General features: G+C 40.8%; 3 protein-coding genes and 2 long non-coding RNA genes across 9 annotated transcripts; 2 read left to right on the top strand and 3 right to left on the bottom strand.

The window, feature by feature from the left end:
• The first annotated feature begins 39682 nt into the window (after positions 1–39682).
• On the top strand, positions 39683–52893 carry LOC121398229 (extensin-like). Of its 2 annotated transcripts, none has more exons than XM_041577138.1 (2): positions 39683–39816; positions 51503–52893. In XM_041577138.1, exon 2 carries the CDS (start codon positions 51838–51840, stop codon positions 52864–52866), a length of 1029 nt encoding a protein of 342 aa, XP_041433072.1. In that variant the 5' UTR covers positions 39683–39816; positions 51503–51837; the 3' UTR covers positions 52867–52893. The 2 variants fall into 2 exon arrangements, with proteins under 2 accessions (XP_041433072.1, XP_041433073.1); XM_041577139.1 differs by lacking the exon at positions 39683–39816 and adding an exon at positions 49223–50188.
• On the bottom strand, positions 41517–67794 carry LOC121398230 (targeting protein for Xklp2-A-like). 4 transcript variants are annotated; one of them, XM_041577143.1, is made up of 6 exons: positions 67206–67791; positions 66219–66340; positions 65150–65307; positions 64941–65069; positions 64807–64908; positions 41517–41768 (listed from the first exon to the last, which is right to left on the bottom strand). In XM_041577143.1, the coding sequence occupies exons 1-5, from the start codon at positions 67304–67306 to the stop codon at positions 64843–64845; spliced, it is 576 nt and encodes a 191-aa protein (XP_041433077.1). In that variant the 5' UTR covers positions 67307–67791; the 3' UTR covers positions 41517–41768; positions 64807–64842. The 4 variants fall into 4 exon arrangements, with proteins under 4 accessions (XP_041433077.1, XP_041433075.1, XP_041433076.1 ...); XM_041577141.1 differs by having other exon boundaries at positions 64807–65069; positions 67206–67794; XM_041577142.1 differs by lacking the exon at positions 41517–41768 and having other exon boundaries at positions 64292–64908; positions 67206–67790.
• LOC121398232 lies at positions 61715–63505 on the bottom strand. Its single transcript, XR_005964194.1, has 2 exons — positions 62464–63505; positions 61715–62294 (listed from the first exon to the last, which is right to left on the bottom strand). It is a non-coding gene; the product is annotated as an uncharacterized LOC121398232 (long non-coding RNA).
• A 22343-nt stretch (positions 67795–90137) lies between the features above and the next one.
• LOC121398231 lies at positions 90138–91371 on the bottom strand. The gene is made up of 2 exons (XR_005964193.1): positions 90889–91371; positions 90138–90719 (listed from the first exon to the last, which is right to left on the bottom strand). It is a non-coding gene; the product is annotated as an uncharacterized LOC121398231 (long non-coding RNA).
• A 127700-nt stretch (positions 91372–219071) lies between these two features.
• sdk2.L (sidekick cell adhesion molecule 2 L homeolog) lies at positions 219072–557214 on the top strand (the record flags this gene model as incomplete). The annotated part of the gene is given in 5 exon segments (NM_001097930.1): positions 219072–219519; positions 437666–437825; positions 533865–533971; positions 549701–549848; positions 557095–557214. Coding segments are annotated over 5 exon segments (611 nt in total), but the record flags the coding sequence as incomplete, so codon positions are not given.
• Positions 557215–576716: the final 19502 nt, after the last annotated feature.

Genomic DNA, 576716 nt, shown 5'->3' with positions numbered 1-576716 from the left:
GAATAGTGATCATAACATGGTATCCTTTGAGATTCTGTTGCAGAAGCAATTTTTAAAAGGAGTAACTAAAACACTAAATGTTAGAAGTGCAAACTATTACAGTATAAGGGCATCTCTGCAACATATTAAAGAGATACTGACACCAGTAATTACTCTTTTTTACATCTATTGTCATGTCTCCAGCATAAGCCTTCAAATATGCCTTCATATTTCACAATCTATTTTCTCGGAGCTCCCTCCGCTGGACACTTGCTGTATGTGCACAACGTCACTTCCTGTATATTCATTCTACACCTCCATAAGGCTTATGGCAGAATTTGGACTAATCAGGCTACCGTACGCCCACCATGTGACCTAGAGCAATGCCTTGTGGGAGCCAGGACTCCATTTTACAGACCATGCTGCTGGAAGAAGCACACGGTTCTGCATCTCCCTTATGATAGAATCGCTGGTAAGCAAATAGTTACACCAAAACACCTCCATAGCTGCCAGCACCCCCAGAGACATTGCCGCATAGACATTTGTGCCAGTATATATATTTTATGCTGCAGTTAAATGTTCATTTTCATGGTTTTATATAGTTCATTGTAAGCATACTTATTATATTTTCTGCTGTTTGTATTACAGTTTAACCTCTATTCCACTTGCTTATCCAGTAAAATCTACAGACTCCAAGCTTAGTCTCTTTATTGGATTGTGGGAAGGTTTAGCTGCATGTCAAACTACACACTGCAATGTAATTATCCTACCGCACACCTGTAGTTCACCAATCCTGCAAGCTGGTAGTGCGTTCCTTCCGTTGACCCGGCCGGGTACCTTAGCAACCAATGTGTAAAAGAAACGGATCCGCACACACACCGATTAGTGCAATCGGGGATTATCCCCTTTTATTCAGCCACCAAACATCAACGTTTCGGGGGGGAACACCCACCCTTCATCAGGATCATGTAAACTACACACTGCCCCAGGGTAATACATAGCGAGGACAGAACATCTATCATAATATTGCCTTTGAAAGTTACTTATAACTTTGCCATAAAGTATTTGCACAATGCTTTTACATTACTTGTCTGATGCCCCATGTTCCTGTATGAGGGGGATGCCATATTTGTGCAGCAGGAGTCCGTTAGCATTAGAAACTTTAACTGACAGACTTAGATGGGACAGTCAGGTTGGATAGCAGGCCTGCTCGCAAACCCTGGCCTTCAATTCTGGATGCCTGGTGCTCGGTGATGGAGGGATCGGCACCCTCCCAATTAATCTCAGAGAAAAGTACACTGGCACTCGCGGCCAATCAGGTTGGCAAAACAGTCAGGTTTAGAAACTTCAACTAACAATTGCTTACAAAAACAAACCTCTCAGCAAAAAATGGTCAACTTGATCTATAGGTAACTTTTAAAGTATTAATATTTTAAAAAGTATTTCTTTAGTGTCAGTATCACTTTAAGTGGGAAATGCTTTTCACAGGGTTAAACACATTACAAAAGTGGGAAGTCTTTAAAATGCTGCTTAATAAATATACAAGTCAGTATATTCCCCTTGTAAGCACGGAACTTTGTTGCAAAGCAAAACATTTCTGGTTCAATAGAAGTGTTGGTGTGTAAGAAAAGATGTGCTTTTAAGGCTTTCAAGTTAGCTGGGAGAGCCGAATCATTTATAAGGTATAAGGAGGCCAGTAAATCATGCAAAATCAAGCTAAAATCAATATGGAAAAGTATATTGCAGCAAGCAGTAAAAAGAATCCAAAATTATTTTTGAAATATGTAAATAGTAAAAAAAAATGGAGCAGGAAGGGATGGGGCCCTTAATATCAGAGGGGGATCAACTGGTTGATGAGAACAAAAAAAAAGCTTGGATTCTGAAGTCATATTTTTCATCTGTGTACACAAATGAAAAACCAGTTAATGAAGGTTTCCTTCTTAATATTCCCAATTTTAGTAATACAACTAATTATGCATGGTTCACACAATTCAAAAGAGAATAGAACATGTTAAGATAAACAAAATCTGGGGCTGGATGGTATTCATACCAGGTTACTTAGTGAGCTTAGCTCTGTGATTGCCAAACCTCTTTACTTAATTATTCAGGATTCATTGAGGTCTGGCATGGTGCCAAGAGACTGGGAATAGCTAATATGGTGCGCTATTAATAAAGAGATCCCATTCTCAGTCTCAAAACTATAGGCCAGTTAGTCTGACATCAGTGGTAGGAAAGCGTTTCGAAAAGGTTCATAAAGGATAAGATACTGCACTTCTCAGCAAATCACAATACTTCGAGTTTCTGCCAGCATGATTTTATGAAAAATAGATCTTGCCAGACTAACTTCATTTATTTTTATGGGAAGGTGAGCAGGGACCTCGATTCTGGGATGGCAGTGGATGTGATTTACATAGCCTTTGCTAAAGCATTCGATACAATGCAACACAGAAGGTTATTGGTTAAATTAAGGCATTTTGGCCTGGAACATAGTATTTGTACCTTCATAGAGAACTCGCTAAAAGATAGACTACAAAGAGTGGTCGTAAATAGAACATTTTCTAATTGGACCAGTGTTGTTAGTGGAGTACCACAGGGCTCTGTACTACGTCCCTTGCTTTTCAATTTGTTTATTAATGACCTGGAGGTGGGCATTGAAAGTACTGTTTCTATTTTGCAGATGATACTAAATTGTGCAGAACTATAGGTTCCATGCAGGATGCTGCTACTTTGCAGAGTGATTTGACTAAGTTGGAAAACTGGGTAGCAAACTGGAAAATGAGGTTATGAGGGTAGACTGTCAATGTTGGGGTTGTTTCTCTGGAAAAAAGGCACTTGCGAGGGGACATGACTACATCAATCTATACATTGGGGAGACAAAACAACTGCTCACCAAGCGAATGGCTCAGCATAGGAGGGCAAACTCTACAGGGCAAGACTCTGCTGTCTGTTTACACCTAAAAGACAAGGGACACTCCTTCGACGCTAGCAAGGTCCAAATCTTGGATAAAGAAGACCACTGGTTTGAACGAGGCGTGAAAGAGGCGATTCATGTCAAGGTGGAGAAACCATTTCTGAACAGAGGGAGGGACCTTCGACACCACGTGTCTGCTACATACAATGCGGTTCTCACATCTGTACCCTGGCGGATTCACTTCACACATTCATTCATGCAACTCTCACAAGTAACACCTGTTTCTAGAAGTTGCATGACACATTGGGTAATCCTATCACAGTAACTACACAGAATAAACACCTCTGTATATTGCAGATGTCACCTCTTTCAAGAGTTACAATGTTTCATTGAGATTGGATTAGTGGAAGAGTTTATATGCCGAGGACTTGCAGGCTAGTGATGGGCAAATTCGCACGATTCGCCACAGGCAAATAAATTTGCAAAGCGGCCACAAAAATTCGCTGGCGAAAAAACAGACGCCGGACTCTATTATCATAGTACATGATTGCAGGCAGCATCCATGAAATTTCTTTTATTACAACACTGATAATTTGCACAGTGAGAGAACAAGCTCAAGGTTTCACAGAAAGTTTGCCAACAGCTGGTCTTCCCACTTCAGAGACCAGTCAGCTCAAAAGGTGAATATAATTAAACTGATATATTTCCATGTATGCTTACTTATAATGAGTTCTCAGTTGTGCATATCAGGTGACAGGGACCTTGAATATCAAAACTTCAAATTGCACGTTTTAATATTGATTGCACAGAGTTCCAGAGACCTCCTGGATAATTAGCAAAGAGTATGGGCAGTGTGTGGATCTGAAGGGCCAAGTTAAGTAAAAAATAGCTCCTACACTTTCTTCCAATAATGGTGAATGCTTACTTCGTGCAGATTTATTGCTGTCATTATCTCAAAGATAATGCACAGTATATGGAAGATAATGAGACAGAAATATTTACGTGCACCAAAGCAATCAGTGTGTATAAGAAAAATGCTATCAGACTGGTCATGTTACTATCTTTTATTACTCTCTCATAAATTATTGAGCATATTCATCAAAGCTGTACAACTGGAAGGATACCAAACCATGACAAGTGAATGCAAACAAGGCTATTTGAGAACTCCCATAAAAACACACATACATGTATATATAATCCATATAAACAAAAAGAAAATGCCGGCTACAATCTCTTCTAGACTAATTATTTTATATACGTAGAGCAAAACCACTTTTAAACTTTGCGGGTAAAATCCCTAATAATTGCTCAAATTATGTATCGATATAAGCCACTGGGCAATCCTTACCAAGCAGAAATATCTGACCTGGGTGTCCAAACCCCAGGCCCGTCACTCCAATTACTTTAGGTAGTAGAAAACAGCCAAAGAGCTTTTCACTCACCGAGTTAGCCGAATGGTCCGGGTGCCGTGCCCCGAACCCGTAGCTTAGGCAATATCAATCTTCAAAATAAATCTGCACGCACTCCTGCAACCATGGCCATGGAGGTTAAAAATGTAACTTTATTCCATATTAGTTAATGTAACTTTATTCCATATTAGTTAAAAGGTTAAAAATGTAACTTTATTCCATATTAGTTAATGTAACTTTATTCCATATTAGTTAAAAGGTATGCGTCCTAACGCGTTTCGTATCGACAGATACGTAATCATAGGCACTTGAGTGCCTATGATTACGTATCTGTCGATACGAAACGCGTTAGGACGCATACCTTTTAACTAATATGGAATAAAGTTACATTTTTAACCTCCATGGCCATGGTTGCAGGAGTGCGTGCAGATTTATTTTGAAGATTTACATGTATATATATATTGTTACATACAGGGCCAGATTTCAGTGCCTGTCTCCCGCCGCCCGCATCTCTCTAGTGAGCTCAAGCGCACCGGAGCACTGGGGAGCTGTGCGTCCCCAGTGCTCCCTATTGGTTGAAAACACTGATGTACCTGTATGTGAAAAATAGACAAACACGATTTAGAACCTCTCTTGAAAGTTTAGAATATCTTTACTTAATGGACATTGTTATGTTTACTTTTAACAAGAGCCCCACCTCTAGACACATCTATACATAATACAGTATTCTCTTAAATAAAAGAGATAGGGCTTACCAGGACAACATAACATTTTTTGTAGGCCCAAGCTCCACTTTGACATATGCAGAAATGTTAACTAAGCCAAAGTGATAATAATCCACTCAGGGCATATTTAAGATCTTATTTCATATTGAAATTTAGAGTGAAGTGGAATTAGGTTCCAAAAAAATTCAGGCAGAGGTCATTATTATCCTAATGTCTCAAGCTTTCTGTACTACCGGAGGAAAGACTTTTCTAAAAGTGTTGTGGGAGTTCTCTCCTAGCTACAGACAATGACTTTTCCTTCCCTGTGCCCAGGTCTTTACTCATATTGCATATACTATTCTCCCAAATTCTCATTGTGAAGAGCATACGGCAGCTTTCTTTTTTAATTGTAGCTTTTAAAATTTAGGCAGTGCTTAACAAAAGGAAATGTGATATGTAAATGTAAGTGTCCATGTGATGTAACTACAAGTGGTCCCAAGAGTGTAGCGTTGTTAATATAATGCTGTTTCACATAAGCGCCTTTTACAGGCATTGTTAAAGTGGGGTACTCGAAGGGACTAGAGCACCAGAGACATGGCACTACATTGGATAAAGGTTTCAGAATTGACAGCGCTGTAGTGCCACAGATTGTGTATACAAGATAAGCATCAACAGAGCATAGAGCACATGTAGTAGAATACAAAGAGATTAAGGAGTATATTTATATATAAGTGTGAAGTTAATAGTGAAGTTCCGCCACTAAAGTGAAATTCTGCCACTCTCCATTCATTTCTATGGGATTTTTATAGGCGTATTTATCAAAGGGTGAACTTTCACCCATTGATAAATACGCCTTTCAAAATCCCATAGAAATGAATTGAGAGCTGCGGAATTTCACTCTAGTGGCGGAACTTCACTCTTTGATAAATTTACCCCTAAGACATTAAAAGCTAGCAGGTTTATAAATATGCTATATGACAATTTTTTATTTTAGGTGTTCAGGAACCTACTAGGAATACTTCTCTTTTGGAACTGGTAATAACTAATAATTCCAAACTCATCTCTAGCATTTATGTGGGTAAGCATATCGCAAAGGGACATGTTTGAGATTATGTTGCAGAGACAACTGTATAAGGGAGTAACTAAAACACTACATTTTAGACATGTAAATTCTGCCAGCATAAGGGCATCTCTATTTTGGATCTGGTAGTAACTAATAATACTAAATTCATATATAGCATTAGTGTGGACGAGCATTTAGGAAACAGTAAGTATATTATAGTCTCCTTTGAGATCATGTTGCAGAGATAACTCTACAAGGGAGTAAATAAAACTTTACATTTTCAACATGCAAACTTTGGTAGTATAAGGGAATCTCTACAATATATTAAATGGGAAAGGCTTTTCACAGGGTTAAACACAGAAACAAATGGAATGTCTTTAAAATGCTGCTTAATAAATATATATCCCCTTATAAGCAAGGAATGTTGTCACAAAGCAAAACCTTTATGGTTTGATAGAAGTCGGGGTTGGTAATAAAAAAAAACATGCTTTTAAGGCATTCAAGTTAGCTGGAACAGCTAAAACTTTTATAAGGTACAAGGAGGCCATTAAAGTATATAAAAAAGCTATCAGACAAGATAAACTAGTGATGTAAAAGGGTATTGCAGTGAGGAGTAAAATAAATCCAAATTTACTTTTTAAATATGTAAATAACAAAAAAATGAAGCAAGAAGAGAGATGCCAGTTGATTGACGATAGCAGGGATAAAGTAATCAAATTTGGAACTGTTACTTTTATCTGTCTACACAACCAGACAACAACTGATGAAGTTTTCCTTTTAAATAAAGTCTAATAATATAACTATTGGTGACTCAGGAGTAAATTTTAAAGAGAAAATTTTAAGTTAAGGGTCCCGGACTGGATGGTATTCATCCCATGGTACTAAATGAGCTTAGCTCTGTTATTGCCATACCTCTTTACTTGATTTTTCAGGTCTCTTTGATGACTGGCAACAGTGAGTTTGTGCTAGCACTATTTTATGCATAATAGATCTTGCTGGGCTAATTTAATTTTTTTCTATAAGTAGTTAAGCAGGAACCTACACTCTGGGATGGCACTGGAAGCTATACTGTCTTGTATAAAAAAGACTCAAGGGACTGTCAAAGGCTCTTGTGAGAGTCCACACCCCTTTAGAATAGAGGATCAGAACTTTTATTATACATGTTAGTGTATAAATAGGTCTGTAAAATCTATTTGTATATATGTGCACTGGGGTTTATTTGGAGTGTATGTATGTATGTATGTATGTATGTATGTATAACTTTATTTGTAAAGCGCTGTTAAGGAGCCGCAGCGCTGTACAGTGCATAAAAGTACAATAAATATAAAAGTATACATGGGGAAGAACAATCAAATAATAAATATATACAGAATCATAGGACAAAGAGCTTAAGTGCTATGTGGTAAGAGACATAGTGGGAAGGAGGTGCCTGCCCCATAGAGCTTACAGTCTAAGTGGATGGGAGGCTAACATACAGGTACAAATTGGAGATGAAAAAGTGCACAAGGTAAGGCAGTCTGTGATCTGGGTTTGAACGTCAGAGGTTAGTGAGGGAGTGTCTAAATATATCTGAATGTCATCGGCATAGAGGGGATTTTTAAGTCCAAATGAAGATATAAGGTCTCCTAAAGAAACAGTGTACAAGGAGAACAACAGAGGACCAAGTACAGAACCCTGAGGCACCCCCATATTAAGATGAACAGGAGAAGAGGATTTGTTTGCAAAAGTAACAGAGAAGGAGCTGTCAGAAAGGTAGGAAGAGAACCAGGATGCAGCTTGATCACGGATACAAATTGAATGGAGAACTTGCAGTAGAACAGAATGGTTAACCGTATAAAAAGCAGAAGATAAGTCCAGGAGAATGAGAATAGAGTAATGCCCTTTGGCCTTAGCAGTCTGGAGATCATTTGCAACTCTACATAAGGCAGTCTCAGTGGAGTGTGCAGGTCGAAAACCAGACTGCATAGGGTCTAGAGGGGGTGGGCCCTGGTGCGTACAGCCCACATTTCAGTGGTGCGCGGGCTGTCGGGGGGCCCTGAGGGAATGCGGTTGAATATTTAAAACAAGTGTCGTGGGTTGGATTTGTTTTTATTTATGTATATTGTGAGTGTATGGTAGTACTGTTGTTTAGCATGGGATAGGGCAGTACCAAGGCAGGCCATGAGAAATTTATAGTGGAGGAAGTCAGCTTTTGTATGGGATTTCCTCCACATGCGCCACTCGCGTACAGAACCGCAGAAATCGTGTCTGGCCATTCATCCAGGGACGGGGATTGCGGCCTCGACTGCGTTGTGGCTGCAGAGGGGCTTGAGTATTGATAGCAGCAGACAGAACTGAGTTGTAGGTATTTACCAGTGTATCAGGATCAGAGGAAGTAGTGATGGAGGAGAAGCTAGAACTGAGAGAGTCAGATAGAGCAGTTATATCAACAGCACGGGTGTGCAAACCAGAATTTTTGAGTGGTAAAACTTGATGGACTTGGTCTTTTCTTAACCAACTATGTAACTATCCAGTAAAAGTTTGTACATACAGTATAATCACTAGATCCATAGCTATACAGGATTTGTGTGTTATTCGTCAATCTAAAGTTTTTTGTAATTAATACCAAATGCAGAAATAATCTACACCATATGGAACTACTCTTTGTGTGCTTCCTCCAATGTGGTGTACATTATTATACTGTATGTGCTAAATGCCCTACAGGAGGCATATATATTGGAAAAACAGGGCAAAAACTACATACAAGGATGAAGACCAAAAACTTGGATACACCAGTGGGGCAACACTTTTGCAATCAAAATCAAAGGCATCAGGACATAACGGTTTTAATTCTAAAAGGGAACTTTAAAAACTTTGTTTTTTTTTGCCACTGGCTAACACAATACCACAGTTTTTGCTTTGTGATGATTAATTGCACCATGCATTTATAAGTGGAGATTGGTTGTGAATCTTTATTCTTCTGTTCCAGTTTACTTGTTTGGCACTTATTTCTAATCGGTCTGTGAGTAGGCATACTCACAGGGGCAGATGTATCAAGGGTCGAATATCGAGGGTTAATTAACCCTCGATATTCGACTGCCGAATTAAAATCCTTCAACTTCGAATATCGAAGACGAAGGATTTTGCGCAATTTGTTTGATCGAACGATTAAATCCTTTGAATCGAACGATTCGAAGGATTTTAATCCATGGATCAAAAGATTATTCTTCGATCAGAAAATTGTTAGCAAAGCCTATGGGGACCTTCCCCATAGGCTAACATTGGCCTCGGTAGGTTTTAGGTGGCGAACTAGGGGGTCGAAGAAATATTTAAAGAGACAGTACTTTGATTATCGAATGGTGGAATATTGAAACGATTTTTCGTTCGAATCGTTCGATTCGAAGTCGAAGGTCCTAGTCGAAGGTCGAAGTAGCCAATTCGATGGTCGAATTAGCCAAAAAAAACATTCGAAATTCGAACCATTTTTCCTCTATTTTTCCTTCACTCGAACTTAGTGAATTCCTTCACTCGAACTTAGTGAATGGGCCCCACAGTGTCGCAAGTGGAGGAAATTTGTATTCACATGCATTGTGCACTACACTTAGTGGCAGATTTACTAAACTCGAGTGAAGAAAAAATTTAATTTCAAAGTATTTTTTGGGTACTTCGACCATCGAATTGGTCAAATTCAATCGAACAAATGATTTGAACGATTCAAAGTAAAAATCGTTGACTATTCGACCATCTGATAATTGAAGTACTGTCTCTTTAAAAAATACTTCGACTTCATACTTCGCCACTTTAAACCTACCGAGGTGCAATGTTAGTCTATGGGTACCTTCCCCGGCACTTTTCTAAGTTTTTTTTGATAGAATAAAAAGCCTTCGATCAATCAATTAAAATCGTTCGAATCGTTTTGCGGTAAATCCTTCAAATTCGATATTCGAATTAGAAGGATTTTTACTTCAAGGGTCGAAACCCTCGAAATTCGACCCTTGATAAATCTGCCCCTTGGAGTTCATTTACACATTGCATGGTTTTATATCACTAAAACATGCTGATAGAATTTGGTGGTTTTAACATAGCAGACTGTTTCTTTTTACATTTACAGTATGCTCTTCCTTGACATCATTAAAAAAAATGTTGGCATCTACTGGAACATAACACACGAATACCATCTGTATGAAACAAAGTTTATCCATTATTATTATATTACCCCCACTCTTTCTTGCTTCATCCTATATAAAAATATATTACAGAAGTAATATTACAGATTTACCAGGGCAGTAGTGGTTGAGAAAGCCATATCACCTACAGAGCTGGAAAGGTGGGATTGGCCACCAAAGAAAATAAAGATCCAGTTAACTCAGTCATGGATTACCGACTGACAATTTGCCGATATAGGAACCAAAAATCATTGTCTCCAAAACTGATATCTGGTGCTAGGGAAATTGTTGCACTGATACACTAACTAAAGTTTACATTGGCCTCGTAAAGATATTGAGGTTGAATGAATAATGTCCCTGCCTACGGACCCCAATGGCCCATGAATGCAGTCTATTGCTGAAAGCATCATGTGATCCATTTTCTGAGCAAAGGTCTGACTTTGTCAAGCACTAAAGTGGCCAAATTAGGGAAATATCTATTAGTTTAATAACATGGCAAACAAGCAAATAGCTCAGTGCATGAGCAGCTTTAGACAGAATTGTGGCAGGTAGTGATGAGCAAATTCTTTCACTAGGCATGGATTTGTAGCATGGATCTTTCACGAAAATCCCACCTACAGGTCTGCCCTCCCCACCACACGAGATATTGGTAGTCAGGGCCCCCATAAAAAATCATTTGTGGCCAGGGCCCCCCCATTAAAAAATATTGGTGGCTAGGACCCCACAATTGGTGGCCAAAATTTTTAGCCAGGCCTCCCCTCAGAAAGATGGGGGGGGGCCTGGCTACATTGCCTTAGTTAACTAAATGTTGTTATAATCAATAAGATAAGAGTGCTCCATTTTTAGTTTAAGATTTATTTACGTTTAATTATGTTACTTTGTATGATATTTTTATGTTTATGTTCAATTGATAAGAAGTAACAAATCATGAATGGAAAGGAAGCATTTGATAAATTAATCCTAGATAAGCTATTGTTGCAAATGATCTTTTTGTATAGATTTAATATAACAAGGCTATTTTAAGTAGGCAATATTTCAGTTTGTTCAAATATAATAAATATATCAATATAATTGTATAATTTTTTTATGGTTTTTCTTCACTATGTCAAAAGGGTTAAACGCATGTTTGGGTTAAAGAGCCTGTTAAATAAATAATTAACAATGTAATTTCCGGACTTGCGATTTAAATTGCCCATTGACTTAAATGCACTTGGACAAAAAAGTCACCACAAAAAAAACCACTTTAATGCATTTTGAGTGAGATAAAATTGCGCGTGTAAAAAAATGGACATTTTGACGCCTACTGACTCAAATGCATTTAGTATACTTTTCACTGTATCACAATTTTTTTTGCAGTTTCGCACTTTTTTTGGCGAAACTGGACAGATTCACTTCTCACTAGTGGCAGGAGTTGCAGGTAAAATATGTAGAACTGTAGTATGGATGTGGAACAGATCCAAAGCGGCAGTCAAACTGCAAAAAATCCGTTTATTGGGGAGTGTACAACATGTTTCGGGACAAGCCCTTTATCAAGTGTATAGGAACAAACAAAACATCCAACATTTAAATCCTATGTGACCAATCACACCTTCTGTGGGTTGTTACTTCATTTAACCCTTGTGTTAACCCTAGTCATGTGACATCTGAATACAACCAATGCTGCTTAACGCAATAAAATTTTTTCATTCATAAAAACTGTGATAAGTTAAAAACTATTCTAACATAGTTAACATTTAGGGGCAGATTCACTAAGCTCGAGTGAAGGATTCGAATGAAAAATACTTCGAATTTCGAAGTATTTTTTTGGTACTTCGACCATCGAATTGGTTAAAATCGTTCGACTATTCGACCATTCAATAGTCGAAGTACTTCCCCTTTAAAAAAAACTTCGACCCCCTACTTCGGCAGGTAAAACCTACCGAAGTCAATGTTAGCCTATGGGGAAGGTCCCCATAGGTTTGCTAACCTTTTTTTGATCGAAGGATTTTTCTTCGATCGTTGGATTAAAATCCTTCGAATCATTCGATTCGAAGGATTTAATCGTTCGATCGAACGAAAAATCCTTCGATCGATCGAACGAAGGATTAGCGCTAAATCCTTCGACTTCGATATTCGAAGTCGAAGGATTTCAATTCGAGGGTCGAATTTCGAAGTATTTTTAACTTCGAAATTCGACCCTTAGTGAATCTGCCCCTTAGTGTAAACAGAAAAAACGGTGAATAAATATTTCTTATATTTAAATATATTTAAATATAACAGCCATTCAGCCCAATTGATAAAATGATATTTACTTGATTCTCCTTTTTTGGATAATTCAAAAATGTCCAAATCCGTATATAAGTGCATTTAGTGCCAAAAGTGTGAATAATACAATAAAACGTGGTGTCAATAAAAAATTTATAAACAGCTTAAAATACAGGGAATTGCTCCATTCGGCCTAACCTGTAAAGATAAAGAGAAAATGCTGAACCAGCCTATCTAACCCACTTGTTTCATAACAATGTTGCAAATTTAAATGATTACCATCTACAATTGTTTGGCAACGATAGTTGCTAACTCACTCTATGCTATTAGTTACGTTAGGAACTCTTGCTTAGTTTTTAAATGTATTATAGTAAGACTCCTGTCTTGATGGACTCACCCATCTATGATTCGACCGACGATCCTCGGCAATGCCGTTAGCTCACTAATTATAATACCTGAGAACAACAAGATACATTATACCATTAAAGAAAGCATATCAAATTATATTGTTCATTTAACCCTTTAGGGGAGATGCATTCTAGCCGGCTAATCCATCTTGCCTCCCTTTGTAACAGTAGATTGTTATGATCTCCTCCTCTAACTGGATTGGGTACCACCTCCAACACCTTCCATTTCAACTGGCATGCATTGTGCTTATGCTCAAAAAAGTGTCTTGATACAGGAGTATCGGAATAGGTACCAGCCTTAAAATTTCTTATATTACCCTTATGTTCCTTAATCCTCATGTGCACGGGTCTTATGGTTTTACCAACATACACCAGCCCACATGGGCATTTCAAAACATAGATAACATACGCGGTTTTACATGTAGCAAATGTATTAAGCTTAATTTCTTGCCCAGATATTGGGTGATGAATGTTGGGACCTTTTATGATGGAACTACAGCAATTACACCCTAGACACGGAAAGGTGCCCACCTTCTTCCTGACCATTGGGTTATACTTACTGTCCATTTTTCCAATGGAGCACAGTGTGTCACTAATGGATTTCCCTTTCTTATAAGCAAGCGTGGGGGTTTTTTGAAAACCAAACCAGAGATGGTGTCAGTCTGTAATATGGGCCAATATTGTTTTACAATTTTTTCCACCATTTTACTTCTCTTATCATATTTACTCACAAAAGTTATTCTTTCGCTATCCACTTCCCTTTTTCTTAGTTGTAATAGGTCTCCCCGTTCTATCTTCTGTACCTCATTCTCTACTGCTCGTAGTTGCCCTTTCGGGTATCCCCTCTGTACAAACCTCTCTGTTAGCTCCTTGCATGCCATTTTATAACCAATGTTACTTGATGCTATTTTCTTAGCCCTCATATATTGTCCCTTAGGAATAGCATTAAGGGTCTGGGGGTTATGGAAACTTTTCCTGTGTAGGAGATTATTCCTATCCATTTCTTTGCGGTACAAATTGGTACTCAGGCTATTATTTTCCAACTTAATCTGTACATCCAGGAAATTAATTGTTATATCGGAAACCTCCATAGTGAATTTTACTGTCTTGTGTGCTGTATTGGCCTGTTCCACCATATCAATAAATATTTCACGTGGTCCATCCCATATGATTAGTATGTCATCCACATATCTGTAATAGTGGATGATATACTGTAAATATGGTTCTTTCAGGAACAATTTCTTTTCCAAATCAAATACAAACAAGTTTGCTAGGGACGGTGCCACCGCAGAGCCCATCGACGTCCCTTGCCTTTGCCAATAGAAGGAATCTTCAAATTTGAAATAGTTCCTTTTAAGCACAACTTCGAGACAGTCAAGTATAAAGTATATTTTAGCATTGCTCATATTGGTTTCCAAAAGGGCTTCTTCTATGCATTTAATTCCCTCATCTTGAGGTATTGCCGTGAATAAACTTTGTATGTCGATACTGCATAGAAGAACCCCTGGGCTCAATTTAGGGACCCCCCTAATTTGATCAAAAGATCGTTGGTGTCCTTAAGGCAAGTGGGAAGATTACGTACTAACTCCTGTAGGTGGTGGTCAATAAATTTGGAAAGGGGTTCTAATAATGAACCAATACCAGACACTATGGGCCTACCTGGAGGGTTTTCTAGTGTCTTGTGAATTTTAGGAAGCACATACAAGGTAGGAATCCTAGGGAAATCTGTGGTTAAAAACTCCTTAATTGTTTTATCAATCACTCCCATATCAAATGCTTCCATTATCATCAGATCGATCGCCTTCTTTAACTTTATCGTTGGATCCTGCTCAATTGGGGAATAGTGGCCTGGTACTTCCAATTGTCTGTGGACTTCCAATCTGTATTGAGTAGCGTCCATCACCACCACCGCCCCTCCCTTATCAGCTTTCTTAATGATAATTTCCTTGTTATTACTGAGGGCGGTAAGGGCTTTTTTCTCTGTTAATGTAAGATTATTGGTCACATTTTTGTTCCTATCCCAAACACTTTTTACTTCCCTAGTTACCACATTAATAAGGTTTCTAGGGCCGGGCTGGTTACATCCGGAACATATGTACTTTTCTTTTTTAATTGGGACCTATTTACATTAGTTTGCACATCAGAAAAATTCATTTTAAGTTTGGCCAAACGAATGAACTTGTAAAAATCCACCTCCCAATCGAAAAATTCCACATTATAACTGGGCACAAAGCCTAAACCTTTGTTTAATACACTTAGTTCTGGTTCAGTCAAGGTATAAGAAGATAAGTTCACAACTAGCTGATTTACCTTCTGCTGTTGTTGTTGCTGTTCCGATATCGTTGCGGGTACGCCTCCCTTGCAATAGGGTAACGTGGATTTTTTCTCTCCGTTGCAACTGGCCCCTCTTTGGGGCGAGCCCCTAAAAAATGCTGCTTATCTTTGCCCGATCCTTGTTCCTCTTCTTCTGTGCTGGTGTATGCCGACGAATCCGCTGTATAAGGCTCACGATGGTTTCTATAATGCTGTCGAGGCTGCCTCCAATTCCCTCCATAGCGTTCCTTCTGGGCGCTGAATTTCCCTAGCGCTTCGGCTGGTCGTGGTTGGGGATCACGGTTCATTGGCGGGCTGTCTGGCCTTCTTAATAGACGCTGCTTACTCCGCTCGTCTTTCCAACTATACACCTGCCCACTTTCATAATCGTTCCGGTCGCGCTGGAACTTCCTCCTCTTTCGCTCCGTTATCTCAGCCTGCAACTTTGCGAGCGCTTCAGTATGCTCACGTGTTACCGGCTTCCATATTGGTGGCTCCCAGCTTGCTTGCCATTTCCACCTTCATGCTCTCCAATGCGATCGTTAACTCTTTCGTTTCCATATCCAAGCACTCAATGGTAAGTACCATATAGTCCATTGAGCACTTGTTACTGATTTCTTGCCATCTTGTGTTCATAAGGGGAATGGCTGTACATAAATTCGGCTTATTAACCACTCTCAGTCCCCTTGGGATTATGTTAGAGCGGACGTACTCAGTCAATGTGGACCGATGCAATTTCAAATTCAATAGCCGTTTTTCCAAAAGCAAAAGTTCCTCTGCTGGTTCCTTTTTGTCAGAACACCCCAGGTTAAGGACAATACTTTCATCTTGCCCCAGTATTCGTTCAATTTCAATATTGCTATATGCAAATGAGGATGTTGTTCCTTTATTCTCATTCCCCAGTTGTGACATCTTGGTCACTGTGAAGCTGCACTCTCGTAACACAGTCAATGTATGCACAATATAGAATGAAAGGAGCTCACCACATCATTAGATCAGACCTGTCCACGGGTATCCTGTGTCCGATAACCCAAATCAATATGTAGAACTGTAGTATGGATGTGGAACAGATCCAAAGCGGCAGTCAAACTGCAAAAAATCCGTTTATTGGGGAGTGTACAACATGTTTCGGGACAAGCCCTTTATCAAGTGTATAGGAACAAACAAAAACATCCAACATTTAAATCCTATGTGACCAATCACACCTTCTGTGGGTTGTTACTTCATTTAACCCTTGTGTTAACCCTAGTCATGTGACATCTGAATACAACCAATGCTGCTTAACGCAATAAAATTTTTTCATTCATAAAAACTGTGATAAGTTAAAAACTATTCTAACATAGTTAACATTTAGTGTAAACAGAAAAAACGGTGAATAAATATTTCTTATATTTAAATATATTTAAATATAACAGCCATTCAGCCCAATTGATAAAATGATATTTACTTGATTCTCCTTTTTTGGATAATTCAAAAATGTCCAAATCCGTATATAAGTGCATTAGTGCCAAAAGTGTGAATAATACAATAAAACGTGGTGTCAATAAAAAATTTATAAACAGCTTAAAATACAGGGAATTGCTCCATTCGGCCTAACCTGTAAAGATAAAGAGAAAATGCTGAACCAGCCTATCTAACCCACTTGTTTCATAACAATGTTGCAAATTTAAATGATTACCATCTACAATTGTTTGGCAACAATAGTTGCTAACTCACTCTATGCTATTAGTTACGTTAGGAACTCTTGCTTATTTTTTAAATGTATTATAGTAAGACTCCTGTCTTGATGGACTCACCCATCTATGATTCGACCGACGATCCTCGGCAATGCCGTTAGCTCACTAATTATAATACCTGAGAACAACAAGATACATTATACCATTAAAGAAAGCATATCAAATTATATTGTTCATTTAACCCTTTAGGGGAGATGCATTCTAGCCGGCTAATCCATCTTGCCTCCCTTTGTAACAGTAGATTGTTATGATCTCCTCCTCTAACTGGATTGGGTACCACCTCCAACACCTTCCATTTCAACTGGCATGCATTGTGCTTATGCTCAAAAAAGTGTCTTGATACAGGAGTATCGGAATAGGTACCAGCCTTAAAATTTCTTATATTACCCTTATGTTCCTTAATCCTCATGTGCACGGGTCTTATGGTTTTACCAACATACACCAGCCCACATGGGCATTTCAAAACATAGATAACATACGCGGTTTTACATGTAGCAAATGTATTAAGCTTAATTTCTTGCCCAGATATTGGGTGATGAATGTTGGGACCTTTTATGATGGAACTACAGCAATTACACCCTAGACACGGAAAGGTGCCCACCTTCTTCCTGACCATTGGGTTATACTTACTGTCCATTTTTCCAATGGAGCACAGTGTGTCACTAATGGATTTCCCTTTCTTATAAGCAAAGCGTGGGGGTTTTTTGAAAACCAAACCAGAGATGGTGTCAGTCTGTAATATGGGCCAATATTGTTTTACAATTTTTTCCACCATTTTACTTCTCTTATCATATTTACTCACAAAAGTTATTCTTTTCGCTATCCACTTCCCTTTTTCTTAGTTGTAATAGGTCTCCCCGTTCTATCTTCTGTACCTCATTCTCTACTGCTCGTAGTTGCCCTTTCGGGTATCCCCTCTGTACAAACCTCTCTGTTAGCTCCTTGCATGCCATTTTATAACCAATGTTACTTGATGCTATTTTCTTAGCCCTCATATATTGTCCCTTAGGAATAGCATTAAGGGTCTGGGGGTTATGGAAACTTTTCCTGTGTAGGAGATTATTCCTATCCATTTCTTTGCGGTACAAATTGGTACTCAGGCTATTATTTTCCAACTTAATCTGTACATCCAGGAAATTAATTGTTATATCGGAAACCTCCATAGTGAATTTTACTGTCTTGTGTGCTGTATTGGCCTGTTCCACCATATCAATAAATATTTCACGTGGTCCATCCCATATGATTAGTATGTCATCCACATATCTGTAATAGTGGATGATATACTGTAAATATGGTTCTTTCAGGAACAATTTCTTTTCCAAATCAAATACAAACAAGTTTGCTAGGGACGGTGCCACCGCAGAGCCCATCGACGTCCCTTGCCTTTGCCAATAGAAGGAATCTTCAAATTTGAAATAGTTCCTTTTAAGCACAACTTCGAGACAGTCAAGTATAAAGTATATTTTAGCATTGCTCATATTGGTTTCCAAAAGGGCTTCTTCTATGCATTTAATTCCCTCATCTTGAGGTATTGCCGTGAATAAACTTTGTATATCGATACTGCATAGAAGAACCCCTGGGCTCAATTTAGGGACCCCCCCTAATTTGATCAAAAGATCACTAAATGTTAACTATGTTAGAATAGTTTTTAACTTATCACAGTTTTTATGAATGAAAAAATTTTATTGCGTTAAGCAGCATTGGTTGTATTCAGATGTCACATGACTAGGGTTAACACAAGGGTTAAATGAAGTAACAACCCACAGAAGGTGTGATTGGTCACATAGGATTTAAATGTTGGATGTTTTGTTTGTTCCTATACACTTGATAAAGGGCTTGTCCCGAAACATGTTGTACACTCCCCAATAAACTGATTTTTTGCAGTTTGACTGCCGCTTTGGATCTGTTCCACATCCATACTACAGTTCTACATATTGATTTGGGTTATCGGACACAGGATACCCGTGGACAGGTCTGATCTAATGATGTGGTGAGCTCCTTTCATTCTATATTGTGCATACATTGACTGTGTTACGAGAGTGCAGCTTCACAGTGACCAAGATGTCACAACTGGGGAATGAGAATAAAGGAACAACATCCTCATTTGCATATAGCAATATTGAAATTGAACGAATACTGGGGCAAGATGAAAGTATTGTCCTTAACCTGGGGTGTTCTGACAAAAAGGAACCAGCAGAGGAACTTTTGCTTTTGGAAAAACGGCTATTGAATTTGAAATTGCATCGGTCCACATTGACTGAGTACGTCCGCTCTAACATAATCCCAAGGGGACTGAGAGTGGTTAATAAGCCGAATTTATGTACAGCCATTCCCCTTATGAACACAAGATGGCAAGAAATCAGTAACAAGTGCTCAATGGACTATATGGTACTTACCATTGAGTGCTTGGATATGGAAACGAAAGAGTTAACGATCGCATTGGAGAGCATGAAGGTGGAAATGGCAAGCAAGCTGGGAGCCACCAATATGGAAGCGGTAACACGTGAGCATACTGAAGCGCTCGCAAAGTTGCAGGCTGAGATAACGGAGCGAAAGAGGAGGAAGTTCCAGCGCGACCGGAACGATTATGAAAGTGGGCAGGTGTATAGTTGGAAAGACGAGCGGAGTAAGCAGCGTCTATTAAGAAGGCCAGACAGCCCGCCAATGAACCGTGATCCCCAACCACGACCAGCCGAAGCGCTAGGGAAATTCAGCGCCCAGAAGGAACGCTATGGAGGGAATTGGAGGCAGCCTCGACAGCATTATAGAAACCATCGTGAGCCTTATACAGCGGATTCGTCGGCATACACCAGCACAGAAGAAGAGGAACAAGGATCGGGCAAAGATAAGCAGCATTTTTTAGGGGCTCGCCCCAAAGAGGGGCCAGTTGCAACGGAGAGAAAAAATCCACGTTACCCTATTGCAAGGGAGGCGTACCCGCAACGATATCGGAACAGCAACAACAACAGCAGAAGGTAAATCAGCTAGTTGTGAACTTATCTTCTTATACCTTGACTGAACCAGAACTAAGTGTATTAAACAAAGGTTTAGGCTTTGTGCCCAGTTATAATGTGGAATTTTTCGATTGGGAGGTGGATTTTTACAAGTTCATTCGTTTGGCCAAACTTAAAATGAATTTTTCTGATGTGCAAACTAATGTAAATAGGTCCCAATTAAAAAAGAAAAGTACATATGTTCCGGATGTAACCAGCCCGGCCCTAGAAACCTTTATTAATGTGGTAACTAGGGAAGTAAAAAGTGTTTGGGATAGGAACAAAAATGTGACCAATAATCTTACATTAACAGAGAAAAAAGCCCTTACCGCCCTCAGTAATAACAAGGAAATTATCATTAAGAAAGCTGATAAGGGAGGGGCGGTGGTGGTGATGGACGCTACTCAATACAGATTGGAAGTCCACAGACAATTGGAAGTACCAGGCCACTATTCCCCAATTGAGCAGGATCCAACGATAAAGTTAAAGAAGGCGATCGATCTGATGATAATGGAAGCATTTGATATGGGAGTGATTGATAAAACAACTAAGGAGTTTTTAACCACAGATTTCCCTAGGATTCCTACCTTGTATGTGCTTCCTAAAATTCACAAGACACTAGAAACCCTCCAGGTAGGCCCATAGTGTCTGGTATTGGTTCATTATTAGAACCCCTTTCCAAATTTATTGACCACCACCTACAGGAGTTAGTACGTAATCTTCCCACTTGCCTTAAGGACACCAACGATCTTTTGATCAAATTAGGGGGGGTCCCTAAATTGAGCCCAGGGGTTCTTCTATGCAGTATCGACATACAAAGTTTATTCACGGCAATACCTCAAGATGAGGGAATTAAATGCATAGAAGAAGCCCTTTTGGAAACCAATATGAGCAATGCTAAAATATACTTTATACTTGACTGTCTCGAAGTTGTGCTTAAAAGGAACTATTTCAAATTTGAAGATTCCTTCTATTGGCAAAGGCAAGGGACGTCGATGGGCTCTGCGGTGGCACCGTCCCTAGCAAACTTGTTTGTATTTGATTTGGAAAAGAAATTGTTCCTGAAAGAACCATATTTACAGTATATCATCCACTATTACAGATATGTGGATGACATACTAATCATATGGGATGGACCACGTGAAATATTTATTGATATGGTGGAACAGGCCAATACAGCACACAAGACAGTAAAATTCACTATGGAGGTTTCCGATATAACAATTAATTTCCTGGATGTACAGATTAAGTTGGAAAATAATAGCCTGAGTACCAATTTGTACCGCAAAGAAATGGATAGGAATAATCTCCTACACAGGAAAAGTTTCCATAACCCCAGACCCTTAATGCTATTCCTAAGGGACAATATATGAGGGCTAAGAAAATAGCATCAAGTAACATTGGTTATAAAATGGCATGCAAGGAGCTAACAGAGAGGTTTGTACAGAGGGGATACCCGAAAGGGCAACTACGAGCAGTAGAGAATGAGGTACAGAAGATAGAACGGGGAGACCTATTACAACTAAGAAAAAGGGAAGTGGATAGCGAAAGAATAACTTTTGTGAGTAAATATGATAAGAGAAGTAAAATGGTGGAAAAAATTGTAAAACAATATTGGCCCATATTACAGACTGACACCATCTCTGGTTTGGTTTTCAAAAAACCCCCACGCTTTGCTTATAAGAAAGGGAAATCCATTAGTGACACACTGTGCTCCATTGGAAAAATGGACAGTAAGTATAACCCAATGGTCAGGAAGAAGGTGGGCACCTTTCCGTGTCTAGGGTGTAATTGCTGTAGTTCCATCATAAAAGGTCCCAACATTCATCACCCAATATCTGGGCAAGAAATTAAGCTTAATACATTTGCTACATGTAAAACCGCGTATGTTATCTATGTTTTGAAATGCCCATGTGGGCTGGTGTATGTTGGTAAAACCATAAGACCCGTGCACATGAGGATTAAGGAACATAAGGGTAATATAAGAAATTTTAAGGCTGGTACCTATTCCGATACTCCTGTATCAAGACACTTTTTTGAGCATAAGCACAATGCATGCCAGTTGAAATGGAAGGTGTTGGAGGTGGTACCCAATCCAGTTGGAGGAGGAGATCATAACAATCTACTGTTACAAAGGGAGGCAAGATGGATTAGCCGGCTAGAATGCATCTCCCCTAAAGGGTTAAATGAACAATATAATTTGATATGCTTTCTTTAATGGTATAATGTATCTTGTTGTTCTCAGGTATTATAATTAGTGAGCTAACGGCATTGCCGAGGATCGTCGGTCGAATCATAGATGGGTGCATGGGCGGATTTTAATGAAGGCTAGGGGAGGCTAAGCCTCCCCAAACCAGCACAGTAAATGTCATTTCAACTTTGGGATTTTAAAGACCGATTCTAGCAATACCTTGTAATAGAAAGCAGTAACTTTGTTTCACTTGCAGCTCCCGTATACGGAACGCATTTTAGGACATCATGCGCATAATTACCTTTGACGCATGCGTTGTCCTCTGCCTTCTCCATAGCGCATCGTTGCCGGTTGTAGTCACGCCTGCTCCAAATGCGCCATCACTCCTCCGCTCTGCAGCCTCCCTCCTCAGACGTCATTCATCACAGCTCCGCCCTCAGACTTCCTCCTTCGGCTGTCAGGTATCGGGTCTCCGGCATCAGGCGTCTTCCATCAGGCGTCTTCCATCAGGCATCAGGCGTCTTCCATTAGGCATCAGGCATCAGGCATCAGGCAACCGTATTCTGTCCTGGGCTGCTTTATTCACTTTTTTTTTTTTTTTACACATTTTTTTAACTTCCGGTTTTCTATTTGGCGCATTTTTTCCCCAGCCAATAGGAGTCTTAGGTTTTGACCAATCAAGTTAAAGCTGCCACTTGTAGGCGTCGCCATTTCTTCCCACAGACACAGGCACGGCCGGCTTCATTAATTTATCCCCGCATTTGTGCTGGTAATTAGATAATTAATTAACTGAAATGTGGCATATACTTTAATTAATTCGTGTTTATGTTGTTTTTTTTATATAATTTAGCTTGCTGCTTGCCGGTGATTGCCATCGCAAAGGCAGCAGTTTGCCTTGGGGATGTGCGGAGAGAGCCTGACAGCATTGGGCAGGGGCCTGCCATTCACAAACATGCTGGCCATCTGGTTCACCTTCCGAAGGCAGGCTCTAAAGAAACGCTGCTGCCTTTACTGATCCATACATTAATTGCGCGTCTCCCCAGCAGCCCACAGCAGCAGGCAGAAGGAATATTCTCGGTGCCAGGAGGGTTAAAATAATGCAGGGGCAGGGGGTTCTGGGTTACCCTTTTATGCTGACGGTCTGCTATGTTACAGTGGGGACAGGCATAAGAACACCGCTGCGGTCTTCTGAAGAGCTGGAGGAGATCGAGACGCTGTCAGGGAAGAGCAATCAAGCACAACAGGATGGATGGTCGCCCTTTCGCCGTTTCTGTAGAAGACAGGAAGTGGAGTTTCTGTAAGTTATATCTTAATAAAGGATTTGCTATTTTAAATTTTAATTGGTCTTGATGTTTTTTTTCGTTGTATTGTAACGATTTTTTTTGTAAAAATTTCTGATGTTACTGGTCCTTTAAGTACATCCTCGAGAGAAATCTCCAATATGCGCTTTTCTAAGTTACCTCCCACTCCTCTGTTATCGTGCTGTGTGTAGGCCATCAGGGGGGAAAAGGGGGGGTCAGTCGCCCCAGGCCCAACAGGTTTTAGGCTTCCCCTCTCTCTGTCACTCTGTCCCTCTCTCTTCCCCTCACTCTGTCTCTCTTTGTCAGTCTGTCCCTCTCTCTTTCCCTCTCTTCCTCTATCTCTGTCACTCTTTCCCTCTCTCTTCCCCTCTCTCTGTCACTCCGTCACTCTCTCTTCCCCTCACTCTGTCTCTCTTTGTCAGTCTGTCCCTCTCTCTGTCACTCTCAGTACCTCTCTTCCTCTATCTCTGTCACTCTTTCTCTCTCTTCCCCTCTCTCTGTCACTCTTTCCCTCTCTTCCTCTATCTCTGTCACTCTTTCCCTCTCTCTTCCCCTCTCTCTGTCACTCTGTCCCTCTCTCTTCCCCTCACTCTGTCTCTCTTTGTCAGTCTGTCCCTCTCTCTTTCCCTCTCTCTCACTCTCAGTCCCTCTCTTCCTCTATCTCTGTCACTCTTTCTCTCTCTTCCCCTCTCTCTGTCACTCTGTCCCTCTCTCTTTCCCTCTCTTCCTCTATCTCTGTCACTCTTTCCCTCTCTCTTTCCCCCTCTCTGTCACTCTGTCCCTCTCTCTTCCCCTCACTCTGTCTCTCTTTGTCAGTCTGTCCCTCTCTCTTCCCCTCTCTCTGTCACTCTCAGTCCCTCTCTTCCTCTATCTCTGTCACTCTTTCTCTCTCTTCCCCTCTCTCTGTCACTCTGTCCCTCTCTCTTTCCCTCTCTTCCTCTATCTCTGTCACTCTTTCCCTCTCTCTTCCCCTCTCTCTGTCACTCTGTCCCTCTCTCTTCCCCTCACTCTGTCTCTCTCTGTCACTCTGTCCCTCTCTCTTCCCCTCTCTCTGTCACTCTGTCTCTCTCTATCACTCTGTCTCTCTCTATCACTCTGTCTCTCTCTATCACTCTCTCTCTCTGTCATTCTCTCTTCCCTCTCTTTGTCACTCTGTCTCTCTCTGTCACTCTCAGTCCCTCTCTCTGTCTCTCTCTTTCACTCTGTCCCTCTCTCTTCCCTCTCTCTGTCACTCTGTCTCTCTCTCTCTCTGTCACTCTGTCTCTCTCACTCTGTCTCTCTCTCTCTGTCTCTCTCTCTGTCACTCTCTTCCCCTCTCTCTTGTCACTCTGTTCCCCTCCTTCTGTCCCTCTCTCTTCCCTCTCTCTGTCACCCTGTCCCTCTCTCTGTCACTCTGTCTCTCTCTTCCGTCACTCTGTCTCTGTCACTCTGTCTCTCTCTGACCCTCTCTCTGTCACTCTGTCCCTCTCTCTGTCACTCTGTCCCTCTCTCTGTCACTGTCCCTCTCTCTGTCCCTCTCTCTCTCTCTCTGTCTCTCTCAGTCCCTCTGTCTCTCTCTCAGTCCCTCTGTCTCTCTCTCTTTGTCCCTCTCTCTTCCCCTCTCTCTGTCCCTCTCTCTGTCACTCTCTTCCCCTCTCTCTCTGTCCCTCTCTTTTCCCCTCTCTCTGTCACTCTGTCACTCTGTCCCTCTCTCGGTCACTCTGTCTGTCCCTCTCTCGGTCCCTCTCTCTGTCACTCTCTCTTCCCGACTCTCTCGGTCACTCTGTCCCTCTCTCTGTCACTCTCTCTTCCCGTCCCTCTCTGTCACTCTGTCTCTCTCTCTGTCACTCTCTTCCCCTCTCTGTCACTCTGTCTCTCTCTCTCTTCCCCTCTCTCTGTCACTCTGTCTCTCTCTCTGTCACTCTGTCCCTCTCTTTTCCCTCTCTCTGTCACTCTGTCTCTCTCTCTGTCACTCTGTCTCTATCACTCTGTCTCTCTCTCTGTCACGCTATCCCTCACTCTGTCCCTCTCTCTGTCACTCTCTCTTCCCGTCTCTCTCTGTCACTCTGTCTCTCTCTCTGTCACTCTGTCCTCTCTTTTCCTCACTCTGTCCTCTCTCTGTTTCTCTCTCTCTGTCACTCTGTCTCTCTCTCTTCCCCACTCTGTCTCTCTGTCACTCTGTTTCTCTCTCTCTGTCACTCTGGCTCTCTCTGTCTCTCTCTGTCACTCTGTGTCTCTCTCTCTGTCTCTCTCTTCCCTCTCTCTGTCACTCTGTCTCTCTCCTCTCTCTGTCACTCTTCCCCTCTCTGACCCTCTCACTGTCACTCTGTCTCTCTTCCCTCTCTCTGTCACTCTCTGTCTCTCTCGGTCACTCTATCCCTCTCTCTTCCTCACTCTGTCTCTCTGTCACACTCTGTCACTCTGTCCCTCTCTCTGTCACTCTGTCCCTCTTTCTGTCACTGTTCCTCTCTGTCACTCTGTGTGTCCCTCTCTCTTCCCCTCTCTCTGTCTCTCTCTTCCCTCTCTCTGTCACTCTGTCTCTGTCACTCTGTCCCTCTTTCTGTCTCTCTGTCACTCTATCCCTCTCTCTTCCCTCACTCTGTCTCTCTCGGTCACTCTGTCCCTCTCTCTGTCACTCTCTTCCCCTCTCTCTGTCACTCTGTTCCCCTCACTCTGTCTTTCTCTCTTACCCTCTCTGTCACTCTGTCTCTGTCCCTCTCTCTTCCCCTCTCTCTGTCACTCTGTCTGTCTCTCTGTCCCCCTCTCTCTCTCTCTCTGTCCCTCTCTCGGTCCCTCAGTCTGTCACTCTCTGTCCCTCTGTCTGTCACTCTCTCTCTGACACTCTGTTCCCCTCTCTCTGTCACTCTGTCCCTCTCTTACCCTCTCTGTCACTCTGTCTCACTCTGTCACTCTGTCCCTCTCTCTTCCCCTCTGTCCCTCTCTCTGTCACTCTGTCTCTCTCTTCCCTCTCTCTGTCACTCTGTCCCCCTCTCTCGGTCCCTCTGTCCCCCTCTCTCGGTCCCTCTGTCCCCCTCTCTCGGTCCCTCTGTCCCCCTCTCTCGGTCCCTCTGTCTCTCTCTGTCACTCTCTTTCTCTCTGTCACTCTGTTCCCCTCTCTCTGTCACTCTGTCCCTCTCTCTTCCCCACTCTGTCTCTCTGTTTCTCTCTCTCTGTCACTCTGTCTCTCTCTGTCACTCTGTCCCTCTCTCTGTCACTCTCTTCCCCTCTCTCTGTCACTCTGTCCCCCTCTCTGTCACTCTCTTTCTCTCTGTCACTCTGTTCCCCTCTCTCTGTCACTCTGTCCCTCTCTCTGTCACTCGGTCCCTCTCTCTGTCACTCGGTCCCTCTCTCTGTCACTCTGTCCCCCTCTCTGTCACTCTGTCCCTCTCTCTGTCACTCTGTCCCTCTCTTTTCCCTCTCTTCCCCTCTTTCTGTCACTCCTTCCCTCACTCTGTCACTCTGTCCCGCTCTATCACTCTGTCCCCCTCGCTCTTGGTCCTTCTGTCACTCTCTGTCCCTCTCTCTTCCCCTCTCTCTGTCACTCTGTCACTCTCAGTCCCTCTCTCTGTCTCTCTCTCTTCCCCTCCCTCTGTCCCTCTCTCTGTTTCTCTCTGCCCCTCTCTCTGAATTACACTTAAAGGGGTGGTTCATCTTTAAATTAACTTTTAGTATGTTATAGAATAGACAGTTCTTATCAACTTTTGAATTGGTCTTCATTATTTATTTTTGTTATAGTTTTTTAGTTATTTGCCTTTTTCTTTGGCTTCTTCTTAGATTTCAAATGGGGGTCACTGACCCCATCTAAAAACAAATGTTCTGTAAAGCTATAACTTTATTGTTATTGCTACTTTTTATTACTCATCTTTCTATTCAGGCCTCTCCTATTCATATTCCAGTCTCTTAATCAAATCAATGCATGGTTACTAGGGGAATTTGGACCATAGGAACCAGACGGCTGAAATTACAAACCGGAGAGCTGCTGAATAAAAAGCTAAATAACTCAAAAACCACAAATAATAAAAAATGAAAACCAATTGCAAATAGTCTCAGAATGTCCCTCTCTACATCATACTAAAAATTTAATTGAAGGTGAACAACCCCTTTAAGTGAGAAAGGCAGCTCTTTATGCGCATACATTTTTTCAGTTTTACCCCAATATATGAGTGGATGTGTACAACAAGTCAGACCATTGCGTCTTTACATGTGGGCTGCTTTGATTTTTTTTGCCCGGGCTGCTTTTTACCCCCAGTCTGGCCCTGGCAGGAAGTATTTCATGCTGCATCAATTACTCGCCAAGTATTTTACCTGTAACTTCTCCGTATTTATATTTGTTTGTATTCAACTATATACCTAACTTTCTTTGCACTATATTTATTAAAATTTAATTTTCCCATTTTGCTATGTGATTATTTGCTTCAGTTAACTGCAGAATATTTTACACACATTGCACACTGCTTTATTTAAAACAAAAAATCTTATTTAGATTTTCTGTCACTCTAGGTGACATATAATTTGGTTAAATAATGCACAATATTTTTAAAATCTCTAGAAGACCTTTCATTTTACCTTATTTCTTGATATTTATTTTTCAATAATTGAGGGGTTGTGACCATATAAAGGCACAAGGCTGCAGGCTGAGTTATACAGGGAACTCTGAGTATCACTCATGTATTATAAGGGATAATGTACCCCCTACTGTAAATGATAAGGATATTAGAAGTCACTGAGGGGTTGTTCTGTGACCATATAAAGGCACAAGGCTGCAGGCTGAGTTATACAGGGAACTCTGAGTATCACTCATGTATTATAAGGGATAATGTACCCCCTACTGTAAATGATAAGGATATTAGAATTCACTGAGGGGTTATGTGACCATATAAAGACACAAGGCTGCAGGCTGAGTTATACAGGGAACTCTGAGTATCACTCATGTATTATAAGGGATAATGTACCCCCTACTGTAAATGATAAGGATATAAGAAGTCACTGAGGGGTTGTTCTGTCACCATATAAAAGCACAAGGCTGCAGGCTGAGTTATACAGGGAACTCTGAGTATCACTCATGTATTATAAGGGAATTAGAAGTCATTGAGGGGTTATGTGACCATATAAAGGCACAAGGCTGCAGGCTCAGTTATACAAGGAATTGCGAGTATCATAAGGAAAAATGTTGCCTGAACTTTAAGTTACAAGAAAATTCCTATATTACCTAACTTAAAATATGCTGCTAAATAGTGTAACATCTAGGTGCACATTTACTTAGGGTCGAATATCGAGGGTTAATTAACCCTCGATATTCTACTGTCTAAGTAAAAGCCTTCGAATATCGAAAGATTTACCGAATTTCCTACGATCGAACGATTTTCCTTCGATCAGAAAATTGTTAGGAAGCCTATGGGGACCTTCCCCATAGGCTAACATTGCACCTCGGTAGGTTTTAGGTGGCGAAGTAGGGGGTCAAAGTTTTTTTTTTTTTTAAAGAGACAGTACTTCAACTGTCGAATGGTCAAATAGTAGAACGATTTTTAGTTCGAAACATTCAATTCAAAGTCAATGGTCGACGACTTGCTGACAGACTGGTGGTCTATCTACCAAGAACGTACTATTAATGTTCTCATTCAGATGAGTGTCTCTCTTAATTGGCGTCTTCGACCGCAGAGGAAACAGCAGTGACTGCACCCTTGTCAATGAGTCTGGTGGCTGTCGTGTATGTCCTGCAATTTAATATTTGCAGGCCTAATCTCCAACAGCAGCTTTGCACTCATGGACATCCATGATCCTGTGCCGATGCAATTGTAACTCCTGCTCCAGGATTGGTCTAAGTTGACTTTATTTTAAAATATTTCTTTTTTTACATTATGTACATTTAAACATACTTGTACACACTGTGTCCCATCTCTTACAAGTGTATACCCATGTATACAAAAAATGTTGTACTAAAATAGTTTGTACTTTTTTTGGGCTTTTACCACACGTGAATCAGGTGTTGTCTTTATGAAGCGGGGTAGATGTAACCCATTAAATTAGTATGCACAAGGTACATTTTGGGGCATCTACACATCACATACTAGTAGCTCAGTGCGATATTTCTTTCATCATTGCATACACAAATAGAATAATGAATTTATCCTTATACAGAAATGCATACTATTGTGTTAAACAAATTTTTATTAATTTAATGCATGGAGGATTTAAGACAATGTTAGATGTGCACAGCTTTCTCTTGTCTGCCTTAGTGTCAGTCTAGATGTTAGGTGTTTTAGTTTTTCATTCACCTCTGTAGGACCGCAATGGAGGTCACCAAACTGCTAGCCTAAACCAAAGCAAATGTGGTGGCATCAGGAGCCCTGTGTCTAAGACACTGGACAGGAGAAACCTTATCCAAACTAAAGCTGGCCACAGACGCAAAGATCCGATCGTATGAATCAATGTACAATCGGATCTTTCCCATCTCCCGACCTGCCACTAACCATTCAGATCAGACCATTCAGATTCAGGGACAGAGTGACCGAGAGAGGGACAGAGAGAGGGGGACAGAGTGACAGAGTGGGACAGAGAGACAGACAGAGTGACAGAGAGAGACAGAGAGAGGGACAGAGTGACAGAGACAGAGTGACAGAGAGGGTAAGAGAGAAAGACAGAGTGAGGGGAACAGAGTGACAGAGAGAGGGGAAGAGGGACCGAGAGAGGGACCGAGAGAGGGACAGAGGGACCGAAAGAGGGACCGAGAGAGGGACAGAGGGACCGAGAGAGGGACAGAGGGACCGAGAGAGGGACAGAGGGACCGAGAGAGGGACCGAGAGAGGGACAGAGGGACCGAGAGAGACAGAGTGAGGGACAGAGTGACAGAGAGGGGAAGAGAGAGTGACAGAGAGAGGGGAAGAGAGTGACAGAGGGACCGAGAGACGGACAGACAGAGGGGAAGAGAGAGAGACAGAGTGGGGAAGACAGAGTGACAGAGAGAGACAGAGAGAGGGGAAGAGAGAGTGACAGATTGGGACAGAGTGACCGAGAGAGACGGGAAGAGAGAATGACAGAGAGAGGGACAGACAGAGTGACCGAGAGAGGGACAGAGTGACAGAGAGGGACAGAGAGAGGGGAAGAGAGGGACCGAGAGAGGGGAAGAGAGGGACCGAGAGAGGGGAAGAGAGGGACTGAGAGAGGGGAAGAGAGGGACCGAGAGAGAGGGACAGAGGGACCGAGAGAGAGGGACAGAGGGACCGGGACAGAGGGACCGAGAGAGAGGGACAGAGGGACCGAGAGAGGGACAGACAGAGGGACAGAGTGAGGGGAAGAGAGAGGGACATAGTGAGGGGAAGAGAGAGGGACAGAGTGAGGGGAAGAGAGAGGGACAGAGTGACAGAGAGTGACAGAGAGAGGGATAGAGTGACAGAGTGACAGAGAGAGGGAAGAGAGAGACAGAGTGACAGAGAGAAGGAAGAGAGAGACAGAGAGAGGGGAAGAGAGAGGGACAGAGTGACAGAGAGGGACAGTGACAGAAAGAGGGACAGAGAGAGAGAGACAGAGTGACAGAAAGAGGGACAGAGTGACAGAGAGAGGGACAGAGTGACAGAGAGAGGGAAAAGAGAGGGACAGAGTGACAGAGAGAGGGACAGGGTGACAGAGAGAGGGACAGAGTGACAGAGAGAGGGAAGAGAGGGACAGAGTGACAGAGAAAGGGGAAGAGAGAGTGAGGGACAGAGTGACAGAGAGAGGGGAAGAGAGAGACAGACTGACAAAGAGAGGGATAGAGTGACAGAGAGACAGAGAGAGGAAAGAGAGAGGGACAGAGTGACAGAGAGAGGGACAGGGTGACAGAGAGAGGGGAAGAGAGGGACAGAGAGAGGGGAAGAGAGGGACCGAGAGAGGGGAAGAGAGGGACCGAGAGAGGGGAAGAGAGGGACCGAGAGAGAGGGACAGAGGGACCGAGAGAGAGGGACAGAGGGACCGAGAGAGAGGGACAGAGGGACCGAGAGAGAGGGACCGAGAGAGAGGGACAGAGGGACCGAGAGAGGGACAGACAGAGGGACAGAGTGAGGGGAAGAGAGAGGGACATAGTGAGGGGAAGAGAGAGGGACAGAGTGAGGGGAAGAGAGAGGGACAGAGTGACAGAGAGTGACAGAGAGAGGGATAGAGTGACAGAATGACAGAGAGAGGGAAGAGAGAGACAGAGTGACAGAGAGAAGGAAGAGAGAGACAGAGAGAGGGGAAGAGAGAGGGACAGAGTGACAGAGAGGGACAGTGACAGAAAGAGGGACAGAGAGAGAGAGAGAGAGAGAGACAGAGTGACAGAGAGAGGGACAGAGTGACAGAGAGAGGGAAAAGAGAGGGACAGAGTGACAGAGAGAGGGACAGGGTGACAGAGAGAGGGACAGAGTGACAGAGAGAGGGAAGAGAGGGACAGAGTGACAGAGAAAGGGGAAGAGAGAGTGAGGGACAGACTGACAAAGAGAGGGATAGAGTGACAGAGAGACAGAGAGAGGGAAGAGAGAGGGACAGAGTGACAGAGAGAGGAACAGGGTGACAGAGAGAGGGACAGAGTGACAGAGAGAGGGACAGAGTGACAGAGAGAGGGACAGAGTGACAGAGAAAGGGGAAGAGAGAGTGAGGGACAGAGTGACAGAGAGAGGGGAAGAGAGAGAGACAGAGTGACAGAGAGTGACAGAGAGAGGGATAGAGTGACAGAGTGACAGAGAGAGGGAAGAGAGAGACAGAGTGACAGAGAGAAGGAAGAGAGAGACAGAGAGAGGGGAAGAGAGAGGGACAGAGTGACAGAGAGAGGGGAAGAGAGAGGGAAAGAGTGACAGAGATAGAGGAAGAGAGGGAAAGAGAGAGGGGAAGAGAGAGAAAGAGTGACAGAGATAGAGGAAGAGAGGGACTGAGAGTGACAGAGAGAGGGGAAGAGAGAGGGACAGAGTGACAGAGAGGGACAGTGACAGAAAGAGGGACAGAGGGACAGAGAGAGAGAGAGAGAGAGACAGAGTGACAGAGAGAGGGACAGAGTGACAGAGAGAGGGAAAAGAGAGGGACAGAGTGACAGAGAGAGGGACAGGGTGACAGAGAGAGGGGAAGAGAGAGACAGACTGACAAAGAGAGGGATAGAGTGACAGAGAGACAGAGAGAGGAAAGAGAGAGGGACAGAGTGACAGAGAGAGGGACAGGGTGACAGAGAGAGGGGAAGAGAGGGACAGAGAGAGGGGAAGAGAGGGACCGAGAGAGGGGAAGAGAGGGACCGAGAGAGGGGAAGAGAGGGACCGAGAGAGAGGGACAGAGGGACCGAGAGAGAGGGACAGAGGGACCGAGAGAGAGGGACAGAGGGACCGAGAGAGAGGGACAGAGGGACCGAGAGAGAGGGACAGAGGGACCGAGAGAGAGGGACCGAGAGAGAGGGACAGAGGGACCGAGAGAGGGACAGACAGAGGGACAGAGTGAGGGGAAGAGAGAGGGACATAGTGAGGGGAAGAGAGAGGGACAGAGTGAGGGGAAGAGAGAGGGACAGAGTGACAGAGAGAGGGATAGAGTGACAGAATGACAGAGAGAGGGAAGAGAGAGACAAAGTGACAGAGAGAAGGAAGAGAGAGACAGAGAGAGGGGAAGAGAGAGGGACAGAGTGACAGAGAGGGACAGTGACAGAAAGAGGGACAGAGAGAGAGAGAGAGAGAGAGTGACAGAGAGAGGGACAGAGTGACAGAGAGAGGGAAAAGAGAGGGACAGAGTGACAGAGAGAGGGACAGGGTGACAGAGAGAGGGACAGAGTGACAGAGAGAGGGAAGAGAGGGACAGAGTGACAGAGAAAGGGGAAGAGAGAGTGAGGGACAGACTGACAAAGAGAGGGATAGAGTGACAGAGAGACAGAGAGAGGGAAGAGAGAGGGACAGAGTGACAGAGAGAGGAACAGGGTGACAGAGAGAGGGACAGAGTGACAGAGAGAGGGACAGAGTGACAGAGAGAGGGACAGAGTGACAGAGAAAGGGGAAGAGAGAGTGAGGGACAGAGTGACAGAGAGAGGGGAAGAGAGAGAGACAGAGTGACAGAGAGTGACAGAGAGAGGGATAGAGTGACAGAGTGACAGAGAGAGGGAAGAGAGAGACAGAGTGACAGAGAGAAGGAAGAGAGAGACAGAGAGAGGGGAAGAGAGAGGGACAGAGTGACAGAGAGAGGGGAAGAGAGAGGGAAAGAGTGACAGAGATAGAGGAAGAGAGGGAAAGAGAGAGGGGAAGAGAGAGAAAGAGTGACAGAGATAGAGGAAGAGAGGGACTGAGAGTGACAGAGAGAGGGGAAGAGAGAGGGACAGAGTGACAGAGAGGGACAGTGACAGAAAGAGGGACAGAGGGACAGAGAGAGAGAGAGAGAGAGACAGAGTGACAGAGAGAGGGACAGAGTGACAGAGAGAGGGACAGGGTGACAGAGAGAGGGACAGAGTGACAGAGAGAGGGAAGAGAGGGACAGAGTGACAGAGAAAGGGGAAGAGAGAGTGAGGGACAGAGTGACAGAGAGAGGGGAAGAGAGAGAGACAGACTGACAAAGAGAGGGATAGAGTGACAGAGAGACAGAGAGAGGGAAGAGAGAGGGACAGAGTGACAGAGAGAGGAACAGGGTGACAGAGAGAGGGACAGAGTGACAGAGAGAGGGACAGAGTGACAGAGAGAGGGACAGAGTGACAGAGAAAGGGGAAGAGAGAGTGAGGGACAGAGTGACAGAGAGAGGGGAAGAGAGAGAGACAGAGTGACAGAGAGTGACAGAGAAAGGGATAGAGTGACAGAGTGACAGAGAGAGGGAAGAGAGAGACAGAGTGACAGAGAGAAGGAAGAGAGAGACAGAGAGAGGGGAAGAGAGAGGGACAGAGTGACAGAGAGAGGGGAAGAGAGAGGGAAAGAGTGACAGAGATAGAGGAAGAGAGGGAAAGAGAGAGGGGAAGAGAGAGAAAGAGTGACAGAGATAGAGGAAGAGAGGGACTGAGAGTGACAGAGAGAGGGGACGAGAGAGGGACAGACTGACAAAGAGAGACAGAGTGAGGGGAAGAGAGAGGGACAGAGTGACAGAGATAGAGGAAGAGAGAGTGACAGAGAGAGGGACAGAGTGACAGAGAGAGGGGAAGAGAGAGAAAGAGTGACAGAGATAGAGGAAGAGAGTGACTGAGAGTGACAGAGAGAGGGGAAGAGAGAGGGACAGACTGACAAAGAGAGACAGAGTGAGGGGAAGAGAGAGGGACAGAGTGACAGAGAGAGGGGAAGAGAGAGGGAAAGAGTGACAGAGATAGAGGAAGAGAGGGAAAGAGAGAGGGACAGAGTGACAGAGAGAGGGGAAGAGAGAGAAAGAGTGACAGAGATAGAGGAAGAGAGGGACTGAGAGTGACAGAGAGAGGGGAAGAGAGAGGGACAGACTGACAAAGAGAGACAGAGTGAGGGGAAGAGAGAGTGACGGAGTGACAGAGAGAGGGGAAGAGAGAGGGAAAGAGTGACAGAGATAGAGGAAGAGAGGGAAAGAGAGAGGGACAGACTGACAAAGAGAGACGGGAAGAGAGAGTGACAGAGAGAGGGACCGAGAGAGGGACAGAGTGAGGGATAGCGTGACAGAGAGAGAGACAGAGTGATAGAGACAGAGTGACAGAGAGAGAGACAGAGTGACAGAGAGAGGGAAAAGAGAGGGACAGAGTGACAGAGAGAGAGACAGAGTGACAGAGAGAGGGGAAGAGAGAGAGACAGAGTGACAGAGAGGGGAAGAGAGTGACAGAGAGAGAGACAGAGTGACAGAGAGGGACAGAGTGACAGAGAGGGACGGGAAGAGAGAGTGACAGAGAGAGGGACAGAGTGACCGAGAGAGTCGGGAAGAGAGAGTGACAGAGAGAGGGACAGACAGAGTGACCGAGAGAGGGACAGAGTGACAGAGTGACAGAGAGACAGAGAGACAGAGAGAGGGGAAAAGAGAGGGACAGAGAGAGAGGGGAAGAGAGTGACAGAGAGACAGAGAGAGGGACAGAGAGAGGGGAAGAGAGAGGGACAAAGAGAGAGAGACAGAGGGACTGAGAGAGAGACAGAGGGACAGAGAGAGAGAGAGACAGAGAGAGAGAGGGACAGAGAGAGGGACAGTGACAGAGAGAGGGACAGAGTGACAGAGAGAGGGACAGAGTGACAGAGAGAGGGACAGAGTGACAGAGAGAGGGACAGAGAGAGACAGAGTGACAGAGACAGAGTGACGGAAGAGAGAGACAGAGTGACAGAGAGAGGGACAGGGTGACAGAGAGAGGGGAAGAGAGAGGGACAGAGTGACAGAAGGAGGGGAACAGAGTGACAAGAGAGAGGGGAAGAGAGTGACAGAGAGAGAGCGAGACAGAGTGACAGAGAGAGAGAGAGACAGAGAGACAGAGTGAGAGAGAGAGAGACAGAGTGACAGAGAGAGAGAGACAGAGTGACAGAGAGAGGGAAGAGAGAGGGACAGAGTGAAAGAGAGAGACAGAGAGAGGGACTGAGAGTGACAGAGAGAGACAGAGTGAGGGGAAGAGAGAGGGACAGAGTGACAGAGAGAGGGGAAGAGAGAGAAAGAGTGACAGAGATAGAGGAAGAGAGGGACTGAGAGTGACAGAGAGAGGGGAAGAGAGAGGGACAGACTGACAAAGAGAGACAGAGTGAGGGGAAGAGAGAGGGACAGAGTGACAGAGAGAGGGGAAGAGAGAGGGAAAGAGTGACAGAGATAGAGGAAGAGAGGGAAAGAGAGAGGGACAGAGTGACAGAGAGAGGGGAAGAGAGAGAAAGAGTGACAGAGATAGAGGAAGAGAGGGACTGAGAGTGACAGAGAGAGGGACAGACTGACAAAGAGAGAGAGTGAGGGGAAGAGAGAGTGACGGAGTGACAGAGAGAGGGGAAGAGAGAGGGAAAGAGTGACAGAGATAGAGGAAGAGAGGGAAAGAGAGAGGGACAGACTGACAAAGAGAGACAGAGTGAGGGGAAGAGAGAGGGACAGAGTGACAGAGAGAGGGGAAGCCTAAAACCTGTTGGGCCTGGGGCGACTGACCCCCCCTTTTCCCCCCTGATGGCCTACACACAGCACGATAACAGAGGAGTGGGAGGTAACTTAGAAAAGCGCATATTGGAGATTTCTCTCGAGGATGTACTTAAAGGACCAGTAACATCAAAAATTTTTACAAAAAAGTTTGTAACAATACAACGAAAAAAAAACATCAAGACCAATTGAAATTTAAAATAGCAAATCCTTTATTAAGATATAACTTACAGAAACTCCACTTCCTGTCTTCTACAGAAACGGCGAAAGGGCGACCATCCATCCTGTTGTGCTTGATTGCTCTTCCCTGACAGCGTCTTGATCTCCTCCAGCTCTTCAGAAGACCGCAGCGGTGTTCTTATGCCTGTCCCCACTGTAACATAGCAGACCGTCAGCATAAAAGGGTAACCCAGAACCCCCTGCCCCTGCATTATTTTAACCCTCCTGGCACCGAGAATATTCCTTCTGCCTGCTGCTGTGGGCTGCTGAGGAGACGCGCAATTAATGTATGGATCAGTAAAGGCAGCAGCGTTTCTTTAGAGCCTGCCTTCGGAAGGTGAACCAGATGGCCAGCATGTTTGTGAATGGCAGGCCCCTGCCCAATGCTGTCAGGCTCTCTCCGCACATCCCCAAGGCAAACTGCTGCCTTTGCGATGGCAATCACCTAGCAGCCTAGTTCCCTGTGCCGAGACTCTGCAGCTCCCGCCTCTCGTTTCCGGATTCCTCCAGAGTGGTTACATCAGTAACAAAACCGGAGTGATTCCGGCACCAAAAGGAGAGCCTTGCACACAATAAGGAAGCCCGAGCGGAGCAAAAGGCTGAGGATTGTATAACCTCCGCTCTGGAGGAATGGGGAAACGAGCGGCGGGAGTCTTGGCGCTGCTAGGTGATTGGAGCCATTGTGAAGGCAGCAGTTCACCTTGGGGATGTGCGGAGAGAGCCGGACAGCATTGGGCAGGGGCCTGCCATTCACAAACATGCCGGCCAGCTGGTTCACCTTCCGAAGGCAGGCTCTGAAGAAACGCTGCTCTCTTTACTGATCCATACATTGATTGTGCGTCTCCCCAGCAGCCCACAGCAGCAGGCAGAAGGAATATTCTCGGTGCCAGGAGGGTTAAAATAATGCAGGGGCAGGGGGTTCTGGGTTACCCTTTTATGCTGACGGTCTGCTATGTTACAGTGGGGACAGGCATAAGAACACCGCTGCGGTCTTCTGAAGAGCTGGAGGAGATCGAGACGCTGTCAGGGAAGAGCAATCAAGCACAACAGGATGGATGGTCGCCCTTTCGCCGTTTCTGTAGAAGACAGGAAGTGGAGTTTTTGTAAGTTATATCTTAATAAAGGATTTGCTATTTTAAATTTTAATTGGTCTTGATGTTTTTTTTCGTTGTATTGTAACGATTTTTTTTGTAAAAATTTCTGATGTTACTGGTCCTTTAAATGGTTTCCGTACTCTTATAACACTGGTTTTATTGATAGCAGCAAACTTCCACTCCTAGACGTAGAGACCTAATTCGAAAAGAAGAGACAGAAATATGAGCACACAGCACAAACAGTTGATGAACATAATGTAATAACTTTAATTTCAAAACCAAGTTCGAACAATTCAGCACACATTAAAACCACACTAGCAGGTCTGAGCCCTGAACCGCCAGCACGTACGCTGTACGTGCTTGGCAGTTGAAGGGTTAAAATAGGCCCTGGCATTTCCGGTATGCAGAGACCAATTCAGCCCACACAGAAGCACAAAGAGCCCCCACCAGGCCACCAAATACTGACTTTCCATGGCATCTTCTAGCAGCCCCTCTGGCATTTGCAAGAACCCACAGATTGCCAGTCAGGGCCTGGATACTACAATATGTTAAATGGATTGTTCACCTTTGATTTAAATTTTAGTACAGGTATGGGACCTGTTATCCAGAATGCTCGGGACCTGGGGTTTTCCGGATAATGAATCTTTCCGTAATTTGGGTCTTCGTGCCTTATGTCTACTAGAAATTAATTTAAACATTAAATAAACCCAATAGGCTGGTTTTGCTTCCAATAAGGATTAATTATATCTTAGTTGGGATCAAGTACAAGCTACTGTTTTATTATTACAGAGAAGAAAAAAAATCATTTTTAAAAAATTGGATTATTTGGATAAAATGGAGTCTATGGGAGACAGCCATTCCGTAATTAGTTGCTTTCTGGATATCGGGTTTCCGGATAAGGGATCCTATACCTGTATAATGTAGGGTGTTATGTTCTGGGACAATTTGCCATTTGTTTGGATTTTTCAATCATGTTTTTTTTTTTTTTTTTGGTTCTCTCGTTTGCTATTGCAACCATCTGGTTGCTAGGGTACAAATACCCATAGCAACAATGCATTGTTTTTTTAGATGTGGTCAGTATAAAGTTAGAATAGAGCAAAAAAATAGAAGCTAAAGGACAAGTAAATCAAACATGGGTAAAAACTTGTTTATAAAACAAACGAGCAAGCTGCAAAGCTATGGTAAATACCTGTAATGACAATAATGGCAATAAAATAAAATAGATAAAATATAAAATAAAAAAAATTCTATTAAAAAAATTAAAACCGTATAAAATAAATAAATAAATAAAATGAAGGCAATAAAACCAGAAAAATATTATATATTATAAAATATTAAACTAAAACACAAAGCCATCGAAGGTTATTAAAGTACAGAGAAACATGCTCTCTCTTGTGCAGTGTAAATTATTTGCAAGCAGCAAGCTAAATTATATAAAAAAAACAACATAAACACGAATTAATTAAAGTATATGCCACATTTCAGTTAATTAATTATCTAATTACCAGCACAAATGCGGGGATAAATGAATGAAGCCGGCCGTGCCTGTGTCTGTGGGAAGAAATGGCGACGCCTACAAGTGGCAGCTTTAACTTGATTGGTCAAAACCTAAGACTCCTATTGGCTGGGGAAAAAATGCGCCAAATAGAAAACCGGAAGTTAAAAAAATGTGTAAAAAAAAAAAAAAAAGTGAATAAAGCAGCCCAGGACAGAATACGGTCGCCTGATGCCTGATGCCTGATGGAAGACGCCTGATGCCGGAGACCCGATACCTGACAGCCGAAGGAGGAAGTCTGAGGGCGGAGCTGTGATGAATGACGTCTGAGGAGGGAGGCTGCAGAGCGGAGGAGTGACGGCGCATTTGGAGCAGGCGTGACTACAACCGGCAACGATGCGCTATGGAGAAGGCAGAGGACAACGCATGCGTCAAAGGTAATTATGCGCATGATGTCCGAAAATGCGTTCCGTACCCGTAGTCTCACACAGGCTGAGAGATCAGCTGACTGAGGAACGGGAGGGGAGTGGGCGGGACCTGCACAGATCAGAGCTGATCTCCCTGGAAGAAGTGGCAGTGCTGTATGCTAAATGGAAGCTCAGGTTTAGCTATGTGCAGCATCTCCAGGACTACAGTGAGTTAAAAAGATGCCAAGTAGTTATAGATATTTATTTATTCCACAAACCAGGTTGCCAGTTGCTCATATATATTTATTTATTTTATCACTGAAAGATTGCATATACATTCAGAGACTTAGGCAATGAGAAGGGAACAATTATTTGTGTATTGTGTATAACTATTTGTAGCTCCCTTTATCCCATGGTTAGAATTAATTTAATCTGAGTTAGTTTGCTGCACTTTTACCCCTTCCGGCCCTGACTGACATGCCAAGATGTGCTTCTCACATGGAATCCTGGTGACAAAACTAGAGTACAGAGAGGAGGACAGTGGGTGAAATTGAGCAAGGAAACACTTTTGTGTGTGTGTTTTTATTTAGAGAGACTAGTCTCTGTATCTGTCTGTCTGTCTGTATCTGTTCCATTTAATCACATGACCTTACATTTTGGGGAAATATATTTTCTGAGGTGAAGGCTTCCACTAGATTCACAAAATGTATTTCTGACATACTAAGTTATTATACTTGATGTTTACTCTGCATTTATTTTGCTGTGTTTGTCAGGGATGTTATACACTATACATGACACTATTTATCTCGGCTCTTACTGGATTGTATAATGTATAAAAGTTGGTATACAAAACACACACACACATATATATATATATATATATATATATATATATATATATATATATACTGTTCAAGAGGGTATTCAAAAAAATTTATTGCAGCATCACTGTGCTTTTGTGGAAGCACAGTGATGTTGCAATAAATATTTGGTGAATTTAAAAAGATCGGTGTGCTGGTCCCTCTTCAACAATTATATACATTTACTTGGCCAAGCACCCGTAAAGTGGAAGTCAGAGACAGAGTGCGGGTACCTTCCGTATTAATATATAATACACAAAAGCCATTAATATCTTGTAAATGATATCCTTATAAATGGTGAGTTCTGATATCATCAGTTATAAATGGTGAGTTCTGATGTCATTTCTGTCACATGACTCTGAAACTGAAACGGAGAGAGAGTAAGAGAATTCATGCAGGGATACTATTGACCATAGCTTTGGTTTAAAGGATGCCTATAATCTAAAAAATGTTTCACCAACTATAGATACATTCCAGATGGGGCACACAATAATAATTGTTTTAAAGGAGAACTAACACTTAACTAAAGAAGTTGGGCAGAAATTTTGTACATTATATTTTGGGCTTCTGTACCAGCCGAAGGCAACCACAGCCCTTTAATGGGGAAGATCTGTGTCTTCAAAGATGCCCCAGTTCCCCGTCATCTTTGTTTATTCACTGCACATGCTTTGGGCTTAGGGAAAGACACACAATATACTATAATTATATGTAATATATATATATATATATATTTATATTACAATATAAGGCTGATTAGTACGTAATTCGGATTATTGGTACATAGCAGCACAGAAACCAGCACAATTAGCATCATAATTTATTCACCAGCTTCGTAATATCAGTTAACAGTCTTACCTATTTTCTGATTTGTGAAAACTCCTACGTTTAGCTTCTAAACAGCTGCTCAAAGCTCACTGAGCATGTGCGTGTAAAAGACTTTTAACAAAATCAAAGATAGGGAGTTCCTGTGACAAGTTTGAAATCACTGCTATAGAGATGCTGAACTTTTAGGCTGGTTCAATAAGTTCAGCATATAAAATATGGCATTTTTAGCCATATTGTGTTTTAGGGTTCAGTTCTCTTTTAAGAAATCTATCAAGCACTGTGGCTTGTTCACTGGGAGGGACCTCCTGGTATGGAAGGCCTCATTGGGGCACACACATTTTCTTAATAAGGTGACTATAGCACTCTATAGGGGACTTTGCTTTAAAAAATGCTATTGTTTCCCCCAACTGCTCTGAAGGCCTGCACCTCCGGTAGGTGAAATTTTTTTTGCTGATCTTTGATTAGCCTTCCCAAACTCAAAAGTCACCCTCCGCCTATGTATATTACCCTAAATACATCCATATATCTTCTCTGATCCTATTATACCTTTGTGGAGAATATATTACAGCTGTCTCCATCCAAGTTGAGGGGAACATTAGTTCAGCACTGCTCCTGACTACATGATTATTACTGTAAAATAACCACCAAGTTGTACAGTGCTGGAGCCTAATGGATTGGTTCCCAGTAGATATGTGTCATTGCCTATTTACATATGTCATACAAGTTTCTTTTCAGGAGTAGGAATGTGCTGGTGAAGCCTAAAATTGCAGAACAGCAAGAGCTTGAGAAGATACAAGAACTTCAAAAGAATCTCAAGAAAAATGAGCATTCCATGAAAGCTGCCATAACTAGAGCAGGTGTGTACCTGTTGGTGGGAGCGACTATATTTTCCTGACTGTGTACAAAATAAGATATACCCTCATACTGTACTCAGAACATTACTTTTGTATTTGTACATATGGTAGGCAGGAGCCATATTTTTTCTCATTTGACCAATGCTGTCTAACTGGTGTAATCCCCCTGTATTGTTCACATCTGTAACACCTCTTTTGTTCACAGTCCGGTACTGTTCACACCTGTAAAGCCCTGCACTGTTCACATCTCATTCAAACTGCTGGAGGGCCTCCAGTACTGTGAAGCACTGTATTAACTGTTCATTTTAAAGTGGTCCTGATAGGTTTCTGTCTCCTGCAGTATTCTGCCTTCCCCATGCTCCCTGTGTCGGCCATACTCTTCATGCTCTATGATCCTTGTGTGTGCCATACTCTGCCTGCCCTATGTTCCCTGTGTGTGCCATACTCTGCCTGCCCCATTCTCCCTGTGTGTGCCATACTCTGCCTGCCCTATGCTACTTGTGGGACATGAGCCTGGTAGCATTTGTTCTGGGGGTTTGTTAGCATTTGGAAGTTATTAAGGGCCCCTAAGGTATTTAATCATGTACTGTGTTATCCACAGGGGAGGAGGCATATGGATTTAAGGGTATGTCTTATACATGGAATTGCCTCTTTGCCATTCTAATGTGAATTCTGGGGGTATTATACATGGAATTGCCTCTGTGCCATTCTACTATGAATTCTGGGGCTATTATACATGGAATTGCCACTGTGCCATTCTAATATTAATTCTGGGGTATAATACATGGAATTGCCTCAGTGCCATTCTACTATGAATTCTGGGCTATTATACATGGAATTGCCACTGTGCCATTTTACTATGAATTCTGAGGGTATTATACATGGAATTGCCTCTTTTTCATTCCAATATGAATTCTGGGGGGTATTATACATGGAATTGCCTCTGTGCCATTCTAATATTAATTCTGGGGGGTATTATACATAGGATTGCCTCTGTGCCATTCTAATATGAATTCTGGGGGTATTATACATGGAATTGCCTCTATGCCATTCTAATATGAATTCTGGGGTATTATACATGGAATTGCCTCTGTGCCATTCTAATATTAATTCTGGGGGGTATTATACATAGAATTGCCTCTGTGCCATTCTAATATGAATTCTGGGGGGTATTATACATGGAATTGCCTCTGTGCCATTCTAATATGAATTCTGGGGGTATTATACAGTACATGGAATTGCCTCTTTGCCATTCTAATGTGAATTCTGGGGGTATAATACATGGAATTGCCTCAGTGCCATTCTACTATGAATTCTGGGCTATTATACATGGAATTGCCACTGTGCCATTTTAATATGAATTCTGGGGGGTATTATACATATAATTGTCTCTGTGCCATTTTAACATGAATTCTGGGGGTTTTATACATAAAATTGCCTATGTGCCATGATTCTTCTATGAATTCTGGGGGTATTATACATGGAGTTGCCTCCGTGCCATTCTAATGTGAATTCTGGGGGTATTATACATGGAATTGTCTCTTTAACAAACAAGGGAAAGTTGTGCTCACCACTATTTTTTAAAACCATTAGGCGGGGGTGCAATGAGGCTGTGACCACAAAATACATATAGAAAAATACAAGAGTCCTCTGCACTCAACCCATTATCAATATATTTAAGACAGAGACATTTTGTACATACTGCTACTGAAAAATGCCTTACCCTTTAAACAAAACAGGGATTGTTTGTCCTTATATTGCAATATATATAAGCTGGCCAACTACGTCAAAGTCATCCCATATCCGGCCAGTCCTGTGCTCAATTTTATCTGATTCATTAAGAATTCTATTGCTTCATTATACATTTTACAAAGGGATTAAGTTTTACCTGCAACTTACTAGCTGCTTTCAAAGTAAAACTCCCAAACTTGGCTGCCCTTTTATTAGACACCAGTGGGATCACCTGACTATAGCTGGGAAGGGTGGGAGCTACAACATGGAGCTGGTCACTGCTCCGGTATAACTATAACAAACAAGGGAAAGTTGTGCTCACCACTATTTTTTAAAACCATTAGGCGGGGGGGCAATGAGGCTGTGACCACAAAATACATATAGACAAATACAAGAGTCCTCTGCACTCAACCCATTATCAATATATTTAAGACAAGAGACATTTTGTGCATACAGCTACTGTAAAATGCCTTACCCTTTAGACAAAACAGCTCCCACCCTTCCCAGCTATAGTCAGGTGATTCCACTGGTGTCTAATAAAAGGGCAGCCAAGTATGGGAGTTTTACTTTGAAAGCAGCTAGTAAGTAAAAACTTCACTTTGTAAAATGAAGCAATAGAATTCTTAATGAATCAGATAAAATTGAGCGTAGGACTGGCCAGATATGGGATGACTTTGACGTAGTTGGCCAGCTTACATATATTGCAATATATGGACAAACAATCCTTGTTTTGTTTAAAGGGTAAGGCATTTTTCAGTAGCAGAATGCACAAAATGTCTCTTGTCTTAAATATATTGATAATGGGTTGAGTGCAGAGGACTCTTGTATTTGTGGAATTGTCTCTTTGCCATTCTACCATGAATTCTGGGGGTATTATACATGGAATTGCCTCTGTGCCATTCTAAAATGAATTATGGGGGTTATTATACATGGAATTGCCTCTGTGCCATTCTACTATGAATTCTGGGGTATTATACATGGAATTGCCTCTGTGCCATTCAACTATGAATTCTGAGGTATTATACATGGAATTGCCTCTGTGCCATTCTAATATGAATTCTGGGGGGTATTATACTTAGAATTGTCTCTGTGCCATTCTACCATGAATTCTGGTGGTATTATACATGAAATTGCCTTTGTGCCATTCTTCTATGAATTCTGGGGGTATTATACATGGAATTGCCTCTTTGCCATTCTACTATGAATTCTGGGGGGTATTATACATGGAATTGCCTCTTTGCCATTCTACCATGAATTCTGGGGTATTATACATGGAATTGCCTCTTTGCCATTCTACCATGAATTCTGGGGTATTATACATGGAATTGCCTCTTTGCCATTCTACCATGAATTCTGGGGTATTATACATGGAATTGCCTTTGTGCCATTCTACCATGAATTCTGGGGTATTATACATGGAATTGCCTTGTTGCCATTCCACCATGACGATGATCATCAGGCCCTAATCTGGGATATTCAGCAGATGCCAAGATCCATTGAGGGTCCCATATTGGCATACACAGCAGAGAAAGAAATCAATGTGCAGTGGACAAGCACCCAGCTTGACTGGATTGCTGTTTATTACAAAGGGTCTGGAGATCCTGCATGTGTGACTCTATTTATTCCTTACTCTTTTAGCCCACTCTGCCTGCCCCTTTCCTACAGGATCTTCCGCTTCTCAAGGCCTACAGTTTTTATACATCCAGACTTTCCCATCTTTGGTCTAAGCCAGAAGATCCTCATTCTACTCCCAGAGCCTTTCACTACTAAACATTATTGTCCAGATAAACCAAGTCCTTCTGTCTGGTTTGACAGTATATGACACAACTCTGTTACATGGAGGAATTAGTGCTACTTAGTAAATCAGGCCCTGTTTTTTAACCTGCAACATTAAAAGGGATTCCTTTCCCTGGTCAGTCCCCTGTACTTAGCCTTGAGTGTATTTCAGTTGTGGATTATGTGGGTGGGATGGTAACTATTGTACTGTAAAATGACTTGTGCCTACTATCCACATATTTGTGTGTATTTGTAGTGCTAACATGTTATTTCTATTTATTGTCTGACGTTAAATGAGTATCAGGTTCCCTCCATTGATTAGCAGCAATGATTTCACATATTGCTTTTTTAGATATGGACTCTGTACTACTGGTTGCTCTTTGGATGCTTCTCTCCTGTGTCTCACTTGCAGCTTGTATTTTGGGCAAGACATATCCCTAATGAATGATAGACCCTATGAAAACCAGGAGAAAAGATTAAAGGGGAACTATTGCAAGTGGGAGAAAAGGGGGCCTGCATTTAGTAGTCTGATATGCAGATTTTCTCTTTATCCAGGTTCCATGGTCCCATTTTCTTATTGGTTGCTAAAAAGTAGCTAAAGGGCTGTATGGACATATACATTAGAAGGGGGAACATTAGGGATCCCTCCATCTCTATTCCTACTGCAGCTTCCCAGATAAGTACTGCAGTATTTTTGCACTTGGCTTTCATTGAAGTACAGTAACAACTACAAATTGTATTGCATTAAAGATGTAGTGAGAAGCATGTTAGATGGGAACAGGGGCCTCTAGAGGAACAGAAATCGTCGCCTTCATTTTGGCTGAAAAGAGCTTTGGTGACTTGTCAATCAACTAAGCAATCCGAGAAAGGGAGGCACCCAAGCTACAAAGAAGAGTGAGGGGTTTGGCAGAGAACTTAAAGGACCAGTAACATCAAAAAACTTTTCAAAAATTCGTTAGTACATAACGAAAAAATAACACCAACACAAATTAAAATTTAAAATAGCAAAGCCTTTATTAAGAAATAACCTTACAGAAACTCCACTTCCTGTCCTCTTCAGAAAAGGCGACCATCCTTCCTGCAGCGCTCGATTTGTCCTCCCTGGCTAGCTCCAATATTCTACTGACAGCGTGTGAAGTGAGGTGAAGAGAGTTGAAGCTGCGGATCAAGACCCTGCGGGACCGACACATGAAGACCTTTCTGCTGTGACACGACGGGGAACATGTAGAGGAGACGCGTATAGAGCCAGTCAAAGTGTTTTTGTAGCGGCGGTGAACCTGTAGCCCCGTGTGACTGGGGAGGAGTCGGTACGAGATGTATCTCTTTATGCCCTTGAACTTGGTCTGCTTCGTGGGCTTGTCTATGTTACAGCGGAACGGGTAGGGATTCTCCTGCCACTCAGGCCCGTCCGGCCCCTGCACCAGACACAGCTTGTCCCCGTCATGCACGAACCCCACCGTCTCCCCCAGTACGAAAGCCTCCCTGCCGCTCTTCACGAAGGCCGAGAAGCGGTTGAGGTTGCGGCTGACCGTGGCTGAGCCTTTGCCCGGGGCTTGTGAGGAGGCGATGGAGGTGGAGTAAGGGCTGGGCGGCAGGTCGGAGCGGGTGGATAAGCGGAATCTGCTGCTGCCGGAGCCTTCGTAGTCATGGTAACCGCCCGAGTAACTGCCACACGTCGGACCAGCTGGTTCCTCGGCCGCAGTGGAGCTACTGTCGTCCCATTCGTCGTCCCATACTGGGATCAACTGTGTGCAACCGGGAGGGCATGGGGACAGAGATCCGGAATCAGGACTGCGTCTCTCAACCGGAACCTGAGTTTTTCCTGAAGTCGCTCTGCCAGGTTCTCTTCTCAGTCAGCCGGGTGACACCTCAGCGATCCGCTGCCTGTGGAGGGTGAACCGCTTGCTCCCAGGAAACTGTCTGCATCTTTGGCTGCCTGCACCAGTTGGTTTTCTTGCACTCGTACAGCAGAAAGGTCTTCATGTGTCGGTGCCACAGGGTCTTGATCCGCAGCTTCAACTCTCTTCACCTCACTTCACACGCTGTCAGTAGAATATTGGAGCTAGCCAGGGAGGACAAATCGAGCGCTGCAGGAAGGATGGTCGCCTTTTCGCCGTTTCTGAAGAGGACAGGAAGTGGAGTTTCTGTAAGTTATTTCTCAATAAAGCCTTTGCTATTTTAAATTTTAATTTGTGTTGGTGTTATTTTTTCGTTATGTACTAACGAATTTTTGAAAAAAAAAATTTGATGTTACTGGTCCTTTAAAAAAGACTCTTGCCTGAGAACTGGAAATCCAGCTCTGTTTAATCAGTGCCTGTGATAAAAATGACCAATCACAATTTTTTTTGTTACATTTCAAAACACCAATGCTAAACGCAGTTACAATAGGAACCAGATGAAGGCTCCCTAAGTGCTACATGATCCAGAAGGAGGTTAAAACCAAATGTCCAGAGCCATTTTTATTTCCAGTCGAGAGAGAATTAAATTCCTTCTTGGTTCCAATGGGGTTATGTAATAAAAGGCATTACGTTTGCCCAGGGCAGTAACCCATAGCAACCAATCAGCAGGTAGAGTTTACTGCTCCTGGGAAAACTTAGTACCTGTACTGAGCTAATGTCAGTAACCTTACATTTTCTCACTTGCTAAAAAGTCATCCCACCCTTTCTCAAAGCTATCTGATAAATCTGCCATTACAACTGATTCTGGGAGAGAATTCCACAACTTCACAGCTCTCACAGTAACAAACCCTTCCCAAATGTTAAGATGGAATCTCCTTTCATCTAATCTCAGTGGGTCCCTTGTGTCTGCTGGAAGGATATACTGGTGAATAAAGCATCAGAGAGTTTATTGTATGGTCCCCCTAGTATATTTATACATAGTTATTATGTAACTATGAACAACCCCAATTTGGCCACACCGGATACCATCCATTCTCATCATTCATCAGCTTAGTTCTAGTTCTACTGCAATAATATCCCTTTAGGAGCTCTAAAACTGTCACTAGGTGGCACAGTGTGGCCCGTGTCCCATTGTTCCTGTTACAAGACTCTGCATGATATATTTTATTGCTGCTATATTAATATTTGCTTTGTTACTATAAGCTGTTATAGATGGCCTGGGCAAGGAGTTCTTACTCCCAGCAACTCCCTAATCCTAAACTCTGCCTAATCTTGAGCCTAACCTTTCAGTTCCCCTCTGGGAAAAAAGGTCCTACTCTGGGGAAAAAAGGACCCAGCCTAGCTGGCCAACTCAATCCCTGGGGTTTAGAAAAACCTCACCTACATATGCATACCTCCAAAATGTCCCATTTTTAGAGGGATAGTCCCTCTTTTGACAGCTCAACCTGCAGTCCCTCATTTGTACTGGAAAGACCCGTTTTTCTCTGCACTGAACAGCCAGAAAAATAAACAAAGATTCTACCTTAATCGGCTTTTGGCAGAGAGCCCAGAACAACCACAGCAGAAGATAAGATACTTTTGTAACAATTTCTAGATAAGCAAATAAGCAATTGTAATATAAGATAACAGGTCCCTTGGGAAAAGTTAGACTCACAGCTTAAAGGGCAATTCACCTTCATTAGCAAAACTATAATAACTGTAAAAATTGAAAACTTTCGTAACCTGGCAAATTTTGTAAAATGAACATGGTAATTAGGGGCGTGGCCACAAAAACAGGCGTGGTCAAACACAATTTTGCCATGTTACATGCGCCAACTTTTTTGTCCCTCTTTTTATTTCCAAAATGTTGGGAGGTATGCATATGTCTAAGTATCGGCTATGAGCAAACCTAGAAAATAGCTGCTTCTATACCAGTATGTAGCTCATCTAGCTGGGGTATATCTTGCTTGTGAGCTTAACCCTGTCCCCTGACATCATGAATCAGAAATGAATATAGTGTATATGAGGAGCACTGCTGCCCTGCAGAACTGGGGTTGAAGGCTCAATTCCATCCAGAAAATGATCTGCAACCCCCTGTTCTAGACTTCTAACCTCAACCTGGGTAAACCAATCAGTTTATACCTATACCACTTTTATATTTCCCATTCTCTGTATTTAGTTCATGCATTTCAAAAGGTTTTCTGCCATTGATGCTTTTAACTGTGCTTCTGATTGGGGCTCCTAGTGGGCGGGACTGTTACTGTTGGCAACCCCAGCTTTTCACTGTGAGCAGTGAGAGTTGGGAGATTGGGAGAGACAGATCAGCTAGTGATTTAGTTTTCAGGAGATTTTTCAGTGACCCAGGCAGCCATTTATTGGAGTAATTTAAGGGTATATCATGTGGGGCAATCTTATTAATATTCCATTAACACAGCTATCTAAATTAATAGGTTTCCATCCACTGCTTGTTTTAACTGTCCCTCTGAGTTCTTAACCAATAATCTGCTTGGGGCTCCTAGTGGGCGGGACTGTTACTATTAGCAACCTCAGCATTTCACTTCCTGAGGATCAGACATCAGTGACAGTTTGGAGATTTGGAGAGACAGAGCAGCTAGTGATTTAGAGAGAGAGAGTTTGCAGGAGATTTTTCAGTGACCCAGGCAGCTATTTATTGGAGTAAGTTGGGGGTATATCATGGGGGGGCTTTTCTATGGGATATTAGGGGACAATTTTATTAATGTTATCAGGGGATACTTACAAAGTGTAGGTACCAAGCACAGACATACAGACTACATCTGCCCATGGATAGAGATATGAGTTGGCATGTATATCACACAATACAGAGGTTGGCAGCCTCATGATTCAGCTTGATGGGAGCTAGGGTTGCCACCTGGCCAGTAAAAATGATGATCGATCTCAATGTTATTAATAGGGAAAAAAGATAAATATGTAGGAAGGCTCGTAATTTTTTCCAGAAAAGGTGGCAACCCTAATGGGAGCCAGAGATAGTATGAATGCCGGGGAAAAGTAGACAGTTTTACATTTGGGTGTGTGTGCGGGGGGATAAAAGTTCCAAAAGTATGTTGTAGATTCTCTTTATTCCATTAATTGAACACACTTATCTAAATGTATTAAGTTTCAATACACTGTTCTGATATATTTGGGGCTCCTAGTGGGCGGGACTGTTACTGTTGGCAACCCCAGCATTTCACTCCCTGAGGAGCAGACAGCAGTGACAGTTGGGACAGTTGACTGTTGGAGAGACAGAGAGTAGCTACAAGTTTAGAGAAAGATTTTGTAAGAGATTTTTCAGTGACCCAGACAGGAATTTATTGGAGTAAGTTGGGGGTATATCATGGGGGACTTTTTATGGGATATTAAAGGGGACAATGTTATTAATATTGTCATCGGGGGACTTTATTTACAATGTGCAGGTACCAAGTGCAGACATACAGATTATCAGCAACATCTGTCCATCAATAGAGATATGCATCTTGTATCAGTTTTTGGTAACTTTGTATCTAAACCTGTATCAATCTGTTGGTGCTTTATAAAAGGGGTGGTTCACCGTTAAAGTAACTTTTATTATGTCATAGAATGGTGAATTCTAAGCAACTTTTCAATTGGTTTTCAATATTTATTTTTTATAGTTTTAGAATTATTTGGCTTTTTCTTCCTCCTCTTTGCAGCTTTCAAATGGGGGTCGCTGACTCCCTTCTAAAAAACCAATGCTCTGTAAGGTTACTAATTTATTGTTATTGTTACTTTTTATTACTGATCCTTCTATTCAGGCCCTCTCCTATTCATATTCCAGTCTCTTATTCAAATAAAGGCAGGTTGCTAGGGTAATTTGGACCCTAGTTACCAGATTGCTTAAGATGCAAATTGAGCTGCTGAATAAAATGCTAAATAAATCAAAAACCTTCAATAATAAAAAATGACTAAAAGTTACAGTAGAAGTAATTCCACCTTCTTCCTTTCTCTTTCTAGGAGAGCCAACCTTGCTTGTATATATTCCATCTGTACAGGCTGTGCTGGTAAGTAGGAATAGTGGGAGAGAAGGGGGCGAGGAGAGTGGGGGAGTGGTTTGTGGAGAGTAGATAGTGTAGAGAGTAGGTGAGTGGGGAGTAGGGAGTGGAGTGTAGAGAGTGGGGAGTTGAGATGGCCCTCCATAAGGTGGACAGGGTAGAGGACATGGATGTAGACGTAGTGGATGAGGTGGAGGACATGGAGGTGGATGTAGTGGATGAGGTGGAGGACATGGAGGTGGATGTAGTGGATGAGGTAGAGGACATGGATGTGACGTAGTGGATGAGGTGGAGGACATGGAGGTGGATGTAGTGGATGAGATAGAAGACACGGAGGTAGAGGAGATAGTGGACATTGATTTTGTAACATGGTTTCATGGATTAAAATTGTTAGCATGTATTGTTGCCCTTCTTCTAAACCCCCCTTACCCATGCATCCTCCCTCACTGCCACCCCACAGCTTACCCTTGCTCTTACCCCTCCTCTCACCCACCTACCCCTAACTTTCACCACTCTCCTCTCACCCCTTATACTTGCTCTCAGCCCTCCTCTTACCCCCCACCTCTTATCCTTGCTCCCACCTTTTTACACCAACTCACCCCTTACCTTTGCTTTCACCATCCTCCCCTGACCTCCCCACTCCTTACCCTCGCTCTCACACCTTCTCTCAAACCTGTACCTCTTTCGCTTGCTCTCTCACCCCCCCTTAGCCTGGCTCTCATCTCCCTCCTCTCACGTCCCCCACCACTTACTCTCACCCACTCCTCTCACCCCTCCACCCCTTTCCCTCGCTTTCAACCGCCCGATTCTTACCCCCCCTTTGCTTTCACCCCCTCCCCATACTCTCTCTTTCACCCCCACCCCTTACCCTCGCTTTCACCCCCTCTCACCCCCTCCAAATACCCTCTCTTTCACCCCTCCTCTAACCCACTACCCCTTACCCTCGCTTTCACTCCCCTACTTTTACCCCCTTTCCCTCGCTTTCACCCCTCCTCTCACCCTCCACCCCTTGCCCTGGCTTTCACCCCTCCACCCCTTACCCTCACTTTCTCCCCCCCTCCTCTCACCCCCACCCCTTACTCTTACTTTAACCCGTCTCCTCTCACCCCCTCACCTTACCCTTGCTTACACCCCCTACTCTCACCCCCAACCCTTACCCTCACTTTAACCCACCCTCCTCTCACCCCCTCCTCCCCTTACCCTCACTTTCACCACCTCCTCTCACCCCCACCCCTTACTCTTACTTTAACCCGTCTCCTCTCACCCTCTCACCTTACCCTTGCTTTCACCCCCTACTCTCACCCCCAACCCTTACCCTCACTTTAACACACCCTCCTCTCACCCCCCACCCCTTACCCTTGCTTTAACCCGATCCTCTCACCCCCCACCCCTTACCCTCACTTTCACCCCCCTCCTCTTACCCCCACCCCTTACCCTCGCTTGAACTCCCTCTTCTCACCCCCCACCCTCGCTTGAACTCCCTCTTCTCACCCCCCACCCCTTACCCTTGCTTTCACCCACCCTCTTCTTACCCCCACCCCTTGCCCTCACTCTCACCCCCCCTTACCCTTGCACCCACCCCTACCCGCTTATCATGCACCCACATTAGTACTCACATAAGCACTCACACATGCACATACATGCACCCTCCCTCTCAAACATACATATAAAGCCATGATCCAGGGAGCAATACCGATTGCCATTTGGAGTCAGGAAGGAATTTTTCCCTTTAGTGCAGATTGCCGAAGCACTCTATGGTTTTTGCCTTCTTCTGGATCATCAGCTGTTAAGGATGCCCGAACCCAATTGACTTTTAATTTGAATAAATCCTGTTCCCACGAACTGGTTTCCCCATAAATATGTCTCTGTGTTTTTCTTGAATCTCTATGGCAAATATTGAGGGAGGGAAGGTGCTCCTGTGCCTCATTCTGATCAAGGTAACGGACCAATAGTGTGATTTAATACTGCGGAGGGGCTGCTGAAATGTGCAGGTGCAGGGCAGGGTGGGATATAACTCAGCAGTGGTATTGATAGAGTCTTAAAGATCTGTATGGTTTTATATCTATGCAGGTTTTTTTAGAATAGGTACTGCTCTGGGAATTCATTGGTTAATATGAACATCATGGGGCTGAAATACACGGGGTCAATATTTGTGCAGGGGGTTTGTTAGAATGGGTAATGATATGCAATTTCATTGGTTAATAATTAAGTGATGGGGCTGATAGACACAGGGTCAATATCTTTTCAGGGTTTCTATGCAATATAATAGAAGGGGTGATGTTCACCTCTTTCTTCTTTCTGTGCCACCCCCAGAGCTCTGGGCATCAAGCATGATTGTACCACGAAAGTCACAGGACAAGCTCATGTTATCTATTAAGGTGAAAGGCCCATCCTAAAGCTTGACATGGGTAAGAAAGCCCAGGATGGAAAAAACAAACAAAATTAATCCTAGCACCCACACAGTGCCCTCGAAATATACCACAGGCAAAACACCGTGCCCCTATACCCATCACTGACAAAACAAATCATATATAGCGAAGTTACCCTTAAAGCTTCACCTACACTAAATATCTGATTTAGTGGATCTGATAGGGGATATTTTCCAGGCAGCGTCTCTCCAACTGTTGTTTGACTACCACTCCCAGCATCCCCAGGCACACAGCTACAGGGCTGCACACTGGATATCTCTGCTATACCTGCAATAGAGATATAATAAAGATCCGTTATCCAATAAAACCCCAGGTCCCGAGCATTCTGGATAACAGGTCCCATACCTGTATTTCCATTAGGTAACCACAAAGGATAAAGAGAGGGATTACAAAAGAAAACATTCAGTTTCAGCGGAGCCCAATATTAATACTATAAGCCCCTCCCCTATTTATTGTTCAGAAGGGGCCCAAATACCCTGGGAAATGAAAAGATCAAGGGTTTGTATGATCCAGATTTGGTAAAAAACACCAGCATTATAATGGAGTAGAGGCGCCCTCTAGTTTGTGGTAAAAATGCCTACATCTCAGAGCTCACAACAGACAAGCAGATTATTATAGATACTAACAATGTCTAAGGATACAGTGTCCCTGCAAAAGGGTGGGTCACCTTTAAGTATGTTATAGAATACCTAATTCTAAGCCAACTTTTCAATTGGTTGTCATTATTTATTTTTGCATAGCTTTTGAAATATTCACTCACTGTCGTTCATAGCATTATTTGGGCCCTGGTGGGGTGCCAGGCTGGCTGCAGTAGGAACATCCTGGGTGCCATCTGTGAGACCTCATGGCTTTTCATGATCTCTGAAGGTGCCACTGGCTGGATTTCCTTGGCTTGGAGGGGGCTTGGGGCACAGGAGAATCCCCATCCCCACAGACATCCCCATTCATCATAGTAACATAGTAAGTAAGGTTGAAAAAAGACACATGCCCATCGAGTTCAACTTTTTTTTTATTTTTTTATTAACTACCTATCTGCCAGTTGATCCAGAGGAAGGCAAAAAAAAACCCATCTGAAGCCTCTCCAATTTGCCTTAGAGGGGGAAAAATTCCTTCCTGACTCCAAAATGGCAATTAGACTAGTCCCTGGATCAACTTGGACTATGAGCTATTTTCCATAACTGTGTATTCCCTTACTTGCTAAAAAGCCATCCAACCCCTTCTTAAAAGCTATCTAATGTATCAGCCTGTACAACTGATTCAGGGAGAGAATTCCATATCTTCACAGCTCTCAGCGGAAGGGTTTGCATGGGAGGAGCCTTGAGTTTGGGATTCCCCTGGTGACAAAGCTGCAAATAAAACACAAATATAATGATTAGCAACTCTAATAGGTTATATTTGCCAGAATTCTAATCTCCGGGCTCTGATTGGCTGCAAGTTGATCTAGCTCTATTGCTCTAATTGAAAGTAGATATGAATAGAGAATGGGCCAGGCACAAGTAATACCTACCTTTCTCTCCTGGAACAGCTATATGCGTTCTATCCAAGGCAAGGGGTTGGTAAATGTCTTCCCCCATTTGTTGTTCCAGGTGCCCCAGGAGGTGGATAGGGTGTGGGCCCTAGAGGTGAGGGGTAAGCAGAGCTTGGAGGACCAGCAAGGGATGAAAGTCTCTGCATGGCTACCATCTCCAGACTGTCCATCATGGAGCCAAACGTATCCTCCCATTGTACACTGAGTCTGGTGGTCTCACCATGCGAGGGTCCATAGGCAGTGCAAAGTGTCGGGGCCTTGGAGGATGGCTGCTCAAATTTAAATGGGAAAGAGAAAGTTTCCGGAGGGATAATCCTACCATCTGGGAGGCCAGGTCTCATCTGGGGCATGTACCCCATGGGGTATTGTCCTTGGGGGTACAGACACTCACCCTCCTGTGATGGGGTGCTCATTCTGGCAAAGTGGGGTGGGATATGGGGACCCTGGGAATGTCTGAAATTGGCTGGGTTACTGTTCGATGCTTCAGGAACACAGCACCGGGGATGGTAAGTGGGGCATCTTTACCTCAGCTCTCCAACCATATAACATCAACGTCTGTATAGTAAAGAGGAGGTTCCCGGTTCTGCTCTATCTGAGTTCTGTAGCTTTGGGTTTGCTGTACAGGATCTCCAAGTTGCAGTTCTGGAAATCGAAGTGCTCCATAACCAAGACCAGGCTACGAACTCCTCAGAGGCACATGCATCCCTGGGGCCGACCCTACCCTACATAGACCCCCGTCCCTCGTCCCCCCCCAGCCTAGCTGCTACCCCAGGGCAAATGCCCCTAACTTTTTACTTACCCCTTAGTGCAGATTCACAGCATCGGAGTTCATGGCAGCCATCTTCTTCTCTTCGGTATTCATCGGGAAGCAAGTTCCGTATCGGCGCATGCGCAGTTGGAGCAGTCTTCGGGTTTTTGTCAGCTGTGCATGTGCCGAAAGTCACGGAAATTGCCGAAGTGCCAGAAGAAGACCCAATGAAGACCGAAGAAGAAGAAAACTTAGGGGCATTTGCCCAGGGTAGCAGCTAGGTTGGGGGGGGGGATGTAGATGAGCCTATGTAGGGTAGGGGAGTAGGGTTTTTTAATAAGGGGTTTACTTCCCCTTTAAGTGCTAAAAGCAGTGCATACTGTAAAAGGCTCACATTAGCCTATCTAGCAAGCTGAGCAGTTTCCCTTTCAGTCATTAACATAATAGGTTGGACTAATCAGTTGCTTGAGGCTACACAGTTGCTAGAGGGGGGGGGCACAGCCCCTCTCCCCCCTCCCCGTGTGCACTGAGAGAACTGACCGTAAGTGAGCCTGCCCAGATATGCAGGCAGGGTTAGAACGCTGTTATTTAAGCTTTTTATTTTCCAGTAAATGGACTGTCCCTAAGCCTTTACCGTGAGTAAGGATGGTAGCCCTTAAAGAGTTGGCAATTAGCCTGCGAGACATTGCTTACCATAGCCCTTGGATGTAGATATTGCCGGGGCATGCCCCCATAGTGCAGCTGGTGAGGGTATGATGATGCCATAGCAGAAGGATCATAATGCCTCTCCAGCGCAGATTCTAATTAATGCACCGCCTGAGGCGGTTCCTTCAATGCCGCCCCCCCTCGCTGGCAGGACCACTATTGAGACAAGCGCAATTGCGCTCTTTCACAATAGTAATGCCGAATTTCTGGTTTAAAAACTGGAAATTCGGCTCTTAAAGGTACAAGGAGCGGCTTTTTGCCGCCCCTGGATACCTCTCCTGCGTTGCCGCCTGTGCCTCTCACTCTCCTCTGGTTTCGGTATGGAAGGACTGTCCCTGCTGCTTTCGCTTGATTGCCTTTTCCTCCCACTATCCTCTCTGCTTTTCCACCAGCCCCCCACCTTTGAGCAGCCCTCTCCTCTTTTATGTGAATACTGGTTTCTCTGTCAGATTCCCCCTCATCCTCAGGAAGGTACATAATGAGTCATGTGTATAGGGAACCCCAATGTGTACTGTGTCTAAGGGAAACAATATGGCAGTTCCCAGAGAAGGAATGTTCTGTGCGTTCTTTTGAAAATTGGTCTCCTAAGATAATATTCGGAAGAAATATTTCCCTTAAGGAAAAAAAACTGGTTACAATATATTTGATGTGAGCTGGAATTCTGGTCTAATCCTCTTGTCTTACCACCTCTTCCATCTTCCTTCTGTTCTAAGGGGCCGTGGGTTTGTGGCTTTTTAGGGCTATTTAGCCTCTTTTAATTGATAGGGCAAGTTAAGTTACAAGGCCACAGCTCCGGTTACCCTGTCCTGCCTTTACTTTGTGGTGTCCCAGGCCTTAAAAACAAAAATAGGCAGTTAGATTTTGGGACAACTCCACCCTCTATATTTTCAATTTTCTATGAACTCTATCTATGGATTGTGAACGGATGACTTTTTAACCCATATGGAATTTTTGGTCAATTTTTAATTACTCCTTTTTAACTAGTTAATTAATTAACCAAGTCTCATTTTTTAGCCTATTTATTGCACTGCACTTTACTGGTGGAACTTAATTGCAATATTAATTTGCTAATTCTATTTGAATAATTGCCCCTTACTAATTAATTAATGAATGAATTTATTGATTAAGGGGTGGTATTGGAATCTATTGGTGGGTTAATATACCCTTTTGATTTAGCAGTAATCAATTATTTTTTATCATCAGTCTTTGTGGCTGATTGATTTCACACTATTTATTTGCACTAGCACTTTACTTAAGTTATTAGACAGCACCTCTTTATTAATTATTATTATCAATATTAATTACCTGAGTTTTGCAATTTAAGGTTTTAGTTAACTTGGTATAGATACAGTATTAACTATTTGGTGGGGTTTCTTTCTCTTAGAAAACTGGATTCTATCCCTTGTTAGGATCCAGACTTACCTTGAGGGTTTTTTTATTGGACAGTGTTTAGCTTTATCTTTAGAGATTGGACTCATTTCTATCTTTTCCTTGTACTTCATCAAACACCACTAGAGGTTACTAGGTCATTTCCTTAGAAACCAGCTCACTACCAAATTATCATTTTTTTTCCACTACAGAGACGGTCCTTTCAGAGGATAGGAACTGTCTTGCATTACACCATAATGCCTCTCCAGCGCAGTGAGCACCAACCATTTGGATTTTTGGTGCTACCAACGTTAATGTGGATATGATCTTAAACGTTCTTGTGGTAACATGGGTGTGGTTTACTGTGGGTGTGGTTTAAAAGGGGAGTGGCCAACACTGACATATTATCAGCCCTCCACCACATACGCCAGTAACATTTTTGACCTCGGTACCACAGAAGGTGGGGGGGGGCACCTTGCAGGGTGAAGTAAAGCAAGGCACTTGTTGGGGGAAGGGGTTATAGGAGAACATTTGGAGTTTGCACACACAAAGCACCGTGAAGTGTCAAAAAAAGCATCTAATTCAATCCAGGTGAAAACAGAACTGAGCAGACTGCTGCCTAATGTAGAGGAATTGCCAGTGGATGGATATCAGTTTTGCCTGCCATCTAGAATTCTGAGTACATTTTGGAATATTCTGCAACTGTATTATTGAACCCTGGTGCAGTCCGATGTACAGAGATCTGCTATATTCTGTAATCTCCTGCTGGTTCCTCCAATCTCTGCGTCCAGTGTAACCCCCGGCACATCTCCATGTATAGTGATTTAATAGATTCTAAATTTGAACTCCTGGTTCCCCAACTGTAGGGTCTACTTTAACCGTGCAAAGCTTAATGAACAGAGCTAAACTTGTTGTATCCTGTGACCCACTGCTGCCGTACCCAAATGTTCAATGAGTGTGACCCTGATAGTTTCTGTTCTGCAGCTGCAAGAAAGTCTCCAGCTGAGCACGGGTTCTCTGCTTGTGGGGTCTGCAATTGTGTCACTTCTAAATTGGTACCCCCAGCTAGCAAGAAATATACTGCAAGAAAATAAATTTGCTCAGAGACTTCTGGGATATACTTAGATAAGAACCCAATTTGTGCAAAGGTGCAGAATTAGATTGAGCTTTATAAATCGTTAGCAGTTGTAGTAACTGTGTAGTCTGTGCTGTTATTGTAAGGCCGACTAATTCACAGGCACTTTAGGGGTGATCAGTATGGGGGTTCCCATTGGGATAGTCGGGCCTCTCTCTCACCCTCCCGGCACAGTTTCCTTCCTGGGAGAGACAGACTGATACATCCCTGATTCCCTCGTATCACTTGTCTGGTCCCAATTCTACTAAATGGACATTCGCACACAATTCTGATGGGGGGTGCACTTTTTTCCTATACGCTGCAATATTGATTCTCATAACATATACTGATATGAACGTTTTTAGTAACTAGACCAGTGGCTGTGTTGGCCTTTGTGCTCTCTACATTACCAATAAAGATTTACACTTTCCTCTTTATGCTGTGGGGCATTTCCTGAGGGCAAATAAATAATTTATATCCATACCTGCTGTATTAGACAAACAACTTCCCTATGAAGCCTATTAATACGCAGAGGTGGAGTTGCACTGGGAAATCCGAGTATCACTGATAGGGATAATGTAACACCCTACTGTAAATTATAAAGATATTCGAGGGGTTCTGTGACAATATAAAGGCACAAGGCTGCAGTTCAGTTGCTTAATGTGATATTTGTACCCTGAACCCATCATTCGGCCCATAGGATAAATACTACGGATAGGGTTGCCACCTTTTCTGGAAAAAAAAATACCGCCCTTCCTATTTTTTCTCGTTTTTTCCTATAAATAACATTGGCATCAAGCATCATTTTTACCGGCCAGGTGGCAACCCTAACTACGGAGCATTTCATGGCAAACACAATGGAGCCATTTTGATGATTTGGCTATTTTTTTTCTAGTAAACAGGTCTTGTTCCACTCTCCTTATCCACCCCTCACCAATATAGTGCAACTGATTGCCTGTCACTGTTGTTTAACTGGAGCAGAGATAAGACCACAAGTAGTTTGTGTGGGGACTAACTAACCAGTACAAGTGCCCAGGAAAAGGGGCAATGGATTGAACTCAGGGCTTGGGCAGGCTAAAAGAGGTTGCATCAGAAATGACAAGCAGCTGGAATGTGTGTGGGACCCCTGATTGGAGTCCATCATCTGGGAATGTACAGTTGCCCATCACCCCGAGATTTATTTACAGATTAGTTCCCCGTGGGATTAAAGACTGCACACAAGTGAAGCACAATGGAGGCTAGGATAATATTGGCGTCTTACTGGGAGCTCTTATACTTTGATTTGAAACCACTTGAGATATTTCAGCTGTCCATAGAGAAGATATGCATTCCCTACTTGAATAATCCTCGGTAGCCTCAGCTCCTCAAGCAGTTGCGGGGGACTCGTCATTATAATATATAGTGTATTCATACAGGAGCAGACTCCCATTTGTCTGCAAGGGCTCTGCATAACTAGTAGCAGCTCCCATCAGGATCTGTGTAACCAGTCTCTTATTAACAGGGAAATACTGAAATTGTACATACATCTCCAAGGGTGACGGACGACTGTTCTGTCCCAGACGATTGCCCCAATCAGGGGTCCCACACACCTTCCAGCTGCTTTGGACTTAGGATGCAGCCTCTGCAGCTTTTTGCCCATGCCCTGTTCTATCCATTGCCTCTATTTTGCTGGACACTGTGCTGGTTATTTAGTCATTCCATAAACTACTGTTGCTCTGACCTCAGCAGTGACAGGTGATTGTGCCATATAATAACAATTTACATGGAAACGTAGCAGAATTGCCAAAACAGCCTCAGTGTAATGACATGAAATCCTCAGTACACAATTGTACAAATAAACAGTTCAGGGTCAGTATTACATAGCAACCAAGGATTGGGAGTGGTTGAAAAAAACCTTTGCCCGAGTGACACCTGACTGCTAGCCAATTTGGAGAAAAATCTGCATCCAAATTCTCTTCAATGTGCCGTTTTGGAGTCAGGTCTAGAAATCCAAACTCTTTGGCTCTTACTGGATGAAACACTGCCCATCACTATAAGATGACAGTGGAGAAGATGGTTGACCTCTTGCTGCAGCGGAACATACAAGCCCCCTTGGACGTTGCATGACTAACATGGCAACATGTGCAATAGCCTGATGGAAGGTACCAGACAGAATCAAGAAAATAGTTCACTTAAATTTTATTACAAGGTATATTTATCTTCTTTACCGTTTTTACAAGGCATAATAGGCCATTAATTAGGGATGCAGCGAATCCAGGATTCGGTTCAGGATTTGACCAGGATTTTCAGCAGGACTCGGCCGAATCCTTGTGCCTGGCCGAACCCAAATCCTAATTTGCATATATAAATTAAGGACGGGTAGGGAAATCGTCACAAAAGATGATCTGTTTTCCTCTTTTCCTTCCCTGATTCTAATTTGCATATGCAAATTAGGATTTGGTTCGGTATTTTGTCAAATCTTTCACCAGGCATTGGGCAGAATCCCAAATAGTGGATTTGGTGCATCCCTACCATTAATATTTAGTATTTACATAACACCCCCCAGGGCAAAAACATGCCTCTGTATTCATGCTACTATTTACCGGACATATGTTTGTTCATTAGGATGTGTATAGTCCAGGGCTTGAAAAGGGCATCAACTACCAGAAAATTTCGATTTGGCTGTAACACAGGAACATCAGCTGCATCAGCACTTAAACCTGCCTGAGAAGCTTGGGGATGTTGGGATGGTTAAGTAGGACTTGACTCCACATTGTATGTCTCCAGCTCAAATCGCTCCTTCTGGCTTGGCAACCTCACCTTCTTCTTAAAGGGGCTGATGTGATAGAATGGTGGCAGAGGCTGAGCCTTGAATTTATAGACCTCAAGGAAAAGATCCAGAGTTGAGCTTTGCAAGTATGATACCCACACTGCACTGCAATATAGATGCCTGTATCTACCCTGTGCCCATCACCCACACCACTCAGCTGTGCATATGTTCCTATTTCTGCCCTGTGGTGAGAATATCCCACCCTTATTTTGCCATACTCACTTCCACTTTGCGAAGTTCATCCAATCGCTTCTCTTTCTGCAGCTGCCGCTCCTTGTCCCGCTCAAAGAAGGAAAAGGGACAAACATCCACTCATGGGCGGATTTTAATGAAGGCTAGGGGAGGCTAAGCCTCCCCAAACCAGCACAGTAAATGTCATTTCAACTTTGGGATTTGAAAGACCGATTCTAGCAATACCTTGCAATAGAAAGCAGTAACTTTGTTTCACTTGCAGCTCCCGTAGTCTCACACAGGCTGAGAGATCAGCTGACTGAGGAACGGGAGGGGAGTGGGCGGGACCTGCACAGATCAGAGCTGATCTCCCTGGAAGAAGTGGCAGTGCTGTATGCTAAATGGAAGCTCAGGTTTAGCTATGTGCAGCATCTCCAGGACTACAGTGAGTTAAAAAGATGCCAAGTAGTTATAGATATTTATTTATTCCACAAACCAGGTTGCCAGTTGCTCATATATATTTATTTATTTTATCACTGAAAGATTGCATATACATTCAGAGACTTAGGCAATGAGAAGGGAACAATTATTTGTGTATTGTGTATAACTATTTGTAGCTCCCTTTATCCCATGGTTAGAATTAATTTAATCTGAGTTAGTTTGCTGCACTTTTACCCCTTCCGGCCCTGACTGACATGCCAAGATGTGCTTCTCACATGGAATCCTGGTGACAAAACTAGAGTACAGGGAGGAGGACAGTGGGTGAAATTGAGCAAGGAAACACTTTTGTGTGTGTGTTTTTATTTAGAGAGACTAGTCTCTGTATCTGTCTGTCTGTCTGTATCTGTTCCATTTAATCACATGACCTTACATTTTGGGGAAATATATTTTCTGAGGTGAAGGCTTCCACTAGATTCACAAAATGTATTTCTGACATACTAAGTTATTATACTTGATGTTTACTCTGCATTTATTTTGCTGTGTTTGTCAGGGATGTTATACACTATACATGACACTATTTTATCTCGGCTCTTACTGGATTGTATAATGTATAAAAGTTGGTATACAAAACACACACACATATATATATATATATATATATATATATATATATATATATATATATACTGTTCAAGAGGGTATTCAAAAAAATTTATTGCAGGATCACTGTGCTTTTGTAGAAGCACAGTGATGTTGCAATAAATATTTGGTGAATTTAAAAAGATCGGTGTGCTGGTCCCTCTTCAACAATTATATACATTTACTTGGCCAAGCACCCGTAAAGTGGAAGTCAGAGACAGAGTGCGGGTACCTTCCGTATTAATATATAATACACAAAAGCCATTAATATCTTGTAAATGATATCCTTATAAATGGTGAGTTCTGATATCATCAGTTATAAATGGTGAGTTCTGATGTCATTTCTGTCACATGACTCTGAAACTGAAACGGAGAGAGAGTAAGAGAATTCATGCAGGGATACTATTGACCATAGCTTTGGTTTAAAGGATGCCTATAATCTAAAAAATGTTTCACCAACTATAGATACATTCCAGATGGGGCACACAATAATAATTGTTTTAAAGGAGAACTAACACTTAACTAAAGAAGTTGGGCAGAAATTTTGTACATTATATTTTGGGCTTCTGTACCAGCCGAAGGCAACCACAGCCCTTTAATGGGGAAGATCTGTGTCTTCAAAGATGCCCCAGTTCCCCGTCATCTTTGTTTATTCACTGCACATGCTTTGGGCTTAGGGAAAGACACACAATATACTATAATTATATGTAATATATATATATATATTTATATTACAATATAAGGCTGATTAGTACGTAATTCGGATTATTGGTACATAGCAGCACAGAAACCAGCACAATTAGCATCATAATTTATTCACCAGCTTCGTAATATCAGTTAACAGTCTTACCTATTTTCTGATTTGTGAAAACTCCTACGTTTAGCTTCTAAACAGCTGCTCAAAGCTCACTGAGCATGTGCGTGTAAAAGACTTTTAACAAAATCAAAGATAGGGAGTTCCTGTGACAAGTTTGAAATCACTGCTATAGAGATGCTGAACTTTTAGGCTGGTTCAATAAGTTCAGCATATAAAATATGGCATTTTTAGCCATATTTTGTTTTAGGGTTCAGTTCTCTTTTAAGAAATCTATCAAGCACTGTGGCTTGTTCACTGGGAGGGACCTCCTGGTATGGAAGGCCTCATTGGGGCACACACATTTTCTTAATAAGGTGACTATAGCACTCTATAGGGGACTTTGCTTTAAAAAATGCTATTGTTTCCCCCAACTGCTCTGAAGGCCTGCACCTCCGGTAGGTGAAATTTTTTTTGCTGATCTTTGATTAGCCTTCCCAAACTCAAAAGTCACCCTCCGCCTATGATCCACTTGTCTCTTTTCTAAAAGTTTGGGTTTAAATAGGACCCTGTAATGTGGCGTACGAGTGGCTTTGATAACAGGCACCTCCTCTTCCTCGAGCTCCCTCTGGTGGCCATGCAGGCAATAAGGTGCGGGAGTTCTTTTGGAGAAAGATATAACCTTTTCAGCACTGGATTCCAAAGCCTCCTCACGCTTTCGTTTTTTTCCCTGTGACAGGTTGAAGGGTTTTGGGATTGTGTATCCTCGTTTAGGAATCTGAACCTGTGGGTACAGCCCAAGTAAATTACATTTGTGCTCCCACACAACAAATCCAATGATAACCCCCACACTGCTAAACTCACCGATAGCGGTTGGTGTCTCCTTAGTGATGCAACAAATTTCACCATGTTACAGTCATTTCTCTCAGGTTGATTGGAACCATGCTCAAGTTGATCATTGGTTTTACAGAGAAAATCCACTGGTTTTGTGACTGGAGGGTCACCATTATTCAAAGACTGACCTGAGACACAGAAGGGGGGGGGGTGAAGCCATGCAATAGACACAGAGCCAATTAGTTATACCCTCATATTGTACTGTCTAAAACACTGTGGTACAGAGGCCCTAAGTTTTACCAGTGTTTAATCCATATCCACTTTAAATCACACCCATGTTACCACAAGAATTTTTAAGACCATATCCAAGTTCAGGGTGGTAGCACATCAAAGAACAAAAAAACAAACGATTGGTGCTCACTGCAGGGATATCACTCATCACGAATATGTGAAACATTAAAAGTCATTTTAAGACATACCCTTAAATCCATATGCCTCCTCCCCTGTGGATAACACAGTACATGATTAAATACCTTAGGGGCCCTTAATAACTTCCAAATGCTAACAAACCCCCAGAACAAATGCTACCAGGCTCATGTCCCACAAGTAGCATAGGGCAGGCAGAGTATGGCACACACAGGGAGCATGGGGCAGGCAGAGTATGGCACACACAGGGAACAGGGCAGGCAGAGTATGGCACACACAAGGATCATAGAGCATGAAGAGTATGGCCGACACAGGGAGCATGGGGAAGGCAGAATACTGCAGGAGACAGAAACCTATCAGGACCACTTTAAAATGAACAGTTAATACAGTGCTTCACAGTACTGGAGGCCCTCCAGCAGTTTGAATGAGATGTGAACAGTGCAGGGCTTTACAGGTGTGAACAGTACCGGACTGTGAACAAAAGAGGTGTTACAGATGTGAACAATACAGGGGGATTACACCAGTTAGACAGCATTGGTCAAATGAGAAAAAATATGGCTCCTGCCTACCATATGTACAAATACAAAAGGAATGTTCTGAGTACAGTATGAGGGTATATCTTATTTTGTACACAGTCAGGAAAATAAAGTCGCTCCCACCAACAGGTACACACCTGCTCTAGTTATGGCAGCTTTCATGGAATGCTCATTTTTCTTGAGATTCTTTTGAAGTTCTTGTATCTTCTCAAGCTCTTGCTGTTCTGCAATTTTAGGCTTCACCAGCACATTCCTACTCCTGAAAAGAAACTTGTATGACATATGTAAATAGGCAATGACACATATCTACTGGGAACCAATCCATTAGGCTCCAGCACTGTACAACTTGGTGGTTATTTTACAGTAATAATCATGTAGTCAGGAGCAGTGCTGAACTAATGTTCCCCTCAACTTGGATGGAGACAGCTGTAATATATTCTCCACAAAGGTATAATAGGATCAGAGAAGATATATGGATGTATTTAGGGCAGTGATCCCCAACCAGTAGCTCGTGAGCAACATGTTGCTCTTCAACCCCTTGGATGTTGCTCCCAGTGGCCTCAAAGCTGGTGCTTATTTTGGAATTCCTGGCTTGGAGGCAAGTTTTGGTTGTATAAAAACCATGTGCGCTGCCAAACAGAGCTTCAATGTAGGTTGACAATCCATATAGGGGCTACTAAATGTCCAATCAGAGCCCTTATTTGGCACCCCAAGAACATTTTTCATTCTTGTGTTGCTCCCCAACTCCTTTTACTTCTGAATGTTGCTCACGGGTTCAAAAGGTTGGGGATCCCTGATTTAGGGTAATATAGATAGACAAGGCTGTGACTCACATGAGCCTTTCAAAAGGGCGATTCTTTATTTGCATCCAAGTTAACAGCCCAGCAGCCTTTTCCCATAAAAGGGCAATATGGATCTTGATATCAGTGGTTTGTAGCTTTGCTGAGCATGAAACCCCCACCGCACCATACATGCATGAGACAGATATTCTTTCCTGAGCAGGTTGAGTTACTGGGCCCCAGCAGAGAATGGTAACAAATCTACAAAAAAAATTTCTACAGACTTCAGCAGGAAGGAAAGTGGTCAGTCACTGGGGCTGATGAAGTTTCAGTAGCCATACATACCCCTTTAGTTTGCACAGCGGGGAGTCAGCCTGTGGTGGCTCATTCTCAAGATCTGACTCTCTCATTTTTATGAGAAGCTTTTCCCGATGCTTCCTGGACATGAGCCTGGTTGATCTGTTGGAGGGAGAAATGAGGATAGGTGAGAAAAGCAAGATAACATGGCATAGCAGAAATCGGATTTCACTGTATTGAAAGGAAACAACCCCTTAAACATTACAGGTTTCAAAACATAAAACAAAATATATGTAAAAACGCTGCTTTATCTAAAGGAAAAAAAAATAGGGTACAGATGGATAAATAATGGCATAGCAGAACCTATATGAAGAGGGAGTGTGTTAAAAAACATGGGACAGAAAGAGGAAAGAAAAAATCAAAAGCAGAGAAAACGCTAAAGGAAAATTAGTCCTTTAAAAGAGAAGTAAACAACAGAAGGAGCAGCAAAATGAGAAGTGCTTGTGTGCCAGTACCCACTGCTTCTCATTGTATAATCTTTTTAGTGCAGGAACACTTTAAGTGTTTGAAATGTAGGCCTTTAAGTAACACCAAAAAATTTAAGTGTTTTAAAGTAATGAAAATATCGTGTACTGTTGCCCTGCACTGGTAAAACTGATCTGTTTGCTTCAGAAACACTACTATAGTTTATATAAACTAACTGCTGGGGTGGAGATTGAAAAAAGGCTATATGGCACAGGTTAAATAGTGGATAACAGATAATCACGCATTATGTTCTACAGGCAGGGGTAGGCAACCCAGGCCTCCCGGAGGCCTACATGCGGGCTCTCCTTATCCTTGCGGCTTTGCTTGACCATGAGTCATCTATACAGCCGCTCACACCTGCTGGCTGGCTTCTTGGAGTGTGCCGACCGAGCGGTAAGCTAGGGCGGTCAGCTACCGCGGTAGCACATCTCAGGAAGCCGCCAGCAGGTGCGAGGGCTGTACAGACGTCCCTGGAAGGTGACAGGCAAGACGAGCCGGCAGCAATATGAAATTCATCAATGGGTCCTTACCTACGGTCACACACTCAAGACAAGAACAGCAAGACAACAGAGGGGAAAAATCATCATGTGAGCTTCAGAAACAGAACAGATTAAACAGATGAGAACAGTAATAGCATTTAAGTAGGGCTATTCAGTGTTTAATTATTTTCAAAGTAGGGGCCTATCACAATAAACACTTGCATTCTTCTGTTTGTTGTATTCTGTTGTTGTAACTTCAACATTAAAAAAAAGTTACAACTTTTATCCTTATATAACCCCAGTCAGCACCATATCATTAAATGTCCCAATCAGCACCCCTATCTTTATATAAAGCCATCGCACCCCATATCATTATATATATCCTAGTCAAAAACCCCATATCTTTACAGAACCAGGCTGCATCCCATATCCTTAGATAACCCATTCAACCCACTATCCTTTCTATAACCCAGGCTGCATCCATATATCCTACACGGACCCAGTCAGCACCCACTATCCCCGCTACCACATATCCTTCATAGTCAGCATCCCGGGAACGAGGAAACAAACCCAACCCACGCAGCATAAACACAAACACTCCATACCTTCGTTACCAGGTTTTAATAGGAGAACGCCTCAAACAGACCAATCGCCCCACTTGACGTTCACCGAACAGCTCCGATTGATGCAATTGGACGAATTTGTGAGGGCACTTCACACAGGTTGCTAGAAATGTAAACAACTAGATAGCCGGATAAAACATCTCTCGTGGTTCATTAGAAGATTGTGGTCGTTAGCTATATTGTATATAGAGCTATATTACATTAAAATTACTTGTGGAGGATGGGAAAATGTAGTAAGGAAGTTTCCGCAACCCTAAAAGATTGTTTTTGTTTTTTTTCCTTTTGATCCTGATCATGATAAAAGTTGGGATCTTGGATTTTGTTAGAAGTGTCAGTGGCCCAGCACATGCTCCCTGTGCTTTGGGCAACTGTAGGGAAGACAGTGTTGGACTGGGATGCCAGAGGACCACCAGAAAGCCTTAGACCTTGGGCTCACCGAAAAACCTAAGACAGTGGACCGTTCCAAACTATTATTCCTCCTCTCCTCACTCAACCTCTTTATTTTCCTACTTTTTTATATATACTTACAATATTGTCCCATTATTAAGCATTTTCCCCCAAAAAGAAATAGGGAATGACCATGAAATAGCCAAATGTTTAGAAACAAGAGGGCCCACTAACACCTGGACCCCCCGGGAGTTTTCCTGGTATCCCGGTGGGCCAGTTCGACACTGGCTGAGGCAGTTGTACATAAAAAAAAGTGTTCAGTGGGTATCATTTGTGAATCTGCCACTATGCCATTCTACTATTAATTCTGGGGGGTATTATACATGGAATTGACTCTGTGCCATTTTACTATGAATTCTGAGGGTATTATACATGGAATTGCCTCTTTTTCATTCCAATATGAATTTTGGGGGGTATTAAGGAAAGAGAGAAAGGTCTGGCACACAGAGCAGTTTAAACCGGGGTGCAACCCCTGGTGTGTTTATTGCATCAACAACGTTTCGGAGGGCGTTCCCCCTTCGTCAGGTGATACAGACAATACGTGCATAGCCCTTAAATGGGTAAGTGAACCCACCCCCTCATTAGACAAAAGGAATTAGAGTCCCATGTGTCTCCAATATAGTAGAAAAAAAGTTTCCAAAAAATGTTTCAATAGTCCATTCCAGGTGGAAGTCCATTTGTTCAATTGTAACAAAAAAGTAGCAGAACAGTCAGCAAGTAATTAAATAAGAAACAGTATACAAACTGAAAAAGGTATCAAAAACTATATATTGTAACAAAAACTTGTTGAACTGTCCCTATTAGTTGAAAAAAGGTGTATTACCTTACCCTGGATGCATATTCAAATTTTTTTTCAATTTAATATCTGAAAAATAAAAAGGGGTGGTTAGTTAAACCAGCAGTAAAGATAAAAAAAAATTTTTATTACAAAAAACATGTTAAATTGAATTCTTCATTCAAGCCTCTAGGGGACTGTGTCTGCAGAGTCCATATCCAGAAGCTTTCACGCTGTAATAATTTTTGCTTAAGGTCCTGTCCCTGTTTGACATTCACTTTTTCCAAAATCTGCCAACGGATCTGTGGCACCCTATGTTTATATTCGTAAAAATGTTTGGCTAAAGTGGTTTCCTGCTTTTTCTTTTTATCTGTTTTCTCCTCCATGCCTGGCTGAAAATTTCTTATAACAGATTTGTGTTCATTTAAACGAATTTTGATGGTACGTTGTGTCTGACCCACATACGCCATGCCACATGGGCATTTAATACAGTATATAACCCCTTAGAGTTACACGTGTGGAAACCTTTAATGTTATAAGATGTTCCTTTAAGTGGGTGCATCACCTTATCCCCTTTGATTATGCCATTACAATGGCCACAGTTATGACAAGGGTGGGTACCTGTAGAGATTTTTGTAGTTGTTATGTTTTTCTGTTTTTTAATCAGATCTTCAATGTTCTTTCCCTTTTATATGAAAAGATCGGAGGTAACGGGAAGATGCTGGACGTCTTAGGGTCTTTCTCCAAAATGCCCCAATATTTTAATATTGTTTTTTTGATAAACCCCGCATTGGTGTCATAAGTGGACACGAACGGTATTCTTTGAACCGTGTCCTTTTTTCTTTGCTCTAATAAACTTTCTCTTAAATATAGGAGGTTGGAAATATGCCAAGAGAAAGTTTATTAGAGCAAAGAAAAAAGGACACGGTTCAAAGAATACCGTTCGTGTCCACTTATGACACCAATGCGGGGTTTATCAAAAAAACAATATTAAAATATTGGGGCATTTTGGAGAAAGACCCTAAGACGTCCAGCATCTTCCCGTTACCTCCGATCTTTTCATATAAAAGGGGAAAGAACATTGAAGATCTGATTAAAAAACAGAAAAACATAACAACTACAAAAATCTCTACAGGTACCCACCCTTGTCATAACTGTGGCCATTGTAATGGCATAATCAAAGGGGATAAGGTGATGCACCCACTTAAAGGAACATCTTATAACATTAAAGGTTTCCACACGTGTAACTCTAAGGGGGTTATATACTGTATTAAATGCCCATGTGGCATGGCGTATGTGGGTCAGACACAACGTACCATCAAAATTCGTTTAAATGAACACAAATCTGTTATAAGAAATTTTCAGCCAGGCATGGAGGAGAAAACAGATAAAAAGAAAAAGCAGGAAACCACTTTAGCCAAACATTTTTACGAATATAAACATAGGGTGCCACAGATCCGTTGGCAGATTTTGGAAAAAGTGAATGTCAAACAGGGACAGGACCTTAAGCAAAAATTATTACAGCGTGAAAGCTTCTGGATATGGACTCTGCAGACACAGTCCCCTAGAGGCTTGAATGAAGAATTCAATTTAACATGTTTTTTGTAATAAAAATTTTTTTTTATCTTTACTGCTGGTTTAACTAACCACCCCTTTTTATTTTTCAGATATTAAATTGAAAAAAAATTCGAATATGCATCCAGGGTAAGGTAATACACCTTTTTTCAACTAATAGGGACAGTTCAACAAGTTTTTGTTACAATATATAGTTTTTGATACCTTTTTCAGTTTGTATACTGTTTCTTATTTAATTACTTGCTGACTGTTCTGCTACTTTTTTGTTACAATTGAACAAATGGACTTCCACCTGGAATGGACTATTGAAACATTTTTTGGAAACTTTTTTTCTACTATATTGGACACACATGGGACTCTAATTCCTTTTGTCTAATGAGGGGGTGGGTTCACTTACCCATTTAAGGGCTATGCACGTATTGTCTGTATCACCTGACGAAGGGGGAACGCCCTCCGAAACGTTGTTGATGCAATAAACACACCAGGGGTTGCACCCCGGTTTAAACTGCTCTGTGTGCCAGACCTTTCTCTCTTTCCTTGATCCATTGGGAGTGCCGTCTCCCTCAGGTCCTGGGCACCAGCATTACCTCACGAAGGGCCTGAGTGTGCGCGTGGTTTTCTCAGTACTTTTGGGGGGTATTATACATGGAATTGCCTCTGTGCCATTCTAATATTAATTCTGGGGGGTATTATACATAGGATTGCCTCTGTGCCTTTCTAATATGAATTCTGGGGGTATTATACATGGAATTGCCTCTGTGCCATTCTACTATGAATTCTGGGGTATTATACATGGAATTGCCTCTGTGCCATTCAACTATGAATTCTGGGGGGTATTATACATGGAATTGCCTCTGTGCCATTCTAATATGAATTCTGGGGGGTATTATACTTAGAATTGTCTCTGTGCCATTCTACCATGAATTCTGGTGGTATTATACATGAAATTGCCTTTGTGCCATTCTTCTATGAATTCTGGGGGTATTATACATGGAATTGCCTCTTTGCCATTCTACTATGAATTCTGGGGGGTATTATACATGGAATTGCCTCTTTGCCATTCTACCATGAATTCTGGGGTATTATACATGGAATTGCCTCTTTGCCATTCTACCATGAATTCTGGGGTATTATACATGGAATTGCCTTTGTGCCATTCTACCATGAATTCTGGGGTATTATACATGGAATTGCCTTGTTGCCATTCTACCATGACGATGATCATCAGGCCCTAATCTGGGATATTCAGCAGATGCCAAGATCCATTGAGGGTCCCATATTGGCATACACAGCAGAGAAAGAAATCAATGTGCAGTGGACAAGCACCCAGCTTGACTGGATTGCTGTTTATTACAAAGGGTCTGGAGATCCTGCATGTGTGACTCTATTTATTCCTTACTCTTTTAGCCCACTCCGCCTGCCCCTTTCCTACAGGATCTTCCGCTTCTCAAGGCCTACAGTTTTTATACATCCAGACTTTCCCATCTTTGGTCTAAGCCAGAAGATCCTCATTCTACTCCCAGAGCCTTTCACTACTAAACATTATTGTCCAGATAAACCAAGTCCTTCTGTCTGGTTTGACAGTATATGACACAACTCTGTTACATGGAGGAATTAGTGCTACTTAGTAAATCAGGCCCTGTTTTTTAACCTGCAACATTAAAAGGGATTCCTTTCCCTGGTCAGTCCCCTGTACTTAGCCTTGAGTGTATTTCAGTTGTGGATTATGTGGGTGGGATGGTAACTATTGTACTGTAAAATGACTTGTGCCTACTATCCACATATTTGTGTGTATTTGTAGTGCTAACATGTTATTTCTATTTATTGTCTGACGTTAAATGAGTATCAGGTTCCCTCCATTGATTAGCAGCAATGATTTCACATATTGCTTTTTTAGATATGGACTCTGTACTACTGGTTGCTCTTTGGATGCTTCTCTCCTGTGTCTCACTTGCAGCTTGTATTTTGGGCAAGACATATCCCTAATGAATGATAGACCCTATGAAAACCAGGAGAAAAGATTAAAGGGGAACTATTGCAAGTGGGAGAAAAGGGGGCCTGCATTTAGTAGTCTGATATGCAGATTTTCTCTTTATCCAGGGTCCATGGTCCCATTTTCTTATTGGTTGCTAAAAAGTAGCTAAAGGGCTGTATGGACATATACATTAGATGTTCCCCCACATTAGGGATCCCTCCATCTCTATTCCTACTGCAGCTTCCCAGATAAGTACTGCAGTATTTTTGCACTTGGCTTTCATTGAAGTACAGTAACAACTACAAATTGTATTGCATTAAAGATGTAGTGAGAAGCATGTTAGATGGGAACAGGGGCCTATAGAGGAACAGAAATCGTCGCCTTCATTTTGGCTGAAAGAGCTTTGGTGACTTGTCAATCAACTAAGCAATCCGAGAAAGGGAGGCACCCAAGCTACAAAGAAGAGTGAGGGGTTTGGCAGAGAACTTAAAGGACCAGTAACATCAAAAAAATTTTTTCAAAAATTCGTTAGTACATAACGAAAAAATAACACCAACACAAATTAAAATTTAAAATAGCAAAGCCTTTATTAAGAAATAACCTTACAGAAACTCCACTTCCTGTCCTCTTCAGAAAAGGCGACCATCCTTCCTGCAGCGCTCGATTTGTCCTCCCTGGCTAGCTCCAATATTCTACTGACAGCGTGTGAAGTGAGGTGAAGAGAGTTGAAGCTGCGGATCAAGACCCTGCGGGACCGACACATGAAGACCTTTCTGCTGTGACACGACGGGGAACTTGTAGAGGAGACGCGTATAGAGCCAGTCGAAGTGTTTTTGTAGCGGCGGTGAACCTGTAGCCCCGTGTGACTGGGGAGGAGTCGGTACGAGATGTATCTCTTTATGCCCTTGAACTTGGTCTGCTTCGTGGGCTTGTCTATGTTACAGCGGAACGGGTAGGGATTCTCCTGCCACTCAGGCCCGTCCGGCCCCTGCACCAGACACAGCTTGTCCCCGTCATGCACGAACCCCGCCGCCTCCCCCAGTACGAAAGCCTCCCTGCCGCTCTTCACGAAGGCCGAGAAGCGGTTGAGGTTGCGGCTGACCGTGGCTAAGCCTTTGCCCGGGGCTTGTGAGGAGGCGATGGAGGCGGAGGTGGAGTAAGGGCTGGGCGGCAGGTCGGAGCGGGTGGATAAGCGGAATCTGCTGCTGCCGGAGCCTTCGTAGTCATGGTAACCGCCCGAGTAACTGCCACACGTCGGACCAGCTGGTTCCTCGGCCGCAGTGGAGCTACTGTCGTCCCATTCGTCGTCCCATACTGGGATCAACTGTGTGCAACCGGGAGGGCATGGGGACAGAGATCCGGAATCAGGACTGCGTCTCTCAACCGGAACCTGAGTTTTTCCTGAAGTCGCTCTGCCAGGTTCTCTTCTCAGTCAGCCGGGTGACACCTCAGCGATCCGCTGCCTGTGGAGGGTGAACCGCTTGCTCCCAGGAAACTGTCTGCATCTTTGGCTGCCTGCACCAGTTGGTTTTCTTGCACTCGTACAGCAGAAAGGTCTTCATGTGTCGGTGCCACAGGGTCTTGATCCGCAGCTTCAACTCTCTTCACCTCACTTCACACGCTGTCAGTAGAATATTGGAGCTAGCCAGGGAGGACAAATCGAGCGCTGCAGGAAGGATGGTCGCCTTTTCGCCGTTTCTGAAGAGGACAGGAAGTGGAGTTTCTGTAAGTTATTTCTCAATAAAGGCTTTGCTATTTTAAATTTTAATTTGTGTTGGTGTTATTTTTTCGTTATGTACTAACGAATTTTTGAAAAAAAAATTTGATGTTACTGGTCCTTTAAAAAAGACTCTTGCCTGAGAACTGGAAATCCAGCTCTGTTTAATCAGTGCCTGTGATAAAAATGACCAATCACAATTTTTTTTGTTACATTTCAAAACACCAATGCTAAACGCAGTTACAATAGGAACCAGATGAAGGCTCCCTAAGTGCTACATGATCCAGAAGGAGGTTAAAACCAAATGTCCAGAGCCATTTTTATTTCCAGTCGAGAGAGAATTAAATTCCTTCTTGGTTCCAATGGGGTTATGTAATAAAAGGCATTACGTTTGCCCAGGGCAGTAACCCATAGCAACCAATCAGCAGGTAGAGTTTACTGCTCCTGGGAAAACTTAGTGAATTTTTACATATGGGGGCAATCGGACCAGTCCCTGGATCAACCTGTACTGAGCTAATGTCAGTAACCTTACATTTTCTCACTTGCTAAAAAGTCATCCCACCCTTTCTCAAAGCTATCTGATAAATCTGCCATTACAACTGATTCTGGGAGAGAATTCCACAACTTCACAGCTCTCACAGTAACAAACCCTTCCCAAATGTTAAGATGGAATCTCCTTTCATCTAATCTCAGTGGGTCCCTTGTGTCTGCTGGAAGGATATACTGGTGAATAAAGCATCAGAGAGTTTATTGTATGGTCCCCCTAGTATATTTATACATAGTTATCATGTAACTATGAACAACCCCAATTTGGCCACACCGGATACCATCCATTCTCTTCATCAGCTTAGTTCTAGTTCTACTGCAATAATATCCCTTTAGGAGCTCTAAAACTGTCACTAGGTGGCACAGTGTGGCCCCTGTCCCATTGTTCCTGTTACAAGACTCTGCATGATATATTTTATTGCTGCTATATTAATATTTGCTTTGTTACTATAAACTGTTATAGATGGCCTGGGCAAGGAGTTCTTACTCCCAGCAACTCCCTAATCCTAAACTCTGCCTAATCTTGAGCCTAACCTTTCAGTTCCCCTCTGGGAAAAAAGGTCCTACTCTGGGGAAAAAAGGACCCAGCCTAGCTGGCCAACTGAATCCCTGGGGTTTAGAAAAACCTCACCTACATATGCATACCTCCAAAATGTCCCATTTTTAGAGGGATAGTCCCTCTTTTGACAGCTCAACCTGCAGTCCCTCATTTGTACTGGAAAGACCCGTTTTTCTCTGCACTGAACAGCCAGAAAAATAAACAAAGATTCTACCTTAATCGGCTTTTGGCAGAGAGCCCAGAACAACCACAGCAGAAGATAAGATACTTTTGTAACAATTTCTAGATAAGCAAATAAGCAATTGTAATATAAGATAACAGGTCCCTTGGGAAAAGTTAGACTCACAGCTTAAAGGGCAATTCACCTTCATTAGCAAAACTATAATAACTGTAAAAATTGAAAACTTTCGTAACCTGGCAAATTTTGTAAAATGAACATGGTAATTAGGGGCGTGGCCACAAAAACAGGCGTGGTCAAACACAATTTTGCCATGTTACATGCGCCAACTTTTTTGTCCCTCTTTTTATTTCCAAAATGTTGGGAGGTATGCATATGTCTAAGTATCGGCTATGAGCAAACCTAGAAAATAGCTGCTTCTATACCAGTATGTAGCTCATCTAGCTGGGGTATATCTTGCTTGTGAGCTTAACCCTGTCCCCTGACATCATGAATCAGAAATGAATATAGTGTATATGAGGAGCACTGCTGCCCTGCAGAACTGGGGTTGAAGGCTCAATTCCATCCAGAAAATGATCTGCAACCCCCTGTTCTAGACTTCTAACCTCAACCTGGGTAAACCAATCAGTTTATACCTATACCACTTTTATATTTCCCATTCTCTGTATTTAGTTCATGCATTTCAAAAGGTTTTCTGCCATTGATGCTTTTAACTGTGCTTCTGATTGGGGCTCCTAGTGGGCGGGACTGTTACTGTTGGCAACCCCAGCTTTTCACTGTGAGCAGTGAGAGTTGGGAGATTGGGAGAGACAGATCAGCTAGTGATTTAGTTTTCAGGAGATTTTTCAGTGACCCAGGCAGCCATTTATTGGAGTAAGTTAAGGGTATATCATGTGGGGCAATCTTATTAATATTCCATTAACACAGCTATCTAAATTAATAGGTTTCCATCCACTGCTTGTTTTAACTGTCCCTCTGAGTTCTTAACCAATAATCTGCTTGGGGCTCCTAGTGGGCGGGACTGTTACTATTAGCAACCTCAGCATTTCACTTCCTGAGGATCAGACATCAGTGACAGTTTGGAGATTTGGAGAGACAGAGCAGCTAGTGATTTAGAGAGAGAGAGTTTGCAGGAGATTTTTCAGTGACCAGGCAGCTATTTATTGGAGTAAGTTGGGGGTATATCATGGGGGAGCTTTTCTATGAGATATTAAAGGGGACAATGTTATTAATGTTATCAGGGGACTTTATTTACAAAGTGTAGGTACCAAGCACAGACATACAGACTAACAGCAACATCTGCCCATGGATAGAGATATGAGTTGGCATGAATAACACACAATACAGAGGTTGGCAGCTACATGCTTCAGCTTGTGGGAGCCAGAGATAGAATGAATGCCGGGGAGAAGTAGACAGTTTCATATTTGTGTGTGTGTGGGGGGGGGGGATAAAAGTTCCAAAAGTATGTTGCAGATTCTCTTTATTCCATTAATTGAACACACTTATCTAAATGTATTAAGTTTCAATACACTGCTTCTTTTAACTGCGTTCTGATATATTTGGGGCTCCTAGTGAGTGGGACTGTTACTGTTGGCAACCCCAGCATTTCACTCCCTGAGTAACAGACAGCAGTGACAGTTGGGACAGTTGACTGTTGGAGAGACAGAGAGTAGCTACAAGTTTAGAGAGAGAGAATTTTCAGCTGACCCAGGCAGGAATTTATTGGAGTAAGTTAGGGGTATATCATGGGGGGCTTTTCTATTGGATATTAAAGGGGACAAAGTTATTAACATTCCATTAATTGAACAAAGCTATCTAAATTTATTAGGTTTCCATCCACTGCTTTTTTAACTGTCCCTCTGAGTTCTTAACCAATAATATGCTTGGGGCTCCTAGTGGGCGGGACTGTTACTATTAGTAACCCCAGCATTTCACTCCCTGAGGATCAGACAGCAGTGACAGTTGGGAGATTTGGAGAGACAGAGGAGCTAGTGATTTAGAGAGAGAGTTTGCAGGAGATTTTTCAGTGACCCAGGCAACTATTTATTGGAGTAAGTTGGGGGTATATCATGGGGGGGCTTTTCTATGGGATATTAGGGGACAATTTTATTAATGTTATCAGGGGATACTTACAAAGTGTAGGTACCAAGCACAGACATACAGACTACATCTGCCCATGGATAGAGATATGAGTTGGCATGTATATCACACAATACAGAGGTTGGCAGCCTCATGTTTCAGCTTGATGGGAGCTAGGGTTGCCACCTGGCCAGTAAAAATGATGATCGATCTCAATGTTATTAATAGGGAAAAAAGATAAATATGTAGGAAGGCTCGTAATTTTTTCCAGAAAAGGTGGCAACCCTAATGGGAGCCAGAGATAGTATGAATGCCGGGGAAAAGTAGACAGTTTTACATTTGGGTGTGTGTGCGGGGGGATAAAAGTTCCAAAAGTATGTTGTAGATTCTCTTTATTCCATTAATTGAACACACTTATCTAAATGTATTAAGTTTCAATACACTGTTCTGATATATTTGGGGCTCCTAGTGGGCGGGACTGTTACTGTTGGCAACCCCAGCATTTCACTCCCTGAGGAGCAGACAGCAGTGACAGTTGGGACAGTTGACTGTTGGAGAGACAGAGAGTAGCTACAAGTTTAGAGAAAGATTTTGTAAGAGATTTTTCAGTGACCCAGACAGGAATTTATTGGAGTAAGTTGGGGGTATATCATGGGGGACTTTTTATGGGATATTAAAGGGGACAATGTTATTAATATTGTCATCAGGGGACTTTATTTACAATGTGCAGGTACCAAGTGCAGACATACAGATTATCAGCAACATCTGTCCATCAATAGAGATATGCATCTTGTATCAGTTTTTGGTAACTTTGTATCTAAACCTGTATCAATCTGTTGGTGCTTTATAAAAGGGGTGGTTCACCGTTAAAGTAACTTTTATTATGTCATAGAATGGTGAATTCTAAGCAACTTTTCAATTGGTTTTCAATATTTATTTTTTATAGTTTTAGAATTATTTGGCTTTTTCTTCCCCCTCTTTGCAGCTTTCAAATGGGGGTCGCTGACTCCCTTCTAAAAAACCAATGCTCTGTAAGGTTACTAATTTATTGTTATTGTTACTTTTTATTACTGATCCTTCTATTCAGGCCCTCTCCTATTCATATTCCAGTCTCTTATTCAAATAAAGGCAGGTTGCTAGGGTAATTTGGACCCTAGTTACCAGATTGCTTAAGATGCAAATTGAGCTGCTGAATAAAATGCTAAATAAATCAAAAACCTTCAATAATAAAAAATGACTAAAAGTTACAGTAGAAGTAATTCCACCTTCTTCCTTTCTCTTTCTAGGAGAGCCAACCTTGCTTGTATATATTCCATCTGTACAGGCTGTGCTGGTAAGTAGGAATAGTGGGAGAGAAGGGGGCGAGGAGAGTGGGGGAGTGGTTTGTGGAGAGTAGATAGTGTAGAGAGTAGGTGAGTGGGGAGTAGGGAGTGGAGTGTAGAGAGTGGGGAGTTGAGATGGCCCTCCATAAGGTGGACAGGGTAGAGGACATGGATGTAGACGTAGTGGATGAGGTGGAGGACATGGAGGTGGATGTAGTGGATGAGGTGGAGGACATGGAGGTGGATGTAGTGGATGAGGTAGAGGACATGGATGTGACGTAGTGGATGAGGTGGAGGACATGGAGGTGGATGTAGTGGATGAGATAGAAGACACGGAGGTAGAGGAGATAGTGGACATTGATTTTGTAACATGGTTTCATGGATTAAAATTGTTAGCATGTATTGTTGCCCTTCTTCTAAACCCCCCTTACCCATGCATCCTCCCTCACTGCCACCCCACAGCTTACCCTTGCTCTTACCCCTCCTCTCACCCACCTACCCCTAACTTTCACCACTCTCCTCTCACCCCTTATACTTGCTCTCAGCCCTCCTCTTACCCCCCACCTCTTATCCTTGCTCCCACCTTTTTACACCAACTCACCCCTTACCTTTGCTTTCACCATCCTCCCCTGACCTCCCCACTCCTTACCCTCGCTCTCACACCTTCTCTCAAACCTGTACCTCTTTCGCTTGCTCTCTCACCCCCCCTTAGCCTGGCTCTCATCTCCCTCCTCTCACGTCCCCCACCACTTACCCTCACTCTCACCCACTCCTCTCACGCCTCCACCCCTTTCCCTCGCTTTCAACCGCCCGATTCTTACCCCCCTTTGCTTTCACCCCCTCCCCATACTCTCTCTTTCACCCCCACCCCTTACCCTCGCTTTCACCCCCTCTCACCCCCTCCAAATACCCTCTCTTTCACCCCTCCTCTAACCCACTACCCCTTACCCTCGCTTTCACTCCCCTACTTTTACCCCCTTTCCCTCGCTTTCACCCCTCCTCTCACCCTCCACCCCTTGCCCTGGCTTTCACCCCTCCACCTCTTACCCTCACTTTCTCCCCCCCTCCTCTCACCCCCACCCCTTACTCTTACTTTAACCCGTCTCCTCTCACCCCCTCACCTTACCCTTGCTTACACCCCCTACTCTCACCCCCAACCCTTACCCTCACTTTAACCCACCCTCCTCTCACCCCCTCCTCCCCTTACCCTCACTTTCACCACCTCCTCTCACCCCCACCCCTTACTCTTACTTTAACCCGTCTCCTCTCACCCTCTCACCTTACCCTTGCTTTCACCCCCTACTCTCACCCCCAACCCTTACCCTCACTTTAACACACCCTCCTCTCACCCCCCACCCCTTACCCTTGCTTTAACCCGATCCTCTCACCCCCCCACCCCTTACCCTCACTTTCACCCCCCTCCTCTTACCCCCACCCCTTACCCTCGCTTGAACTCCCTCTTCTCACCCCCCACCCTCGCTTGAACTCCCTCTTCTCACCCCCCACCCCTTACCCTTGCTTTCACCCACCCTCTTCTTACCCCCACCCCTTGCCCTCACTCTCACCCCCCCTTACCCTTGCACCCACCCCTACCCGCTTATCATGCACCCACATTAGTACTCACATAAGCACTCACACATGCACATACATGCACCCTCCCTCTCAAACATACATATAAAGCCATGATCCAGGGAGCAATACCGATTGCCATTTGGAGTCAGGAAGGAATTTTTCCCTTTAGTGCAGATTGCCGAAGCACTCTATGGTTTTTGCCTTCTTCTGGATCATCAGCTGTTAAGGATGCCCGAACCCAATTGACTTTTAATTTGAATAAATCCTGTTCCCACGAACTGGTTTCCCCATAAATATGTCTCTGTGTTTTTCTTGAATCTCTATGGCAAATATTGAGGGAGGGAAGGTGCTCCTGTGCCTCATTCTGATCAAGGTAACGGACCAATAGTGTGATTTAATACTGCGGAGGGGCTGCTGAAATGTGCAGGTGCAGGGCAGGGTGGGATATAACTCAGCAGTGGTATTGATAGAGTCTTAAAGATCTGTATGGTTTTATATCTATGCAGGTTTTTTTAGAATAGGTACTGCTCTGGGAATTCATTGGTTAATATGAACATCATGGGGCTGAAATACACGGGGTCAATATTTGTGCAGGGGGTTTGTTAGAATGGGTAATGATATGCAATTTCATTGGTTAATAATTAAGTGATGGGGCTGATAGACACAGGGTCAATATCTTTTCAGGGTTTCTATGCAATATAATAGAAGGGGTGATGTTCACCTCTTTCTTCTTTCTGTGCCACCCCCAGAGCTCTGGGCATCAAGCATGATTGTACCACGAAAGTCACAGGACAAGCTCATGTTATCTATTAAGGTGAAAGGCCCATCCTAAAGCTTGACATGGGTAAGAAAGCCCAGGATGGAAAAAACAAACAAAATTAATCCTAGCACCCACACAGTGCCCTCGAAATATACCACAGGCAAAACACCGTGCCCCTATACCCATCACTGACAAAACAAATCATATATAGCGAAGTTACCCTTAAAGCTTCACCTACACTAAATATCTGATTTAGTGGATCTGATAGGGGATATTTTCCAGGCAGCGTCTCTCCAACTGTTGTTTGACTACCACTCCCAGCATCCCCAGGCACACAGCTACAGGGCTGCACACTGGATATCTCTGCTATACCTGCAATAGAGATATAATAAAGATCCGTTATCCAATAAAACCCCAGGTCCCGAGCATTCTGGATAACAGGTCCCATACCTGTATTTCCATTAGGTAACCACAAAGGATAAAGAGAGGGATTACAAAAGAAAACATTCAGTTTCAGCGGAGCCCAATATTAATACTATAAGCCCCTCCCCTATTTATTGTTCAGAAGGGGCCCAAATACCCTGGGAAATGAAAAGATCAAGGGTTTGTATGATCCATATTTGGTAAAAAACACCAGCATTATAATGGAGTAGAGGCGCCCTCTAGTTTGTGGTAAAAATGCCTACATCTCAGAGCTCACAACAGACAAGCAGATTATTATAGATACTAACAATGTCTAAGGATACAGTGTCCCTGCAAAAGGGTGGGTCACCTTTAAGTATGTTATAGAATACCTAATTCTAAGCCAACTTTTCAATTGGTTGTCATTATTTATTTTTGCATAGCTTTTGAAATATTCACTCACTGTCGTTCATAGCATTATTTGGGCCCTGGTGGGGTGCCAGGCTGGCTGCAGTAGGAACATCCTGGGTGCCATCTGTGAGACCTCATGGCTTTTCATGATCTCTGAAGGTGCCACTGGCTGGATTTCCTTGGCTTGGAGGGGGCTTGGGGCACAGGAGAATCCCCATCCCCACAGACATCCCCATTCATCATAGTAACATAGTAAGTAAGGTTGAAAAAAGACACATGCCCATCGAGTTCAACTTTTTTTTTATTTTTTTATTAACTACCTATCTGCCAGTTGATCCAGAGGAAGGCAAAAAAAACCCATCTGAAGCCTCTCCAATTTGCCTTAGAGGGGGAAAAATTCCTTCCTGACTCCAAAATGGCAATTAGACTAGTCCCTGGATCAACTTGGACTATGAGCTATTTTCCATAACTGTGTATTCCCTTACTTGCTAAAAAGCCATCCAACCCCTTCTTAAAAGCTATCTAATGTATCAGCCTGTACAACTGATTCAGGGAGAGAATTCCATATCTTCACAGCTCTCAGCGGAAGGGTTTGCATGGGAGGAGCCTTGAGTTTGGGATTCCCCTGGTGACAAAGCTGCAAATAAAACACAAATATAATGATTAGCAACTCTAATAGGTTATATTTGCCAGAATTCTAATCTCCGGGCTCTGATTGGCTGCAAGTTGATCTAGCTCTATTGCTCTAATTGAAAGTAGATATGAATAGAGAATGGGCCAGGCACAAGTAATACCTACCTTTCTCTCCTGGAACAGCTATATGCGTTCTATCCAAGGCAAGGGGTTGGTAAATGTCTTCCCCCATTTGTTGTTCCAGGTGCCCCAGGAGGTGGATAGGGTGTGGGCCCTAGAGGTGAGGGGTAAGCAGAGCTTGGAGGACCAGCAAGGGATGAAAGTCTCTGCATGGCTACCATCTCCAGACTGTCCATCATGGAGCCAAACGTATCCTCCCATTGTACACTGAGTCTGGTGGTCTCACCATGCGAGGGTCCATAGGCACTGCAAAGTGTCGGGGCCTTGGAGGATGGCTGCTCAAATTTAAATGGGAAAGAGAAAGTTTCCGGAGGGATAATCCTACCATCTGGGAGGCCAGGTCTCATCTGGGGCATGTACCCCATGGGGTATTGTCCTTGGGGGTACAGACACTCACCCTCCTGTGATGGGGTGCTCATTCTGGCAAAGTGGGGTGGGATATGGGGACCCTGGGAATGTCTGAAATTGGCTGGGTTACTGTTCGATGCTTCAGGAACACAGCACCGGGGATGGTAAGTGGGGCATCTTTACCTCAGCTCTCCAACCATATAACATCAACGTCTGTATAGTAAAGAGGAGGTTCCCGGTTCTGCTCTATCTGAGTTCTGTAGCTTTGGGTTTGCTGTACAGGATCTCCAAGTTGCAGTTCTGGAAATTGAAGTGCTCCATAACCAAGACCAGGCTACGAACTACTCAGAGGCACATGCATCCCTGGGGCCGACCCTACCCTACATAGACCCCCGTCCCTCGTCCCCCCCAGCCTAGCTGCTACCCCAGGGCAAATGCCCCTAACTTTTTACTTACCCCTTAGTGCAGATTCACAGCATCGGAGTTCATGGCAGCCATCTTCTTCTCTTCGGTATTCATCGGGAAGCAAGTTCCGTATCGGCGCATGCGCAGTTGGAGCAGTCTTCGGGTTTTTGTCAGCTGTGCATGTGCCGAAAGTCACGGAAATTGCCGAAGTGCCAGAAGAAGACCCAATGAAGACCGAAGAAGAAGAAAACTTAGGGGCATTTGCCCAGGGTAGCAGCTAGGTTGGGGGGGGGGGATGTAGATGAGCCTATGTAGGGTAGGGGAGTAGGGTTTTTTAATAAGGGGTTTACTTCCCCTTTAAGTGCTAAAAGCAGTGCATACTGTAAAAGGCTCACATTAGCCTATCTAGCAAGCTGAGCAGTTTCCCTTTCAGTCATTAACATAATAGGTTGGACTAATCAGTTGCTTGAGGCTACACAGTTGCTAGAGGGGGGGGCACAGCCCCTCTCCCCCCTCCCCGTGTGCACTGAGAGAACTGACCGTAAGTGAGCCTGCCCAGATATGCAGGCAGGGTTAGAACGCTGTTATTTAAGCTTTTTATTTTCCAGTAAATGGACTGTCCCTAAGCCTTTACCGTGAGTAAGGATGGTAGCCCTTAAAGAGTTGGCAATTAGCCTGCGAGACATTGCTTACCATAGCCCTTGGATGTAGATATTGCCGGGGCATGCCCCCATAGTGCAGCTGGTGAGGGTATGATGATGCCATAGCAGAAGGATCATAATGCCTCTCCAGCGCAGATTCTAATTAATGCACCGCCTGAGGCGGTTCCTTCAATGCCGCCCCCCCTCGCTGGCAGGACCACTATTGAGACAAGCGCAATTGCGCTCTTTCACAATAGTAATGCCGAATTTCTGGTTTAAAAACTGGAAATTCGGCTCTTAAAGGTACAAGGAGCGGCTTTTTGCCGCCCCTGGATACCTCTCCTGCGTTGCCGCCTGTGCCTCTCACTCTCCTCTGGTTTCGGTATGGAAGGACTGTCCCTGCTGCTTTCGCTTGATTGCCTTTTCCTCCCACTATCCTCTCTGCTTTTCCACCAGCCCCCCACCTTTGAGCAGCCCTCTCCTCTTTTATGTGAATACTGGTTTCTCTGTCAGATTCCCCCTCATCCTTAGGAAGGTACATAATGAGTCATGTGTATAGGGAACCCCAATGTGTACTGTGTCTAAGGGAAACAATATGGCAGTTCCCAGAGAAGGAATGTTCTGTGCGTTCTTTTGAAAATTGGTCTCCTAAGATAATATTCGGAAGAAATATTTCCCTTAAGGAAAAAAAACTGGTTACAATATATTTGATGTGAGCTGGAATTCTGGTCTAATCCTCTTGTCTTACCACCTCTTCCATCTTCCTTCTGTTCTAAGGGGCCGTGGGTTTGTGGCTTTTTAGGGCTATTTAGCCTCTTTTAATTGATAGGGCAAGTTAAGTTACAAGGCCACAGCTCCGGTTACCCTGTCCTGCCTTTACTTTGTGGTGTCCCAGGCCTTAAAAACAAAAATAGGCAGTTAGATTTTGGGACAACTCCACCCTCTATATTTTCAATTTTCTATGAACTCTATCTATGGATTGTGAACGGATGACTTTTTAACCCATATGGAATTTTTGGTCAATTTTTAATTACTCCTTTTTAACTAGTTAATTAATTAACCAAGTCTCATTTTTTAGCCTATTTATTGCACTGCACTTTACTGGTGGAACTTAATTGCAATATTAATTTGCTAATTCTATTTGAATAATTGCCCCTTACTAATTAATTAATGAATGAATTTATTGATTAAGGGGTGGTATTGGAATCTATTGGTGGGTTAATATACCCTTTTGATTTAGCAGTAATCAATTATTTTTTATCATCAGTCTTTGTGGCTGATTGATTTCACACTATTTATTTGCACTAGCACTTTACTTAAGTTATTAGACAGCACCTCTTTATTAATTATTATTATCAATATTAATTACCTGAGTTTTGCAATTTAAGGTTTTAGTTAACTTGGTATAGATACAGTATTAACTATTTGGTGGGGTTTCTTTCTCTTAGAAAACTGGATTCTATCCCTTGTTAGGATCCAGACTTACCTTGAGGGTTTTTTTATTGGACAGTGTTTAGCTTTATCTTTAGAGATTGGACTCATTTCTATCTTTTCCTTGTACTTCATCAAACACCACTAGAGGTTACTAGGTCATTTCCTTAGAAACCAGCTCACTACCAAATTATCATTTTTTTTCCACTACAGAGACGGTCCTTTCAGAGGATAGGAACTGTCTTGCATTACACCATAATGCCTCTCCAGCGCAGTGAGCACCAACCATTTGGATTTTTGGTGCTACCAACGTTAATGTGGATATGATCTTAAACGTTCTTGTGGTAACATGGGTGTGGTTTACTGTGGGTGTGGTTTAAAAGGGGAGTGGCCAACACTGACATATTATCAGCCCTCCACCACATACGCCAGTAACATTTTTGACCTCGGTACCACAGAAGGTGGGGGGGGGCACCTTGCAGGGTGAAGTAAAGCAAGGCACTTGTTGGGGGAAGGGGTTATAGGAGAACATTTGGAGTTTGCACACACAAAGCACCGTGAAGTGTCAAAAAAAGCATCTAATTCAATCCAGGTGAAAACAGAACTGAGCAGACTGCTGCCTAATGTAGAGGAATTGCCAGTGGATGGATATCAGTTTTGCCTGCCATCTAGAATTCTGAGTACATTTTGGAATATTCTGCAACTGTATTATTGAACCCTGGTGCAGTCCGATGTACAGAGATCTGCTATATTCTGTAATCTCCTGCTGGTTCCTCCAATCTCTGCGTCCAGTGTAACCCCCGGCACATCTCCATGTATAGTGATTTAATAGATTCTAAATTTGAACTCCTGGTTCCCCAACTGTAGGGTCTACTTTAACCGTGCAAAGCTTAATGAACAGAGCTAAACTTGTTGTATCCTGTGACCCACTGCTGCCGTACCCAAATGTTCAATGAGTGTGACCCTGATAGTTTCTGTTCTGCAGCTGCAAGAAAGTCTCCAGCTGAGCACGGGTTCTCTGCTTGTGGGGTCTGCAATTGTGTCACTTCTAAATTGGTACCCCCAGCTAGCAAGAAATATACTGCAAGAAAATAAATTTGCTCAGAGACTTCTGGGATATACTTAGATAAGAACCCAATTTGTGCAAAGGTGCAGAATTAGATTGAGCTTTATAAATCGTTAGCAGTTGTAGTAACTGTGTAGTCTGTGCTGTTATTGTAAGGCCGACTAATTCACAGGCACTTTAGGGGTGATCAGTATGGGGGTTCCCATTGGGATAGTCGGGCCTCTCTCTCACCCTCCCGGCACAGTTTCCTTCCTGGGAGAGACAGACTGATACATCCCTGATTCCCTCGTATCACTTGTCTGGTCCCAATTCTACTAAATGGACATTCGCACACAATTCTGATGGGGGGTGCACTTTTTTCCTATACGCTGCAATATTGATTCTCATAACATATACTGATATGAACGTTTTTAGTAACTAGACCAGTGGCTGTGTTGGCCTTTGTGCTCTCTACATTACCAATAAAGATTTACACTTTCCTCTTTATGCTGTGGGGCATTTCCTGAGGGCAAATAAATAATTTATATCCATACCTGCTGTATTAGACAAACAACTTCCCTATGAAGCCTATTAATACGCAGAGGTGGAGTTGCACTGGGAAATCCGAGTATCACTGATAGGGATAATGTAACACCCTACTGTAAATTATAAAGATATTCGAGGGGTTCTGTGACAATATAAAGGCACAAGGCTGCAGTTCAGTTGCTTAATGTGATATTTGTACCCTGAACCCATCATTCGGCCCATAGGATAAATACTACGGATAGGGTTGCCACCTTTTCTGGAAAAAAAAATACCGCCCTTCCTATTTTTTCTCGTTTTTTCCTATAAATAACATTGGCATCAAGCATCATTTTTACCGGCCAGGTGGCAACCCTAACTACGGAGCATTTCATGGCAAACACAATGGAGCCATTTTGATGATTTGGCTATTTTTTTTCTAGTAAACAGGTCTTGTTTCACTCTCCTTATCCACCCCTCACCAATATAGTGCAACTGATTGCCTGTCACTGTTGTTTAACTGGAGCAGAGATAAGACCACAAGTAGTTTGTGTGGGGACTAACTAACCAGTACAAGTGCCCAGGAAAAGGGGCAATGGATTGAACTCAGGGCTTGGGCAGGCTAAAAGAGGTTGCATCAGAAATGACAAGCAGCTGGAATGTGTGTGGGACCCCTGATTGGAGTCCATCATCTGGGAATGTACAGTTGCCCATCACCCCGAGATTTATTTACAGATTAGTTCCCCGTGGGATTAAAGACTGCACACAAGTGAAGCACAATGGAGGCTAGGATAATATTGGCGTCTTACTGGGAGCTCTTATACTTTGATTTGAAACCACTTGAGATATTTCAGCTGTCCATAGAGAAGATATGCATTCCCTACTTGAATAATCCTCGGTAGCCTCAGCTCCTCAAGCAGTTGCGGGGGACTCGTCATTATAATATATAGTGTATTCATACAGGAGCAGACTCCCATTTGTCTGCAAGGGCTCTGCATAACTAGTAGCAGCTCCCATCAGGATCTGTGTAACCAGTCTCTTATTAACAGGGAAATACTGAAATTGTACATACATCTCCAAGGGTGACGGACGACTGTTCTGTCCCAGACGATTGCCCCAATCAGGGGTCCCACACACCTTCCAGCTGCTTTGGACTTAGGATGCAGCCTCTGCAGCTTTTTGCCCATGCCCTGTTCTATCCATTGCCTCTATTTTGCTGGACACTGTGCTGGTTATTTAGTCATTCCATAAACTACTGTTGCTCTGACCTCAGCAGTGACAGGTGATTGTGCCATATAATAACAATTTACATGGAAACGTAGCAGAATTGCCAAAACAGCCTCAGTGTAATGACATGAAATCCTCAGTACACAATTGTACAAATAAACAGTTCAGGGTCAGTATTACATAGCAACCAAGGATTGGGAGTGGTTGAAAAAAACCTTTGCCCGAGTGACACCTGACTGCTAGCCAATTTGGAGAAAAATCTGCATCCAAATTCTCTTCAATGTGCCGTTTTGGAGTCAGGTCTAGAAATCCAAACTCTTTGGCTCTTACTGGATGAAACACTGCCCATCACTATAAGATGACAGTGGAGAAGATGGTTGACCTCTTGCTGCAGCGGAACATACAAGCCCCCTTGGACGTTGCATGACTAACATGGCAACATGTGCAATAGCCTGATGGAAGGTACCAGACAGAATCAAGAAAATAGTTCACTTAAATTTTATTACAAGGTATATTTATCTTCTTTACCGTTTTTACAAGGCATAATAGGCCATTAATTAGGGATGCAGCGAATCCAGGATTCGGTTCAGGATTTGACCAGGATTTTCAGCAGGACTCGGCCGAATCCTTGTGCCTGGCCGAACCCAAATCCTAATTTGCATATATAAATTAAGGACGGGTAGGGAAATCGTCACAAAAGATGATCTGTTTTCCTCTTTTTCCTTCCCTGATTCTAATTTGCATATGCAAATTAGGATTTGGTTCGGTATTTTGTCAAATCTTTCACCAGGCATTGGGCAGAATCCCAAATAGTGGATTTGGTGCATCCCTACCAATAATATTTAGTATTTACATAACACCCCCCCAGGGCAAAAACATGCCTCTGTATTCATGCTACTATTTACCGGACATATGTTTGTTCATTAGGATGTGTATAGTCCAGGGCTTGAAAAGGGCATCAACTACCAGAAAATTTCGATTTGGCTGTAACACAGGAACATCAGCTGCATCAGCACTTAAACCTGCCTGAGAAGCTTGGGGATGTTGGGATGGTTAAGTAGGACTTGACTCCACATTGTATGTCTCCAGCTCAAATCGCTCCTTCTGGCTTGGCAACCTCACCTTCTTCTTAAAGGGGCTGATGTGATAGAATGGTGGCAGAGGCTGAGCCTTGAATTTATAGACCTCAAGGAAAAGATCCAGAGTTGAGCTTTGCAAGTATGATACCCACACTGCACTGCAATATAGATGCCTGTATCTACCCTGTGCCCATCACCCACACCACTCAGCTGTGCATATGTTCCTATTTCTGCCCTGTGGTGAGAATATCCCACCCTTATTTTGCCATACTCACTTCCACTTTGCGAAGTTCATCCAATCGCTTCTCTTTCTGCAGCTGCCGCTCCTTGTCCCGCTCAAAGAAGGAAAAGGGACAAACATCCACTTCATGGGCGGATTTTAATGAAGGCTAGGGGAGGCTAAGCCTCCCCAAACCAGCACAGTAAATGTCATTTCAACTTTGGGATTTGAAAGACCGATTCTAGCAATACCTTGCAATAGAAAGCAGTAACTTTGTTTCACTTGCAGCTCCCGTAGTCTCACACAGGCTGAGAGATCAGCTGACTGAGGAACGGGAGGGGAGTGGGCGGGACCTGCACAGATCAGAGCTGATCTCCCTGGAAGAAGTGGCAGTGCTGTATGCTAAATGGAAGCTCAGGTTTAGCTATGTGCAGCATCTCCAGGACTACAGTGAGTTAAAAAGATGCCAAGTAGTTATAGATATTTATTTATTCCACAAACCAGGTTGCCAGTTGCTCATATATATTTATTTATTTTATCACTGAAAAATTGCATATACATTCAGAGACTTAGGCAATGAGAAGGGAACAATTATTTGTGTATTGTGTATAACTATTTGTAGCTCCCTTTATCCCATGGTTAGAATTAATTTAATCTGAGTTAGTTTGCTGCACTTTTACCCCTTCCGGCCCTGACTGACATGCCAAGATGTGCTTCTCACATGGAATCCTGGTGACAAAACTAGAGTACAGGGAGGAGGACAGTGGGTGAAATTGAGCAAGGAAACACTTTTGTGTGTGTGTTTTTATTTAGAGAGACTAGTCTCTGTATCTGTCTGTCTGTCTGTATCTGTTCCATTTAATCACATGACCTTACATTTTGGGGAAATATATTTTCTGAGGTGAAGGCTTCCACTAGATTCACAAAATGTATTTCTGACATACTAAGTTATTATACTTGATGTTTACTCTGCATTTATTTTGCTGTGTTTGTCAGGGATGTTATACACTATACATGACAATATTTTATCTCGGCTCTTACTGGATTGTATAATGTATAAAAGTTGGTATACAAAACACACACACACACACACATATATATATATATATATATATATATATATATATATATATATATATATATATATATATATATATATATATATATATATATATACACTGTTGAAGAGGGTATTCAAAAAAATTTATTGCAGCATCACTGTGCTTTTGTGGAAGCACAGTGATGTTGCAATAAATATTTGGTGAATTTAAAAAGATCGGTGTGCTGGTCCCTCTTCAACAATTATATACATTTACTTGGCCAAGCACCCGTAAAGTGGAAGTCAGAGACAGAGTGCGGGTACCTTCCGTATTAATATATAATACACAAAAGCCATTAATATCTTGTAAATGATATCCTTATAAATGGTGAGTTCTGATATCATCAGTTATAAATGGTGAGTTCTGATGTCATTTCTGTCACATGACTCTGAAACTGAAACGGAGAGAGAGTAAGAGAATTCATGCAGGGATACTATTGACCATAGCTTTGGTTTAAAGGATGCCTATAATCTAAAAAATGTTTCACCAACTATAGATACATTCCAGATGGGGCACACAATAATAATTGTTTTAAAGGAGAACTAACACTTAACTAAAGAAGTTGGGCAGAAATTTTGTACATTATATTTTGGGCTTCTGTACCAGCCGAAGGCAACCACAGCCCTTTAATGGGGAAGATCTGTGTCTTCAAAGATGCCCCAGTTCCCCGTCATCTTTGTTTATTCACTGCACATGCTTTGGGCTTAGGGAAAGACACACAATATACTATAATTATATGTAATATATATATATATATTTATATTACAATATAAGGCTGATTAGTACGTAATTCGGATTATTGGTACATAGCAGCACAGAAACCAGCACAATTAGCATCATAATTTATTCACCAGCTTCGTAATATCAGTTAACAGTCTTACCTATTTTCTGATTTGTGAAAACTCCTACGTTTAGCTTCTAAACAGCTGCTCAAAGCTCACTGAGCATGTGCGTGTAAAAGACTTTTAACAAAATCAAAGATAGGGAGTTCCTGTGACAAGTTTGAAATCACTGCTATAGAGATGCTGAACTTTTAGGCTGGTTCAATAAGTTCAGCATATAAAATATGGCATTTTTAGCCATATTTTGTTTTAGGGTTCAGTTCTCTTTTAAGAAATCTATCAAGCACTGTGGCTTGTTCACTGGGAGGGACCTCCTGGTATGGAAGGCCTCATTGGGGCACACACATTTTCTTAATAAGGTGACTATAGCACTCTATAGGGGACTTTGCTTTAAAAAATGCTATTGTTTCCCCCAACTGCTCTGAAGGCCTGCACCTCCGGTAGGTGAAATTTTTTTTGCTGATCTTTGATTAGCCTTCCCAAACTCAAAAGTCACCCTCCGCCTATGGATGGGTGAGTCCATCAAGACAGGAGTCTTACTATAATACATTTATAAACTAAGCAAGAGTTCCTAACGTAACTAATAGCATAGAGTGAGTTAGCAACTATTGTTGCCAAACAATTGTAGATGGTAATCATTTAAATTTGCAACATTGTTATGAAACAAGTGGGTTAGATAGGCTGGTTCAGCATTTTCTCTTTATCTTTACAGGTTAGGCCGAATGGAGCAATTCCCTGTATTTTAAGCTGTTTATAAATTTTTTATTGACACCACGTTTTATTGTATTATTCACACTTTTGGCACTAATGCACTTATATACGGATTTGGACATTTTTGAATTATCCAAAAAAGGAGAATCAAGTAAATATCATTTTATCAATTGGGCTGAATGGCTGTTATATTTAAATATATTTAAATATAAGAAATATTTATTCACCGTTTTTTCTGTTTACACTAAATGTTAACTATGTTAGAATAGTTTTTAACTTATCACAGTTTTTATGAATGAAAAAATTTTATTGCGTTAAGCAGCATTGGTTGTATTCAGATGTCACATGACTAGGGTTAACACAAGGGTTAAATGAAGTAACAACCCACAGAAGGTGTGATTGGTCACATAGGATTTAAATGTTGGATGTTTTGTTTGTTCCTATACACTTGATAAAGGGCTTGTCCCGAAACATGTTGTACACTCCCCAATAAACGGATTTTTTGCAGTTTGACTGCCGCTTTGGATCTGTTCCACATCCATACTACAGTTCTACATATTGATTTGGGTTATCGGACACAGGATACCCGTGGACAGGTCTGATCTAATGATGTGGTGAGCTCCTTTCATTCTATATTGTGCTTACAGGTAAAATAGTAGGTAAAATAAAAGAGGAGGGCAGAAAGACCAAGTAAAGAATGGTGAGAGATAGAACGATGGTGAGTGGTTGTATGGCCATAAGGTTCCCTGGTACCATCAACCCAAGTCTAACACAGTATAATGTATGACTGTAAATATGCTTTGCAGCACATGTATTGCAATTTCTCTTGCAGTAACAATATTTAATTCAGTTACTGAAAGTTACATTACAGAACAGGGGTGTCCAGTATACACCTTTCATTATTCAGTTGAACAACAAGGCCAAGTATCCTGGGAAATGTAGGTCAACAACCACCAATGGAATGCAGTATGAACTTGGCTTTTAAAAAATGTCAGAGTTGACGTAGTGTTAAAGAGGCTGCTTTGGAACTGGTGTGTAGCTCCTGATCTGCAGTGATTTATTACTCAGTATAATGAGTATTTTAGATGCAGGTGCATATGGTTCTCAAGTATAAGCTCGGTATCCTTATTTGCTAACACTATATGCTTTACTGAATCACACATTGTATTTCTTGCTGAATCAAATCTACCACTGAATAATAAACTATTCTGTGTGCTGCTTTCTACACCAATTACAACCAATACTTTAACCTTGTCAGAGAAAAATTGCACACAGTAACCCCTCTGAATCCCAAATTGCTGTAAACCATACATTTCTGGATGAATTCTTCTTGTATTACTTTTTGTAATACATTAATTGCCCTCAAGAAATTACAACATATACCTCCTGTTTATCTATTCTTATGTAGATTTATTTTACAAGAACCCTAATATGGTTACTGTCTCTTTAAATAGCAATTACTGTAACTCTTGGCAATCCAGGGCCCTGAATCCCTTTTGTGTATGAAAAGTACTGGGAACTGGGATTTACAGCGCAGCGCCTCCACCTAGGGAACACCATGCCTCAGGGGATTTCTAGGAAAAATAAAACACACCGGGGCTCATTTATCAACACTGGGCAAATTTGCCCATGGGCAGTTACCCATAGCAACCAATCAGTGACTAGCTTTTTGAAGCAAGCTGCAAGTAGACCAATGAATGCAGCAATTTGATTGGTTGCCATGGGTTACTGCCCATGGGCAAATTTGCCCAGTGTTGATAAATGACCCCCACAGTTTGCAATAAAACATAAACTTTATGTAAAACTGTATTTAGCAACTGTAAATACAAATCGCAAAATATCACTTTACTCTGGGGAACCTGTGTGGACAATCAACCCCTGGCACAGTCTCTCAATGCCACAGTCCCACACTCCACACCGGGTGGATAAATGTAGAATAAATCCGGTCAGTTCAATGTCCCTTCCCCAGGTAATACTACCTGCCCCAAGGTACCTTTCCCTTGAAAGTAGTAGCCACTCCCATGTGGTAGGTTCAGGAGCAAGACCTTGTCACTATCGCCGCCCGGAGCAGTTCCAGGAGCTCCGGGCGGCGTGTCCTCCCCTGCCGGCGTCGCTCCCAAAATGGCGGCGCCCATGGCCGCCACGTGGGTAGTGGCGCTGGCGCGATTACATCAGCACGTCGACGTCGCCGCAAGGACGCCGATGACGTCACTATGGCGCCAAATTCAAACATAAAAACCCTTCCAAGATGCCAGAATGGCGCCCAAGTATAGGATTCATTACTGTGTGTTTTCTGGGTTTCCTGTCTGCTATTTTGAGACTAAATCTTGTTCCCGTTTGTTGCCTGACCTCTTGCCTGGACTTTGGACTTTGCTTATTATTCTGCCTGCCCTTGAACTCTTGCCTGGACTCTGATAAATCTTCTGGTTAACCCCTTTTGGACACCGCGACTTTGATTCCCTTGTGGGCTTCCTCCTTGATCCTGACAACCTCCCTGGTGGGAGCATCCCGGCTCCCTGACATTATACTTGGGCCATGGATCCTACTGAGGAAGCTACGCCTGATGTCGGACGAGCGCTCCGCGGACTGGCATCCCGCATGGAGGAATATGAAGCCCAGCAGTACCGCATAGGGCAGGCACTGGATACCCTTCTCTCTCGAGTGCCTCCAGCGCCTCCTGCTTCCCAAGCTGCTGTAAATCCTCCCATGGCGGTCGTCTCGTCTACCACAGGTTTCTCGTCTGGTGAGCCTCGTATTCCGCCTCCTCCTCGCTTCAGTGGGGACCCACAGGCCAGCAGAGGTTTCGCTACACAGTGCCAGATCCAGTTCGAGTTTCAACCCTCGCACTTCCCCAATGAACGTTCCAAGGTGGGCTATGTGATGTCTCGTTTGGTGGGCAAACCGCTTGAGTGGGCAACATCTCTTTGGGAGAAGAATTCTCCACTGACTTTTGATGCCAAGGCTTTTCTTCAAGCATTTCGTACTGTGTTTGATGCCCCGGGTCGGATCACTAATGCCCCTTCTCGTCTTCTGCAACTCCGGCAGGGAAACCGCAGTGTCAGTGACTATGCTATTGACTTTAGAACTTTGATGGCTGAGACTTCCTGGAATGACGATGCCTATAAGGCCGTATTCTATCAAGGTCTGTCTATTCGCATTAAAGATGATCTTGTCTCCAGGGAGTTCCCTGACCTGCTGGAAGATCTGATTGCACTATCCATTAAGGTGGACACTCGTCTCAGAGAGCATCAAGTTGAGAAGGAGCGTTGTAAAAGATTTCAACCCTTGTTGGCACCTCGCTTTCAAAGACCTCTATTACCTCCTACCCCCCAGCAGCCTTCTGTTATTCCTCCGGAGGAACCTATGCAAGTCGGAAGAGCTCATCTCTCTGAACAGGAGAAACTCCGGAGACGTACGGCTGGACTTTGTCTCTACTGTGGGGGTCAATCTCACTTTGCCAACTCCTGTCCTGTGAAGCCTCAGAGTTCCCCTCTTCAAGGTAACCTTGGAAAGACTCATGTAGGGGGTGTTACTCCCAAGTCACAAGAGAACTCTCACAGGTTTCTTCTGCCTTTACAGATCCGTCTGTCCACTAAGACCATTGTTGGCTCAGCTTTTATTGACTCTGGAGCTGCCGGAAATTTCATGGACGCTCTCTTTGCCAAGCATATGAATGTTCCCCTGTTTCCATTGACTCCTCCACTTTGAGTAACCTTCATTGATGACCGACCCCTTGAATCCGAGTTTATCTCTATGACGACTGGGGAATTGCCTGTGCAGGTTGGGACTTTACACAAAGAAAAGTTATCGTTCCTGATTATTTCCTGTCCTTCTGTTCCAGTCGTCTTGGGGCTTCCTTGGTTACGCCTGCATAACCCTATCATTGATTGGTCCTCGGGGCAGGTTTCCCGTTGGAGTCCATACTGCCAACAGCACTGCCTTCCTGCTGAACCCATCCAGAGGGTGAATATTTCTACATCTGATTTGAAGACACTTCCCTCCTTTTACAAGGAATTCTCTGATGTCTTCTGTAAAAAGTCTGCAGAATTTCTCCCTCCTCATCGTCTCCACGATTGTCCAGTTGATCTCCTGCCTGGAACCATGCCTCCTAGAGGTCGCACTTATCCTCTCTCCCCAGCAGAGACCACTGCCATGAAGGAATATATCCAAGAAAATCTCCAGCGGGGGTTTATTCGCCCTTCCACTTCTCCTGCAGGGGCTGGATTCTTCTTCGTGGAGAAGAAGGATGGAGGCCTACTTCCTTGTATTGACTACCGGGGTCTTAAAAAAATCACCGTTAAGAACCGGTATCCCTTGCCTCTGATCGCAGAACTTTTTGACCAACTGAAGGGGGCTAAAATCTTCTCTAAGTTGAATCTCCGTGGGGCGTACAACCTTATCCGCATCCGGGAAGGTGACGAATGGAAGACAGCATTCAACACTCGTGATGGGCACTATGAGTACCTCGTAATGCCCTTTGGTCTCTGCAATGCCCCCGCTGTCTTTCAAGAATTCGTGAACGACATTTTCCGGGATCTCTTGGGAAAGTTTGTGGTCGTGTACCTAGATGACATCCTGATTTTCTCCAAGGACCTTGCAAGCCATCGCTCCCAGGTGAAGGAAGTACTCTCTCGTTTGAGGAAGAACTCTCTCTTTGCCAAACTGGAGAAATGTGTGTTTGAAGTGTCCAAGATTCCTTTTCTGTGCTATATCATCTCCCCAGAGGGGTTCGAGATGGATCCTGTGAAAGTGTCTGCAATCCAAGAGTGACCCCTACCGCTGAGCACTAAGGCAATCCAGAGATTAATTGGTTTTGCCAATTACTACCGGCAATTCATTAAGGGGTTCTGTTCTTGCTCCTATCCTGGCCCTCATCCGAAAAGGGAGTAAACTCAGCTTGTGGCCCCCGTCTGCGATTGAAGCCTTTCAATCCCTGAAGGATGCCTTCACTTCCGCTTCGGTTCTCCGCCATCCTGTTCCGGAGTTACCTTTCTTCATTGAGGTGGATGCTTCTGAAGTTGGAGCTGGAGCTATCTTGTCCCAAAGACATCCCTCTGATGGAAAGTTGCACCCATGTGCATATTTCTCTAAGAAGTTCTCTCCTGCCGAACATAATTATGATGTAGGAAATCGAGAACTCCTGGCTGTCAAGCTTGCCTTAGCAGAGTGGCGTCACCTCCTTGAAGGTTCCTTGATCCCAGTCACGATCTACACAGATCATAAGAATCTTGAGTTCATTCAATCTCTCAAGAGGCTGAATCCCAGACAAGCAAGGTGGGCTCTCTTCTTCTCTCGATTTAACTTTGTCTTGACTTATCGCCCTGGCTCCAAGAATCGGAAAGCCGATGCTCTGTCTCGAAGTTTCACTCCGGTGGATCGTTCTCCTGAAAGACAAGAGCCAATTATTCCTCCTGTCAAGATCATCGCTTCTTTGTACCCTCAATTTGCTGATCAAATTCTGGCTGGTCAATCTTCTGCCCCTCCTGATACCCCCATCGGAATGGCATTTGTACCTCCTGAACTTCGTCTGCCTATCCTGCAACAGACTCATGGCTCCAAATAAGCTGGACATCCTGCTCCTTCTAAAACTCTTGAACTTTTACGGCGTCTAGTCTGGTGGCTGACAATCCGTAAAGATGTCAAAGACTTTGTTACTGCCTGTACCGTTTGTGCCACTTCCAAGTCCAGCCATTCTCGCCCTAGCGGGTTACTACAGCCGTTGCCTGTTCCCTCTTGTCCTTGGACGCACTTGGCAATGGACTTCATAGTTGAACTTCCTCCCTCCAGTGGGAACACCGTGATCTGGGTTGTCATTGACCGCTTTAGCAAGATGGCCCACTTCATCCCTCTACGGAAGCTTCCATCTGCAGTGGAGTTGTCACAGTTGTTTATTCAGTTCATTTTTCGCCTGCATGGCTTCCCGGCCGAGATCGTTTCTGACAGAGGTTCCCAATTCACGGCTAAGTTCTGGCGTTCCCTGTGCAAAGATCTGGGTATTAATCTCCAGTTCTCCTCAGCTTATCATCCCCAGACAAATGGAGCGGCTGAACGAGTGAACCAAGCCTTGGAACAGTTCCTGAGGAACCACGTTTCCCTTTGTCAAGATGATTGGTCTGATCTCCTCCCGTGGGCGGAATTTGCTCATAACAATGCCTGCCACACTTCCACTGGAAGGTCCCCATTTATGTCGGTGTATGGTCAACATCCTCAAGCCTTCCCACAGGACTTTGTGTTGTCTGATGTTCCGGCCGCTGATGACCATGCAGCCCACATGTCTGCTATTTGGGCTGCAACCAAGTCGAACTTGGAGAAGAGCGCTCTGGTTCATAAGACGTTTGCAGATCGTAGACGTAGACCCTCTCCTCCCTACAAGGTCGGTGATATAGTCTGGTTGTCTTCCAGGAACATTCGGTTGAAGGTGCCATCTCCTAAGTTGGGTCCAAAGTTCGTAGGTCCATTCTCCATCTCTGAGGTGATCAATCCTGTGGCTGTCAGACTTCAGCTTCCCCCTGAGATGCGAATTCCCAACGTGTTTCATGTCTCCTTGGTGAAACCTGCTACCTCCAACCGCTTTTCTGTTGTCCAGCCTCCCCCTCCTACTATCACTGTGGATGGTCAACAAGAATATGAGGTGGAAAAGATCCTTGACTCCAGAATCTCCAGGGGCTCTCTTCAGTACCTCATCAAGTGGAAGGGCTTTGGCCCTGAAGAATGCTCCTGGGAAGGACGCTCTGATGTCCATGCTCCTCGTCTTGTGAGGGATTTCCACTCCAAATTTCCCCAGAAGCCAAGTCCTGGTGGTCCCCTGTGAGGGGGGGGTACTGTCACGATCGCCGCCCAGAGCAGTTCCAGGAGCTCCGGGCGGCGTGTCCTCCCCTGCCGGCGTCGCTCCCAAAATGACGGCGCCCATGGCCGCCACGTGGGTAGCGGCGCTGGCGCGATGACGTCAGCACGTCATCGTCGGCGCAAGGACGCCGATGACGTCACTATGGCGCCAAATTCAAACATAAAAACCCTTCCAAGACGCCAGAATGGCGCCCAAGTATAGGATTCATTACTGTGTGTTTTCTGGGTTTCCTGTCTGCTATTTTGAGACTAAATCTTGTTCCCGTTTGTTGCCTGACCTCTTGCCTGGACTTTGGACTTTGCTTATTATTCTGCCTGCCCTTGAACTCTTGCCTGGACTCTGATAAATCTTCTGGTTAACCCCTTTTGGACACCGCGACCTTGATTCCCTTGTGGGCTTCCTCCTTGATCCTGACAACCTCCCTGGTGGGAGCATCCAGGCTCCCTGACAGACCTGTCCTCACCCTGGGAAAACACACAGTGGCCAAAGTATCCACAGGCAGGAGCTAAAAACTGACTCTCCCTGATGCTCAAATACTATATCAAAGCAGAGCAAACACAGCCCTTTCTTCTCCCTGGCAAATCCTTTCAATCAGCACTGTCACACTCCACAGATCTGGATCTCTCTGGTTGTTGCAACAGGGATCCCTTTATAAGCTCTGTCAGAAACCCTGTACATTTGGTTTCAAAGTCAGGCATTCCCCCTCTTCCAAGGATGCACTGGGGTGCCCAGCCAATTGGATGGCTCTTCAGTCAGTGACTGGGCTGGATGATGTCACAGACAGAAAAACAGGGGAAAGATTTGTCTCATCCCCTACATTACCTAAAAATGCTGTCATTTATGCTATATAGTGTCAGGTATGCTATTAATATTTGTACTAACATGTCATGAATTGTAACACAAATGAATTAAGACAAGTCAATTTTAATTTTTGTTCTCTTTAGTTCTGCAGCACTTAATATATTTGTGTCTGTAAGTAACCCGCCCACTTTGGAATGTAACTGTGCTCTGTATTTATATTTTTCTTTTATTACCATTCTGCTGTACAGAGCAGCGTACATAGTAGTTATACATAAATCAAAATATCCAAATATACATTTAGTTCTATTTATTTCCCAGGCATCAATGTCTTCACAGCAGGTATTAGACTGTATAAAGGTTTTAGGAAGTAGAAGCAAACATAAAGTTTTGTACGCAGGTGCCATATATATCATTTGTATAGCACTTTAAGGGGCAAATTCACTAAGATGCGAAGTTGCGCCAGGCGCAACTTCGCCGCACTTCGCCAGGCGTAGTTTCGCCAGCGCTTCGCAAATTCACTAAAATCCGAAGTTGCGCACAGGGGTAGCGTAAGGTTGCGGCGTTGCGCTAGCGTTGTTTCGCTATATAAAGCGAAGTTGCGCTAGCGAAGGCTAATTTGCATACGGCGCGAAATTCAAATTTCAATGGAGGAACACGTATCTGCACTACAAATGCCTAGAAAACCTTCAAATCTGCAAATAAAAATGTTATTTTGCCCTACACATGTGCCCACTGTCTAGGTAAGTTGCCATGAGTCAGGAAATGTAGGGGGGAGGAAGGGGAGCCCCAAAAAATTTTTGATCTTTTTCAGCCTATCAGCCATCATGTAGAAAACACGCCAGCGTTTTTTGGGACTTAGAAAAAATTTTGACTTTTTTTAAACAATCCCTATCTACTCTATTGCGCTTCGCCAGGTCTGAGGTGGCGAAGGAAGTCTAGTGTAAAAGGTAGCGTTCACTACACTGCGCAAGTTAGTGAATTTGCGTAGTTTCGTCGCTAGCGAAGATTCGCCTGGCGTAAGGTTGGGAAGTAACACTAGCGAAACTACGCCAGCGTTCGTTAGTGAATTTGCGCAGTAGCGAAAATGCCAAATGCTAGCGAATTAACGCTAGCGTTCGGCGCTTCGCGCCTTAGTGAATTTGCCCCTAAATGTGCACAACTTAGCCAGGAAAACAATACTACAACAATGGCTACACACTGATCCCCCTCCATTGGTATTAGTAAAACAAAAATTACATCACATGTTCCATATGGACTGGTTGGAAACTGTAACCAGGAAAGAACACGATACACCGAAATTCTTCAACACCTGGTCTACCTATTTATCACACCTCCCACAACGGATCAAATGCCTCACGATCTACACTTTTAGACATACGCCATGGTATGATATGAAAACTCTCAAAGGCCACCCTTTGCTCATGGAATCATCCCAATACTTGGCAGCATTGCAACAAGAATCATTACAATCCGATACCGCACCTCCCAGAAATCATCAAACTAACAGAGTGCTGACCTCTTATCTGACTTACCCCTCATAGGATCTACATCCCCCCATGCTTTTCATCATGACTGAGCTGAATGTTTAAATTGTTATTGAAATGTTTATGTTTGATATCATAATCACTACAATCTCTGCTCCATGAAAACATGTAAGAATATGTCTTGTGATTTTGCTTTATCACCTCAAATAAAAACAAGTTTAAAAAAAAAAATGTGCACAACTTTCACTAAAACAGTTTACAGGGAACCTATCACTCACTGCCCGGTATATGCAAGGCAGTGGCTCTGGGATTCAGAAACTTTAGTATAGTCTCTGTGTAACTTTTTGAAGCATTGGGGAAGACTGGTCCAGGGCCAGACCAGTCTTTTCTGGGGCCCTCTAAGGTTTTTAGTTGCATACCTGTATGCATACAGTATCTTTATTGATATGGCACTATTGGTATACACAATACTGTACATTTATTCAATACCTTAATTGTATAAAGGGATAAACAAAAGTACGATAAATAAAATAAATATAACTGAAAAGGTTAAAGGACAGATCATAATCAAAATGTGAGAATAGAGCTCACAATAGAAAAAAATACAACCTACAGTATTTTCTATTCTTTCCTATGGTATTTTTAAAAAAACATGTTTATTAATGGGTGAAAGTTAGAGTTCACCATTTGATAAATACACTAAAAATACATAGTAATCTGCCTAACTGCCAGTTGATCCAAAGGAAGACAAAAAACCCCATCTGAAGCCTCTCCAATTTGCCTCAGAGGGGGGAAAAATTTCTTCCTGACTCCAAAATGGCAATCGGACTAGTCCCTGGATCAACTTGTACTATGAGCTATCTTCCATAGCCAGTACAACTGGTTCAGGGAGAGAATTCCACATCTTCACAGCTCTCACTGTAACAAAGCCCTTCCGAATATTTAGGCGGAACCGATTCATCGGAATGGGTGACCTTGTGTCAGCTGGTACTGGTAAATAAAGCATTAGAGAGATTATATGATCCCCTTATATATTTATACATAATTATCATATCACCCTTTAAGCGCCCTTTCTCCAGCATGAACATCCACAATTTGGCCAGTCTTTCCTTATAGTTAAGATTTCCCATACATTGTATCAGCTTGTTGCCCTTCTCTGTACCCTCTGTAATACAATAATGTCCTGTTTGAGTGATGGAGATCAAAACTGTACAAGATATTCTAGATGGGGCCTTACCAGTGCTCTATACAGTGGTAGAATGACCCCCTCCTCCCGTGAATCTATGCCCCTTTTAATACAGCTCAAGACCTTTTTTGCCCATGATGGTGCTGACTGGCATTGCTTGCTACAGCCAAGTTTATGATCTACAAGGTTTTCAGGGTCCTTTTCCATTATTTAATGGAGCAACACTTTCAACCTGCATTTTTTACTATTGATATATTTAAAAAATGTTTTGGGGTTAGTCTTAGACTCTGTTATTATAGTGTTTATATTCATTAAATGCAGCTTCTGTCCCAACAGACTTGTCATTTTTAAATTCCTTTCTCTTTTTTCCTATTGACTTCTTTACTTCTATATTAAGCCAAATTCTATATTAAGGGTGATTCTTAGAGCTTCTACATTTACTCCTTGAAGGAATAAATTGAGGAGATGACAGTAATGATTTAATATCATTTTAAATGACAACCATTTCTTTTCTGTGTTTTTAGTTGAAAGCCTAATGCCCCAATCAATGCTTTGAAGGGCAGCCCTCGAGGCACTAAAATTAGCTTTTCTGAAATTTATATTTTTTTTGTCTGAGTGTATGTTTGTTATTTCACAAGACATTAAGGGGCAGATTTATCAAGGTCGAATTTCGAAGTGAAAAATACTTTGAATTCGAATAGCAAAGTATTTTTCACCGAATTTGGCCATCGAACGATCGTAAAATCGTTCAATCGAACGATTAAATCGTTGTAGAAGGTCCCCATAGGCTAACAAAGCACTTCACTAGGTTTAATTTGGCGAAGTATTGAAGTTTTTTTTAAAGAGACAGTACTTCGATTATCGAATGGTCGAATATTTAAACTATTTTTACTTCGAATCAAATTCGAAGTAAATTCAAAGTCGTAGTAACCTATTTAATGATTGAAGTATCCAAAACATTACTTAGAATTTCGAATTTTTTTACTTCGAAAATTACCTCGAATTCACTTTCGACCCTTGATAAATCTGCCCCTAAATGATATAACATAATGGTCACTATTACCCAGGGGTTCAATGATTTGCACATTTGCTATAAGTTCTGGGTCATTTGAGATCACTAGATCCAGAATAGCATTTTTTTCTGGTTGGCTCCTCAACAACCTTGTGCCATAAAATTGTCATGCAACAAGTTTATTCCCTGGCAGTACTGTTGCTCCAGTCAATATCTGGGTAATTAAAGGGATACTGTCATGGGAAAAAAACATTTTTTCAAAATGCATCAGTTAATAGAGCTGCTCCAGCAGAATTCTGCACTGAAATCCATTTGTCAAAGCAAACAGATTTTTTTATATTCAATTTTGAAATCTGACATGAGGCTAGACATTTAGTCAATTTCCCAGCTGCCCCCGGTCATGTGACTTGTGCTCTGATAAACTTCAATCACTCTTTACTGCTGTACTGCAAGTTGGAGTGATACCACCCCCTCTCCCTTTCCCCCCCCCAGCAGCCAAACAAAAGAACAATGGGAAGGTAACCAGATAACAGCTCCCTAACACAAGATAACAGCTGCCTGGTAGATCTAAGAACAACACTCAATAGTAAAAACCCATGTCCCACTGAGACTCCTTCAGTTACATTGAGAAGGAAAAACAGCAGCCTGCCGGAAATCATTTCTCTCCTAAACTGCAGGCAAAAGTCACATGACCAGGGGCAGCTGGGAAATTGACAAAATGTCTAGCCCCATGTCAGATTTCAAAATTGAATATAAAAAAATCTGTTTGCTCTTTTGAGAAATGGATTTCAGTGCAGAATTCTGCTGGATTAGCACTATTAACTATTAAAAAACTGAAAAAAACCCATGTTTTCCGATGACAGGATCCCTTTAAAATGCCCCATTATCATTACTTTACCCAAACTAGCAGCCTTTTCTATTTGCATCAGGAGCTTAGCCTCCTCCTCCTCACTTACATTAAGGGGTCTATAGCATACCCCTACAATTAATTAGCTGGACTCTTTACTATTGGTAAATAACTCCACCCGAAAACCTCCTCCCTACACCAATCTCTCAGCCACGCATTAATCTCCCTAAACTCCTGCTGTCTTCCTAGTGTTGCTCGTGGCACAGGTAATATCTCTGAAAAAATTACCTTGGAAGTCCTCGCCTTCATCTTTATACCTAGTTTTTTAAAATGGTTCTTGAGGACTTCACCACCTCCTCTAACTTGGCCATTGGTACCTATGTGTACTAAGACTGCCGGGTCTTCCCCAGCCCCTCCCAATAATCTGTTCATTCATTCCACCACATGCTGAACCCTAGCAACTATAAGAATAGAATAGAAAATGTGTGAGTTTTTCTGTGGTTAGCTTTAATTTCACATTTTGCTAAATTTACCCCAAGTGAAAAAAGTTAAGAGGCGCAGGAGGTCCCTGTCCATAGATCTTAAAATCTAATTGAGTGGGTAACCTCAAGGCACAAACATAAGATTAAGTATTGAAGAGTATTGAAGTATGAAGAATGCCAAATATTAAAGTCTATGGGCATCAATTTTTTTGATGCGCGTCTATTTTTTTGATGCACGATGCCATACAAGTCTAATCTGGGCATACTTTCCTTGACGAAAAAATTCGCCCATCCCTATTAATAAGTGCTGTCATGAACTATAGTTGGGGAATTGGCCCATAAGTGCTAAGACTGATACCATATCCTGTTCTAGTGTTTTAAGAAGTAGAATTTTAGTTTAACTTTGAAGAGGAATTTAATAATTGAATTTCAGTGGTAAAAGGAGCAAAAACTAGCAAAAAAAAAAGGCAGAAGATTGCAGTGATTGCAAATATGTGCCCAGCGCGTTCACGTTTGGCGTATATAGCTCCTTCCCCTCCTTGCCCAAACTGGCTTCTGTGTATTCAGTTCCTGCCTAACCCTGGTTCGTGTCATCCTTGACACTGTCACACTGTCATTGACCTTTTAAACTGCAAGAACGTAGCTCCTACGTTCTGCCTTATAAAGGCTGTAAGTGCCAGGAACGTAGGAGCTACGTTATCTGTTCAAAGGGCTGCCTCTCTGCATTTATGGCAAAATGGAAGTGCAGAGTGGCTCTTCTGGCTACTCAACCCCCTAGACAACGAGCCTAGGGGGCTGCCACGCGGGTCCTGCAATGCGATTTCGTACCTCCTCCTGTGTGCTGTATGCTGCTCCCCCAATGCTGCTTCTTCCTGGACCCAACCTCGGGTGAAGCTCCGCCCACACACTTCCTGCTGCTGTTCTATGCGATCCTAGAGTCTGCAGATCTGCTTCTGATCCCCTTCTTCTCCAAAAAAACAGTAAGTGCCCTTCTATTTACACAGTTACACACACACATACATGCAATTACACATACATACATGCATTTACACATACACAGCACACACATAACTAAAGGTATTTTTTTTCATTTTCTGGCTTTTATTTGTATTTTACAGAGTCACATACAGATATACACACACGCATTTATACACATCTGTACACACATGTATGCACAACAAGTGTTTTATGTTCTTAATTTTATCAGTTTCTTCCCTCTTGTTATTCCCCTAAAAACTGTTGATTTCCCAGTGTGGCTATTGGATCGAGCATTCTGACCACTACCCACGCTGTCGGATCAGTTATTTTGTTATTTCATTGATTTACCTAATTGTATTTGATTTTTGTGATTTTTATGCTTGCATTGTTGTTCCTTACATTTTTTGAGCATCATTTGCACTTTGATCATTTAGAGTACAAACACATTTTTAGCAATTTTAGATTCCCCAGAATATGTACTTTCCAAAAATATATAGTTTTGTGGGGTTTTTGTGCTGTTAGGAGGGTCTTGTTTGGCATATAATAAGCAGTCTGGGACTTTGTTCACAGAAGGCAAATCAGCAGCCAAGAAAATTCATATGCACTATTTTTATTTGGGGTCCACACATGCCAGCTGCTTTAGTATATCTATGCATATTGGGCATCAAACTGTTTTGTAGACCCTTGGCGTCAATATTTAGGGTGTTTTCCAGTTGTATGTAAGAAATTGGGTGAGATAAATGTGTCCAATTGCAATATTTTTAGGTGATTTTCAGAAATGTCATAAAAACCGCTGCCTTAAGCGTTGCTTTGCAGTATGGTAGTTTGGCGTAGAAAGACATAATTACCTATTTTTGGAATCGTCAGAATATGTACTTTCCAAAAATATATGGTTTTCTGGGGTGAACATACATTTTGTTTGAGTATTGAGGAGATTTTCGTAAATGTCATAAAAATTTAGGAAAGCTTTGTGGCTTGGTACTTTAGAGTAGAAAGACGTGCATTCCCATTTTAGATTCGTCAGAATGTGTACTTTCCAAAAAGGATTTCTGGGGTGAACATACATTTTTGTACTTTTGCCCCTCACAAAATGTTGTAAATATGCTGATTTTGTAGTATTTGTAATTACAGAACTGTCTTCATTCTGGGGCTCCTATACGCCACATACTTAGGTGTATCTATGCATATTGGGCATCAAGTTATTCAGCGGATCCTGGGCTTTCACATTTAGGGTGTTTTATCTTGGTATATAATAGGGATGCACCAGATCCACTTTTTTGGATTCGGCTGAAGCCCCGAATCCTTCGTGAAAGATTTGGCCGAATAGCAAACCGAATCCAAACCCTAATTTGCATATGCAAATTAGCCAGGGGGAGGGAAAAATAGTGCCGCGCACTAAGAGCGCAGCAAAAAATTTCTTACTTCCATGTTTTGTGGCGAAAAGTCACATGATTTTAAGGATTCGGTTTGGCCAGGCACAAGAATTTGGCCGAATCCTGCTGAAAATGGCCGAATCCTGGCCGAATACCGCACCGAATCCTGGATTTGGTGCATCCCTAGTAGAGTTGGAGTATTGAGAAGATTTTCATAAATGTCATAAAAACTGCCAAATTTAGGAAATCTTATCGGCTTTATACTTAGGAGTAGACGTGCATACCCATTTTAGATTCGTCAGAATGTGTACTTTCCAAAAATATATATTTTTCTGGGGTGAACATACATTTTTTTTGAGTATTGAGGAGATTTTCGTAAATGTCATAAAAATTTAGGAAAGCTTTGTGGCTTGGTACTTTAGAGTAGAAAGACGTGCATTCCCATTTTAGATTCGTCAGAATGTGTACTTTCCAAAAACATATGGATTTCTGGGGTGAACATACATTTTTGTACTTTTGCCCCTCACAAAATGTTGTAAATATGCTGATTTTGTAGTATTTGTAATTACAGAACTGTCTTCATTCTGGGGCTCCTATACGCCACATACTTAGGTGTATCTTTGCATATTGGGCATCAAGTTATTCAGCGGATCCTGGGCTTTCACATTTAGGGTGTTTTATCTTGGTATATAATAGGGATGCACCAGATCCACTTTTTTGGATTCGGCTGAAGCCCCGAATCCTTCGTGAAAGATTTGGCCGAATAGCGAACCGAATCCAAACCCTAATTTGTATATGCAAATTAGCCAGGGGGAGGGAAAAATAGTGCCGCGCACTAAGTGCGCAGCAAAAAATTTCTTACTTCCATGTTTTGTGGCGAAAAGTCACATGATTTTAAGGATTCGGTTTGGCCAGGCACAATAATTTGGCCGAATCCTGCTGAAAATGGCCGAATCCTGGCCGAATACCGCACCGAATCCTGGATTTGGTGCATCCCTAGTAGAGTTGGAGTATTGAGGAGATTTTCATAAATGTCATAAAAACTGCCAAATTTAGGAAATCTTATCGGCTTTATACTTAGGAGTAGACGTGCATACCCATTTTAGATTCGTCAGAATGTGTACTTTCCAAAAATATATAGTTTTCTGGGGTGAACATACATTTTTGTACTTTTGTCCCTTGAAAAATGCTGTAAATGTGTTGATTTTCCAGTATTTGGAATTACAGAACTGATTACTCCTATGGGGTTTCTTCGTTCTGGGGCCCCTATATACCACATACTTAGGTGTACCTATGCATATTGGGCATCAAACTGTTCAGCAGTCCCTGGGTTTTCATGTTTAGACTGGACACATTGAGGTAATTTTTCAAAAATGTAACACATTTTTATAAAAACTGCTAATTTTAGGAAAGAATTGCAACTTGGTAGTTTTGAGTACAAATATATATTTACCCATTTTGAACTCGTTAGAATCTGTTCTTTCCAATAATGTGTAATTATTTTAGGGTAAACCTACTGTTAGTATAATATTTGGCCATGAAATCAGATGTATGCAGTTTTGTGGAGTATATATGGTAGTTTGCTGCTTCTAGTTTTTGATCTATAGAAGTGAGAAAGCTCCATAAAACTATATATATTTGGTATTGGCACGTTCGGAAAACACAGCACTTTCCAAATCTGCTGTGTTCTCATGCATAAAATAAATTATGTTTCTGATAAATGCATTTGTATAATGCAAAACTATTTTTTTGTTTTTTTTATACACTTAGAAGCCCATATCTTTTTACAGGAGTAAATTCTAGCATATTTTGAAAGCTTAGGTTGTCCTGAAAAAAACAATATCTTGTTTTCCTGGGTAAACTAAAAGACCCCCCCAGGAAAGGCCCCTAAAGTAAAAGAGCACAAAATGTTCAAAAATGATCTGGCAATAAAAGTACCAACTTGGCCAAATTGGCTGCTTTCAAAGTAAAACTCCCATACTTTGCTGTCCTTTTATTAGACACCAGTGGGATCACCTGACTATAGCTGGGAAGGGTGGGAGCGACAATATGGAGCTGGGCACTGCTCCTGTATAACTATAACAAACAAGTGAAAGTTGTGCTCACCACTAATTTTTGAAACCATTAGGTGGGGGTGCAATGAGGCTGTGACCAGAAAATATATGTATAGATAAAAGGGAAGCCAAGTATGGGAGTTTTACTTTGAAAGCAGCTAGTAAGTTGCAGGTAAAACTTAGTCCCTTTGTAAAATGTATAATGAAGCAATAGAATTCTTAATGAATCAGATGAAAATTGAGAGTAGGACTGGCCAGATATGGGATGACTTTGACGTAGTTGGCCAGCTTAAATATATTGCAATATATGGACAAACAATCCCTGCTTTGTTTAAAGGGTAAGGCATTTTTCAGTAGAAGTATGCACAAAATGTCTCTGTCTTAAATATATTGATAATGGGTTGAGAGCAGAGGACCTCTTGTATTTGTCTATATGTATTTTGTGGTCACAGCCTCATTGCACCCCCACCTAATGGTTTGGCGACATCGTTCGATGTCGCCAAACGAGCGGATCTTTGAGTCTATGGCCAGCTTTAAGCCACTCACTGGAATACAAAGTTGCTGCACTTAAAGTTAAATTGCCAGATCTGGAAGATAGCCATAGATGTAACAACCTGCAATTTAGGGTTTGGACAGGCTGGAGGAGTTCTTGCAGGGATCCTTCCGAGCCCTCTTGCCTCAACTGGACAGTTTGTGCCTCCTGACAGAGTGCATTTATTCCCTAAAACCTACATCAGTGTTTTTTGCAGCAATTCCTTTACCTTTTGTAGAGCAGTGTCTCTGCTACTTTCACTACAGGTATTTTATTTGGGGCAGGGCTGGAACTAGGGGTAGGCAGAGTAGGGATTTAGTCAATTTAAGTATGGAAAATAACAGAAAATTGCACAGATCGGGGAACAATAGAACAAAAAAAAGGCACTAAGTGAACTAAGCTATAATAAAACAATTACTATAAAGCAGGCGGATAAAGGAGGGCTTCTGGTCGTTATGAATACAGCTGATTATGAAAAAGAAGCGATTAGACAGCTAAGCGACACTGACACATACCAGGTTCTGAGCTTCAATCCAGTTAATAAATTTAAAAAAGAACTAGAAAAAATTGCGAATTTTGGGAAACAACTAAGTTTGGTAACAGATAGAACATGGGACAATTTGGTGCCAAAAACACCTCAGACTCCCATTTTTTATCACCTTCCGAAGGTGCATAAAGGTGAATTACCACCAAAGGGCAGACCCATTATATCGGGGGTTTCCTCACTTAATGAGGGACTGTCGGAGCTTGTGGATCTACTACTCCAGCCTTTGGTCAAACGTTTACATTCTTACCTTAAAGATATTTGCATTATCAGACAATTTGGAATGGGACCATTCCTATGGCTGGGGTACAGCGGATGTAACATCCCTATATTCCAGTATTCCCCATGAAAAAGGAATATTAGCAATAGATTACCATCTTAACAGGTATAGCAATTTTTCGGAAGGCGTAAAGAGCTTTATCATGGAGGCATTGTGGTACCGCCTTACACACAATTATTTCATGTTTGGTGGAGTGTTTTACCTCCACGGGCGTGGGATGGCTATGGTGGCGCGATTTGCGCCAACATATGCCAACCTCTACATGGGTTGGTGGGAGGAAACCCACGTCCTTGGAGGTGACCATGCGCTCCTCCGGCATGTTATCACCTTCGCTATATAGACTATCTTCTGTTTGTTTGGGCGGAAAGTGATGGATTGTTTGAAGAGTTTATCACCAGTTTAAACAATGAGGCCCTGAACCTTTAATTCACATAATGCTTTGACAGGAAGAACATCGCTTATTTAGATCTGTGGATCAGTGTAGAAAATGGAAAGATTATGACAACTGTATATACTAAACCCTTTGCAGGGAATTCTCTGTTGAGAGCCGACTCTTGTCATCCACGACATCTAAATTATGGAATTCCCAGAGGGCAGTTCCTGCGCTTACACAGGAATAGAGGAGTCCTGCATGCATGTGAGAATGGCAATTTCTGCATGAACGCGCTTACCTGGCACCATGACTGGCCAGGTTGCCTAGGGCACCTGGCTGGCCTTACCCAGCTCTGATTTAGGGTTTTCCGTAGAGGAGGCTTAACTGCAGAAAGAGATTCTCTCTCTTTCCAATGCTTAAGAAGATCCACGGGGTAAATTTGCCAGGCCCGGATTTGTGGCAAGGCCACAAAGACCCGGGCCTAGGGCAGCAGAACTTCAGGGGCGGCATGCCACCCAGCCACCTACAAATATGAGCACTGGAGTGTGGGAGATATTTGCTCAGGTTTTCTTTTCCCTGCCTGGGAAATCTCATTGTTCACCTCATCCACTTTCTCAAGTACTTCATATGATCCCTGCTACAGTGGGCACTTATACTAGTACTCTATCCCCAGGGTTAAAGGTGCGAACTTTAGATAACCGAATATATACCCTATTCTGGGCTTCCTGTGCTTGCTGCAAGTGTTCTTTAACAACAGGCATTACAGCAGCAATTCTATTCTGCATGAAGGTAATATGTTCAATTGTACTTCGGTATGAAGTGGCCTAATGTTCCCACTTTTATTTGCAATGTCCTGTAGACCTTGTGGGTGTCTCCCATAGACCAGTTCAAATGGTAAACCCAGAAGCCTGGGGTACCTCCCTGATGGCAAACATTAAAAGTAAGGTAATAAACAGTCCCAGACCATTCCATATTTTTTTTACAACACTTTTAAAGGAACAGTAACACCAAAAAATGTAAGTGTTTTAAAGTAATGAAAATAGCACAGCAGTATAGAGTGACTGAGGGGCACCTGGGAAACTGACAACATGTCTAGCTGTCGGATTTCAAAATAAATATAAAAAAATCTGTTTGCTCTTTTGAATAATGGATTTCAGTGCATGATTCTGTTGGAGGAGCGGTATTAATTGTTGCATTTTGTAAAAAACAGTTTTTTCCATGATAGAATCACCCTTGACATAAAGGGAGTCCCCTGATCAGTAAGGATTTTTTTGAGGTGCGAGAGAATGTGTACCAATTTTTTAGCAATTGTTTTTGAGGATGTTTGGGTAGTGCCTCTGAACAGCATGTGGAATAATCCAGGACTACCAATACATATTGGTATCCTCTAGCGGACTTTACCAAGGGCACAATTAAATCCATTGCAATTCTTTCAAAAGGAACCTCTATGATAGACAGACCTACCAGCAGGCTCTGAAAAATGTGGCATAGGAGCAGTTAACTGACACTATGGTCACAATTCCATTTTAACTCAGTATGTACTCCTTGCCAAAAAAACCTCTACAATATATGTTTTTGGTTTTATCACATCCCATTCCTCCCAACACATGTTTATGGGCTATGGCTAATACCATTCTCCTATATGGTTGGGGTCCCACTAGCTGTTCCACTACTTTCGCATGTATTTTATTGACTTGGTATAGCAAATCTAGGCTCATAGCTCAGTGTGAATTTACTTTGTCATTCTCCATTTATTACTTTAATATTTTACCAGGCTTTTGCGAACGTGGGGTCGCTCATTTAGACAGTCCTAAAATTATCCCAGGAAATGTCTAAATCTGGCATATTTGGAACAGCCTTAGACTCAACAGTCTCTCCCCCACAAGTGTAGTTAGGGGAAAATTCTTCAATGGATACCCCTTTAGAGTCATGCACAGAAATTGTTTCAGTTGGCTTTGGGCTGCCCCCATTACACTGACCTTTTTATGCTGGGGTTTCTGATCTCATAAATTGCAAAACAAGAGAAAATTAACTTATGCATAAGGGATTTTACCACCCCTACCTCATGACAGATAGTACCACAGGGGGTTTCAATTTTAACCATGACAATGGGATATTCTTTAACATCCCCATATATGCACATTACCCCCAGAGAGTGCACTTTTAGTTTATAACGGTCTACATTGTTGGCATTTACTAGACTGACCACACTGCCAGAGTCTAGTAGAGCACTAACATTGCAATCCTCTATTATTAGGTTATCCAGAGTCCTTTCAGTCTCAGAAACAGTCTCTGCATTACCCACAGGTCAAGTAAAGAAGACATCTTTGTGGTATCACACTCCATTGGTTCAGTAGAGAGGGCTTATGTTTGCAGTCCAAGCCCTTGCAGTTTTATTAATGCAAAAGTGCAAGGGCTTGCCCTGCAAACATAAGCCTTGTGTGCAGGTGAATTTCCTTTTATGTATTTATTGGGAGGTTTGCCGAACCCATCACTGTGCAACAAGCTATAATTATTTGGTGTGTTAAAGGTGTGCGATTGCTTCTCCGGTTTGAGTTTCAATAGAGAGGGGTCAGGTAGTAGCTATATTTCATTTTCATATAAGTTCATTGTACCACCAAAACGGCATTTGACCCAGGTTCCCAGATGGGGAAATTGGTTTAGTTTTACCTACCCCTTTTTGCTATGTTTCAGCTTTTGGTGCCCTTTCTGAACCACCTGGTTTGTAGGTGCACACTCCAATGCCACACTCTCTACAATCTGGGCAAGCTTTGATTACTTGGGTTGTATAAGGGTCAGACTGGAGCCTTCAGGCCCACCAGGGATGCAAACAAAAGGCCCTCCTCGCAGTCCGAGGGGCCCTCTTGCAACCTACGATAACCCGGTCTACGATGCGTGCATACGCGAACACGGCACAATGCGTGCACATGGGCGAACACGGTACACTTTATGTGGCAGCATAAAGAGCACGTCTTGCCCGGCAGGGGCCCATGAGGGTTTTTCCAGCTGGCCCAGTCTGACACTGGGTTGTATCCATTTCTTTATCAGGTGAAGAAGGTCATACATCTGGAAATTTCAGTGGAAGGTGAGTAGAAAAAGACCAATCAAGTACACTTTGGCATCCTGTTCACTTAAAGGAACAGTAACACCAAAAAATGTAAGTGTTTTAAAGTAATGAAAATATCATCTACTGTTGCACTGCACTGGTAAAACTGATCTACTATAGTTCATATAAACATGCTGCTTTGGAGCAATGGCGGAAATTGAAAAACGGCTATATGGCACAGGTTAACTAATGGATAACAGATAACACCATTAGACAGACAGAGGTTATCTGCTGTTTAACTTGAGCTTTTTCTCCTTTGAGTGGCTGTCCCCATTGCTGCACAGTAGCTTATTTATATAAACAATAGTAGTGATTCTTAAGCAAACACAGCAGTTTTATCAGTGGCAACACTGCATTATATTTTCATTACTTTAAAACACTTTTATTTTTTGACATTACTGTTCCTTTAATCATAGTAGGCCTTTTGGGCTTCGCTAATCAGATAGGGTGCAATAGCCTCAGCCCACTGCTCTATCGGTAATCTTTTTTTCTCTTGTTCAAACACCCTTAAGTATGTCTCAGTGTCATCTGCAGAGGTCATCTTTTGAAGAGACTTTTGTAAATCTTGTGACCAGTTGTTGATGTGTGTAGTAGTCTAGCCATGGCCTGAGTTTCTTGCTGTGTAAATGATTCATCTGATGTTGCAGTTCTAGGGCACATTTACTAACCTCTGTCTGTGCATTGATATGAGCTATTAGTAATCAATTGGTTTCTTTTTGAGCTTTCAGAGCGTCTTCTATAGTTTGCTACTGAGCTCTCAAAGCCTCTTGTGTAAAGCTGCTGAGTGCTGCTTAGTGCTGAACTCTCAGAGCCTCCCATGTAGTGCCCTGTTGCAGTAACTTCCTCATGTCTTTGTAGTGATCTGTTGCAGTCTTAGAGCCTCCAGCTGTTGCTAGATATTTGGGGTATATTTATCAAAGAGTGAAGTAAGAAATCATCACGATCCACTAGTGTAAATTTCCGCCACTTTCCATTCATTTATATGGGATTTGTAAAAGAGTATTTATCAATGGATGGAAGTGAAATTTCACCCTTTTATAAATATACCTTTATAAATGCTATAGAAATGAATGGGGAGTGGCAGAATTTCACTCTAGTGGACTGTGGTGAGCTCTAAATTCACTCTTTCATAAATATGCCCCCATATGTGGGAATTCACACAAATAGTAGTTTTAGCAATAACTTCTGCAACAACATTCAGATAGCTTTAACCAGAAATCTGTCCGTTTACCATCTGAAGCCTCTCTAATTTGCCTCAGAGGCAGAAAATTCCTTCCTGACTCCAAATCGGACCAGTCCCTGGATAAACATGTTCTATGAACTATCTTTTATAACCCTGTATTCCCTAATTCTCTAAAAAGCCATCCAACCCCTTAAAGCTATATAATGTTTCAGCCAGTACAACTGATTCAGGGAGAGAATTCCACATCTTCACAGCTCTCACTGTAAAAAATCCCTTCTGAATGTTAAGCCGGAACTTCCTTTCTTCTAATCGGAATGGGTGCCTTCTTGTCATTGGAAATACAGTCCCTGCTGGTAAAAAACAAACATTAGAGAGGTTATTGTATTATCCCCTTATATATTTATACATAGTTATCATATAATCTCTTATGTGCCTCTTCTCCAATGTGAACAACTTCAACTTGGCCAGTCTTTCCTCATAGCTGAGATTTTCCATACTTTATTCCAGCTTAGTTGCCCTTTTCTGGACCCTCTCTTATTACATAATGTCCTGTTGAATACTGGAGACCAAAACTGTACAGCATATTCTAGATGGGGCCTTACCAGCCTTATGTACAGTGGAAAATAACCCCCTAAGTCTTGCCCTTTACAGCAAGGTTTCCCTCCACTTCGGGTAGTTAGGCCATATATCTTAGTCTACAACAGACTTGTCCCAGGAGTATATCCAAAACACTCTCTCTCACAGACCTCTCATACACTTCCTGGTTCCAGTGGTAAAAGCGGATGCAAATACCACTGTTAAACTCATCTTAAGAGGAATAATAGCCCAATTTGGCGTAGCTCTACAAATAAGTTCGGATAGAGGAACCCATTTTGACAACAATTTCATGAATACCATTTGCAAGGTTCTTAAATTACATACTCCGTGTAAGCCCCAAATGTCAGAGTTAGTTGAAAGAACAAATGGTTTAATCAAATCAAAGCTAGCAAAAGCAACAAAGCAAGTGGGATGCTCATGGGTGGAAGCCCTTCCTTTGGTACTCACCTCTATAAGATCCACTCCCACAGCTAAACATGGATTGTTCCCACATGAGATTTTGTTTGGAAGGGTGATGAATACTAATATTGTAATAACCGTCCCTACAGAGCTCAGAACCTATACTGTATCCAACTCTCACGCAATTTGTCTCTGATTAAATCACAGGTAAAGCCACTCAGCCAGTTGAAGCTTTGCTGGAACCTCATAAACTACAACCTGGTGATTGGGTTTATTATAGCAACCACATAAGGAAATCTTCGCAGGAACCAAGAGAAAAAGGTCCTTTCCAAGTACTGCTCACATCACCTACGTCAGTTAAATTGGACGGCAAATCATACTTTGTGCATGCATCACACTGCAAACAATCATTTCCTTCATCTAAACGGTGGCAGCCTCTGGTAAAGCAAAGCCCTCCACTGACAAGAACAGCTGTTCGGTCTGAGACCACAGTGATAGTCTATCCCAGTGATAGCAGCCAACACCCTTTCAAAGTTTCAATCAGAGAAGGAAGTTTATTCAGAAGCATTCAGTAGCTCAGAGAGAACTCTGCCCAAGCTGACCATTACACATATATTTATCACATATCATATTAAAAGCAATGTCTTTACTTTGATTGGTTAAGGCATTTTGGGTCATAATGTTAAGGATAACCTGGTATCTGGGCAGAAAGTTTGTACCTGGCCAGACTTAACTTCTAAGCTACTTCTGTTTCTTGATAACCATTTACCTAATTTATTTATAACTGTCTGCATCTTATTTCCTTTGCTGCTGGCATGAATTATTAGGTTTCACATTTTAGCTGTTACATACAGCTGAATCTTGTAAATGTATTGCTCCATGTGTTTTATATCATAGATAACAATTTAAAAAAGCTGAAAGGTTATATAGGCCCAATGGTAGGCTACACAATAATCAAAACTCAACAATATCTATTTATTTTTTATTTTTACCTAACTTTGCATGAATGTTTAACCCTGTATGGCAACCTCATTCTGAGGATCACCACCAGCAGTACAACTTGCAGATAACAAAGCCTTTAAAAACATTGGACACAATGCTATCCAAATGGGTTAATCCCCTTACTGCTGTTTATTGAAACAGAAAATGGTACATCAGACAATATCTTATTTGCCACTCAAGTTCTATGCTAATACATGTCTACCTTTCTTTTTAAACCAAGACCAGATATATATTTTGGGTGGGACTCTACAATTATATTTTTTGTAGACTTTACAATTAGTATAGACATTGGTATATATAGTTTATGTGAGTGTATGGAGGGGTTGGTATGAGTGTGTGTATGAATGGATGCTAGGTTTGATTTGGAGGGGTTGAACTTGATGAACTTTGGTCCTAACTTAACAATATAACTATGTAACCTCAGAGCCCAATTTATTAAATGGTCCTAGCTCTTTATTCTAATCCCACTGCACATGTTAGCATGCCAGGCCTGCTATCAAGAAAATGTGCCCTAACTAACAGTACCAGAAAGGACTGCTCCTTATCCTCTCCTGATATTTGATCTGTCTATCAAAAGTCTGGCCAAGAAAATTAGACTGTTTAGCCTATTATTAAGGGGTGTTCCCAGTATCGAACTGACCCACTGGGATACCAGGAAAACTCCAGGTGGGCCCAGGTTTCAGAGGGCCCTCATGCTGCTAAACTTTTGGTCTATTTCATGGCCATTCCCTATTTCTATGAGAACAAAGAGGCTAAATAGATGGAATAATTGATTATAGTATAAAGAAAACAAACTAGGAGAATAGAGGTTGATTTAGGAGATGAAGAATATTAGTACTGAGAGTGAGCCCCGGTCTAAGGTTTTTGGATGGGCTCCTGGTGTCCCAGTCTGACACTGTGTGTTCCCAAAACACATTAGGTGTCTATAACACTGCAGCCACTTGTTTTTTAATGTTTCAATAAACTGTGTTTTTTACATGAGGTGGTGTGCCCTCCTAATTTTTTATTTTTTTGGTTTTGGACATTTGCAGCTGAGGAGCTCTTTAGAATAAGGTATTTTTCTAGAATGACTAGATTTTTACTAATGATGTGTTTTATCTTATTAAATTGTGGGCTATTGGTAAAGATACATGGCCCTCCTACCTATTTTCTATTGGGTCCTATTCCTTTAAATATTTTATGTTATTTATTGTGTATTAGTCTGTGATTGAGTGTCCCTTGGTGACACGAAATTCATCTTTATCTTTTATTTACTCATAATGAAAAATAAATCCAAATTATTTTATATAATTTATGACTCCTGGTTTCTCCACTACTTGGTTGGTTACTTTGTTCAAGCGCAACACTTGCCTCATCATTGTAGCCTTATAAACATAACCTTCCTCTAGCTGGGATCTGTTCAACAACTACTTTTATAAAGCAATATTGGAAATATATAAAGAAAAAACTATAAAATTCCTGCAGAAAGTGGCGGGCCAAGCTGGCAGAGCGCCGTAGGCAACCCTGGCAGCTAGATCGCCTCCCCCCTATTGCACGCACATGAACGTGAGCAAGCATGCACAGGAGAGCGCATTCATGTCCAGGTGATGACAACAATGCTGTAATAGCTGCCGAGCTGGAGGAAACAACAGCCCAAACTAGCTGAAGGCAGTAGAAGAGGTATGTACCTGACGCCCCTTTACTTTTGCACCCTAGGCATGTGCCTCTTCTGCCTACCTCTAGTTCTGGCCCTGCCTGCAGACAAGAATGGCTCATTTAGGATGGAGTATAAAATTTGGACACAAATGTGGATGTTTTTTGCTCACAATGAACTGTTTTCCCAGAACACCAACATAATTGTGGGTAAGTAGCATCTGCTGCAACTTGTGCATATATGCAGCGCATACACAAACTAGCACCTGCTTTTTGTGAAACTTGACAAAGGGTGGGGTGGCATCACATGCCTGGTGCAATTCATTTGTATCCATGTATGTATGACTACTGGTCAGGGTCCCCTAGCATCAATGTGCAATTCATTAGAGCAGTCTGAAATGGGCAAATGAGCATTCAACACAACTTGCTGGAAGCATGTATAGGCAAAGTACCTTTTGTAACTAGAATCAAATGATCCAAGTATAGGAGAAGGAAGAGGAACTCCAGCAGTATTACTGTATTACTGTGATTCACTTGATAAAGGGTATTGAAGCCGACACATGTTGTGTTTACCACTGCCTGGAATAAAAAGTTGTTTGCAGTAATACTGCTGGAGTGCTTCTTCCTTTTACTTGGATCATTTGCAGCAGTTGTAGCATAGAGCAACTATTAAGGAATTGGACGCATACCATTTGGAAAAGCTGTGCTAACCACCATCCCCCTCTTCTATTTGTAACTAGAATCAATGCATGCTCAATGTTGGATCCATTATAGTATAGCTCTTTACACTTGCTTTTGTAAATTAGCCCTAGTAAAAAAGAAGGTACAATTTTATAAATTACTACCATGCAAAAAGAATGAATTTAATATTAAACATGTCCTTATAAAACATCTATCGCCAACTGTCCTTATGTGTCTCCTGTAAACCAAGTTCTGAGCAGTGCTATACTCTAGTCCCTGTAACAAGAAAAAAGTCCCTAAATCCTCTCTCCCAAAAATGACACATAATAAGAAAAAGGACTATATCAAAATGTTTAAGTGAGAACCAGCCTAGCTGGTATTAATTTGTCAATTAAAGCGGTTGTTTACCTTCCAACACTTTTTTCAGTTCAGTTGGTTTCAGATAGCTCGCCAGAAATAAAGACTTTTACCAATTAATTTTTTCACCTTCTTGTTGCTTTCTAAAGTAGCTCTGGGGGTGGGAGTCGCTGACTCTGTAAACTGTTCTAAATTGATACATTTAGTTGATGCATTTCTTATATTTTGCCCTGCTGAGCAGAATTCCTGAGTATCATTAAAGGTGGCTATTATAATTGATACAATAGTTGCTAATATTCCATAGATGCTGCTGAGAAATGTATCAACTAACAGTAACAAATTGTTCAGATTCTACACCTGGGTTACTGAGCTGCCAGACTGAAGCACTTTCAGCTTGTGCTTTACAAATGACCCCCTGCTTGCACATCACTCCAGCCTTTTATAGGAGTCCCACCATGTACTGCAGCATTCCCTTTAAATTCCAGGAAGTGCTGCTGGCCTGCCTCTTAAGAGGTGCAAGCCACCACACCCAGTTGGATCACAGGTATAGTAAAACTTTTAACATTAAAGCTGCACTTGCAATTAAGCTGTATTTTAAAATCCTTCAAAACAATATAGCTAACACAAATACCAAACATTTCCTATACATATGTACACTGTAGCATTTACCTTACACATTTAAATGTAACACAAGATACAAGTAAGGTTTGTAACACAAACTAGCTAATTACATGCATGGTTCACAGGTGCTGTCAGGCTCTTTTGGAGACTTAAGTAGGAAGAGCAGTTAGAACTGCTGTTAGTGTACAGCTTGCTGGACTTGACACGATGGAAGGAATGCAAGTTGCAGAAAGCGTGGTCGTAGAACAGGCAAAGGGTCAGTAGGCGGGCAGCAGTAAACGTAGTCAGGGACAGGCCGAGGTCAGAGGCAGGCAGAAGATATTCGTAACGATGATCAGGCAGAAGGTCGGTAGGCAGGCAGAAGAGAATCGAAGTCCAAAGTCAGGCCGAGGTCGGTAACAAGAAAAGCAAATCCAAGAGATAATCAGAGAACACAGTAACAAGTACTAGCAAGGGAAATCACCAAGCACTGTTTGCTCTTGCTGACGTCTTTTTACAGGGACAAGTTTGGCGCCAAAACGTAACGACGCAGCGTCAATGCGCCTGCGTCCATCGCGACGCGTGCGCGTCCGAATGAACGGACGTGCGCCCGCGCAAAAGACGCGCGTGCGACAGACGCCGGAAATACTCAGGACCCTGAGCACCCCCGTGCCCGCGCACCAGCTGCAGCTACAGGTACCTTACAGGTGCTGACAGATTGAGTGTAAAGAAAGAAAAGTGCATTAGGTGGCCAGCCTAATAGAGAAAAGGAAAAGTAACAGAAAGAAATTATACCATTCACCGAGCATAAGTCTGTCTGTCCATGTGAATGCTTGTATTAAAGCCAGTGTAACAAATTTTAGTACACATTACAAACAAAATGAAGCAGTACCATTCACATCTCCACAGTCACATGAACATTAAACTTTAAACTTAAATTTTGGGAAAGGGTAAAAAATAAAATATAGAAGCAACTGAAAAAAGTCTTTATTTCTGGTGATGTGAACAATCTAAAAACAACTGAATTGAAAAACGCGTTTATACGTGAACAAAACATTTAATTAATCTCCCATGGACTCTAAGGGGCAAATTTTAGCCTCGGAAGGCTCCACCACACATAGCGCAACTTCGTCAGATGTTAATTTGCAGGAATTATTCTTATTTATCAAAAAGTTTTGTCATGTTAGATGAACTCTGGTGAATTTTCACTACCAAAAATTCATCAGCGCGCCCATTTCTAAATGAACTTTCTTTCTGACGAAACGTCATTAATTACGCTTAAATCAGTTTAAATATGGCAAGTACATATAGGTCATATACTGTATATATCTTTATTAGTGAATGTTGGTGAAATTGCTGGAAGTGGCCACTTATTATTAAAAATATCCAAGGAAGTAAAATAAAGACAAAAGAGATCCTCTAATGTCCTAGACACAAGCAACCCCTAACAAAATGTTTAAAAAAATACATTTATCAGTTACAACTTTTAAACATAATACCACATTAAAATATGAAAAAAAGGATAGTGTCACGATCGGCTCCCTAATTCCAGAACAAATGCTAAGCTCCCTAGTCACGGCTCCACTTCCAACTGTAGCAGCCACCTTTGGCTATGGAAGGAGTGCTGAGCTATGCTACCAGGTCTTAATAAGAGAGGAGCCAAGCAAGAGTTTTAGACAGGCAGAGGGGCATGGTCGTTACCGATGTTTTAGATGGAAGAAAACAGTTCAGGTAATAGACGAAAAGCGTAGTCAGGCAGGCCAGGGTCGGTAAAGGCAGAGTTCAAGCAGGGTCAGACAGGCAGTGGTTGGTTCAGGCGGAGTTCAAGCAAGGTCAATCAGGCTGGGGTTGGTACAGGCAGCGTTCAAAGGATAGTGAGAGTATTGGCAGAGTTCAGAGTAGTCAGGCAGGCAAGGGGCAGAATGGGCAGAGTTCAGAATAGTCAGGCAGGCAAGGGTCAAAACTGGAATCAAACAGGAGAGGAATCGCACCCAGGATACTAACAAGTTAGACCTAACAATGGAAAATGAGTGAGTTAAAAGCCCCTTTAAATATTAGAATTTCACGCCACACGGCACATAAAACCCTGAAGTACGCACCATATGCACCCTAGAGATTACCAGCAACCGCAGAAGAAGGACCACGCAGCAAGCATCCCCGTTGGCCCACTAAGCGACCAGGGTGAGTGTTTGTTACAGATAGGTCACGTGAGACACATTTGATTGCTTTTTATGATGAGGTAAGTACGTGCTGGACAGTGCCCCACAAACTACTGCTTTCTAAACTAAGGTCTGTTGGGCATAATGAAATCATTTGCACATGGATAGGAAACTGACTACAGGATTGTGTACAGAGGGTGGTTGTTAATGGTACATTCTCTACTAAGGTAGGTTCTTAGTGGGGTCCCTTAGGGCTCGGTATTGGGTCCACTTTTATTTAACTTGTTCATCAATGAACAAGGGGACGCTACTATCCAGCCCAACTGATTACATCCAAGATGCGGCATCCTTACAACAGGATCTGAACAACCTGGCAATCTGGGCATCTAAGTGGCCAATGAGATTCAATGTTGATAAATGCAAAGTCATCCACCTGGGATGTAAAAATATCCAAGATACTTATATCCTTAAAGGGACTGCACTAGGAAAATACATAATGGAAAAGGACCTTGGAATCCTTGTAGATAAACCTGTCTGTAGCAAGCAATGCCAGTCAGCAACATCAAGGGTAAATGAAATCTTGAGCTATATTAAAAGGGGCATTGATTCAGGAGTGGAGGTGTCATTCTTCCACTGTATATAGCACTGGTAAGGCCCCATTTAGAATATGTCATACAGTTTTGGTCTCCAGTGCTCAAACAGGACATTATTGAAATAGAAAGGGTACAGAGAAGGTCAACTAAGCTGTTAAAAGGTATGGAAAATCTTAGCTATGAGGAAAGACTGGCCAGATTGGGGTTGTTCATGCTGGAGAAGAGGGGTATTATGATTAATATGTATCAATATATAAGGGGATCATAGAATAATATCTTGATTGTTTAATTACCAGTAGATCTTTACAGCTGATGCAAGGTCACTCATTCCAATTTGCAGAAAGGAGTTTCTGCCAAAATATTCTGAAGGGTTTTTTTTACAGTGAGAGCTGTGCAGATGTGAAATTCTCTCCCTAAATCAGTTGTTCTGGCTGATACATTAGATAGCTTTAAGAAGGGCTTGGGTGGCTTTTTAGCAAGTTACAGGGTCATGGAAGATAGCTCAATGTACAAGTTGATCCAAGGACTAGTCAAGGAAAGAATTTTTTCTCCCTATGAGGCAAATTGGAGAGGCTTCAATTGCCTTTCTCTGGATCAACTAGCAGTTAGGCAGGTTTAGAGTTAAAAGGTTGAACTTGATGGATGTGTGTGTATTTTTAACCTAGCTTACTATGTTAACTGTTTTGCCTTTTTTATGACTTTTTGGCATACAGGATGGGATGTCACTGACATATTAGTGCTGAGGATATAACTTCATCCTATCAATTCACCAGGTATATCCTGGCTAAACAGACTCTGGCAAAAAGGGCAATGTATTGGAAAGTTCACACAAATCTGTGGAGTTACAATCGCTCGGCTAAGCAAAAATTTGCTTGGCAAAATATTGCAAACTTCGCTATCGCTGAGCTTTTTTGCTAGTGAATTGTCCTCTTTGGCTTTTATTAAACTGACAATGTTGCAGCGAATTGTTGTTTTGTAGAATTTTCGCTAGAAAAGCCCACCATGCCCTTTTGTAAATTTGCCCCTTAGTTTCCAGTTGGAATGTAATATTCTCTTTGTGTAGAATTTAACACAATTTTCTAGTATTTGCCATAAGAGGAATTTGTGGCTTCTACACTAAATGTCAAATTACCTCTAAACAAAATGCTGCCTGCTTTACCCTGTCTATCAGGTGTGTTTCTCTGTTTCTATTTATTTTTACTTAACTTTGCATGAATGTTTCTTTTTAAACCAACAGCAGATTTATATTTTGGGTGGGATCAATGTTTACACTCATACATAAAAACACTGCCTTCCTTTTTATCGCTAATAGTCACAAACCTGCCATGGAATTGGGCAGGGCACATTTCAGGAACGAGTCAACCAGGACAGCCAACAGATACCTTACCCTTTCCTAGACTACAACCTTGTAACAAGACACACATCTCATTTTGGGTCTTTAATCGAATTATAAGATACATTTTGTCACCCAGCTTAATATAGTCCTTTATCTCCTGGGTTTCCTCTGAGATCATATACTAGGCCCAATAATGGCACTAGGTCATTCATGCATTTAGAGCTTTCGAATTTCTATAATACTGATCTTTCGTTATGGGACCTTTATTGCAAGCAAAGCTTGGAACAACTGCACAATATGGATTACCTAGCCTCATGGCCAGCATAATATTTTTTACAGGAACAACACACATTCAAAACAAGATTAACTCAGCAAGTATGACATTGGGAGGCAAAACTTTGGCCTCTAGAATGCATGGAATAGTGGACATCGGTTGATAAAACAAGGCAGGGCAGGTAATCCAGGGAACAAGCAGAAAACTTGCAGGATTATCTAGTAACTAGATCTGGTAGTCAGTTGCCAGAGTTCTAGGCAGACTTCTTAGGATCTTGAGGGACTGGCTGTTGGGGGTGACAGTGTATTTTGTAAGGAGTATAGGGAACTATATGGCTGGATGTTGGAGTCACATGGCAGGCTGATGTGAATTTAATCACCCATGGCAGGAGACCTAATACGCACTGTGGGATTAGGTCTTGAGATGTCACTGAAGATGTCAAAGCTCTCAAAACTCTGCCCACCCATCCTGCCAGTGAGAGGTAAATAAAAATTATCAACTTTATGGAGGTAAACAGCTATAGTAATTTGGTACATATTATACAGGCTATAGTTTCAGATGCTTACAATGTACATCAAGGCCATAAAGATACATACCACCCAGCAATAAAAAACATAAAAGTATGAATGAAGATACTCTGAAAGAAAGAATTCAGTTACAAGTGAAATACCTGTATAGGGTTAATTTGTATTTTTTAGCTACTAGCCTGACATACATGTAAAAACACTGGCGTAAAACTAAAATCAGGAAAAATAACAATATTTGTTTTATATGTCTGGAAATAAAGATTGATATGCTACATTAAATATTTGTGTGTTTCTACTGAATTTAAATATTCTCCAAAGAAAAGTAACAAAAATTTGTATTCATTTATTTGTAGGAATATATTGGTGAATTAATTTATACAATACAGTATTTTTATTTATGAGTGAAAAACATACTTATTATTAAGCTGACTTGTGCAGAAAAAAGTTAGTAAGATAATGGAAAAATAAAAAAAATGAAATACAGTTATATGTTAGGAAGTATTATTGGATACATTTTTGGTGTATGATGTACATTTATTCTTTGTTTCTAAAAAAAATTGTTACAAATATATAACTAAAAACTGAGTGTAACTGAATATATCAATTGACTAAATTGAGTATACAGTATTCTTACTTAAATTCATTTAAAGGAGAACTAAAGCTTTATAAAGAATTACACATAATACATTATGACTATGAAGATTTTCATTCATCCAGGTCATGGTATATCTAGTAAAGGTAAATCTAAAAACAACTGGACTTGCTGAGTATTCAATGAAGATGTTTTACTACTCATCCAAGCAGCTTCTTCAGTTCAACTGACTGGTGTGGGAAATTCTCGGCATATAAACTCTTCTACTAATCCAATCACAATGGCACATTGTAACTCTTCAAAGAGGTGACATCCGAAGAAATTCACAGAGGTGTTGATTCTGTGTAGTTACTGTGATAGGATTATCCAATGTGTCATGCAACTCCTAGAAACAGGTGTTAAGGTGGCCATACACAGGCCGATAAAAGTTGCCGACAGCTTATTGGCCCGTGTATGGGGGCCCCCGACGGGCTTCCCCGATCGAGATCTGGCCGAAAGTCGGCCAGATCTCGATCGGATGGGTTTAAAAATCCCGTTGGATCGTGGCCGCATCTGTTCGTTGATGCGGTCCCGCGATCCGACCGCCCGTTTGAGAATGCTAGGATCCGATCGTTGGGCCCTAGGGCCCACGATCGGATCTGCCCGATATTGCCCACCTCAAGGTGGGCATATCGGAGGGAGATCCGCTCGTTTGGCGACATTGCCAAACGAGCGGATCTATCCATGTATGGGGACCTTTACTTGTGAGAGTTGCATGAATGAATGTGTGAAGTGTTATGAAACCGCCGGGGTACAGAAGTTACAATAGCAGTGATTGGATTAGTAGAAGAGTTTATATGCCGAGAATTTCCCACACCAGTCAGTTGAACTGAAGAAGCTGCTCGGATGAGTAGTGAAACATCCTTATTTATTACTCAGCAAGTCCAGTTGTTTTTAGATTTACCTATACTAGATAATTACACACATTATGTTTTAGGGTTCTGTACAAGCCCAAGGCAAATAGATTTTTAGTAGTTAAATTCTGTTCTTCAAAGGTGCCCAGAAGCTCCTCATCTTCTTTTCTGCTGGGTCACCGCACATGCTCGGGCTGCAGTCAGTTACCTGAACTTAGGGGACAACTTACAGCATATTACATAAATGCAATTAAAAGTCACAATTCAAAACTGATTAGAAAAAAATCATATTCTTATTACATGGTAGCTCTAAAACCACAATTAGCATTAGAATTTGATAAAGAGCCCAGAAGCATCAGCAAACCTCATTTCTGCCTAAGCTTAGTGTAATAGTAATACCTGTGCGGCGGGGTCACCTGGCGCGCCACTGGCGGGGACGCCCGCCGCATGCTCCAGCGCCGGTGCCGTCGGCGCCATCTTGTCCCACTATGGGCGCGCGCGCCTCAGTCTCTCTTAAAGGTGCAGGTGCGCTGGTGTGATGACGCCAGCGCACAATGGCGCCAAATTTAAACTGTATAAATAGACTGAAAGGGCTTCCAGAGGGTGCCCGTGATAGAATCCTTATTCTAGTGGGTCCTGAAGCCTTGTGCTGTTTATTCTTGTAAACATTATCTGTGATTCCTGGTTTTTGATCCCTGCCTGTTCCTGACTATTCTGATATCCGAACTCTGACCTTTGCCTGCATTTCGACTACTCTTTCTGCCTGATCCCATCTGTTTGATTACCCGGTTTTGACCCTTGCCTGCCTGACGATTCTTGATATCTGCCTGCCTCGACCCAGCCTGTCTGACGATTCTCTCGCTTGCTCCATTTGTACCGTGACCTTTGGCCAAAAGACTTTGCTAACAGCCGTGCCCCTTTGCCAGCCAGAACATCTTGCCTTGCACCTCTCGTTAAGTCCAGGTGGCACCCAAGTAAGGTGAAGGCTCCTCCCGAAGCCCAACGGTGGTCACACTACTGGTGAAGCCGAGCCGAGACCAGGGTACTTGGCACCTGTTCTGGTATTGGGTGCCGGTCGTGACACTTAGCTTCTCAACAGCTACCTAAAGTACACTGAGCATGTTAGGGCTTAATAGGGTGCTGGTGGGGAGATGTTTTACATGTCTTCTCCCCTTTCCTCTTTTAGCACTGATTAATGCAGTAAACACTCAATCCACAGGGTAAGCCACATTATGTACAGTATGTGCATTATATAATGCACAAATGTATGAGAAATTCTCCACTAATCCTTCAAAAGTTACACAATGGTGGTTCAGAAAAATCAGCAGGTTTTGCATTGACACATACAAGCTTGCAATGTGAAATTACAGTTTTGCTTCTCCACCCTGAACTCAGTGATATTATCTTCAATACTGGTACCCAGCTGCACACTTTAAATGCAATTATTATTTATATCAATTCTTTTATTCTGTGATGTTATACCTCATCTGTTTCTAGATAAAAGAAAATTGAGAGAGCATCATTTTTTAATGGAACATATTTAATTTATAGTTCTAGCGTGCAAAAAACCTTGTTATACTTGAAACAAGATGAAGAGTTTGATTCCAAGAGAGTTTTGGCTCACAACACATGACATTATACATGCACTCAAGTAACAATAAAATGTACTTTAACTTAAAGGCCAAATGTAAAATTTTACTATGAGTGCTCTTTTTAAATAATTTCTTCTAATGAGGATTTGTACATCGTTGTTTTGGAAGACCAGCACGTGCTCATTTTTGTGATTGTAATAAAAAACCCATGCCACAGTCAAATAACTGGAAGTGACTTTCATGACTAATACTGTTAGAAGACATTTCAGGGACATCTCAGGGCCCCTTACTGCATATAGAGAAAAGTCTCATTGTTAATACATTATATTGAGCATATTATTATTTTCATTATTAATATTGCAAGTATTTCTAAAACACCAACATATTCTATAGCGTTGTACAATAAATGGGTGTGTGTATATATATATATATATATATATATATATATTAAACATACAAGAAAATACACTAAAACAACCAATAACCAATGCGAGAGCTCAGAAAGGACCCTGCTGAAAAGAGTTTACAGTTGAAATGGAGAAATTGTTAACCACAAGGCGTGGGGATGGGCAATACCAGGTGAGAGATGTGGAACTGAGCATTGCATTTATCAGTATATAGTGTACACTGTACCTTTTCTAAGTTCAGGGGTGTAACTACAGAGGAAGCAGACCCTGTGGCTGCATGAAGGGCCCAGGAGATAAAGGGGGGCCCATGAGGCCCTAATTAATGAGCAATTTCAATCAACAGGACAACCTCTCATTATGTTGGGGGGCCTAAATTTAATTTGCTGTGGGGCCCAGTAACATCAAGTAACACCACTGGCTAATTTGATGAGGGTAAGCTTTGTGTTTTATGAGATAATTTGAAGGCAGAGTGTCTGTTGACACTGAAAAAGCGATATTTTGAAGTACAGCCTCTACACTTCGTGCGTGCAGCTCACCTCTCAAGTTTTATCTGGCATGAACATGCGCATTATAGCTCACGCTTATTTTTATGTTTCCCGGAAGATGCTCACTGCCTTTGACTGGATCCTGGTTCATCAGCAAGTTTTTTTCGGCTTCGGATCTTGGCTTTCCCTTGTTGTACCTTGTTTCTGTGAATGGATTAAAGTTTATGGCTAGGCTGGTTCTTGGATCACGTTTTTCTCTGACTCAACTCCTGATGGTCTGACTTCCTGGTTTGTTCCTGCTTATAATTAATTATTATTCTGCCCTCTGACTGGATATCTCCCTGCAAAGAATTCTACAATTAACTGTTTGTTGGCTGTCTCACTGCAGGACTTTGAATGTTGTACCCTTGCTGGCTGTCTCCCTATAAAGACTTTGGCTGCCTACCCCTGTTGGCTGTCACCCTGCTTAAACACAGTTAATACTGACTACTTTCCTCTGTCTGGCTTTCTTTCTAGTGAACTTTATTCTTCCATACTGTTGCCTGGAACTTGTGGCAAAATTATCAGCTCTCCTGGGTATCTGGAAAAGGTAAATTGATTCATTAAGTTCAGACTTTTGCTAAGATTTATCTTCCCACATTTATGCTCTTATAAAGATGTCCATGTGGTATTTCCCATTCTGCTAAAACTGTTCCATCTGTCTCTTCTAAATACCTAAAATAAAGAGATTATCTGCTTCTGAAATTCATTACACAAACCACTAACACATATGAAAGATAAGTAGTGATGTGTGAATAAATATGGCAGGCATGATTTGCAGCGAATTTCTGCATTTCGCAGCCTGTTTTCGTGAAACAGTGTTGAAAATTTGTCAGCATAAAATCCTCCGAACCAAACAAGTAAAAATTTTGGCGCGCATAAATATTGACATGCAGCAAAATTATTCAGACGCCCATTGACTCTAAATGCTTTCGTACGAAATAGTCGTTCCTATAAAAATTGACGATAGAGTCAAAAATTGTTGTGCATCAAAATTATTTTGAAGCCCAATGACTTCAATGCGTCGCCCATCACAAAAGATAAGCAAAAACCAGGATAGGACAGTGTCATGAAGGCCAAGAGTATGGAGAGACTGGAGGAGGATTGGGTGATCAACTGTGTCAAAAGCAGCTGATAGATCTAGGAGTATTAGTAGTGAGAAGTAGCTTCTGGCTGTAGCTGATAACAAATGGTTAGTTAGATGGGTTGGAGCAGTTTATTGTTAGAGAGGAATAGTGTCAATCGGTTGTTGATTAAGTGCTCAAGTAGTTTAGAGACAAAGGGAAGCATAGAGATGGAGGGGTCAAGAGTGGGTTTTTTTGGAAGTGGAGTGACAAGTGGGAGAGAACAATTCCCATTAAGTTAAGGCTTTCATTAAACAGAGATTGGTATTGCAGAGAAGCTTGGAGGAAAGTTCCAAGAGGGCCAAAAGTTCTTAGATTTCTTCTTCAGTCAAAGAGAAGGGGAGTGTGAAAGGAGAGAGGTGAGTGGCACAGGAGATGTTGCTGGGTGATGTCAGTTCTTATAATGCTCAGCAATATCTTGGGCAGTGACTGATGCACAGGGATTTGGTGGCAAAGGGTAGAGTAGTAAATTAAGGCTAATGCCATATGGGGCTGGTTAGCCCCTACAATGGCATCAGCTTGTTCCTTGCATGCACCCATGACCTGCACCCAAAATGCATAATCACACGTTTCTGTATTTTTAGACAGGGGTTAATGATTGCAGTAGGTTTGTTAAGATAGGCAGATACTGGCATTACATGAAAGCAGAGTAAATTTCTGATCAGGAGTTGCTCCAGTGGCACTCAAATGTCACTCACTGGCTGCTTTGGTATGAGTCATATGCAAAGGTTGGAGCTGTTTGGGTTGTTCTATCTTGGAAAGGGACCCCCCGTTAAGGGCAATGGTGAGAGTGTTATAGTAGACAGAGGTAGCCAGATTAGAACAGGAGATGGTACAGATATTACAGTAAATAGAGTCTAAAAAAGAAGGAGACAGATGTGACATGTATATTATGTGCAGGTCATGGTATGTGCATGTTTGAGGCACTGCAGAGTGTGATAAGGGAGCTAGCGAAAGTTAAAATGTGAACAGATTGTGATCAGAGATGGGGAAAGGAGAGTTAAGCTGGCCATAGACATGCAGATACAGTATATCCTTATGTCCTACAAATGCATGTTTGTTACAATTTCCCACTCTACCACTATCCATTCAGATTAAATAAACTAGTAAAAATAACAAATAAGACGATGTTCTGGCCATTCAAAGACAGCAACTGTATGAAAGTTATGTCAGACAAATAGTAATAGTCACCCATCGATATCGTCAATACATGCAGAGATATTCTCGTTAGCTGACAGAAATCTTCTAACCTGTCTGATCGACTAAGTGACCAATCGCCATAGCACAAAAATGTCAGAATAACCCAAAAAGTCTGAAAATTGTACGGAAGGAAGATTCATACAACTTTATCTTTGCGTCTGTGGCCAGCTTTAGAAAAGTTGGAAATGGGACAGAATCTTGAGATCATTTAAGTCCTTAGTTTCATTTGTGAAATACACAAGGTGGGTGTATGAATGTTAAACTTAATTCATAAAGCACTACTAAGTAGTGCTGGACAATTTAAAAATATAAGAAGGCACACACAGGGAAGTCAACCTTATAATTAGTAAATATTTTAGACATTCAGTATAAACATACAGAGATTAATGAGTTATGCGTTTAAAAGCTGACAAGCTGGGACTCTGATAATGGGGAAGTATGGAAACAGGCAGCCAAGCACAAAGCTTGACCGTTACTTACAACCATCGTAGCAATCAAAAGATTCAAGCGCGGAACCCGAACAGGCCGCAACCGCCCTATCTCAAGACCCCGCCAAAGACCAAGGTGCGGACACTGAACCATCTAACAAGGAGAAGCGATAAGGTTAGCACACGCGAATAACACGTCACAAATAGAAACTATTACAATTGATGTCTCCCATATCCGCCAAGATCTCCAAAAACTATGCGAACGCACTACAGAAGTTGAACAACGTGTTTCTCGGCTGGAAGACATCACAGAGCCCCTGCCTCCTGACTCAGCTCAACAAAATGGCGAACAAGACGGACGACCTGGAGAACGTCTACGCGGCAATAATGTGCGGTTAGTCGGGCTGTCAGAGGGAGTGGAAGGGAAATCCCCTGAAACCTTCATAGAAGGCTGCTGAAATCCACCTTTGGCCTAGACTCCTCCTCACAGCTACTAACCATTGAATGAGCCCATCGAGTACCCACACGACCACTACCCCCAGGGGCCCCACCCAGACCGCTTATAATGCGCTTCTTAAACTACAGAGATCGTGATGCAGGAGAAAGGGACAAATTACCTATGATAGTGCCACACTATCATTGTATCCCGACTACTCCATTGCGGTGCAACGACAACGGGCGGCTTTCCTGGGTGTAAAAAGACGTCTTCGGACAGCAGGGCTGGCGTACTCAATGTTGTTCCCTGCGAAGCTACGCATTGTGGCAGATGACTCCACACATTTCTTTACTACCTCGGCAGAGGCGGATAAGTGGTTGGATGGCAGAGGCGGACGAAGCACCCCTCCCAATAACCCAGATCGAGGGAATACTCCGTAGATCAAGATTTGGCGAAGGCCTCTCTAACCCAACAGTCAGAAGCCCTTTACAACTACTCTACTTTCAGGCAGTCAGGCCTAATCTTTTGACTACTACTGCCCTGTACAAGTTGGCTGTTCGGTGGAAAGGTCTATCCTGTGGCTACTCCTTTTTCCCTGGGATATTTATGGCCTGTTGACCTATTCTGGAAATTCCTTGGACTGTAGCTGCCCTACACTCGTATATGACTGAAATATGGTTGCCTTCACACAGTAGCAGGGAGCCCCTCCCCCCCAATGGGCGGCACAGGAACTGCACCAGATCACTGAACTCCTTACTCCTTCTGCTAAAAGTTTAACGGTTTGCTTTCTATGTTTAGGGTACAGGTCTACCCGTGTTTGGGGGGTAGACAGGGTATGCAGAAACCGGCTCCTCAGCTGGTAACTGCCAGTTATACTGTTTTTTTTTTTGTAACTTATATTTTTATTGCAATAGTTTCAGACATATCTTAAGTATGTTATATAACATGAACAATGCAATATACGTTATATGAGCGTGCCAGCATATTTCTGATTATACAGTTGAAGACATAATGATACATCTTAGAACTCAGTAGTTATGGAATCAGAACATCTAAGCCTTATGAAATGTCAATCCCCTAACTATAGTCCATCTAGTTCTGATTACGTAACTCCCATGGCATCCATATTTCTGTAAACTGTGGCATAGTATTATGGATATAAGATATTCTAGATTCAAAATTTTTGTTAGAGTCAACTCTAGTGATTACTTCTGTCACGGTTGGTGAGTGAGGTTTCTTCCATTTTGCAGCAATTGCCAGCCGGGCCGCAGTTAGTATATGATTAATCAATTTTTGTGTCTTCCTTTTCATTTTGGGAAAAGGTTTGCCCAGTAAGAATGTTGATAATTCCTTTAGGATAGGTTGGCCCAGAACCAGGCTGAGAAGTTTCGTCACTTCATCCCAATATAGCTGTATTACCGGGCAGGTCCAGAAAATATGGTCCAGTGAACCTACATTCCCACATCCTCTCCAGCAAGTGGCTGGATGATCTGGGAAAAATTTATTTAGCTGTTGAGGAGTATGGTACCAGAACATCATTATTTTGTAAATATTTTCTTTTTGTTTTGCACACGTCACCATACCCTTAGCATTTTGCCAAATAGAGCTCCATTCTGCTTCTGTTAGTGGTTGTGGCAGTACATTGTTCCATTTCAGCATGTATGAATGGTTTATTGAGGTCACCTGCAATATTTTGTATATCCTGGAAATTAAACCTTTTTGTGGTAAACCAGCTCTGGCTAATTTCTCAAATTCTGTAGGGCCTGTCGATTGAGCAGCTGCGCTATATGGGGCCACAAAATGTCGAAGTTGAAAATATTCGAATAATTGTAGGCGCACTTGGGGTGCAATCTTGATCATATCCGCAAAAGGCAAGATCTTTTTAGTCACTGGATCCAGTAAATCACTAATAGTATGTAGTTTAGTTTCGTGCCATCTGGAGCAAAAATCTGGAGACTGTCCTGGTGCGAATAAGGCATTATTGAGGTATATCATGCCCAGAGGCGCAGCTGATGAGAGTTTCAATTTCCACTTGAGCCTGCTCCACACCTGCAGTGTAATTTTAGTAGAGGAGAGTAAGTCTGTCGTGGGTATTAAGGTTCGTGTAGGTGTCCATATTAGCGAGTTAAGATGTTCCTTCCCATGCCAAAGACTTTCTATTTGTCCCCATGTTGAATAAGAGTCCCAGTGTGACCATGCCAGTAGTTGTCTCAGTTGGGAAGCTTCATAATATTTTGCAAAGGAGGGGACCCCCAGACCGCCTTTGTCTGTCAATGAAGTCATTATCTGCCGGGATATCCTATGTCTATGGTTGTTCCATATATATTGATGACACATGGATTGAATTTCCTTAAGTGCCTTATGAGGGACTGCTACTGGTAAAGTCTCGAACAAATATACAAACTTAGGTAAGATGCTCATCTTTATAGAGGCCACTTTACCAAACCAAGATAGAGTGTGACCAGCCCACTTTGACAGTAATTTTTTTGTCTTTTGCATCAATGGGATATAATTGCATTTATATAAATCTGAATAAGTAGGGGTTATCTGTGTCCCTAGATATGTAATTGAGGTAGTTTTCCATTTGTAATTAAAATCAGCCTTCATGAGCCCCAATCTGTCAGGTGGAATGTTCAAGGGTAGGGCTTCCGTTTTGCCCAAATTAAGTTTATGGCCTGAGAATGACCCATATTTTGTTAATACCGCATGTAAGTTTGGGAGAGAGATATGAGGTTGAGTTAAAGTCAGCAGGACATCATCAGCAAATAATGCAATTTTGAAATCGTTATCTCCTAGTGTGACCCCTGAGATGTCTGGGCTGTTCCTGATATAGCTCGCTAACGGTTCAATACTTAATGCATATAATAGGGGTGATAATGGGCAGCCCTGTCTGGTTCCATTACTAATTAATATTGGTTTATTTGTTTGACCTGGGAGTTTAAGATAGGTAGTTGGAGTGCTGTATAGGCTTCTAAGTGCAGATAAGAAAGGGCCTGTTAGGTTCAAATGCTGTAATAAGGAAAACAGATAAGGCCAGCTCAGGCGGTCGAAAGCCTTTTCCGCATCAAGACTTAAAACTAACATTTGGCTATTCCTTTCATTAGCTATTTCAATAAGATCTATTGTCCGCCTAATATTATCTCCCGCTTGCCTACCCTTTATAAACCCTACTTGATCATTGTGTATGATTTTCGGTAGGATTGGGGCTAGTCTATTTGCCAGTATTTTAGAGAAGAGTTTTAGATCAGAATTAAGCAAAGCTATGGGTCTGTAGTTGGAGCAGGACTGAGGATCTTTTCCTTCTTTATGGATCAGAGTAAGGTATGATGTAAGGTTAGTGGCTGGGATGGGTGTCCCTTGCAGGTATCCATTAAATAGGGGAATAAGGTATGGCATCAAAATATGTTTAAACAATTTATAATAACTATAAGGGAGGCCATCTGGTCCTGGCGCTTTACCGTTGGGTAAATGTTTTAAAGTGGATAGGACTTCCTCCGGTGTTATATCTCGATTAAGCTGATCCAAGTCCTCAGCATTGAATTTAGGTATATCTGTATTGAGTAAGAAATCTGATATATCTTGTTGCAAATGTGATTGATTTTGAGACAACTGATTAGGATCTAGATTATATAGTTTAGAGTAAAAGGTCCTAAATTGGTCCCCTATTTGGCTAGGATTGTACGTCAAGTGCCCTGAATCCGTGCGGATAGAAGTGATTCTAGTTTGCATAGTCTGATCTTTCAGTTTCCTAGCCAGTAAAGTGTGTTGTTTGTCTCCCTTCTCATAATATGTTTGCCTGGTCCATATAAGCGCTTTTTCAACCCCCTGATGTTTAATGTCTGCTAATTGTTTCCTATGGGAGATTAGTTGATTCAGCAGGGTTTCTGTCTTATGAATATTATACTGTCTTTCTAGTTCCTGTAGTTTTAACTGCACTGTATGTTGTGACTGTCGGGATAGTTTTATCCTATATGAGGATGTTGCAATGAAATGGCCTCTCATGGTTGCCTTATGCGCTTCCCATAGGGTTGTTAAAGAGGAAACAGAGTCTTTGTTAAGCTGGAAGTACTCCTGTAAATGTGCTTCCATCTTGCGAAAGATCTCTGGATCATGTAACAACGTCTCATTCAGCCGCCAGTGAGGATCTTTGGGGGGTAATTTAGTTATATATATTTGCAAGCTAATGGGGGCATGGTCAGACCAAGTGATTTGTGCTATGTCAGTATTGAACTGTAAGTGCAAACAAGGATGCGAGATAAACAGATAATCTATTCGGGTGTGCACTTTATGTGCCGCCGAATAGTAAGTATATTGGCGTTGTGTGGGATGATTAATTCTCCAGGAGTCAAAAAAGGAATTTTGACGTAGGAACTTCCGAAATTCCACTGAATGTGTTTGCATGTTGTGGTCTATAGAGGGGTGCGACCTGTCCCAATGTTGTGAAGAAACTAAATTGAAATCCCCCCCTAATACAGTGAGTATCTGTGGATCATACAAACTAGTTTCTAATATTTTCCTCAGAAATCGCATCTTATGCTTACCAGGCATATATATATTGATTAGCTGTATAGGAACATCCGCATATTTACCTTTCAAGATCAAAAAATGGCCTTCTGGGTCAGAGTGAGTCCCTTCAATCGTCAATGGGCATTCCTTATGTATTAATATGGCTACACCTGCTTTTTTAATTGGTCCTGAAGCATACAGAGCTGTGGGATAGTATTTTGAGTATAGTCTTTAGGGGCCTGTTTTTTGGAAATGAGTTTCCTGAATAAATGCTATGTCTGCTTTCAGATCCCTTAATTCTTTAGTCACTAAATATGCCAGTTATACTGTTTATGATCCATGTCTGTTGATAAATCTGACTATGCAATGCACTGTGACTACTTTTAAGAAGCTTACTCTCATCATGCAAACTCTAGCTCTGCTCAAACCTAATATACTTGATCCTCATATAGACATACCTCCATCATGAGTCCCCTTACAATAATATCTTGGAACACTAGGGGCTTGAATTCTAAATTTAAGCGTGCAGCACTTTTTGACTATGTCAAGCGATTTAACCCCTCAGTCTTACTTCTCCAAGAGACTCATTTAATGGGACAAAAAACTGTAGCCCTCAAAAAACGATGGTTTGCTCACGCTTATCATGCCATGTACTCATGCTATTCTAGAGGTGTCTATATTGGTACGGAAAAACATACTATTTGAGTTACTGTCCATATGGACGGACCATTACGGTAGATACATCATTATGCACTGTAATCTTTTCTATCAGGAAATGATATTGATAAATCCGTATGCGCCCCCCCCATTTTCTCTAACACTGCTGGAACATATATTTACAGTCCTTGCCAGTTTTCCATCTGTTCCTATATGCTTACTAGGTGATTTTAATGCTACTTTAGATGCCCATAAGGATAGACTGGGGCTTTCCTCTGTCCACTCTCCTTTACTTAGCGACTCGGTAAACAATATGGGATTATTGGAGTTATGGAGATGGAAACACCCCAATACATTACAATATTCCTGCCACTCAGGCACCCACAAAACGCTCTCTAGGATAGACATGGCGTTGAGCAGTCCTGATTTCACACAATTTGTTCAGCAGGTGGAGTACATACAAAGGGCCTTTTCGGATCACTCACCTCTAGCGCTCACCTTACGGGAGGGTATGGGGAAATACACATAGGTGCTGGCGCCTTAGCCCGCTCTGGCTCTCGAACCCAGAAGTACTGGAACAAAGTTAGTTAGAATATACCAACTATTGGGACATTAATAATGGATCGGCCACCACAAATGTTCTCTGGGATGCCTCCAAAGCGGTGGCTCAAGGTACCTTAATAAATGCTATATCCTCGGCTAGAAAGAAGGCTAAAAAAGAGGTCGAAGAGGCTGCAACTAAATTTTCCAAAGCGGAGGCAACATATGCATCCGATTCAACCGATTTCAATTATAACAGGCTTACGCAGAGCCAGCAAACCCTGGAGCTAGTCTAAACCAGCCTAACTCAAAAGAAGCTACTGTACTCTAAACAGAGAATATTTGAGCAAGCTGATAAAGCAGGCAAACTCCTAGCGTATCTATCCCATCCACACCAATCCCCTACGACAATTCCTAGGTTACAGAGCCCCAGGGGTGAAACCAGAACAGATCCTGCTGACATTGCAAATGCTATTGGAGATTTCTATTCCAATTTATATACCTCCCGCAACAACTCCACCCCCCAACAAATAAACCAATACCTAGCATCTCTTGAGTTCCCCACTCTATCACCTCTATGCCTATTTAGATGGTCAAATCACTCGACAAGAGGTACAGGAAGCAATAGCGGGACTCCCCTCTGGGAAGACCCCAGGTCCTGATGGGCGTCCCCCTGCGTGGTACAAAGCTCAGGGAGACACACTGCTTAATAATCTGTGTAGCACATTTGCGGATGCAATGGAGACATGTACACTAGCTCAGTCCTTTTACTCAGCCTTAATAACACTTATACTAAAAGAGGGGAAAGCTCCTGAAAAATGGGACTCTTACCGTCCCATCTCCCTCATTAATACGGACATGAAAATAATTGCAAAGATCCTGGCTACGAGATTGGATAAGGTGATCACGTCTATAATACACCCAGACCAATCCAGCTTTATGCTCCAAAAATCCACTGCGATTAACCTTAGAAGACTGCACACAGATCTTCAAATTGCCCATGATAATAAAGGATCTAGGGTGGTGGTGTCAATCAACTCTGCTAAAGCATTCGACTCAGTGGAGTGGCAATACTTATGGGCAACGATGCACAAATTTGGTTTTGGTCCTTATTTCATTAAATGGGTCCAAATGTTGTATAAAACCCCCTCAGCCCAGGTTAGAGTAAATAATCTCAACTCTAAACCCTTTCCCTTGTCCAGAGGCACACGGTGTCCTCTATTGCCCCTCCTATTTGCACTTGCTATAGAGTCCCTAACCTTAAGAGTTCGCCAATCACCCAGAATACATGGCTTCCGATTAGGTCCCCGAGAGGAAAAATTGGCCCTCTATGCCGATGACTTGTTTTTATTCCTAGGAGACCACGATGAGTCGTTAGAGGAAAGATTCAAGAATTTCAGGGATACTCAGGCCTAGCTATAAATAGGGAAAAGTCCATGCTTCTACCTCTTGACCCATTTCCAGATCAAATAGATACCATAAAAGGACTGCGATGTGTGACACGGTTCAAGTACCTAGGCATTCACATTACTGGAAAAGTTACGGACTTTGCGGAAAATAACCTTGAACCCATCCTCAACCGGTTCAAGCAATCCCTCATCACATGGGCCAAGCTTCCTGTAACCATGTGGGGACGGATAAAAATATACAAAATGATATACTTACCGAAAGTAACTTTCATTCTTTAGAAGAGTCATGTCCATATTGATCCCGTTTTTATCGGCTAACAAAACACCTAGAATTTCGTGGGAATCGTTAACAGCCCCCACTGATTGGGCTCACCTGAATCTCTACTACTTAGCAGGGCAGCTAAATCATATACATGCGTGGTTCCATCCCACTGAAGACAACCCAAGTAGCTCATTGCTGGGAGCCATAGTGGGCTCATTAGAGGCACTTCGCAGTGCCCCCTATAGGAGGCTAGGTGACTATGATTCGCTCCCTACTACCATCTCTACTCCCTGTAAGGCATGGACAATGGCGTGCAAACTTTCCAAAATATCTGCCCCCCTACGATCTCCACACTTACCACTATGGAGAAACTCAAACCTGCCCCACCTGCAAATTTTACAGGACTTCTTTTACTGGCCCCAAAATCACATTAGGTCCCAAGGTGACCTGCTAGTAGACTCCAAGTTCCCTACTATGGACCAACTTAAACAACTAACCGCTCAGCCAACGATACACTGGTTTCGATACCTGCAACTTAGAGAGGCCTTTAGAGCTCAATTCCTTACACTCCAGATTACATACGATGTTCCAAAATTTGAAGAGATACTATGGGACCCCAAAGTTGGGAAACTGATTTCTAGGCTTTACCATTCATTAACCACTTGCCTACCGGCCCCATTCCTCAAAGCTCAGCAGAAATGGCAGAACATGATTCCCTCACTAGACTCAGACAATTGGGTTGAGGTCACAGATGACTTGTATGGGTTCTTAATATCTATAAAAGATCGACTAATTCAATTTAAACTCATACACCAGCTTTATCTTACTCCTGTCAAGCTTAAAGGACCAGTAACACCAAATTTTTTTTTTTAAGAATTGGTTAGTATACATCGAAAAATAAACACAAACACAAGTTAAACTTTTAAATTGCAAAGCCTTTATTAAAAAATAACTCACTGAAACTCCACTTCCTGTCCTCTTGAGAAAAGGCAACACGGCGACCATCCATACTGCAGCAGTTGATTTCTTCTCCCTGGCTATCTCTCCTGGCTGCCCTATGTCTGGAGCGCTCTTCTCTGCCGGCAAGATTGACAGCTGGTACTGGTCTATGGAGCAGTCATGGTTGGCAGGAAATCGGCGTGTGCTGTCCTATGCCATACCCTTTCTTTGCAGGATCAGGATGATTTCCTTCTGACTGTCCCAGCGGAGATGTTTCCTTTCCTCCCTTGTCGCTCTGAGCAGCGAGACTGACACGGACTACACGGCGCACAGGACACACATTACAAGCGGATCTGCCAGCACTTGCGCGTAGAAGAGCGCTGTGCACAGGAGAGCAATGCGCACAATTTGTTCATTAGTACCAATAAAGCGACCCCCTGTGATTTTGGATTGTTTTTCCTACGCAAGTGCTGGCAGATCCGGGTTACAATTTACACTTCCTCGCTGTAATGAGTGTCCTGTGCGCCGTGTAGTCCGTGTCAGTCTTTTTTTTAAAAAAAAAATTTGATGTTACTGGTCCTTTAAGAAATTCGGGATAGCCAGTGAAGCAGGCTGCCCTAAATGTAAACTACCAGAAGCCACATTCGCTCACCTAATATGGGAATGCCCGCAGATCTCTAAGTATTGGATTGATGTAATAAACCACTTGCATGAACAATTGGCATTTCCCGGAGCCTGTACACCTGAGATTTGCCTACTAGGGATTGTGGAAGACCTACTCCCCCTAACCAGGTCCAGAATACTCATCAAAACTGTGCTATTCTATGCTAAAAAGGCTTTGGTATTGAAATGGATGGCCCCCCAACTTCCCACAGTACAACAATGGCTGTCACTAGTAGGAAAGTCACTGGTAAATGTCAAATTGACAAATGAGGCGAGAGGATGTCCTTCCAAGTTTGAGAAAATATGGTCCCCCTGGTTAGACTCACACCCAGAACGGGATCCTTGAAAAGGAGAGGTAGCTGTTTCTCTCAAGAAACTTGAATGCTCTTAATGGTTATTTGAAGTGTAATTGCTATATGATACATGATGCTGACTTATGCAACATACAGTACTGTATATGTTTAATATAATTTAAATTGTCACAGAGTTACAGAAATGTTTCCCCTACAGAAAAAGCTTTTACTAAATGCAGTGTGAGGTGATTGTGCTGATTAAATAAAAAAAAGGGATGAAAGACTGGTTGAAATTTTGCAGCCTGTAGAAATGGACAGGCCAGTGGAACAAACAATACCAAAAAGTTGCTTTTTCTGAATTCTAGATTTGTTCAGTTAGTCTAAAAGCCACAGATGTAAAGTTTCAAAACCCAAAATGACCCTTTTCCTTTGCTCCCTGGCCACAATATAACACAGAAACGTAACTGGAGGGGGGCGGGCCCTGGCGCAGGACGCGCAGCCGGGCCCCTGCCCCCCTCCGTACACCCGGAACTGGCCGGGAATATGCACCGCACATTGGCGCGCGGACTGCCGGGGGGCCCTGAGGGGGTGCGGACCCTGGCCCGCTCGCACCCCCTGCTCCCCCGGTAGTTCCGCCACTGATATAACATGAATACTCCATTTTTGTGAAATTACTTTATACAACATCCATACTTGATTTGGCTTTGTGAGTTGCAAACATTACAACAGACAAGGCATATCATAAAACATTGAACCTGATAAGCTCATGCCTCACCCTACTACAATGTACTAAAACCAAAAGCTATTTTCTCATTGGATACTATGGGTTATTGCACTTCTGCTTCAGTAAATGAGGTCATGTATTTTGATAACTTCCTATGTAGCTTTATTATTTTGTGGTTTGAAGTGGTTCTGTAGAGGGAAAAGCTGGGTCAAGTGGTATTTGTAATTATTTGGTCTGGCGTCCTCTAATCACACACACCCCCATCAACATCATACTCATAGACATACATCAACCAAACTCTCCCCATTGGACAATAACTTGCTTAATTCAATCTTCAGAAGATAGTGGTGTTTAAGAATATTATGTTGGTATGACTATCAACATAACTCAACATGGCTATAACTAGAAACTGAACACATAGGTTTACAAATGGAGGTAACAGCCTTGCAGCTTTTGGGAGTCCAGAAGTATAAAAGATCCTGAATGGTGAACTCTGTAATTTGTAAACTTTTGGTTATTCCACTGCTTTTAAACTGCCTGCAGTGTGCCATATTAGACCCTTAATTGGAGTGCCCTCCACCCATTGTTGTTTGTAGAATTACTGAGACTTTCTTTAGAACAGTCTCCTTTGAATGTAGCAAGCGGAAACCAGATTGAAATGAGTGAAGCAGAGAGTTATGTTAAGCAATGTGGTTGCCCAAAGGCACATGTCCTTTTTGGTTCACTGATTAGATTATTAAAGATGCCTGTATTTTCATAAAGAAACCTTGTGCCTATTTACCTCAGCTCTGCACTTGCTAATAAAACAGACAGACCTGTAGCTATGCTGAACCCCAGGTGATCATACAGATCATAAAAAAATAACTCCATTGAGCAATACCATCACAAGATAAGCAATATATGGAAATTCATTATCCTGAAAGCTCTGAATTATGGGAAGGCCATTGTCCATAGAGTCAATTTTAGCAAATATTTTGCCCCTTTTTTTTATAATAATACAACTATAGCTTGTAATTGATAACTAAGTTGCACAAATCCACATTGGTGACAAAACAATCCTTTTGATTTTATTTAATGTTTAAAGATACGTAATCCAGAAAAATGTATAATAGATCCTAAGCCTGTACTGTTGCTAAGAGGTTTGCAACGTACTGTGGCTGGGATTTTAGACTGCACTAAGCTCAGAGTTATATGAATAAACAAAATTTACCTTTAACAAAAAAATTGTCAAGGTTGTTAAGAGAGCTTTGAAGTGCACTAAATAAGGCATTTATGTTGGGATTTTACCTCCCAATGCCTTTAACACTTGCGTTTATTACAGTAAAATGATGTTGCATAGGTTAAAGTATGCTGTTTAGTCTCCTGGAAGAGAAAACAAAGATTTTGGCTTTGTTATGTAAATGTATCTGTCTATTTATGATGGCTGCTATTAAATGTTGTGTATGTTTAGATAAAGTTCTGTATATCAACCAGGAGTTTTCATTAGGGGATGATTGTATCAGTTCCACTATATTGTATTATAAGAATAATCTAAATTGGTGCCACTCTAGACCTATGTGATATTTATTTAAGCAGTAATTATGACTCTTTATCAAGTGTAAATGGATAGTTCCCAATGAGCCCAATCAAGTGGCATTCTTTGCTTTGTGCATACATCGGGTGTAAAAGGCACTCACCCGGGTGGTCTAGTGGGCCAGCGGGACGCTCGCCACTCCTCCGGCAGGGACGCCCACCGCATGATATCTCCTCTTCAGGCGCTCGTACCAGTCTGTCCTAGGGCACGCGGCACGAACTTCCTGGTTTTACGTGCGCATCATCGCCGGCATCATGACGTCATCACGCCATGGTGCAAAATGTAAAGGTATTTAAAGGGGCTTTGAGTTCAAACTCATTGCCCGTTGTTGGGTCTATTTGTTTAGTTTCCTGGGTGCGGTTTTTGCCTGTCTGATTCCTGTTATTGATCCTGCCTGTCTGACTATCCTGAATTATGATTATCCTGACCCTTGCCTGCCTGACTATTCTGATTCCACCATTATTGACCCTTGCCTGCCTGACTATATCTGATTTTTCTGGTTTTGACCCTTGCCTGCCTGACTATCCTTGAACGCTGCCTGACCCAGCCTGTCTGACCTTGCTTGTAATCCGCCTGAACCTACCTGGCCTGTCTGACCTTGCTTGAACTCTGCCCGCACCAACCCAGGCGTTTCTGACTACGCTTTGTCTACTCCTAGAACTGTACCTCCCGTCCAAAACCTTGCTAAAGACCATGCCCCTTTCCAGAACCTTTGCTGGCCTCCTCTCTTATTAAGACCTGGTGGCATCCAATTAGCTGAGGGCACCTCCCGAAGTGAAAGGCGGCTGTTAAAGGCAGAAGCAAGAGCCAAGACCAGGGAGCCTAGCACTGGTTCTGGATTTAGGGTGCCGATCGTGACATTGGGTATTTCCTCCCGTGTGCCAGAAAATTTGGATTTGGTTCAGTATTTGGCCAAATCCATTCCATAATCCTATGGAAAGTCTTCAGTTGGTAGCCTTCCTGTGCAAATATTTTACCCTTCTCCCCTGAGCTGTTTGTTTACTCCCCTGAGGTGCTCACTTTTGCTATATGGCAGAAAATCCCCTGGAAAGGCTACCACTTTGGACACAAATTCCTAATTCCAAATATATACTTAGCATCATTCTTGATATCATGTGTCTTTGTGGCACTGGGAATTTTAGAACAACAGTTGGAGACCTTATTGTGTTTCTCTCAATATTTTGTGCCAAATGCCCCCTGCAATGGTAGAATTACTCTGATTACTGATAATTCAAGAGCATTTAACTCTAAAGCAGGTAAACACAGTTCCTGTTTTCAAAGTTGGCAGGAAAGGGTTAAGTGCTTGTTAGCACCTGTTTGGAAAAAGGGGTCCCTTTCATGGTGTGTCACTGCACAGGTCTTAATGAGCTCAGATTCAAATCAAACGCCTGATATCTGAGACTGTGACTTCCCTCTGTCAAGAAGCGTCATCTGTCCTAATGATCATCTCTTTTTATTTTCACCTTAATTGGTTCATTTGCTTACGTTTGTAGCTGTGTGTTCTTACAGACTTCATTCCTCCTCTGTCACAAATGAGCCCAGAGCTTTTGTCTTTCTCCCGCCTTTCTGTTGCAATTGAAGGGGGGGGGGAGCAAAGAAATCTTTACTCCTGTTTATTGAAATGAACGTAAGATATTCAGAGGAGCAGGAGAGTCTTCTAATGTATATTAGAAAGTATACATTAAGGCTACCCTGTGGCTGCAGATAAGTATACTGTGACCAACAAGCCTGGCCTTAATTTATATTACAAATTAAATAGTCACCTTTAATTAAGGCAAATATACCATATTTATAGCTAGGAGCTAGTTGTAATGAATTTTCCACAGCTGCTCAAGGATATGGATAGTTAAGGGGCAGTTAAGTAAACGGGTATAGTTCAATGTTAGTACTCCATAGGAGATGCAAAGTACCAAACAATGGTGCAAAAAACATCAAATTTTTGCAAAAAAATCAACCATTATTTTGCTCTTTGCAAGCTGCATTGTGTAACTTGCTGGTGGCCTCTACAGTTATGCTCCTTTTCAGAGTGCAGAGGCCTGCAGCTTGCCCCTGAAAAGTAGCCTATGTCCCTAAACAGCACCATCACCTTCATGAGCAAGGCCTTCTTCTTTATGTCTTTATCTAGTCACCAATAATATTTATTGTAAGAGATATGATGGACAAGACCATTTATATTTTTCACCAGTGTTAAACCTGGTGTACAGTTAACTCCAGAGAAAGTGTTTGGTGTTGCAGCAAGCAAGGCTGCGTTTCTTTTGCGGGCTTAGGAAAAGCCAGATAAATGAGTCCCTGGAGTGAATGGAGGAGAGCAGGGTGAGCCCTCCATTTCCATTGATTGTTTTCAGCTGCTCAGCTATAGGCAGCTGTCTGATTAGGCTGCAGGTGAGCAGCAAATAAAAGAGGCATGTCAATACACCTCAGTGCTTCCTGGATACTGCCTTATGTTGGAGGAGGGTGTGGTACATTGGTATCCCTGGAGGGGAGAGTCAAAAGGGCTTAGTGAGAAGCCTGAATGCTCCAGAGCCAGAAGGGCTAGTGAGAAGCCTGAATGTCTAGAGTATGGAAGCCGCCCTGTATGGTGAGAGCCCCCAGAGTAGGGAAACATTTTGAATGCATGATGTTAAAATGCTAATGAACTGTGTTTCTATATTCTTTATGTTGGGGAAGAGATTTTCAGAATAAACCTGTGTTTTTGCTTGAAGACATTGTGCCCCTGACTGTATGCTCCTAAACCGCCTACCATAGCTAAATTCCCCCAAAATCGACGTGTACAGGCAGCCAGTTTGTCACAGTATGCACTTCATGCTAAAACACATCAGGCTTGATCCATCAGTTTGATTCCATAGGGGCTGCTGTAAAATGCTATAGACTAGTGCTTTCTATTGTGCCTGTGTGTAGCTGTTATGTCTTTGTTTTCTTGGAATGCCATAGTAAATTTAAACTCTCAATTCAGACAATGAGGGCATGATGCAGTAAGGCAAATTAGTGAAAGGAAACAGGATGCCAAGCCATTCACAGTTAGGCATGTTACTTCCCCAATCAAGCAGACTCTGGAGATACATCTTTATAGCACAGGATCTATCCACAAAACCTTTTTTTATGGATATAAAGGTAGAACCCATTACTAACATCCCCTTGCTCCTTTTTTTAACCTGATTGAATTATGTGAATTGGTGTTTTATTTAGTTTGTGTTTGTTTATGTCAGAAATCCTGCTGCAGAGAGCAAATTATGGAGTGGAAATGCTGTTGTAGGAGTAAAGGCAAATCCAGGGTGGCCTCATTATTTAGCTAATATGCACACCAGCTACTACTTCTAACAAAATTAAATCATTGCTTAGCCAATTTATCTTGTGTGAACATGAAATTGATAACAAATAATAATTGTTTGTCATTATTCTAATTGGCACAGTGCGAACTTATTTCCTATGACAACTGTTTTGAGTCCTTAGTGCACTATTAAGTTCTAGCTGGAGTCAGCACTGATCCAGCCAGCATGACATTGATGTCATGCAGCCTTATCTGTTGGCTATGCCTATGGCTATGTGCTTGTCTACTGTGTTTATACTTTCAATGGACGGCAATGGACTTTTGTAAAAGTGAATGAGTTTACAGTACATTGCAGATTTCTGTAAAGACTCCAAAGAGCCTGTAGTTTTATTATCAATAATGATGGCCAAGTAATGCCCAAGATGGCAATGCTGGTTTTAGTGATCATGTTACTATTAGAGGCATAAGGTGGGTTACACTTTGTTTATTATTTTGCACATTAGTCCATCTGATCTATGAATATCAAATTTATCATTGTGTTTTTGATTATTACAGTCAGACTCCATGCTACCCCGCTCAGGCGTGTTCCAGTGCTAACTCACTGCACCTTCATTACCACCAGACGATCTCTGGCCTTAAAGGAGAATTCAACCCCTTCGGCACTAAAATCCCTCCCCCCCTCCCCTGTGTTGCTTGTTACTGACCCCTCCATGCAGTTCCTCTCCTGTACAAAAATGTACAGTTAACTTGTATGTTTCAGAGAGCGAGACAGCATGCAGAATGCACAGAAATTGGCTCTCATGAAAACATATAGGTAAACAAGCTATTTGAGAATTTGAAAAGAGAGATAAGTGCAGCAAATGCTAAAGCATTATAGCATCATCTGCTATACTAATGTAGCAGATGATGGTATCAAGCATATGAAAATCTTATGCTATCATCCATTCAGTCAAGGTTCTATGGTCTAAAAAAGAAATAGTCTTTTAGTTTCTGCAATAGTATTATATCTTAAGCTGACCATAGGCGCAAAGATCTCATCGTAACGTGTGTGGAGAGTCCCGACATTTTTCGTCCGCCGAAGATCGGTCGATTGGACAGGTTAGAAAATTTCTGTCGGCTGTGGGTAATATCTCTGCGTGTATTGCTGATCGTACGATTTTCAGTGGGAGACTGTCACTAGCTTTGTCTATCGTACGATTGCTGTCAGGGGCAGAACATCGGCTGATCTATTTTTTAACTACTTTATTTGGTAGGAATGGTAAGACTTTGATAAGAATAGTTAGTGGCAGGTCGGGAGATGGGAAAGTCCGATCATACATTGATTCGTATGATCGGATCTTTGCGTCTGTGGCCATCTTTACAAATAAAGTAAAACTTTGCACAGCAGAAACACACAGATATAAAGCAAAATTATTAGTTCAAGAGGCTGTTGCAATTGTACTTAGTCCAGGCATGGGTGTCCACAGAAAATTTTCCAGTTGGTGCAAAAATGTAATAGTATTACAAGTAATACTACGAATATTTTGGTGGCAAAGACACAAATCTAGAAGGTAATAAACTCTGTCTCTCTCACAGACACACATGAATAGAATGAGTTGGAGGAATGAATTTGTCCCAGTATTTTGGATAAATCTGTATTGTGTTACTAGTCTTCATCAGGGCCGCAGGGCCCCACAAAACAAAATTTTCTGGGCCCCCTCACCACTCCTCCCCTAACCACGCCTCCCCTAACCACGCCCCCCCAGTACAAAGGTCACATGGATACAAGCACCAAAAACAGTAAATAAAATCATTTTGGCAAAAGGGTTATTAAGCCTGCCACCACATCAAGGTAGACTCTTTAAGCAGGTAACTGCTCTAACCTTAATTGCACTTTGTTTTACAATTATTCTACATTTAAATTGTACAAATAAGAGCCATTTGGTTTAACCCCTTAGTCAAAAAATAACCAGTCCTAATAAGGTCAATGGAAGATTGAAATGTGCCCCATCTAACTAGCATGTCTAATGTATACACATATTTATTGTATAATGAATTTTATGTATACATTAAAAAAAACTGAAAGCACGGGACAATTATAAAGTGCATTGGCAGTTTGTAACTGTTTGTAAACATATAGGCCATCAATAAGAAATTTGATTAGTATAAATAAACAACAGATATACAACTTATTTTTATAATAAACAAAATAACTACTTTTATTAGTATGAATAAATAAATAAGATATAAAACAAATTTTACAATTTGTACAAGGAACAGGGCACTACTACAAATATTTTAGACTAGTTAAGAAAACCAGACAGGGCCCAAAACCTAGAAAAAAAAACTGGTGGCCAAGGCCCCCTATTAAAATTATATATAAAAACATAACGCCATTCAGGGGGATGCCAAAGAGCTACATTGGTAGGGGCCCACTTGTGGTTCAGGGGCCCGGTATGGTGGGTCAGGGGCCCTGCAGGGGCCCACATGGTGACTCAGGGGTCCGCATTGGTGGTTCAGGGGCACTGCATAGGGTTCAGGGGCCCTGTATGGTGGGTCAGGGGCCCTGCATGGTGGGTCAGGGGCCCTGCATGGTGGGTCAGGGGCCCTGCATGGGGTTCAGGGGGCCCTGCATGGTGGGTCCGGGGCCCTGCATGGGGTTCAGGGGCCCTTTATGATGGGTCAGGGGCCCTGCATGGGATTCAGGGTCTCTGCATGGTGGGTCAGGGGCCCTGCATGGTGGGTCAGGGGCCCTGCATGGTGGGTCAGGGGCCCTGCATGGGGTTCAGGGGCCCTGCATGGTGGGTCAGGGGCCCTGCATGGGATTCAGGGGCCCTGCATGGGATTCAGGGTCTCTGTATGGTGGGTCAGGGGCCCTGCATGGGGTTCAGGGGCCCTGCATGGGGTTCAGAGGCCCTGTATGATGGGTCAGGTGCCCTGCATGGGATTCAGGGTCTCTGTATGGCGGGTCAGGGGCCCTGCATGGGGTTCAGGGGCCCACATGGGGTTCAGGGGACCACATGGGGTTCAGGGGCCCTGCAGGGGCCCACATTGGTGGCTCAGGGCCCACATTGGTGGCTCAGGGCCCATGGCCCTGCATGGGGCTCAGGGTCTGCATTGGTGGTTTGAGGGGCCTGCATTAGTGGTCACGGGCCTGCATGGGGGTTCAGGGGCCTGCGTGGGGGTTCAGGGGCCCGCATTGGTGGTCAGTGGCACTTACCTGCAACTGGGGGGGTCTCTATTTCATGGCCTCACATGGCGACTTCTTCTTCAGTGGCGACTTCTTCATGGCGACTTCTTCTCTTGCAAGGTCTTCCTCTTCTGCGCGTCTTCGCCATCTCCCGAAAGAAGGTCCTTCTCCAGAGGTGTCTTCAGTCTTCTGTCTGCCGGCAGCAGGGTGCCGGCGGTTTAAATAGGGCTGCTCCCGTGCGTACTGATGTCATGCGTATGCGCGGGACGCAGCCAATAGGGATAGCCGCACTGACACCAATGGAAATTCGCCTGGCCCGGCAAATCAATTTACTGCGGCGCGGCCGGGCCCCCTTTCAACTAGAAATTGCCCGGGAGGACTGTCCCCCCTGTGACCCCCTGATGGCGGCCCTGGTCTTCATACACAAGTAGCTTTCATATGCATTTGATGTGTGATGGGTTTTTTATGTTCCACTTCACAGCAACAAAAGTGCAAATGCATAACTAAACATAAAACTAAATTTGACCCCTGTAAATATGAGGTCACATTTTCGTCAATATATGTCTGTGTGCATCAGCGTAGCCTAGTTTTATATTTGATTTATCTAATCACGCTCCCATCAATAGGGATCACTCATAAGTCCACACTGTGAGGGAGTTTAGACACAGAGAGCTGCTTTTTTGTCAGTTGAGAAGAAGCAGCACACCAGTAATATTGGCTCTGTTTCTCCACTCATTTTCTTTTACAGGTATGTTGTTTATGGCCTGTTTATCCACAAAATGTGCATGTATAGTATGATTGCCTAAGGCAGAGCTGTCCAATTTCTGTGGTACCGAGGGCGAAAATTGTCTGGCCTACGTGGTGGAGGGCAGATAATGGAGGTCAGTGTTGACCACTCCCCCTTTTAAACCACACCCACTGTAAACCACACTCACATTCATTGTCAGACTGGCCCACCAAGAAAACTCCCGGTGGCCCAGGTTTCAGTGAGCCTATTTCATTTGGCCTATTTCATGAACATTCCCTTTTTCTATGAGAATAAAGAGGCGAAATAGAAAGCTTATCTATGTACAAGGGGCGAGAGATACATGCCGTTCAAGATCTCCAGATACCAAATGGCAAGTTCTTCCGTTACTTACAAAAAAAACATTTTATATCTCAAGACATTTTTGCAGGGCAATACACCGCCAGCAGCCCCCACACAAATCGAACTCTTGTGCAACTCCTCGAACCAAACTACTCACCTGATATCAATAATGTACAATAGGCTGGACAACACCACTCCAGCACAAATGTAAATGACCAATTGGGAAGAGGATATACAGGAGACAATTGAAAGTGAAAAGTGGCAGACAATCTGGGTTAAGGCCAGTAAAACATCAGTGTGCACCATAATACTGGAGAAGGCCTATAAATTGATATTTAGATGGTACTATACCCCTGGCCCACCTTTCGAGAAACACCCTCTCCCTTTCAATGTTTTGGGGGCTGTGGGGAGTGAGGTACATTTTACCACATGTGTTGGACCTGCGAAATAGGCAAAGCATTCTGGAAAATGGTAGCCCAGACCTTGTCAGCTATTTTCAAACTTCCCATCAAGCCCGAACCCTTATCATTTCTTCTAGGTCTGCCCCTTAAAACACTGAAAACCTCGGACTCAAATAAACGAGCGACACATATTCTCACAGCAGCAAAAACGCTAAGGGCGGCCAAGTGGGAGAGCACCTCCTTTCCAAATCAACAGGCCCTTCTCACTAAAGTGAAATGGATTACAAATATGTAGACCATTAGAGCATATTCGCAGGGAAAAGGATATCAAAATGGACTGTTATGGCTCCGCTGGGCAGAATTTGAGACAGGCCAGACAGAAACTAATTGACTCACAGATTTGGCTCCTCTGCACCCACCCTCTGACCTCCCCCAATCATTTTTTTCCCCCTTTCCTTCCCTTTTTCTATCAGTTCATTTTTTTCCCTTTGGGAATTATAGAAAAGCATCATTAACAGATTAGGCAAAACCGTTCACGTAACAGATGTTGAATAAATGAAGGTAGTGATAATACAGGTCTATATATATAGAAGCATTTACAAATTTGATATGCCAGTCTGTGATAATGTCACCGGAATTACAACTTGCATGATCATATGTGTGTTAACAATATGCTTGTAAGAACTTTGCAGAAAATAAAAATCTTTAAATAAAAAAAAAAAAAAAGATGCGAAATAGATTGAATAATACATTATAATATGTAAAGAAAAGACACCAGGAGAATAGAGGTTGAGTGAGGAGAGGAAAAATGATAGTACTGAGAATGGGCTCCTGATCTTAGGTTTTTCGGTGGGCCCCTGGTCTAAGGTTTTTGGGTGGGCCCCTGGTGTCCCAGTCCGACACTGCCCACGTTACCACAAGAACATTTAAGATCAAATCCACATTAACGGTGGTAGCACACCAAAAAAACCAAATGGTTGGTGCTCACTGTAGGTATATCCCTCATCACTATGTAAAAAAATTCAGGTTAAAACATGCCCTTAAATCCATATGCCTCCTCCTTCTCCTTCTCCCCTGTGGATAAAACAACAACCCCCTAACACATGAGTAAAAACCTTAGAGGCCCCTAACAACAATTTCCAAATGCTAAAAAAACCCCAGAACAAACCCCTAGGCTTACATCACAGGCATATGGCAAGCAGAGAATGGCACACCCAAGCAGCACTAGGCAAGCAGATAATGGCACACCTTGGCAGCACTGGGCAAGCAGAGTATGGTACACACAAGAATCACTGGGAAAGCAGAGAGTGGCACACACAAGAAGCACTGGAAAAGCAGAGAATGGCACACCCAAGCAGCATTGGGCAAGCAGAGAATGGCACACACAAGAAGCACTGGGCAAGCAGAGTATGGCTCACACAAGAAGCACTGGGAAAGCAGAGTATGGCACACACAAGAAGCACTGGGCAAGCAGAAAATGGCACACACAAGAAGCACTGGGCAAGCAGAGAAGGACACACTGTAGCAGCACTGGGCAAGCAGAGTATGGCACACACAAGGAGCACTGGCAAAGCAGAGTATGGCACACACAAGAAGAACTGGGAAAGCAGAGAATGGCACACCCAAGCAGCACAGCTCAAGAAGAGAATGGCACACCCAAGCAGCACTGGACAAGCAGAGAATGGCACACACAAGCAACACTGGGCAGGCAGAGTATGGCACACACAGGGAGCATAGGGCAGGCAGAACAGAGCAGGAGACAGGGAAACCTATCATTCTAAGATGTACTACATACAGTGACAACGCTGGTGCCTCTCCAACAGTTTGTATGAGAGTGAACAGGTAAACAATGTGGACAGTTTCAGTCTGGGTCTCAGGAGTGAACAGTACAGGGCTTGAACAATAGAGTTGTCACAAGTGTGAACAATTACAGTCTGAATTTGAGGTTTAAACAATGCAGGGGCCAGTTAATCTCTGTAGTGATACCTTTTAAAGTTTACATATGGTAAGCAGACACAGCAGGTAGACTTTCATGTTGGGAGCCACACAAGGGGGGTCATGGGCCGCATGTGGCCTATGGGCCGCCAGTTGGACAGCCCTGGCCTAAAGAATAGGACCATGTTAGAGACTGTCAATGCTGTGAAAGGCTTGTATATTGCCTTATTTTGGTAATTGTAACATAGTATCTGTATAGTTACAAAATGTCTGATGCAACACTTTTCATACTTGTTTAGATACATGGATGCTTATGCATATTCCTGAACTTTGGTTAACCTGTAAAGAGTTTGGTGTTCTAATATATCATATCAGGCTGTCGCTAGTAAAAGAGATTGACATGCTAAACCATTCTGTCTTTTGGGACAGCAACAAGAGCATCAGTCTGCCTACCTGTTTAATCTCATGCTGTTGAAGGTTGTATATTAAACTGATGCATTGCTGCAACTTATACTGTGAATCAGTCAGATATTAATAGATATCTTATAGTCTATGTTAATGGAATTGGAATAATGACATTAATGTCTTATATATGTAAATACTATATCACTGCTATGGTGAGACCATCATGTCATATATACTGATTTGCCCTCAATGTAAAGCAATGGGAGAAGGCACAAGTTCAATGTTGATTAGATGTTAGCATCTTTGAGAAAACATGTACAACGTAGGTCAGCTGATTTTTTTTTTTTTTTTTTTTGAGGCTGCTTGTAGTGTTTGCTGTTGGAATACTCTGTTTATAAAGGTACAAACATTTAAAATGTTTTATATGAGAAAATAAACAGTAAAAAAAAGAATTTGATATTAATAAAGCTGTGTATTTCCTGTTACTCACCATTTGTGAAATGAGCAGGCAGAATCCATGACACTGTTGGCGTAAGTAAGTGGTGATATTTATAAAAGTATTTGAATTTAGTCCAGAAATGTGAGCTGCTATATAGTGAATGGGGCTGGGGAGACATCCTTCAGGGAAAATGTGTCTTTTGATTAACAACATGTAGCTTTTTAAATCAGAATTTTACAGTTTCTGCTGCACATTCAATATCCAGCTTTCTACACGTCTAGCTAGTGTGCTACGGAGTTCATGTGGAGACATGCCACACACTATTGTAACTGCACTTTTAACACAGCTTTATCCCACATATTGAACCTGTGTCCCCCCACCTGCACTTAAAGGAGAATTTAACCCCTTATTTAAAAAAACCCTACCCTGAATAGACCCCCCTCCCTCCTCCCCCGCAGCCTAGCTGCTACCCAGGGTAAATGCCCCTAACTTTTTATTTACCATTAGGTGCAGATTCAGGTCATTTGAGTTCACGGACGCCATTTTCTTCTGTTCGGTAATCTTCATGAAAGTAAGTGCCATATTGGCACACGCGCAGTTGGAGCTGTCTGCCATCCCAAATAACTGCGTTATTATGTGCCAAAAGTAACGTAAATTGCCGAAACGCCAGAAGAAAACCCGAAGGTTACCAAAAAAGAAGGTACTCTTTCTTTGTTACAAAGAAATAGGAAATCAATTGTAAAAATCTGAATTATTTGATTAAAATGGAGTCTATTGGAGATGCCCTCCCATAATTCTGAGCTTTCTGGAAAATGGGTTTCTGGATAATAGATCCCATACCTGTACTAATCAAACCTTAAAGATGACAGTGGTCATAGAGATTATAGTGGTGGTGGTGGTTAGAGATGTCGCGAACTGTTCGCCGGCGAACTTGTTCGCGCGAACATCGGGTGTTCGCGCTCGCCGGAAGTTCGCGAACGTCGCGCGACGTTCGCCATTTTGGGTTCGCCATTGTTGGCGCTTTTTTTTGCCCTCTCACCCCAGACCAGCAGGTACATGGCAGTCAATCAGGAAGCTCTCCCCTGGACCACTCCCCTTCCCTATAAAAACCGAAGCCCTGCAGCGTTTTTTCACTCTGCCTGTGTGTGCTGAAGAGATAGTGTAGGGAGAGAGCTGCTGCCTGTTAGTGATTTCAGGGACAGTTGAAAGTTTGCTGGCTAGTAATCGTTTTGATACTGCTCTGTTATTGGAGGGACAGAAGTCTGCAGGGGTTTGAGGGACATTTTAGCTTAGGTAGCTTTGCTGGCTAGTAATCTACCTTCTACTGCAGTGCTCTGTATGTAGCTGCAGTGGGCAGCTGTCCTGCTTCTGATCTCATCTGCTGACTGCTGCAATAACAGTAGTCCTTGTAAGGACTGCTTTTATTTATTTTTTTGTTGTTTTACTACTACTACTACTATAAGAGCCCAGTGCTATTAGTCTAGCAGTGTTGGGGAGTGGGACTGGTGTGCTAATCTGCTGCTCCTAGTAGTTCAGCAGCACCAACTTTAATTTTTTTTTTTTAATATTCATTTTTTTTTTATTTTACTTTTTTTTATTTTACTACCGCTGTAGTAGTGTATAAGTTGACCTTTTAGGCATTATTTGCCCTGTAGGCATTATTTGCACAGTGTTTTCTTCAACCCGCCATCTAGCTGTGTGACCTTGTTCACATTCTGTCTAAATATCCATAATATTACCGTCGTCCGGAGTGACTTTTTTCAAGCAGCCATAATATATTTTACGTAATCCGTATCCACCGCTGTAGTAGTGTATACATTGACCTTGTAGGCATTATTTGCACACTGTTTTCTTCAACCCGCCATCTAGCTGTGTGAGCTTGTTCACATTTTGTCTAAATATTGATAATATTATCGTCTCTAGAAAAACCACTTGAGTTACTTTTTTTCAAGCAGCATTCATATATTTTACGTAATCCGTATCCACCGCTGTAGTAGTGTATACGTTGACCTTGTAGGCATTATTTGCACAGTGTTTTCTTCAACCCGCCATCTAGCTGTGTGACCTTGTTCACATTCTGTCTAAATATCCATAATATTACCGTCTCCAGAAAAAACACCGGAGTGACTTTTTTCAAGCAGCCATAATATATTTTACGTAATCCGTATCCACCGCTGTAGTAGTGTATACGTTGACCTTGTAGGCATTATTTGCACACTGTTTTCTTCAACCCGCCATCTAGCTGTGTGAGCTTGTTCACATTTTGTCTAAATATTGATAATATTATCGTCTCTAGAAAAACCACTTGAGTTACTTTTTTTCAAGCAGCATTCATATATTTTACGTAATCCGTATCCACCGCTGTAGTAGTGTATACGTTGACCTTGTAGGCATTATTTGCACAGTGTTTTCTTCAACCCGCCATCTAGCTGTGTGACCTTGTTCACATTCTGTCTAAATATCCATAATATTACCGTCTCCAGAAAAAACACCGGAGTGACTTTTTTCAAGCAGCCATAATATATTTTACGTAATCCGTATCCACCACTGTAGTAGTGTATACGTTGACCTTGTAGGCATTATTTGCACACTGTTTTCTTCAACCCGCCATCTAGCTGTGTGAGCTTGTTCACATTTTGTCTAAATATTGATAATATTATCGTCTCTAGAAAAACCACTTGAGTTACTTTTTTTCAAGCAGCATTCATATATTTTACGTAATCCGTATCCACCGCTGTAGTAGTGTATACGTTGACCTTGTAGGCATTATTTGCACAGTGTTTTCTTCAACCCGCCATCTAGCTGTGTGACCTTGTTCACATTCTGTCTAAATATCCATAATATTACCGTCTCCAGAAAAAACACCGGAGTGACTTTTTTCAAGCAGCCATAATATATTTTACGTAATCCGTATCCACCGCTGTAGTAGTGTATACGTTGACCTTGTAGGCATTATTTGCACACTGTTTTCTTCAACCCGCCATCTAGCTGTGTGAGCTTGTTCACATTTTGTCTAAATATTGATAATATTATCGTCTCTAGAAAAACCACTTGAGTTACTTTTTTTCAAGCAGCATTCATATATTTTACGTAATCCGTATCCACCGCTGTAGTAGTGTATACGTTGACCTTGTAGGCATTATTTGCACAGTGTTTTCTTCAACCCGCCATCTAGCTGTGTGACCTTGTTCACATTCTGTCTAAATATCCATAATATTACCGTCTCCAGAAAAAACACCGGAGTGACTTTTTTCAAGCAGCCATAATATATTTTACGTAATCCGTATCCACCGCTGTAGTAGTGTATACGTTGACCTTGTAGGCATTATTTGCACACTGTTTTCTTCAACCCGCCATCTAGCTGTGTGAGCTTGTTCACATTTTGTCTAAATATTGATAATATTATCGTCTCTAGAAAAACCACTTGAGTTACTTTTTTTCAAGCAGCATTCATATATTTTACGTAATCCGTATCCACCGCTGTAGTAGTGTATACGTTGACCTTGTAGGCATTATTTGCACAGTGTTTTCTTCAACCCGCCATCTAGCTGTGTGTATTATCGTTTCCAGAAAAACCAACTGAGTTTTTGTTGTTGTTGTTGTTTTTTTAAAAATAATGCCAGGCAAAGGCAGGCCGCCACGCAGAGGCCGTGCTAGGGGCCGTGCTGCTATGCAATCCTGTGGCCCAGTTTTAAAAAGCCAATGACCCTGAACTCCCAAAATGCTGAAGAGGTAGTTGACTGGCTTACACAGCACACCCCATCCTCTACCGTTTCTAACTTTACCACAACATCCTCCTCATCCTCCACTGCTATGGCCACCCCACGTAACACTTCCTCCACCACCGGTGCCCCTTCTTCACTGGGGTCAGAGGAGTTATTTTCCCATGAGTTTCTTGAACTGAGTAATGCGCAACCATTATTGCCAGAAGAAGATGAAGGAGATGAGGACCTTACACCAGATTTAATTCTGGCAGAGAACACGATAGAGATGGACATAATGAGTGATGAGGAGGAGGTCCCCGCTGCTGCTTCCTTCTGTGATGTGTCAGAAGAAATTGATGCATCTGAGGAGAATGATGATGAGGAGATTGATGTTTTGTGGGTGCCTAGTAGAAGAGAGCAAGAGGAGGGTAGTTCAGATGGAGAGACGGAGAGTCAGAGAGGCAGTAGGAGAATAAGACTTAGAAGAAGCAGGGAGGACAGCCCGCAGGGATCAGTAGGGCAACAACATGTATCGGCACCTGTGTTCAGCCGGCCAACGCACCCGCCATTGCCGCCAATGCCGCCAACTTCTACTGTTACCGCCAGATCGCACACTTCCAAAAAGTCAGCAGTGTGGGATTTTTTTAATGTGTGTGCCTCTGACAAAAGCATTGTAATTTGCAATGAGTGCAGTCAGAAACTGAGCCTTGGTAAGCCCAACAGCCACATAGGTACAACTTCTATGCGAAGGCACATGAGCGGCAAGCACAAAGCACTTTGGGAGCAACACCTCAAAGGCAACAGGCAAACTAAAAGCCACACTCATTCTGGTCCAGCATCTTACTGCTCTACCTCTGCTCTCCTTGACCCGTCTGAACCACCCTCCACTCCGCCTTCCACCTTGACCACCTGTTCCCATTCCCAGTCATCTGCCACCAGCCAAGTTTCTGTGAAGGCCATGTTTGAGCGTAAGAAGCCAATGTCTGACTGTCACCCCCTTGCCCGGCGTCTGACAGCTGGCTTGTCTGCACTCTTAGCCCGCCAGCTTTTACCATACCAGCTGGTGGACTCTGAGGCCTTCCGCAAATTTGTAGCAATTGGGACACCGCAGTGGAAGGTACCCAGCCGCAATTTTTTTGCTAAAAAGGGAATACCACACCTGTACCAACATGTGCAGAGCCAAGTTACCGCATCTCTGTCACTTAGTGTTGGGCCAAAGGTCCATATGACTACTGACGCATGGTCCTCCAAGCATGGTCAGGGCAGGTATGTCACCTACACTGCCCACTGGGTGAACTTGGTAATGGCTGGGAAGCAGGGAATGGGTAGCTCAACAACAACAGTGGAGTTGGTGTCACCGCCACGGATTGCACGCGGTTCTGCCACCACCTCTACTCCTCCATCGCTCTCTACCTCGTCTTCTTCTTCTTCTTACTCTGCTGCTGGGTCCTCCTTCTCCTCCTCCACACCTGTGCACCCCCAGCTCCCCCTAGGCTATTCGACGTGCCAGGTACGCCGTTGTCACGCTGTCTTGGGGATGACGTGCCTGGAAAGCAAAAACCATACCGGATCTGTACTCCTGTCATCTCTGCAGTCACAGGCCGATCGGTGGCTGACCCCACACCAACTGCAGATCGGAAAAGTGGTGTGTGACAATGGAAGCAATCTGTTGGCAGCGTTGAGACTAGGCAATTTAACACATGTGCCCTGCATGGCACATGTGTTAAATTTAATAGTCCAACGTTTTGTCTCCAAGTACCCAGGATTCCAGGACGTTCTCACCCAGTCCAGAAAGGTGTCGGCCCATTTCAGACGTTCCTACACAGCCATGGCACGCCTTGCTGACATTCAGCAGCGCTACAACATGCCAGTCAGGCGTTTAATTTCTGACAGCCAGACTCGCTGGAATTCAACGCTCCTTATGTTGGAACGTCTGCTGCAACAACAAAGGGCCGTCAACGAGTACCTTTTTGAACTGGGTGGTAGGACTGGATCTGCACAGCTGGGGATTTTTTTCCCCCGTTACTGGGTGCTTATGCACGATGCCTGCAGGCTCATGCGACCTTTTGAAGAGGTGACAAATATGGTCAGTCGCACCGAAGGCACCATCAGCGACCTAATACCCTTCGCTTTCTTCCTGGAGCGTGCCGTGCGACGAGTGACAGATGAGGCTGTAGACCAGCGTGACGAGGAGCTGGAAGCGCACGATTTCTGGTCGGAATCACCAGAACGAACCCAGGCACCTGCTGCAACGCAGGGAGAGGTGCCAGAAGTGGAGTCAGAGGAGGAAGGTGGCTTTGTGGAGGAGGAGGAGGAGGACCAACAGGAGCAGGCTTCCCAGGGGGCTAGTGGTGACCCTTTGGGGACCCCTGGTCTTGTACGTGGCTGGGGGGAGGAGACCGTGGATGATGCAGTCCTTGATAATGAGGAAGCGGAGATGGATAGCTCTGCATCCAACCTTGTGAGAATGGGGTCTTTCATGCTGTCATGCCTGTTGAAGGACCCCCGTATCAAGAGGCTTAAGGAGAAGGACCTGTACTGGGTCGCAACGCTACTAGACCCTCGGTACAAGCATAAAGTGTCAGAAATGTTACCAACATACCACAAGTCCGAAAAGATGCGGCATTTACAAACCAGCCTGCAAAACATGTTGTACAATGCTTTTAAGGGTGATGTCACTTCAGGAACTCATCAACATTCCAGGGGCAGAGGTGCCAGTAATCCTGCCACGAGCACACCTGCAAGGACAAAGCCCTTTGGCCAGTCTGTAACGTCAGACATGCAAATGTTTTTCTGTCCAAGGCAGCGCCACAACCCTTCTGGATCCACCCTCAAAGAACGCCTCGACCGGCAGGTAGCGGACTACCTGGCATTAACTGCAGATATCGACACTCTGAGGAGCGATGAACCCCTGGACTACTGGGTGCGCAGGCTTGATCTGTGGCCAGAGCTGTCACAATTTGCCATGAACCTCTTGTCTTGCCCAGCCTCAAGTGTGCTCTCAGAAAGGACCTTCAGTGCAGCAGGAGGGATTGTAACTGAGAAGAGAACTCGCCTAGGTCACAAAAGTGTCGATTACCTGACCTTTATTAAAATGAATGAGGGGTGGATCTCGGAGGGTTACTGCACGCCGGAAGACTTGTTCTGACTTCTATGCAGCTGTCCTTCTCTTCAAGCCTCATGACTCCACACACAGCTGTCCTTTAGCGTCCTCCTCCTCCCTCCGCCACCGTTACAAACTAGGGTGCAAACCCTACTGGTTTAATTTTTTCTGGCCTCTGTGCTTCAGTGGCTGCAACCAAAAAAACTGGGCAAACAATGTCTACAAGGTCAACGTATGGCAAAAAATTACTATTTTCAGCATTTATATGGCATATTTTTTCTGGCAACTGTGCTTCAGTGGCTGCGTCCAAAAAAATGCATATTTTCTGCATTTATATGGCATAATTTTTCTGGCCTCTGTGCTTCAGTGGCTGCAACCAAAAAAATGCATATTTTCAGCATTTATATGGCATAATTTTTCTGGCCTCTGTGCTTCAGTTGCTGCAACCAAAAAATTTATATTTTCAGCATTTATATGGCATAATTTTTCTGGCCTCTGTGCTTCAGTGGCTGCAACCAAAAAAATTTATATTTTCAGCATTTATATGGCATAATTTTTCTGGCCTCTGTGCTTCAGTGGCTGCAACCAAAAAAATGCATATTTTCAGCATTTATATGGCATAATTTTTCTGGCAACTGTGCTTCAGTGGCTGCGACCAAAAAAATGACTATTTTCAGCATTTATATGGCATATTTTTTCTGGCCTCTGTGCTTCAGTGGCTGCGGCCAAAAAAACTGGGCAAACAATGCCTACAAGGTCAACGTATGGCAGTTGTTTAAAGAGAACAGTAGATTACTAGCCAGCAAAGCTACCTAAGCTAAAATGTCCCTCAAATCCCTGCAGACTTCTGTCCCTCCAATACAGAGCAGTATCAAGCAGATTACTAGCCAGCAAACTTACTATCATCTGTCCCTGAAATCACTAACAGCTCTCCCCCTACACTATCTCTTCCAAGCACACACAGGCAGATTTTTCAGATACATTTTTGCCCTTGATCCCCCTCTGGCATGCCACTGTCCAGGTCGTTGCACCCTTTAAACAACTTTAAAATCATTTTTCTGGCCAGAAATGTCTTTTCTAGATGTTAAAGTTCGCCTTCCCATTGAAGTCTATGGGGTTCGCGAACCGTTCGCGAACCGCTCGCGTTTTTGCGCAAGTTCGCGAATATGTTCGCGAACTTTTTTTCCGACGTTCGCTACATCCCTAGTGGTGGTACTCCTAAAAGCTGTGATGGGGAAAATTCTAACTAGGAAAGAGAAGAAAGATGTCCATCACCTTCCAAATAGTACAAAAGCATTTGGAATAAGTGGAAGGAATTATTTGGCAACAAAAATAATTCGCCCATGCCTCCTAATACTGTTACAGAGGAAATAAATGTTCTATCTAAATCCTATTATTAGTGCTTAGAAGATCCTGTTCAGTAGTGAAAAAGAAGTAAAATTATCTGTCCAACCTAAGCAAAAACTGCTCTAATATATCTCTAAACCCACCTACATCAGTTCAAAGTGAAAACCTTTTTTTAGTACGGCTAGGAATACTTGTTCTAATTCTAGACTTTCATCTCAGAATGTTAAATGGCTTACTTTGCTGTAAGCAAATATCCAGTTTATGTCATAGACTACTGCTATGCCTGCTAGTGTACTGATGCAACTATTATTGTTAGATAAATATAATTCACTTAATGCAGTTTGTGGATGCACCTATATTGTACATGTGGCTGACTTTACTAATTCAATCACCTCTTGTTCTTTTTATGCTCATCAGTGTCAGACTACGGTACCTGGGGCCCACTGGAGGACCTGACTTTGAGGGCCCATTGCATAATCATGAAAGCCTGCTTGACTGCTGATTATGAGGTTCAGTATGGAGTAGCTGGTGCAAATAGCAGGACTGTCTCAACAAAATATGGAAAAACATTGATTGCTCTATGCCTTCTTCAGCATGTACCCCCCAACATATTTGATAATTTCTTTAGCGAGTACTGAGCATTCCATAATACAGATATGCAAGAAAGGTCACTGCAGAAAATGGATTTGGAGAATTACATTAACTGCCTACATGCCATTAAAAGACCATTACAGAGCAAATTTAGAGCAGCAACTTACATGCAAAAATGTTGCCCCTTTCCCCTTCCTAATGTTCCCCACAATTCCCTTCCATGTTTACCTTCTGTGCTGTCATTCTGAGATTCTACGCACTACACTACTCCCCCTCACCCACCATTTTTCCTTTGCTCAGTGTTCATTGGTTACACAAAGCTATAGGGCTTATGGGGCACAGAGATAGGATTGGCACTTGAGTGGTATTTTACAGGTCTGCCTGGTAAACATGGTACTTTTTGCCAAAGGAAAAACATGAAACTATAGAAAGGCCAATATTTTTTTCCAGAAGAGGTGGCAACTCTACAATGAAACCACAGTAATGTTGCTACCTGGTTGGTATTAGAAAGACTGCAAGATAAAAATAAAGGAGGACTGGTATTTTTTTTCTACTTAGCTGTCAGTATAAAATTACTGTAATACATTTTTGCCCAATTAAATGTATTATGAATTATACTTACTTTACATAAGCTTTCTTTTTTTTTTTAAATATATTTCATTGCTTCTAACTTGTCTTGCTGGGCATTTTATCCCCTTCCCTATGCCATTTAGGAATGGGCCTCCCTAGTCTACTAAACTGATTATTTGCTTATCTGTTTTTCTTCCTCATCGCACAACACATACAGAGAGCTCCTTCAGAATATCGGTGATTGGCCAACATGTTATTGGTTCGCCTGTATTCTGAAGGTACTCCCTGCATTGGTGTGCGATGATGGGAGGAAAAAAGAGAAGCTAATATTTTAAAGTTGTCAGCAGGCACTTTGGCACTTTGGAAAAGTTTTTTTCTTAAAGAGGTTATGGTTTCTATCTAGTCTTGTCCTTCATTCCTAAATACAGTTTAAGAAATAATACCAAGTATGACTAGAACTCCTAGTCTGGTGTAACATACCCTGGTGATCCTTCCTGCCTGACGATTCTGAACTCTGCCAATATTGACCCTTGCCTGCCTGACTATTCTGAACTCTGCTGATATTGACTCTTGCCTGCCTGACTACTCTTTGCATGATGCCTGTACCGACCCGGCCTGTCTGACCTTGCTTGAACTCCAAACACACTGATATCAACACATGTCCCTACGCCAACCAAAAACCCACTATCTTTCCTTTTCCCTATTTTTACAGAAGTCCATAAATCGAGACTGCCCAGTCTACATTGGGAGAGTTGACAGGTACAGTAAGTATATATAAATAAATAAAAATATATATATATATATATATATATATATATATATAAAGTTCCTGTGGGGCCGCACTGCGCCAAACTGTTTCAAAGTCGGGTGCAAGGTAAAAAAGATTACATAGTAAAAAAAAGACCAGCAACACCGATATATTTTGTGCAAAAAATTCAAGTGTATTGAAGATATATATATACTCAAGAAAAATGCTGCTGCACACCAGGATTTATTATGAGAAAGTTAATCCTTTATTTGATCGACGTTTCGGTCCTCACCTTGGACCTTTATCAAGATGCATCAACAGACAAGTGAAAATAATTTATAGACTCACCCACCATACCCCCACCACCAAACCACACCCCTGTTGCAGGTGTGTGTGTTAATCATTAAGTGAACCTTCAATCAACTGACATGTGATTTCCAAAAAGTTTTTTTGGTCTGTAAGAAAATACAAAATACACAATATTGTATAAATAATTTGAAGTGCTACCTATAAAACCAATAAAATGTTAAAAAACATATAAAGCATGTCATATAAATGTTAAAAACAATCGCGGTGGCAATAAATATCTTATTAAAAAAGGCTATAACATAAGACTTAAGTTGCATAATAGTTTATGTGCCTACTGTTTCTATCTGTTATCAAGGAAAGGAGTAAAAGAGCAGTATTCATTTAATCCTCGTGGGGCCACAGTGTCCAATGTTTTTATCCAATAAACTTCTTTTTGTAATAACATTCGGTCCCAGTCACCACCCTCCTCGGTTTAGGTACTAAATCAATGCCCATAAATCTCAAAGTGGGCAATCTATGGCCTTTCAACAAAAAGTGTTTAGATAGGGGAAGGTCTGAGTTACCCAACTCCAATGCTCTTTTGATAGAGGACCTACGATTTCCCATTCTTTCTCTCAAAGTGTTCTGAGTTTTACCAACATATGTTAAACCGCAGGGACAAGTTATAATATAAATGACATGTGTGGTTGTACAAGTGATTCGATGTTTTATATGAAATTCTTTACCTGAATGAGGATGGCAAAAGGTTTTCCCTGCTGTCATGTTTCTGCATGTGGTACAACCTGCACATTTATAGCAGCCCTTCTTAAGTTTATTCAAAACACTATTATTTGATTCATAACACTTAACTGGATCTGTCTTCATTAATAGATCCCTTAAGTTAGGTCCCGTTTAAAACCCCACATTGGTCTCCCTGTCAGGGACTTGGTCAACTTTTTATCGCTCTGTATAATGGGCCAATGTTTGTCCACAATGGATTTAATTGTGGTTGAGCCTGATGTTGTAATGGATTCTAACTCACCTTCCAAAGATGGCGTCCAAGATGGCGACTTCCTGCCTCACCGCATGGTTCCTGATGGGCGCAGCTCCATGGTGTCATCGTCTTCCTGCTCCCGGATTGGCCGCCGGCGACGGAATGGACGCCGGCGTCAGAATGGGCGCCGGCGTCAGGACGTCAGCGTGGGGACGCTGGCGTCTGCGTTTGACGCAAGCACGTCAGCGTCTGACGCCAGTGCGTCAACTTTGGCGCCAAACTCAGAGACTACTTAAACCTCTCTCCCCTTCCAGTCCCTGCCCAACTATAGGTTCCTGTTCGTCTGTTCCTGGGTGTGATATATATTACTCTTGATTCTTGTGTACCGACTCTTGCCTGTTATTATGATTCCTGTTGTCTGCTGCCTGGTCTGATCTATTTGCCTGTACCTTGACGATTCTTTTGATAAACCCCCTTGTACCTCGAACTTGGTTTGGTCTCCTCTTTGGTCTACACTATTACTGCGCCTTCGGGCCCCTTACAGTATAGTTGGGCCATGGACCCTTTGGAGGAGACTCATGCTTCGCCTGATCTTGGTGAAACCATTCGAGCTTTGGCTTCCCGAATTGACTCTTATGAAGTACTCCAGTCTCACTTTGGCGCAGTCCTGGAGAAAGTGTCTACCTTGATTCCCGTGGCACCAGTTGCTGTACCTGCAACCCCGCTCCAAGTCTCCGAGACTCGCATCCCCGCACCTCCTCTCTACAGTGGTGATCCTGACCCTTGCAGAGGGTTCATTATCCAATGTGAGATCCAGTTTGACCTTCTGCCAGGTCAGTTTGTCTCGGAGCGAGCCAAAGTGGGTTATGTTATTTCCCGTCTGCAGGGAAAGGCCCTAGAATGGGCATCACCCTTTTGGGAAAAGAAGGATCCTCTGATCGATAATGCCTGTGCTTTTCTCCATGAGTTCCGGACGGTGTTTGATGCTCCTGGACGAGCCATAGCTTCTTCGGCTCGGTTGTTCCAGCTCCAGCAAGGCTCCCGCTCGGTTCCTGAGTATGCCATTGAGTTTCGCACCCTGGTAGCGGAGACGTCGTGGAACAATGACGGTTACCATGCTGCCTTCTACAACGGCCTAGCTATAAGAATAAAGAACGACCTCGTATCCCGGGAAATTCCTTCCCGCTGGGAAGAGTTGGTCGCCTTGGCCGTGAAGGTTGATACTCGCCAGAGGGAGTTCCAGGTCGAGCTAGACCGTGAGTATTCTAAGAAGAACCCTCGTTTCCAGCCTATCCTGGCCCCCCGCTTCCAGAGACCCCTGCTCAACAATCCTGCTTACTTCTCGCCCTCTCCACCTCCTGCGACTTCTGCTTCTTCCTCTCCTACTTCTGCTGAGGAATCGATGCAGATTGGACGGGCTCGTCCTTCCGAACAGGAGAAGAACCGGAGAAAGGCGGCGGGATTATGTCTCTACTGCGGGGGCAAAGCTCACTCCGTCCTCGAGTGTCCTGTGAAGCCAGGAAAACGCCAATACCTCGGTAAGTTTGGGGAAACTTACCTGGGTGGAGTTTGTTCTTCTCCCCGACCGTCTGGTCATCGTTTCCTACTTCCGGCACAGATCCAGTTTGGCTCCCGGAGAATCTCGGTTCAAGCCTTCATAGATTCTGGTGCTGCCGGGAATTTCATGGACAAAACTTTTGCCAGCCGACATGCTGTTCCTCTTCTTCCTCTGACTATTCTTCTGCGAGCTCTGGCAATTGATGATCGTCCTCTGTCTTCTGCCATCATTTCACAGACCACCCCGGAACTTTCTCTTAAAGTGGGCACCCTGCATTTGGAGAGACTGTCCTTTCTTCTGATTGATTGCCCTTCTACTCCTATTGTTCTGGGTCTTCCATGGTTATGCACCCATAACCCAGTCATTGATTGGTCTTCTTCACAAGTTGCCCGTTGGAGTCCACATTGCCAACAGAACTGTTTACCTGCTGTGCCCATTGTCAAAGTTTCCTCTGTGTCTTCTAAGCCCTCTCTTCCAGTTGTATATCAATCCTTTTCGGATGTCTTCAATAAGGGCTCCGCTGAGATTCTTTCTCCCCATCGACCCTACGACTGCCCAGTTGAGCTCTTACCTGGTTCTATGCCTCCTCGTGGCCGCACCTATCCTCTGTCTCCTTCTGAAACAGCTGCCATGAAAACCTACATTCAGGAGAATCTCCAGAGAGGGTTCATTCGTCCCTCATCGTCTCCTGCTGGAGCAGGTTTTTTCTTTGTCGAAAAGAAGGATGGCAGTCTGCGGCCCTGCATCGACTATAGAGGGCTGAATAAAATCACTATCAAAAACCGTTACCCTCTTCCCTTAATCTCTGAACTTTTCGATCAGTTGAGAGGCGCTAATCTCTTCACCAAACTTGATCTTCGGGGCGCCTACAACCTCATTCGGATCCGAGAGGGCGATGAATGGAAGACCGCTTTCAATACTCGTGACGGGCATTATGAGTACCTAGTAATGCCATTTGGTCTATGCAATGCCCCCGCGGTCTTCCAGGAGTTTGTAAATGACGTTTTCAGAGATTTGTTGGGGCAATGTGTAGTCGTTTACCTGGATGATATCCTAATTTTCTCCAAAGATCTCCAGGAACACCGTTGTCAGGTGAAGGAAGTTCTTCTTCGTCTTAGAAAGAATAATCTCTTCGCCAAGTTGGAGAAGTGTTCTTTCGAGGTGCCTTCCATCCCTTTCCTTGGGTATATAATCTCACAGCAGGGGTTCAAGATGGATCCAGCCAAGGTTACTGCAATTCTTGATTGGCCTCTACCCACCAGCGTCAAGGCTATTCAGAGGTTTATTGGCTTTGCCAATTATTATAGGCAGTTCATTAAAGGCTTTTCTTCCAAGATTTCTCCTATTCTTGCTCTCATCCGAAAAGGGGGCAAACCTCAGCACTGGCCCCCTCTAGCTGTGGAAGCCTTTGAAACATTGAAAGTGGCCTTTTCTTCTGCACCGATTCTGAGACACCCCGAACCTCTTCTACCCTTTTTCCTTGAAGTGGACGCCTCTGATGTGGGAGCTGGAGCCGTCTTATCTCAAAGGTCTTCTTCGGATGGGAAGTTACATCCGTGTGCATTCTTCTCCAAAAAATTCTCTTCTCCCGAGCAGAATTACGACGTTGGGAATCGTGAACTGCTTGCGGTCAAATTGGCCCTGGAGGAGTGGAGGCATCTACTTGAGGGATCTTCTATTCCTGTGACCATCTTTACAGACCACAAGAACCTTGAATTTATCCAGTCCCTGAAACGTTTAAATCCTCGTCAAGCCAGATGGTCTTTATTCTTCTCCCGTTTTAATTTTATCATCACCTTTCGTCCTGGCTCAAGAAATAGAAAGGCTGATGCGCTGTCCAGGAGTTTTGTTCCCGAGATTTCTTGTTCTGAAGATCCCGAACCTATTGTGCCTCTTTCCAAGATTATTGCTGCCCTGTTTCCCTCCTTGGCTTCTGAACTTCTTTCTGCCCAGGCCTCTGCTCCTGATAACATTCCCTTGGGGGTTGCTTTTGTTCCACCTGAGTGTCGCCAGGCCATCCTATCTCAAGCCCACAATTCCAAACAAGCTGGTCACCCGGGGATTGAGAAGACCACTGAACTCCTGTCACGCTTGGTGTGGTGGCCATCGATGAGAAAGGACGTGAAAGACTTTATTTCTTCCTGTGCTACCTGTGCTGTCTCTAAAGCTAGTCATTCTTCTCCCAAAGGTCTTCTCCTTGCCCATCCCTTCTCGCCCTTGGACTCATGTGGCAATGGATTTCATTGTCGATCTGCCCTTATCCTCCGGCCACACTGTGATCTGGGTGGTGATCGACAGATTTAGTAAAATGGCTCACTTTACTCCTCTTCGGAAATTGCCTTCTGCCTCTGAACTTTCTGAACTTTTTATTAAACATATTTTTCGTCTTCATGGTTTTCCTGCTGAGATTGTTTCTGATCGGGGTTCTCAATTCATATCCAAGTTCTGGAGGTCGCTATGCAAGGCCCTTAATATTTCTCTCCAATTTTCCTCTGCTTACCACCCACAATCCAATGGTGCCGCTGAACGGGTCAACCAGGCTTTGGAGCAGTTTCTGCGCTGTCATGTGTCTCTGTGCCAGGACGATTGGTCAGATCTTCTTCCTTGGGCTGAGTTCGCTCACAATAATGCGCTGCATTCCTCTTCCCTAAAGTCTCCCTTCTTCTGTGTTTATGGTCGGAATCCGTTGGCCTTTCCTCAAGATCTTCTTCTCACCAACGTTCCTGCGGCCAACGACCAAGCTGCTCACATGTTGGCTATCTGGGAGGCCACTGCCACTAATTTGGAGAAGAGTTCCCTGGCTCAGAAGAGGTTTGCCGATAAGAGAAGAGTTCCTGCCCCTCCATATACTCCTGGTGACAAAGTTTTTCTTTCTACTCGTAATATTCGTCTGAAAATTCCCACTCCCAAACTGGGTCCTAAGTTCATCGGTCCTTATCCTGTTGTCGAAGTCATCAACCCTGTGGCGGTCCGCCTTCAACTTCCTCCGGAGATGCGGATTCCAAATGTCTTTCATGTCTCGTTACTTAAGCCTGCTGTGTCTTGTCCTTCTTCTTCTTCCCCAGCTCCTGTCTTGGTTGATGGTCACCAGGAATTCGAAGTCAAGAGGATTTTGGACTCTCGTTTTTCCAGGGGTACTCTTCAGTATCTCATCGAGTGGAAAGGGTTCGGTCCGGAAGAGTGCTCCTGGGTGAGGAACTCGGACGTCCATGCGCCTGCCTTGGTCCGTAAGTTCCATAGACTTTTCCCTTCTTCTCCTAGTCTCGGTGGTCCTGGGGCCCCCCCTAAGGAGGGGGGTACTGTAATGGATTCTAACTCACCTTCCAAAGATGGCGTCCAAGATGGCGACTTCCTGCCTCACCGCATGGTTCCTGATGGGCGCAGCTCCATGGTGTCATCGTCTTCCTGCTCCCGGATTGGCCGCCGGCGACGGAATGGACGCCGGCGTCAGGACGTCAGCGTGGGGACGCTGGCGTCTGCGTTTGACGCAAGCACGTCAGCGTCTGACGCCAGTGCGTCAACTTTGGCGCCAAACTCAGAGACTACTTAAACCTCTCTCCCCTTCCAGTCCCTGCCCAACTATAAGTTCCTGTTCGTCTGTTCCTGGGTGTGATATATATTACTCTTGATTCTTGTGTACCGACTCTTGCCTGTTATTACGATTCCTGTTGTCTGCTGCCTGGTCTGATCTATTTGCCTGTACCTTGACGATTCTTTTGATAAACCCCCTTGTACCTCGAACTTGGTTTGGTCTCCTCTTTGGTCTACACTATTACTGCGCCTTCGGGCCCCTTACAGATGTATAACGGGAAGTCAAAATGAAACGATCTTGTGCAGTGGAATCATTTTTATTTGGCTGGGTGCCCTCACGTTCTATATATTCGCGTGCTTGAGACAACGACCTAGATAGAACAAAGTGGTCATAACCTCGCTGTTTAAAGCGTTCAAAGGTTTCTTGCAATTGGATTTCACATGTGTCAACATCAGAATTGTTCCGCATAGTACGGAGAAATTGTGAAAATGGAACAGATGTCTTTGCACTAGGTGGATGAAAGCTAGTTGAATACAACAAGGTGTTTCTATCAGTTGGCTTACGATATAATCTGAAGCCTAGTCCTCTATCCCTTCTGTATATTTCTACATCAAGAAATTGGATTGAAGGTTCACTTAATGATTAACACACACACCTGCAACAGGGGCGTGGTTTGGTGGTGGGTGTATGGTGGGTGAGTCTATAAATTATTTTCACTTGTCTGTTGATGCATCTTGATAAAGGTCCAAGGTGAGGACCGAAACGTTGATCAAATAAAGGATTAACTTTCTCATAATAAATCCTGGTGTGCAGCAGCATTTTTCTTGAGTGAATATTGCATCCCTGTATTGCACCCAGGTATGTAACTCCTTATGTGTGTGCCCTAGCCTTCCGTTGCACATATATATATATATATATATACACACACAACAAAAAAGTCCAGACCAATTCAAGGTGAAGAAAAATGAAATTTTACCAGAATTCAGGTAATAATGCAAACATGCAATGTTTCGTATGTGATACCTATATAGTATGGATATAATACGATAGGAGTGAAACTATGGAACTAATACTAATATATGAAAAACAATTGATACCTTGTAAGGAATAGGTGTGTCTGTTATGGGACATATTAAATAGGATATGATGTCATTGTGAGAATCAATGCTTGACAAAGGGACGGGAGCTCTGAAACATTGCATGTTTGCATGATTACCTGAATGCTGGTAAAATTTCATTTTTCTTCACCTTGAATTGGTCTGGACTTTCTGTTGTATATATAATTTGTCCATGTAAGTGGACTAAGTCACGGATGGGTTAAGTGCTCCACTCTACTTTTGTACAGATATACAGTGGGTATATATAACATTCAAGCACATTGGGACCTTTGGGTGTATAGTCAGTCTAGGTTAAGCTCAAAACATGTAAACGTATATGAACAGAATGTTCTGCTGTGTGCTTTACATACTGTACTTTGCTGCCTTGAAGAAAGCCTTTTGACCCCTTATAAACAAGCTTGAAACATGGTTGGTAGAGAGCTCTGTTACCATAAAGATGTTTAGGCTTCTGGTGCACAATCAGCTATCCCTAACTGTAGATACATTAGTGGGGCCACTACCCCACTAATCCATTGTTGAGACCAAAATTGCCCATCTCACTAGACTATCTAACTCTCACTCTTGAAGTGCACTCCACTTATACTAACCTCACACGGTATGTATTTGTAGCAGCATTTTACCTGCTTGTATGGATCATCAGCAAAATGGTAGATCCTTTTCATGGTAGATGTTAAATGAAAGATGTGTTTAAAATGTTAATGTGGGTGCAGCATGCCACCAGTTATTACGCAATGGGTTCCCACTTCTTATCAAATGATTGTATTAATAAAGCTGGCAACCTACATGTCATGATCATATTGATTATACTTTGTACAATCTAGGGTCATACATATGGATATCAATTCCTCAACTTCAACATACATTAAAATGAGTCAATGACTGACCAAGATTTGCCTTTTGGATCAGCGTAAAACAAGAGTTTGGTCTACCATATTTTATAATTAGGAAAAGTGTAACGTTCTTAACTCTAAGGGGTCATAAACCCTGTGCCGAAAAAGTGAAGGAGAGATCTACCACAGTAGGACATAGGTTGTAATGCCCATGTGTAAGAACCCAAATAATAAATTCAAATGGGGTATTATCAATCTGATGACATGAGTGATAGTTGATATCTCTGTGGCAGAAAATAGCCAAGAGGAAATATGTTTACTACTAAACTTAGAGAGGATGCTCCTTACCCAGCTTCTTGCCCCTTTACATAGGGAAAAAGGGATCAGGGTGGCTAGGCACTGGACCAGTGGAGAGGCAATGTTCTATCTATGGCTAGGAGCAACCTGGGCAATTCTTTAAGTATACCTTTGTATTGACGAGAACAAAGCACTGTGCACAATACATTAGTTGTACAAACATTACAATAATAAATACAATACCATGGGACTTTCCATCTCACTGACCCATTGCTTTTGCCTGCCCCCTACTAAGAAAGGTGACCTGCACCCTAGGATGCATTGCTTGAGATTTATGTTCCAGCAATTCCACACTGTTTACCTAGCAGCATATGGAGCAGCAGAGCAGGTGTCTGACTAATGAAACACTAGACTTCAATTATGCATCTGGGAAGCTGCCTCCATTCTGTCTTGATTATGATGATGCTTCTTTATTTATATATTTATTGCGGGGTTTTTTTCCCTTCTAATTTAGCCCTATTACTGCGTAATGGCATGGACAATTAGTTGTGAAAACAAAGTGAGAGAAAATCTGTCCTGTTACTCAGAATTATGCCTCACTCTCCATAGATCATTCACATCTTTAAATACAAAGTTTAATAACAAATTATCCATATTCAACTCAATATATCATGGCCTTTGTTGCTGAGTAAAATGTCGCTCTGTAAAATCAAGAATGCATATGAGTGGCTTGAGCCCCTGGAGGAGGTAGTACTCTCTCATATAATAATAATATTATAATTATATAATAACAAATATGTAGATAAATATGGTTCACTTAGACTGTATGAGGGCTTAACTCATCACTATGCATTAACAATGAATAAAAAAAAAAAACACTTCATTTTAATTCCAAGCAGTGTTAGGGAAGAACTACACGGCCGATTTTGATGCGTTTTCTGCAGATCCAACAAGCTGCGCCAAAACAAAGGCATCAAATCAGATGCAACGGAAAATAAGGTAAGCAATAGCAATGTTGGATGGTGTCGCAGCATTCATCCGACACAACACGACTGTTGGATGCAGACGCTGCATGCTGCGTCTGCATGTTACATAGTTACATAGTTAAATTGGGTTGAAAAAAGACAAAGTCCATCAAGTTCAACCCCTCCAAATGAAAACCCAGCATCCATACACACACCCCTCTCTACTTTTAATTAAATTCTTTATACCCATACCTATACTAACTATAGCGCTTAGTATCACAATAGCCTTTGATATTATGTCTGTCCAAAAAATCATCCAAGCCATTCTTAAAGGCATTAAAGGGGTTGTTCACCTTCAAACAACTAGTGGGTTTCAGATAGATCACCAGAAATAACGACTTTTTCCAATGACTTTCTATTTTCTATGTGTGACAGTTTTTCTAATATTGAAGTTTCATTACATGCAGCTGTTAGAATTGATACAATTGTTGCTAATACTCCAGAGATGCTGCTGAGCAATGTATCAACTTAAATGTTGCAAAATTGTAACAGTTTAGAGTCTGCGCCTGAATTACTGAGCTGCCAGACTCAAACACCAGAGACACAAACATTCACCTTTAAACTTAGATTTTGGTAAAAACGTAAAAAATAAATAATGGAAAGTAATTGAAAAAAGTCTTTATTTCTGGGGAATAATCTAAAAACAACTGAACTGAAAAAAGTTTTTGGAAGGTGAACAACCCCTTTAACTGAATCAGCCATCACAACATCACCCGGCAGTGCATTCCACAACCTCACTGTCCTGACTGTGAAGAACCCCCTACGTTGCTTCAAATGAAAGTTCTTTTCTTCTAGTCTAAAGGGGTGGCCTCTGGTACGGTGATCCACTTTATGGGTAAAAAGGTCCCCTGCTATTTGTCTATAATGTCCTCTAATGTACTTGTAAAGTGTAACCATGTCCCCTCGCAAGTGCCTTCTTTCCAGAGAAAACAACCCCAACCTTGACAGTCTACCCTCATAATTTAAGTCCTCCATCCCTCCAACCAATTTAGTTGCACGTCTCTGCACTCTCTCCAGCTCATTTATATCCCTCTTAAGGATTGGAGTCCAAAACTGCACTGCATACTCCAGATGAGGCCTTACCAGGGACCTATAAAGAGGCATAATTATGTTTTGATCCCTTGAGTTAATGCTCTTTTTTATGTAAGACAGAAATTTATTTGCTTTAGTAGCCAAAGAATGACACTGCCCAGAATTAGACAACTTGTTATCTACAAAAACTCCTAGATCCTTCTCATTTAAGGAAACTCCCAACACACTGCCATTTAGTGTATACCTTGCATTTATATTATTTTTGCCAAAGTGCATAACCTTGCATTTATCAACATTGAACCTCATTTTCCAGTTTGCTGCCCAGTTTTCCAACTTAAACAAATCACTCTGCAAAGTGGCAGCATCCTGCATTGAACCTATAGTTCTGCACAATTTAGTATCATCTGAAAAAATAGAAATAGTACTTTCAATGCCCACCTCCAGGTCATTAATAAACAAGTTTACCTTGTACAGAGCCCTGTGGTACTCCACTAACAACACTGGTCCAATTAGAAAATGTTCCATTTACCACCACTCTTTGTAGTCTATCTTTAGCCAGTTCCCTATCCAAGTACATATACTATGTTCCAGGCCACCATTCCTTAATTTAACCAGTAGCCTTTTGTGTGGCACTGTATCAAATGCTTTAGTAAAGTCTAAGTAAATCACATCCACTGTCATCCCAGAATCGAGGTCTCTACTTACCTTCTCATAAAAAGAAATTAAGTTAGTCTGGCAAGATCTATTACGCATAAAATCATGCTGGCACAAACTCATAGTATTATGATTTGCTATAAAGTCCAGTATCTTATCCTTTATTAACCCTTCGAAAAGCTATCCTACCACTGATGTCAGACTAACTGGCCTATAATTTTGAGGCTGAGAACGGGATAATTTTTTGAATAGAGGCACCACATTAGCAATTCTCCAGTCTCTCAGCACTATGCCAGATTTCAATGAATCCTGAAAAATTAAGTAAAGAGGTTTGGCAATCACAGAGCTAAGCTCACTAAGTACCCTGGTATGAATACCATCTGGCCCCGGACCTTTGTCAATCTTAACATGTTCTAGTCTCTTTTGAATTTCATTATGTGTGACAGTCGTGTCATGTCGGATGAACGATCTGACAAGATATGACATTTGTATTCCTTACCTTATTTTCCGTTGCATCCGATTTGACGCTTGTGCTTTGGCGCAGCGCGTCGCATCTGCCGAAAACACATTGAAATCGGCTGTGAAGGTCTACCCTTAAATGTCACTTTCCTGGTATTCTCGCTAACTAATGATTATGAGGAATGTTTCCAATTGTTTAATTAGAGTAGAGTTGACTTTTCAAGGCTGAACTTCACCTGTAATTTCACATTCAGTGCCATTATCTTCTGCACATCTACACATCACATGCATGTCATTGCATGGCGGCGTTTCGGACAACAGCACACCGTGAAGTTCAGCCCTGAAAAGTCAAGTCTACCCTAATTGAACAATTGGAAACAATTCTTATAATCATCAGTTAGTGAGAATACCAGGAAAGTGACATTGAAAACTGCTTGGAATTAAAATTAAGTGTTTTCTTTATATTCATTGTTAATGTATAGTGATGAACGATTCGCAGCAAAAATTCATTGAGACAAAAATTACACAAAAACAAAAAAAGTTGCCATAAGAAAAAAACATGCCCATTGACATTAGTGTATTTGGATAAAAAGGTTGGACACGAAAAAAAGTTGCCACAAGAAAAAGCTCAGTTTTATGCTTTTGGTGAGAAAAAGGCATAACTTTTCGCATTGCGAATAGTTTTTATGTTACCAACTTTTATTACATTCCCCTTGTTGACTTCAATGTGTTTTGCAAATTTTTCACTATTAATGTAAGAAGTAGTGTGAAAAAAGTTGATAATTTTTCCATTTCAGGTTAGAACTCCTCCCTGATACCATTTTGCTTTTTTTGTTAGACACCCCGATTGATTCTAGTCACTTTTCTACCCTGAACCAGTACTCTTTTATTTCCACACGTTCACCACATTTACATGCCTGGGACATCGGAACAAATGGAGGTGCAGTGCAAGTAAGCAATAAGGATCATTGCAGGTCCCTAGCAAATTGTCCCACCCACCACTTTATTCTACTTCTCTGAAGGAGAATGCAATTTAAAATCATCTTAGGGTGCCAATTTGTTAGGCATCAACCAGTTACTTAAAGGAAAACTAAACCCCCCCATTGTGATAAGTTCCCATTGCCCCCCCTCCGCTGGCCCCCCTCCCTGCCTCCCCCTTGCACACTTACCCCTGAATTCTTGCCCCTCTAGAAATAGCGACCACACATGCAGAGTGAGCGCAGCAGTGCTCATGGCCGCCATCTTCTTCTCTTCGGTAATCTTCGTGGCATGAGTGGCATATTGACCCATGCACAATTGGAGCAATCTTCCACTTTGTGACAGCTGCGAATGCACAGAAAGAGACAGAAATTGCTGAAAGGGAGAAAGAAGACATGCAGGTCACCAAAGAGAAGATGGCGCTGGTGAGCTCTTCTGTGCTCACTCTGCATGTGTGGTCGCTATTTATAGAGGGAAAAGAATTCAGGGGTAAGACTGTGCAGGGGGGAGGCAGGGAGGGGGGCCAGTGAGGACTTTTCACAATGGGGGTTTAGTTCTCCTTTAAACTGATTAACCTTTTAACCTGGGTTAGTGTTCCTCTTATTCAAAAATTGACTGGCCCAGGGTACATGGACGGATTACTTTGGGGCACCCCTAGAATGCATGTCCCAATCACTTGGCTGGGCGATCCTAGCACACACAATTGCCGGTGCATTGGGAAGCACAGCTCCCCATGAAGCAGCCTCGCCACAAATCCGGGCCTGCCAGGGTACTTTTCTCATTGGCCCCAGGTCTACTGTGTATGCATCTAGACCAGGTTGGTGTATGGGATATCTTGGACTGGTGGCAGTGCAGTGCATTCTTTCTAAAGGGTAAAAGTGAAAATTTGGAGTAGTTTCACAAAAAATTAAGATTGCCACTTTACTAAAGGAGTGTAATGGAATCCGAGAACAGTTCCCAAAATGGTGGCCAAGATGGCGTCCAAGATGGTGGCTCCCTGGTTCCTCACGGACGCAGCCGGATGATGCCTGCCTCTTCCCGCAATCTGATTGGTCGCCGGCGACGGAACGGACGTCGGCGTCAATAATGTGCGCCGGCGTCGGTCGCTGACGCCAGCGCGTCGGTCGCTGACGCCAGCGCGTCCGCGCACACGTCATGACGCCGATGCGTCCAAAATTGGCGCCAAATCTAGGCCTATATTAAGGAGCTCTGGAAATTTATCAGTGCCCAATTATAGGTTTTAGCTTGCTACTCCTGGGTGTGATCTTGTGAAACTTTGCTATTGTGTACCGACCTTTTGCCTGAATTCCTCGACCTTGAACCTCTTCTGCCTGGACTGATCTTGTTGCCTGTTTGACCATTCTCTCGTCTCATCCTAATCTGTACTGCGAACTTGGACATTGCTACCTCCTCCTCTGGTCCTCACTACTCCTGAAGCCTTCGGGCCTTACATTATAATTGGGCCATGGACCCTTCGGAGGAAACCCCAGCGCCGCCTGATGTCGGTGGAGCGCTTCGTGGGTTGGCTTCTCGGATGCAGTCCTATGAGGTACAGCAGTCTCATTTTTGTCAGGCCCTGGAAACAGTACTGGCAAAGTTGTCAGCCCTAACACCCGCTGACCCTGTTTCCGTACCTGTACCTGTGTCTCCACTCCAGGTCTCCGAGCCTCGCATTCCGGCTCCCCCACTCTACAGTGGTGACCCCGAAGCTTGCCGTGGGTTTATCAACCAGTGCGAGGTCCAGTTTGCACTATTACCCGGCCAATTTGTCTCCGAACGTGCCAAGGTGGGCTTCATATTCTCCCACCTGCAAGGGAAGGCATTGGAGTGGGCTTCACCTCTATGAGAGAAGGAAGATCCTATCATTGACAACGCCAGGTCCTTTGTTCGCGAACTCCGTACTGTGTTTGATGCTCCGGGTCGTGCCTCTGCATCTTCTGCACGCCTGTTCCAACTTCAACAGGGAACTCGCTCTGTCCCGGAGTACGCCATCGAGTTCCGCACTCTAGTTGCTGAGACTTCGTGGAATAATGACGGGTATCACGCTGCCTTTTACAACGGCCTTCGATGCGCATCAAGAATGATCTGGTGTCCAGGGAAATTCCATCCCGCCATAAAGGTTGATACTCGGCAGAGGGAGTTTCAAGCTGAGCTCGACAGAGAGTGCTCCCAAACCAAGAGATTCCACAAGTTCCAACCTACCCTGGCTCCTCGTTTTCAAAGACCCTTCCTTCCCAATCCTGCTTCCACCTTGCCTTCTCCCACTCCTGCGGCTTCTGCTTCTTCTTTCCTGCCTACGGAAGAACCTATGCAGATCGGACGGGCCCGTCTGACCGAACAGGAAAAGCTTCGGAGAAGGGCTGCTGGACTTTGCCTCTACTGTGGTGGAAAATCCCATTTCGCCTATGAGTGCCCAGTGAAGCCGGGATACGCCAGCACCTAGGTAAGACTGGGGAGACTTACCTGGGTGGAATTGGTTATTCTCCTTCTCCCCATTCTTCTGCTCAACACTTCCTCCTTCCTGTGCAGATTCGTTTTGGAACCCAGACGATTTCTTCTGAAGCTTTCCTCGACTCCGGCGCAGCTGGGAACTTCATGGATAAAGTCTTCGCTGAAAGTCACTCCATTCCCCTGCGGTCCCTGGCTGTTCCTCTTCGTGCATTGGCGATTGATGATCGTCCATTGTCTTCTGCTATTATTTCCCACTCCACCAATGAACTTTCTGTTATTGTGGGAACCATGCATCTTGAAAGGTTGTCTTTCCTTTTAATTTACTGTCCATCTACTCCCATTGTGCTTGGTTTGCCCTGGCTGAATATCCACAACCCAGTAATAGACTGGGCTTCGTCTCAGATTTCCCGATGGAGTTCTTTCTGTCAACAAAATTGTTTACCTACCAAATCCATCATTAAAGTTTCATCTGTGTCTCCAAAATCTTCTCTGCCCTCTGTTTATCAAGCCTTTTCTGATGTCTTCAATAAAAAGTCTGCCGAAGTCCTGCCTCCTCATCGCCCCTATGATTGCCCCATCGAACTTCTTCCTGGATCCATGCCTCCCAGGGGTCGCACCTATCCGCTTTCTCCTTCTGAAACCTCTGCCATGAAGGAATACATCCAAGAGAATCTGCAAAGAGGCTTTATTCGTCCTTCTTCTTCCCCGGCGGGGGCCGGCTTCTTCTTTGTAGAAAAGAAAGATGGTGGTTTGCGGCCCTGCATTGACTATAGGGGTTTAAATAAAATTACAATTAAAAACCGTTATCTCCTTCCCCTCATCTCTGAACTGTTCGACCAACTCAAGGGGGCTTGTCTGTTTACCAAGTTAGATCTTCGTGGGGCCTACAATTTAATTCGGGTCAGAGAGGGAGATGAATGGAAAACCGCATTCAACACTCGTGACGGGCACTATGAGTATCTAGTGATGCCATTCGGCCTCTGTAACGCCCCCGCGGTTTTCCAAGAATTTGTAAACGACATTTTCAGAGATTTGTTGGGTCAATACGTGGTGGTGTACTTGGACGATATTCTTATCTTTTCCAAGAACCTTGCTGAGCACCGTCTTCAAGTCCAGGAAGTCCTTTCCCGTCTGCGGAGAAATAATTTATTCGCCAAGTTGGAGAAGTGCTCCTTTGAAGTTTCGTCCATCTCCTTCCTTGGTTACATCATTTCTCAACAGGGCTTCAGAATGGATCCTGCCAAGATCTCCGCCATCCAGGACTGGCCTCTCCCCACCAGTGTTAAAGCTATCCAAAGATTCATTGGCTTCGCTAACAATTATAGACAATTCATCAAGGGGTTTTCATCCAAGATTGCTCCCATTCTTTCTCTTATCCGTAAAGGGGGCAAGCCTCAGCATTGGCCACCTGTAGCTTTGGAAGCATTCAAGAATCTTAAAACTTCTTTTTCTTCTGCTCCCATCCTCAGACACCCTGAACCTTCCCAACCATTCTTCATTGAAGTCGATGCCTCTGATGTCGGTGCTGGAGCAATCTTGTCCCAAAGAGCGTCTACTGATGGAAAACTACATCCCTGTGCCTTCTTTTCGAAAAAATTCACCTCTCCTGAACAAAATTATGATGTGGGAAATCGTGAGTTACTGGCCGTCAAACTGGCTCTAGAGGAATGGAGACATTTGCTGGAAGGTTCTTCCATCCCTGTGACCATCTATACCGACCATAAAAATCTAGAATATATCCAGTCACTCAAACGCCTCAATCCTCGTCAGGCTAGGTGGGCACTATTCTTCTCTCGTTTTAATTTCATTCTAACCTTTCGGCCTGGTACTAGGAACAAGAAGGCGGACGCTCTTTCTAGAAGCTTTCTTCTCGAAGATCTCACTTCTGCCGAACCGGAACCCATTGTGCCCCCTACAAAGATCATCGCTGCTCTGTTTCCCTCCCTGGCCTCTCAATTATTGTCTGTTCAATCTTCCGCTCCTGTAGGTACTCCTGTTGGTGTTGCCTTTGTTCCTCCTGAATTTCGTCATTCCATTCTGGTTCAGTCCCACAGCTCCAAGCAGGCCGGTCATCCTGGAGTCAAAAAGACTACTGAACTTCTGTCTCGTCTTGTATGGTGGCCTTCCCTAAGAAAAGATGTCAAAGACTTTGTTTCCTCTTGCTCTGTATGTGCTGTATCCAAGTCTGGACGCTCCCCTCCTAAGGGGTTACTCCTACCACTACCTATTCCTTCTCGCCCATGGACTCATCTATCTATGGACTTCATTGTGGATCTCCCTAATTCCTCTGGTTATACAGTTATTTGGGTGGTAATTGATAGATTCACCAAGGTGGCACATTTTACTCCTCTTCGAAAACTTCCCTCAGCTCCTGAACTTTCCTCATTGTTTATTAAACACATTTTTCGCCTTCACGGTTTCCCTGCTGAAATTGTCTCTGACCGTGGATCTCAATTTGTTTCCAAGTTTTGGAGATCCCTGTGTAAAGCCCTTGGTGTCTCTCTTCAGTTTTCTTCTTCTTACCATCCACAGTCTAATGGAGCAGCAGAGAGGGTTAACCAGGCCCTTGAACAATTCCTTCGATGCCATGTATCTTTGTGCCAAGACGATTTGCTTCCGTGGGCTGAATTCGCACATAATAATGCCTTACATGTTTCTTCTGAGAAATCTCCTTTTTTCTGTATGTATGGTCTTAACCCTTTGGCTTTTCCTCAGGACTTATTACTCACTAATGTTCCTGCCGCCAATGACCAAGCTGCCCACATGTCGGCTATATGGCACGCCACGGTTGTCAATCTGGAGAAAAGTTCCTTGGTCCAGAAAAAATTCGCTGATCAAAGAAGAATTCCTTCCCCTCCGTATGCACCCGGTGACAAGGTTTGGCTATCCACACGGAACATTCGTCTCAAAGTCCCCTCTCCTAAACTTGGTCCCAAGTTTATTGGTCCTTTCTCCATCTCTAAGATCATCAATCCGGTGGCTGTCCGTTTGCAACTTCCCTCGGAGATGCGGATTCCAAATGCCTTCCATGTCTCCTTGCTCAAGCCTGCAGGTACTTCTTCTTCTTCCTCAGCTCCTGTCGTGGTAGACGGTCATCAGGAGTTTGAGGTGAAAAGGATCCTGGATTCCCAGATTTCGAGGGGCACTCTACAATACCTCATTGAATGGAAGGGGTTCGGTCCGGAGGAGTGCTCCTGGGTAAGAAGGTCAGATGTCCATGCTCCTCTCCTGGTCCGAAAATTTCATCGGCAGTTTCCTTCTAACCCAGGTGGTCCTGAGGCCCCCCCTAGGGAGGGGGGTACTGTAATGGAATCCGAGAACAGTTCCCAAAATGGTGGCCAAGATGGCGTCCAAGATGGTGGCTCCCTGGTTCCTCACGGACGCAGCCGGATGATGCCTGCCTCTTCCCGCACTCTGATTGGTCGCCGGCGACGGAACGGACGTCGGCGTCAATAATGGTCGCTGACGCCAGCGCGTCGGTCGCTGACGCCAGCGCGTCGGTCGCTGACGCCAGCGCGTCCGCGCACACGTCATGACGCCGATGCATCCAAAATTGGCGCCAAATCTAGGCCTATATTAAGGAGCTCTGGAAATTCATCAGTGCCCAATTATAGGTTTTAGCTTGCTACTCCTGGGTGTGATCTTGTGAAACTTTGATATTGTGTACCGACCTTTTGCCTGAATTCCTCGACCTTGAACCTCTTCTGCCTGGACTGATCTTGTTGCCTGTTTGACCATTCTCTCGTCTCATCCTAATCTGTACTGCGAACTTGGACATTGCTACCTCCTCCTCTGGTCCTCACTACTCCTGAAGCCTTCGGGCCTTACATTGAGAAAACAACAAGTTTGGGAAAATTAAATTCATTTGTAAATTCACATATCTTCTCCAAGTGAAATGTCTCTAGTGATTCTTCTCCAATTTATTAAGAGTACATAAACACTTTTTCACCAAGATAAATGTCTCCAGATTAAGGCTGGTGGGCCCGAGGGCCCCCAGTAACTGTAACTTTCCTTTCCCAGACGTACTGCTCATCTGAGGGAGAACGAAAACTTTTAGAACACTCTGAAGGGTAAGAATATGAAATCATGTGAAAAATGAAAAATTTCAGATAGTTATAGTAATCAGTTAGCAGGTTTATGCTGATCGCACAATGATCAGACTGGATTGCCTGTAGCTTCTACAGTTGTAGCACAGATAGAAAAAAAATAAATGAAATCTGTTTGGTTGGTACTGGTTATTAGACTAAGGCATGTTCTGCATAACACTGTATCACAATGATGGGCTGGAGAAACCATAAAAAATAAAGGATCATGGAGCATTATATACTTCCACAACTTTGAAGAGTATATAAACAGACAAAGAGAGCATGGGACTCAATGCACCATTAAAGAAGAGTGCCATAAAGGAACCATCCCTTTAAAAGTAAAAGTCAGGGGACAGGGACCCAGTGAATGTGTTAATTAGATAATGATTTACATATTCCTGTATTACCTGTAATAGTACACTCTAGACCAAGTTGAGGGTGACCCATAGCTACTGACCCCCTACAGAGGAAGCAGACTCATGGTGTCTATTTCTTCTGTCTTTACACCACTGCTCAAGACAGGCCCAGGGCCGGAACTAGGGGTAGGCAGAGTAGGCACCCGCCTAGGGCGCAGTCATAAGGGGTGTACTTTCGAAGGGAAAGAAAAAAAATATTTTTTCTTTTAACTTTCTTTAAGTTTTAAGGTTCGCCCAGGCTCCAGCAGCGTTCCTCTCTACTCCTCCCTCTTATCTGCCCATTGTCCGGCATCTGACTACTGACTGTGCCTCTCTCCAGAAGTATAGATTTCTATTAATGCAATGTGGAAGTGGATGCACATGCACTATAGTAAGTGGTGTGTGGTGATGTCACTCAGCATAGTGAGGCAGAGAGCTGTGCTGGCCTGGCTCGTTGGTGTGCCGCTGGAGAAGTTGGAGAACAGTGAGCAGAGCACTGAGCAGTGAGGTACAGATCTGGGGCAATAATTTTACTACTGCTGCAGATGCTCCGGCACAGACTTGAGGGGCAATGCTGGCACAATAGGTACAGACTTGGGGGCAGTGTCGGACTGGCCCGGCGGGACACCGGGAAAATACCCGGTGGGCCCCGACCCTTAATGGGCCCCCGCCGGGCAAGACAACTCTCCAGATATCTGTAAAAAAGTTTTCTTTCCGCATCGCCTTCAGCGCAGCGCCTTCTGCGCATGCGCCAGGCACCCAGGCGCCTTCACGCTCGTCACAGTAGGGGGCGGGGGGGCGGAAGGGGCCCTGGACAGTAGTGACGCCCCGGGCCCCCCAGTCCGACCCTGCTTGGGGGCAATGCTGGCACAGGTACAGACATTGGGGTGAAATGCTGGCACAACAGGCACAGACTTAGGGGGGCAATGCTGGCACAATAGGTACAGACTTAGGGGCAATGCTGGCACAACAGGCACAGACTTAGAGGGGCAATGCTGGCACAACAGACACAGACTTGGGGGCAATATGGAAGCACAACAGGTACAGATTTGGGGGAATGCACCTGGCACAACAGGTACAGATTGGGGGCAATGCTGGTACAACAGGTACAGACTTGGGGGCAATATGGAGGCACAAGACAATGGATACAAACTTGGGGGCAATATGGAGGCACAACAGGTACAGACTTGGTGGCAATATGCTGGCACAACAGGTACGGACTTGGGGGCAATATGCTGGCGCCACAGGTACAGATTTGGGGGCAATATTTTAGGTATTGCTGGCACAGGTATAGATCTGAGGGCAATATTTTGGCTGTACAGATTTGGGGGTAATATTTTAGCTGCTGTCTGACACAGGTATTTGGGGGCAATATTTTGGCTGGCTGGCACAGGTATAGCTTGGGGGCAATATTTTGGGTGCTGCTGGCTGGCACAAGTACAGATTGGGGGCAATATTGTTGGTGCTGCTGACACAGGTACAGATTAGGGGCAATATTTTGGGTGCTGCTGGCTGGCACAGGTACAGTTTGATTCATTAATGTGTTGTAAGGTTTCTTTATTAAAAAAAAGTGATTAGGTGGGAAATGGTCATACAGAATGGGGGCAAGGGCACTGATTGAAGCCCTTGCCTAGGGTGCCAAACTACTTTGGCCCGGCCCTGGAGAGGCCAGATATAGTGATGGGCGAATTTGCGCCGTTTCGCTTCGCCGAAAAATTCGCGAATTCCGGGCGAAATTCGCGAAACGGCGAAAAATTCGCGAAACGGCGCCGGCGTCTCGTTTTTGACGCCGGCGCCCGTTTTTTATGCCGGCGCCCGTTTTTCCGACGCCGGCGCCCGTTTTTGGCGCCGGCGCCCGTTTTTGGCGCCGGCGTCCGTTTTTTCGAAAAATTTTTTTGACGCCGGCGAATTTTTGCCGCGAATTTTTGCGAATTTATTCGCTCGCGGCGAAACGCGCGAATTCGCGCCTGGCGAATAAATTCGCCCATCACTAGCCAGATACAAAGAGCAGCGCTGACCTCCAACACCGGACTGATAAATTGGAGGTAGCTACCCCATAGTTAAGGGATCATAGTTTTTAAAGGTGTTTCCACTAGAAGGGATACATACCACTAAAGTGTATCGCAGAGATGTGAACTAGAAATTTTCCAAGTCTGTCTTCATAAAAGTGTTAGTGTTTTCTGCTCTGTGAATGGTTGTTGCTGCAATCCATATACCTCTATGACCGTATTGTGTGAGGACTACCTTAGTGTGCTGAATAAGCCTGGATTTATTTGTTAAGAACCTCTGTTCATAGTCTAACTACTTCCTCAATAGCTTAAACACTATGTTGTGCCAGGCAAGTGTTACAGAAACCTTAAAGGGGTTGTTTTTTACCTTTAAAGGGATTGTTCACCTTCCAAATCCTTTTTTCAATTCAATTGTTTTCAGATTGTTCCCCAGAAACAGAAAAATAATTATTTTTAAATTACTTTCACTTTTTTGGAAGTTAAATGTGGTGCTCTGGTGTTTCAATCTGGCAGCTCAGTATTTCAGGTGCAGACGCTAAACTGTTTTTCAACATTTAGTTGATACATTTTTCAGCAGCATCTCTGTAGTATTAGCAACTATTGTATCAATTATAACAGTTGCCTTTAATGAAACTCAGGGGTTCTGCTCAGCAGGATAAGAAAAGTATGAACTAAATGTATCAATTTAGAAGAGTTTACAGGGTCGGAGACGCCCCCTCCTAGAGCTACTTTAGAATGTGAAAAATAACACTTTATACCAACTGAACTGAACTGAAAAAGGTGTTTGACGGTGAACAACCCCTTTAAATTAACTTTTAGTATGATGTAGAGAGTGGTATTCTCTCTCTGGTATTCTGAAACTATAAAAAATGAAGTCCAATTGAAAAGTTGCTTAGAATTAGCCATTGTATAACATATTATAAGTTAAAATCATACTGACACAAAAAACTACTTTTAAAATATGAATGTACATTAAAAGTTACCTATAGGTCATGTTGATAGTTTTTTACTGTGAGGTCTGTTTTTGTAAATAATTTTTAGTTGATGGTCCTAAACCTGACTGTTTTGCCAACTTGACTGTCCCATCTCCGCCTGTCAGTTAATGTTTCTTATGTTAACGGACTTCTGCTGCACAAGTATAGCAGCCCCCTCATAGATGAGCACTGGAAGTCAAATGGGTAATGTAAAAGCTTTGAGCAAATACTTTATGGCAAAATTATAAGTAGCAAACAAAGCCAATACTATGATATATGTAAAAATGGTTTACTTTCTGGTGTCATAATCTCTTTAACTAAAGAGTTAAACAGTTCTTAGAAATCAGTGTATAGCTGTATGTGTGGATTTGTTTTTCAGATAATAGGAGGATCAGAGAATCTCAGGGAGAGCGGAGAACATGACAGCACAGAGACATAGCTAATTAAAGATGCTAGGGACCCATTTTTATTCACAGCAGGGTGATGCGCTTGTTATTACAGCAACAGCAGTGTTTGGGGAGAAAGCGTGTCTTGAAGAAGTTTAGCTGCACCAAAGGACAAATGAATGAAGAGTGGTGGAAGAAGAAAAAACTAGCAGGAAGATAGGAATAATATAGTTATTATTTCATAAATGCACCTTTGCTTCATAAATAATCTCAAGAGTATAAAGTTAAGAGATGCCATGTTCAAATTTCATATTGTTATTATTAACTACATCTCGTGAACTTCTAACTTCAACAAGCCTGCCAGAGGTTTCTGTGAATTTGAGTTGACCATTTAATGATAAATTGGTTAAATATAAAAGCAGCCAGTCCCTTACAAAGCATGAAAGTTGCCAGGAAATGCAGAATTACAGTAGAAGCCCCATTTTATGTTTTTCAGTGGACCAGGAAAAAATTATGTAAAATCCGGGAAAATATAAAATCAGGGAAATGAGTTAAAGTACCTTTTTCTTGATGTACTGAAAGGATATAAGCAAAGGAGTCAGTTTTACTTGAGATACAATATTTACTGTGTTAATAACAAGTGTGACTTGTTAAATCTGGTTACTATATGAATTATTATTTGTGAAATAGAGGTTTAAAATACTAACCAAATGTATATTTTGCCATGGTTCTGTAAATTGTCAATTCCAATTAGTCTGCCACTTATACAGTCCTGCACCAATCACTTATTGCTTTAGGTTGTGTATGTGACTGACAGAGAGGCCTTGCACTCTCTGTCAGTATAACCCTTGTTATTAGCACAGTAAATATTGTTTCTCAAAGTAAAACTGATTCCTTTGCTTATATCCGTTCAGTACTTCAAGAAAAAGTTACTTTTACATATTTCCCGGATTTTACATAATTTTTTCCTGGTCCCCTGAAAAACATAAAATCTGTGTTCTACTGTAATTCTGCATTTCCAGTCATGCTAACTTTCATGTTTTGTAAGGCCTGGTTGCTTTTGCAATTTTAGGGTACATCAGGACAAAACTTTTATGTAAAATCCAGGAAAACATTACTTAAAATCAGAGAAATTCACCCATTGAAATGCATTATAAATTGGTGGGACCACAAATAAAAAAATGTAAAATGCGGGGAAACTTAAAATGGAGGTTTCGGTGTATATAAACCACAAATCCTTTAACAGCCATCCTCCTAAGACCTTTCAGCCATGGCAACTAGAAAGACATTAAGGGTTAATGTCACTAAGGTTATACCACAAGGCAAGCTTTGGTGCTGGAACAATATTGGTGCATAATACTGTAAATATTATTCATATACATGGCAGATGTTCATCAATTACATCTGCCTCTTACTTACCAGCAATCAGGTGTATGTACCTCAAGGACTACCTATATATCATAACTATACAAATGCCTAAATGCAAGAATGCTTGATGTACACTAGGGTTTTAAAATAAAGAGCATCTTTCATTAATTCCTGTAAGGAAGGTAACTCACCCTGGTGGTCCAGTGGTGCGGCGGGGACGCCCGCCGCACCGCTCCTCTTCTCATGTGCTGCCTTCCCCTTAGTGTGTGTGTGTTATGTAGGCCATGCGCGCTGGCGTGATGACGTCAGCGCGCAAAGGCGCAAAATTTTAAAGTATTAAAGGAGTTCTTTAAATTTTATCCTGGTGCTTCTTAGCCTTGTGCTTTCTGTTCCTGAACCTAAATCTTGTTTGATAATCTATGTTTGACCCTGCCTGTATACTGACTACTCTGAACTCTGAATATTGACCCAGCCTAAACTTTGACCACTCTTTTGCCTGATCCCATCATTGATACCTGGTTTTGACCCTTGCCTGCCTGACGATTCTGTTATCCGCCTGCCTCGACTCAGCCTGTCTGACCATCCGTTTGCCTTGTCCTTTGTACCATGACCTTCGGCCTAAAGACTCTGCTAAACAGCCGTGCCCCTTTGCCAGCCAGAACATCTCACCTTGCACCCCTCCTTAAGTCCAGGTGGCACCCAAGTAAGCTGAGGGCTCCTCCCGAAGCCCAATGGTGGTCACACTGCTGGTGAAGCCGAGCCGAGACCAGGGTGCTTGGCACTTGTTCTGGTATTGGGTGCCGGCCGTGACAATTCCCTGGTGTTCATCATTATATATATATATATATATATATATATATATATATATATATATATATATATATATATATATATATATATATATATATATATATATATATATATATATATATATATATATATATATATATATATATATATATACATATATATATATATATATATATATATATATATATATATACATACAGAGAGTATGATGATGTTGCAAGCATTTTAGTTCTGAGGAGTGACTTGCCCCAGCTCATGACGTGTCATGTCTGGTAGAAATTACATTGATACTGTCACATCAAATAACTTGCAGGGCTCCCAGCTAAACACTGCATGAAAAAGCTGAAAATGACACTGATATACATCCATCAACTAGTTTATCCTGTAGAAAAATTCCATCTTTACTCTGCTCCGAAAATAAAAGTTAATGTTTCACGTTTTATAGCTGTTATGTTTATTGAGTTATTACTCTGTGTCTGCCTTTGTTGAGACAGTGGCTTTACAAAGAGACAAACATTAGACTGACAAAATAGTACAAACCTTGAGATTTGAAGGATCAATTAACATGGGTATGGATTAACTAGGGACAAGAATGCACATTTGTTTGCAAGTATATGATTGGATCTACTTTTTTTGTATTTTTCTGCACTAGGACCTTGCAACGGATGTGTCATTCGCTCCTGGTTTGGAGCAAGGGAGACAAAGCTTGACTAGGCGATTAGTACAATTTCACAAAACTGTAGATTCTTTCACATTTCCCACCCTCTTGCCACCTTTTATGTAGCAGTGAAAAGTTGTGCCTGTAATTATGCTGGAATTCTGGAAAAGGTAACTGTTATAATAATGTTACATTGCAAGCTGTGCCGTTAGACACAATGCATAGCTATAAAACTGGTATTGCAAGAAGTGATGCTGCTGCTTTGCAGAATACAATGGCCTACTCCCTTATTATTTAAATTGGTAAAATTACCTTAAAATATGCCTTTAGTAAGATGTCAACAATGACATTATTTGTTAATTAGCAATTGCTTTTATTGTTTTATGCTTTGTGTTTTGTTATTTTTTTAAAATATATTTTGAAGAACATGCAGTTATTGAGATGAGTTGTTTTTCCCCTTTTTGCTTCAAGGATCTCTTTTCACTGCTGCTCAGTAAATGTCTAGGAAAAAATAAAACCCCTGTAAATCTTGCCTTATTTACTCATCAGGCTGTTTCTCCTGTCTGCAGGGACAGGCGTCCCTGCAGACCCCCTCCCGCTAGACCACCAGGTAAGGTTGTTACATTACAGGACCCCGAGGTCTCTCAGGAAATTTTAGATGGAATTTCTTCCTAAGTTTGTCAGCCTTGATGTCCCCTACTGAGACCCAAGAGTTCTCCTCAGGGCCATAGCCCTTCCACTTAATAAGGTATTGTAGCTTACCTTGTACGAAGCGGGAATCGAGGATCTCAAACTCAGGCTGACCTTCGACCAACACTGGGGGAGGAACAGACAAAGAACGAATAACAGGAGCAGGTTTCAGGAGGGATACATGAAATGAATTGGAAATCTTAAAATTAACAGGTAATTGCAGGCGGACAGAAGATGGGTTAATGATTTCAGAAATGGTATAGGGACCGATAAACCTGGGTCCCAGTTTGAGAGAGGGCACCTTTAACTTGATATTTTTTGTAGAAAACCAAACCTGATCCCCCACTTTATACTGGGGTGCCTCTCTACGTGATCTGTCAGCAGCCTTTTTTTGAGCGGAAGTAGCTGCTGACAGGGATTCATGCACTTGTGACCAAACCTTAGAGAATTGTTCGACAGAAGAATTGGCAGAAGGTACAAGGGAACCAGACCCAGAAAAGGAAAAAGCTTTGGGATGTAACCCATTTACAATAAAGAAAGGAGATTCCCCAGAGGAAGAATGGGTAGCATTATTGTATGCAAATTCTGCCCAGGGTAACAGTTCCGCCCACGCGGACTGGTTGTCAGACACATAACACCTGAGGTACTGTTCTAGGGACTGGTTTACCCTCTCAGTTTGACCATTGGTTTGGGGGTGATAAGCAGAGGAAAAGGATAACTCAATCCCAACCAACGAACAGAATGCACGCCAAAACTTAGAAACAAATTGAACCCCCCTGTCGGAAACAATATTTTCAGGAAAACCATGAAACTTAAAAATGTGGGTAACAAATAGGTCAGCCAAAGTCTTAGCAGAAGGGAGATGTGGAAGGGGAACAAAATGGCTCATCTTGCTAAACCTATCCATCACCACCCAGATCACCGTTTTCCCCTGAGAAGGGGGTAAATCAACAATGAAGTCCATTGACAAATGGGACCAAGGTTTTACTGGAATGGGTAAGGGGATAAACAGACCCTGGGAAGAATTTCGAGAAGACTTTGATCTTTGGCAGACTGGGCAGGAAATAACATAGGCTTTAGCATACAGTTTGAATGATGGCCACCAAACATGACGGGATAACAGGGACACTGTCTTAAAAATGCCCAGATGCCCTGCCATTTTAGAATCATGCACCTCCCTTAATACTTGCTCCCTTAACTCCTGTGGTACAAACCATCTCCCCGAAGGGGTCTCTGCATGAGCAGATGTCTGAAGAGGGAGCAATAAAGAAGAAAGGTCAGATTCAAGGGTTGCTATGATCATTTCTCTGGGAATAATGGGAGTACACTCACTAGAGTCAGAAGAGATGGATTCAAAACTCCTAGAGAGTGCATCCGCCTTGGTGTTTTTAGTCCCAGGCCTGAAAGTCAAAGAAAAATTAAACCTTGTGAAAAATAGAGCCCACCTAGCCTGCCTTTGATTAAGGCGTTTAGCAGACTCTATATACAATAGATTTTTGTGGTCAGTATAGACCGTCACCAGATGTTTTGCACCCTCTAGGAGATGCTGTCATTCCTCAAAGGCCCATTTGACTGCCAACAATTCCCTGTTACCTATATCATAATTCACCTCTGCGGGTGAAAACTTCCTGGAGAAGAAAGCACAGGGATGTAACTTGTTGGTAGTCGGGTGCCTTTGAGAAAGGACTGCCCCAGCTCCCACCTCAGAGGCGTCAACCTCCACAATAAAAGGAAGCGCAGTGTCGGGGTGACGAAGGATTGGGGCAGAACTGAATTCCTTTTTGAGGAATTCAAACGCTTGAACGGCCTCAGGGGGCCACATGCTGGGGTCAGCGCCCTTTTTAGTTAGATTAGTGATGGGGGCCACAATGAGGGAAAGTTTTTGATAAATTGACGGTAATAATTAGCAAAACCAAGAAATCTTTGGGTTGCACGTAACGAAAGGGGTTGGGTCCAATCCAGGACTGCTCTCACCTTGCCTGGATCCATTTCTAGACCCTTGCTGGAAATGTTAAACCCCAAAAACTGAACAGAAGAAACCCCAAAAGTACATTTCTCTAGTTTCGCATAAAGATTATTTCCCCTTAGCCTTCGTAAGACTTCACGAACATGATTTTGATGTTCCTTCATGTTAGAGGAAAAAATCAGAATATCGTCTAGGTAGACCACTACGAAGATCCCCAGCAGGTCCCGGAATATGTCATTAACAAACTCCTGAAACACTGCCGGGGCATTACAGAGGCCGAAAGGCATAACGAGATACTCGTAGTGGCCATCCCTGGTGTTAAATGCAGTCTTCCACTCATCACCCTCCCTAATACGGATCAGGTTATAAGCCCCCCTAAGATCAAGCTTGGAAAAGATTTTAGCATCTTTGACCTGATCAAAGAGTTCAGAAATTAAAGGGAGAGGGTAGCGTTTTTTTATGGTGATCTTATTGAGCCCCCTATAATCAATACAGGGGCAAAGACCACCATCTTTTTTCCCTACAAAAAAGAAGCCCTCCCCCGCAGGGGAACTAGAAGGTCTGATGAAACCCCTTTCTAGATTTTCCTTTATATACTCTTTCATTGCCTGGGCTTCGGGCAATGAAAGAGGGTAGGTTCTACCACGAGGAGGAGTTGACCCAGGAACCAGATCAATTGGGCAGTCATACTGCCGGTGTGGGGCTAAGGTTTCTGCTGCCTTTTTAGAGAAGACATCAGCGAATTCTGCATATGCAGCAGGTAACCCTTCAAGCGATGTAGTTGCTACTACAGAGGGTAAACATACTCCACCACACATAGTACCCCACTGAACCACCTCCCTTGAGACCCAGTCAATCAGAGGGTTATGCCTCTGGAGCCACGGTAACCCCAAAATAAGAGGAGAGGAAGCACCTTCTATGAGGTAAAAAGCTATCTCCTCACAATGCAAATTATTAATACACATGGAAAGAATTACCGTCTCCCTGGAAATTACACCTGACCCTAAGGGTCTTCTGTCCACTGCCATTATTCTCTTGGGGGCACTTAGGGGAACTACAGGGATACAGAATTTAGCTGCAAAAGCAGTATCCAGAAAATTACCCTCCGCCCCTGAGTCCACAAATGCAGACACCCTGACAGAGCCTGTAGGCCAGGTTAGTTTAACCGGTAACAAAACCTTGGAGGCTGACTGGGGAGAGGAAACTCCTGCTCCCAAATGGAGCTTCCCTTCTCCATTTAGGCTTCGGAGTTTTCCGGCCTCTTAGAACATTGGTTCAGAAAATGGCCCTTTTCACCACAGTACATGCAAAGACCCAGGGTACGCCTGCGTGCCTTTTCCTCAGGAGTTAGATGGGATATGCCTAATTGCATAGGCTCCTCCTGAGGTAGAAGCACAGAGGGGTTAGGAGATTTTACATGGGTCACCACATTAGATCTTAAATTCGTAACCCCCGAGAAGCTTGTACTCCTCTCACCCCTTCTCTCCCTTTGCCTTCTATCTACCTGGATGGCGAAGGACATGAGGTCGTCCAGGTTAGAAGGTAGGGGATAATTAACCAAACTATCTTTTACAAAATCAGATAACCCCAAACGGAATTGACTCCTTAGAGCCAAATCATTCCACCCAGTTTCCACTGCCCACCGGCGGAATTTGGTGCAATACACCTCCGCATCCCTTTTCCCTTGGCGCAACTTACGAATCGCGGTATTGGCAGACGATGCACGATCCGGGTCATCGTAGAGAATGGCCATGCTGTTAAAGAAAGTGTCTAGGGAATAACGAGCAGGGTCTGAGGAAGGCAGCCTGAGGGCCCAAGTTTGGGGGTCACCCAAAAGCAGGGTCATTATGAACCTTACTTTCTCCTCATCAGATTGGAAAGAATGAGGAAAGAAACTAAGGTACAGCTTACATGCCTCTTTGAAAACAAAAAATTTAGTGCGATCCCCACCGAACCTTTCGGGAAACACTATTTTTGGTTCATGGGGTTTAGATGAGTTACCCCAATTGGCAGAGGAACCCACAGAAGGTGCAGGAACAGGAACAGATTGCTGCTGCGAAGCTTGAGTACCCTCCAGCTGTCGGGTTAGATTGTGGAAACCCTGCAGGAGGTAATTTTGCTTCTGTTCATGATCCTCCAAGCGCTGTAACAGAGTGGTAAGAAGCGCTTCGGTGGTAGTTGGAGGAGCAGCAGCGGCAGCAGCTTCATCGTGACTTTCCTCCTCCATGGCCCGTGATAATGTCACGGCCGGCACCCAATACCAGAGCAGGTGCCAAGTACCCTGGTCTCGGCTCGGCTTCACCAGTAGTGTGACCACCGTTGGGCTTCGGGAGGAGCCCTCAGCTTACTTGGGTGCCACCTGGACTTAACGAGGGGTACAAGGCAAGATGTTCTGCCTAGCAGAGGGGCACGGCAGGTAGCAGAATCGTCAGACAGGCTGGGTCGAGGCAGGCAGATAACAAGAATCGTCAAACAGGCAAAAGGGTCAAAACCGGGTGATCAATTAAAGGGTTAAACTGTAGAGTAGTCGTAAGCAGGCAAGGTCAGGATCCAGAATTCAGAATAGTCAAAATAGCCAGGCAGGGGTCAAAACAGGAATCAGACAGGTTCAGAAGGAATCAGACAATAGCACAAGGCTCAGGAGCACCAGGAATACAATCCTATCACGGGCAATGTGAAAAATGCAAACTGTGCCTTTAATACTTTTAAATTTCGCGCCACTGCGCGCTGACGTCACACGCCAGCGCGCATGCACACATAAATCAGGAAGGAACGCGCCGCGCGCGCCCTAACCATTCCCCATTTGCGGCCCAGAGGAGCAGCGTGGCGGGCGTACCCGCCGAGGGGGCTGCAGGCGTCCCTGCAGACCCCCTCCCGCTAGACCACCAGGTAAGGTTGTTACAGTCACCCTTTTCACCGGAGTCTGTTTTGTCAGGTTCTACCTGGTGAATTGATAAGATGAAGCTACATCCTCAGCATTACTATGTCAGTGACATCATATCATGTGTGCCACAAAAAAAGACAAAATATTCATATTTTAATGTGTGATTAAGTTTACAAGTTATAACTTTTAAATATATGTTATTTACACTTTTTTTTAACCATTTGAAACTCGTGCCATTTGTTTTAGGGTAGGCTCATGTTTAGGACAATAGAAGATCTATTTTGCATCTTTATACATTTTAAATAATAAGTGCCCACTTCTAGCAATTTCACCAAAAATCACTAATAACGTTTTGTGCTGGTTAAGCTGTAGGTATCCATCTGTGCTTAAATTATGCCACCCAGAACCTATAACATAGCCAATCAAAATTAAACAAGTCCTATAAGACCACATGACCTCCTCCTCACCCCTGTTATTTTTTTGTCCTACCTGACAAGGAGGTAGGTGATTTCAAACACAGTTTTTGTTTTTTCTTTTGTTTTTGTGTTTTATTTTTTATCTCTGTGTGGACACAGAGGGATAATGGAGAAGAATTTACCTGATGCCCCAAGATGCATAATATTCAAATTATCACTTACTGGGAAAAAATAAATCAAGTGCTTATTGGAAAAAGATACAGATGTGGGCTTCCCAAATGGTTACCGAAGATCTTTTTTGGCCTCCCTTTCCTTTTTGGATTTTGTAAGGCTTTACAGAACTTTGGCTTTAATGATCATGATATCGGATGCCTCCCTTTTCTTTTTGGATATTGTAAGGCTTTACGGAACTTTGGCTTTAATGATCATGATATTGGATGCATGTGTCCAGAAGTTTGCAAAAAGGATATGGGCTAGTTTTAACAAAGCCCGAAGCTGGTAAGTATGACTCTGTATCCACTGTGTGTTTGAAATGTTCAGTGCACTGGGAAGTCTGCATGCTAATTAGCTAATTATGTCCCTCAGCTGAAACCTAGCATTGCTCTGGCTGGAGTTCACATCCTGCTGTCTAGTCACTACTATCTGGTAAGGTGCAGAGGCTCATTTGGAGCCTCTTTGCTATTGTTGTTTCGAGAAAGTTCTATTGGTAAGTTCTCTGTGTAGACACAAATGTTACATTTGCCTTTTATTACACAGGTGTTCCACCTGACTAGAGTATTCCTGCTTACAAACCTGAGCTATCTGGTAAGATGCCTGTGTTCTTCTGACTTCTGTGTATTGTTTATCTGAAGTATACTGTGAGCCCGAGTCCTCTGTGCAAATCACAGTGGTTATATTTGTTACACAAGGTACTTTCAGTACTGGCTGGTGAATCGCTCTGCTGAAGCAGTGTGGTACCTGAATCGGGTGCATATGATTCATCCGTATCCACTGTGTGTTTGAAACATTCAGTACACTGGGAAGTCTGCATGCTAATTAGCTAGTTATGTCCCTTATTTGAAAGTTATAAGGGCTCTGGCTGGAGTTTCCATCCTGCTGATTAGCAGGGATGGGAGAATTTGACCCGTTTCGGCAAAAATTAGCTGCCAGCGAAATGTCGCCGACGCCCATTAAAGTCTATGGGCATCAAAATTTTTTTTTTGACGCTCGTCTTTTTTTTTTTTTGATGCACGACACCATACAAGTCTATGGCCGTCATTTTCTTGGTGAAACAAGGCGAAAAAATTTGCCCATCCCTACTGACTAGTCACTGCTTATCTGGTAAGGTACAGAGGCTCTTTTGGTTGTTGTTTCAAGGATGTTCTATTTGTAAGTCCTCTGTACAGACACAAATGTTATATTTACCTTTTATTACACAGGGTGCTCACAGGGTTGGCTGGAGGTTTGCACTGCAGATGCAGTGTGGTACCCCCTTCATTTCTTACAATGAGTCTGCTCTTAACAAGCAGCCTGCCACCAGGGCTCTGCCTGGAGTATTCATGCTTTCTAGCTTATGTTATCTTGTTGGGTGCCTGTGTTCTTCTGACTTTCTTGTATTATTGTCATCTGTGGTCTTAGGTTTGTGAGCCTAAATATGTATGTGCACTCTTGTAACTCCTGGTGTTTCCAGGACTGTCTAGGGGTTTTTCTGCTGTAGCAATATTGTACCCCAATTTTTCCTATGAAGAGTCTGCACTTTGGTGCCGTTGGCCTTTTTTTGTGTACTTTTACAAAGATGGCTGCTAAATGTTATTATAGAACTTGGGGGCTTATGCTGGCAAATGCATGGAGTTTGGCAGGTAAAATGGGAGACCTAGAATTAATTGCATGCTCTAAAAATTATGATAAAATTGGTATCACTGAGACCTGGTGGGATGAAACATGTGACTGGACTGTGTATTTAAATGGTTACACCCTTTTTAGGAGGGACAGAGGGATTAAAAAGGGTCGAGGAGTGTGTTTGTATGTAAAGCCTGAATTAAAGGCATGCACTAAAGAAATAACCATTGCTGGCACTGGTGAGGGAGTGGAATTACTCTGGGTAGAGATTTTGACTGGGAAAAAGTTTACATAGAAAATTATAATTGGTGTATGCTATAAACCTCCTCATATAAGTGATGAGTATGAAGCGGCTTCACAACTAGGTCAAGTTATTACTATGGGTGACTTCAATTATCCAGACATTGACTGAGGCAATGGGGTTTGTAAATATGCTGACTGACAACTTTTTATTCCAGCTCATTCAAGAACGTACTAGGAATAACTCTCTTTTGGACCTTGTAATAACTAATAATACTGAATTCATCTCTAGCATTTGTGTGGGTGAGCATTTAGGGAGTAGTGATCATAACATGGTCTCCTTTGAGATTCTGTTGCAGATGCAATTCTATAAGGGAGTAACTAAAACACTAAATTTCAGACGTGCAAACTTTGACAGTATAATAATAATCCCAATTCTAGTAATACAACTAATGATGCATGGTTCACACATGAGGAAATTCAATAGAGACTAGAACATGTTAAGATAAACAAAGGTCTGGGGCCAGGTGGTATTCATCCCAGGGTACTTAGTGAGCTTAGCTCTGTGATTGCCAAACCTCTTTACTTAATTTTTCAGGATTCGTTGAGGTCTGACATGGTGCAGAGAGACTGGCGAATTGCTAATGTGGTGCCGCTATTCAAAAAGGGATCCCGTTCTCAGCTTCAAATCTATAGGCCAGTTAGTCTGATGTCAGTGGTAGAAAAGCTTTTTGAAGGGTTAATAATGGATAAGATACTGGGCTTCATAGCAAAATCATAATACTATGAGTTTGTGATAGCATGGTTTTATGCGTAATAGATCTTGCCAGACTAACTTAATTTCTTTTTATGAGAAGGTAAGCAGGGACCTCGATTCTGGGATGGCAGTGGATGTGATTTACTTAGACTTTGCTAAAGATTTGATACAGTGCCACACAGAAGGTTACTGGTTAAATTAAGGAATGTTGGCCTGGAACATAATATTTGTAACTGGATAGAGAACTGGCTAAAAGATAGACTATAAAGAGTGGTGGTAAATGCAACATTTTGTAATTGGTCTTGTTAGTGGAGTACCACAGGGCTCTGTACTAGGTCCCTTGCTTTTCAACTTGTTTTTTAATGACCTGGAGGTGGGCATTGAAAGTACTGTTTCTATTTTTGCAGATGATACTAAATTGTGCAGAACTATAGTTTCCATGCAGGATGCTGCCACTTTGCAGAGTGATTTGTCTAAGTTGGAAAACTGGGCAGCAAACTGGAAAATGAGGTTCAGTGTTGTTAAATGCAAGGTTATGCACTTAGGCAAAAATAATATAAATGGAAATTATACACTAAATGGTAGTGTGTTGGGGGTTTCCTTAACTGAGAAGGATGTAGGGGTTTTTGTAGATAACAAGTTGTCTAATTCTGGGCAGTGTCATTCTGTCATACTAAAGCAAAAATGCAGTGCAGTTTTGGAATCCAGTCCTTAAGAGGGATGTAAATGAGCTGGAGAGAGTGCAGAGATGTGCAACTAAACTGTTTAGAGGGATGGAAGACTAAAATTATGAGGGTAGACTGTGAAGGTTTGGGTTGTTTTCGTTGGAAAAAAGGTGCTTGTGAGGGGACATGATTACACTTTACAAGTACATTAGAGGACATTATTGACAAATAGCAGGGGACCTTTTTACCCATAAAGAGGATCACCACACCAGAGGCCACCCCTTTAGACTAGAAAAGAACTTTTATTTCAAGCAAAGTAGGTTGTTCTTTACATTAAGGACAGTGAGGTAGTGGAATGCACTGCTGGGTGGTATTGTGATGGCTGATTCTGTTAATGCCATTAAGAGTGGCTTGGATGATTTCTTGGACAGACATAATATCAAAGGCTATTGTGATACTAAACTCTATAGTTAGTATAGGTATGGGTATAAAGAATTTATGTGAAAGTTTCGAAGGGTGTATATATGGATGCTGGGTTTTCATTTGGAGGGGTTGAACTTGATGGTCTTTTTCCAACCCGATTTACCTATGTAACTACTTAAGGGCATAGCTGGTAGATGTCTTAAATCACATTTGACTGGTCCAGCAGCTGACCCTTGTGCTGTTGTAAGCCCAGTTCAGATTTGGTGGTTGGTGGAGTGGATGGGCTGTACCAGCATGGCCCTACTATGGTTACAGTGGAATGCTGGATTAGAATATCCCAGAGTTGTTCATCTGGTTCTTTAATCCTCATTGGGTGTTCTCAGCCTTAAATTGGTGGATCTTTGGCTGGTCTCTGGTGTGGAGTTGACCCCTGTCAGCACTGGCTTGAGCTGCTTCCATTAAGCTGCAGGGCTATAGGCTAGTGTGTGCCAAGTCTTTCTTTCTGCTGTATATTTCTCCAGCACTAGGAATAGATCATCTAAGTGGTGGTTAGTTTCTGATGTGGATATTTTGGTTTCCTGGTGGCTTCTAGGGTGGTTTAGTTCTGAGATGCGACTTTATATTCACGGATCCGCACACACAAAAATTTCTGCAGTGGGGAAAGTGCCCCTTCTTTGTATTTGTTTATACCACCAATATCAACGTTTTGGGGGGTACAACCTCCCTTCATCAGGATATAATTCCAAATGTGACAAAACACCTTTATAGGCATAACCCCGCCTCTTCCCTCATTTTCACATAATCCCACGCGATTCCTACAATAATTAACCCCTGTTAGACATAACATATTTTCCATTATAAAAATCCTTATAAATAGTGAATATATAGTGAATAAGTTATATAAAAGTCAGATTTTTGAATATACCATATATATTTAGAAAAATCCAAAATCCATGTCTCCAAATGTTATATCAAATTAGTTAACATTTCTTTAACACAAAGTACTAACATGCAAAAAGTAATCCACTACCTTTGAAATTCCCTACATCCCCCCATTACTTGTTTTTTTTTTGTCTTCTTTTGTTTTCCTTTTCTACAGATAAGAAATATCAGGGGATAGAAAATATTATTAACATCAGCAAAGGTAGTGAATTACATTGTTACATGTTAGTACATTGTGTTAAAGAAATATTAATGTAAAGAATAGGACTCACCCTGGGGGTCTAGTGGTTCTGTGGCATGCGGAGGCGCCCTCCATAGCCTCAGCGGGGATGCTTGCTGCATGCGTCTTGTTCCTCCAAGTGCCGGTTCTACTATGGCTCTGTGCGCCGGCGCGCTTCTAGGTTTATGCGCCGGCTTGATGACGTCATCGCGCAATGGCTCGAGATTCAAACTGTATAAAAGGGTATTCAGTGCTTTTAGTCATCGCCCATTGTTAGGTTCAATTAGCCGTTCGTGACAGGTAACTAATATGATTTTGAGGACTCCTAGACTGGAAAGGGCAATACTGCCCATGTGTACTGACATGTTGGAACTAGAAGACATGGAATTTACGTCAAGAAGGTAAGTGAAATTCTCATTTTTCCTGCCCCTTGCAACTAAAGGTGCCCTGAAGAATAGAGGTCAAGAACTTGCACCTCCAAATAAACATGGCACTGCCTGCATTTAGCAGTACTATATTTATAAGGGACAGTCTAGGGGACACATAGTTGTGCCCTATCACACCCCCTGCCTGCCCACACCAGTACACCAGTACAGCACAGCCTTTGGCTTGGGGGGGATTTTTTTCTACTTTAATCTGAAGTTATCTAGTTTTAAATAGCCAAATCCAATAATTAGAATAAGTGTATACATACTTTTGGCTATATAGTGAGTATGTATTACTGCCATCTTTAGGAGGAATGCAAGGAAAATGGGGCACAGTGAAAGCTTCAAAATGCAAATCTGTTTAAGAGACCCTTGTGCATTTTTTAACATTGATAAATATGCTGTGAAATGAGCATTCCCATATGATTTGATTTTAATGACACTTGCCATGTGACATGTTATGAGCCATATGTTTCTTACAGTGTTGCAAACTGAACTTAATTATGACTGTCAAGCATGCACTTCATTGATGGGGAGGGGTTGCAGGTGCCCCCTAATTGCTTCTTTCCTTCTTCCCAAGTGAACCCTATAAAACATGAACAGCCGTGTATAGATATAGATAGTTATAGATATGTCCCCAGGTTGCTCAGGTTGCTGTCATGCTGGGCCACAGGTGAGTGGCCAGCAGGTGGGAGCCTAAATGCATAGTGATATGGTGACACCATGTTTGGTGTTAGAAGAACCAGAATACGGAAAATGTGCTCAGAACGATGTTTAATAGGTAACTTGAACAGATGGTGCTGGTGAGACAGAAGACCAATGAGAAAAGAGAATTTAATCAGAAGATTAGTCCATATAACAAATCAGAGGGGGCAGGCTGCAGGCAGGCAAATCTGTGTAAACATGCAAGAGGTCTTAGACGGGCGATAAAAGTCCATGGAACAGGCGAGAGGTCTTTGGCGGGTGGCAGCCAATACAAATCGGTGCAGCTTCTGCTCACGTCCGGCCCCATTGCCATCGGGTCCTAGTGCCGGCCGTGGCACTCTAAGGCACAGAAGCACTGGGAAACTTTGCATCCACAGTGCACCTAAGTATGGTGCTGGGCGGCATGCCGCCCCTAAAATTTCACCGCCTATGTGGCCTCACCGCAAATTGGGGCCTGAGTCTGTGAAACAGGCCAATGATCAAAACCAGGAGATGAGATAAAGGATGGGTAGCAGGGACAAGTTATAAACAAGACTGTAAAAACAAGCAGTAACAGGGCAAATCAGGGGCACAGGCAAAAGGGCTAGAAGACAAGAGCCAATGATCCAGCAATAGCTGGCAGGAAGTTTCTGTCTTATATAGGACCTTGATGACAAGATTACTGACACCTGGCCTAAAAGGAGAACTATACCCCCTGAACAATGTAGGTCTCTATAAAAAGATATTGCATAAAACAGCTCATATTTAAAGCTCTTATGTAAATAAACCATTTTCATAATAATATACTAGTAGCATGTGCCATTGGGTAATCCTAAATAGAAAAAGCCTCATGTCTCTCGAACGTACCAATACCAGATATGTATAGATTTAGGGAGACTATTGTAGGGACCTATAGGATATCCTATCCCTATAGAGTTAATTCCCTACCTTTTGTATGTAGTTCTCTTTTCCCTTGTTATTGGGCCAAGCCCTTCTAACTGGTAAAGTGTAACACCCTCACTTATTGGACAAAGAGTGTAATGACACTCCCCTGCCACACTGCTATATAGTGTTTTGCAGGGAGTGTCCTCTTCCTCTTTGGCTCCTGGTGCTGCTGCTAGGTGAATCCCCATTGAGCCTGGGATCACCATAGGCCCCAGTAAGCATTTACTCCAGAGGGACCTGACACCTTTGGTGCTAAGTCGGGGACCAGGTAACCCCGTGAACGAGGACCAGCTAATATAGTAAGATCTTGTTATAGACTCTCTAGGAGAGTGAGACAGAGAGGTGTAGCAGAAAGAGCAGTTGTCGCTCCAACGAGGATTGTAGGAGGGAGTAGCTTCCCACAAGGCCTGTTTGCCTTTAGAGCAGGGAACTCAGTTGATAGGCATCTAGGTTAGGACTACCTGTACACTACCTGATCAATACCGATCCCCTCACTGGCAACGTCGGTTAAACTGGGAATTGATGTACACCTATCTGCAATATCCTTTGGGAGTCGCATCTGTCTGACTGTGAACCTTGTGTTGTCCAAAGCGATTACATCTGCTGTGTCCTATACATCTTTGTAAGTAAACCTGTGGTCATTTGCCTCTGGCATAATAAATCTGTGCTCCTGTTTTACTATCTAAGAACCTCCTGAAGTCCATTATTCTATTTCTACACGTATATGCATGTGAGTTGTAGTTCAACTACAGTTTAAAGGGGAAGCTTCCATTTGGCGAAGGCTCTGCCCTGGGTGAGGATTCACAATGTAACCCATGCTCACTACCTAGCTGGTCACCCTTAACTCCTAATTGGCAGAATAGACCAAGAAAGCGTTACATTTTGGCGCCCAACATGGGGCCACGCCCCTAAATCCAGGCTATTTTTGTATTTTAGTGATTTAGTGTTTTTGTGCACTGTCGCTTTAAATTTTCGTGACAGGCGGCGGCCCTGATTGGCAAAAGGCCGTCTGCACGTCTTTTCCTACTAAATTGGCTAGGTATTTTTTCCCTAGTATCTCAGGGCTGTGGGTTCGGGCTTGGAGGTTCTATTTCCCAACACATGAGCCTGCGCCATAGCTCAAGTCTGTGGTCATTTGCCTCTGGCATAATAAATCTGTGCTCCTGTTTTACTATCTAAGAAGTCCATTATTCTATTTCTACACTTATATGCCTGTGAGTTGTAGTTCAATTACAGTTTAAAGGGGAAGCTTCCATTTGGCGAAGGCTCTGCCCTGGGTGAGGATTCGCAATGTAACCCATGCTCACTACCTAGCTGGTCACCCTTAACTCCTAATTGGCAGAATAGGCCAAGAAAGCGTTACACTATGTTACTAAGTTACTATGTTTACCAAAGTATCTGGCATTGAGAGACCCCAATATGAAGTAAGTGCATCCAAATTGTCCAGTACTTTACTTCAGCTAGCTTTTTCTGGGGTAAAAACACAGAAACTTATGTTTACCCCCACAAAAATTTTCGTGACAGGCGGCGGCCCTGATTGGCAAAAGGCCGTCTGCACGTCTTTTCCTACTAAATTGGCTAGGTATTTTTTCCATAGTATCTCAGGGCTGTGGGTTCAGGCTTGGAGGTTCTATTTCCCGACACATGAGCCTGCGCCATAGCTCAAGTCTCGCGAGCGCGAGATTTCACTGGCGCCTTTTTTATTTGCCCGCGCAGTAAATGTTGGCACGCTTTTGGGTAAGGCGGTTCCTGACGTCACGTCCCGCCGCCATTTTGTGAAGAGACTTTGCAGAGAGAGGACGTGTGCATCACTACTCCACCTGTTTGTGCCTGTGGACTTCCGGCGGCTGCTTGTGAAAGTTTCACCGCACTTCCACTCTTCACACCAAGCGGTATCTACCTACTACTGCTTCTCATTTCTACAAACCGGAGGATTTCTACATTACTCCTGTTGAAGGTGCTGCACCATCACGGACCACGGCTGTGGCCCATCCACGTGCGGACCTTCCAGATTCCTTCACTACTCATTGCCCTGCGGCTGCCGGCTTAGTGGAGGACTACGCTACATTCTTCATACCGGTAAAACCCTTTTCCGTTATTATGGCTGATATTGCCTGGGAGGGTTGGGCAGACGCGGAAGAAACCCAGACAGGGGCCCCGCTGTTCTCGGATGAGGACATTGAAGATGTAGACTTTGGCCTTAGATATATTTGGGCCGGGACATATGGTGAAAAGCTCAATGTCCACTTTAACCGGATAGTTGTTCCCTACTGCAGGCACTGTACCCGTGAACTATCCACTGAGACCTGTAATTTCCACTCTTCGTGCCCCTATTGTTTCGACGAGTGCTGGTTAGGTCCCTATGTGCTCTATGCCGATTCTAAAAAGGGCATAAAGACAAAATCCATCGCCACAGACACGGATGGACTGTCTTCTGTGTCAGGAGACTCTGCTCCTGCACCTGTTCCCGCATACCCTCATCACCTCTCCTCAGTGCGGCCACCCACCATCCAAAGCCTACCCACTCCTCTGAAAGCTTTGTCCATTTCACAGCCACAGGGAGTAGGCGCTAGTGGGGATGCAGCCACCCAGAGTGAGGACCCACGTGTTCCACCCAGAGGGAGGGGGAGTACTATGCGTAGGAACCCAGATGTCCCACCTAGGCCTGTTACTCCTAGGCCTGCCACACCCAGGCCTGCCACACCTAGGCCTGCTACTCCAAAGCCAACCACTGCACCAAAAGATGAGGCTTCATCCGCAGTGGTTCCATCAGTGTATCCAAATTCTCAGCAGCCTGTTGCCTGCTTGTCTAAACCATTGCTATCTCCAGAGGCACAAGGTTTCTGGGTCTCTCAGGGAAGGGAAGACCCTAAGAAGGCACGCACAGTTTCTCGGGTGCAACGCGTCATTAATGCCCAAGTCCGTGACCGTTGGGGTTATCCAATGCCCTATGCCCCTGAGTGGGTTTATGACGAAGTGGAGAAGAATTTGGAAGAATGGCTATATGGAGAACTTTTAAAGAAAACAGATGTGGGACCCAAGGGATTGTTCCAAAGCGATCCACAGAAGCGGCAGCATGACATGGTCTTCCTCTGTGACACCCTCAGTGAATGGTGGTATGGGTGTACCATCTTAAAGCACCATGTCAAAAGTTGTGGGAAGTTTCAAGAGGACCGCTTCTTCAGCTTGGCGTCCACTCTGCCTAATGGAGGGAAGGTAGAGAAACCTCACCCTTCCTATTATTTGTCCTACGAACACACCCTGGAGAAATATGGGGTGAATGTTTGATCTGTCCACAGTGGTTCCGGCTGGACCCTGTGTGTTGTTATTTTTCAGTATTCCTCTAAGAGTGAGAATTCCTCTTAGAGAAGATTTGTTTACACTTGAGGAAGTCGTTTGATTGCCCCAAGTTTTGGGCCTTCTTCATATCCTGATGTTCTTCGAGATTGATGCCCCAAGTTTTGGGCCTTCTTCATTATTTTTGTTCACTCATTGTTCCATTTCTGGACTTCTGAACATTGTCTGGAACTTGTAAATAGTTGGGTTCATGAGACAAAGACTGCTGAGCCCCCACCACAACTCTTCTACCTCTAACTACTCGCTGATGTTATGGAAAAAATATATCTGGAACGGTCTAAATCCTAAAACGGACGAATGGCTAGTGTCAGAGGGTTGATAGTTGTCACCCCCGCCCTCTATGACGCCATAACGCTATAGGGCCCAAGGCAGGATGGACTATAAGGGCTAATGGTCAACTGTGGACAATGGTCACTCATATAACTTATACTAGGCCATACAAATAAATGATCTCCACTCTGTTACTTAGAAGAGTGTCAGCATAGTGTCAGCATGTCTCTTATGCCCTTTTGCAGAAGTGTTGCTCAATTGCTGTCTGTACCACAATGGCTATATTTAGCCAACAGATGTCTACGAGACAGTCGGAACCAGAAATCTCTTATGTTGCAAAACTGCACATCTTACAGGAATGTATAAATGTATATGTCAGTAAGTCTCCTCTCCAGACCATGTATGGTGTTTCCGTGAACCCCTTGTCACAATTACTGTAAATGCCTTCTGAAAGCTATATAACGCCTGGACCAAGAGGTGGGTCTTTGGTAAGTCCTTGGGTGACATTCTGTGTGTTACTCCAACAGCTTACCCAGACAAAACTGTTATGTTGTATTATGTATGAATAAATTGCCTGACTATTACTAAAGGTTTTCCTTTACTGAGTTTTGTCTTACACGAGGTCAAAAATGGTACTACTAAAAATACCATCATATGGTGACCCGCCGACTGTGATCCAGTTTTTTTCCAGTCATTTTTTTCAGGCAATGGAGGGCTCCAGGCTGTGTGCTACTGGAGTGTACCCGAGGAGCTTTGCTCCCGGATGTCTGTAGTGTACCCGTGGATATTTCTTTTCCCGGAAGGTTTTCCTTGGAGCTTTGCTCCCGGATGTCTGTAGTGTACCCGTGGATATTTCTTCTCCCGGAAGGTTTTCCTTGGAGCTTTACTCCCGGATGGTTGATTCACGCGCGTAAGTGCCCCCTGGGTTGGGCATATATGTTTTTTCTAACTTCTTCTTTTTGCCTATTGTTTTGTTAATTGTTGTGTTAATCAGCTGAAATTATCTGCCATTCATGATAGGAATCCGTAGTTTCCTTCCTGTTTTTGTATTTTGTACGTCTCTTATTCCTTATCATGAAGTGTAGTCTAAAACATCTTGAAATAGAAATTACACGTGTACTGTATGTTGTTTGATGAATGCAAAAGGATCCATGAATGTTGAATGTTTGCCTAGCCGAGTGCGTGAATAACTTTATTGTAACTGTCATCTGTGTACGAGAGAATTTGTGGCTCTATCTCAGAGTCTGCTTGCTGTTTAGGAGTTTTTCTGCGGTTCCTGTTTATGGGGCGACCTAGCAGGCCAGAAATACGGAAAACTTGGTTTTCTGAAGGAAAGGAGTGTGAAGTGTGAATCACTTTCCTGTCCGTTTGAATTGTCAGATGAAAAACGAGAGCCATACAAACATTTAGGTGTTGTCCATCTGCAACTTCACACCTGTTTTCTCCCTTTACACTCAATTGTAAGCCTGTTCTAAATTACAGAGAAAAGTATAACCAAATTTTTTCCTGCAGGTGACTCCAGTTTATATGTCTGTTTGTTTGCCCTGTTTGTTTTATAAACCAATGTTAATAGCTCGCTGCTAAGCTTTTTTGCATCCTACAGGTCTGTTAGAGCATATTTTGAATGTAATACTTGTTTGTATGTTAGAATGAAAAGGACTTGACTTGACTTGACGGTTATATGACTTTGATGTGTCGGTAATGAATATGTTTGCCTTACTGTTTTTGGTTCTCTTTAATGTTTATATGTTTTCGTAGGTACCTCTTGTAATATAATATTTGTTCTATGTGTCTGTCACTACAATATTGTCATTTTGTCTTTGACTATCATGTCACTATTCTTATCTTATCCTAACATTGTCTTCTTTGTTATTATTCTCATAGTAACATTAGTTCTCTTGTGTATTTCTGTTTGTGAATGGGTTACTCGTGAATAAGGTTAATGCACTCTACTTGTCTTTATATTTTAACAGAAATATTAGTTTTGTGTCTTTAAATGTTCTCTGTTATAGTTTTTTGTCTCAAACTAACCTTACTTCTCTTTTTTTATCTTTATGTGTCAGATTAATAACTCTTTTCTAAGTGTATTATGTTTGACTTGTGATCTGAAGAAAAAAAAAAAAAATCATGTTCCATCAGTTTAGAATATCTAACAATCCTCCTAGATATGCTAGTTGAGTGCCCAAAACATTTTAAGTTTCAAAGCCTTTGTTAAGTGTCACAGTGGAGGGGACAAGACTGCGGTTTCCTGGCCAGAAGGCGATAGTATTCTTCCCTCACAAATTGAAATTCTACTGTGACAGATAAAGGATATGTGTAAGAGCAAATATTTTACTATACACATTGCATGCCATTAGATCTAGCAGGCTTATGCTAAACAATAGAAAGTGATATTTCTCACATATGCTTCAGCTGAGACATTACACCTATGCTCTGCTCCTTGCTCAGCAAACTTAGATCCAGTCCTTTATATGGATACCCAGGAGCAATTAAATGCCATTTAAATATGCCTATTGGCAACCTTAGAGTGACACCAGGTTACACAATCTTAGAACTTTTGGTTCACAGACGGTGCAGCCCCCAGTAATGAAAATTCTTATTGAGCTAATGGTTCAGAATGTTTTAAGCTTATTAATAGTAGTACTTCCCCTGAATATTATGAAGACAAACGTCCTGACGACCAAATAAATCATGGTCAGTTGTTTCACACTGAAGTACTTAACGGTGCATTAGACTTACAGCACCCTTTAAGAGGAAATCTAGTTCATAGTCCAATTAATAACAAGAAGGATTCTGTTTGCTGGTACTGTCATAAAAACTACATTTCCCAGAATCCTCCGTTGCACAATATTTCAGATGCTCAACTTCTCTCACTGTTTTGTAACTTCCTCTTTTGTCAGGCAGCTGGCTCAGGAAATTTTAACCACAGCAAATATTTTTAACTTTACCATTTCATACTCATCTGTTTTTTTTTCTGTATCTCCTGCATCTGGATCTTTTTCACCAACATGAAGGTGAACTTGATGCAGTTTGGATCCATACCCGATTCACTCATTGGTACAGGTTAAATTATTTTTTTTATTCTCTAGACAGATGTGAATCTATTCTTTCATATTATTGTACTGCATTTGCAGTACAACAAGAGGGGAGTATTATATTGTGGGTTCTGTTGTTGTTACTATTTTTTCTAATTAAATAAGTTTCAGTTCATAAAAATGCAGCTTATGTGCTTGTGACGCTGCTAAAAAAAATTTCTCCCGTAATCATTGCACTTGTGTATCTTGCATCACAAGTCTGCAAGTGTAAGAAAATGCAGAAGTGACTTTGATTTATTGTTGATTTTATCTGATAACCACTAATTTCACTACCAAATTCGTAGAAATAAATGATGCTACTAAAATGGGTCTATGTCATTCTCATTTAGGCTAAAAATATAAATATATATATAAATATATATAAAGGTACAAGAGAGAACTTGTTAAATGTTTTTCCTGGTTATGATGAATCAATATTATTTTGTTATAAGAAGGAAACAGTACAGTTTGTATTTGATAGTTTACACAATTAAATTTTCAATTCTGTTACAAATTTGCAAATATCACTGATCTTAAGTGGAGTTGTGTCTTTGTACCATCCCACTTCCAACAACACAATCACTGGCAGCATTTGGTTGGATTTATTCCCAGCTGTCCTGTCAGTTCTCCGCAACAATCCTATCAGGTGTTGTGGACTCTCTCCATTTGAATTAACCACAAGAAAACAAAAGTCCTTCACTCATATCATAAATGTACAACCACTTCTCATTACTGACAGTTCATACAGTAGTTTCATTAGAGTTCTTTAGCTAGTACATTAGATAAGTCAGTATTATCAGAACACCAGATATTGTCACATTGTCTCTTTGTTTCCAGGTTGGTGATCTGAGCAAAATTCCATCAGTAGCTGTTGAGATTATTCCAATCCATTCCAAATAGAACAGCTATCATTGATCACACCACTCATTGAAAGAAACTCTGCATGCATACAAAGAGCCATTTCAAAGTTTGCCATTCATATCTGTGATGCCTTTACATTTTTGCCTATCCTAATATCGAAACTATGGACTGATTATGAACTCTTAAAAAAAAAAACTGTACAGAGACTGCTGCATTAACTGAATACAAGTGACTGTTGAATATTTCTTCATATGCCTATCCAAAGCCATGATGTCTCTCTGATTGGACTTTCCCCTATAATGAATTGATGGACTGATATTGAAACGGGTTAATTTTAAGGTTTAGATTCATACAGTATTGAATGTGATATAGTTAAATTGTGTGCAATTTATAAGAACAATGGGAATGTGATAATGTAACATTTTCTCTATATGTTTAGTTTTAAATTAGTTATGAAAACAACAAAGGTAAAATTGTATCTGGTTAAACAGTTTTTAGAAGGGAAGTTTCCTGTAATTACTTATTATTGTATTATTGCCCCAGGTCCTCAGCTCTATATGTAGCCGGTTGTGTGTAAACAGCACTGAAAAAAGAGAGAAAAAATGATAGACCCCATAATAATAGAACTCTGTCATGTGCTAATATTAGTCTTGAGTAGAGTCTAGATTCCAAGAATAGTCCCGCCCATAATAAACTAAGCTCTATAGTTAATATAGGTATGGGTATATAGAATTTGTGTGAAAGTAGAGAGGGGTGTATGTATGGATGCTGGGTTTTCATTTGGAGGGGTTGAACTTGATGGACTTTGTCTTTTTTCAACCCAATTTAACTATGTACGTAACTATAAACATAGAGGTTGTTCAAATAAATAGAGTAGCTGACCAAAATAGTATGATTTTAGATTAGCATGTGTTTTGATAGGAAAAAGAAGGTTGTACTCATATTGTTTCTGAAATGTTTGTTGAATGTCATATAGTCAAAGTTTTAGAACTGCAACAATAAGGGTAATCTTTTTATAGAACAGTTCAGTTATTCCAAATGATTAGGTAAAATTTTATAGCTGGTTAAACAACTCCATTGGAAGTTTCATTAAGTCTATCCATGTCATCCTAGCATTAATACTTGGTCTATATTTCTCTGTTAGAATTTGTGCTATAAATACCTCCCCCCAACTTCTGCTCTCATTTGATTTACATCTATAAGATAAAGCTTTTCTCAGCCATATGTGGGGAGGTTTGAAAGAAAGAAAGAATAATTTTTTACTTATTAATAGTAATGAAATCAGTATTATATTAGTCTCTTATAACATGTTACATATATATTATATATTCTTTGTCATTTTTATAGGGTTTTCTGTTCCCAGCTGCACTTAACCAAGTTATTTCATGAAACAGGATGTATCTGTAGCTCCTTAGCTTCCTGTTTTTTCTTTTCACTGATTTCAGCTTTCAGCTGCACTTCTGTACTGGTGCTGCCATGACGTTGAACTGTAACTCACAACAGCGTACACCACTGTCCCATTTATAATAGACCTCCCTTGTTCCTGGGGGTCCTCTCAGCACTCTTACTGTGCCTGTAATTACTAATGTGAAACGTCTTACAACGTTTCAAATGAGGAATGTTATGGAAAAAATATATCTGGAACGGTCTAAATCCTAAGACGGACGAATGGCTAGTGTCAGAGGGTTGATAGTTGTCACCCCCGCCCTCTATGACGCCATAACGCTATAGGGCCCAAGGCAGGATGGACTATAATGGCTAATGGTCAACTGTGGACAATGGTCACTCATATAACTTATACTAGGCCATACAAATAAATGATCTCCACTCTGTTACTTAGAAGAGTGTCAGCATAGTGTCAGCATGTCTCTTATGCCCTTTTGCAGAAGTGTTGCTCAATAGCTGTCTGTACCACAATGGCTATGTTTAGCCAACAGATGTCTACGAGGCTGTGGACAGTTGGAACCAGAAATCTCTTATGTTGCAAAACTGCACATCTTACAGGAATGTATAAATGTATATGTCAGTAAGTCTCCTCTCCAGACCATGTATGGTGTTTCCGTGAACCGCCTGGACTAAGAGGTGGGTCTTTGGTAAGTCCTTGGGTGACATTCTGTGTGTTACTCCAACAGCTTACCCAGACAAAACTGTTATGTTGTATTATGTATGAATAAATTGCCTGACTATTACTAAAGGTTTTCCTTTACTGAGTTTTGTCTTACACGAGGTCAAAAATGGTACTACTAAAAATACCATCACTGAGTAGCACCTTTATTCTTTGCCTTTCTACTCCCCAAGTGACTGTCAGAAACTTTGGACACTTGGGTAGGGGGGTTGTGATATGGAATAAAGCTTTTGGTTATGGTGAGGTCATGTAAGTCAACTGCAATGAAAATGAGTGTTCCTGTGTGAAAAGAAATGTATGCTAATTTTTCTTTTCAGCCAAGCCTGTGCCTGGACCTCCTGATACACTATGGATGGTTCAAGTATCGTAAGTTAAGTGCCTGAGTGTTCCTTTAAGGACCTCATGAATGTAATAAAGTTATGCAACTGAAATTATTTGCACTGAAACTTATCCAATTCAGTATTGCACTTTTGCTCTTTACTGTTCTTTTCTCCACAGTACCCATTGTTACCAGGTATTCCTCAGGAGAGGATACATGAAGAGTGATGTTCAATGGTATTGTTGGTTTGCACTTATATATTCACTTTATTACTATTGTGTCTATATCATTTCACCATTGTCGGGACGAAATGGATTTTTCCCCCGGGTGTATGTAGGGACCTATAGGATATCCTATCCCTATAGAGTTAATTCCCTACCTTTTGTATGTAGTTCTATTTTCCCTTGTTAGTGGGCCAAGCCCTTCTAACTGGTAAAGTGTAACACCCTCACCTACCGGACAAAGAGTGTAATGACACTCCTCTGCCACACTGCTATATAGTGTTGTGCAGGGAGTGTCCTCTTCCTCTTTGGCTCCTGGTGCTGCTGCTAGGTGAATCCCCCCCCCCATTGAGCCTGGGATCACCATAGGCCCCAGTAAGCATTTACCCCAGAGGGACCTGACACCTTTGGTGCTAAGTCGAGGACCAGCTAATATAGTAAGATCTTGTAATAGATTCTCTTGGAGAGTGAGACAGAGAGGTGTAGCAGAAAGAGCAGTTGTCGCTCCAACGAGGATTGTAGGAGGGAGTAGCTTCCCACAAGGCCTGTTTGCCTTTAGAGCAGGGAACTCAGTTGATAGGCATCTAGGTTAGCAAAGGACTACCTGTACCCTACCTGATCAATCCCGATCCCCTCACTGGCAACGTCGGTTAAACTGGGAATTGATGTACACCTATCTGCAATATCCTTTGGGAGTCGCATCTGTCTGACTGTGAACATTGTGTTGTCCAAAGCGATTACATCTGCTGTGTCCTATACATCTTTGTAAGTAAACCTGTGGTCATTTGCCTCTGGCATAATAAATCTGTGCTCCTGTTTTACTATCTAAGAACCTCCTGAAGTCCATTATTCTATTTCTACACTTATATGCCTGTGAGTTGTAGTTCAACTACAGTTTAAAGGGGAAGCTTCCATTTGGCGAAGGCTCTGCCCTGGGTGAGGATTCGCAATGTAACCCATGCTCACTACCTAGCTGGTCACCCTTAACTCCTAATTGGCAGAATAGGCCATGAAAGCGTTACACTATGTTACTAAGTTACTATGTTTACCAAAGTATCTGGCATTGAGAGACCCCAATATGAAGTAAGTGCATCCAAATTGTCCAGTACTTTACTTCAGCTAGCTTTTTCTGGGGTAAAAACACAGAAACTTATGTTTACCCCCCAAAACCATATATTTTTTTAAAGTACACATTCTACCGAATCTAAAATGGGTACCCATGCCTTTCTGCTCCAAACTACTGAGTCGCAAAGCTCTCCAAAAATTGGCAGTTTTGGTGAAATACCTGAAAATTGCCTCAGAGCTTCAACTTTCCAGCATCATATCACCAATGTATCATTACGTACCAAGAAAAAGCACCCTAAATATAATTGCCAGATTCTTTCTTTTCTTTTTCTCAGACTTTGCCCAGTCTCTCCTACATACAGTCCCCCTTTTATGCATTTAATACTTAATACAATACACTAAATGCATAACAGGAAGACTATATATTAGAGAGACTGGGCAAAGTCTGAGCTTGTCTCTTGCAGATCCCCTCGTAAATTACTTTGACATCTTACACATAGATTGATATTCCTTTTTGTTGGTCATTTGACCTATGAGCTGAATGTTGTACACCAAAGCTTCATTGTAATCGGCTTGAAAAAGGAACTAAAATGTTCTGAAAGCTTGCTATGATTATATTACAGTAGTTAGCCAATAAAGGTATCGTCTTTATACCACTTTTATTTTTTATTTCAAAAGGGTTGCCCTGAAAATAGTCACAAAGCTTGCAATTTACCCCTTTATATACTCCACATTTAATAATGTACCAGCAAAAGGCATCCTAAATATGAATGCCAGGGGTCTACTACAGGTTGGTCACCAATGTGCATAGATTTACCAAACTATGTCGCACACACACATACCCCCAAATGGATAAATAGCAGGCTAAATTTCCATGGGCAAAACAAAGTAACAAAGAACAGAGCAAAATTACTAAAATCCAACAAAACCATATAAATCAAAGTTTTTTTTTCAACCTAGTGTAATCAGCAGTCAGAATCGAAGTTGAAATTTTTAGCATGGCCAAACAGGTTTTATGGACAGAAATAAGTGTACAATACCTACGCAAAGATGAAAATGCAATAAAATGTTTAAACGTGCAACAAAATGGCTAAAATGCACCAAAATCACCGTAAATTACAATATAATCACTAAAATAATGTACAAAAGGTATTGCGAAGTGCAATTAGCAAATACACTATTCGCAATGGCAATAAAAAAAATTTTCAGGCAAGGCAACAAATGATGCAGTAAGAAAAATAAAAAAAGCGATAAAATTGTATAAGTGTGTATATGTGTGTATACGCTAGTCAAATTGTGTGTTGTGTCCCTGTGTGTTTCTGTGTGTGTGTGCAAGTATGTGTGAGTATTGTGAATGTGTGAAACCCCCCTGATCCCCCCAAAAATTTATGTGAGTGTGTATAAGTGTAAATGTAAGTGTGTAAAATGTGTGTGTTTGTGTGTGTGTGTGTTACACTAACCTGGGTTAGCCTGGCTGCAGTCCGTGGAAGAAGAAGCAGGTGGATCCCACAACGATCAGGAGGCCATCCACATGCAGGATCCTATGAGTATGGAGTCTAGGGGTTCAAGAAGAAGAATCTGCTCCTGCTGCTGCCGCTCAAGTGAAGGCTCTCTTAGTGTGAAATGCTGCAGAATGTTCTATGGCATTTCAAGTACCTTTGCCACAGAATGTAGATTCTAAATACAATTAATTAAATATTCTGCATAGTTTCTGAAATAATGAAGTTTATGTTCACTATCCCTCCCTCAGCGTCTGTTTCTTTTCATTCTGTCTTTATGCAGCAGTTGGGTGTCAGATAGTCATTGACAGTTTGATCCAATATATCTTATAGGGGGGCTACCTTGCCTAGCAAATGTATTAGAGATCATTTAAATAACTGATTCCAGTACAAATAAAGTCTAACAGAATAACCGCCTTTTGCACAAATTCTGCATGCAGACAGGATTTTTGGTGATTTTGTAGAGTGAGCACTAAAACATCTTCTAGGCAAAAGGATCCCCCCTATAAGATACTGGATCTAACTGTCAATTATAATCTGACACCCAACTCCTGGATGAAGACAGAATGAAGAGAAACAGATTCTGAGAGAGGGAGTGTGAAGATGAACTTGATTATTTAAGAAATAGTGCATAATTTTTAATTGATTAAGAAAGTTTCTTATGGTATGATTAAATCTTCATGTTGGCGATAGTTCCCCTTTAATAATTAATAACAATTAAAGGCAATTCAGATGTTCTATCATATTAGCCTATTTACTTAGAAAAGTAAAATCAATACTGCTCTGTTTACTTATAATAATAAAACAATCGTCCAACTCAAAGATGTACAACTACAGTATAAATAAAAATGAAAATTGTATTCAACTCGTTTATTAGAGGTAGCGATTGCTTAAAATTTCCACTAGGTGGCGCCCAGCTCTTCCACCACTGCAAATGCCCGCTCTCCCCGCCCCCTCTCCTTGCACTTTTTCTTAGCTCCCGGCACAGAGCGCAGGCAGCGGTAGCAACACTGCACATCTCCCTGCTTACTCACATCTGAAGAGCAGCAGCAAGAGCGTGCCAGATTGGCAGCCAGGGCACAGGCAAGGTGGTCTCCACGCACAAGAGGCCCTAGCCCAGCACTGCACGGACTAGCAGGCAAGTTTGTCCTTTGTCTCTCCTTCAGTGCCTTACCCATCTTGGGCTGCTGGACACATAAACTTTCTGCTGAAGGAGCTGAATACCACTGTGGTGTATGAACATCTCTGTGCCCATTAGAGCTCATTACCAGGGGATGGACATGTAACAGGACCCCCTTTCCTTTTTCAATGTGCTGCAGTCTCTTGTCTCACCTGCTGTTCGCACTGGATTTGGGCTGGCCTCGTGCCCACCCCACGCACAGGTGAATCCGTCCCACCTACAGTTTGAGGATTACAATTGGAATGATGCCTGGAGCTTGGGGTAGGGTATGGATCTGCCTGGCAACTTTACAAATGCTGTGCCAATGCTGGGCTCAAGGTGGGTACCCTGTTGCATGGCTGCTGGAGAACTAATTCCTGGTAGTACTTATAGTTAAACTGATATTAATTTATGTAGATTGACTTGAGTGGCCATGAGGTTCCCACTGGGCACTGTCTGGCACAGCAAGCTGTGCAAGGGGTATGTATAGGTTGACAGCACTAGGAAAAGGTGCTTTCCCTATAGTGCTCTAAGTGTGAACACCAAGCACACTTCTGATGTACCTTGGGCTATTTCTGGGCAGGGTGCCAGTCCTGGTGCCAGGGTGTGAGTCCACTGACAGGGTTACTGTATCGTACCTAAACTATATTTTGTGTATATGCTGACACACACACACATATTATATATAGAGTGATAGACACACACATACACATAATTAATAAACAAATGATGTGCAGTTATGATACCTAACCTTCAGCTCTATACCCTACAGCTCTTTGAAAACTGCTAAAGTCTTTTAAGGGGTGCTGGGAGTTGAGGTTTTTTGCCAGCTGTTGGGCTGCAGGCATGACATCCCTGCATTACACACATTAAATCACGAATGCTTCCTGGCAGTCCTCCAGGTGTTGAGGAAATACAGCTCCCAGCAACCCCTGACACCACTGGATGGTACAGAGTTTTAGTTCACAAATTGGATGTTCCAGCCTTTTAATTTTCCAAAGATGCTGGTCAGTTGTTACTAGCTTCTGTTAAAAAAAAAAAATAAAAAAAAAAAAAAAAAAAAAAATATATATATATATATATATATATATATATATATATTTTTTTTTTTTTTACTAATGGACTGCTGCTTTTTTTGTCCTAATTAAGATGTTGTGCAACAGAATTGTCCTGCTCTGGTGATTTTTCCTGTCTCTGCTCTGCTTCACTTGCCCATGCTTCACACATGTTTGTTGTAAGTAGTGACTCAGTAGTAGTAGCCAAAGCTGGATGCCAGTTCATACAGTCTATCTGTGTTAGTGCCATTCTTACAGATGCTAAGTGTCTCAGTATCTGGCCCTCTGGGTCATTGGTATTCTGCACATCCTCTATACAGTATCTACTTTGCTTTGATTTTGTTTAACACTATAGTCTGTATTTTGATGAGAACACGGATGGCAGATATACTGTGACCTAGTACCAGGCATCTTGTTAAAGGGATACTGTCATGGAAAAACATGTTTTTTCCAAAAACACATCAGTTGATAGTGGTGCTCCAGCAGAATTCTGCACTGAAATCCATTTCTCAAAAGAGCAAACAGATTTTCTTATATTCAATTTTGAGATCTGACATGGGGCTAGACATTTTGTCAGTTTTCCAGCTGCCCCAGTCATGTGACTTGTGCCTGCACTTTAGGATTTAATTACTTTCTGGTATGCTGTTATTTCTCCTACTTAAGGTTAGTTCAAACAGGGTGTTTTGGGGAGATTTGGTCGCCCTGGTGACTAATCGCCTCGTTTTTGCGGTGACCAATCTCCCCAAACGCCTTCCCTGTTCCTGTGCCTGCTAAAATGAAAAAACACAGGCGCTAATCGTAGGCGCGGTTCGTTTTCCTTCGGGTGACTTTGGAAAACGAATCGCCATGTGTGATTATTGCCGGCATTTTTTTCTTTCATTTTAGCTGGCGCAGGAACAGGGAAGGCGTTTGGGGAGATTGGTCGCTGCAAAAACGAGGCGATTAGTCGCCAGGTGACCAAATCCCCCAAAAACGCCCTGTGTGAACTAACCCTTAATGTAACTGAATCAGTCTCAGTGGGACTTGGATTTTACTATTTAGTGCTGTTCTTAGATCTTCCAGGCAGCTGTTATCTTGTGTTAGGGAGCTGCTATCTCGTTACCTTCACATTGTTCTGTTGTTAGGCTGCTGGGGGGGGTGATATCACTCCAATTTGCAGTACAGCAGTAAAGAGTGATTGAAGTTTATGACAGCACAAGTCACATGACTGGAGGCAGCTGGGAAATTGACAAAATGTCTAGGCCCATGTCAGATTTCAAAATTGAATATAACACAATCTGTTTGCTCTTTTGAAAAATGGATTTCAGTGCAGAATTCTGCTGGAGCTGCACTATTAACTGGTGCATTTTGAAAACAACATGTTTTCCCATGACAGTATCCCTTTAAGCATACAATGACATTTAAGGAGTTAAATAAACCCCAAGAGGTCCCTGTCAGTATCTGCAGTGCTTAAGAAGGAATCGTGAACCAGTAATTCCCTTGTACACAGAGAGAAGTACAGTAAAGCAGGCAGCTATATATGGGCAATTAATACAAGCCAAAGCTCTTGGTGGAACACAAAGGGTTGTGGGAATTCTAAACAGTGCTCAGTGGATACATGTGCATTGTTAATGTAACCTATAAGAGGTGCAGCTTGTCAAATGTTTCTGGGTTACATTCTTGGCATATATTAGGCAAGAAATACATGGGCTGGAAAAACATGCTAAACTGTGAGTTTGAAAAGATACAGAAGGGGATTAAAATCCAGCAAATGCTATGTGAGTGTCTGTAATGAACTATTTTAGAAACTCTTTCCAATTAAGCCGTGCTGGCACCATTCTTTCTCTCCTGGCTTGACACATACCCAGTCTTGGTTTTGTTTGAAAGGGGAAATATAACAGGTGATCTGTCTCAAGTGCCAACAAATTGGCTTGGTATCTAACTACCCAGACTGTCTGTCTCTTGCTGTATAAAGCAAGCTGCCTTGTCATTCCAACAGAATGTATGAATGTATGTATGAAAACCTGATGATTGACTGTTAAACTACTTCCTGAGGTCATGTAACACAAATTATAAAGGTGTGCATCTCTGCTGGATTGTTTTACATGCCTATAGGCAGTTTGTTCTGTTTTATGTGTTCAGTTCAAAGGATTAAAGTGGTGTTGGGATCAAAAACATTGATGCTGAGTTGAGCTGACCTGGTGAAAGGATGTTGGGATTTCCAGTTTTGCCACATCTGGTGCTCTGAAGGGTCCCTATTCCTACAGTAAACAATTTTACATAATACTTTAGTGGGAGGCCTATGGTGTATTTAGTGTTCATTTATTATGAGAATGCCACAATTGATTGGGGATGATGAGGTGCAGAATTGTTCCCCTTAGAACCTTATACATTACCCCTTGTGTTATAAACAGTACAAAATTAACTCTGTGCATTGCACAGAAGCAGACCAAGTCCCGAATGACACATGTCCCATGGCTCACCTTTGCAAGTCATTAGTGGTATGATATGTTATGCACATTGTTTCTGCCAGTGCTCCATATGAAGATAAGCATCTATTACTGCTGTCAGTGATAGGTATAGCTAAAACCTGTTACCAATATCAGAACAGTGCTAGTGTTGTACAAGTAAAGTAATACATGATATTAATATAGTATTCCACATACTGTATATAATTTGATCTGTAATGCTTTAGAGAGTGCTGTGCTCCCTTCATAAAAACATCACGGCAAATAGCAATAGGAGAGGAAAATGTGTCACACTTAATTATGCTAATAAACAAACTTTGCACCTCTTCACATCTCTCTGAACATGGTCCTTGTATACAGAACACAAAAAGCTTATTTCTAAAAAATGCCAGCATTACACTTACAGTGCACACACACACACACAGGTTATATTCACTGTGTGCTGTGGTGCCATTCTGGGAATGTAATGCTGTGTGTGTGTGTGTGTGTGTGCGTGTGTGTGTGCGTGTGATTCATGGTCACTCATGTGCTTCTGGGAATGTTTGTCTGTTGTAGGGCTACTCCTCTAGTCCTGGGAATGTAAGGACTGGGAATGTATTGCTGCAGTGTCACTCCGGTACTTCTGGGAAAACCACAGTGAACAGGTCACATCTGCCATGAACCTTCGTAAAATACTTTCAATTACAGTTCCAGTATAGAGGAATTTATTAATATGATAAATTTCCCAGTGACAGGCAAGGCAAATCATATCCAGGAATGTTTGTGTAAGTTCATCAGTAATTGTGGTTTAAATGCTTCTCTCCTGGTTATTATTATTTTTATTATTAATAACATGTACTTTTAGAGCACCAACATATTGCGCACTGCTGAACATATCGTGCAGTGTTACTTGATAGGAGAAATATGCACGTTCATTAAAGCCACAAAATGCGATGGGAGAGTGTAGGCACCCTTACCCTGTTACTCATATGTCACTACTGTACATCATCAACAGAGCACATGATACTTCTGAGGCACTGCAGACATGCAGCCAGCATTCCTAATAACTCTCCCAGTAATTATCCATATCTCTCTGCTTCACTGGCCAACTCAATAATAAAATCCGCAGTTTGCTTGTAAGGCTTTTTATTATGTTTTGTAAAAAATTAACTATCACTCACTTCAAATCATTTAGGAGAGATTTAAACCTGGGACCTCCAGCTGTTAATAGAGCAGTTGTATCTTACTTCAGTCTCCAGCAGATAGAAGTCTGGAAGATGAAGCTCATGGTAACTGAAGTGCTGATATTCATTCATTCGTTCATTCATATATTTCTATGCATATATCAATAAATCAATAGAGAATGGGTAACAGTTAGCTGGTTTTGTGGATTTTTAAAGCAGAGTATATAAGGGGTAATGCAATAAAAGGCACTAAGTTTGCCCAGGTGCAGTAACCTATAGCAACCAATCATCAGGTAGTATTTACTGGTCACGTGTTTAAAAGCAAATATCTTATTGGCTGATATTGGTTATTGCTCCTGGGCAAGCTTAGTGCCTTATATTACATATGGGGGATAGTCATTAAAGTGGCTGATCACCTTCCAAACACTTTTTCAGTTCATTCGTTTTCAGATTGTTCACGAGAAATACTTTTTTCAATTTTTTTTCATGTTTTATTTTTGACAGTTTTTCCAGAATTGAAGTCTAAAATGATTCACCTTTGAGTAAACTTTTACTATGACTTAGAGAGTGATATGCTGAGCCAATTTGCAATTAGTTTTCATTTGTTTTATTACTTGTAGTTTTTAAATGATTTAGTCCAAGTGACCCTAGCAACCATGCACTAATTTAAATAAGAGACTAGAATATGATTAGAAAAGGCCTGGATAGAAAGATTTGTAGTTTTACAGAGAATTTGTTTTTAGATGGGCTCAGTGATCCAGATGCAGTTTCTGAACGGTTACAATTTGCTACATTAGTTGATACATTTTTTAGCAGCACCTGTAGAATATTAGCAACGGTAGTATCAAGTATAGCAAGATGCTTTAAGGCTATGGACACACGTGGCTGTTGTCAGCCTGAGTAATTTTGCAGTCTGAGAGAAGCAGTACCCCTGCTCCATTGATTTGAATCTGATCAGCCTGTGTACGGTCACACACAGGCTGAGATCAGCCCGATGAAGTAGGCTGACAACAGCCTGTGTGTCTAATGAAACTCAGGATTTCTGCTCAACTGGGTCAAAGAAAATGTATCAATGAATGTATCATTTAGAACAGTTTACAGAGTTGGTGACCCCAGCTGCTTTAGAAAGACATAAGAAGGTTAAAAAAAAGAAACTTTAAACTGCATAGAAACATAAGAAATACATCTATATTTAAAAAAAGGTATTTTTTTCTGATTAACTTTCTGAAAACAACTAAACTGGAAAATGTGTTGGAAAGAGCCCCTTGCCATGACCAGCCATTAATAAAGGTAAAACCAGATACATGAAATATTTTAAATAGGGATGCATCGAATCCACTATTTTGGATTTGTTTGAATCCCCAAATCCTTCAAGATTCAGCCAAATACCGAACCGAAACCGAATCCTAATTTGCATATGCAAATTAGGGGTGGGAAGGGGAAAACATATTTTACTTCCTTGTTTTGTAACAAAAAGTCATGCGATTTCCCTCCCTGCCCCTAGTTTGCATATGCAAATTAGAATTTGGATTCGGTTCGGCCTGGCAGAAAGATTAAATGAGTATGAATGATGCAGGTAAGGGTTATTGCTTTGATTCCAATATTAATAGGATTTTCCAAATTACTTCTCAAATTACTTAGCCTCTGATTTCTTAATTGAATAGAATTTTAGTTGGTGTGTTGTAAAGGGAAATAATTGGAAAGCGAAGGTAATAAATAGGTAATATTGTAGCTTGAGGTCTATATGGAATGTCTCAAACTAAGCAGTAGGACAGTTCCAAGTCATATGTATGTAACACCTATTTGTCTGTATAGCACACAAATAGTTAAAGGGATACTGTCATGGGAAAAAAATTTTTTTCCAAAATGAATCAGTTAATAGTGCTGCTCTAGCAAAATTCTGCACTGAAATCCATTTCTCAAAAGAGCAAATTGATTTTTTTATATTCAATTTTGAAATCTGGCATGGGGCTAGACATATTGTCAATTTCCCAGCTGCCCCAAGTCATGTGACTTGTGCCTGCACTTTAGGAGAGAAATGCTTTCTGGAAGGCTGTCCTTCTCAATGTAACTAAATGTGTCTCAGTGGTATTGGACGCCAGGTGGTATAGGTATCAGCAGACAGGTGTACATCAATTCCCATTTAACCAACGTTGCCAGTGAGGGGATCGGGATCGATCAGGTAGGGTACAGGCAGTCCTTTGCTAACCTAGATGCCTATCAACTAAGTTCCCTGCTCTAATGGCAAACAGGCCTTGTGTGAAGCTACTCCCTTCTACCAATCCTCGTTGGAGCGACAACTGCTCTTACTGCTAAACCTCTCTGTCTCACTCTCCTAGAGAGTCTATTACAAAGTACTGACTAAGCTAGCTGTTCCTCGTTCACAGGGTTGCCTGGTCCCCGACTTAAGCACCAAAGGTGTCAGGTCCCTTTGGGGTAAATAGCTTACTGGGGCCTATGGTGATCCCAGGCTCAATGGGAAATACCTAGCAGCATAGCACCAGGAGCCAAAGAGGAAGAGGCCACTCCCTACACAGCACTATATAGCAGTGTGGCAGTGGGATTAACTCTATAGGGACTAGCAGAACCTATAGATCCCTACATACACCCGGGGGAAAAATCCTTTCGTCCCATCAATGGTGAAAGGATATAAACAAAATATTAACAAAGTGAATATATTAGTGCAAACCAACAATACCATTGAACATCACTCTTCTGGTATCCTCTCCTGAGGAATACCTGGATGACAATGGACACTGTGGAAAAAGGATAAGTTAAGTGCAAAATTTGTTTCAGTAAAGCTGGCCATAGATGCAAAGATCCGATCGTACGATATCAATGTCCTGATCAGCAATGTTCTGCCCCTGACAGCAATCGTACGATATCAATGTCCAACCAAAGCTAGTGACAGTCTCCCACTGAAAATCGTACGATCAGCAATACACGCAGAGATATTATCGGCAGCCGACAGAAATTTTCTAACCTGCCCGATCGACCAAACGACCGATCTCCGCCGGACGAAAAATGTCGGGACTCTCCACACACTTTCTGAAAATCGTACGAATCCTCGATTCTTACGATCAGATCTTTGCGTCTATGGCCAGCTTTACTTATAACGTTATAACATTTTCGTGAGGTCCTTATAGGAACACTTAGGCACCTTATTTATAGAACTTAAACCATCCAGAGTATATCCGGAGGTCCAGGCATAGACTTTACTAAAAAAAAAAAAAAAAAATGTATTACTTTTTTAGCAACATTTGGCATCACACATTTTCCCATAGTTGGTTCAAACAATCCCACCAAACCCAAAACTTTATTCAGCCTCACATCCCCCCCTCACCCAAGTGTCCAAAGATAGAAATGCACTTGGGGGTAGAAATGCAGATAAGTTGCTCAGCGAATAGTTAGAGGTAGAAGGGTTGTGGTGGGGGCTCAGCAGTCCTTTTCTCATGCCAACTATATACAAGGTCCTGTACAATGTCCATAAGTCCAGCAAATGGAAAAAAATTGTGAACAAAACTGAAGAAGACCCAAACCATTGGGCATCAATTTTGAAGAAACTCATTTTCTTTGAAGAAGGCCCATACAATGGGGCATCAATCTGGAAGAATGAAGGGGCCTGGATGCAAATTAAACACCCTTTACCCCAGGAACTGTACACCAATCAGGCTCTCTGGAAGGAGTCCCTTGATTTCCAAAGGAAGAACCACATACAGCCGGAGTAGAAAAACTTCACAGCCTCCTAGGGGATGGCTGGTGATGCTCCCTTCCAAGGCAGGACTTGGCCACGGTATCCTCGTAGGACAGGTAGTAGTTGGGGTGCGGCTTCTCCATGCACCCCCCATGGGACACTTGCTCCATTAAGCTGAAATGCTTGTCATCATGGAACTTCCCGCAGCTCTTAAATGAATGCTTCAGAACATTGCGGCCATATCACCATTCGTGGACCATATTGCTTAAGAATGAAAGGTCGTGCTCCCTCTTTGAAGCATTTTTCTGGAACGGTCCTCCTGATCCAATTCTCTCTTTCCTGATAAGCTCCCTATAGACCCATTCATCAAGATGCTTTTCCACCTCATCATAGACAAATTCAGGGGCAAATGGCATGAAGTAACCCCATTGGTCAAACACACGGATGTTGATGATCCTTTGGATCCTTGACACCGTATGCTGTGTTTGAGGATCAGCACGGCCAGGGGAAACCCAATAGGATGTATCAATCGCAGGGTTCCCTGCAGGTGGCATGGGCTTTGGGAAAAAGGTCTTAACTCCTCCCTAGAGGATGTAGATGACGGAGGCAGCGGTCCAAAGTCTATTTCCCCCCAATCCGGGCCGGGAGAATGGAGAGACTCAATGCTGTTCCCTTCAGAGGAGCAGGAGGCAGAGGTAACAACACCCGTGAGCTTGGTAGGTGATTTTACTCCAAAAATATTGGGAGGGGTGCGTCCGCGACCCCTTCCACGTGTAGCAGACTTCTTGATGGGAGCTTCTACCTTCAGACCCCCCATGGAATCTGTGACTTCCTTTATCTCTTCCCTTTTAAGCTCGGCAGAGATAGAAGAGGAAAGTGGTGGAACTGGAGATGGTGTAGTAACCAAAGGCTGTATAGTGGATGTGCCAGCAGTAGTTGCTGATTTAGATTGAGTCGCAGCCGCGACATCAGGCACTGGAAATGGTGAGACAGGAAGAATAGCAGAAAATGGTGGAGCCAGTATAATGGGCCCTGAGGATTCATAAGAAAGGTAGGGGATTAACTCTATAGGGACTAACAGAACCTATAGGTCCCTACATGTATAAACAGAAATATGGGGCTTGATTGTGAATATAAGGTAACCCCTATTTAGCAATAGAGGGATTGTCTCAGCATCACAAAAGGGCAATTGAATGCTCCTGCTTGCCAGTAATACATTGCATTTTAGCGGAGATCTACATTGTATTAATAGTGCTTATATTTAGAAACAGGAATGTGTCTGTAATCAAATGAATGGAGTATTGGTTATAGCTTTACTTAATCTGGAGAGTTTCTCTGACAAATGACTCAATATGGGAGTCATTTATATCCATGATACAATAATGAATGAAGGGATCATTGAGGTGTTTGGACTGCTGTCCATAGAAATCTCTATGCTCAGACTGCTATGCTGTAAATGTGCCAATATTGCAAGGAAGGATTTTGAAGGAACCACTGTGGCTCTCTAGCCTGCAGTCCCCTAGGGATTGTTTAACAAAGTAAAATTCCCCTTTCCTCACTTTAAAGGAACAGTCAGTAACACCAAAAAATGAAAGTGTTTTTAAGTAATGAAAATATAATGTACTGTTTGCCTGCGCTGGTACTTGTTTATTCGCTTCAGAACTTCTACTATAGTTCATATAAAAATGCTGCTTTGTAGCCATGGGACAGCCATTCAAAGTTGAAAAAGGAGAAAAGGCACAGGACACACAGCAAATAGCAGATAACTTCTGAAGAATGCCACAGAGTTTATTTGTTATCTACTGTGTATCCTGTGCTTTAATGGCTGCCCCCATGGCTACACCGCAGCTTCTTTATATAAACTATAGTAGTCTTTTTGCAGCAAACACACATCTTTTACCCATGCAGGGCAACTGTCCATTATATTGTCATTTCTTTAAAGCACTTTATTTTTTTGGTTTTACTGTAACTTTAAGCCCCTCTGTGTTGTTTTAGCTACAACATTCCCTATTTCATTCTGTCTGTATTGAGGGTGGATAGGTAACTCCATAACAATACTTGGTATAATCTGCTTAGTAAAATCAAACCTAAAACTTCAAAGAACCCAACATTAATGAAAGGAACCCACCATGACATGTCCTATTCTACTCCACAGCTCCTCTATAGACCCTTGAGTACTTGATTTTCAACACAAAGTCCTAAGTTCATCCACTGAGTTTATGTCTTTTGAGTGCTAATATGAAGTCCCAGTGATCATCATGTTGACCATTTGGCCTTTTTTTGTATTCAGACTCATACACTTCATTATGACCCTGTTCCTTGCCTCCTCATCCAGTTACATCCAAGGCAAAACCCAGTTCTGCCCAATCTTTTTTAAGCAAATTTTTTCGTAAAAGGTCTATCTTAGTGGTTAAATTACACTAAAGCTGTTCATGCAACTTAACCTGGCTGCCCAGCTCAGACATTTATGAAACGGTACAAAGCAGTGAGGTCTCCGTTGCTTTAAAAATGATTAAAGTTGATTGTGAATTTTGGTCAGTTTAGGAGGTCTCCCAGCTACTGGGGCAACCACTTTTTGATCATTATCACTGAGGTCTGCCCACATTGCAAAATCACAAGCATTAGGGTCATGGACCATTTGATTACATAACCCTCATGGCCTGAGTAGCTTCTAGCTTTAGATTGTAACTTCTGAGGTCTAGGAATATATTATTTCTGAATAACGCATTATTATTATTCTACATTTGTACATATCCCTTCTATTTATAATTATTCTCAATATTTATTCCTTCTAGCTTTAGGCTTATTTTTTTTAAACATTTTCCCATTTTTATATCTTATTTTTCTGTAAGTGCAAATGCATATTCATGTTGACTTAAATAACAATTTTGATGAATCAGCTAGTCCTATAGTTCTGTTGATTTTGTTTCATATGGGGGCTAGGGAAAAACAAACATGTGAATTGTGCCCTTATTGTGCCCTTATGGGTCTAATATATAGCACAGCAGAAAATCAGCAGAACATCTTTAAGATTGACAAGATAGACATTTGTAGATACAAACCATATGATCTTGATTTTACAGCAGATAATAAAATAACCATACTTTTCACCCTTAATGATTCTGTGTTGTTAGTAAGGCTGGCCTTGGATACATTAGAAATAAAAAGGGATTCAATGATTCAAAATAACAGACAGAAAAATCTTTTATTCATGCCTATAAAAGGGAATCTTTTGGTACTTGCACAGCAAATCCATTAGAATGCTGATTCCTGCTCTTCATCCATAGTCATCTCCAAGAACTGAATCATCCTAATAAGCTGAAACTTGTGGTCTGACTGCTACCTCTCTGCCTTTCATCAGTTCACATTTTAGATGCACTGCAGCAGCCTGTTCTGTCCGACCCTAAATAATTTCTAGCACGTGTCAGAGTATTCGACTGGCATACACACAGGTTGCTTATTGTAGACTCTGTATGGCTTTTACTATAGTCAGGGGACAGGCTTACCTATACCTACTGTAAATTATTTAAGATGGCAATTTTGGCCCTTCAGACCATTCTGGCAGCTTATCTGCCCATGTATAGAGCCCTCTAACAGGTTCACCTAACCGATATCTGATGATCAGACAAATATTTCCCACCTCAAGGAGGCATATTGGTGACCTCACCAAACAAACTTAAAATATATGGCCAGCTTAACACTTTTCATCACAAAACAAGGAAGTGAAAAAATGTTCACACTCTTTCCTTTCCCATCCCTAATTTGCATATGCAAATCAGGATTCAGATTCCTTTCGGTATTCGTCCGAATCTTTCACAAACGATTCAGGGATTCGGCTGAATCCCAAATAGTGAGATAGTGAATCCCTATTTAGATGCATCCCTATTTAGATGACATATTTACTTCTCCTAGAGGTGAATTGTGTGGTTAAAAGTTTCTGAGGGTTTGGAAGAACAGAACATGTAAACAATATTCTAGTAATTCTGCCTTTGAATAAATGCATATGCATAGTCCCTCTCGTTATCCACACACACACACTGTGAAAAAGGACAGATTTGCCCATCAGCAGGTGCCATTTAACAGAGGGAGCAGGCTGCAAGGTTTAAAATCTTCCATCGGTCTTCTTCAAACATATGCTGGCTATGTAGTTCAGAAGGACATTACAATACGGAATTAGGGCCATACGTATCAGTTTTTTAAAGCCGACAATATTTTGTGCAGTTTTAGCTTGTTCATTGTAGACAAATGTGCTTTTCTGCACCTTTCCCCTGATAAATTAAATGATTTTGTTATTTGACACAGTTGCAACTTGGGCCAAAACTGTTTGACCTTTTTCAGAAGCTGTTAGCTGTCTCGTGCTCTTTGTGAATTACATTTTTAATTACTGGTACCAGGCTTCTTGTATAGCAAAAGCATATTGGTAATTACTATTGAAATGAAGGAGAAACATTTTAAGGGCTATCATTTCAGTTAGGGATGCACGGAATCCGGGATTCGGTTTGAGATTCGGCCTTTTTCAGCAGGATTCGGATTCGACCGAATCCTTCTGCCAGGCCGAACCGAATCTGAATCCTAATTTGCATATGCAAATTAGGGGGCGGGGAGGGAAATTGTGTGACTTTTTGTAACAAAACAAGGAAGTAAAAAGTTTTTCCGATTCCCACCCCTAATTTGCATATGCAAATTAGGATTTGGTTCGGCATTCAGCCGAATCTTTCGCAAAGGATTCGGGGGTTCGGCCGAATCCAAAATAGTGGATTCGGTGCATCCATAATTTCAGTTTATTCAAGTGAATATCCAGCACAGAAATGCAGAGTTACTCTGTAAAGTTTGCTGTTAGGCAACTCAGCAATCATAGCCAAGTAGGAGCGTTCTGCAAACTGATCAGGTCCAATGCGTAGTCCTATTCAGCCAGCAGGGACACTGACACCTTATCTGACGCTGACAATGATGGCAGCTGCCAACCACACTGCACAACTCTGCATTTAGAGAGCAGGTAGGGCAATTAAAGGAACAGTAACACCAAAAAATGAAAGTGTTTTAAAGTAATGAAAATATCATGTACTGTTGCCCTGCACTGGTAATACGGATCTGTTTGCACTACTATAGTTCATATAAACAAGCTGCTGTGTAGCAATGGCAGAAATTTCAAAAAGGCTATATGGCACAGGTTAAATAGTTGATAAAAGATACCACCATTATGTTCTGCAGAGCTTATCTGCCATCTGCTGTGTAACCTGAGCCTTTTCTTTTTTTAATGGCTGCCCCCATTGCTATACAGAAGCTCATTTATATAAACAATAGTAGTGTTTCTGAAGCAAACAACAGTAAGTGCAGGGCTACACTGCATTATATTTTTATTTCTTTAAAACACTTTTATTTTTTGATGTAACTGTTCCTTTAAGTTTTAAACTAAGCAATAGTGATTGGCAAATCAAGCAAGGAATCAATCATAGCAAGGAACGTCGTTGCAAAACAAAACCTTTTTGGTTCAATAGAAGCGTTGGTGTTGAGGTGGGTAAGAAAAGACGTGCTTTTAAGGCTTTCAAGTTAGCTGGGACAGCCGAATCATTTATAAGGTACAAGGAGGCCAATAAATCTTGCAAAGAAGCTATAAGGTAAGCTAAAATTGATATAGAAAAGGATATTGCAGCAAGCAGTAAAAAAAATCCAAAATTCTTTTTTTTAAATATGTTAATAGTAAAAAGATTAAGCAGGAAGGGGTGGGACCCTTACTATCAAAGGGGGGTCAGCTGGTTGATGAAAACAAAATAAAAGCGCAGATTCTGAACTCATATTTTTCATCTGTCTACACAAATGAGGAACCAGTAAGTGAAGGTTTCCTTCTTAATAGTCCCAATTCTAGTAATACAACTAATGATGCATGGTTCACACATGAAGTAATTCAAAAGAGACTAGAACATGTTAAGATTAACAAAGGTCCGGGGCCAGATGGTATTCATCCCAGGGTAATTAGCGAGTTTAGCTCTCTGATTGCCAAACCTCTTTACTTAATTTTTCAGGATTCATTGAGATCTGGCATAGTGCTGAGAGACTGGCGAATTGCTAATGTGGTGCCTCTATTCAAAAAAGGATCCCATTCTCAGCCTCAAAACTATAGGCCAGTTAGACTGACGTCAGTGGTAGGAAAGCTTTTCAAAGGGTTAATAAAGGATAAGATACTGGACTTCATAGCAAATCATAATACTATGAGTTTGTGCCAGCATGGTTTTATGCGTAATAGATCTTGCCAGACTAACTTCATTTCTTTTTATGAGAAGGTAAGCAGAGACCTCGATTCTGGGTTGGCAGTGGATGTGATTTACTTAGACTTTGCTAAAGCATTTGATACAGTGCCACACAAAAGGTTACTGGTTAAATTAAGGAATGTTGGCCTGGAATATAGTATTTGTACCTGGATAGAGAACTGGCTAAAAGATAGACTACAAAGAGTGGTGGTAAATGCAACATTTTGTAATTGGAACAGTGTTGTTAGTGGAGTACCGCAGGGCTCTGTACTAGGTCCCTTGCTTTTCAACTTGTGTATTAATGACCTGGAGGTGGGCATTGAAAGTACTGTTTCTATTTTTGCAGATGATACTAAATTGTGCAGAACTATAGGTTCCATGCAGGATGCTGCCATTTTGCAGAGTGATTGAGGTTCAATGTTGATAAAATGCACTTTGGCAAAAATAATATATATGCAAGTTATACACTAAATGGCAGTGTGTTGGGAGTTTCCTTAAATGAGAAGGATCTAGGGTTTTTTGTAGATAACAAGTTGTCTAATTCTGGGCAGTGTCATTCTGTGGCTACTAAAGCAAATAAAGTTCTGTCTTGCATAAAAAAGGGCATTAACTCAAGGGATGAAAACATAATTATGCCTCTTTATAGGTCCCTGGTAAGGCCTCATCTGGAGTATGCAGTGCAGTTTTGGACTCCAGTCCTTAAGAGGGATATAAATGAGCTGGAGAGAGTGCAGAGACTTGCAAATAAATTGGTTAGAGGGATGGAAGACTTACATTTTGAGGGTAGACTTTCAAGACTGCGAGGGGACATGATTACACTTTACAAGTACATTAGAGGACATTATAGACAAATAGCAGGGGACCTTTTTACCCATAAAGTGGATCACCGATCCAGAGGCCACCCCTTTAGACTAGAAGAAAAGAACTTTCATTTGAAGCAACGTAGGGGGTTCTTCACAGTCAGGACAGTGAGGTTGTGGAATGCAGGTCAGGTGATGTTGTGATGGCTGATTCAGTTATTGCCTTTAAGAATGGCTTGGATGATTTTTTGGACAGACCTAATATCAAAGGCTATTGTGATACTAAGCTCTATAGTTAGTATAGGTATGGGTATATAGAATTTAAATTTAATTCGAAGTTTTTTTACTTCGAATCCTTCACTCGAATTTAGTGAATCGGCCCCTAAGTCTACTAAAAAATCATGTAAATATTAAATAAACCCAATAGGCTGATTTTGCTTCCAATAAGGATTCATTTTAAGAAATCATTTTAAAAAATGTGGATTATTTGGATAAAATGAAGTCTACGGGAGACAGCCTTTTCTTAATTTGGAGCTTTCTGAATAACGGTTTTCCGTATAACTGATCCCATACCTGTATTTGTGTACTGATTTCCTATATTTTTATAATCTTTATTATCATGAACTGTTGTCAGTGTTTGCATAGACATTTTTGCCTTTTAAACAAAGATGTAAACTATTTTCTGGTACTTTCCCAGAGAATTTGTTGTTTTTATAAATGTTTTAATATTGTTGTTATTTATTAATGAAGAGCAGTGGAGTGTATTAATGCTATTGAGAACACAACCAGTGAAATACGCACTTATGCCGTATGACCAATCGAAGAGGACCCTGCTTCTGAGAGATTGTGTAAATTGACAGAGCTCATTTATCTTGTAGTAACTGTCACATCACACCCAGAGATGTATATCAGAGAAGCCAGTATACATTATGCCTGGTATTCTACTATGTGTATCATTTGCTGTACATAGAAAAGCTTCTCACCATGCTAACTAAGCACTAAATAACCAAGAGCCATAATTGGGCTTCCAATGAACATATACAGTAGATTTACATACAAAGAAGCCAATAACTGATATAGAAGTTTAACTGGGACCTTGCCAAAAGAGCTTCGAACCTAAAAGATTCCAAGTAAATGCAAGCAATATGGTAACCCCTGCTGAAAATAGGATTTAAGTGGTTGCTGTTGAAGCCATTGAAGAATGCATTAGCCAAGACAAACATCAGGACAGCTTCTAGAATCAATAAATAAAAATAGAGAAGTATATTCCTGTGCATGCAATAAGTGATGCAATCATTAATATTTAAGGGAAAATAGATTGAGTCCATCCTGTTTATGAACTGGGATCAGTTCAAAGGAAAGGGGGAAAGGGGCTACAACTGTATAGATGGTTTGATGCTTGCAGACAGATGCACAGGGCAGAACAAATATGCCATTTTAATTGTGGGCCGATAGCAAACAGACAGCATAAAGCCCATAAGAACTTGAGATCTGAGCCATCCCCATGGGACATGTAAGGAGAGAAGGAACATGATAACTCCAAGCTTTGGAATTGTAATTTTTTCTCCAAGGTATCAAGAGAGTTTTCCATTGGGACATGAGCAGAAAATCTCTATTTGAGCAGCCACAGTAGATACCAAATGCGGAGCATAGATCCGGGACACAGGTGAAAGAGCACATGGCATTCCTTAATGTGAATGTGGCACCAACAGCTCTGTTGCCCTGAATGAACAGGGAGCATTAACTACAGCATGCCTTTTCTAAATAAGTAGCAAATATGCATATACCTAGCAAAGTTACATACATACATACAAATACATTATATAACTAGTCCCCCCTACCAGCAAAGGTGGCTTTTTGAGCATAGAGTCGTAAACCAGCCCCAAATCATGAGGGAGATAATGATCTAGTCCTATTTTTTAAGGCTTGGATTCCTCTTGGAACATGAAATAAAGTCTCAAAAAGGCCCAGAGTGCATCATTATGTCCCTCATGACATAGGGCTGGTTGCTGTCTCTGTTAAAGTATTGTCAAAGGGACATTAAAAATGTTGATACATTTCAAACTTCCACCTCAACTGAGTGATTTTTATTAAAGTTAGATGTTAGAATTTATATGTTAGTTGCACATAGTCCTGTGATATTGTTGACAAGTAGCTCAACTAGCAAACTGTAACAGTTTTTAGAGTCAAAAACCCAGTCTGAAACATTGGGGAGAGGTATTACAGTTTCAGCTAAAATATTAGAAAAAACCCAAAACTAAGAAATAAGCAACTGAAAAAGTCAAAATTGCTGAGAACTGAATTGATTGTACTTCTAAAGAAAAAGAGATTGGTATCATGACTTCTGTGCAATGGAGTTCTATGCTCAGCACAGTAGGGGTTAAGCTGCTGGGTCACAGTGCGTGGGTGAAAAGCTGGTTTAGTCCCTTGTAATTATGTCTGTTTAGAGCAATATTGAGCTGTGTTACATCATCTCCAGAGGCCCACACCCTGTGGCCAGGTTAGAAACATGCAACTCTGGTTTTCTCTTTGACCTAAACTGGGCACCCAACACTGCACAGCAAGAAGCAAGAAGGGAGGGGATATGAGCACTGGCAACAGGCGCTGCCATAATTTTTGGCAGGACATTAGACCAGTCTGCACTTGGCATTCAATCATTGTGTCACAAGCGTGTGTGTGCTGTGGTTCAACTAAGTGGAAATCTAACCCATCAGGGCCAGACCAGTACAATTAGTCACTCGTCTTTGCCTCTGAACAGCTGAAAAGTTCTATAACACTTGGGTTGCTGGAATACAAGCTGGGACCTTGTAACTATATTTATTCACTCTTAAAGTCACTTCATTAGTAATATGGTAAAAATGTATCTATCATGCTCAACATTGAATCATTTACTAACAAGCAGGGTTGCCACCTTTTCTGGAAAACAATACCGGCCTTCCTATACTATATATTTATCTTTTTTCCCTATTAATAACATTAGGATCAACCATCATTTTTACCGGCCAGGCTGGTAAAATACCGGCCAGATGGCAACCCTTCTGACAAAAGCACATTTTTACCCAATGCTGTACCCATATCAGCTTTGATCAAACTGCTGCAGTTAGGCACTGAAAGGCATTGTTCTGTAATTGGTTGTGCATTGAGGAAAACTTTCTTAGTGTTGTTAAATATAAACCAAGGTGTTTTCTGTTTCTTTGCTACAACTTCTTGAAGAGGCAACAAGGAAAGTTGCCTCATTCATGCTGTGATAAGATTATACTCAGGGATATTTTAAGGCCTTGATGGGCCCTTCCCCTAACTGCCCATCTCTCTTACAGTTTGCTGCTGTGTGTCAATCAAGCTCACACAATAGAGAAAGCCCAGACTTGTCAGGTGCCAGGCGGGGCAGTTTGTGACACGGTGCTGGGGAGGTAGGAGAGGTTTGCAGTGCAGCCAATTAAAGGGAATAGTAATATCAGATGGGCAAGAGTCAGAACTGATGAGACAGGACAGACGGGGGTGTGAGAGTAAGGAACATTAATACCACCAAAATTGGTGGTGCCATTTTTGTCCTTTTATAAAGGTAGTACTATTATTAATATTATTAATAGTAATATAATAATAATAATAATAGAGCTATGACAGGAAGGTCCACAGAGCAAGTCCCTCTTTTAAGGATTATGACACATTTTAATCATCTTTTTTTTTTTCTTGTGCTCAAAATTGTTTAAAATGTTTTTGAATTAGGTGTCCTATTCTGCTTATTTGCAGCCTGTACCCCATATGGTATGGGATCCGTTATCCGGAAACCCGTTATCCAGAAAGCTCCGAATTATGGACAGGCTGTCTCCCATAGACTCCATTTTATCCAAATAATCCAAATTTTTAAAAATGATTTCCTTTTTCTCTGTAATAAAAAAACAGTAGCTTGTACCTGATCTAAACTAATATATAATTAATCCTTATTGGAAGTAAGACTATTGAGTTTTTTTAAGGTTTACATGATCCAAATTACAGAAAGATCTGTTATCCAGAAAACCCCAGGTCCTGAGCATTCTGGATAACAGGTCCAATACCTATATTATCTGGTAGTCAGAAAATAATCAACTGTAACTGTCACGAACATGGTACTTCCAACCGCACGTGACTTTAGGTGTGGCTATCAGGGGTCACTCACTCAGTCTCTCACCCACCTTGCACACAGGTTAGACTAACACAAAAGCACCCCAAACACCAACCAACACCCACAAAACTAATTCGCTGCCACCATCTATCATTCACAGGCGATAGAAACCTAATGTGACTATTCCCCTGTTCTCTCTAACAGGTAATAACTCACAATACACCAATGCAATACACACTCTCTCACTATAGTCAGTTAGTTCCTACTGACTCAACAAGTACTTCAGTATGCAGAGGGTTAAGGCTCAACTCTTTCAGGCTAGGTTCGTTTAGAGCATCAAAGACAATCTTATTAAATTCTCTTTAATATTATAAAAGGTATAACAGTGCAATATACAAAAAGATGTTACAAAAAGAGACATACATTCAATAATACGATTACAAACAGTTGTAAAATAAAAGGGAAAACATGGAAAACCTATACTTAACTCCAAAGATATAGAATTCCTGGTCCTGGAGGCAAGGGGAAACAAACGGGATAACTTCCAATCGCAATTGGTCCTCCAAAGTAAATCCCAAGTTTAGTCAGAAGAGCTGACTATTTATTACTGATTTCGGGGCATCAGGTAACTGCACACTCCCCCCTCCCTCAGGAATGCAAGGGGGAGTGGCCTAGCAGGACACAGCTTGAGTTTATATGACCTCCTGTGAGTAGGAACTGGACCAAGAATATAATGACCATAACTCTCCATTGGAACATAGGAGAGAGATGATATTATATTCATTGGTTATTAATTCTCTCCTGGATTCCATAGATACTAAACATCAACACTGTGTGACCTGCACCTGCCCAGATATTCACATCTAATATACAGAGTACCAAACCTAGTCATGTTTGGACTCGTTGGAAAGATGAAATTGCCTCAAACCCATCATCAAGTTTTTATACTGTTGTTACAACAGGTATGGGTTCTGTAAGGATAGATATATTCGAGTATACATTATATGTAACCTTTACTTCACCTTTGAGGGTCTTGCTGGGAACTTTAAGTTCTCACTCCTTGGGCTTCCCCCTCCCCATGGAATGGCTCTTATCAGCCAGGGCTTAGAGAAGGGCATTACAGCTCTGACCCCTCTGACCATAGTGAAAAGAGACCTGTTATGTGTCTGATTTAGATGTTGGCAGAAATATTTCTCATGATACCTTGGCCTGTTTTATTAACTATTACAGGCCTGTATCATGACACCTCCCCTTTTTAGAATGAGCAAGGGGAGATTGACTTACAGGTCACTCTTAACCTTGCCACGATAAAAACATAAATCCATAACCATAGCCAGGTCATTATCGAAATATCCATTTATGTTATACAGTATGAGGGATCAGGCTACCTCCCCGGCCTAAAGTCTTGTTCCTTGAGGGCTGTATCAGTATAATCCCATGTACTGGACTGCTTGGATGTAGGTATACTTCCCATTTTGCCTCTATCTGCACTGTCTCTGGACAGAGTGCAGGTTTGCATAGTAGGCAATGGTCTATCATTGCTCTCCTCAGGCATCTGACCTATTCCTCCCAACTTGTTCACTGAGGGGCCCTCCAGCCTATCTCTAATCTCCCATTCCCTGGGCCTAGACATAGAAACTAGCTGGTGGCCTCCCACCTTGTTCACTGAGGGGCCCTCCAGCCTATCTCTAATCTCCCATTCCCTGGGCCTAGACATAGAAAATAGCTGGAGGCCCACCCCCTTGATGCCACCCTGGTCTCCACTGACCTGCTTAGTCTTGGGTTGGCATAAACCACTGGGCTTGTCCTTAATACTCTGGACTTCTGGAAAAACTACTTTGTTGCTATCTGACTTGGGAGCAACTCCTGGTACTGTCAGCCTTTCCTCCTTAGTACTGACCACCTTAGCCCCCCTCAGTACTGGTTCTGGCATGAGGGCTATTCCTGGCCCACCACTACCATCACTCTCCCCAGTCTGAGTGGCACTATCCACTAGGACCCTACTCTGAGTCCTAACCACCTGTCCCTCATGCTTCTGCACTGACTCCTGAGCTTGGCGTAGCTGCTGACCTCCACTCAAGACCTCAGGCATTTTGGGTACAGGATCAGGGATTACACGCTGGAAATCCCTCACTGCCGGTACACTACCGGGCTGCACCAGGGAGACTCCTAGGGGAAACCTCTCCTCCCCCCCTCCCTTCTTATCCCTACTTTGGGACAACACTGGTTCAGGCACTGGTTGACTCTGGCTCCTGCCTCCCAGTTACTTTGCTGCATTGTACTTTTTACAATTACCTGTTGAGGTGGGTGGCCACACTCCAGCGCGGCTGGACCTAGTGAGACCTGGTCATAGGGCACAAAAGCAGTTATCATGTAACCCAAATCATTCCCCAACAAGACATTTACAGGAATTTCATTAGTTACACCCACTTCCCTTAGACCTCTCCCCGCACCCCAATCCAAGAGAACTTTTGCCACAGGCACCTTTGGGTGGCTCCCACCCACTCCCTTTATGGACAAAGTCTTTCCAGGAATAATGTCCCCAGTGTTTATCATCTCTGGACGCACCAGAGAAAAATTAGAACCCGAGTCTCTTAGTCCCTGAGTCACTTTGCCCCCCACAATCACAGACTGCATATGATGATGTAGATTCTCAGGCTTACCAGACACAAGCATCACAACAGGCTGTCCAGATGAAGTTGGTTCCTTCTTTTGTGGACAGTCAGTCCTCACATGGCCAATCTGGTTGCAGGAAAAACATCGGCGGGTATCCTTCTGCCCCACAGCTGCAACAGACCCCCCAAAAGATGAATTCTCACCAGACTGTGGACTGCTGTGTGTGGTTCCTCCTGTTGATCGCTCCTTGTAGCTTGGTACAGATGTTCTGCGGTGGTCAGACATCCTATTTGCAGCATATGTGTCTGTTATCTCTGCTGCCTGATCTGCTGTTTTGGGCTTGCGGTCCATAATGAATTGCTTCACTTCCATAGGACACGTCTGCAAAAATTGATCCTTTATCATCAGATCTTCCAGGCACCGAAATGATGTAACAGAGAGTCCTCTCAACCAGGATCTAAAAGCGGTTCTCAGACTACTCAGAACATCAGAGTAGCTGTCTGTAGGTCCACGCTGCACAGTTCTAAATCTTTTGCTGTATACTTCTGGTGTAAGATGGTACTTTTTGATCAGGGCATTTTTTATAGCATCATAGTCCCCATCAAACTCTGGTGGTAAGTCCACAAAGGCATCCAGGGCTTTGCCTTTCAACCCTGGGGTGAGATATTTTGCCCATTGCTCACGGGGTAAGTGATACTGTCTACAAGCTCTTTCAAAGCACCGCAAAAAGGTATCCAGGTCACCATCTTTATCCATAACTGGAAATTTATCCACAGAGTTTATTAAAGGGCATACTTCCTGGGTCTCACTGGACCGTGAGTGTGATCCCTGCTGCTGGAGCTTGACTAACTCCAGTTGATGCTGTCTTTCAGCTGTAGCAGCATCTCTCTCTGCTTGCCTTTCAGCTGCTGCTGCATCTCTTTCTGCTGCTGCTGCTGCTGCTGCTGCATCTCTTTCTGCCTGTTGATATTGCAGGATAAGTTGAAGACGCAGCTGGGGGTCATCTGAACCCAACAATTGCAAAGCTGCTTGCAGGGATGAATTCCTCTCATCCTGCCCACGGCAACTAGAACTGTCCTTTCGCTGAGAGGATCCAGGAACAGAGTTCATCACTGGGACATCCTGAGTTGCATAGTCTCCTGACTCAGGTGTGTAGTTCTGCTGCTCCTTTTCCACCAAGGCACAAATCAACATTTCCTTCGATTTGTCCGCTACATCAATTCCTCTTTGCTCACAAAGATTGATGAGGGTCTCCTTGGTCTGCCTCTTGTAAAATGCTGCCATCTTGCAACACTTTGCCAAAATAAAAGATAGAAAAGAAAAACAAGAAGGGAAGGGAAACTGTTTGCAAGTACAGTATGTCTTAATAAAAATAGTATGCACTGAGTTTGTCTTTGAAGACTGTATACTCCTCGCAAGGATTTACAGTTCTTTAGTGCAAGGTTTAATGACTTAACCCAAGCACTAATGCTCTAAATAAAAAATATGCCACCGCTGCCTACCAATCTGGCACGAACACGGTACTTCCAACCGCACGTGACTTTAGGCGTGGCTATCAGGGGTCACTCACTCAGTCTCTCACCCACCTTGCACACAGGTTAGACTAACACAAAAGCACCCCAAACACCAACCAACACCCACAAAACTAATTCGCTGCCACCATCTATCATTCACAGGCGATAGAAACCTAATGTGACTATTCCCCTGTTCTCTCTAACAGGTAATAACTCACAATACACCAATGCAATACACACTCTCTCACTATAGTCAGTTAGTTCCTACTGACTCAACAAGTACTTCAGTATGCAGAGGGTTAAGGCTCAACTCTTTCAGGCTAGGTTCGTTTAGAGCATCAAAGACAATCTTATTAAATTCTCTTTAATATTATAAAAGGTATAACAGTGCAATATACAAAAAGATGTTACAAAAAGAGACATACATTCAATAATACGATTACAAACAGTTGTAAAATAAAAGGGAAAACATGGAAAACCTATACTTAACTCCAAAGATATAGAATTCCTGGTCCTGGAGGCAAGGGGAAACAAACGGGATAACTTCCAATCGCAATTGGTCCTCCAAAGTAAATCCCAAGTTTAGTCAGAAGAGCTGACTATTTATTACTGATTTCGGGGCATCAGGTAACTGCACACTCCCCCCTCCCTCAGGAATGCAAGGGGGAGTGGCCTAGCAGGACACAGCTTGAGTTTATATGACCTCCTGTGAGTAGGAACTGGACCAAGAATATAATGACCATAACTCTCCATTGGAACATAGGAGAGAGATGATATTATATTCATTGGTTATTAATTCTCTCCTGGATTCCATAGATACTAAACATCAACACTGTGTGACCTGCACCTGCCCAGATATTCACATCTAATATACAGAGTACCAAACCTAGTCATGTTTGGACTCGTTGGAAAGATGAAATTGCCTCAAACCCATCATCAAGTTTTTATACTGTTGTTACAACAGGTATGGGTTCTGTAAGGATAGATATATTCGAGTATACATTATATGTAACCTTTACTTCACCTTTGAGGGTCTTGCTGGGAACTTTAAGTTCTCACTCCTTGGGCTTCCCCCTCCCCATGGAATGGCTCTTATCAGCCAGGGCTTAGAGAAGGGCATTACAGCTCTGACCCCTCTGACCATAGTGAAAAGATACCTGTTATGTGTCTGATTTAGATGTTGGCAGAAATATTTCTCATGATACCTTGGCCTGTTTTATTAACTATTACAGGCCTGTATCATGACAGTAACTAGTTACATTTTATTCTTATTCTCTCAATTGGTAGTCTTGCTTTTCAAACTCTCTCCTGTTGATATTATACTTCCAAACTGCTGGTTGGTTGCAAGGGTAATTAAGCCCTAGCAAATCAGTTAAAATTTGAACATCTTCAAAACAAAAAGTAAATATTCCAAAAACCACTTAAATAAAAAAAGCATATTGCAAATTGTATTTGAATACTACCGTTTACATCACTACCCTTTAAAACTTTCCATACCAGTCACTAGGTCAAATGTGCACTGCATGTTGCACGTTTCCCTGATGATTAGCATCATAGAATTTGTGATTTACGATCCTAAAATGGTTAAAGCAGGCTGTAAATACTGAACCATACTTAACCACTTGTTTAATATTTCTCTGTTAAACTGGATTAAAATCTGTCAGTAAAAAGCTTATAACCTTCAGAAAGACAGCAGCCATATGTGGAAGGTGATTTTTTTGTCTGGATAGGCTAAGTCTAATGTTACTTCAACAGTTTCTTCACCAACGATTTTCCATAATTTGGATCTTCATACCATAAAGGGGAAGGAAACCTAGTTGGCACAAAAACCCTCCCCCCCCTCCCGTGTGTTGCCCACCCTCCCTCCCCCCCCTGGCCTACCCGTCCCGCTGGGCAAATGCCCCTAACTTGTTACTTCTCCAGTCTGCGCAGGTCCAGTCCAGGGAGTTCACAGACGACATCTTCTTCCACGCGATCTTCTACCTGCTTTGAACGGCGCATGCGCAGTAGGAGCATTTCGCCGGTACGATCTACTGCGCATGCGCCAAAAGTACTTTGTGACTTTTGGCACATTCGCAGTAGATCCGTACCGGCGAAATGCTCCTACTGCGCATGCGCCAAAACGCCGTTCGAAGCAGGAAGAAGATAGCGTGGAAGAAGATGTCGTCTGTGAACTCCCTGGACTGGAGAAGTAACAAGTTAGGGGCATTTGCCCAGCGGGACAGGTAGGCCAGGGGGGAGGAGGGAGGGTGAGCAACACACGGGAGGGGGGAGGGTTTTTGCGCCAACTAGGTTTCCTTCCCCTTTAAGTCTAGTAGAAACTCATGTAAACATTTTCTTCAAATAAGAATTAATTCTATCTTAGTTTGCATGTACAAGGTACTATTTTATTATTACTGTGAAAAAGGTAATCCTTTTTAAAAGATTCGTATTATTTGGATAAAATTGAGTCTATGAAAGCCATTCTGTAATTCGGACCTTTCTGGATAACGGGTTTCCTGATAAAGGATCCCATATGTTAACTGTGTCATTTATGGGAGATATTACATATAGAATGTATAATGCAGATATATTTTGGTCCCCTTGCAAAAAACAGTAGCTGCCTTTTTACTCAAGTTTCAAAGTACAGGTACGAGATCAGTTATCCGGAAACCCATTATCCAGAAAGCTCTGAATTACGGATATATTGTCTCGGATAGACTCCCATTTTATCCAAATAATCCATATTTTTAAAAATTATTTCCTTTTTCACTGTTATAATAAATTTGCACATTGTACTTGTTCCAAACCAAGATAGAATCAATCCTTATTGGAGGCAAAACCAGTCTATTGGGATTATTAATTAGTTATTATATTAGTTTTTAGTAGACTTATAGACTTAGTAGACAGATCTATATAGAAACATCTGTTATACAGAAAACCCAAGTCCCGAGCATCTTGGATAACAGGTCCCATACATGTAATACAATATAATAGTAGATGAGATTAAAAAAAAAACTTGCATTCAACCATCAACACAAAATTTGTGTCTAAGTGAAAGTTGACTAACTGATCTGCTAGCTCAGGGGTCAGCAACCTTTACCATAGAAAGAGCCATTTTGCCCCCTCTTCCACTAAAGAAAAATAGTCTGGAGCCGCAAAACATAACACAGCTTATAAACACTTAAAAGTTTTAACCTTTTTTTAATTAACTGTTACAACAACAGAATACAACAAACAGAAGTGCAGTGTGCATGTGTAGGCCTACTTTGAAATAAATTAAACACTGAATAGCCCTATTAAATGCTACTGTTTTCATCTGTTTAATGTGACTTCTGTTTCTGAAGCTCCATGCTGATCTTCCCTCTCTTGTCTTGAGTGTGTGACCACGGAAAGTGTAGAATCTTGACCCACACACACAGAAGGCTTTGGTTATCGCTTTTATTCAACAGCCTGCAAAACTGCCTAGCTGGCTCCACATGGAAAGTGTCATAACCATAGAATCCTAGAATACTCTCGGATTCTCCCTGCACTGCTGTAGAGGATGCCCTCTAGTGTCAGCAGTGCTGCATAGCAATAAACATATAAACATGTCCTTAGAAGGGCTGTTACTAAACACTACATCCCTCCCTTATTTCAAATTAGAAACAGATAAACAATATAAAAACAGTAGCCAAACAGATAAATAATAGTGACTTTCAAGTTGTAGCCTCACATACTTAGGTCTCAAAATCGTTCAGATATGCAGGTTTTCTACCAGCTCTCACTGGATATCTGTTGGTGAGCACAGGTGGCTGTGATATACTATCATCTACAGAGCGCCTCCCTGTAGAGCAGTCATTGCTTATTTCAGCATTTTCTTGAAACAGTCTTTGCAAAGGCAAACCATCATCCTCATCCTCAATGTCAGATGGTTCTCGATTCTGTTCAGGAATCCTTTTGAAATAGGAAGCATTTCGAGTGGTACTATGCTGATCATTTTCTGCAGTCACCATAGAACCCTTGATATCTGTAACAGTATATGGTTGCGTATCATACAAGGGATCCAGTTTATGTCTTCTCTGTTTCTTACACAGAACTGTCTCCTACTGCCAAACCAGAAGGTCTGGCATGATGATGGGTGTCAGAATATGCTTTCATTTTGGATTTAGCACTAAGATCCTTTTGCAGCAGGTCTCTATCCAGAGTCTCAGTTTTGCTGTCACCGACATCTGGGATTTTAATCTTGAGTTTGCGGTTGAACAGTAGCTCTGCAGGTGATCTGTCTGTAGTGCAATGTGGAGTGGACCTGTAGTCTCTGAGAAAAGAAAACAGATTTTGTCTCCATGGCCTGCCTTCAGATGTAGTTGCTCTAAGAAACTTTCCCATTGTGCGCATGAACCTTTCAACTTCCCCATTTGCTTGGGGCCACAGTGGAGTAATGCGCTGGTGCTTTAAGCCTAGGTAGGATGCAAAGATCTTGAACTGATCTCCATTGAAGGGTGGGCCATTGTCTGTTTTTACAGTCTGTGGGATACCTAGTAAGGAGAACACTTTGTCCAAAGCTGGTAAAACTGTAACAGAGGAAGTTGATCTGACAATCTCAACTACTGGGTATCTGGAGTAATCATCAATGATAACCAACAGGTATTCACCAGTATGAAATGGCCCGTAAAAATCAACACTCATCTGACACCATGGGGCTGCTGGTAACACAGACATTTGTAATGGTTCCTTGTGTGTACCAGGCGTTGTTGCCTGACATGCAATGCATCTTTTCACCACCATCTCTGCTCGCAGATCTATGTTAGGAAACCATACTTTTTCTCTAAGAAGTCTTTTCATTTTTACTATGCCCTGGTGTCCTTCATGTGCTAAGGCCAACACTCTGTTTTGTAGACAGTATAGCACAAGTATTCGACTTCCCCTTAAAAGGATGCTGTTATCATCATTTACTGTAAGTTCCTTTGCAACCCTTTTGAATGTCATGAGCTTTGCTGAATGCTCTGTGCGTCCGTCTACAGTGTACCATTTGCCACTGCGTATCAATTTTGCAAGTGCTTGTAATATAGGGTCTTTTAGTGTGGCCTCCTGAAGCATCAGTATTGTAAGAGCCTTTGGGACTGCCTGGCTGGATACAAAGTTGACATACTCCTCTGCTATTTTACATTCTCTACATTTATGTATGGTGCAGAAGGTATGGGATGGCGTGACATGTAGTCCGCTGGGTTTGTTTTTCCAGATTTGTATACCACATGAAAATCATATGGCTGTAGTCTTAGACCCCATCTCTCTATTCTGGCTGGTGGTTTGGATTTGGGATTATTCCAGATCAGCTGAAGTGGCTTGTGATCTGTCACTAGAGTGAAGGGGCTGCCATACAAATATAGGTGAAAATATTCACAGCTCCACACTATTGCCAAAGCTTCACGCTCTGTTTGAGAGTATCGCTTTTCAACATCACTGAGTGAACGGCTGCCATATGCAATGATATATTGTTTACCTTTGTGTTTCTGTGTTAGGATGGCACCAAGGCCAACGGGACTGGCATCTACTATCAGTTCAGTTTCTCTGTAAGGATTGAAGTATGACATAATGCGCTTGCTTGTTAGGCTTTGTTTCAATGCCTGGAAGGCATTTTTCTCCGTTTCCCCCCAGTGCCATGGTTCACCTTTCTTTGTAAGCTCTCTCAGTGGAGCTGCAAGGGTAGAAAAATGTGGAATGAAACGAGAGCAATAGTTAGCCATGCCAAGGAAACTGCGTATTTCACTGGCATCTTTGGGAGCACATGCCTCATGAATGGCTGCAACCTTTCTGGGGTCTGCAGATATACCTTCTGCCGAAAAAATAAAACCATAAAATTCAAGCTGAGTTTTGTTAAATTCACATTTGTTGCGATTCAATGTTAAACCATTAGCACAAAGTCTTTTAAACACTGCAGTTAGATTATCATCATGTTCCTTCTGGGTTGTCCCATACACTAAGATGTCATCACTAAAGTTTATAACACCTGAAAGTCCAGACAAAGATTGCTGTATTGTATTCTGGAATACCTCAGCAGCAGAAGATACACCGAAACTCAGGCGTTTGTATCTCCGCAGCCCAGTGTGTGTAGAAAATGTTGTTATATATCTGCTATCTGGATGCAGTTCAAGTTGATGATAGCCTGCTTTTAGGTCCAATTTTGAAAATATTTTAGCCTGGTTTAGGTCATGAATAATATCATCTATGGTTGGAGTGACGTGACGCTCTCTCATAATTGCAGTGTTAGCTTGTCGCATATCTATGCAGATTCGGACATTGTCAGGGTCTTTGGGTTTTGGTGCTGTTACTATTGGGGACACCCAGGGAGTGGGCCCATATACACGTTCAATAATACCCTTTTCAAGGTTTTCTAGTTCTGTGCTAACTTTCTGCCTTAAGTGGAAGGGAATTCTCCTGTGTGGTTGTATTGTAGGCTGCACAGCAGGATTTATGTGAAGTTGCACCTGAAAGTCTTTTAATTTTCCAATTCCCTCAAACAAATGAGCATATTTCAATACTAAGCTATCTGCCACAGACCATGAAGTAGTTGACACCGCATTCATGAGTTTGATTAGACCCAGGCAAGATGATGTTTCAAAGCTTAAAAGTGAAGTATGATTTTCCTTGGTCACATAAAACCATGTTGTTATTTTCTTATCTCTGAATTTGCATGTTGTCATGAATTTACCACATATATCTAGTGGTCTTTTTGCACCATATGCATATATTTTAATGCTGCTTTGCAATAGCTGTGGCTGTGTTTGTAGCATTTTAAATGTTGCTTCTCCAATAAGATTCACAGCAGAACCTGAATCTATCATAGCAGTAATTGTAGTATTGTCAAGGAGTATATCTACTTGTGGTTGCTTGATGTTGCACTGGGTGGTGGCCACAAATGTATAGTCATTTTCATCACTGAAAGTCTCAGGTTTCATCACTGTGTGGGGTGTGACTTGATTCACTTTCCTTTGCTGCATTTTAGTGGAAAAATGTGATTCACTTTTTCTAAACAACTTTGTTCTGCACTGTTGTGCAAAATGATTCATTTTGCCACAGGCTCTGCAGGTCTGGCCTTTTGCTGGACACATTCCTGTATGTGGGTAAGAACCACCACAGTTATTGCATATAGTGTGTGGCTTCTGATTATGTTTAGTATAGTGTGCAGTGGTACATACTTCATTTGTCTTGTTTACAGCACAATGATCAGTAGTGGATTTGTTTTCTATACCTGCAGCTTGTTTTTCAGAGATCTCTAAAGATCTGCCATAGTCCAGTAAGGTTTTTAAAGACAAATCAGATTCCCTCAGTGCATATCTCCTGAGTCTGGAGGAGGTGCAGTTTTGTATTATTTGTGCTTTTATTTCCTCATCAGTGTTAGAGAAATCACAATATTTTGCCAGCAAACGTAATCTGGTGTGATCCAGAGTTTCATCTGACTGCTGTGCTGCTTGTCTGAATATGTAGATTTCATATTGTGTATTCCTCTTAGGGTGAAAGTATGTAGTTAGTTTCACTTTCACTTCTGTGTATGTGTCAGTGGGTTCAGCTAGTGTGTCATAGATATCATACACCTTTTCTCCAGCTAAATGCAGTAGTAAAGCTTTCTTTCTATCAGCATTAGTGATATCCATGGCAATCAGATAATTTTCAAATCTTTGTATCTATTTCATCCACCTTTGTCCAGCAGAGTTGGCTTCAGCATCAGAGTCAAATGGTGGAAAAATGTATTCAGTGCAAAGAGCCATGATAAATGCTGGTTACTCACTGTTAGCAAAATCAATGAGAGTTATGCAAAGGTTAATCCCATCCTCGTCGCCAGTTGTAGAATCTTGACCCACACACACAGAAGGCTTTGGTTATCGCTTTTATTCAACAGCCTGCAAAACTGCCTAGCTGGCTCCACATGGAAAGTGCCATAACCATAGAATCCTAGAATACTCTCGGATTCTCCCTGCACTGCTGTAGAGGATGCCCTCTAGTGTCAGCAGTGCTGCATAGCAATAAACATATAAACATGTCCTTAGAAGGGCTGTTACTAAACACTACAGAAAGGACCATGATGAATCATATTGCTGTGGCTCAGTCTTGCCTGTCACTCTTGGGACATCTGTACAGCCCTCGCACCTGCTCGCGACTTCCCGAGTGTGCGACTGCGTTGAACACTCAAGAAGCCGCCGGCAGACGCGAGGGCTGTATAGACGACGTGACAGGCAAAGCCGCAAGACCAAGCCGCAGCAAGCAGGATGAGGCTCCGAAGCCGCGGGTTGCCTACCCTTTGCTAGCCTATCCTGAGGAAGGTGAAAATACATTAAAGGCATGTATGCTGCAGTCTAAGTCATGATACAAATTAAGGCAGAACTCCAGTAAGAAGGAATGGCATATTTGTTTGATAGTCAGCTAAGGTTACAAGGCTTTTAACCCTTAAAGGAGAAACAAGCTGCTGACAGGAAAAAGCAAACAAATCAAAGAAAAGGATAAGTATTTGCTATTAACAGCTATTTTATAGTAAGGTTTTATATTTAAATATTGTGGTTTAATTTTTTATAGTTTTTTTTCTGTCTTGGGTGCTAAATAGCAAAGTTTGGTGTGCTTACAGCAAGATTGTCACAACCTGCTTTACTTTGCAGTTAGTTTTCCCACAGTTTGAGGGGGTGGGGTTTGATTAGTTGCACCTGAACAGACAGTATAAACAGAACTGGTTTATTGTTGCAGTGGAGAAGCACTATGGCGGAGCTCACTGCGGTGTACATCGTTCTCTTCCTGGTCGCAGCTATCGCGAGACTTCGGGTGCTAGCTCCGTACACTCCAATCTTACACAGAATATTCCTCGCTTTCAGCGCTGGCCATTCACTGAAGAAAACGCTGATTTTAATATCATTCCGGCTTTATTGTATCACACAGTGCAGAGTCATATTCACAGTGGGTGTGCTGTTACAAAACAGTTTTGTAACAGCACACCCACTGTGAATATGACTCTGCACTGTGATACAATAAAGCCGAAATGATATTAAAATCAGCATTTTCTTCAATGAATGGCCAGCGCTGCAAGCGAGGAATATTCTGAGTATAAACAGAACCCCTGGGACTCCACTGGAGCTTGCTCTAGTGTTTAGCCGCTCTTAAGTGTTTGCTCTTTAAAGGAAAACTATACCCCCCAAACAATGTAGGTCTCTATAAAAAGATATTGCATAAAACAGCTCATATGTGCCATTGGGTAATCATAAATAGAAAATTGCCATTTTAAAAAATAAGGGCCGCCCCCTGGGATCGTAGGATTCACTGTGCACACAAACATACCAACAAACCGTACATGTTAGGTCACATGAGCCAATTAACAGACTGAGTTGTGTCTTTTGCTTCCACACTTCTGTTGCTTAAGTGTTCATTTTGGGGGTATAGTTTTCCTTTAAGTGGGGGATCTGTAAGTGGAGTTACAACCACAGGAGTCACCTTCACAGGATTTAAGTGGGGGCTCTGTAAGTGGAATTTACAAACACAGGATTTAAGTGGGGGGATCTGTAAGTGGAGTTACAAAAACCATAGTTTCAAACTAAAGGAGGTTCAAACTAGGTCAAAAGTTTGTTCTAAACCCTAATTTTTATGTTATTTATTTTTTTATTCCTGTTTTGATCTGTAACTGGGATAATGAGTGCTAGCAAGATTGAAGGTCTGACTCAGTGCACAATCTGTCCTATGTATGCAGATTTGGAACAAGAGATCCAAAATGTTTATCTCTGTGGTGGTTGTGAGCAAGTTGCCACTTTGGAGGCTCGAGTTAGAGCACTAGAGCAAGAAATTGCAACACTGCGGTCAATTGACAATCTTGAAAGGAGTCTTGCTCACTGAGCAGGACCTAGCGGGGTCAGATAGTTTGGGGGGGAACAGAACAGCAGCAGGATATTGAGGCAGCTAGCTGGGTGACAGTTAGAAAATCTAAGGTGGGCAAAAGGAATATGGAGGCTGATACCGAGCTTATACTTCGCAACAAATTTGCCAGATTGTATGATGATGATGGGAGTATGAACTCCGGATTGGCAATTCTAGATGGGGCTGATCTCTCTTACAGCCGGGAGACCAGTTTCTCTAGTAGTGGTGGGGAGGAGAGTAGACAGGCCTAAGCAGATTGTGGTTGTAGGGGACTCAATTATTAGGAAAGTGGATAGGGTAATCTGTCGTCCGGATCGCTACAACCAGTTTGCTGTCTACCTGGTGCATGCGGTTGATCGGGTAGACAAATTATTGGGTGGGGCTGGGCACGACCCAACTGTCTTAGTGCATATCGGTACTAATGACAAAATAAATGGTAGATGGAAGACCTCAAAGAGTGATTTCAGGGATCTAGGCTCTAAGATCAGGGAAAGGTCTTCCAATGTCATCTTTTCTGAAATTTTGCCCGTGCCAACGTGCAAGTTTAGGAAGACAGCGAGAGCTTAGGAAGCTAAATGCGTGGCTCAAGTCTTGATGTAAGAAAGAAGTGTTTGGGTTCCTAGAGCACTGGGCTGATTTTTCCTTGGGGTACAACCTATACAGTCATGACAGTCGTTTGCACCTCAATGGAAGGGGGTCCACTGTGCTAGGGGAAAGAATGGCTAAGAGGTTGGAGGAGTGTTTAAACTAGGCAAGGGGGGGGGCGTGGCCTGCATGGGGAACGGCTAGGACGTGTGCCGTGTGAGCTCCGACCTGGGGCGCAAAAATACTGCTTTTATCCTGTTGATACCCGGCGAAATTTGCAATCCCCTTAAGAGGCAAGTACCTTACCAGGGCGGCAGCTACTCCCGATGGTGCGGAGAGGTCGGAGCAAAAGCGCAGCACAAGCGAAAACATCGAGGCGCACCATGTCGAATCAAAATGGCGCCGATCCGTCTGCACGCAGCATGACGCCTGAACATACACTGGGTGCACGGGATGCGGCTGCACAGAGGCTCGCGCAGTTTGTCAGAGACCCGCAAGCTCCACGGCCTGCTAAAGGTGAGACTGGTTGCTCACAGAGCACTGCTTCCTCGCGGTTTGAAACTCCAGGGAAGGCCGCAGTGCCTGATCCATTACCCCAGGCCTCACTGAGCCCTGAGCCTATAGAACCCACGTTAAATGAGGTTCTGTCTGCAATTACAGCTAATCACACTGTGCTCATGGGGAAGATTGATGAGCTTAAAACTGACTTTGCGATTTTGAAACATGACACCCAAAAGCTAAGAGAGAGAACGGGGGAAGCTGAGAGGAGGATCAGTGATCTGGAAGACCTTGCTCACCCCATTCCAGGCCGCCTAAATGCTGCAGAATCGCATATTGCTTTATTGGAGGCCAAGGCGGATGACTTGGAGAACAGGCTCCGAAGGAATAACATCAGGATCCTGGGGCTTCCTGAGAGGGCAGAAGGAGCTGCAACTGAAAGATTCATTGAACAGTGGCTTACTAGCACCTTTGGCCAATCGTCATTCTCATCGGCTTTCATAGTGGAGAGAGCTCATAGAGTTCCAGGGAAGCCACCTCCGCCTGGGGCCCCCCCGCGACCCCTAATAGCACGTTTGCTAAACTATAGGGATAGGGATGCGGCTCTGGCAGCGGCTCGACAAGCAGGGGAGATTCTGTATGAAAATCAAAGAATCTCTTTATACCCCGACTTCTCTACAGAGGTGAGAAAACAGAGAGCACGGTTTACAGAGGCAAAGCGGCTCCTGCGGCAGAAACAGCTACCATATGCCATGTTGTTCCCGGCGAGACTGAGGGTCAATCTCAGTGGTAAAGCCTATTTCTTCACCAAGCCGGAGGAGGTCATACAATGGATGGAGGAGAGACCACGCGGCTCCCCGCGCAGAGATTGATGAGGATTTGCATGCAGCTTGGAATATGGAGGTGCCATGCCTAGTGTGTGGGCGGTTGCGATTGGCATTAAGGATCCGGCTCCCCTTTTTCTTTATTGTCCTGGGTTTGGTGGACACATTCGCTTATTCAAATTTCTACTTGGTTACATCTGTGACTTCTCGCAGGACAGGTAATGGTCTTTATATTACTGCCTAATGGGACACATTTTCAGTATAACTATCTTGCCCCGGGTTGGAGGTCACCGGTGTGGACTGTCGGTGGGCACCTCCTGGACTGGACTCTGTGCGGGTACTAACCCCACGACAAAGTTAAGGCTTGTTTCAGTTATGGGCAGTAAACTCACTTGTACTATGTTTATGCAGTGGGTGGGGTGGGGGTGGGGAAAAGGGTTTTTGGTTATGAATGTTTTGTTGCTTGATGTCACATGTAATGGAAGGTTATGTAGGGTTCTACTACTGCGGTTTGGCAGACAACTGCCCATGATATCTAGTAAGATATCAGTTAGGAAACTTGAGAAACATGGCTTCGGTTAACATCTTATCGTGGAATGTGAGGGGTATGGGGGACGCCATAAAAAGAAGATTAGTCTTTGATTTTATACGTAGGCATAGACCTCAATTGATATTCTTACAGGAGACTCATTTAGTGGGCGGGAAAACGCTGTCCATGAAAAAGCCTTGGATAACTACGATGTACCACTCAGTATATTCCAGCTATTCTAGGGGGGTCTCTGTTCTGGTATGTAGATCGTGCCCCTTTGTAGCGGAAACGATTATTTCAGATAGACTTGGAAGGTTTATAATAGTGCAAGGCACTTTGTTGGGAAAGAAAATAACTCTGATTAATGTGTATGCACCCCCCCCGCTATCTGATGGTTTTTTGCAGGAACTGACCAACAAACTTCTGACCATTGCAGTGACTCCGCTACTCCTCATGGGTGACTTCAATGCGGTAGCTAATGCGGATATAGATAAACTTCACCCCCCCAGAGTGTCCTCAGCAATTTTGAATAGATGGCTGAACACTTTTCAACTGGTAGACTTATGGCGGGTGCGTAACCCGGGGGCGCGGCAGTTCACGTGTTACTCTCCTGGTTCCAATAATATGTCTAGAATTGACTTGGCGATAGGTTGCCCTGAGTTTAATAAATGGGTTCAAAAGGTAGAAATACTCACGCGAGGCATATCTGATCATTCCCCCATTCTGCTCACCATGTCGGCCTCGCAATCCCCAGCTGATCGGATTTGGAGATTGAGTCCTTACTGGGCTAAGCATGACCAGCTTCAGGAATCCATTCATACTAGCATAGAAAATTTCCTGGCACTAAACAAGGAAGAAGTCTCCCCACAAATAACATGGGATGCCTTTAAAGCTTTTATTAGGGGGGAGTTTATCAGTAATATTAAGGCGCTGTCAGATAGCTACCAGAGAGATCTGATGCAAAAATCTGCGGCGGTGCAGGAAGCTGAGATTACATATGTGGCACACCCAACTGACCAAACTCAAAAATTATGGCAGGATAAACAAAGGGAGCTACAGTTGGCCCAGGTGGAGCTTACAAAAAAGCATATCCTTTATCAGAGGTCTAATATTTTTGAGTTTGGAGATAAAAATGGAAAATTACTGGCTCTATTGTCCAAAGAAGCGGGGGGTTCAATGGCTATACCAGCGATAAAAGTTTCCAATGGGGATGTTGATTCCACTCCAGAGGGTATCAATGGTAGGTTTATGAGTTATTATGCAGATCTCTATACTTCCAAGATGACGGTAACGAATGCGGAGGTAGACCAATACTTGTTTGACACGGACATACCGGAATTTGATGTAGGTACAATAGCACAGCTAGCCGAGCCAATTACTCAAGAGGAGGTGGAGGTGGCGATTGGAGCCTTCCCGGGGGGTAAAACTCCAGGCTTAGATGGCCTCCCCATTGAGTGGTATAAGCAAAATGTTAAAAAGATAGCCCCTCTGTTGGTTAATTTGTATAATGATGTCAGGGTGGGGGCACCCCTCCCAGAGTCTATGAGGGAAACGCTCATTATACTGATTCTCAAACCAGGCAAGGACCCCTTAGAATGCTCCTCGTATAGACCAATATCGCTTATTAATGTGGATGCCAAGATTCTGGCAAAGGTGCTTGGGAATAGATTGGCACCACACCTGGCCAAGGTTATTTCACCGGATCAAACGGGCTTCATGCCGGGCCGCACTACTGACATTAATATCCGACGGCTGTTTACTAATATCTCAGTTGTACATGATACCCGGGGTGAGAGGGTGGTGGCGTCATTGGATAATGAGAAGGCGTTTGATTCGGTGGAATGGCACTATCTATGGGCCACAATGAAGAGGGTGGGTGTGCCCATAGATTACATCAAATGGGTGCAGGCACTTTACCGCTTCCCGGTGGGCAAAATTAGAACCAACACCAAAGTGTCAAAGGCCTTGGCAATTGGAAGGGGCACTAGACAAGGATGCCCCCTGTCCCCTCTTCTGTTCGCTCTTGCCATGGAACCGTTGGCCTGTCGCATTAAACTTTCGCAGGAGGTGCAGGGGTTACACCTGGGTTCGTGTAGGGAAACTATCTCCATGTATGCGGATGACACTCTCCTTTATCTTCCTAATCCGAATTATGCTCTTACTGGAGCACTGGCCATTATAAATTTACACACAAGGTATTCAGGGTTGAAGATTAACTGGTCTAAATCAGTGCTTTTCCCCATTGACCCCCTCCCGCCGAACCTACCTCAGAATGTCCATGGTCTTCAGTGGGCGGACACCTTTAAATACTTGGGCATATGGGTACATTCGGATCTCCAGAAATATGTTGAGTTGAATGTACAACCCATCCTTAAATATATACTGGAGAGAAGGGAGGCTTGGGTGCATCTTCCCCTTACCCTATTAGGTAGAATTAACTTGTTTAAGATGATAATCCTTCCAAAACTCACATATGTATTTCGACAGGCCCCGATTGGCATACACAAAGCTGTTTTTACCAAACTAAAGAGTTCGATGTTGTCCCTATTTTGGAACAACGCTCCACCCAGGTTAGCCTTGAGCACTCTGCAGCTCCCTATTACTCAGGGTGGTTTGGCGGCTCCTAACCCCTTCTGGTACTACTTGGCGTCACAATTGGTGGTGGCGAAAAGCTGGGTTACTCCTTCTCCCACTAATGCGGCGACGCTCCTGGAAGCACAAATAGTGGGGTCTTGGGAAGGTTTGAGGAATCTGCTATATAGGGGTACCTCCCTTTCTCAGACCTTGTCTCCCCTAATGTCTACCACAATTGCAGTGTGGCGCACTGTTTTGCAATTTTACCCCAAATGTCAGCCACACTGTTCGGGATTCTCCCCACTGTGGTGTAATCCCAGACTCCAGCATCTCCGCACTATCCCAGACCCGCAGCTATGGGCACGTTATGGCATTAAGTACATCTCCGACGTTATGCCTGATGGTAACCTCAGTTCCTTTCAAGACTTGAAGCAGAAATTCTCTCTCCCTAATCCAATGCTCTTTAGGTATTTGCAACTGAGGCATGCTATAGCTATTCAGTTTCAGTCTGGCCCACCGGACACTACCCCCAGGAAAGTAGAATTAGATATTCGCTCAGAGGCTATTAGGAAACCTCTTTCATATTTTTATGCCCAATTGGTCAGGGTCGGTAGTCCCTCACTCACCAAACTGCTAGCTAGATGGCAACAGGATATCCCGGGGCTTACTTCGGAGGAATGGGAGGAGATTCTGGAATTGAGTCTGGATGGGATTATCTGCAGTAGGGATAGAATGACCCAATTGAATTACCTGCATAGAATATATCTTACTCCCTACAGGCTGAATAAAATGAACCATGCTTTGAGGGATGAATGCCCCAGATGTTCTAACTCGCCGGCAAATTTTATGCACATGATCTGGAATTGCCCGGTTATGCAGACATTTTGGGGAGAGGTCAGCCGAATCATTAGTGTAAAAACTGGTATCCCGGTGCCACTGCATCCTAAGGTGTTGATATTGAATCTGCTAGGGGAGATCTCCCACAACAGGGCGCAGAGGACGCTTTTGATCACTTTATGTATGTACGCAAAAAAAGCTATAGCTTTGAAATGGAAATCTAGAGGGGGCCCAACGGTACAGGGCTGGGAGCAACTCATTAACAATGCGCTCCCCCTGCATAAACTCACATATATGAGAAGGGGCTGTTTGGAGAAATTTAATAAAATTTGGGCACCTTGGTCGGAGGAGGATGAGAGTCTGGGCTAACTGCAGTAGATGAATGTACCTGTCTATTACACTGTTTTTGGTTTTTCTTTTATTATTTTTCTATGGCACAGTATTTGGAATGAACCTGTGTATAATAATCTGTGTTGAAGGATGACATCAAGATGGTTAATGTTTGTAATGATTGTTTATTTGGTTAATGTGCAGGAAAATTGAGATGCAATGCTATTATACGACTTTATTTCTGTATTGCTATGATTGCACAATAAAAGAATTGTTAAAAAAAAAAACTAGGCAAGGGGGGGCAGGTGAGATAAAGAATTATGGGGAAGCTAGAGTAGACGGGCAGTGGGGTTAGTAAGGAGTCATGGGGGAGGAGTGAGGGGGGCATATAGTTTACCAGTTAATGAGGTCCCTCTGTTACAAGTAAAACAGAATAATGCTAACTTAACATATAATTCTCCACTAAGTAATGCAAATTTCAAAAGTAAAAGTAGTAACCTCGGCTGTATGCTGGCAAATGCATGGAGTTTGTCAGGTAAAATGGGAGACCTAGAATTAATTGCATGCTCTAAAAATTATGATATAATTGGTATCACTGAGACCTGGTGGGATGAAACATGTGACTGGACTGTGAATTTAAATGGTTACACCCTTTTTAGGAGGGACAGAGGGATAAAAATGGGTGGAGGAGTGTTTGTATGTAAAGCCTGAATTAAAGCCATGCACTAAAGAAATAACCATAGCTGGCACTGGTGAGGGTGTAGAATCCTTCTGGGTAGAGATAATTTATTATGCCTCTTTATAGGTCCCTGGTAAGGCCTCATCTGGAGTATGCAGTGCAGTTTTGGACTCCAGTCCTTAAGAGGGATATAAATGAGCTGGAGAGAGTGTAGCTACGTGCAACTAAACTGGTTAGAGGTGTGGAAGACTTAATTTATGAGGGTAGACTGTCAAGTTTGGGGTCTTCTCTGGAAAAAAGGCGCTTGCGAGGGGACATGATTACACTTTACAAGTACATTAGAGGACATTATAGACAAATAGCAGGGAAACTTTTTACCCATATAGAGGATCACCGTACCAGAGGCCACCCCTTCAGACTAGAAGAAAAGAACTTTCATTTGAAGCAACGTAGGGGGTTCTTCACAGTCAGGACAGTGAGATTGTGGAATGCATTGCTTGGTGATGTTGTGATGGCTGATTCAGTTAATGCCTTTAAGAATGGCTTGGATGATTTTTTGGACAGAGAGAATATCAAAGGCTATTGTGATACTAAACTCTATAGTTAGTATAGCTATGGGTATATATAATTTGTGTGAAATTAGGGAGGGGTGTGTGCATGGATGCTGGGTTTTCATTTGGAGGGGTTGGACTTGATGGGTCTTTTTTTAACCCGATTTAACTATGGAACTATGTAAAACTCTTATTAAAAAAAAACCCTACCCCATATACATCCCCCCCCAGCCTAGCTGCTACCCCGGGCAAATGCCCCAAACTTTTTACTTACCCCTAGGTGCAGATCTGAGTTCACGGCAGCCATCTTCCAGGACTTGTCTTCTTCCTGCACTTCGGCAACTTCCCTCAATTTTGTCGAATGCACAGTTGTCACAAACCGTGAAATTGCTCCAACTGAGCATGTGCTGCCATGCCGGTCTCATTTTCAGATTACCAAAGACCCGGAAGATGGATGCCGTGAACTCCAATCCCTGAATCTGCACCGAGGGGTAAGTAAAAAGTTAGGGGCATTTGGCCGGGGTAGCAGCTAGGCTGGGGGGGAGGAGGGAGGGGGGTAGGGTGTTGGCTGAGACACCTACTTGAATATGACCTTCGGAGCACATTTCTTTAGGTATTTATGCAGGAACAAGATGTAGCCAATAGACTAATAAAATCTGGGATGCTGTAAACCAAATAACTAATAAGACTTGTAGTGGCAGAAGCCAGAGGTTGAGGATTAAGGATATTGGAGTGAGCTGCTGTAGAGCAATGCTTTGCTGTCGCCCCTGGCAGGGAAGGAATTAAAGATATTTACACAACATAGTAAACACCGGACTAAAATAGCTTTCATGGAAAAGTGTGTCTAAGAGAGACATGTGTCAATCACCAAGAGATGATCGACCACATGCTGTTGGGGACATTCTCAAATACCGAGGTTCTTCTCTTTTACAAGAGACCAGTAAGCGGAATTCGGGAGATTAGGTTGCATCTTTTGGTGTGTCTGTCACATCCTTATCACATGTTCCCCTTTGGGAACACAGATTACTGTGCTTGGTTGGATGCTCATGGTGCCCTTGATAGAAATGAGATTTGCATGTGCTTTTAACTTTTTGACTCCTGTTCAGCATGTTCCAGAAGGCTCCAGATGCTACAGCATGTGGGATAGAAGCATCTGTGTGTGTACTGAGAGCTGTCCCTGCGCTCTTTTCGGATTGTCTTGGCTGGATATTACCCATTGCTGTCCAAAAAACCTTGTAAAGAAAGATTGTTTTGTACAAGTGCTGTAATCAATGGAGGCAAAAACATTTATCTATAGGGCCTGAACCCAAAAGCTTCTCTGGTGGTCCTTATTGCTTTCTGCAAAATGTCAAGCAGATATCGCCTTTTGTCTGAGCAGATAGTTACAAGTCTGGATCTAATAGTGTGTATGTAGTGCTGCTGTGGTTGAAAAGGATCTAATAAGGATACATCTCGTCATTTTGGCTGCAGTGAACCCCAGTCATAGGCATATCTAATTATGGGTGACTCTTCAGGATAAAGATCAAATACTGTGGGACAGTAAGGAGAGATGGTACCTGTTGTAACAGTGGTGATAAAAAGCTCTACAAAGACCTCCTTCTAATTGACTGCCAAGGCACCAGTCTGGGTATATTTCCAGATGAGTCCCACCATTATAATTTCCTAGCAAGTTTTTTACTTTTTGAGAGCTTAGAGTTCGAAATATTTTACACTAGCCTAAAATGTCATTGGTGAAAACATGTGATTCTAATTTTAAATTCATTCAACACTTTCTTAAAAATGTTTGAATTAAAGGAGAACTTTAATTTAGAATTGATGAGAATTACTTAAGCAACCTTATAGTGGCCACTGCCTCTACCTTAAAAGATTCTTGTGTTTGTGTTTCAGATAAAAAGAAAATGTATTTTTCTGTCTTTGCTTGGATCGCCAAAAGCATTGTAACATAAGATAAAGTATTAATACTCCCACACATACAGTGTTTCTGTCGTCAGTCTTTCTGCCTAGATCTTTTTTTGTATCATATTTGCAGCAGCAACCCTGCTATTACATGAAGATACTTCAAATGTATTGCTGTGGTGAATAATTATAATGACCTTATTACTGTATATTCACAAATGTTACTATATTAAATGTCAGTCATTGCCCACCTATTGCAATCACATATTTCTTCTGGTTGCAAACCATGCCCTATTCACCACAGCTGCACCCAGTTACATTCCACAATGCCATTGCAGTACCACTGATCCAACCCAAACCCTGTTCTTTGACCCTTTGGTAGTCTAGTCTCAGTATGTGACTGATCTTCTGAATAATAAGGGATACTTAGTAGTTTTATCGTTATGTTAGCAATTATTTTCAAAGGGTAAGAGTAGCACTCGCCACACTTTGCCAAGAAAAAATTCCCAGCTCTCTACTCAGATATAGGATATTTTAGAGATTTTTAAAGGGATACTGTCATGGGAAAAAAATTTTTTTTCAAAATGAATCAGTTAATAGTGCTGCTCCAGCAGAATTGTGCACTGAAATCAATTTCTCAAAAGAGCAAACGGATTTTTTTATATTCAATTTTGAAATCTGACATGGAGCTAGACATTTTGTCAATTTCCCAGCTGCCCCCAAAACATTTTTTTTTCCCATGACAGTATCCCTTTAAGGTTATCTGCTGACAAACTTGGCACAAAAAAAAACACTTAGGGGGATAATTATTAAAATCTGAATGCTAGAAACTCAAAATATTCCAGCAATTTTGGAAAAAAGCCTGAAAAATTTGAGCAATTCGGAAAAAATACCCAAAAATGTTAGTATTTTTTGTGTTCGCTTGATTTTATCAGTTTTTTCAGCAATCCAATTAAATAACTGTTTTTTTTTTTTTTGTTTTTTTTTAAAAATAAGCTAAAATCGGGTATGGGAGTTTGGTTGTGTTTTTTTTTTTTTTTTTTTTAAATAAAAGCTAATTCGGATTTTAGTAAATAACCGCATCAATGTTTAGTAAATGCATTTTTGGGGAAACACTAATTTAGGTAAATGTTTCAGTCAAGTCTTACTTTGTTTCTCACAAAGCAGCAATTTTGTCCTTCTTTATGGCTGATAATAAGGCTGATATCAGACTTTGAGTTTTCACCTGAGTTTCATGCCATGTGACTGGCAATGTGCAAATGGAGTGTTTTGCACAATTTAGGGCCAACATTTGTTCCATATGTGTAGTGCCTGGCAGATATAAGTTGGACGAGGGCAATATCACTGTATGCCCAATAGAAATCTGACTGATTTTCAGACAGATACCAGCAGTTTTGGACTGGCCCACCAGGATACCAGGAAAACTCCCGGTGGGCCCAGGTGTTAGTGGGCCCTCCTGCTTCTAAATATTTGTAAAAATGTCATGTCCTAATTCTTTATGGAAACAAAGGGCCAAATAGATAGACAATAGAGTATATCACGTAAAGAAACAAAATAAAAAGGTTGAGTGCGAAGTGGAAGAAAATTAGTTTGGAGAATGTAGAATATTTGGAGGCAGTGCACTCCTGGGCATCAAACAATAATAGCTCTTCTCCAGATAATTAAAAAGTAAAATTCTTTATTTAGACATAATATCAATCAGACAAACTTAGTATCTGAGGTCTGACGCGTTTCTTGATACAAAACTTCCTCAGAGACCAGGTACTAAGTTTGTCTGATTGATATTATGTCTAAATAAAGAATTTAACTTTTTAATTATCTGGAGAAGAGCGATTATTGTTTGATGCCCAGGAGTGCGCTGCCTCCAAATATTCTACATTGAGTATAAAGGAAAACAACAGGACTAAAAGGAGGCAACTTAGGGGCACACTGCCTGTTCCATGCCTAGTCATTTATTATCTTTCCAAAAGGCATAAATTAAAAACTATGGTTCCCCAATTTCTCTGGAATATAGGTAATTACCCAGCACAGCAACCGGTTTTCAGTGTAGCGAAATGTCATTTCACTTGAAATTGTCCTTGTTCTACAGAATGTCAGAGAATGTCGCATTTAGCCAGCCTGTTGAAGTGTACATTAGCTCTGCCATGCATACTGTGTGGATAAATGTCTGAGAAAATCCATAACTGTTTTATTTAAGAGAAAACATGTCTCTATAAGAGAAACCTAACCAAACATAGGTTGTTTTTATTACGTTTAACACAGGGTAGCATACTTCAGTTATGTCAATGAGTTAAGAGAAAATCAGCTCAGCATTCACATGAATTTTCACACAAGGAAATATCTCCAGCAATGATTTCTTTTCTCCTTTGCAGCTTTTTAGTTATATTCCTTATTGGGAAGATAGGGCAGGACTACACAGGCAATTCTGCCGTGATGCGACGCACTGTGCAAAATCGCAGGCGTCACAACGGAAATAAGGTAAGTAATTTAATTGTCGGATTGTGTCGCAGCGTTGATGCAACGCGACATGACTATCGGATGAAGACACTGTGTCTACTTACCTTATTTCTGTCTCATCCGACGTGACGCCTGCAATTTTGTGCAGGGTGTCGGATCGTGGCAGAATCGGCCGTGTATTCCTGCCCTTAATGTCCACCCCAGCTGTATGATTTGCATAAAATGCTGTTAAATACATATATGTTTTTAAGATATGTGCCCATAGGTTTATCGATTTCAGTTGGGACTGTAGGCAGATGCCCCTGCTGACGTAGAAACATTCTGGATTGAATATTCTACAAACAGAAATAGTATGAGCAGTCTCACAAGTTTGTGAAAGGCTGCTTGTATGTATTTGCATCACTGCACATTAGAAATACCTTAATGGTTTGAGTAGAAGATTGAGAAAATATGTAAGATTAGCTGAAACAGATGAATCTATATCTCTGAACCAACTGTGTCTGTATATATATATTTATATATGAGAATGGGAACTGAATTTTCTTTGCCACTCTGGATGCATCAGTGACATATATATATATATATATATAAAATATATATAATATATATAAAATAACAGTTGATTTAATACAACCCCAAGTTTAAAGGGATATAGCAACTGTAGTGACTGTATAGATGGAAATGAGCCCCCATTTATAAATGAAACAAGGTATCTGAAATAAAACAATAAAACTGACCTTTGAGACATGGCTCCTTATTATGCGTTTGGGCAAATGCAATACAGCACTAACTAAAATGCAATGGCTCTCAAACAGTCATTTACTGAAACTTTGTCATTATTCTGGGATCAAATTGACTCTTGTTTCAAAACACGCACATTGGGCTTGTTACATTTATAAACTAATCTATGCTGGTTCAATGGATATGTTTATATTTTTTCTTTGTTTATAGCCGTTGCTTTTACAATTTTAAAATTTAGTAACATTCGCTGAGCGTTGTTTGGTGGTTTGGTTGCTTGGTTATATGATTAGATTTTAATTTACTTATTTTAATCTGTGGAACAATTTAGATGGCTTCACCAATCATATTTACTCTTCATTTTCCTATTAGGCATTTTTGCTACAATGTATTGGTGTGCCTCATTGTTCTGCTTTGATCTTTTGTTGAAATTCCTGCTTGTTTAACGTGGAAAACAATAAAAACATTTTCAACAAAGAAAAAAAAATGCAATGGCATTACACAACATAACACACATATCATTTAAGGACAAGTGGGAGGCGTATGATGCTGGAACACAGCTAAGTAATCCCAGCCCTGTGAATACTGGCAGCTGTGAACAATCAAAGTTCCTTTACTTAATAATCTCTTTTGTAGACACGACAGTCTGTCTGAAGCAGATTTTAATTTATTACTGTAGAAGGCACTGCTGCCTCAGCGGTTGTCTTGTCTGTCTTTAAAATACAATATTTTGTCACTTTTCCCAAACCCTGCTATTTATCTCCTCTTCAAAATTGGTCTCTCTCGATCTCTCTCTCGACACAACCTCCTCTTTTGCTAAATAACACATTTTATTACACCTAAATCCAAGGGATCCTTGAATTTGTGTTTTTGGGTGAACTCTTATGGTATATTACATGATGGCTTGTGCCTAGGGTTGCAACTAGTATTAAACTACTTGCACAGGGCTCTTACATACAAGTGTGTGATGGTGTGTCCATTTAAATACATGAATGCATTGAAACAAAAGTATTGTAGTCTTATGCTTTTGTTTTTTGTTTGTGTTACTTCACCAAGCATTTCTTGGTTTAATACATTTTAGTGCATGTCACTTGCATAAATATGCAGCATTTGAGAAAATACAGTGGAAAAAAGCAGTTTTTACAGTAGATATCTGAAGGCTAGTGGTACAGAAGGAAATATCAATTGGCTCATCCTTAGGTGTGGACAAATATTCGTCTCGCATACCTAAAAAAGCTTCTGTATAGGGGCCCTTAATAATCCAAACATATGTGTATGTTTATTAATATAGTATTAGTATGTATTAGTTCACTGCCTGCCTGGGCCCTCTGCATGGTGGGCCTTGCCATCTAAGTAGAATGAGGTCCCAGTAAAATAATGGTTAACTAAATTCCATGCCAGGCCATACCACCAGTCCACTGGCTCTGCCTAATCACACCTCAGGGTGCTTAGTCATGGGCTCAAATGGCAATCACAGGATATGAGCATTTATATACTTTAAAAAATGGTTTTAAACATTTTCCTGTAATACTTAACCTCTTGAAGAAATAGAGGTACTATCTCTTTAATGTTTTTTTGTTCTGTTTTTTCCTTAAATTTTTCTGATTGATTGTGTTGTGTATAAATGCTCATATCCTGTGATTGCCATTTGAGCCCATGACTAAGCACCCTAAGGGGTGCGAAACGCGTAGGGTGGATGGAGATGCAGCTAAATTTTTAACTTTTCTACCAATAAATTTATTTTTTAACTGAATATCTATGGTCTTGTGGATCCGTTTGAGTGCTGGTCAGCTCTGCTTCCGTATCTTCTGCTGTACCGCTCCCTAATGCTGGGGGTTTGGGGCTGGTGCACTCGGACCACTTTCACTGTTCAGTGAGTTACTTTACTAACAATTCTGGAGCACCTTGTTCTCCCCTAACTATTTGATCTGCCTAATCACACCCAGAACATGCCCATTATCTAACCAAATACTTTCTACTCCTCTGCAACTTCAAGCTCTTCACAGCATGCAGCTGCTATATGAGCTATCGTACAGAAGTTAAAATGCTTTCTAATGAGAATTACCATACCTATAAAAAAACCTGGACATTTGCCACAATTTCATTATTCCCATTTAAGTTCTATTGAGATAGATACATGCCTGTCTACCTCACAGTTTACATTGTTTGTTGTGGATGCCAACATGCTATGAAGTGCAGCCCCTGGAAATTCACATTACAAACACTTTTTTCAGTTTTACTTTTTTTCCCATTAACTATTATTTTTTTATTTTTGACTGTTTTTCAGATGTTGGAGTTTAAAGTTTTGTGTAACGTTTAAAATGATCATGTCACTTTTATCTGTTGTATTTGATACAAAAGTTGATAAAATGTCATAATTCTGCTGAAAAATATATCAACTAATGTAGCAAATTATAACAGTTTAAAGGCTGCACCTGGATTACTGAGCCGCCAGACTGAAATACTTAAGAGGGATACGTTACATAGTTAATTTGGGTTGAAAAAATTCCAAGGTCAACCCCTCCTAATGAACCCCATTGCACATAAATACACATACCTATACACACCTATCTATATTCTCATATATATATATATATATATATATATATATATATATATATAAACTGTATATAGTGATATATAAAATAAACTAACTGTAGATCTTAAGATTACAGTAGCCTTGGATATAATGCTTGTTCAATAACTCATCCACAGATAATAATAGAATGACTGCCATCACAACATTACTTGGCAGGGCATTCCACAACTTCACTGACCTAAAGAATCACCTCTGCTGCTTCAAATAAAAGCTCAGTTCCTAGTTCAATTGTCTCTTGTTTGTCTGGGTTCCTGCTCACCTTAATAGAAAGTGAATAAATTATTATGCATAAAACCATGCTGGCATAAACTCATAGTATTGTCATTTACATGGATTCATTTGTATCCCTTATTACCCTTCCCAATAGCTTTCCTACCACTGATGTCAAACTAAGAGGTTTATGGTTTTTCAGGCTGAGAACAGGATCCTTATTTAGTAATGGACCATATTAAAAATTCACAAATCTTTCAGCACCATGCCAGACCTAAAAAACCTAAGTAAAGAAGTTTGGCACTCATAGAGTTAAGCTCTTTTAGCACCATTCAGTTATTGACCCTTGTTTACCTTCATATGTTCTAGTTTCTTTTGAATTTCACCCATCCATATACTGTATATAGTTATATTATTAGAATTGGGTCTATTACAAAGGAATTCTACATTAGCTGGGTCCTCAGTTGTGTGGACAGAGAAAAATCAAAGTTCAGAATTTCCACTTTTTCCCTGCTCTCATTAATCAGTTGACCTACTTCTAATATTAAGGGTGCTGTCCTTTTTCTTAATTTTTTTACTATTTACATATTTTACAAAATAATTTTGGGTTCAATTTATTATTTGCTGTTATGCCCTTTTCATTCTCTAGTTAAGCTTGTGTGATAGATTTCTGCATGATTCATTGGTCTCTTATATCTAATAAAAGTTTCAACTACCCGTTAACTTAAATTCCTTAAATGTACATTTTGTCTCAACCTCAACACTAATGCTTCTATCCAGCCATAGAGGTTTTGCATTTCATTGGCTTTCCTTGCTTACACGGGGAATATATTTGTTAAAGAAGAAGGAAAATCATTTTCCACTTGAGTGTGCCAAATATAAGGCAACCCCAAGTGATTGTATTTACTTACCTGACACCGTGGGCTGGTGACTTTCCTTCTCCTCTAAACAATATTTAAAGACTTACCAGGGATTGTAATAAAATTCGCAAAGAGCAAAGCAATTAGCACCAATAAGAATAAAAATCCACATCTCGCAATGTAACATTGTTCCTTAAACTGTTATTGAATTGTGAATTTTAATTGTGAACTGCAAATTTTAATTGTGCACTCTTAAGAAGTGCTTGAAGGTGTCATGATCTTTTGGAGCAAACATTACGACTTTTTCAGTAAGAAGTTTTATTACATTCACTGTGCACTGGTGCAAACTAAAAAATTCGCAAACATTCCTCCACTGTCAGAAGTGGTCGCTAAACAGTTTCCGGTTTCGCAAAAGCTATATTAAATTTGCGCAAAGCAAAATTTGTTTGCGGCATAACTTTTCGCATTGCAAATATTTTTTCCGTTAGCGGCTTCTATTAAATTCCCACAATTGAGTTTTCTTTCAGTGTTTAACCCATTGAAAAGCCTTTCTCAGTTAATATATTGCAAAGATGCCCTTATGATGCCCTTATGACTCCCTTATACATTTGTCTTTGCAACATAATATTAAAGGCTGTGTTTTGAACACTGTTCCCCAGGGCCGCACTGGGCCTGCGGTACACCAGGTAAAAATCCGGTGGGCACCTGACTCTGGTTGGCCCAGATCCGCACCCTGCAGACTTCCTGCTAAATTTTGCATATGTAGCGCGATTACGTCATCGATTTTTGGCGCAAAGCTTGAATATTTAAAGGGGCTTTGTGCTCACTGTTAGGTCTAATCTGATTAGTTTTCTGTGTACGATTTTGTCTGTGAATATCCTGGTTTTGACCCCTGCCTGTCTGACTATCCTGAACTTTGCCTGCCTGACCATTCTTGAATGCTGCCTGTACTGACCCCCACCTGTCTGACCTTGCTTCAACTCCGCCAGTACCGACCACTGCCTGTCTGACCCTTGCTTCGACTCTGCCTGTACAGACCCGGCCTGCCTGACCACCCTATTCTGTCTGTTCCTGTAAAGTTGGTGTTGCCTTCCATCCTAAACTTGAATTACGTACATGCCCCTTAGATTGTCCAGAACACTTTGCTTTGCTCCTCTCATATTAAGACCTGGCGGCATCTGAGTAGCGCAGGGCTCCTCCCGAGGCCAAAGGCGGCTGCTACAGGCAGAAGACTGAGCCGTGACCAGGAGTTTAGCACTAGTTCTGGATTCAGGGTGACTATCGTGACACTGTCTTCCTAAGTTGCACATGGTCAGGGCCGGATTTAACGAAGCGGCGCCCCAAGGCTACACGATCCATACCCTTGCTGCTTCCGGTCACGCCGCCCTGTGTCCACAGGGTCCTAGCACCGGCTGTTGCGCTCGCTGAGGCAGAAGCGCTGGGGAGCGTTAAGTCCCCAGTGCTTCAAAGATGTGGCTGGGCTGCGTGCCGCCCCAAAAATGTCACCGCCCTAGGCCCAGGCCTATGTGGCCTCACCACAAATCCAGGCCTGCACATGGTACAGGTAACATTATAGAAAAAAATTACATTAGAATGTAGATATCAAACTTTGACATAAATAAAAATTGTAAGCAATTGAAATAAGTATTTACTGGTATACTGAAAACACCTAAACTGAAAAAAAGTGTTTGGAAGGTGAACATCCCCTTTAAGTGCTTTTAATGCTCCTCTGCAGAAGTAAACTTTTCATTTTTTTCTCTCTGAAGAGAACAGATGTCCTTAAATAAGGATTAAAATATTTTTCTGAGATTACATTGCAGACTCTACTGTCTCTGTCTCCCACCTGTGGAATGTGGGGGAGTTAGTTAACATATCCTACTGTATGAATATCTATTTGTAAGTAAGGAGGATTAGAAGAATGAGTCGCTATCAGATATCAGTACCAGGCACTGTCGGGTTTTACCCCCTCTAACCACCTGCCACTAAAGACAGTTCCCTCTTTTTCTCCCAGGAAATCTTGAGCTCTTTGCACATACCAGCCATGTATTTAGAGAATGAAACCCAATTGCTTGTACTTTCTAAAGTGCACACAACTGCCTTGGATCAAAGATCCTTTTCCACTTTCACTTGCAGCTTGTATTGTCTAAGTCTATCATCATCATTTATTTATATAGCGCCGACAAGATAGGCAGTGCTTTACCTTAGTTTTAACAAACAGGGAATAAATGGTGGATAACAAATAAGGGTTACAGAGTACAATAGGGTTAGAGGGCCCTACAAATTAGAATTTACAAACTAAAGGTTAGGGTACAATTGAGACATTAGGATTTCAGAAACAATTTTGTGATTTATGATACAGCAATGATTGATTAAGTTACATTGAATAAGCTTCTTTAAACAGGTGGGTCTTTAAGGAGCGCTTGAAAGTTTGAAAGAAGGAGAAAGTCTGACAGTTCGAGGCAGAGAGTTCCAGAGAAAAGCAGAAGCCCGAGAGAAGTCTTGTAGACGAGAATGGACAGAAGTGATGAGAGGAGAAGCGAGGCAAAGATCAGAAGCAGAGCGAAGGTTTCGCGAAGGAGTGTATTTGGAGATCAGAGATGGAATATAGGGAGGGGCTTCATTATTAAGGACCTTGAATGTGAGTGTTAGTAATTTGAATTTGATTCTAGAGGAGATTGGGAGCCAATGAAGGGATATGCATATGGGAGCAGCTGATGTTGAGCGGTGAGATAGATGAATGAGTCTAGCCGCATTTAGAACAGATTAGAGTTGTGAAAGGTGACTTGTTGGAATACCTGCAAGGAGTAGGTTGCAGTAATCAAGGCGGGAGATGATGAGAGACTGAATCAGTGTTTTAGTTGATTCCGAACTGAGATATGGTCGTATTCGGGCAATGTTGCGCAGTTGAATACGACAAGATTTTGCAAGTGTTTGAATGTGTGGTGAAAAAGACAGATGTGAGTCTAGGATAACTCCTAGGCAGCGTGCCTGTGTGGTGGAATGAAAGGTGGTGTTGTTTACTGTGAGTGAAATCTGAGGGACAGGGGAAGATCTTGGAGGAAATATAATGACTACTGAGGTTCAGTTTCAGGTGGCGCTGTGACATCCAGGAGGAGACAGTCTGTAACTTGGGAAAGGACAGAATTAGAAAGATCAGGAGTAGACAAGTAGAGTTGGGTGTCATCAGCATAAAGGTGATACTGAAGTCCGAACGACTGAATAAGTTTTCCTAGTGAAGTTGTATAGAGCGAGGGGGCAGGGGGCCTAGAACAGAGCCTTGAGGAACTCCGACAGAGAGAGGGAACGTAGTAGAAGTAGAGTTAGAGAAGGCAACATTAAAGGAATGGTTGGACAGATAAGATGTAAACCATGAAAGAGCAGTGTCACGAATGCCAGCTATGAGCCGTGGCATAGAGCAGCTCATGTCACCATGTAAATGGATGCACCTTTGTTCATTTTAGCTTTATCTGGAGAGTAACTCCCTCTTTAATCCTGTATGCTCTTCTTTGTAACATTGTCAATTGTATAACTTGAATAACAAAAATCATGCGGTACAAAGATTTTGATGAGGATGGATGTACTCCAATAATATCCCCAGTATTTCCCTACCTTTCTGTCCAGACAGGTAAACTTAAGATCCGATAGGACTGGAGGAAGGTTTATCTGTCCAACTGTGTTGATATATATGTCCAAACAGTAAACTGCCTGACCCCTTCGTCGGGGTACGCCCCCGAAACGTTGTTTCCTGTTTGGCATTGACAATAAACACGGGTTATGAACCCTTAAGCATTCGTGTGCTGGAGTTTCATCTTATTGATCATTGGTTGGAGGTGCCGTCCTCCTTTAACCCCAAGCACCGGTGAGGATACTGAGAGACCAGGTGTGCTACTGCTCCTATTTGCTTGAGATGATTACCAAGGTATCATGCAACTCATACAGACAGGTGTCACATGTGAGAGTTGCTTGAATGGATGTAGAATTATTTATACTAGATATACCATGACCTGGATGAATGAAAATCTTCTTAGTCATTTATTCACTATAGAAACCACAGTGGTATATATATATATATATATATATATATATATATATATATATATATATATATATATATATATAAAGATTACTGGGCCCCAAACATTTGGTTTAAAGATTTGTTTCTGGAAATTATATTAAAAGTGAACTCTTGGAATGCATGGGTCCCCTTGCACCTGCTGGGATAGCATTCACTATTGCAATGTCCCTGAGGCTGAGTGAGGGGAAGAGGCTGAGAGAGTGAAGTAGGTTAGAAGATGATAAAGAGCATTGACTGATACTGTAAGGGTAGGTGATTGTTAAAGAGGGGGGAGCAAAAGAGGGGTGTGACATTCAAGGTAAGAAAGACCACAAGATGTGAGGTAGTAAAGACGTGAGCGCTCTGGGTCAAGGGTAAGACCTGAGGGATCTTACCCTCATTACACTGTCTTTATAAACCAATAGTTACTAGAACTTACCTTGTTTTCCTTATGTAAAAGACTGGAATGAATATGAAAAGCTGTTTGCTCACTTTCAAAGGAGCTCCCTATTGTTTCCTGCATCAGTATGAATAGGAATATAAATATGAATGGGAATCTGTTGTGCAGTCTAATTTATGTATAGAAGGATTAAATGACAACTCTGTTTCTAAAAAGATGGAAATTGCCTTAAAATCAGCAGCTGTACTATGCTGAATGCCCTTCAAGTAACCTTTAATCTTTCAATTGTGTTTGGCAAGTACTCTTAATTCAAAATGATCACGTGTGATGTTATGCTGCAGGACCACCATGCAGTGAATGCGTTAACTATGGACACGTGACAATTAAACACGATTATCACAGAGGGGTCTTAAGCAGTGGCCACTGAAATAAGATGAAAGACTTAAGCTGGCCATAGATGCAAAGATCCGATCGTACAAATCATCGTACGATCGGACTTTCCCATCTCCCGACCCGCCACTAACCATTCAGATCAAAGTCTTACCAGTCAGATTAGTTAAAGAACAGATCAGCAATGTTCTACCCCTGACAGCAATCGTAAGATATCTATGTCCAACCAAAGCTAGTGACAGTCTCCCACTAAAAATCGTACGATCGCCAATACACGCAGAGATATTATCGGCTGCCGACAGAAATTTTCTAACCTGTCCGATCGACCAAAAAATGTCGGGACTCTCCACACACGGTCCGAATATCGTACGAATCCTCGATTCGTATGATCAGATCTTTGCGTCTATGGCCAGCTTTAGTGACCCTTTGTGCTTCCTACTTTCCAGTGACAATGGAGTTAGACAAATCAAGATATATGTTGCAGAGGTGGGGAATTGGAAGAATGAGATTTTTGGAAACTCATTGAACCAGACCCTGGTAACAGCTGACTGGGATGGATGGGGATTAAAGCATTCTTTGGGAATCATAGTGTTGCCAGTAAAGGAGGGAGAACTGTATACACACATTACCAGAATAACCCAGGAGTGTGACCCCAATCAGAATGAAGAGCAAGTGGTGCCAGGAGATGTGTAGGTGTTTATACGGACATCAATAAATGAAAACGCGGCTTCAGTCTGTATATTTATATAGTTCTGTTTGATGAGCACGTATGAAATTCAAGGCCAGAGTCAAACAAATGGGGCCTGGGGGAAAAGCTGAAAGGACTTCAGAAATGAACTATGGAAACGAAGTATATCTGCCCTAAGATTCTAATCATCTTTACAATATACATGAATTAAACATGCCAGTGATTTCATATGTAATTGCAAATTTGTGGTATATCTGTATTTCTATTATCTGCACTGCTGGTTTTGAGTCTGAAATAATGCATCGGAAGCCACATCATTATCAGCCCTGTGAAAGCAACATGCAAGACAATCCTCTACTTTCAGTTTTAATGACATACCTTCTGTTGCTCATCACACATCACCACAGAAAGGGGAAATAAGGGCCTGATATATACACAAACACACATACACTCAAACAATGCTGATAGGGATCAGCGATCAAGTGTTAACTGGTTACAATCAGAGCTACTTGTCACACATTTGGTGGATCAAAAAGCTCCTTGCTTGTATGTCTCTCATGTAAATCTTGTCAGTGATAGTTACCACTTCAGCTACATGCCTTTCAGGATTAGTCCACACGAGGAGATTCAGGGAGATTTTGTCGCCTGTCGACTAATTGCCTCGTCTTCTGAGCGACAATCTCCCCAAACTGCCTCAGCGTGTTTTCCCATAGGCTACAATGAAAAGTCGCCTGCGATAAAGCACACGTGGCAATGCGTTTTCAGTAGTCGCCCAAAGTTGCCTCACAGATTAAGCAACTAATAATTTGATTAAAACAATACTGTCGTCTGTATATTTTCCATGTTACAAGCTGTCAAATGCATCTAGCAACTACAGTCGTTCTTCATCTCCTAACTCTGTAAATCCCATTTGTTTTAGTAGCAGTGATAGGAGACCTTTCCAGTAGTGTGACAAATCATACAGATCGGGTAGCTAATAGAATGTTACTGCTGGTGTTGGACTGGCCTGTAAGGATACCAGGGAAAATATTGGTGGGTGCTAGTCTGGGTGTGCCCTTTCACCTTTTTGTTTATTATGTATATAATAATGTTCTGGCCCCCCTCCGCCGATGTCTGGGCCCCCCAAAAAAAATTAACCGGTGCGCCGGTATCGCATGCGCGTTGGTGTTCGCACATGCGCACCGGCGTTTGCGTACACACACCAGCATGCGCCGAGACGTTTGCACATGCGCGCTGGCGTGCGGCCAGACGTTTGTGCATGCGCGCAGGGGGGCCCGGAGTATAGTTACCCTGTATATTTTTCAGAAATGTGTGTCCACCTCTGGTTACATTAACTGTTTTGTCTATTCTGGGGTGGGGTAAAGTCTTTCACCCAAGAGTTATCAGCCTTTATTATATTTATCTTTCATCCCTATTAACATTAAGGGGCAGATTTATCAAGGGTCGAATTGAAAATTAGAATTTTTCAATTTGAATTTCAAGTTTATTTTAGTGTAATTCCACTGTCCCTTTAAGAATTCAAATTTGACTATTCACCATATAAAACCTGCCGAATTGGTGTTTTAGCCTATGGGGGACCTCCTACAATCAATTTGGAGCAGTTTGGTGGACTTTTGAATAATTATTTCTTTTTTTTTTTTTTTGTGAAAAAACTTGAATCAAATTCAATTCTAGTTTGCAGGTCGATCCTATTCACCTGAATTTAAATAATTAGAATTTTTTAATAAATTTCTATTGGTAGTTTTTTTTTAGAATTTCAGGTTTATGGGAGTTTTTATAAACTCCCATAAACTCTAAATTTGACTCTTGATAAATATGCTCCTAACATCACCTTTTTTTGCCTTGGCAACCCTAGCAAACAGTTAGATGTTTGCTTTAATCAATGCTTTAACTGCATTTGACCAGCCAAAGCTAACTACTAATTGGTTGCTGTGGGTTAAGAACTTGCCTATCCACATCCACTGCATGCCCATCCACATCTCTTCATGTAAAACACCTTTCCTACAAAATGTGATTTTTGTGCAGTACCTAGTAATGACATTTTTGGGTGATTACCTGAAATCTTCACATGTAAATTGTTATATTTGTGGTTATTCCAATGGATGCAGAAAAGCAAGTATTTTGGGTTGCTCTATGGCTCGCGGGACAGGAAATTTTCTGTGGGCAACAAAGTGTGTCATCAGGGTCTGAAAGCTCTGAAGTTAATTTATACCATGGCCACAAAGGCCAACAACAATTACACTACATGAGCACAAGATTGAGTGACATCAGACTTGCACTCCGGGACACTAATTAAATAGGATATTAGAAGTAATTGTTGAATGTCAAAGTTGAGCAGTATTTGCTGAATACTAACATTACTGATACATATTGATCAAGGGAGCTGTGGTGTTTATACAAATGTCCTGTAGGTGTCACTGTGCACGAGCTGTGCTATGCACTCACAGTACTTTCTGATCAATTTTCTGACCGATGTTGGAATAAAAAATCGTTCTCTTCCTACTAACCTCACGATAATTTGACCTATTTATCAGAACACACAAGAATTGGTCGTTTAGGAGAGAAAAATCTTAATTTCCATGGCCAAGTGCTGAGGTTAATTTATCTGAGGTGCATACATTTCTATCATATTAGCATCAGGGATGAGAAGGGAAAGGGCTTTCTGAAGAAGTGTGCAGGAGATGAAAGCTACGGTTGCTTCTGTGTTATTAAAAATGATTGTTTGTCAATGGTATAATGACCCAATGTTATACTCAAATTTTTTCTGTTTCGCAAATTTTGTGATAAATTCGCGAATTTTTTTGGCGAAGTGAAATGGGAGCATCACTAACATTAATGGAGAACTAATCCCCACCAAGGGAAAGTCCTCTTTCCTCCTTTTGTTATGCTTACTTCCTGCATAGTTCATTATTGAAAAAAGAGTCCCTGAATGTCACACCGACCTATGGTATCTTCGGATCCTCTTTGTCCCTTCGGCAATTTTCTGTCGCACGCGCAGTAGGAGGAGTAGCAAGCTCAGTGTCGGCAGATACCGAAGATGGCGCCCATGATCTCCACTGCGCTACTCTGCATGAGTAAGTCAGTGTTACATCCAGGTACACTTTTTAAATAATGGACTACGTGGGGAGGAAGCAAAGAGGTACAATAGAGAGTAGTGGACTGGGGCTCTCTCTTTTGGGGGCTTAGTTCTCTTATCATCCAGCAATGCCAAGGTCACCGTATCAAAGCAATAGCAGCAACTCAATATAACACTGATCATTACAACCCCAGTCACTCTGTGAACCATTTTCCAGCTGCTCTGTGACATTGCTGTCTTATTCCTTTTCTATAAAGTAATTAAAAGATAGGCAAGGCAGCTGCCGCCCTCTCATTCTCAAATTCTCACTTGCACAGGGCTGCAGTAACTGGCTGCAGCCCTGTGCAAAGAAAGATTGATACCCACTGCAACCTAGTGATTTCTTCTACTTCACAGGTACGTGGCATCTGTGAATTACAGGGCTTTGCCACAGAGCTATACTATCAGTAACCAAGTCCTCTAGACTGTCTGCCTCTGAGGTCTGCATTCTGCTCTACTACTCTGCGTCGGATGGACAGGGGGTCTGGGCCATGGGAGGATTGGTCTGTAGCTCAACAATTCAAATAATAGATGATGAGCAGAGTTGTATTTCTGTGTTATAGTGCAATAATTATAACACAAGAGTGTTTAAGCAGCAATATAGGCCTTGATGGTTGATTCTGTCATGATTTTTATGGTTTACTTTTTATTTATAAATTATACAGTTTACATGATAAATAATAAACTCTACCATTTTATTCTATTGAACCAACAAAAGTATTTTAGCTGTAATATTGGTGTGGAGGCAGCCATCTCAGTACATTATGCCTGATTCTGAGCTTTGAGAAGTTGCCAGCACTTTACCATGGCACTGCTTTGAGGCAGGTATTGTTTCTCCCTTTTTAATTCAATACTACCCAGGATGTGCCATAGCAGAGCAGGGTTTTTCCTCCTGTGGTGCTGTTCTCATGTCTTCCACTAGGCACTTACATAGTACTTACAAGTGTGGTTGAAAAAATACATTTGCCAGTCAAGTTCAACCTTTTAACTCTATTTTAACCTGCCTAACTGCTAGTTGCAGAGGAAGGCAAAAAACCCCATTTGAAGCCTCTCCAATTTGCCTCAGAGACTCCAAAATGGCAATCGGACCAGTCCCTGGATCAACTACTATGAGCTATCTTCCATAACCTTGAGGGCACTTCCTAAAAAGCCACCCAACCCCTTTTTAAAGCTTGGTTAGTCTTTCCTCATAGTTGAAATATTTATTTTACCAGCTTAGTTGTCCTTCTCTGGACCTTCTCTAATTCAATAATGTCCAGTTTTAGTGCTGGAGACCAAAACTGCATGGCATATTCTAGATCAGGGCTGTCCAACTGGCGGGCTGCCCCCCTTGTGCGGTCCCCCACTTTTTGCTTACCACGTGTAAACTTTAAATGGTATCACTACAGAGATTAACTGGCCCCTGCTTTGTTTAAACCTCAAATTCAGACTGTATTGTTCATACATGTGACTCCCCCCTGCATTGTTCACACTGGTGACACCTCTATTGTTCACATCCTAAAGCCCTGTACTGTTCACACCTGAGACCCAGACTGAAACTGCCCACATTGTTTACCTGTTCACACTTTATACAAAATGCTAATGAGGCACCAGCACTGTGTCACTGTATGTAGTACATATGAGATTGGTCCTGATAGGTTTCCCAGTCTCTTGCTCTGTTCTGCCTGCTCAATGCTCCCTGTGCGTCCTGCTCTGATTGTGTGTGCCCTGCTCTGCCTGTGGAACATAAGCCTGGTATTTGTTCTGGGGGTTTGATAGCATATAAAAATAAATTATTATTAGGGGCCCCTAAAGTGTTTAATCATGTGCTGGGGGTGCTGTGTTATCCAAGGGGAAGATGAGGCATATGGATTTAAGGGTATGTCTTAATATTACAACTTTTTTGTCATAAATTACATCTCCGCAGTGAGCACCAACCATTTGGTTTTTCGGTGTGCTACCACAATTAACACTGACTTTCGTTATCGGCCCTCCACTATGTAAGCCGGAAAACTCGGTACCACAGAAGTTGGACAGCACTGTTCTAGATGTATCTCTATACAGCGAAAGAATTACCCCCTCCTCCCACTAATCTATGTCCCTTTTAATACTGCTCAATACCTTATTTGCCCTTGAAGCTGCTGGCTGCCATTGCTTGCTACAGCCATGTTTATGATCTACAAGGACTGCAAGGTCCTTTTCCAGTATGGATTTGCCTAGTGCAGTTCCATTAAGGGCATAAGTGGCTTGCATATTTTTACATCCCAGGTGCATGACTTTACATTTATCTACATTAGATCTCATCTGCCATCTAGCCACCCAGATTGCCAGTTTGTCAAGATCCTGCTGCAAGGATGCCACATCCTAGATGAGATTAATTGGGCTGCATAGTTTAGTGGCATCTGCAAACACTGGTACATTACTTACAATACCTACCCCTAAGTCATTCATGAACAAGCGAAATCAAAGTGGGCCCAATACAGAGCCCTGAGGGACCCCACTAAGAACCTTACTCCAAGTAGAGAATGTACCATTAACAACCACCCTCTTTACCCAATCCTATAGCCAGTTTCCTATCCATGTGGAAAGACTTCATTAAGCCCAAAAGCCCTTAGTTTAGAGAGCAGTCTTTTGTGGGGCACTGTATCAAACACTTTGCAAATAGATCAAATCTACTTCTCCCCTGCTATCCAGCATCTTACTTACCTTATCATAAAAAGCAATCAAATTTGTCTGACATGACCTATCCTTTATAAAGCCATGCTGATTGCTGCTCATAATTTAATTGCTGTCATTCATGCAATTCATTAGGACAACATTTTGAATGTGATCCCTTACCAAGCCTTCAATTAATTTTCCCACCCCAGATGTCAAAGATACTGGCCTATAATTGCCAGGCTGAGATCGTAATGTCTTTTTAAACATAGGAATTACATCATCTTTCCTCCAATCCATAAGTTCCATACCAGATGAAAGCGATTCTGAGAAAATCAGAAATATAGGCTGTGCTGTTCTAAAACTGAACCAAGCTCTCTTAGAACCGAGGGTGTATTCCATTTGGCCCTGGCTCCTTAACATTCATTTTTAGTAAAGCTTAATGAACCATATCCTGAGTTAGCCACTGACTAGATTGAGCTGAACCAACAGTGCAGCTATGAGGTGGGTCTGGGAACTCCTATATTGTATACAATGAAGAAAAGAACTGATTTAGCACATTTGCTGTTTCCGAATCTGTTACCACCATACAGGTTTCATTATTTAAACGGGGCAATACTCTCATCCTGAATCTTTTTACTATTAATATACTTAAAACACTTCTTGGGTTTAGTCTTAGCCTCTGGCACAATTCCTCAAAAATGCCTTTATAGTGTTTAATGCCTTTAGGTTTTTAGAGCTGCTAAACACTTAATTCACATACAACACTCACTTAGCAGCTCCCACACTCGCTGTGCAGACAGAGACTTATTGAGGTATCTAACGTTTAGCAATGCAAACATTTCTGACTTCATTTTGATCCCTACAATGCTCAAATTAGCCTTAAGGAAACCTGTTAAGGGGGTCTGGGGAGTCATAAATCATTGCCTTTCATTGTATTTAATATAATTGGGCCTAAAGTTACCACTGCCTCTCAATGTATTTAATGTATTTTGGGTGCCACTACTTTTCCCCCTCATTGTATAATGTATTTATGATCTGGAGCTATTGTTCATAGAAGCCAGTGTAACTTTATTTACAATTGCATAATGTCTATAAATATCTTTTACTGTACAAGCTTATTTAGGCTTATGGTACATGGAACATAGTATATTTTAGTTGGCAGAGAAATGCCTGAAGGAAGCCACCCTAGATTATTGGGGGGCAGTATAGGGAGTTTTGCTGTTCACCCAGCAGTACAGTAGCAGCTGTAGCAGCTGTAGCAGCAGTGCTATCAGCCCATGGAGGCAGTTCAGGATACTTCAGCAGAGGTGTCAGCTAGCTGCTATCTGGTAATTGCCCATTGTTCTGTTGATAGGCTGCTGGGGGAAAAGGAAGGGGGGAGATATCACTCCAACTTATAGAGTAGAGTAGCAGAGTGACTGACTGAAGTTTATCAGAGCACAGGTCACATGACTGGGTGCACCTGGAAAATGGACATCATGTGTACCATGCCAAATTTCAAAATGAAATATAAAAAAAATCTGTTTGCTTTTTAAAATACGGATTTCAGTGCAGAATTCTGCTGAAAAAGCACTATTAAACGTAACAAAACCATAAAAAAATTAATATGGCTAAAAATGCCATTTTTTATATACTGAACTTATTGCTTCAGCCTAAAGTTTCAGCTTCTCAATAGCAGCAATGATCTAGGACAGCTGATGCTACAGGGCTGATTATTAAATTCTGAAGCTAGTTGCACTGGTTTCTGTGCTGCCATGTAGTAAGTATCTCTATCAGGGCCAGGCTGGCCGTGCGCCCCAGGCAACCCGATCACCCACATTGTCCACTCCGCCACGCACTCTTTAATGAGGGGCAAGTATGCACATCCCCCTCCCCTGGTGTACATGCTTGCAAACAAGCGAGCCAGAAGGTACATGCCTGGCACCCCCTAGCTTTGCACCCTAGGCACATGCCTACTCTGCCTACTCCTAGTTCCAGCCCTGATCTGTATTAATTACTAATCAGCCTTATATTGTGACATTTATATTCTATATGTACTGTATAATTTGAGCCAGTCCCTAAGTTTAGTAACTGACAGCAGCATAAAGCATGTGCTGTGAATCAGCAGAAAAGAAGATGGGGAGCTACTGGGGCATCTTCCCTGTTAAAGGACTGTGGTTGTCTTGGGCTGGTAAGAAGACCAAAACATATGCACAACATTTCATGTACAACATTTCTAGCCTCCACTAAGTTTTAGTTCTCCTTTAACTGACGCATTTTAAAAAATCAACATTTCTAGCCTCCACTAAGTTTTAGTTCTTTAACTGACGCGTTTTAAAAAATTGTTTCCCGTGACTGTATCCCTTTAAGGCAGATATATAATGGTACAACTAATTGTAATTTCCAATAGAGAGGGTTTAATTGATGTGTTTAGTAAATACTTTCCCCTTTTCTCTCTGAAAAATGGGTGTACCCTAGTCATTAATGTGTACACTAGTAATTGTGTAATCCTTATATATATGATGTGGGGGTTGCTCACATCAGCTGAACTAAAAGTCCTTTTGCAGGTTGTTGAAAATTTGAAGTGGAGTTAGGGTTGCCATCTGGCCAGTATTTTACCAGCCTGGCAGGTAAAAATTATGGCTGATCCCAATGTTATTAATAGGGAAACAAGATAAATATATAGGAAGGCCGGTATTTTTTTCCAGAAAATGAGGCAACCCTAAGTGGAGAGCAGACACTGTTTTATTCTGCATGAAACATCTTGTGATTGTTGAGCCTGCCAGTAAATGTGAATGCTTCTTTCCTGTCCCCTTTCATTTGCCTCTGTCATTTGGAGATATTAAAGTAGCACTCATTGTTGCAAGGACTTGCTGGCTGCGAAGGAGTTAAGCCAATGACATTAATTCCCTATAAAATAAAAATATATGTAACACTGAAGCTTCATCAAGCAGATTTACATGGAGTATTTCTGCCAACTCTTACTTACAGCGATCATTCTGAGAATGGTGCTCTTGTATTCAGACTCAAGGTGAATTGCTACTGATTTTTCCAGTTTTACTGTCTGAAAAGTTTTTTTCTTTGTATAAACTTTTTTTTTGTGATAATGTAAGAAAGCAAGATCCTAATGCAAGGCACAGCTAAGGAGATGCACAAGAGTTCTGTAAAATTGGATGTAAATTCAGGAAAAAGGTTTAATATTACAGAGGAAATAAATTACTATTCTGCAGTGCCTGCTATGTATAGCAGACCATCTTATATAATTAAAAAATTGAAGGGTCAAAATTAAGTATATATAATTTTGATGACCATAGTGTTTTCTGGCAGTGGGTTAGTGGTCTATAGGAGATGCCCATTTATAATTTTATTATGCTGAGTGAAGCCAATACCCTTTTGTTAAGAAATACATAACTAATTTAATTACACATTTACAAATATAGTATTTGTTCCTGTTTGCCCTGAAATATATCACATATAGACCTAGCAATAAGTGGAACCCTCTTGAACAGGATTCATGCACCCCAAACTTGGGACCCTTCCTTCCTTTGGTGCCAGGGATTGTTCCTTCAACATGCATTAATTATGCTTCATCCAGTTTATGGCTCTGTACTTCCATATCAGGAAGTATCTGCAGAGTGTCTGTAAATATCCTCTAAGATTGTGTGAGTTTCTTCCAGGCACTACAGTTTCTTACCATAAAAACCCATTTGCACATTTCCAAAACCTACAAAAAATTTAATTAGCACCTAATACAATTGGCCACTAGCAATCCCTACATCAATATTTGTTTTTTAAAAAAGGCCCTATAATGCATACGACTGTTCTCCATTCCTTGTTTACAGAAATCATATTTGCTGTAGGCTCCATAACATGCTTTCTTCTGTGATTTCCATTTGGATCACATCTAGGTTGGAGATGGCACATTTCACATTCCTAGGAACTGTTTCATTTGGCATCTGCATTCATACTGTATTTGCATTGCCTGCATCATAAGTAAAAAGGTGCAGCATGCAACAAAGTACCATAGGGAAAAGCAGAGGCATCTCATTGCCATATTGTAAGTTGCAATTGGCCACTCTATCAGTTGCACTAATTTTTGCTGTAGAACAAATGCAGACACCTTCCCATTGATTCCAATATATTTGGCAAAATGTATGCAAAATGTTGCCAGGTTTCGCACATTTTTCGGCAAAGCAAAACAGGCCAGTTTCACTCATCGCTGCTGCTCTACATACAAATTTTAGAGCAGTGTCTTGCATTCATAAAACTAAATGGACAAAGCTGGACAAGACTTTAGTTCCCCTTTAAAAGTTGTTAATGAGGAATTCATATAGACAATACATTATATGATTAACATCTAGGTAAATTGTCAACTCGATCAGAGTAAGGCAATTGGTTTAATATATTTATATTTCAAAATGGAAAGCTCCACATAGCAGACTGGTGCTTTATATTATAGTATTAGGTATAGAGGTACCTGAGCTGCTGACAGAGTTGTTAAATGTGGAAGGGGACAGGGATAATTATCAGGCCCTGTTCATGCTGACATTTTTCATGATTTTGCTGTGGGGATCAGTTACAACACTATCAGTTGCTCACAGCAGGGAAGTATACATTTTATTGGTGATGTGATGAAATGATGTGATAAAAACACTTCAGCAGCAAGCAAACTATAATTTATAAATGAAACTGAACAATTTAGAGAAAGATGAGATACAAATTAATTTTCTACTAGAAGAATAGTAGAAAGGTTCTCAGTTATAGACAGCTGCTGCAAGGGCAATATAACCTTAGCATGCATTAGAACAGCAGCAGTTTCCAGCACGAAAACTTAAAACATATCTGCCCATCCATCTATGAGAAGACTCAGAGACTGACAAGCTAAGTGATTCATGGAATCAGTGGTAATGCGCCATAAAAAGCTTAACTAATTGGGGTTGTTTACATTAGAAAAAGAGGCAGGCTAAAGCTGGATAGACATAACAAATCATCTCATTTGGGCTGGTGACCAAATGTGAGATCCTTTGCCTGACCTGGCCACACAAGGACTTGATCAGACAACATCAACCAAATGTTTTTTATCTTATCCAGTGTTCAGGTCATATGGGGGGCACTGACAACAGCAAAGCTGGCCATACACAGAGCAACACTCTAGAGTAAGTTAGCAGTTTATTTAGTATGGGAGACCCTGTCTGACATATATAGGGCAGGTTTGGAAAATTCAATCAGACAAGGACAGCATGTCACTGATGTGATTCTTTGCCAATGGTTCTTCTTAGGTACATATTATGATCCATTCACTGGCCAAACAAGCAGGTTTTTCACGCCTATCTTAAGCCATCTACCAAGCCACCTTGATATTTAAATTAATGTTTGCCATATGTAAATTGCGGCTGTAATACAGCTGACAATTTAAAAGGTTGCAGCATAGACTGATGGTTTATAAGCACCTTGGCACATGTAAAGTTTTAAAAAATGTCACTATAAACAAAGACAATTCATCCCAAAGGTGGTATGTGTGGTAGAGAAGATGAGAGACAGGAAGAGAGATGGTTTCCTTTAGGGGTTGGGGTTATGGAATTCTATTGAGGAACCCTCATCTTTATATTACGCCACTAAGGCTGCATCAGATGACTCATGCCCCAGCAGGTTACTGCCCTAGATGTGGAGCTCTAGATGTTGTTATGCCCCCACATTCTCAGAATCTGAACTGCAGTAAGTAACAGTCATCCCCTGGTTCAAACTTTCACACAAGACTAGAAGTTTGATAAAGTCTGGGGTCCCGGGTGGAATATGGAGGGTAACCGACACAACTATTTATTCTATCCACCCCCTATAAAACCAGAAGTGAGTGGAGGTGGAGGATGAGGGAGGCAAAGAAGCCTGTTTTGCAGCCTACAACCCTACCAGCATCCACCAACAAACTACCCAATGCATGCATCTTTGTGGGTACACAGCCAGCTCCAGGGCTATAAAGCTGGTCTTACATGGTCAGATATAAGCTGCTGATTCATCTCCTTCAGACTAAGCTGGCATCTTATCTTTAGGTGTAGGGGAACCCCTTGACTGCCTACCAGGTGTCAATGATTAGGTAGGGGGGCGCTGTGGAGGCAGCAGAAGGAAGGCGAGGAAAAGGTGACGAGGGCCAGGGTCGTATTCAGAAATCACGGGGCTCTGTACGACAAAATTTTCTGGGTCCCCTGGTTCCCGCCCACTCCCAAGCCCCACCCCATATCTCACCCACCCAACAGTAAAAAGGCCACACAGACATCACAACCAATACATTAAACCCCCCTAAGTTAGAGAAAGCCATTGGTCGCCAGCCCCCCCCACACATGTTATAAAAAGCCATTGCTGATCAGGGGCCCCCTTGCATCTAAAAAAAAATACTGATGGCCTGCCCCCCCACAAGTTATAAAAAGCCATTGGTGGCCTGGGCCCCCACAAGCTGTTAAAATAGACTGGTGGCCAGGACCCCTTCAAGTTTTTAAAAAAAAAATATTGATGGCCTGGGCCCCCTCCCCACAAGTTATAAAAATCCATTAATGATCAGGGTAGCCCCCCTGCAAATAAAAAAAATGTGATTGCCTGCCCCCCCCACAGGACTGGCGCTCCAATATGTGCATTACTTTTCTCCTATTAGGTTCTCTGTACCCTCATTGCTCTCTTAAGTTTAAGTCCTGGTAAAGCTGCATTGGGATAGGATAGGCTGGAGGGGAAGATCCTACTTTACCTATCAAATCCCTGTACAGCTTTACCGGGGCTCATCCTTAAATGACCAATGAGTGTACAGAGACCTAAATAGGAGACAAATCATGCATGCACCGGAGCTCCTGTGCTCTTTTCTGAAGCTTGCAGCACTCTGACAGCAGGTGGGCCCTGCTAATCAAGTAAGTGAAGCATGGCCAGGCCCCCCTAAGACACAAAAACCCGTGGGGCACGGGTCCCCCCTGTGCCCCCCCCTGATGGCGGCCCTGACGAGGGCGATGAGTCAGCCTAGAACAGGTGCAGAGCAGAACAGGACGGAGAGGGTGAAGATCAGGACTGGATTAGACAGGATGAAGAGGGCGATGAGTCAGGACAGGAGCAGACTAGGTAGGAGCGGGATGGAGCAGGTGTAGAACAGGAACAGATGGGAAGAGACAGGACGGTGCAGGCGTAGAATCAGAACAGGATGGTGCAGGTGTAGAAATAGAAAAGGACAGTGTTGGCGTAGAATCAAATTTGACTGGGGATAGGGGAGCAGAAGGACTGGAGCAGAAGGATCTGGAAAGCAAAAGAGGTGGGATAGCAGAAGATGTAATGGATAGCCTGAGAGGGGGCTGGATAGTCGCAGAGGGAAGAAAAGGCAGAGCAAGACGCAAAGCGAAATGAGGGAAGATATAAGACGACAGGGTAAAGGTACAAGTCAGAACAGGACAGGAAGCAGGAAAAGGCAAGGTCAGGTCAATGCAGAAATAGGTTAAGACAAGGTTAAAAGTAGGACTGTAGCAGAACCAGGAGGGAAAGACATGTCAGATCAAGGCAAAATAGAATCAAGGGAAAAGGGCCCCTTACTTCAAGTCACTGACTAACTCAGAGTTAGAGAGCTGAAAAGTAGTGTTCTGTTCTGTTATGTTAGACATCCAGTCACTCCAGCCCTTATAGTTTACATTTTTGGCTAACTATATTAGAAAAAAAATAAATTTTACACAACTTATTTACCCAGTTTTTATTCTTACACTGAACTGTTTAAGCTCATTGCTACTGCAAGTGTCCAGCGAAATGAACATACTTTTTGATGAAGAATTGTCCTAAGTGAGCTTCAGTGATATTATTTGTATAGTTTGAATTACATTGTGTGCTGTCTGGGTTGTGTGTTTTCAACAAAAATATACACTTGTCATCCTACTCCCCTCAACCGCAACTGTACCATGTGGACAAAGAGATGCTTGCACTTTACTAATCAGACTGAAAGCTTTTTGAACCAGAACTGTAGTATCCTAGTGTTCCACAATGGTATGTGTATGCAGTTACACATGAAAGATCTCCATTATCTGTTTAGGGAAGAGAAGAAAAATGTTGTTGTCTTTTCTTGTCAATATAATTGGTGTGGCTTTTACTGTGTTATGTGAAATGCATTGTTAGGAGACTCATAATGCAAAGACAAGCTGCCAAAAGTGTTACTAAGCTCACACTATCCTTTGTACTCACTCCTAGATAGATCCCAGTAAATTAATTGTCACTGGACCTCTAGCTAAATATAAACTAGAAAGGTATGCCTAACTATATCTCAACAGCAGAAAAATATAAATTTGCATTTGCAATGTAATAATGCTCACTACACTGTTTATTGCATTGCAAACTTTCATTGCCTTTCAATACCTGCTTCCAAGTGAATGATTATATTTAGTGCAAGATTACTTTTCCAGTAAGATGTTTTATTACATTGATTGAGCTCTAGCACAAATGACGAAATGCATATTTTTTTTCTTATAGTGGTGAGCGGTGAGCAATGTGTTCACAAATTATCTAGAAAAATTTCAAAGGAAAAATTCTTTACATTTAACGTTTTTTTTTCAGCTAACTTTGTTAACTACATACAGGGGTTGGAGTGTATGTTTTGGGTGATTATAATAGAGACCTATATTGCTGGTCTGACATAACATACAATAAATTTACAGGGCATTATTAATTAAAGGAGAAGGAAAGGTAAAAAACAAATAAATTTGTATATATTAAGCACACAATGGAGAACTACTTACAATAATTGTGCCTCTCTATGTCTTTCCCTTCAGCTGTATTCAAAGATCAAAGTAAAAAATTTTGCTGTGTGCATGCAATACAGAAGACATCCCTCTCGCTAACAAATCCAGCTCTATTAGGGCTCACACATGTGCAGAAGAAATTCTGCAAGCCCTATGCATGCGCACAAGGATCTTGGGGCTTTCCTGTGAAGCGATGACGTTGAGGTCACATGATGCAGCCGTTCATCATCGCTGACCTCTGCATTCCTTTTTCCCCATTGCTTGATAACACAGGGAAGCTTTGAAGTTCCTGCGCAGCGAGCGCAGAAGCTGAGGAGCAGAGCTCAAGTAAATCAAGCCAGCATTCCGGTCTGTCTGAGGTACGTTTGCATCCCTGGGTGACAAAGGAGGCGCATGTGTAGTAGTGAGGAAGCTCAGGTTGGAAAATGGTGGCGCCAAACTTTAAACTACGGCGAAATTTCAGAGCACTGGTGCATAAAACCAGTATCGATATTGCAGTTTTTAATGTGGCGTTTCAGGAAGGGACCTGATGGCAAACACAATGAAGTAGGTGTTGTTTTTTAAGTTTCCTTCTCCTTTAAAGGACTCCTGCTATTTCTACTAACTGAAAAGCCTAAAAAAAGTAATTTCTTTATTTCTAAGACAAGTAAATGTTAAAGGGGACCCGTCACCCAAATATAATTATCCAAATCCTATTTTATCGTGTTAGTCAAGCAAGATGAACTTTAATTACACTGTATAAATTATTTGAATATTGTTTCCATCAGTCTGGGAACTCATAATTATAGCAACCAGGTAGGAGCCATTTTGTGGACACTGTTATTGAGGCAAGCCTAGTATCATCTCAGAATCTTGTTTGTGCACCAGGGGACAGGGACCCAATGTCCATCCCCATGCCCTGGTTACACAATTAAATTGTTAAGAGAGCTGGGCGAATGTAGGGAGAGCAGTGACATCTAGGAAGTGCTGAATGGAAAGTGAAAGTATTTGCTTGCCCCGCCTCTATGCCTAGGCATAGAGGCGGGGAAGGCAATATTTGATTGACAGCTGATATTTTTAAATGAGCTTACAACAGCTATGAATGCTTTAATAAAAAAAAAAGAAATTGGATTTCATATTTAATTTAAGAAGGACTTTTATTATACAGATTTTTATGTCTGGGTGACGGATCGACTTTAAAATTATAATAATTCCTAGCATGTTCTAGTCTTGTCATTCCCTTTCCAATCTAACATTCAGATTGTTAGTCTTACCTTTTCTTTCTCGCTTTGTTTTTTTTATGTTTGAGAATTGCACTAGAGAGTATTTTAATAGCTACTGCATTACTGACAGAGCTTGGCTTGCTGACTGTAATTGCAGACAGGGCTCCTGGCATTATATTTGTATCATGTTGTCCTATTCTTGACAACTGTCCAGCTGAAGTCCTATGGCCCCATAGGCTTCACTGACTTTTATATGCTGTTATAATTTTCATATAATACTCAAGAACCATGAATAACCTGTAAAATATATCCTTATAAATAGTAAGTGATGCAGTTAGTTATAATCAGTGCTTAATGAATCACTGAAACTTGTGGATATTAAAAATAATGTACCACCACTGTTGTAAAATATATCACCTCTGAGTTCCATGAGCTGTATAAAAGCACTTGACCTGTGGCTTTGTAACTTTACCAGGCTCGGATTTGTGCAAAAGCCCGTGGCTAGGGCGGCAGAACTTTAGATGTTTCGGAACCACTGGGGATTTGCAGGAGATACAATAGTTTTTAAAATTTCCTGTGCAGCAATCCTCAGTTCTCCGGATCCAATGCTGAAGATTTGCACATTTGCACAAAGGAAGGGGAGAAGACTGGGGCAATGAATAGAAGTGGGCCTATCGACACCTGCTATGTAAATCCAGCCATGATCTTTACATGATCATGCAACTACTTCATTAATCAAATATAGTTTTGTTTACAAAGATTGTTAAGACATTGATTAGGATAAAAAAAGATAGTTGTATATAGGTAATATACCATGTGGACAACAGTTCAGAGTATCAAAGTCATGCCTTGAAAGCACATTCAACAGGTTTGTTGATCTCATGTAGGGTTAGGGCAGACCTTTTTGATTCAGCACCTTCTTTAAGGTAGAACATACGGTGAGGACCCCCTTACCTCCAACAGTGTTATAGATATATAAACATATTGCTGTAGCTGACCAGGACTTACCTTCTGGTGCGGCCCTCCGCGTGTCCCTGCCAGGTTCCAAAGTGGCGCATAATGAAACTCCTGCATGGGCGTGCATGTGCAAGTTGAGACACGCCACAATGAAGTTGAGACACAGACGCTCGGTGCATGCACATTGCACATAAAAGGAAGTCAGAGACTGGAGACTTTGCAAATTGATCTACAATACTTCAGTAAGACAATAAGCTTATGCTTGAATTCGTTTCCTGTGTATTTTGACCCAGCCTGTCCCTGATTTTTTGAAGATTGCCGCCTGAACTGATCTTTTGCCTGTCTGACTAAGCCACTGCCTTCTGATCTGGATTTGACGCTATTGTTACCGGCACACCTGCCACTCCTCCAGTTTGGGTGCAGTCCTGTTTCCCAACCTCAGCTATTATTTTCCTCAGTGGGAGGTGTACTACATTTCAACCTCTACGTAGTGATGGGCGAATTTGACGCCGGCGTCCGTTTTTTTGGAAAAAAAATTTTGACGCCGGCGAATTTTTGCCGGAAATTTTCGCGGGCGTTTCGTGAATTTATTCGCTGGCGGCGAATCGCGCAAATTCGTCGCGAATTTGCGCCTGGCTAATAAATTCGCCCATCACTACCTCTACGCGTTCTTCTGACACTTCTGCAAACGTGATAGTAGCAGCCATTCGACCATATATAGAACAGCAAGTAAATGCTCACTCCCAAACCTGTGCTATCATGAATATCTATTCTAGAAGAACAAACAAGCATTCTCATTAGCCTTCAGTATTCCCCTCCTCCAGGCGTGGTAGCCATATAGTTAGGGACAACCACTGGGTTAGGAGGTTTATGAATGAGACTCTTATAAACTGCTAGTGAAAAGGGAGTTGAAATAATAACAAAAAAATAACAAATTGTTCGGATGTCAGTAAAATAATTTTGTAGTAATACAATAGGGATAAAACAAATGTATTTTCATAAAAAATGTGTTTTTGTTTCTTTTTAAGCTTTAACACCTCCAAATCCATTTCTGCTGCAGTTTAGTTTTAAACCCATGGTTACTTAAATCCTGACCCCAGCACCCTTTGTCTCAGTTTCTCTCATGATCTGGAATTTCATCCAAAAACCATCAGGCAATTCAAATGTCAAGAATATAAGATATTTGACCTGCAGTTGGACAGTTGTTTATCTAATGGTTCTTTAGTTTGATATCCATTAAATAATTTTTATTCCAGAATCAGGCGATACCCTTACATTTATGGACAGGGGGCTTGCTGAAGCAGAAATACAACTGCTATTCACAACCACACCATTCCCTGCTATTCTGGAGCAATGAAAATAAGGTGCTAGACAATATACAAGCAAGTTAAGCAGCTCCTGATGAAAGTGACCGTAGTTTATGGGTGCAGAAGGTAAGGAAGTGTAATTTGCAAGCTACATTATGCAGGGGCCAGTGTGAATGCTGAACTACCTCTGTAAAGAACTGTGTAATATATTGCAAAGAACTGTAAAATATAGCCTTATAGTACACATATTCTGTAAATTATAGCCTTAGTGCTTAGTGATGTCAGGAGGTATAATTGGTGCTTAGTGATGTAATTTGCATCACATGGTACCTTGGTAACTTATATCATCCTTATAGTTTACAATAGAGGTTGCATTATTCACTTTACCCATACCCATACAATACAATACCCAAAAGCAATGAATGTGCTGTAAATGATATCCTTAGAAATTGATGGCATCAATTATAAATGGTGCTTAGCGCTGTATTTTGTACAAAAAGGATGTTGTAAAATATGAGGATATTAGATTACTTTATATGCTCTTGGAACGTAGAGTATTCTAATATATTAAAATAGGGGTGCGTTATCCTCTATAATAACTGTGCTTAGTGAATGTAATCAGTTATAATTGGTACTTAGTGATGTCTTAGGACTTATTGACACTTATTGTATTTTAATAATGCCACTCCTGCCATTAGTCAAGGTGAGAACATTTTGATGGAACTGACCCTAATAAATGTCAACATGATAGGCATATTAAATTGCAAGCTCCACTGGGAAAGATAAACAATCTATGTAAAGACACAAATGTGTCTGCATTTTATAAATAATATATAAATGAACAAATTGCTGTTTTTATTGGTTGGTTGTGGCTGCAGATGGTTGTATGTGTGACCAACTTGTGGCAAGCAGGAAAAAAAGATACATATTCTGGGAAACAAGATGTGGTTTTTGTTTCTTCTGGCTTTTTACCCAGTGCCACTCACGGCTTGCCTTACTTATTCAGTCTTTTTCATCCCTTTAGACAGTGAATAATGGGAATTTAGGCTCAGGTTTAATTGTAGATTAGAATTAGAGTTAAGATTTAGGATGATTATTAGTCTATGTGATTTACTATGCAGGCTGAGAAGAGAAGAAATGGCTTGGAACGAGAAAGGAGACTTTTTGAAGATGGAAATTTATGTGAGTGATTTTTAGGTTGTGAGGGAGACGTTTCTGTGGATTGATGGAGAAAAAGCTAAAATACAATTGTAAAGGTAACAAATTGGGCAGGTTGTTAACAGCAGAAAGAGTTGGCAGTGCTACTAAAAGGCTAAGTGGGCAGCTTTTTCCAAAATCTGAGCAGCCTCGGAAGAACTATCAAGACTTGTGCCATTTAAAGCAGAATAAGGTGACCATATCATTAACTGTGTCAGGTTTAAACTCAAGTCAAGAAAAGACAAAATGTTTCAGAGGGAAGCTCCAATGAAAATTGTTGTGCTTTTAAATATTGTTCTGCAGAAAATTGTGCTTGGTTGTAAAATTGCTTTTCCTTTGGCTCTTGAGTAGGCTCATATTTTAGATAATATTATGTGTATCTGCAGCCTTCTGCCTTTAAAACCATCAGAACTGCATTCTCTGTGCTTTATGGTGAGGCATCCCCTTTTCTTCTCCAGACTCTTCTGATTCCTTGCAGGCATAATGGATTATCAGAAATGCCAAGTAAAGTGAATTTGAAATCAGAAAAGTCGTTGTGGCACCAGATTATCATCCCATCATTTCTATTTTGTTTCATTTTCTATTACTATGCATTTTTCCATAACATTACCTGCTATAGTGATATTTCCTTTGCCCTGCTTTACATTCTTGTCTTAGTTGCTTGGATAATTCTGTGTAGGACTGAAAATCCTGCAGTTATGTATACATTTAAAGAACTGTGACCTCTGTGATAGAATGCTCTTTTATAAAGATACCTGTAATTTCCCCACATTTTGCCACAGAGCATAGCAGAACTGCTGCTTTGTGAAATATTGACTAAAGCGCTATTTACTGTTTGTAATTTTCTGGTACATATACAAACTACATCTTTGATGTGAGTGCCCTTTTATAGTGGCCCTATAAAGCACATTGATATACATATTAAAGGATTCACTGCAGGATAAAGATAGGAGCTTTGTTTTTTTATTCATATGTATTTTTAGAATGCCAACATATTGCGCAGCGCTGAAAAATACATTTGTTTATACAAAGAAATCACATGAATTTTATATATGACGACCATTACTGGTACAACAGGTGAGGAAGGCCTTGTGCAAAAGAGCTTAGAATTTAAAAGGTGAAGGGGATGAGACACAAGGTGTGGGAGTGGGCAAGATCAGAAATAAGCAAGGTGAGAGATGTAGCATATGTTTTTGCATTTGGTAGCTAAACTGTGTGAGGGTAGGCTTCTCTAAATAAGTTTAGATAAGTGTAATAAATAGATCTTTTGAAAGCAGAAGTGTTGGGAAAAAGTCGGACAGACTGGGAGAGGATTCCAGAGGAGGGGTGCAGCCCTCACAAACTCTTAAATGTGAGGGGGTAATGAGAGAAGAGTTGAGGAGTAGGTCAGTAGAGGAGTGTAGTGAGCGGTTGGGTGAGTATCTAGTGATGTAGGGAGGGGCAGAGTTATAAAGTGCTTTAAATGTCAGGGTCATTCATTTTAATTTTATTCTGAAAGTTAATGGAAGCCAGTACAGGGGCTGGCAGAGGAGAAGCGGTTGCTGAGGTGTATAATCCTGGTGGCAGTGTTCATTATGGACTGGTGATGTGAAGCTAATTAATAGAGAGTTACAGTAGTCTAGACATGATATGATGTACAGTATATGTCCATGTCTTTGTGGGTTTTCTCCGGGGACTACAGTTCCACCCACACTGCAAAAACACACAATACCTACTCTGTGTGAATGTTATGGGGACTGTGAATGTAAGATCCACTGAAGCAGGGACTGCAGTAAAAAGGGCTAAATACCACCTTGGTATTTTCAAGTTCATTAATTGTAGAGTTATCAGCAAATCTGGAACATAATTTAAGTTGGTTATAAAGTGTAACAGAAATGCTGGGAAATTGGTTGAAGGGGTGTATGTATCATCCAGATTTCTGTAATACTGTTTTTAAGCAACCAGGTAAATGTACATTTTTTCACGGGTCTGTGGCTAGCTGTAATATCTGGAAAAGGGCCCGGTTTACGAGTATGTTGAATGTTGGATGGGATCCGATTTCAGATGGACAGTCCGGGTTTGCCCAACACCTGAGAGAGGAACAGGTGTTTTCTCTCCTTAAGTAGGGAAGGGATTGTGTGTCTGTCTCTCTCAATCCTGGGAAAAAGAGCAGGCAGTACAGGCCTGTTAGAGAGCTAGATTCATGTGAGTACGTGCTGTGTTACAAATACTGTTTTCTGTTAGGTGCTGGATGTTAGATCTTCACCTAGTTAGTTAGAAGCTAATTGTTTAGTTAGTGCCTGACAGGCAAGGTTTTATTTTCATTTTTGTTTGTTTTGATTCCTGTCTTCCTGACAACCAGACAAATAAAACTGGTTCGCGGACAGTTTCACATTACCAGCCAGTGTTGTGTTGTTTTGCGTGGACTCGAATACTGCTGTGCACCCGTCTACCCCCAGGAGACGACAACCCTGTTACCTCAAACGGTTACAAAAGGCACTGCATTAAAGTAGGTTTCATTGTATTTTGTTCAAAGCATTGATGCTCCCTGTACTTTGTCAGGTGTCCATCATGCTGATTAGTGTATTTGTAGTGTTGGAAAAGACTGCTGAAATTATGTCAGCTTCGCTTACCCTGCTGAACAAGTTCATTAAGACTGATTACTATCCTTACAGTTGTATTGACGGGACTGGAACCAATGTACCTAGCAAAGAAAAAAGCTCATCTGGCAGTCAAGATGAAGAACTGGTAAGCTGCAAAGGTCTGCAGTAAACAGGGCACATTCCAAGGAAAGGTTATCAACTGCACTCTCCATGGATCAGTACTACACGCTGTGGTATTTAATATCTTCATCAGTAATGTAGCACGCAAGAGGTATGGCTTTTCAAAGAGAAAACACAAATCTTTGCAAAATGGCTGGGATTCCAGCAGGTGACAGGAATGATTAGTGGTTGGGCTAAATTAGAGTAATGGTCAACAATCTGCCAGATAAAGGGCAAATAATGCATATGTACTTAGGACGCCAAAATAATGATGGAGAATACAGGATTAATGGTATTATCTCACCACCTTGCTGCTCAGAATAACTAATTCAAGAAGAGAACAAACAAGGTAAAAAATATTGTAGGGCTGCAACACTTTTTTCCATCCAAGGCCATGTGGTTCTGGGCCCAGAACAATGTTAAATACCTGGGGGACATAAACAATGGGAGGGTCCTAGATTTGATCACACTACGAGACAAGATGGGAATTTCAGAGCTTCCTATGTACCGTTATTTACAGCTGAGGCACATATGGAACAATTTGGGTCCCGGGAGTTGGAGATGGGGGAACCAACCCTTCTGGTCCAACTGAGGAAGGAGGACCCTGTTAAAATGGTCCCCCTGCTTTATGCATGCCTACAATCCACCAAATCCCCCCCCGTTCCACTCACTTTATAGACAATGGCAGGTGGATATCCCCAGTCTGACCGAAGATTAATGGGAGGAAGCAACAGACAGGCTTTACCAGTTTCTCATAAGTACGAGAGAGAGACTTATTCAGTACAAATTTTTAATGAGGATTTATTTGACCCCTAATAGACTCCATAAAATGGGAGATGTGGAGATATTGATGGCTCACTCTGGCATATGGTATGGTCGTGCCCTATAATCTCTAGATACTGGGGTAGGGTGGTAGGCTATATGGTTGATACACTGATGTTACCCCCTCTGGGAAAACCAGAAATTTGCCTCCTGGGTCTGATAGATGATGTGATACAGGCCAATAACACCAGGGTTCTAGTGAGGAAACTGTTATTCTATGCCAAAAAGATACTGATAATGCAATGAATGGCCCCTAGTCCCCCCAAGAAAGGAATCTGGTTTGCTAATAAGATGCTGCCACTAATAAAGTTGACGTATGAGGCAAGAGGACAACCTGAAAATTTTGAAAAGTGGGGTGTTTGGATGGAGACACATATGTTAACCTTGCCATAAATGTGTGATACAAACATTGCTGGTCTTTGAATGTATACAGAATGTGAGGTCATAATTGCTGCTGTGATTTTGTTTTTTTCCCTTGTCTGCTCCCCCTTCCCTTGTTTTCTGTATTCCCCTCCCCTATTTGGAAAATTCAATAAAAAGAACACCTGTTAAAAAAAATATTGTAGGGGATGTGCTTAAAAAGAATAAAAGGTCTGTGGCCTTTAGTTTCAGAAAACAGTGCTTTAGAAATAAATAGTAATACTGGATAATAGGGAACACTTTGGATAATTCTATATTTATTTTAGGCCAGGGATCAATTCTTGCAGCACTCTCTTACCCTTTGGCTTTGCCTTTTGCCTTTGGCTTGGTCAGTTTATATACTATATTAATTGTATGCCAGGGGGGAACAGAATAAAAGAAAATTATTACATACTTACCGAAATTTTATTTTCCTGGTTAATGGATGGCATCATTTACACCCCCATATCTGACTGGACAGAGCACCTTTTAAGCAATTAAAACTCTTAGTCCCTGCCTATATAACCTCGACCCCTCCCCCTTGACTCCTGTCTTATAATTAAGCCTCACAGGGAGGGTCTTGTAAATGATGCCATCCATTAACCAGGAAAAGAAAATTTCGGTAAGTATGTAATAATTTTCTTTTTTCCCTGGTTAATATGGCATCATTAACAAGAGGGATCTGAGAAGCAATCTTATACAGGGAGGGTTTTTTTAAAAGACAACGTCACTCTATTGTGCATGCCAAAAAAAAATATATATTTTATTTAAGCTTCAAGCAGTCTGAACTGCACTTAGGACTCCTTATCCAAATCTTGACTCTGACGTTGACCTCACGTCCAAGTGGTAATGTTTTAAGAATGTTGCAAACGAACTCCACGTTGCCGCTTTACATATATCCTCTGGAGATATGTGTGCATCAACAGCCCATGAAGCACTAACTGCTCTGGTGGAGTGTGCCTTAATCCCCTCTGGAACTTTTCTTCCTTTTGCCTGGTAAGCTTTTTGGATAGCTGTTACTATCCATCTGCTTATCGTTGAGATGGCTGCCGCTTGGCCTTTCTTCATTCCTGCAGGAATCACAAATAATTGTTGGGATTTTCTCCATGTAGCTGTTCTTTGTAAATATATGGATAAACATCTGACAAGATCCAGAGTATTCCATCTCTCTTCCTGACTAGAGCTCGGCTCTGGAAAAAATGAAGGGAGCACTATCTCCGTGTCTAAATGAAAAGATGTTAAAACCTTTGGCAGGAAAGAAGGATTCATTCTCAAAATAACTTTGTCTGAATGAATAACTGTAAATGGTTCTTGTGCTGATAAAGCTCTTAACTCACTTACTCTCCTTGCCGATGTTACTGCAATAAGAAGAACTGTCTTATAAGTGAGCAATGTATCCGATACGTCTTGCATCGGCTCAAACGGTTCTTCCATCAAAGCATTCAGGACTAATGGTAAATCCCATGAGAGAACCACATTCTTTCTAGGAGGTCGCAATCTGAAGATAGCTACCATGAACTGTCTCATAGCTGATTCGTAAGCCCAGGTTCTACCAGTAAAGGCTGAGATTGCTGACACTTGAGACTTTAAGGTTCTCATGCTTAGACCTCTATCAAGACCTCTCTGTAGAAAATCCAGTATATTTGCTACTGACATCTTTTCCACCTCTATGCCTTTTTCTCCAAGATATTCTATAAATACCCTCCAAGTTCTCTGGTAACTTCTATTTGTAGAGTTTCTTCTAGAACTTAGCATGGTCTCTACCACTCTTGTTGGCAATCCAGATTTTGTTAATCTGTTCCTTTCAAAAGCCATGCCTTGAGGGCTAATGCACTCCCCTGTGGGTGCTCTACTGGTCCCTGGACTAGTAGCCGTGACATCATTGGTAGCTTCATTGAATTGTCCACTGACATCCTCTTGAGCAGTGGATACCAAGGTCTCCTGGGCCATTCTGGTGCAATTAGAATCACCTTCGCCTGATCCTGTCTGATTTTTCTTAACACCGCCGAAATTAGTGGAATTGGTGGAAATACATATAGGAGACCTGTACTCCAATCCTGTGCCAATGCATCCGTTGCTACCGCTTCTGCATCGTAAAATCTTGAATAAAACTGATTTACCTTCCTGTTTTTCCTCGTTGCCATAAGGTCTAGGATTGGTTGGCCCCACTTGCTGACAATTGTCTTGAACACTCCGTGATTCAATTCCCACTCGTGTCTGTCTAGTAGACTTCGACTTAAGAAATCTGCTACCTTGTTGTCCTTGCCTGGCACGTACATTGCTGACATCCTCCAGATTGTCCTGCGCCCACAATATTATTGGTGTAACCTCCTCCATTGACTGTATACTCCTCGTCCCACCCTGTATCTTTAGGTAGGACATCACTGTTGTGTTGTCCACTCTGACTAGTATTGTCCACTCTGACTAGTAGAGATTTGCCTTTTAAGTAGTGACCAAAATTCTGTAGGGCTAATCTCACCGCCCTTAGCTCCCTGATATTTGCTGGAAGCAAAGCTTCTTCTCGTGACCATCTTCCTTGAATCACCTCTCTTCTCCAGTATGCTCCCCAACCTGTTGAACTGGCATCTGTTGTCATCACCTCCCAAGAGATGTCCCCTAATCTCTTTCCTTTTGACAGATTTTTTGTCCTCAACCACCATCCTAATGAGTTCTTTACCTCTTGGGTAACCCATAACTTCTGATTCCAGTCTTGGTCTTCTATACACCATTGATTGAGAAAACCTCTTTGAAGTATTCGGATGTTCCATCTTGCCCACTGTAGCATTGGTATTGTAGAGGTCAGGAGACCCATGACACTCATATATTGTCTTGCTGTACACGTTGTCCTGTTCATCATCTGGGCAACTTCCTCTTTTATCCTCTGTTTCTTCTCTTCCGGAATTGTTACCATGGCCAATCTTGTACAAAATCTGGCTCCCAAATACACTAAATCTTGGGAAGGGGACAGCTGACTCTTCTGCCAGTTTATCACCCAACCGTGTTTTTGTAGATACCATATCGCATGGTCTCTGTGCTGCGAAAGAATTCCTGGATCTCTTGCCAATAGCAGAATGTCGTCTAGATAGTGATAAATAGCTATCCCCTGTTTCCTCAACTCTGCTATTAGTGTTATAAGTATCTTTGAAAACACTCTTGGCAATGTCGCTAGGCCGAATGGTAGGCAAGTGAATTGGTAATGTCGGTGGTACCCCACTGCAAAGCAAAGAAACTTCTGATGTGAGGTGGTGATTGGCACATGCAAGTATGCATCTTTTAGATCTATGGAAAGCATCCAATCTTCTGGTCTGATCTGTGGAATAATTGTAAATAAAGACTCCATCTTGAACGATTTTACTACAAGATATTTGTTTAATCTTCTTAAGTCTAGTATTGGTCTGAAGTCTCCTGTTTTCTTCGTGATCATGAAGATCGGAGAGTAAAAACCCTGTTTTCCTCTGCTCTTTTGGCACCAACGTAATTGCTCCTTGTGTCTCTAGTTTTTCCAGGTAATCGAACAATATTTCTCTTCTTTTCCTGTCCTTCGGAATCTGAGATATCACAAAATTCTTTCCCTGTGGGAGCTTTTGAAATTCTAGTAAATATCCTCTTTTTATCGTATCCATCACCCAGTGATCTGAAATTGACTCTGCCCAGACCCTCTGAAATGTTGTTAACCTCCTGGGGATGTCTTTGATCTGGGCTGCCATTGTTTCAGAAATACTTCTTAGAATTTCTTGTGAAAGAGCTCTTTCCTCTTCCCGATCTTGATGTAGCTGTCTGACCTCTTCTCCAGCTTTGAGTTTGAGTATACTCTCTCCCCGGTCTGTATGATCTTTGTTCTTTAAAGGACGATCTATTACCAAATGACTGTCTTTGTCTTTCTTGAAAAAAATCTGATGCAGAACCTTGCCTGCGCTCCTGAGGTAAGAACACACTTTTTCCCCCGTAACTTTTTTTTATAAGATCTTCTAGTCTTGAACCAAAAAGCATTTCCCCTTCAAACGGCATCCCGCATAAGTTTGCTTTTGAAGCCTTGTCCGCGTTCCAAGCTCTGAGCCATAGGGCTCTTCTAGCTGAAACGGATAGAGCTAAGGCTCTTGAGGAAGTCTTCACCAGATCAATAGATGCATCTGCTACAAAGTCTGTAGCTAGCTTCATGTCAGACAAGGATCTTATGATGCTTTCTCTATCCACTCCTTGTTTGAGGGATTTCTCAATATTATGCATCCAAGATTGCATTGCCCGTGATAGAGATGTTAGGGCTATCGCTGGCCTGCATGACGCTGCTGTTGCCAAATAATTCTTTTTTAGGATATTTTCCATCTTGCGATCCATTGGATTTGCAAAGGAAGCAATGTCATCCACTGGTAAGACTGTCCTTCTGGAGAGTCTAGCTACCGCTGCATCCACCTTTGGTGGCTTTTACCATACTCTTTCCTGATCTGAAGAGAACAGGTATAGCCTTTGGATTTTACTTTGTATAGTAAATCTAGCATCAGCTTTACCCCACTCCGTTGTGATGATTTCCTTGATCACTTCATGCAACGGAAAAGTAGATCTGTCTCTCTTGAGAACCTTGAAGGGGTTGCTAGTGGAGGGCTGTGGCTCCTGTATCTCTGGTAATTTTAATTCCTCTCTTATTGCTTTTACTAATGGATCTACAATGCAAAATCAAATGTGGAGAACTGTTCAGTAACATCATCCTCTTCATCTTCTGAAAGTTCGCCCGCAGAGGATTCTCTTACAGGAGATTCCTCCCTAACAAAACATTCCTTTTCTGTCACTCTCTTCCGAGATTGACCTGCAGTGGATTGCTTTGAGGCTTCTTTTATGCCTTCTGCAACTGCCTCCTTGATCCATGCCATAATATCCACTGATTCTGCTGTCTTTTCCCCAGACAGCTTTTTTGAACAGGCTGCACAAAATTTGGAATGCCTGACCGGTGGATTGTCACATGCTGCACATCTCAACCTTTCCCTTGATCTTCTTGGGGAAGACACACTAATAATAATAATAAAAAAAAAAAAAAAAAAAAAATTATTTCCTTCCTAACAAAAAAACACCCTTCATTTTAATATTGAATTGATGGCCCACCTCCTTTCTTCTCTGCTCACTGTTTCCGGGCTGTGCGAATGCCGAGAATCCATAACCTGCTGCAAAAGATATTGTTATAATATCCGTTGTATGCGTTGACAAGACTGCTCGTTGTTTAATAAAAAAATACCTGTAACCGCTCCGGTTCTGTCCTCTATATCACTGCCGTGAACTCTGCAGAAGGACTCAGACCCGCAAGCCTGCTACTTCCTATACACGCAGCGTATGTCCAGCTCCTCCTCTTAGATGACGTCAGCGTGCCGCGTCACTCACTGGCGCGCGTCCTCTCGCACTGATTTTTGCTTCTGCTATCCAGCTGATCTTTCCTGTTTCGTGCACGCACCCTATACCAACAGGTAAGGCTTTTGCCGTGCACTAAATACTATAGCCTAATAGCAAGCCAATCCGGCAACGCACTGTAGGCTCTTCAGTAGGAGGAAAAAAGAAGGGTTTAAGAAAAAACCTTCCTACTGGTCTGATTTGTTTTTGGTGAATCACCAGATTCCCGTGGACCATCTAACACACTCTGCCAGTCTTTGTATAGGACAGAAGAAAAAAGACAGGAGTCAAGGGGGAGGGGTCGAGGTTATATAGGCAGGGACTAAGAGTTTTAATTGCTTAAAAGGTGCTCTGTCCAGTCAGATATGGGGGTGGAGATTACCCTTTTGTTAATGATGCCATATTAACCAGGGAAAAGGATATTTACTGTGTGTATAATAAAAGAAATATTATAACAAAATCCATAACATGTAAATATATACAACCATTTGTAAAATATGAGTTGCATAATTAATGTGGGTTGAAAAAGACCAAAGTCTGTTAAGTTCAACACATCCGAATATACCCCAGTACACATATATACACATACCTATACAGACCTATCTATACACTCACATATATAAACTATATATATATCAATACCAATTCTAAACTAACTGATCATTCTCGATTGAGAATGCCCTCAACACACTACCATCTAGGGGCATATTTATCAAGGGTCGAATTTCAAATTTGAAAAACTTTGAAATCAGCAAAGATTACAACAGTAATTACAATGGACAGACCCCTGCAGTACTCCATAAGCAGCACTGATCCAATTAGAAATTGTTCCATTTATGATCACTCTTTGCAGTCTATCCTTCAGTCAATTCTCTGTCCAAATACATACTGTATATTATGTTCCAGGCCAATATTTCTTAATTTAATCAGTAAAGGTGTGTTACTTTATCAAATGCTTTTGCAAAGTCTAAATCGATCACATCCACTGCCACCTCGGTGTCTATATTTCTGCTCACCTCCTCATAGACTAACATTACATTACTCTGGCAAGATCTATAACACAAAAAACTATGCTGGCACATACTCATAGTATAGTGATTTTCAATGTATTCAAGTATCGTATTGCTTATTACACCTTTCAAAAGGTTTTCTACCACTCCAAAAGGTTTCCAACCACTACCTGAATGTCGTACTGGTAGCTTTAAGAAAGGGTTGGATGCCTTTTTAGCAAGTGATTACAGGTTTATGGAAGATAACTAATAGTATAACTTGATCCAGGGACTGGTCCAATGTTTTTTTTTTTGCCTTCCTCTGGATCAACTAGCAGTTAGGCAGGTTATATATAAACATAAAAAGTTGAACTTGATGAATATGTGACTTTTTTCGGCCTAACTGATTATTTTACTATGTTACTATGATGTCAAACTAATAGGCCTATAGTCAGTCTTGGAACAAGATCTCTTTTTGAGCAGTGGCACCACAATAGCAAATTGCCAGTCTCATGCCAGACCTCAAATAATCCTGAAAATTTAAGTAAAGAGGTTTGGCAATCACTGAACTCCTTAAATACCCTGGGATGAATATCGTCATGGACTCTTGTTTACCTTTGCATGTTGTAGTCTTTTTTTAACTTACTCTTGAGTCACACATCCATCAATAGTTATCTTATTAGAACTGGGTCTATTAAAAATGAAGCCTGTTCCTCAGTTGGGTAGACAAATGAAAAATAACAGTTTGGAATTTCCACTTTTTACCTGTTTTTATCTACCAAATGCCTCTCTTTGATATTAAGCCCACCCCCTTGTGTATAATTTTTTTTTACTATTAACATATTTTTTTAAAAACGTAGAATTTATTTTACTATTTGCTGTAGTGAGCTTTTTTTAATAGAATGCACATTATTTCCTATATGAACACCATGAACAACCTGTAAACTATAGCATTACATATGTAGGGTAGTGACGATCATTTATCCTGTAAAAAAAAATGTCCCCCACATGAATATTAGAAGTAAAATAGTTTAAACTTATAATAGGAGGCAGAACTAGATTGCAGAATAAATGCTGAATCCCCATGCCCTTGTACCTTACTTCGTCTTGTGCTGTATGTATGTTGTAAGAGAACATTGTGTTATAAATATGAAATGTTTTGAGCAGTGTCGTTCCACTGCACTATAAACAGTGGCTATATCACAGTGGCCACTGCCTGGCACAAATCAGGCATATATTCCATCCCTCAAACAATCTGCTGGATGTGACAGAGTTGTGAATCAGCATTATACAGCATTATGTGGATTTATACAGCCTGAGATTTCTTGCCCCATCTAAAATTCTCAGCCCCAGCCCACCTCATCAGTAAGGTAACTACCATTCCATTTAACTGGTTCTGTTCTGAAAGGGCTTACAGTTCACTAATGAGCCTGGTTCAGTAATGTATTAAGTGACAATTTTGCTCATTAGCGGACACTTTGCATCTACCATAATTATACCCTTATGTTTATCCAAAGCATTTTTAATTTGCTACGGTGTTAGTCACTGGCATGACTGCTAACAGGCCAGTTAATTACTAACCTCTGTAAATCCAAGAATTATACACTAAAACAAGTTTATAGAAAACATTTGTCTACTTAGGAATGATTAGGTACATACCGTATACACTTTAACTGGGCAGTGGGGCTTACAGTCTACTAGTAGTGTTGAAGGTGCATGACAGACATCTCTTCTCCAGCGCACTGTTAAAGATTCTGCATTTGCCCTCTGTTTCTGTGTCACCTTGCCTTGACAGAGGGACAGGTTGATAGAGCCCATCCAGATGCTGGAAACATGGCACGTTGATCAACGGTGACATGCAAATTTGCAAAACTGCAGTCTATTAAAATATGAGCATGGCTTGCGGGAAACAATTTCAAGAGAGGGAAAAATAAAAGATGGGGAGGACATTCAATGAGAGAGATACCGGTGGGGGGGGGGGGGTTTGAAGCCCGTATTTTCTCTAGGCAGTGCAATGTCAGCAATGATACAAATGCAGGTCCCACTGACTGTAAGGAGAAGTATGATCCTCACACTTATATCGGAAAGTAGTGACAGGCGACAGGGATATATTAAGAGGAATATGTGGACTCTACCTAAAGAATATTGACTGCTTTGTGGAAATTTCTCACTTTACTAGAGACAGAACTTTTTGCTGGATTGCAAAGGCCAATGCTAACCACATATTCCTGTTGGAACATAGAATACAGCTATACTATGAAATTTCTTCCTGTTGTCCTCCTGCTATAGTTAAACTACAACTTTTGAAGGGTTTCAAAAAGGTAGAGGAATATTGTAGTTCAGTAACAGCTAGAGGTTTACAGGAGAGCATCCATGAAACATAAACCATTATAGACTTGCAACTTAGTCGCCCTATATAAGGTTCCTAACCACAGGCAGAATCTCTTTTCCACCCTCCATAGGGGACTGGGAATGGATGCTGGGAAGTTGAAGGGAGCTGCAAAACTATGCTGTCCAGCTAATTAAATCTCTTTACCATAGCCATAGTAGGGCTATGAAAATTTCATCAAAAACTGTCCCTATCCTTGAACAAAAAAAATGTTGTTTTTTCCAAGTTTAAAAAGCCAGTGGAAGGCGAGACTGTTTTTTGAAATGACATGCTGAATAGTGGTATACATGAGATGCCCTGCCTCACCCGTGCCGGCTCAGAATTGGCTTCTTAGTGGGATTCCAATGGTTTTCTTCATGATTCTGGAAAATCCAGCTGCCAGATGCCAGTCTGCTGGTCAGTGCACAATTCTGTGTCTGTATTCAGAGTAAAGCATTAGTGTGCTTATAGGTTGTCTCTATGTTAAAGGCTCATATTTCTTATTTGATGGGAAAGGGGTGCATATGAATGGAGGTGGTGTCGTTTCTCTGCCTCTGAATGTACAGTGTATTTACCCTGAGCTGGTTATGTGCTTCCCTCCCCCCCCCCCAGATTAAGATCGTGGATATTGTGTAATAAGATATACATTTTGCCTGTAAGTCTGTGTGTATTTAAAGGCTCAACAGTGTGCACCAGGTTTTTGTTATAGGCCAGCTAGGGAGGGTTTGTGGTGAATGTTTATTTGCTGTCTTGGAGACCCCTGAAGTTTTAGCAGTGTCACCATTACTAATCTTGTTAGGAGCAATAGGGTAGGCCAGTGGGGTGAGTGGAGGGCTTAATAAATGCTTGACAGCAAAGGTGAAGCTGGCCATACACAAGCTAATGTAAACTGCCAACTAGCCCCTCCAGACTATGTTGGCAGTTTATTATCTTGTGTATGTGACTTTCCAATGGCCTGCCCAATAAATAACTGGTTGCAAATTGTCCAGATACAGTATCTATTGGACAGATTTGTAGAGCTGGCCATACATGAGCAGAAACGGTTGTTTGCAGAGGTTGTCAAATGAGCAGATCTTGCACATATATGCCCAACTTGAGTGGGCGATATCAGGCTGATCCGATGATGGGCAAAAATTTGGTAACGGAAAAACTATTTGCAAAGATATGCCATTTAATATAGCTTTTGCGAACCCAGAAACTGTTTAACAACCTCTTCTTACAGTGGAAGAAAGTTCTTCTCCGATGCACAGTGAATGTAATAAAATTTCTTACCGAAAAAGTTGCTCCAAAAGATTACGACACCTTTAAGCACTTCAATTAAAATTTGCAAAAAGGAAATAAAATTTGCAATGCAATGACAGTTTAAGAAAGAACATTAAATGGCGAAATGCAATTATTTTTTCTCTTTTTGACTTTTATTACATTCCCCCATTAGAGTGCTGGCACACTAACATGTATGAAATTGTGATTGGCATCTTTGCCAAGTGTTTATTTGTTGGTACATCTGGTGCAAGCCACAGTGCTCAGAACAAGGAAGGCCAGAGCTCCGGATGTGCCTTGCATCTACATGTAGTTTAAAGTGCCTTATGAATAATGTATAGTTAAGGGACATCAAAAGGGATTCCCACATCCTGGCCAGGCAGTAGCACTGTAAAACATGAGAGTAGAGGATCTGCTGATAAATTTGGTATGGTATGGGGACCTTGGTGTGATATACACCGCCATCCCTGAAATTGCCCACCTTATGTCAATGAATAACTCACCATGTTCAAGGAAAATAATATTTCTAGACTTTTAAATATTGAAAGTATACTCTGAAATGTTGGATGTAATTTAAATGCTTATGCACTGACTTATTCCTTACTCTGTGTAAGTGCCTTTGACAACATTGCTTACCTTATAAATGTTAATACTATATGTTGTTTTTTGTGATAAAGAGTTTGCTTGAAGAAAGGAGATATTTAAATTTGAGTATTAAGAATAAACCCCAGTGATTTTCTGCTGAGTATAAAATGTTTATCAACAAGGCAGGCTCAAAGATATGTTCAATCAGGATTAATTCTATTATAAATATAAACCTTCTTACACTCACAGTGATGACCGAATCTGACCTGTTTTGCTTTGCAGAAAATTTGTGAAATGGCAAAAATGGCAAAAAATCCGCCATTTACATTTTCACGCAACATTTTTCAAACTGCAAGAAAAATTTCAAACCACTGTTTTTTCATTGAGAAATGCGGGAAAATAGTTTGCCCTATCATCCCTATCCACGTATTTTATCTTAACCCTATGTTGATCTCTTTTTTGAAAATGTTTTGGTTAAAGGGGATGTTCACCTTTGAAAAACATTTATTTTTCAGTTCAGTTGTTTACAGATTGTCCACCAGAAATAAAGACTTTTTTCAATTGCTTTCCATTACAAGATGAAGTCTTAACTTTAATGTTCCTGTCTCTGGTGTTTCAGTCTGGCAGTTCAGTATTCCAGGTGCAGATTCTGAACTGTTAGGGTAAGGCCACGTGAGGAGATTCAGGGAGATTTTGCCACCTGGCGACTATTGAAAACGCATCGCCGTGTGTGCTTTAGCGCAGGCGACTTTTCATTGTAGCCTATGGGAAAACACGCTGAGGCAGTTCAGGGAGGTTTTCGCTCAGAAGATGAGGCGATTAGTCGACCAGGCGACAAAATCTCCCCGAATCTCCTTGTGTGGACTAACCCTTACAGTCTACTACATTAGTTGATATATTTCTCAGCAGCATCTGTGCAATATTAGCAACAATTCTATCATTTATAACAGTCTCAGTAACGTAACTAGAGGGGGGCGGGCCCTGGTGCGTGACGCGCAGCCGGGCCCCCGTCCATACGCAATTTTCGGACTTCATTTTAGTGGCACGCGGGCTCCCAGGGGGGCTGAGGGGGTGCGGGCCCTGGCTCCCACGGTAGTTCCGCCACTGAACAGTTTGTCTTTAATGAAACCCAGGTATTCTGCTCAGCATGGCCAAAGATAAGAAATGTATCAACTTATAGTATGTAACAATTAAGAACAGTTTACAGAGTCTGCGACCCCCCCCCAGAGGTGCTATAGAAAGATAGAAGAAGGTTTAAAATGAACATTTCAACTTCAATATTAGCAAAATGGTCACAAATAAAAAAAAGAAAGTAATTGATGAACTATCTGAAAACAACTGAACTGAAAAAAAGTGGGAAAAAAAGCTACGATTAATTTTGAGATGAGATGCAAATATAATGAGAACAATTGTTCTTTACACATTGGAAGGCATGCCTCATTGAGGAATATAATCCCTAAGAATGTATGTACCCTAGGATGGCACATAGTTACATAGTTACATAGTTGAATTGGGTTGAAAAAAGACAAAGTCCATCAAGTTAAAGAGACAAAGTCCATCACCTATAGTTCTGCACAATTTAGTATCATCTGCAAAAATAGAAACAGTACTTTCAATGCCCATCTCCAGGTCATTAATAAACAAGTTGAAAAGCAAGGGACCTAGTACAGAGCCCTGCGGTACTCCACTAACAACACTGGTCCAATTAGAAAATGTTCCATTTACCAACACTCTTTGTAGTCTATATTTTAGCCAGTTCTCTATCCAGGTACAAATACTATATTCCAGGCCAACATTCCTTAATTTAACCAGTAGCCTTTTGTGTGGCACTGTATCAGATGCTTTAGCAAAGTCTAAATAAATCACATCCAATGCCATGTTAGTTTGATGGAGACTCCAATGTGCCATGGTATCATTGTGACACAACTAGAAATATAACTAGAATATACAGTTCTGTAATGCAGTCATTCTTGGTGCCCCCATGTGTAAGTGTTATATTCTAATAGAATTCAGAAGAGTTATAGCATTCCTCTGACACAAACAGCAACAAAAACTTGCCAATTCCTTCAAGTTCAGCTGAAGGGCCGTGGGGAGCCTTTGTAGTATGTAGTAAAGATTGCTCAGGGCAGCCGTGGCCTACAGGTTTTAGTGCAGACCCTGGCCTTGTTTACATAGCAATTTATTAACACTGTAACAATATAAACAAAATCCAATATAATCCATTTACTTGGCCTCTGTGGCTTTTAGAGAGAATGGACTGCACACGGCAGCACCATGCAATTAAAGGTTCTAGTATTAATTGTGCTGGGTTATATTTAATATGAGAGATGAATGTACTTAAGCGGTAGGAGGGGAAGTCTTGTGCCTCTGCAACTTCTCCATTTATCCTGTGGGGTGCATGCACTGGGGGGCCTGCAGATGTGTTGTTTGTTACAGTCTCATTCTGCGTTTAATTAACATACTCCAATGCTACCCACAGCCTGAGGGTCCTGGAGGCAATATTTGCAACAACTGTCTGTCAGATATCATCTAATTAAAAAAGCGATAACAGTGTAAATGAGAATGTGTACAGACTGCAGTTTTGTGTGCTTACATTTAATCTTATATCTACTAGGTTTGTTTAACTAGGGAAAGTTCTGTATATTGGTGCTATTACCTAGGAAAATGTATCATCTCTATGAGCTTCAAAGTGTATTAGTGGAGGAGAGATGGATTATAGGTTGGCTCTGCACCTCATCCTACATCAGAACTGGCAGAGGAACAGTAGACTAAGGGTAAGGTCACACTGGGAGATTCGGGGAGATTTAGTCAGCCGGCATATTTAATCTTTGTATCACTGTGATTGAATGTTACACTTGAAAAAGAAACAAGCGGCTCGAAACATGTTGTGGTGGTGAATAAATGCACTTTTGCAGCAGAAACTCTACGCCTTGTGGTATCTATTCCCTTATACATTTTTCATGCATGAAAAGGATTGGTTGTATTTGCCAGTAGTGATGAGCAAAAATTTTTACAAAGTTTTGCCTCAAAGATATTGCCCATAGACTCCAATGGGTGAAAAAGATTGTGCATCAAAAAAATTGTCGTGCGTCAAAAACAAATGTTGTCACCGACTGATTTCCATGCATTTCATGAATTTTCACCAAAGCAAAACAGGTCAGATTCGCCCATCACTATTTGCTAGCACTGAAGTTAAAGCTGGTAGTCCTACAGCTGTTATAAGCGTTAACATGAATGTGGAAGTTGTAGTTCCCTGCATCTTTGTTGTAGAAAAGGTTCACTGTAGAAGACTACCCTTACTCAGACCAGAATAACTTAAAGGAAAACTATACCCCCCAAACAATGTAGGTCTCTATTAAAAGATACTGAGTAAAACAGCTCATGTGTAAAACCCTGCTTCATGTAAATGAACCATTATCATAATAATATACTTTTTAAGTAGTATGTGCCATTGGGTAATCATAAATAGAAAATTGCCATTTTAAAAAATAAGGCCCGCCCCTGAGATCGTAAGATTCACCGTGCACACATACAAACCACATGTAAGGTCACATGAGCCAATTAACAGACAGAGTTCTGCCTTTTGCTTCCTCACTTCTTCCTGTTACAGTTAGAGTTGTAGTATTTCTGGTCAGCTGATCTCTGAGGCAGCACAGATAGAGTCACGAAATGGTGGTTCAAGGCAAGAGATGTAAAAGGGCAATATTTATGTAAATATATATTCCAGTTTGGTAAAATTCTTTAATATGTCATTCAATTTTATATAAACTATCTGTTGCTTAAGTATTCATTTTGGGGGTATAGTTTTCCTTTATGTGTAACTGTTATTAATAATCCAAATCAACTGTTGTTGAGTTACCTCTCCCAGAGTCCTCCAACAGCTGATGGTTAACGGAGGGAGTTATAGCTGATTAGTAGTGGTTGAGACTGCAATTCAGAAACAAGTGCTAAACTCCTTGGTCACGGCTCAATCTTTTGCCTGTAGCAGCTGCCTTTGGCCTCAGATGCCGCCAGGTCTTACCTTGAGAGCAGATGTTCTGAACAAGCAAAGGGGCACGTGCATTTCCAAGGATTGGGACGGAGGGCAACAGTTCAGGGAATAGATGAAAAGGCAGGCCGGGGTCAGTACAGGCAGAGTTAAAGCAAGATCGGTGGGGTCGGTACAGACAGCAGTAAAGGAATAGTCAGTGGGCAAGGGTAAATACCGGTAGAGTTCAGAATAGTCAGGCAGACAAGGGTCAGGATTAGCAGAGATCAGAATAGTCAGGCAGGCAAGGTCAGGATTGGCAGAGTTCAGAATAGTCAGGCAGGCAAGGATCAAAACTGGAATCAAAACAGACAGGAATCGCCCAGGGAAATTTGAAGATTGAAGAAGACTGAAGTGGATAGCTCCATGGTGCTCACTGGTATAACTCCGGGCCGTTGCAGTTTGCTGCTACAATCACTTGGGGGTGCTTAACATTTGGCACCCTCAAGTGCTGCAAGCCTTTCCTTCTCCTTTAAGGTGGCCATACACGGGCCAATTAACAATGTCAGAAGCTTATTCGCCCATGTATGGGGCCATCGGACAGGCTTTCCTGATCGATATGTGGCAGAAATTATTGCAGATATCAATTGGACAGGTTTAAAAATCCTGATCTTTTAAAAAATATGGTTCTAAAAATCTTAAAGGAATTAATAGAATGTGAGTGAGTTTTTATATATTAAGCTCTAAACTCATATTTTGATAAATCTGCCCCTTAGGGCTGGAACTACACAATGTGTCTTTATCAGATCCGACGCAATGAGAGGAAACTGATGCGACAAGATGGATCTGACGAAAATAAGGTAAGTAATAGAAATGTCATACCTTGTCACTGAGTGCATCCGACACAACTGTCGGATGCGAACGATGTACATTGTGCCTTCATCCGAAAGTCATGTTGCAGTCATGCATACAGCAACAACGTCCGACATTTCTATTACTTACCTTATTTTCTGTGCATCCGTTTCCCCTCATCGGATCGGTTCTGATGAAAACGCATTGTGTACTGTAGTTCCAGGCTTAGTGGTTTTTGAAACCACAACTAAACTCACAAACTACGAATACAGTGAAATTTATTTAAAAATCTGAATAAAAAAGTACGAATGGAAAATAACACTGAACGATGCGGTAAAAAATACGAATTCTTTGAAAATCTCAAAAGATTCTAGTTTTTCAAACAATTCCTAGCTCATAAAAATACGGAAACCTCTAAAAGTCCAAATTGATTTAGAGCAGTCAATTAGGGTAGAACTACATGGCCGATTTTCCCGCAATTGTGCTGGATCCGTTGCGCTGCGCCAAAACGCGGGTGTCAAGTAGGCTGTGACGGAAAACAAGGTAAGTAACAGCAATTTCGGATGGTGTTACATCGTTCGTCCAATGACTGCATGCATCTGCATCCGACAGGCGTGTTACGTCGGATGAACACTGTGACTTCATCCGACATTTCTACCTTTTTTCCGGTGCATCCGACTCGACGCCTGCATTTTGTCGGAGAGTGTCTGATCAGAATGAAAACGCTCATTTAGTTCTACCCTTAGGAACTCAAAACTTTACAAAGTTTTGTATTAGTGGTTTTCGCTGTTATGTTTTTCACGTCATAAATCTCGAATTTTTAGAGCTTTTTTTAAAAAAATAGAAAAAAATTGGTGGAAATTTAATTAGTAAATAACCCCCTTAATGTTGCACTGAAATTTCATTGCAGAGATGGAGCTATCACAAAGGTTTGCATGAAGCTGCCATAATGTGATTCTCCCATCCAGAGAAAAGGAAAACATTTAGGTCAGCCTGGGCCAAGAATAAAAGGTGACAGCACATCATAAATGAAGTGGTATTGTGCATCTGCAAATGGAATTTGCCTTCCTCCACTGCCACTGAAAACCTCCTCTTATATGCTTATACTTCTGCTGCTAAGAAGCTCCTCAGTGCATCCAATTCTATTTTACTTAAAGGTCCACTGATGCTAAAAATTGAAACGTCTACATAGTAAATGTATCTATTATCAGCTCCTATCCAGTATTTAGAAAAAAAGTCTTAATTTATCTGTTTTATCTCATTCTTCAGCACATAGAAGCTACATCTCAACCTGTGGGCCTGTCACTGTGAATAATATCAGCTGAGTAACAAAATGTGGAGCAGAGACTGGGGCACTCAGGCAGCACTGGGGTTCATGGGTCAATCTGTTTTATTATTTTAAAGAGTTATACCTTTTAATGGGCAGCTGCCAGAAGTTAATATGGGCTGATTTTGGGCTGATTATGGGCTGTATGTTTACTAATCATAGCAGGGGCTTAGTTGTGTATAGTTGCAATGTGCAGGGCTACTGTCAATTAATCTACTTTCTAATCAGGTGTATTAAAAAAATAACTGCTTTGGCTGACATGTGTGGGAGGATAGCCCATGAGAGTGTCCTTTTCTCATAGAACTATTTGGAAGCAATACTTGCAGGGTTATTTACTAAACTCCAAGTGCAAAAATCACGAAAAATTTGTGATTTTTTTTATATAAAATTGGACTTTTAAAAAATAACGAATTTTTCGGAATTTATTAAACCCAGAGGATGGAATAGTCCAGCAGCATTCCTAGAGGGGGGGCGGGCCCTGGTGCGTGACGCACAGCCGGGCCCGCCCCCTCCGTACGGCGCACTGACAGGGTGATTATAGTGGCGTGTGGTGCTGCCGGGGGGCCCTGAGGGGGTGCGGGCCCTGGCCCGATCGCACCCCCTGCTCCCCCGGTAGTTCCGCCACTGGAATAGTCTGAATCAGAAAATCCGACATATCAGAACGGTCGAGGTTGCATATAAGTCAATGGGATAAGTCCCAATGATTTTTTGATGGGATTCCCTGGGTTTCTTGCAATACCCCAACATTTTCAGGCAAAAAAAATCCCAAAAAATCCCAAAAAATCTTGAAAATCTGATTATTTCCCGCAAAGCAAATTTTCGGGAAAATGTAATAATAAGTAAGAGTAAATAAACCAAGCGGATTTGATCAGAGTTTGTAGCAGAAAATAATGAGATAAATTCGAACTTTGATAAATAACCCCCTTCATGTACATGCGTTTGATTAAAGCTGCTTCATGGGACATCTGGGAGCTTGTGGCACCATTTAGACATTATGTACATTTACATAGAGAAAGAGCCAACAGATTTTCTCCAACAGATTACTTCTTTTGGTATCCAGTTCAGAATATCATAGGTTTTAAGGTAACATAGAGCTTTTGACAAGTTGAAAGGCTTTTATTAACAGACAATGCTGGCCATTCCCTCCTCTAGTGCAATACAGACTTCAAAAGAATGGCCTGGATTCCAGCTGCACTGCCAGACAGGCCCAGTTGGGACATTCTGCAGAGCACATCATAAGTGCTCCGAAATCAATTGCAATTGTGTTTTTGTTGCAGGACACTAATATTCAGTGCTACATGGGGATGGTTCTCAGTCTGTGTAGGCCTCCACTCCTTTGTGTCTGCACTCAGTGGCACATAGCGGATTTCGTCATGAATAATGCATACTGGGTCAGGCTGGGCCCGATGCGCACCCACATCTGCAATAAAACGGCTTCTTAATGCAAAAATATTGCGCAATCTCGCAGTGCACCAGCGCAGCAGAGGGGCACTGGGACAGCAGTAGCCCCAGTGGGCCCCAGGACCTCCAGTCGGACCCTGCATATGTGTCTTTGCTCTGATATCCATACTGTGTGTCTGCATTCAGGTTGACTCGGTGCCTGTGAGTGTAGACACATGAACGAGCGAGGAGGTCTGTTGATCAGCCTGCATTTATAGGTAGGCCAAGAATTATCCCCATATAGCATTACCCTAAGGAGAGTATTATAGACACAGTTACAGTCATGCAGTGCCTATTTTACAGTCCAAACAATAATACATTTACAGTCTGGCACTGATGGTTGTTGCAGTTTGTGCAGTCACAGTCTCGCAGTGCTTTTTATTACAGTTCAGTAGTGTGCAGTAAAACAAATATATGGCCATGCATTCCCTAACACTGTGAATAGTAATAAAAATACAAGTATTTAATGTTACAGTTACAGTTTACAGTTACGCTGTAAAGTAAAGCACAGTTGTGTAACCCCTTTTTGGCCACCCCCTGGGCCATGGTTGTACATTCTTACCATATACCAGGTCCTGAGTCCCCTTTGCTAAGTGAAAGGGTACTGAGAATTACCTCTCATGGCAGTGCCTCCACCTAATGGGATCCGGGAATACACCGGCGGGTGGCTCCATTAGGACACTGTTTGAAGTATAACAAATATAAACTTTATACAAAACGAAAGGCAAGTAAAATATGCATTTACATCCTATTAATGACCCGCTATCCTGGTGAACCCGTTGCAGTCCTATCCTGGCATCTCCTTGCCAAGCAAAGTCCCACACTCCACTCCTCATGGACAAAGAGTCTCAGTCCCCTTTCCCCAAGGAGCTTTACTTTCCCCAGGTAGCGCTACCTGCCCAAATACCTCTCCAAATGGACAGAGGTAATTTGCCCCCATGTGGCATGCACACGAACAAAGCCTGTTTCCCAAACAGAAGACATACTGGATCCTTTTTCTCTCTACCCTCCCTCAGGCAGACTCACCCGGGGCTCACACAGAGGTGGCAGGCTCACATAGAGCTGGAACAGGCATCCACAGCAATGAAAACCTTCAGCGAAGCACACACAGCTTTGCTTTATCCTCCTCTGTTGAACAATAGCTCCCAGCACTCTCACTCACTCATTTGGAGCTCAGCCCCTCCTGGTCTAGCTCCCAGGCTTGGGGCTGCTGCACCCCTGCCATCCAGGGGCTCCTCCAGCTTTTGTCCCTACATTTTGCAGCCAGATCTTATTCCACTCTGTCCTTCACTCTGTGAAGTAAAAATCAGTAATGGCTGTGAGCACATGGCTCTGCCTATATCAAATCAGTTGTGCAGCAGACACACTGCACAGGGACAATGGCTCCTGCCCCTTCCTGCAGGAACCTGTAGGTGCACAGGCAGGGGATTTCCTAACATGTGGTTCTTGTATTATTAACAGAGAAGAATTAACCCTCTGTATCCCTACAGTTGCAATGCCTGATATCATAGTTTACAGTCCTGCACAATGTACAGTAACAAGTGCCAACATAAACTGCAGTGTTGTACAATAAACAGGTGTATACATTTAACACAAATATTACATACAAAAGCGTGGCTGCAGATTTTCAGTACACCAGACTTTTTAAAAGTTTGTAATATGTAGAAAATAATGGCAGTTTTTCTTCAGCAAACAGTTCAGAGAGAGAAAAAAATGGCTTTTATCTGCATGGTTACACAAAAACATACAGCAGATCCCTTGTCAGATAACAGTACTGTCACGGGGGCCTAGCAGCTCCCAACAGGAGTAATTAGGACCAAGGAGGAAACTAGAACAGAAGTCCGAGTTCACAGTATCCAGAAGGGGTTAACCAGAAGGCGTAGTTGAAAACAGACAAGAAGTCCACAAGGCAGGCTGCAAGGATAAAAAACCAGGTCAAAGCAGGGGTCAAAGTCCAAAATAAGTAGATTAGGCAATAATAATAGCACCCAGGTAGTCCAGGAACAGAAACCTATAAGTGGGCAATGAACCATTGAACCATTGGCCTGGACACCTTTTATTTAGAATTTTCGCGCCAATGCGCAGCGTCATGACGTTACGCGTCAACACGCCAACGTCAAGACGCCAGTGCCAAAACCACATGGAGCCTAAGGGCACCACCATCTTGGACGCCGCGCCGGAACTGAAGAGAAGCGCCGCCGGGCGCTCGTGACATACACACTCGGAGACTCCTGTATGTTCAGGTCACACCTCAATTTGCCTCTCCCTGTGAAACTGATCAGGCCCAGCTGCTCAGTCTGTAGCTCTGCTACAAAAGAGTTAGAGATGGCCCAGCCCAAAAGAGTTTAAAAGGAGAAGGGGCATAAGACACAAGGTGTTGGGACAGGCAAGATCAGGAGTTGGCAAGGTGTGGCATTGCACATTGCATTTAGCAGCATATAGTGTATATTGAAGATGAGGATAAGCTTCTCTAAAGGAATGTGCTTTTGAAGGCAGAGAGAAATTATGCCAGAATGTGAGAGAGACTTCCAGAGAAGGAGTGCAGTTGTATGTCATGTAGTCCCACAATGGAGGACATTTTATAACAGCATTGGATATGTTCTAAAAATAACAACAGTAATTCATTTATCCATTTAGCGTCAATGTAATTTATAGCTCAGCTTGCTATCACATTTATTATAGTTTTTCTAAATTAGCCTAGTAGTAGAGTATTATACTATGTTATCCAGCCTTAAAAGACACTTGAGTTAATTCAGTAATTTTGTTGCATAAATGATGTATGGGTTTTACTAAATAAAAAATATTTTTATTATAATTTATTCATATTCTGCCGACATAGTCAGGACCGCCAGTAGAAATCACAGAGCCCCAAACAAAAAAATGTTCTGAGCACCCGGCCCCAACAATCCCAGCCCCCAAGCACCACCCCACATTACATTAAAAAGGCCAAACAGACATCAGCACTAAAAATGGTAACCCCCCCCCACACACAAGTTATAAAAAGCCATTGATGGTCAGGGCCCCCTTATAAGTTAAAAAAAAAACATTGGCTCCAGGGCCCCCCTACAAGTTAAAAAAAAATAATTGGTGGCCCCAGAGAATATTTTTTAAAAAAAAAACATTGGTGGCAGGGGCCTATAGAGAATTAAAATAATAAATTGGTGGCCAGGGGTTTATTAAAAGAAAACAAAGCACATTGGTGTTCAATAGAACTGAACTTGTGGCTTTGGGTCTTTAACTTTGACTCCTTTCATGGCTTTGGGACTTCAACTTCGGCTCCTTTTGTGGCTTCAGGTCTTTTTCAGAGCTTCAGGACTTCAACTTAGGCTTCTTTCATGGCTTCGGGTCTTTTCGCAGCTTCGGGACTTCAACTTCAGCTCCTGGCACTGTCAATGGGGGCCCCGGCTATTTCAAAAATTGGAGTACGGCCGGGCTGCCCTTTAGGCCTGGGCCCGGGACAACGGTACCCCCTGTGCCTCCCTGATGGCCTGCCCTGGACAAAGTACACTTTACAGTTGATCATTCACCTCAGTCCCTGCAACAGTGTAGCTTACAATCTAAGATTCAAACACAATATAGTCAATCATATACAGTAAGTTATCATGCCTGTATGTTTGGATGCAATTCAGATTAGGTGAAATGAGAGAACATTCCTTGCAAGCAGTACTAACCATTGTATGACTGTGCCACCCTTAGGCAAGGGTTAAATGACTTTTAAATAATTATGTTAGATTTCTTAATTTTGTAGCACAATGCAGTATAAATAAAGCTTTTAAATGATATGTAACCTCTCTGTACTAGAAGAACCATATTAATAAAGTTCCCAGGATGTTTTTTTTTTTCTTTTGTTGTCCCTGGTAAAGTGCTGCACAGTACCACAGAGTTAAGGTTCTCTACTTGCCTTATGGCTGGAGTAGTCTTTGACCTTTCCAAGAAGTGTCATAGTGTAAGTTGCTTGCCATACTGCAGAAATGAACACCATAATGAATATTGCTCCAGACCAGTGAAATCATAAAGATTTTCATTCAGAGGAGTTGAAGTGGTGGCCAGCAACAGGCACTTTAAAGGACAAGGAAAGTTAAACTAAAGAAGTAGATTAAAAATGTTGTACATTATGTTTTAGGCTTCTGTGCCAGCCCCAGACAACCAAAGCCTTTTAGCAGTAAAGATATGTGTCTCCAAAGATGCCCCAGTAGCTCCCCATCTTTTCTGCTGAGCCACTGCACATGCTACATGCTGCTGTCAGTTGAGCTGAGCTTAGGGACCAACTCAAAATATACAGTACACATTGAATATAAATGTCACAGTATAAGGCTGATTAGTAATTAATATGGATAATTACTACATGGCAGTGCAGAAACCAGTGCAACAATCAGTCCTGTAACATCAGTTTATATTACAAACCAGCCTAATTTTCTGCTTGATAATTTGCAACAACCCCTGAACTTAGCTTCTCAACAGCTGCTCAGAGCACACTGAAAGTGTCGCAGACACTTTCCAGGATGTTGACCCCCTGTGACAAGTTTGAAGTCCTGGATCATTGCTACTATTCAGAAGCTGAAACTTTAGGCTGGTGCAATATGTTCAGTATATAAAACATTACATTTTTAGCCCTATTCATTTTTACGGTTTAGTTTTCCTTTAAATGCTGTGCTTCTCCATGGTGTGAAAATTTCTTTAAAATTTCTTCTTTCTTGTTTTCAGACAGTGATATGACTTGTATATTCAGAAGTCTTTTTGTTGACTTTCATGCATTAAGGCTTTTTGGCTCCTTTGCCCCTTTTCACCCTATTCCTATTTTTTTAGGATCCAAAAGATTAAATTATTCCATACTGATTTTTCCATTAATCCTGTCCATACTGTATTTACCCAGTTGCCACAAAGTGCCAGTACACCAACAGCTGCACACACTTAACATATTGGTAGAATGTGCAAGTCCAAATGTAACTAGTCATATCAAGTGCCAGTTCACTGAAAACTGGAGTAGACAAATCAGTAGAAGCTACACTTACCCATATACAGTCAGACTTAATTATAAATGGTGCCCTACCAGCCCATGCCCCTATATATCATTACTATATCTGTGTTTCACATTATAGGGCAGATGACAGGGCCGGATTTACATAACGGGCGCCCCTAGGCCCACTGCTGTTTGTCCCCCTGTCCCCTCCCCTTTATTCATGCAAATTTTCATCATTCGGACTGGAGCAATTGGGACTGAAAAAATCACCAGCAGCACACTGTTAAATTTGCAAGAAAGTGCTCAAGTGCAAAATTTATTTAGCCCATAGCATACAAAAAAGGCAACGTTTCGGGCCTCCCAGGCCCTTTATCAAGCCCCCTGTTACACCATCAACAATCCTTTTAAAGTGAGGGAAAGGGGCGTATAAACATGCCACACCCCCTTCCTGTGAACATACAATTACAATATTTCAATTATTTATACATCTGTAACACATCCTTCCCATGTGATTCTAAAATGTTACCATTTTAAAATTATTTTTAAAAATTACAGCAAAAAGGTTTTTTATCAGAAATATACAAAAACAGGATAGGGTCTTCCGGTTCTGCACTTGACACAACAACGGTGGACTACTTTGGGAGGTGAGCGCTCCACATTTGTGACTGGAGCAATTGGGATTGACGCAAGGGAAATTTAAAAAACAATTGTATCACCTGCGCATCCCCAGTGTTTCTGAACCAATGTGGATGTGGTTGGGCAGCATGCCGCCCCCTAAAATCCTGCCGCCCTAGGCCCGGGCCTTGGTGGTCTTTCCACAAATCCGGGCCTGGCAGAGGATCGGCAGGAATAGCTTCTGTATCCTGTGCCCAAAAGGAAATTAGATTGAGAGGAAAGCATTCATTTAGACGATACATTCAGGTGCTGGGTGAAGGCAGAAGTAAGCCATCATGTGGTGCAAGAGATTTAAAATCTACTTTAATGTTCCAACCAAGCACACAGTCTGCCTAATCCGGTTAACACCCGGCAAATCCAATCAGATTAACAGCTCACAATCTGATGAGTGTGACTGTCATTTGATAGACGCTAGATCAGATATAACATGCCATATGTTCTGGGGTTCTCAAAGGCATCTTTAACACTTTCGCTACCACATGCCTGCAGTTCCTTAATGACTCCAGGAGAAAATGTGCATCCCACTGGTTAACACCAAATATTATATTACATTAGTACCTGAGGGAAAAAAGCTTAAACTATGAAAAAAGTGTGGATTTATGGATTGTTCGGCCATTACAGAAAACAGTTGAATAGTATTACCAAGGAGTCTATTTAAAAATGTTCCCAGGTCTTGTAGGCCATAGAAACCAAACAACATGCAGAGTAAAATTAGAATTTAGATGCTAAAAGCCAAAGTTTTGCATGCATACAGTAAGTAAGATGGCATTATGGCTATCAATAGTTAGGGTATCGGCTATGTTATCCAGAAACCTGTTATCCAGAAATTATGGGAGGGCTATCTCCTATAGACTTTTTTAATCAAATAATTCACATTTTTAAACAAATAATTTCTCTGTGATAATAAAACAGCACATTGTACTTGATTCTAATTTTCTAATTTAATTCTTATTGGTGACAAAACAACTCTGTTGGGTTTATTGGGTCTATATTTTTTAGTAGACCTTACAAATATGTTGATCCAAATTGTGGAAAGATCCCTTATCTGAAAAATACCAGGTCCCAAGTATTCAAGTACCGTACCTATACCTCAGTCTGGTGTTTTCCAACAAAGAGAAGCTCTGGCCCATGGTCTGAGGTTAGGGATTATAATCACTGGGGTGCTTAAAAATTGCTCTTTGTCTGTCTTTTTTTAAGTAATTTTGTCAGGGTATGAGCTATGAGGATATTAGAAATGACTTTGACATCGAAGCAGCTGCTATTTTATCAATAATTCCTGTTTCCTATTGTAGGGGTCTGGAAAATGAGTGACCCTTATTAATATTGGCAGGCAAATCCCTAGTACTATAGACGGCTAAATGGGTCTTATTTCTGTATTCTGCCTTAATCTATGCCCCTGTAGTTCTCAAGTGTCCAGTTGATTGCACTGTGCTATAGTATAAAGGTCTGGGTAACCATGTGCTCAGGGTCCATTGCTTTAGCCATTACCTGAGCAGGCAGTAAGGGAATGGGTAGTGGAACCTAGGTAGTTCAATAGATCACTCTAGGAGTGATAGACAGGTTATTTAGTTGAGCAGCCTGAAGCTCCAACGAGGAGTGTGAGAGGGATTAAGATTGTGGGTACTCATTGCTCAGAAGAAGGGACTAAGTGAACAGACTTAGGGATGTAAAGATTCCCCTGGGTTCCACTTAGGGAAAAGGTGCCCAATTATTGTGCACAGCACTTTATTACAGTTACACTACACCTTGCCTCCACACCGTTGCGAGGGTTTAAACCCTGAGAGAAAGGTCTCATCCAGAGTACAAATGTATATTAGAATAAGCTCATAGTATAGACGGCGCCACTTTATTTATTATATCGCTACATTCGTTTATTTTACACTACCAGTGGCAAGACATGAGTTTGGTCCCCCTCTAGCCAGCTGGGCCATGGAAGGTAAAATGAATCCTGCTGCATGGTCTGTCTTTTGATGCTGCCTGCTTTCACCTTGCAATTCCTCTTACTGTTCATGCTAAGGCAAATGTACCTTTGATAGTTCTCAGTAGGCATGTGTCATGTCATAGACAGATAGAGGTAGATGGTCAGAGGTTAGAGGACAGCAGATCTTGAGGGGTTCTCATGAGCGTTGGCACTGAAAACATTCAGGAGAGAAAGAAAGAGGCTGGCACAAGTAGAAGCAGAGTCAAATCAAATTCTAGAGAAGATTCATTGGGGCAAATTCACTAAAGGGCAAAGTTTTGCCAGCAACCGCTTTGCCGCACTTTGTGCCACTTTGCCAGGTGCAAATTAGTTACCACTACACTAATTTACTAATCTATGAAGCACACTACAGCAGCCACACGCTGGAGAATTTTCGCTAACGTTACTTCGGCATTGCAACAATTTCATAGTGAAGTTTCGCTAGCATTTTATTATTATCTTTATTAGTGATGGTGCAAATGCTTGAAGTGGCCACTTTTTATTACAAATGTCCAAGGAACCATAATAAATACAGAAGAGATATTCTAATGCCCTACACATGAGCCCAACCTAAAACAAATGTGGCATTCCCCTCAAGTGTCTTGAAAAAAATGTACACATAAAAATCTTTAATAGTTCGGACTATTGGAGGTAAAAGTCGGCAGAGTTTTTTACAACTTTAATGAATTTACGGCATACAGGATATGATGTCACTGACATAAGATTGAGGAAGATTCTTTTATCAGCATACCTGGTCTGAGATTGCAAAGTAAACTCTGGCAAAGAGGAAACGTTCAATAAAATTAGCATTTTAGTGAATTTGTCAAGAGGGTGCTTGCAAACGCTAGTGACGGTATATTTGCTAGTGAATTGTCCTCTACACCTGTTAGTGAATTGGCGATGTCCCTGAATTTGTCCTATTGTCTTCTAATATATACCCAAATTATTGGGTGGGCACAGGATATCCAATACTAAGTGGTGTTTTTATTTTCTTCATTGAGTTTGCAGTTGTTAATAGTGTGCTCGTGCCATGTGTTATAGCTGGCATAAGGTTTAGGTTGCTGCTTACAGCGCCGGATTTCTCCCCCGAGGCCTCGGGGTCCTAGTGTCTGATATCAGCTTGCACTATTCTCCCTCCTCGTGCAAGTGTGCGCCTGCACATGCATCGTAGCGCAACGTAACTCTGTGTTCCCCATACATTCTAGGATGCAGCTGGGTGGCATGCTGCCACTAAAATTTCGCCGCCCTAGGCCCGGGTTTTGGTGACCTCGCCACAAATCCGAGCCTGGCTGCTTAAATATCTGTTTCGAAGGTTTCTTTTTCTATTTATATTCCCATAAATCATTTTTGCGGTAGTTTGAGTAATTCATAGTAGCATAATAGAATATCACAGCGCTGCAAACAATGTATGTCTCGTCATCTTATATTATAAAATTCAATTTATTTCAGTAATGGGAGAGAACATTCTTATTTATATTAGTTTAATATTAGTAGCTAAAAAATGTGTGACCCCCATCCCATAATTTCTTCCAGATTGCATTTATATAGCAAAGTATAATAAGGCATATATATATATATATATATATATATATATATATATATATATATATATATATATATATTATGGGTGTATAGGGGACATATTTTTTGCAAAAATTTGACGTGCGCGTCAAAATTATTCAGATCCCCATTGACTTTAATGCATTTGGACGAAATAGGCGCGCACCTAATTGTTCCCGGCATCAAAATTTACGCTGCTGTCAAAATTTGTGTTTCGCCCATCACTATTGATAACATGGCACACAACAAAAGTGCATCATATGCCACCTCAGAGTATTGTTTGGCAAAGGGTCCGATTAGAGTTCTTCAAATAAGCACTAGAGCGAAGAACAGGACAGACAGAAATCATTTGACTTTTTGCACTTTCTTACAGACTAAAAAACTCTCATCTCATGATTTTTTTTCTCATCCTTACATTTTTAAGATAGCTACCAAGCATAGCTTAGAATATTCAACTATAGGACTTTCTGTAAAATAAAATGCTTTCTGTAAAATTGTACACCTGTAAGAGTTTTAGTGCTGGAGGCCCTTCATCACTGGGTTGCACCATTGATTGAACAGCTCCCGCGTTAGTTTGCCATTGTACTGGAATATTCTTCAAAGATCTACCCATATATATCTCACCGATTGTAAGGCTCTGCTGGGAATCAAGCCTGGAACCTCTGAGTTTTTTGACTCTGTACTTTATCCTCTAGGCCGAAGGAGCAGCTAGTAAGTGTGCCCATTGTATATCAATTGGCCTTTAATATCTGGTCCCAGCAACCTTATTGGCTATATAGGGTCAGCAAATCAAGGCTGACCCTGCCCTATATAAGTCCAGTCCTTCACACTTCTTGTGCTTGAGCATTGGTCTATGCACCTGAGCACTGTGGCATTTCCATATGTCTGTTTATTGCTCTGGCTCCTGTCTCCACTTTGTCTTGTTCCTAACCTGTCCCCTACTCTAGTCCTGCTCTTGTTCTGGTCTTGCTCCAGACGCCTTAGTCCAGTCCTGTTCTTCATCTGTACTGTGCCTATCCTGTTAAGTCTTAATTTATATATGTCTCAATAGATAAAATACAATATTTCATTACTTTTGTTTTAGCTCAAAAAAAAATAAAAGCCATTTTTTCAGACACACTGATTTTTCTGAACATTTTGTGAGGGGCCCATATTTACACATCTATGAAAACATTTCTTCAGTTGACCTACTACTGTTCCATGGTTATTCAGTTTAGCAAATAAACAACCTAACCCAAATGCTCAATCCGACTTGCCTTCAGCCTGGGCCTTTCTAGCTCATAATTTTGACAGCTAGAGAGCATGAACTCCAGCTGAAGTTAATTCTTAAATACCTTCATCATGTGATTTATTATCAGTGCAGATTCTTTTAAATGCAAGTATAAGCACAAGCTTTCCTACTAGAACCCCCCTATTAAAGGAGTATTTGCCTTTATGTTAACTCTTAGCATTTAGCATATAGTGGCAAATTTTAAGCAACATTTCAATTGGTTGTTTGTTATACTTTTTAAATGATTTGCCTTCCTCTTCTGACTCTTGCCAGTTTTCAAATGGGGGTCACTGACCCCATCGAATAAAAACAAATGCTTTGTAAGCTACAAATGTTTTGTTATTTCTACTTTTTATTACCATTATCATCTTTCTTTTCAGACCCTCGCCTATTTATATGACAGCCTCTTGTTCAGATCAATGGATGATTGCTAGGGTAATTAGGACCTTAGCAACCAGATTGCTAAAATTGCAAACTGCAGAGCAACTTCATAAATAAAGCTAAATAACTAAATAGAAAATAAAATCCAATTCGAAATTGTCTCAGAATATCACCCTTTATATCATAATAACACATAATAAAAGTTAACTCACAGGTGAACACCCCCTTTAACCATCTTTAGAACAGCTTGCTTCATCTCTCTTGAGGCTTGCAGAATATTTATGATTGTTTGCTGTAAATTAGCTGCATGTAAAACAGGTTGCACAAACAGCAACACTGAGTAAAAAAATACAGAAATGGAGAAATTTCACAAAAATTCCAAAACATCACTGATAGGCTGACACTATACTTAGCAAATTGCTGCATCTGGATAGGGTAGCCTGCAGCAGAAAAAGAGTTAAAACTAGACGCAGTGACGTTATAACGGCCCAGTTCCATAATTTGATTGACAGTGGGTGGGAAGTTTATTTAGAGAACTGTTTTGCCAAGCAGCACCAATTGCCTGTCAGAGAGAATCTCTTGTTCGTCTGACTTACCCTTCAAATAAATGACTTGTTTAATTCCAAGGCATTATTCTGATACCTGCTTTTATTATGCCCCCCTGCAGCTGGCTGTAATTATTATTGACTGTGGGATTTTAACAAGGGGTAGAGAGCATGGATGCTGCTGGTCCTGATTCATTAAAAGACCTCATGATCACCTGACAAAGGAAGTGTTAACCCCAAAAATACAGTCAATATTTTCTGAGGCCATTGCTTACCCCACTAATCCCTTAAATGCGGGGGAATTTTTATGCCTGATGATTCGGTTCTGTCTAAACTTTAACTGCAGTCCTATAATCTGTTTATCTATTTAGTGTATCAATTCATTATCATCATACTACATTTAAAGTAGAGGTCCTTGCTGAGTGAACATAGTGGTGTGTGTTTGCAGTTTCAAATCAATGTCTAGGGCACAGAGGATCCTAAAACAAATTGGTCAGAATCAAACCCAATATGTTTGTTCAGAAAGCGTTACGTTTTGCAATCATTCTTCAATCAATTGCTTACCTTTAGTATCTTCATATATTTTTCCTTCATCATTTTTTCTGCATCATTCTCATTTTACCTTCTTTTACTGCATGATCACCTGATGAAGGAAGTCATTGTTTACTGAGGCCCCTTAATCTCTTAAATATGTGGGCATTTATACGCCTGATGATGCAACCACTCTTCCATCTATTGTTTTCCTTTAGTATCTTCATATCTTTTTTCATTCATCATTTTTTCTTTTACCTTCTTTTACCCCATGACCACCAGACATAAGAAAGTGTTAACTGCATGATCACTTGACATAAGAAAGTGTTAACCACACTTTTTTGCATTGTTTTAACCATAAATAATACAGCTAATTTGCAATCCCTATACCCCTCCCATACCCCTTCTTTCTCTGAATAATGCCTGCAGATCCATTACTGTCGTTAAGCCCTTGTCTTACCCAGAGTTCTCACAGAAACATACCTCCCAACTGTCCCGTTTTTCACGGGACAGTCCAGATTTTGACAGCTCAACCTGCAGTCCCAGGTTTGCTACTGAAATGTCCAGACTTTTTCTTTGATCTCCTGCACTGAACAGCCAGTAAAAGATACAACGTTGCTAACTTAATTGGCTTTTGGCAGACAGCCCAGAATAGATACTTTTGTAACAATTTAGATAAGCAGGTCTCTTGGGGAAACTGCAGCTTAAAGGGCAATTCACCTTCATTAGCAAAACTGTTATAACATATAAAAAACTCAGTAATGTGTTCAAACTTTCATATCCTGCCAAATTTTGTAAAATGAACATAGTAATCAGGGGGCGTGACCACAAACATGGGCGTGGTCAAAATTTCACTGCACTCCGCGAGCCAAATCTTCTTGTCCCTCTTTCTATTTCTAAAATGTTGGCATGGATAATCCCAAAAATTTGGGGTTTTCATTCAATAATCAGAATAAGTTGAATTTTCACAGCAAAAACTCATTAGAATCGAGTTTTTGGAATGCCAATCATACGATCAGGGCCGGACCAAGCCAACAGGGTGCCCTAAGCACCTAGTCAGCTACCCTCGTCCTGTCCCCCCTGTCTGCATGCTGCATAAGAAGAGAAGGGAGGGAGGGGAGAGTAACAAAGGGGAAGGGAAAGGCAGGGAGGTAGGGGAGTGACGGAAGTAGAGGTGGATAGACGGAGGTAGGGTAGAGTGATAGATGGGAGGGGAGTAGAAGAGAGAGGAGGGAGGCGAGAGCAGCAGGGGAACCAATCACCTGGACTAAGGGTAGGCAGACGACTTTTAAACAGGTACCTGCCCAGCGCCCCCACACATCATTGCACCCTAGTCAGGTGCCTCTTCTGATAAACAAGTTAAAATCATGGAAGGGAGTTTGGTCGGATTTGTTTTCATAATAAAATTAGATTAATTTGAGTTTTATTAAATATTATATTGTCATCTTTAATTTGCTAAACGATTAAAATAACAGGAAGTAAAGAGAAAGTGCAGCTCAATTTCACTTCCTTTTAGCCACGAACAGTATACTATTAATATTATACTCAACCAACAATATTAGAAGATTGACTGATGTATAAAATATACTTTTTGCAAAAATGTGGCTTTGTTAGTCCTGCAAAATGCATAATGCTAAATAATTGGCTTTGGTCAGTCTGGTGACATATCACACATTTTCTGGATTTCAAATATAGATGCAATGAACACTTTTATTCTTCATTTTCTTTGAGGCTTGGTGTACTAGTTTGCACAAAATTAGTTTCTTTGATACTGGTATAAACTGTGTTAACAAATATGGTTTAGGAGCAATGGATTTACTAAACCATCCCATATTAGTGTCATATTAGGACCTGCCTTAACTTTGGCAATAAGCCATATTTCATGAAACAATTCATCAGTTAGTTTCCCTATAACTCCCCCCCCCACACACACACACACACCTAGCTGTTGCTCTTGTGAGTAGCCAATGTGATTACCTTGTGAAAAGAGTGGGGTTTATATGAAATACAGAATAAAATAAACATTGAGTTTTAATGCAACATTCTAGATATAAATATTGTCTTGACTTCCATTTATAAAGCCAATGGCAAATGGTGTGTTTTTTTTTTATTACAGCTGCCATCTGGTGAAACAAGTCAAAGCACCCCTTGTTACCGCTCCTTGGGCTAATCAATAAAAGAACACCTTGTGTTGTTAAGATAATTAAAGCTCTTTGGCTATGTTAGTATGCAAGAGTCAATGCCTAATAATATTTTACAGTGGGAGTGATATGCAAACTTTTCAGTGAGACCCATTTGTAACCAGTGTATGTTTTGCTTCACAATAAGCAGCAGTTTCTTTACATTCACTTCTCTTTCTCAGAATGTATTTAAGAACTGCTTGTGATTGGCCAAGCATGTGATACCTAGAGGATGTGTTCTTCCCAGCCATATGGTTACTGCCATTCAATTCTCCATATTTATGATGCCGAAAGTCTGTATCCCCCCCCATGGGTGGCCACATAGCCTGGGGTTGCAGGAGAGAGCTACAGCCCAAGCGGATTTACTGCTGCCACTTGCAGAGAGCTGAATGTCAGGGTTTCTCCCAAGATACCTTTGCTCCAGCTTCATTCGTAGTGTGGATTCCCTGTGGATTTTCCAAGTGTCACAGACAACAGATGTGTGCTAGTAATGACTATTGATAACTCTAATTATGTCACTGGGACACAAATTGTCTCAGGTATCTGCTTGCACGTACAATTTTATAAGAAGAGGAATGTGCAGAACTCAGAAAGGTGCCTTGCTGCTTACCCAGGGCCAAATCCTATAATCCTAACATACTCTCCCTGCCACTTCACTCATCTGAAAGTGTCTGGATCCCGGGAGTAACCTAGTGCCATTCTTTTTCTTATAGCAAAGAAAAATACTTTTCAACTTACAATTCTGTTGATTTCTACCTACTATAAAGCTGTAGGGAACTTTTGAGATTTCTACAAAACAATTCTTCTAGTTGTTCTTGACAAGTCCCAAATTTTTGTTTAAACTATTTTGGGTTGTTTTTTTTGTATATGTAGGTATAGAATCTGTTACCCGGAAACCCATCATGCAGAAAGCTCAGAATTAAGGGAATGCCATGTCCCATAGACTCCATTTTTTCAATATGACAGGTTCCCACAGAGTAAGCGCCAGAACAGCAAAAGCCTCTTAAAGAAAAATGGCTTTTAATCCAGCCGGCAGCAAACATGTAAAAATAAAGGCAGTTTTCTTTCCAAATACAAGCAGCAGTATAAATTTAATAACAACAAAAAGGCAGTAAAATAACCTACCTCCACGCGGGTGACTGTGTGTGCACAGGCACGTATGATCCTTAATGTCAGGACCCCAGACCTTCTCTCAGTGTCTCACTAACTTAGAACTGTTGAGAGACTGGCCAGCCTGGCTATTAAGGGATCTTGATTAGCTACCGGAGGCTAATCCCACCCTCTGTCAGTTTGTAGCACCTCACTCTGCTGCAATCCAAATAATCCACATTATTAAAAATAATTTCCTTTTTCACTGTAATAATAAAACAGTACCTTGTACTTAATCCAAACTAAAATATAATTAATCCTTACTGGAGGCAAAACAATTCTATTGAGTTTAATTTCTGTTTAAATTATTTTATAGTAGACAAAGTATGGTGATCCAAATTACGGAAAGATATCTTATCTGGAAGGCCCCAGGCCCCGAGCATTCTCTATTTACTTACAAGCTATTGTAAATATTGACCAGAATATATATATTTGGCTCATATTCTTGGATTCTTAATTCTATCACTTTCAGAGCAGAGACAACATATATATATATATATATATATATATATCTCGAGCAGTGAAGATAAGAAAGAGACACATCTGTCAGTTCACACTTGGCTGTTGGTAGTATAGTTTTCCCATAGACTGGAGTTAGGGGCAGTTTTGTAAAAAGAAAAGATGACTGTTGCTCTTGATTAGTAGTAATATGAATGTGTTTCTATCAAGTATATGTAATGTGACAGTATCACTTTATTTTGTTCAATTCCAAAGAGCTGCCGATTCACAGAGCTTGCAGTCTAATGTCTGGCTTCTAAGGAACATCCAACCCTGCCATTCAAATGTCAGTGATTTTGCCTGCTGAGCTATACTTACTGTAAGTGTTTCTAAATCCCTATGATTATCAGTATTTACAGATCTGCAGGTTGCTAAACACCAGCCTTGACATAACAGATAGAAATCTCATTTTAATATTTAACTTCATCCAGTATTGGTAAAATATTCCATTTCAGCAGTATAATGGCAGCCTGGAATTATCAAGCAGAGCTGCTCAATTTTACTCATGCACCTCTTGCTATTATACCTCATTTAGGAAACAGAGAGAGTTTAAGGGCAATAATAATTAAGCCTCAAAGGACAGCATAGGATTTAGGCCGATTAGCTTCTAACTTGCTATATGCTGAAATAAAAGCTTGTTCTTTATCTGCTTTCTGGTTTTGTGAGGGATTAGAAAAACAGCAGCATTAATGTGTTCCAGTAATGTCAATTGTGATTTCACTCTTTGTTTTATACACATATATGAGCTATGAGCAAGTGTGACCCCTTATTTACTAACAGGGGCAATGCTGTGCAATGATATGCCCTGCTGTACACATACACAGACCAACTCCATGTATCTTTTGGAAGTCAACTATGGTTTATACCAATGGGGGGGGGGGTGATCTAGGCAGAATAGGGCATATTCTACATGGAATGGTGGGGGGTTTACAAATACATACATTCATATTGCTAATAAGAGTAATGCGAGGGGTAATTTAATGTTTATAATTTTTAACAAATATGGAGCAGCTTGTTCATTTTTTATAGTGGTGTCTCTGTAACATATGTTCTATAATATCCTGAAGATTACTGAACTCAAATTAAATCATCACTATATAATGAAAATTTGCAAAGGGTCCCCTTTATAACCCTTGCACTCTTTAGCTAGTCAGATGCCTTTGTTTTTTAGCTATGTACCATAGGCAGTGTATGATATAATATGACCTAAAATATGAATTCTGGACTGATGTCCATAAAAACCCTGTAGCTGCAGCTTCCAGCCTTTGGACAAACAGCTTTCTATGGCATATACCAGCATATATACATTAATCATTACTGTCAGTTACAGGTGAGCCAATCAGCAATGGTACCTTAAAGATACTGTGATACTGTGCATACATGGCATGTTATGCAGTGAAATAAGTGAAAGGTCCTTGGCTTTTCTTGTATTTGCCAGAAACAGGCTGAGGATTATGGGAATTTTGCACACAACCTTATGGTTTGAGTGCAAATGTACTCCTTTGACCATGTGGTAGTGTGGTGCCAACATTCTTAAGGTTATTTTCGGTCATCTCTCCCCCCCCCCACAGACACACCATGTTATTCTTGTGAATACTGTAGCATTCCATTAACTCCTTGGGCACAAGTCACTGTCAGCATCCCATTGCCCTTCTAAGGAGGAAAGAATTGAGATTTGTATCTGACCTCTTCAGTTTGGCATTCAGGGTAATTAGAAGGCTAGCTCTATTTGCTTGGGAAAAATATAGAAAACTGTATATGATTAAAAGTCAAAATCTGCATTTAAATGGTAAAATCTCTGAGCTTGGAGGATACAGAGGAGCTGAGGGCTGTGAGGGCTGGGACCTTGTTCTCTCTCTTCCTATTACACTTCCTAGTGCTGAATTATTATGCAAATAAAATTCCATCTCTCATTAAAGGAAAGAGAGCAGCGGCTATAGGGAATCGGGGGGGGGGGGGGGAGATCAACATCCCCTGGCCTGATGCCTTTCTCATGTATAGAAAGGTTTTTAGACACATTGCCGTCTTTTTAGGCAAAATTAAACTCTCTACACCAAAAACAGTGTTATTACCTATACCTACAAAACATTCAAGATATTTCTAGAAAGCGGCCATCATATAGTAAAATAGTGGACTGATCCTCACCTTATTGGCTCAGTCACAGCAAATCGTGTATCATTGACATTGAACAGTACTGACGGGTGGCAACGGAAATTATTTTCATAGTAAATGGCAGAACATTGTTTTAGTGAGAACCATGTGCCACATGCTGAGTCTCCCTTTACCCCCCCCCCCTCACATGGACACTAAAACTGGAGAAAGCTTTGCACAAGGGGACAAGAGTGGGGTTCATTAATAAAGTTCCCTCTGTGCCATTTTTTTGCAAAATGGTTGTATAGCCCATTTTTTTCCTGATCACTAAAATATTGCCCTGCTGTGCCCATCTTTCCTTTTTTTGCAAAATCGCATTGTGAAAAAATATTCGCAAATCGCAAAGTGCAGCTGCTGTGCGAGGTCATTGTGTGTGAAAATAGCGTTAACAGTAATTACGTTCGCAACTTGTGCAACCAAGGTCGCGGCATAACTCATATGTATTTGCAATTTGCGATTGTATGGATTTTGTAGTACGAAAAAAAAATTGCAATTCTGTTTGCACACTCTTATCCAACTTTATTAATATAACCATGCGGAGGGCAAATATATTCACTGTGCGAACCAATCTGCCCTGCACAAAGTTTAGAAATGAGCCCCAGTGTGTCCAACTCTGGTGTAAATGCCCCCCCCCCATATTAAGGAACTGTTATGGGCAGATTTATCAAAGGTCGAGGTGAAGTTTCGAAGTGAAAAACTTTGAATTTTGAGCTATTTTTTTGTGTACTTCGACTAGGGAATAGTCATACTTCAATTCAAAGTTTGAAAAAAAAGTCAAAATTCGAAGGTCGAATTTTTTTGAAGTACTGTGTCTTTAAAACTTCAACTTCGACCATTCGCGCACCTAAAAGCTGCCGAAGTGCTGTTTTATGGGGGACCTCCTACAACCTGTATGGAGGCAATTGGGGGAATTTGGGAAATAGAAGGTTGAAGATAAAAAAACTTTGAATCAAAGTAGATCGAAGTACAGTCGAAGTACAGTCGAAGTACGATCGTACAATTCGAAGTAGGGCGAATTCGGCCCACTCCGACCCCAAAAAACTTTTTTTAATGTTGACCTTTGATAAATATGCCTCTTAATATTTAGGTTTAGTGTATGTGTTCTGATGTAATGATATTTTATAATACTCAGATTTAAATTTTCTTCATTACTGGCCAAGCAAATGGGTTAAATCATAAATACAGAAGAAGAGGTAGCAAATAAATAAATATGCAGTATATCAGGCTCACTTCCCAGCTAGCTGTGTTCACACCTCACCTTTATGGGAGCTCTGCTGCCTGGCTGCATTTCAGTAATAAGGGCAGCAGTGCACAAAGCTGAGACATCCTTATTTACCAACTGGAAAAGTAATGAGGTGCTAGGGACTTATGTTTGCAGATAAGTGAGCTTTAATGGCTTTCAATAGTCATTAACCAAAGATGGTACAGTACAACCACAGGGACGAGGCCCTGCTTTGATGATCGTTTTTCTTGCAGATTTCAACATAGTTGCTTGCATATATTTAGTGCATGACTTGTGTAATTATGTTTACACGCCACGTAGAATAATAGGGATATAAATGTACAAATGCAATTCAGAGCAGCAAGGGCTTGCCATATGCAGCATAAGGGATCTGGGACATTGAGAAACGAAAAGATCACTCATGATTCACTTTGTTGATGGCTGTGCTTCTGGGACCTTGAGTTGGAATCAAGGCAGCTAAGCAGATTTTAAATGGGGATAAAAAAAACAACTAACTACAAAAACAATGAACATTATGTACCGTAAGCTAAATCTAGTGTAACACTATTTTGGGCTATGCAGACCAAAGGGTTAATCACCAGTTAGTGCACTAGAGCATGGGTTTCACTTGACTCTAACACTTCAGGCTATGGCCTTCGCTAAATGGAAGCTTAAAGGTGTGGTGAAGTATAACTACAACTCCCACAGGCTACTCTGCAATAAAAGAGGAAAAGAATGGGCGCCAGGAGGTTCTTGCAGTCAAACAGAATAAAACTTTTATTTGTCAGAGACAAATGATCCACAGGGTTGTACTTACAAAGCCACAGAGGCCCAGCAGACAATCGTGACATAGTTACAACATGTCTCTCAGAGACAGCACTGTGGAAATCCCTGAGGCGATTCACGGGTACCTGCTCCCCAACTTATCTCTCTAGAGGTACTGGTCCCTCTAGGGCACATGGCTTTACTGGGCCTTGTTGCATCCAGTTAGGTCAGCAACCAGAGGCCAAAGAGGAAGTTCCACCCTTTCTCTCTCACTATATAAGTGGGACAGGGTGTGGTCACAGCGTCTCCTGGCCAATAACGCGGATATGCAAATTACATATAGCTACATAGGCATCTGCCCAGCAACTAGCATGAAATGTTGAAGTTGTGCATTAGAAGAAAGAGTAGATAGGTTCAATAAAGTATGGGATGCATTTTAGCTAAATGATACAATGCAAAGGTATTGTCATTAATTTTCTTTGTACAGTGTTGATCTAGATACTGTTATGATTACTATTAAGCAATATTACTATTTAAGCAAAGTTGCTAAAGCTGTTAATAAAGTATTCATGGCATCCGTGAACATATCCATAAAGGGGCCACCCATGGCTTGTGGTCACCCATTACTGTAAGATACAAGTGCAGGGCCTTTACGGAATGAAGTAAGCATCTTCAAACAGGGAGGCAGACATAAGACCGGTGCTCTAGTTGCCCACAAAGGATGATACTTGAACAATACTTCTGCAGTTTCTCTCAGTACTTCTCACAGACACAAGCACACAGCTGGAGCATATATCACCAATAACATCAGGGCCCCTTTCCTGCCATAATGCACTCACCCCCCTATTCTACTGTGACTGCATTTACAGTGCCCAATTTCCACTGTAGGTCCCCTCTAACTAAACCTACACCTCCACGCTCAGATCCCTAACACTGGCGCACAATCGCCCCAGGGTTTCAATCCCCTGCCTAGTCACACCTCGTTGGGATTGCAGGCTATCCGTGTTCCTTATCCCTCTCTATCTTCCACTTGTAGAGTGAACATATGTATACGTCTGATGCACAACAACAAAAACTTGTAGTCAAATGCCTGTGTGCAGGTGCCATTTGTTTAATCTAAATATGCTATTGATTGGTGAGGGGTTTGCTGTTCCTGAAGACAGCCTGCGTTGAAGGGCTGAGATATTGAATAAAAACACCTACTGTTTCACTATGCAAGACTTGTTAGCGAGGTTCATTATTGGATGTTATATATGTATATATATATTTATATACACACACACCTCTTTACATATCAGCCTAATTCCCTCATAATTTTAGGCCAAGTTAATGATGATATAGTTTGGTCAGCTCTATAGTCAAATCTGCAAATCTGTGAACTAGATTCTGTTTGCTGTGACTGCTGTAGACTGGTTCATCTGTTGTGGAACTAATGAATGGACATCATGGTGGAATTAGCAATTTCCTGTTGCTCCTAACTTGGGGTGCCCACACTATAATGAAAGATGTAAGCTTGTTGCATTACAGTGAAGGAAAAGATACATTGGTATATCTAAATGAGCATACCCTTTCCACCTTTACTTGCCTTAGCTGATGTTGCTTTTCTCGTAGCCTTCCATGCCAATATCGTTCATCTAGTTTAATGTTTATTACTGTACCAATTGCCAAATGTACCTCAACAGTCTTTCCTCAATACACAGAGGTCTGTACCCCCTAGAAGTGGTAGCCAAACATTGGTAGCCTTAGTCCTTCCATTATTTTTTCATTGACTTATCAAAATTGGAAACTTTAAAAGCAACATTGGTATATCCTGTTCTTTCTATTTTTTCTGTTTTTCATTTTGGCAGTATGTATATAATTTTATTTAAAGAGGTTACTCATGCTAGAAATTACATGTTTCAAAACTAACTACAGTTGAAAGTGTCCAATTTTGGATATGAGGCTTGAATTGATTTCTTTTTTGTGGTGCTGTTATTTATGGCAAATTTTGGTCAGTGGCAATAACTCGCTACAGACAAAATAACTATTGAATCTCCACAAAATGGAACACTGTGTCTCCCAACAGGTGCCCTGCTTCACTTGGCATTCATTTATATGCAGAATATATTTATGTCTATTGTAAATATGTTTCATTTCTTTATGATCTGTTGTTCCTCTTTCTGAAAAATTATATTCTTTAAATCAACCATAATTTGCATAATATTGTACTTATTTTTTATTTATTATGGCAGTAGGTATACTTAGATGTTATAAAACAAAAAAGAAACAATTACGAATCCATGAGATGAAATACAGGGTGACTCCCGAATCCACTCAATGGTTCACAAGGTAACCAGTTCAGGTGCTACAGAGTATTGGTCAATTAAAACTTAACTTTTATTAATGTTATAATTCAAAAACCACACTTACAAAATAAGAGCAAACAAACACACCTCTGAAACCAAAGTCTGGACTCTATAGAGATGCAGGGCTGTGCCCTTAAAAAACATATAAACTAATTAAAACCACATAGGTAGGACGGTGTAAAGAGCAAGTGGTGCACTTTAGTCTGCATTGCCACCACACTGGCGTGCGTCCAAAGTAAAGGAGTATCTAATTAATTCTAGTGTTGGTCAGGTCATCCGTTAGCCATTCATAGTTTATCTATTTGTAACAAAATAGGTATCAGTCAACCATACAAGTGCCCACATAAGACCGCTGCTACCCGCACCTCCCTTCCGTTCAATTATTCCCCAGAGTTTCTACCTGGCTACGTAGGGAGCGAGTAGGAGCTGGTCTCCTACCGTCCACCTATGCACACCCGACGCGTTTCACCGGAGACACCGGCTTCTTCAGGGGCATAAGTGATTTGCGCGTGTTCTCTGTGCGGTATAAATAGGCTTCCTAGCCGTTCGCTGTTGTGTGCGTACTTCCGCATACGTCATTGTGGTCATTTGACGAGTATGCGCCAATCAGGAAAGTGCATCGTATCGTATGGGGATTCACTTTGCGCATGCGTGATTCGCTGAGTAGTGCTCTGTAGTGTCAGAATTTTGACACAGCTGGGCAATGATTATTTCCTCAAATGTATCCAATCGGTGACATCTTAAAATTTAGTACGGCTACATAGAAAGGATACTTACAGGGTATATGGCTGGAATTGCCACTTATGGAGAGGAAGGATCTGGGCTTATAACCTATCCAAATATTCTGGAACCCTAATCAATATGTAATATTTAGGATTGGAACAGTATGTTCAAATGAAAATAGTTGAGAAAGAATTTGAAATGTCAAAGGAAGGGACTGAATGTAAACCCTTCATTTAGGCCCACAGGTGTTTTGCTATTGAGCCAATAAATCCATTCAGCTTCCCGTTGTAATAATTTTCTATCTATGTCACCTATTCTTGTAGTGGAAGCAATGTGGTCAACTGCAGTGAATTTCATCATGTTGCAGTCACCCTTGTGGTAGTCATTGATATGGTTGGCAATAGAGGTGTTTCTTTTATTTCTAACATCGCCCACGTGTTCCATGATACGTCTCCTAAATTCTCTCTTCGTTTTGCCAACGTATCTCTTACCACATGTACATTCCATGACGTATATAACGCCAGTAGTCTTGCAGTTAATGAAATGTTTAATGGTGAATTCCTTAATGTCTAATCAGCCAATAAAAGTAGTTCTTTTAGAAACAAATGGGCACGCCACACAATTCCCACATTTATGGTATCCCTTGATGTTATATGAGAGCCAGGTTTTTTTAGTGGAACTTGTGTAATGGCTATGTACTAATCTGTCATGTAGATTGTTACTGCGTCTGTAAGTGATCAGTGGTTTTTCACCAACCACTTCTTGAAGTTCAAGGTCCTGTCTTAGAATGTGCCAATGTTTTTGGAGAATGTTGGTGATTTCTTTGTGTTGTGAACTATAATCACCTATGAGTCTGATCAAATGTCTGTCAGTGTTGGTAGATTTTTTGGATTCTATATGACTCCTGGGAATCAGTAACTGATTGCGATCACTTTCAAGAGCCCTTTTATAGACAGTTGTGGCTGTAGCCCCTTTGTTTAAATCTATCATATAGTTTTTTGGCTTCGCTTTTAAATTCCGGCAAGGTACTGCATAGTCTCCTAACACGGAGATACTGACCGGTTGGTATCCCCTTGATTAGATTTTTGGGGTGTTGGCTACCTGCATGTAGCAGATTATTGGTAGCTGTGCTTTTTCTATAAACTGAGGTTTGCAGATTGTTATTTGAATCCCGAAAGATACGAATATCCAAGAAATTTACAGTGTCACGATTGATTTCAGAGGTCACTCGTAAATTGATATCATTAGTATTTAGTTTCTCAACAAATTCTTTGAACTTTAGTGTTGGTCCTGTCCAGAGTATCACTATATCGTCAATATAGCGTAGCCATAGAGAGATATGTTGTGTGTATTCACTTAGGTCTAGGGATGTCGCGGACTGTTCGCCCACAAACTAATTCGCGCGAACATCGACTGTTCGCGTCCGCCGAATGTTAGCGAACGTCGCGCGACGTTCGCCAATTTGGGTTCGCCTTAGCTGGCGCTTATTTTTGACCTCTCACCCCAGACCAGCAGATACATGGCAGCCAATCAGGAAACTCTCCCTCCTGGACCACCCCCACACCCCCTGGACCACTCCCCTTCCATATATAAACTGAAGCCCTGCAGCGTTTTTTCATTCTGCCTGTGTGTGCTTGGAAGAGCTAGTGTAGGGAGAGAGCTGTTTAGTGATTTGAGGGACAGTTGATAGTAACTTTGCTGGCTAGTAATCTACTTGATACTGCTCTGTATTGTAGGAACAGAACTCTGCAGGGATTTGAGGGACATTTTAGGTTAGGTAGCTTTGCTGGCTAGTAATCTACCTTCTACTGCAGTGCTCTGTATGTAGCTGCTGTGGGCAGCTGTCCTGCTGCTGATCTCTCATCTGCTGACTGCTGCCTGTAACCCAATAGTCCTTGTAAGGACTGCTTTTATTTTCTTTTTTGTTTTTTTACTTTGCTACTATAAGAGCCCAGTGCTATTAGTCTAGCTGTGTTGGGGAGTGGGACTGGTGTGCTGCTCCTAGTAGTTCAGCACCAACCAGAGTAATTTTTTTTTTTTAATATACATATATATATTTTTTTATTTTACTTATCTTACTGTTCTTTAACGTGTCCAGTGCTGTTTGCTGTTCTTCATAGTAGTGCACCAATAGTAGTGCACTTGCAGGCATTGTTTGCCCAGTGTGTTGTTCATTTTCAAACAACTGCCACCTAGCTGTGTGAGCTTTTTCACATTCTGTCTAAATATCAATAATAATACCGTCTCCAGAAACACCACCTGAGTGACGTTTTTCAAGCAGCAATAATATATTCCGTATCCACTGCTGTAGTGTATACGTTGACCTTGCAGGCATTGTTTGCCCAGTGTGTTCTTCAAACAACTGCCACCTAACTGTGTGAGCTTTTTCACATTCTGTTTAAATATCAATAATAATACCGTCTCCAGAAACACCACCCGAGTGACGTTTTCCAAGCAGCAATAATATATTCCGTATCCACTGCTGTAGTGTATACGTTGACCTTGCAGGCATTGTTTGCCCAGTGTGTTCTTCAAACAACTGCCACCTAGCTGTGTGAGCTTTTTCTCATTCTGTCTAAATATCAATAATAATACCGTCTCCAGAAACATCACCTGAGTTGTTGTTGTTGTTTTAAAAAAAATGCCAGGCAAAGGCAGGCCGCCACGCAGAGGCACTAGGGGCCGTGCTGCTATGCTATCCTGTGACCCTAGGAAATTGCCCAGTTTTACAAAGGCAATTACCCTGAACTCCCAAAATGCTGAAGAGGTAGTTGACTGGCTTACACAGCACACCCCATCCTCTACCGTTTCTAACTTTGCCACAACATCCTCATCCTCCTCTGCTATGGGCACCCCACGTAACACTTCCTCCACCACCGGCGCCCCTTCTTCACTGGAGTCAGAGGAGTTATTTACACATGAGTTTCTTGAACTGAGTGATGCGCAACCATTATTGGCAGAAGAAGATGAAGGAGATGAGGACGTTACACCAGATATTATTCTGGCAGACAACACAACAGAGATGGACATAATGAGTGATGAGGAGGTCCCCGCTGCTGCTTCCTTCTGTGAGCTGTTAGAAGAAATTGATGCATCTGAGGAGAATGATGATGAGGAGATTGATGTTTTGTGGGTGCCCAGTAGAAGAGAGCAAAAGAAGTATAGTTCAGATGGAGAGACGGAGAGTCAGAGAGGCAGGAGGAGAATAAGACTTAGAAGAAGCAGGAAGGACAGCTCGCAGGGAACAGTAAGGCAACAACATGTATCGGCACCTGTGGTCAGCCGGCCAACGCACCCGCCATTGCCGCCAACTTCTACTGTTACCGCCAGATTGCCAGCTTCAAAAAGCTCAGCAGTGTGGGATTTTTTTAATGTGTGTGCATCTGACAAAAGCGTTGTAATTTGCAATGAGTGCAGTCAAAAACTGAGTCTTGGGAAGCCCAACACCCACATAGGTACAACTTCTATGCGAAGGCACATGAACGGCAAGCACAAAGCACTATGGGAGCAACACCTCAAAGGCAGCAGACAAACTAAAAGCCACCCTCCTTCTGGTCCAGCATCTTACTGCTCTACCTCTGCTGTCCTTGACCCGTCTGAACCACCCTCCACTCCGCCTTCCACCTTGACCACCAGTTCCCAGTCATCTGCCCCCAGCCAAGTTTCTGTGAGGGCCATGTTTGAGCGTAAGAAGCTAATGTCTGCGAGTCACCCCCTTGCCCGGCGTCTGACAGCTGGCTTGTCTGCACTCTTAGCCCGCCAGCTTTTACCATACCAGCTGGTGGACTCTGAGGCCTTCCGCAAATTTGTAGCAATTGGGACACCGCAGTGGAAGGTACCCAGCCGCAATTTTTTTTCCAAGAAGGGAATACCACACCTGTACCACCATGTGCAGAGCCAAGTCACCGCATCTCTGTCACTTAGTGTTGGGGCAAAGGTCCATATGACTACTGACGCATGGTCCTCCAAGCATGGTCAGGGCAGGTATGTCACCTACACTGCCCACTGGGTGAACTTGCTTATGGCTGGGAAGCAGGGAATGCGTGGCTCAACAACAACAGTGGAGTTGGTGTCACCGCCACGGATTGCACGCGGTTCTGCCACCACCTCTACTCCTCCTTCGCTCTCTACCTCGTCTTCTTCCTCTGCTTCCTCCTCCTCTGCTGCTGGGTCCTCCTCCTCCACACCTGTGCACCCCCAGCTCCCCCTAGGCTATTCGACGTGCCAGGTACGCCGTTGTCATGCTGTCTTGGGGATGACGTGCCTGGAAAGCAGAAACCATACCGGATCTGTACTCCTGTCATCTCTGCAGTCACAGGCCGATCGGTGGCTGACCCCACACCAACTGAAGATCGGAAAAGTGGTGTGTGACAACGGAAGCAATCTGTTGGCAGCACTGAGACTGGGCAATTTAACACATGTGCCCTGCATGTTCTGAATTTAATAGTCCAACGTTTTGTCTCGAAGTACCCAGGATTCCAGGACATTCTCAGGCAGTCCAGAAAGGTGTCGGCCCATTTCAGACGTTCCTACACAGCCATGGCACGCCTTGCTGACATTCAGCAGCGGTACAACATGCCAGTCAGGCGTTTAATTTGCGACAGCCAGACTCGCTGGAATTCAACGCTCCTCATGTTTGAACGTCTGCTGCAACAACAAAGAGCCGTCAATGAATACCTGTTTGAACTGGGTGGTAGGACTGGATCTGCAGAACTGGGGATTTTTTCCCCCGTTACTGGGTGCTTATGCGCGATGCCTGCAGGCTCATGCGCCCTTTTGAAGAGGTTACAAACATGGTCAGTCGCACCGAAGGCACCATCAGCGACCTAATACCCTTTGCTTTCTTCCTGGAGCGTGCCGTGCGACGAGTGACAGATGAGGCTGTAGACCAGCGTGACGAGGAGCAGGAAGTGCACGATTTCTGGTCGGAATCACCAGAACGAGCCCAGGCACCTGCTGCAACGCAGGGAGAGGTGTCAGAAGTGGAGTCAGAGGAGGAAGGTGGCTTTGTGGAGGAGGAGGACCAACAGGAGCAGGCTTCCCAGGGGGCTTGTGGTGACCTTTTGGGGACCCCTGGTCTTGTACGTGGCTGGGGGGAGGAGACCGTGGATGATATAGTCCTTGATAACGAGGAAGCGGAGATGGATACCTCTGCATCCAACCTTGTGAGAATGGGGTCTTTCATGCTGTCATGCCTGTTGAAGGACCCCCGTATCAAGAGGCTTAAGGAGAAGGACCTGTACTGGGTCGCAACGCTACTAGACCCTCGGTACAAGCATAAAGTGGCAGAAATGTTACCAACATACCACAAGTCCGAAAGGATGCTGCATTTACAAACCAGCCTGCAAAACATGTTGTACAATGCTTTTAAGGGTGATGTCACTTCAGGAACTCATCAACATTCCAGGGGCAGAGGTGCCAGTATTCCTGCCACGAGCGCACCTGCAAGGACAATGCACTTTGGCCACTCTGTAACGTCAGAAATGCAAAGGTTTTTCAGTCCAAGGCAGCGCCAGAACCCTTCTGGATCCACCCTCAAAGAACGCCTCGACCGGCAGGTAGCGGACCACCTGGCATTAACTGCAGATATCGACACTCTGAGGAGCGATGAACCCCTGGACTACTGGGTGCGCAGGCTTGATCTGTGGCCAGAGCTGTCACAATTTGCCATGAACCTCTTGTCTTGCCCCGCCTCAAGTGTCCTCTCAGAAAGGACCTTCAGTGCAGCAGGAGGGATTGTAACTGAGAAGAGAACTCGCCTAGGTCACAAAAGTGTGGATTACCTGACCTTTATTAAAATGAACGAGGCATGGATCTCGGAGGGTTACTGCACGCCGGAAGACTTGTTCTGACTCCCCATGCAGCTGTCCTTCTCTGCACGCCGCATGACTCCACACACAGCTGTCCTTTAGCGTCCTCCTCCCTCCGCCACCGTTACAAACTAGGGTGCAAACCCTACTGGTTTCATTTTAATCAAAACTTTTTGGACAGGTAAATCCTGAGTTTTTCTGGCCTCTGTGCTTCAGTGGCTGCAACCAAAAAAATATATATTTTCAGCATTTATATGGCATATTTTTTCTGGCCTCTGTGCTTCAGTGGCTGCGACAAATTTTTTTGATATTTTTAGCATTTATATGGCATATTTTTTCTGGCCTCTGTGCTTCAGTGGCTGCGACAAAAAAAAATTCATATTTTCAGCATTTATATGGCATATTTTTTCTGGCCTGTGTGCTTCAGTGGCTGCGACAAAAAAAAAAAAATATTTTCAGCATTTATATGGCATATTTTTTCTGGCCTCTGTGCTTCAGTGGCTGCGACAAAAAAAACATAATTTTTCAGGAAAGTACACATGCCTAATTTTTCAGGGTTCTGCAACAGTGGCAAAATTGCATCTTTTATGGTCACCGCAGGTGATCAATAAAGTAGACCAAAACTGGGCCCACACTGCAGAATCAGTGTTTTTTGGTTCACTTCACTGTACATTGAATTACCTCTGCCTGACCGTGCACGTGCGCACAAGCACGGTGACTGCTAAACACACCACTACAGAAATATTGCCACCAACAGGACGAACATCCTGGAGGTGACAAGCAACTAGTAATTAAAAACTATTATTTGCTCACTTGACGGTATCATTCATTAAAGCTCTTTGCGTTTTTTTGCGTTGCAGTAAGCGCCGCGTTTTGTCTTTGCGTGTGAACAGGCTGTAACCTTTACACGACTTGATTGGCATGTAGACGCCGGACGTTTTAAAGCAGTTTATTACACAAGTTTAGAAATGTAGTGTGATTTCTGCCCTTTACAGAACTCTGCAAGGATTTGATGGACATTTTAGGTTAGGTAGCTTTGCTGGCTAGTAATCTACCTTCTACTGCAGTGCTCTGTATGTAGCTGCTGTGGGCAGCTGTCCTGCTGCTGATCTCTCATCTGCTGACTGCTGCCTGTAACCCAATAGTCCTTGTAAGGACTGCTTTTATTTTCTTTTTTGTTTTTTTTACTTTGCTACTGTAAGAGCCCAGTGCTATTAGTCTAGCTGTGTTGGGGAGTGGGACTGGTGTGCTGCTCCTCCTAGTAGTTCACCACCACCAGCACCAACCAGAGTCAAAATTGTTACAAAGTATCTTATTTACACCTGTTAGCTGTTCTGAGCTCTCTGCCAAAAGCTAATTAAGTTAGAAACTGTTTTTTTTCTGGCTGTTCAGTTCAGAGAAAATAGGGATTGGTGTGCTGCTCCTCCTAGTAGTTCACCACTACCAGCACCAACCAGAGTCAAAATTGTTACAAAGTATCTTATTTGCACCTGTTAGCTGTTCTGAGCTCTCTGCCAAAAGCTAATTAAGTTAGAAACTGTTTTTTTTCTGGCTGTTCAGTTCAGAGAAAAGAGGGACTGGTGTGCTGCTCCTCCTAGTAGTTCACCACCACCAGCACCAACCAGAGTCAAAATTGTTACAAAGTATCTTATTTGCACCTGTTAGCTGTTCTGAGCTCTCTACCAAAAGCTAATTAAGTTAGAAACTGTTTTTTTTCTGGCTGTTCAGTTCAGAGAAAAGAGGGACTGGTGTGCTGCTCCTCCTAGTAGTTCACCACTACCAGCACCAACCAGAGTCAAAATTGTTACAAAGTATCTTATTTGCACCTGTTAGCTGTTCTGAGCTCTCTGCCAAAAGCTAATTAAGTTAGAAACTGTTTTTTTTCTGGCTGTTCAGTGCAGAGAAAAGAGGGACTTTCCAGTACAAAAGAGGGACAGGGGGTTGAGTGGTCAAAAGAGGGACAGTTGGGAGGTATGCAAGTGCCACCTAGCTGTGTGAGCTTTTTCACATTCTGTCTAAATAACAATAATAATTCCGTGTCCGTAAACATCACCTGAGTGATGTTTTTACAGCAGCAATAATATATTCCGTATCCACTACTGTATACGTTGCCCTTGCAGGCATTGTTTGCCCAGTCTTTAACCAAGTGCCACCTAGCTGTGTGAGCTTTTTCACATTCCGTGTCCAGAAACATCACCTGAGTGACGTAGTGTGATTTCTGCCCTTTACAGCACAAAACGCAGCGCTGTGTCAACAATGTATTTTTCAGATACATTTTTGCCCTTGATCCCCCTCTGGCATGCCACTGTCCAGGTCGTTGCACCCTTTAAACAACTTTAAAATAATTTTTCTGGCCAGAAATGTCTTTCCTAGCTTTTAAAATCCGCCTTCCCATTGAAGTCTATGGGGTTCGCCACGTTCGCATTTTTTACGCAAGTTCGCGAATATGTTCGCGAACATTTTTTCCGCCGTTCGCTACATCCCTAGTGATGTCTGTGCCATGATTTACATTTTTACAACTGGGGGAGGGTGAAATAAACTGGCAGTGGTTGAAATGCAACAGCCTGGAGTTGCCTCACTAATGGGGAATCTTGAATTGTCACAACAAAGTAACTTTAATAAGACATTCATTGACACAGAACATCAACATATTTATACCATAGTGCTTTCTTTTGATATAAAATGCAATTCTTCTGGCTTAGTCTTCTGATAGGCAAGCAGGTTTAAATAAGATCTGCACGTTAAAGTGCATGGCTTTAGTTTATTTTTCCTGGAGTTATCAGAGGTTCTTTAAGTCTAATCTTTTGCAGGTGTTCTAGTGGCAAGTTATACGTATCCATAATCTCTTTTAGAAAACAAGACTTGCTCATTTCTGCAGACGAAAATGAATCTGTATTAACTGTATATATCTATTGAGGAAAATCCAGACTGAAATATGATTTCATATGATGAAGTTCAGTTTACAGGATGAGATCAACTTTGGGATTCTATAGTCATTGCAAAGAGCAGATCTGTTTTTACTTTTCCACTCCACTAATTTTGGTTCTTTTGCATCTATGCCATTAATAACTGCCATTTATAGTTAGAGATGGGTCTGCTAAGAAAAACCATTATACACTGGTCAGTGCAGATGATCATGTCTACTTCTGATGATGTCACTTCCGGTTTACAATGACAGCACTTCCTGATTCTTGATGGTCAGCAGGTCGCGGGTCCGGGTTGCGGATAAGGTACTTGCGGGTCGGGTAGCGGGTCCAAGCAGGTAAGAATGCAGGTTGCGGGTCCGGGTTGCCGATTGCAGGTTGTGGGTACGGGTCAGATATGGGTTCCAAAAAATGGACCCGCGCAGGACCCCATAGGCTAAAGCAGCAATTTAGATGGTGAATGGTTGAAGTCGAAGTTTAAAGAGACCGTCAAATTTTTTTCAAATTCAAATCGAATTTTGGACTGTTTGATAGTCGAAGTACACTAAAAATATCTCGAAATTTGAATTTAAAAATTAGAATTTTCACTTCAACCCTTGATAAATCTGCCTCTATGTGTCATTTTTGTGTATCATGCCTCTGCTGTTGCTTATCACAATAGCTTTCCAGTTGTTATTGCACTCAAATTCTCAACACCGACCTGACGTTACTAGAGTATTGTTCCATCTACAATATGGATTCTTTCTGTACCTTGTTGAATCCTTTAATGTATGTGAATATATTATTCTATATTTCAATATTTTTATTGTTTTACAACAAAAAGAAATGCAGTGCAATACAGTTATGATATTGGTCAGATAGTACAAGAAGCATACAGGGAACAGTACTTCACCAATCCTTTTCCATACAGATCCCATCATAACCTAGTATTACAATAAACTGTTAGCACCAAACGCTTCATTATTGAAACATCAAAGAAACCTTCACTCTTACAAATTGACAAAACCTAGTATTGAACCTATAAGGTTCATACACTTAAAGGAGTAACACGGTAAAGTAGTACTTAAATACTCAAAAGAGCTACTGGAGAGTCAGCCCCATACCTATATTCCAGCCAAGGAGACCAAACCCGCAAAAAATTTTGGTGGGAGTCCAATAAGATACTGGATAGTTTCTCTTGACCCATAATCCAGTCAATTTTGTTTTTGGTAGCGACAAAGGAGATTTGTTTAGATTTCCATGATTTTGCAATCGTCTGTTTCGCGGCAATCATTATGGAAAGAATTAATTGAAATTGACTACGGGTTAATGAATCTGGCTATTTACACAAAAGGGCTGTACTAGGATGTTTAGGGATGGAAATATTGAAAATCATATTATAGATCCTAGTCCAGTATCTTAGAGCTATTGGACATTGCCACCATACATGAAACATGGTCCCTTTTTGGCTGCAGCCCCTAAAACATCTGTCTGTTGCCGTAGGGGAAAATTGTGCTATTCGAGCAGGAACCAAATACCAGCGAAACAAGACTTTATAGTTGGCTACCAATAAAGTAACGTTTCTAGAGGATCTTCTTACATTACTCCATATTGATTCCCATTCATCAAGACCCATATTATAGTCCATATCCTTGTGCCATGCCTGTACATATGTTAGTTGTTGACAATCTGCAAATTTAAGGAAATTACTGTAGAGGATTGAGATTACTTTCCGTGCTTTAGGAGCTTTACAACACCAAAATTCAAAAAAGGTTTGAGTTCTAATCCCTCCCTGAGAGGAGTCCCATAGAGAATGAACAAAATGTAAAAGTTGGCAGGATCTTGTGTGGTATATGGGCCAGACAGGGAAAGTAAGTGTTCAGGGGTGAAAATACCCTGAGCAATCCGCCACTTAAAGGCCGCTTGGTGAAGACCAGGAGGAAACAACGGGTTTCAAATAAAGGGGCAGCGGCAACATTAAAGATTTCAGGGTGAATCGATCACATACATTGTCCCAAGTCTTAAGTGTATGTTGTAAGCAAACGCTACCTATTTTAGGCCTAGTCTTAGAGGGACACCAAACCAAGACTGATGGTGAAAAAGGTGAAGAGAGTAAAGTCTCAAGTTGTACCCAATGGGGGCTATCTAACATTGTATGAAGCGTAAGAATTTGCGATAGTTGGGCAGCTTTATAATAAAAGGACAGGTTAGGAAACCCCAGGCCCCCACTGTTCTTGGGTAATCCAATAGTTGTTCTACTAAGTCAAGGGTGTTTCCCAGCCCAAAAAAGGTCACAACTTTGAGTTGAACCTATTCAAGTCTTCCTGGACAATTGGGATCGGGAGAGTCCGAAAAAAATATCGGCACTATTATCATTTTAATGGAGTTGATACGACCAACCCAAGATATGTGGTGGTGTTTCCAATTACTCAAAGTAGAACACAAGCTCTTATATAGAGGTGGATAATTAAACTAATAGAGAGTGTCATAAGTACATGTAAGCTTAACCCCCAACATTGATATATAATGAGGCTGACAACCAAATTCGAAATTAAGCTGTAAAAATTTCACCTCTTGGTGTGAGAGGGATAGATTAAGAGCTTCTGTTTTACCATGATTAATTTTCAAACCTGATAGGGCACCAAATCCATCCAATAAACTGTATAAATTAGAGAGGGACGTTAAAGGTCTACAGAGAATTAATGTGAGATCGTCCGCAAAAAGACTAACCTTATGATGAGTGCTAGAAGTTGTGATACGTGAAATGTCTGGGTTAGCTCTAATGGCCAATGCTAAGGGTTCAATCGCCAAATTGAATAGAATAGGGGACAAGGGGCACCCCTGTCTGGTACCCCGATGTATAGGAAAGGCCCTAGAGAAAGAGCCCATCATATACACCAAGGCCATAGGGTTTGAATACAGGGAACGGACCCAACTTAAAAATCCGGAACCAAAGCCCCATTTCTCTAAAGTGAAATATAAATAATCCCAATTGAGGGAGTCGAATGCTTTACAAATATCCAATTTGAGAAGCATAGTTTTGGATTGTTGATTCTTGGACACCTGCATCAGGAGAATTAGACGTCTAATAGCATTTGATGCTTGACGTCCTGGGACGAACCCCACCGGGTCCTTGTGAATTATTTGTGGAAAAAAGGAATTTATGTGCCAATATTTTCCCCAGTAGCTTAATATCAGTATTCAGAACTGAGATGGGGCGATAATTTTGACATTCAAATAAATCTGTATTTGGCTTCGGAATAGCTGAAATTTTGGCTTTCAAGGTTTCTGGATGAAATTTCCCCCCCTTTTTCAAGGAATTCATCATGGTAGTCAAATAGGGGCATAATTCCCTAGAGAATTTCTTATAGTATACATTAGATAATCCGTCTAAACCAGGAGTTTTGCCCGCTGATAAAGATTTTATTGCTGAGGACACCTCCTCCATGGTAATATCCCGGTCAACCAATTGAGCCTGATCTATAGTCAATTGGGGAAGGTTTAAGGTAGAGAAAATTTTTTCTAATGTCCTGGTAGACACTGTAGGCTATTTGGAGTAAAGTGTTTGATAAAATTGGGTGAACTCGTTAGCTATGGTAATTGGATTCCCCGACAATGGGCCCTGGGCCGTTCTAATTTTATGAATTACAGGAGGTTTATGTCGTTTGTTTAATTTCCTGGCTAACATCCTACCCGGTTTATCTAGATTACAGTAAAAGTTATGTCTTGTCCAATGCAATTTTTTCTCTGCATATGAGGTTAACAGTAGGTCTAGTTCTCTTCGTAATTGGCTGATTTGGATGGAATAATCAACTTCTGGGGATTCGTTTTGTATTGAAACTAAATTGTCAAGTTTGTGGGTTAAGGAGTTAATAGCAGTCACTCTAGCTTTCTTAATCCGAGAACCTTGTTGTATAAAGGTGCCCCTAATCACTGGTTTGTGAGCTTCCCAAAGAGTAACCTCAGAAGCCACTGAATGAACATTTTCTTTAAAATAATTATTCAGAGACTCCCTAACGTCTTTCACCACTGCCGGCATACTCAAAAGGGACTCATTGAGCCTCCAGACTCTGGCACTGGAACTGTCTAATATTATGGAAAAGGTAAGGCTTACTGGGCAATGGTCAGACCAACTAATATTATTCATTTTTGCCACTTACTTACTCAAGTCAAGGAGGTTAAATCAGGGCACAAGGTGGTATATAGGCAAAAGTTTCAGAGACGGTGATGATGGGATATGTTGAAGCTCACGGATCGCGACGGCCTCATAATTCAGTCACAATCCGCTTCCCTGCATCTCGCTTTGAGCTGCATTTATGCAAGTGGCACTTTCAACTTTCTCTGAACAAATATTTCACTAGCGAAGCAGGTTTAATTCAGCTTGGGCACTTGCTGGATCCATTTTACTGCCGGGAAATGTCAGGTTTCTCCTCTCCCTCGTCATTCATTCATTCATTCCCTCTGTGTGTCAAATTTAGCAGTGAAGCAGAGTTTATCTAATGGTCAGATAGATGTTGAATTAAATGGAGGGGATCTAAGGTAAAAAAAAGAGGGTCATGTAATAAAAGGTATAGAGTCAAACTGCAATTGCACAGATATGTGAACTGGGGGGCTGAATGATCAGATCATAAAGAAGGCACGGATCCTGTCACTTCTTGTTGGCTGATAATTTACCAGCCTTGTTGGATCCATATCCTGGATAATTATCTTAGATAATTGTTTACTTTTAGGGAGAAAGGGTAGGAACGGTAGTATGATACATGACAAGAAGTGGTTCACCAAAAATTATATATGGACAGCTCACCCAGTGTTCTTAGCACATTTAATATGGCTTTATTTGCACATTAAGGCAATTGCCCACAGCAAAGCAATGTTTTTAAGCAATTAATAAACTTTCTCTCAATTAGCAGCGGGTGATTTAGACGAAAAGTTATTAAGAGCTAATCTATTAGCTGAAGAGGAGTTTAAAGCAGTGCTGCAGGGCAAGTGAGAGAAGTAACCAATCTCAATCATTTAAGGTTGACAATAGTTAAGTTCTAGTTAACATGAGGAGCTGTGTTATATAAACTACATCTATAACAGTTAAGAAAAGTATAAGAAATGCAATGGAGGGAGGTGTGAGCATCAGTGGAATCTTTCTAGGAATAGATTCAAGTATTGTTAAAGAAACCTGTACTGAGTAAGAACACTATACAACCCTTAGTGTCAGTGCCCCACTCATTCTCAGCAAGGAGAGCACATAAAGTCACTTTATCTCTCTTGACCATTGTACAGTTAATGCAACATAAGGTGGGCCAGGTATGTCCTACTGCTTTAACAGTAATTATTTATTGGTGTGGGGACATCATAGCCTCAGTGGCAGTGCACAACTAAATGGGTTTTGCACTCTAGCTAGTATGGCAACCTGACACCCACAGTGTTGCCACACCATTGCCCTTTAGATGCCAACCAGTTGATATTGTTGGTCAGTAACTTGGCTGACTTGCTTAGAGGGGTACACGTTGGACACCACAGAAGCTATTTTCAAGGCAATGGATACAGTAGTGCAAATTTTATGATTGCATACCACTGTGATTAATGTTTATTTGCATTTGTACAAAAACACCAATAAACAATAAGAGAACATTTATTTGAAAATGTTCTCCCTCCCTCTCAATGTTAAACACATACAGAACATATGTGAACTAGACAGCATGAATGCCTAACCAAGCACTCATGAATAACTAATAGACACTCACCACATCCTGACATTTAATAGTTCATTATTTTTTCCTGTCAGAAATAAGAAATCTGCCATTACTATATGTACCTAGGTACTGACAATTATTGATACTAAACAGACTGCTAAAAGCAAGGGGAGTCTGCTATTATGAATATACCTGTGTGGTTTGGTGGAAGTACAGCAATGTTATTAGGTAATATGGGCCTAATACATCATCAAGAACTGAGTGCAATCTTTTTCAGTCCCCTCTGATGCTTGGAAAGTTAATTATAGATGACATGTCAAATCTCATAAACCACATAACCCTTTAATTCTGATGATTTATTACTTTCTGTGGGAGAGGAGAAAACTACACTGCATATAGGCAAATAGAATTAAACAGTGACCTAAAATGCATCCTTATTTGCTTTGGTCACACTGTCCCATGAGTCATAGGATAGTCCATGACCACCATGAATTTTCCTCCATACTTTCAAATTATTTTCCTTTCATAAAAATAAAGTGAATCCAATGAAAAATAATGAAAACATTTGGGTAGGGAAATGGCAGTAAAAGAATGTTATGAGGCCACATAAGGAAATAAAAATTACACATTTTCCAGAAAATAATCTCCAATGAAAATCATTAAAATGAATTATGAAATTAAAGTTCAGTCTGTGGTTAAGCAAATTACATATCATTGTTAGGAAAGGTAAAAAGGTGCTGAAGACAGATAGAGAATGGATGCGCTGGTTCCCAGAAGCCTCTTTGTAGCTCAATCGATCATATGAAGCTGTCATGTTCAGCCAACAAGCGCTGATCTATTAGCGTCTCCTGAGCATCTTATTAAGCAGAAGAAATTGATGAAGATGGTGCTGGTGCCACTCAACCGCTTCACATGTCAACTTTCAAATCACTCCTGAAATGTAATTAATGAGACAAAGTGGTCATCTAATAAAGTATTCAACAGGGGAGAATGCAGTCTGAGGCATCACTGCACGGGAGTATTGGATGGGTGCGGTTAGCCAATAATCTCTGTAATTTTTTCCTCATTATAAGAGATACAGTATGTCAAATGTGGTATTTATATGTCATGGTTTTACAAAGTTCCAAAGTGGCATAAAAATGACTATTACTTAAATGACTATTACTATAGATAACATTGTAATACGTTTTGCATTGTTACGTGACATTATTATTATTGCTGCTATACAATGCACCTTGTTCAGGTCCCCAGATTCATTGTAAGTGTTTTGGTAGGAGTCATTATGCAAGTCATTAATGATATAAACATGCAGTGCTTTATTATACTTTGCTACACACAGTTTGTCATTATTGAACACTGTCTTATTACATATAGCAATGCATATGTTGAAGCTCAGATTAATGTAATGTGGTGGTGGCTTGTGGGAAGCATTAACTAGTGCAAAGGTCTGTGGGAGAGAAGACTTAATTAATCAACACTTTCCATTTCATAATAACACAGTATAAAAACATCACATGTGAAATAGTCTTTATGGTATGAGCTTTGGTATTACATATGAAACATAGTACAGCATTTTCCTTACAAGTATGGGATCCGTTATCCAGAAAACCATTATCCAAAAAGCTCCAAATTACGGAATGCCCATCTCCCGTAGACTCCATTTTATCCAAATTATCCAAATTTTGCAAAATTATTTCCTTTTTCTCTGATATAATAAAACAGAATTGCACCCATAAAAGTGCCATATACTGTGTGTACAGTGCTCCCTTGCCTTCACTCTGACCCTATGGACAACTGATGTTGCATCACATAGTTGAAAGTTTCATAATTCCATGTCCATGTCCTGCAGACTGCAGCTTTTTGTCTGCAATTTGTTATCAGTAAAAAAGGATATCATGGGAAAAAAGTCCAGTCAATTCAGTGGTTTTGTGCTCCCCATTATTGCCTATCTCATGAGACCCCAACCCCTGTCTGCTCCCATCTGTTCTTCTGGCACGGTGTGCAAGACTTTATTCCAGGACGGGTTAAATATTTTTTTCTGAATGACAAATCCTCATTAAAATTGTAATTCTTTATTTTTTTCAAATTAATTAGATGTAATTTCTTTGGAAAACATCAGGGATCAAGCAGCTGTCGGTTGAAGAAACATCAAAGGTGGCGGCTTGTTTAGCTGATTAAAAAGTTATTAGGAAGGGCAGCTGGTGGACTGGGCGCTTACAGTGAATAGCACACAAAGCTCCAATATGTAATTGCATGAAGATTTAACTTTTGTGCTCCCTAAGGAGCCTTTACTGCGGAGTAGCTGTCACAGATCTGTAGTGGTCACCGAACGAATGTACACAGTAAGGGCACAATTCTGATTTTGGTTGGGGCAGTACTAAAAGATAAAGAAATTGATCTCTGTAATAAATTGTTTATTTCAAAGTTGGTGAGAGTTGGAGAGATTATAATGATAATGAAATGCCTTGTGATTAGTTATTACCAAAACACTCAAACTATTAATTATGAACTGTGGCAGAGGAGTGCCTGCTTCATGGGCACAGAGATACAAATTTTAAAATACTCATGAAGTTGAGAGTGAGGAACCTTGGATTCATATCCAAGGTTCCTCACTCTCAACTTCATGAGTATTCTAAAATTTGAGAACCATCAAGTTCCAAGGTTCCTCACTCTCAACTTCATGAGTATTCTAAAATTTGAGAACCATCAAGTAACATGAATTGGTAACAGTGACAGGTTTGTCAGTCACATGTCTGAATTATGTCTGACTTATGTGCAACTTTCACTCAAGGACATATAGCATGTATATCCCTCCTGGCACCATAGATAAAAGCTAAATATTGCCTATGGCTTAACTTGCATTCTGGTTTGTAATGCCACAAAATTCTGAAGGGTAATGGAAGCCTAGATGAATTAACAGCAGTTTTACCTATTGGCATTGAGGTGCTGTGTCAATCACACATCCAGCAGAACTGAGTCTGGTTAGTTATAGTCCCCATTGTCACCCTGCTTACTTTTCTGGTTGCACATCCAAAACACCAAGATGGTTGTGCATTGTTAGGGAACCTTCACAGAATGCATGGTATTTGGTGCACAATGCACCCTGATGCAGTACCATTCTAACACTCTGCAGTACCACAACTGTATGCCATACAGTTATATTTTATCATAAGCCTTAAATTGAACATATTGGATGTGTAGGACATGGCTGTCATAAAGAAGAAACACATCATAATCCCATTTTCCTGTTTGTATGCCTGACTTATGATGTCTTTGCAATTCATTAGAATCACCTCCTGAGAATGACAGTTTATTAAAAAGGCATATGGCCACCATTTACTGACAATCCAGTTGGCACATGTCAGAAAAAGCAAAAAAGCTCTCCCTCCCTCTGCTGCTCTGGCTCTCCATGTTATAAACTTTTTCTGATAAAGTCAGATTATTGTAATAAACAGCTTCAAAGCAGTATTTTCAAACTGCATGTGTTTTTATTAGCAGTGCAACACACTACATGTTTCGGGTAAAACCCTTTTTCAAGTGTAAACTTGAAAAAGGGTTTTACCCGAAACATGTAGTGTGTTGCACTGCTAATAAAAACACATGCAGTTTGAAAATACTGCTTTGAAGCTGTTTATTACAATAATCTGACTTTATCATATAACGTTGGGAGTGTGGCACAGGCTCCTAGGAATCTACAGCGATACCACGTTTGAAATTATAAGATGGGACCAGCAATTTGTATGTTTATAAACTTTTTCTGACCAAATGGTGATTTTTCTGCCCGTGAAGGACTTGTAGCTGGGTTTAACTGTACATGTCATTGGAAAAGAACAGACACCAATTTTTGAATGTCTGATGTTCGAGATACAAGCAACTATGCAGAGCTGTGTTCTTCATTCTCAATTCTTGATATTAAATGTGGGATGTTAATCTGACCACCTGATTCACCAGTTTTCAATTCCCTCACTCTGCCATATCCATTAGATAGTACACACACACTCTCTGTGCCAAACTCTGTGCATCTACGTAGCTGGTGCCACATTATTGTTTGTTCCCTGGAGACCCACCCTCCAAACTCAGAGGAAAACTGCAAACAAACAATGTCAAATTACCCTCCTTATTGAAAGTAATTTTATGAATAAAACAATTATTCAAGTAATTGAAAAAATGTGTTCAATTAAATGCGGTGCTTGCTATTAAAATTTGAGTGCTTTCTGGTGCTGGCGGCAAGAGCCTGTAATTATACTGCTGCTCTCTCTCCTGCATTTATTGGTTTTTAATCTCTTTTCATGGTGTCTCTTGGATGATATTTTCCTGTACAGCATAATATTCCTTTCCTAGGGAAAAGCTCAGCTGATTTTTACCTTCCTTTTCCTGTAGTTTACTTGTTTGCCCTCAATTCATTTTAGCTTTCCTATGAAACCCTTTAGTGTTAACCCTTTTGAAGCCAGGGGTTTTAAAAAACGGTCTAAATATCACTGCAATTTTAGCATCTTCCACTTTCCAATGTCTGCTGTTGGTTACAGGCTACAAACACAGAGAAGTTTTGCTGGGTTTGTAGAAACTGTAAAGCATTTAGCAGCTTGTTTGTCCCATTTAATTATAAAAAGATAAATTATTTTTAATTTTTTCTTTAAAAATGAATCTGCAAAGCACTGTGACATGCAATACCATATGGAAGAAAGTAAGAATGGTAAAATGATGCTTACCAGAATAAGACTTGTGCTGGTGCCCACCTGCAGTGGGCATTGGAAATTAATAAGTTGTTGGTTATTTGTGGCCATGGCAAACTGCTGGAAGGAATCAGGTTTGGCCATGGCTTATGCCATCTTAGTCTTAGTTCATCTTAATAAAGTATGATTTATGCTTTAACATTCTAAAGCAATTTACCGTTGGTTGGTTTGTTTGTCTGTTTTTGTTGTTCTTGAACCGCCTTTCTGTTGAGCATTAAAAGGTGCATACACACTATCTGAACTGCCAGAAAATATAAATGCATCTTTTCACACTCATTCTTGATTTTCCCAATTTGAGAAAAAAAACATTATAGTCTTTCCCTGGTTCATTTACTGTATAAACAGTGATCAGATTTGAACCTGGGCAGTAACTTATGGCAACCAATCAAATGTTTTTGCTTTAATTGTTCTGTAGTAGTGTTATGGGTTACAGCATACAGGTGCATATTTTCCCAGTGTTCATAAATAAGCCCATTTGTGCCATTCAGACCCTCCCTCACATTGTTTTACGGTGAAGTGATGGATTTGAAATCCCTTTGAAAATTGGGATTTGAAATTTGAAAAACCATGTAAAAATAACCAGATTTTAAAGAAATTAAAGAATTACATTTTAAAAAGAAAATGGACTTTCTATAGTAGTCTGATCATTCCCCAAGAGTGAGCATGAAGGAGCAAAGTAAGAGACCTTTTAGGAGGACAGAGAAGTAAGAGCTGCAGAAGTATCCTTCATAAAATGTATACTAGTGAAAGACTAAGATATTTTTAGGAGAGTGAAAGACCCTTCTTGATAAGTGAGAAATATCTGTTAAGAAAGTAAGAGAGAGAAGGAAAGCCCTTATAGAGAAATTAAAGGGCCCGTCTGGAAGAGTAATGCACATTATTTGCTTCAAAGGAAACTTGTGTAGGAATTGATTAGAATAAGCAAATATTTAAGCTAAAGTAAGGTTACCAGCTTTTCAAGGTGAAATCCAGGGACATCTGTAAAAGCCTAGTGCTCAAAGCTTGTCATCCAAATTTAGATTTTGGCCATGCCTGCTATTTTTTACCACTACACTCTAACCACATCCAGTCAAGGTTATGGTGGCATATTTCCATTTAATATAAAACAAGAAATACATGTTATCACATTATACTTTGCAGCTACTGTCACACGGCTCTAACACATCTGCTGTCAATGCAAAAATTCCTTCAGTAGAATTGTGGCACAGGTTAGCCAATAATGGGTATATTTTTGAGGCAGTAGTTGCAATTGAGAACTCTGTATAGGGAGACTTTTTCACGGAGAGCTGGAAGCTTTGAGCTAAAGCTTCAACCAGCAGTTAAGTTTTTTCATATGTACATATTAATACTAACTGTAAATATGACTATTGTTTTTCAAATCTATGTTCAAGACAGTGACTCTTTAAAATATATCTTGGCTGTACTATAAAAAAGCAAAAGCTAGCAGTGTTAAATAAGTCATAGGGTCTCTCTCATGGACCCTCTGCTAGCAGCCTCTCTTGCAGTATTTCTAATCACGGAAGAACAATATGTATGTTCTAAACAAAAGCTGAAACCGGCAGTGTCACAAATAACAATGCGCTTACACATTTTAATGTGAGATGGATTTGTCTCAGTTAATAAACATGTTGTGCCAATTACATCAACAGCACAACTTAATTACACGCTTATTTCCCCTAAGTGCATCTAAGTGCTTGCAACATTCCCAACATATATTACCAAAACTCTTACACTTCCCTTATGCTTTACTTATGCTTTATACATGTGTTAAAGCACCTGTTCAGCAGTTTCCAATCAATACAGATAACAGTCACTTATACAGTATATGCAGCAATTTTTTGAGTTACCGTAAGCTAGGTAACAATGATATCTATCTAAATTTGGTACTGGTGTGCTGGTTTCAAAGATTGAGGGGTATAGAATGTGCCACTTTTAAAGGGAAATACTTTACTGTATATACAAGACAGTAAGGGGGTTATTTACTAAATTTCGAATGCAAAAGATCGCTAAAAATTTGTGATTTTTTTTATAAAATCAGACTTTTAAAAAAATCACGAATTTTTCGGAATTTATTAAACCCAGAGGATGGGAAATGTCTGAATCTGAAAATGCGGCATCTCAGATCTGTCGATGCTGCTTATAAGTCAATGGGAGAAGTCTCAATGATTTTTTGATGTGCGCTGGGTTTTTGGCAATACCCCGAAGCTTTCGGAAATATCTGTAAAAATGTGAAAATCAGATGAAAAATTCCGAAAAAAAACATGAAAATCAGATTTTTCACGATTTTTCTGTTTTTTTTCCTGCAAACAAAATTTTCGGGAAATTTTTCAGAAAATATTGAGATTCAGACTTATATAAATGTAACATGGGCCACCAAAATGGTTTCCCCTTGGAAACCATTCCACTTACTGTTAATAATAGTTTGGTTTTGTAAAGGGAATTCATACTTTTCTTTATTTTCCCAAATGTTGTTGTTTTTTTTCTTCTGCAATACTTATACAATGCTATGTACACTATTCCAATGTTAGATTTTCCCCTTGTGCCATCTTCCTTTCTAAATACACACTATGGGGGTTATTTATCAAAGGTCAAATTTTAGACTTTTATATAACTTGAATGAACTCACAACTCAAATGGTTTCTAATTTTAAAAAAAAAACTTGAATGTGAAAAACTCGAATCAGCCAGTTCAGGGTTAATAACCTAAAAACTTGAATTCACAAGTTTTCAGCTGTAAAAATTTTGAATGTCTCGAATTGATTTAATTTTTGGACAAAACCCTCAAACATCATAAAGCCTGTTAACATCTTCACATGGTTCAAGTGCCATTGACTCCTCCATGACATTGACAGGTTTTAAATGGTTTATCTTCGAAGGTATACTAAATTTTGAAAAATTCAAGTTTTTTTTAACCCAAAAATGTGAGTTTTTACCAAAATAATCAACTTGAAAACTCGAATTTTCGTGGGAAAACGCAACTCAAACCTTAATAAATTTGCCATTAACATTTGCAGCATGCTTGCATCTACCTAAAGGCAGAAGACAGCTCTGATGATTGACTTGAACGTAACTATTCCATCCACACTATGGAAAAACTGTCATTATTTGGCTGAGACAGGATCCTCACTGCTGTGTTCATTTATAGTCATACAGTATGTCATGATTATGCTTTCTCTGAATATTTCAGCTCTAGGGAATGTAAGAAATAATTGATTATAATACTATTGAAACAGCCATAAAAAATGTCTGATGAAGATACCAAACTTTACATTATGTTAATTAAAACTTTTTTTTATAATCATGCATTCTTTTTAAAAGCAAAAACAATGAAACTATTCAAACTATTCTCAGTCATAGAGCCTCTCTACCATCTTCTCTCTCCACTGGCTGCCTTATGTTGCCCATCTAGGCAGTGGCATAACTAGATATTACTGGGTCCTACAGCAAATTATTTTTCAGGCCCCCAAAATGTCTAGAGGTTGACGTGTTATACCAGTATTTATTGAACTGGTTTGAATAAGGGCCTCATGGGGCTCCTATATCAGCCGGGGCCTGGGTCTGCTTCCGTTGTAGTTATGCCCCTGCATCTAGGGAATATTTGATTATTTTTACTCATTCTTGTGGTTTTTAGTTTATCTTAAACAGATCTAGTATTTAGCAGCTTCTTTCACCTACTTTGCAAATTGCAATAATTAACAGCACAATAAAAGATTTGGGAACCCTGTTTTTTGTATCTATTTGCGTAACTTGTTTATTAGTTACATAATTATCTATACATGCATTGGCAAGTGGTAGAGTATTATATATTATGCCACTTTGTAATATGAAATTTTAATTTATTTTAATTCAAGTAATTTAAAAATATATCTCCTATTATAGATGCAATGAATTGTTATATCTTATTTTACTTAGCCCAATGAATACCCAAACAACCAAATCAAATATTAAAGGGACATTAAACTCCTAAATACACCTTTTTCCAACATTATCAAAATAATAAGAACTTATGCTAAACATGGTTGTACTGGGTTGGACCCTCTCCAGACTCGCTCCCTGATTGGATGCCCCCCCCAAAAATTATATGTGGCTCAGCACGTCGGCATACGCAAAATCGTGCATTCACGCATGCGCTGGGGCCCTGGGCATTTGGAACCCCATGGGCCCCCAATGCTCCAGTCTGACCCTGATGCTAAATATATACTCTGCCTATTCTTTCAATTGAAAAACTGCATATTGCTTGTTGTATTATTATGCAGTATCAGAGCATTGTTTTGCTTCCACGCTTTCGGTCATACTGTTAATTAGCTAGTTAATGAGTTACTAGAGTAAAGAGCTCTCTATAAACAGCACCCTCCTTTCACCCATTGTTGTGACTGTTTTGGTTTACAGATAAGCAGCAGGCCGTTGTGCAGGTGGATGATCTGTGCACTGGTAGTCTAATAATTTATCGCATAAGAACCAAACATGTCCTTCAATTTCCATTTTAAGCTCAAGAAATAACAAAAACCATAGTTTTTCATACTTAGGCAAAAAGTATGTGTAGCACAAGCACTATTCCCGGAAAAAGTGGAAATACTGCACTTTTAACTTTTGTTAACTCTGTACTTGAACAACATATGACCCAGCTTTAATGTCAATAATGTGAGTCAATGTTGCATAACTATAAGTTTTACATTTGATAATGTGCAGTCTACTCTAATTTATGAGTAGGGTTCATGTAGTCTTTCATAAGACTAATACTGTTTCTTTTGCATACCCCCTACCTTCCTTCTAGTTTTTTTTTCTTATATCTATATTGGTTTTCTTGCACCCCTGTCAATGATCTCCTATTACCCTTGTGTTTGGAGTGTAATACCAGTAAATGTATGGATTCTTCACGTCGTAAAATGTAAGGTCATCCCTTATTGTTTCTGTAGATAAAGCATGTGCATAAAAATGGGAGATTACAGATTGCTTACCTTGCAGCTGTGTTCTTTATAGATATCAACAGAAAGGAACCATGTAATGAGTCTATTTTTCTATAGAGAATACCTATTCGGAATACTCACCATGAAAGCATGTATAAATGTGCTCAGAAATGATTTATGCTCACAGTACAGTATGTTCTCGCTTCATATTGCCTGTATGATGTAATATTGCTGAAAGAGAACCGCTACTTATTAGTTAGACACATTTTCCCTTTAGTGTATATAAAGACCCTGTGCAATATAATTAGTATTGTTGAGTTAAGTAGGGGGTGTTCCATTTCATATATATATATATATATATATATATATATATATATATATATATATATATATATATATATATATATATATATATATATATATATAGTTCATAATAATTCATAATAATTGCTGATGATGCATTCCAATTGAAGTTGGATTGTCATATAATTGTAACTGTTTGCTAAACAGCCTGGCACACTCAATTGGATCCAGCTATTTTTGCACCTTCATATAATGGAAGGATTATCAATTATCCATGGAAACAAGTGTTATTCCTCACTTGCCTTCTGTTCCTATTTAATAAACCTGCCAGATCATATAATAAATAAGTGTAACTCATGTAGGTCACGGAGCATGGCAGTGCTCACTGAAGCATATAGTCCAGTCCCTGCCATATCAGCCACCAGAGAGGAAAAACACAAATGTTTTCTTACATCTTTAATGAGGCAAGTAACTCTGGTCTCATAAATATGATTTACATGTGCCCGGAGGAGAGAAAGTTATAGCTATTCCCCCTTGTTTATCTGTTCTAGAAAATTTCTCTATAGCATCAAGATACAGCAATGCATTAACTAGTATAATATGAACTTATACTACAAGCAACCTGAAGTGGTTATAAAGTTTCCCTTCTATTACTGTTTTATTGCTAGCTATATCCAGCCATTTCTCTTTCTCTATATGTCAATATACTTATGATCATATGTAGTCTTTTGTCAAACTTTGACTTCAGATGTGTTAGAGAATTCTGGGAACTCTAGTTTAGCAATAACTATAGGGAAATGATTTGAGTCTACCTCATTTAAAAATATTTTCCAGTTACATTTGGGCTGCTGTGTCTGTGTCGCTGTGTATGACTGAAGGTTCTTTTTGGGGGTTTCAGTTTTACATTAACTTTTTGTTTGCAAGGGCAAATTATGATAGGTTCAGCTTTCTAAGAACAGACAGTGCACACATGTTAAATCCACACTACAAATACAATTGTTCCTACTTGCTGGGTGTTGAGATATTCAGTAGGAAAGGAGGATAGGTCCAGGAACCTAAATGTATACTGTTGAGGTCTATTTTTATGTCTAAGGAATAGAAATTGGTTTCACAGAGGCAATATCAGCATGGGTCTCCTAGGGAATCTGACACCCTGGGCCCAGTTTGACAAAATAAGGAGGAAATTTATACAGAAAAATGCTTTTTCCATATTCTGTATTAGAAACATATACAAACTGTGTACGGGTGCAAAGGTACATGCGGTTTTCCTTAGGTCAGTTATGACCAAAACTGAACAAAATGCACCTTGAATAGCCCAATGCACAACTTAGTAAATTTATTACAAGTTCTAGAATAAGTCATAGTTATCAAATTAAGAATAAAATAAACAAATGCATACCTGTGCCATATAACATGAGAGTAGAAGTAGAAGAAGACCAGAAGAAGGCAGTGGAGAGGGCACCAATGCCGGGGCCTAGGGTGGCAGGATTTTAGGGGGCGGCATGCTGCCCAACCACACCCACATTGGTTCAGAAACACTGGGGAGGCGCAGGAGATATAACAGTTTTTAAAATGTCCTGTACGCCAATCCACATTGTTCTAGTCCCGATGATGAAAATTTGAGGGAGAGGACAGGGTAATGAATGACAGCAGGGCTAGGGGTGTCTGCTATATAAATCTGGCCCTGGAAGAAGGAGATGGTGGCATGGAGCTCCTGTAGTAGTAACCTAGGCTGGTGTATTTTTTAGCAAATGGGGTACTGTGTAGCATTTTGGCAGTAGTACTGACTGAGTACATTATATTGTCAAATGTATTGGCACACCTGCCATACTCATATCCCATTCCAAAACCAATGCTTTTTCTGTTTTTTGTTTTTTTAATTATAGTCTCTTGTTCTTTTGTTCCAGAGCTACTAGTAGCAGCTACTTGTGGCTACAAAATACCCTGCCATCGACAATACTGAGAATGGCCTGTAATGGTTTAACAAAACCAATGGTTTAACAAAACCAGTTATCACTATTGTCTATTTTGTAGCCGCAACAACTAGCTGGTACTAGTAGCTCTGTATGTTTTCACCCTTAGTGAGGCTAGACAATCCGGGTGGTGTTAGGGCAGGGGCACACAGGCAGATTAATAATCGCCTCTTCTGCTGGGCGACAATGTCCCCGAACTGCCTTCCGCCTGCTATAATGAGAAAACGCCTTTGCCAATGCACTGTGCTGCTTCGATTTCTGAAGTTTCCTTTCCCTTACAGTACGTCCCAAAGGTGTTCAGTTGGGTTGTGGTGAGGGCTTTCAGCAGGCCACCTCATTCTTTCACTCTAAATTAAACAACCATTATGTACAGAGCTTGCATTGTGCATGGGGGCAATATTGTACTGAAACAAAAAAAAATCGCCTGTAAATAGAAATTATGGAATTGTCAAGAATTTCATTGTATCTTATAATTTACTTTTTTTAATTAAAATCCTAGGCTAAGCCATGGAAAACAGTATTAGGCTATCAGACCTCTGGCATCTGCCAACCCCAGACTAATCCATCAAACTGCCAAATGGAGAAGTGCAATTCATCTTTTCAGAGAATGGTGGTGAGTTCCATTTGGCACTTGGCTTTGCACATGGTGTTATTGAGCTTCTTTGCATCTGCTCTTCCATAAAGGCCCCATTATTTGTCTTGACATTGCTTCTAGAGTTAGTTTGGAACTGGCAGGAAGTGTGCCAACAGGAGATGTGTACTTTAGAAATATAGTGTAAACAATCCTTGGGTTTTATGAAAGGGGAACTCCACACAAACATAAGTTAGGCTTTTTGAAAAGTAAACATAATTTCAAGCAAATTTGCAATAAACATCAATTAAAAAAATATGCAAATTTTTCATGATTTTTAATGGTTTGGATCAGTTCCCTAAGCCTAGCCCCCCTGCTCTCCTGCTGATCTGTCTGGCTACTTTGCTGAGCTGGCTGACTACTGTTACTTTGTATCAGTAGCAATCTGTCCTCAGCCTGCATCCTCCAAACCCCACAATTCCCTGCACATGTGATTTCAATAAGGAACAGAACATCCCAGTGCAATGCATTGTGGGTTATGTAGTTCCTGCATGCTGTCTGTTAGCTGTGGAGAAGTTGTTACAATTTGTAACATCAGTATTTAGTCCCTCCTTCCCTGCGGGCTGGAACTAGGGGTAGGCAGAGTAGGCACGTGCCTAGGGCGCAAAGCGTGGGGGGCACCAGGCACGCACCTTCTCTGAGAGTGTGAAAATATACATCCATGTCCCATAACCACTCATCTGTTTTAGTGTGGGTTCCATTGTGCTACTAACTGTCACAACAATTTCCTCCTGAGTTAGTTTGCTACAGTGATTCTCAGAAAATGTTGAAATTGTGATATTAGTAGGCTCTCCCTGAGTGTGTGTGTGTGTGTGTGGGTAGGACTTCACGGACGATATTGGAGCAATCCGACACGAAAATAAGGTAAGTGAATGCATTGTCAGATGGTGTTGCATCGTTGATCTGACGCGACGCGACTGTCGGATGCAGACACAGTGTGCATTGTCTGCATCCGACAGTCATGTCACGTCGGATCAACGCTGTGATTTCATTCAACATCTCCATTACTTTCCTTATGCATCCGACGTGACGCCTGCATTTTTGATCAGAGCGCGTGGAAATCGTCTGTGAAGTCCTAACCTTATGGTCCCAGTTGAAATAGTAATAGATATAGATATTGCAATAATGGGGGGGGGGGTTAGCAATGTATGCCTTTGTCTTGGGAGGTACAGTACTGACTCTAATCATTACATGTTCTCCTGATTTTACTAATTTTATTGTGGCCAGTTACCCCCTACCCCAATTTGCCCCCAGGGAGCTTTTCCTCTTCCTTGTTTGTCTAGGCACTTCAGAAACAGAAATGGTTAAGACTTGTATGACCAACAGACAGAATGATACTGAGCTGTATTTAAAGGTTAGGGGAGGGAGAAAGAAGAAGCAAGTTCAGGGGGGGCGTTAGTAGAGACAGTGGGGGAGGAGTGCTATAAAATTGCAGACAGCTGCAGAACAGCTGGGATTCCAGATACCCTCTTGAAAAGTTGGCAAACGATAAAAGGCACTGATTCTATTTATAATGTTGGTCTGGCTGCACAGAGAGTTATTAGCAATCTTAATGGGCTGCTACAGGTGGGTTCAGAAGAATTCGAATTTTACTTTGGCATGACTGAAATGCATGCAGTCCCCAAAAACTCATAGGACGTGGGGTCTGTCTCTTTCTATGCAACAAACAGGCCCATACTTGCATCCTGCAGCAAAGTGCTCTGTATTGTCTCTCCTGTATTCATTGTAATGCTGCATAGCCTATACATTATAATACACGAAACAATGGAGAAATACATTCCCAATGCAGCTGGGATTAAATATAGCTCCATCGCTTGGCCATTTTCTCTACCAATCACACTCTTGATCCTTCATTTCATTCTCTACGCCCAAAATACTCTCATCACACTGGAACCAGTGGCAGAAGGGTTGGATAATTGGTGCAGCTGTTATGGATTGTAGCCGGGCCAACTCTATACATGCAGCCTATAATTATACAGGGCTAGGGCTGGATGGCTGGAATTACTAGAAGTTATCATTAAAGGTATGTCATATTTCTGTACATAATACTTGACAAAATATTTTTCCTGGGGAGGGGGAATAAAATGTACAAGGTTATGTTGAAACCTGTCCTTCCCTATGATCCAACTCTTAAAAAGCCACTTTCCATCAACTTGTTGCCCCACCCCTCCAATACCTGCAACATTTCCGCAACAGATGCTAGCTTCTGAAGTTCCTTCCCTATGCCTTTCTACTTACACAACGGTGACCCTCATCCTCTCCTGGATAGGTAACTGATTCCTATTACTAACTATTTTTCACGTACAGCTCCCTAAATTCAGAACAAATGCTAGGCTCCACTGTCACGGCTCAATCCTCCACCTCGAGGGAGGCCTCAGCTACAGGCAGAGTTCAAGAATTGTCAGGCAGGCTGGGGTCGGTGCAGGCAGAGTTCAAGGATAGTCAGACAGGCCTGGTCAGCACAGGCAGAATTTCACAAAATAGTCAAGCAGGCAAAGGTCAATATCGGCAGAGTTCATAATAATCACACAGGCACGTATAAAAATCAGGATATTCACAGTCAAAAATGCACCCAGGAAAATAATCAGATTAGACCTAACAACGGGCCTAACAATAGCCTGAAGCCCCCTTAACTACATGTGAATTTCGCGCCAAATCGTGATGACGTCACACCCTGCTGGCATAAACCCAGAATCGAGCAGCCATAGAGGAAACCGGCGTTGAACGAAGAGGATTAGGGCTGCGGGTGTCCCCGCTGGGCCCTAGTCCCTGCTAGACCACCAGGGTAAGCCCTTACATTATTCTCCTAGATTCTCATCTCCACCCACTGCAGTCCATTTGTAATGGTGCTGCACATGTACTGCTCATTTATATTCTCTGGCTCCTTAGATCCACCTCTAGGTCCCCAATTTGTGATGTTGCTTGCCTCATTATTGCCTCTTTACATCATCATCTTATCCCAATAAAGTGAATCCTGGTTAGTTTGCTTGCAAAAGTGGCTTTAATTAGAACATGGCCATGGGAATAATCAGACTATTAAAAGACTTGGCAAAAAAGCAGTGGATAGATATTGTTGTGAGTTGATGTCATCCAGTTCATCACAAGCTGAATCATTTTGACATTATATTCTTAGGGGCCCGTTTACCAACAATCAAATTTATATTTTTTCCACCAATTTGTGGTTTTCTATTTTTTTAAAAAAGCTCTAAAAATTCGATATGTATTAAATGTAAAAAACCATGAAAATACAAAACATCACCAGGTAAAAGTTATTGAGGTCCTATAGGAGTCAATGGGAGCTGCACTGATCCTATTGGACCGTTTTAAATCAATTCAGACTTTAAGGGGCCCATTTATTAAACCTTGACTTTTTCTGGTCAAGGTTTTTTGGGGGAAAACTCAAATTTTTCATGAAAAGAAAATAGAATTTTTAGAGATTTATCATACCCCAAAGCTGCTAAAAATCAGAATCTGAAAAAACACCATCTCAAAACTGTTGAGGTCATGTAGAAGTCAATGGCAGATGCCCCCGAAGTTGTTTCTTGACATCATAATCTGCGCTAATCTAAAAAAGTCGAATTTTTGCTGCAAAAACTCAATAAAATTGTATGATTATGCTCAATTTTGTTGTGACTTTTTTAAGCTTTATTTTTTTAAAAAAAAAAATATCGATACATCAGTTAAAATTGTGGAAGGGAGTTTGGTCAGATTTGTTTTCATTAAAAAAATGAGATTAATTTGAGTTTTAGTAAATGTGCCCCTTAGAGGTTTTATTTTAGCGAGGAATTTTTAGAGGTTTTCATATTTTTTACCGCATTGTTTTGTGTAATTTTCTGTTCGTACTTTTTATTCTGATTTTTTAATAAATGTCATGACATTTGCAGTCATGGTTAGTCCTGGTTTCAAAAACCACTAAAATCTGACCTTTGATAAATAGGACCCTTAAGGCAAACCTAATCACCTGGAGAAGTTGTTCATGTGATGTTTCAAGGATCAGGATATAATGAGGTTTGTATTGGTCTTTATGAGGTGTCGTAATAAAAGTTACCTGAATTTAGATCTCAATAGGTCGACATCTTTGAAAAGGACAGAAATAGTTATATGATTTAACAATGCCATGTAACTGCCACCTGGGTAAAAATTATCCTAACCATAGGTGCAAAACCAAGGGTTCCCATAGAAAAGCCATGGTCTTAGTACAGGTGCCACAATGATCCTGAACAGAGCAAACATGGACTGAAATGAGGGAGCTATGTAACCAACACTGGTTAGCATTGTTTTATTGCAGCACTGGGTTACTAGGATCATATATAGCCATGGCACTATGATCTACAAAAAATATGTTTTGCAGCTGTGTCAAAAGAATGGGGTGAACACATCACAATTGTGTTAGGTGCATCTTGCCAGGTAAAAGCAAATATGCTGGAATCACAGGGAAATAGGCTGCACTGTTGGCAAAAAAACATGGTGATTGTGCTCATAATTGCATGTAGCCTACTGTACTTGCAGTTGTAAATCTTCTCCCCATACTTGCATGGGTTTCCTCTGCATACTTGCATGGGTTTCCTCTGGGTATTCTGATATCCTCCCACACTGCAAAAGTATACAGGCTGGTAATCTTTGTAAAGTACCGTTAAATATGTTAGAACAATACTGTATACAATTATAAAAAACAGCAAAATACAAAGTTTGAAATTTGACTGAAAGAGAAACTTTGTTTTTGAATGTGAGCAACTAGAAGTATTTCCTTCTTAATAGAAGTGCCTGATTTATTTTCTTCCCAGTTGTAAAATATCTTGAGTATAATTAATATCTAACTGTTTGGATGCGGTATATAAAATGTAACATTCAACTAACAACTAGTTCAACTAAAGCTCCATGGTGATATCTACTGCATGTGTTATCCCCTTCACTCTTTCTGCCCTTCTTTTCTCTTTCTACCTATCTACTGTTAAACAAAAAAAATGTAGGTTTTATTTATTTATTCAAAGTGGGAAAGAAAAATGTGGTATTTTATTTAAAAAAGCCAAGTTATAATTACTGCTCAGAGCTCAGGGAATAAGCTTACTACCTTGTCATTAGGTTTCATGGCACTATTATAGCAGTGACCTCTGCCATTTCAATCTTTTATGGACTTAAACTTGCATTTTGCCTGAAACAGTTCTGAATTTAAAGTGATACTGACAATTTTCTGCAGAATTAGTTTTTTTCTCATCCCACCTGTTAATGTCATTTACTGCTCTTAAACCTGCTTGCACAGAAACACACCACTGACTGATCTTGTAATGAAATACTCTTACAGGGGATTTGGCTACATGAGTGGTACTGAGAAAGAGATGCAGGGGCAGAGGTAGATTTAAATAAATCACACAATTGAGCACATTTTAATGCAGCAAGTGTGTCAATCATTAATCCTTGTGGGAAAACACTAGGTTAAATAACAGTTAATTGTGTCACTTTGAACATTGCGAAAATAAGCAATAAAGAAATAGAGCAATAGAAAAAGTCACCATTCGTATATTATTTCTGGTGTAGTATTTGAAAACAAATGAACTGAAAAGTTAAGACCTACTAGAGGTCCTTAAGAGCAGTCTTGGGGTATATTTTGCTACTGTCTATTAATATTATTTATTTAAAAACTGCTAACAGATTCTGCAGGGTTTTATAATAAAGAAGGGTGCATACATCAAAATAGGGTCCTTCTCAATAGAACATACACTCTAAAAATAGTTGCTTCTTTGTGCAAAATGAGGCCTTTATTTGCATCATGCAAAGTCTGAATGAGGCTAGGGAAGACAGTTTGCACAGTCCAAAAGAAAAATGCTTCCTAGAGAACAATAATATTGCCTTTGTTTGGGTAAAGCCTTCATCTCCAAGGAAGCCACACAACTCCCATTGCAGTGTCACTTATTTTATCTGCTGGTAAAGCACTTCCTCACCAGACTGGAGAAACCATTTTACTTTAGATTGCTCACTTTCTGTGTAGGTTGGTTTATTTAAGTAAACAACTTTTTCAATTACATAAGTATTATGGGAGCTAAGCTGTGGCAAAGGTTTAAAATGAAGATGTTATTCTTGTACAAGAGCCATGTGGGAAATGTGTTTCACAGGGTTAAACACAGAACAAAAATGGTAAGTCTTTAAAATGCTGCTTAATAAATATACTTGTCAGTATATTCCACTTGTAAGCAAGGAACGGCGTTGCAAAGCAAAACCTTTTTGGTTCAATAGAAGTGTTGGTGTTAAGGTGGGTAAGAAAAGATGTGCTTTTAAGGCTTTCAAATTAGCTGGGACAGACAAATCATTTATCAGGTACAAGGATAAATCATGCAAAGCAGCTATAAGGCAAGCTAAAATTGATATAGAAAAGGATATTGCAGCAAGCAGTAAAAAAAATCCAAAATTATTTTTTAAATAATTTAAATATTTTTAAAAAATGAAGCAGGAATGGGTGGGACCCTTACTATCAGAGGGGGTCAGCTGGTTGATGAAAACAAAATAAAAGCGCAGATTCTGAACTCATATTTTTCATCTGTCTACACAAATGAGGAACCAATAAGTGAAGGTTTCCTTCTTAATAGTCCCAATTCTAGTAATACAACTAATGATGTATGGTTCACACATGATGAAATTGCAGACAGTGAGCAACAACCTAGGACATTATATATGTGAGTTTTTGAAGTAATATTGGTTGCAAGGGAAACTGCCCAGGGTGTTTATAAAAATGACAAAGTATTTTCTGCTGGCATCAACCTATAACTGTCTATAGTTAACCTTCATTTTTTTTACTTAGGTTACCTTAAATGCTCAAAGCAAGTGCAAAGATCCTTTCGGAATTATCATTTATTGACTTCCTTCAGATGAACATAAATTCTACACACAAACCACATTTATCACAGTAGAGTGTGAGTGATTCTTCCACATCAACAGAAAACATTTCATAAAAATCAATAGAGTATTTTCTATTTAGTAATGTTTATTCTTCTTCAGGATTTCTCTGCTTTTAACTTAAAAAATATGCCTATTGTTAACACTGGAGAACTCGAGCACACCAAGCCACTAAAGGATATTTTGTACGCAGTTTTATCAAAGGATAGAAAGATATAAATGGCGATCGGCTGGTGGAGAAGATTCTATTGATGTATCTGGCATTCACCGTTCACATGACACAACAGGTGTGCCTGATGCTTAATTCTCCATCTGTGAGATATGAACCCTCAAAATGACTCAAGGGTAAATACCACAATTTGTGGCTGCTGATTTTCAATATTCCGCAGCCATAAAAATTAGATCCTTTCACCTCTTGCACCAACAGGACTGACACGTTATTAAACCCACACTGATTTAAGGCAGTGATATGAAAGATAATATTCTGGTACATGGGCAGCTTTATATTATGTCATAACTGAAAACACACAAAACAGAATACACACAGGTTATGCAGTGAATATGTGTATATCTATATGTATCTATCTATCTATCTATCTATCTATCTATCTATCTATCTATCTATCTATCTATCTATATGCCTTTAACCAAGTTCATTGCTTTAGTACTGTCCTCACTTGGGGGCTTTTAACATCCATCTCCAACTGAGGGATTAAATTACGTTAGCAGTGATGTTTATTAATCAGGAGGGGTAATGTTCATCATGCAGGGATTTATGAATGTGCTGCTCTGAATCTGAGATGAAGGATTGATTAAGCCTGTTTATGATCGATAGGTGCAGAGAAATAGCAGTGTTTGGGATTAATCCTTTCATTGCCGGAAGGGACCATAATCTGTGAGAGGATGGAGTGTAGGAGAATTATTTGTCAGAAACAGTTGCATTTATAGAGAGAATGAGAACAGATGATGATGATGAGAGAAATATGAAAAGTGGAGGAAAATTAGGGTTATTAATGATAAGGCTGCAAAGGTTAACTGTTAGAGCATCACATGAGGAAAATGAATGCAAAGAGAAAAAAGACATGGAGAAAGGGGAAGACAAGTGCAGAAATAAAAATAAAAAGCGGAAAGGAAAATTAAAACCAGAAAGATATGAAAGAGTTGGAATAGAGATAGTCCATAAGATGAATATGAAGTTGTGTTACCTAGGTACATTATGGTTTGGGGGCAAGTACTTTAGGTGTCTTGGGTACCCTGCCGATTCACCTGTCGCTCTGTGCTTAAAGCCTCTGAACAGAGCATAATCTTTGGGTGTATGCTTAAACTGTCTGTGTTGTGCAATTGTTGGACTGCAAAATACAGTGGGAAAATCTGGTTGTATTGTTTTGAGTTAAGCAGGATTCTGAGCTCTATTTCATTTCTAGGTAGATTTTCAACTTAGAGCAGACAAGCAGGTGTTAGGTGAGTGACTCATGTTTTTAAATTTCCAAAAGCCCCAGTTTCCTGAATAAAAGAAAAGGTATGGCCTGGTACCAATTAGTGCTATAGCATGGCTTGTATCTAGGCCGAGGCTTGCCAGGGGTGCTGCTGGTAAGACAGCAAAATGTTCAGTTATTTTATGACAGTAAAGTTGTTAAAGGGATCGTGCCGATCATCAGCTAAAGGTCTTTCAAATTAGTGCATTGCCAATTAAAACTTCCATTTTTTAGCACCAAGATTTACACAGCGAAAAAGTTTACTAAAGCATAATGTGCCTAGTTTGTCTTGCAAAAACTAATGGTTAAAAAGTTATAGCTCTAAACTGGTAGACCATAGAACACTGTGGTCTACCAGTTTAGAGCTATAACTTTTTTAATGCATGCCATGGGGCACTAACTGATGTGGTTAGCACACCACATACTAAACCTTGTGGGTGTGGTTTAAGAACTTTCTCATAGAATGTAAAGGGGGCACAATTGTGAATGCTGAACCTCAGATCATAAACTGTGCTGTCAAGGACTGATATGATAAGCCATTTGTGTACAGCACTGTGTAATATATCAACACTGTATAAATAATTTAAAAGTTTTGGAAACTGACTGTCATGCCTCTATGTGTTACTTTACAGTCACTCTTTGCTGAAAGAAAAGCTTGTATTTCTGCACTAGTAGCCCTTTAACTTAATGACTTGTCTATATCCAGTAGTCATCCATAGGGCTAAGTACCATTCCTCAGTGGCCATGCAGGGCTGTCATAAACACAGCCTTGTGCAAACTGATTCGACCCTTGTGGGTATCCAAGTGCTGAAACTGACTCCCTTTGGTTGCCAAATCAATAAACGTCTCCCCTGTGCCTCAGACACAGCGTCTCCTTTAGTCCTGATATATTAATACCTTCCTAAAATGAGCTGCTTGGTGTAAGAATATTGATCCTGCCAAGATACTGGGACATTTTTTTTGCTTTGATGAGTGCGTCTGTATGAACTGAGAGGAGTTGGAGACCTGCTAATTATCTTCTTAAATAGACTGTGTTATTAAACAGGGAAGAGAATTAGGAGAGAAGAACAGCGTGGTCACATCGCTCTCTCTATCCCCTGGAGCTGGCACAAGTCACAGTCCCTGGAGTTTCGTGTGGGACAAGGTCAAACAGATGAAATAATGCACTTAGAGGAATAAGCTTAACATATTCCCTCTGTAAAAATCTAATTCTTTTTTTCCCTATAACACCATATAAACTTGGTACAAAAAAAGATAACTAAAAGAGATGTTTCAGCAACTGGCAGCCCTCTATGTTTTTGAACTTCAACCCTAGAGACCCCCAGATCGGCATCCAATCAGTGTATCTTTGTTCATGTGACTGTGTGGCTATTGTGTTCAGAGCAAATCAAGTTCATGTAGTCTCACCTCACTATGGCAAAATATTTTATCATATTTTTAAGGTTATTCTGTATGGCGAATCACCGGTTTGGAGACCTGAATATATTTTGGCATGTAGGAAAAATCATAGCACATCTAGTTGGTTATTTACTAAAACTTGAATTCATCTCATCTTTTTATTTAACCAAGCTTGACCAAACTCTCTAGATTTTATCTAATTTATCAATAAAATAACTTGAAAAGACTATAAAATCAAGTAAAAACTTGAAAACTTGAACCTCACGTTTTTCAGTTTATCGGACAAAACCCAAATATCTTCAAATTGTAAAAGGGACATCTGCCATTGATTTCTGCATGACCTCGGCAGGTCTGAGATGGCAGATTTACAGCTTTGGGGTATAATAAATCTTGAAAAATTTAAGTTGTTTTTTCCTCCAAAAAACCCCACCAGAAAAAACGAGGTTTAGTAATAAGGCTATGGGCACACAGGCCCACACAGTTGTTGATGTCAGCCTGCGTATATCTGCGGGCTGAGAAAAGAAGATCTACTGAGTGCACCTGCTCTATTGATTTAAATTCACGGTCACACACAGGCTGAGGTCAACCCAAATACTGACCTCAGCTTCAGCTCCGGTGTGTGTGACCGCACACTGGCTGCTCAAACTCCAATCAACGGAGCAGGGGCTCTGACCAGATCTGCTTCTCTCAGCCTGCAGAAATAGGCAGGCTGACAACAGCCTGTGTGCCCATAGCTTAAGGCATGAGTCTGTTGACTATTTTTAAACAGTGTAACCAACTGTGAGTAACTGAACGAGAACCAACTTGTATCAAGTTAGAGCAGTGGTCCCCAACCAGTAGCTCGTGGGCAACATGTTGCTCTCCAGCCCCTTGGATGTTGCTCCCAGTGGCCTCAAAGCAGGTACTTATTTTTGAGTTCTTAGCTTGGAGGCAAGTTTTGTTTGTATAAAAACCAGATGTACTGCCAAACAGAACCTCAATGTAGGGTGACAATCCACAAAGGGGCTACTAAATGGCCAATCACACCATTTATTTGGCACCCCAAGAACATTTTTCATGGTAGTGTTGCTCCCCAACTCCTTTTACTTCTGAATGTTGCTCACGGGTTCAAAAGGTTGGGGATCCCTGAGTTAGAGCACTAGATGGTTCATATGGTACGGACAACATGTAGCCAATAAGAACATTATAATGTACAAGATATGCCTCAATGCGAGATGATGGGACTCATTATCTAAAGGTTGTGGTGCTGTTTTTGTGGCCATAGTGGACATTGCCCCTCTCAACCCTTGAAGGACCAGTAACGTAATTTTTTTTTAAAAAATTGTTTGTATAGAATGAAAAAAAAATCAGCAAGACATATGTAACTTTTAAATCGCAAATTCTTTATTAAAAAACAACTTACCGAAACTCTGCTTGTGCTCCTCTTCATTAAAGTCGACAGGGCAACGATCGATCGTGCGGTGCTCGATTTATCCTCCCTGCCTTCTATAGGAGATAGCCAGGGAGGAGAAATTGAGAGCCGCACAATGGAACATCATCCTGTCGGCTTTTCTGAAGAGGACCGCAAGCGGAGTTTCGGTAAGTTATTTTTTAATAAAGACTTTGCGATTTTAAAGTTACGTATGGCTTGGTCGGTTTTTTTCCGTTGTATACAAACAAATTTTTTTTTAAAAAAATTTACATTACTGCACTATCCTCAGTAAATGAGTCATCATATATCTAATTTATTGATTGTCCAAATACAATGAGCTGAATCTCCGAAGGGAAACATATTACTTCTCACTAGGAGACTGTTGCATATGATTTATGTACTTTATTTCACTACTTGCCCTTGGGCAAACGTGGTGCCTTTAATTACATTACCCCCTAAGTATTTTAATTTTGACTGTCCTCTGCATAAAATCACTGAGATAAATTACTCTTTGACTCTCAGCTATTGTGGAACTACAGCTTCCCAGCATCTATGTAAGCCTTTCAGAAACTTGCAATTTATAGATGTTGGAATGCAACAACAATTTGGAAGACCACAGCCATAAATCCAGATTTCCTTAAATATGTAGGTAGATTTTGAATAAGAAGTCTTTAGGGCAAATGCCTAACTTCAGAGCTGTTTCCTTATAACTAATAGTTTGTGAACTAAGACAATTTCAGTTCAATTTTCAGTTTGGGGTTTTCAGACTGTGTATATGTCTGTAGAGACTCATCTTATTACCATAAAATTGCCGGTAAACCAATGTTCAAATCAATTTGATAAAATTTGAAGATCCATTTCAAACCCTGGATTTTGCATATCCTTAGTTAAAGGGAAAATTAAGTCTGTCAGTTATATTTTCAATACTCATAGGGCCTTTGTAAACTTTTATATGCACATAAGTCATATGCAACACACAATATATTTCTCACCGCTACTCTTAAAACCCTGTGATCCATCTTTTGGGTCTTCTCTGTGATTTTACTAACATGCGGTACCTAAGTTAATCACGTTCTGGTTTGTTGCATATTCATAATGTTGCCTGCAAGAAACACTGAGAAAGAGAGGACCTGGTAAGGGGGTCAGTAAATTATGTCTTGATCTGAATGGGGTTGACATGCATGGTTAAGCATACAACAGTTTTGTACATTTAGATTGCATAGAAGAATGCTCACTTTAATTGACCTTTGATTCATTATTTAAAGAGTATATTTTAGGTAGCAAATACTGATGTCATTCTTAATAAATGTGTGTAGCTTTCTGCAGCTCTTATAGATGCAGACACTTGTGTCACAATAACAGAGGCAGAATAGTTTGCAGACATGGCCAGTAAAAAGGGGCATAACTACAGAGGAAGCAGAACCTACAGCTGCAGAGAGGCCCAGGAGGTATAGGGGCCCCATAAGGCCCTCAGTCATATACAATTTAAATACATATTGGTTAAAAATTGTCAGCCTCTAGACTTTTGAGGGACTGAAAAATAATTTGCTGTGGGGTCCAGTAATATCTAGTTACACCACTGCCAGTAAGTATTGTTTACATATACTGTACAAAGCTGATTTTTAACAGACCGCAATGTGACATGAGATATGGGCAGTGGTACTTATTATCAGTGAGATGAAAAATAAAACTTGATCCTGCACTGACAACTGGCAAGGAAATCAAAAGGAAAAGAAAGAGTTTACAAAATGAAAAAAGTAAAGGCAATGTAATAAGATCCCTGTGTTTCTTCCTAAATCCTTTTCTGGATAACCAGCTTCCTTCTTTTCTGCAGTCAACTTTCTGAGGGTTCATGGTCAGCCCAACCACTGTCTCTCTTCTCTGCTATTATTCTGTATGGCTAGGCAAGCAAGGAGATATTTCTCTGTTTGATGCACTTGAAGAAAAAAAAAGAAGGCTTATTGTATTCTGCTAACTGGAATACACCGCCAGCTTTTTATGTTTGAGTCCTTCTTGTGAGCATGACCTGTTACTGCTGAATCAGAAAGAACACAAGAGAACAAAAGGGGAAACTAAAGAACAGGTGACAGAGGGAAAAGGGGAGTTTGGGGAAGCTAAAGCAAATAGCAAGGAAATCAAAAGGAAAAGAAAGAGTTTACAAAATGAAAAAAGTAAAGACAATGTAATAAGATATGCGTGGAGGAATGGGGGAAACGGAAGCACATTAAAGGAACAGTTCAGTGTCAAAATAAAAACTGGGTAAATAGATAGGCCGTGCAAAATGAAAAATGTTTCTGTTATATAGTTAGTTAGCCAAAAATGGCATCTATAAAGGCTGGAGTGACTGGATGTGTAACATAATAGCCAGAACACTACCTCCTGCTTTTTTAGTTTTTATTTTTATACTGAACAATTACTTTAAAGAGAATGGATTTCTGCAGGAGCTTTGAACAGATCAAATATTAGGCCATAGTTTACTCTCTAATGGAAAAACAGTAGATATGTGAAGTAATGAAAACTTTAAAGAATAAGGGTATATGTACTACATGACTAAACATCAACTTAAAGGAATTGTTCAGTGTAAAAATAAAAACTGGGTAAATAGATAGGCTGTGCAAAATATAGAATGTTTCTAATATAGTTAGTTAAGCAAAAATGTAATGTATAAAGGCTGGAGTGATTTGATGTACAACAAGTCAGAACACTACTTCCTGCTTTTCAGCTCTCTTGGTTTACACTGTCTGGTTCTGGTTACCCTGGCTACCAGGCAGTAACCAATCAGAGACGTAAGGGGGGGCCACCTGGGTCATATCTATTGCTTTTGAATCTGAGCTGAATGCTGAGGATCAATTACAAACTCACTGAACAGAAATGTACCATGTGGCCCCCCTTCAAGTCGCTGACTAACTCAGAGTTATAGAACTGAAAAGCAGGATGTTGGATTCTGGCTGTTTTATAAGACATCTTTTCACTCCAGCCTTTATATATTACATTTTTGGCTAACTAACTATATTAGAAACATTTTTTATTTTGCACAGCCTATCTATTTACCCAGTTTTTATTTTCACACTGAACTATTCCTTTAAATGAATATGACATGCTGTGTTTGGGCCAGTTTTTGTGCCCATTGATTGTCTACAGCTATGTTTTCAAATGTTTTATCTGCCTTGCACCCCCATAATGACAACTCTTGCCCAATCCATGGATTGCCTACAGCTATTTTATCAAATGTTTTTCTGATGTTTTAAGAAAGCTTTAATTTGAAGAGGTGGTCTCTTAATCCATCTGAGATACCAGGTAGTGATTTTTGCCAGGTATGGTTTTGAAATGAGTTTCAGAGTTTCACAAAACAGCGCAAAAATTCGCCCTCTACTTCCACATTAGCCAATGGGATTTGAGCACCCAGTTATTGTTTGTTGGTGGTCAGATTAATTAGTTGTGCCGTGTTTATAACTAGTAATATATTGTATAAACCATAGATGGTACTTAGTTGTAGATACCAGTCCAACCAGAGGTAATGTCTGCTAATCACTACTGCTGAGTTATGCTGGGATTGGTAGTTCACAATGGTCTACATCCACATTTTAAACAAGAGGGAGAGATGACTTGCAGTCAGTGCAGCCAGTGACTGCACTGTCTTATAAATCTGTAATGTTGTTGTGATTGATCCCCCAGCATGTGCCATCACTCTACAAAGCCCCTAACAACTTGCATATTAAGTATAAGATTTGTTCAGATATCCCACAGGCCTCCTGCGTTTCCCAGTCTCATGCCTCCCTATAACCACCTATTGCAAATTGTCTCAGAATATTATAGTCTGCATACTATGGAATATTACACATTCCTATAAAATCCATAGGGATGTGTCAGTATTACTGGAGAAGTTTAATGATTAACTTATTTATTTTTAAAAATGTCCGCAAGACTTCCCAGCCCAGCATTCGAGGTATAAAAAAGTTCACAGACCTCACAAACTCAACCTTTGCTAAATAAATTCCCCAAATTGTTGTATGGTTTTCTTTGCATATGGTGCTTAGTCACCTTCCTGAGAATCTTTATAGTAAGTAAGAAGTGGTTGTAAAGTAACCATACCTCCCAACGGTTTTTTGAGAGACAGTCTTTATTTTAACAGCTCTGCCGCAGTTCCGGCTTCTTAGTGAAATGTTCCACGTTTCTCTTTGATATATTGCACTGATGCCAGAAAATGATACAATATAAAATATACATAATTAAATAAAAAGCACAGCACCAGCACTTAGATACAACTGTAACTAATAAAATAAGCTGTGACGCACAGCTTAAAGGGGAATTTTACCTTCATTCTACTCTGGTTTCTCTTCCTCTACAGCCTGTCAGTATCCTTTACATCAGCTTGGTCTCTACCTCTCTCCCCTCTAGTGTGTTGCCTGCCTGCTTCAAAGGGCTCTCTCCCTCACGCTGTAACACGATTCTCTATATGTAAGGAAAAAGGTGGGGGGGGGGGAGTACTTTGGAGCAGGCAGCAACGGACAGCCTAGCCTGTCTCCTATCAGGTTACAAAGAGGGGGGCAGCGTGAGGGAGAGAGAGCCCTTCGAATCTTGTGCTGCCCATTCTCTTAATAGCTTGCTTGTCTGCAGGAACTGGTCTGCAGGTACTGACTCGTTTATAAGCCGAGGTATTTTGGGTGCTGAAAAACTCGGCTTATACTCGGGTATATATGGTACTTCCCCTTCAGTGGCGTAACTTCGGATGCCAGGGCCCCCCTGCAAAAAAATTTTCAGGGCCCCCCTCTGCACAAAATAGTGTGAGAATTTAATGTATAATATCCCCAGAAGTCATAGAAAGATGGCAAAGTCGTAATTTCACATATAAATACCCCAGAACTATAGAAGGATGGTAAAGTGTCAATTTCACAGATCTCTCTGTAAAGGCTATGAGCAAATTAAGGGGCTGTTACTGCAGAAGTAAGACCATGCCCACTTTGAATATATAGATAGCAAGGTGTCTATTTTAGCTCTTCCTCTAAACCTCTTCCTAAAAAATCTGATTGTTCTGAAAAAAAGCCACTGATGCAATTTCATTTATAATGCCCATAAAACACTTAGCAGAATGAATGCAGTGGCAACTTCATGTAAAATACCCCCAGAATTCATATCAAGATGGCGCAGTAACAATTCTATGTATAAATACCTCCAGACCTCATAGCAGGACGGCACAGGGATTATTTCATGTATAAACACCCCAGAACTCATAGCAGGAGGGCATAGGGATTATTTCATGTATAAACACCCCAAAACTCATAGCAGGATGGCATAGGGATTATTTCATGTATAAATACCCCAAAACTCATAGCAGGATGGCACGGGGATTATTTTATTTATAAATACCCCCAGAATTCATAGCAGGATAATACAAAGGCAATTTCATGTATAAATACCCCAGAACTCATAGTAGGATGTTTTTGCCATATCATTACACACTCACTTTTCCAAATCACTTACTTTTCTGATTAAGACAATTAAGCCTTTCACATTGTGTCTCCTTTTCTACCCCATGTACCTTATTTACTTTTTATCATGTGCCTGCTATTTTTTTTACAATTAATGTAACCTTCTCAACACAGTCCCACACATTGATTTTTAGTTTTTCATTTACCTCTGCACTCATATTCTATGTTCTGCTGCCCTTCTCCTCCCAAACTTGTCTTGCCGCAATCTGTTAACTGTTTCAAAATGGAGAGGGGGCGGGGCATGTGACAGCTGGCGCATTTCTCTCGCCCTGCTTCTGAGCTACTAGCAAAGATTCACGTGACCTGAGGTCACACACGGGATCAGAGGCCAGGAAAAGCTTTACAGTCTACGAAGAGAAAGCTGCCTAATAAAGCATTTACTCTCTGGCTCTGTAAGGTAACGGGATGGCGCGTGACCCAGGTCCGGATTGCCAGCGCCATCCATTGGACCGGGCCCCTAAAACCAGGCGGGCTGTAGCCTAGGGCACCTTGTGGGTAATCTGGCACTGCTGAGGAAGCAGGCCCCGCCGGGCCCCCTATACCTCAGGGCCCCCCCGCGAATGCGGGGTCTGCTTCCTCGGTAGTTACGCCACTGGGTCAGGTGATCTCTGAGGCAGCACACAGACAATCACGAAATGGGGGTTCAAGGCAAGAGATGTAAAAGGGCAATATTTACTTACATATATAGACCAGTTTGGTAAAATTATTTAATAAGCCACTTAATATGATCTGTTGCTTAAGTATTAATTTTGGGGGTATAGTTTTCCTTTATGGCCGACATAGTCCATGCCCCCCCTAACCCCCCAGGGTGATTAAGGCCATTTGCTCACCAGCACTGTAGTGTGTAGTATGTTGTTCAACAAAACTGGGCTGACAGAGCAGACAGGGAGTAGGCAAAAGAGAAGACTGCAATAGGTACTCACACAGTCATCAGCCATCAGCACCACTTTAACTTGCCCTGGCACAGGCAGGGTGCAGGTAGCAAAAGCGAATGCAGCCAGGAGAATCCACCCACCGCACCAGTCCAGTTCAGCAATACCTCTGACGCGTTACGCACGCACCTCTCTCTTCCCCCACATGAAGGACGCATTGGATGCCGCGCAGTCTGTGACGTCATCATCTGGCGCAGCGCACGGTCACACACTGAAACATGCGCAGCGCACATTACCTTTGCCAGCCAGGAGCCCTTGTTAAGTAGTAGCAGCGCTGCGGGGCCCATTGCAAAACCGGAGCGCTGGCATAAAAATAGATGGGAGTGTGGTCGGGCCTCGTGGGGGCCCACAAGGACTGGGGCCCACCGGGACTTTTCCCGGTGGGCCAGTCCGACACTGCCCGATGCTGGCTGCATTCATCAGGGACGTTGCATCGAGCAGGAGGACATCAATTTCGGCCGGGCCCCCTCTCCTCCCGGGCCCCCCCGCAGCTGCGGGGTCTGCTTCCTTCCTAGTTACGCCACTGCTTCCCTTTGGTCTGTGTACATTATGAATGGCAGAGTAATTACACTGATATTTATATTAGAAAAAGAATAAGAATGCAGAATGTACTTATACTAGAAATGCAGCCTCATATTTGTTAATTTTGATTGCATGGATTTGCAGCATTGACAACGGTATCAGAATAAAACATAATAAGACCTTATTAAAATACAGATAGGGGATTCATTATCTGAAAACCGGTTATCCAGAAAGCTCCAAATTACAGAAAGGCCGTCTCCAATAGACTCATTTATCCTAATTTTTTTAAACATTTTGTTAAACTATTAAAACAGTACCTTGTACTTAATCCAAATTAAGATATAATTAATCCTTATTGGAAGCAAAAACAACCTAGTGGGTTTATTTAGGGGCTTATTTACTAAAACTTGACTTAATCTATTTTTTTTAAAACAAAACCAACCAAACTCCCTTCCACGAATTGAACTCGTTTATCAATAATTTTTTCACTAAATAATTGGACAAAATTGCAAAAAAATCTATTGTCATCTGTACCATTGACTCTCCGAAAAAAATAAACTTTATTAAATTTTCACTGTGAAAACGTTACATTTTCGGATTATCAGATGAAAACCTTGACTTTTTCTGCGCAGATCACGATGTTAAGAAACAACTTCAGGAACATCTGCCATTGGCTTCTACATGACCTAGAAAGGTTTGAGATGGAGTATTTTCTGTTTCAAATTTTAGCAGCTTTGGGGTATGATAAAGTAGCCTTACAGAGCATTTGTTTTTAGATGGGGTCAGTGACCACCATTTGAAAGCTGGAAAGATTCAGAAGAAGACATTATTCAAAAATGATAAAAAATAAATAACGAAGACTTGTTTAAGAGTTACTTAGCATTGGCCATTCTATAACATACTAAAAGTTAATTTGAAGGTGAACCACCCCTTTAACCCTTTAAGTGCCAGCAGAATTTCACATTTTGGTTGCACGAAATGCCAGCTGTTTTTGAAACATTTTGTGCTCTCTCACTTTAGGGGCATTTTCTGAGGGGATACCTATAGTTTACCTAGGAAAACTATACATTGTTTTATTTCGGTAGAAACTGAGCTTTCTAAATCTGAGTTTTTATGTATTTCCACCTGTGCAAAAAAATTTATAGTGCTAAATACCAAAAAAAATTAAAAATTACCATTTTTCATAGTATATCAATTTATACCAGAAAAATATTTCATTTTACGGATAAAAATCCAACTGATTTGGAAAGCCTTATGTCTCTTGAACATGCCAATACCAGATATGTATAGTTTTAGGGAGATTTAGGACTTCTGTACAGCAAAAAATTCCCTGCAGTATATTACCGAATTTTGAAAGCACTAAGGCAGAAAACGGCATGCTTTAAATTCCAAGGCAAAAAGTCCTGAAACCGTAGGTTTACCCCAGAAAACCATACATTTTTGAAAAGTACACATTCTGCTGATTCAAAAATGGGTAACTATATCTCTCTACTCCCAACTACCAAACATAAAAGCTTGTCTGAACATAGCGGTTTTTCTAAAAAAAAATTCAAAATTCTGAAAAATCACTTCAAAGGTTTTATTTTGCTGCTCCGCATATCCCAAACTATATTAGGTACCAAGAAAAAGCACCTGAAATATGATTGCCAGGGGTCCACTGAACAGTTTGATACCCATTATGCATAGGTTTACCAAAGTATCTGGCATTTAGAGACACCAATATGAAGTTAGCACATCCAAATTGTTCAGGACTTTACTTCAGCTACTGAAAAATCAACACATTGACTGCAATTTTTGTGGGGTAAAAACACAGAAATATATGTTTACCCCCCCCAAACCCATATATTTTTGGAAAGTACACATTCTACAGAATCTAAAATGGGTATCCATGCCTTTCTGCTCCAAACTACTGAGTCGCAAAGCTTTCCCAAAATTGTCGGTTTTGGTGAAATATCTGAAAATTGCCTCAAAGCTTCAACTTTCAAGCACGATATCACCCATGTATCAATACGCACCAAGAAAAAGCACCCTAAATATTATTGCCAGGGGTCCTCCAAACAGTTTGGTGGCCATTGTTCATAGGTTTACCAAAGTATCTGGCATTTAGAAGCCCCAAAATGAAGTTAGCGCATACAAATAGTCCTGTGGGTAACTTCAGCTAATGAAAAATCATCACATTGACTGCAATTTTTGTGGGGTAAAAACACAGAAATATATGTTTACCCCCCAAACCCATATATTTTTGGAAAGTACACATTCTACTGAATCTAAAATGGGTACCCATGCCTTTGTGCTCCAAACTACTGAGTCGCAAGGCTTTCCCAAAATTGTCGGTTTTGGTGAAATATCTGAAAATTGCCTCAAAGCTTCAACTTCCCAGCACGATATCACCCATGTATCATTACGCACCAAGAAAAAGCACCCTAAATATGATTGCCAGGGTTCCTCCAAACAGTTTGGTGGCCATTATTCATAGGTTTACAAAAGTATCTGGCATTTAGAGGCCCCAAAATGAAGTTAGTTCATACAAATAGTCCTGTGGGTAACTTCAGCTAATGAAAAATCAACACATTGACTGCATTTTTGTGGGGTAAAAACACAGAAATATATGTTTACCCCCAAACCCATATATTTTTGGAAAGTACACATTCTACAGAATCTAAAATGGGTACCCATGTCTTTCTGCTCCAAACTACTGAGTCGCGAGGCTTTGCCAAATTTGGCGGTTTTGGTGAAATATCTGAAAATTGCCTCAAAGCTTCAACTTTCCAGCATCGTATTGTCCATGTATCATTACCAGCATAAAACATCCTAAATATGAACGCCAGGGGTCTACTGAACACTTTGATGCCCAATATGCATAGATATAAGCACCTGGTGTGTGTATTATGCGACATTAGACCCCCCTAACAGTACAGAGACCCCAGAAAACCATATACTTTCAGAAAGTACACATTCTGACGAATCCAATATGGGTAAATATGTGTTTCTACTGCAAACTGCCAAACTGCAAAGCAATGCTGAACGTAACGGTTATTATCAAATTTCTGAAAATCGTCACAAAGCTTAAATTTTACCCCATTATATGCCCCACATTTCGTAACGTATCAGCATAAAACATCCTAAATATGAACGCCAGGGGTCTACTGAACACTTTAATGCCCAATATGCATAGATATACCAAACTATGTGGCGCACAGAGACCAACAAATGACAATAATGTATATACATTTTCACGGCTGACGCGCTGGCTGCTGCAATATAAGCACCTGGTGTGTGTATTATGCGACATTAGACCCTCCTAACAGTACAGAGACCCCAGAAAACCATATATTTTCAGAAAGTACACATTCTGACGAATCCAATATGGGTAAATATGTGTTTCTACTGCAAACTGCCAAACTGCAAAGCAATGCTGAACGTAACGGTTTTTATCAAATTTCTGAAAATCGTCACAAAGCTTGAATTGTACCCCATTATATGCCCCACAGTTTGTTACGTATCAGCATAAAACATCCTAAATATGAAGGCCAGTGGTCTACTAAACATTTTGATGCCCAATATGCATAGCTATACCAAACTATGTGGCGCACAGAGACCCCCAAATGACAATAGTGTATATACATTTTCACAGCTGACGAGCTGGCTGCTGCAATATAAGCACCTGGTGTGTGTATTATGCAACATTAGACCCCCCTTACAGTACAGAGACCCTAGAAAACCATATATTTTCAGAAAGTACACATTCTGACAAATCCAATATTGATAAATATGTGTTTCTACTGCAAACTGCCAAACTGAAAATCAATGCTGAACGTAACGGTTTTTATCAAATTTCTGAAAATCATCACAAAGCTTGAATTTTACCCCATTATATGCCCCACATTACATAACGTATCAGCATAAAACATCCTAAATATGAACGGCAGGTGTCTACTGAACACTTTGGTGCCCAATATGCATAGATATACCAAACTATGTGGTGCACAGAGACCCCCAAATGGATATATAGTAGATAAAATTTACAAGGCAAAACAAAATAAGGCAGTAAACAGTGAAATGCAAAAAAATCCAATAAAACCACAAAAATCAATGTTGTTTTTTTTCCAGACTAGTGTAATCAGCTGTCAGAATCACAGTTTGAATATTTTAGCTGGGCATAATAAGTTATACGCTAGAAACAAGTAAACACAACATATGCAGAGCTGAAAATGTAATAAAATGGCTAAAAATTCAATAAAATGGCTAAAAATGCACCAATATGCCCCATATTGCAATATAATCACCGAAATAACATACAAAAGGTATTGCACAGTACGGTTAGCGAATACGCTATTCGTAATGGCAATGAAACATTTTTTTCAGCCAAAAAAAGAGACGATGCGATAAGAAAAAAAAAAGCCACAATGCCATGTATGTGCGTGTGTACAATTGGTAAATTACATGTTATGTGCGCGTGTGTGCATGTGTGTGTGAGTGCAGTGAGTATAAGTGACCCCCAAATCCCCAAAAATTTATGTGTAAGTGTGACTCTAAGGGGCAGATTCACTAAGGGTCGAATTTCGAAGTTAAAAATACTTCGAAATTCGACCCTCGAATTGAAATCCTTCGACTTCGAATATCGAAGTCGAAGGATTTAGCGCTAATCCTGCGATCGATCGATCGAAGGATTTTTCGTTCGATCGAACGATTAAATCCTTCGAATCGAACGATTCGAAGGATTTGAATCCAACGATCGAACGAAAATCCTTCGATCAAAAAAAGGTTAGCAAGCCTATGGGGACCTTCCCCATAGGCTAACATTGACTTCGATAGGTTTTACCTGCCGAAGTAGGGGGTCGAAGTTTTTTTTAAAGGGCAAGTACTTCGACTATCGAATGGTCGAATAGTCGAACGATTTTTCGTTCGATTCGTTCGATTTCGTTCGAATTCGAACGAATTTAACCAATTCGATGGTCGAAGTACCAAAAAAATACTTCGAAATTCGAAGTATTTTTCATTCGAATCCTTCACTCGAGCTTAGTGAATCTGCCCCTAAGTGTGTATTACTGTAATAAGTGTGTGTTGGTGTGTGTAATTGTTGCACTAACCTGAAAAAGTTGCTGGAGATTGTTACAGACGATCTGGAAGGGCCCCAGGAAGAGATCTGCGACGTGATTCCTGTCCCTGTGCTGTGGGGGCGGAGCTGATCGGTGCAGTGTAGGCTGCAGCAGCAAGACACGTAAGTGACATGTGCCTGCTACTGCTTTGGGGCCCCTGGGCGATCGCGCCCCAGGGGCCACTCGATCCCCTGCTCTGCTCGTTGCCTTGGGGCAGGGGATCGAGGAGGAACGGAGCGAGCGGCTCTAACAGCCGATCCTCCGCTCCAGAACCCGGAAGTGCTGCAGAACGTACATTCTACATTCAAGTTACTTTTCCACAGAACGTAGATTCTACGTTCTGTGGCACTTAAAGGGTTAATATATGAAGATCCAAATTATGTAAAGTTTTCATTATCTGGAAAGGTCCATTACAGTAGATCATCTAAAAAAGACCCATGCTGTACAGATGCCTTAGTAAACATTTCACAACAATAAGTGCCTGAAACTTTCTCAATTTCCCTTAATTAGCAGGAACCTCATTCATGATGTCATGGAATGATGCAATACTAGTGAATAAAGTCTTAGGGCTCTTGCACAAAAAATGTTTTTATGCAACTGAGACGCAAGTTTGAGTGCACCTAAACACATTAGCTAATTTATTCCATTATATTCTGCCTGATTTTTACTCATGAGCTTTCAATATTGTGTTTTACTGGATGCAACATGCTACATTTTCTTGCCCTTGACACGCCTCCAGAAATCAATAGAATTGAAGGCTGTATTTGGAACTGACAAAAACCTAATTTAGCTATGTTTAAAAAAAAGTGTGTAAATTCAATATTTAGGTTTTTCGTATGTAAAAATGTATGCGTTTGTAAACACATGAACTGTTTACAACTGCATTACTTTTTCCATTTTTGGTGCTTTAAAAAAATGTGCCTCTGTTCTGCCTTTTGATGACCTCAAATTTAGATATATCTGGTTGCTGGAGTTTGCAATGCCTAGCAACCTAAAAGCATATTAATTCTGAAGCTATATTTTAATTGCTATTAATATCTATTCCTAACTTCTAACTTCCCTTTCTATTCAGGAATTTTAAATTAGTTTTAATATCAAAATGAAGAACTTCAGACCAAAAAAAATAATTTCCCAAAGAAAATAAGGACCAACTGTAAATTGCCTAGGAATATTGTTGCAAGGTTGATTGTAAACATTACCTTTACTATGCTGTTGTTTATGTATTATTTGGCCAAAATACTTGGAAGGTCCTACCAGTCTGCTGTCAAGTCATGTTGCAGAACAGAAATCTGGCATAACAGCTACATACTGTAGATCATGTTCACTTAGAGGCCCATTTATCAAAGGTTGAATTTCGAATTCATGTGACTTTTTTAAAACTCCCATAAACTCCCATGGACTCGACATCAAAATTTATTATAAAAATCTAATTTTTCAAACTCGGATGAATAGGATTGACCCAAAAGCTCAAATCGAATTTGAATCCAATTCAATTGATTTGTAAAAACTCGATTCAAGTTTTTCTCTCTGAAAAAAAATTTCAGGATGGCTGCAAACAACTAAAAAATTATCCCTGGATGTCTCGCATTGACTTAAACAGCAATTCGGCAGGTTTTAGGTGGCGAATAGTTAAATTTGAGTTCTTAAAGGGCCATGATTATGAATACGATGTATGATACGTGAGTATGATAAATCTTGAAAATGTAATCTGAATTTTTTTCAAAAACTCCAATCGAATTTGAATAACACCCTAGTAAAATTTGACAGTTTTGGCCATAAAAACTTGAAAATTTGAATTTCGAATTACAGTTTTGCTAATGAAGGTGAATTGCCCTTTAAACTGTGAGTCTAACTTCTCCCAAGAGACCTGTTACTTGTTTGCTTATCTAAAAATTGTTACAAAAGTATCTTATCTGCAGCTGTGGCTGGTCTGTGTTCTGTGGTCTGCCAAAAACCAATTAAGTTAAAAACATAGTTTTTCTGGCTGTTCAGTGCAGAGAAAATCAGGACTTTGCAGTACAAATGAGGGACTGCGGGTTGAGCTGTCAAAAGAGGGACTGTCCCTCTGAAAACGGGACAGTTGGGAGGTATGCACATTTAGTGGCATATTTGTAAACCTGTATAAAATATCTTATGCCAAAAAACTATTTATAGCCATGTATATAAAACCTTATCACTGGCCATTACTATATTTTTTTTATGAATGGGTGCTATTTTATAAATGGGTGCTATTTTATTTACACTAGATTAAAGGGAAGTTCACCTTTAAGTGATTTTATAGAATGGCCAATTCTTAGCAACTTTTCAAGTGATCTTAATTTTCTCTTTTTTGAATAGTTTTTGAATTATTTGCCTTTTTCTTCTGACTCTTTTTGAATTTTTCGCCGCTTCACGAATTTCACAGTAAAATGGGCGAACGGCACAGATTCGCCCAGCAGTAATCCACATATGCAAAACATAATTGCACAGTTTCTTAAATAGACTTGCTTTTATAAATCATACCTTGGCGTTAAATTATAGAAATTATGATCAATGTTTTTTAAACAGTCGGATATGAACCATGCCTAGAACTGAAGGGGTTACAGATATACTAAACTGTTTACAAGAATTTTTTAATTCATTTCAGCCAATTGCTGCAAAATCTGTTGTTTTTCCCCTCCAGATGCTTGTCCCCATTTACACAGAGCTGTGAGCTGGCAGCCACAGAGAGAGGGTGATATACAGCTTACTTATGGGTATAAATCCGCAACGGAATGATCTTGTTTTCACATCCAGCTCAGCTACAGGAAATTTTGTCCAATTTCTCCCTATTGCTTCAGAAATGCTGTTTTGATGTGAAAATTTACAGCACTGAGTTTAAACTAGTTACAGAAAGAGAAAATGGGCTTTTACTTTATTTCTCTTTAACTCTTCACAAGCAAAATGCGCTTATAGGGATTTTAAAGGGGTTGTTCTTTTTTTATTATTTGTGGTTTTAGAATTATTTAAGTTTTTGTTCAGCAGTTTCCAGTTTGGGATTCCAGCAGCTATGTAGTTGCTAAGGTGCAAATTTACTATAAACAGTGGTTTGAATGAATATGGATGAAATATGAATATGCATACAAAGTAATACAATGTAACACTAACAATACAATTTTAGCCTTACTAAGCAAAATGTTTTTTTTCTGTGGGGGTCAGTGACAAAAGTTGCTAAGAATTGACCAATCTATAACATACTAAAAGTTACTACTCCTTCAAACTGCGGGAATGAGCTGTATTTACCATTTGGTATTTGCTTTACTCTATAAGGTTAAGTACCCACAAGTGCCTGCTTCTGTAGTTACATAGTTACATAGTTAAATCAGGTTGAAAAAAATCCATCAAGTCCAAACCCTCCAAATGAAAACACATCATCCATACACACACCCCTCCCTACTTTCACACAAATTATATATACCCATACCTATACTAACTATAGAGTTTAGTATCACAATAGCCTTTGATATTCTGTCTGTCCAAAAAATCATCCAACTGTGCAAGAAAGGTCACGTGCACTCTCATGCCCTTCAATGATGTTTCCGCTTGGTGCTAAAGCCCTAGGGAGACGGCACCCCCAAACTAATGAGTAATCAGTGAAACAGGCAAGCACACACAGCGAGTCAAACCGGGGTCATACCCCTGGTGCGTTTCGGGGGCGTTCCCCCTTCGTCAGGTGACGAAACGTTGTGACGCAATAAACGCACCAGGGGTATGACCCCGGTTTGACTCGCTGTGTGTGCTTGCCTGTTTCACTGATTACTCAAAAAATCATCCAAGCCATTGACTGAATCAACCATTACAAACTCACCCGGCAGTGCATTCCACAGCCTCACTGTCCTGACCGTGAAGAACCCCTTACGTTGCTTCAAATGAAAGTTCTATTCTTCTAGTCTATAGGGGTGGCCTCTGGTACGGTGATCCTCTTTATGGGTAAAAATGTCCCCTGCCTTTTGTCTATAATGTCCTCTAATGTACTTGTAAAGTGTAATCATGTCCCCTCGCAAGCGCCTTTTTTCCAGAGAAAACAACCCCAACCTTGACAGACTACCCTCATAATTTAAGTCTTTCATCCCTCTAACCAGTTTAGTTGCACGTCTCTACAGCTCATTTATATCCCTCTTAAGGACTGGAGTCCAAAACTGCACTGCATACTCCAGATGAGGCCTTACCAGGGACCTATAAAGAGGCATAATTATGTTTTCATCCCTTGAGTTAATGCCCTTTTTTATGCAAGACAGAACTTTATTTGCTTTAGTAGCCACAGAATGACACTGCCCAGAATTAGACAATTTGTTATCTACAAAAACCCCTAGATCTTTCTCATTTAAGGAAACCCCCAACACACTGCCATTTAGTGTATAACTTGCATTTATCAACATTGAACCTCATTTTCCAGTTTGCTGCCCAGTTTTCCAAATCACTCTGTAAAGTGGTAGCATCCTGCATGGAACCTATAGCTCTGCACAATTTACTATCATCTGCAAAAATAGAAACAGTACTTTCAATGCCCCCTCCAGGTCATTAATAAACAAGTGGAAAAGCAAGGGACCTAGTACAGAGCCCTGCGGTACTCCACTAACAACACTGGTCCAATTAAAAAATGTTCCATTTACCACCACTCTTTGTAGTCTGTCTTTTAGCCAGTTCTCTATCCAGTAGGGATGTAGCGAACTGTTCGCCGGCGAACTTGTTCGCGCGAACTTCGACCGTTCGCGTCCGCCGAATGTTCGCGAACGTCGCGCGACGTTCGCATTTTGCGTTCGCGTTCGATTCGAATACAAATCGTTCGACCATTCGACCATTCGAATTCCTTCGACCGCTAAAAATCGAACGATTTCCATTCGTTCGAACGATTGTAAGCATTCGATCGAATGAAAAGCATTTGATCGAATGAAAAGCATTTGATCGAATGCTTCGATCGTTCGATTCGAATGAAAATCTTTCGATCGTTCGAATCGAACGATTTTAGCGGGTGTTCGAAGTTCGCAAACTGTTCGCGAACGTTCGCATTTTTTGCCGGTGTTCGCGAACACCAAATCGGCAGTTCGCTACATCCCTACTATCCAGGTACAAATACTACAGTATGTTCCAGGCCAACATTCCTTAATTTAACTAGTAACCTTTTGTGTGGCACTGTATCAAATGCTTTAGCAAAGTCTAAGTAAATCACTTCCACTGCCATCCCAGAATCGAGGTCCCTGCTTACCTTCTCATAAAAAGAAAATAAGTTAGTCTGGCAAGATCTATGACACATAAAACTATGCTGGCATACACTCATAGTATTATGATTTGCTATAAAGTCCAGTATCTTATCCTTTAATAACCCATGAAAAAGCTTTCCTACTACTGACATATAATTGACATAACTGGCCTATAATTTTGAGGCTGACAACGGGATCCTTTTTTGAATAGAGGTACCACATTAGCAATTCGCCAGTCTCTCGGCACTATGCCAGACTTAAATGAATCCTGAAAAATTAAGTAAAGAGGTTTGACAATCACAGAGCTAAGCTTGCTAAGTACCCTGGGATGAATACCTTCTGGCCCAGGACCATTGTTTATCTTAACATGTTCTAGTCTCTTTTGAATTTCCTCATGTTCCTAATTGTATTACTAGAATTAGGACTATTAAGAAAGAAACCTTCAATATCTGGTTCCTCATTTGTGTAGACAGACGAAAAATATGAATTCAGAATATGCTCTTTTAATTTGTTTTCATCAACCAGCTGACCTCCCTCTGAAACTAAAGGTCCCACTCCTTCCTGCTTCATTTCTTTACTATTAACATATTTAAAAAATAATTTTAAATTTTTCTTACTGCTTGCTGCAATATCCTTTTCCATATCAATTTTAGCTTGCCTTATAGCTTTGTTGCATGATTTATTGGCCTCCTTGTATCTTATAAATGATTTGGCTGTCCCAGCTAACTTGAAAGCCTTAAAAGCATGCATTTTCTTACTCACCTCAACACCAACACTTCTATTGAACCAAAAAGGTTTTGCTATGCAACGTCGTTCCTTGCTTACAAGGGGAATATACCAACATGTATTTTTATTAAGCAGCATTTTAAAGACTTACCATTTTTGTCCCATGTTTAACCCTGTGAAAAGCATTTCCCACTTAATATGTTGCAGAGATGCCCTTATACTGTCAAAGTTTGCACGTCTGAAATTTAGTGTTTTAGTTTATTAGTTATTACAAGGTCCAAAAGTGAGTTATTCCTAGTAGGTTCTTGAATGAGCTAGAATAAAAAGTTGTCATTTAGCATATTTACAAACCTACTAGCTTTTTCTGTCTTGGCAACCCCATTACCCCAGTCAATGTCTGGATAATTGAAGTCACCCATAGCAACAACTTGACCCAGCTGTGAAGCCGCTTGTATGTGCAAGAGTAGCTGGGCTTCAAAATCTCTACCCAGAGGGATTCTACACCCTCATCAGTGCCAGCTATGGTTATTTCTTTAGCGCATGGCTTTAATTCATGCTTTACATACAAACACACTCCTACACCCTTTTTTATCCCTGTGACAAACTTGCTGTAAGCACACTAACACACCAAACTTTGCTATTTAGCACCCAAGGCAGAAAAAAAACTATAAAAAACTAATCCACAGTATTTAAACATAAAACCTTACTATAAAATAGCAGTTAATAGCAAATACTTATCCTTTTCAGTTGATTTGTTTGCTTTTAGTTACTTTTTCCAGTCAGCTGCTTGTTTCAGAGAGTGATGTGCCACTCTCTGAAATCACTTTCAGTCATGTGATGTAATAGAGCTTGGTCACAAGACATTACATGTAATACTTGGTCCGTTTAGATCCTGTATTGTGCTGATCTGTGCATATCATAAAATCAGTAGGGAGTCTTGTCTGGACAGACACATACCTCCCAATGGTCCTTATTTGCAGGGCTGACTGGTGCATGGGTGGATTTACTGTAACAGAATAATCGGGTTTTGGTGTGTAGGTGTTACCGATGTAGACAACCATTTTTCTAATTTGAACAAATTCTAAATTTACTTTGATGGTAATTAGCACCAATACAACATCTATTTGCCATTCCCTACTGCAGTGGGATGTTACTCATGGCTTTACATGTGTAATGTGTTCATGTGTAGAAGGCATTACAGCTTGTGTGATAGCTAACACATTTCGAGTCCAAGCTCCTAGTTTATTGTTGTTTCTCTGTTGCATCTCCAAGATGCTGTTGTAACCCTGCATCTGATGTGCCACTCTCTGAAATCACTTTCAGTGGGTCAGCCTGTTTTGGCAGCTCTTGTACATGTCATTATGATGCCTCTAAAGTCACCTTGTCAATGGAGACAGAGTGGCTCCTGATGTGATTACCTCTTGTCTATTCTAAGTGCAATTAAAAAAAAAAAGTCTAATCATTCATTGTCACTTTGCATGAGCAGCAGGAAGTAAAGTTTTTTTTAAGCGCATCTAAAGCCCTGAATAAATATTGATTATTTTAATTAATCTTAAGGCATAGTGCTGATTTGCCACCCACTCTATGTCCCAGTTTAAAACAATTATATATTGTTTTATTGGTCAGCTGTGACTCTCATTGTCTAAGTCTTGGGCATAGTGCACATGTAGTATGCATTTTCAGGGTATGTGATGTTCATGCAATCTGGGGTGGTACACTTTGCACCACAAAGTGTTTGTTTTGTGTAACACTGTTCCGCTCATTTATTAACACTGTACAAGTTTGCTCCTGGACAGTTTCAACTAGCAACCAATTAGTGATTAGGGTTGTTTAACTAGCTGGCAGTTTGATTGCCAGTTTATACAGGGAATACACCAGTGGAATTTATATGAAGCCAGGGTTAAATATAACACACAGGCTTATTGGTGTAAGCTCCACAGCAAAATATTTTTACCTTTCAAAAACATATTGGGGCATCATTCTGGGCTCTTGGTAATTCCCCCACACATACACTTTATTTGTAAAATCTTGACACGCACACTACAACCAGTATGCCAGAACAACATATCATAACATGTCATGGCAACTTAGAGGGGAGAGGGCAGGGTTTGGAATGTTTTTAGCTCAAGAACAGAGCAGTTCTGCATTATTATAGAGTTTTGTTCTCTGTGGGAGCACAGAAATTGAGCATAAGGCCATTGTACATGTGCACATCTAAACATGTGCTGGATGAAGGTGTTATAGTTATCATAATGGCTAGAAGTTGACCTCAGATTGCAGAAGCAGCGTCTGTTGTCTGACACAGATATGGTGCTCATGCTGATCCCATAGAGTTACCGGCTTATTCAAGTGCATTGTGTGTGCAGAAGGCTCCTGTGATGCCAGACATAATTACGGCAACCAAGGAAAAGTCTTATGAGCTACTGTTGGAGCTGAACTACTTATGAGTCAACATGCTGAGATGTTAGCATTTCTAATTCCTGGAAGGGAAATGTAACAATTCTACATAGTCTCTAAATTACTAAGGTACATTTTTGTGTGTGGCTAAGTGATACTTTGTACTTATCAAGTGATTACATGATTGTTTGAATGACATTTATATGGATATGTAAGAACGCTGTTTCTTCATTATACTGCCATCAATGTCCAACTGAACGTATGGAGACATACTTTTCCCCCTTTAATCTGGATTTGCATTTAATCATGCACTATGAAATGAATCAAGATGAATCCTTATGTAGTTTGGCCTAAAATCAATTTGCTGTGACGATTGCACAAGGCAATTTGGCATCATGCCAAGCAGGGGCTAACCAATGTGCAGGCTGCAAGATTTCATTTGGATTTTCACTGAATTCCAGCAGATTTGCATTTGGCGAAATTGTATATATAAATCTCAAAATCGTAATATCTTATGGCCATTAAGCTGAAGAGGACAACTTTTTGGTATCAAATGCTCAAATCTGAATAAGCAAATTATAGTTTATTGTGTGTTGTTCCTTTTTTAGGCTTTTTTTAACTGTTTAGTATTATTGCCTCTTGCAATTTCCCCATAGACCATGCAAGCAATATTAGAGGAGGAATCCTAATGTAGTGTTTCATGTATAGTAGGGCAAGCTGTTTTTAACAAGGTAGTATAAAATGAGAAGAGTGTATTACATTTACTACATGATTCAAAGGTTTTAATTGTTGCTTTTCAGCCCCCAAGGATTCCCACGCTTAATTTGTTGCTAATAGTCATTTCCTTTGTGTTCCCATCAAGTGGGACCAGTGGTACCTCAACATCCACTGGATCTTCTGCCCTTGTTATATACACCAGCTTAATTTACCCAAGTACTTACTTTTAAACAAAGCATGTGTCTTACATGGAGATACATATAAATGTTTTTATTTTTCTCTTTCTTTTATGCAATTGCGGCTTTGGGCCTAACCCTATGAGAGCAGTTCTATTGATGCCCAGCTTATATTAGTTCAAAAAGGTCTCTGTATTAACTGGTTTTCAAACTGAGATTTCAGTGGAAAACTTATTCTGTTTGTTTTCTATGTTACCTTATTGTATATTGGAATTGTCCAGTGGACCATGAAGATTTATTTCTATTACAATAGAGTGATCAGACCACCACTTTAGTCCAGATGTCAGATGCCTAGAGATGTCCTGTATTAAAGGGTAAATCTGGTCTCCTTGATATGCAGACTACCCATCTGTCATAGCTAGGCAGGTAATAGACATAAATCTATTTATGTCACTGACTTTTTTAATGGCTGTTTTGTAAATAAATAGAGAAGCAGCAGTGAGAGCTTTATCCAATTAAAGGGGAAGGAAACCTAGTTGGCGCAAAAACCCTCCCCCCCTCCCGTGTGTTGCCCACCCTCCCTCCTCCCCCCTGACCTACCCGTCCCGCTGGGCAAATGCCCCTAACTTGTTACTTACCCGTCTGCGCAGGTCCAGTCCAGGGAGTTCACAGACGACATCTTCTTCAACGCGATCTTCTTCCTGCTTTGAGTAGCATTTTGGCGCATGCGCAGTAGGAGCATTTCTCCGGTACGCATCTACTGCGTACTACGAAGTACTTGCGCAGTAGATCGTACAGGCGAAATGCTCCTACTGCGCATGTGCCGTTCAAAGCAGGAAGAAGATCACGTGGAAGAAGATGTCATCTGTGAACTTTGACATCTTCCTGCTTTGAACGGCACATGCGCAGTAGGAGCATTTCGCCAGTACGATCTACTGCGCAAGTACTTCGTAGTACGCAGTAGATGCGTACCGGAGAAATGCTCCTACTGCGCATGCGCCAAAACGCTACTCAAAGCAGGAAGAAGATCGCGTTGAAGAAGATGTCGTCTGTGAACTCCCTGGACTGGACCTGCGCAGAAGGGTAAGTAACAAGTTAGGGGCATTTGCCCAGCGGGACGGGTAGGCCAGGGGGGAGGGTGGGCAACACACGGGAGGGGGGGAGGGTTTTTGCGCCAACTAGGTTTCCTTCCCCTTTAAGGTGGATTCAGTATATCTCTATCTGATTTCTCCTCTAAAATTAAAGAGATTACATGTATCCCTTCCTTTTAATGAAAGACATCTATCTAGTGTTCTGTATAAGGCAGAGGTTCTTAATCTCTGCAAAAACGTATAGCTGTCACATATTTGATGGGTATTTAACTCTTCTACTTCCAGAGCGGAACATCATTCAGGGCCAGGGCACACGCTGCTATTTCGGGAGATTCACTTCTTCTTCATTCAACTAATCTCCCTAAACTAGAATGTAAATCGCCGGCGTGATGGCAGTCGGATCACTTTGGCTTTCGCCAGAAGTGTCCTCGTGAGGAAAACTGAGCCATCCGAGTGCCATCCCGCTGGTGATTTACATTCTAGCCAGCGGGAATGCAGTTCGGGGAGATAAGTCACCCAAAGAAGAATTGATTTGTCACTGGGTGACTAATCTCCCGAAATACCAGGGTATGCCCTTACCCTCACTGGTGTCACTGAATAACTGAACTTATGAAGGGAAATTTATAATCATAGTCATTGTCACTTAGCAAAGAGTTATAAACAGACTTTATATTATCTCAGAGTCTTTTGGGGAAATATAAAAAATTTGCATACATAAGAAAATTTGCATTTTGAAATGTAATAGTCTTCATTAGCTAGTTACTAAATGGCAATTTTATTTTATTTTTTAGAGTACATATTTTATGAGTTGTATTATTACATACACCTTCTCATTTTGCGTTCACAAAACTATATCAAATATTAAATTATTTGCATTTGCAGACTGATGGTGGTTAAAACACTGAGGGGCCCATTCACTAAGTTCGAGTGAAGGAATAGAGTACAAATAGTTCGATTTTCGAATGTTTTTTTTGGCTACTTCGACCATCGAATTGGCTACTTCGACCTTCGTCTACGACCTTCGACTTCAAATCGAACGATTCGAACTAAAAATCAAAAAAGGTCCCCATAGGCTTTCCAAGTTTTTTCTGATCGAAGGATAATCCTTCGATCGATGGATTAAAATCGAATTCGATCGATTATTCCTTCGATCGTTCGATTTTAATTCGCCAGTCGAATATCGAGGGTTAATTAACCCTCGATATTCGACCCTTAATACATCTGCCCCTGATGATGGAGTTTACTTTTACTATAAAACTCTCAAGCACCACTTTATATTTTATAGCAGTAAAAGAGGAAAAACACATTTCCCCCTTTTTGTTGATAACTAGGCAACACGCTGACACAACGGATAACTCTGCTGCCTTGCTGCACTGGGGTGCTAGAATCAATTGTAGCCAGGACACTATATTGAAGAAATATGTATTTTGTTTTCTTACAATAATAACATACATCCCAATTTTCTGCAGGACAATCCTAATTTTGACAGCTCAGCCCGCAGTCCCGGTTTGTTACTGAAATATCCCAAGTTTCTTTTTAATCTCCAGCATTGAAGCCAGAAAAAGATACAAAGTTTCTGAAACATAATTAAAAAAGAGGCTTTTTGCAGAGCCCAGAATACTCAGCACCTGCACTTAAATACATTTGTAACTATTTAAGATAAGCAGGTCTCTTGGGAGAACTGTGACTTGCAGGGCAATTTATCTGAAGGACAATTCACCTACATTAGCATAAAACACAAAATATTTACGTACTACTTAAACACTCATTTAATAGGAGAGGTTTTCATTTTAGAGAAACTGACTTCTAGGTAGACCTCCTGCTATTGTGTAAAGGGGCCCATCATTTGTGATATGACAATATCACAGACATTTCACTTATCAGTATAGGGAAATATATTCCATTTCAGCTGCTAGATTTTTTTGTACAGTGTATAATCCCCTTCTCACACACTTTCCTTTACTATGTAGAAGCAATTAGGACCACTCCTAAGAAAACTGTTATTTTGACCTAACGAGATAGCTTCTCTATTCACTCACTACAGCGTAAAAGTACAGTTAATCAAAAACAATTCAGGCCTCCATTACTGCTGCCTGTGTAAAATGGCAGGGTAGCAATTGTCGGGTAATTGCGAGGCTGGGAGAGAGATCTTGGAAAGAAAATTGGAGTATCGTTGTCGGCTGAAAGATTATTCAGACAGCTATCATTGGGAGGCAGGGGGAGAAGAGAGGGTTGCTGCAAAGCAAACAAATCTGAAAATCAACAGGTTAAAGATTAACTGTGAAGAGAAAGTTCTTGGCTAAAGCTGGCCAGAGATGTAAAGATCTTTAAAAGACGATTATCTCAAAGCGATCGATTAAATGTATGATGTGTCCATCAACTAAAAAGACCATTTCAGGCGAAATTGCCAGCAAAACTGAAGGATAGTATGATTTAGTACATGATTTACTTTCCTGTTCTTTCCAGCCTGCAGCTTCAAATGCTGACTGGTTATTGGTAGGGATGCATCGAATCCACTATTTTGGATTGGGCCGAACCCTTACGAAAAGATTTGGCTGAATCCGAACCAAATCCAAATCCTAATTTGCATATTAGATTATATAAAGGAGAAATAAATCCTAGCATGTATTTTTATTAGTTTCAGAAAGAAAAGTGAATTCATAATGCAGAACTGTGGTGTTTTAATAATTGTTAAAGGGACTGACTGTTCAGAGTGATATTCTGAGATATTATTGTTGTTTTTATTTGACTTTTTATTCAGCAGCTCTCTAGTTTGCAATTTCAGCAATCTTGTTGTTAGGGTCCAAATTACCCTAGCAACCATGCATTGATTTAAATAAGAGACTGGGATATGATTAGGAGAGGGCTTGAGTAGATAATAAAAAGAAGCAATCACAATATATTTGTAGCATTTGTTTTTAGATGGGTCCAGTGACCCCCATTTGTAAGCTGGATGAAGTGAAAAGAAAAAGGCAAATATGTCAAAAAATAAAAAAAAGGGTCCCACCCCTTCCTGCTAAATGTTTTTACTATTTCATATTTAAATGAAATAGTAAAATTTAGATTTTTTGCATGCTTTATTAGGCTCCCTGTACCTGATAAAGTTTTGGCTGTCCCAGCTAACTGAATGCCTTAAAAGCACATCATTTTCACACCCACCTGAACACTAACATTTCTATTGAACCACAAAGGTTTTGTCTTGAGACAATGTTCCTTGCTTACAAGGGGATTATACTTAAATGTATATTTATTTTAAAAACATCCAATTTTATTCTGTGCTTATTCTGTGAAAAACCTTTTCCAGTTAATTTGTTGCATAGATGCCCTTATACTGGCAAGGTTTGCACATCAAAAGATGTTGTGTTTCAGTTAATTCCTTATAGAGTTGCCTTAGTTATGATCACTATTCCCTAAATTCTAACCCAATCAAATGCTAGAGATGAGTTTGAGTTTGGTATTATTAATTATTACAAAGTCTAAAAGAGAGTCATTCATAGTAGGTTCATGAACAAGCTGAAATAAAAAGTTGTCATTCAGCATATTTACAAACCTACTAGATTTTCCTTACTTGGCAACCCCATTACCCCAATCAATGTCTAGATAATTGAAGTCAACCATAATTATAACTTGATCTAGTTGTGAAGCCACTTTTATTTGTCACTTATATGAGATGGTTTGTAGCATACACCAATGATGATTTTCTTTATAAACCTCTGACCAGTGGAAATCTCTAGCCAGAGGCATTCCATACCCTCCCCAGTATTATTCATGGTTATTAATTTAGAGCATGGTTTTAATTCAGGCACTTAGGAAATATTTAAGACAGGTTTAGCTTCCAGGGCATTTAACTGACCTAGGGGTACTAATAGCGTTCTATTTTTGCAACCACATAAGTAACTGACAACTGCCATAAACACTGACATAAAACAGACCAGGCAGAGTCAATGCACCCAGTCATTCTATGGCATATTAATTCTCTTTGGCCCACAGCATAACAGCAACATGGGAATGCATGCCAACACAATACACTCCACAGGGGTGAATGGGCCAGCCCCTTGCTTTGCCAGCAACCAGGTGCAGCTGCACTATGATGGCCAAGTGAAAGCAGGTAAGCCTCACTCCACACCACTGTTGCTGTGAGCTCAGTTGGTGTCTAGGGGCCTACATTTTCTATGCCTGCTTTAAGATCTAAACATATTGTTGCTGGGTTTACTCCAGGAATTCACAAACAGTTAGGCAGTGAATTTGTTAAGGAGGTGGAGTAGTTATTATAGTATGGATGCAGTTTATATCAGAGATGACTGACAGCTTGTCAGGTTAAGACTTAACCAGAACACTGTGTGATTGATTGGAAGTCTGCATCGATGACCATTTTAATCCCGCTTTCCAAGAGAAAAGGAACCATTTATTTCCAAAGCGTTGGGCCTGCAGACACTTCTTTATTTTTATCTCTCTCCTTTAGGGATGGGCGAATTTGACCCGTTTCGTTTTGCCAAAAATTCACCACCGGCGAAATGTCGCAGACGGCCATTAAAGTCTATGGGCGTCAACAAAATTTTGCCGCGCGTCTTTTTTTTTTGGCGCACCCCGCCATACAAGTCTATGGGCTGCATTTTTTTGGCGAAACTAGGCGAAAAAATTCGCCCATCCCTACTCTCCTTTTCTCACTTGTCCTCTCTTCATCAAAAACATCACCCATCAAGAAGATGCTAGGCGGAATGTCATTTCCAAAGCACAAAGCAGGGGATGAAGGAATTGGTTTTTTGATCTGTTGTGTGGGTGTCTTATCAAAAGTCTACAGTCAAGTCAAGGTTTGACACATTTTGGCTAACCCTCACTATTTATTGGGTTTGTGGGTGGATTAAACATCGGTGTACTTGAAATGCCTGGGCAGGGGATGCACGGCCTGAAACTTGCTACATTGTTTCTTTTCTGAGACTTCACCTGCTCAAATGATGTGGCTCAGTCTTCCCAAAGACTGGCACCTCTTCTCATAGATTTAAGCTCTGTGTGCCCTTAAAGGAACAGTTCAGTGTGAAATAAAAACTGGATAAATAGGTTGTGCAAAATAAAAAATGTTTCTAATGTAGTTAGTTAGCCAAAAATGTTTTTGGGAATACCAGGACAAAATGTTGATGTAAAATCCGGGAAAACCTTAGTTAAAATCAGGGAAATGAATCCATTGAAATGTATTATAAATTGGTGGGACCACAAATAAAAAATGTAAAATGTGGGAAAAGCAGGGTACTTAAAATTGAGGTTTCACTATACACACTGCCATCATATGCACCCTGTTCAGTCCAGTCATATTCCTACTGCTCTGCACATATTTGGTGAGATATGGCTCTAATGTCTTCCTGCTGACCTGTGTGACTCCTAAAAGATTATCCAAAGATCTAAGAGGGAGGGTGAGTGGCCTTGAATTAAAGAAGAGCAATGGGGTCAGTGACAGGAAATGGTTCTCCTGTCACAACAATATAACTGGAATTTCAAATGATTTTCAACAAGCACACACACTGAAAAAAACAACATGGTTATAGCTAACACACATACACTCTACTATGTGATCACTGACATTTGATCATAGGCTCAAAAAAGACATATAGTAGCTCCTATGATCACCTTGATATGTTCAGTATGTGAGTTTGGAGGCACATTCAGAAGTATATTAGTATAATAGCATGTAATGCCTAATAGGCAAACTATAACCTGGTATTACTATACCATGGTTTCCACTTTGAATGACAAACTCTAATTGAAATACTGGTAGGTTGATGGGAAAAGCATAGCAACATTTTTCAAATCATGCAATCATTTTTTTTACTAAACATTAGAGTCTATGGATGTTTTGTCACAGCAAAACACAGAAAAATAAGTCTCTATCATCCTAATGTTCTTACCATTAGGGATGAGCAAAATTAGGCTGTATCAATGCACTAATTGAAAAGAAAGGAACCGATAAAGGTGAGTTACCATGTGTGGGTCTGGTATGTAAAAGAAATGAGTAAGGACTGATGTGAATTAAACTGAATGGAGAGGCTTGGACCCACATATACAGACTGTGAATGATGCACACAGCAAATAACGTGTTTTACATGAAAGAAGCAATATGTGTATCATACCGCCCTTTGTGTCTTCAGTTCTGTTTGTCATCTTCCCGTCAGCAAGTGGATGCGGCCTGTACCCAGTGCAGATCTATTATTTTTCTGGTTTCCTTCCTTGTATCACCTCTCTTATTCATAACCTGACATTACTGTGTCTTGTATTATTTATTCATTCGGTAATACATTGTCACATAACTCTCAGGAAACAAAATTGTTAGTGAAAGTCACATTATCATGTTTTGACTGGTTGGAGATGCCTTTTTTCTCATAAGCAGAAATGTTATGTGCCCTCAATTGCAGTTCAGTTGACAATATCTGCAAGAGGAGGGGGAATGTGGGGGGGGGACTGACCTTTTGTTTGCTGAATGAGTAGGTGTTTCTGGATGTGGACCAGGACAGTCAGCACTACCTGCAGTATTAAAGGACCAGTAACATCAACATTTTTTTAAAAAAAAATTGTCTGGCTCTGTGTGTGCAATGACAATCTTCAGAACAGACTTACAGTCTGGGGTACAGCAGCTCACTTCGATCTCCTCATAAAAATCAGGCAGCACAGGAGGAGGGAGACGGGGCAGCGCAGTGCGGGGGCTGGGGGTGCGGGAAGAAAAAAACATGTCAGGGTGAGACGGGGGAGCAATTCTGGGAAGTGGGGAGCAACTTGCAGGCAATGTCGACGTGGGCTGGAGGATATGACATTTGGATCACTTAGAAGTGCTGCCCCATCTTGCCGGCAGAGCAGAGCGGCCAGGAGAGATAGCCAGGGAGGAGAAATCAACTGCTGCAGAATGGATGGTCGCCCTGTCGCCATTTCTCAAGAAGAACGGAAGTTTCAGTAAGTTATTTTTTAGTAAAGGCTTTGCAATTTAAAAGTTTAATTTGTGTTGGTCTTTATTTTTCAATGTATACTAATACATTTTTTGAAACATTTTTTTGATGTTACTGGTCCTTTAATTTGCAGAGAGGAAGCTGCAGTATAGGTTGAATACCTTACCAACAAGCTTAATTGTAGAACCCAATCAAGTGCCTTCCTAGTAGAAGGTAAGTGGCCAGCCAGTTCCTGGAAAAACTGTCTAGAAGTAAATGTTTGTTGCCTTTATTTAATCAAGGACAATTTTAAGGAGTAGTTTACCTTCAAATTGACTTTAAGGGGCAGATTTATTAAGGTTGGAATGGTAAATTCAAATTCGAATTTTTGGTCAAAACCAGAGCCGGGCCAACCTGCCCAGGCACCCTAGGCAACCTGGCCGGCCACGGCGCCGGCTTAGTGTGTGCTGAATCGCACATGCGCGAAAGTACGCACCAGCGCACATGCGTGAAAGTACGCACCAGTACGAATGCGCGAAAGTACGCACCAGTGCGAAATGGCGTGCATGCGCGAAACCGCATTTAAACGCAAATTAGCAGCGCCAGCCATGGAGACACAGGACCGGACATGGGGTAGGCGAAAGAGCACGTGCCTACTCTGCCTACCCCTAGTTCTGGCCCTGGTCAAAACTCACAAATTCCAGTTGGGCATAATCCAAACTCGAATTCAACTTCAAATTTGAGATTTATCATACTTCGACCCTGGGAACAACTCGAATTTGATAGTACGCCACCTAAAACCTGTCGAGTTAATGTAGAAGTCAATAACAGAGGTCCAATGACCCATTTGAAGATGTTACTAGCGTTCCTGACATTCAAGTTTTTTAGTAGAAAAAATTTGGTTCGAGTTTTTGGGCCTGTAATATTTGTTTTAGACGTTCAGGTTTTTCCTTAAATTAGATACTAATCGAGTTTCAAGGTACAAAAAACTCTATAATTTGACCTTTGAAAAATATGCCCCTACAAATGATGTAGACAGTGATATTCTGAGATATTTCTGGCCTTCATTTTTAATTTTTGTAGTTTTTGAACTAATTAGATTTTTGTTCAACAGCTTTCCAGTTTGGAATTTCATCAGCTGTCTGGATTCTATGGTTCAATTTACCCTAGCAAGCATGCAGTGGTTTGAAAGAGAAATTGGAATATGAATAGGGGTTGGTCTGAATACAAATATAACAAATAAAAAGTAATAATGATATTTCACCCTCACAGAACATACATTTTTTTGGCTTTCAGGGTCAGTGACCTCCAGTTTGTAAAGAGACAAAAGGCAAATAATTAAAATAAATTATGGCAAATAAATAAATTAAGACCAATTGAAAAGTTGTTAAGAATAAGCAATTCTACAGTATAACATGCTATACGTTAACTTAAACCGGACCCGTCACAATAAAAAAAAATTCCAAATCGTATTTTATGATGTTAGTCAAGCAAAATAAGCTTCACTTTCACTAAATATAATTCTTTTAGTCTTGGAAATCGCAATCACAGAAAGCAGACAGCCTTCATTTTGTCAACACTGTTATTAAGGCAGGTTTTGCGTCATTCCACAATTGTGGTTATGAGGTAGAATGAGGCTCCTGATGTCCATGACCATGTGCTGACTACCCAATTAGATGGTGAGGATGGAGGGGGAATGTGAGGAGGGCAGTTATATCTAGTGCATGAAAGTAGTTTGCTGTCCCACCTCTATGCTTAAGGCATAAATGATTGACAGCTAAGTATGGAGACCCTTTAAAAAAAAAAATTTGGTTTCATGTTTAATTTGAAATGGTCTTTTATACAGCTTTTTATGTCAGACATTTTTAGTTCAAATTGGAGTTTCAACCTATAGTTAGAACACCCCTTAGTGTGATGGCAGTTGTAGAGACTAGTCACCTGTGTTAAATGGGCCAATACATTTGGATAAAATAGTCACGCGTATAAAAATTGTTGCTCATGCAAAAAATGACGCACGTCAAGATGATTTTGACGCCCATTGAATTAAATGCGTTTTGCAATTTTTGCTGTTTTGCAAATTGTTTGGCGAAGCGAAATCGAACAGATTGGCCAACACTAGGTAAATCTGCTTTACCATGGGTCATTAATCTCCTGCAAATGTTTTCCCATCGGCGATTATGTAAATTGCCAGTGTGAAAATATATGCACCTTTACATTTTTCCGCTGGCGACTAATCTCCACTTGTGCCAATGCCCTTAGCTAATAACAGTTAAAGATAAAGCAAAACAGTGTATCAATTATTCAGAAATAGTTCCAAGAATATCTAGGACATCAATTCAGTTAGTTCACTGCCATTTTCACCCTAATTTACGTTGTAAGAATAATTAGAATTTCTTTATAAACATCCTTATTGGTTCACTCACTTTGGCTCCCAGCTGAGAATGAAAGTGATTGAATAAAATGGATTAATGTGTGACTGTACAGGGTGAAGCTAAAGGAAATGCTCCAGTAATGCTGCAGGTATATATTTGTCTGCAGCTATATTCAGCCTTAAGCTTTACCAAACTTAAGTGACATCCATCCCTGGGAAACATAAGGAGGTGTGAAATTTTTATTTGAGTTAGAAAGCTGTGTGCATGTCTGAAAACATAGGAAAGCCATCTCCGTTGAGAGCACAGTAATGGCGCCATGAAATATTAAATAGATCCAAAATTAACCCATTTCCTGCTAAAGGTGTTGCAACCCAACGATACTGTTTGACTTAAAATAAGAACTTGTTTTTCCTCTTTGTCTCTTTACTGCTTTTCAGAAAAAATTGCAGTCAGGGAAGACAAATGTGGCCTAGCATCTACTAGGAACTACAGTTACTTGGGTCCTTAGCCAGCACTACAGATTACAACATTGTTGTATGTATAATGTAATTTTTTATGTGAGATAGAGATGTAAAGACCATTTTATTTATTTCAGGTGGAAGGGTAGATAAGGTGATATAAGTAAGTAAGAGGGAAAGACACCATCAGCTAGGGCACTGGTTTGCAAATTGCGAGGCGGGTCAGAGCCTTTGCTGGCGAGTAGTGATGGGCGAATTTGTCCCAGCTTGACTTGATTTTTGGCATAACAATGGGGTCCAGCATCAAAGTTGATGCCGGCGCCCATTAAAGTCAATGGGTGTCCGTTAACTGTCGCTGGCGGCAAAAAAATTTCAACGCCGGCCAGAGAATTTTCACTGCAATTTCACTAATTTATTCTCCGGCAGCGAAATGTGCAAATTCGCCGCGAATTTGCGCCTGGCAAATAAATTCGCCCATCACTACTGGCGAGGCAGACTAAAGGCCAGTTAGTACAGATTAACCTCCTATTTTTCTTCTGAAAGCCCAGTTTGAAGGTCAGTTAAAATAACATTTGAGGTATACATTTATTTGCAGTCTTAAATTGTCTTGCAACTACAATGAATTGGCTTATACAGTGATGTTAGGTCTGTAACAATATCCTATATCCTATGTTCGGATATACGAATCTTTATCTGCAATGTGGTCTCACCCACATAGATGAGGCCACACGGACAGACCAGAATGTACATCACAAATCTAGATAAACATGTAAAATGCCCTTTCAGTGGATACTTACGGAAAGATGATGGATGATGGATGGATGATGGAAAACCACACACTTATTGATACAACTACATTGATTACAAGACAAACAAGGGAACATACCCCATGGCCTTGGGCCGATATATGTTTGCACCTGACCCCTCTTTTGTCCGAGTATCCGAGCATACCGCAAACTTCTACCTTTACGATAAGAGATCATAAGTGGTTGTCCAAATCTCTGGATAGGCTGACTTCAAGATGCCCCAGTGTTTCCGAAGTGTAGATGCTACAATACCACTGTTATCGATAAGCTGTGTAACTAAGGGGATTTGTGGACCGTCACCCCCCAATTTCTCTCTCCTGTGTTTAACCCTATGTTTCCCTTTGTCTAGAATATACGGAGGATAACCCTGTATCCAGAATTTCTTATACATTTCATCCAACTGTTGATTCCTTCTATCAGGTTCACTCACTATCCTTTCAACCCGTGAAAACTGGCTGATCGGAATAGTATTTTTAATATGATTGGAATGGTAACTTACTGATTCCTGTCATGTTATGAATATAACTCAGTATTGAATCTGTTCAAACTCTTAGTAACCTTTACGTCCAAAAACTGTATAGACTCAACATCCATGAGTAATGTATAGGTAATATTTTGGTGCATTCCATTTAGGTCTTGTTGGAAATGCGATAAGGAATCAACGTCACCCCTCCATAAAATGAACACATCATCGATGTAGCATCACCACACCACACAGTGGTTAGTGAAGATACATGTTGATATAAGTGTTCCTCCTCCTACCTGAGCATAAAGGAGTTGGCATATGAAGGGGCGACGTTGGAACCCATCACAGTCCCCCGTAACTGCAAATAGAAAATCACTCTTGACCCTGAAATACTTCTCCACTAGGATAATCTCTAAAAATTTCAGAAAAAAGTTTACTTCAGTTTCTCTATATAGATTACTTGATCTCAATAGTTTGGTTCTAGCTTCGATCCCATACCTATGTGGAATGGATGTGTATAATGAAGAGACATCCAATGTTCCCAACAATATACTATCCCAATCATCAATCTGAACTGCATTCAGTTTCTCCAGTTAAACACATTAGCCCCCAATGGCTTAAATAAGGATTATGATTTGTATGTATTTTTATAGATAATATTTTCCACACCTTTTTTTTACTTTTGGATTATTTCTTGTGTTAGGGCTAAGGGAGCAGTAGCATAGATGTAGCTAATAAAGGGTTAATTGACTGTGCTAGAATGTGCTGTGATGTCATATACAATTAGTCAGTTCCTGTTTGATACCTTAAAAGGGTTGTACCAATTTGTATCTCATTGTAACTATTGAACCCATGTGCTTGAAAAAGTAGTCTGTGTCGTACTACTGGGATCAAGAATTTGATTTTAATACATCTAATCGCATCAACAAGAGTGAGTGCTGTGTCTTTTTTTTTCTATGTATTCTGTATTTTGACAACGTGCACCACGCAGTGTAACTGGGCTGTATATATGGTATGCACAGTGGAATAAATGATTATTGACCAGTAATATTGGAGTGCTTATCTTCCTTATCGCTATTTATCTGGACTATATATATATATATATATATCTATAGACAAATACAAAAGTCCTCTGCACTCAACCCATTATCAATATATTTAAGACAGAGACATTTTGTGCATACTGCTACTGAAAAATGCCTTACCCTTTAAACAAAACAGGGATTGTTTGTCCATATATTGCAATATATTTAAGATGGCCAACTACGTCAAAGTCATCCCATATCTGGCCAGTCCTATGCTCAATTTTCATCTGATTCATTAAGAATTCTATTGCTTCATTATACATTTTACAAAGGAACTAAGTTTTACCTGCAACTTACTAGCTGCTTTTAAAGTAAAACTCCCAAACTTGGCTGCCCTTTTATTAGACACCAGTGGGATCACCTGACTATAGCTGGGAAGGGTGGGAGCTACAACATGGAGCTGGTCACTGCTCCTGTATAAACTATAACAAAAAAGGGAAAGTTGTGCTCACGACTATTTTTTAAAAACCATTAGGCGGGGGTGCAATGAGGCTGTGACCACAAAATACATATAGACAAATACAAGAGTCCTCTGCACTCAACCCATTATCAATATATTTAAGACATTTTGTGCATACTGCTACTGAAAAATGCCTTACCCTGTAAACAAAACAGGGATTGTTTGTCCATATATTGCAATATATTTAAGATGGCCAACTACGTCAAAGTCATCCCATATCTGGCCAGTCCTATGCTCAATTTTCATCTGATTCATTAAGATTTTATATATATATATATATATATATATATATATATATATATATATATATATATATATATATATATATATATATATATATATATATATATATATATATATATATATATATATATATATATATATAACAATATCAAAACAGGGGGGTTGTGGGAGCACTCTAAAGGCTTTAAAGTATATATATATATATAAGTATAATAAATGCTATTGCATATGTACCCAAAACAGGGGTTATTTTGTTACAAAATTATGATCATAAAATTGATAAGCCACCATACCACGTCAAGGTAAACCCCGAATGGCGGTCCCTAACTTGTTTTATATTTTATGTGCATTTTAGCATTACCTGTAAACAATGTCCGTTGAACGCTGTTTTTTCACTGAGGGCTAAATCCTCCCCAGCCAGCAATCAGGCTTTTAAAGGAGAGATATTCCCAAAACAAACGCCCAATTTTAAAAGCATAGGATCACCACTAGTTTAAAGGGGGGGTATGGGGTGCTACAACCACTGAAGCTATGCCACAGCTCCTGGTTAAATATACAATATCAAAACAGGGGGGTTGTGGGAGCACTCTAAAGGCTTTAAAGTATATATATATATATATATATATATATATATATATATATATATATATATATATATATATATATATATATATATATTATATATATATATATGTATAATAAATGCTATTGCATATGTACCCAAAACAGGGATTATTTTGTTACAAAATTATGATCATAAAATTGATAAGCCACCATACCACGTCAAGGTAAACCCCGAATGGCGGTCCCTAACTTGTTTTATATTTTATGTGCATTTTAGCATTACCTGTAAACAATGTCCGTTGAACGCTGTTTTTTCACTGAGGGCTAAATCCTCCCCAGCCAGCAATCAGGCTTTTAAAGGAGAGATATTCCCAAAACAAACGCCCAATTTTAAAAGCATAGGATCACCACTAGTTTAAAGGGGGGGGTATGGGGTGCTACAACCACTGAAGCTATGCCACAGCTCCTGGCTAAATATACAATATCAAAACAGGGGGGTTGTGGGAGCACTCTAAAGGCTTTAAAGTATATATATATATATAAGTATAATAAATGCTATTGCATATGTACCCAAAACAGGGGTTATTTTGTTACAAAATTATGATCATAAAATTGATAAGCCACCATACCACGTCAAGGTAAACCCCGAATGGCGGTCCCTAACTTGTTTTATATTTTATGTGCATTTTAGCATTACCTGTAAACAATGTCCGTTGAACGCTGTTTTTTCACTGAGGGCTAAATCCTCCCCAGCCAGCAATCAGGCTTTTAAAGGAGAGATATTCCCAAAACAAACGCCCAATTTTAAAAGCATAGGATCACCACTAGTTTAAAGGGGGGGTATGGGGTGCTACAACCACTGAAGCTATGCCACAGCTCCTGGCTAAATATACAATATCAAAACTAGTGGTTCAATGGACATTGATTACAGGTAATGCTAAAATGCACATAAAAAATAAAACAAGTTAGGGTCCACCATTCGGGGTTTACCTTGACGTGGTATGGTGGCTTATCAATTTTATGATCATAACTTTGTAACAAAATAACCCCTATTTGGGTACATATGCAATAGCATTTATTTTACTTATATATATATACTTTAAAGCCTTTAGAGTGCTCCCACAACCCCCCTGTTTTGATATTGTATATATATATATATATATATATATATATATATATATATATATATATATATATATATATATATATATATATATATATATATATATATATATATATATATATATATATATATAGTAGTAGAATGACCAAAAAAATGTGTAAAAAGATGGGGTTTGCCTTTAATTTCTCCCCAGTAGGAGATAAACGTTGCAACGAGATGTTACTAAATAGGGAATGTTTTCTCTGTTTAAAGGATATTGTGATCTGGCCCTGGAAGCTATAGTGTACTGGAAGGAACAGGCAATACATTCCAGTGGTCCAGTTCATATGTTTAAGCCCACTTTCTACAGAAAGGCTGAAAAGTATTTAATCATGGTTACGGGGCATATTTATCAAGGGTCGAATTTCGAATTGAAAAAACTTTGAAATTCGTATTCAAATCTTTGTCTTTATGCTCCTGATCCTCTGTTAAACTGCCTACCATAGCTATTTTCTCCCAAAAATTATGTGTACAGGCAGCCAGCTTGTCACAGTATATATAAATTAATCTATGAGCAATATATGGTGTGCAAGCTGTCCTGTGATATTGTTTGACAGAAAGTAGAAGGAGAAGCTCTCTATAGAGAATTATGCAGAGAAAGAATATTCTGAAGGAAACTATGCCCTTTCACTTTACTAACTAAGGCACATTTTGTCTACATTTCGGACGCTTTCACACATTTAGAAGGATTGCTTTTATTATTCTGTGCAACATACCTCCACCCATTTATAAGCTCGGTTTACTAAACCTTTAGTTCAACAAATTGACTCTTTGCCAGTACAATAAAAGATTTTTTTCTCTGTTCATTCTCTTTCTCATTTTCCAATTTCCCCTTTCTCATTGCCACAGGATTAGAAATTCTCTATGCGAGCACAGTTAGGATTAACTCTGATACAAGAGAGTTTAATGTTTGCATCGTCTTATTCCTGAGAACAAGACTTGCAGACATGACATATAAAACAGTTGTTAGTGGAGTCTAAAGCCATCAAACTTAACCCTTTGTTGTGTCATGATCTACTGCCACTGAGGTGCTACCAGTAGCTGTGTAAAAGCTCATTATCAAGCAGACACCCTGCCAATGCAATGAGGCCTTGTGCCATTACAGGCCTTGGAAGGGATTCACAGCTTTGATAACCTAGTTAACTTAAAGGAAAACTATACCCCCAAAATGAACACTTAAGCAACAGATAGTTCATATCATATTAAGTGGCATATTAAATAATCTTACCAAACTGGAATATATATTTAAGTAAATATTGCCCTTTTACATCTCTTGCCTTGAGCCACCATTTTGTGATGGTCTCTGTGCTGCCTCAGAGATCACCTGACCAGAAATACTTCAACTCTAACTGTAACAGGAAGAAGTCTTGAAGCAAAAGACACAACTCTGTCTGTTAATTGGCTCATGTGACCTAACATGTATGGTTTGTTGGTATGTTTGTGACTACAGTGAATCCTATGATCCCAGGAGGCGGCCCTTATTTTTTAAAATGGCAATTTTCTATTTATGATTACCCAATGGCACATACTACTAGAAAAGTATATTATTATGAAAATGGTTTATTTACATGAAGCAGGATTTTACATATGAGCTGTTTTATGCAATATCTTTTTATAGATACCTACATTGTTTGGGGGGTATAGTTTTTCTTTAATTGTTAACAGAGCTTTGAGTGTTTGATGCAGAGTGTGAATACAAAATTACGTTTGTCACAGTTTATATTGGTGACTGCCTGTTATGTTACAACTATTAGCAATTTAATCTGAAAATAGAATAACAATTCTAATAAACCTGATTACGTTATAGGTCTCTATGCCTAGGGTGGGTGATCCCTAGCAGCCATCTCACTAACAATCAACCTCCAGAAGATGGGAATTTCTGTCCCAAAAAGTTGCATCTCCCACACCAGCTCCTTATACAGAGGGGATTTAATGCTGAATATTATAATACACAGGCAGATAGCACACAAAATGCCTTACTTTATTATTATCCTTTATTTATATAAAGTACAAGTTTAACAATTATATCATTTATATTATTCCCTGCCTAAGCATAGCTCGCAGTCTAATTACTTTATGCATAGACATCTCACTAAGTATTATACAATGAAGTAGCAGGTTCATAAATTTGTAATAACAAGAGATTGGGAGCACCTTCCATCAGTGAGAGAAACAGATAATGGTTTGCAGGGTCAAGTGAGATATGTACATATTCACCAAAAAAGATACAGTTTGTATGGGTCATTCTTTTTTCCTTTTTTTTGATGAATAATTTTAAATTTGTTCAGTTCATATCCAAGGAACTTATCAAAGCCTCACATACTCTGGACTCTGTTTCTCTATATAGAAATTAGAGCTTAAAGGAACAGTGGTATTATTAAAGAAAAGGGGAAGTCTATGCTGTCTGTCCAAAAAAAGGCAGCAGGGTGATAGGGACCTGCCCCAATTCCCAAGGGACCATAATACGATTAGACAAAATATATGTCCGAAAAAACCCTTCATTCATTAATCATATAAAATTTTATGTTATATCAGATTAAAATTAGTACATACTGACCCCATACACGTTTCATACCCTCCGGTACTTAATCATAGGTGTTTGTGCCAATAGCTCATTAATCCCAAAATTTAAAACCAGGGTAGTCCCACTCCAATTCGAATATCACTCTTCTTTTAGATCATACTTTGCCGGGGTACTAGTACTACTCCCTATAAGCTGTCTAAACCATAATGGCTTCTATAAAGTTATTCTTATAGTATCATGTAAAGGTTAACCACTCATAATGTTCCAAAATGTATCACATTAAGATTCAATCAATATAGCAAGTACAATATAATACAGTTCAGTCAAAGAATAGTCTAAAACCTCACTCAGTAGTAATCTTTATAAAATCACTTTTACTCCCATATAGTTTAATGTTTCATTCACAAAATATCAATGATCACATAGGTAAGTACCATAAATAAATGTATAAATATATGAGTATAAATATTGATATTAAGATAATCATATAAATAGATAACTATCCCTATGAAAACTGCACCTCTTAGTGTTTTAATGTAGCATGTAACATGCAACTCATAATTTTGCAACATTGCTTAAAAAGTAACAACCAGAAATTAAGCAAATACTTAAAGGGATACTGTCATGGGAAACTGGGGCAACTGGGGCAGCTGGGAAACTGACAATATGTCTAGCCCCATTTTCCAAATTGAATATAAAAAAATCTGTTAGCTCTTTTGAGAATTGCATTTCAGTGCAGAAGTCTGCTGGAGTAGCACTATTAACTGATGCGTTTTGAAAAAAAACATGTTTTCCCATGACAGTATCCCTTTAAGTAAATACTATTTGTATTTACAAATAACTTTAAAAGCACTGAAAAGTTGATAAGAATTATGTTTTCTTTTATTAGGTGACATAATATTCTCATATATTACAATAGGAAGTACATTATTCTCTATACAACTTACAGGATATTTATAACTCTTGTGTATTATAACCCTATAATTATGCAATAATACAATAAATGGACTTGAGTTTGCTATAGTTACCCTATCAACCACCAGTTACCCTATCAACCACTGCATTCATGAAACTGGAGCAAGGATTTTATCGATTTAATGTTATTTTCACAATGATTGCACTCCATTTTACTCCAATATTACTTTAAGTCCCAGACACATGCCGATTTATCGAGCCGTTTCGGCGTGATTCACGCCGCAGTTTTTTTTAAAAAAAACCTATCCGCTAGCGTGCGGATCACGCTGAAACCGTTTGCTAAATCCACATGTGTGTCTGTAGCCTTACCCACCTTTGTGAATAACCCTCCAGGATTGCTCCTGTCTGCATCAAAAATGCTAACTTTAGTGCAATGACACTCATAATTACCCCTCTATTGATCTAAATGGTAATCTCCTGGACCTTGCCAGTGCACTTGCTGGTCTGCAAAGTGGTGGTGCCATTTCTCTTATTAGAATAATTCCCCTAAATTTCCAGTGTTGATTAGTAGCAATTCATGATGGGAATTTCCTATGGGCTTGGCACTACAGTAAACGCAAGTAAAAGGCAAGTTTAGGGGTTAATGGAGAACTAACCCCCTAATGGGAAAAGCCCCATCATCTATCCTCCATAGTGCCTCCTCCCTGCTTCCTACCTATATAGTGCATTAGTGGAAAATGTATCCCTTATTGTAAATCTCACATATCTGTGCAGAGTAGCACAGCAGAGCTCAAGGTCGCCATCTTCCCCATCTTTGATTTTCTTCAGTAAGGGTCCGCTGACATTGAGATATTTGGCGCATGTGCAGTTGGAGCCAGTTCAGTGTTCCTGCCAACTGCGGATGCGCTGGAAACTCCATAAATGGCCGAATGGAAGGAAGAGGATCCAAAGAAAACTGAAGATGTGGAAGATAGAGCCCTTCATCTCCACTGTGCTACTCTGCACGGAATTGTGAGATTCACAGTTAGGGACACATGCAGGGAGGAAGCAGGGAGAGGACACTATAGAGGGTAGTGGGTGAGACTTTTCACATTAGGGGAGTTTAGTTCTCCTTTAAGAAAAATTATCAGCTGGTCAGGACTCCTATCCCGGAGAGTCTAAACCCCTTGCATCTCCTCCTCTAATACCCACAGCTCCTGTATAACTGCTTACAGCCCTGACTTTGTATATCTGGGTTTCTCTGAGTTGCACAAGGGAATAAGGAGTAAGGTTGTGGGTGGAGGGAGCTGTTTACACATTTGCTGGTAGGTATCACATTTGTCAGTTGGAATTGTGCTTAAAACTGCCATTGTTGCTTCCTCTTCCCAGCACAGTGTAGAAGGAACATGACAGGAAAATGGTCATAATCTGTGTTTTCTGTCAAATTGCTTTTTTTTATTATAACAGAAATATTTCTGTGCGTTTCAGAAATGACATTGTTTTATGCCACAGGGTAAAAACAACAAAAGGTGGCATCTTGATAGAAGTAGAATGATTAAAATTTTTCCTGTGGTTGTCCAGATTTATGGACTTTCACAGTTGCAGCTCAGTAAAGGCTTCAGAACCCAATCAACTCATTATCTGGTGTGGGGAATCATTACTGCTTTGTGTAGGACACGGGTGGAGATTACAGACATTGGCAGAATGTTTTTATTCAGCCTGATGAGAAAAACTATGTACAAAACAAATTTTCTTGAGCTTCATTTACATTCAAAATGGTTTAACATATATATTACTGTCAATGATGCAATGTCCATTTTATACAAAAGTAATATACACTTTAGCATTAGTGTTCCTGAGCGTTTCCCACCTCCAGACACAAAGGATTGATAGGGCAGGAGCTTGCACAGGACTGCTTTATTAGACACCTGACTGTCAGCAATCACTTTGTTTGAGCAAATCAGCTTGTCAGTTTGCACTCTTCACCTTTAAAGGGTTATATAGTAAAGTCAGTGGGGGGCGGTGTTGTTTAGTACGGGCATTACATTCATCGTATTGCAGCTCTTGCAGAATACCAACCTTCTGCCTGTCTGAAAAAGGGAGAACTGAGGGTTGTGAGATACCAGTTCAGATGGGGATAAGATTTAGAGTACAAGAAATGGTGCACAAAAGCCAGTATAAGTACTACCAAAATAAATGCAAAAAGTTCACCCCAGTCCAAGGGTGCATGCACATAGTAACACAATCATAGATGTGAGTTCCTCCAAAAAATAGAGCAGCAAGTAAAAAAATACAAAATATTTATTAGGACTATGGTTGCCACCTGCCCGGTATTTTACCAGCCTGCCCGATAAAAATGATGGGTGGACCCAATGTTATTAATATGGAAAAAAGATAAATATATTGAAAGGCCGGTAGTTTTTCCAGAAAAGGTGGCATCCCTAATTAGGACGTATTAGCAAAGAAGAAGATTACTGGGTACTGGAAAATCTTTGTAGAGATTTGGGTGAAATGGGTTTAATAGAATAAAAATACTAGGAGCATTCAGGAAATGAATTTGCTGAATATTGTTATAACCTATCATAGTCTCTGCTAGTAGAAGTTATGGTTTCATCTCCATTTGTTGGTAGCTTTCATCTGTACAGCTCCAGTTATTTGATAGGCTTGATTGATACTGATTTGTTTAGTGATAGGCTTGATTTTTATAGTTTCACTTACTTAAAGGTTTCATCAGTTACGGGAAAAGCATAATTAGTACAATTCAGCTTATTGATATGCTTAATTACTACAACAGGCTTTATTGGAACATCTCAACTTATTTATAGGTTTCATTAGTACATCATTGGTTTGGTTGATCATTACTTACTGGTTTTCATTAATACAACACTACTTTCATAGTTTCATAGTCCTCATTGATGGAGCTCCCATCTAGTTCCCGTTAAAGTTATTTATTCTGGTAATAAAAATGGAAAAGATTTTTACAGAAGTCATAAATTATGACCATTGTCTTGTCATGTACCTTCCATACTGTGCTGGGGAGACAGGCAGCAAAAAATTTGGTTTTATGCACAATTCCAACTGGCAAATGTTATGTCTACAAGCAAATGTGTAAAGAGCATTCCTCCTTATTTCACCTGATACCCTTTACCTTGTGCAACTCAGGGAAACCCAGATGCACAGTCAAGGCTTCGAGCTGTAGGTATTATATGATGTTGTCCAAGGGGTTTAGGATGTCCAGGTGAGAGACTTGGCCAGCTGATAATCTTTCTTAAACCCCTAAACCTCCCTTTTACCCAAATGAAAACTTTGGAGTGGTGCCAAGTAGGGTTTCTGAAGCTCATAGAAAATTTCAATTATCCTTGGCTTATTAGCAATTAATGTATATAAATCTAAGATGGCAGGTACACTGGAGGCCTATTTATCAGGCTGTGTAAAAATGAAGTGAAGCATTGCCAGTGCAGTTAGAAAACAAAAGCAAATGTTTCACTGCACTTGTTAAACAGCATGATAAATAGATTTAGGGGGTTATTTACTAAAATCCAATTTTTTCTCATATATTATTAAAAAAAAAAACACCACCAAAACTCCCAAGCTCGATTTGACCTTATTAATTAATTAAATGGCTGAAAAACTCTATAAGATTGAGCAAAAACGTGAATCGATTTTTTAGAGTTTATTTTCTGAAAACCCCCAAAAAGTCAGATTTTCGGGCTAAACCCAGGGCAAATCACAATGACGTCAAATTGAGATTGGGGCCTCTTCCATTGAATTATACAGGACCTCAACAGGTCTGAGATGGTAGATTTTCAAATTATGGCTTTTTGCAGCATCGTGATATAATAAATCTCGCCCAAATCAGATAAATTTGAGGTTTAGTAAATTTGAGGTGCGACTTTGTGTGCTGACAAACAAAAAGATAAAGGGATAAGCCCAATGTCAAGAAAATTCTGATAAAATAGATAACTGAAGAGACTGTCTAAAATAAATGTAAGTTTATTTCTTTCCATGAGCAGTTTTGGGCACCAATGTGAAACAAAAAAATCACTGACCTTGAAGGTTAAAAGACAAAGACTGTATCCTCAGAGAAAGCTTTAGTAAAATAGGTTTGTGGTCAATACAAAATAATACACCTATGGAGAGTTTGATTTACATTCAAGGTCAGTATTATGAGTTCTCAAGGGAAATCTTAGCACAAGACTACCTATTGTGACTGGAGGAAATGAGGTTTACATTTAAGCAGTGGAATAGGTCATTGCCTTGTGCAAATTTCTTGCCTAGGGTGGTTTTAACAGCTGATTAAGTCGACTAAGTTAACATGTTATGAGATGGGTTTCTAATAAATGAAGGTTCTTAAGGCTATCGATGTTGAGAGAGTTGTAGTTCCCTGATCAGGAATAAATACATTTCCCTTTTGGCTTAGATGGCTTACTGTATGTTGCTGTATGTATGACATTTTAATTGTCTTCTTCTGGACTAAAATTTAAATGACTGTGCTACTAATGACTGTGCTGAAAAAGGCTAGTTTTTTTTATGTGAAATAGCTGCCTACAGCATTCACACACACAAATATACACAGGCACACATGTATTAGAAATATATACCTTTTCATTTTTATTTCATTGTCTTTTGAAGGTTGCAGCAGTGAGACAAACTACGTTTAAATGGAAAATGAGATATAACAATTGTGGAATATTGCTTAGAAAGTGTATATACAACCTGAAATCCTGAGATATCATACCTCCTGTGTGGAACAGGAATGTTCCCTGTTTGTGAATTATATAGGGTCACGCTTGACCTATTAAAGGATTTATGTAAAGCTGAGATTGTTGTAATTTTGACCTTTTTACACTCTTACAGCACTGGCTGTCATTTGAGCATACATTTGTAAGACCACTAAATTTACCCCTTAATGTATTTGCTAGGCCTCAATGTGATTGTATTTTTCCCTCTGGAACACCAAATGAGTACAGGAAGTTGAGTCTGTTTGCTTACACAACATTGTATTGTAACCTTAATGTCTCCCCCTTAATACTTACTAGATGGAATGACAATGTCAGCTAAAGTGTAAGCAGCATACACGCTAATAACAGTAATAAAACTTGTTAATTGTCAGATTTGTACATCTGAGGGATCAAATTATTTGATATATACTGTGTATTGGGAATTACAGCTTTAAGTATTACTTTGTCAATAATTATGTACTGTCTTGATTGGTTCAATTTATAGCTAACATGTATAGTAAAGTATTGGCAATACAACACATTTGAGGCCAAACAGTTCAATCTTATTAGTAAAACTGTCAGCCAAGTGTAAATCATTCCCGGAAACACAGTGTGGGACCAATTAATCTAAAGAAAATTGATTAATTTATTTCTTCAAATTTTTCTGTCTACTTCTACCTGTTCTTGCTACTCTTCTTTTTCCTTACTGTAATTTCAAAACGACCGGTTTGCTGAAGGTTTGTGTAATATCATTATTGTATATATGTTCTGACATCTCCATTACACATATTACCTTGTGAGAATCCCATGGCAATATAAAGTAACGTTAGAATGCACAGTAATCATTTTCCCAGCTCTTCATTAAAGAGAAAACATCACTGGGAAACACATTATTCTCCAAATATTTAATCTCTAAAAGGCCTATTGAGACAATATTAGTTTAGAATGCAGTTTTTACCTCTGATTTTGAAGGAACCTTAAATCCTTCTGAATACCAAAATAAACTCTACTTTATAACCCTTTCTGTGCTTGTGACACTTTGGAGATGAAGCCAATAGTGTTGCCTCCCTCTTCTATCCCAACAGGTATCTCAACTCACATCATGGCAGCAGTACCCTTAGTGACTATAAAATGCATGAAGAGTATGAAATATGAAGAGATGCAGGTTTCTTCCAGAAGGGCTTTTGGTCATGCCCCTGGAACATCTCTGCCAAGCGCCATTACTCCTCACCTGGGCCCAGTTATGACCTGACCCAGCCTTTGTCTCCTCTAGGTATATAAAGCCATTTAACTGTGAGTATGCAATGGTTTTAGTTTTTAAAACCTTAGTGATTATCTAATTAGCTCATCTGACCAGAGGATAAAGTTACACCCTAAACAGTTTTTAATTTGGTGGTATAATCAGCAAAAAGGCCGTTCAAATTAGTGATGAAGCCACCAGACCAGGGTTAAACCTAAAGCCTTCAAGCTGGTCAGTGACACAACCCAGTGGCAGAACTAATATTGTCCAGTGCTTTTCCAGGCAGTGACATCACTCTTCAATCACTTCCCAGCTCAGCCCCATTTGACTCTGGCCTGCCATTTTTTTTTTTACAAGCCCAGGCCCGCCACCCCCCAAGTTTGACACCACCATCTTTCAGTGACATCAAACATAGGTGGATTCTCATAAAACAGTAGTAGCATTTTATTTTAGACTACAATGTGTGCTGTCATTGCATTCTCAGGAGAAAATCTCATGTGGGGAAATAAAGATGCAGAGAGGGAATATTTGCAGGCCCGGATTTGTTTAAAGGCCAGGTCCTAGGGTGGCAGGATTTTAGGGGGTGGCATGCTACCCAGCCACACCCACATTGGTTCAGAAACACTGGGGATGAGCAGGAAATACAATTGTTTTTTAAATTTCCCATGCGCAAATCCCAATTGCTCCAAAAATTTGTGTGAATAAAGGGAAGGGGACAGGGGCAACAAACAACAGCAGGCCTAGGGGCGCTCACTATGTAAATCCGGCCCTGAATATTCGTAGACACAATAAGCTGTTCTAGCATATTTTACTGTATATTCAGGAAAAAATAAATGCAAGCGGATTCCATCTTATAAACAGGACATATTTGCAATTAAGTTTATGTCTACAGGGAGGAGCAGTGATGTAACTAAAGCTATTCTTAGCAAGGAATTACTGACCATGCAGCATTTCTCTGCAGGTGAGTCTAAGACATTTTATTTGGCTCACAAAAGTCCATTGCTTCCTGTAGACTTGAATGGATGGTAGTTGGATCCCATCAGGATTTTGCTGCCTGCTTATTTCCTTACAGAGACCTGCTAACATAATTCTGTTTTATGGTTCCCAAAACGAATATTCACATCCATGTAAGGACAGCACAGTGCAGCTCTTGCTAATCTTAAATGCTCTCTTTCACTGAAGCAAAATATACATTTGCTTCTTGATGTTTTATGTTGTGCAGGAAACACATTGCCATGTCTACCAATTAAATACAACACCGATGACTGGAAATCAATTTTAAAGCGCTAATGTAATGAAATGCCACAGTACTGCTAGGCAGGGGTATCACTGTGTACAGAAATATTTGTTTGCCTTAGGAATCTATACAGTCGTATGAAAAAGTTTGGGAACCCCTCTCAGCCTGCATAATAATTTCCTCCACTTTCAACAAACAAGATAACAGTGGTATGTCTTTCATTTCCCAGAAGTGCTGGGGTGTTTTCTGAACAAAGATTTTTAGTGAAGCAGTATTCACATGCTAATTTGAATGCATGTAACTGCTCAATACTGATTACTGACAGCACCAAATTGGTTGGATTAGCTGGTTAAACCTTGAACTTCATAGGCAGGTTTGTCCAATCATGAGAAAAGGTATTTAAGGTGACCAATTGCAAGCTGTGCTTCTGTTTGACTTTCCTGTTCAGTATTATGGTTTAGGGGGAGGCTACTAAAAGCTATCTCAGAGGTTTAAACTGTCAGTTTCAACTGTAAGGAATGTAATCAGGAAATGGAAAGGCGCAGTTGTAAAACCCAGGTCTGGCAGGCCAAGAAAAATACAGGAGTGGCATATGCGTAGGATTGTCAGAATGGTTACAGACAACCCAAAGATCACCTCTAAAGATGTGCAAGAATATCTTGCTGCAGATGGTGTATCAGTAAGTCGTTCTACAATTCAGCGCAATTTGCACAAAGAACATCTTTATGGCAGGGTGACGAGAAAGAAGCCCTTTCTGCACAAACAGAATCACTTGTATGCAAAAGCACATTTAGACAAGCCACAATCATTTTGGAAGAAAGTGCTTTGGACTGATGAGACAAAAATTTAGTTACTTGGTCATCACATAAAGCGCTTTGCATGGCGGAAGAACACCACATTCCAAGAAAAATACCTGATACCTACTGTCAAATTTGGTGGAGGTTCCATCATGCTTTGTGGTTGTGTGGCTAGTTCAGGGACTGTGGCCCTTGTTAAATTCGAGGGTCAGATCAATTCAACCCAATTTCAACAAATTCTTCAGGATAATGTTCAAGCATCATTTACAAAATTTAAGTTATGCAGTGGTTGGATATTCCAACAAGACAATTACCCTAAACACACTTTGAAATCTACAAAGGCATTTATGCAGAGGGAAAAGTACAATATTCTGGAATGGCCATCACAGGATGATTTGAAGCAGGCTGTCCATGCTCGGCAGCCATAAAATTTAACTAAATTGAAGAGATTTTGTATGGACGAAAGGTAAAAAACACTGCCATCCAGAACCAGACACTCATTAAAGGCTATAGGAGGTGTCTAGAGGCTGTTACATTTGCAAAAGGATGCTCAACTAAGTATTGATGTAATATCTCTGTTGTGGTGCCCAAATGTATGCACCTGTCTAATTTTATTATGATGCATATTGCATATTTTCTGTTAATCCAATAAACTTGTCAATGCTGAAATACTACTGTTTCCATAAGGCATGTTATATATTAAAAGGAAGTTGCTACTTTGAAAGCTCCAGCAATGATAAACAAAACTCCAAAGAATTAAGAGGGGTTCCCAAACTTTTTCATATGACTTTATATAGTATCATAGTATAGTCACAACAAGTCACAAATACATGCGGGCATTAGAATGAACTGTCAGTATAGAGGAGCAAAGGATACCAAACAACACCAGGTCACCCATGTGATAATAAAGCACCCTGTTTTCAGGGTGCCCCAGTAGTTCCCTGTCTTCTTTTCTGCTGATTCACTGCACAGGCTCTGTGCTGCTGTCACTTACAGGGTCCGACGCACAATATGCTGTGTATATATAGATTATACATTTTACTAAACAAAGCTGATTAGTAATTAATATAGATAATTACTACATGACAGCACAGAAACTAGTGCAACTAGCACTAGAATTTAATAATCAGCCTTGTAGCATCATCTTATATTACATTCCAACCTCATTTTCTGCTTGATATTTTGCAAAAACCCCTAAGCTTAGCTTCTAAACAGCTGCTCAGAGCCCACTGAGCATGTGAGTGTCGCAGGCACTTTGCAAGATGGTGACACCCTGTGACAAGTTTGAAGTCCTGGATTATGCTGCTATTGAGAAGCTGAAAACTTTGGTGCAATAAGTGCAGTATATAAAATATGGCATTTTTAGCCATATACGTTTTAGGGTTTAGTTCTCCTTAAAGGCATTGTTGACCACTGAACTAGGATCACATTGCAAGGATCCTGATAATGAATGAGAAAACATAGATTAGAATCAGGAAAAACATTTTCTTCCAACACAAACAGATACATATAATCAGGGTCGGACTGGCCTGCCGGGGCACCGGGTAAAATCCCGGTGGGCCCCGGCCTTAGTGTGCCCTAGGCATTGAGCACAGATTGGATGGAGGGCCTGCACACCACCGCGCACATTACAGTGAAGGAAGATTAGTGTGGACGGGCGCAGCAAACTAGTGCAGACACGGTTGGACTGGCCTTGGTGGGCTCTAGGCTAGGCCTTCTCACTGAGAGAATTGAGCACGGATTGGATGTGGGCCTGCACATCGCCGCGCACATTACAGTGCAGGAAGATCAGTGCGGGCGGGCGCAGCAAACTAGTGCAGAGCAGCAAGAAGCAGGTCCGCCTCCCGCGTCTGCCCAGCCCGAAAGAACTTAATTTACTGGAGCAGAGCCGGAGACGGTGAGGAATGCGTCACCTCTATCTCTTCAACATGATGGCTAGCCTGCCTGGGTGTGCTGCGTCTGCAGGTAATGCCTTCACCCAGCACACGCTCAGCACATCAGTGGTGTGTGGGCATGTGGATCTCAGTCTGATGGCTAGATCTCTCTTTATCCCATATGACTTTTATCTGTCATTCAGTGTAATGCTGGACACATTATAATTGCAAATCTGTAAATTATATATTTGTCCTTATATCTGTAAAAAAACATGTATTTGTCTCATATTAGGTACCAACAAAAGGGGAAAGGCTTTTTTTATTGAGATTTTTAATTATTTTAAGCTCAATTGGACATGCCTGAGTAATAAATGTTAGGCTTGTGCTACATCAATTTAGCAGCTGCTTTGGTTTAGCAACCTTCAAAGGGGATGTAATAGGTTACCCCTGCACTTCGAGCACGTGCAACCCCAGTACTTTTTAAAGGAAGACTGCGACACATTCAGTTACATTGAGTAGGAGAAACCACAGCCTGTCAGAAAGCAGTTCCATCCTAAAGTGCTGTCTCTTTCTGAAAGCACATGACCAGGCAAAATGACCTGAGATGCACCTACACACCAATATTACAACAAAATACACTTGCTGGTTCAGGAATGACATTTTATATTGTAGAGTGAATTATTTGCAGTGTAAATTTAGTGTAATTTATAAATAAAAACGACACCATAAAAATCATGACAGAATCTTTTTAGCACTGTATAATTGCTCTGATCGCTGCTCAGTCCTAGCTGCCTTCCATCCCAAAACTAGCCCTTTTGCACTTATTGATGCAGGGGAACCATAAAGCTGCTCCTGACCAGGCAGTAGCTCCAGGCAGTTCATAATTTATAAGCAAAAGTGTTAATTTAATATTGCTACTGCCATTCCAGTTTTTTTTAAATATTTATTGTGGGTGCTATTTTGTACAGAGGGGGAAGGGCGTGGGCCCTTGAGATCAGGTTTCCTGGTGGGCCCCAGGCACTCCAGTCCGACACTGCATATAATGACGTGCACACAGCCCTGCACTGACATATGAACTGACACAATAGCTCACAAGAATAAAAATACATCCACAGCTGGCATATAGTATGCTGTCACCTTGCCACCTTATAGTTCAGGATCATCATCTGTAGTCTCAAATGCAACATACAGCACAGTATCATTCACTATAATTAACTATAGTTTCTGTCTCTCAGTCAGTTATAATACAAGAGATGGTGCTTATTGTAGCTATATTTCTCCAAGCTGGAGTTCTATTTCTGAGAAAAAGAGATTGGATCCCCTTGGGATCCTGGCTTGGGAACCATATTCTATTGCAGTAGCCAATCAGAGAAACAGTATGATGCATTAATGCAGGAGAAGCAGCAAAGACTGTGTAGGTGGGTAAGGTTTTTCTAAGCCCCAGCGATTGAGTTGGCCAGCTAGGTTGGGTCTTTTTTCTCAGAGGGAAGGGGGAGTAGCTCCCTGAGGTTATAAAAACGGATGCCCCCATGTGTAGGGATGGGTGAATTTTTTCGCCTTGTTTCGCTGCAAAAATTACACCCATAGACTTGTATGGCATCGTGCGGAAAAAAAAAAGACACGCGTCAAAAAGATTTTGCTGTGCGACAAAAAAATTTTGACGCCCATAGACTTTAATGGGCGTTGGCAACATTTCGCCGGTGCCGAATTTTTGGCGAAAAGAATATATTTGCCCATCCCTACCCTTGTGCTCTGCCTCTTTCCAGTAAACTCACTAGCTGGAACTTAGACCTCAGTATAGGAGAAGTAAGTGTCAGGAGAGAAAATGTTATAGGTCACAGGACCAGTAAAGGTAGTGAGCAGCTAAGGCTTCCACGAGTAGTTTAGTGATGGGTTCGTACCCTGTGGCAGTTAGGCTCAATATTCGGTAGATCCTGGAGTAACACACCTCTGTGGGCTTTGCTTAGGGTTGGGGAGTTGGTGACCACGAGGCAGGCAATACTACCCAGTGAGAAAATTGGTGGAGGAACAAAGGGAATCCCTGCAAAGGGATTGGCATCCTGAATGTTTACCGTTCGTTAAAAAAATTGATTTGTGTTTTGAAGAACCACTGGTGCCCAAAGTTATATGATAAAGAGTGAATGGTGTGTGTCCATACCAGAGTGGTATACCTTCCTCCATTTCATAAGCAAGGGGCCACCTGAAAAGTCAAAGTATATCAGTGCCTACCTGGAGTTGCCTAGGAATTAGACCCCTTGCCTAGGTATTGACAACAGTAGCGAGTAACAAAAAGAAGATTGGGACTGCCCCTTACCCATACACCTGTTACATATATATACTTCTTCAAAGTGTGTAAAGCAACCCTGGGTATCTATAGTAGACATGTAATACTAATAGAAGTTCTGCTCTCTGTAAGACAATTGAGAGATGGTTGTTTCACTTTGATTTGTTTTATTAAAATCTGCGCGGCATTTTCCTAGTTTCTGCGAGACCTGCCCTAATGTCACACATCACCTAACTCAGATGTAAAGCCTTTTAATTTATTGGGATTTTAACATGTTGAAAGAGAAGTTATCCTGTGTTACAAATAAAAATGATATTAAGAGAGTTGAGCCTACAGCAAAGAGCAGACTTGTTGGGCCCAGTAAAATCCAATGCATTTTATGCTTTGTCCTTAGAGACTATTTTACTGCAGTTTGATGGGGTTAACTTCCAGTTCTGTTCCTGCAGCATCTGAGATAGCTTGAATTATCCTATGAACAGCTCTGCTTTCCTTCCCAGCCCCTGTGAAACATCCTGTGTTTGATTAATAATTCCTGGTGGGGCTCGGGATGTATCAGCCGTGGGTGATTGGTTTTCCTGAGTGTAAAGTGCGCACATCAAACATTTAAACCATTTAAGTTGACAATTTGGAGTTTGTTCAGTGAGATGTGCTCTGAAGCCAGTCTTAGCTCATCAAATATACATACCATCTTCGTATGAATCATGTCCTATGGCAGGCCAGTTATGGAAAGGCCCTCTGTATATATTTTGTAAATAGCTTTTCAGATGATTTTCAGCAGAGTGTAGAGATCACAATAGTGACTGCAATAGAAGGATTCTGAGTTGGTTCCCAATAGCTTGCCATCGTAGAAAACTTAAGGAAAAGAATATTTGACAAAAACTGAAATTGACAGCAGATGTGCTTTTCTACCATCTACCATCTACACTGATTTAGACTCTATCTACGATGTCTTATATATATATATATATATATATATATATATATATATATATATATATATATATATATATATAATGTATATCTGCATTTTGTTTATTACTACACCACCATTTTTATAATTATGTGTTGGTTTCTACAGGGGCCTATAGCTACAGCTTATTTAATTGCATTATTCTTTATCTTTGATAAATACTTTCCACTTTCAGATCAAGTGCTTCTATAAGAGAACTTTGAGAGTTTAAGAGTTGTTAAAATGATGTGCTTCAGCAGCAGAAAACTCTAGAACAGGGGTTCCCATGCTGTAGGGCTGGCCACTGGAATGCTAGTTGGGTGGGGGGGAGGTCTCAAGCCAAAGCTCAAAGTCTACCTGGGGTGACAAATGGTTATTTTCTGTTTTTTTAGAGTCTTGTAATTATAGCAGTGTGTTTATTATTCAGTAAATGTCTATTTGTAGGTGTAGGGGAATACCTGAACATTTTTTTTTAATATACCCTTTGTTTGAAGATGAAAGACAATTTTGGCATAGGCTGTAACAGCATTGCACAGTCCCCAGTCTTTTCTTTTTTTTGCAGCTGTCATAATGTTTTTTAAAAGGGAATAACAATTGAATGTGCCTTCAGAAATAGAATAACAGCTACCACTTCCGCTTTGAGTTGTAACTTTCTGTACTGTAATGAAATGCTTAGAAAAAACCCTCTCTGGCTGATCATCATTTTTGTGGCCACACCCCCAAATTACCATGTCCACTTTACAAAATGTGGCAGGTTATGAAAGTTTGAACACATTTCTGTGGTTTTTATGTGTTATTACAGTCTATTCTGGGCTCTCTGCCAAACGCCAATTAAGTTAGAAACTTTGTATCTTTTTCTGGCTGGATATCAAAGAGAAAGTTAGGACATTTCAGTAACAAATTCGGGACTGCAGGTTGAGCTGTCAACTGAACAGCCAGAAAAAGGAACAACGTTTCTAACTTAGTTGGCTTTTGGCAGAGGGCATAGAACAGCCACAACAGAAGATAACATACCTTTGTAACAATTCAAATGTATCTAGATAAGCAATCTAAATAAGCAAATAAGTAATTGTAACAATATAAGATAACAGGACCTTGGGAAAAGCTAGACTCACAGCTTAAAGGGCAATTCACCTTCATTAGCAAAACTGTAATAACTGGAAAAAACAACGAACATGGTAATTAGGGGTGTGGCCAAAAAAATGGGCGTGGTCAAAAAATCTCACCACAATACGCACAGCAACTTTTTGTTTCCAAAATGTTGGGAGGTATGCCTAACTGCTAGTTGATCCAGAGGAAGGCAAACTCCCCCTTTGAAATTCCTTCCTGACTCCAAGACGACAATCAGACCAATCCCTGGATCTTGCACTATGTACTATGAGGTATCTTCCATAACCCTGTATTCCCGCACTTGCCTAAAGGCCATCCAATACCTTCTTAAAACTATAATGCAGGGCTGTCCAACTGGTGGCTGGATGTGTAAAATAACAGAACAGAACCCAACTTTCTGCTTTTCAGATCTCTAACTCTGAGTTAGTCAGTGGCTATAAGCGGGGCCACATGGGACATAACTGTTCAGTGAGTTTGAAATTGATCCTTAGCATTCAGCTCAGATTCAAAACAAACAGTTATTACCCATGTGCCCCCCATCAAGTCACTGATTTGTTACTGCCTGATAACCAGTCAGTGGAAACCAAGAGGGCTGCAAAGCAGGAAGTAGTGTTCTGGCTATTATGTTAGACATCCAGTAACTCCAGCCTTCATACATTACATTTTTGGATAACTATCTATATTAGAAACATTTTTTATTTTGTACAGCCTATCTATTTACCCACTTTTTATATGGAACAATTCCTTTAATATGACAACTTTTTTCACATATGAGTGATAAATGATATCCCTGCAGTGAGCAACAGTCATCTGGTCTTTTCGTGTGCTACCACCATTGATGTGGACATGGTCTTGTGGTAACATGGGTGTGGTTTAAAGTGGATGTGGTTTAAAAACAGGGAGTGGTCATCACTTGCTTCCATTATCAGCCCTCCACAATGTAGGTCAGAAAAATTCCGGCCCTCTGTACCACAGAAGTTAGACAGCACTGATCTAATGTATCAGCCAGCACAACGGATTCATAAGAAGTGTACAAGATATGGCCTTGAAGCATGGCTTTAAATGGGTCCTAGTGAGTTCTTTGTGCCAACCAGAAACATAACTATAATCTACTGACCATCACAGTAAAATAATTTGAGGAGCCTTAATCCTGAAAACATTAGGGAGGGCACTTGGAAACTGTTTACCAGTCACGATGCCCACAGGCCCGTCTGTCACTGAATTTATGTCTGCAAAACTCGATGCATAGGCCAATAGTATCTGCTACAGTATATCCAGATTTACCATTGAAGAAAATGTGATACATTTTCAAAGCCTACTATTATCAAGTATTTATAATGCTCCAATATATTCTGCAGCGTTGTACTGTAGAACATGCAAATGCTGACCAATACAGGAGTTAAAAGGAACTTGCTTTTCATATATTTGCGTGTGTGTGTAAATATAGCTGTGCTGGCAATACGACTGTATTTGTAGCCTCTCTGGCTCTAAGAAGCATGCTTTTCTAACTCCTGGTAAATACATATTTCAACAGTTTATATCTCTTGAATGGAGCATAATGTTTTATTGGTTTTAAAACATCATCTTAAAGAGATCTTAATGCTGCGTGAGTCCTTTGTGGCCGAGTTACAGCACCTTAGGGACAGGCATTGTTTTTGTCTTTTTATCATATTTTCTATTGTAGCCTTTCGTTACCTGGACCTGTGAATGCAACCATTATCCTCCAGCTCAGTGACATCACAAGTATGAGATAATGACTAAAAGACTAATCAGGAAGGTGGATTTGCTTAATTAAGATGTAAAGTCTTTATTAATGGTAATCAGCTAGGCCTTGTTGATGTCAACAGTGTTATAATGTATAATATAATGGTATAATACACTGTGTTCCTGGTTCTTGAAATAAAGCAGAAAACCAATGTATACTAGTTGTAATGGTGACTCAATTTCACTGTGTTTTAATTTTTTCAAGAGTGCCTGGTTGGGTGGGGGGCGAATTGTTTTTTAAGCTAAAAATAGTGTGGGTGAAGAAATGATTTATTTTATCTAATAAAACCTCAAGATTGTGTGATATGGCTCTGCTCTAAAATACAACTATAATAGTAATCCCAGTTCTGTTAAAAGTGCATTGCTTGGCAACTTTTTCCAAAGGTAATGGGGATTTATAAGTAAGTCAGCTATAGATATTAACACAATGGATAAAATAATGTCCTCAACGATATAAGGAGTTAAGGTGGCTATAAATGGGCAGATTTTGTTGCCACTCTGTGAATAATCCTATTGATTAAATAATAATTTGAACGGACAGTTAACCCATCCATGGTAAATGATATGTGAGGACACTTACGTTGCATCTTTTTTGTATAGGCAGGTGAATATGTTAAAACCTGTCCAATCGACTGTTAGGATGATTTTGTTGAAACAATACAATTGTATGTACCCCATCAATGTAACCATATGTAGACGATTTTTTTTCAGATTGTGCTAAAATCAGATGTTTCAAAAATATGCCCATGAATGGCCACCTTAAGAAAGGTGCTATGAGATAAAAGAAGCATATGCAGAGATATAGTAGAAAAATGTCAGATATATGGTCAATATTTAGACATGAACAGATATGATTACTCAGATATGAAGTACAGTTGCTTTATTCTTATCATTACAAGCTACTGTATATCATGACCTGGATAAATGAAAACCTTCATGATGACACAATATAAGGGATGAGTTCAGCGTGAGTCCAAAACATTGTTACTGAGATACTGGGTGTACGTTGACTTTTTCAACTGTAATACAAAAGTGAGGAAGAAAAACAGTTTTGGGATTAAAATGATTAGCTCTTTCCATATTACAAAAAAGTAAACTGGACATCATGGGTGAGGCAGGGCAAAAGAAAAGGATGCAATGATGCCACCACAAGGCACACAATAAAAAAAAAATATTATTTGGACACACCTACAAGGTAAAGTGGCTATGTACTAGTTTTTATTACAACAAATACTTGGGATGCTTATATGAGATTCATAATCCCTTTCGGTAGACATTGGTTACTAAAAAGTTACCATTCAGATGGCTGATAAGCTTCAAAGACTGTCTCCACATTCACAATTTTCTTCAATTTCATAATTTTATGCTTTACTAATCTAATTCCTCTGTGGAAGGGGCTCTATCTGTTTGCAATAACACTGTTGTTTGGACTGTGCATCTTTAGTTCTTGATAGAGTTTTCATTATTAGTAAACTGCACGGCCTACACTACACGGCCTACACTATAGAAACCATTGATACATATATGGCACATATCTGATCTAGATTGATCAAACTGGTAAACTAGTTATGTGGCATGTTTTGCAACACTTTTTCCTACATTCAAACAATTGCTTAAATAAAAAAGCTCCAAAACGTCTTGTTTAAAATGGTCAGAAGGTGGTCAGGTGAGAAATATTGCACAAAATAATTGCATTCTTCACGTACTGCCAAACTGCATTTGGTCAAGGTATATAAACCAAGGTATACAATTCTGACTCATGCAAAATGTAATTTCCACGACTGCAGGCTTGTATGTTTTGTTTCTCTGAAGCAAACAAGATTAATAGACAAAGATTATGGGTAAAGAATTGTTTTGAGCGGATATTTAGAGGTTTTGTGTAGGAAAATAAACAATAATGGAATGGAAAACTGCTTGGGATAGAACATGAATCTTGAACATAAGATAAGGTTCAGTGTCTCAGGGTTAAAAGCAGATAGGAAATGGTATATGCCACTATGTTTTGTATCTGTACGCATGGTTCCTCATGTACTGTATTGTGTGCTCCTATCTTTGAGTCATAAAAGAGATAGCATATCGTTTGATTTCTTATGAAATCTGTATCAAATTGGCTCATGCACTGATCTATGGAGAAAAGAAGCCTAGGATGGTTTCTGTGCACTTTACAAAAGGCTTTCTCTTTTCAGAATTTGGCATCAAAGCTTCTTAGTGATTTTGTCAGAATATGATATACAATGCCTAGAAGGTGCTAAAATATTTATTTAGGGCTTTAGGTTTGTTGTATAGAAGGATTTTTTTTGGAATACATAAAATATTGCCATGATTTCATTCTGGATGTGCCCCTTTTGGCCTAGATGTATGAGTTAATCTCCATTGTGGAAAAGTACCTGTTAATCGTTTGTAAACTCGAGATTTAATAAATATGAAGTTGTTAATATTTCCTAATTGGTGGCTACTTCTGTGTCATAACGCAGAGCAAGGCCACGGGGCAACCCATGGTGATACCACACCCTTGCCCATCTGGTATAATTAGCAGTAGGTGCAAAGGGGAAGGGGCAAAGAGAGAAAAGGAGATGATCCAATAATGTCATGGTTATATAGTGTTCTTCTGTGTATAATGTCCTGAAATATTTTTTTGGTTACCCTATGAATTTGACATCAAAGCATACAGCCAGTACTTGGCTAACTGAAGTTTTAAGAGATAAATATTAAAGTGAATAGAGGGCAGGTTTATGGGTTATTTTCATCTGATGCACTAAAACACTTTTTTTTAATAGTAATAAACATCCCCATAGTTGCTTTACTTTGTGGATGGAACTTTACTAAAGCCTTGCTGTAAGGGGAAAACATGCATAGCTGACAAGGCACGTCTATTGGGCATCTTCACATATTAACAAAAAAAATGCTTTTTGGTCATAGAAAAATTAGGTTTAATAAGAGCTTCCAACCTCTATTAACTAACAAATGTTACTTTATGTGTTAATACCTAATCAAATAATTCACATGATGGTCCTGATCAAAATACTGTGCTCTCTGTTTACATGCACAGAACAGGATATTTGTAACAACATTTCCAAATTCCAATTTTTGAACCAAATATTAAAATAACTAAAATAATTAATTATTCGTTCAGTACGGGACCAATGTAATGGTACAAGCTTTGATTTATCTTGCCAATGTAAAGATATGTTACAAATTCTAACAATCCATAATCCATTGTGTCGACAAATTTGGAACGATGGTTTAAATTTTTAGTCAAGTTGATTTCTTTAACCCACCCAACTATACAGTATAATTATAAACAATGCTGTTTTCTTTCAGTTAAAATAACAGTTTGTATGGCACAATCAGCTCTGGAATTGTGGTAAGGACAGAAAAGCTTGAACTCAGGGCAGAATTTATTTTAGGGAGTGACAGGCATCTTACTGTAATAAAATATAACGTTGCATTAGTGTTTCTATACTTTTTATTTTAGCATTTCATGTAACCCAATTCATGTCTCTACAACTACCTTGTGTAGTGTGTGTTCAGTAAACCCATAGATGTGCAAGTGACGTCATTAGCCAACCTTGTTTTTTTGACTAAAATGATAAATTTGAGGTTTATTAAGGGGCAGATTTACTAAGCTTGAGTGAATAGTTCGAATGCAAAAATATTCGAATTTCAAAGTATTTTTTTGGGTACTTCGACCATCGAATTGGTCAAATTCGATCGAATTCGATTGAATGGAATGATTCGAACGATTCAAAGTAAAAATCGTTCGATTATTCGACCATTCGACCATTCGATAATCTGTCTCTTTAAAAAAAACTTCAACTTCATACTTCACCACATTAAAGCTACTGACCTTCCAGAGCACTTTTCTAAGTTTTTTTTGATCGAATAAAAATCATTTGATCGATCGCTTAAAATCGTTCGAATCGATATTCGATATTTGAATTAGAAGGATTTTACTTCGAGGGTCGAATTTGAAGGTTTTTTAACGCTCGAAATTTGACCCTTGATAAATCTGCCCCTAAGTGTAAAAAAAACAAAACTTCTCCAAGTATAAGCAGTAAAGGTCCCACAGAAGTCAATGGGAGCTGCACTTAATGTGTTGGACTTTTTTTTTAGCCTTTCCGATTTTTAGAGGTTCAATTGTATGAAAAACTCAGATTTTTAGAGGTTTTAGAGGTTTTCATATTCTTTAGTGCATCATTCGATTTTTTTTTTTTTCATTTTCATGGTATTAATGGTTTTATAGAAATATAGTCAATGGGAGCTGCACTTAATGTGTTGGACTTTTTTTTTAGCCTTTCAGATTTTTAGAGGTTCAATTGTATGAAAAACTCAGATTTTTAGAGGTTTTGGAGGTTTTCATATTCTTTAGTGCATCATTCGATTTTTTTTTTTTTCATTTTCATGGTATTAATGGTTTTAGAGAAATATAGTTTCATTTTGAAACCAATACCACTATAGCTCCAATACCACTAAGATTCGACCTTTAATAAATGGGCTTCAAACTCTAAACACAGGCTTGAGAAAAATCACTTTACTGGAAGGGATTTAGATGAACTAAAGCAACTTTTTAAATGTTAGTGGGTTCTGGGAATTATAGTTTCACAGCATTTGGATTCAAGTTGGATATACCTGCTCTAGATCCTTTCCCATTAAAGAAGAAAATTAAGATTTCTATTGTTATATTCATTGCCATCTATTGCTGTTCTTTCACACAGATGATGTTCCCCCATACTTTAAGACTGAGCCTATCCGGAGCCAAGTCCATTTGGAGGGAAACCGGCTGGTACTGACCTGCATGGCAGAGGGAAGCTGGCCATTGGAATTTAAATGGCTGCATGATCACAAGGAACTAACCAAATTCTCCCTGGAATACAGGTCTGACCCCTTACCATACATTACCCCATGTCTTGCTAAGATATTGTTATACAGAGTGTCTCATAATTGCCTATCTGACCTAGAAAATTGCTAGCATACCAAGGACAAACTAATTAATACACGCACAAAACACTTAACATCCTGCTCTGATGCAAGGCTCAGTATCTCCCATAATCCTCCTAAAGCCTACAGCTTTGTCAGTTTTATCTGCAACACTAGGTAGTGATTATCCTATCTCTAAAATGAAAGCTCACATGAATATATATTCTAGCAATACAAATACAATTAGATAAAACAATCCATAATTCCCATCTCTTGGATGGATGTAGACAGGATAATCTTCATTCCTTTATTTTAAATGCAGCAAAGTTGGTGGGGTTTGACATGGACTGGTATCAAGCAGGGGGATACTTGGGTATTGAATGTTCAGACTGGTCCATGAAATGTAAAATGATTTTTGGGATATGGACAAAATTAATATATGGGTTAATACAATACAGATACAATAAATACAAGTATTTATAGGACTTTTGCATGTGACCAGAGGGACAGAAGCCAAATAACTAAAGAAACTACCTCTTTACACTGCCACTAAGGCATAAACACCAGTTCCTTGACTACACCCCACTATTATTTTAATGACTGTACACATGTAGGTGTTGATTAAAGCACTGTGTTCAAGCACCTTTATAGAATGATATAGGGGTTGGCATAGGATAGCCTTTAGATGTAAAATTAAGCTCTGGATCAATGTCTGATTTGGTCATCAAAGGCATTAACTATCTTACATTTTAAACTTCATGAAATGCAAATTAATGCACATTTACATTTGGGCAATATGTGTTTTAGGTATGGTTTCCCTTTAGGACTAGGCCAGTTAGTGGCATCTCTAAAGGGTCTTGGGTATCACTCACACAGAATGAAAATAGCAAGTCTAGATGTACACCAACGTCTGCATTATAACAATATCCTCTGCAATTTCTGTAATATTTCCCAATACATACTGCAAAATGTTTGTGGAGATTATAAGAACATCTCGATGGAATTTTGATTTTAATTTAACATTTCGTTTTTGTTCCTTTCAATTCCTACTCCCTGATAGACAAAGCTTACTTGTAATAAAGAACAGAGGAAGCACAGAGTATGATCATAGTGAGCACAGCAGCCTGGCCCATCCCTTATCCAAAATGGTAAACACACTGGCACACAAGGAACTTTATGCAGGGTTACCCCTTGCGTTTATTAAGTGCGGACCAAAACGCAAGGGGTAACCCTGCATAAAGTTCCTTGTGTGCCAGTGTGTTTACCATTTTGATGTCATATTGGAGGTCGCCGGACTCCTAGCACTGAGCACCAGGAGTTCTGGTTATCCAATCTCCAGGAGTGTGCTCTGCTTCACTCTTTGTCAGTCCATCCCGTATCCACCAAGCGTTTATAAAACCCTGCTGTAATAGAACCATGGCAACTGACTGTGTCCCTCAACTGTCTAGATTAAGCCCTACAATCCCTGAGCACTTCTCAAGTATGAAAGTATAAATCCAGACAAGTGCAATGCAAGGAATACAGATTAACACCTAACCCCTGCTTTAGTGACATTATTTTAGCTGCACAAAAAAGTACATAAAAACCAACCACCAACATTAAAGACGTGTGAGGGGTTAATTTACTAAAAATCGATTTTATCTCATTGTTTCAATAAAAAAGCTTGACCAAACTCCCATCTCTGATTTTGCCTTATTTATTAATAAAATCACTCAAATAAATCGGATATGTAAAAATTTCAATAAATTCAAGTGAAAAACAAAATCATATGGTGTTTTCTGACTTTTCTCCCAAATCACTTAAGTTTTTCTGGTATTTGGCCGAAAACCCCAATTTTTTGTATAATTGTCTAAACCCGGCGCAAACCACATTATCTTCAAATTGGTATAGGGACATCTCCCATTAACTAATACATGACCTTGACAGATCTAAGAATGCGGATTTTCAGATTTGTGCTTTTTGCAGCATATAATAAATCTTGAAAAATTCAGGGTTTTTTTCCACAAAAAGTTTTTGCCCCAAAAGCCTGACCAGAAATGGCTTAACCCCCTATATGTCAGATCTATATATAACAGTGTTTTTCTTCCAGGCAACTACAATTTCTGTGCATGTGTGCAGGGCAATTCTCCTTTCCACCTGAGGCTGCTCCCGAGATGCCGTCACCCTCGCTCCCCAGGGCTTACCGTTCTTGCAGGGGCCTCATTGCTAATGCAGAGAGAGAAATTGAGGTATACCAAATGTTAGGAAAATAACTATTTACAAGTTCTTCTCCTACCAATTGGTATACCTCCAACTTGTCCCAACCATAACTGGTCTCTGGGAATACATAGGGTGGACTTACTGGGATTTGTACATGTGTGCTCTTTTACTACTAACAGCAAAAGTGAAGTGAAGCTACTATGTTGAACTTCATCTACCATGGTCAACTTTGACTTAGCTTCAAAAGGCCACTGTTCTCCAGGCTGTGACAGAAGTCTGTAAAGCAAATAACACACTTGCTTTCCAACAAGCTACACCACCTACACAGTCTGCAAACTGGGGCTACCCCCGCCCAAACAGATATGCAACTTATTTTGGGAATTTTGTTGTCCTTTATTATTTAAATTAGAGACTGTGAATTTTTTATTATTTTTTAAGTTTCAAGGTTGAAATATTCTTGATATGGTCCCTATATTATTGTACTTCTCTAATAAACGTACTCTACATACCGGTATATCTTCAGGCACAAGCATCTTCATATTTTCTCCTACTCTGAATAGAATTTGTGCTTCCAAAAACTAAGCAGCACAAAAATACACATTTTAAATAACTTACCAATGTGATATCCTCTTTACAAGGATTTAATCAGCCATAAAGTGCGGCATTTCATTTTTTTCTCCTTCATATCCAGTCTAAGCTAATGATACCAAACATAATTCCATTACGAATATGAAGTTACAGAGAGTGCAGCATCTGCAGATTTTCAATGAAAAGAAAGGATTTAGACAGAGTGTTATCACTCTGATAAAAATTACATCTATCTGCGTGTGGAACATAAGAAAGACATTTCCTTTCAGCAGGTATTTTTTTAAGAAGGTGTAAGTTACTTCCTATTAACCTTTGAATAGTCCAGCAGACCAGTGGCCGTAGGACGTTGCAATACAACCCCTTCTCCCAACAATCCAAGGGTAAATAACTCTGATGTGTTGGCGAGACAGGATTCAGCAGCTGCAACAGGAATTAATACACAGGTGATTAGCATATATTAATAGTGAGAATTAATGGCTTGGTTGCCAAATAAAAAGAGTCAAAATCCTTTTGTTCGCAAGATAAAAACATCAAATAAATTAGCTTGAAATTGAGCTGCTAAGACACTTTTTACTAACACACACATGTGATCTGATGCTTATCACTGTACAAGGATTGCACTATTTACTGATGTTAATGTTAATGACACATAATAAAGCCAAGATAATTTATTTATAAATAAATAGTTAATGAAGAAACTATAATAAATATTGTGCGACTTTTCTATTTGCTGATAAATTGCATTATTGTGATTGTATCAGTCTGCATAACTGAGGTACTCAGTCACTTGTTATGCAAAGAAGTTCAGGTATATGATCCATTATCCAGAAACTCATTATCCAGAAAGCTCCAAATTACAGAAAGGCCATCTCCCTAACTCCATTTTAATCATATAAATCCAAATTTTTAAAAATGATTTGCCTTTTCTCTGTAATAAAAAATGTATTTGATTCCAACTAAGATATAATTAATCCTTATTGGAAGCAAAACAATCATATTGGGTTTAATTCATGTTAATTTTTTTTTGTAGACTTAAGGTATTGAAATCCAAATTAAAGATCCCTTATCCAGAAAACCCCAGGTCCTGAGCATTCTGGATAACAGATCCCAAACCTAATACAATACTGTGTAATACATACACAGTGGTGTAACTACTGCGCACCGTGCCCCCCTGTAAAAAAATCTTCAGTGGCCCCTGGACGGTCAGCAATCTTGGCGGCGGCGAACCATGAGCAGGGAGATTTAACTTTAGCAGACCCCATGCTCCTCCCACAGGGTCTGCTGTATTATAGTTACATCATGATGATGGGATTTGCATTAGTAGGCTTGCATTGTGGCCAGCATTCCTTTGTTAGACCAATGTAAAAAGAGCAAGCAGATAAAGGTACTAGGGTTGCCACCTTACCCCTTTAAATCTAAACACATATGGAATACACAGCCTGCATGACTAATTAGTGATGTGCAGCCATGCATCATACATCTAAATGAATTGCTAATTAGCCATGCGGGCTGTTTATTCGGTTTTAAAGGGGTGAGGTGGCAAATAAGAAATGAAATGAAAAGGTGCACTGTTGATATTTATCCAGCACATTCATAGTAAGCTTTGTTTTAACAGAAACACAATGTCACTTTTTTTTTTTTTTTTAACAATTTGTGTTTATTTAGTTTCAAATGTACACATTTAACAACATATCACTAAGCAGTATGCATTGTACAATGAATAATATAGTGTGAAATGCCATCAATAAACATAAACAAATTAACTTTTGCAGTATCAGTTATTTGCAGGTTCTACATGCATACCCTAAACCAATATTACCAGTACACCATTCAATATAGCATAAAATACCCCTAGTGTTTTAGGAGTCTTGAGCAATTTCCGGGTCCAACCATACTGCCCATATTTTGTCAAATTTCTGGGGACAGCCCCTCCTAATGTATGTTAATTTATAGTAGGGGATAGCTTTTTCAATCAAGTTCTCCCATGTTGAGAGTTTTGGGCCCCTGTCCGACTTCCAATGTATAGCTATTGTTTTTTTTGCATACATGCATAGTAAAGTGACCAAAGTCCTCTGACCACGCCTGGGTGACACATCATCCACCTGGTTAAGTAGCATTACCATGGGGTCAAGTGGGAGAGTCATTCCTGTTTTTTCTTGTATACATTCTGCCACTTTTCCCCAAAATCGTTGTGACCTTGGGCAAGTCCACACTAAGTGTAGAAAATCAGCTGGGTAATACTGGCACCTAGGACATTCTTGACATATGTTAGGATTGATTTTGTGCAGTCTTTGGGGGGTAAAATATATACGATGCAGGTATTTAAGTTGGGTTAATCTATCCCGGCTGCTAATGACCCTATCCAAAGTGGCTTCTAGGACGTCTTCCCATTGCTCACTATTGAGTTGTGGAATATCCTGCTGCCATTTATCAAACAATTTGGGCAAATTTGTGCTACTGGCAAGCATCAGTCGGGCATAAAATAGAGACAAAACCTTCCCCAGTCCTTCTGTATGCACCAAACTTTCTACAACTCCAGGTGTAACATCCACGGTTTGGCCTCCAAATTGAGCCTCCGAAGCATGGCGCAGTTGTATATATCTAAAAAACATTGTATTCGGTAAAGAGAAGGTATTTTTCAGTTCCTGAAATGAGAGAAATGTGCCTTCTGGCATTATATCAAAAATATATCTGACGTTATACCGTGCCCACAAGTGAAGATCCGGAATAGTAGTGAACTGTTTCAGATTCGGATTACCCCAGAGAGGCATGTATTGTGAGCAGTACGGTGAGGGTTTTTGGAAGTATTTCATTACCACCTGCCATGCTTTAACAACTGTTTTCATCAATGGGGTGGCTAGTCGGGTGTAGGTTGTGCCCCTATATAGGAGATTTTTAAGTTCCTCTAGGGAGCCCAAAGATTGTGCCTCAAGCAGAATAGCTGCATTAGTCAGTGTGGGGGATTTCCATCTACATGCTATTGCTAATTGTGAGGCCAGATAATACATGTAAGGATGTGGAGCGGCCAGTCCCCCTCTCGTAGTTGGCAACTGTAGCGTCTGCAGAGAGATCCGAGGTTGCTCGCCATTCCAGAACAGTGACAACATGTGGCCATTAAGTCTACGAAAGGTTGAGTGAGAAATCGGTATTGGGGATTGGTGGAAGGCATATGTGAGTTTGGGAAGGACTATCATTTTAAAGAGGTTCACCCTGCCAATTAACGTTAAGGGCAGGAGTCCCCATTTCTATGTTATTCTTTCTAGATCCCAATGTCACATTTATAATCATGTTCCTGTATGTTCAGGATATGGACATGCTTGCTTGATTTGATAACTTCATGTTTTCATACTTGAGTCAGATGGAGACAGTTGCCATGATACAGCTGTAGTAACACTGTGGGGCTGGGATTTCCAGCCCGTGCCACTTAATCTAACAGAAGTACTTTACAACCAGCTGGTGCACAACAAGCAGAAAGTGCATAAAGACAAAGTCAGGCAGTGATTACTCATTCACTCCCTGGCATAACGCTTGCTAGCCGCTTTCGGGTTTCCATATTGCCTTTTTCTTTAAAAAATCTGACTGAACAGGAAACAATTCTTAACAGTTTTGACATGATGAAGGTGGTAAAGACTGCCAAGCGGTATACTGCTCCATCATTCATTTTGTCTTCAGCAGGTGGGCAAGTTACAATAACATGAAGATGATGCTCTTGTCTTTCTAACATTATTACTTTAATAGTGGTGGCTAGATTTTATAGTCTGCCTTGCACTCATTTACTATAAAGGTATAATATACTTTAATATACTAATGTAATATAATATAATGAACTTTTAAGGTATAACAACAGGTAACCCACACAACCAGCCAGCAGACTATTTATATTACTTTAATGTTTAAAACAAACATTGGAATGTTGCTGTGGATTATTAGACATAGTGCCTGCCTTGTGCATGTAAATTACCCCATTAAAATGTTGTAGGGTTAGGTGTTTGTCTTCTGCCATACATGCACTGAATAGAATTATAGAAAATTACCTTTTATTCCAAGCAGTAGTGCATTTTTCAGTATTCTGTTAATAAAGCAATGTTATGGTGTCCTGTGGAGGCAAATACATTTTTAAAGCACATACCAGTTACATATGAGATGCTAATATTGTGTCAGTTGTAAACCTGATTGTCAGAGCCACATCACCATTTAACAAATGTTAACCAGTTTTAAAATTATTTTGGGACATTGTATTGAAGATATTAACACCCACTCCTTAACACAGGATCCCTGTGAAAAATAAGCAGTAATAAATGTTGTTGAGTTTCTTTAAATACAAACAGTTGTAAGTTGTTTTCCTGAAAACTCTGGAGCTGTAAAGAGGTGAAATGAAGCTTAGCACTAGAAGCGTTAACATGGCAGAGTGGCTGTGACAGTTCTAGATGTTTCCGAATGACATTCTATAAATCTTTCCAACTAAGGAACAAAGAAGCACTTTTCAGTCTCTGAAGGCTCGGAATATGAGAGGTAGTGAAAGGACTAATTGACGCCCCTATTAAGCTCTGAAAATGCTGTCTGTTTGATGTTTTTATGGGATGGCTTTTGCCTCTCCCTCCATCTCCTCCTTTACAACACCAAGCACACACTGCTTCTTGTGACAGCTCCTGCTGTTTGTTGTGGCTCATTATAATAGACTTGGGATATCAGAAGTGTAAAAGCGTCAGCATATTTCAGTGTATTTATTTCTCAGATACAGTGCTTCTTGTCATAGTGGCATTGAGTTGATAAAAAGCACAGACTGCAGGCGCATATGAAGTGTGTCTAACAACCATTTGAACTGCTTCCATAATGGCATCTTAAACATGACCCATACTGAAGCTCCCTAGGCAACAAGGTACCTGAACTGCCATGATTTGGAGAACAAGAAAACCCATGAACTGTGACAAAAATGAAGTTGAAATTTGAAGTGGATTGTATGCATATTCAAAACAAGAGGAGGAAGGTTTGTAGAGGAGGAAGTTTGTACCACTTGTACAAATACTTAGAAAAGACTTTCTGGAGCAAAAAAAGAAAAGTCATAAGGCGCCAAAAAGGCAAAGGTGAAGGCAGCAAACCAACAAACATAATTTAATGTGTTCTAGTTCTTAGAAATATAAATCATTAGCTAGACTTTGTATAAGGAGATTAACTATTCTATACTGTTTCAGAAAAATTGTAAAAATTTCTGCTTTAATGCACCTGTTAGCCTATTGTGTTAAGAAGCTGTTGGCAACTGCCTTAGACTACTAAGTAAGGCTTTTAGATTTACCCGTCTGGCTAGAAGCCAGGAGCAAAAACTGCTTCTGTTACTGGAACATAAATTTTCTTATGGATTGAGTTTCCCTTTCTTCCAATGTTAAATGTGAATTGGTGTGTATATAAGCTAGATTAAATACCAAATCCATGGAAGTTCATCTAGACACTTTCAGTGGTGGATTTATATTGCCTTGTGATTATGTGAAAGTTACATAGTTAAGTTAGGTTGAAAAAAGACCAAAGACCAGCAAAATCTATTCCTCCAAATGAACCATGTACACACACACATACCAACCTATCTTTACACTAACATATATATATTAGCATGGATATTGGTATATATATATATATACCAATATCCATGCTAATTGTAGTTTATAGTATTACTTTGATATGCGTATTCACTACACAACACCACTCGGCAGGGCATTCCACAAACTCACTGCCCTCACTGTGAAGAACCACCTACACTGCTTCAAATTAAAGTTCTGCTTTTATAATCTAAAGGAATGCATTATGCTGCATTGGTCTTGTTTATGAGAAAAAAAGATTCACCACTATCTGTCTATAATGTCCTCTAATGTACTTGTAAATAGCAATCATGTCCCCTCGTAAGCATGTTTTTTTCCAGAGAAAACAACCCTAACCTTGACAGTCTACCCTCATAATTTAAATCTTCCATCCCTTAAACCAGTTTTGTTGCACTCTTTCCAGCTATATCCTTCTTAAGGACTGGAGCAAAAACATCACTGAATACGCAAGGTGAGTCTTAAAGTCCTATAAAGAGACAAAATTTTGTTTTAATCCCTAAAATTATTGCCCCACTTTGTTATCTACAAATATCCTCAAAGATATTAAAGATACCTCCAACACATTACCATTTAGTGTTAACTCACATTTATATTATTTCTACCAAAGTGCATAACTTTCCACTTATCAACATTGCACCTCATTTTCTAGATTGCTACCCAGTTTTATAATTTTGTCAAATCACTCTGCAAAATGGTAGCATTCTGTTCCAGTTAGAAAATGTTCCATTTACCACTATACTTTGTAATCTCTTCTTCAGACAGTTATGCAAGAACAAATATTATTCCAGGCCAATACTCCTTAATTTAAACATTAACCTTCTGTATGGTACTCATTAGATCAGTGGTCCCCAACCAGTGGTTCGTGAGCAACATGTTGCTCTTCGACCCCTTGAATGTTGCTCCCCGTGGCCTAAAATCAGATGCTTATTTTTTCATTTCTGACTTGGAGGCAAGTTTTGGTTGCATAAAAAACAGATGTACTGCCAAAATGAGCGTGCTGTAGGCTGACAGTCTATATAGGGTCTACCAAATGGCCAATCACAGCCCTTATTTGGCACCCCAGGAATATTTTTCATGCTTGCATTGCTCCCCAATTCCTTTTAAATGTGAATGTTGCTCCCAGGTAAAAAAAGGTTGGAGACCCCTGCATTAGATAGATAGATCAGTTGAAAAATTTGGTGCCCAGATTACTAATGGTCAGTCACAGAAACCGCAAAACAGTGTAATGTGTTAAGAGACAAAGTCATGAAGGATGGCACAACAAAGGAAAATCTGTTGGATTAGCTGCTAAAAACAAAAATAAAATTAATCTGTATTTATTTGTTCTAGGAGACTGCATCCATCCACACTGCCTGGTTCCACAGACTGCCTCATGATGGTTGGTTTGATACTAAGAATATCAAACCTTTATGAAAAATCAGTAGTGATGGGCGAATTCACCAGGCGTAAATTTGCGGCGAATTCCCACGATTCGTGAGAGCGCCGCGAAAATTCGCCGGTGTCAAAAAATGGACGCCGGCGTCCGTATTTTTGTAATTTGCACCAGAGTCAGAAACGGACGCCGTAGTCAAAAATGAGACGCCGGCGCTGTTTCGCAAATTTTTCACTGTTTCGCGAATTTTGCAGGAAATTCGCCCATCACTAAAGATCAGTGTAGCAGTATAGCAAATCAGTGTTCATAGATTCCTGCCTACTTTTAAACAGCTAAAGGACTGGTCAATGGTTGAGCTCACATAAGTACAATTCCATAAACAATGGTACAATACTCATGGATCCCATATGCAGGTACTCAAGTCCCAGGGACCTGTTAGTTACATTGCATCCACCCCCACCCGCTGCTTGCAGCAGTTACTGTATGCAGCCACATACCTTCTCCGTTGGTCACCCCACCATTCACTACCTCAACCCTTTCAGGTTGCCCCTTCATTTTGCCCTGCCTGAAAATGTCACTGCACATGAGAATTATATAGCAGGACATTATACAGGGTGTTATAATTTATGGATTGAATACCCAATAATAGGTACCCATGCTGATTAGGACAGGTACTTATGATAACATTTAACACAATTTCTTCCTACAAAAGAAAATTGTAATTAAACAGAGTTACATAACTAATTTTAAACCAATTTATTTGATCCCTACACTATTACATAGCATGCAAATATGGGCAATGGTTGAACGATGGATTCTATGGTACCAAATGAGGGTGTTTGAGATAATTTGTTTAATGTCTGTCAACAGTTAGTTTGTGCCTCTACATACAGACTATGGAATACATTCTGTCAGAGTCCTCATGAGTTTTATTGGCTTTCTTGCCATAGTTTTTGAGAGGGGGAGATAATTTGTGAAGGGAGAAAGTAGTATATATGGGAGCAAGAGCAGGACAACTTGAGAGAGAGGTGAGATGGGAAATGTCAGGTAAAGTGAGAGTGTAACATACTTGTCAATCAGGAACCTTAAGGAGACAGCTGGTACACTAAGACGCACAAGGGATGGCCCTGTGGATTCCGGTGTTCAGCTTTTGGGGCCCCCAGGCTGTCTGGAGCGGAACCAACGGGAAATAAGTGCATTTTGGTAGAAACAAGTCTGAAATGAGGTATCGGCTACGATTAGGCAAAAACTTAGTGAAACAAGCAAACGGGTCAAGGCAGGCAGCAGGAATCAAAGTCAAAAACCAGGCAAGAGTCAAAAACCATGCTTCAGCAGAGTCTGTAAACAGAAGTTGTAAAATGTGGATGGGTGGAAAATGTGAGATCAAGAAGTGTATTATAAATTATTTTCTGAACTGCTTTTACTGTAACTTTGATAGGAGGTGGTGGGATGAACTGTATCATTAATGGTCATTTTCATGCTGCTTAAACTTGTAGCCTAATTAAATCACAGAGAAGTTTTAAAGTATATTCATAGGACAGCTTAATTAACTAGAAAGGTTAAAAGGTGATTTCACAAACTGTCTGCCCTTTATTAGTATAAAAAAAATGTAATTTGGTGTATTTAACTTTCCAGTGGCATAAGAATCAATATTGCCATCTATGTAAGGGCTTCCATGAATTCTATAAAATCCCATTATTTTCTGAACACTTCTTATGATTCTGTCCATTGCTGGTCATGCAACTAGATATCTACCTTTCTTTAAAATCCCCTTAACATCACTTTGAAATAGTTTTCCAAAGTTGAAAGGCTCATGAACAACGGGGTCTAAAATTGTGGATTAGAGGCCAGGCCAACTACTAATGTTTTGAAATTAATTTATTTACAGTCTCGGCTTGAGACCTATTGCAAAGTAGTCAAATCTTCTTGTACATTTGACCTCATTACGAAGTTCTGACTTATTAGGGGTATATCCATTAACATTGGAGGCAAACATCATTGGTGATGTTGCCCAAAGCAGCCCAATCAGATCTTTGCTTTTCCTTTTGCTGTTGAAATCTAATTGCTGATTGGTTGCAATGCGCAACACCACACGTGTAATTTTTCTCCAATGTTTTAAACAGCATGAAATAGAGGCCCTTTCATGTTTGACCACAAAATGGGATTTAAATTAATCAATTATAGATGATGTGCCATGTATAAGTCTACATATATAGATATAAGGTTTGCCATGGAAAGTCATCTATTTGGTAGGTACCCAAAAAAAAAAGTACTTTTGTTCCCTGTACTGTTGTATCTACTTAATGGATAGTACAGTAGTCATGAATTACAACTTTTAACTTTTGCCATGGTTTTTAATAGGGCATCATGCTATAGCACTTTAGTTTATTTTAGTTAACATTTTTTGCAGTTACCCTAATTGTTCCTATTTGCTCATTTAGCTTCTCACTATAATATTCTACTCTTATAATAATAATAATAATAATAATAATAATATTCTTGCCTATGGAATTGGTAAATGAGTCCTACTGAGTTTATTTTATTTTTTTTAAAAACTTTATTTTGTGATGCCTCTTGTCCTGTGATCTCCAAACCCACTGATATTGGATATTGCTTGGATATATAGGCACATGCATTTTATTTACTTTCTTCTTACATAAAAGAAAAAGAGGGGGCTTGTTCACATTTTTGTGTGAAAACCGGCCATCATTTGTAACATGGAAAAAAATCACAGTATACAAAATGGTTGCTTTGTGTGCTGCTGCTTTATGTCTCAGACCTTTTGGCCTCTATAGTTACTATGCCTCCTGTACATTTGCTTCCAAGGATACATATTATGTAAAAACAAGAACGTACCTGTGCATTTGACTCTTTTAGATATAGAAGGAATATACATAAAAAAGTTGTGTTTCTGGTTACTTCACTGTAAATATCTGCAAAATCCCTACTAGTCCCGCCCATCTGTTCCACTTCGTGCTTGCTTTATTCTCTGGCTGTGCAGGGGAGCTGATGGCACTCAGCACACTGCACTGTCAGGCCCAGACTGGGCATCTTTGGGTTCTGGCAAATGCCATAGTGGCTGCTGTACAATGCTATAGAACGTCACTATTTAGTGAGCTGGTTGAGGGCTGTTTGGGCCTCTATGTACTTGAAATGGCAGGGCTGTTTTTGACTCCCAGTCCAGACCTGTGCACTGTAGAATAGGAACCAATCAGCAGCTAGCAGGACTTTATAGGGAACAGAAGCCAATCTTTGCTTGTGTGACTACAGGGCTGTGATTGACTGTCCCCCTCATACTGTGCTTCTGGCAGGGATCATTAGGACATGCACCGATCCCTCATTTAAAACAAAGACAGGGACCAGAGAACATCTATAGGGAGCTCCAATAAAGGGGCCATCTTTAAAGATTATTATGGTTTTTAGCCCAGTAAAACAAACACCATATATTATTCATAATTACCTACAAAATTAGGGAGTTTCCCATTAGACAGTATACCGGTAACATGATATAGAATACAGGTCAGATGAGCCTCAACTTGGAGGGGTTTTCATAAGTGCTCAGTGTAAATAAGTGCTCAGTGTAAATAATATATTTGGCAGAATAGATAAAAGTGCAGTGATCTTACAAACAGAATAAAGTAGTGAAGGGTGTATGAATTGGTTATTCCCTCCAATCGATAAGTAAATAACCTTATGTCAATCATCACTCACCAGACAACCCCAGTGGATCTAGTGTATTTGGCCTGGATTTGTAGCGAGGATAGCAAAGCGACTAAAGGCCAAGAGAGCAGCAAGAGCTTATTGGCCCTGGGAGGTGCACTCTGTAGCTGGGTGAGTCTTCAGGGTTTTATTAATTTAACAGTAAGAACAGGTACACAGTAAAACATAAAACAATATTATTTTACCAAAGCATTTCTACACAGCACTTACTCATAGATGGTATGAAGACAACAACCGAATAATGTAACTTATACACCCTCACAATAAAAAATTTGGTTTATCTCTGTGTTAGATTAAACATTAACCATTGCAAAATCCGAATATTTCTGTTTTAACACACAGGGGAGAAATAAACATGAATTTCTGCTGTACAAATAATCCATAAGCAATATATTCAGAATAAATAATATGCATTTCTGCTTTAAATAAACTAATCAATCAGCCATGAACTCTTATGGGGATATATACATATACATGTGTGACCATGGCTGCTTCTCCAAACTCTCCCTGTAGCGTCTAACCTTATGTTGTTTTTAATAATTCTTGCTCTGTTTCTGCTCCTTTAACCGTTGTGTATAATGCCTTCGTTTATATAATTGTTGACATCTCAGACTGATTTTCAGTGACACTTTCTTACTGGATCATTACTCCATGCAAGAATCCTGCTCAAAGGATTCACCTACCATATATGCCTTATAGTCTTTCTTTTAGGTACATAAGGTTATAACACTGAGAAACCATTTATGTTTATAAGTTGATTTATGTTTAATTAGTTAATTATAGAAACCAGGCAAAGATTCAAAACTAGGGAACAACTCTGGAAACAAGGAACAGATGGCATCTTGTAATAAAAGTTGCAGCTCTTGCACCAGATTTAGTAATCCAATCAACAGGTGCCATTTACTCAGCACCTGTTGAAAAGCACCTGAAGTAGGTGCAAAGCAAAAAATTGTTTTGTATGTCAGCATTTGGGTCCTCTCCATGGTTTACGTTATGTCTATCCATGCATCAGAGAAAGAGGGACTGTCAGGTCCAGTCACAGCAGAATGAATGGCAGGTTGGATTGTCTGTGCTGTGTAACCCAGGTAATACATAAATTTTATGTGATAAAAGGCGGGGAACATGTTAAGACCTCATACCAGGCCAGTGGTCAGAGGCAGGCAGCAAGCAATAAAAGAAGTCTTTTGCAGTGTGTGACCAGGCCAAGGCTGCTAGTACTGTGCCACCGAACTACTGGTACTTGGGTAACTCCCAACAACTCCTGGTACCTTGGGTTGTTACAGGTAGAAAGAATTCATCACAGATAAGGTTTTCTTGCAGCAAATTAACAGATTTATTTACAGGAACAAATAGTAGAAGTATTCTCAGTCATTTCAGGTAAAGCCACGTCAAATGCAGAAATCACAAATCCCTCTCAATAAACAGCATACAAATTACCACAGTCCTGGGTAATTCCCTCCAGGCAGGCCAAGGTCAGGCTGAAGACTAGGCGAGTCCGATAGGCAGGCCGAGGTTAATATCAGGAGATCAACAGTAACTAGATAAGGAAAGGGACTGGAGAACATGATTAAGGACACAGAACCAGAAGGGCACAGGAACAATAATCACACATCTGTCAATGAAGGCTCAATGATTAGTGAAGAGCAAAAGTTTTCACCAAGTTTCACTGTGAAAAATTTTGTCGCCCATAGACTTCAATGCATGTTGAAGAATTTTTAGCATTTCACAAATTTTTGGCGAAGGGAAACAGGTCAGATTTACCCATCACTTTCAATGATCAATGGGAAGTTGCCTAATGCAGACTTATAAAGGCCCCTAATTGATAAATTACAAACACATGATGTTAATGAGGTGGCAGGTGAAGATTGTACAGAAGGGAGAGGAGATTGGATGCCTGTTAGGATAATAGATTGGTGCAGCTCAAAAAGCCTGGTGGCTCACTAGAATAATGCAAGAGCAGTTAAACACTGTGTTCAAGGTTCGAGACCAGGTGCATTTTAACAGGGACCTCCTACTTACCTCCAGCTAGAGGATTACACTTGCTGTACAACAGTAAACAAAGACCATAAGGAGATTGAGTGACAGCTGAAGCAGAAAGCTAAAGAATTGCATATTATTTAGGCAATGCAGATTCTCTCTGTGAAATGCTTACCCCTCGTTGCAGATTCTGGTATCGGACTTCACGGCATCCATCTTCCAGGTCCTTGGTAAGCTGACTGGGAATGGATAATTAGCTTTGCAGGACTGCAGTTAAGGAGTCAGTGATCAGTTCCTCGGACCTAAATAGAGCTGCTGAAGGTGCCCACGATTATTGCAATTGTATTGTTCCCAGTGTGGCTGAGTTGCTCCTCTGACTGGCTGTGCCCCGCGGCTATGGCTGCTGCAACTGATTCTCAGCGTTTTAATAACTTAACCAGGGCTCCTGCGCCCCTCCAGACACTGTGCAGACACGGGAGAACGTGCAGCCTGCGAGGGGGAGCTGAGGCCGAACCGGTGCCGCTACCTCCTCCTTCTGCGCTACTGCTACTTTTTAGTGTCCCTTGCTCCTCTTCCCAGCCCACGCTCCTTCACATGCTATCAGTAGATGTTACTGGTCCTTTAAGGGCTTGCTATAACATTTATCTTAATGGGTTCTATTGCTTCTCTTCATAAAGTCCTTGACTTCAGCTTCTGCTACTGCCTCCAATTGCTTCTACCTTAATCCTCTTAATTGCTGCTTAAATGTCTTTTCATTCTCTTTTTCTGTTAGTCATGCTGCACACACAGGGTTAATGTTCTTATACTTTTATAAAATATGCAATGGTATTCTAAAGTCTGTACAAGTGGCTAATGCAATAAGCCTTCAATTAATTGATGCCACACACAATACATTGGTATTAATCTTCACATGAATGCTTCACTTAAGGATAATTCTAAATGCAGATTAACCTGTTTGCTGCCAGAGTCCTAAAATTACCAAAATGCAATTAAATATATGCTGTTAAATATTGAGGGGTTTAAGCTTAGAATGTGGTGGGACTAGCTAGTCTTTATGTTATCCTAATCTGCCATTGCATGCAGGACAGTATTTAGTTCCACCTAAGCCTTTCAAACTGGATAAATAAATACAAACTTGCACTTAGCACTTGAAACGCTTAATTTTCCAAACTTCGAAAAATGAAGCACTCCGAGTGCCACCCCGCTGTCGATTTACATTCTAGCTGGTGGGCAGGCAGGGAAAGGCAGTTCTGGGAGATTAGTTGCCCCGAAGAAGAGGAGATCTCCCCCGAATCTGACTGTGTGTCGCTGCCCTTAGCCATAATGTAGTGCTGTCCTGCATAATATATGGGTTTTCAATTGCAGCCTGTACCATGCATCTGAAGGAATTGATAATTAGCTATACAGAATTCGTCACTCTTATAAAGGTAGGAAAGCAACATGATTTTGTACTGTACTTTATTTTCAATTGTATGCTTGTTAAAATGAAGTGAAAGGGGAGGAATGAAAGTAAAACGGTCATTTTATTATTATTATTATTATTATTGTTATTAATATTATTACAGGTATGGGGCCTGTTATCCAGAATGCTCGGGACCTGGGGTTTTCCAGATAATAGATCTTTCTGTAATTTGGATCTTCATACCTTAAAGCTGGCCATAGACGCAAAGATCCGATCGTACAAATCATCGTACGATCAGACTTCCCCATATCCCGACCTGCCACTAACCATTCCGATCAAATAAAGTACAAAAGAATAGATCGGATCTTTGCGTCCATGGCCAGCTTAAGTCTACTAGAAAATCATGTAAAAATTAAATAAACCCAATAGGCTGGTTTTGCTTCCAATAAGGATTAATTATATCTTACTGATAACTGGTTTCCAGATAATGGATCCCATACCTGTATTATTAATAAGGGGGGACAAGACAAAGTGAACTTGTTACAGGCATTGCAATTTGGATTTAGAACAATAATTTCTATTGACAGATTGTGTGGGATTTGGGAAAAAAACTAAATCAAATGAAACATATTCCCCTCACAAAACTCACTGTTACCATAATACCTGATATTATGCAATATATTTCACGAAAATTCTGAACATTTTTCCAAGCGGCATTAAGGAAGTTAATGGGAAGGTGAAATTACCTAAGCTCTTGCTCTTTTTACTACAGGTATGGGATCCATTATCTGGAAACCCTTTATCCAGAAAACTCCAAATTACAGGATGGCCATCTCCCATAGACTCCATTTTATCCAATTAATCCATATTTTTAAAAATAATTATTAATGATTATTTTTCTCTGTAATAATAAAACAGTACCACTTGATCCAACTAAGATACAATTAATCCTTATTGGAAACAAAACCAGCCTGTTGGGTTTATTTAATGTTTACATGATTTTCTAGTATACTTAAAGGGATTCTGTGATGATTTTTATGATGCAGTATTTATTTTTAAATTACACTGTTCACACTGCAAATAGTTTACTGTACAATATAAAATGTAATTCCTAAACCAGCAAGTGTTTTTTTATTACCGGTAGTTGTAATATTGGTGTGTAAGCAGCCATCTCAGGTAATTTTGCTTGGTCATTTGATTTCAGAAAGTGCCAGCACTTTAGTATGAAACTGCTTTCTGGCAGGCTGTTGTTGCTACTACTCAATGTAACTTGATGTGTCGCAGTGGCACCTGGAATTTTTACTATTGATTGCCATTCTTCGATCTACCAGGGAGCTGTTATCTTATGTTAGGGAGCCGTTATCTTGTGTTAGGGAGCTTCTATGTGGTTACCTTCCCATTGTTCTATTGATAGGCTGCTGGGGGAGAGGGGTGATATGACTCCAACTTGGAGTGCAGAGTGACTGAAGTTTATCAGAGCAGAAGTCACCTGAATAAGGGCACCTGGGAGGCATCTCAGATTTCAAAAATAAATATAAAAAAAAAAATGTTTGCTCTTTTGAGAAATGGATTTCAGTGTAGAATTCTGCTGGAGCAGTTCTATTAACTTATGTGTTTTTTTTAAAAAATGTTTTTCCCATGACAGTATCCCTCTAAGGTATGAAGATCCAAATGACAGAAATATCCGGAAAACCTCAGGTCCCAAGCATTCTGGATAACAGATCCCATACTTGTACTACACAAATACCCTACATTGTTAGAGGCCTCCTATCCACTATGCTGCAGCTGCTTTTTAAGTAGAAAAAAAAATCTTCCAATTTCTTTATGTCTGTGATTATTTACATTACCTTTGGTTGATTGGTAAAGGTAACTACACATATGGGATTCGGAAACCGGTTATCCAGAAAGCTCTAAATTACAGAAAGGCCATCTCCCATAGACTTCATTTCATCCAAATAATCTTTTTTTTTTAAATAAATTTCCCTTTCCTCTGTAATAATAAAACAATAACTTGTACTTGATCCAAACTAAGATATAAATAATTCTTATTGGAAGCAAAAACAGCCTATTGGATCTGTTTAATGTTTAAATGATTTCCTAGTAGACTTAAGGTATGAAGATCCAAGTTACGGAAAGATTCGTTATCCGCATATTGCTGTTTAACCACAAAGTACCATCTACATATTATATACAGTATTACTAAACTAGCTTAAACACAGAAACAACTAATAATTCCAAACACCAGATAATATCTGGGTGCTCTTTATCCCATTAAAATTAATGAACCATATATTTATGTGTAAGTTTATTGAATCTGAAATTCTATGTAATGTAATATTATATGACTGATATTGAGAGTCATGGTTGTGTTAATAATCCAAACCACTCCAAGTACCAACTGAATATTAAATGGAAAAAAAATCCAAACAGCTGAAAAAAAAACCTATCCTTTACTCCCCAGTCTGTGTTGCCACATCCCGTGGTATCCATTTCTAGTGATGCTTCAGCATCATCTGCTTGGAGCCATTCAGCTGGCAATGACATAATTTAATTTTGAGTAATACAGCAATTCCATTTGTACAGTACAAAATTTTACAGGCTGAGGTTTGGTATGTAACTACACAAAAGCCCTCATCTTTAAGGATGGCAAGTATAGGGCAAGAAAAAATATGTAGGCAATGCAGCAGTAATAGCAGCAGTAGCAGCAGCACAAATATCACACAGAGGGGAAATAGGCAAAACTAGTGAGGAGGAGTCTATGAGAGGAGAAGATAGAGGAAGATGGGGCAGCATTGAAGAGAGGAGGCTACATCTATGAGGAGGAGATGAGCCTAATATCTGATCTATGAAATGGGTATTTGGATATCCCCACGTATACATGACTCGTTCATCTTGATGAATGCAAGCATATCAACACTGCTTCTCAGTGACCTCACCACACGCAAGAGTGAAGATTTGCTCTGACAGGACTACTGAAAACAAGGAACTTTCCCAGTTTTTCCTTGTGGGTCAAGCATGGTGGCCAGCCACCCAGTAATCTTCCCTGTATTTCATGGAACAGATCCAGGGATCACTCTTGAGGCATCTCTGCATATTGGTAGCCATTTAGAAGAGGTGCCCCTGACCAACCTCTTCCTGACTACCCTCCTGATCCAGCAGGGCACTAAGTCCTAATAGATCTACTGCAACCCCACTGTCCAAATTTTTAATGACCTTGTCATAAAAGCAATCAAACTAACGTTCATAAAGCCCTGCTGGTTACTCCTCATAATGCCATTCCCCAAAACATAATTTTGAAAGTGATCCCTTAAAAAGCTTTCAAATAACTTTCCCACGACAGACGTCAAATTTACTGGCCTATAATTGCCGGTATGAGATCATAATCCCTTTTTAAATATTGGAATTATATCAGATTTCTTCCAGCCAATAGTGAATTAAGTCACATAGGCTAGTCCCTAATACTTCTACATTTACTTCTTAAGGGAATGCATTGAGAACAGTAATGATTTAATAAAATGTAAAATGACAGCCATTTCAGTTCTGTGGAAATCATAATGTCCCAATATATGCTCTGAAGTGCTGACCTTAAGAAACTAAATCTTGCTTTTGTAAAATTAGTTTTCCCCGGTGTAATTTTACTGCTTGCACCAAAAATTTAATGAGATAACATTATGGTCACAATTACCCAGGGGTTCAGCTACTTGCATATTTGCTATAGGTTCTAGGTCATTAGAGATCAGTATAGCATGATTTCTACTTAGCTCCTCAACAACCTATGACATAAACTTGTCATGCAAAAAGTTCATAAGCTTGTTTCCTTTAACTGTTGCTCTAGTCAATATCTGGGTAATTAAAGTTCACTATTAACATTGCTAGTTTCTTTCATTGAGCAGTTTACAAGGTACATACATAACCAATATTCAGGGAAAATAAAACAAAATAGACCCAATATATGCTGCATTGGTTTGCAGGAGAACACTGGGTGTGCAGAATGAGTTGGGGGCTTAACTTATCATCCACAATCTGTTACCCTGGTAATAACTAGCTTGCTTGATTCAACTAATTTATGCAGTGTGTCAAACAAGCTCAATTTTACATCCAATAAAACAGCGTCTGATTGAGCAGTTTCTTCATTTAGATAAGATCAACAGCTGTGAGCAATCCAAAACAAGTCTGATTAACCTCCTAGCGTTACAAGCTAAAAGATGCCAAGGCAATATTTTAACCAGGAGAAAACTTATGGCACGATCTGTTAGATTGTATGTTAATGCCTTATATTCTTATACATGTGACCTTTAATCATGAGCACACTGGCTGTATGCTAGTGTGTATAAATAAGTCTTGATGCAATTCTGGTACATACTGTATGCATAATTTAGATATTGATAGAAACTCAGTCTCCCCGCTGACACAACTAAGAAACAGAACTGAGAATTAGTGATTACACCACTCCATTGTACCTTTGCTATGTGTAGAGTATATTAAAGTCTTCATTAGGTTTCTGTGCCCAAACCAGAGACACCAGAGTAGGTCAAATTGTATGTTAGACACCATTGAAAGGGGAGTTTCCATTAAATTACATACCTAATGATCTAGGCATAGTGCCAGTTTATTTTAAGTATGTTTGAAAAACCAGCAGCCCTTTACAGTGAGATTAGTGATTAGTTGGATTTTTCTTTTCTTTTTTTTTTCTCTAAATAATTTTATAATAAATAATATTTTGTCATGAATTATTCTACTCTGGAAGTCATGTTGTAGTCTATGTTATACCAACATGATTACTCTTTATAAGTACATTATAGCACATTAAAGACAGATAGTGGATAATCTTTCATTCACTTTCATCAATCTAACTGCCCTAGCGAAACATAGCTGCAAATTGGCCTAGGAGCAGTCTGCTGGAATGCAGAGGGCTAAGAAGCATGTATTTTGCATCTAGGAAAGGGGTAAAGGCAAGTTCTTTTGACTACAAAAAACAGTCCAGCCCCTTATTATTTTCCAATGAGTATGATCCATATCTCTACTCCTTAACTGATAATTAGTATGTTCCCACAAGGCTGAATAACCTGGCCGCATGCCATGATGAGAACCATTGCAGTTCACTGGCTGCCAGCTGGAGACACTTCTTCCTCCATGACATTCTAGCCCAGCAAATTCAAAATCCAGACAGAGTGCTCAACACATTGTGTTATCCTTTAGTGAGATAGCTAACTCCCACTTCTCCTTTTGTTGGAAACTATAATTCTACTGTCCCCTTAAAAGTATATAAGATTAAACGTATGCTTCCTGACGCAGTAATTTTTGGTTGTGATGCTAATTATCCTAAGTAAGTAGATGCTGTAGTGCTAAATTGATTAACCATTTTGGAAGTCTGACTAAAGGTGGCCATACACGGGCCGATAAAAGCTGCCGACAGACTGTGTCGGCAGCTTATTGGCCCATGTATGGGGGCCCCCGACGGGCTTCCCCGATCGAGATCTGGCCGAAAGTCGGCCAGATCTCGATCGGATGGGACAGAAAATCCCGTCGGATGGCGGCCGCATCTGTTCGTTGATGCGGTCCCGCGATCCGACCGCCTGTTTACCGAATGCTAGGATCCGATCGTTGGGCCCTAGGGCCCACGATCGGATCTGCCCGATATTGCCCACCTCAAAGTGGGCATATCGGAGGGAGATTCGCTCGTTTGGCGAGCGGATCTATCCATGTATGGCCACCTTAAGGATAATCCAACCTGTGAAATGGTTATATGATCATTGAGATCTTTGGTAAACACCATTATAAGCAGGCTCCATTGAAAAATAATTAAACAAAATAGTTTCATAGAGCACCATTGCATCCCTCCTGGCTTTTTATGATGAACTGTGTGGAAATATGCCTATTGATGCTACGGAACCCTGGATCTGTCGCCACCTAGGACATGCTAGTAGTTGCAGGGTTCTCACAATGAGTTGTGTCAATTGGTGCACCAAACTTGTGGCCAGTTAATTTGATGCTATCCCTGTTTTTAATATGTGCACCCATTTTGGGAACCTGTCAAAAAAAAACACTGCATTGTGGGGATACACGCACATGGTTCATTGTGAAAGAAGCTGCAGTTTAAACACTGTGTCTGGACAAAGGCACCAGGTACTAATGCATTTCAACAATAAAGCTCTCTATTGGGTGAAAAAATACTCTTGTGCGATTTGCAGCCTCATTGGAGGGTGTCAGGAAGTGAATTTCAGGTGCTTTCCAGCTTGCAAGGAAAGTGCTCCAAGTGCCCCCTAAACTTTGTGGAAGGGATTGTAGAAATTCACTTGCAACCAAACCACTATACCACAAGATGGTACTGGTGCTTGGAAATGTAGAATGATTTACACACAATAATTGATGAGATAAGAAAGCTTGGCTGAGGCAGGACATTCAATTATAAATATGAATATATGTTGAAAAAGTAATGCAACATTATTTAACCACATGGCAACAGTATCCCTTTAGGAAAAAAACTACAGCTATCTAATACAAGCAAATTCAGCAAATTGTACAATTAGTAAGGAAACACTTCATAAGCAATTAATTTAAAAAAAAAGAAGTAATTCTGTGTTGTATTAGCCTGTAAATTAATTAGCATGTGCCTCCACATAATAACGAGTGCTTTGTTGATAAAAACATGTATTGTGTATATTGTGAACTCGTGACAATTGCTGAATTCCACTTAGTGGTATTTAACCAATGTGCATTTTGTTGGAGCCACTAATGCAACCAACTCTCCTTGGACCATTTCTGCTACAAAATCTCAACTCTGGGTATGTACACATGAGTGTTTGCTGTTGAGGTTGCCATGTGGGGCTCTCCATTGCATTAACACATGCAGTGCCATAGGGTGAAACAAATGGGAGCCCACCTTGGAGAATACAGGTTATTTGGAGAAAATGTGCTGGGATATTCAACTATTGACATTAGAAGGACAGCTGCAGACAGACATATTGCATATTTTCAGAACATATCAGAAATGTCCGGGGTCCTCTGGCTATACAGATTAATTCCTTAAGGTGATTTAAAACGTACATTACTGCTTGTCAGGACTAGAGATGTCGCGAACTGTTCGCCGGCGAACTTGTTCGCGCGAACATCGGGTGTTCGCGCTCGCCGGAAGTTCGCGAACGTCGCGCGACGTTCGCCATTTTGGGTTCGCCATTGTTGGCGCTTTTTTTGCCCTCTCACCCCAGACCAGCAGGTACATGGCAGCCAATCAGGAAGCTCTCCCCTGGACCACTCCCCTTCCCTATAAAAACCGAAGCCCTGCAGCGTTTTTTCACTCTGCCTGTGTGTGCTGAAGAGATAGTGTAGGGAGAGAGCTGCTGCCTGTTAGTGATTTCAGGGACAGTTGAAAGTTTGCTGGCTAGTAATCGTTTTGATTACTGCTCTGTTATTGGAGGGACAGAAGTCTGCAGGGGTTTGAGGGACATTTAAGCTTAGGTAGCTTTGCTGGCTAGTAATCTACCTTCTACTGCAGTGCTCTGTATGTAGCTGCAGTGGGCAGCTGTCCTGCTTCTGATCTCATCTGCTGACTGCTGCAATAACAGTAGTCCTTGTAAGGACTGCTTTTATTTATTTTTTGTTGTTTTACTACTACTACTACTACTACTACTATAAGAGCCCAGTGCTATTAGTCTAGCAGTGTTGGGGAGTGGGACTGGTGTGCTAATCTGCTGCTCCTAGTAGTTCAGCAGCACCAACTTTAATTTTTTTTTTTAATATTCATTTTTTTTTTATTTACTTTTTTTTATTTTACTACCGCTGTAGTAGTGTATAAGTTGACCTTTTAGGCATTATTTGCCCTGTAGGCATTATTTGCACACTGTTTTCTTCAACCCGCCATCGAGCTGTGTGACCTTGTTCACATTCTGTCTAAATATCCATAATATTACCGTCTCCAGAAAAAACACCGGAGTCACTTTTTTCAAGCAGCCATAATATATTTTACGTAATCCGTATCCACCGCTGTAGTAGTGTATACGTTGGCCTTGTAGGCATTATTTGCACACTGTTTTCTTCAACCCGCCATCGAGCTGTGTGACCTTGTTCCCATTCTGTCTAAATATCCATAATATTACCGTCTCCAGAAAAAACACCGGAGTCACTTTTTTCAAGCAGCATTCATATATTTTACGTAATCCGTATCCACCGCTGTAGTAGTGTATACGTTGGCCTTGTAGGCATTATTTGCACACTGTTTTCTTCAACCCGCCATCGAGCTGTGTGACCTTGTTCCCATTCTGTCTAAATATCCATAATATTACCGTCTCCAGAAAAAACACCGGAGTCACTTTTTTCAAGCAGCCATAATATATTTTACGTAATGGCGAAAAATGACTATTTTCAGCATTTATATGGCATATTTTTTCTGGCAACTGTGCTTCAGTGGCTGCGTCCAAAAAAACTGGGCAAACAATGCCTACAAGGTCAACGTATGGCAGTTGTTTAAAGAGAACAGTAGATTACTAGCCAGCAAAGCTACCTAAGCTAAAATGTCCCTCAAATCCCTGCAGACTTCTGTCCCTCCAATACAGAGCAGTATCAAGCAGATTACTAGCCAGCAAACTTACTATCATCTGTCCCTGAAATCACTAACAGCTCTCCCCCTACACTATCTCTTCCAAGCACACACAGGCAGATTTTTCAGATACATTTTTGCCCTTGATCCCCCTCTGGCATGCCACTGTCCAGGTCGTTGCACCCTTTAAACAACTTTAAAATCATTTTTCTGGCCAGAAATGTCTTTTCTAGATGTTAAAGTTCGCCTTCCCATTGAAGTCTATGGGGTTCGCGAACCGTTCGCGAACCGCTCGCGTTTTTGCGCAAGTTCGCGAATATGTTCGCGAACTTTTTTTCCGACGTTCGCTACATCCCTAGTCAGGACTGGAATAGTTAATTAATCTCCTCTAACTGGTACCACTAGGAAACTTATTTCAGCAGCTTTGCTTTATGTGGGAGTTTTGTTCATAGTCAGACACTGACCTTGAGTCTCCCTGTGCTGCAGCGATATGATGAAGAGCCAAAGGTGCTGTGATGGTAATAGTTTTTCCTTTTGACAGTGTTACAAAGCAGTTTCTGGGTTTGTTTGTAGCCTTTAGACATCAGGCAGCTAGCAGTACAACACATATCCTTACCTAAGGAAAAAAGAAATCTGAATCGCCCTGTTCCTTCGTGCTCCCACCATTTAACCTTGTTAATTTGTTACAAATCTCACTTTCTGTGAAGTCTTTAGTTAGAATATAGTTATACACATAACCTGTGGTAAATATTCAGTCTCTACTTTCTATCAGGTACTATACACTTACTACATACAGACATACTTGTCTGCATGTGTATGTATCGGGGGGGGGGATATTCACTTTTTAATGTTGTTGAAAATGCAATAGACTTAGTGTAAAGTCAAGAATTTTGTAGGGTAGCTCAAAAAACAAACCCCTGGTGCAATACTGTCAATTAAGTAAATTAAAGTGCAAATGTGCCGGTATTTTTACTTCATTTCCAATTTTTTCTATACAAACACATGTATGTGTAAGGAGATCTAAATACCACACTGAATCTGCTGAATCACCAGATGCATGTATAGCCAGGCCAAACATCAATCTCTGTTTGTATCCAATTTGGGTTTTCATTTACTTCTTATTAAAACATGATTACACTTTTTTTGATGCACTTTGTGTTTAGTGGATCAGGGTTGGACTGGGCCAGTGGATACAAGGAAAAAACTTGGTGGTCCCCGTCGGCCCAGACCTGAGCCTAGTTAATGCTCCCCATGCCATTGATCTCCCTCCCCGACGCACTGATTTAATTTACACAAACTCGGGGGAGGTAGTGTGTTTTTTTTTTTTTTTGCGGTTCCCTACAGAATTGTTGAAGTTGTTGAGAATCTGGCAGAGTGGATATCTTTTTGGGAAGCTGCAATCAAGTTATTAACCCACAATTTAGAACTGAATTAAATTTCTTTTGCTCATAATATACTCAGTGCGTAATGGTTGCATGCCACTATCCTGGTCCTGGCCTTGTACTTGCCATGCTGTTCTTTATAAACACAGGGATCTTTTTAAGTTATTGCTGTTTCTTCCATTGTGTTACATTTTTTTCTCCCCCTGATACAATGTGCTTTCTAGCATCCTCCGTGCAAAGATTTTGCAGATTCAATAACAGGTAATAAACTGGAAGATTCATTAAAATGATGCTTAGTCGGCATAATCATTATAGTGCGTGTTTCCAGACATATTTCTTGACCTGCTTCTGTTTGGCAAGTCAGAGTGACAAGACTAAGAAGGTGCCAGAAATTGGCTTTAATGTTTTCATTCAGTGCAATTAGAGGCCAATTATGCATATGCACAAGAATCATAGCTAGTGATGGGCGAATTTGCGCCGTTTTGCTTCACCGAAAAATTCGTGAAACGGCGCTGGCGTCTCATTTTTGACGCCGGCGCCCGACTTTGATGCCGGCGCCTGTTTTTTGACGCCGGCGTCCGCTGGTGGCGAATCGCGCAAATTCGCAGCGAATTCGCGCCTGGCAATTAAATTCGCCCATCACTAATCATAGCTACAGTTCCCTTCTGTGTCTTTGAGCTCTGGAACCTACATGCTGTTTCTAATTTTCTGGGACAGCCCTTTTATTAATATTTGCTCCAGGCAATAAGTGTGCCTTGAAATGTCCCCGGTTTTTAAAACTGACAAACTTCAAAGAAATATTTACATGTTCCCATGACCTGGAAAGCAATTTTCAGTGCCTGCTCTAACTATGTATGCTGTGCCATGGTACTTGAAAGGTACTTGTAATAATTATAGCCATTAGACATTTCTTGGGTTGCCACCCAGCCAGTATTTTACTCACCTGGCCAGTAAAAATGCTAGTTGATCCCAATGTTATTAAGAGAGAAAAAAGATAAATATATAGAAAGGCCGTTTTTTTTTTCCACCCCAAGGTCTCTTCGCGCCACAGGGTACTAGCGCCCATCAATTTTGCACGCAACCCCCTGCTTGCGCCAAAATGCAGTACATTAGCTCCTCTTAGAATGCGGCTGGGCGACATGCTGCCCTTACCGTCTTACCTCCCTAGGACCGGGCCTTTGCGACCTCGCCACAAATCCAGCCTGGTGGCTACCATAGGCATGTCATGTATGGGGAGTTATTGTGCACTGTTCCAGGCTTTGATCATGTGTCAGCAGCAGCTAAGTGTCCCTGTATTTTTGTGGGTTATTTTTCTCTGTATGTTAGCTATGGAACATTATTGTATAAAAATATTTACACTGCAGTTTTTCACTCATTTGTGTATAACTTTAGTTGTATTGCTAATAATTATTGTAAAAGTCAATCAGCACACTCTATATTGTTTGGCCAATGATACAGTCTGACTGTACAATTAAGGGTCTATTTCTCATGCTGTGCAAAAAATGGAGAGAAGACATACTGGTGATGTTACCCACAGCAACCAATCAGCAATTAGATTTCAACAGTTAGAAAACAAAAGTAAATTGTAGATTGGTTGCTATGAGCAACATCACTAGTAATGTTTACTCCTCTTTTTACACAGCATAATAAATAGACCCCTTAGGGTGTTACAGCCAATAGAGAAACAGTCTATAGCCAGGTCCTGTCAATTGTTTATGAATTATACTCCAGTTATTCCTTGAAGCATTAATTGACTTGGATGAATGGAGTCCCCAATGGAGACCGTGTAATGAAGAAAAATGAAGAAAACCATTCTTTGTGTACCGTATACAGATGCTTCACACTGTATCTGTTCTCCTAAGCTATTGGTGTCATTATGCACTATAGCATGCCAATTATAAAGCGTTATTCCATAGAGAAGCTCTCCATAGTGTTATCTCATGCAGCAGTTTGCTTTTTAATGGAAACTAGATCAATAAGTAGTTGCTTAGTTACATTAAACAAAGCTGGCCCCACATAGCTCTAAGCCAGAATTACATATTTTATCACACACTGTTATCATATAAGCCTACCAGTCTGTGGCATTCATGTGATAAAATACAATTTATTTACCTGCTGAATTATTACTACTAGAGACAATAAAATTAATAATAAGCAACATACTGGAGTATACCAAAGAGGTTGATATATAGCATAACATGGCAATGCATAGGCTGAGTAATAATTATCAGCCTGTGGCCCAGACAAAAGGTTATAGTGTTATAGTGTCCCGTCCTTTGCTCTCATGGCCAGAATGCATGGGCAGGTATGTCTCATCATGGGGTTAAGGTTGAGAGGTCATACGATGTTAAACCTCATCACGAGAGGCACAGCCTCCTTCCCTTTTGTTCATATCTACTACACTAATGTATAGATTAGTGCTACTTGGTCGTCCATGTTGAGATGTTGAACAAGAGTTAAGTTGACTATTACTTGCCTATAGGACGAGCCAATGGGTTTATATAACTAATTGGCATATGATAGAGTAGAAGTAGAGCACTATTATATCTTTATAGACGTATAAGCTCACGTATTGTTGCATGCTTAGAGTTGGTTGAAGTGGTCAAATGTCAGAGACATTTACATGACTATAGCTGGTCTTGGAAGATTCTGATATGTAGCGTTAGGGCGGAAAGAGCTTGTATTCTCCTAGCCCTGACTGCCAGTGGTCAATTTTGAGGTCAGAACACTTCTCTGGGTGAGCAATAATATGGTTATTGTGGAGGTGTGGATGCACTTTTATCCTCTTTGCTTCTGCTTATTCTGTAATTTTGTAATTACCACTAATCAGCTTTTTGTAATTTGGTGTGTATGTTTGTGTATGAACGTTTGTGTGTGAAGGAGATATTTGGTTTTTCAGAGAAGTGTTGCCATGGTAGCTCCATTATATTTTTCCCCCAGTTAAATTAGTACAGAAATGCAATTACTGGACTGTCAGTAGGAGAGGTAGGAGGTACAGCTTTCATATGGGAAAGAGGTCACTATTCACGAGGGTGCTCTATGGAACAGTAATGGGGGGTATGCCTTTTAACTGCTCTAGTTAGGAGTCTGGCACACTACTTAGAGATATATGAACCTTTGCACTACAAGTTAGATGGAAATTCTTTAGTAGAGCCTTATGGAAAATTAGTAAAACTGGCATAGAGAAAAACAATTTGCACAAATAATAATACAAATACACATTTCGCACTGTAATATTCTTCTTAGATTTTTAAGAAGTGCTTGAAGATGTAATCTTTTGGAGCAAACATAAAAACTTTTTCAGTAAGAGTTTTATTACATACACTGTGCATTGGTGCAAACTGTAAAAATATGCAATCTTCCTTCCACTGTGAGAAGTGGTCGCTATACAATTTCTGGGTTCACAAAAGCTAAATTTCAAATTTGCTCAAAGGAAAACTTGTTTGCGCAAAGGCAACATTTCACATTGTGAATTGTTTTTCCATTATCTCCTTTTATTATATTCCACATAAATGTGCTTTGTTGAACCTGTTGTTTTTAACGGAGTCCCATATTTTATGGGAGTGAGGTTACGTTTTTTAACATGGCTATTACACATTATGCTATATGCTTGTGTGTGTGTATGCTCAAAGAACTGTATAGGTGTGCTTATAATGAGAATAAACAAACCAATAAGACAGTAAACAATAACAAGAAGAAATCCTAAGGCCATTGCCATACAGGGTTGAAAATCAGCTCTTACACTGGCATCAGGCTCCTATCTAGTCTGAACCTGTATCCATTGTGTTGGCCCAGGTGCAGGCATACACTGCAGATTTGGAAGGGCGATCCTGGGCATTTTGCCGCCTGAGGCGGCCTTCCTTATGCATCCCCCCACTCCTCCCCCCGACACTCACGTTTCCGGTTCCGGAGGGGGTCAGGGGCGGTCCACGTCACACCGGAGGGGGTCGGAGGCAGTCCATGTCGCTAGTGCAGAGAGCACAATTGCGCTCTCTGCAGTAGAAGAGTCGAATTTCCAGGTTTAAAACGGAAATTCAGCTCTTAGTTACAGGAGCAGCATTTTTGCCGCCCCTGGCAACGAGGGGGGCACTGCAGTCTTAGATGAGTGTCTCAACTCGCCCTCATTGGTGGAGCACCCCTAAAATTTGGCCTTGAAATGATCAATATGCGTGATGAGTGGAACTTACCTGATGGCATTGTAAATGCATTTCCTGAATGATTGGATCTTCTTTATTGTTAATGCTTTATAAATAAATGGTCTGGAGGATGTGTATGGGTAGGTAATCTAATTGTCGCCAACAGTTGAACCATGTCACTCAATTGTAAATCATGCTAGCTGGAGTCCAACAGCAGTTTTTTGGGTGAAAATGTGATAACATAGCAGTCAATAAGCAAGATAGCATTTACATCAGAAAGTAGGTATAAGCAGGTAACTGTAGATAGCTGGTACAACTTAGATGCAGGTCAAATAAGCAAAACCTGGGTCACACTTAGCTAACATGTACCTGCCTCTACTTTGTCACATTTTGATTATGCATTTATATTTGTTCATTGCCTTAGGTATTTTCATCACATCAACTGAAGCGATGTTCATACAGTAAAGAATGACTTCTTTCCAGCAAATTATTCAGTTAAATGTGCATGTAAGAATATATATATATATATATATATATATATATATATATATATATACAATAAAGTGCTGCTTGCTCAAGTAACGCTATATAAATAAGAATATACATACAGACATATATATCTACATGTATAGTTTTATCAGTGCCTGGCCACCCTAGGCAACCCAGCTGGTGGCTTTGTGAGTGCAATTGTACTACGGTGGAACAGATGAACAGTTGACCATCAGGGACATGACTAGGGGTAGGTGACAGAGTAGGTACATGTCTGGTGCCCTCCCAGCTTTGTGCAGTAGGCATGTGCCTCCTCTGCCTACCCCTGTTCCGGCCCTGATTTTTATATGTATATTCCATTTAGATGTTTCTGTGGAATCCTGCTTTAGCTCACAGTTAGGTTAAAGGCTGTAGTAACTAGAGCATACTATGATAAGTGCCAAATGTATATGCAGTCAATATTTAGACAGGTTAAGGGCAGGGTTATTCACCAGATTATGAGTTAGTGCTGTAGTGAGTTAATTCTGTGCGTCAGATGGCTTTACCAGTGAAATACTGTAATTGGACAGAGGCGATGAAGGCCAAATAAATGTCATTTATCAAAAGTACTTCTCCAACTTGTAATCAGATGCTCACTTTGGTTTGCAGCAGGAATTCCATAATTCACTCATTGCAGACCTTCTGGCTTTGCACAGCTCTTTGGTTTAATCACATCTTCATAAAACTTCATTGTCATGATTAAATACCCATAAAGTTAGTACTCTTATCATATCACACAGCCAGTGTTTTGACATTAAAAATCTGAACTGGTGCCCTAATAAATGAAAAGGATGTCAGAGACATCGGTGTGCTGCTAATATTCTTATTCTGGAGAGGGAAATACCAGAGATGGCAAAAGAGAGAAACTGCTTGGTTGAAATAATTTGCTAATAATATGCTAATGCTAGAGCATAGCCAGAACCATGGGGCAATTGGGATGTTTAAGGGAAATCCACTTTTTTGTTTTCTTAAGGCGATATCTAAAATGTCACAAACCTTTGGAATTTCCACTAAAATGAAATCATGACATGAAACATTTTTACTTACAGATCCTTAAAAGCTAAGGTCTAAATGTAATAGATTATTTTTCAGATTCCATTCATCCTTTGAACAAATTCACAAAAGGAAAATTAATATCAAGGCCCCGCTCTCACAACAATTGGATTAGAATGCACTGAATCCAGGATTCGGTTCAGTACTGCCAGGGCCAGAAGGCTCCACTTATGATTTTGCGGACCAAGTAGGAAGCAGCAGGCACCAAACACAGTTCACATAATCCAAAGGGTTAAGAAGTTAGCAAAGTCAAATCCAAACAGAGGTCAGTTCAGGCAGCAAGGTTCTTAATGCATATTCTTAACGCACCCAGGAACACACTAGGTTGAACCTACAATCGGGCAAAGTCAGGAAGTCTTTGGCGTCTATTTAAAGGGGATTTTCATGGCAAAACGAGCGCGCTGACATCACGCGCTGACTTTGCACACTGACAATGCAAGTTTTGACGCACGTCCGGCATCGTGCCGTGCATGTTTTGACACACTCACTTGCCTCCTGTGCACCTCCATCTTGCCTGTGGCACTGAAGGGGAAAGGAGCAACAACGGGCACAGTACCCTTTCACCATGGGGGGCCTCAGGAACACTAGGACTAGGCTTGTGAGGAAATACTTCATGCAACTTCCGTAGGAGCAGTGGATCATGGATATCAGAATGTTTAATCCAGGACTATTCCTCATGACAAAAACCCCTCCATTCAACCAAATACTGTAGGGAGCCTCTGGAAATACGAATACGTCCAAGATCTTTTCCACCTCATACTCCTGCTGACCACCCACAATTACAGGAGCAGAAGAAGAAGAGCAATGTCCCGACACTGCAGATTTCATAAGGATACATGAAAAATATTTGGAATCCGCATCTCCAAGGGTAACTGAAGCCAAACTGCCACAGGATTGATGAATTTAGAACCCCATTTAGGAGATGGAACCTTAAGGTGAATGTTCTTGGTAGAGAGCCAGACCTTATCCCCATTAGCGTATTGGGGAGGATAATCCTTTTCTTATCAGCATAAAATTTCTGAGATAGAGAATTTTTCTCAAAGTTTGAGCTTGTAGCATGCCAGATTGCAGACATATGGGAAACTTGATCATTGGCTGCAGGTACATTAGTGAGAAGTAGTTCTTGGGGAAATGCTTGAGAATGTTGACCGTAAACACAAAAGAAAGGAGATCTCTCAGTAGAGGCATGTAGTGTATTATTGTAAGCAAAGGGAGTCCAATGGAGAAGATCTGCCCAATCGTTTTGACATATGGAAATATGGCACCTTACAAAATTGTTCCAGTGCTTGATTGACTCGTTCTGTGGCTCCATTAGATTGAGGGTGATAAGCCAAAGAAAACTGGAGAGAAATATTGAGGGATTTACATAGAGATCTCCAAAATTTGGAAATAAATTGAGAGCCTCTATCAGAAACAATTTCAACAAGGAAGCCATGGAGGCGAAAAATGTTGAATGAATAATTTGGAGAGTTCCATTGCAGTAGATAATTTACGTAGAGGAATAAAATAAACCATTTTACTAAAACTGTCTATTACTACCAAACAGTGTATCCTGAAGAGGCGGGTAGATCAACAATAAAGTCCATGGCTAGATGGGTCCAGGGTAGGTTTGGTCGAATTTGACCCATTTCGTTTCGCCAAAAATTCGCTGCCAAGAAATGTCGCCGATGCCCATTAAAGTCTATGGGCATCCAAAATTTTTTGATGCACGCCCAAATTGTTTTGGCACGCGATTTTTTTTTCTGACACACAACGCCATACAAGTCTATGCGCATCATTTCCAAGATGAAACAAGGTGAAAAAATTCGTCCATCCCTATAGTCCAGGGTTGAGAAGGCATGGATAGCGGCAGGAGCAGTCCTTTAGGTGAAGAATGACTGGAGATCAGAATATCTGAGAACAGAAGCCGATTTTTTCACAGACTCAAAGGTTTCCAGAGCTTGCAGAGACCAACAGTTAGGCTTTCCACCCTTCCAGATAAGGGCCAGTATAGGAGCAATTTTAGAAGAAAAGTTTTTAATGAACTGTCTATAATAGTTAGTGAAACCAATGGCCCTAGTGCTTGTAGGAAGGGTCCACTCCTAGATTGCGGAGATCTTACTTTGATCCATCTCAAACCCTTCCGGAGAGATGATGTAGCCTCAAAATGGAATTTTAGAGGTTTCAAAGGTACATTTCTCCAATTTGGCAAACAGAGAATTCTTTCTTAAATGAGAGAGGACCTCCCAAACGTGGGTATAATGATCCACCAAGTTTTTAGAAAATACTCGTAATGCCCATTGAATAGGTATTGAAAGCAGTCTTCCATTGGTCACCTTCACAAATGCGAATTAAGTTATATGCACCTTGAAGATCCAATTTCATGAAGAGACAGGCCACTTTGAGTTGGTCAAAAAGTTCAGCAACAAGGGGAAGAGGATATCGATTTTTGGAGACCTCGATAATCGATGCAGGGCCACACACTGCCATCTTTTTTCTCCACAAAAAAGAATCTGGCACCCTCATGCGAGGAGGAGGGATGAAAGAGCATATGTGCGACCACGAGGAGGCATGGTGCCAGGGAGTAGGTCAAAGGGGCAGTCATAGGATCGGTGTTGTGGGAGGGTTTCCACTGATTTCTTACAGAACACGTCAGCGAAGTCTTGATAGACAGAAGTAAGAGAGTGAAGGTCTACCGAAGCCACAGTCATCTTTTGTAGGGAGTTTGGAGGAAGGAAGTTCTGCTGAGAAAAGGGACTCCAATGTGAAATCTGAGTTTAAGACCAATCAATGACCGGATTATGGAGGCAAAGCCAGGGTAGCCCCAAAACCACAGGTGTGGAGGGACAGTCAATAATGAGGAAAGAAAGACTTTCATTAGGTCACCAACTGTAAAAGGTAACTCCATGGACGATTCAATCGCCAAGACCTGAAGAGGGACGGACAATGGTTGCAGGGGTATGGCATGGTGTACAACAAATGATTGATCCAGGAAGTTCCCAGTTGCACCGGAATCAAGGAATGCTTGAACATGGATGGTTTTTGAAGAGACTTGAAGCTGAAATATGTGAGAGGATTGGTGGGGAAAGGAATCTATTCCACCCAAGTGAGTCTCCCCAAGCTTACTTAGGAGTTGAAGTTTCCCTGTTTTGCAGGACAATTGTAGGCCAGATGAGCGTTGCCCTACAGTACAGGCATAACCCGGCAGCACGTCTCAGCAGTTTCTCTTGTTCAGAAAGTCGAGCTCCACCTATTTGCATGGGTTCTTCCAAAGAGGTCAAAGAAGAAGAAACAGGAGTCTGGGAAGCAAGGATTTTTGGAAACGTGGAGCCAACAGGGGCTGTAACTTCCTACTCCTTTCTTTATCAGACTGATGCTCTCAAAGACGAGTATCTACTTTAATGACCAAAGCAATGAAATCTTCCAGTTGTACAGGTAGATCACGAGAAACCAAGTCATCTTTCAACTGAGTAGATAGATAGTCCTTGGTAGAATGCTGCATGGAATTATTCCAATTCGTTTCAGCAGCTAGAGTACGGAAGTCGATGGTATATTCGCTGACACTCCGACTCCCTTGACAAATCTGTAGCAGCCGTGAAGAAGCAGAAGAGAGTTCTTTTCCCACAGGTAGATGCCCATTCTAAAGCATTCCAGACAGGTAATAACATACCCCACCTTGGCTCGCTCAGAAACATACTGTGTGGGTTGTAGTTAGAACTGGTTGAGGCATTGATTCACAAATCTTTGACAGGACTGGGGGTCTCCAATGTAGCGAGGAGGAGCTGGAATTCGTGGTTCCTGGCCATGAGACAGAGCAGATGGTGGAGGAACCTCTGGAGCTGGTGCAGGAGTTGCTGGCAGGGCAACTGAGAGTTTAGCAAGAATGGCTTTCAGTGCTTGGCCAAAATGAGTATACTGTGCCTCATAGGCCTCCATGCAGGAAGCCAATCCGCGAAATGCTCTTCCGAATTCTGGTTGGGCTTCCTCAGAAGGGTCCATGGCCCGATTATACTGTCAGGGCCCAAAGGCTCCACTTAGGATTTTGTGGACCAAGGAGGAAGCAGCAGGCACCAAACATAGTTCACAGTATCCAAAGGGTTAAGAAGTTAAGGGTTAAGAAGTTAGCAAAGTCAAATCCAAGCAGAGATCAGTTCAGGCAGCACGATTCTTAGGTAATATAAAAGGCCGAGATCAAGGTCAGAATCAGTAATAACTCACCCAGGAACACACTAAGTTGAACCTATAATCGGGCAAGGTCATGAAGTCTTTGGCAACTTTGGCGTCTATTTAAAGGGGACTTTCGTGCCAAAAGGAGGGCACTGATGTTGCACACTGAAGCTATACGTTTTGATGAATGTCCGTCATGATGCCACGCACGTAACACGCTTGACCCCATCTTGCCGGTGGCGATGAAGGGGAAAGGATCGCCAACGGTCATTTCTTACAAGTATTCAGCCAGGATTCAGCTTTTTTCAGCAGGATTTGGATTGCCCAAATCCTCATGCCTGGCTGAACCAATTTGAATCCTTAAAATCACATGACTTTGCATATGCAAATTAGCATTCGGTTCGGTATTCGGCCGCCCCCTTGTTCTTATCCTGTACTTTTATTAAAAAAAAAATAGATTTTTTGCTTGCTGCTTTTTTAATACATGATGCAGACTGTCTAAGCTTGACCTTTCTCCAGCAAATACAACAATAATAAGTCCTTATTACTGAATGCTTTTCCAAGCTATTGAATTTGTTGAATTGAAGCCATCTACTCCTGAAATTATAGTGGCAGGTTTCTGAAGCAAGGGAAGTTTACACCATTCTAGCCACACCAGATTTCACAGATAGTGTGCATATCTGAGTTTACAACATTCTTCCATAATACTTTAAATAAATTAATATTTTGCTCTGATCAATATAATGTAAATGAGTGCTCTCTTAATTATCTGTCTTAATATATTCTGAGTAGTCAGAAAATAAATTGTTTAGCACATGCACTATTTTTCTATCTGTTTTCATTTATATAAAATAAAATACAAGCCTTTCTGTATGTGTTATCTCAATTTCTACTGTAGGCACCCATCTATCCCTAATATACTATGTACCTGCTACTCTCACAATTCCTTCCCAGCTGCTATTATTCCCACTGCTACTATAGGCACCATCTATTCCTACTATACTTTCTGTCCTACAGACTAGGGATGTAGCGAACCGCCGATAATGTGTTCGCGAACGCCGTTCGCGAACACCGGCAAAAATTGCGAACAGTTCGCGAACTTCGAACATCCGAAAATCGTTCGATTCGAACGATCGAAGGATTTTAATCGTTCGATTTTAGCGATCGAATGGTCGAACGATTTTGACGCGACGTTCGCGAACTTGCGGCGGACGCGAACAGCCGATGTTCGCGCGAACAAGTTCGCCGGCGAACAGTCCGTGACATCCCTACTACAGACACAATTCCTTTCCAAAGACTATTATCCCTATATGCATTATTTATCTCTCCTATACAGTACCTTTTATTTTATAGCCACAGTACCTTCCCAGAGGCTATTATCACCATTGCTACTATAGGGATAATCCCTCTTTACTATACCTGCGTTTGGCCTTTCTCAGATCCTCTGTACATTTTCTCCATATATATGCTCCTTCTGTACATTTTCTCCACAGAAATGCCAGACTTGAACACCAAATCTTTCAGCTTGGAAAAGCCTATTTCTAATATCAATCCTTTGAGTAAAGCATCATGTACATTAAACCTGTTCATTCTCCAATCCATAGTTCCTAAAATTAGACCCTTTGATCCCTTGACATGCGAGATATTAAATACATTTCTCTTCAAACACAGAGAAATCAATCATCGTACAGACAGAGGCTTTTTTGCTTAAATTGATTCTCTTGTGTGCAAGCATAGATTTCAAGTTGCTGAGCTGCCGTATCTCACTAAATCTGAGGTTCCGGGAGTCCCTGTTGATCTATTAATGTTGTCCTTAGTCTACTAGTAAAAACATGTAACAGAGAAAAAAATATAAGTATAATAGTTTTCTTACATTAGCAATAATATACCTTTCCAGCTTTACTCTATTGATTACCAATGTAATATAGGAGCCTTTATGTAATAATGACTCCAGCTGATTACGTTGAGCATTCTGTGCACAACGGCAAGATGTATACTTGACCTTTATCTGCTGACCTTTATGACTCATGTGATCTGCTTTGCATACAAATATTCAGAAAAATCTGGCCTAACCAACAGATCATTAAAATTGTAGCCACTTCTGTAAGCAACAGGGGGAGAGTGGGTACTATGTGATTTCAGCAGATTTCAGATTTTTTCACTTGAGAACATTAACATAGGCAATCAGAACAAACAAACATTCAACGACCTAAAGCTACCTTAGAGACTGAATACTGGATGGGAAAGATTGTTTCTACAGTCCAAAAATATTTTTTTCTTCAGCACACCACTTACTTTTTCAGGGTGCATTCACTCCCAAGCTGCCTCCAAGTCAGCCAAATTCCTTATCTTGAATAATAGGATATGAAGCACACCATCCTCAGGCTTTGCCTTTAAAACATTTTGTTTCAGCGGAATTCACAAAGAAGCTTTCGGGGGAAAACCCCTTCCTCAGGTGCACCTGAGACTCTAGCGCCTGGCAAATTTGCGCTCTGGCGAATGGACATAACTACGCAAATTCACTAAGATGCAGATTTTACTGAACGTTACCTCTTGCGCCAGACTTGCCTTCTCCACCTCAGACCAGGCAAAGTTCAATAGAGTAGATAGGATTAGTTGAAAATTTTTCAGGGTGATAGGCTGCAAACGATCGTAAATTTTTTCTGGGGTACCCGGCTTTCCCCCTACATTTCCTAATATATGGCACATAAACTATACACTGGGCTCATGTGTAGGGCAATATAACAACTTTTTTTTATTTTATTAAGCTTCCCTGGGCTTGTGTAATGTAATGTATTTGCTGCAACATATACGTCCATTGAAATTTAACTTCCCACCATATGCAAATTAGCCAAGGTTAGCACAACTTTGCTTTGCTTGCCAAATTAACGCTAGCGCAACTTTCCCATCGTTCGGCGCCCTGGACGCAACTTTGCATTTTAGTGAATTAGCGTTGTCCAGTCGAATTTGCGCCTGGAAAAGTGTTGTGATGTGAGCGAAGCATTTTCGAAGATTAGTAAATTTGCCCCATAGTGTTGGGAAGTGAAGCCCTGAATCCAAGATGGTGGCCACTTTGTATGAGTGGAAGGGCTTTTAAAAGCTAAAACAGCTAAGCAAAAGTATTTTTAGTCAGACTAAATATTACATTTTGGAAGAGGTATAAGGGGAGTATTGTTTGGTAAATTATGGGTTTCTTGCCCATTAAATTAGGCTGTAGCTTAGATAGAATACCCAGAGACAAACTGAATATGGTGAAAAGAGTATTAGACTATTAGTGGCTATTAAAGCAACAGCTGGGGGATTGGGAAATTTTAAAGTGTTTCTTTTGTCGGAACGCACTGAATACATAATTTTTTGATTTGGGTGAAAACCTTATCATTTCCAAAATACTTTGCTAAATACTGAACTAAATCTGAACCCTAATTTGCATGTCGGTTATAGTCACGTGACTGCAGGATTTGGTTTCAGCTGAACACTTAGAGGGTAATTTACTAAAATCTGAATTTATCTCATATTTTATTAAAAAAAACACAACCAAACTCTCATGCCTAATTCTAGCTTATTTATTAACAAAAAAAATTGGATTGTGGAAAACTTTTTAAAACCAAGCGAAAATCCAAATTGCTCGAATTTTTCTATCTTTTTCCCATTTTTTGGTGGGACAGTCCCGATTTTGACAGCTCAACCAGCAGTTCCGGGGTTTGTTACTGAAATGTCCTGACTTTCTCTTTGATCACCTGAACAGCCAGTAAAAGGTACACTTTTCTAACTTAATTGGCTTTTGGCAGAGAGCCCAGAATAGATACTTAGATTTTGTAACAGTTTAAGATAATCAGGTCTCTTGGGGAAACTGACTTGCAGTTTAAAGGGAAATTCACCATAATTAGCAAAACTGTAATAACACATAAAAAACACAGACATGTTTTCAAACTTTCATAACTTAACAAATTTTGTAAAATGTACACGATAATTAGGGGGCATGGTCACAAAAATGGGAGTGGTCAAAAATATTCTTGTTCCTCTCTCTATTTCCAAAATGTTGGGAGGTATGAACGTATAGTAAATAAATGATATGAGAATCAGGTTACTTTGCATAGTGCCATGTTTCTACAGAAATACACAGATGGTTATCAAGTCCTTTCGAATTTTTCCAATATATTAACAACGGGCAGAGTGATAAGCAGCGCTGGGTCAAATGTGTGGATTCTCTGCTACACAGTTGCATGAGCATTCCTACCCCACTGGACAGAATCTGCAGCCTCCATCGATTAGCTGAATACCATTACACAGAAATCTAGTGATAACACATTGATCACACTAGGCAGACTTTATACATAGACTTGGGTCAATATAGTCAGAAGCACAATATCTGATTCATTTGTTTGATCAGGACCTCCATCCAGCCTCTGTTTGTTGTTGGAGATTTAGAGTTACATTTGAATGGGGGAGAAATCCAATTTTGAAAATGATGCGTTTATATCATCTCCCCTGCCTCTTAGTTTTCTCACTGTGCTGTCACAAAATCCTGCAATGTTGAAATTCTTCTTCTTGAGTACTGAATTCTCTTTCCTCTTATTTTTGTTACATTCTATTGACATTTTTACTATTGCTACCCATTATAAAAAACAATGAAGACAAACAAAAGCAGCCTGAAGTTAGAACTGATATGCCAAAGCAAATATTTTGTATTGTGCACATTCTATTTTTACCCTTTCTTTTATTAACATTAACAATCAGAGAAGTATCTCTTGTAGAGCCACATCATAATCAGGGCCAGATTTACATAGTGGGTGCCCCTACGCCCACTGCTGTTTATCGCCCCAGTCCCCTCCCCTGTATTCAGGCAATTTTTGTCATCGGGACCAGAGCAATGGAGATTGGCACACAAGCAATTTAAAAAGCTATTTTATCTCCTGCACATCCCCAGTGTTTCTAAACAAATGTGGGTATGTTTGGGCAGTATGCCGCCCCCTAAAATCCTGCAACCCTAGACCTGGGCCTTGGTGGCCTTTCCACAAATCCGGGCCTGATCATAATAGGGGTCCCTAGTCTAGTCCCATGGGGTACTTAATCACCAAGTTTACTTCTGGTTCAAGCAGCTGAAAGCATAACCTAGTACTTCCCATTGTTCTCTTTCCTATTTTTCCATGCCTTTGCTCTACTAGGACACAAGACTATCTCTTTTTACATAAGCAGCCTTTGTGCTTATTGAAAATAATAAGAAGAAATAATGCATGATCAGCAGCTTAAACCAAAGTAATTATGGGTTTCATAATTATTATGGCCTATGGCCTTCTTTTAGTAATATTAAGACTTATCAACTAAAGCTTCACTTCACTGTGTGTCCTAGGTAAGGATAATAATGCTGTATTTCCTCAATTGCTAAAAAGCCATCCAACCTCTTCTTAAAGGAGAAGGAAAGGTTAAAACTAAGTAAGCCTTATCAGAAAGGTCCATCTAAATATATCAGTAAACCCCCAAAGTGATGTTGCTCTGAGTCCCCTGTCAAAAGAGACACTGCATTTCTTTCCTTCTATTGTGTACACATGGGCTTCTGTATCAGACTTCCTGCCTTCAGCTTAAACCTCATTGCCCTGGGCAAGAGCATGCTCAGTTTGCTCCTCTCCCCCACCCCTCCCTTCTCTACTGTAATCTGAGCCCAGAGCAGGGAGAGACTCAGGCAGGAAGTGATGTCACACCACATTAATACTGCAGCTCCTATTCTAAACAAACAGAGAGTTTCTAGAGCTGTTTACTCAGGTATGGTAAAACATTTTACAGAATAAATATAGCATTCTAGCTTGCACTATTGCAGCTAATCTATTGGCAATAAAATGCCTCTGTAGCTTTCCTTCTCCTTTAAAGCTTTCTAAAACATGTCACATGCAGCGATCCCGGGAAATTATGTGAAAATGCCTGATTTCCCGTAGGTTCCATTACTGTCATATTCACACATGTTAGGGCCAATTTTTTTTGGAGTGTGGGGGTAAACTTAAACAGACACTGGGAGAACATTCACACTCCTTGCAGATAATACCCAGCCTATAAATGAGCACAGGGCTATTGCAAGGTAAGGCAGAAGTGTGCTGTCCTTTTTATACTTTTATCTACTAAAGTCTTAATTAACCAAATTAAAACAAAAATAGTGTCACTGTAATTGTATTTCATTGAATTGTAATCAGGGCCGGATTTACATAGCGGGCGCCCCTTGGCCCCCTGGCGTTCGTCGCCCCTGTCCCATTCCCTTTATTCGTGCAAATCTTTATGGAGATTGTATCTCCTGTGCATCCCCAGTGTTTTTGAACCAATGTGGGTGTGGTTGAGCAGCATGCCGCCCCCCTAAAATCCTGCCGCCCTAGGCCCGGGCCTAGGTGGCCTTTCCACAAATCCGGGCCTGATGGTAATGTATAAATAGCAAACCTTGATCTATTTTATTAAGTACATTAGTTTCCCCTGTTTTGCTATGTTTGAAATCCCTGAGACTGATACTAATCTCATTAATAAATATGTCTGCTTTCACAGACAGACCTGTCTCTTTATTGTAAACAGTATATATATTTATATTTTTTTCATGATGTAAAGGCGCAACCTACAAACTCCTTGTGCATATGTACAATAAGCACTACCTAACTGGAACTTTCATATAAATGTATACGGTATGGCATCTGTTACCCATTATCCAGAATGCTCCAAATTATGGAGAAGACCATCTCCCATAGACTACACTTTAATGATTTAAAATTATTTCCTTTTTCTCTTTAAAAATAAAAGAGTACCTTGGACTTGATCCTAACTAAGATATAATTCATCCTTATTGGTTACAAAACAATCCTATTGGCTTTAATAAATGATTAAATGATTTTTAGTTAATGATGATCCCTTATCCAGAAAACCCCAGGACCAGAATATATTAATCCTATACCTGTACTCCAGTGGATCAACAAATAACTGTCTATACATATTTACATACTAAGGGCACTTGGTGTTAATTGTGTTGTTAATTGGGAGACAGGGTCCCATGGAACACTTGGTTTTAAGAGTTAGAGTTATTTTAATCTTTATGGGCATGTAATAAATGTGTTCTTCTTAATATGATTCCAGTTGGATTACTACTTATTTGGGTTGATTCAAGTGGAAATTTTGTTTTGGTTTAGTACAATCATAGTAACCCATCTGGTTCATATGATAGGGACCATATTAACCATGCTTTATTTTGGTATGTTGTAAAACATAGTTATACTCTGAGTTGCTTTATTCCCTGCTCTATGGATCACCTCCCCTGTGACACTCAGTACGATCTTGTTGTCGTTGTTTAGACAAATTGAGATGGGCAATTCATATTAAAGGGGATCCGTCGCCCAAAAAAATTATTCAAAATCCAATTTTATCACATCAGTCAAGCAAAATGAACTTTAAGTACACTATATAAATTATTTGAATCTTGTTTCCTTTAGTCTGGGAATTCAAAATGATAGCAAGCAGGCAGCAGCCATTTTGTGGACACTGTTTTTAAGGAAAGCCTTACATCATCTCAGAATCTTGTTTGTGCACCAGAATGGGGGACCCGATGTCCATCCCCATGTACTGGTTACAAAATTAAATGGTAAAGAGAATGGGGGAATGTGGGAAGAGCAGCGATTTCTAGGAAGTGCTGAATGGAAAGTGAAAGTAATTGTATGACCCGCCTCTATGCCCAGGGCATAGAGGAGGGGCAGACAATATTTGATTGACAGCTGAGATTACAACAGCTATGAATGCTTTAATAAAAAATAGAAATTGGATTTCATGTTTAATTTGAAAAGGACTTTTATTATACAGATTTTTGTGTCTGGGTGACAGGTCCACTTTAATAAGGTAATGCCAAACTTAAAGCATTTGCTGTGAATCCTGATAATTGTCTTCTCAAAGACCTTCTGTCTTTCTAGCAATATTGGGGTTGTCCCCCGCCCTCTGTATCACATCTGCCTGGGATGCCACTGACTCTCATGCTCTGCTACCGGAACACGCAAATGTAATTAGCTCTCAAACTTGTTTATTAGAGAATACACAGAGGAATATAGAGAAACAACACAAGGGATTTACCAGTTGGATAAATTAGATTTCCTTGCATTTGACAATTAGCGTTCTTTAATCTACACAGTCGTTTATTAACCCTGCCTGTGGCAATCTTATGGGCAATAGAAATGTATGAAATTTAGTCTACGATGTAGAGCAGAGGCTTGTGGCTATGTAAGGTAATGAATACGGTGATGTGAGCCATTTGAAATTGAATTGTCTCAGTGAACAAAATTAAATGTCAATATGTGTAAAACAATGTTGCTGTACCCCTACTCTAGGTTTTGAACTATAATTCCTAGCATGTTTTAGCTGTCAGTGGATGTTGGGAATTGTAATGCAAAGTGATGCCTTCTTGAATCAGAAGGTGTTTACTTGTCTCATTCCAGAAGGCATCACTTTGCATATAATTTTTAGCTAAGGGCTTTTTGGCTCCTTTCAGCCCTTCTCACCATGACCAGATTTGGTTCCCCGAATTGTAATGCAAACACTTCGGAAGAATGCTGAAAGCTTTAATCATTAGTATCCATCTTGTAACCAGACAGTGCTCTCTGACTTGGGGAACAGGGTTGGTCTTACCAAGTGTAAGGGCCTAATTTGGAATATTTTTGATTATCCCCTTACTAAGTGTTGCTGTCTGGCATTAGAACCCATCCATAATGCCTGCTTGTCACTTGAGCCCCACACAGACTATTCTCAGTGATTCCCTACAGACCTCTTGTCTCCCGGTGGCTGTGGGTACAATTTATTAAATGAAATGAGTGAAGTCACAGTCTCATCTTGCAAGACTGTAATGAACACTCCAGAGTTGGGTAACTGGCACTCGAAGGTATGCTGCTGTGCGTGAGCCCCTATGGGCATGGGGTCCCGTCTAATTGGCCTAGGGCCCACCATGTTGGGGAGCAGTAACGGAACTGCATGGCATGGGCCCAGGGTGCAGGCCATGAAGCCGCCCATGTAATCTATAAAGGGTGGAGTGACTGGATGTCTAACATCATAGAACAGAACCCAAATTTCTGCTTTTAAGCTCTCTAACTCTGAGTTAGTAAGTGGTGCTCATTTATCAACACTGGCCAAATTAGCCAATGGGCAGTTACCTATAGCAACCAGTCAGTGATTAGCTTTTTAAAGCCAGCTGCAAGTAAAAAAATGAATGCAGCAATCTGATTGGTTACCATTGGTTACTGGGCATGGGCAAATTTTCCCAGTGTTGATAAATGACCCCCAGTGACTTTAAGGGGGGCCACATGGGACATAACTGTTCAGTGAGTTTGCAATTTATCCTCAGCATTCAGCTCAGATTCAAAAGCAAACAGTTATGAACCATGTGCCCCCCTCAAGTCACTGTTTGGTTACTGACTGGTAAAGCAAGGGTGCTGCAAAGCAGGAAGTCGTGTTCTGTTATGTTACACATCCAGTCACTCCAGCCTTTATACATTACATTTTTGCCTAACTAACTATATTAGAAACATTTTTTTTATTTTGGACAGGCTAGCTATTTATCCAGTTTTTATTTTTATACTGTGTCCCTTTTTAATCCCAAATCTATGTCCCTTTTAATACAGATCAAAACTTTTTTGCCCTGGCATTGCTTGCCACATTATTATTATCTACAAGGACCCCAAGGTTCTTTTCCATTATGAATTTGCAGTCCCATTAAGGCAGGAGCGCCCAAACTTTACTAATATGAGGTCTACTTTAGTGATGTTGTCCCATTAGGATCAACATCCATAAAAGCATTGTTCGCATTCTGTTCTATGGAAAATATTACTTAAATATCGATTTATGAAAAAATGTATATTGCTATATTTAACGAACAACTATTTCTCATGTAACCTTAATATTAATAAATATCTGAATATATACACAACTTGTAATTTGATGACACTTCTCCTTTAAGGCTTCATGCACCACTTGCAGGATCCCAGGTCCCTTTAAGGACAAATCTAATTAAACCAAACAGAAAAGTCCTACAAAGGAGAAAGTGCATAGTCTTCAGGAAAACTAATCAAGAAAGAGTAAACAAGTTGGTGTTAGTGTTTAATGAACCAATATCTTAGTTATTCATAGACTGAGTACTGTATGAAGGCCTGCGCCCTTTAGGAACTCTCTCACTAAACAACTATTATGCCGATTCACCAAAAAAGAGTATTGCTAGAAACAAATTGTTTTTTTCAGGAATCAATAATTCAGCCCAGTGCAGAAGGTGTGATAGACAAATGGAATGGCCTCTCAGCTGTGGTATCCAAAAAATACACTTATGTTTAGAATAAGTCTTACTAGAATATACAGTTTAATATCTTAAATCAATCCTTTATATTATAACAGAGGATATTACTGGCCTTTCTAAAATCTATGTAAAATGGCCTTTCTAAAATCTATGTATTTTCCCCCAAATCTCACTGTAATGAGACACCAACAAGAAGCTGATATTCCTTTTTTAACATATGTTTATTTTGAACAAGGTAAAAGCTCCTTTCAACATATTTTCCTTCTCTGAGGAGGGAATCAGCCAGGTAACGCTTTATCCACCTCCACTCCCTCCCTTTCCCATGCACCTGAGTAGATCAAAGGAGGCTGCCAAAATAAAATCAATTTCCCATCTCAGCTCTGTCTAAAGGTCACTTACCAACTCTCTAAGAAATCTTAAACTACCACAAGAGAGAGGGGAGCCTGGCAGAAAAGCTCAGCCCTATTAAAGGATAGTACTGTATGCTGGGCCACTTCAGATTGCTCCTCGCTGTAATGGAATGTTTGTGTATTACACCACTGGCTAATGGATCTAAACTTAAAGAAAATCTTATTTGTGAGTGCAAGATGAATGAGTCTCCGGGGAGGATTTATGGATTTATATATGCTCTCCCTAGCCTTCTTTGGTCTTTTCGTAGATTGACTTCCATTGTTCACAGCCAGAAAATCTTTATTAAGCCAGTCTTTGAACTTTCTTGCTATGTTTCAGGTTTTTTATATTGTGTCATACTAAGTACAGAAAAACAACCCCTGGCCTACTCATGTCCTCTCTTCCCCCTTCACCCCTGCTGTGCCTCACTCTGCCTGGTGCTACCACAAGTTTCACAGTTCATCTATATGGACAAATGCTGAAATTGGGAGCTGAGCTCCCTAGGGAGAAAAAGTCCAACGACCACCCTTTATGACAGGGGTCCCAAACCTTTTTTACCTGTGAGCCACATTCAAATCTAAAACGAGTTGGGGTGCAACACAAACATTCCAGGGGGTGCCAAATAAAGCATATGATTAACTATTCAGTTGCCCTATGTGGACTGGCAGCCTACATGGGGCTCTGTTTGGCCATAAACCTAGTTTTTATGCAACCAACCTTGCCTCCAAGTCAGGAAAATAAACACCTGCTTTGAGGCCACTGGGAGCCACTGATTGGAAACCACTGCTTTATGGTAATCTGCAGGCCATGCCTGCTGACTCCTCAACTTCCTCTATACAATTCCCAGGAAGCATTGCCCTTAGAGCAGTCCCTCCAAACCTCCAAACCTAGCCTGGTTTAGATATATCCCTATATATCTAAATCCCAGCTTGCACAGCACTGGCGTAACTAGAAATTACTGGGCCCCACAGCAAATTATTGTTCAGGCCCCCAAAATGTTTAGTGGTTGATTCTTTTAAGCAATATTTATTGAAACTGTATATGTATTATGGCCTCACGGGCCCCTATACCTCCTGGGACCCCCCTGCAGCTGCTGGGTCTGCTTCCTCTATAGTTGCGCCCCTGTTGCACAGTATTGAATTCAGGTTTGTGGGTAGGGTTGCTACCCAACCAGCATTTTACCAGCCAATCATATACTTGATTTTTTTTTTGTTTTGAGAAAGTGTTCAGATTGGAAAAGTCCCTTTCTTTGACATCCTCTATATTTATCTTTTTTCCCTATTAATAACATGGGGAATCAACCATAATTTTTACCGTCCAGGTGGCAACCCTAGTTAATCGAGGGAGTTGACAGCTCTTTAGTGTACTTAGGTGCAGGCCTAGGGCAGCAAGATTTCAGGGGCGACATGCCACCCAGCCGCATTCTAAGGAGCACTGGGGACATGCAAAGTGGTCGGATGGGAGCTAGGACCATGCAGCCTAGGGACACCGAAAAGGGAAATCTGGGCATGGGCAGACAGGAGGGAGGGAGGGTGTGAGTTCTTACCAGGCTCACCTCTTCTCTGGGGTCTATCTATACAAACTTGTGCTATTGATAAACAAAGTATGAACAGTCAAAAAAATAAATACATTAAAAAAAAAAAAATATATATATATATATATATATATATATATGTTTTTTTATTATTTTATATATGATTTTTTTTAAAATTAGACATACTTGATTACATAAGTTGAAAGAAAGCAATGATAGTCTGCCTCAGCCTTGCAGGAACCATTTCCCCAACCCCCTTTAGGCTGGAAAGCCTAGGATAGGAACAAGTATATATATATTATATATATATATATATATATATATATATATATATATATATCTATATATATATATATCTATATATATATATAGCTCCATAGAAAGCCAGCACTCTCGAATAAAAAGTTCATATGCCTGGGTGCAGTATCAAAATTGTTATCCACAGAACCCCAAAGGATCCGCACTCACAGGTCTTATGCGTAAAAAAAGTTTTTTATTGCAAAGCTTACAGCCTAACGTTTCGGCCTCCTCTGAGGCCTTTATCAAAGTGTATTGGTCACATATAGGGAAGCATTATATACATAAAATGGCGGGAAACTCCCAAGATGATGTCATATCATGATTAACATAATGAGATAATAAATATTCATGTGTGAAATCCCATTATATACTCATTGAACCAATAATGTATTAATATATTATCATTATCACTTCTGTAATTCATTTGGCCCAACAGCTCATAAATAAAGTTAAAACCAGTTAAAAACAAAACACAATGTAGCCCATATTTATATTTCTGGTTGGAATTACTTTTTGTACCCTACTACAATGATTTTAAGGGTTACTGTGTTGCAAAGTCTTTGAGGATGTAACTATTATCCATGGTCACATTTCACTTGTAACAAGCTCAATGGAAAGCCCAATGTACTAAAATTGCCTTATCTTCAGTCAGTGTATAAATAGCGGTACTATAATCTCAGGGTCTTACTCTCCTCCCCCTCAAATTTCGTACAGTGTCAACCCCCCATAATGTCGTGGTAATTTACTGTTCCCCTAGGGACCTCCCGTCACACCCCGTATCGTGATCAATGTCCGTGTCAAGCATAACTATAATAGTAAGAGATATGTGTACAAGAAGAGGTTCCACGATTCTTTAGCTTAAACCACCCCAGTATTAACCCTTGTGTTCCTTCACAATGAATAGCCCACTAATGTGATAAAAATATAAATTTAAATAAATAAAATTCATTCAAATTGCACTATATTGGTGCCCATGGATAAATCCCTTACTTATGTAAGTGAATAAAAAATTAAAGTACCCTTATAAATAAAGAATGAATGATAAATTTAAAGAATCAGAAAGAATAAACCTACATTTACGTGACCTGAATATCGTGGTGAAACCTACATATATTAATTCATATAAATTCATATTGTGCAAAAATGTCCCAAAACTTAAGGTAATCAATATATATAACCCATATTCCCAAGTTCATTGCAAGGGTCCAGGTAACCTGGGTGCTGTAAGATCCGTGATCCATCTTCAAAGTAAACAGTTAGTAGGTTGAGAAAACATGTTCATAGGTGGGGACGGCTCTGTGATCTCTACAATCAGCTCCCCTGCAGCCATCTTAGATCGATCTATTCACTGATCATTTACAGAACCGAACCATATCTTAACAGTTCAATGGATTAAACACCCACAGGAGGCATCAGGGAGCGAAAAACATAATCGCGCCCTACCTGCGCAACACTTAGGATGTCCTTGCACGGTGCTTTCACAGTTTACACTTCACACACGTGGCGCGTCTCCGGTTCACCCCGGACTGCACAGAGCGCTACCGGGCCCATAGTTATGGCAAACCCCAAAGCACTCACCCTCACGGGGTCGAAGGTCCCTTGTTCTCCGCCCATGCTGCACAAAGCGCGACCAGTCCCGTAGTTATGACAAACCCCAAGGCGCTCACCATCGCGGGGTCGAAGGTCTCTTGTTCTCCACCCGTACGGATAGTTGGTAATCTCTTGTGCAGGGAAAATGATCCGCCGGTGTGGATAATGGGTCATCGCTTGTGTAGGGAGGGTTCTCCACAAATGTGGATAAGGGGAAATCACTTGTGCAGGGAAACTGTTCAGTTGATCTAGATAATAGGTAGACACTTGTGGAGGGAGGGTTCCGCTTACCGCTACACAGCACGTGTATACGACCAGCCAAATTTTCTCCCAATCATGGATGGCTCAGCGGCAAATAGTAGTGCATAAAAAACTCCTCATCGGCCCTCTTAGCGAGCACAAACCGGTACGAGTTACAAAGTAGACCATGGATGTAGGTCAAGGGATTAGCAATGACATCGTTTCATGTAGCTTTTCCCATCATTAGATGTAATATATGCTCACCGTCCTTTCTTGCATAAAGATAAACTTATAACACGGGTGCAAGGCTTGAATCATTTCACAAACAGCTCCATAGAAAGCCAGCACTCTCGAATAAAAAGTTCATATGCCTGGGTGCAGTATCAAAATTGTTATCCACAGAACCCCAAAGGATCCGCACTCACAGGTCTTATGCGTAAAAAAAGTTTTTTATTGCAAAGCTTACAGCCTAACGTTTCGGCCTCCTCTGAGGCCTTTATCAAAGTGTATTGGTCACATATAGGGAAGCATTATATACATAAAATGGCGGGAAACTCCCAAGATGATGTCATATCATGATTAACATAATGAGATAATAAATATTCATGTGTGAAATCCCATTATATACTCATTGAACCAATAATGTATTAATATATTATCATTATCACTTCTGTAATTCATTTGGCCCAACAGCTCATAAATAAAGTTAAAACCAGTTAAAAACAAAACACAATGTAGCCCATATTTATATTTCTGGTTGGAATTACTTTTTTATTTATTTAAATTTATATTTTTATCACATTAGTGGGCTATTCATTGTGAAGGAACACAAGGGTTAATACTGGGGTGGTTTAAGCTAAAGAATCGTGGAACCTCTTCTTGTACACATATCTCTTACTATTATAGTTATGCTTGACACGGACATTGATCACGATACGGGGTGTGACGGGAGGTCCCTAGGGGAACAGTAAATTACCACGACATTATGGGGGGTTGACACTGTACGAAATTTGAGGGGGAGGAGAGTAAGACCCTGAGATTATAGTACCGCTATTTATACACTGACTGAAGATAAGGCAATTTTAGTACATTGGGCTTTCCATTGAGCTTGTTACAAGTGAAATGTGACCATGGATAATAGTTACATCCTCAAAGACTTTGCAACACAGTAACCCTTAAAATCATTGTAGTAGGGTACAAAAAGTAATTCCAACCAGAAATATAAATATGGGCTACATTGTGTTTTGTTTTTAACTGGTTTTAACTTTATTTATGAGCTGTTGGGCCAAATGAATTACAGAAGTGATAATGATAATATATTAATACATTATTGGTTCAATGAGTATATAATGGGATTTCACACATGAATATTTATTATCTCATTATGTTAATCATGATATGACATCATCTTGGGAGTTTCCCGCCATTTTATGTATATAATGCTTCCCTATATGTGACCAATACACTTTGATAAAGGCCTCAGAGGAGGCCGAAACGTTAGGCTGTAAGCTTTGCAATAAAAAACTTTTTTTACGCATAAGACCTGTGAGTGCGGATCCTTTGGGGTTCTGTGGATAACAATTTTGATACTGCACCCAGGCATATGAACTTTTTATTCGAGAGTGCTGGCTTTCTATGGAGCTGTTTGTGAAATGATTCAAGCCTTGCACCCGTGTTATAAGTTTATCTTTATGCAAGAAAGGACGGTGAGCATATATTACATCTAATGATGGGAAAAGCTACATGAAACGATGTCATTGCTAATCCCTTGACCTACATCCATGGTCTACTTTGTAACTCGTACCGGTTTGTGCTCGCTAAGAGGGCCGATGAGGAGTTTTTTATGCACTACTATTTGCCGCTGAGCCATCCATGATTGGGAGAAAATTTGGCTGGTCGTATACACGTGCTGTGTAGCGGTAAGCGGAACCCTCCCTCCACAAGTGTCTACCTATTATCTAGATCAACTGAACAGTTTCCCTGCACAAGTGATTTCCCCTTATCCACATTTGTGGAGAACCCTCCCTACACAAGCGATGACCCATTATCCACACCGGCGGATCATTTTCCCTGCACAAGAGATTACCAACTATCCGTACGGGTGGAGAACAAGAGACCTTCGACCCCGCGATGGTGAGCGCCTTGGGGTTTGTCATAACTACGGGACTGGTCGCGCTTTGTGCAGCATGGGCGGAGAACAAGGGACCTTCGACCCCGTGAGGGTGAGTGCTTTGGGGTTTGCCATAACTATGGGCCCGGTAGCGCTCTGTGCAGTCCGGGGTGAACCGGAGACGCGCCACGTGTGTGAAGTGTAAACTGTGAAAGCACCGTGCAAGGACATCCTAAGTGTTGCGCAGGTAGGGCGCGATTATGTTTTTCGCTCCCTGATGCCTCCTGTGGGTGTTTAATCCATTGAACTGTTAAGATATGGTTCGGTTCTGTAAATGATCAGTGAATAGATCGATCTAAGATGGCTGCAGGGGAGCTGATTGTAGAGATCACAGAGCCGTCCCCACCTATGAACATGTTTTCTCAACCTACTAACTGTTTACTTTGAAGATGGATCACGGATCTTACAGCACCCAGGTTACCTGGACCCTTGCAATGAACTTGGGAATATGGGTTATATATATTGATTACCTTAAGTTTTGGGACATTTTTGCACAATATGAATTTATATGAATTAATATATGTAGGTTTCACCACGATATTCAGGTCACGTAAATGTAGGTTTATTCTTTCTGATTCTTTAAATTTATCATTCATTCTTTATTTATAAGGGTACTTTAATTTTTTATTCACTTACATAAGTAAGGGATTTATCCATGGGCACCAATATAGTGCAATTTGAATGAATTTTATTTATTTAAATTTATATTTTTATCACATTAGTGGGCTATTCATTGTGAAGGAACACAAGGGTTAATACTGGGGTGGTTTAAGCTAAAGAATCGTGGAACCTCTTCTTGTACACATATCTCTTACTATTATAGTTATGCTTGACACGGACATTGATCACGATACGGGGTGTGACGGGAGGTCCCTAGGGGAACAGTAAATTACCACGACATTATGGGGGGTTGACACTGTACGAAATTTGAGGGGGAGGAGAGTAAGACCCTGAGATTATAGTACCGCTATTTATACACTGACTGAAGATAAGGCAATTTTAGTACATTGGGCTTTCCATTGAGCTTGTTACAAGTGAAATGTGACCATGGATAATAGTTACATCCTCAAAGACTTTGCAACACAGTAACCCTTAAAATCATTGTAGTAGGGTACAAAAAGTAATTCCAACCAGAAATATAAATATGGGCTACATTGTGTTTTGTTTTTAACTGGTTTTAACTTTATTTATGAGCTGTTGGGCCAAATGAATTACAGAAGTGATAATGATAATATATTAATACATTATTGGTTCAATGAGTATATAATGGGATTTCACACATGAATATTTATTATCTCATTATGTTAATCATGATATGACATCATCTTGGGAGTTTCCCGCCATTTTATGTATATAATGCTTCCCTATATGTGACCAATACACTTTGATAAAGGCCTCAGAGGAGGCCGAAACGTTAGGCTGTAAGCTTTGCAATAAAAAACTTTTTTTACGCATAAGACCTGTGAGTGCGGATCCTTTGGGGTTCTATATATATATATATATATCTATATATATATATATATATCTATATATATAATTTCTATATGTGTGCCTGTAAGGAAATGCTGCTAGGGATGTAGCGAACAGCGGAAAAAAATGTTTGCGAACATATTCGCGAACTTGCGTCAAAAATGCGAACGGTTCGCGAACGTCGCGAACCCCATAGACTTCAATGGGAAGGCGAATTTTAAAAGCTAGAAAAGACATTTCTGGCCAGAAAAATGATTTTAAAGTTGTTTAAAGGGTGCAACGACCTGGACAGTGGCATGCCAGAGGGGGATCAAGGGCAAAAATGTATCTGAAAAATACATTGTTGACACAGCGCTGCGTTTTGTGCTGTAAAGGGCAGAAATCACACTACGTCACTCAGGTGATGTTTCTGGACACGGAATGTGAAAAAGCTCACACAGCTAGGTGGCACTTGGTTAAAGACTGGGCAAACAATGCCTGCAAGGGCAACGTATACAGTAGTGGGTACGGAATATATTATTGCTGCTGTAAAAACATCACTCAGGTGATGTTTACGGACACGGAATTATTATTGTTATTTAGACAGAATGTGAAAAAGCTCACACAGCTAGGTGGCACTTGCATACCTCCCAACTGTCCCTCTTTTGACCACTCAACCCCCTGTCCCTCTTTTGTACTGGAAAGTCCCTCTTTTCTCTGAACTGAACAGCCAGAAAAAAAACAGTTTCTAACTTAATTAGCTTTTGGCAGAGAGCTCAGAACAGCTAACAGGTGCAAATAAGATACTTTGTAACAATTTTGACTCTGGTTGGTGCTGGTGGTGGTGAACTACTAGGAGGAGGAGCACACCAGTCCCTCTTTTCTCTGCACTGAACAGCCAGAAAAAAAACAGTTTCTAACTTAATTAGCTTTTGGCAGAGAGCTCAGAACAGCTAACAGGTGCAAATAAGATACTTTGTAACAATTTTGACTCTGGTTGGTGCTGGTAGTGATGAACTACTAGGAGGAGCAGCACACCAGAAACAAAACAAAAAAGAAAATAAAAGCAGTCCTTACAAGGACTATTGGGTTATTACAGCAGTCAGCAGATGAGATCAGAAGCAGTGCCCACAGCAGCTACATACAGAGCACTGCAGTAGAAGGTAGATTACTAGTCAGCAAAGCTAACTAACCTAAACTCACTGTCCCTCAAATCCCTGCAGAGTTCTGTCCCTACAATACAGAGCAGTATCAAGTAGATTACTAGCCAGCAAAGTTACTATCAACTGTCCCTCAAATCACTAAACAGCTCTCTCCCTACACTAGCTCTTCCAAGCACACACAGGCAGAATGAAAAAACGCTGCAGGGCTTCAGTTTATATATGGAAGGGGAGTGGTCCAGGGGGTGTGGGGGTGGTCCAGGAGGGAGAGCTTCCTGATTGACTGCCATGTATCTGCTGCTCTGGGGTGAGAGGGCAAAAATAAGCGCCAGCTAAGGCGAACCCAAATTGGCGAACGTCGCGCGACGTTCGCGAACATTCGGCGGACGCGAACGGTCGTTCGCGCGAATTAGTTCGCGGGCGAACAGTCCGCGACATCCCTAAATGCTGCTAATGAATCTGTCTCCACCAGTCTTTAAACCATTGAAAAATATGAGACACTCGGGTTCATTGGGCAAACTTGCAATCATCTGATTGGTTGCTATGGGTAACTTCCAAGCTGCAAATTTGCCCTGTGTTTATAAATGAACCCCACAGTGTTTTGTTGCTTGCACAAAATCTCCTCCTGTGTGAGCAAAATGCCCAAAAACACTTTTTAGATATTGATTGTCAGTTACCACTAGGGATGCACCGAATCCACTATTTGTGATTCGGTCGAATCCCCGAATACTTTGTGAAAGATTCGGCCGAATACCGAACTGAATCTGAATCCTGATTTGCATATGCAAATTAGAGGCGGGAAAGGAAAAAGTGTGAATTTTTTTTCACGTCCTTGTTTTGTGATGAAAAGTCACGTGATTTCCCTCCCCACCCCTAATTTACATATACAAATAAGGATTCAGTTTGGCCAGACAGAAGGATTCGGGTGAATCCGAATACTGCTGAAAAAAGGCCAAACCGAATCCTGGATTTGGTGCATCCCTAGTTACCGCCTGTAAAACTGTCCTATGCAAATATGCGATTAAAGGGAGCCATTGCTGGCAGTTGGACCTCTATAGTTCTAGAGAATTCCTCCCCAGCCTCACAATAGGGAGGAGGAATGCAGTATAGGGATTGCTTTGCATCGGGCCCCTGCAAAGATTGTTTTTGTGTGGGGGGGGGGGGTGCCAGAGCACATTAGGTATGCCATTGGTCTCCTTTTAAGCCCTTTTTGATCCAGGCATCCCTCAACACTATAAGTAGACTCCAAACCTATAGAGTCTATTTCACCCACAATTAAATGCAACTGCCACATCTTCTTGTTTATTTACATGGGTTTTCTGCTATTTACCATCATGTCCACAGTCTCAGTTTCTCTGGCCTACATACCACTGCCCTCTTCTGGCTAATGTCTGTTTGACCTCTCTATAAGAGTTTTTATTTTTGGCTCCATTTTATCATCTTTGCAGCCAAGCAATGCTTTAACCCAGGGGGGCCCAAACTTTTTGCAACGAGGGCCATATTTGGTGAGGTGAAAATATGTGGGGGCCGACCATTCAGCCCGACATTTATTGAACCATTAACATTAAATTACTGGAATTGAGTAATTGTAGCAGTAATAATTGGGCATATTAGTGAAATGATCTGCCACTTGGTCTATACTGCTGCCTGTGTGCTGAATGTGTTATAGATACGTACTGGCACGTAGTGATGCCATGCTTCTTTAGTTTACTGTACTGGCACGTCAGTACAGCCCTTAAGAAATATGTGAATACAGTACGTCTCTATGTGCCAGTACATGTCTATTACTAACACCTTCAGCACACAGGCAGCAGTATAGACCAAGTGGCAGATCATTTCACTACTATCATGTGCCCAAATATTACTGTAATGGGATTTCTGATCGCACTGTGCTGGGGGACCTCATTATTATTAATTTCATAATGGAGAATGAGGGCCGGTGTAAATTTGAAAACGGGCCGCAATTGGCCCCCGGGCCGCACTTTGGACATGCCTGCTTTAACCCATTAAAGGCCTTTCAGTCTGGCCACGCTGACTGTGGCCAATAAACATGGTGGATTCCAAACTAAAGGTTAACCTATTTCCATAGACTGCTTAATAAAAGCATTACCGGCTAGTAAAATAATATTTCTCCTGGACAGGCAACGTTTTTGGCATATTTCATGCCAATATTTTTAATGTATACTGGAAAACGTTGCCATATATTCTAATAGTTTCACTTGGAGCAAGCAAACAATTATATGCAAAAACTCTGAGGTAATCGAAAAATGTTTTAAAGGAAAGTCTAGACTAAATAATCTTTAGAAATGTGTGCCATTTGCTCTCTGCTGTCGGCTCTCTGCCAGTATAACTTAGTATTCCAATTACTAGGTTCCTAAACTGAGCAGAGGGCCTTAGATGCACATAATGAAAGAAAGCAGTGGGAAGGAAATGATGTCATGGTGGATATTAATAAGGACAGAGGGACTCCTAGGCTAAATACTCATATTGGTATATATTATCTGAACCTTTGGAAATCAGGCATTCCATCAAAATTAATTTTCAAAAAATAGACGAGCACTCCATTTCCATCCGTGTAGGTTAAAAGGTAACTTTTACTCCAACTTTATTAAATCCATCAAAATCCCTGAGAATGCCGTCATCTAATTAAGGAGCAACTCTCAGAAGTTCCTTTAGGGCTAGTCCACACGGGGAGATAGCGACACGTTTGCGGTCGCGGCGACAAAGCGCCGCGACAGTCGCCGCGACCGGCGCAGGCGACAGTTTTGTATGGGCGCCTATGTAAAAACGCCTGTGCTAACCACACGAGGCGATGCGCTTTTCAACAGTCGCCTGAAAAAGCCTGGCGAAAAAGCGCTTTGTCGCCGCGACCGCAAACGCGTCGCTATCTCCCCGTGTGGACTAGCCCCCTATTACCCTGTACTGCGACACTTGAGTATGTTATTCAGCCAACCCAGAGGTCCTTCAGTTTTCTGTTCTTATACTATGGCTGATGTCATAATTCAGATATTGGGCACTCTTGCCAAAATGGATATTATCGTAATGCTCACTTGGCAGGGGTACCACCATCATTGACCTCCAGAAAGATAAAGGACATCCTTCTTCTGCAGCATTTAGTACTTTGTGAAACAGCAGGCTGTAGACTTTTGCAGATATAAGTATTGTAAAATCCCTTCATCATCTTCAATCACAGGCTGGCTTTTTTTTAATTCAAGCCCCTTGGAAGTTTAGCCTTTGATGAGGCCCCTCTAGATCATGATAAGGGTACATATATGAGAAAATGTTGCCATATCATCATTCAGCCAAGGTTAAAACAATATATTTAAATATATATAACAACAAAAGAATGTTTATCCCAACATCCCAATCTATTTGAGTTTAATTTTGACCCAACCTGTGTGCTCAGGATCAAAAGAATTAATAGTTAGGTCCCATGTGCCCCCCCTCCCCCAGGCAAAGGAGGAATTTGTGTTCTGGATGTTATGTTATATATCCATTCACTTCAGCCTTTCTAGATGACATTATTGGCTATAATGATTTTTTTTTTTATTTTGCTACTTTCCTGAGCCTTCATCATGGGTGCTTTCTGTCATAGAAATTATGAATAATAAACAATCTATCCATTTTGTTATGCATTAGAATCTGTAACCTAGATGTTTCTTTTTGCTCTACACTGCAGACAACAGGGTACCATTGAGTTTGCTGATGTTGGCCAAGCAGTCCAGCTTAAAAATCTCATTCATACCACCTTTAATCACAGGACTTATGTTTTTGCTCAAGAAATCTTTTTATGCAGCATGCAGTTTTGAATTTACTTATACATTTTTTTACCATTCCTGTGAGACATACCTGAATCCTTCTTAATAGGGTTGTTCACCTTCCAAACACTTTTTTCAGTTTAGTTGTTTGATTATTGTTCCCCAGAAATAAAGACTTTTTTCAATTACTTTCCATTATTTATTTTTTACTGTTTTTCCAAAATCTAAGTTTAAAGTTGACTGTCCCTCTTTCTCTGGTGTTTGAGTCTGGCAGCTCAGTAATTCAGGTGCAGATTCTGAACTGTTACAATTTTGCAACATTTAGTTGATACATTTCTCAGCAGTATCTCTGGAGTATTAGCAACTATTGTATTAACAGCTGCCTCTAATGAAACCCAGAGATTCTGCTCAGCAGGGACAAAAATAAGAAATGTATCAACTAAATGTATCAATTTAGAACAGTTTACTGGGTCTGTGACCCCCCCCCTCCCAGAGCTGCTTTAGAAGGTAATAAATGACACTTTACACCTCAATATTAGAAAAACTGTGACACATAGAAAATCTGAAAACAACTAGTTGTTTGAAGGTGAGCAACCCTTTTATGTTATTTGGCATACAGTCCCTACAGTCATGCCTTTTCGTTTTAGGCTTCCCTCTTTGGCGCTGTGGTGCCATCCTAACCCATCCACTTTTACATTCATCAGCATCAATGTAAATTGCTAAATTTAGGTTGCATCAAGATGGTTAGCCCTCTATTGTAGTAAACACAATACCTCTCTCGGCTATGATCATTTTGAAGCTGTCTCTGGCAAGTCTCTAATTACCTTCTAATTTTACAAACGCTGTTGTTAGCGGTGCCATAGAAATCTGGAGTAGCAATTGAGCTTGTCATGTGGGAGCTGGAAAGAGCCTGGAAGGGGGTTGTATTTATATGTCACTGCACAGCTTTTACAGAGAATGTGACATGTGCAAAGCTTTTATATCAAGAGACTTCTGTTGAGAGCTTCCAGAATATACTACCTTCCAGAATATACTACCTCCTTGCACTTTATGCACATAACGATACTACAACCCTAATCGCACCCTGGTAACATACTTTATGCTATTGTACTGTGGGAACCTGGGGTCTTGAATTTACAACACATTCTTTTCTCATCTTCAACTCTTTTACAAGATGAAGGCAGTACAAATAAATAAGACTCTTGTCATTTTGTTTAATGGCAAGTATAATTACACACAATATTAAATATTTAACAATAGCACCCCAAGTGGTACAAACTTGTTAAACCAGCCTTTGTGATCTCAGTCAGAATTGGTTACAAAAATCTAAGGTGTCCATTTACTAAATGTTTAAAATTGTTTATTACTTATCACATATTAATGCCTGGAATATTGGGTTGTTCAACTTTGAGCTAACTTTTAGTATGATGCAGAGAGGGATATTCTGAGACAATTTGCAAAAGGTTTTCACTTTTTTTATTTGTGTTTTTTGAGTTTTTTTTAGCATTTATTCAATAGCTTCAGCAGCAGTTTGCAAAAATTACCCTAGCAACCATACATTGATTTGAGTAAGAGGCTGGAATATGAATAGGAGATGGCCTGAATTGAAAGATGAGTAATTAAAAAGTAGCTATATCAACAGATTTGTAGCTTTACAGAGCATTTGTTTTAGGTAGGGTCAGTAACCCCTGTTTGAAAGCTGGAAATTTTACATTTAATAAAAAAACCCATAATCCTAAGAATAGAAGAAAAGATAATTCTAAGCATTGTTGCTTATAATTGCAATTCTATAACATACTCAAAGTTAACTTAAAGGTGAACCGCTTCTTTTAATTTGTCTTGCAATAACTGTAATTATTTACAATAGCACATCTGTTAATTTCAGGGTTGTTTCGTTTGAGTGGTCAATTAAATTATCTGCTACAAATGCAGATTTTTTTTTTTGGCGCCACTCCAAATGACCCCACTAATGAATAGATTATATAAAATAGTATATAGTTTTAATATTTTATGTAATTCTGGCCAATGGAGTACTATCAGTGATCAATTATTTTTACATTATAGTAGTTACAAATGAGTTCACCAATAATTCAATCATAAGTAGCTTTCATCCCTGGTGGACTCGATAGTTTTATACAATTTCTGTTTTTTTCCCCATAACACAAGTTTCTGAGTACCAGTAGAACTTGTCGACAATGCTGTCTTCATTTGGCAACAATTTTAGAGCTAAACTTTAGTTAGCCTTTGTGAAACAGCTTACAAATGGGTTTTTTTTTTTTTTGCCTTCCTCTCGATCAACTAGCAGTTAGGCAGATTAAAATAGAGTTAAAAGGTTGAACTTGATGGGTATGTGTCTTTTTTCAACCTAACTTACTATGTTACTTTGTTACAAAGAATGGATGCGATAATAAGTAATAATATATGTGTCCTAGAAAATTTGCAATGACCGTGAGATCTCGCAGCCGTATGGTGGGCGGGCCACAGGTCTCCCTCCCCAGGCTCTGTCTTATCTATTCCAATGTAAGCAGGGGGTGCAACTGGGTGGCTACAGGAGTGCAAGGCAGGAGCTGTAGGGCGCCGGGCCCCTCAGAAGTTTTATTTGTAGGGGTTACGCGACTGGACAAAAGTATTTGCACTTTATTCCTGCTCTGTCTGGCATTTTTTTCTGGTGCAAGTCTTTATCATTGTCTATTACACTTTAGTAAATGGACACTTAAGTAACATTTTTTAGACTGCATGTAGACTGCATTCATTGGACACATTCAATATAAAACCACTTTTCATTTAACCACCAATCTTTTGTTTCTTTGTTCCTTGCTCCTCTATACCTTTCTGCTCTCCATAATATTGCATATATAAAAATACAAATATAAAAATGTCAGTATATATACACGTGCTAACTCAACAGACATGCCCTCTGTTTCCCAGGTTGACAGAAGACATCCTATATTTTCCTGTTTTGTAATCCAGATGCAGGAAACATGTGAGCAGGAGAAGGGATGGAGACTTTTAGAACAGGACAGAGATACAGAACAATGGAACAGTATAAAGTGGGTATTAATATGAAATAAAGAAGAGTGTGGGTTAAGGGAAGCAAAGGTAAAAGGGTTTCAATTTGAAAGCATGGATTAGCGTTGGTTTGTATGATTCTACTCTTGTTATTGCATGTTGGGTTCAGCCATGATTGTATCCATCCTATTCAAGAAAAACCCTCTGCAGAAAACAAATTACTTTATACTGTTGTGCTTATAGGCTCAACAGCAAATACTCTATTAAAGTAAGTTCAGACCTTTTAGTCTGCAAATGTGTCAGATCTCTGGTTAATAGAGATCATTGATCCTGGTGGGCCAGCACAGACATGCAGAGTAAAAGAGCTATAACTTCTTGCTATAAGCACTGTATATTGGCATTGGAATCAATGATCTCTATTGACTTTTGTAGTAGATATTCAGTGGATGCCGAGAAGTAAAAAGGACAGCTCAGTTGATTGTAGGTGATTTTTGTATGGTTTAGCCTTTGGCCTTATAATTAGCGGAGACAGGATTTATTTATGTTCAGGAGAGAATTTCTTGCTATTCAATTGAATGTAGCAGTGTGGGGTGATGTGAAGGAGCAGTTTAAGGAACAGGATAGAGTTATTTATAGTATGCTCTTTCACAATATAATCAAACTTCTTCCTAACCAACATAATCATCTATATATATCAATATGTCTATATATCATCTATCTCTCTGTCTCTGTTTATTTCTTTCTCACTGTGGCTCTCTCAGTTTTATCTCTCTCTCTCTCTCGCTTTGTCTATCTCTCTCTGTCTTTATGTCTTTGTCTCTCTGTCTATTTCTCTCTCTGTAGCTATATGAATCTATCTATCTATCTATCTATCTATCTATCTATCTATCTATCTATCTATCTATCTATCATCTATCTATCTTTCTATTCCTCTGTGAATTGTATAACTCACAGAACTTGTGTTATTGTATACCAGCTCTGTGCAAACCTTTGCCAATAACCAAGATTGACATAAGTCAATTGCCTACCTAATCCTTAGCTCATCTCCTATTCACCACTTGTGTAAATGCACTGGGTGCCCATGGCAAAAGACAGCAGAAATTGCATGAAAAGTGATTTTGGAATCACATTGCTTTAGTTAAATTAGAACAGGCAGTATGAATGGAACCTGGAGAATTAGAAAAAATGGCTAGAATATAAAGGAAAATTGTGTCAGAGGTTTTTTTTGGTTCAATTTAGTGTGAGAAGGTACAAGGCAGGAAGGATCCAAGAGAAATTGGAAAGAGGTGATGCACAGAGAAAAGGTAATAGAAGTGAGAGAAAAGGGAGGTGGTGGATGATTTGCAAAGAGCTAAAATGCAAAGAGAAGTTTGTCATTTCTTTACTGTATAGTACCATCCTTGACAGCTTGATGCAAGTGAAATATCTTATTTAGTGCCAGTGGGAATCCTTTTAAATATTAGCAAGCGCTCTCAAGGACTGTCAGGCAAATATCAGTATTTCTTCTTGTGCAGTGCGCATGTGAGTGCTGTGCTTTATGCACAGATTTTTGGCTGTTGGAGAGGCACTTATTATCATCCAAGGTCAGAAACAAAGTTTTAGACAAAAAAAATAATCATCTTCTTCCTGTCCATCTCTCCGATAATTGATTTGTTTAGAAGTGAACAGAAGAGTGCTTTAGGAAAGGAAAAACACAAGGGGTAACTTATCACAGGTTAGAACAAATATGAGAAAAGAGGCAACAGAGTTAGACCTATATCAAATCTCTTTATAGCTTCTCATTTCTTCTGCTGTTAAATTCCCCTAGAATTGATCACAAATGGATCATTAGATATTCTTGTTTATGTATTATATACACTTTATAATTTACTATTGCTTCACTGTAAATAGCAAAGTTGGTTAGGTCTTCTAAGACTCAACAAAGAGCCTGACATTGAGGGCCCACTCACACAACAATTAGAGGTAGTGCTAAATGTAATAGGTGCCATATAGACCTATGATGGAAATCGGAAAGGGCAAATGGCAATTTTTCTGGGCTAGGAGGCCCACTGGTAAATCTCCAGGCAGACCCACCTTTTGGTCCGATAAAGGCCCAAAAGATGGGACGAAGCGTTGGACACACAGATTTATGCCATAAATGTGATTTGATACACTGAAAATTGGAGTGGAAATGTGGAAATTTCTACGTAAAGCTTGATTCAGCACCCATAATAATAAGTGTGTGTGTGTGCGTGTGTGTGTGTGTGTGTGTGTATGCATATATATATATATATATATATATATATATATATATATATATATATATATATATATATATATATATATATATACAATTATAAGAGTCCTCAGCACTCAACCCATTATCAATATATTTAAGACAGAGACATTTTGTGCATACTGCTACTGAAAAATGCCTTACAAAACAGGGATTGTTTGTCCATATATTGCAATATATTTAAGCTGGCCAACTACGTCAAAGTTATCCTGTATCTGGCCAGTCCTAGTCTCAATTTTCATCTGATTCATTAAGAATTCTATTGCTTCATTATACATATTACACAGGGACTAAGTTTTACCTGCAACTTACTTGCTGCTTTCAAGGTTTTTTGGCTTTATAGCAACATCTACGACAAATAATATGCATTATCTCCTTTATAACTGGCATTTACTCTTTCCTGACCATCTCCAAGACAGGCCATGGTGAGATTCGGCAGGCAAGCTCATTATTCCAGTTGCACCCACTCCATCTAACTTACTGGAAGTTCTCTTAAAGGGGTTGTTCAACTTTGTAACAAATTGAAAAATCAAATTGTTCACATTAAAAGAACAAACGTTGCCATAGATATAGTTAACAGAAAAAGTACAGTTAAAGACATATTCACCTCAGAAGTTTTCCTATACTAATCCTTCAGTTCCATATTGACCCTGTACTTGGAGGGGTCACTAACCCTCAAAAACACTACAGTCGCTACTCCACTTCCTTATATGACATCACACATTGTACTGGCAGCTAACTTAACTTCTATTGGCTGTGTCTGCTGTCACTGCTTCCTGTGCTGGGCTGTGATGGGGAACTGTTACAAGTTAGTAAGAGGGAGGGGGAGTGTGGGCTATGTGCTGCAGAGACTTCAACTGTGCAGATGGGGGGATCGAGGTGGGATTTTCTGGATAACAGATTTTTTCATCATTTGGATCTTCATACCAAGTCTACTAGAAAATCATGTACACATTAATTAAACCCAATCGGGTGATTTTGCTTCCAATAAGGATTAATAACATCTTAGTTGGGATCAAGTACAAGCTACTGTTTTAGTGTTACAGAGAAAAAAAGGAAATTACTTTTAAAAATTTGAATTATTGGATTGTAATGGATGCTATGGGAGATGGCAATTGTACTATCCAGAAATATATTATTTTGGGGGGGAGTCAATGTATTATTTTGTGTTTTTACCCAATAAAAAAGCATTATTTAGCAAGCGACATGACTTCTGGGACTATTTGTATGCGCTTAAGGCTTTCCAAATGAGTTGAATTTGTGTGCATAAAGTAAAATATTTTTCTGGTATAGATCCCTATATCATAAGAATATAGATTTTTCAATTTGTTTTGGTATTTAGAGCTCTACATCTTGTTCCAGAAATGGAACACTCAAACTCTGAGGTTCTCCTGAAAAAAAGGTACAGTTTTCCTAGGTAAATACCTCCCCCCCCCCGAAATGCCTCTAAAGGGAGAGAGCACAAAATGTTCAAAAAACAACTTTCACTGAATGCAATTAAAGGGATCCTGTCATCGGAAAACATGTTTTTTTCAGAACGCATCAGTTAATAATTCTACTCCAGCAGAATTCTGCACTGAAATCCATTTCTCAAAAGAGCAAACAGATTTTTTTATATTCAATTTTGAAATCTGACATGGGGCTAGACATTTTGCCAATTTCCCAGCTGCCCCTGGTCATGTAACTTGTGCCTGCACTTTAGGAGAGAAATGCTTTCTGGCAGGCTGCTGTTTTTCCTTCTCAATGTTACTGAATGTGTCTCAGTGAGACATGGGTTTTTACTATTGAGTGTTGTTCTTAGATCTACCAGGCAGCTGTTATCTTGTGTTAGGCTAAGGCCACACTAGGCGATAGCGCCGCGATTTGACTCGCGGCGACTTTTCGCCGCGACTTTTAAGCCGCAATCGCTGGGGAAACTTTTGCGCTGGCGTCTATGGGGAATCGCGAAAAATCGCCAGCGTAAAAACACACGCGCCGATCTTTTTTCTATTGTCGCTCGAAATCGCCTAGCGGCGCTATCGCCTAGTGTGGCCTTAGCCTTAGGGAGCTGTTATCTGGTTACCTTCCCATTGTTCTTTTGTTTGGCTGCTGGGGGGGAAATGGGAGGGGGTTATAATCACTCCAACTTGTAGTACAGCAGTAAAGAGTGATTGAAGTTTATCAGAGCACAAGTCACATGACATCGGGCAGCTGGGAAATTGACAAAATGTCTAGCCCCATGTCAGATTTCAAAATTGAATATAAAAAAATCTGTTTGCTCTTTTGAGAAATGGATTTCAGTGCAGAATTCTGCTGGAGCAGCACTATTAACTGATTCATTTTGAAAAAAAAACATTTTTTCCCATGACAGTATCCCTTTAAAGGGTTAACCTACCTGCCCTTATCACGCTGCTCTGCCTGTCACTTAGGATTGCCACCTCATCACTTTAAAACCAAACACATATGGAATCCACAGCCTGCATGGCTAATAAGCTATTCAATAAGATGCATGATACATGGTTGCACATAAATCAGTTCAGTCTGCAGCATGCATCTAAATGAATTGCTAATTAGCCATGCAGGCTATGGATTCCATATGTGTTTGGTTTTAAAGAGGTGAGGTGGCAACCCTACTGTCACTGCTTGATGTGCAAGTTACATCACGTTTCTAAGCAAGTCCGTGCTGGTTTTGTTGCAATTTTGTACATAACTGACATTATGCTTAATGCCAAAGTTATTAAAATATGAAAATATAGAAAAGGTGGTATTTATTCCCAGAAAAGGTTGCACCCCTTTGGCACTCCATTCAGTTATAGTCTAAACAGAAGGAGAGTGCAGAAGTGGGAGAACAGTGTTGCTCCTTCCTTTTCTGCAGTATTTGCCTGTATGGCTGTGTGATTGTTTGTTGCAAGGCAGGTTTTATGCTGCGTCTGTTAACCACGGTAGAATACCCGGTTAAGTGATCATTGTGAGGATTTCAATTGCAACACCAGTAATTAACACAAATGTGCTGATCTTTGTACCTACAACAAACAATAAATTGTACTACTATTGTTTAATACACCGTTTGCCCCCATCTGGCCTCACCATTGATTTAACAGTGACTTATTTAACTGCTACAATCAACACAGCAATATATGTGTATTTACCGTCTATAAGCTGTCGACCTTGAGTCATAACCGCTTCTTCCTCCTAGTCATTCTTTTAAATATTTTTTTTTCGGTTTATTTCTACTATATTTTAATTCTTAAGAAGTAAAAGCTTAGTTTTATTTCATCAATTTGGGAATTTCAGATTGAGTTTGTGGGGAGGTGCAACTAATGGGACATACTTTCTCTCTCCTATTTACTTAAATTCGTTGTGACCCTGCACACCACTAACTTGTTTCCATGTCTCACACAGTGGAAGGTGCTACCCATTATCTTTTCTTTACATCTTTTAACCACGGCCATTGCAATTGAGTAATCAACCAATGACCATTCAAATTACGTGACTGGTTACAGTGCAGAAGCTGCCAATGAATTACTAGGAGGAGGGCAGTATCAAAGGCCAATAGGAAACAAGTAAGGGCAAAGCCTGGGCATGATGATGTCAGGTTCAAAATAGGCCACTCCCATCCCTTCAGAAAACTGGTCAGAGTGACAGGAGAAGGATTGAGTTAAGATTTGCTTTTACAATGGCATTTTTACTTTTAGTTATGGAAAAAGCTTTTTCTAAACTGAATACACTATTTTGGATTTGGCTGAACCCCTGAATCCGAATTTGCAAAAGATTTGGCCGTATACCGAACAAAATCCTAATTTGCATATGCAAATTAGGGGTGGGAAGGGGAAAACTTTTTTTACTTCCTTGTTTTGTGACAAAAAGTCAGGTGATTTCCCTCCCCACCCCTAATTTGCATATGCTCATGAAGTAAGTTACAGAATCCTAATTTGCATATGCAAATTATGATTCGGATTCGGTTCGGGCGGGCAGAAGGATTCGGCCGAATCCGAATCCTGCTGAAAAAGGCAGAATCCTGGATTCGGTGCATCCCTATTGGTTTCATAAGATTTGTACATTGAAGGTGAACAACCCCTTAAGTACCGGAGAGCTGACCTCTGCTCAAAAAAGACCATTCTAGAACATAACCATATTTTATTTTTATGCTGAGATTCATTGGTTTTTTTTTATAGAGCTACTAAGTAATGAAAATGTTTAGCTTCTACTCAAAACTTGGCCTGAAGGCTCAGTTTTGTGACTGACTGTTGCCCTGTTCAGCCTAAGGCAACCAGTCATTTTAAGTAAGAGCATACTAATTAAATGATCCACATAGCAACAGAGGTTATCATAACATAGATCTCTCCTGGTTTTATGAACAAAGGAATATTCACTTTCATGGGTCTGTGACAAACTGTCTCAGTTACTATTTTGTGTGTAGCTTGTCCCACAGTGAACAGTGGTTCTAACTTACTGTGACTGTAACTTACTTCATGAGTCACTCATGAACTTGCCCTTAGGGTGATACTGGGGAAGAGCAAGAAACACCCATATCTTAGATTTGGTAAAGCTTTCACTACAAATAACCCTCTAAATAATCACTGGTGTTTAATATGTTTCCACAATGAAACTATTTCATAAAATATATACTCAATCCTCTCTACTCTCCAAAGGTTTGTGGCCTTAAATAAAATACTTTGCGGGATGCTCTAAGAGGCAAAGATTGAATAAATAAAGAAATACAAAACCTTCTTCACTTGCAGGGAGTGGGATTTGCTTCAGGTTCAGGTCGAACTGCATCTTCCAATGAATAATCTTGGGAGACAAGTCATAAATTAAACATTTTGCTGATAAATATAATATGAGATAGAGCAATGAAGCAAAACTCTATGGTCTGTCCCAATAAGCTAGCTATGAGTTTGTCTTTATTGCTTAATGGGTATCCTTTTAACACATTAGCTGCTGAGAAACATAGGGAGCCTCCTGCTTTTACAGGTTTGGCATGAATGCCATTAAACCTTTGGTTTAAACTGTTGGTTTCAGGGACTTTTCTTGTTGTCTTCTGGGAATATTTAGGAGTTATCTGTTACTTTTCACTTTAAACACTGATGCCCTGTGATTCCACGTGATTCACTTGTGTTTCTTGCAAGCCAGAGAAAGTAACAGCAGGTCACTGCACTACTACAGGAGTAGTATCTGTATTGTTAAACACACAAAAAATACTGGGCAGCTGATAATAGTCAGCTTAAATTGTAGTAGTGCTAAAGTTCCAACAAGTGCCAAAGTTGCTATTCTGTATAATGTGGTTTAATAATTCTGAGAGCCAGCCCTAGAACTGGCTGCTTCATTTGTGACCTCTTCAAACGCTGGGCTGCCTCTGTGCAAGACCTGTGGGGCCTATGTAAGCAACACTGGGTCCCAGATATTGCTGTGACTTTCTAAGAATAGGAGGGCTTGGAGGGCCATTGCTGCCATTGTGGCTTGTTACTAGCCAGGACCTCATTAGGGATTGAGGTTCAGATATTGCTGAATAATAAAAGCAGTCCTGTCTAGAACTCATTGGCCTAATATATGTTGGGTCCACCAGTACTTTTTCCCACCCACCAGTGGTGACCCTGTTAAAATCTAATGGTTTATTTTTAAATAAATTTAAAATAATTTCTCTACTCATAAAGATTTTGGCCAGTGTAATGCAGTCATCTGAGGAAGAAGCATTGGTCTCCAAAGCATTCTCATTTTGCAATGTAATATTCTTCATTAGACTGTTATTGCATTGCGAATTTTAATTGTGCACTTTTATGAAGTACTTGACGGTGTTTATCATTTATAAGGTTATGCCAAACCCAGAACTAACCCAAGGTTCTAGTCTCGGCCCACTCTTCTGCCTGTAGCAACCGCCTTTAGCTTCAGGTGGAGCCCTCAGCTACTCAGATGTAGGGATGTAGCGAACCGCCGCCGATGTGTTCGCGAACGCCGTTCGCGAACACCGGCATAATTTGCGAACTGTTCGCGAACTGTTCGCGAACTTCGATCATCCGAAAATCGTTCGATTCGAACGATCGAAGGATTTTAATCGTTCGATCGAACGATTTTCGTTCGAATCGAACGAAAATCGTTCGATTTTAGCGATCGAATGGTCGAATGGGCGACCGATTTTGACGCGAACGCCTATTGGCGAACGTCGCGCGACGTTCGCGAACTTGCGGCGGACGCGAACAGTCGAAGTTCGCGCGAACTAGTTCGCCGGCGAACAGTTCGCTACATCCCTACTCAGATGCCGCCAGGACTGATTGTGGGAGAACCAAGGTGAGCAAGCTAGGGAACCGAGCATGGTGTTGTAGAATGGGAAACAACGAACGTAGTCAAAGCCGGGCTGGGTCGTAAACAGTCAGACAAAGCCGTACAAATTCAGGAGAGTAGTCTGGGTCACAGGCCAAGTCAAAACACACCGAAAGCGTAGTACCAAAACAGGTTCCAAGAGAATAGCCAAAAACAGAGCAAAGATCACGACAGGCAGCAAGCTAGACATAATCAGGGACAGGCAGGATCAGTAACGAAACAGTAAAACAGCAAAAAAACACCCAGGAACTATAGAGTAGACCTAACGGGCTATGAACAGAAGGTGCCTGTGGCTTTAAATATTTGAATTTCATGTCAAAGCAAGATGACGTCACACACAGCGCCAATTCAAACCAGGAAGCAATTGGCACAGTTTTCTTTTCACAGAGTCCGCAACAGCGGGCGTCCCCGTAGCACCCACACTAGCCCACCAGGGTAAGTCCTTACAGTGTCATAATCTTTTGGAGCAAACATAACTTTTTCAATAAGATGTTTTATAAAATTTGCAATCTTTCTAATCACTGGAAGTGCTCACAAACTTTCTGAACACTGGAAGAGGACGCTAAACCATTTCCAGGTTCACAAAAGCTATATTAAATGTGTGCAGAGGCATACATTTTAGCATTGTGAATATTTTTTTCATTACTGACTTTTATTACATTACCTCATAGAATTTAATACTTGTTTTTTGGGCTTTATGGTGGATTTGTGTTGATACCATGAAGTCAGAGGTTTAAAGAGATCCCTAAGGCAATATTTACAGTCCTCCTTCTAAGATCCTCCACATATATTGCCCTTCCAAAGCTAGCTAGGAGTCAAGTGCTTGACACACAAGTACTGAATTGGCATCCCATACAACCAAACCTGTAAAGCCTGGCTTCAGGCAATACCATCACCCCTAAAACGCTGCAATGTTATAAGCTCTGCATATAAAGAAGGCTTAGAGGGAGCATCTTGCTCCATTAGCTTGTACCAGCTTACCTTCTTACCAGAACAAAGTAATTATGCCACCGTTCGACTTACTTAATCAACAGATAAAGCCTACAGTATATCCCTGTGGCCCTTGAACACAAAAAATTACAGAAGAAGCATTATTAAATACCCATTAGGACTGTAAAAGGAAAAAATGTCAGTTATTGTTGAAGCTTTAGCCTGATACTTGGGCCATAACAAAATGACAGAGGAAGCTAATCTACTAAGCATGTTCAGCTCAGAACAGAAATATCTGTGCTGGAAATCCTATATAAAAAAGTTGAAGTGTCTTTGCGTCCAGTCCCTGTGTCCGTGGGATTGCGCTACTGCGCATGTGCCCCACGGACCGTCTCTGGCGAATGTTTGACTACATATGTTCTAGCGCCTGTTAATTTAACGGGCTTAATGTCTAGTTAAGTAATAACTTACTGGACTATTTAGTAGACACAGGCCAAGCAAGAGGAAATGTTCTGGGAATGGAATTCTCTTATATCTTATCCCCTCTTTTCAGGCCTGGATTTGTGGAAAGGCCACAAATGCCCAACCACACCCACATTGGTTAAAAAAACACTGGGGATGCGCAGGAGATACAATATTTTTTTTAATTTCCTGTGTGCCAATCCCCACTTGCAGGAATATTGGGGAGGGAACAGGGGGGGGCGAATGGCAGTGGGCCTAGGGGTGCCCATTATGTAAATCCGGCCCTGCCTTTTTTACTGTTTGGATTTGTTCTCCATGCGAGAAAACAAGAGAGGAGCAGGATGAATTAGTTGGCAGCGAGCTTGCATTTGTATAAGGGGATGCACCTCAAGCATGGCATCTGAACACAAGCCAAAATTCATTTGTCTTAAGAGGAAAAACACTGAATACAGTATTCAGAAGAAACACACCGAGGACTAAGCTCAAAAATGTTAAGTGAAGGAAGAAAAGAGTGTCTTGTTGTTAACACTTTATATTTCATGGATGAGTCTACTTGTAGATTATGGGGTGTTGTTAGCAGTAGGCCAACCATTGGTAAAATACCCTTCTTTTTACAATACATACTGCATCTCTACTGTAGTAATCTGAGCTTATCTGAAGGCCTCTGGATGACGGGGGGAATTGTAGTTTGTTCTAATAGGCTTATTGGCATCATCTTGTTGTATGGCTTAAATTTGCAGTGGTGTGGTATCGCATAACAATCAATCAGGTATTAGCTTTTATTATTCTACCTGCAGAAATCAGATCAAATACCGTTTGACTGATATAATTCAGTAGTTATGAATATATGAGCCTCAGAATTGCAGCCGCTTCCCAGAAAACACAATATTGGACCTCTTTTAGATGATGATGTTCAGGTGCTGTGCTGCCCTGTGGAAGGAAGGGAACATTTAAATAACAGCAGGCTTTAGCTACAGGCTCTCCACAGATAATATGTTTTCAGCCAATTGGACCTAAAGCACAAATAAATTAGCTAAGCAGTCTTTGCTTGCCATTTATGTTAGGAGCTTCTATGTTATGTTCTGTAGCCAGCAGTAGCAAAAGCCAGTAACTTGGATCTTAACTTCAATTTAAGGAATTTATTGCAAATCACATGAACAGAGTAAGGGAATATTGGGGGGGAATTAAAAGTACATAATGATGAATAAAGATAATGCAGGTAAGAGAGATGATCCTCAAGCAAGAAAGGTGTAGGAGAGACAAAGAACACAGCGTGGGAGGGAGTATTTGTGACAGAGAGGTTTGAATGGCACTGGCAACCACCTGACAGGCAGAAATCCTTATGTGTCACCTTTGTGTAAGGCATATCTAAAGCGGATCACTGATTTTATGGTCTCAGTTTAAAGGTCACTGACTGTTCTCTGTGGTTCTGCTTAGATGCTGCTAAGAGTAGTCAGAGAGAAAAGCACACAGGCACCTAGGGTGGGAGTGCAGCACCAACTACATGTTTCAAACAACAGAATGTGCAGTGGGGTCTGGGGGAATGGCCAGGAAAAACAACTAAGGGTGTATAAATACACAACTCATATAGAGCTTCTATGAAGCAATGACACTTATACTTTTTATAGAAAACAATAATGAACACACTGGCTATTTTCTGCAAGTAACTGAATTGTTGCTATAGGATAGATGGGACAATTAAAACCATGCTGCTCTACTCAGACAAGCCATGTGGCAGCTTCCACCAAATATGCTAAGAAATAATGTTCCATAACACATTTTTTTCAGAGAGTGCAAGCTTATAACATTAATTGCAATTTGTTGATTCAAATAGTGTCTAGTGGCCATATTTAAGACAGGAAGGATTTGAGGCAAGCATGAGAATGAATCACATAGGGTTTACAATCAAAGGGGAACACTGTTGTAATTCAACAGTTCATCATATTTGTTACGTTTCAAAAACAACTTGAAAAATGTAATGCATACATATTGGAAATTTGCTTAGAATCATTATGCAATAGGTCTTTGTGTGGGGTTTTCAATTTGCAATATACTATGTGACTATTATGTCACCATAGGACTGTCATGTGTAAACCTAATTGCCATTCATTATACACACATACACTCACACCATAATGTATACTTATACATACCCATATCCTTATACTAACTGAAATATATCTTACTGAGCATTAAAATAATACTAGCATCCTCCCATCATGCACCAGATAGGTCCTACTGTGCTCTAAACTGGTGAAGATAAATGCTTTTGTATTTGTTTCAGAAATCGCTTTGGGCACATTCACAAGAAGAGTTAGGCTTATTAGATAGAGAGATTTGTATTTATAACTAGCCTAGACAAAAACACACCCATCACAGCACTTGTAGAGAAATTACAGTAATCAAAAGCAAATTATCCATATGCTCTAACAGACTTTTGGCTACAACTAGAGTGGGACTAATGGAGTCATAAATAATATACAAACTGCACACAGGATCAGGGATTGTGGCACTAATAGCTGGGCAGTTCAGTCTTAGGGGCCCACTTAATTCAAAAATACTAAATTAATTTCAAGTGAGTTAAAGCCCTAAATGTCCTTCCACTGGGGCCCTTTGTTGGTCCACTGTATGCAGCTGTGAAACAGTGAATTGTCTAAGCCAGTAGTATTAGAGCTGCGGCTGGTGAAGTGCAGTTCCTAAAATACTCAGGGACTCTTTGCTCAGTTATGGATTCTATTGCAGTATAACAGCTGGTGCCTGGGTCACAGGTTTGGCTATCCTGACCTAACTGATTAAAGTGAACTCAACCCTTCCATTAAACTCTGCCACTGTCCCAGCCAGCTCTTCGAAGAACGTGGCTAAAGACCTCTTTTGCGGTCCACAACTATTGACTGCTCCAACATTATTTTGCCTCCCATACTAAATTGGACTACACTGATAAGTAAAATATATAGGTTTGGATTAGATTCCTTTATTGATACCCTATTGATCAGGTGGTACTATGACAAATTTCTTGAGCAGCCACAGAAAGGTTGTTCGCCCTTTTTTGTTCACACAAAAAAAGAAATATAGACTTTTTTCAATTGCTTTCTATCTTTAAATTTTTGCCATTTTTCTACAATTTTAGTTTAAATTTTAATGTTCCTGTTGCTAATGTTTCAGTCTGGCAGCTGAGATGCAGATTCTGAACTGTTACAATTTGCTACATTAGTTGATACATTTCTCAGCCAACAGAAGGTGAAAAATGAAACTTCAGTTTAATATTAGAAAAATGGTCACAAATAGAAAAGTGAAAGTAATTGAAAAAGTCTTGGAGACTATGCATAGTGCTGAATTAAGCTGAAGGACATATATGGACCTGTATCACGCAGGTCACTCCCAGTCAGCACTGCCACACCTTCAAACTTTTAACATTGAATTTCCTAAAAATCCACATGCTTTTTCAACTAAGTGAATTTTAGGGGTTATTTTTTCAAATATCTTTTCTTTTTTTGTTAGCAAATGGGCATGTTACATGACCTTGTGAAATTTAAATCAATGCTGATATACTGACATACTAAATTACCGTAATTATAGCCTCTTGACAACATACTAATAGAGTGGAAAATGACTTCCTCTACCAGCTATAGTATTTTTTCTTAAGGATAATGTTTACAGTTGGTCATCATATTTTGTATTTTTGTGGATTTTAAATTCTGCTGCCCTCCAGTTTTATATATTTTTTCAGTTGCTAGGGTTCCACTTCACCTTGCAACCAGATAGTGACTTAAAGGAAAACTATACCCCCAAACAATGTAGGTCTCTATTAAAAGATATTGAGTAAAACAGCTCATGTGTAAAACCCTGCTTCATGTAAATGAACCATTATCATAATAATATACTTTTTTAGTAGTATGTGCCATTGGGTAATCATAAATAGAAAATTGCCATTTTAAAAAATAAGGGCCGCCCCCTGAGATCGTAAGATTCACTGTGCACACATACAAACCACATGTAAGGTCACATGAGCCAATTAACAGACAGAGTTCTGCCTTTTGCTTCCACACTTCTTCCTGTTACAGTTAGTGTTGTAGTATTTCTGGTCAGGTGATCTCTGAGGCAGCACAGATAGAGTCACGAAATGGTGGCTCAAGGCAAGAGATGTAAAAGGGCAATATTTATGTAAATATATATTCCAGTTTGGTAAGATTCTTTAATATGTCATTCAATTTGATATAAACTATCTGTTGCTTAAGTATTCATTTTGGGGGTATAGTTTTCCTTTAAAATACAGAGTGAAACATGCCTGGTGCATATACTAAACAGCTTGCACAGTATGTTCCCCCACACGTTTCAGCATTATTAAAATTAATGGGTCTATCTGGTGTTGGATCCATTAATGTTCATGTTCCTTTAAAAGGTTCATCCATCATTTGGCACTTTCCATGTCTAACTGCCTGTGTCCGCTTCTCTGGTGGGCCCTAGGAGACCCAGTCCAACACTTGTTTCAACCTATTTCCCATTCTCTCCTTTTTCTCCCATTTACCATCCCTCCCTCTCTTTCCTGCCATCTATTGCAGTTGTTTCCTACAGCTTCTGTCTTCCAGCATACCCTTCTCTTTGATTCCTTACACCTTGATAAATCAGAGCCTGATGAGGTTTGCATTGTGATCTGAATAATACAGTGTTGGAGCTGTGTATTAGAACACAGGATCTGTCATTTAGCCTTCATTCCGTTAGAAGCTCCTGTCAACTGGTTGCCGTCAGGGTGCCCTGCTTCACTGCTCTAAAATCTTTCTATTTCAATAAAACACTTTATAGATTTCTACAGATTTCTTGCTGTGCATTATTAGCTCACCCCAAGTCTTCTACAGCTCCCACTCATAACAGTAACCATTTAGTTGTAGGATTGGGTTGTCATCTTTTAACAATGTTTTACTTATCTCTATGATTCATATGGATTTTTGCTATGAATTAAATTGGATGATGTCCCCATATATATAATTTTTTCAGTATCAAGGAATACCTGTTAGTTGAATAGTTTTGTGGACATCTATACTTACTATAAACAAACAGAGAACTTGCCTCCATTTGCTGCTGTATCTTCAGGATTCCGTTAATGTCCATTTTCAGCAGGCTGTGCCCACATTTTGTTAGGCCACAGAGAAATGTTCACTAGGCCACTTCTATTCCTGCTGGATTCTTGGAAGGGGATTATGACATGAAAATGAGTTAGGGGAGGTGTTTCGGAAGATTGATATGGACAGAAATGAAACAATAGCAGTGAATCAATTTGCCCGTGACTCTGTTACTCAAGTCTTTATAAAGGAGAGGCACCATGTGCTCTTCCTCTTTGGCTGCCACATGCTGATCAAGGTGGATGTCTGCTGGAGAGCCTGCAACTTAGGCCCTAGTAAGGTAAGATCCCAAGGGAGAAGAACTTTGGAGTAGCCATGGAACAGGGCCCTGTGAATGAGGTATGAGATAGTGGTAGGTGTAGCTCCTGACATAGTACTATATAGGTAAATCAGATAGTTGAGCTAGAAATAGTTTTGCTCTCAAACGAAGGAGATTGAATGTGCCTTGACCACTCTGTACTGTGTGTGTGTACCCTGTCATTGTTAATACATTAATAAGTAATAAAAAGAAGTTATTTTGGTTAAGAACCCCTGATGTCCAAAAATCCTGTTTGAGCAGCTGAGAGATAAAGTTCTACAACACCTATCCCTTCCGCCACACACATATATGCGAAGGCCCAGCTGAGACTGAATGTCTGATGTAACCAATGCTCTACACTATTTGAGTGAAAGCTAGTCCAGTGTGGAAAATAAGACTTACATGGTGGTGGAAATTTTTGGGGGGGCTCGGGGGGCTGCGGATGTAGGATTATAGATATTTTACTGGGCCCCAGAGATATGTCAACACAACAAGCCTTTTTATTAGTGATGGGTGAATCTGACCCTTTTCGCTTCACTGAAAATTTGCAAAACAGCAAAAATTCTCTGAAATGCATTGATGTCTTTGGGCGCCCATTGGAGTCTATGGGGCAAATTCACTAAGCCGCGAAGCGCCGAACACTAGCGTTAATTCGCTAGCCATTGGCATTTTCGCTACTGCGCAAATTCACTAACGAACGCTGGCGTAGTTTCGCTAGTGTTACTTCGCAACCTTACGCCAGGCGAATCTTCGCTAGCGACGAAACTACGCAAATTCACTAACTTGCGCAGTGTACTGAACGCTACCTTTTACGCTAGACTTCCGTCGCCACCTCAGACCTGGCGAAGCGCAATAGAGTAGATAGGGATTGTTTAAAAAAAAGTCAATTTTTTTTCTAAGTCCCAAAAAACGCTGGCGTGTTTTCTACATGATGGCTGAAAAAGATCGAAAATTTTTTGGGGCTCCCCTTCCTCCCCCCTACATTTCCTGACTCATGGCAACTTACCTAGACAGTGGGCACATGTGTAGGGCAAAATAAAAATTTTATTTGCTGATTTGAAGGTTTTCTAGGCATTTGTAGTGCAGATACGTGTTCCTCCATTGAAATTTGAATTTCGCGCCATATGCAAATTAGCCTTCGCTAGCGTAACTTCGCTTTATATAGCGAATCAACGCTAGCGCAACTTCGCAACCTTACGATACCCCTGTGCGCAACTTCGGATTTTAGTGAATTTGCGGAGCCCTGGCGAAACTACGCCTGGTGAAGTGCGGCGAAGTGCGGCGAAGTTGCGCCTGGCGCAACTTCGCATCTTAGTGAATTTGCCCCTCTGAGTGTCATTTTTGTGGCGAAACTTGGTGAAAAATTTTGCTCATCACTACTTTTTATCATTTGCATCTTGACCACATATCCAATCTTTGCCCAATACGGCCTGTATCAGTGGTATTTTCAAGTAGGTTTTTGGCAGTGTTGGAGTTCCAGGATCCCACCAGAAAACCTTAGCATACCTGACTACTCCTCCAATTTCCCCAGGAGTTACCTGGTATTGTATTCCCTCTCTGATCTCCCATCACTATTTGCTATTCCCTAGGTTTTTCAGTTTCTCTGACCTAATTCAATGTTCAGATGAGCAAAAGCATTCAGTGAAGTAAATGAGCTTGTTGTGCATGCCCAGTTAGCATTTAGCTGCTTCAGAAGCATTAGAACACCAAAAACGTGTTTAATGGTTGTTCAGTGCTATGGCCCCGGAATTCTCACTACTTTAGGCCTACTCTCCAAAGCACATTATGGAGAAATGTGTTATTCCCAAAGGGGCCCTATAACAATATTTGCTGTGGGGCCCAGTAGTTACATATACTGAATGCTTATATATGCTAGATTAAAAAGAATGCAATCATGGTTTAGGACAGACAAATCCTAAAAGAAAAAAGGGCTTTTCAGCAGATAGGAAGCATCGGAGACCAGGATTGACAACCTGCTCTGATGTGCCATTAACTTGTTTATTTCTGTGAAACAGATGTCAGGATATTGGATGTGTGTGTGATGGTGGCAGTTTGCTGCCATTCCCTATTAGGTATTTGTGCTTAGATCTGCCACTGCTACAGAGAGCTGGAGTCATGATCTTATTTGCCTGCCTCGATGTAAGCGCTGTGCCGCTCCGTTTCTCTGATGAGAGGTAGGAGTCAAGGCCTGCAAGAAAACAATGGAAAGTTCTGTTGCTTTTTTTACATAAAGCAGAGCCAAAAGAAGGCAGCAGGGCCACCTACAGCACCAGAGAGGTAACTACCTTATCTCATAAAATATTGTCTAATTTATTTATTTATTTTGCAGAATTCTCTGTAGATTTGTTGATTTTCTCATTTGTGAAGCTCATACAGAGTTGTTATCGTAAATTATGTATAAAATAAAAAAGCAGGCACACGATGTTCAGGTACAGTCCGAGAAAAAAACTGGTTAAATATTATTTTGTAAGAATTTATGATCAACCACAAGGATGTCCAACCTGTGACACTCCAGATCTTGTTGAACTGCAACTCTGAGGATCCTCCAACAGTCAAACATTTTACAGTGGCTAAAGGATTTCGAACCACATGATTTCAGAGGCAATATCAATACAAATTGGGGTAGTATGCACCAGCAGACCAGTTCCTTTATATTGAAGGTAGTACTGCAGTTTGTCGTAAATCAAATTTCACACTATAGAAGTTGAGCCAGAGAGGGGTTATTGGTGGAACAAATATAAATATCTCTTGGATCAGTGTTGGGATTTAGACAACCAAGTATGGGGGGCTAAAGTCCAACTGAAGTATCACAAAAGAAAAAAACACTGACTGAACCAATTATACACCTTCCTGTTACTTCCGAGTCTGGACTTATGAGACAATGGAGAATGCCTGGGTGTCCAAAAGCAGTGCTCCTCTGCTTATAAATCCAAAAAGGGAAAAAATCTGCACTACCTTGTCAAAAGTAAATCTGTAATTTATTGTTAAATAAATATGTAAAAGCCTGAGTGGGCAGTGGCCCCAAGTTCCCATATAGACATCTATGCTTTCAAGTGAAGTATCAGACTGAACAAGTTATATTGACATAAACTGTGCTACACAATATGAAAGTGAAAAAAAGGCCATGTAATCATAACTTACTAATATTCAATTGACCTTGTCTCATCTTGGAAGCACATCTTCTAGTCTATTATCCTAATTATGAGCTAAAAAGACTATGACCAAGGAAAGAACTAGTGCTACAGTACCCAAAGCTGTTCCATTTGGTTCTAAGGCTAGTCCTGAGCACTACAACACTGCTTTTCGTACTTTACGTATTATGAAACTTGCATTGATTATCCAAACAACGCTAACCCCAATTAATATAAAGGAAGCTTTAATAAAGGAGTAAAGTGATGGAACAACAACACACTAACTAACCACATGCTACATCAATTTCTTTTGTTAACTGAAGTTCTCTCTGATCCCTTTTTTACATGTTAGATAATAAACCTAGCCAGACTGGTTAATTTGCATTTTATATACAGTTTCACATTATATACTGTAGCTGATCTGTGGGGTATTATTAAGTTTGCTATAGCAGATTTAAAGCAGATTTAAATGACATTGCTGTAAATCCATAACTGTGAGACTGAAGATTTGTGGCCTTGTCATCAAACTGTCCCAGTGGAAGAATTTTGGACCAGGCCTTCAGTGTTATATCAGCACAGTATGTGTCTGACGTACACAACATCAGTATATAGAGCTTTAGTTTGGAAAGCATAATAAACAACCAGAACAGGAGGATGTGAACACATACTAGCTTTGTTGTGGGGAAAGGTAGTTATTAGTGGTGCTATGAAAACTTGAATAGAGTGGATGCTGCTTGACCTTGACTGTGAGTAAATCACTCAAACTCCATTTCCCTTGACTGTGAGTGAATGCCGCAAATTGACTGAGAATAATGCTGTAAACTCCATTATTTGACATTGACTGTGAATGAATGGTATTAACTATTGTGCGGCTCTATATTTCAAGTAAATTCCATAAATGCACCAGCCCAGGGTCCTTCCAGTAAGCACCATGGAGTGATCCTCTTCCTGCATTTTCTTTAAGCTTGCAGCTGCGCATGTGCAGTAGAGACGAAAATGCAGCTATTTTGTTTTTCTGTGCCTGCGTCTGACCTAAGAAATTGGAAAAGAGAAGAAGAGGATCACTCCGTGTTGCTCACTGGAATAACCCCGGTTCGGTGCAGTTTTCTGCTGATAGGAGAACCGGCTTGTAGTGTCAGGTAAGTAAATACAATCACTTGGGGTGCCTAAGTTTTGGCACCCCAAAGTATAAAATGATTTTCCTTCTCCTATAAACAGCGCTGATTCAGAGGAAAATGCCGCCCCCCCTCCCCGGTTTACCCGTCGGGAGGGGAGGCAGGAACTCTAATGCGGAGATCGCATTTAAAAACCGGAAATTCGGCTCTTAAAGGTACCAGCAGGGGCGTTTCTGCCATGAGGCAAGGTGAGTGCCTTGCCTCAGGCGGCAGCTCCCCAGAAGTTACCAGGGGCGGCAAAAAGCCGCTCCTGGTAACTTTAAGAGCCGAATTTCCGGTTATTAAACCGGAAATTCGGCTTTTCTAGCGCTGAGAGCGATATTTCGCACTCTGCGCTAGCAATGCGCCCCTCACCGGATATCCTGTCGGAGAACTTATGGTAAGCCTGGGGGCGGCATTGTGAACGCCGCCTCAGGCGGCGTTGATGCCTGAAACGCGCCTGGGTACCAGGACCATCTTTTTGCCGCCCCTGGAAACCTCTCCGGCGTGCCGCCTGAGGCGAGTTTCTCAACTCGCCTCGTTGGCAGCGCGCCCCTGCCTATAAAGCCCATTGACTTCGATTACATCAGGGTTTCACCGTGACAGTAAGCATACGTTATTTGAATAGGATCTGAGCATGATTGTGAGTAAATTGAATTATGTAACAAGTATTTGTCTTGATTGTGAGAAAAGTTAATAAGTTTGACCTTGAGTGAGAGTTAATTCACTGGATCTGCTTAAACCTAAATGTGAGTAGCACAGAATTGCTATGGTTTGAATTTGATTTTGGCATAAATATAGTGATAACATGAAATGAACAAGATTTTGAGTAGAGTAAATGCAGGTTGGAATGGGGTTTGTAGTTGTGAGTAGGATAATGACAGTGGTACTGAATACTAGATGCACTGAAAGCAAGGTTTGACCTTGGGTGAACTTGGACTTGACTGATAGAAGAGTAAATGTATTATATAACAGTGGTTGACATTACTTGTAGAGTTGACTTGCAGAGGCGATATTGCCATGAGGCAAGTTGTGAAAATCGCCTCAGGTGGCAGCTGCCAGTAAGTTACCAGAGGTGGCAAAAAGGCAGTCCTGGTAAATTTAAAGTAACAGTAACACCAAAAACTGTTGTAATATAATGTACTTTTGTTCTGTGCTAGTAAAAAAGCTGTGCTAGCTTCAGAGCCTCTTCAATAGCTTATATAAACAATCTAATGTGTAGCCATGGGGGCAGACATTCAAAGCTTAAGGGTTAGGCCACAGTGGGCCTCGTCTTTGCGGGCGGCATGTGATTAGTGTGTTTTTTCATTTTAGCCGGCGCAGAGTCAGGGAAGGCATTTGGGGAGATTGGTTGCCGCAAAGACAAGGCAATTAGTCACCAGGCGACCAAATCTCCCCAAAACGCCCAGTGTTGGCTTACCCTAAACAGAAGAAAAGGCACAGGATATACAACAGATAACAAATACGCTTTGTAGTATACAATGGGAGTTTTCAAAACATTTGTTATCTACTGTGTATCCTGTACTTGAATTGCTGCCCCCATGGCTACACAGCAGCTGTATATATAAACTATATTTGAGTTTCTAAAGCAAGCACACCACTTTTACCAGCACAGGGCAACAGGGTATAGAATCGCCCCTGTTGACTAGAGTGAATGCATAGTGTCAGGTCAGCTGTCCATTTTAAAGCAGGGAGCATGATTTATTGTCAGTTTTGAAGAGGTTACCACCACTGTTTGTAAGATATTGTCTATGCCAATTATCAGGCTTGGCCACTACCCCAGTAATCCACAGCATTTATTTAATTTTAAAGCATTGCTGATTGGGCCCCCTATAGTGGTTCCTTGCAATGACAGCTTTGAACTCAAATTATGTATTTACAGAAATAAATAATGCTGAAATACATTGTATACTTGCCAAATAAACGTTGACATAACAGTTTCAGCTGTACTTCTTCAAAATCATAACAGAGTACAAAAAGCTCTCCATTTTTTATCAACTTTCCAACAAAGGGATCTACTACAAATACTAATTTTCCTTTAAAATGTATTGCACTCCCTGCATTCCCCCTGTGAATTCAACATCTTTATTTAAAAATATTGTAATAAAAACCTTTTCAATAACGTACAAAATCATAATATCTTTTTTTTCCATGCTGGTACAGAATTGCTATCCTGTATGTTCTAAAATCCATAAAACCAAAGTTACAAAAGAAACTGGAGAGGTCACTGTGTGTTTGTGAGCCTCTAATTTCACACACATTATGTTTCCGCTCTGGGCTCTTCTCGCTTGAACTTGATTGAATTATATCCTCTGCTTCCATTTCGGTTTTTTGAAGATGTGTGCAATTGGCTCATGCGCCCTAAGGGTCTTCATCAAAGACCGGGATAGTAAGGTGCGACGGTTAATAAGAGACAGCTGTAATACCTCATCAACAGGCAAAAAAAATTTACAGTACAAGAAGAGTTGAGGTGCAGACATAATACAATTCCATTTATTTATTTTTCTCTTTGAGTGTCTGTGATTGACTCAAACCTAAATTGTTTCAATTAAAAATAAACAATCTGTTTTAACAATCCTTAATCATCTGTGCAAATGGACCATTTAATGTCAGATTTGGTATAAACTTGTCATGAAAACTATAAAAATTCACACTGTTTCATAGAAAAGGTAACTAAAATGAGCTTTGAGGTACCAGCTACACTAGAGAGAAGGTATCATATAGGAATAAAGGTTCACTGGAGAGCAGTCTTTTCAAGTGCTTTATTTAAGTTACAGAGCACAACATGTTTCGGACCTCTAGGGTCATTCCTCTGGTGCAGTTTACAACATACTGTGTGAGTTGAACTTTTAAAGGCTAACTCCCCCATTCCACTTCAAATCATGTGACCAAACGTGCATATACCAGCTCCATCTTCTGGCCAGGTATACAAATTACAAGGTAATTCATAGCAGATACTACAATCAAGTCTATCCAAAAACTCACCATCATTGTACATATAGTTATGCTAGTTTAAATAAACAGTGTATCAATATAGATAAATTTACCATACCATCTGGTTGTTTGTAGTTCAAAAGTAATTGTCCATACATTGTATCGAAGTAACCAGATGATATTAGCAGTCTAGAAAAAAGTGTTAAACTTAGTATAAGAATTATGTTCTTTAAGAAGCATTTTAAACTTCAAGCTTCATTCATTCCTTTTCTGTAAAACCATCCATTTTTAGCTTAAAGCACTGTGCCTTTCATTAAAGAAATGTCTGCCAACAGGTGTGTGTGTCTTTTTGTTATTTGGAGGAGGTGATCGACCTCTTGTGTTCACCAATCCATATTTTAACTGTTCGTGTCATTTGCCCCACATATCTTTTGCCACATGGGCAATTAAGGGCATATATCAAGTGGTCAGAGTTACAGGTATGGTATTGTGTTATAGGGATTTTATGTCCTTGATGTGGATGTGTAATGTACTCTGCTTTTATTATTGAGTTACATTTACTGCAGTTCAGACATGGGAATGTCCGATTATTTGGTTTAGTAAGAAATCTTTGGTTTAGTTAGAAATCTGGTCTCTCTGTTGTTATTATTAGATCTATTCAAATCTGCCCTAACAAGGGAATTGGCAATATCTTTCCCTCTTTTATATGAGAAAAGGAGCTTCTCTTTAAAAAGTTTCCCAAAGGTGTAATCCTGTCCAATTAGGGACCAATGTTTTTTCACAATGTGTTAAATTTTTTTGCTCAGTGGGCCATATTCTGTAACTAGTGGAATCTTGTCACTCGTTTCTATTCCTCAATAACATATCACGTGTTTTTAACAGTACTTCATCTCTAGTTTGTTCCAAATGGTTCTTTTTATATCCCCTGCTTACAAATTTCTCAATAAGGGTATTTGTTGCCTCCAAGTATTTTGTATCATCTGATGATAGTCTACGGAGCCTTAGAAATTGAGCTTTGGGGATGCCTCTAACCGTATTTGGAGTGTGAAAGTTGTTGTATAGTAAGATGTTATTTCTTTCAAGTGGTTTTCTGTATAATTCAGTTGTTAGGGTCCCATTTGGTTGTTAATGTTAACATCAAGGTAGTGTATACTTGTGGGACTATATTCAGCTGAAAATTTCACCGTTTGGTGCTGTATTTAAGAAAGATAGGAGTCCTTCAAGTTTCTCTATTGTGGAGTCTCAAATCATAAAAATATCATCCAAAAAACTAATGTAGCATGATATTTTGCCAATACACTGAGGATTATGTAGGATAAGATTTTTTTGAATGGTATTCATAAAAATATTTGCATAACTTTACTTCCCATTGCGGTCCCCTGTCTATGTATAAAGTGATCTTTATCGAACCAGAAGTATTTTTTCTTCAAGACTAGTGCCAATAAGTCTAGGATAAAGTATACTTTAGCATGCGGTATGTTCCCTTCCAGTAGCATTTCCTCTATATATAGCATCCCTTCCTCATGGGGGATTGAGGTATATAGGGACTGGACATCAGTGCTACAAGAATCCCATTAGGGTTAATTTTGCCCAAGTTGGAAAGTCTTATCAGAAAATCAGTGATGACCTTCAGGCATTGGGATATTTTTTGCATGATTTCTTGTAAAAAAGTGTCTACATATAGGGACAGTGTTGTAAGACCGAGCCCATTCCTGTCACTATTGGGCATCCCGGGGGGTCCATTAGTCTTTTGTGTACCTTAGGTAGTAGATACAATAATGGGGTTCTGGGGTGAGGTGTGGTTAAGAAGTTTCTGGGGTTTTCAGATATGATCTCACACTAAAATGCATATGAGACTTTTTCCTCAACCATTTTCTTAATTTCCCATGTGGGATCATGGTCAATAAATTCATAATGACGCGGGGTATTAAATTGTTCAAGTGACTCCTTAATGTAATCTTCTTTATTCTGGATTACTATACTCCCCCCCCCCTTATCTGCCTTTTTAATAACAAATCTTTTCTTTACTTTGCAAGCCCCTTAGTGCATCCCTTTCTGATTTGGTGGTAACTTCTTATCAAATGTTTTAATCATACCCCATATTTCTGATATTTCATGCAAAAAAACATTTTGAAATGTTTCTAATGTTTGACAGGTTTTGTCAGGTATAAAGTCTCTTTTATCTTTTAGTAAATCACTATTATGCATAATATTGCCAGCAGTTTTCATTTTTTTTGTCCATAAAATACATTTTTAATTTCAGTCTTCTAATAAATTTAAAGAAGTCTAATTTCCACTGAAATTGGTCAGTAGTATGTGCCCACACACCCCAAACCCTTGTTCAAAATGTCACGTTCTGCTTTGGAGAGTGTGTGGTTATGGACGGTCTCACTGGTGCACGCTGAGACCGTCTCTGTGTAATGTTGTAATCCATGTATATGTCTCCTGGTTCCCCTGTGCCTCTTTCTGTGCTGTGATTCCATTGTCTGTCCCTCAGACCTCTCTTCCGGCTTGTCTCTAAAAAACGCCTGGAGGTGCTTCGCTCGCTGCACATGTCGCGGGTGGATCCTGTTGCAGCAGATATTGGGTATGGTGTCCCGTGAGACCAAACTTCCTTCCGATCTGAGTCTGCTGCCTTGGGGATTCACTCTGCCAGGTATAGACGTTGCCGGTGCTGTAGTCTCTTGTATCCCGCTCAAATTTTTAAGTTTCCATGCACGATCTCCTTCTTTAGCTTGTTGATACTTATTTTGATTCCTTTCAGGGCACCAGAGGAAGGACCCTGTTGATTCAAATATTATTTACTTTGAACTAGAGAGAAGGTGTCAGCTGATACATTTTGGGCCTTCATCTCCATTTTTTTGGTTTTTCATTTATGTTTTGTTTCCTTGGATTAAAGGGAAATGTTAATGTAAAAATGAACCTTAAATATTATATAGACAATGATGACAAAATTGAAGACTGGAAGATGAAAAGGAGAGAAAGCCTGGAAAAACACAATAACAAGAAGAAATAACCATAAAAAAAACATATCCTTGGAATACAGGGTTGCAAATACAGATAATATTTTTTTTAAAAAAAGTTAATTCTAAGAAACTTCTCAGTTTACAGCAATGACATTTCCAGAATATTTATCTACAGCATCTCAGCGATTTCAAGAATAACTACTGAAAAATAGATACTGTTGTCTTTATGGTAGCCGTGCCGCTGTGTGACACCACAGAATACTGTTTGGCTAGGATTATATTCATCTGCCACTGAGAAATATGTTGAAATAGTGCAGCCATAAAGCATCATCTTTATGTAGTGCTTGCCTTTGGAGGAACAGGATCATTCTTCTTTAGAAAGTAAAGTTATGTCTTGAAGCAAGTATTCCAAGTTATAATAACTCTGTACAAGAAAAGTGGAGTTATCTCTAAAAGTAACAGGCAAGTCTTTAAAGCAGTGGTTTTCTGACTTTTTGGGTTGAGGTCCAGTTCTTGGTGAGCCCCTCCCCCCTCCTAGCTAATAACAGTAGTTACAGATGCTTGAAAATATTGGTGCATCAGTCACTCCACCATAGAAAAAAGCTTATATAGGACTATAGGATGGAAAGCTTCTCACCATAACTGACCTTCATTCTAGGTTTCCTGGAGTATCTAGGGTGCAAATATGTTTCTTCGCTAACTGATACTCATGCCATTACACCTCCCTGCCTCCAAGCCACAATGATTAATTTTGCTTCACAACACACACTAAGGACATCTCAGCTACGGCTGCCATTTGAACAGTAATTTAATGGCCTTGCCAGGAAATCATCAGCTGAGGCCAGGTTTGTATTAAAAAATTGACAAATTGTGAGAAAATTTGCAGTCCCCCAACATTCCACCCCCAATGCACGATCTTGATCCTGCAGCTCTCCCTGATCCAAGAGGCTCACTCTTGACCCTCTCAATCCCAGCAATGATGTATTGCCCTCTTATATTTTCATGCCTTTACTGGTCAGGTGGAGACAAACTTTATTCCAGCAGTACATAACTACCAGAAAATCATTAGCACACCTTCATTAATTCCTGGTGGGGCCTGTTAGGTTTACATAAGATCTAAGCAGTTTAAATAAAGAGGTTTTGTTTTAATTAAAGGGACGTTTGCATTTGTACAAGAACCTCTTCCCTGTTTAGGGGCCTATTTATCATGCTATTTGGATAAAAACTGTTTGGGCCTCTGTGTACTGTACGCCTTTTTTGAATCCCAGTCCAGACCTGTCTATATGGACTGACGGCCTACAGGAAAGTTTGGCTGTACACTTGATTTTTATGTAACCAAAACTTGCCTCCAAGCCAGAAATTTAAAACTAAGCACCTGCTTTGAGGCCATTGGGAGCAACATACAAGGGGTTGGTGAGCAACATGTTGCTCCCAAGCCACTGGTTGGGGATTATTGGAGTAAACTAATCAGTGCTCAAGTATTGCACCTTCAGCAGCCCATAGCCGACTAAGCATGTCTGTCACCAACACCAATGAAAGGGCAGATCATAATCAGAGAGATAAAACCACAAGAACAAATTCAAAGGAAAAGATCTCTGTCACAGGATTACAGTACCTCTAGGAAGGCATATTGAGTCCTAGGCCCTAAGCCTAATAATATGCCAGTCCAGTAGCCCTTAAATTGGAATAAGAATACCTTTTAATATATGGAACTGGATAATCAACCCCCAAATCCCACCTATTTTCTTCTGCCACTTTTTGAATGCCCATCTAAGTACAAAATAATAAGGAGGTATGATATCTGATCTGCACATATACCGTAATCAAATCAAAGGTCCAAATGATGAAAAACCAACATGTTTTGAAGCCCTACTTATCCAGATTTTGAGAGGGGAATGTGGTCATCCATATTCATATACTAGAATTGTGAGGATTCTGTATGGGAGCTGTAGTTCCAAGCAACTGAAGGAGAGCAAGCTGGCACCTCAACTATAAAGCAGAACTAGTTATTTTGGAAGCCAGTGTGTTAGCTGCATCATTTGGGAAATAGGTAATTTGGATTTAGGCTCTCTTGTTTACCAGTGCTATTTAATAGGCTAATTCTTGCAGCCTGTAATCCTAGTATGTCCACTAACTATCGGAGTAACAGAAAGTGAAACAAAATAACAGTGCACCCGCAAGTTAAATTGAAACAATTGTAACTATCATATATATCTATTGGAAAAGCATGGTGGAACACACAATGACTGCCGTGTCCCCCCTGTATTCCTCCAGTTAACTAGTTCAGGTGCTGAGGTAATTACTTAATTAAAACTCAACTTTTATTGATCTCATTTAAAAGAACACGCTACACAAACACATCATTGGGGATCATCCACAATGAAGCTGGACAATGTCCATAAAAAATACACATAAGTTAAAACCACATAGGATGGACAAGTGGGATATTAGTGCACTGATATCCAATCAGCCACTGTCTCTACAAAAATATTCAGTGATGAGGCATATATAAGTTTATCATTGCTATTATCAATGTATAACAGATATTAATCCCAAAAGACCACCGAAAAAAACGGCTTTTCCTTTTAGCCAGATAGCTATTTCCTTTTAGCCAGAGTGAAAATATGCCTTTTAGTGACCAAGCGTCAGTAACTGGTCATTGCCAAAGCCAGTCCTCCCAAACCACCCTTCCATCAATTCCCAGAGTGCTTCTGCCTACCTACGTAGGGAGCAGAAGGGAGCTGGTCTCCCACTGTCCACCTATGCCACATGTGGCATAGGTGGACAGTGGCTGATTGGATATCAGTGGCTGATTGGATATCAGTGCACTAATATCCCACTTGTCCATCCTATGTGGTTTTAACTTATGTGTATTTTTTATGGACATTGTCCAGCTTCATTGTGGATGATCCCCAATGATGTGTTTGTGTAGCGTGTTCTTTTAAATGAGATCAATAAAAGTTGAGTTTTAATTAAGTAATTACCTCAGCACCTGAACTAGTTAACTGGAGGAATACAGGGGGGACACGGCAGTCATTGTGTGTTCCACCATGCTTTTCCAATAGATATATATGATAGTTACAATCCTAGTATGTCCCCAGGCAAATAGAAGAGGCTTTTTGGGGTTCATATCACTGACAGGGTTATAAGAGGTGAAGCTTTCTAGATCAAACCTCTTGCTGATAATTAACCCAGATGTCCTTACAGCATTGATACCCAGAAGGAAGATCTTGAAAGGCCATTGTGTGCAATTTGCCTGCAAAATGATAATGATTTTCAATTTAGCAACAGCTCATTTTGTGGCATGATGATAGGATACAGATTAAGATATCAATTATTTCCTCAGCTCAAGATCACCAAAGACACAGACCTCAATAAAAATTAGTGTGTGCCTTCCATATTTCCATCAACCACATACTTGTCTTAGCAGTAGTTGAGCAGCAACAGACAGTACTGTTAAACTATTTTTATGTAGTGGGCATCAATTACCCAGTATAACACATTTTTGGGACTGATGATTATAAAATGTTATGTAATTTAAAAAAGGCTTTTGAGCCCTTAGGTTGCCTTCAGACCATAAATATCTAGCATAATCAGGCTCATGTGTAATAAATATGGGACAGTTATGAAGACCCCCCCTCCCATTCATCCACTGTTCTGTCTGCTTCTCAAATGTGCTAGGCGTTACTACAGGAATACTGAAACATTTAAAAAAACATCTGGGGATGTTAGTTTCTGAAAAGCCCCAAATCACTGGCACCACTCACTAGTTGGCTTGCTGCTTGGTTTCATGAGAAAAGAGGACAGCAACCTAGATTATAAAACAGCTAGGAGGTGCTGTATTGCCAAAATGTAGTGTTTTGGAAGAAGAATGTAATTGCTAGAATATCGGGTTCTGGTGATGAAATGGTTTTTAAAAATGCTACAAGTGCTGAAAGGAACTAATTGTGTATTAAAACAGCTTTGCTCTCATTAGCCAAGCACAGGAAATCCCATTTGGGCATATTGTAAAAATGTTTCCTAGGGGTAACCCTTTATGAAACCCCAGCAATTTCTTGAGTGTGGCAGCATTAGTCACCTTTAGCCACTGAGCCTTGAATGTAAGTTCCCTAAAAGCCACTATTACAATTGACCACTGCCTGTGGGCCTCCAGTCAGACAGCCTTGAGTTAGAGTAGCATACCCCTACAATTAATTTGCTGAGCTCTTTATAATCTGTGAAAATCTCCAACCATAAGGATTCAGATCCCTCATTTTCCATCATTACGTCTTCCTTTGTATTGGCTTTTAAATCTTGCTTAACAAACATACATATACCTCCTCCTTTTCTATTGCCTCTGTCTCTCTGCAAAAAAGTTTAGCCTCATATATTTACTGACAAGTCATGTGACTAATTTCTGGGGCGCTGTGCCAATGAGGCGTGTTGAGAAACTAGCCTCATACAGCAGTATCCCACTGGTTACCAGGAGTGGGAAAATGCTGCTCCTGGTACCTTTAAGAGACACATTTCCGGTTTTCAAACCAGAAATTTGGCACTTCTAGTGCAGAGAGTACAATTGTGTTTCTCTGCGCTAGTATCATAGACCCCCCATGGTCCCCCTCTGGCGCCAAAAAGGTGAGCAGGCTTGTCCTCAACTTTTCACCTCTTACTTTGTTTTTCATACTTAGTTGTACAAAGACCACTGTGTCTCCAAAATGCTACTCCTCTTAAAAGCCTTTTTAGTTTTTAATACATTCTAATATTTTTCCTGACAATCTGGTCACAAGACCAAAACTAATGCTATTTATTTAAAGTGAATGAGATTTTTAGTGCCCCTTTTAAGAGCAATCAATATGGTTTATACATTTGAAAAAATGGTTTAGCACAGTACACCTTACTTGTACATAGGACACATTTCTTTCACGCCTTTCAGGAGACGCTTCTAGAAGACAAGGGTAGATAATGGAAGACATGGATATGTTTATTAGAAAGAAGTACAACATAGACTTGTGGCACCTCATTTATTTTTGCATTATCATCTTTGTTTTTACAACAGCTACTCTGACTCCAACTAAAACATTGCTCCAAAGCCTACATCCCATTTCCCTTGCAGAAGTACTGAAAAAAGTATTAGCATCTTCCACTTCATCTCATGAATCCACCACATTCTCAATAAAGTAATACTTGCCTGCATTTCCCTAGAGCCAGCTGGAGGATCTTAATAGAACTTGATAATTTTCTGAAAGAAATTAAAGTTTTCCATCCTGAGGAAGAGTGGGGGATAGAGCATATTTTCTCTGGATGCCAGAGCAGCTGACACATCACACGTTCTGTTGCCTCCTGTGAAAACCAGCTGTGGAAGAATGACAATTGAGAGTTCTACAGAGTCTGCCAGCCTGCTGAAACCACTCAGTCCTCTTGCTCATGCCAAAAAGTACCACCTCCCGCTGCTGCTGCTGCAAAAAAAAACAGATGGCTTCCAATACAATTAGGGCCAAAAACAGGCATTGTTCTACAGCTAAAGAAGCGTAAGAAGGGAAGAAATTTAATGGGGTAGATAGGGAAATGAATATTGGTAGGTATTCCTCTGTGTTTGCTTTTAACAAACAATAGCACCAAGGAGAAAATGACAGGGCTTGGAGAAAAGTAATTTATTGATTTCAGAAAAATGCCAGTTTATGTTCTGGAAAAAAAAAGATTGGGTGCCCCTGAGGAAGTGCATCTGTTCTGTATATGAGTAGGTTGCATTCAGGGTACATTTTGGATAAAAATTCCTTCCTGACTCCTTCGGACTAGTCCCTGGATCAACTTGTGCTATGAGCTATTTTCCATAACCCTGTATTCCCTCACTTGCTAAAAAGCCATCAAACCCCGTTTTAAAGCTATCTAATGTATCAACCTGATTCAGCGAAAGAATTCCACATCTCGCACTGTAAAAAATCCCTTCCGAATATTTAGGCGGAACCTCTTTTCTTCTAATCGGAATGGTTGACCTCATGTCAGCTGGTACGACCTACTGGGAAATAAAGAGATTATAGAAAAATAAGAGAATAAGAGAAATAAAGAGAGATTATTATATGATCCCCTTATATATTTATGCATAGTTATCATATCCTGAGAGGTGAAGGAGCAGCCCGAGTGGGCCCCAGGCTCCCAGTCCAATGATGTAGACTTTTATAGTTATATAACATTAAACTGACTTTGAAACTGCCTTTTGGTTCCCTGACTATGGAAGGTTCTGGTCCAGGAGATATTCATGAATCCTATAGAGCCTAAAATTTCCAAAACTGTCAGAGTAACCTAATTATTTGCTGCTGTTAGAACTGGTGAACATCTACAGTATTAGTATGGTCAAGGGGGTCTTAAGCATTGGGTGATTAGTTTGTTTAGCCCATGGGCCTGAGATAGAGTCCTGCAGCAGGTCGGGTACCCACAGATAACCCGCAAAAAAAAGGCAGGTACCTTGCGGGTAAGGGTAGGATTTTCTGGTGTGGGTATAGATGTAGGTCTGCGGGTTGCGGGTCTCATCTAAATGTATTATCTTATGTTATATTGTCTATATTTTACTCCTTTTAAAATTTTACAAAACCTTTTTCTTTCCCGTCCACTTTTGATGATGTCACGTCCAGTTTGCAGCAACAGCACTTCCTGTTCAATGGTGGTCGGCGGGTTGCGTATTGTGTTGTGGATAAGGCAGTTGCGGGTTGGGTCAGGTAGTGGATCAAAGTGGGTAAATATGCGGGTTGCAGTTCTGGTCACAGGCTGCGGGTTGCAGGGTCGGATATGGGTCTCATAAATTGGTCTGAGATCAGATGATAATGGGTGCCTATACAGGCTTGTCAGAAGAAGACTGCAAAAATCACACTGATGTGGTCCGTATACGGCGGCCTATGTAAGGCATTATTCAAAAGGCTATTGCCAGAGAGTCAAAAAGTAATGGAGTGTTAAGCCTATCATTAGTTTGTAGCATGTTTCATAACAACTTGGCAAAACAAAGCAGATTTTACAGATTTTTGTGTCTGGGTGACAGGTCCACTTTAGGATCCTGATTGCAGTGTTATCCTAAGCATATAACAAGTGATATACATTTTCAGTGCAGTGACTAAGTAATACTGGCTTTAATTAGGTGCATCTATATGCCACACAGTAAACAAAATATATCTTTTTGTTTCAAAGTTCAATGAAGGAGTATTTTGTCCGACATTACTATGACACTTTGTAACTGTACTATGCAATGGAATATCCAGTATATGGTTGCAGCCTACAAAAGCACAATAAACTGTTACTCATCTTCCTGTATTAAATAATATACAATCCCTACTTATAAACATACAAGATATTGTAAGGTTGTTTGGTCATTTTCAACTCAATTCATGCACCTTTTCTAGTTGTAGTATTGCCAAAAAGGATTACATTTCTTGGCAAGTGTTTATTTTCAAGGATAACAATCTGACAGTTAGGAAAATCTTACTGCTTGATTACAGCATCCTCATGGCTCAGAATATCCAATGTTTCAGTTGTACAGTTTGGTCCTCCATGTATGTCGGCCACAGTTTCACATATCAGGTCAAGGAAATGGATCTCTCCCTGGACACCATGATAAAAGAGACAGTAATGTCCACATACCAGCTCCAAATGAGAAAGGGATAAATCAACTTTGATAGGAAAATAATATAAAGGCAATTCTTTTCAATATTTGTTTATTAGACAGCAGCTAAAACCGCATTGCCCAAAGGCTTAGCAAATTTCTGAATGGTGCAGTAACAGAATTTATATTAATATATAGTGTGATATGTAATTGTTTTGCTGTCCAGCAGTTTTGCCAGCTTCATCTGTTTTTATCAGAGCTATAAAGGACACCTACGTTTTGAATCAGATTTGCTTTTTAGTGGTATAACGGAACAGTTTTTTGAACTTTGTTCTCTCCTGTTCTTCTCAGGTACATGATAACGTCTCTTGACCGGTCTCATGCTGGATATTATCGCTGCATTGTACGTAATCGGATGGGTGCATTGATGCAAAGGAAGACTGAGGTTCAAGTAGCATGTAAGTATCTTCTAACACTGTTCCCAAGGCTCAAGATCACTATGCTATTTTACAGTGATTGTGATTCATGTTGGTCCATACCCAAGTGGAGCTTACAATCCTTATCACACAACAATTTCATAACTAACAAACCTGGAGGACCCCCTAAGAGACTAAGTGCAAATATACAACCTAGTGCTTAGGTTAAAAATTTAACTCAAGACCCCAGCCGTGGCACCCACTTAGTCATCATGCTGTCCCAAAGATTCTTACTGTATGCTCCTCATCTGAGCAATAATCCTAACAAACGCAGAAGGTCCTCCAGGGCTATCTTTACTGACATCATTGCAAGTCTCACACTGATTGGCAGATGCAGACAGGGCAATTTGTTGACACCCAACAACTAGTGATTAATTGCTGATGGAAGAATACCCCATTTGATATAAGAGTTACATTTTGTATATACCAAGCCTTTGAATTAAAACCATTTTTTCACTCAATAATTGTAAAATATATTCTAAATTACATATAGGGCTGAATTACATCCTCAAGTACAGTTACTTGCAATTTCCCCTGCAGTCAGTTATCCATAAAACCACTTTCACTTTATATATTCATTCCTGATACAGCTTATATGTCTATGTTGCTTGTGCTCATAAATCTTTGCAAATCACCAGGTAAATATGATTTATAAATATCCAGACACTACTGAGATACTAAAGCATTGTATAGAATAATCAGAATTCAGAAATCATTGGGATTCCAGCAGAATCTGCTGATATGTAGGGTCTGGGAATGGTAGTAATTTCTCTGGCTGTGGAATTGGCAGGACGCTCCTCTGTTGACAGCAGGATATTATCTGGAAATTAATGCTTTCTTGTCCTTCAATTTAAACTGGACCTCCATTCTTACGCTTCTTCAGATTACATGGCTGTTGGTAACACCAGGGAACTATCAACATTGGCTCCTAAATGAGTCTATTAAGATGCATCTAGCTCAGTGTTACACAGCAAGCTCTCAGCATGATCACTCCACTCATGCACCTCTCATCTATACTAGTAACGGAACCCAGTGTATATTAGACCCACAGAATTATATTGCTGATATTATTGTGGAATAGGAAGAGGGATATTAATAAAAGCATTTTATCCCTGTGTGCACAGTTGACTATGACTACTATATTATTGCAATATGCCATATATAAAAGACGCGCTCAGAAAATGTATTGTCTTTATCAAAGGGTGTTGTCTCAACGTTTACACAAATTAGGCACACTGAATAACAAAGTGTGGGAGGATTACCAAACCTAACAAATAAAGGGAGAATCCCTATACATTTTCTGTTAATAAGAGGCACTTATGCCTCACATTCCACTGCATTGTTGTATATAGTATGAGGGTATGGCTATATTGGCATAGAATTGTCATTAGAAGTTTTGTTTACTATATACAGTGGTTTTTTCCATCATGTTTGGATGGCTGTGACCAATGGTCTAAGCAGGGCCGCCATCCAAGGCCTCGCGGTCCTAGCGTGTAACCCCCTGCAATCGCAGCGCAGGAATGGTGAGTTGCTACTGCGGCTGGACAGCATGCCGCCCTTAAAACGTCGCCACCCTAGGCCCGGGCCTCGCCACAAATCCAGTCCTGGGTCTAAGAATACATGCAACTGGGCCCACTTGGTTAATTGACACAATGAAAGACCCGAAGTGTTATTTTAATATACAATTATCATTAGGTCAACTCTCATGTCCATTACCTCTCAAATAGCACAGCTCTTCCGTAGTGAGGTATCAGGTTAGGAGGTTGAGAGGGGCCCAGCAATTGTGTTTTTTAACGTTACATTTTTTTATATTGTCATATATTGCACTGCTGTTTTATATTGTTTTTATATATTTATATTATATTATTTTTTATATTTTTATATAATCTGCACTCACTGTCACTTATGTAAATAATATGGTTTATCTTGCACTACATCTGCTCTGCTGCTATGCTTAATTTAAAACTTTTCTTAGAATTCTTATACATCCTTTTGTACTTAGTTGTAGTATTTAACTAGTATGTTGAATTTTGCACAGTCTAAAAAAGTGGATCATTATGCATTTCACTGCATGTTATACCTGTATAACTATGCATGTGAAAAATAAAGAATCTTATCTTATCTTTGGCAATACCTCAAGTGCCATGCCATGTACGTTGCACCATCCCTATACTTTCAAAAAGCTATTACACCTCCTGATATCCATTTGTTCTAAATGTATTACTCCAATTTATTAGTCCAAGCTACTGATTTTCATGTATGGGCAGGTTAGTCTGAAATACAATCAGCACTAGACACCTTGTACCCCACAACAACAATGTAGTGCAGTTAATATGAGGAGAAAATGCTGGGGGTGTGTGATTGATTCATCCATTGAATTACAGATGCTTTTAAAATTCAGGAAGAGGATCTGCTATACGAAAAGCTGTTATCGAGAAAGCGCCGAATTACGGAAGGGCTGTCTCCCTTTGACTCCATTTTATCCAAATAATCCAAACTTTTAAAAACTATTTCTTTTTTCTCTCTAATAATAAAACAGTACCTTGCACTTGATCCAAACAAAGAATTAATTAATTGGAAGCAAAACCAGCCTATTGGAGTTATTTAATGTTTACATGATTTTCTAGTAGACAATGTATGAAGAGCCAAATTATGGAAAGATCCATTATCCAGAAAACCCCAGGTCCTGAGCATACTGGATAACAGGTCCCATACCTGTACATGTAAAAATAGGGCTGCATACAAATAACCAGCATAGCACGACCCTTGAGTGCGTTCCCAGGGAATTGAGGTGTGCAGTGGATATGTACGTTCTTCTTAGTGACGGACTCAGGGCGGGAGCACATGGGTCACACCGCCGACTGGGTAAGACCTTTAACAGAGAAGACAGTATTGAATTTTGTATTGAATGGGAGGTGTAATAGCTCCATTTTACAAGTGCCGGGTCAGGGGCTAATTGCACCCGGGCCATTGAATGGGAACGGTGAGTGGCCCGTGCTTACATATAGATATTTAGTAATATACTATTACTGCAAGTTGGCTTGATTGATTTACGTTGAACCCCTAGTACAGCGCTGGATACTTTTGTGTTGGGCAGAAGGACTTGACCCACAAACGGTGGAGTGAGGTCGGCCCAAAGCTGCCCGATCACTTGTTCCACAGGTATTGGGTTGGCCCGCACATAACTCAATACTTGCTTAGATTTGCAAAGCAATAAGTCTGTGAAGTTCATCCAGTTCATGGTATATCTATGTAATAAGTCAAATCAACAGGACTTGCTGTATTTTTTCTCTTTCTCAAGAGAAAAGAAATACAGCAAGTCCCGTTGATTTGACTTATTACTATAGATATGCAAACAATAACTTTTGTGCTCAGCATCTCTTAGATATACAGTAGATGTCAGCTTGCTTTATTCAATAAGAGAATACATATAAAGAATGTATTGTTCTTTAAAATTAAGTAAATTCTTTGTATGGCTTTTTTAATGAGTCTGCAACCCTGGTTTTATGTATCCCTGGTTTATGAAGATAAGTAAATCTTCAATTCTAGCACAAAGAATGCAAGAAGTCTCTGGGAGATAAACCATTGCCTTTTGATTAAATTGAACGAAGTTTATAGAAAAAAATGCATGAATGTTGACGAGCATCCTGTGTAATGGTACTAGGACAAATTATTAGGCCTTAATTTCTATAGGGACAATTAATTTCTTGTAGAGGTATGTAGGGACAAGATATACAGAAGGGGAAAATGACTGGACTATAAAAAAATTAAGTAAATGTAAATACAATGGCACCATGTCTGCTTTTCCTTGGAGATCCTCCATTCTAGAATCAGGAGATGGGGTTTAATATTCTTTCAATAACTGTCATGGCACATTGGCACAGCATCTATTTTTCTAGTTGACCCAGTGAGGAATTATGCCAGAGAGCTGCTTCATGGCCGTTGCAGCTTCGAGAGGTTATTTCTCAAACTAGGGTGTTAGATGTTTGTTTTTATCACCTCTCAGAAAGACATATGAATGCATATGAATCAGCTCTGTGCAGAAAGGAACATCAACCCAGGCTCTTCAAGTGCCCTGAAATTAATCTTGACAAGTAGAACTGGAACAGAGGTATGTATGTATAACTTTATTTGTAAAGTGCTGTTAAAGAGCAGCAGTGCTGTACAGTGCATTATATATATATATATATATATATATATATATATATATATATATATATATATATATATTGTAACGTCACTCGTCCAAACGGTGCCGTCTCGGGGGGTTTAGGTAGATTGCAGGGATCGGATTGGTCTCAGAAAACCACAGTTCACACTCAGCATTGAGTTTTAGGCTGACTGCAATCAGCTTTATTCACACATAACCGGCACACAGGAGCATATTGGAAAACAAAACATAAAAAGAAATCCTAGCCTGTCCGGCTCTAAATAACATACAGTCGCTCCCTCTCTATACAATAGAGAGGATCTAGCATCCAACTCTACAAAAAACAGTTGTTTGTTTGGTTACTCACTGTGTCCGGCTCTCCCCTTACTGCATGCAGGCAGTTCCCCAGGAAGAGAGAGAGAGAGTAACTCTGAGACACACTGTTTAAAGGGGTTTCCCCCTGAAGTCTAACGAGGCCACTAATTAGCCAGGCTTCACCAAAACCTGGATAGCCTGGTGAATGGAAGTCCCACCCGCTCACTTCCATTCACTCCAGGGCCCTTTTTACCGGCTTTTCCAAAAGCCAAATGCAGTGAAAGAACACTCTTTCACTGCTGACATACTTTCCCTGGAGCTTAGTATATATAAGAGAGAAATCTGGGAGAAATATAAACACCTTCCACCTCTAATCCAGCATTTCTCTCACACACCCTCCCCCTCTGTTTCGACGTAGGGGTCGGAACACAATTAGCCTCAAGACAGTGTACCCGGGATAAGGCATCTGCATTTCCCAGCTGGGACCCCGGTCTATGCTCCACTGTGAAATTGTAGTTCTGAAGGGCCAGGAACCATCTTGTCACCCTTCTATTCTTTTCACGATTTTCACACATCCATTTAAGGGGGGCGTGGTCAGTAATTAATGTAAACTGGCGGCCTAACAGATAGTATCTAAGCTCCTCCAGAGCCCACTTCACTGCTAAGCATTCCTTCTCTACTGTAGCATAGTTTCTCTCATGGATGTTCAGCTTTTTACTCAGGAAAACTATAGGATGCTCTGCACCTTCTCTGATTTGGGATAGTACTGCTCCGACCCCCACATCGGATGCATCAGTCTGTACAATAAATGTCTGTGTGAAGTCTGGGGTTATCAGTACTGGTTGGCTACATAAGGCTTTTTTCAGGGTCTGAAAGGCCTGCTCTGCCTCAGAGTTCCACTTGATCATTATGGACTTGGTCCCTTTTGTAAGGTCAGTCAGAGGGACAGCTATAGTAGCAAAGTTAGCTATGAACCGTCTATAGTAACCAGTGATCCCCAAAAAAGCTCGAACCTGTTTTTTTGTGACTGGTCTAGGCCATTCTTGAATGGCCTGCACCTTGTTAAGCTGAGGCTTAACTAGCCCTCTACCAATGTTATACCCCAAATACTTGGCTTCTTCCAGGCCTATGCTACATTTTTTTGGGTTAGCCGTCAAACCGGCCATTCGTATGGAATCAAGCGCGGCCTGTACCCTAGGTAGATGGGATTGCCAATCCGAGCTATGGATAACGACGTCATCAAGGTACGCTGCTGCGTAGTGCCTATGGGGCCTTAAGATTTGGTCCATGGTACGTTGGAAGGTTGCCGGGGCTCCATGTAACCCAAACGGCAACACTACATACTGGAACAGACCTTCAGGAGTACTAAAAGCAGTTTTCTCTTTGGCTTGATCCGTCAGGGGAATCTGCCAATAGCCCTTGGTCAAATCTAAGGTTGTCAGGTATCTAGCCGTCCCTAATCTCTCAATTAACTCGTCCACACGAGGCATAGGGTAGGCATCAAATTTGGAGACCGTATTTAATTTTCGAAAGTCGTTACAGAAGCGCCAGCTCCCATCCGGTTTAGGTATTATAACAATGGGACTGGACCACTCGCTATGCGACTCCTCAATGACTCCCAACTCTAACATCTTTTTAACTTCCTGAGATATGGCTTCTCGTCTAGCTTCAGGCACCCTATAAGCTTTTACGTTAACCTTTACCCCAGGTTCAGTTATGATGTCATGCTTTACCAAAGAGGTTCGTCCAGGTTTCTCAGAAAAAACATCCCTATTCTGGGTTACAAAGGTCTGTACTTCTTTCCTCTGAGTGTCTGACAAGGAGTCTGATACGTTAACCTCTGGCACTAAGGGTTCTGCCCTTAGAGATGAAGTAGGTTTGGTGAACAATGACATTCTTTCTTTCCAGGGTTTTATAAGATTGACATGGTAAATTTGCTCGGATTTTCTTTTACCTGGTTGGCGAACCTTATAATTTACTTCACCAATCTTTTCAAGGATCTCAAAGGGTCCTTGCCACTTTGCCAAAAATTTGCTTTCTACCGTGGGTATTAACACAAGTACACGATCACCAGGGGAAAAATTGCGTACTCTGGCACCCCTATTATACACCCTCTGTTGAGCTTCTTGCGCCTGCTCCATGTGCTCTCTTACTATGGGCATCACCGCGGTGATCCTGTCCTGCATTTGGCATACATGCTCAATGACACTTTTAAAGGGGGTGGGTTGTCCCTCCCAAGTCTCCTTTGCTATGTCCAACAAGCCCCTAGGGTGCCTACCATATAGCAACTCAAACGGTGAGTATCCCGTAGAGGATTGAGGGACCTCCCTTATGGCAAACATCAAATAGGGTAACAGGTAATCCCAATTTTTCCCATCCTTGTCTACCACCTTCTTAAGCATATTTTTGAGCGTTTTATTGAACCTTTCCACTAATCCATCAGTCTGGGGGTGGTATACTGAAGTGCGAAGTTGGACTACTTTAAACAGCTTGCACAGATCCTTCATGACCCGGGACATAAACGGGGTGCCTTGGTCAGTGAGTATTTCCTTTGGGATTCCTACCCTGCTAAAGACATGTACCAACTCTCTAGCAATGGATTTAGAGGAGGTATTACGTAGAGGAATGGCCTCGGGGTATCGGGTAGCATAATCCATAATTACTAATATATGTTGGTGTCCCCGTGCAGAATTTACTATTGGGCCCACCAAATCCATGGCTATCCTCTCAAATGGTGTCTCTATCACAGGGAGAGGGACCAAAGGGCTCCGAAAATGCGGCTTAGGAACCGAATACTGACAGTCTGGACAGGAACTACAGTATTGCTCGACTTCACCATGTATTCCTGGCCAGAAAAACCGTTGCAAAATTCACTCTTTGGTCTTCTCTACACCTAAATGTCCGCCCATCACATGTTTATGTGCGAGGTCAAGTACCATACGCCGGTATGGTTTTGGGACAACCAGCTGCTCTACCCGGTCATTTCCCTTTTCTACTACCTGATATAGTAGGTCATTTTGGAGGGCTAAGTAGGGACAAGAGGGTCTAGAGTCAGAATCTATAGATTTCCCATCTATCATTTTTACATTGGCCCTTGCTCTAGACAGTGTGGGATCCTTTAACTGCTCTGAAGCAAAATTATCCCTCCTAATCTCCAAGTCAGGCATGTCATTGTCTTCCTCCAACGGGTCTACCTCATCAGATTCCCCTGCTAATACAGAAAAGGGAAAATCTGTCGTAACCTCACCCTCCGGTACACCCTCAGACACTTTATTACCGGAATCAGGGCGGCTTCCCTTTGAGTAGGATTGGTCCATAACCTTGTCAGTTTCCCACAATTTCCAGAAATGGGGGAAGTTCCTCCCCAAAATTATGTCATGTGGTAAAGTGGGAACCAACCCTACGGGGTACCTTAATGTCCCGTAGGCAGTTTTGATTTCCACTTCAGCCATAGCATACTCGCGAGTATCCCCATGAATACATGTGACCCCTACCGTCTCAGGCCCATACTGAGGCGTTTCAATCAACAAAGATTTCATCAGGGTAACCTGGCTACCAGAATCTAATAATGCATTTACTAGCTTTCCTTCCACAACAACATCACACAGGTACTTATCCTTCCCTGTCTTTGGAAGGGCAGTACATACAACCTGAGCATACATTGACGTACGTCTCTTTGTTAAGGCAGTATCACACTGCATAGGTTCATCAGTTAGGCTGCAGTCGGCAGCAACGTGTCCCAGCATATGGCACCGGTAACACCGCACCAAGTCTTTATTGGGTCCTCTGCGAGGAGGGGTCCCTCCTGGCACATTTTGGTAGTCTCTGGGTCTAGTGCCTGTAGATTCTCCACGTTGGAGCATGCTCTTATCGGTCGTAGGTCCCTTTTTCCATGCAGGGAGTTTGCTGGATATGCCAGGAAGTTTCCCTTTGGGAGCTAGGGTGTGCTTCACTTGTTGAAAACTGAGTAGCTCTTCGGCAGAAAGGTACCTCTCTACCATTTCCACAAGCTGGTCTGCAGTTGTTGGGTCTGCATGGCTTACCCATTTGCGCAAAGGTGGAGGCAGAGACCTAAGGTACCGGTCCATCACTATCCGCTCCACGATCTGTGGCCCTGTTAGGGTCTCCGGCTGCAACCACTTTTTAGTTAGATGAATTAGGTCATGCATCTGGGAGCGTGGAGGCTTTTCTGCCATAAACATCCACTGATGAACACGCTGGGCACGGACCGAGAGGGTGACCCCCAGCCGGGCCAAAATCTCAGCTTTTAGTTTGTCATAATCTTTAGCGGCAACATGATCCAGATCAAAATAGGCTTTTTGTGGTTCCCCAGAGAGAAAAGGTGCCACCAGGCCTGCCCACTGCTCTTTAGGCCAGTCCTCTCGCTCTGCTGTCCTCTCAAATGTGGAAAGGTAAGCTTCAACATCATCACTTGTTGTCAGCTTTTGAAGATAGTAGCTAGCCCGTATAGCAGTTGGTTTAGCAGTTTCTGTAGGGGGTGCTGCAGCACTCCTTGCAGCTAGCTGCTGCACTACCTCTTTGAGGAGCTCCCGGTCTTGTCGTTGCTCCTCTCGGTTTGCGATCAGCTGTTGCTGCTGGACTCTGGTGGCCTCTTGCTGAGCAGCCGTAGCCTGTATCAGGGCCTTGAGAACGTCGTCCATAATGCCTTGCAGCAAAACACTTTATAATGCACAGCTGGAACTGGGTTTCTGGCCCTTTAAATCTTCAAAAAAAAAAAACCAAACAAAAAAAAAAAAATCCTCCACCATATGTTAACGTCACTCGTCCAAACGGTGCCGTCTCAGGGGGTTTAGGTAGATTGCAGGGATCGGATTGGTCTCAGAAAACCACAGTTCACACTCAGCATTGAGTTTTAGGCTGAGCGCAATCAGCTTTATTCACACATAACCGGCACACAGGAGCATATTGGAAAACAAAAGATAAAAAGAAATCCTAGCCTGTCCGGCTCTAAATAACATACAGTCGCTCCCTCTTTATACAATAGAGAGGATCTAGCATCCAACTCTACAAAAAACAGTTGTTTGTTTGGTTACTCACTGTGTCCGGCTCTCCCCTTACTGCATGCAGGCAGTTCCCCAGGAAGAGAGAGAGAGAGTAACTCTGAGACACACTGTTTAAAGGGGTTTCCCCCTGAAGTCTAACGAGGCCACTAATTAGCCAGGCTTCACCAAAACCTGGATAGCCTGGTGAATGGAAGTCCCACCCGCTCACTTCCATTCACTCCAGGGCCCTTTTTACCGGCTTTTCCAAAAGCCAAATGCAGTGAAAGAACACTCTTTCACTGCTGACATACTTTCCCTGGAGCTTAGTATATATAAGAGAGAAATCTGGGAGAAATATAAACACCTTCCACCTCTAATCCAGCATTTCTCTCACAATATATATATACTGTATATATATATACACAAATACAAGAGGTCCACAGCACTCAACCCATTATCAATATAATTAAAACAGAGACATTTTCTGCTAGTGAAAAATGCCTTACCCTTTAAACAAAACAGGAATTGTTTGTCCATATATCGCAATATATTTTAGCTGGCCAACTACGTCAAAGTCATCCCATATCTAGCCAGTCCTATGCTCAATTTTCATCTGATTCATTAAGAATTCTATTGCTTCATTATACATTTTACAAAGGGACTAAGATTTACCTGCAACTTACTAGCTGCTTTCAAAGTAAAACTCCCCAACTTGGCTGCCCAGTGGGATCACCTGACTATAGCTGGGAAGGGTGGGGGCTACAACATGGAGCTCGTCACTGCTCCTTTAAAACTATAACAAACAAGGAAAAATTGTGCTCACCACTAATTTTTAAAACCATTAGGCGGGGCTGCACTGAGGCTGTGACCACAAAATACATATAGACAAATACAAGTTGGCCATCTTAAATATATTGCAATATATGGACTAACAATCCCTGTTTTGTTTAAAGGGTAAGGCATTTTTCAGTAGCAGTATGCACAAAATGTCTCTGTCTTAAATATATTGATAATGGGTTGAGTGCAGAGGACCTCTTGTATTTGTCTATATGCATTTTGTGGTCACAGACTCATTGCACAAATCACATAATAAATATATACAGAATCATATCAGGACAAAGAGCTTAATTGCTATGTGGTAAGAGACATAGTGGAAAGGAGGTCCCTTACAGAGCTTACAGTCTAAGTAGATTGGAGGCTAACATACAGGCACAAATTGGAGATGAAAAAGTGCACAAGGTAAGGCATAGTCAGTAGGCACAGGACTAGGCTAATGTTCTAGTGCTCCAAAAGGTAGGCTCTTAGTTTTTTCTTAAGGAGATTGAGAGAGGATTCCTTACGGAGGAATTCAGGGATGGAAAGAAAGAAGGGTTTTGAGCCGAGAGGCAGTGGATGTGGATGGTGCGAAGAGAAGGTGGCTCTGAGAAGAGCGGAGAAGAATGACCAGGAACATATAGCGAGACAAGAGAAGAAATGTAGTGAGGAGCAGAGGAGTGAAGGTCTTTTTGTTAGTAGAAGGGTTTTATATGCTATCCTTTGCTTGAGCAGGTTCTCTTTTAGGAGAGAGCAGAAGGATCCTGGTAGCAGAGTTTAAGATTGATTGGAGGGGAAAGAGATGGGAGTCAGGAAGACCGGTTAGGAGGAGATTGCAATTGTCTAAACTGGATAAGATAAGGGCATGGACTAGTGTTTTGGCTCTTGTTTGTGAAAGAAAGGGGCGTATCTTGGCTATATTACAGAGGAAGAAATGACAGGTTTTGTCAGTATTATCAATATGATTAGAGAAGGACTGGTCAAAGATGACCCCAAGCAGCTTGCTGAGTTAACTGGGTTATTGGTCATGCCATCAATAGTAACGGTGAAAGGAAGAGAAGGGCTCAGGTTTGGGTGGAAAAACCATGAACTGAGTCTTGGCCAAGTTGAGCTTCAGGTGGTGTTGGTTCATCCAGGAAGTGATGGCTACTAAGCAGTCTTTATCTGGGTTTGAACATCAGTGGTTAGTGAGGGAGTTCAGTCCAGTCCAGTCCAGGGAGTTCACAGACGACATCTTCTTCCACGTGATCTTCTTCCTGCTTTGACCGGCGCATGCGCAGTAGGAGCATTTCGCCGGTACGATGTACTGCACATGCGCCAAAAGTAAAGCTTGTTGTTTGTCATTAACTGGGTTAACTGCCACTACTTCTAGAATTTGCCATTTAATTTGGGATACGTATTTTCAAAGAAATGTTTTGCTACCATTGTCTCTTTTTCACTTTGTTTAAAATTCCTTATTACACTTTTGTGTTCATTATGTCTAGTTTTAAATGCCCTAGAGGTTTGGCCAACATAGCCAAAGCCACAGGGACACTTAAGGAGGTAAATTACCCCTAGTGTTACAATTTGCAAAACAACGATTAATCCTTTCCCCTTTGCTTGTGGGTACAAACCTCCCCTTTTATGATCCCATTGCAATGACTACAGTTTAAGGATGGGAATGTTCCCACCCTTTCTGTCAGTTTTATTTTGGTGTCAACTCTTCTAATGTCAGCTTTAGTTAAGTGTTCCCCTATGCTCTTGCCTTTCTTGTATGAGAATAGTTGGACCTTAGTAAATCATTTTCCAAAAATCTTATCGTTTTGTAAAATGGGCCAATTTTTCCTTATCACCTTTTAAATGTAGTTACTATGTGGGCTATATGTTGTAACACAGGGGATACCCAAACTTTTTTGGTTATCATTTAATAGTGATTAAGTTACATAGATGTAAAAGACCTCTATACCTCAATACCCCATAATGAAGGGATTGAGTGCACCAGGGAATATCTATTAAACGAGGATCTTCCAACACACAAAGCCAATTTTGTCTGTGATTGCCCTGAACTGGTGTTAAATGGAATTATTTTAGGTTTGATACTGATTTTTATTTACAAATCCAAGGGACCAGTATGGGTGCGAACATGGCTCCGGCCTATGCTAATATATTTATGCACAAATTCGAACATACACATATTTTGGAAAACATCCGTTATAAAAAACATATTGCACTCTGGAAATGGTATGTGGGTGATATGTTCTTAATGTGGACAGGTCCCTTGGAAGAGCTGTCAGATTGTATATAACCAATTTTTATGTGATTTAAAATGGACATTGTGTTTCAAACACCACAAAATGGACATTAATATGGGACTTAATTGGACAGAGTATCAAGCCTCATTTAGGATTTCCATTGGACTTGGGGAATCATGGGAGTTTTTGGGTGTGTCTACTAAGGCTTTAGATATGTTAGCCAACACTGTGGGATTATCCTGATGAAGCGAGGGTGAATGCAAGAAACCCCCCCTGAAACTTTGATGCACGGGTGGTAAAGAATAAAGGGGGTAAGTTCCCCACCTGCAAAATAACATGGTGTTCATGCGACTCTCTTCCTATGTTCCTTATACTGCTAAACAGAGCCTGGACTTGGTTCCATACCCTAATTGCAACCAGAATGTTTGTATAATAGAGCTTTGTGCATTTAATACACTAACGAGGCTGGAAAAATTTTCTAATTTCATATGAACATGCTTAATAAACTTGCACTATTGCATCTTTCAGTCATAGTAAAATTGTTTCCCCCACCGAAGGAAACAATACGATTTTGTCCACAAAACGCTCCTGCCAAGTGTCATGTTTGGTCAGACATATGCCCATTATGAAAAAGTCTTCCAGCTTGCTCATTATGTGCAATTATGCATCATGAGATCATTGGATTGCTGCCCTGCTCCTATGTGTCACACAATCAGTTAATAAACAAGCTAGAACACTACTCATTATTTACATGGTTATGGCAACTAAAGGTGGCCATACACATAGAGATCCGCTTGTTTGGCGATTTATCTCCCCTATGTGCCCTCAAGTTGGGCAATATCGGGCTGATCCGATTGAATCATAATGTATGGCATATGGGCAGTTGGATTGCGGGACCTTATCAACAAACAGGTGTGGTCTGCCATCCAACGGGACTTTTATCCCTGCCCGATAGACAGCTGCCCGACTTCCGGCCAGATATCGATTGAGGAAGCCTGTCGGAGGGCGCCACACACGGGCCAATAAGCTGCCGACTCCGTCTGTTGGCAGCTTTTATCGGCCTATGTATGGCCAGCTTAAGATGCCTGAGCCGGGGCTACCTCTCAATACATGGGGCATGGCATTCACTTGGAGCATTTTCTGGCCCAAATAGCATTGTTTCCTCATCTGGAGTATGGGATCTATTAGCCTGGTGTGGAACCACTTTTACCATAATAAGTGCCCTTTAAGGTCTGAATATGATCTAAAACAGTCTATTACAGGTGTATGCAGATGATTAAATCCTTGTTGCTGTGTGTAGAGACAGACATGCAAGCAATATACAGGCCTTTAATCAGAATATTTTTTTTTATTTTAAAGTCATATGAAAAAGTTTGGGAACCCCTCTTAATTCTTTGGAGTTTTGTTTTAGCAATTTCCTTTTAATATATAACATGCCTTACGGAAACAGTAGTATTTCAGCAGTGATATAAAGTTTATTGGATTATCAGAAAATATGCAATATGCATCATAACAAAATTAGACAGGTGCATAAATTAGGGAACCCCAACAGAGATATTACATCAATACTTAGTTGAGCCTCCTTTTGCAAATGCAAGAGCCTCTAGAAGCCTCCTACAGCCTTTGACGAGTGTCTAGATTCTGGATGGCGGTATTTTTGACCATTCCTCCATACAATATTTCTCCAGTTCAGTTAAATTTGATGGCTGCCAAACATGGACAGATATTGGGTTGAATTCATCCAATCCTCGACTTTAACAAGGGCCCCAGTCCCTGAACTAGCCACACAGCCCCACAGCATGATGAAACCTCCACCAAATTGACAGTAGGTAGCAGGTGTTTTTCTTGGAATGCGGTGTTCTTCCACCATGCAAAGTACTTTTTGTTATGACCAAATAAATCAATTTTTGTCTCATCAGTCCAAAGCACTTTTTTCCAAAATGACTGTGGCTTGTCTAACTGAGCTTTTGCATACAACAAGCGACTCTGTTTGTGGCGTGAGTGCAGAAGGGGCTTCTTTCTCATCACCTGCCATACAGATGGTCTTTGTGCAAATTGTGCTAAATTGTAGAACGATATACAGATACACCATCTGCAGCAAGATGTTCTTGCAGGTCTTTGGAGGTGATCTTTGGGTTGTCTGTAACCATTCTCACAATCCTCCGCATATGCTGCTCCTGTATGGGTTTTACAGCAACTTTGCCTGTGGCCTTCCATTTTCTAATTTCATTCCTTACAGTTGAAACTGACAGTTTAAACGTCTGAGATAGCTTTTAGTAGCCTCCTCCTAAACAATGATACGGAACAATCTTTGTTTTCAGATCTTTTGAGAGTTGCTTTGAGGATCTCATGCTGTCACTGTACTGTACATTTTCTCATGACATGATTGGACACACCTGCCTATGAAGTTCAAGGCTTAATGAACTAATCCAACCAATTTGGTGTTGCCAGTTATCAATATTGAGCAGTTACATGCCTTCAAATTAGCAAAATTACAAGGGTACCCACATTTTTGCACAGCCAGTTTTTTACATTTGATTTAATTTCATTCAACTGAATACTGCTTCGCTAAAAATCTTTGTTCAGAAAACACCCGGTACTCAGATGTTCCTGGGAAATGAAGACATACCACTGTTATCTTTTTTGTTGAAAGTGGAGTAAATTATTATGCTGGCTGAGAGGGGTTCCCAAACTTTTTCAAATGACTGTATCTATTGTGCATGGCTGCAGCATATGTTGGTGCTTAATAAATCCAGATTATTATTATTATTATTAATAATTAAAATAATATTTATATTTCTATACTTTTTATGTAACGTAAGATGTTCTTAACAAACATATTAAACATATCAGTGAAAAAGACATCATGCTTGAGGGGTTTTCTTTTTTATAGTATATATATATATATATATATATATATATATATATATATATATATTTTATATATATATATATATATATATATATATATATATATATATATATATATATATATATATATATATACACCAAATATTGGCCAACCGAGCCCACCCCAACTTTCTTAATACATAATACTGTACATCAACTAATAGTCTGGGACTAGTCAGTAATGCATTCCAATTGCCATTTTAGAATTTCACAGGGAATAGGTCACATTATTATTTACACCAGAATGGGTATACACTTACAGTATGTTGGTCTTTTATTCATATTTCAGATATGGGTATCTTTGAAGATGGCGATACTTCTCTGTTTGTTTCTCATGGAGATGCGGCGGTGATCAATGCTCCCAACATTGCCAGCTTCCCCCAACCCCAGGTGACATGGTTCAGGGACGGCAGAAAGATCCCACCCAGCAATCGTATGTGAGTGAAAAGTTATTGTGTGAATGTACCTTTACAATTTTACTGTGTTCAGACTGTCAGCTGATCTACAAGTGGGGATGATCAGTACTGTTGAGTAGCTCATTGTTTACCAACACACAACACAGCCAACCTGGGGGAAAAGAAGAGTGCTGTATTCATCACAATCTTATATCTATGCCTGGAGACATGTTAGCTTTTCTGTATTTATAGGTAGGCTCCTGGTTTTGGCCACCCTTCCCAATGGCCCATAATAGCAGCCAAGTCTCCTGCTTTTTAATTTCTCCCAGAAGGAAAATAATACCTTACTTTGGCAATGCTGAAACAATGAGGGATATGGTGTTTTCCAGATACAGGGTCTTTTTGTAATTTGGATCTCCATACTTTAGCTTAACATTATTTATACATTAAACCCAATAGGATTGTTTTTCCTCTAATAATGATTAGATATATTAGTTGGGATCAAGTAAAATACACTGTTTTATTATTACAGAGAAAACTAATTTTTAAAATGTTTTAATTTATTCATTAAAATGGAGTAAATGTTGGCCTTCCCGTAATTCTTTTTCTGGATAATGGGTTTTCTGGCAATTCTGAGATTTCTAGATAGTAGGTTTGCGGATAACAGATCCCTATTTCAAGTGTGTACTAAAAACTGCATGAACACAACTTTAAATAATCACCTGGGGATGTAACCCCCCACCTCCACTTTTAAAGTCCATAAGTGCTGCTAAAAAACCAAGTGAAAACATATTTTTAAATATGAAAATATTATGATTCATAGGTATTGCCTTCAAGTGGCCTACCTGATAAAAGGAACCAATGATGTACCAATTACTATAAACCAGTAAGCTGCCCATTCATAACTTTACAAATAGCATTAGGAACATGTGTAAACTCTTACCCAAATATAATTGTAAAAGAAAAAAAAATTCTTACCCAAATGCTAATATAATGACTAGGGTAGTTTTCAATATCTGTATAAAGCCCTCTTCTGCTACTGCATAAGACCTAACACTCATTTAGTTGAGTGTGGCGCTACAGGAGTCCTGTGCCTCCGCTATTTGGGAAAGCAGGTACACTTGAAATTTGTTTGTCTCCACCCAAGGTCAGGATAGGCTGATCTGTAATACCCCTCCCTGGGAACTTCTCTGATTCCTCAATACACATACACAGTGGAAGGGTTGATGGATTATTTTGGCAGAACACTATACCTTCAAATTATAGTGATACAGATAGCCTGCCAGCCAGGACTCGCAACTTCACTGAATTAATGCAGCTGATGATCTCTGAACTGCTGAGGGGAATCCCCCACTTATGTGTCAGTTGCTTTAAAGTCCTGAGAAGGACTCCCTTTTGTTTTTCTGTGCCCTGAGAAGAGCATGCTTTGCTCTTCAGAGCCCTGACAAGGACCCCCTTTCCTTCCGCACCCTAATGAGAGTGTGCTTTTCTGCCACTGGGGTTCCCTACTAACTTATACACACAGAAACAATAGGAGCATGCACACTTTGCTTGTACTCTGCTGCTTCTCTCTCCCAGTGGCCCTTTCTCCAGGGTTGTCAGGTCTAATTTTCAAAATCAGCTACAAGACCAGTCAAAAACTAGCCAAGAGGCACTTCAAAAGTAGCCCAAAAATAGCATGTGCAGTGAAAAAAAGTTTAAAAAAATAAATGAATATATATGAAAACATGTCTTTTTAAATTTTTCCATGAAGCAAAATGGGTCAGATTCGCCTGTCAACAGGACCTTAACTACAGATGGGGGCCCCGGAGGTATAGGGGTCCCATAAGGCCTTATTACATATACAATTTCAATAAATATTGGTAAAACAGGTCAACCTATAGACATTTTGGTGGCCAAAAAATCTAAATTGTCTGATTTTGAGTAATTTCACAGGAAAATGCAAGAATGATTAAGAGTGACAGAAGACTGGGGTACAGAGCCCAAAATCTGGGAACTCCCAAAGTCTACACAAGTCAGTCCCATTGCATGCTGGGTATTGTAGTCTTACATTAAACTTACATTAAACTTGCCAGTTGGAAAATTGAAAACAAAAACTACATTACCCAACATGCATTGGGATATGCAGGCTTGGCACATTAGCGCAAGAAAACACTTTGGCTGGTTTCCAAAGTACAAACCAGCCAAAGGCCCAAAAAGTTACCCCAAATCTGTTCCTTGGCTAGCTTGTATTTATAAAACCCGCCTTGGCTTTAAATTAGTAGCCAATTTGGCTGGAAACCCACCAACCTGGTAACCATGCCTTTGTCTCTCCCAGCAGCACATCCTCTCTCCCTCTTCCTTCCTGTCAGCTCACAGAGCATGGGGCTTCTCACCCTCCCCCTCCTTGCACAGAAAAATACAGAGGAGAGACAAATGTACACAGCTATCCTACATGTAATACATCAATAATTACAATAATCCTTTAGACCCATGGGTATGAGTATATGCAATTTCTTAGTCCACATGGCCTCATGTAAAAGTACTTTATTAACCCCTCAGTTTTAGGTTATTTTACCTATTCAAGAACTAGCCATTTCAGTTGTTTCTGGTTGTGGCCACAAATAGCAAAGCGTCTTGACACTGGTGTGTCCTGCCTTGTAATTCCTGATGTTACCTCTGTGTTCTTTTATGTATTCTTTCACTTATCTGCCAGTTTGTCCTAAAAAGGCTAGCCCGCAAGGACATTTCAACATGCAAATTGCATTTTCAGTATCATACCTTGAAAATTCTTTTAAAAGTATTATATTGCCTTTGCTGGGGTGACAAACCTTCTCCCCCTTAATTATGGATCAGCAGTAGTGATGAGTGTATTTTTTCACCAGCCATGGATTTGCGGGAAATTTTTTCACGAAACTGCTGTGAAAATTTGCTGCAGAAAAATTTGCAGTGACAAAAGAGTCGCCAAGACAAAAAAAGTCACCATAAGAGAAAAAACACCCATTGACTTTAATACGTTTGGACAAAAAAGTTGCCATAAGACAAAACTACCATTGACTAATGCATTTGGATTAAAAGGTTGCCATAAGAATAAAAACTCCCATTGACTTTTGAACTGCGGAAAAAAATTTCTGCAGAAAAATTTGCAGTGACAAAAAAGTCACCATAAGAGGAAAAAACAAAATAGCAAAAAGTTGTGTTTTCTCCAAAAGTAAAGAGAAAAATTAAGATAAAAAAATCAAAATAATTTATTAGGAAATACTGGGGCACGAAACACGTTAGGCGGTCATCTATATGACCTCATAAATTATTTGAATTTTTTATCTTAATTTTGGTCTTTACTTTTGAAGAAAACTCAAAGCTTTTTGCTGTTTTGGATTTTTGCACCCATGGACTCGGGTGAACTGTGAGTATTTTTTCTCCCTTCATTAATTATTTTTTGGTACTTTCTTTCTGATTAATAATGGTATAGTTACTGGCACTGCACACCAATTTCCTTAATATTTGGATATAAGAGAAAAACACCCATTGACTTTAATGCTTTGGACAAAAAAGTCACAGAGACAAAATAAGTTGCTGCAAGAAAAAACTCCCATTGACTTTAATGCATTTGGATTGATGCCCATTGACTTGCGTACATGACTTTTCATCACTAATGAGCAGCATATGCAATTTCAATGTGCAATTTCAATGTTTTTTGAGGTTATGTCTGAAGCACAAAGAACATTCCTGAGGTTTTAACATCTAAGGGCACATTTACTAAGGGTCGAAGTGAATTCGAAGTGAATTTTCGAATTCAAAAACATAGAAATTTCGAAGTAATTTTTGGATACTTTGACCATCGAATAGGCCAAATTCTACTTAAATTCGAAGTAAAAAACTTCGACTTCGAAAATCGAAGTTCTGTCTCTTTAAAAAAGTTCGACTTCGACACTTCGCCATCTTAAACCTGCCAAATTGCTGTTTAGCCTATAACCTGAGTATAAATCTTGAGTGTTTGGGCAAGTTTTGAGAAACCAAAGGATTTTTTGTAAAATCATACAAATCGAACGATTTAATCGTACGATTTTAAAAATCCTTTGACTTCGACTTTGAATGTCGAACTACCCTATTCGATGGTCGAATTTTGAAGTTTTTTGCACTTTGAAATTTAACACTTGATAAATCTGCCCCCTAGTGTAACAACATAAGGGTAATGGGTTAAACAGTTTACCATGTTTCTTGTCCTCTTGTAATATAGGCTATTGGTTTTTTTATTATTTGTTCATTTGTTTATTCTGTTTACCATACTTTGATACAAATAAAATTCTTTGTAAGCTTTTCCGCTTATCTTTGGACCTCTAAGAAGTTAAACTCTGTTGATTTTACTTACTTGATCTTGGATTTGTAAGAGTTTACTCTTGATTGGTGCAACATTGTTTCCTTTTATCAGGTAGGCCCTTTGTGGGCAGTACCTATGTTATCATGTTTAAAAATATGTTTTTACTTGGTTTTTAGTAGCACTTATGGACTCTTGTAAAAGTTGACTTTGGTATATATGGATTTTTGCTCCTTGGTTGCACTTTTGGACTCTGTGCTCAGGCCTTTTGGTCAAGTGTATAAACCTAGTGTGAAGGATTATAAATCCCATACCTGTTCTTGTCAACCTTGGGTGTAAATGCATGCGACTAGGTTGTTGTCAAAAATCTTCCTGAAATCAGCATTCTGAGGTTGATGTCTCAGGTGAATAACCCTTGTATGTTAAAGGGGTTGTTCACTGGTGTCATAACTTTTGTATGATGTAGAGAGTGATATTCTGATCTCAGCTTCAGCTCCGCTGTGTGTGACCGCACACAGGCTAATCAAATTTAAATCAATTGAGCAGGGATGCTGAGCAGATCTGATTCTCTCAGCCTGTAAATATACTCAGGCTTACAACAGCCTGTGTGCACATAGTCTTAGCCTCAATTAGCTTGTACAGTAAAGGAGATATTGATATATACAGACACACACAGAGTACGCACTTGTGAATTTTAGTTCACTTGCTTCTATGAACAATAACTCTAGAGCCTTAATAAATTATACAATGAGGGGAAGAAATAGTGATTTCTGACACCCATACCTATTACCCTTCCAAAAAGCAGGTTTCCTGAAGTCTGGAGAAGATTTGAGCATTGTAGAGATCAAACTGAAGTTAGAAATCGTTTGCATTGCTAAAGGTGCTCTATGAGAATAGCACCCAAGCAGGATCAATCCTGCTTTGCTATTATATGACTTGGATAGTATTGAAGTACAATGAGAAGGGTAGAAACTATAACTACCTGAGAGCAATTCTTTTGTGTAGTGCTGACTTCTTCTCAAAACTCAGAATAGGACACAAAACTCTGAGATAACTGCCTCCACACAAATATTACAGCTAAAAATATATTTGTTGGTTCAAGAATAAAATTTTAAACGGTAGAGTGAATTATTTGCAATGTAAACTGAGTAATTTAGAAATAAAAAGTAAACCATAAAAATGTAGCTCTTGTGGCAAGAGCCCATGAGGAAAACCCCACATAAATGTTCTTACGGTGTTCTAAATTATAAACCTGTTGTGGATTGTATAGAACTCCCTAATCACTATGTAAACAAGAAGGGGTTTATTTGGGTATTAAAAGTTAATCGCTTAAGTTGCATGTATGAAGCATGCAACAGCTGTGATTTTTACCAATTTTTTCTTCAATCATTTTTTATAGTCAAATTGAGGTACCGGTAATTGTTGCCTGTGATTTCTGTGATGTTTCCTGAAATCTAAACTTAAAGAAGTACTTGGAGAAAGCAAATATTTCCATAGAAGGTTTAATCAATGTGGACTTTGCTAATAAGTGCAAGCTGTATTCTGTCGCCCCATCCCATCCACCTCCCTGCTACATTACACAAGCCATATTTGTTATTTTAATAAACATCATGTTACAGTTGACATTCTGAGCAGAGTTTGCATTCCTTCTAGTATATCTCAGTCTGTCACACACCAAGCTAATCCTTCCAGAGAATGGGTGGTGCTAATGAATCAGTCACACAGTCAGTCTTATCTCTCTAATTGCAGAGAATTATTATCCAGATGATCTGTCAGTAGGTCCCCAATGTGAGAGCCTGAGCCAGGAGATATCTGTGAGGAGAGATGCCAAAAGGGCATGCTGTGGTTTATGAGAGGGCACCAAGCTTAGAGACATGAAAGCTTAGATATCCCATTCCATCCAATAGATTCCCTGCCATTATAGTGATATTCTATTTCAGGAAACCTGGAATGATTAGCCCTGTGTGTCAAGCCGTTGCCAGTTCATGGCAGATGCAGGCAAATTCTCAGTTGTACTTCATGTTTTATTTCTCTTTTGGTAGAAATCCCAACCCTCATAAAATCCCTGCAGCATATCAGGGCAGGGCGTGCATTATATATGAGTGTACAAGGTGACTGTGAATTAGGTATGAATTACAGTCTCCCATTGCTTCTGTACTGAGTATGATGAATAACAGCAGCAAAATTGAGACTGCTTATTCCCATCATCCCATCTATATCTTAACCGCTGCATGTGACATTTTACATTGGCCTCTTTGCTTTGATTACAGCACAACATTTCTCTTTACACAGGGATACTAATGGCTTGTGCAGAACTGAATTGAAATAAAGGCAGTGGAATATTCATTATTATTTGAAGTACACCCATGGGGTTGCAGATTTTCTAAAACTGCTTTCTACAATGCGTTTTCCATAAATAGAAATATTGGCAGATTTGATGTAGCATTTTCCAAAGCCAGTATCCATTTCCATGCAGGAATTGGACCCCATACTCCTGAGTTTTACCTTTTTAGTAAATGCACAATTGCAAACCTTATCTTCTAGGTCCAGTATAGAGCACAGATACAGCTCACTGCCTCAGGGCAGGGATGTGTGCAAAAATTTGTACTCTGCACCCTGGCATCAATGACCAGTGAAGTGATGATGTGAAGTGATCTGGAACACTTGAAGAAGAAGTTCTTTAACCTTGCAGAAGGCTTGACCTACATGGCTAGTAGCTCTTTTACTAAAATAAAGTAATATTTCAGCACTTGAAAAAAGTATGAGAAACCTTAAATTATGTAAAGAATCCATTTCAGCCTCAGAGTTCTGTGCTTTATAATAATTTGTCTCCATTACAATATGCAGCCTATTCATGTAGTACTCAAGTTTTGTTGTTGTTGACAACATTAAATTCATATACTTACAGGTCAGGAGCTGATAATACTGTAACTCTCAAGCCAATGAATAATTTAAAGCTGTAATATTTTGATTTGTTTTTTTCTTTCTCAGAGCTATCACCAAGAACAATACATTAGTGATTTTATCCAGTGTGGCTCCAGATACTGGGCGCTACTATGTGCAGGCTGTCAATGATAAGAACGGTGACAACAAAACTAGCCAGCCCATCACTATAACTGTGGAGAGTAAGTAAAAAGCTCAGCATGAACATCTTTGATCACTATCTGACCTTGGTTCTTTCTGGCCCGTTTAAAATAAATGTTGTAGAAAAACTATGGAAGGAATATTGCCTCTTGCATTGTGTAGTGCTGGATTGAAAGCTGTGTAGCTGAGTAATCAGTCATAAAGATACTACTTGGCATATCAGCATGCATTCCAACTCTGTGAGCCTCCAGCTAGATCTGGGATTTGTTGTTTTTTTCCCCAAAATCTTCTTTTTATTTAATCATGAGATCATAAACAGAACTGCACCCCAGCATAAGCATTGAGCAGATATGTTATTAAATGGGAAGGGATAACCAAGAAAACTTCAAGAGATATAGGCTCTTCAAGAGCTGTAGGCTGTTCATTTCTCTTCTAAACAGACTACACTAATACATGAGTGCTTATGATAATAAGAAGGAGTATGGCTCTAGCATCCTATTTTTCCCCAATATCAGGCAACAGATCAATCATTGTTTCCCTTTCAAGTTAACGGTCTGTCATCCTGCCAATCAGAACAGACTGCTAAGCAAACTGTGCACATTACTCTGGAACAGCAAGATGTAAAGCTCATTTAAGCTTGCAGAGCTAGTCCATCTGACTTTGTTTCAGCTATTAATCAGATGAGTCCTGAATGGTAGAGGGTAGAGAAGCTGACAGTGCTTATGTTGTACCTCCTTCATATCACTCTTATGCAACCTGGCTTATAAAGCAGTTTCACTCTCCAAATTAATTTTGTCGGATGGATGTAGTATCGTATATCACTGAAATGTAAGAACAATATGATTTGTTTACAGATATTTACTGAACAAATTATAAATTCCTACCTCCAACTTCCCAAACTTTTTCATATTTTCAATATGTGTCCTTGTCATATTATGACATCATTATTTAAGATCGAATTAGCACTTTAATGATGCAAAGAATAACAGAAATGTATGTAGCATCTTAGTTGTGATCCAGATGGCTGATACAATTTCCATGCTTCATTTCTATGTGTAACAATCAGTAGTCATGTGTTTGCTAGTTCTTAGGTTTCATTGGAAATGTTATATAGCAGGCAAGCTTGTTCCTGTAAAAGCAAAAAAAAAATTTAAGCACTAAATGGAGAAAGGCAACAAGGGATTAGCAAAAAACTCAAGTCTAATTGACATATTTATTCATATGCAAATTTCATTTTACACTAAAAAAAATCCAACATTTAGCATAAAATGTTTACACCACAAAAGCGCTTGACTTTACTCCATTAATTTGCACCAAAACAGACTTGGAAATTTCCACTGAAAAAAAGAAACAGGTGCATGTTGGAAAGTTGAATAGAAATGGGAGTAGTTATTAAACTGCTTGAGCCACACAAGCGTCTTGGAACATTTAGTAGCTAGTTCTACGTGAATTGTAATGTACAATAGAAAACTGATTTTATATCATTTGAAGCGTCATTTTGTAGTGAGGTGAGTTGTATTATCTGCTACCTAATTAAGAGAATTACACAATATACTTTTTTTTCAATTACAGCCTACTTTAAAGATACCCTACAGCTACTATAGGCACCATCCTGCTATACCTGCTATCCCACAGCCACAGTCCCTACCTTTAGGCTATTATCCCTACTGCTACTGTAGGCAACTTTATTATTATTATTAACATGTATTTTTAGAGCGGCAACATATTTTGCAGCGCTGTGAAGTAAATGTTATGACTGGAGAGGTACAGTCTCTGATGGGGAAAGCCAATTAATAGAGAGTTAGAGTAGTCTAGATGTGATATGATGAGAGAGGGCATAAGAATTTTGGCAGCATCTTGGGTGATAAATGATGGTATTTTGCATATGTTCCTTAGGGCAGAGACACACGCTCAGATTCGGGGAGATTTAGTCGCCTAGCGATATATCGTCTCCTCTTCGGGGCGACTAATCTCCCCGAACTGCCTCCCGTCGGCTACAATGTAAATTGCAGGTGGGATAGCACACAGAACACTTAATTTTCCGAAGTCGCCCGAAGTTTCGTCGTGAGGCAACTTCGGAAAACGAAATGCACCAATTGCCATCCCGCCGGCTATTTGCATTCTAGCCAGCGGGAGGCAGTTTGGGGAGATTAGTTGCCCCGAAGAAGAGGAGGTTTGTTGCTGGGTGACTAATCTCCCAGAATCTGAGAGTGTGTGTTTGCCCTTAGGTGAAAGTGACAGTTACCATTGGCACCATCTCTCCCCACTATACCAAGTTTTCCACAACCACAGTCCCTTCCCCCAGGCTATTATCCCTACTGCTACTATTGACACCATCTCTCCATCACTATATCAGCTATCCCACAGCAATAGGGTAGCAGAATCAGAGGCTGTTATACCTATTGATTCTGCCACCCATTGGCACAATCTCTTCCTACTATAAATGTATTGTATCGCATGGCCCTGGCCCTTTCCCAGTGACTAGTATCTCTAGTGTTCCTCTGTGCACCATTTCCCCCCACAATACCAAGTTCTCCAAAGACACACCTTCTACTTTTAGGCACCATCTCTCTGCAAAATCTAGTGTCACATAACCCTTCCCAGAATCTATCATCCCCACTGTTGCTATAGGCACCCCCCCCATGTACCTTCTATCCTACCCACAACCATAGTTTGTAAAGTTTTTAATAAAATGCATACTATAGGTACATTTCTTCACTCCTTCACTGCTGCAATAGCCCGTAAGGCTTAGCCTGCATGGTGAAAACCGTGGCACAGCTCCGGTGGGCACAGAACCCACCAGTCCGACCCTGTATGATCCTGCATTATAGCTCTAATAATCAGCACTAACTGAGACCAATATTTATTTAATTTATCATTTATATTACACAGTATGAGCTGTGCAATTCACTCATCTGTGTGTCACTTCTTTACTTCATGTTAATGTGCTCCTGCAATTGATGGTAATTTAGTGCTAGGGAAAAAGGAATGCCTTCAAAAACATATTCTCATTTTACAGGGTAAAATTGATTTTTAAAATGCTTTTTGGATGAATAAATGTCCCAGTTTTTGTGTAATGTAACTTGCAAAATGCAAGGACCTCAGCTTTGATGTTAGAAGTCAACATGTAAAATAGTTACTGGTTTAGTCTCATCTTCTGTTGCAGGGAAAACAGGTTTACTGGCCCCATTACTAATATAAGTTAGGACAGATCACTGTTACAGAGCCACAATTTGACCAATGTGATGCAAGTCGGTCATTTACAACTGTAAGTACAGTGTGAAAATCGCAATCTTGGATATAATTTACAATCTTTTTTGATTAGAATGTAATACGATTGCACCTGATGCAGCAAGACTAACTCAGTTGCAGGTGCGCATTTTGGCAATTGCATCCAGAGTTTTAGGGAGTGTGTCATTTCCAAAGCTTGGCGTTAATATGATGTTTGCATGTATATTAATGCTGCATCAGTTAACTGCTCCTGCAGAGGGAACCCGGTAATTACTGCCAGCTTGATGGTGGCAGTAGCTCCAGGTTTCCCCTGCGTGAAAATTTGCACTTGCACAAAAATCAGAAAAGGAGGTAGGAAGGATACAGCGGTGCAAGTAGAAACTATAGTGAAGTGCAAGAATCATTTTTTTCTACAAGTACTTTTAAGAAATTACATTAGTATACACAGTATGCATTTTTACTTGACCACAACTACACAATTGTAAATAAGCCCTATCATATTTTATTGCTATCATCGTGCCCTAACATCTACATGTCCTAAAACTCCTGTTTCCCAAATCTTGCTTAAAATCTGATAATCTGTGAGGCCCAGTGCAGTTACCCTGCTTCCTCCCCCTTCCACAACTTATTGTTATATGATGAATATTGGCAGAAAAATTGGCAACATTTTTTTTGATTGTTAAAAGCAGTACAAATAGTCGCTGCTTTAAAGGAGAAGGAAAGGTCCAATCGACCCAAGGGTTGTAATCACTTACCTGATTGTTCTTCTGTTAGCAGAAAACTGCACCAGGAGCAGGGACGGATTTACATAGTGGGCGCCCCTAGGCCATCTGTCGTTCGTGGCCCCCGTCCCCTCACTTTTAGTCACTCATCAGGACTCAAGCAATCAGGAGTGGCGCATGGGAAATGTAAAAAAACTATTGTTTCTTCTGTGCATTTCCAGTGATTCTGAACCAATGTGGGTGTGGTTGGGCAGCATGCCGCCCCCTAAAATCCTACTGCCTTGGTGGCCTCTCCACAAATCCGGGCTGGTACTTGGAGTAAGCGATCCTCTTCCTCCCCTCTTTCTTCACGCTGGTGTGCGTACACAGAGTTAAAACCCGGACTTTAAAGGGATACTGTCATGGGAAAAAATGTTTTTTCAAAATGAATCAGTTAATAGTGCTGCTCCAGCAGAATTCTGCACTGAAATCCATTTCTCAAAAGAGCAAACAGATTTTTTTATATTTCATTTTGAAATCTGACATGGGGCTAGACATATTGTCAATTTCCCAGCTGCCCCAAGTCATGTGACTTGTGCTCTGATAAACTTCAATCACTCTTTACTGCTGTACTGAAAGTTGGAGTGATATCACCCCCTCCCTTTCCCCCCCCCCCAGCAGCAAAACAAAAGAACAATGGGAAGGTAACCAGATAGCAGCTCCCTAACACAAGATAACAGCTGCCTGGTAGATCTAAGAACAGCACTCAATAGAAAAAACCCATGTCCCACTGAGACACATTCAGTTACATTGAGAAGGAAAAACAGCAGCCTGCCAGAAAGCATTTCTCTCCTAAAGTGCAGGCACAAGTCACATGACCAGGGGCAGCTGGGAAATTGACAAAATGTCTAGCCCCATGTCAGATTTCAAAATTGAAAAAAAATCTGTTTGCTCTTTTGAGAAATGGATTTCAGTGCAGAATTCTGCTGGAGCAGCACTATTAACTGATTCATTGTGAAAAAAACATTTTTTCCCATGACAGTATCCCTTTAACAAAAAAGCTGGCTTTTTTACTCTACTGTGCATGTGTCGGCTTTGGAATTTTGAAGAAAGAAGTATGTACCCTGGGCCCATCATTGATTGGACCTTTCATTCTCCTTTAAAGTGCATGCTGTATAAAGTGCTGATAGTAGCTGTTATCTAAAAATACTTTTTAGTAAAGCAAACTTGCAAAACATGTCCTAGATAATGGTTGGTTGAGAGTGCAAGGCTTCCAATCTGATAATAATACTGATCCAATCTTGGACTGATTTATACTTGATATGTTTAAAACAAAGCACAGGTCACAAAACATATGAATAGTGATGAGCGAATCTGTCCTATTTGCCAAAAAAATTAGCAAAACTACAGGAAAAATTCTCCTCTTCTGCATGCAGCTAATCTCCTCCAAATACTTTCCTGCTGGTGATCAAGTGAATCGCCAGTAGTAATATTCAGAGCTTTGTTTTTCCTAGGTCGTCTGAAGTTTCCTCTTGTGGCAACTTTGGAAGCACTGCATATGTTTTACCAACGGCTATTCACTTGATCGTCAGTGGGAAAGCATTTGGAGGAGAGTAGTTGCCTGCCAAAAATGAGACTTATCACAGGTGACTAATCTCCTCATATGTCATTGCCCTTAAGAAGGCCTAAAAAAACAATGTTTCCATTTTTATTTATATTGAATTCATAAAAGTATTTCTGTCGCAGCTCTTTCCTTAGTATCTGTAAAGGGTGCCACTATCATACAGATTGCTTTAAGGGGGTTATTTACTAAAATCCAAATTTATCTTATAATTAAAATAAAAAAAGCTTATTTATTAATAAAATAATTCAAATAAATCAGATAAGGAAAAACTGTTAAAATCGAGCGAAAACCTGAACTGTAAATTTTTTTGGTATTTTTCCCCAAATCGTACAATTTTTTTGTTTTTGTCTGAAACCCCAAATTAATTGGGTTATCGAGCTAAACCCAGAGTGAACCACAATATCTCCAAACTAGGATAGGGACATCTGCCATTGACTTATACATGACCTCGACAGGTCTGAGATGGTGGATTTTGAATTCGGGCTGTTTGCAGCATTAGGATAAAATTGAGGGGGTTTTTTCCACAAAAAATTTTAGTTTTTGCTCCAAAAAGCCTGACCAGATAAATTTAAGTTTAGTAAATAACCCCCTAACTGTAAAGAAGGCCATACATGGCCAGCTCTGCACCTCCAGACCTGCCAGGCAATTTATCTGTACAATTTAACAGAGATTTTCTGTTGGGTATGTAAGTAAATGTCATCTCTCCAGGAAAACAGTAAGATCATAGCAAGGTGGTATTTCACCCCAACCAAACTCAAAAGCATATATAACATCTATGACACTTGTTGGAGATGTAAAACAAAAATTGGGACGTATGAACATATTTGGTATTCATGTAATAAGCTAAAATCCTACTGGGACTCTATTCAACAGGTCATTGAAACTATTTTTCCCACAACAATTAAAGTTAAACTCAGCTATAATATTACTAAATATACTATATAACAATAAAAAAAACAATTATTAATGAACCATTAATAAAATATATTATAACTATTGCAAGGGGCAATGATACCTAGAAAATGGAAAAAGACTGAACCTCCAGATATATCAGAATCGGTAGATTTAGCAGAAGAAACCAAACATAATGAGGAAATAATAGCTTTTAAAAGGGGTAATTTTCTCAAACACTAGAAAAATAAAAATGTGATACAAAACATCTTCTAACCTATAATGTTTTGCCTTTACAATGATTTGTTTTTAAAATTTTCTGATCTATCTCTAATATATATAAAATCATATTGTCTTGAAAAAGCATAAAAATGTACCATTGTTTTAATTTTTTCTCTCTTTTTTTACAATTAACAATTACTTGGTGTGTAATATGTAACAAATAATTATGTTAATGTTCTATACTTTATTATCCCCATCCCTTCTTTATTCTGAACCCACCCCAATCCCCTTCTTTTTGAGAAATGAAAAATAAAAGAAATCTTTGAATTTGAAAAAGAATATGTCATCTGGAGAGGACTGTATTGGCATGTTGATGTGCTTTTGTCCTAACAGGTTTTCCCCAGCACTCTGAATAATATAATTATTGGAAAGGGGCCAAACAATCAGATTTTGCCAATTTGGAGGCCAAATAGGGTAAAGATCTGCTTACACTGTAATGCTATCTTAAAGGGGATCTAAACATTAATTACCGTAAGCTTGCACAGATCAAAAGGTAAGTTCCAAATGGTTACTGTGCTTTGGCAAGTTGCATCTTTATTGTATTGTTTCTATTCTCCTGCTTTGTTTCTGCTACCGGAGCTGGCTATACATTGTATACCCATTTGTGAGTTGTAGGCACAGCCATGTAGGTCTCTGCAATAAATGGTTTCTGAGATATTTGCAGTTTTATAATGTTTCAGCTTAGCAGCTCTCCTTGAGTCAAAATGCAACCCTAACTATTTTCCATCTGTGTAGTCATTTAACTGCTGAATTTGTAAGAGAACTGCTGAGCTTAATATGGTATTAGCAATCCAATCCAATAATGTAGGCAATGTAAAAGTTCTAAGAGAAGAGTAAGAGAGTAAATTTACATCAATTATTTTTTGGTTTTTGCATCTCTTTTTTTGCATAAAAAGATTGGCAAACTTCATTTTGTTAACATTTAAGTTAACAAACTAGATCCATAGTGGAAGAAATGCAGAATTATCAATACATCGATAGAATTCAGTACAGTCACAGTATGCTTGTATAAATAGCAGTTTGTCACCACATTTTTAAAGTTTAATGTTGCTTGTGGTTTTCTTATAGTGGGTTAAAACAGATCCACTTGTTTCAGTGACCTACACTGCTGTGCCCTACATTTCTCAAATGGGTATAAAACATGTAGCCGCATGTGGAGAATAGAAACAATACTTCAAAGCCAAGTGACCATTTTACAATAGCCTAGTGTGAAGTCGACTTCTTGGTCTGTGTACTGAAAAACGATTCAACTGCACTGTTTTGTTTTGAATCCAAACATGTCTTACAAAGAAGAAGATAAATATTTGAGAGTGTTGCTGCTTTTGGAATAGGACATGGTATAATAAGTCCATATATAGTAAATTTAGGGAAGGAGAATGCTTGCCAGAATGACCAGCAGAGAAAGCATGCACTGCAGTCTGGAAGAATTGTATGTTTAGCCGAATCTTGAGCAATAAAACACAGACACACAAATTGTAGAAAAAAACTATTTGTACTTGTACACTAACGCTAACAATAGGCATTAGTTACTGCCCCTTCCACTTTTGTCGAGAGGCATTATATAATCTAAAACAATACTAGACAATAGAGCATTGTCGAAGCATACACATGCTAGTGCTCATGTTTGACAAGGGGTGTTTGTGTACCATTTCCTAGTTTAAGACTCCCTGATTGAGTAATTTTTCAAGCAATATTTGTAGTGTTATTGTGTTAATTATGAGTTTGTAAAAAGGGGCACTACAACATGGCTTACCTTAGTAGTTTTCACATTACAGTACATTTTTACACCCTTTTGCATCCTAGGCAATTCACTTTTGTGTAATGTCCCACATCAGCCATATTGTTATACTATTAAGGAAATATAGTAACATAGTAAGTTAGGTTGAAAAAAGACATACGTCCTTCAAGTTCAACCTTTTAACTCTATTTTAACTTGCCTAACTGCTAGTTGATCCATCTGAATCAATATGATTAATATGAATGCGGAAGAGATATTGCTGTGGCATGAGGGACTTTGGTTGGAGTAGGCCCAAGTGGTCTGAATAGTTTTGCACCCATGCTTTATCTTTTAGTGTGTAACATACATGAACGCTGTAGGCTGTTATCAAGTGACCCCCAGGTAGGGTTGCCACCTGGCTGGTATTTTACTGGCCTGGCCGGTAAAAATTATGGTTGACCCCAATGTTATAATAGAGAATACTGTATATAGGAAGGCCTGTATTTTTTTCCAGAAAAGGTGGCAACCCACAGGCTATGATCTCTTTTTTTCTGATGGGTCAGGATTGTAAAAGGTGAAGTCCTCTCATTATACAAGTATTTTAATGGCATATGGTAAACCACATTGAAATGGCTGGCAAGGCAGTGATGAGACAACCCCATAGGGGGCCATTCCTTCTGTTCTACACACTGTAGGTCTAAAACAGCAACTAAATTCCAGAATCAATATGGCCTATATTTATTGATATTTATTAGTCTGCAGCTCTGTGTCACTGTAGCAAGAGCCCCCTGTGTTAACATTTACCATTCAGTTCCTGAGGTTCTGTCTTCCAAGCCCAGGGTATTGCACATCACCCCTGAGTGCAGGCTACTTGATCTGTTTCTGTCCCTGAGAAAATGAGCGTGGGGCCACACTGGTGGAAACTGTAAAATAAGTGTGGGTTGAATAGTTTTCTTGACAAGACAAGGAAGGCTGACAGAAGCCTCATATCATAAATCTAATCATATTATTTTTTTCTTTTTCTGTGTTTTGTATGAACACAGGTTAAATTGCTCACTGTAATGATCTCCTTTTTGAAGGTTAACTTGAAGGAACAGTAAGGTCAAAAAATAAAAGTGTTTTAAGTAATGAAATTATAATGCAGTGTTGCCCTGCACTAGTAAAACTGCTGTGTTTGCTTAAGAAACACTACTATTGTTTATATAAATTATCTGCTGTGTAGCAATGGGGGCAGCCATTCAAAGGAGAAAAAGCTCAAGTTACACAGCAGATAGCAAATAAGCTCTGACAAGTCTCCACAGCAGCTTGTTTATATGAACTATAGTAGTGTTTCTGATGCATACAGATCAGTTTTACCAGTGCAGGGTAACAATACATGATATTTTCATTACTTTAAAACACTTACATTTTTTGGTGTTAGTGTTCCTTTAAGGGATAAGCAAATCAGTTAATCATGGTGATCTGACATGAAAACTTGAACTGATATACATACTCTACTAAGCATCCGTTTTGTGGCTGTGAATCTGCTAAAGATGCCCTGCAGAGTTTTGCATGGCCTCCCAGGCAGGCTGTCACTATCTGAATGTTAGAAGTGAGAAAAAGACTGATTGGGATATGCAGCAAAGTTTTTGTTATGTCCTGACAATTTAAAGAGGTGGGTTAAGGGTGTGATACAGTCAAAATGTATCTTCCACTCATTGCCCTGCAGAACCAGAATAAAACATCGAATAGGCACATGATTTACTACAAATGAAACCAGCTCATCCTGTAGACTTTGACTAGTGCTTTGTTAAGATTTTGCTAAAATCTGTACTTGGCTTCAGGGGTTTTAAGAATACAAAATCCCAGTATTTTTTGTCAATTGTGTTCATTTAACACTTCAAGTTCCTTTTAAGCCAATCTTCTCCAAACCTCTGTAAAATATCACCTCTGTCGCTGACAGTAAAAATGGCTACTGCCAGCAGGGCTCAAATTTGCTCTGACACGTTTAAACCTTTAAATTATCTTTGTTGCACCTGTTTGATTTATAGATGTGGGTGGTCCTGCAGATCCCATAGCTCCAATCATAATCATACCACCGCAGAATACAAGCGTGGTGACTGGCACATCAGAGGTGTCTATGGAATGTGTTGCCAATGCAAGGTAAGTTTGTGGAAGTAGTTTGTTCATTATAATTTTTAGCTTTGAGTTCCCCAGCCTAACTTTTCTTGCAAGCAACACACTGAAGCTTGTCACTGATTGATTATACTTGCTCTGATTGACTGATTCTAGCACATTGCAGTACACTACTGACAAATGACATGTTTGAGATGTTTGCAGTAGGAAAAAAATGGAGGTAGCATGCTTATAAATCATTTTTATCTCAAAATCTTAAGAAAAAGTATAAAACAAATGTATAATTTGTCTAATGACACTTTATATTGTCTGTGTCGTTGCTTATCTGCCATGCCTCACCTCTTTTTTATAACAGCTTCATCTTACTTGTTTTCTCATCAACATGTACTTAAATTTTTTTTCCTTCAGGCCACTCACTAAGCTAAACATTGTTTGGAAGAAAAATGGCGTTCACCTGTCCAGTGGGGTGACAGAATTTGGGCGTTTCCTAACAATTTTGAACCCCGTACTGAGTGATGCTGGTTATTACTCTTGTGAAGCTACTCTACGGAGCAGCAGTGTCCCGCCAGTGTCTGCTGGGGCATACTTAACAGTGCTTGGTGAGAGAATAACTTGTTCTATTTAGAATAAAATATGCATTGCAGAAAACCCAATGTTACGTAACCCATTTTCTGTAAAATCAGCAACATGAAATAAGCTAACAACTGAGTAATTAGAAGTGATAGGCCCCACTGTAATATATTTTTAGGATCCCCAAAGCCCCAGGGTGGAAAGCTCTACTGGAATTGAAACTGCACAACTTTGAGGGGTTTTGGCAGTGTTCAGTAAGGCACATTTCGTTATAGTCGTATAGTATATCTATATTTCATATTTACTTAAAATGCCTTATTTCTGTAGTAGGCAAATGCAGTAAATCATAATTTTCCCAATGAAAACATTTATCCAGTACAGCCTATATAGCTTAACTTTTCTGTAATTGTATACATAGATATGCTATTTTACATTTAAAGGGGAACTCCACACAAATATAACATACGTTTTTTGAAAAGTAAACATAATTTCAAGCAACTTTGCAATATACATCAATTAAAAAACATGCAGACTTTTTACGATTTTTTTAATGGTTTGGAACAGTTCCCTTAACCAAGCCCCCTGCTTTCCTGCTGATCTGTCTTACTACTTTGCTGAGCTGGCTGACTACTGTTACTTTGTATCAGAAGCCAGCTGTGCCTGCATCCTCCAAACCCCACAATTCCCTGCACACATGATTTCAATAAGGAATGGAAAATCACAGTGCAATGCATTGTGGGTTATGTAGTTCCTGCATGCTGTTTTTAGGTTTTCTATGCAAATTCTATGCAAGTTTCATCATCGTTGTTGCCCCTGTAATATAAATAGTGCTCTGTCCAATCCAGTTATCTGAATCCAGTTACTGATATCACTGTGTTGTCAGTGACACATGGCACTATAGAGCGGCTGTTAATTGATTACAACCTGGTATTTGAGATGCATACCAAATAAGCAAACCTCAATTATCCTCTAGTGGAATGCAGGCTATCATGACTGTCACAAAATATATTATGCCTTCTAGATGGCAATAATGATTTCTGATCAAACAGAGATGGAAATAGAGTGAGTTTAGAGGGCACCTAAATATGGCCCCATACTGTGTCTGTCTTTATTAAGAGAGTTGTCTCTCATCTTATGCCTACAGGTGGCAAGAGCAGTAGCATAGCCCATATCTAGAATCTGAAATTCCATCTGAAAGTTCATGAATCATTCTCTTTTAAAACCCACTGTTGTAGTAAAACTGAAAGTTAATGTATAAAACATACTTATGCAAACCTTGTGTTTGCCCAGCTTCACTTAGAAAATAGAAAGCCCTTGTAAATTATGTGTTTACATTGTAAATAAAGAAAATCATGGTGGATGTCAGTAGGGATGAGAACTAGAATGTATAATGGGAGATAGCGTTCCAAGTGCTAGTGACTAAAATCAATCGCAATAATGGATCTATAGGAATAAATATACAGGCATCATGATCTGTTATCTAGAGTGATCTTTCTAAACAGGTCTGTTATCCAGAAACCTGTTATTCAGAAAGTTATTTTATGGGAAGGCCATCTCTCATAGACTCAATATTAATTCATTAATTTTAAAAACCGTTTATTAACATTTTTTTTAAAATACTTTCTTCTTCTCTGTAATAATAAAACAGTATCTTGTACTCCATTCCAACTAAGATATACTTTAATTAATACTTATTGGAGGCAAAAAATCATATTGTGTATAATTAATGTTTAAATATATTTTTAAAGTATGGAGATCAAAATTATCCTGAGCATTCTGCATATTCGGGATTCATGATACAAAGTTAGGAACATTTTCAAGGTACTGTTTTATCATTACAGAGAAAAAGCAAACCATACAGCACTGAGCTGGCGTGCACTGCCAGCTACCCGGTGCCTGCCTGTCTGCTCAAGTGGGCGCACAAATTGTCTGTGAGTAGAGCTATAGGGGTAGCTGACTCCATGGTCCAGGCCCCCTGTCCCCCAGGCCCTCCCACAACCATTGTGTCTTTTCCTCTATAGTTATGCCACTGAAGTAAATCATTTTTGAATCTTTTTGAAATGGAACCTTTGAGAAATGGCCTTCCCATAATTCAAAGCTTTCTGTATAATGGATTTCCAGAGGGTTTCCATGCCTGTACCAGTTTGTGGAGAATAAATGTGATTAGCATTCAGATTCATTGACCACATATATATATGTTATGATTATGCTTGAAGCTGTTGGTGGCAAACAAAATTTCTTTTGTGATGAAATAAAAAATATTCCCCCATATTTACAGAGCCTCCACAGTTTGTGAAGGAGCCAGATAGACACCTGACTGCTGAGATAGAGAAAGTGGTAGAGATCCCTTGCCAGGCAAAAGGTGAGTGTGGCTTATATACTGTACAATAACAGAACCTCAGAACAAACATGCTTCTTATACTATACCTGTAATTACTGTCAAGTCTCATATTAAAAGGGACAGGCCCAGTAACACCTGTACGCATGTTGGATTTGGCTTTAACATAACAAATATTGTGTAAACTCTGTAAATTTGGTGGCCTGCAAATTGCTTCTGTAACATATATAAAGCAACATTTGGAGAGGTAACATGATAACCTGAAGCCTTTAAGGGATCCTGTCATGATTTATATGGTGTAGTTGTTACTACTTAACTACTCTGTGTACATTTTAAACTATTCATTCTACCATTTAAAATGTTATTCTTGAACCAATAGATATTTTTAGTTGTAATATTAGTGTGTTTCTCCTACTAAATGTAACTGGAGGAGTCATGGACTCCTTATTCAGTTTTTTTTTCAGGTTTCATTTTTGAGTTTCAAAACAAAAAACATTTTTTTTAGCAATGCAGGTGTCAAGGAACTGTTTTCTTGTTACCCACTCATTGTTCTGTTGATACGCTGCTGGGGGGATATCACTCCAACTTGCAATTCAGCAGTAAAGAGAAAATTAAGTTTATCATAGCATAAGTCACATGGCTGAGGGCACCTGAGAAACTAAGGGCATGTCTAGCCCCACATCAAATTTCAGTATTCAATTTAAAAAAATGTTTGCTATTTTGAAAAACCAATTTCAAGACAGGATTCTGCTGGAGGAGCGTTATTAACCATTGCAGTTAAAAACATGTTTTCCCATGACAGAATCCCTTTAACTTATAACAGACTGTGCAGGATTCTGCTGAAGGAGCGTCATTAACCAATGCAGTAAAAAACATGTTTTCCCATGACAGAATCAGGACTTATAACAGACTGAGGATATAGGAAAAGTCTGTTTTGTGGGATGCGGAGTTTTTGGTTGTGGCCTCACGCCTATATTTATTTTGTCATGTTTTTACATTCTTGATGGCAGCAAAAAGATTGTGGAGATCTGTGGTGCATCTTAATTTTCCCCTTACTGCATATATGTCTTATGGAAAGATGCAGAATGTTCACAGCCCAGTTCTTGGCTATAGGACTTATATCCTGGAGTGAGCAGGTGACCTTGGCTCTAAGAACTTTATATCCTGTGTTTCTGTATAAAAAATGTATCATGGAGTAGACCATGTGTCAGTAATAATAAACAGCATTGTTCCAATTAGGTCTGTGCTGTACATATATTAGAGCAGAGAATACTTTAATATGCTGTGCTATCTTAAGTACCCAGGAGATGGAACTCGTTAGATTCTGCTTGGGCTTATACCATACTCTTGTGATTCCTCTTATACCTGTCTCTCACTCTCTTCTCTCTCATTAATTCTCTACCTGTTTATATATGCTCAGTTCTTTTTTTCCATTTTTTTTCTTCCATCCCTCCATTTCTCTAAATCTTTACTGAAACCCAAGTTCTCCCTTTGTTTTCTCCACAATATCCTCTTGCCTAGTGATCAATATGCTAGGTCCCCTAGTTATTATCCATGCCTCCCAACTGTCCCGTTTTCAGCTTTTGACAGCTCAACCCACAGTCATGTGTTTGTACTGGAAAGTCCTGATTTTCTCGGCACTGAACAGCTAAAAAAAAAAGAAACAATGTTTCTAACTTAATTGGCTTTTGGCAGAAGGCCAAAAAAGAGATACTTTTGTAACAATTTAGAGATAAGCAAACAAGTAAATGTAACAATTTAGATAACAGGTCCATTAGGAGACAGGAGACTTGAGACTCACAGCTAAAGAGCAATTCACCTTCATTAGCAAAACTGTAATAACTTAAAAAAACACAGAAATATGTGCAAACTTTCATAACCTGCTAAGTTTTGTGAAATGGTACTTAGGGGGTGTGGCCACACAAATGGACTTGGTCAAAAAAATTCGCTACACAAGGCAAATTTTTTGTCCCTCTTTTTATTTTCAAAATGTTGGGAGGCATGATTAGCAATCTTGCCATATCACATTCTCCCTTGTCCTCCCTCTTACACTTACCTCTGACACCTATCCTGCCTTGTCTTTTACTACATCTTTACTTTTTATAAGATGTTGCTCACATTACAGTTTTTTTTTATTGCCTACCATTTCCTCTGCCTCCTTTTTCTCCCTTTAGCATTGCTTAGTCTTTTTATCTAACTGACACTTCTTCTGTCCTGGAATATCCAAACTTTTGCCCTCCATCTGTAGAACTACAACTCCCATGAGCAACAACGTGAGGGCCATGGGATGGATAACCCTTTTTAATGCCATATTTTGATATTTAATTTACATTTTTTGTCTGTCCTAGGGGTACCCCAACCCATCATATCTTGGTATAAAGACGCTGTTCTCATAGACATCCGCAGAGATGCCAGGTTCCGATTAATTTCTTCAGGTAGCTTGAGGATCAGTGGGCTTATACCAGATGATACTGGAATTTTCCAGTGCTTTGCTCACAGTGACGCAGGAGAGGTGCAGACCTCCACTTACCTGGCTGTTACCAGTAAGTACTTGAATGCATAAACTACACTCCATTTGTTATATTGTAAAGTAGAAAGGATAGAGAGCTTGGTAAATTAAGTACAGGAATAACTAGAAAAATAATAACAATAAACCTACTATGTGAAAAATTGTTTTTATAATTTATCTAAAGTACTCCACTTCATTATAGAAGCTTAAAGTGCTGCTTCTTTGCAGTATAGAGAGTAACTTTGCACTTACTGAGTTTGTTTTGAAGATGCAAGAAGATGTAATAGATGATGGTTTCATTCTTATTAAATAAATGCTTTCTGGCAGTATTGTGGAAGTTTTTGCATGTCGTCGGCAAATTAATTGTCATGTCTCATATTCCATTTTAACGTATGATCTTATGCAAAATGTCTGTGGAACCCTTATCCAGCCATAAATATTCCTTGGATACCCACATCTGGCCAGCAGACCTTCAGCTGGATATCTCTGTATCAAGGGGATTCATCAGACAGGCAAACCTTTAGTTAATAAAGCTGAAGCAGAAGTCACCATCTTTCTATAATTGTTTGCTTTTTGTTGTTTCTATTGGTTTGTGAGCAGAAAATGCTGTTGTTCCATATAGCTTTGACAATTTTAATGGTTCAAATAGGTCTATAGGTCTGTTGGTTACGGCAAACCTTGAACTTTTCATCCAAACCTGTTTGCATCTTGCATTCACTTGACTTGATGGTGAATCACCTCAGACCTAAAGTACAGTTGCTTTAAAGTGTCTGAACGAGAGGTTTTAATCATTTTGCAGACAAATTAATTTGTGATGCAGGAATCGGCGTGTTATACTTTGCGACCAGCCAAAATGCGACACTTGTGGTTTACCTTGTGTCTGGGCTGACCCAGTTCTCATTCTTATTTGTGTGTGGATTGTCCAGTGGATTGCCAAACTTCTCAAGTAACTATATATATATATATATATATATATATATATATATATATATATACCAAATCCAAAGGTGCACTCCGTTGACTCGGTAGAAACCTGGGTGCCAGCCGAAAAAGGTAGATATTTGCGAAAAAGAGCGACACTCACAGGGTTGTTTTCAATGCAAGCAAGTTGTGTTTATTCCACTGAACGTTTCGATCCCCCACAGGGATCTTCGTCAGGAGATCACAAACAAACAGCCAATGGGTCTGGCTGTTTGTTTTTCGCAGTGATAATGGATCAGCACACTCAGTGTACATTGTAGTAGTGAATGAAGTTTTTTTTATTGGTATGATAGCATTGTATCTGAGTATATATGTATATATTATTATATATTCTATTTATTAATATATATATTATGTTTTATATATATATATATATATATATATATATATATATATATATATATATATATATATATATCAAACAAGGGAAAGTATTTGTCTATATATATATATATATATATATATATATATATATATACATATATATAGATATATACATATATATATAGATATATATAGATATATATATATCTATATATATATATATATATATATATATATATATATATATATATATACACTAAACTGATCGCCTCCCAATGTCTATACACGTATACCATGCATAACATTGTGAACTTTTAAAAACAAACAAAACTCATTATTTACAGTATTTAATTGTCAGCAGATGCCAGGAGCAGTGTATTCATGGGGTGTGCAATTAGCAGACTTACAGAGTTGACCTTGCCTCCAGACTTTGAGAACGAACAGAGATCACAATAAGATATATCAGCTAACCAGTGTCATTTTTTTCTTTAACAGGCATTGCCCCAAATATAACCAGGGCCCCCCAGGACAGCACTGTAATTGATGGGACAGCTGTGGTACTGCAATGTGAGACATCAGGAGCTCCTCGGCCTGCCATTATCTGGCAGAAAGGTACACATGTGAACTTGATGGGGGGGGGCTGAGAGTCAGAATGGCCCTGCATTCAGAGAAAGTACTGAGATTGATAATCCAGACCTCTGAGCTCCCAGTCTATGTATTAATGATGTACAGGATTTTAGCTCTTCATACTTTTTATTCATAATGAACACATCTATCAGGTTTCAGCTTGTGTATGTGAAATATATGCACAGCTTCTTTTCTCCAGTGTGAATAATATGAACAGTCGCTAACATCCATATTTTACACCTGGAGCAAAGTTTGTGTATCCCATCAACAACGCCTTTGTCTATCAGGTTTCAGCTTGTGTATGTTAAATATATGCACAGCTTCTTTTCTCCAGTGTGAATAATATGAACAGTCGCTAACATCCATATTTTACACCTGGAGCAAAGTTTGTGTCTCCCATCAACAACGCCTTTGTCTATCAGGTTTCAGCTTGTGTATGTGAAATATATGTAGAGCTTCTTTTCTCCAGTTTGAATAATATGAACGGTCACTAACATCCATATTTTACACCTGGAGCAAAGTTTGTGTCTCCCAACCACAAAGCCTTCAAAAACATGTGTAGCTCAGCCAAAGCCAAATTTTGTTTCTCAGCCATTCCACATTGTCCTGAGTCTAAGAAAGAAGACCGTGCACTGCGTATCTTGACAGCGCTATATAAATAAATGATGATGATAATGATGATGATATGAGATAAAACATTTCATGATTTTTTTAGTTGGTGAATTACTGCCCTTTAATGGTAGTTCTTTTTCAAAGAATTCAAATCACTTTTGACAAATAAAACATTAAAAATAACTGTTGCAGTCACTCATTCTAACAGGTTTCAATATTTTTCAGCACCACTTCTAACATTATAAACAGTGCACATCTAAGATGGCCACATTCATCTGCCCATTCCAGAACATTTGCAATAGCCTTTTTTTTTTTAGTCATGACCAAAATTGGTCATGACCTGGAAAACAGCAATGTTTCAGACCTTTTGCAGTCTTTTATCAATCTACAGCACATGCCCAACATTTATAGTGTAATTAAGTATTTACAGATGCTTTTACATTACCCATTTGATCCCCCCTGTTTCTCTCTGAGGGTGCTGCCATATTTGAGCTTCAGCAGTCTGTTAGCATTAGAAACTCTAACTAACATGTTGAGAAGGGACAGTCAGGTTTTCAAAACAGTCAGGTTTAGGAACTTCAAGTAAAAATTACTTACAAAAGCAGCCCTATGAGTGAAAAATGATCAACATGAGGTAACATAGGTAACTTTTGATGTACATTGATATATTTTGAATAATATTTTTTTTGTGTCAGTATCACTTTAAGTCATATTCCCTATTAGGCCATAGGGGGCCAATATCTCCAACCTACAAATCCATCTTGCTTGTTTTCCTATAGTAATTTATTTATATACCACCTCTGTGTTTTTTGGAACCTCACCTATATTTTGAACATTTTAATTGTTACACCCCATGGCCTTCTTTGAGAAAATGATAGGAGACAGCTTGATGCATTTATTTTGTGTTAATTGTTGACATGTTCTTGAATTTTCTCTCTGATGCTGAGAGATGTTTGACTAACATATGCTAATACACACAGACATTTACATACATCACTTATGAACTA

Source organism: Xenopus laevis, chromosome 9_10L (assembly GCF_017654675.1).
Source record: "Xenopus laevis strain J_2021 chromosome 9_10L, Xenopus_laevis_v10.1, whole genome shotgun sequence".
NCBI lineage: Eukaryota > Metazoa > Chordata > Amphibia > Anura > Pipidae > Xenopus > Xenopus laevis.
This window is presented reverse-complemented; position numbering and strand designations above follow the sequence as displayed.

Excerpts from the sequence above, each read along its gene's own strand:
- LOC121398229 (XM_041577138.1), top strand. The coding sequence starts at position 51,838 with ATGGAGGTGGATGTAGTGGATGAGATAGAAGACACGGAGGTAGAGGAG.
- LOC121398230 (XM_041577141.1), bottom strand. The coding sequence starts at position 67,306 with ATGTCCAGGAAGCATCGGGAAAAGCTTCTCATAAAAATGAGAGAGTCA. Across the intron at positions 65,070-65,149 it reads GGAGACACCAACCGCTATCG|GTTCAGATTCCTAAACGAGG; the intron begins GTGAGTTTAGCA and ends CTGTACCCACAG. Across the intron at positions 41,769-64,806 it reads AAGAGACAAGTGGATCATAG|GCGGAGGGTGACTTTTGAGT; the intron begins GCGGAGGGTGAC and ends TAATATACATAG.